The following is a 473,335-nucleotide window of genomic DNA, read 5'->3' on the forward strand; positions in this document are numbered from 1 at the left end:
TCGCGTGAGCCCGGGCCAGCTGTCGTCGGCCTTTGCGCGAGGCTAGGCGTTGTCTGCGGCCGGTCGACAGCAACCAACAAAAAAATGTAATTGAAAAAAGAGAAAAACATTAAAAAGAAAAGAGGAAGGAGAAAAAAGGGAAAAAAGATAAATAATTAAAAATATTAAATTTTGATTTTTTTAAAAAAATTGAAAAGTAATAAATTATTAAATGAAGTGCATGGAGGAAAATTAAATCCAATTTCCCATCCCAAACAACAGAAAATATTTTCTTGATCTTTTTTCATATTTCGAACAAACACCAAAAAATATAGTCATTTTCTTGGAAATTGACTTTCTGGAAATATTTTCCAGAAATAACTCATTTTTCGCGAAATAAACGGAGCCTTCGTCTATCATCACCATCTTTGTCCAGTGTAGAGTCAGACACTCCCACCATCCCTCGCTGGCGAACAATTGGACTTGAAAAAGCTCCATCTGATCCTCGCTTTTTCTTCGATTCAAATCCAACCTCTCTCACAAAAATCCTATTCGCAGATGTCGCCTTTTTCGATCAAACCGTCATCCCTCACAACGAAGAGAGCCTGGAAGATCTCTATCTCGGGCCATATCGAGCTGTTATGCCCCTAGCGATCCCCATGCAACCCCCACAACCCTCAGGCCTCACCTCTTCACCCACACAAGGCCGAGCCTCGCCAATGACAGGCGAGGTGGGCCTTGCCCAACAATGGCGAGGTTGACCTAGCAGGCCCTCGTGCCAACGTTCGGCTAGAGAAAGAGGAAGAAAAAAATAAATAAGAAATTAAAAATATTAAAATATTATTGAAAATTGTTCACATCAGCGCCAGCTAGTTAAAGTTGGTCGAAAGAACTAACTTGACATAAACGCAAAGGATTTAGGATGGAATCGGCATAGTTGTAATAGATTTAGGACTCTTTTTCTGACTTACTTCCACGGTGAGCATTATTGATGGCAACATATCTTTTGGCAAGCTCTATTATGAAATATGCCAAGTTCCACAGGATGCTCGTTTCTGATTGAAGAATCTATGAAGCCTCTCAGATTCTACCGCACCTTATCTCCAACCATTGAGCACCTTCTTGATGGCCGCCATAGCAACTCCTCTCAATTCTTGTCTTTTCCGACATCATATTCAAATTTTCCCTAATCGACAGTCTGGCTTCGTTATTTTCATGTCTGCCCTTCGCCGCATCGACCTCTTTTGAAAAGCCATTTATGCCGAGTTTCCACGGATTCACGTCAGATGAGTAGCTTATCACATGAGTTTCCGAGTCAGCAATTTGACGGAACAGCAAATTGGAAGCTATCCACGATGTACCAGTTTGAAATTTTTTGTGATTGGAAAATTCATGCGGAGTAAATATATCACGGAGTACAACATACCAGCGATGAGTAAAGCTGAATAAATCATCAAAATGCAATCCCATGTCAATTAATAGAAGGTAAGGAATGAATCGAGCTTACCTATTTTTCAGGCCGAGAGACTGGAGCTCAGGTTTTTATATTGATGAGATGTAGCATTACAAGTCCTTTTTCAGATTAAAGTTGTTCATTTTCTGATGCATCAGCTGCGCACATCGCATGGCCACCCATAGGATGATCCATTCCAATCTCCTCTTCGGCCTGACAAAGCAAGCCTTGGAATGGAGGAGTGATTCAGATAAGCAAGTCGGCGCCACAAATCTCTTCTGTTTTTTCTCCCAACATAAAGAGACAAGTTGCCTCTAGGAGTATCTGCATCTTCTGTTGATAAAAAGAATTCTGGAAAGCAAATGTTAGAACGAACCATTTGGGGAAGCGGATGGCGATGAGTCTTGAGAAATATATCCAAAAAGGTTCAAGGAATGGGACTGAGAGAGTGTAGAAAAGGAAGCTTGGATAGCAAGGTGTGAAATTCCGAATCGGCGGTACACCAGGCGGTTTATATAGACTTATCTGCCGACTGAAATGAATGATGAGGAGGTACCAGCATCCAGGGCCGAGCTAGAGAGACAAGGACTCGAGAGAGATCACATGGTAGTGTCTATATGCCAAACAATGACCGAGACAAACCTGAAAAAACATATTGCCTGCCTCTGCCGAGGGAGGTTTCCAAAGAGGTCCTAGTAGAATAGAATGTTGAAGACATCAGGTAATGTGAAAGCCTCGGTCGGGTTCAGAAACTCTCAGAAAGAAGTGTTTGTATTCAGTGACAAGCTGGAGACCGCAACCTATCTATCCACACGTCGCGGGGTAGCATCAAGAATTAAGATGACATTACTCAATGTTCAAGTTCTTTTTCCCATATAAGTACTAATGGGGATAGTAGGTCTTAGCACATTCAATCCCTAACAGAGTGCTTTTGAATTTGACAGGAAATGTAGGAAAAAGGAGAACCGACGGCACAGGCCACCGGCTATACACAGAACCTGTCAAAAAGATGTAGGAATTGGTCACTCAGACTCCATATGCCTACCACTCAATGCCCTGCTACAGAAATTATGACAGTGATAACTGAGGATTCGGCTCGCAACCCGTTTGATGGCCGCCTCTGAGTAGTCTATTCCATCCTAACTTATGTGCTTCGATGGATCCTCACATGGTAGCCCATATAGGGTTCCATTTATATAGCTTGCTTGCCCACAATCAATATGGTAGCCATAGTAACTGCCACAGCAGAAGCTAAATGGATCGAGAGAAAAGAAAAGTGCAATTACCTTGACCCTTTGCTTCACTGATCAAAGAATATTTCGCTGAATACACATCAACATATGTGAACACATCCGCCGAAAGCTGCGATCTTAGCTGTAGAATCCTGTCCTAGAGCAGCTTGTTGAAGTCTTGAGCCATCTCATTTTTTAGGCCTTGCACCTCCATTCTGATCCAGACTACCCGGTCTAGAGACTGGTCATATATGATGGTGTCTGGCACATACCCCCTCTGGCCCCTTCCTCGTACAGTTGCTGAGACATGAAGCTGAGTGAGTATTTTGAAAACTTGCAGTAATTTTTTAGGCAAGTCTCTTGCTTACATGCGCTCACTGAGAAAACTGGCTCAAGATATCCGGAATGGAGGCTGCAACCTGCTCCATCGTTTTATTTTGAAAAACATACGCAAGATCATTCTGTCCTATGTCAATTAATAAGTAACAAACACAAAAACAACAGAGGAAAACAGGAAACTTTCGAATTCAAAATCGTGAAGAGGTCATCGACCGCAACGAGTTAAAGTTGGCGAGGATCGTCGTGAATCACACCAAAGTGTCAGATTCAGAATCCGTTTGCCAGAAAGAGTAGGCAACGGTGCTATGGAGCTTCTCTGTCTAATGCATCACATCGAACACAAAAATTCATTACAATGCAATGACAAGTCAACTAATATCTAAATTTGACTCTTGAATTTACCTATTTTTCATGTCAATATAATTTCAATCCTTCTCATGAACTAAACAAGTTTCGAGTTTCAGTGAACTAGCCCACCCTCACACTTGATTTAGCTGATTCAAGAGTCAAATTTAGATATTTACAGTTTGATCTGCGCCTTCGCGCAAAATCCCTCAGCCCTGAACTAGGGCTCAAGTAGTCACGACCTGAAATAGCGACACTGACATGAATGGTTTGAAGCATGTAAAGGAAGAGTGCACAACATCAATTGCATTAAGACAAGAAGCACATATGGAAAATTAACAGTTCAAAGAAAGAAAAACAGGTACTCAAAAGCTTTCAGGAAAGCGCACACACACATCTTCATGTATGTAGAACAGAGCATGGTTCATCATGAAACTTTTCCTTGAGGACAATCTAATACTCTATTTTCAGTTGCAGTCAAATCAACAGTTTTGACAGTGAAAAAACAACCAGACAATGACCTTGCTGTGATTCATTTCTTCTATGAGACCTTTAAATACAAATTCTAGCTTGAATAAATGGCAGCCCCTAACCAGTGATTCTAGGGACTAAAAGTGCCACGCAACAAAAAGAATAGCATCAAATAAAATTAAATCTGCACCAGTTATTAAACCGGCTGCTTGTGCAGTTGCCGTGAACTCCACGTAGTACTGACAGTCGAACACGGGAGAATAATTGTCGGGAGCCTCATACTTTCCTCCACATGAGGGAAATCGATTGTGTAATGTAGGCCACGACTCTCATGCCTGGCCAGGGCGCTGCTCACCACCAGCTTCGCGCAACAAAAGAGATTCCTCATTTCACAGGCCTCAAGCGCAACCATAGTTGGTTCCCATCCTTGCTGAAACAAGAACTTCTCCCATTGAGTCTCCAACTCATGGATCTTTTTCTCTGCGCTCTCTAATCTCCTGGTGGACCTAACGATTCCTACATACTCCCACATGATAGATTGCAGGTCCTTCCTCATTTGCTCTGTAACGTTCAAAATGTCATCCATGGCGCTGCTAGGGAGGGAAGAGGGCATGACAGGCCGTGCCCACCGGCTTGATGGGCCGACGTAAAAGCCGGACTGACTCATGTGATCTATTGAGGGCTGCACAGCTCTTCGAGCAAACACCAGTGCCTCAAGCAAAGAATTGCTTGCCAGTCTGTTTGCTCCATGCAGTCCAGTGCAAGCAACCTCACCGGCCACATAAAGGCCACTCACATTGGTCTCCCCTTGGAGTCCAGCACGGACCCCGCCACACATGTAGTGAGCAGCGGGAACTACGGGGATTGGCTGGCTGGTTATGTCTAGACCGTACTTGAGGCACTCGGCGGCTATGTTGGGAAAATGTGCTAGAATTTGCTCTTTGGGTTTGTGACTTATGTTGAGAAGCACGTACTTCTCGTTCCATTTTTTAAGCTGATCATCGATACTTCTCGCAACCACATCCCTTGGGGCAAGCTCTTCTCTCTCATCATATAAAGGCATGAACCTTTCCTTGGCCAGATTGTAAAGGATTCCACCATCGCCTCTGACAGCTTCGGTGACGAGAAAAGCATTTTCCCGGCTCTTCTCTGGTTTAATGGGCAACCCTTCGTCTGCTAAAGCAGTAGGATGGAACTGCACAAACCTGTAAAAATACATAAATGCTGCCATAAGCACAATTTCAGCATTGGATCAAAAGCCAAATGGAAGCCAACCTATAAAAGCGAGAATAAAAGGCTTTGCATCAAAAGCCAATGGAAGCCAACCTATAAAAACTAGAATAAGAGGCTTTTATCTTGTGCTCGTGGTTCTTGAGTTTAAGTATATATGAAAATGTCAAAATCACAGTCGAAAGTGCATAGTGCATAAGAAACAAATTTGTGGCTGTACTTTCCCGACATTAAGAACGCCCCATACAAAATTCATAATTTACAAAGTCAGAGCCACCAAATACTATACAGACAGTAGCAAATCACAACTGAAGTCAAAAAGCCCAATGCCCCCAGCATTTTTCTATCAGAATCCGAGCAAGATACACTTTTGATTCCAATATATGTTCTAGGAATTAAACTGTTGGTAAGCAATGTATGAGGATTTTGGCTCTCGATCTTCAATCATGTGGAAATTGTTACGTTTGAGATCAGTAGGATATTCATAAAAATCCACAGCTGAAACACAAATGACAAGACACACTTAGGTTCTTCATATATATATATATATACTCACTCCATATTAGATATCACAGCCTCGGCCCGATGAGCCATGGCTATCCCATCTCCAGTAGCCACCTGTAAAATAAAGATAAAAATTAACTTACTTCTCGCTCATCTCAAATCTAAGTATAAAAGGTAGTATTGTATTCAGTTGATACATAATTCCTTTCTCCAGAAATTCAAGTATGAGCTACCAACTGTGCTTGCGATGACATCTAAAAGAGAGAAAGCATACTCATAGTACTGTGGGTGAATTTACTACAACTGAAATGATAGGGCATCTAAGCAAATCAATCAAACTGGGGAAGAGGTGAAGAATCCTATTTCTACTGCTCTTCAACTACCAAGAAACAGAAAAATTCATGTAGCTATGTTTTACAAAGCAACGTTTTCCCACACAATCTCCACATATGCTATCAGGAGACTTTCAAGCAGAACAAAGCTTAGAAGCAGATTAGTGCACACTTTTAGTGTGCTCCCACACTTGCATTCGCAACCCTTACATTCTAGCTTGACAAGCTATATAGCCAGGATGCAAGAAAATCTAGATTCCCGAATAATAGTCAAAAAGGCTTATTGGATACATCTTCATGAGTCAACTTGAGATACATCTGCAATAAGTAGCATCTCAGACCACCAAAACCCAAGTTCAATTTTTTTTATTTTTTTTTTAATTCCGCGTCCACTTTTTAGAATTTGATGTAGGCATGATAGCTGGCACCAAATCCACATCTTGCTGAGATCAAGAACACTTAAAAGAGAGAGAGAAGAGGCACAACAATAGCTTGGCAGAAAACATATACCGGAGGATTTGTAGTTGTTGGATATATATGTCCAGCCCCACCTGATGCAAGCAAAGTCACCTTCGAAATGAACCGCACTACCTGAAAGATTTGAAAAGGAATTCTTCAAGTTATAATGTTAAACCTTCCAGTGATTCTGCACGGATAGTGACAATTCACTTCATCACAACCTCCAGACTTTCAGTGTTTAAAGTGTCGACGCCATGACAAACTGTCTCAGAACCACCCTGCAATGGCAGAACTTTTACGCATTAGTGGTGGCATGCATTAGGGTACTACTCCAAAGTCCCTCCTGGTATGAGCATTTAATGCCTGCCCCTGTTTCCGTAAATCAGTAACTCAAAGTGAAAGGATGTGCCAAAAAGCACAATCATATGGTCAAAGACAGAAACAATCCACGAAAAGGAAAAGGGTGAAGCAAACCTGAGAGGTGAGTAAATCTATCGCAAAATGATGTTGAAACATAGAAATGTTGGGATCATTTACAACCGCTTCAAGCAAAGCCCGCTCAATCTCTCTCCCAGTCATATCAGCAGCATGAACAATTCTGTGATGTGAGTGGCCTCCCTCCCTTGCTAGATGCAGGTTCCCATCCTCCCCATGGTCAAATGATGCTCCCATGGCAATCAATTCTCGAATTCTGTCAGGTCCTTCGGTACAAACAACCTGGGAGGAGAAAGAAACAAAGTTGGACTTCCTCAGTCATTTTGCCTGTCAATGGCTATTCATTCGCAGGCTATGGATCTGTCAATTATCCTGGATTCAACAAAGATGATCATCGAGAGTGTACAAAACCCGATATTTGCCTCAGTTGATCAGCATAACTGTCTCAATTGCCCTATGACCGACCAGTGCCTCAATGTTTAAAAGAGAAGAGGTTGTGGTACTTAATTGCATTTTATAAGCTTGCACTGTAAGAGCAGCTCCAAAACACATTGGTAGCTGACAGTTTACTCTCTAAACTCAAACACACCTAAACAAACCACATAAGAAATGCAAAGGAAAACCATTGAAACCTATCTCTATGAACTCTCAAATCCAAGAAATTGGAATTCATAATGAAACAAGAGGATTGTCAGCCATCTATCTTGTCACTTACCCTAACAGTCTCCTCATCGCATAGATAAGCACCTGCAACAATTGTGTCCCGCATGTGGCTCTCTACAGAATCTGAAGGACAGAGCACAGCACTAACACCGCCCTGAGCATAATTTGTGTTGCTCTCGTGAGGCTCAGCCTTAGTAATTACGGCAACAGTTCCATGTTTTGCCACTTCAAGAGCATAGCGCAGGCCAGCCACCCCACTTCCAATGACCACAAAATCAAAAAATTTTGTAGAACCATCTTCTAAGCACGAATTAACAGCTGTTCTACTCGGCTTCCAGCTTTCATAAAATGGGAAATGAGAAAAGCTATATCTCTGGGTCTTTAAGGATTTTGATACCCCATGTGACCTGCAAATTGAAGAAGACATAGCACTGGGTTGAGAAAAACACGATTTATTAAGCTCAAAGGTGGAATACCCTAATGCTTTAAGTAATTATGCAGCGAAATGGTTCCTGCAACTCAGTGATGAGATGCGACATGCCAAGAAAATCCGATCATTCAAAATCTCTCTTTTCCAGTTTCTTTTCTGCCACTCATTGATGCGGCTCCAAACAGGTGACCCAACCAGACACCACTCTATGGTTTATACTTACAGAAGTAATGACACTCTCCGAACCAGTTCGAGCATTCTTCTAGTCCATTGGAGTATGTCCGAACAGAAAGTGAAAGAACAGTTAAAATGCACTCCGACATAAGAACATGCGCGTAACAAGTTCTCGCCAATTACCATGAAAGATCTTTCTGCGTGCATCTTTTAAATGCTGTGACTGAAACCCAAGAATTTCGACGAAAATGTTGCCCCTTGTAGATCTTCACGCTGTAGTGCAAAGTGCCACTTCCAGCCGGAAGAACAGTTGTCATTGCAGTTCTGCTACATAAGAAAGAACAGAATCCAAGTAAAACACAAAACATATTCGGAAAAAAGCCCCCAAATCATAAACACAAGAGGGTATCATGTTCTTTTCATTTGAGGACATCCATTGTCAGCTTTCAGAAGCCGCCACAGAAAGAAATGGAAGAATTGAAGAAGGGAACTATTACGTTCATAGAATTTTGCATATACGAAATTATCCCCCACCCCAGCGCTGCAAACAAAAACGAAAAGAATGACGCCAAGGGAAATTTGGAGACAATATTTCTCTTCACCGTGTTGTTTCTCCTGGAGAAAAATATGGTTCTTCTTCAACCGACTCGTTACCTCACAATACATATGAACCCACCAGAGCGAGCACATATAGACTAAATTTGCAATTTTGTAACCAAACATGATCGATTTTCCCATGAAAGAGAACAAAAATGAAGAGAGAGAGGCGCAATGAGCAACCGAAAAAGCATAGACCGCGAAAACAAGGAGGAGGAGGAGGACAATACAGCACGAAAGCTCGTATAAAGCAGAAAAATCCATAGATCCATCAACCAAGCAGCCACTAACCAGCGACAAAATTCAAACCAAGAACGAACATTCCCAAATTCCAAAATCTCGAGAAGAAGAAGAACAAGAAGGAACCACTCACACGTTGAATCGACAATTTCCGACTTACTTACCAAAGGGTTTCTTCTTCTCCTCCTCCTCCTTTTCCAGCTTTTGACGTAGAGAAAAGCTCTTGCAAGAACCCCACCAACGACCAACGACTATCGAAGTCCAACGACAAAAGTGCGACAAGGGAGAGTCCGAGGATGTTACGATTCGCTCTGTGAGAAGAAATCACGGAAAGATTGTGAGAGGATTCAGAGGAAGAGAAACGAAGGGGTGGTGAAGAGAGAGAATAATCCTACGATCCCGAGACGCCACACCCTTCCTATTCAGAAAAGAACCGGAGCACCCTCCACCATTCTTAAAGTTCGCGCCTTGTGCGCCGCCATTTTTTTAACTCTTTTCTTGTCCCTTTTTCTGTTTAACTGTTCCCATTTGTTTGTCCTTGGCAAATTTGTCCTGTATTAAGGTGGAATTAGAAAGGAAAGATCGCGGGTTGTGCAAGTTCTTAGCGTGCAAAGAAAGAGAGAAAATTTGGATTATCTTTATTTTTTAAAATAAAAATTTGAAATATATTTTATTTTAAATAAAAGTCTGAAGTATTTAAATTATCTTAAAAAAAAGCTTGATCAAAGGGCATTTCGTCTTTTACTTTTTTAAATTTTTTCCGTTTCTTTTTTTTTGCATTTTATTTTATTTTTTTATATTTATTCTTTCTTCCTCCCCTCCCCTTCCCAAGCCATTGCCGGAGGCCAACGTCGGGCGAGGGCGGCCTCTCAAGCCCAAGCGATGGCCGTGGTAGCCCTCCCCTAACCTCGCCAACCCATGCAAGGGCTGCCCCCTCACTGATTCAGGCAAGGCCAGCCTTGCCAAGCTAAGTAAAGGTTGCCCTCATCCAAAGAAAAAAAAAAAGAAAAGGCAAAAAATAATAAAATAAATGAAAATAAATGGAAAAAAGAAAATAAACTCAAAAAAGTAAATGACAAAAATGCCCTTCAGTCAAACCTTTTTTTTAAATAATTTGAGCACTTTATGCTTTTATTTAAAACAATGTTCACTTTAAGTACTTATTTGAAAAAATGATAATACTTAAGTCCCTTAATAGAAATTTTTCCAAACAAAGATGGCTTGGGTCCAATTGAGGAGGATCTTCTTCTAAAACTACGGTATATCAAGAAAAATGAATAATTTTGAAGATATTCTTTTTTAAACGATGCCTTATATTGCTTACGAAAATATATAAACGTCAAAATATTTTCATTATTTACAAAAATATTTGAGCATAAATTGTTATCGATAGTGAAAATATTTGTTATTAACTAATTATTTCAAACAACAAAAACAATGAATTTTTTTAAATGTTTTCAAAATCATTTATTTTTCATGAAATAAACGGATCCTAGAGAGCAGAGAAAATATGCAATGTGAGATTTTAGCTCAAATCCAAAGCCAAACTCCAAAATCATGATCCTAACTCGAAAAAAAAAATTAACCGGTGCTCAATTCTCACAACGAAAATATGCGATGTGAGAACTTAGCACCGGTTCATTATTTCAAGACGAAATAATGAACCGGTGCTAAGTTCTCACATTGAGTAGTAAATCCCTTTATACCGGGCAAGAAAGATAAATCTCATATCATCAAATTATGACATAAGAAATTTGATTATCTAGTAGTAATAGAATTATAGGTGGTCCCTCGTTTTTCTTCGAAAGCTATAATTCTTTCTTGATCAGAGTGGGGTGAGATGGGTTCTCGATTCCATAAATTGGGAACCGACTTTGCCGGGTATGATTCGCTCCCGAAATCAATCCATCATCCCTACTTCTTCGTCCAGGCTTTCGCTGCAGCGGCATAGAAACTGACCCAATCGCTCGAAAATCGATAATGAAAAATTTCAAAACGACCAAAATTAGGTGGGCCCTACAATGGTCAAAGGGAGTTGGCGATTACGTACGGGTCATGATGAACGTGGTTCGTTCATTCCCTCCGCCTTATTTTTTTTTTCGTTCGTTAGCCACAGGGCCGTGATCTTCGCCAAGGAGACTCTCGCCCAACCAAATGTGGAAAGGAATTTTGATGGGGGCAGGCGGGTCATGAACTTTCCGCGAAACGCGAGCGATCCTTCCTAATTTACGTTTTCCAAAATATCATCTATGGGTCGACATTTTTTTATATGATAAATTCGAAGGAGAAAGGACAAGGACCGGAACATGTTGCCTAGGCAGAGAAAGAGGGAGACAAAGGAAAAGTTGGATTTGGTTCTAGTCCATTCGCCATTATCGATATGGCACATTCAATCATGCGGCATTGTTGGTAAAGAGATTAGGGAATGGGGGATGCTAGTATCATTGATGCGGATTTCAATTCTCACGCTCCCTCTAAAGAGACGGAGCAAAAATCAAACATAGGAGACAAAAAAAAAAACAAACAAACAAACAAACAAAGATGGCCCAATCAGAAATTGAAAAGGCAGCTAAAACATAAGTATTCCTTTATTTTTGTTTTTTTCCTTTAGTTGAAAAACAAACAGAGACAATTAGAAGTCCATTTGATTTTGACCCGCCACCATAAATTCGACTCTCGTATTCAGTTTACCATTCAAAGATAGACCCGCATCATATTCGATTTGTGAAATTGGTTCGAATGGTTTCTTCTTTTAATCCAAACTCGTCGGTTTAGTAGCCTGAGTGACTTGATCACGAAAAACAAAAACAAACAAACAAAAAACAAGAAAAAAAAAAAAAGCGAAATTTGAAAGAGTAGTTTTCTTGAAAATTAAAAGAAGAAGAAGAGGAGGAGGAGAAAGGAGAATTCGATTTCTTTTCTAGGATGCAAGTCAATTGGTCGTTGCAAAAAGAGAGTCCACAAGAAAAGTGTCAGTGCAAATGTCTTATGCTTCTGGAGGGAAGGAAGAAGCGATGAAGTTTCCGATGTCGGACATCTCTTTTTTTAGCTATCTGTTTGTCGACTTGTGCGGAGCTTGCATTGGCACAACACAAACAAAACCATCCGAGGAGAGTTTAGGCTTTCTTAATTTCCCTTACCTTAAATAGTGTAAGGTAACAAAAACAAGGACATCGTCATAAAAAAAAAAAAAAAGTGTAACTACCTATTTTCTTGATTTCGACATATAAATATCCATCGCCTAACTGCACGACTCGATATTAGGCCTTTCTTTATGCCTCTGCTACTTTTCGCGCTCAATAACGGGGGTGTCAAAAAAGCTCGCGCCAGACGGCTCACCCGATCCGGCCCAAAAATTTACTTAATTTTCGGCCTTTTTCGGGCCAGCCTAGCCTGTCGCCTGATTTTTTTTAACACCAATCTTTTCTTTTTCATTTAATTATTTTTATTTTTTTTTCTTTTTATATTCTTTCATTTGATTGGTTTGTCAATTGATTTTAATTTCAAAAAAAGAAGAAAAAAAAAAGAATCAAACCAGAATCCGACCCGAGCCGGGTACTGATCTGTTTCGGGCCGACTCGAGCCGGGCCGAGACCTTGGCCCATTGACACCCCTACTCAACAATGTTATGCCTAGAAAATGCATGGTCTCATACGCGTGCATATATGCTTACTAGAAAAGACTAATAAATGGTGTAAACATCCAGTCCAATGAGGGCTAGAGTGATTGCCAGGATTAGAAGGCTTGAACAAGAAACGGCTCTCAACAAGCTTTTAGAATGGCAAATGGGGTAGGAAAGAGCAGAATTGCACCAAGCAGCACGAGAGCATTCTCGAAATATGTATGTGAAACTAAAATTAACTCACAAAAAGCAGTGCAACTTTCAATTGAGAGTACCAAGGATGAGCGATCTCTCGGAAAAGAATGTCAACTTGCTCGGTAAGAAACAAAATTAAAGCTAATAATACCTTGAGTGAGTTAATGTGGGGTGTCGCAAATTGTTCAATTAGTGTCCCCGGAAGTTTTTTCTTTGTGAAAGTGATCCAACCGCCGCAATCGACAATTGGCGTTGCTTGTCCTTGGCGACAGCCATCGTCCAGCCATGAGCGACGCCATTGCCGCCCCTTGCAGCGCCGTAATTCTTCTCTCGATCTCTCTTTCAGGGTTTGGTTTTTTTTTTTACAATTTCTGCTCGATTTTTTTTTTTCCGATCAACCCGTGAAAATTGCATGTGAGCACCAATTTGTCTACTCGGCGTGAAGGTTATGCTCATTCTCATTTTCCCAAAAGGGGAGAAATAAATTCCCGCGGACCATAGGCATGTTGCAAGGCCAACTCAAGTTTGACAATGGGAAAGCTCGAGTCCACTAAGCAAATAGGCCCATCTTCTTCCACGAATGCTCAAACCTTTTCTTCTTTTTTTAAATTTTTTTATTGTTGTTTTTTTGCAATATAGCATATTTTATTATAGCATTCCCAGGCCTGATCATCTTGGACAAAGTTTTTCTTATCTAACGACACGTGATACAATTGTAACATAAAAATAAACAAATGGTATCATCCTCCTAGGATGTATTATGCGTGTATATAATCCTAAACAATGCACCAAAAAAGATGTGACCAATTTGATTAATAGAAACGTCGCGTTCGCTTTTGAAATCTCCAAGTTTAGTCGTGACACGACGATTTAGGAAAAGAAAATTACAAAGAAAAGAAGACAAAAATGGACACTCGAAGACAAAAAAGAAAAAGAAAAAAAGAGTCCGATGCATATGAAATGGATTAGATCGAGATTATATGCGCGTCTTGATCCAGATGTATTTGAAATGTATTTGATCAAGATCATATGTGACGTGTCAATTGCAATACGATAATTTACCATAGTTTTAATATTCTTGAGCGTACTAAACATTTTTCACGCTCTATATGTTTTGGCTAATTGAAAAAGAAGACTGATATAAAACAAAATAAACCCGTTGATTTTGATATTTAAAAATCGACCGCTATAAGACCATTATAAAAAGCATAAGTAAATTGTTAGAAAGACCGTCTCAAAAGTAATTGGGAGTTTATGAAGAGATAAGTCAAATATTGCAAAGCCATTATAAAGTCGTTACAAGGCCGTCACAAGACGATGGCTTTCATGGCTATTATAACTCCTATCGAAATCGTTGCAAATGCACGACTTTGAAATATTAAAAAATTGCTGAAATATCCAATAAGTTTCGCCACCACCGCCATTAGAGCACCAATTGCTTGACGACGACCTCAGGTGTTGCGGCACGGATGGTGAGCGTTTAAGCGGCAGCAATGGCATAAGGTAATAAGGGTGCACATGATAACACTTCAGTAAAGTAGATTTCTGCTTCAAAGGTGCTTATGGAGCATAAATTTGTTTAGTACAAATTTTTATTTTTGAAAAAAATTCACTTTTGAACTAAATTTTCACTTCGGAAATTATTTTTCCCCAAATTTGAGAAGTTAAAAAAAATAACTTCTCCAACTCAAGAAGTACTTCTCTCCTCACCCTATTTTTATTTTGCCATAACCATTTTTTCGATCATACCCACATCCGTCAACCTCTACCGCCGCGGACCGTTGTCGGCCGCCGCCCATTAGCGACCTCCATTTGCCGCCGCCCACGACCACCGCCAACCGTCGACCATCACCCGCCCTTGCCCACCACAAACCTTGGCCGGCCGCCACTCGTCGACCATCCCCGATAGGCAACCACCACCAACTTCCGCCGGCCGCCACCGCCAACCACCAACCGCCAATCACCGACCACCGCCACTGCCAACCCCCGTTCTTCGCCGGCCGTGACGGCCGACCAACCAACCATCAACCACCGCAATGGCCGCCGCCACCAAGTCACCGTCTCTGGTCGCCGAAGAAAAAAAATAAAAAAATAAATTTTTATTTTAAAAAATTAAATAATATTTTAATAATAAAATTATTTTTAAAGAATTTTAAAAAGTTAAAAAATGAAGTGGAAATTTTTTGGCCGCCGATAATAATTTCTCATTGAATATTTTGTGTTAATAATGTTTCTGAAGTAGAAATTTTTAACCGTTACCAAACGAATTTCGCTGATCAAAAATAACCACTGGAGTAGAAGTAGAAAAATTAACTTTTGCTTCTGAGGAGAAATAGAAAAATCAACTTTTGGTCAAAAGTGATTTCTGAAACGAAAGTGTTACCATGCGCGCCCTAGGTGATCGACAAGACATGGACATGAAAAAGGAAAAAAAAAAAAAAGACCCATCATGGTAAGCCTAATTGGTTAAAGCATCAAGAGATCTTTAATTCAAGAACTCAAGATCACATGTTCGAATCCCAATAACAGTATACAAAAAGAAAAGCATAAACAAATCAATTTATCTAAAAAAATAAGAGTTGGGACTTCCGATAATGGCCGATACATAAGTTTATAAGAGAGGATCACATTAATTCGCACTTCATCGATTTTGTCCAAATTCTGTTTTTCTTCCGAAAGAAGGGAAGGTTGACCCATTTTTCTGTAGGTTATATATATTTCCATTTTCATCGAAGAAAGAGGAAAAAAAATATAGATATACGGTTTATCAAGATTTTCCTAAGAATTTTTTTTTTCTTTTTGGGTCTATTCCTTGGAATATGGCATGGATTACTTCAGCACCTTAGCCTCTAACTCATCTTTCTTTACACCCCTCGTTTCACTTTTTAAATATAATAATGAATTTGTTTGGAAGGTTTTATTACGATTAGAAATATATTTTTAATTTTTATCCTCGATAAACCTAGTACAAATTATAGAGCTACGACACAATTTCGAAATGACCTAACTCAATAAGAAAATTCCAATGAATTAGGTTTTTTTTTACACAACTGGCCCATCCTGGACTTTGTATTTTAGAAAGGGAAAGATGGATATCGGATACTAAATTTTAAAAATCGAGCGGAAATCTATCTAACTTGCAACGCAATATCCGGGGGGAGGGGCAAAAATGGTATTTTCATTTGCCTTTTGAGGGGCCACTTCACCCGGGAAGAAGTCTCGATGGGAAGTGCCACGTCACTGGCATCTGTTGTAGTCCCCTATGATTTGAAACCGTTTCCTCTTCAACCTGAAAAGCAGCAGAGAGATGCGCGGGCATCGATTCTCTCTCTCTCTCTCTCTCCCACAACAAAATTCCTCCCCCACTCCTTCGTCGCCCTCATCTTCTTCTTCGCAATCTCTCTGCTCTCCATTGCGCAACCGAAATAAAAACCTAACGCCGGCGATCGCGGCAAGCTCAGGTAGCGTGGGAGAGAGACAAGATGGGAAATCGGTTGTTCAAGGAACCGCCGCCGCCGCCGCCGGTGGTACTCGTGCCGCCTCTCTTCGACTTCCCTCCTCTTGCCGCCCGCTCCAGGTCTCTGCCCGATCGTTTCCCTTCGCTAGCACCTCGTTGTGAAAGTAATCTGTGTGTCCGCGGCAACTTCCTGATTTCTTTCTGTTGTTGGTTGGCGCATTGGCGAATTCCATGGAACTTTTCCATCTTTGTGATTACTTGAGTTTTTTTTTTTTTCTATATAGCTAACGGTGCGAATCGGAAGCCGGTGCTCTTTTTTCGCGTTGATCAGTGTGATTTCTATGTTTTAGTTTAGCTGAAATGTTTGTGCTCGTCGAGAATCGTCAAAGAATTCATTGGGGAGCTCTGATTGCGACTGTCGATTGGCATATTCTGTCCAATCAATGTGAAGTTGCACCACTAGTACGGGGCATAGCGAGCCGCGTGGCTTTTCCCCGAATATGTTTGAATTTATTTATAATAGCTTATGAAGGCCTGCATTTCAGCTGCTCTGGTCCTAGGCAATTTGGTTTATGCCTTTATCACACGGCTAGGATTATAGAAGAGCAAGATCTATAGATATGTTCGCGTTTTCGATTTACATGTTGTTGGGCAAGATTGTTTTGTACTCGGCCTACTTTATGCAGTGGATTTTTCCAGCTTTTGGGATATTCACTGCTCTTTTATATATGAGATTGCTGTCTGCTAATGTAACTTGTTTTACTTCAATTTGAGGACATAGTCGTCGGTTTGTGAAAATGAAGAATGTTTTGGGTATTGCAGAATGTTGGAGTCCTCGTACAATTTGTTATTTGGGAAGCTTGCTCTTAAATGTTTATTTGAGGACTATTTTGAGGATGCAAGACATTTCAGCACAAGAGTAATGTTTAAGCCAATTGATGATCCTCATGTCGATTTGGTGGCAACGGTATCCTTCCTTATTCTCACTATTTGCTGGATGTTACACACATAATGTGCAAGATTCTGTGGACTTCTCTTGCTGCTACAGTCTCTTTTTCCTTGACTTTTATAGGTTTCTGGTCCATTAGATCACAAACCAGAAGAGCAAATTGTAGGAAATGCACTATTTCGATGGCAAAGGTGATTAGTTTTGTTTTGTGGGTACGCTTCATTATTATGAGATATGTTCTAGAATTACTAACGATACCTTCTTTCATGGTCTCTGTAAGAGCAGTGATGTGGATGATCCTCATACGTTCATGGATCTTTTCGTATCGAACTCTGATCCGTAAGAAAAACTATTTGAAGATATATTAACTATCACTAGTTCTTTGTGTTTATGTTCCCTTATTGCAATATGAGGCTCAGTTTTGCTGTGGTTGCTGCACCATAGGATCTTGCAGGTGAGATCATGTGCTTACTATCCAAGATTTGGGTTTGGAGCTTTCGGCACTTTCCCTTTGCTATTGGCAAAGAGGTGAGTTCCTACACAAATCATCACAGTTAATTATTGAGGCCTCGCATGCTATATGAATTCATTTTTACTTAATTTTCTTAAACTGTATTGGTTCATTTCTATTGGTACCGCTTGCTACTCCAGCAGAGCATCGTCAGAAGATTATGGTGTCATGGGCTTGAGATATGGCTCAGGAAATTTGTCCATGGGTGCCACTTTGATGCCATTCGCGGGTTAGTCACCTCATTTTGCACTGATCTTAATTTTTCCGAGCGTATGCCACAGTCAACATTTATAGCTTTTTTTTTTTTTTCTGTAGTCCTTTGTGGTTATTACAATTAATAAGTAATCACTGGTTAACTACTTCCTTCTTGTGTCATGGCGAGGCAGTCAAACATCATTTGATTCTGTCATTGTTAAGTTACAAAACAGATAACCAGACAACCAAGTTGAGATAATATGCTAGTTCCTTTGAAGAATAACCTATTAATCTTCTTTCTCGTCGGTGCTAACCAGCTCCCCTCTTCTTCATCAGAGAGGAAATTCTAAGGTTGGAAGTTGTTAATAGTGTGGTCTTGCCTTGTTTGAATTGAAAAGGGCCATTCTAGCTTGTTTAATTACTTCTGTGCGGCTTACTGAAATGAAAGTAGGGTCATTACAATTTTGGTATCTGATACAGTGACGGATGAGTTGCCGAGGACTGCATGGCTGGTGAGCAAAATGGGAAGACTAACTGCTGGACTGCAATATGAGCCATTATGTAAGGCTTCTTCATGTAGTAAGGCTAGTTTAAGTCAAATTATTGCATGAGAACATTTGACAAAGGAAAAATATATTGTAAATCGGGCAGATAGATACATGTTACTGCATTATCCTTGTGAAAAATTTGGCTTACCGTATACCGTGGTAAAGTATGCTCGAACTGGCAATATCATGTGGTTTGAACTGATCATCTGAATGCATTAGATCCATTGCCCTACAGCCCTCCCTGTAACTTATTCCTCTGGAGCATTTAATAAAACTTTCTTTCTGAAAATATTATCTAGTGGGTGTGATGGTGACAGAGCATGTATGTTGTGTAATTGCAGCTGAACATATGGCAGATATGCATGACTGTAGTTTCGTAGATCAGACATATGGCAGATTTTGATGGTCGGTCTTAACAACCTTTTGAGGCATGCATGTGCATAATATTTATTCGATGTGGATGAGACTATGAGAAATGTCTCTGAATGTTTAAGAGCAAGGATGTCGCCCTTTCTTGTTTTTCCAATTGCTTCTTGTACCAGATGGGAAAGAAGACAATGCAAAATATAAGAATTTGCAGAACTGGAGTTGTGCAATTGGCTATGGAGGAGGATTTGGCAGTCCCTTGAGCCCTTCCTTCAATTTTAATCTTGAACTTGCAAAGAGTTCCCAGGTATCACTATGCCCGAGTTTATGTAGCCCTATGGAGTGGTTAAGAACTCTGATGTAGTCTTCACCTTTTAACAATGGTTCACTAGGTTAGAATGTGGAGTTTTAGTTAAATGTTTGAGGTGGTTTCGAAGCACTCATCAAAAGAGTACACTCTTGTTCAAACTTAAGGCATTTCTTTATTCAGAGTTTAAATGCAAGGTTGCCCTTCACAATGTTTGATATGAATCTTTTTTTCCTTTATACAATGCTTGACATAGATTAGTTGATTATAGTGTGCTATGATCATCTCACGTTTCTTGGACTGCAGTTCATTGCCTCATTTTACCAACACGTGGTGGTCCAGAGAAGGGTATGCTACTTGTCCCTTTTCAGACTTTTGAGTCGCGTTGTTTTCATCCTTATGTGTAGGTAATCTCGTGTTCATCGAGTTTACTTTCAGTCATTTATGCTGTTTTTATTGTACTTGTTGTGTTCATAATATGGAATTTACAATTAGATACTAATGGTACTATACTTTAGCTGCCTCAGGTTGCATATTTTACAATGATAAGATTTCTACTGGTTCAACATAAAAACAATGCTAAGGACAGCTACCGCCTTATCTTGTTGAATTCCACAATTAATTGAAGAACCCCATACTATTTATAACTGCAATTGAGGCTATGTATGGCCATGTACGGCCATGTTTGAAAAAGAAGAAGGGAAGGAGGAGTAAAGAAATTTCATGGATTTGGCAGCTACAGACGTGGTAAATCTGGTTGAACAGTTAGCATTGTGCTGTTTTGGTTCCTTTTCGGCAGATACTGGTGATTAGCTTGTTTTCTGCGGAGATTTCTGAGCTAGTGTTAAAATCTTATGTTGTTGTTTCTAGTAAACTTGCAACTGAAAAGGTACTTAAGATCACACACATGATTGTTTCTGGTTGCAATTGCTACTTTCCTGATATAATTCCTGCTGTGTACATTATGACGCGTATTATCGCATGGCATTGTTCATAGAGCTTTGAAGTGCCATATCAACAGGTGAAGAACCCCCTTGAGGAAAATGAAGTCGTTGGAATCACAAATTATATTGACTTTGGTTTTGAATTACAAACAAGGTACTTTAAATGCTTGACTTTGTTATTTTGTTGCAGCAAAATATCTTAATTGATTTACTCCTTACCATAGGGTCGACGAAGCCCAAACATCAAAAAACAATTCAGAGTCCACATTTCAAGTTGCTGCGTCATGGCAGGCCAACAAGAACTTCTTGTTGAAGGTAAGGGATCATCAGAAAATCTTGTGCTTATTGGTATGTACTGTAGCATTAACTAGTTAATATCTTTTTTTCCAGGGTAAGATCGGTCCTCTAAGTTCATCGATAGCATTAGCATTTAAGTCATGGTGGAAACCTTCCTTTACTTTCAACATTTCAGGTATCTTTTGGTTACAGAGCTTTATTCATTTGGTTTGAACCAGCTTTGTTCCTTGTACTGGTTGGAACTACAAAGTACTCCTATGATATAATGATATTTATGCTACGATCTTTAAGAGTGAGGGAGAGAGGAAAGATTCAAAATCTACATTATTATCATTGGCTTCATAAACATATACATAAGATGGCTCTTATTATAGAGCATGAGAGATGCCCAAAATCTATTAGCTTTAATTAGACCCCACCTACTAACCACTGATTAATGCTATTAAATATACTTCAACTGGATGGAATACTACTTGTGAATTGTATATTCACCAGATCTTGATTTGGAATAGGTCTAAAGCGATAAGGTCCGTATTAGTGATCAGTGGAAGCAAAAATTATTCCATTCAAGAATGGCCTTAAAGTCAAGAGTCCTTGAAAATAGGAATTGTGGGAAATAGGATTTTCAACATTGATAATGGAATGTTGGCTTCCAGAAGATCTTGCATAGATTGTTGAAGATGGATAGCTGCTCGAAACTTGTATTCAATTGGACATGATAGGACCTCTATTTCTGGATTATTACATTATCCGTTGATCTATTGTTGTGACTGAATCTTCTCATCATCCTGCAGCTACTCGAGATCGTTTGACTGGATCGAACTCCTGTGGGTTTGGCATCCGTATCGAGCATCTAAGAGGAGCCAGGTTTGAGTTATTCTCCTGGACATGTTTGTTGCTTTTGTACGAGACTCTGTCTTTCAAAATTTTCACAACTTTGCATGAGGACTTGCGGGATGCCTGCAGCTTCCCTTGAAGTTCTTCTCATCAAATGGGCATAACATCGTACATTTCGGTATTAATGTTGAAAACCAAACCTGCTCATTCTTTTGATTCCTAAACTTTACAGCTACCAGAGAGCTGATCCAAATTACCTGATGCTGACGCCGAACAAGGAGCACCTAGCAGAGGGAATGGCTTGGAAGACGGGGAAAAGACCAATGCTGCAGTCCAACGTCAACGCTGGAAATTTCGATGGCCTACCAAAGGAATTGAGACCCTTTGAGAAGATTTTATAGTCTATCATTTCATTTCTCTTCCCCGGTCGAGCCACCTCTTTCTTCACTATTCGGGTTAATTATAGCTCAAGGAGGGATACTCTGGATGCTGGAGTGGTAAAACGTTCCAGAGGTTTCATGACTCGATAAAAACCATCTTTTCATGTGATGCTGTTATATTCGCAAGCATTTGATCAGATATGTATCTCTGTAGCGGGTGAGCGAAAGAAGGGAAAAATTATAAAAGAGCGTGGATTCTCGTGGCCGAGACGTGATTTTGAGAGGCGGGGAAGGGCCGAATGCACGCTGCGACACCGTTTGGATGCACGCCTGAACTCTCTAGGACAGTCTGGACGAGTTCCCACAGTTGCGACGGTGCCCTCGCGACAATCGACGCACCATTGGTACTCGACATTAGTCAACAAAACAGAGGAGGAGGAAAAAATAATAATCATAATAATAACAATAATAATATATAACAAGAATTTTTTTTATTGGCCAAGGGAAAATGAAGAAATTCTCATTGGTCGATTATTGATTGTTTGTTTTTAGCTCTTTTTGAATGTATTAGGGGATATTCAGGACGTAGCTCCATCACAAATAAGGAAAAAAGGACTTAACCGGAGAGTCAAATCCTCTCCCGGCAGGTGTCCCCGAAGAAGTTGAAAACTGGAGAAAATGGCAGCGGCAGCTGCTTCCCATTCTCTGCTCTGCACCTCCTCGCTCTCCAACTCCTCCTCTTCCCTCTCTCGCTCCCGCGGCCACCTCCCCAAGCCCTCGAAATCCATCCTCGCCTTCCACAAGGCCTCCGTCGTCGTCTCCTTCCTCCGCCCAGCTCCTCCACGACTGTGGAACTCCTCCGATTCCACTCGGAGCACCCTCCCCCTCGCAGCCAAGAACCGACCTCTCGCTTCGGCTCTCGACTCCGTCCTCCTCGTCTGCACCTCGATCGCCCTCTCCGTCTCCCTCTTCGTCGCCGACGTCGACCCCGCCTCCGCCTTCGTCGTCACCCCCCAGAGGAAGCTCCAGACCGACGAGCTCGCCACCGTCCGCCTCTTCCAGGACAACACTCCCTCCGTCGTCTACATCACCAACCTCGCCGTCAAGTGAGGGCCTTTACTCTCTCTCTCTCTCTTCTCTCTCTCTCTCTCTCTCTCTCGATTGGGTTTTCTGTCTTTAAGTGTTCCTGCACACTGCTAGTCGCCACCGTTCGTGCTTGCTTATTTTAAAATTTTTCTTTTGCGTGCTTTCTTTTGATTGGTGCATGGCTTGATGGGATTTTCGTGGTTTAGGCAGGACGCATTCACCTTGGACGTGTTGGAAGTGCCGCAAGGGTCGGGTTCTGGGTTCGTGTGGGACAAGGAGGGTCACGTTGTGACCAACTATCACGTGATTCGCGGCGCTTCTGATCTCAAGTTAGTCACCTCCTTCTCTGCTTGTGCTTCCCCTGATCTTTGAATGCTGCCGCTAGTTTCAGCAGCTCCTACATGCCTAACTATTAGTTGGGCAATGTGAATAAAAGAGTATTGTTAGCACCTCGTCTATGTTAAGTTAACTGGATATAAGGTGCTTACTAGATACAATGAACTAATCAATTGTACCAGTTGACATAGTCATGGAGCTGCTTGTTGATGTCGTTCTGTTTATTTGACGATTCATCTCTATTGGAACCTGCTTTCATGCTCAATCGTAGTTATTTGTAATTTTTTAGGCCCAGATTCCTAGGTCTGTTTCCTGGTGAGATGCTCTGATTTTGATCGAAAGTTGTTTATGGATACCTTACAGTTTCATTGCTATGCCATGAATCCCTTCGCCTATTGAATAGAACCCCCTTGTCATACTTCATCTGGAATACATCTGTCAACTGGAACTCTGGCGGCCATCTTATTGGATCCATTTCCTGATGCTAATGGATCAATCTGATTTCTTCCGTTATCTTCTCCGGTGTAATTTGGCTATAGTTGCTCACAGGGTCACACTTGCGGATCAGTCAACATACGATGCAAACGTTGTTGGATTTGACCAGGACAAGGATGTTGCGGTGTTGCGCGTCAATGCACCAAAGGACAAACTTAGACCAATCCCAATTGGTATCTCTGCAGACTTGCTTGTCGGTCAGAAAGTGTTTGCAATTGGCAACCCTGTAAGCACAGACATTCACTTTTCCATTCGAACACTATTTTATTGTCCCTGTTCATGATTTTTGCTCTAGGTGTGAATAATGATTTTTGTCTTCCTTTCCTGGTGAAAAATGTGCATTTCAAGAACATTTATCTCGTATAAATACTTTACAACCCATGTATGTGCGATACTTTTCTGAATAATGTGCATTTTTTCTTTTAACTAGCATTACGGCAAATTTCAGATGCTTATATTGGAGACTTCACCTTCGTACTACCTCAATCTGATAATCCGTAAATCTTTCATGTGAAAAATATAGTTTGGTCACTTTTGAATGTCTTCATGGTATGCATCTAGTTTTTTTCTTGCTTTTGTCATTTTGGTGGCTGAGTGAGTCATGTAGTTTACTCATTGCTTGGCATGAATGTGGTGGGCAGGTGTGGCAAACTTTAGGTCTTGGCTCCGGTATTTAAGAGGATTACATGGAATTCAATTTGGTTCAGATATGATCTGTGTTTGTGGATATAATCAATTGATATGATGTTTGTTTTCTTGCAGTTTGGACTCGACCATACTCTCACCACTGGTGTTATAAGGTATGATATTGTGAGAAGGGGCTTCTTAATGTTAAAGACGAGCATATTCAGTTTGTTCATGCTGCCCGTCATTTTCTTTTGCACTTTTTGGAGATATCTTGCATATACATATATAAAGCTTTCGGAGTTAGGAAACCCTGCGTGCTTAATCTGATTTAGTGATACTGAGATGAAGGAGAGTGTTAACCGGTTTTGAGAACATATTATTCGAGGGGTAATTAGACTAAAAGATTAATTGATCCCTGGGGAAGATAATAATCAAGGAGCTTTTAATCATTGGCTCTCCCTATAGCCTGACTGGATCATTGGCTGTTTTGATGTTATATTTTTGCCAATTACAGTTAAGTCTAGCTTCCAGTAGTGGTATAAAGTTCTTTTAAGCTGAAAAGGAAATCTTCTCCTAAATTGGAGGAGTTGTTTGTCGAATCAGCTGTTCCCAGTTTATCTGTATGTGGACTAAGCCTGGAACTAAAGAAGAAATCAGGCAGAGAACATGAAAGAGAAATACATGCTTCGGTTTCTTCTTCTTCTTCTTCTTCTTCTTCTTTTTTGGTTTTTGGCAAAGCATGCGTCTGATTGACTTACAAGTTACAAGCAGAGAATTTTCTAAATTTAAAGTGAATATTCCTTTCATTTTATCCCCTTCCTCTTGCAGTGGCCTTCGCAGAGAAATCAGTTCTGCTGCCACCGGGCGCCCAATACAGGATGTCATACAGACAGATGCTGCAATCAATCCTGGTAATAGTGGGGGGCCACTACTAGACAGTTCGGGAAATCTGATTGGAATTAACACAGCAATATACTCTCCATCTGGTGCTTCATCAGGTGTTGGATTTTCAATTCCTGTTGACACTGTGAGTATCATTTGGATTTTCCTTGTATATGTTAAGAGTCTTTGGCAGTGTCATTGAAGTCACCACTGGCATAATTCAATTCTCATCTGATTTGTGAGTAAGTCTTCAATACAAATTTATTGATCCAGGTAGGTGGAATTGTTGATCAGCTTGTGAAGTTTGGCAAAGTCACAAGACCAATTCTGGGTATTAAGTTTGCACCCGATCAATCTGTGGAGCAGTTAGGAGTAAGTGGGGTGCTTGTGCTAGATGCCCCTGCCAATGGACCAGCTGGCAAAGCGGTATGCTTGATCTTCTTCTGGCATCATATTTCATACTAGGTCTCTTCACAAGTTTAGTTCCATTGGGACCATAGGCTCTTCTTCGATGCATATAATGCTTAATTGGTTTTAATCTGGCAGGGTCTACTACCAACCAAACGTGATTCCTATGGTAGGCTTATTTTGGGTGACATCATAACATCCGTCAATGGAAAAAAAGTCATTAATGGCAGTGATTTGTACAGAATTCTTGATCAGTGTAAAGTGGGTGATACGGTATGTGCTCTATGAACTGCTCGATTTTGTTAGTGGCACTGCATGCTAAATGAATGATAGCTATCATGCATGATGAGTCAGAAATCAGAGCTGTGGCTGCATGAATTAAAACTGCGTCAAACTTTTAGCAGGCTGTTATATTTATCGAACCTTGGATGTTCTTATGCAGGTGACCGTGGAAGTTTTGCGTGGTGATCACAAAGAGAAGATCCCTGTTGTCCTTGAACCAAAGCCAGACGAGTCATGATAAGCCAAATGGTTAGAGATTGCAGTTTTGTGCTCTACATTTAAGGAGGAAACACCATTATTTTTGTGCACCTGCCCTTTTCTATGGTTAAGTCTTGTTGTACATATTCCTTTTTAGTGCTGAATGCCGCCTAAAATTTGTAAAATCTAACGTAACACCAAAATGCGACTCTGACATTTTATACAGCTGATGCTAAGTTTCTTCCTCATATTTCACAATACCTGTGTCAGATTAGGAAGCTTAGCCCACTTGACAATCGCCATTGCCAGTGTAATGGGAAATGCTAAACTGGAAAGAATGCGAAAGTTGACAACAGACCAAGTAAGCCTGGTCAGAGACTGATGTGCGAAGGGACAAGCCTTTATTCTGATTTCAGATCTTGTTTTCGCAAGTGGGTGATTTCCGTTCCTCCATTGGTGATGCCTAATGGACAGCATGGGCACAGTCACACCGAATTGTCATAAGAAGTTATGGATAGATCAGTAGGAAGCTTTTATGCTTGAAACTTAAGATCAGTGCTCGTTATTTACGGTTCAATGAACTATCGCTTTTTTTTTTTTTCCATCCACATCTTTAGTGCGGCAAATGAAAAATTGATCACCACCTGAAAAGTTGATATCGAGAAGTTGAAGGATAGGCAATGCCTGCAAATTGCAATGCACGATCGAAAGCAGAAACTGTGTCATCTGTTGGGGGCTCCACCTGGGCGTTGGCAAATCAGGAAGGTGAAGTGGGAATCACATGTGAGGCTAAGTACATCACAGTAAAACCTGGATCGCTGAAGCGATGGTTATATTGCCAGTACACTTTTGCTCGAAAAAGGCATTCACCCGAATCTCCATCCCTGGTTTTTCAATCACCTACTGTCATTTTCCCACATATTCGGGTACGCATCTTTTGATTCCTTGAAGTCGATGTTTAAAGGAAAGATTGCAGATACATCTTCGGATTTAACGCAGCATCTCAATGCTGGAGTTAAGCAATTTCACAGGGCTTCTGTAATTTTACGTCGAACGAAACTAATGAATCCTATCAGGCCGATAATCTCACCAGAGTCTTCTTATTGTAGTCTGATGACCATCCTCGTTGTCGAGTCTACTATTGTTTTCTCTGATTACTCGGGATTTCAAGAACTCAAGCATCACATTATAGAAGAGCATATTAGTAATTCCCGACCGCTAATCGTGACTTATCACCTTGGTCAGGTCAAGAGGCCAGCATTTTCTTTTTCCCTCTTAAGTCATTGTGGTTTTTTACCAAATGGAAAGAACCTCCAAGAAAGATGATATGGAACCTTATCGAGCCCCACGTGAAGGACCAAGAACAGATTGATAACTGTATGTGACGCATCGTTCGACAACGATAACAAGCAAAGCAAATCCTTGCTTAAGAGAGAAATCTCGAAAAATCTGATAATCAATAATAATAATGTTCCCCAAAAACGTCATAAACACACTTTTATAGGGTGTTAACCCTAATCCTAACCCTACTAGGATTCGAATAATAAAAAACGAAAAATTACAAAAGTGCCATTAAAATAAAATTAAATCCGAAAAATACTAAAAAAATAGAAATCTCCATCTAGACGATCCCGAATTGCCAAAATCCATCGTTAGTCACGGCCAAAGGTGTGAGTATTAATCAGAACGCCATTTCGCTTCAAACGGCCGAATTTGAGCTTGATCTGACGTCGTCGATTTGGTCCGCCGATTCTAGTTGCAATACCGTTTCGCCTACCGATTGAATTTTTGCCAGTCCAATCGATCCAGAAACGCACTACAAATATCATCTGCATCAGTATGTGGCACCGAGTGGACCACAATAAATAGTCTTACCAGACAATGATGATGATGATGAAAACAGATAAATGGTCCTCCTCCCTCTGCTGGTCTGACCCTCCAGGGACCATGTGTGTCTCTTGTCCTTGGATTTTCTGACCACTCCAACCTACTTCGACCGTCCAGGATCATTGCAGGTATGAATGAATGGCTGTTTAACTTTTTACTCTCAGCAACAGTGACACTGTTCTCTCAAAAATCTGTCCCCTAGACTCTCGGGATACTGCTGAAGCTTCCTTCAGAAACTTCAAATATTTTCCCCATGTCTTGTGTGTCCCTTGGAACTTTTGCCATCTTGCTCCAAGTCATGTAATAGTTGGAGAACTCCAGCTCTGCACAGTGAAATGAATCCCTGGTTGGAAGCCTGCAAAAAGGCCATCTAAAAGGAAAGATGAGGCACATTATCGATTAACACGCGATTCAGCAAAAATTTATGTAATAAGAAAGGCTTTAATGACACACATTTCGGCTCGGAGATGTGCCAAAGCCGCATAGATGTATAACACAGACAACATCCATTCTGTTATTTAATTTTCCACTCTCTCAGCTCTAAGAAGTCAAAAATACATTCAAAGCAGAGGGACAAACGAGAAAACAAGTTGAAATTGCATACAAGTTTTTTCATTATCATCATGCTAGCCATGTCTTCTTTCCTCTGTTTTTTCACTGTTATTTTTTTTTTACTTTTACAGCAACAGACGACACAGAGATACCCTCTTTGAGCTTATAAAAGGGTGAGGCATACTAAAGCATAGTTGCTAGTGCGATCGACCCTTTTTCTTCCTGGTTCTTAAACCATAAAAGAAAAAAAGGGAGAAGGAAGAGATGACGAAGATAGAGGGAGGGTTAGGGGGGAGTCAACTCAAGAAAGGCTTGTGGACTGTGGAAGAGGACAAGATCCTCAGGGACTATGTAACGGAATTCGGGAAAGGAAAGTGGAATTCCATAGCTAAGAGGACAGGTTTTAGAGATAAAGTCTTCCGCTTTCTTTGAAATGTTTTCACTTGTTTTGCTCTCTCTTTTCAAAGATGAACTCATGGGCAAACCACAATGGCTTTGTGATGTATATAGGCTTGAGAAGATGCGGCAAGAGTTGCAGGTTGAGGTGGTTGAATTACCTGAGCCCGAACGTCAAGCGAGATCGCTTTACTAAGGAAGAAGAAGACCTCATCATTAGACTCCATAATTTGTTGGGCAACAGGTTAACTTGTTTACTTCTCCTTTTAAGCATTCCTATTAAGTCAATGACTCAGCTTTGAGAACCTCAGGCAAACTTGAATCGTGAAAAATGCTATTCAGATTCAAGATTCTCGTCATGATTGTTCTTTGCTTCACTAGAGATCTGTAACTCAGCAAAACTCTTGGTTGGCCTCATTGTTGTCTGGTCCCTCTGATATGGTGCAACTCATAAAGCGGAACCTTTGATGGAGACAAGGAACATTTCTCTCATAGGATTAGGAAATTCCAACATGGAAAATAGGGAGGTAAAATTGTACAGTACAAGCAAACGTTAATACCATTGTCTTCTACTCTTTTCTCTAGTCAGACTTTCCATCCTTAGCACAGTTTGAGTTGTGCACAATTTTGTTACTTATTGGTGTCAAAATCAATGTAAATGTGTAGCAGCAAACTGGGATCTCAACTCTAACTTGAGGAAACCATTTTTCCACCGCTAGGTGGTCTTTGATTGCGAAACGGGTGCCCGGTCGAACGGATAATCAAGTGAAGAACTACTGGAACACTTGTTTGAGCAAAAAGCTGGGGATCAAAGAGCAAATTTGTCAAGTCGGGAGGACAAAAGCAAGGATCTTGCATATTTCTGAGAGTTCAACACATCAGAATTCTATTTCGTCTTGTGCTGGCTACAGCGGGTCTTCGGAAATGAATGTGGACAACAAGAGTCTGGAATCCCAGGAGACATTGGACCTGCCAGAGTTGACAAGCAAAGAAGAGTATTCGGCCACCTCTTTCTGGGATTTTGAATCGGATTTAGAGATGAATCTTAGCATGATGGAGTTTCTGGATGGACATTCTCTTCCTTCCTATTAACATCATCCAGGGGTATTTTCTCACTAGTCTATCTGTTGAATTAGGGCCATAGAGCTGGAGCAATAACCATAATAGATGCTTCTTCTCCTGGCAAACTGTTGAAGCTTGCATCAGAAGACTGAAATCATCATGTTTAAGTGCAAATTATTTCTAATCGGGTGATGGTCTTCACGCCAGTTTTATTAAATGAGCAACTACAGGAACCCTGTATCAGTCATCAGGAAGGAAGGTATACTTTCGCGTGGTCTCAAGTAAAAATAAAGGTAGTCTAGAATGCCAATCAGACCAGAAGATGCATCCCAGAAATGTTACTCAAACATAACCAAAGCACCTCCTGTAGATGACAAAGTAAGATAGAGACACCAATCCCTCTGATGCAGCAAAACTGGCTTAATTGAAGAGGGAGACCCTTGGATTTTTCATGTGCTAAAACTAGACATGGGAACCGACTAACGGTTCATCGAGGCATCTGTTTGTGCCTGCACATAAAGCACTCTCTAGTTCTGCATTCTTGCACATAGAAGTTCTGAATCTATTTTGCCACAAGTTCAAGGAATAACTTATGAAGACCGACTTTAACATCCAGTCCCCATTTGGGCATTTAAACCATGGAGAGGAATCATTTAGTTGATCAAATATTCCGATTGCCAATTCATTTGCTATGTGAACTTTCGGATGAGGGACTCTAAACGCACCAGGAGTAAATAAAAGAAACAGCTAATGCATTTTGGCGTCAACAATGATTCAGATTCTGAACCACCAACTCTTGCAAAGGAGGTTTATCTACATAGCCCAGGTCATGTCATTTCATGAAAAAAACACAAACAGAGCCTCCTCTCTTCAGGGGAACAAGTGACTTCTAAGCGTGTCTCCTAGTACTCCCTAAAGCTTCCAATGCAGTATCGTGGCGACATCTTTCATCTGACAAACAAAAGAAAGAAAAGGCAGAATCGCCATATGAATCAAACTAAGTAGCCGAGTTCATCAAATCATCAAATTCTCAAAAGAAAAAGAAACTTCAACGCCCATATTTATTGGAAAGAAGATTGTACAGGGTACATTTTCGGGGGGAAAATCAGCTTAGGGAATAAAGACGGGGTCGCTACTGAATGTGGTCGATGATGATGTTCATACAGAGAGTGGTGGCGAGAGACCAAAGTCAAGCCCCCAGAGCTCAAACGCCCCATTAACAAAGTCATAGTAGCCTCCCTTCAGTGATAGGGTCTTGTTCACCAGCCCATCTCTCACAAATGGATAAGTCAGTAAGTTCCCAAGTGATACATTCACCGCCTCCTGCAATAATCGAAACATTCATGAGAACAAGAACTGTAAAATAAGTCACTGTTCTCCATCGGAGAATTGAACACTTCCTCTGCCTTGAGTGGAAAGCAACCGCATTGACTAGAAAAATAGCTTAGCCAACTGGATGTTCGACAAAGCGGCTTTCTCAATTAGCTACTGTTATAATCTTTTTTGACTTACAAAGTAGCTTTCTCAAGCGAAAATTCGGTTTTCTGTATCGAAATGTCGGTTCTTTTGAGATCTCTAGTTCAGCTCTTTTTGCTAAGAACAGGTTCATCCAGCACAATAGTTGTGATAGAATACCTTCTCACAGTGTCCGCATAGTTCAGGGAGGGGAGCCCCGCCATGCTGCGTGTTCACTTTGGCTCTGGCGGGAAGACAGATCTTGACCCATTCTTCTATGAAGTCACTGGATGTCATTTGTCAAAATGCAATCAGGAACCAAGTATGGGTATCCCTCTTGAATGGCTTAGGTGATTCTTTGTGGTAATAGCAATGGGATGGGGAGGGCTAGTTGCTTACGTGGAGGTGGTTCCGTCGTACGGGAAAGTCATCAGACCCTTGATTCCGCCGCAGGCGCTGTGTCCGATGACCACAATCTCTTGGACCTGCGCAACGGAAATGAAAGCAGGGGAAACAGAGCGCACATTAGTCGGCTAATATGCTCCGGAATTCCTCATTCTTGGCACACACTACCTTGAACTTTGATAGCATTCCCCTCTTAACGGTCATCAAAAGTCGGTAGGAGAGTGCAAAATTTGAATGGAGATTTACCTTGAGGTGCAAAACTGCATACTCGATGGCAGCTCCAGCTCCAGAGTACTTGGTCTGTTTGAAGCAAATACGAATTAACAAAGACAGCGTGACGATTATGTTGCCTCGAAACGAATCAGGAAACGTCGAAAGTGATTAACATTTGTGTCTTTTTTTTTTCAAAAGGAGTGAGGAACGATGCCTGATCATATGGAGGGACCATGTTGGCAACGTTGCGGACCACAAAAGCCTCTCCTGGTTGAAAATCCAGCACATGAGATGGGCACACTCTCGAGTCCGAGCAAGCAAACACCATGAACTGCGACATAAAGATATCACCGTACGATCTTCGTGAGAAATATCATCACAACACTAGCAGGGCATCTATACATTCTTAGTAGGAGATGGTTCATTTTCCGGCGTGTTATATGCTTGCGTGAAAACGCGAAGTAAATCCTAGTTTCTGTAGATTTTACCTTTGGACTCTGTCCTTTGGCCAGTTCACCGTATAAAGCAGGGTTCTTGCTGAAACACATTGAAGGGAAAAGAATAAATGAAAGTAGCAATGGTTGCAGGTGATCATCTCACACCTAAAGAGAAACTAACATCGATCTAGATTAGCATATGGAAATCAAACTGTAAATGCAAACAAGTAAACGAGTTGATCATACTCGAGTAGTGATGAACTTTTTGCCGCATGTTTTACAAAACCGATTTTCACCCGCATCCTTTTAGAATCTTGCATCAATCTATTTTGCCTTATGAACTTCAGAAAATCGATGATCATAGTGTAGAGGTGGAGAGAGAGAGAGAGAGAGAGGGAGAGAGAGAGGGAGGGAGGGAATTAGAACAGACTCGTATTTCTCCTTCTTGAAGAAGGTGAAGCCAGTTTTGATTCTGTCGACCGTGCTGGATGGCTTGCTGTCGGAAGAAGCGGTTTGCAACTCCGCCGTTATTTGCTCCACCTTCACAGCTGCTGTGGCTTTCAGGTCCCCCTTCTCACTGTAAAATCATAACTCAACCGTTCATATATTCAGGCAAAAACAAGACTTCGTTACATATGTCCCGACGTGGATGTACATTTCAGTATGCGATGAGGTTGGTTTCTCTCGAAATGCATGTTTCCCCGATTTTTGAAACGTCTCGACAATCATTTGACCACTCCAAGGTGAGATGAACTAGTGCCTTGAGAGCATACTAACCACAGACCCCATTAACATATGTTCAACTGACCAAATCCGTGCCGGCATCACGGACGATTGCCGGTTAACATGTGTACATGCATAATTCGAAGTCTGTATATAGTGCATGCACTTTCACAAGCTAAATAAACTGACGACGCCTTGAAGGGTTCAGACAGGACAAGAAAAACAGAAGCAGAAGGAAATCCAAACAAAAACATTTGAGCAAGAACAAACCTTAGGAGTTTCTTGAGGGCCTCAATGGCCTCGTCATAGTCCTTGCCCATGTCCTCTCTCTGCAGAATCGTAAAATCAGAAAATCTCTCGTCAGATATCGAAACCAACACAGAACCGCCCGAGACAAAATGCCGAATGACCCTAATCAGATTGCGTACGGTTTAACGCCGGCTTTTTTTTCAGGGATCGCGAGCTCTAAAACACGTACGAGTTCCAATCTATCTTCTCAGCCTCCTAAACTCCAAACGAAAACTGAGGTCAACTGAGGTGATGAAGGGAAGTACATATATACGTAGGTTATTACAGTGCATGTGGGGGTGCCGTATGTCTGGTTATAACATGTGGCCTGAAATTTTCGCGGGAAAAAATCCTCATCTTCTTTTGACTTGGCCATACGTTTCTCTTTTTCCCTGTTCTAACTCCGGGTAGTTAGGAGCGTGCACGGTGGCGGTTGATTGGATGTGTCTTGAATCATTTCGAGCCACGCGATTGCCTCTATCGGCACCGGTCAGTGAAGAAAGGAAACCCATCAAAAAAAAAAAAAAAATAGAACGATAGAGAAAGAATTGCCTGTACGTATTATACTAGGAAAGTTACATAAGTGTGGTGCATCGCAAATGGGGACGTAATGTCGGTGTCGTCCGAAACCTCGTTCATGGCGAGACAAAGCCTAGTCGAGTCGGACACAGCTGCTCGAAATTCAGACTAAACGACCGATGTGCGAGCATGGAGCACGAGAAATGCACTTATTTTACTGTCGTCCAGTTTTCTACGTACGAGAGAATTCTTTTATTGTACTGTTGTAAGTGCATGGTTAAATGCATGGCTGCTAAGCGGACTAACAGATGTGTGCGTAAAGAGAGAGAGAGGGGGTGGGTACCCAAGTGGGGTTGATGACAGGGGCGGGGGCGGCGAAAACGGGCTCGTTGCGGATGAGGGTCGGAAGAGAGACGGAAGAGGAGGAGAGGCGGGTGGAGAGAGAGGGGCGTAGGGCGAAGGCTCTCTTGAGAGAGGATTGGGCGGGAGAGAAGGAGGCGGCGCACCAGCTGCTAACCGGAGCGGTCGACATTGTGGCAAGGGACCCTTGTGTGCGGCGAATTTATAGCGCGCGAACCGCCGCGACAAAAGATCTACGTCGCCCCCACGGGAGAGGAGGAGGGTGGAAGAGGAAGAGGAAGAAGATAAGATTGAAAGGGACGGAGCGGCGAAGGAGAGCTACTAAACTCCTGTGGTGAAGGATGAGGTTTGGGGGATTTGGATGATCGTCGCCCCGCCCCGGATGATACATCCTCCCCGTTGCGTTGCACTCACCGAGTTTTGATGTGGGGGAGGGGGTTGGACCATGCATGCAATCACCGCTCGCCACGTAAACCTATCTCCCGCATCACATTCACGCCTTTCCTATTCACCTCTCAATTCATTTCTTAATCGGCTGAATTGGTACCTGAGTTAGTTGCCTTCATTAAATGCGTTGTAAACGAGTTCAAACGTAATACGAGATACAAATTGTAAATGGGATATATATAAATTTATAACTTCCTTTGATCCAACTCATTTCTATGACTCTCCCTTCATTCTCTCTTTACCCTCATTCGATCCTATGCTCACCCACTCCGCACTCTAATCTCAGTTTGAATATGAGATTTCCTATATTTGATTAAATACGAAAGTGCTTTTAAAAATATGAATCGAGTCGAGTGTTGGTTGAGTATGGATCGGATCGGCGTGGATTAAATTGGCTTATTTGGATCGGATCAATTGTGACCCGATCCGATCCCATCCCTCTGTTTGAGAGCTCTTGTGATTATGCTGAAGTCGAAAGATATGGCCGCCACCACACGCGCTCGTCAAGGTGCTCATCACAATAATCTAGGACGTGCAAAGATATTATCTATGAAACTCGCGCGCACGGGTATTACTTTCGAGGACGACGTATGTACTCGAATGCTCATCTGTTAAAAGTCCGTTACATCGCCGTAAATTACGCCGATCTCGTACGTTCCTACTGTAGTTATTACGAGAAGCCGAGGCACCGTCCTCTAAGCGGTGGCGATGCTGTCCGATGGCGACTTCGAACGATTGTTGAAGATGACGTTTTAGGTAAAGGATGTGAGTGCGAGATCCATGGGCTGCACATAAGGCGCAGGTGATGGGAAGATGGGGGGTGGGAGATAAGGCTCTTATCCCCAACACATGGTTCTCCGCCGCTCCGCATCGAGTGATTGGGAGTGTGATGTCGTCCGTCGCAGTTGTATCTGGTATACATCGATCATTGGCATTAGGGGTGAGCGATTTCCAATCCGATCCGGTTCCACTCAAGAACCGAACCAGTGGTGCCGATTCCCAATTTCCGAAACCGGGGACCGGACCGCCAGTCCGATCCGGTTCCGGAGCGGTTCAATGAAGTCAAGCAAATATTATCAATGCCATTATTTTCGAAGAAATAGCTCTAAAACAATAGATTCTTTTCCCAAAAGAAAAACATGAGATGATAAAATTTTCGAACAGAATCTAGTAACACGTAGCATTCGACATTGTTGGGTGTAGGCATGACAATAGATGCAGCAAAATAAATATGTGGTCCAAATCTCAACCGTATGAGACCTCATAAAAAAAAAAAAAATCGACCAATCCTGTTCCTCTGGAACTGGGAACCGAATGGCCGCCCTCTGGAACAGGGAACCGGACCCACCAATCCGGTCCTGTCCTGGCGATTCCCAATTCGATCAATCTAATTTGCTCACCCTTAGTTGGCATGATTCGATGGGCTGTATGATCATGCGGTGAGCAATAGCGCTCTTTCGCAATGATTGATTTGTTTTTGGTTTCTCTCTGTTTTTTACTTGATCCACTACTGTTCGTTTTTTTTTTTTTTTTTTGGTTGGGGGGGCATAAATGTGGACATCAGGCACGATGAAGGGAAAATTATCAAAATAATTCTCAAGTTTTTATAATTGTGTCCATTCAGTCTTAAACCTTTTTTTTTTACCGATTTAATCTTAAACCTTTTACAATTGTGTCATTTCTATCCATTCGACGAATTTCAGCCAGCCAAGACTGGCGTGGATGCCAGCTAACCGACGACTGAATATTTTAATATTTTTTGAATTTTTTAGTATTTTTTTACTTTTTCTATCATTTTTTGTTTTTGCTTCCCCATCTTCTTCTTCCTCTGATCAGCGACTGCCATGGAGCATGAGATTCTTGAAAGGTAGTTGCCTTCTCCATTCGTTTTCTCCATTAAAGGCTGAGCTTCGATTCTGAACACGAAAGAGAGAGAGTATTGGAAAGATCACCAAAACAGCCATGAATGGAGAAACGCAGATATGGGCCAGCGAGGCTGACCTCGCCCTCGCTAAAACCTTGCCGTCACCGGGCAAGGCAACGAAGGTGAGGTCGAGCCCCCCCAGGCCCTGGCGGGGCTCCACCTCGCCGTTGCTTGGGCCACGTGAGGTCGAGCCTCGCTCGGCCATGGCGGGGCTCGACCTCACTGTTGCTGCCTCGCCCGGTGAGGTTGACCCTTGCCATGGCTAGGTGAGGCTCAGTCTCTCTTATCGAGTCTCTGGCCAGTCGCCGGACCTCGGCAACAGCTGGAAGTAGGGAGGGAGGGCAGGGGAGGAGGGGAGAGGGGATAGAAAAAAAAGGAAAAAGAAAAAGAAAGAAAAAAGAAGAGAAATTATAAAACTTCAAAAAGTACTAAAATATCTAGTTGCCAATCGGTTGACGTCCACGTCAACGCCAGCCGGTTAAAATTGGTCAGATTGACTGAAATAACACTATTACAAAAGATTTAGGACTAAATCGATAAAAAAATTAAAATTAAATTGATATAATTACAATATATCCAAGACTTTTTTAGTAATTTTTTCCCCCGATGAACATGTACACCGGGAGAAACGAAAGCCCAAGGAGAGATGTTAAAAAGCTGATTTGCTGAATTGGCATCAAGTAACAGGGTTAGATTGGATGCTGAATATGGTCCACTGACTTTGATTATTCACCTCCCAAATCGGTTTTAGCGTCTCTAATATTGCTCAAATCTTAATGAAGTTGCAACTTCTTGGTCGCCTGTTTTTATTATAGGGAGCTTTAGAATGAAGCATTGGACATTGAATTTACGCAAGCAAGGAACAAAGTTGCTGGCATTTCGACATTAAAAAATTTGCTATATCGCAGGGGAAAGTACAGATAACATTTGACACCAATGGCTCAAAAGATTACAGCCGCACAAGGCCGTTGAGCCAAATCAGGCAGGTGAGAAAGGGAGGGAGAAAAACGTAGCTCACTTAAGCTCATACACAACAGGAAGTACCTCTCGATTTGCTTCGATTTCAAGTCCCGCCTCAGCCAGTGGAGTTCTGTCGCTCAGAATAACGACGCTCCTCATTAGACTGAACCGAACTTGGATGTTCATGGCCTGAATGCTTACAAAAGGCAGTTTCCTCTTCCCGCTTCCTGGTTAAGAAAAGCAGAAAGGGATATTGCTGGTTTCTCATTAAACAGAATGCGGGACTCCGATCTTGTGCTGTGAGAAACATCAATTTGGAAACCGATCTGATCACTTGAAAAGCCTTCTTGACATGATCCTGAGTACGTTGCATCACTTAGGAGCCAATCTTATAGGGCAGACGGAGAAAGCAAAACAACGAGCTGCTTTTGCCAGCATAAATCGTTCACTCTCTGTCAGGGGCCTCTCGATCACTTTCACAATGTTGGCATCCTGAAAAATGTTGAGCAAATAGTGAATAAATAGATCCAACCATATATAATGAATTGGTGCAAAAACACTTCTTCCTTTTTTCCTCAAATTTTTCAAGAAAGAATTACACTGCAGTCTCATCAGTAGAATTACACTGCCCTTACGTCCAGAACTTCTAAGCGCAAAATCTAAACAAAGACCTTTTCATTTTTACTCCTCCATTTAGGATGTCACATGAGAAAAATCTTATATCTGACTATTAGACGCTGCAGAACCTGCAGCTCATCAATATAAATGAATTGCACCATAACTAAGCAAGTGTGTTGAGAATACAAGTCTTCAAGATTTCAATGTCAACAGTCAAACACCATGAAGTGCCATGTTGCATAATGAAGCATGTATCATGGAAATCAGAATACAACTTCACATTTTAATCACCATCAAGATGGTAAATTTGGTTCCATTTGTATGATAGAAAATAATGCAAGTACCTTCTTCTGTTGTTGAACTGAAGGCCTTATACTGGCTGTATCACCAACCATGATCACATTATTAACATTACCACTGTCATCTCTCTCAGCTGGTGAGTTTGTAGAATGACGCCATTGTCCATTAACAATATACTTGTAGTAGTATCTGAGACCAGAAAGTGTGGAAATATACTTCTGAGTCATTCTCAAACCCAATTAGGAATGAACAGCAAAGTAAGTTCCAAAGGCACAGTGATTCTTAACCACAACTCATGAAACAAAGAGCATCGCTCTATAGAGGATGGAACTTCTGATGCCACCATAATATATCAAACTATATAACACCCTTTGTTCTGAATGATTATTGGGACTCTGATTAGAAGCATCAAGATCATTGCAAAAATCATTGTCTTTTAGAATTCATAATGTCTTTAGCAACATAAAACTAAGTGGTCGGACTTACTTCCCCTGTGGAAGTCTCACTTCAGCTTCATATCTAGATCCACCTTTGTGGGTCGCCTTCACTGGTTCCTTCCAATTGCCCGTAAAATCACCCACCAAGTTTACATCCTCTCCCTGAATTTCACCAAGTAAGAGAACTAAAAATACCAGCCAAAAATTGCATATTACTTGGCCTACTAGGAGTTGAGTCGAACAGATGGTCTACATATAGCAAGTAGTCCAGGGAAGAAAAATATGAAATAGCACCCTACAATAATGTGAAAAATATTGATGTATTTATACATCCCCATGTATCAGGTGAGAAGTTGATGCTATTTGCTGTGAAGCTATGGATTCTAGTCATCAATTACCTCATGTCCATTCCAGACAAAAGTCACAGCATGGGTTGCTGGTCCATCATGTCTACCACTCTCCACCATGGCTATAAGATCCCATGTTGCCCAAGCAATCGCAGGTCTGCAATAAACATCTGATAACAACTTTACCGAGAAAGTAACATTGACAGACAGTTCTACTACCATTGGTGCTTTAAACATCAGATGGCAAATAGTTTGAGGTCTCCAAAAAGCATAAATTAAGCAAGGCCTGCCATGGCATATCTAGTGATGGAATATAGTGAGCTTCTGTTACAGGGGGTTTATCAGGTACCAGCAAGAGAAAGACAGTTGAAACTCTACTCCTTCCACAAAAGTTTGTGAAATATTACAAACTACTAATTTGGTTTATAGCATTTCCTTCACAAAGCAAAGCACTTCTATAGTTCCAAATTTATTGGATGCCCTCTGGAGTACGATGCAAATATTTTGCCACCAAGAGGTGTCATCCAGAAAGTTCATCAGGCATAATAGTCCAGTTAGCACTTCTAGCAGATTTAGAGTAACAGCCTGGAAGACTGTTACTTTGATGTAGTAAACAGGCTGCTCAAGTTAAAAAATGTCAAGGAAGCAATATACCTCCTTTTTAATAACTAAATATATCAAAGGAAATTGCCATGTATGGAAATCTCCAACCCAATAGCCTAAAGAAAAATCAATGGTGCGAACCTGTCAGGACTGCAAGAGTGTAGCCCAGTTAAAAAATTGTAAGCTGCATGGAGGGAAGTATCAGTAATCCAGTGGAGATATGCTATCACACATGCAGGTGACCGATCAAGACCAGTAGTGCAGGTGATGTATACACGATGGTTCTTCTTCAACAAACGTAGCAGGAGCCCCACACAGAAAGGCAGTTTCTTCCTCATATCAAAGGAATCTGAGTCCCTAAAATGACCAACAAGGCCAAGCAATGTCACTATGTGGCACATTGGAATTAAATTACTACTAAACAATAACTGCATCACCTGAGCACATAACAATAATTGAGTCCAGTAAAATTGTTGTCACAAGACATATATAACCATGAGGAATGGAGCAAACTAATAGCATCAATCATGCTCAACTCCTTATTTGATAGGTATAAATGCACATCTCATTACCAGTAGAACATAGTCCAAAATTATGAAATCTGAAGTCGACATGATGCATACTTGGGAAGTTTACTTCTTCGGCATAATTTGACTGTGCTCTCCTGTCAAAGGAGTTGGAATGTAAAATTCTCGTTACCTTATGGGATAATTTATCATGAGAACACCACGTCGTTGGCATGACTCATTAATTGCATTTGGATTGATTCCCCAATTTTGTGATTCAACTCCTCCTTGAAAATTCAATATAGCAGTGACACCCTGGCATAGAGATTTGCTTGCTGTTACAAGTGATGTGAGATGAGAAGCTACAGAGGGAAGAATACAAAGAGAATAAATCTCCTATTTCTGTCAATATGATCAAACAGAGGGAAGAATACAGAGAGAACGCATGAGGCGTTCTGAATTAATTTATTTTCTTGCTTTTTGTTTGCTTCTATACCACAGACGGGGGTAAATTATAAATGACGTCACTTGTGCCTTGTGTAAGACAAGAAGAAATTCTAGCAATTCCATTTTCGACACAACTCTGGTCTTAAATGCTTGCACTCTGGAAGATCAGGACAGATGACAGCACAGCTTCTAGGTTCCATCCACGTTGCACGATGATAAGAGTAGAATACGACTTCATTGCCAAGAAGTAGAAGATGATGACCGATCAGCATAGAAATATTATCAGACAATTAAAAAAGGTACACAAACTCAATCCACCTTCACTTTGTTTATCAAAAATATTGATTGCATCACATAGCCTTGGTGCCAAACCATACATAAACACTCTCCAATTCGAAGAATTGACTGCTCATACCCATTGTGAATGGTCTCTAGGGAAATAGCAAGTTAAATAAATTGACACAGCTTGCTTGACTGTTAAAATTATGTCAATTGACACCACATTCAGCTGGACACTCACCACAATGCTTGAGAGAGTATCCACATCAGCATCTGTCTGTATGCATGATCCAACATATATTTGCTCCGTAATCTATCAAAGGGAAACCATAGATTTGATCGAAAACCATAAAAAATGAATAAATTGAGTAGAAGGCATGACCAACAGAATTATCACAATATAAATGATAAAATCACACCTTACTGTAGCGCATACCAAGGGAATGGTTATAATAAAGCTCTCCTTCAGATCGTTCGAGTGCTCTAATGTATTCTTCAAGAGGGAAGCTTCCATAAGTCCAGTCTCCATCTCCAGAATCATCTTCGGAGAAAATACAAACAACTGGACTCATGATTGGAGTGGGACTGTTTTTCTGCAGAACTTGAGCAATGGTTTGTCCATTTTGATTGCTTAACAGCCTCCATCCATCCAAGGACAAAAACTTTGAAGAAAACAACACAAATCCACAATTTCCACTTCCCTCAGAAGCTCTCAAATTTGATGCCAGTAAAGCCTTATTCCAAGTAACAACAGGAATGAAACCTTTATTGTATAGTATATCCAGCTCACTCAAACGCTGCAGTTGGTGAATAGGGAATGGAGAGAATGGTCGCTCCAGAACCAGGCTAAAAGACCCCATTTTCTCTTTCATCATCATCCTGATGAAAGGGGAAACCAATAACTAGTTAAGATAGGGAGAGAGAGAGAGAGAGAGAGATGAACAACACATATCTTCCTACAAGCTAAACTTCCCCTAGGCTGTCTAACTGGCTTTCTTTCAGCTATGCTACACAAGTTTCAGCCAATCTATAAGCCCAGTATATCCTAGTATCAGATAAGTCTCACATTATTCTCTGTTATATAACACTCCCACAAGACTTATTAAATTAGATTGTATTAGGAAAGACACTTAATTTCTCATTTCATCAGCTCATATAACCAAGTCTGCATAGGAATGACATGAAAGACATGATCGCTGGTCGTAACAACCAAGCAGCAGAGATGTTGCCATTTCAGACTAACGATGAGCAATGACTTCAATGTTACCACAGACTTAAGAGAAGACTTGATGTCCCACCTCCAAAGTTACCTAGACCACCTCATACGATCCAAAGTTCACTGGCTTAACTTTCAGAAGACTGAAGAAGATCACATCTGCCGTGTATTTGGCATTGAACCAAAAGTAACTCTAAAACACTGAAGAATGAAGTCTCTTACTCTGTATCACCAAAGTCCCTAATCTCCACAAGCTTGCCACCAGACGGATCGCTCGACTTTTTCAAAGTGTCGCCTACCATTATAATCCTAGACTTCTCCGCATTACCCTGCAATCGTTTGCATAAAATCCTACGTGACTAACATATTTAAAAAGCGACACTTCATTGTACTCACAATGCAAATCGAAGTGAGCCATAGCAACTCTAATTCAACATACCAAAAAAAAAAAAAAAAAAACAAAATATAACTGCAAGCAAGACAAGCATTAGCAATATAATCTCATCAGCTGAACAAACTGAATTCACTCACGACGAACCGGTGAACACCAAAAATAAGTAGTCCAGGTCCGGTACAGGACCGTACATTCACGTACCCCTCGCTTAAGAGCGTGAACGAAGATTTTACCGTCGGCGGCGAGCGCGAATCGGATGCCGAGAGGCTTATCGAGAGTAACCATGTACTCGTTGAGGTTCATCTTCAACGAAGGAGGATCGCTCGACATCGCGAGGACCCTGCAAATCCCTCCGCGACCCCTGACCCTCTCTCGACGGGTGAATCCGCCGCTGAACCGCGGTTCTCCGCCCCGAAACGGAGCGCAGCAGCGACGTTCGAGAGCTCCGCAACCGGCGAGTTGCAGAGAAGCCATGGCGCCGGCGAATTTGGCGAGGAACGAGAGACGACGGAACGCGATAACGAAGCGTGCATCTAGTACTTCTCGCTGTGTGTATATATAGAGAGAGACAGAGAGAGATGGCTTGAGCGTGAGAAAGAGAGAGAGTGTGCGTGTCTCTCTGTGTTTACGGGGAGTCGTAGCTGCTTCGCTGGATGACGATCTGAAGAAGAAAAAAGGTCAGGGCCCTTTTCGCGCCACAAGTTGCCACGTGGAAATATCGCGCCTTCCGGAGAAAAGATCTTTGCAACGGGAGCAGATTGGCGTTGCTAAACGAGCAGCGCATTGTCCAAACGCAAGATGACTGACCAATCAGCGCACAGTATCGACGCCGAGTTATAGCCGTTCGGATTCCTAATCAATTCAAGCAAGGGGCGACCATAAGAATCGGACCAGACCGTGACATCTTCCATGTGATCAGTGGACATAATTAGTTAACTAACCTCAGTTAAGATTAATGCATAATGAGAGTACGTATGGACACTTCTTGAACCCATCCGGTGGAATCGGTCCTTCTGATTAGGTTCTCGATTTCAAAAAGTGAATCCATCCACTCAAAAATTTATCCCTACCAAAAAAAAAAAAAGGAAAAGCTCAAACAAGCGCTTTTTTTTCGGACACTAATAGCTCGAGAGGTTAAGCCTTGATACTTTATTTAATCGTATATTTTATTTGTATGTGCGTACATTATTGTTGTTATTAATACTTTATAATTATTCTCATTAAATACATGACCTTCCAATTTTAATTTCTTTCTATTTTTAAGAAGCAGGATCCTCATTACTCGGATCCCCATCACGGTCCAATTGAAAACTAATACTTCAATTCCTTTTAGAGTTGCCACTTCCGTTTCTGCAAGGAACTTCTTTTTTTCTTCGAGCAATTTTTTTTTTTTTTTGTTGAAAAATACTTTATTGGATTCAAAAGCACTTAAACATGAGAGCTCACTGTCGGAGTGTCAAGACAAAGTAAATTCCAAAGGGGTTGAGGCGGGGATGGGTGATCCAATTCAAAAAATTGCAACACGATTAGACTCTCTTGAAAAAAAAAAAAAAAAATGAGAGCTCACTGTCGGAGTGTCAAGACAAAGTAAATTCCAAAGGGGTCAAGTGGGGATGGGTGACCCAATTCAATAAATTGCCAAGCGATTAGACTCTCTTGAACAATGGGCCAAAAAAACGTGTTTCCGATGGCCCATTATTCACGCACGTTCGAAGGAGGAACAATTTATAGATCAGTGCCGCAATCCCCAAGGCATCCGTGCACTGCCAAATTTTCCTTTGGACAGATTTTACATGTTCCGTCCGGCTAATTAGGCCCTTTAATCAAGTAAAGAGCTAATGATCGTGACTCATGAGCATATACAGTAGTTGCACTTTGTAGAGCTACTTTTCCGAGTAGATGTGTTTGACCGAAATGAAAGCGTTTTAGGACGAAGCAAGTCTTGGAACGGGTTTTGTACCGAAAAATTAACAACTTTTGATTATTGTTTACATGCGGTAAATTTAGTCGATGAGAGTAGAGTTTGGTAATTTACGAACGGAATTATCGACAACTCGAAGGAATCAATAAAAAGTAGAGTCGATAGTTTTTCATACAATCGTCCGTAAAAACAACCATCGACGTAATCAAATAAAGCAACCATCAAGATAGTATAGTCAAATAAACCATCAAGGTAATGGAGTCAATCCAACCATCAATGTAATCGTTCGATAATTGTTTGTAACATCCCTTTGTAACCCGTGTTGTAACCTCCCTTTGTAAACCCCATCGATAACCGTCCATTGTCAGCTTTAAATAGTAACATCGTACTCTCTAGAGGCACCACGCCCAAACCAGCAAACCCGTTATCTCTCAATTTTTGCATTGCAGTTATCATTTCTAGATTCCCATCATCAATTAAATTCCGATGCGTTTCTTAGCAGTAACTTCTAGATCGTCATCGTCAATTAAATTCATAGCTGTATCTTATTATAGCTCCTGGATACCTCATTGCCGATTAAATTTCGACGTTCTATTTGTACATTTTCAAGCTTTGTCATCGATTAAATTTAGACACAATTTATGTATGTTCGGCTCTAATCGAAGTGAAGTTGTTAATTCCATTATCTACATGCAATATTTTTTATTTGGAATCCTCTTAAAACCTGCCTCTTCTAATAAAAATTGAAAAAACGACTTTCGATAAAAAGTCTTTCTGTCATAGAGTCGAATTTTGACAACATAGAATGCATAGTATTTGCACGCAATGACATTTTGTATTGGTCTGGGACGAAATCGAGTACAACTATGACAACCCTACGATTCGACGACCCGGTTCGACGAGGCGACCATGGACGGACGGATACTCCCATAATTTTCATTATAATCATATTCTATGATGAGTCTTGACGTGTTCACTTACATACGACGGATGGGGTGGGTGATGCATTATGTGGTCATGTTTGATTTCAATAGTCGGTTCGATCGAGTTGCCACACGAAGTCAGCTTCATTTCGTCAACTACTTCCCCCCAACGTGTCGGGAAAATTACCAAGAATTCAGTCAAAAAATTTTAGTTCGATCACTTTAGGCCTAATTTTTTTTTTTGTATTTATATGAATTGAGTCCGTCCTATCAATTTTAATGGAAAATACCTGACCTGGATGCTAGCGTTAGCTCCACAAACATTTTTTAAAAAAAATTGTCATGTCGGGCCCAACGTCCACATTAGCGATTTTCTAATCAAAATTGACTTAATGGACTTGATCGGTACAAATTCAATAAATTTAAGACTAAATTAATCCAATTAAAATGTTTAGGATTGAATTGATATAAATGCAATAAGTATATATATATTTTTTAACCTTTCTCCTTGCGCATCACTCATGCCATCTTTCCAAATCCAATTACCGGCTTACAAATTATAAAAACCCATTGAAAATATTGCACAAACTTAGCCTACCGTGGACATAGTGATTTCCGGCCAGAATTGACCAAGATGACGACATTGAAATCCCGTGTAGAGGTTCACAATTAAGTTTGACAGAGTTGAAAAGTATAGAACTGAATTAACATTCGTAAAATGGGTTTTAAACCGATCGGGGACAATTCCCGCCCCCTCCCTGAATGGCTCTCATATTAAGGCCCACAACCGCAAGCACACATCACTCTTGTCGAAGGGGTTGAGTGACCAGTAAAGGCAAAGCGGGCCGCGAGAAGACTAGCCCAATAAGTCAGTGGTGACCATCCAACGGTCCGAGCAATCCCCAAAGACATCTCGGCATCAGAATTCGAATATCGGATGTACCGTCGCGACACGGGACGATCGCATTTTCTAATCGGTCGGAATCTTTTTTGGTTTGGGGGAAAGCCGAGAGAAGGTTGGGGTTGGTTGGACGAATCCGAATTTCGATTTGGGCATATAAAATCGGAGAAGTTAGGACAGGGGTTATATGATGCTGGGATCTCTGGACCCCCCCGGCGGCCGCCCAACCAACCCACTTTGACGGCCATTCTAAATTTCAAGGTGGGGTCTCATTTAATGCTCTAATGCATGGTAAGGATGTAAGAATGATAATCCAAAAGCTAATGTGGATTTCTTCGTTCTTTTGTTCTTTTTATTTTTTTCCGGAACTTGAAACTGCGAAAAGGTCGGATCCGCGAGGCCGATAGGGTTTCTGTTTGACTCCGAGAGGCGAGAACTGAACTCCGGGGCTATTCTTATAATGGTTCGGGGATAGTATAGGCCTCGGCTATTTGACTCGCCGTCCTAGTTGCACGAAATGAATCCACAAACTGGTCTTGCAAAAACTGGAGGCAGCGTGGCATGCTGTACAATTTGCGTGTGTATGTATGTGCCCGTTGGCTTGCCAATTAGGCTCTCGTAGTTAATATAGCAAAGATTTGGGCCTTCTTAGCTTATGCGGTGATTTTAACTCTTCCCGCCTCTACACACACGCAAAAATGAAAAGGAATAAACAGATCGATCAAGTCGTTTTTGCCTTGGCATGTGAATATGCGAGGTCTGCTAAAAAAATCTCCAGTTTCAGGTTCAATTTCAATTCTGTCTTGATTTTTTTTTTTAATCTTTTGAAAAATTATCAATTTTAGATGTAATTTCAATTTTGTCTAGACAAAAAAATCTTAAACTTTAGGTTCAGTCTTAAATTTACATCATGCATCACTGATTTAAGGCTCAGACCCATATATATCCAAAAAAAAAATTTGTCTAAAAATCAAATTTCATCCGAACTTTTTTGGTCTAAAAAAATCGATAATTTTAGATTTAGTCTCAAATTTACCTCTGAACACTTTTTTTCATAAAAAAAAAGGTTGGTAATTTTAATTCTAATCTTAAATTTGTCTCGAACTGCCTTTAAGAGGGGTTAGGCCAACCTGCGAGCGGAAGCAGTAGCCCCCCACACCTAGAATCGTGAAAACGAACTTGTCCCCCTCGAGTGCCGAGCAGACAGGCGAGCGATTGATTGATTGATGTGAGAGTCGCAACCAGGATTCGTAGCCGACCATCTCCGCGCATTTGGACCGCCGATTCATATGGACAAGCGTGCCCCTTCGCACGTGGCATCAGCGGGACCCACCACCCACTCCCTTAAAAATTAAATCCCCTCGCCCCACGTCACTTCCAAAATTAGGTGCGCACCCCCTTTTCAAGTATTAAAGGCCGACAAATTTCGCTATCATTAAAACATCCTTCGACCCAAAAAAAAAAAAATTTTCCTCTCAAATTTGATCGATCGTCTCTCCGCCTTCTAGCCATCTTTTTCGTACCATTGCTGCGATTAAAATTTTGTCATTCTGTTCAAATTTTTTTTTATTTTATGAAATCACATCCATGGCATCGATATCATCTTTACATCATGTTAGGTTTAAAATTTGTAATTAGTATTTTTGCCCGGATCATCCTTGGTAAAGAATTTATAGCCCCTAATTATTTCATTCAACCTGAAAAAATATATATATCAACTCTACATATATTTCCAGTACACTAAACAGACAAAACTATATAATATGTACATAAATTCCCAAAAAAATGAACATAACTTATGTGCGTTATGTGCTGTATGCATGTTACAAAATCTCAAATCCCCAAAAGACGTCGTTGAGTAAACCAAACCGGCAAACCCATTAATTTAATTAAATAAATAAAAAAGAAAAAGCGAAATTGCGCCGGAGCTCAGAAAGGAGGAAACGTCCTCCCCAATCCGTTCACGTTGGCGAAGAAGCCGACCAGGCCTCGCCTGTACGGCAAGTACGACCTATGCTTGTCGCCTTCCTTCAGTGCTCTGTTCCTCACGTAGAACACCTCGTGCGCCGACGCCGCCGCCGCCGTCTCCTTCTCCTTAGCCTTGTTCCTCCTCCCCGCGACCACGACAGCTTGGTCGGACGGCGGGCTCGCCTTCTCCTTCGCTTCCCCTCCGGCCTTCGCGTCGCTGCTCCTCGACATGGAGCTCGACCTCGAGCTCGGCGTCAAGAACACGAACGATTCCTTCCCTTCGCTGTTGCTGCGGCGGAGCAGGTCGCGCAACCTCCACCGCTTCGAGCACGACCCCGTCGAGCTGCTCTTCTTGCACCGGCTAGGCGACAGCGGCGAACCCGCCGGCAACTTCGGCGTCCACACGCAGTAGCTGCCCTCCGGTATCCCTTCCAGCTCGTCGGCTTCCGACGACGACGACGACGGAGGATCGCGATCTTCGACGAACAAGTCCTTCAACGGAATCCTTATCGAAGACACCGCACCTTCGCGGTCGTGATCCCGATCCGCCTTCGCTTCGCGGTCCGAAGCCCTGTCACCGCGCACGTGTAGAAGGTCTCGATTGAACACCGGGAAGACCGGGCCGATCTGGCCGCCGTTGATCAGGACCTCGTGGTGCTCCCTGACGAGCGAGACGAACTCGAAATCATCGTCCCCGGCCTCGTGACAACCGCCCCTCAAATCATTTCCCGAAGAAGTGGGCTCCGACTCGGAGGAGCCGCGTCCCTCGTCTTCGTCCTCAAGAGCGACCCGGTTAGCGACGTCGGCGAGCCGATTGGCGGAGTAGCTGTTGAAGCTAGGACACGCCGCGAGCTGCTCGCAGCTTTCCGGTTCGTTCGACGCCATCTTTCACCTGCGGATTCAAAAGAGCTGTACTCTCAGACGCTTCGTTTCGTCTGCAAGTGCAGAGGAATATGGAGAGATGGTAATGGACGGAGGAGGTGGTGATGGAGATATTTATATGAGAGAGAGCGAGAGATATCGGGAGGGGCTTCTCGATGGACGTCGTTAAGGGGAAGAAAAGCGGGTGGAGAACACGCGAGTGGGGAGCGCGTGAGCTTCTAGAAGGACGGATTGATTGTCAATTGTCAAGTGAAATGCCAAAAGACCATTAGCGATGTCAAATTGTGTTCACACGCCAAGTTGTGCCTTGTTAAGTGCGCCTTGTTAAGTGCACCTTGTCGCTTAATCCCCTGTCCCTACCTTCCTCTTTAAGAAAATCAATTTTTCAATTCACTCGTCCATCCATGATCTCTAGTTTTCTTAAATAAATAACTTTTTATTTATCTATCTCAATTAGATTCCGCTTATATCACGAAAAATAAATAATTTTAAAATATATTTTTAAATAATTACTTTTTATTATCGACAACATTTTATGTCCAAATGTTTTCGTGGATGGCAAAAATATTTTTCATTAATTTATTTTTGTAAGTAATGTAAACAAACAATTTAAGAAAAATATTTTAAAAATAATTTATTTCTCACGAAACAAACAGAACCTTAATATGTGAGTCGTCGAAGATAAGAATCGCGTAATCAAAACGATAAATTCCCTCAAGGGAACATAACCGTCAGAGGTAAGAATGTTTTGCAATTCCAATTTATTCGAAGTACTTGCCATTTCGTCTTCACCTTCGACCCACAAATCATTCGACGAAGGACTTGGCCACATGTGATTTATGAGAGCTCGCGGATGCACATGCGTATTTATATAGTCGTACGAGATGCATCGTGCCTAATTGAACGGTTCATTTCGATTGGGCCCACGTAGATAGATATTAATTCCAGGAAAAATTATGCAAAAAGCCGTAAATCTATTGCGCTTCAAATCTTTCGATTTTGTCAATTGAGTCCCAAACATCTTTTACGTTTTGCAAATTAATGCTTAATTCATTTTGTAAAAAAAAATGAGTTGTTTCTGAAAAATGTTTTTCGGAAAGTCATTTTTTAGGAAAATGACAATATTTTTTAATACACGACATAAAATGACTTGGAAAATAATTGCCATATTTGGAATGTGCTTTTTTCATGATGGGATTGTTTCAAAAAATATGTTCCACTTTTGAATGTGTTAATGAGAGGAAAATGTTTTCCTTAGACTAGTTAATTTTCTACGAAATGAATGCCGAAAAATACTAAAAATATTTTCCCGAAAGTTATTTTCCGCGAAACAATTGGAATCTAAATCCATCCAATCAATTTTAGCTGAAAATCTTTGACATGAATGCCAACCTTCCTACCAATTTTTATAATCTAATTTTTTCTTCCTTTCTTTTGCTTTTTTTCTTCCAAGCCCGGTGAGGGTCGCCGACCATTTCTCGCTGGAATTGGTAGAAATAAAAAGATAAATGAAGAAAAAAAATAAAAAATTCAAAATATAAAAAATATATATAATATTATTCTCATCGGTCTCGATTGTCCTACGTGACACTATCGACGTCCACATCGCCGATTTCTTGTTAAATTTGGCCGGATTGGCTCAACTATTAAAATGTAGAAAGATTTAAAACTCAATTGACAAAATTGAAAGGTAAGATTTAGAAAGATTTAATACTCAATTATTAGAGGAATACACATGATCACTTTAGTGCGTACGAAATTAGGAATCACAAGGGGAGAAGGGAAGGGTAGCTACGGAGCATGACATTCTACTAGGATGATTGTTGCGGAGAGAGAGTTCGGACAAACGAATCTCGATGCATCTCCTCCTGCGAGTTGAAACGCCTGTTGTGTTTTGTTGTGCGCGCACCTGAGCTTTGATCCGCACGTTATGTGCACTTGCAGTGTGCATGCATTCACACGTGCTAGACTTGTTTTAATTCGCGCATTTCACGTTCCCTCTCCTCATTTTCCGTTGCCTTTCCCTCCTCCCTTTTCTTTTCCCGGGATTTTGGATTTAATAAAATAAAGATTGATTTCTCGAATCAGTTCGAGTTTGGGTCGGATCGCAAATGTCCCAAACTTAATTACCATTTTGAATCATTTTCATGCAATTAAAATCTAGCTACCTATACCCGACCCAACTCATATTGCTAAAGCACTCTAGTATTCAATTCAATTTAAAATAAATTATTTATTATAAATGTTTATTTTTCCGGCTGACAACCCATACCTAACCTGGCCGGCTGATGGCGGGGCGATAGGCGACCGAACTTTTAATTTGTAATGTAAAAGAATGAAAGAAAAAAGAAATATAAAAAAGTTACAAATTTAAAAAATCTGAAATTAAAATATATATAATATAAAAAACCGTCGAAGAATGGGTTAAGATATGGATTTGTCTTTAAACCATTTAGAACTCATATATAAGTAAGTTTACAACTCAAACCCATTAATAACCCATTTATTAAAACAAGATTTACCCAAATTTGACCCATCTCATTAAATATAGGTTTTTTTACCTCTTTTGATACCTCTAGTCTATCGTTTCAATTGGTGTAAGTGTAAGCGAGTGCAAGTAACTGGACTAGTTCGGTCAAAAAATCGAATAGAACCGGCCTTATCGAGAGGCTCCAGGCTGGTCCACTCGGGGAGCGGATATGCCCTGGATGAAAAAATTGAAGTACCGGTCTTGACCAGCATGTTTCCCCAATTTTATACCATGAAAGGCGATTCTAAAGCTGGTTCTACTTAATTTTTGAGCAAAACCGTTGATCGCTTTTTAGGATTTTATTTTTCACTTGTTTAAAAAATAAAGGCCATATCAATAATAATATTCGAACTTGGAACCTAAACAAATTGTTCGAATTATAGGCACTCCTGAAACGGTAGTTGTCTAAAATGGGGACCGGTTTTCGGGGTCAATTTGAGAACCGGCCGATTCGATCCCTGATTTCAAAAGTTGGAACCGGCTCTTACGGGTCAAATAAATCCCAGGTGTGGAGCGTATTCGCTATTCACCGCTAAATGGATCGCTGGTGGAGCCGACAGCAATATGACGAACGTGCGAAATCGGGTTCAAATGTGAACCCGACTGTTTCCCCGCACGTGTAAGTAAGTACTCGGTTGAGTAGGAGTCACGGGGTTTCTTGCCCCCATTGATCTCCCCCTGCACGTGTGCCTCCAGTTTTACTCGCTCCAAAATCCATCAGGCCGTACACCTGGACGAGGAGTTCTCCTTCAAATGGGATCTCCACCGTTGATCACGTGACACCTAACCTCATCGGTTCATTCGAATTCGACACGCGTCCCGCCTGGCAGATCCGACCCGCATTGGGACATTCTCGACTTCATTGCCCGTAAATTTTACTGCAGCTGCATCACGCATGATCAACAAGAAGCCCTTACCGATTTATAGCTTATATCGCTTGACCTAATTAATTAATTTGAAATAATTTTATTATTAATAATATTTTATATTTAAATATTTTTATTGACAATGAAAATACCTTTTAATCATGTATTTTTTATGCATGATACAAGCGATCTTTTTTTAGAAAATGGTTAATACCACGAAAAGCTCGAAATCGATACTTCTATGACAAATTTATTCCAAATTATTATTTTGACCACAAAAAATCTTCAAATTGGTATAGTTGTGATAAATTTAACCCAAACTAATACATCCGTGATAAGTTTACCATCTATTAGTTTTTGTTAAACTTAGCCGTTAAAGTATTAATTTGCATGACACGTGGCAATTGAAGGGTGTATCAGTTTGAAAATTTTCATGATATTAACCCAATTTAATTGAGGATAAATTTGTCACAATGTACCATTTTAAGTTTTTTTCGTCTTAAAAATAATTAGTTTATGGTAAATTTGTTATGGGTATACCAATTTAGGATTGTTGGTGGTTAAAAAAATAATTTAAGATAAATTTATCACAACCGTACCAATTTAGGGGTTTTGTAATAAAAAAAATAGTTTCGGATAACTTTGTCATAAGTGTACCAATTTGATTTTTTTTTTCGTGATATTAATCCTTTAGAAAATGTTACTTAAGTTATTTATTTTTTGCGAAATAAACGGAGCCTTACACTTTGCAATTAAGGTCGCAGATGGTAACGTTTTCGTTCTTGAGAACATATTTGGAACAAAAACATTTTTTTTATGTTTCTGTTACTAACTACGATTTTCGAGAACGGAAAAGCCTTTGACAAGTACAAAAAAAATTATTTTTTTCACTAAAAGGAAGGATTCGCAAATTGCGGCCAGCGGCCGCTTCAACTCCTCGCCGATGATGGTGCGTGGTGGTGGCTTGCATGAGTTCGCCCTCGAGTTGTTTCTAAAAAATGTTTCAAAATCCAAAAACAAGTTTTTTGTTTCTTTTTTTAACTCCAAAAGTATATCGGAACACTTTTGGAATAGAAATATTTTTCAGGAAGTGTTACCATATATATCCACAATTAATCTACTATAAAACTTGACATCTTCATGGATTATTTTTGGGGGGCCGGGGGGATTTTTCCTCCATCATTCGGCAGCCACCGTGGAAAAGAAAAAACGAGCAAGAAAGGACGGCGAGTGCGAGCTGTCACAGAGACTCCCTTTTCAAAGGGAAAGGCTTGCGGCTGCTTAACGCCGATGACGAACGAGGAACCTGAAAAGAAAAAACTCGTTTTTCCTGGGAAAAGTCCAACACGAACCTACGAAGTTTTCTCGGGATCCAAACTTGCGGAAACCGAGGACAGGTGGCCCCCCCCCCCTCTCTCTCTCTCTCTGACTTTTCATTCTCTAGAAGGAAAAATCCCGGAAAACAAGAGAGAAACGAATTTAAAAAGTTGAGATCTTTCCGTCCGTGAGCACAGCCATGACGTCGATCGATTCTCGGTTTTGTTTTGGCGAGCAAGCAAAATCCCCGGCCAAGGAAAACCCGGGATTTGAAGCCCACGAACACGTTGACCTCGTTTGAGTTAATCTTTATTCAGGGCTTTTCGGGATTAGATTAAGATGGGAAGGGATGAAAATATTTATAAAATAAAAAACAAGAAAACGAGACACCAACTCACGTCGAGGTGCCTCGTGACAACAACGTGGTACTTTGAATTAAATGCTCCACCTAACTACTCCCCCAACCACATATGCACGCAAATCTTATTCGCCTTTTGATCCGTGCCTTGACGGCTACACTCACGATTTAAGATAAGGTCGTGCGGCTCCATTAGCAGCCATCTCGGCCCGCTTGCGTCGGACATGGCGGCGGTGGCAGCGGTGACAGCCGTGGCATTGGGGTGTCATGACGGCCTGGCTAGAGTCGCTTCTCGTGCTTCGGTTCCTTCCCCTTTTCGAGGCGTAAGCACGTACGACTTTTTTTCGAGCGTAAAACCAAGGTCGAGCGCGTTCGAGAGTGTCTTGCCAACGTTGGCCGCATTATCCGGTCTCGGAGTGTTCATGCTTGTTTGTATGGTATTTAGAGATCTAAAAGCTTATGGCACCAAACGATTCCCAAGTTGTCTATCCTTTAGGCAGGTCTTAGGAATCGGTCGGCCCGTTTCAATGAATAAGATGATTGCCTTTGCCAATTCAGCCAAAAAAAGGAAAGAAGAAGAAAAGTACAAAAAAAAGTCTTAAACTTATTATATTGATATCAATTCAATCTTAAACCTATCAATTGACCCAATTTAGTTTCGAATCTATCCGACCATTTTAGACCACACATCGCCGACTTGAACATTGATCATCCTACGTGGCATGGTTTTTAATAATATCTTAATAATTTTTTTAGATATTTTTATTTGTTTAATTTTTTTGTCTTTCTTTCTTTCTTTCTTTTTTGCCGATGGCTTAGAAAAGGGGAAGAAAATAAAATAACATAAAATAAAATAAAAAAATCCATGTCAACTCCGATTGCACCAAGTGGAATTATGGTCATCCACGTCAACGATTTCCGATTAAAATTGGCCTGATAGACCGAATTGGTACCAATGCAAAAATGTTTCAGACAAAATTGGTGATATTGAAAAATTTAGGACAGAATTGTTATCACCACAGTACTAGGTTCATTTTTTTTTTTTTTTTTGTGGGTACTTTTTCCAAAAAAAGGAAGACAGACGCGTTGCTGGGTGTGAACCAATCGTCAATCGTCAATCCTCTTTTGGCCAACATTTGCGGGTGCTTTAAAGCGACTTTCTTTCAATGTGAATTTTCCCAAGCTCAAGATAAAAGCGCGGGAGGCGAAAAAGGAATTCGAGAAGCAGTTGTCATCCGTTGACTTCCTTTCGCCGCCGTTCGAACGGGCCGAACTCCATGGATTTTCGAGCTCCAGATCGGAATCTCTTCGAGTTGGTTGCTTGCGGTGATTTTAACTTACGTTGACGTTGAGAGAGCGGCGCAAGAATTTGAAAATCACGGTGGCGGGGTTGGGTGGGTGGGTGGGTGGGTCATGAGTCAAAGTCGCCCGTTCGTAAAGCACTGACAGCCCCCCAGCCACCCTCTCATTTCTTAAACTGGCTCCTAACCCCATCGCGGACTTTCCGTTCATACATGACGTATTGAATCGGAAAAAAGCGGTGCGTCGGGCGAAATTTAAGTTAGGCCGGCCGGCGATGCGAAATGGGAGCAGGAAGCGGCGGGTCGCGATGAATGGAGAACAGAGTTTAATTGCCTTCTTGGCTACAGAGAGAGCGCTCGGTTACAGAAGGGCGTGAGCTGTTTAAAGGACTCGAGTAGGAACTACATTGATATCGTCTTGTCTTGACAGATTTGTGTTAAAGCATTCGGGAAAGCGCTGAAAACACAGCAGCCTCTCATGAATTAGGACACGCCACAAAGTGAAATTCAAGCCTATGGTCGTGATGGTCGTCCGTTCACCTGGATTGATCTCATCAGTTGAGCTGAAAACTCAAGACTGGGTAGCCAAATGGGTACTGAATGTTCTTAACATACATTCACAACCAGTGAAACTAACACCAGATGCCCAAAAATAGTAGTAGCATCCGGGAGTCTTTGTCGGTTGAGATCGAGTTTCATACAGGTGTTCTTTCTATACATGACAGTATGGGCCTTATATGGCAAATCTTGAAACTGATCTGGCCTAGGAACAAGCTCATTTTCAGGTCCTTTCTACTTGACTGCTATACTTTCTTGGAATTAAATACAGCATTTTTGCCGCATGCCTATGCAAACAACCAATTCTGTACCAAGTACAATTGAAATTACTCATTGTCAGGACTCACTATGCTCCGTATCTTCCTTTAGATGCTTCAGTTTGTCCTTGGTCCCGATAGACGACTCGCCAGATGTCTTAGTCTCCGCACATTCTCGTTGTTTTCTTTGTATGAGGTCATGGGGCATGGGTTGAAGTCGTGTTTGGAAAGCTCTGTACGAGAAGTAAGGCAGCAGAGTAGAAACAACCACCAGAAGAGTGGAGAGCCAATAGAGAAGACTTGGAGAAGTGGCCTCGAGAAAAACCATGTAAGCAGTTGTCGAAATTGTTGGTGAAATGTAACCATAAATCAACAGGAATATGTACCAGAAGGCAACGCTGCTCCAAATGAAGAAATGCTGGATCCAAGTGAAGTAGTTAATGGATAAAGCCATTTGACAGTTGACAGCCCATACAACACAGGTATACATGGTGACTCCGAGGACCTGAAAATCAGCTACTCTGCCGTCTCTCCTGAACGCCTGTTCAACCATCACATTGGTGGTGCAGAAGAAGATTATAATAGAACTGCCTACTCCGTTGGCCATCCAGCCAAGTATACGGGACCAACTGAAGAGGATATTCTGTTTTCCTTCTTGATATAACAAAGGATACTGCATTGTGAGAAAGCAGTAGTTTAGTAAAAATATGGCCTTGTCCTATTCTACTGAAAACTTCATTGCACAGAGAGAGAAAAGAACAAGTGACATTCCATGAAAATAAGAATACCGTGTGCCTCAGCTTTATAGGTTAGGGTCTTTCTCACTGTTATGGTCAAGTTCAGTTACAAGATGTACTTTTTTCAAATTTTATTGCTATATCACTGGCCTCAAACAGCCATTCTATCAATCAAGTGTACTATGTACTTTAGGATATCGTCCTAGGTATAATACGAAAAGCAGATTCTTATAAGAATGCTGGGGATAATGCTTGGAGCAGACATGAACGCCAAATTTGACAAAGTGGTAAGGAATGAAAGCAAGTTGAAGTGATTGCTTAAACAAAAACATCAGCCTATGCCCGAAGCAAGGACTAAAGCATTTTGTGCCATCTCTAGGTAATCATATCTGCAAAAATTTGCACCGAGGTATATCTTTTTGCTAAAGAATCAAAGTTCTTCCTAGCTTGGGAAATGGTACGGGACCAGACCGTACTAACTATCCATTCCTCACAGTTGAAATTATATGGCGCCGCTCATAGATAGATTTGCATACCTCAAGGCAAAGGCATGCAGAAACATCCTGATCGAAAACCCCAAGAGCTATGACAGGAAGTGATGTAAAGAATACATTGTAGAATGACATATCCCAATCATTGTAAGCAGGCTGACCAGAGAATGAAGCATAGGCCTCGAACCAGAACAGGGTAAGTCCAAATGCAATGTTCTTGTAGAAGAAGTAGCAAATCTGCAATATTAAGAAAGAATGTAAATTACATATAGACCACAGACATGAGCAATCTGACCCTCCACTCCTATGTCCCCGAGATACAAGAAGATATTGCATTTTGAAGCGGACAGATGGAGCATTTCATTCGACTCAAAACATGATGCAAGTGGTACAAGACTTATCCCCCATGCCTTTGACTATATCTTAAACTTATATGCTGGTCATACAATCAGCATAAGTCTATGCAAACAACATAATGTCCAAAAAAAATGCGCACATGGATAAGCAAAGATCCAGAATCTGTTGCATACAATTTTTCCATTGTATCTTGTACCTTAAAAAATAAACTTAAGCAAGGTTTTTACCATCATTGCGATTCTCCTGTAACACCAATGGCCATGCACCAGTAAGAGACGTTCCAGAAAGCGGAATTGGGCTATTGCAAAATCACTTGCCATTACAGCCTGCAATCAGCAAAAACTTGGCTTCTGAGAAATCACTTGCTAAACAATCTGATTCAAAATATAAAATCCTGAAAAAATGAATGAGAAGAAATCGGAAGGCGACATAAATTATAGAGCAGCGATGAAGTCTACATGCACCAAAGCAAACAAGACAGAGGCACTACATGTAAATTATCTCGAAACTTAAGCTAGCTTTAGAGTAATCAGCCAACATATCAAACACTTGTATCCAAGATAGAGTTCTATTCTCAGGAACAGGCAGAAGTCTATATCTCCCTAGTTGTAATTCAACTACACCACAATGGCACTTGGGAGGCCTCAGGAGGACAAACTTTCCATCATCTACTGCCATATTCTGGATAGTTCTAGTGAACAGACCAGAATCCCAGTGAATCTGGAGATAAATTGGCCTTTGTCCGCCAGGGCCATCTAGTAATCCAAATTCCACAACAAGAAAAAGGAAGAAGCTGAAAGAACAGAAAAAAGAAAATGAACTCATCTTCCATACAATGAAAACCTTAAGATCCGAAATAGAGATCACAATCTGCTGATCATACACCTCCCAGTAGCACATCCTTAGCAAACCACTATGATGGCAGGAAAATTTGCAGAGAATATGGTGGGAAATTTCACATATAGATGGCATAGTTCATAGGTATACCTGCATCCCTTCCACACCGCTAATGCCAACTCCGATGTCAGCCTCTTGAAGCATACTAACATCATTTGCACCATCACCAACTGATAACGTTGTTTTACCAAGTTTCAATTTTACCAATCTAGTAACCTGCATTTTTCTATCATATGTCTGAGAGATTATTCTTACACAGTTAAGCCAAACATTATGAAGCTTGCAATAACATCATGACCAGATACTTACAAGCGCTTTCTGCTTGGGTGAGGACCGGCAACATATAACAGAAGCACAATTGATTGCAAGATCCAGAAACATGTCCTCCAAATTCTTGGTAAGAGCAAAGTTCAAGGACTTTCCATCAATTATCAACCCAAACTCCATAGCATTTTCTTTTGCAGAAGTAAGTTGAGATTTTCCTCTTCTGATTTGCTTTGATATACTCTCCAGAGATGCCTAAAATGATTGACATTTGTAAAGGAAAAAGAACGACGAAAGAATATATCTTACATTAATGAAGATTAAATTTCCTCTACCTTTGCAAGGGCTTCCTTGTCTCCTTGTTTCTCCAACACTTCAATATCAGGTGAATCAAGAGTTATAACAATTTCTCTCATTCCTTGTCTCAGTAATCTACAAGCATACCTGCAGAAAATGGAAAGTTAGTACTTATCAACTTCCAGAAAGCAAACAAAATACTATAAGTAAGCCAATCCTTTACCCAATATTTACTGCCGTTTCCAACTTGTCACCCGTCAGCACCCATAACCTAATCTGAGCCTGGGCAAGTTTTTCAATACATTTGGGCACCTGGCACAAATAGGCAGTAATGTTTTAACATGAATTAACATAGACAAAGGGAGTAGTGTAGGGAATTTTGTTATTATAGTTAAAGCACTTTTGGCTCAATCAGAGAGACATAAGAGGAATCTTAACTCCCTCTTGAAGCTTGTCCTCAACAGCTGTAGCTCCAAGAAGGATTAATTCCCTCTCAATCTTGTCAGCAGCTGTATCTAACAAGGCATCTCTGTCGGCAGAAAGTGAAGCTTTCGCCTTTAGGAATTCATCTTCCCATAGTTCATATTCTTCTTCTTCAATCTTTCGGTATGCAATGACCATGATCCGAAGACCTGCTTGAGAATATTTGGTGATGTGATCCCTTGTCGCATGCTCAAAAAGGCGCCCGTCTTTTGAAAGCCTTTCAAACATAGCACTGATAAAGAAGAAAGAAAGAAAAGTGATCATATTAACACCAGAAAGGGAAAAAAAACCAGCTTCGCAAGTCAGATTTTACCGAAAAGCAAGTCCTACCTATCTGCACCCTTGCACAAAAGCAGCAGATCTGCCTTACTCCTTACAATCACTGACATTCTCTTGCGAGAACTACTGAATTCCAAAACATGAAGAAGCTCGTAGTTTCTGCAAAATGAAACCTAAACTGTCTAAAATGACAGCCCCAAGTCATATCATATCAAATAGCAAGACAAATATGTTAACTGTTGAAGTTGTTGTCTCACATCACTTGACAATGGGTCATCATATATAATTTGTGGTCTCCCTCCACCTATTAGCTTAAGCTTTTGGGATGGACTTTCTAATATGGAATCAAAACCAGTTAAATTCCACGTGCATCTCTTAATCTGGCTTCACGTGAGAGAGGAGTGTGTTGAAGTTGTTGTCCCACATCGCTAACTTAACCTTTTGGGTTAGACCTTCTAACATTAACTAAATAACACTATATCACCACACCTCACCAAAATTTGTAGAGGGACCACTACTCTCAACTTAAAGAAGTTTTTAAAGCATCACCCTGGCACTTGAATCAAATCTTTTTCCTACCCACGTGACTGTCATAGAGGACAATTTTGTTTAGGGGGAGGACTGGATGCAATGGAAAACAAGGCTTCCTTACTAGAACTATAAAGAAGAGTGATTTAGTGACTAAAATACTTTGTAATGTTTTAGAGATCTTCTCAGCTTTTTCTAGATGTAAAGAATGTCTCTCTTGATTTATTAACCACTGATCAGTCCATGCATAAACTCAGTCTTTGTGTCTACCGTGACAGTCATCTTCGGTAGAAGAACAATCTAAGCAGAACGCCTTTCCCTTTTAATCATCAGCCAGCATAGTTAGATGACACTAGCAAGAGCAAGTCAAAACTACAGAACAAATATTGCTTCACATGCTAAGAAACCAAGCGCATGCAAGTGCACGTGTTTTATGCATGCAGGAACGCTTGAAAAATCCGACAAAATGGAAAGTAAAAATGCACCAGTCATCTTCGAAGCTACCGATCATAGATTTAAGAAAAATGAACGAGTACCGGAACAGGCAAATGAAGGTAGCATGAAACAGTATCCCAAAGACAAACTCACCTTTCAATCTTCTCACCTCTCTCATAATCTAATTCACGCAATGATATGCTTGTTTGTACCCTTTTAAAGAATTCAAACCCAAGCTCTCTAGCAGCTATAACAAAAGCTGCCTCATCTTGTGACTCGGCTTCATAATATATATCTCCCGTCTCTCTGATCACATCTGGAATGACAGTGTGACAGATTGCGAGCACCTCAAAAAATTTCCGTATCAAGTCTGGATAAGACTCATTTACCCACGTTCCATTCATGATGCGTTCATCTCTGAAGTTAAAACCCTTGACTGAGTGTCCTATAGGCTTTCCAGAGTGAACGGCATTACCATGACTATCAATTCTCTCAATAGAAATTTCATTGGCTTCAGAAGACCAATCCTTTCTTGCCAGTGCCCTCTCCACTTCTGTCTCACCTTGTCCATATGCTATACCAGCTATTGAGCATTTAACAAACTCCATGGAGTTACACGTCAAAGTCCCTGTCTTGTCGGAAAGTATCATATGGACCTGACCAAGTTCCTCATTCAAATTAGATGTCCGTGCTCGTGCTGTTTTATCTGTAGCCTCGTAGTACATATGACGATCTTGATTAATGAAGACACTCTGAAGAACCTTCACAATCTCAATAGATACATACAGGGATATGGGAATCAGATAACCATACAACATGAGGGCAGTCAGAAAATGGAAAAATGCAGAAAGAGATGCTCTTGTTGGATCATAGAACACAGTAGTATCATCTAGGCGAAGATACCACCTTCTGTACTTTTTATCTACAAGATCTCTTCTAGTTTCAATTCCGAAAAAGAAAGATCCAACAAAAGATATAAAAATTAGAGAGCTGAAGAGGATATAGATTATCTTATCCATTCTCTTCTCAATTTTACTCCTTTTGGAACGAGGATGTGTGGCATTCTGCATCACTTTTGCATCATGGCCAGTGAAGATGACCACCCCATAGATGTAATCAGTGTTCTTAAGCTTGGAATCTCGTAGCAGAATTTGTTGTGGAGAAAGAGGATATTCTTTACCGTTGTAGTGTAAATTCCCCACGAATGAATAAAGATTGTCATTTGGATCTTCACATTTGATTACAGCTGTAAATACTTGGAGACATCTCTCATTGCGAAGTGACGATGTTACATCAAGAGATTGCCTCAACTTCAAGTTAGTTTCTCCATCTAGGTTCATGGTATCCACATAACAAATTCCATCTTCATAGCTTGATGAAAGCAACAGCAGATCAGCAGGGAAGTACTCGTCCTTATACACCTTGACAACATTGCCAACTCGGAGATTCTTCCATCTGGTCCTATGGAATGTACCGTTCCCACTATAAACTTCAACTTTCCTGTTGTTTGCTTCTATATCCTGTAAGCATTTCAAAGCTTTGTTACGAGGCAATCATTTCAGAGGGAACAATCTGTATGGAGAATTGCGAAAGTTGATACTTCCGGGAACCTAACATAGATGAAAAAGACAGCCTTGTGTTTTGCCTGAAGCAAAAGGTCTAAGTTCAGAATTCCACTATGGTGTCAGCACCATTGCACTCGTGCACAGAGCCAGAAAATGGCTAAGTAATTGCCTAGTTTGTGTGGGACAGGGTGACAGCATGGACTAGTCGAGGGTCCTAGTGAACCCATATCACCATTAACCAAAGCCAAGATCACACAAGGAAGGGCATTGAATGCTCTTGGATACAAATCAGTTACAGGAATCACGAAAATGCATCTCACTTGAGAGATGGCACTGCTGAAAGAGTTTTCCAGGTGAATTACATGCACGAAGTTGCAATGAGCCACCGTTGGACCTTAGTTATTGGACCTAATTTTGAGCATTTATGAAATCTCTATCTTTTCAACTTCTCCAAAGCCATGTTGAACTGGAGGATGGTACACACAAACTTTAGGCTCCGATTGTTTCGCGGAAAATGAATGACTTGAATTTTCCTAAAAGTGATCGCTTATATCGCTTGAAATAATTAGTCAAATGAAAGATTTCGACAACAATCTATGTCTAAACATTTTCGTGGATAACAAAAAAAAATTTCCGTTCATTTATTTTTGTAAGCGAATACAAGCGATCTTTTTTGGGAAAATATTTTCCAAATTATTCATTTTTCCATGAAACAAATGGAGCCTTAATATGTCAAGCTCAACCACATCTCCTAATAACTCATGGCGCAACCACTCGAGACTTAGAAGTCAAACAGAAAACCATATTCAGTCAGTTGTCTACGAAGTTTAGCAAAGGAAGTGGACAGGGCATTATCCTGAAACAAGAGAGTGCATTCCAAACAGTGATCGCTCCAATAGTCTCCATTTACAATAACATGCTCTCTTAACACGTTTCCCATAATGACTAAGAACCTGAAGACACCAATTATTTTTCAATTGCAGTGATGTATTAATCTGCTAAGCAGTCGCTGAAATTCAACCAAAGCGCAAAACATCACTAAAAAAGGTTAAAACTTGAATATCATCCAGACAGCAAAACCAGTAGTTTAAGAGAGGTGTACATACCTGCTCTCTTCGTTGACAATCTTCCACAGCTTCCTTGGCTATGGTAACTCCAATCACGAGCACCAGAGGCACAACAAAACTAAGTGCTGTAAAGGGGGCCAACGGACTGAAGGAAACACAAGCGACGATCAAAAAATATATGTTGGCAACTCTCCTGAACTGCTCAAACAGAGACTTGGGGACAAAATTTGCTACGGTGTACTTTGTCGTGGACACATGGTTACCCTTGTAATTCAACCGGGCTGCCGCCGGATTATCGGGGTCATTGCAGTACACTATCCTCGAGTATCCTCTCTGACCAATTTGGGCGTGTCTTTCTTCACCATGGAGACGAATGCACGAGAACGAGTAGAGCTTGCTCAAACGCAACTTTCTCCTCTGCCCTCTCGTCATTTCGAAGCACCCACCCAGATAGGCATCTGCATCCACGAAGCAGATCGATCACGAATCGATTCTTCCCAACTACGTTTCGTAAAAGCCCTCCGCAACGCACTGGTGCACCAACCTCAGGCAACTACGCGCACGCAAAACTCACCGCCGAAAATTGCAGCACACAGCATTTCAGTTCTAGTTGAATCGACGTCGTCAAACCGACATTGCCCACACGAAAGGACGGGAAAAAGCCATGGATAGAGCCAAAACACACAGTTTCACGGCCTCCTTGAGCTGCTAACAGTCGAACAGCCACGCTTCCCGGACCCGCAGCGACGAAAACTAAAAAGGGGACCGAGCGAGACGCAGAGAAAGATCAACCCACATTCATCTCCGTGTTTTTAAGCACAGAAAACTTCCCACTAACAGCGGCTCCCCGAGAATTCCTTGCTTTCGTCTCAAGTCGCGGAGGTCTCTTCCTTGTTGCTCTCAGCTTGAAATGCAGCGCGAGCGAGAGAGAGGGTGAGCTTTGTGAAGTGTGTGCGAGTGGTGTTTCTCCTCTTCCTTTTTCTTTTCCGCTTTGCCGCTAAAAGAAGCAAGGAAGGGGACGGAAAAGTCATAAGGAATGCGAAGCAGTTGGATCATTGACGTCGACGTCCACGGCCGTCGAAGACCGGAGAAAGGCGACGCGACGCGAGTCTTCGTCAACAGAAGACATGTCTCGATCTCGGCCTCCCCGCAGCTACGGCCATGCCGAGGTCGTCCTACCTCTCTACTCTCGTGGCCTTCTGCTAACTTGCGCCGCGTCCATACGGGCGCAGGCAGGATGGGTTATATTTGAATTCTTGTTTCTTTTTTTTTTCCCTAACCGCTACGTTAAAAGCATAGTTAAATATTAAAACTTCCTGTTTATGCAATTAGAATAATTGAGCTTTTGTCATTATTCAATCAAGCCATTCCACTAAAAAGTTTGATGAACTCCTACACATCGAGGATTGTCGCCTAACAAATGAAGGAGTCTCGTAATCCCATGAAAAATATCCTAAAAATTTTAAGACTACACGGCGTTCGGACGCGTTCTCGAAACATTTGCGTCGTAATTTTATCTGGATTGTAAATCTGCACTTAGGCCAGGTTCGATTTACATGTAACTCAATGGATGATCTATCATCCGAAGGCAATTGAAAAATAAAAGGGACTTATGTGGAAAGATACTCCCTTCAAATATGAAAGCCATCTTTTTCGCTTCGTAGCTAAATAGGATCATAGCTGTTTCTAAATCTAAGTGCCGATGCAATATGAGCTCGTATAGAATCCGCACCATTCAAATCAAAGCGATGCGCTATTTAGCCAATCCGTTTTTCTGAGGCTATGTTGATAAAAGTCGTGGAACGATCAAATATGTCTCATCCCATGTTTGATTCGTGTTCAAGACATGATAAAACCGCACGTAACGGGAAAATAGCCTGAACAAAAATATCTTACGTGGAATGAAGGTGCTTGATGTAGTGCAATTTCCGAATTTCATGTCCTATTCGAATAAAAAATTTAGACGACCGAAAGTAGGGGCACGAGAGATCCTAAAATCAACCGGATCTGTTTTGCTACGGTTTGGCCGGGTACGCTGAAGTATGTCGTGGGGTTTGAGGACCCCGGCGGAACTCCCCTGTTTTGATTTTTGCCCCGTCAATGGGGATTGATAGAGGGGCCCACCACCGTCCACGGGACCAACCGACATGGAGGATGCGACCCTTCGTGGGGACACAAAGGGGGCGTCCCACGTTGGCATTACACGAGGCGGCGACTTTAGTACTCCTGGCCTAAAATTTCTATTTCACAAGTAATTTTGGGGCAGAAGTTTAATAAATAACGTAATTTTTGAAGTCGATTTCTAAAGTAGAAATGTTACATGCATGCCCATCTATCAAGAACGACGAATGCTTACAATTCTTCTAGCGACGCGATGAATTTCACGCACGTTTTTTTTTTTTAATAGATTCATTCGCATATTTTCTTTTTCTTTTTTTGGAAAAAGAAGTGGGTCGGAGGTTTTATCCTAGGCTCCTCTTTGTGCATGCATGGAACAACGAGGCTTTACCGGAGGAGACATCATCATTTGTAGAATAATTCCGCTTTTCTACCCAATGTTGTATGGTAAAAATCTCAAGTGTTTCGATCGACTCTATTCTTGTCTTGTGGGGTTTCAAGAGGTCCTATGCTTACACGATTTTTGTTCCGGCTAGGTAAAAATTTAAGTTTTTCAATTGAAGATCGGGGAATTCTTCTTATGATTAGATTCAATTTTTACGTATGACCATCTAATATGGAACTTATTGTGCATTGAATAAGATCAATCAAGCGAGATATCTTAGACGTGATTGAAGAACATAATTAGTATCTCTACCTCCCCGGATTTTGTTGCAAAAACGTAGTTATTGACTGGACTACGGGCCACTTCTATAACAAGCGCCGAGCCACCGCTTTCTTGGGCGCTCCTCCATGCCCTCCGCCACCCGCCCCTCATCCCCGAGCCTTCGCCGCCGCTCTCGGCTCGACCCCACTCCTCGCGGTGAAGAGCCGGTGCGAGTTCGAATTGGAACCCCGCGATATGTTCACACTTCAAGCCCAACCCGGCAGATATTTGGCAAAACGTCCTACGGAAAGGCCAAAACTTTTTTGTTGCTCTTACTACAAAAGAGGCATGAAAAGCTCCCTCAACTTACAAATGGAGATTCTCAGCCCGGCGCATGCCACGGGCCGCTGTAACCGGTCCGGTTCGGGCAGGGCCCAGCTGAAAATGGGCCGTGCCCGGCCGGATTTCCATCTCTGGCACCTGGCACCGGCCGGCGGGCGCATCTTTCCTTACTTCTTTCTCTTTTTTATGTTTTTTTTTCGCCGGCGGCGAATCTAATCGCTCATAATTTTTCATCTGCTCGCAGAAAGGGTTGAGAAAGGACGTCGACTTTTCGTCTGAGGTTTTTTCTTACAGCTGACGGCGAAAAACGGTTGAACGCATTTGACCGCGGAATCGACAGTTGAATGGTTAAAAACGAATCCCCATGTTCCACATTTCTCTTCATTTATTGCTGCGCGCGAGAGAGAGAGAGATAGATCCGCGGAGTACATAACGGACGTATGATCGTTTCTGGGGACAAAACCAGCTCACTGACTGATCAGCTGAAGACAAAGGGGAATTGAGGAGTTGAATAGTAGCTGCCAAGTCGTCGTCGTCGTCTCTCTGAGTTTTTCCGCATTAAGCTCGATTCGGTCCCGGCCGAGGGCACCCCTCTTCGTTCTTCGCGTAAAGGTTGGAACTTTGCCCGGTACCTCGAATCCCTAGGTCCGTGCTGGCCGCTCTCCTCTCGATTTACGTGTTTCTTGTCATTGGGTGTTGTGATGATTCTATTTTTGCCCGATTGGGTTGAGTTCTTTCGATGATTTTGCCTGGCTTGATTGGATTTCTGTTTGGTTTCGGTTCTTGTGCCGCCTGAGGTTCTCTGGGAGAAATTTTCTGTTCCGTTCGCTCGATTCGCTGCTCGGTTTGGCATAGTTGAGTACAATGTTGGGCATGTATTGAGGAGGAGTCTTGAATAACAGCTCGAGCATAGGGTTCCTCTTCCTAATTATATTTGGGATGAAGCTAATTGCAAATTCGCTGTTTTTACCTATAGTTAGCATGCTCAATTAAAGCCAGTTCAAACCAGTGAATTTATTTCTTGATGTACTTGAGACTTAGCATTGTCTTTTCATAGCAACAAGCAATTGTCAAGTTTTCGTCTTTTCAAGAACACCAACTTTCAAATGAATTAGGGTGTGATATGCAAGACCTTCTGCCCTGTGAAAGAGATTGTGTGTGATGTATATAAGTCAAGAGTTGGGAGCCAACTCCAATGCTCAATGCAAAACACTTCTTTTAAGGGGCGATTTGCATAGTATATCGGGCTTTGTGTCACGATAGATATCAAATTTGCGGACCCCTCAGTGTGGAGGCCATTCAGATCCTGCATTATTTGTCACCATGGGTTGATGTAGCTTGAGCTATTGGTGGGCTAAGCTGTTGTGTCATCATCCATGGCTTTCAGAATTGCATATTGAACGGATTGTATATGTGTGAAGCACTGACTAGTGTGCCAAGAACATCGTAGCAACATGGTGAGTTTGCGAGTGAGACCCAAGCCTTATGAGGAGTGGGGAAGTTGAGAGGGTAAAGGCACTGCAAGTGCGAGACTGAGAATTTCCTAAGGCAGCCCTAGTGAACTTGTATGTTGGTAAGGTGGACCTGAAAACGATTAGACCTGTTGGAAGATATCAGATAACATGACATGTAGTGAACAAAAAACTATCGTAGAAATAGTTGGTCTATTTAAAAAATTTATGAAGGATTTCGTTAACGATTGCCCCAAGAGCACTTGTCAAGCAACTATTTAAGGAAAATTTGTAACTTTCAATGCATTGGCTGTCTCGCAGCATGAGTATTGTTTTGGAAGGTGCATTGTTTCTTATTTAGTATGCTTAACAAGTGCCCGGGATACTCGTTAACAAGATGGTTTTGTGTATTTTGATATCCTTTTAGGAGGCATATTGAGAAGTTCGAGTCCCAGAAAGTGTCCACTATTGTGTGTGCTTTTGTGATGTAGAATGAAGGTTGGACAGAGAAGGGAGATTAGGGACGGCCTTCAAGATATTTAGCCTATTGATGATATGTCCATTTACCAAGATTCAAATTATATTCCCCGAAGGGAACCAAATCTGCCTAATGGATTGGGCAGACTATGGTAGGTAGTTTTCTTGGGCCAAGACCTCATAATCGATTAATCTGTAGTTTGTAATAAATGAACACCGAACTTAAAACTTATGTCATGGCCGATGATTTGAAACTGCAGCTCTTGTTCATATATGCTTTCCAGAGTTTCTGTTTCAGCAATTTTCTTGCTAGTTATGTAATATTTCGACCTAGCAACTTCATTCAGTGATGTTGTCCCTTCTGTATTTATTTTCTAGTATCCTAAACTTAGGTATAATGTGCTTCCTATGAGAATTTCTACCAATTCTTTTTATTCATCAAGTTCATCCTAGTCCCATCGAGATTACTGCCTTAGCCTTGTCCTATTATCTGCATAATGAGATTTGTGGTTTATTGACTCCTCTTCCGGTCATTTAAAACCTTATACATGTGCATGTGTTATTTTGTCTTTCCAATTAATTATACCTACAATCTTGCTTCTTGCATTTATGTACGATTTTCCTAACATTTCTGGCCTGGACTGGGGTTTGTATTTCTTTCCAGCATGTGCTTGATTGGATTTGCAGATTTCACAAGCAATTGTACTTTGGTGGACTGCAGAGTTGCAGAAGACATTGGTCCCATCTAGAAGATATACATCTTTATTCAGAGAGGAGCGTCAGTGGTGTTCGGCTGGACAGTGTTATAAGTAGAAGTAATTGTTGCCTTGCCTGGGCTGAAACTCCCGCGGCATTAGGCCTTCCTTCCAGGGGTCAATTTTTTTTGTTGCTTTATTACACTTCCTAAAAATGCTTGAACATGTACAGTCTCTTCCTCTTCTCAAAGTAAGAGGAGTCGTAAGCACTCTTTACACTGTGTGTGTAATTCCTGAGATAAGCCAGTGATTTTAGGATCGGATGGTTGTGCATGCCATACGAATTGCTCGGTCTACAATTGTTTTAATGGAGTCACCAGAAGCGTTTGTTTCTCCTTGCTGAACAAAGGAGCCATGCTTCGGAATTGGAAGAAACCCCACAATTTGATGCTTTGCTATTAAGTGTACATATTGTGCATCTTCTTCAAAAAGTAGGGTTATGGTCCAAAAGAAACCATGGAGCATACACCAGATAAAAAGTTCCCCCTCAATGCAAAGGACTATAAGCTTTATGAGGAAGTTGGTGAAGGTGTCAGTGCTACTGTCTACAGGGCTCTCTGCATTCCACTTAATGAAACAGTTGCTATCAAGGTGCTTGATCTTGAGAAGTGTAATAATGATCTGGTATGTGCTCTGCTTTCTCCATGGTCTGTTGAGATTTTCTTTTTGTATATTCTCATTCCAAGTGGCTTTGGTACCTTTTCAATTGTGATCATATTGTACTCATCTTGTGATATAACAGGATGGAATACTTTGCAGCACGATTTCAGCTTGCTTCACTTTTTTTTAGGAACTCATTTTGCATGCATCCATGCTAATAAGTATTTTTTTTCTGTTTTGGATAGAATGTCTAATGAGTTTTTGCTTGTCTACTTTTTGCTACCAATCTATGTCTAGACTGATTATTTTTGGTAGCTATCAAGGTTCTGCACGGGATTGATTTTAACTTACAAGTTTTGGCTTTTTCTTTTCCTTTTAGTGTTTGAGATTCCAATTTTATCTAATACTAAGCACCTCTTATCTTTAATATTCCTGCATATAGACATCTAAGGGCATTTAGAATCATTTGAAATTTTTAGTACGATATTTACTATACTTCATACGTTTCGGATATAGCACGCCCCCCTTTTTTACCATAAGAAATCCACATTTTGACACCTAAGATTCCGTAATGAGTAGATACTTCCGCAGGAGCATAATCAATTTTTTGGTTAAATGCATTACGAGATGTTTTTCCATACTTTCCACATTCAGTAATAGCTATTTCCGCACCTTCTGATTGACCTGAACAACATATACGGATCCCCTCAACCCCTTTTTTCATTACTAAAGGAATATCTTTCACTATATTACTATATATAGAACGAAATATTAATATCTTTCTCTTTTAAAGTGGCAAGAAAGTCAATTGAGCACTACTTCAAAAAAGCCAACACTAGGCGGGCCCTAATTGGGTGGCTGATCTAGAAAAAAGAAGAAGATGGTTTTGTTGCTTCATCTTCTGGTACCTCTTATGTATGACTAGCCAAACTAAACAGAAGTGTCCACCTTGTATCGGTCATTAATGACATAACAAGCACATCTTCATGTACCGGTGTAATGAAAAATTAGAATGAACATAAAATGAGATTAGGCACATACAAGTAGATTAAGTTATTAGGTGAAGCTAAAAAGTACACAATCATCTGATGCCAAGGTAGACATATTAATGATGTAGCAAGGGTCAAATTCAGTAGGTGTTTGAAGTTTGAACTGACGTATTTATAACATATGCCAAACATGGAATTAGTTGCGTAAAAGTTCCAAACAGAACTATTTTTATTTATATCTACTGTAGTTTAGATTGTGTACTTTTGCATGTTCAGTAGCTTTTAATATAATATCTATTTGGCAAAGGTAAAATATGTCCAATTGAAGGACAGATAGGTGTGTGCGAGTGAGGTTTGGAATCATAAAAACATTGTCCAAATCATGGTGGTTGGGGTGGGGTGGGGTGGGGTGGGGGGATACATTGATTGTGATCATGTGAGAGAGCTGAGTCCTCTTCACTAACAGCCGCTAACCTCGAAGACGTGTTCATTTGGACTAACTTTAATCTAGAGAAAAGAAGAAGTAGGTTTTTTTGCATCATCTTCTGGTACCTCTTATGTATGACTAGCCAAACTATACAGAAGTGTACACCATGGGTCGGTCATTAATGACATAACAAGCACATCTTCATGTACCGGTGTAATGAAAAATTAGAATGAACATAAAATGAGATTAGGCACATGCGAGTAGATTAAGTTATTAGGTGAAGCTAAAAAGTGCATGGGCATCTCTTTACCAAAAAAAAATAAAAGTACATGAGCATCTAATGCCAAGGTAGACATATTAATGATGTAGCAAGGGTCAAATTCAATAGGTGCTTGAACTGACGTATTTGTAACATATGCCAGACGTGGAATTAGTTGCGTAAAAGTTCCAAATTAGGACAATTTTTATTTATATCTACTGTAGTTTAGATTGTCTACTTTTACATGTTCAGTAGCTTTTATCTATTTGGCAAAGGTAAATGTTCAATTGAAGGACATATAGGTGTGTGCGAGTCTCATAAAAAGATTGTCCAAATCATGGTGGGGTGGGGCAGGGTAGGGGGGATACATTGATTGTGATCATGTGAGAGAGCTGAGTCCTCTTCAATAACAGCCACTAACCTCTAAGACATTTTCATTTGGACTAACTTTGATCGTGCGGATTAGGGCTTTTTTCCCCCTTTGTCACTTCATTTCCTCTGAGCAGATATGTAAGAGCTAGAGATGAAATGACATTTGGATCAATCTCTTTTTTCCTTTGCTATGTGAAGACATGTTTGAGCTCTGAAGATCTTTTGAGTCGGGTTTAAAAATATTGAAAACAAGTGTCCTCATGTACTTAAGCAGCTTTCTCTCTTAATAAGATTCATCTTACGAAAAATAATGAAGACAAGTGATGAACTGTAATTTCAATTGCAAAATCTAGTTTAAGAGATAAATTTTCTATATATTTCCTTCAACATTGACAAAATTTAAGTAAATATTCTAATGGTGATCTTTTTTTTCCCCAATTCATGCATCTTTCTCATGACTTTGCACAGGATGGTATCCGGCGAGAGGTACAGACAATGAGTTTGATTAATCATCCAAATCTATTGCGTGCGCATTGCTCCTTCACTGCTGGCCACAGCCTTTGGGTTGTCATGCCATACATGGCTGGAGGATCCTGTCTTCACATTATGAAATCTGCTTACCCAGAAGGTCTTGAAGAGCCAGCTATTGCCACTTTGTTGCGCGAGGTTCTCAAGGCACTTGTGTATCTCCATGCACATGGACATATTCATAGGGATGTGAAGGTGCTTTGCTTGCTATCTGCACCTTCTTTTCTGGTCCAATTCATGTAGTTTTTTTTTTTTTTCTATATTAACGTGACATTCTTATGTTATCAATATTCACCATGAATGCAGTCAGGGAATATATTAATCGATTCAAATGGTGCAGTCAAGTTAGCAGATTTTGGAGTGTCGGCATGCATGTTTGATACTGGAGATAGACAACGGTCCAGAAATACCTTTGTCGGGACTCCATGCTGGTAAATTTGCCTTTGAATTGTTGTAATGCAATGTGACAGTCCAATGTGTTTTCAGTAGTATGATTTATTATCATTTGTTGTAATCCAATGCAAGGCAAATGCATTTTCAGTAGTATGATTTATTATCATATACTTAACTGCACTCTATCCTCCCAGGATGGCTCCTGAAGTCATGCAGCAATTACATGGATATGACTTCAAGTGAGTGCATTGCTTATGTCTTCAACCCCTCTTTTATGTTCCCTTTGTTTCTAATGCCTAAAGTTGATTTTTTAATTTAATTTTTTATGATTGAACTTAAGTTATCGTTTGTTTTTTTAACAGAGCAGACATCTGGTCCTTCGGAATAACAGCACTTGAACTTGCACATGGGCATGCCCCATTTTCCAAGTATCCACCAATGAAAGTAAACCTTTGTTTTTTCCTTTGAGACTGGTGGACATGGACTAGATGTGGTCTTTAGCTTTTCTTACACCTTTAACTCTTTCTGTAGGTTCTGCTGATGACCTTACAAAATGCACCTCCAGGCCTGGACTACGAGAGAGATAAGAGATTTTCAAAGGTGTGTTTATCTAGAAGAAATTATTGTTGTATACCAAATCATTGAAGTTAATCACTGTGATCATGTATGGTTCTAATGGTGCCTTACTGTATTAGTCTTTCAAAGAGATGGTGGCCACTTGCTTAGTAAAGGACCCCAAGAAACGTCCCACTTCAGAGAAGCTTCTGAAGCACAGTTTTTTTAAACATGCACGCTCTACTGAATGTCTAGCACGAACCATTCTCGAGGGCCTCGCTCCTCTGGGTGAGCGCTTTAAGATGCTGAAGGTCTCTTGCTCCTAACTTTGGCAATCTATAGTCTATTGTACCACAAGGCCTTTCCCATGCAAGTGTGCATATGCTCTGACATTTTTCGGATATTCAGGCACAAGAAGCTGCTCTTCTTGTTCAGAATAAGGCTCTCTATGAAGACAAGGAGCAATTATCACAGGTAAGGACTATGGCTTCCCCATGATGCATGCTCTGATAGCATGCAACATGTGCTGGTCAGAATGCAGAACAATTCAGCACATTGCTATTTGCTTTTGTTTGTCCCAACTTATCAAAAGTCAAAAGTACTTTTTGACTTCCTGTCTAGCTCTACATTTATGTTCGTACTTTGGAAAATGATGGAAAAAACTACATGTTATTCTGCGTGTAATGTTACTATGCTATGAAAGTTTCAGTTGCTTATTATTAAAAAGAAGTCAAAGTGCATGCACCACAAGATTTGCATTATGTAAAAAGTCCAAAGTAAATGTCATTCCAAACAAATGTGCAATAAGTTCCAAAGATTTTCTTTGCACTGAATATGATGAAATGGTGCTTAAGCGGTTCTTGAAATGGCTTTTGCGCTTTCCTGCTTAAGGAGATTTTTTGTGCTCTTTGGACAGGTATATGGTTTAAAGTAATAGAAGCATACATTACTTAAAAAAAGATAAACTGCACGGCTGCTGGACTTAAATCCTATTTCCTTTTCTATAAGTAGGTAATCATAATGAGCTATTGCTTTAAACTGATGTACTCAATTTTTCCCCCTGCTGCATATGAAAATCTTGGAGGTTAATTAAGTTGTTCTAAATGTTCCTTGAACATTTAAGAACTCCTCTGAAGTTTAGGGTCTGTTTGTACATTCATGACTTGTGAGTAATGAGGAGCCAATGATCTGCATGCAAAATTTTCACTACAAATGAGAGGGCTGAAGGATATCTTATTGCAACGTAGAGGGACTAAATGGCTTAATTATTGCCTATGCGCATTTTTCTTTCTGTTTCTTTTAATTCCCCACTCAAGTGATGCTTTGAAAAGCGGTCTTGTATTTAAACATTAGTAAGTTGCTGAAGAAGGATTTCCTAATTCATCTATGCTGCTATGTATGCAGTACTGTAGAATCTTTATTTAATAGTTTCCCTTGCTTAGATGCTTGCTCTTTTGTTGCAATGTTTTACTACAAATTACTCGTTTGCTGCAGCAAGAATACATAAGAGGAATTAGTGCATGGAATTTCAACCTTGAAGATCTGAAAAGTCAGGCTGCCCTTGTGAGTATTTTAATTCTTGTCTGATGTCTATATTAGTTCTTACTCAAAATGAGATTTTCACTTGCTAAGATACTTATCTCTTGACATTTGTTGATGTCAGATTCAGGAAAATGATGGTGTGCCAAATAGTGAGGACTCTCATGCATCCATAAAGCAGGAGAGACATGATGCTTCTGGGAGATGCACAGAGAGAATGTCGCCTGAGATGGTCAACCATTCAAACACTCTGTCTGGTCCGGAGGTATCACCTATTCTGCTGTGTAAACGTGTAATCATGATGTTTTGAACTCTCTATTGTAAAGTGGTCTTCTTTTGAACATTATCAGGAACTGCCTTAACTATTTTTCTTCTGATAAATATTATTGACCTTTTGTTCCAGGATGCTTTAAATGATCTTCATGACTTGAAGAGCTCACTTGCTTCATTTCCTATGAAACCACTTCAAGCACTCAAGTATGACTGCTTCATCTTTATTCTTTTTCACTCTCCTTCATGTTCATTTTCCTTCCCCTTTCAAACTTCATGCGACTCATGTTTTTTTAATTATTCATTTGCCTTTTCTATCCCGAGAAATTAAGTGCCATTGTTTCTCAGCCTGATGAAATTATCTTGCTTTATGCTTATTGTTTTCCATGCATTCCTTTTGGTCATCAAGAACTATAGAAGATCCAACGAGAATTGATCTGCCCTTCTGTTTTCAGTCTTTTTCACCTTTTACTGGAGCCATAACTTTTGATGCAGAGATTGTTTTGATGTTGGTGAGGACAATGTAAATATGAGTCCTAGCTGGGATGACACTCGATCAGATTCTGATGAACAGCTTCCCACAAAATCCTCACCAAGAACTGTCCATCAGGATGCTGGTAGAAATGACTACGACAACAATGATGATTTTGTACGAAGGAGATCTTTACCACATCAGGAGATTCCAAATCATAAGAAATTCTTAAGCGGTCCATTAATACAGGATACTGTCGCCTCTGCTAAGAAGATTATGGACAACGGGGACAGGTAACTTTTGCTAAGTCGAACCTATTTCTTTTCCTTTTCTTTTCCTAAAATCCTAATTTTTCAATATAACGACTAATTGCTTTAAATTTTATGTCAATTTATGGGCAATAATAGTAAGGAGCACATAGAGGCATTTGTAAGAGGCGTTCCTATTGCATATGTCGATTTTTTGGGAATAGCAGAAGGGAATGCATAGATGCCTGTTGCTTGTCTGCCGAGGCGGTTGATTTTGTAAGGGATTGGTGAGGTAGTTCTGACATTATTCCACATGTTATTGAAGTCATGTATGTAAGGGAACTCCTTAGGGACAACACAGTATGATGCTAATCGAGGATAAGACAATACGTGTGGTTTAAGGGGGTTTAGACAGTTAAATGACGACCTTAGGACCATTCAGAAGATATCAGTGATTAAGAAAAGAAAGGTGTAAGTTATGGAGGACACTTCCAGATCCTGTACAGGATATTTGATATGTAGGTCTTGAAACTGGGAAGTGTCTCGGTTTTGCTAGCTGTGATGCCTCATACTACTCTTAGGATTTGAAAGTAAACCACATCTAATAATCTCCATCCCTTGCTTATTTGGGTGAACTACTGAGAAAACATCTTCATGGCTACAGCATGCTGTGAGAAAGATGATTTTCATAGTGTCTGCTTGTCATCATCATCAACATTACCTTTATCCCAAGCTAGTTGGGGTCGGCGGTATATGAACCCAAAAATAAACAAAATAAAAGCAAGACCGATTGAGGGAAAAGAAATAATTATATAAAAATAAAGATAAATATATAAAAATAAAAAATAGAAATAGAAATATATAAATAGTGTCTGCTTGTAGAGCATGAGATTTATCGAGTTCAGTTCCTTGAATGCGATCTCAGGGATCGTTTGCAACCAAAATATCAATCTGAGCGAAACTATAGTGGGCCTCTGTTCTATCGCCAAAGGAAAGACACTAATTCTTTGTCACCTGGTAAGTCATGGTCGTTTCGAGCTCTTCTTATGATTAATGATAGTTTCCCGGTAGGTGAAGATAACCAGTTTTATTGATTGTAATCTCTAATGTTGAGCAGAGGATACATCAGAAGGAGCAGTTATCCAACGTAAGGGCCGTTTTAAGGTCACTTCAGCAGATGTTAGTCCTAAGGTAATTGGGTCTCATATCTGGTCCCAACTGGCCTTTTATTCTTTTAACTGTTAGAAAGAATTGGTTTTTCTTAATCCAATCCACTCAAAACATGAGTTGATCTTGTCACTTATCTGCCTATTGTTTATCTGGTATAAGTCCCAGCTCTGAGGTATCTGAATTCTGCAGCTCAAATGCTTACTCATCTCAAATTTAACTTTCAGATTAAACACTCACGTCCTTCAAATTCCCATTCCCATCTTGCAAAAGTTTATACTTTGGGAAACTCGTAATATGCAAATTTATGCAGTTCCATGATACTCAGAGACTAAATCTTTATGGCTCGATAACAACTTTCTTGCTTGTCTCCCATTCAGGGTATGATGAACTGCTCCTCTGGCTTAGCGTGTGGTGGTTCATCCAGTTCAATGACCCCAAACCTGGCAGCCGCCCTTCTCCCTTCGTTGCAGTGCATTTTGCAGCAGAACATCATGCAGAGGGTATTTGTCTACTTGTGCTATGCTCTGATTGGTCTCCTATCATTTGATTAGTTGCTAAAAGAATGAAGTGCATGACAGGAAGAAATCACTAAGCTTATCAAATACACGGAGCAAATTTCTGGTAAAGATGTCATTGTTGAAAATTTTGTACTTTTACTCCGTAGATATCTGTTTCTCATTTAATGTGAAACAGGTAATCAAGGGGACTTGGCCGAGGTGGGCACCAACAATTCTCTGCAGGCACAGGTCATCTCCTTGTCTTAGGACATGCAATAATTACAGTTCCCGTATAGCTTCTACACTGTAATTTAAGGGCAACTCTCAGTTTTAAGAACTTGGAAGCTACAATTTTTGGTGTTAAAGACTGCCACCAACCTGCAATGGACAAAGCTGGTCATCTGATATGCACTTGAAATATCATTTGATACCCAATAGGGTTTTGCTTGTCGCCTGAAAAGGCACTGGAATTGCTAGAGAAAGAGCATGTTACCTCTCATCGGAAAGTTATGGGATTGCTCTGTAGTGAAATTTGGCACAACTTTTCATGGCGGACTAAATGGCCTGCGCTGAAAAACCCTTGTGCCAAAAAAGCCTTGTGCCTTTCATTTTGTCAATTTCGAAGTTGGACTTCGAATTGACTAGGCCACTAACTGTGTCATCCATTGCTTGTATACGTTTTCCTTTTGCTTTCACACTTTGAATGCTGTATAACATGCGCAAGCATGTAAGATGCCATCTAGTTTGATACTTCAATAAATCTCTAACTCACAGGTATCTTGTGCTTCTACAAGAGAAAAAGAATTGCAGTCCCAGTCTACGCATCTGCAGCAATGGTATGTTTGTATTTCATTTATCTATGCCACAAATTTTCTTGTAGCTGCTTATAGATAGTGTATTTGCTTAAAATGTTACTCTATAATCGCTTTGTGGATGGCAGTGTTACAAGCCTTGTTGAGGAGCTGCAGAACCTGAAACGGAAAAATGCCCAGGTGAGAACCTTAGCTGAATACAGTGGACCTCTATAACAACAGAACCTTCGCATTGTAACCTCTCTTGTACCAAGAGTTTTTCCTTTCCGAAATCAAAAGCGCTGCATTGAGCTCTATTCTTGTTATTGTTTGTGATTATTGACTTATGACTATTAGGATTTTCTAAAACGCCTGCTTGCTAAGTGTACTCTTCCTGTTTCACTGTACGATGTGTTGTTTTCACTGAGTTATGAGCTGGCTTTTACAGTTGGAGAAGCAGCTGAATGCTTTGACAAACCGAGACAAGAGGATAAGAGGGATGACCAAAGCATGATGTGTTCACATCTTCAACTTATTCTTTTATGGCAACATTTTTGGTCGATCAGCAAGTGACCGAGCATTATGCCCGGATTGGATGGTGTACTCTTCCCATCCGCTTGAAGGTTTGAAGGGCTGACCCCGCAAAGTTTTGAGACGTCTTTCCTTGAGTTGCAGCTTGTACATGGAATCTGTTAAAAAATATGGCAGATGCTCACCATCTCTGTGTCTGTCTGTCTGTCCATAATTAAGTGTGTCTTTGCTCCCTGCTCGCATTATGGGACTCCCGCTACCGTAGACAGCTCTTAGTCGGTCAATAATGCAATTGAATTAATTCCCTCATAATTTGTGTACACGTCACCCTTTTATGGTTTCTCTCTGATTATTGTCAAGATTCAAGAAAGAGCTCTCTTTCTATTGCAAATCAGGCCTTCTGAGCAATAGACATTGCATAGATGGGATCTGCTGCCCTTGCTTTCGAAAGGTAATCGTGCCTTGAAATTCAGCCAAAAATGAGGGGTTGTTGGGGGCGGCGCCATGATGTGCCCAGCCATCATATTAGGCAGTCATAGTTGATGACGAGCACTGTATGTCCCGTGCAAATTCGAACATTGGGGCGGATCTATCGCGAACCAAAAATGTTCTCGATTCTCGAACATGAACACAGCATGACGATGTGTTGCTATTGCTTCATAATTATATTTGCTGGCAGCTAGTTCAAGCTTTTGCCTCAGGATGTCTGTCGTGCTTCAACAGAGTAGGCGAAGAGCTGCCATGAACTTCCGACTTTAGTGTGAATCTCGGTGATCAGTCTCCAGATAACTTGGTCAGACAATCTCAGGCATAACTTGCCAATGGCACAAGCTCCAGAGAGCTGTTTCTTCTGAACCAAATACTGCCTAAATGAGTCTATTACACGCTACAAAATTGAACAAGCGACCCTTGGCCACTGTACACTCGTGCGCATTGGATTTATGACAGCTACCTTCTTAGACACTTTTATGAAGATCAAGATTTGCTTGTGGAAAGCATTCCTTCTGTGGCGACATACCAAAATGATTGACACACGAGAGAATGGACCATAAAAAAGAGGTGATCTTAAGGATAAATTCTCGATGTTGCTCATTACTCGGCTCTTCCAGAATGCAAACAGATGAAAATCACAGCATGCAAACTTATAATGGTGCAGCGGAGGAAAGTCCAGAACCACAGAGTCCTCTTCAAAGTCGTGGTCATAATCCAGCATATGCGAGAAAAATGCTTGCCGAGTGCAGCAGTTAAACGGACTCTTGCCCGTGTTTAACAGCTGCAAGTGCTGCTGAGGATGAAATGGGGATGCTCAGTTCAAGCAAGCAATTACCACAGGCGATTCTCAATTACAGCAGAAACAACTCCTTTCAGCGTCTCCTGCAAAACTAAATGATTTTAGAGGCGGCGAAAACGCATTTGATCAAATTCAAATGTAAGCCATCCAAGTGTGGACAGTACCGATGAATGATCCTTGAGACCTAGAGAAAGCACCAATTGCCTAGAGGTCCTGGAATTACTGAGTGTGCAAACATGTAAAAATGTCAGTCGGAAGAGTTATTCTGCAAAAAGAAAGTGAAACTACTGCTGTCACTGGCATGGGATCACATACTATAATGTGCACGGTGCCAGAACATTTGTATTAAGTCGTACCTAGATACTTGCAGAAACAAAGATCAATATACCTAGTCGGCCTCTAACTGTATGAGGCTATGTGGGCATAAACCAATTACCTTATATGTTCAATCAGCTGACGAGCACATGCCACCATCATTGGCTGCAAAATTTTCTTCACATCAGTGCCAAGCAAAAGCAAATTAACAATGCAATGCCATTACACTAACTCACCTCATCTCGCTTACCAAACACGACGGAGACGTTAAAAGTAGGATCAATTGAGACACCTTCCTCCTTCCTAAGTTTGAAGAAATTGGTACAGTTAGTTGACATGAGCTTTTGTTGACATTCTTCTTCGGGGAAACAGCATTGGCAAGTTCTATTAATTGAATAATGTCCAGACAGATAATGCAATATCTGTTCTGTAGCATCAGTATTCAAGTTATATCGATCTCCTCCCAAGCCTGCTTCTCATTCAGATCAAATATTTCAATGTTCCTAACTTTCTGCACCATTCCACACATTAAAAAAAAAAACACGACCCTGAAAATGAGCTTTCAGGAAGTTCAGCAAGCACAAAGCTCGAGGTACAACCAAGAGTCAAAACTCAAAACTTTCTGATAGATAAAAAGACAATTGCGTTGGTAGAAAAGCATGCTCGAATTTGCTTTGACTTTAGTTGATCATTCAAATGTGCTATCATCACTTCTTAACAGTTCCTTTATAAACTATACCAGGATGCTAAAATGAAATGCCGGGAAATGCACACACCAACACTAAGCAAAATTCACCGAATTTGACACCGCCGCATGAAGAACAAAACTCAAAGATGCTAATCATGAAGTGCAAATTAAAATAACCAGACCTGGCATGCAATATTGTCCCCATAGCTCCAATTTGAGTGACAATTACCTAAAAGAATCACTCCCATTAGGATCACCAGAGAAAAAACGTCTCCGCCATCGAAACTGCAATCAGGACACGTGGGAATTGGGGAGTCTCTTAACTTACCATGAAATGGTCCTCGTAACTGCAAATTACGAAATCCGTCTTGTTCCCCTGCCACGAAACATGAACCAGCCAAATGAGCAACCTCAACAGTCGATAAGCAACCATTCACGATGAGAATCACCACATTGGCGCAGCATCGAATGAGCAGAAGCGGTTAGGGAATCAAAGAATCAAAAGATCCCGTTCGTTCCAAAAACAACAAAGCCAAGTACAAACCCATATCTGGAGCTTCGGAAAATTAAAACAACTTTGCGAACCAAAAAACCAGACAGAATCCATCCACAAAGTCCCCCAGAAGAAAAGGAAACGAGAACAACAGCCTCTTTCTCCCTCGAAGAAACGTTAAAAATCGAAGGGAAGTGGGACTGACCTTGATATCAAGCGTGAGCGCCTTCTGGGGCACGGGAAATTCAGGCACCGAACTGCCCATACCCTCTGTACTCATGCGACCACTTTGCTTTCTCCGAAAAGAAAGAGGCACAAATAGAACAAGCGATTCAGTTCGCGAAGCGCTTCTTGTGTTCTCGTCTCCAGAGAGGGAGAGAGATGACCAATGGGCTTCGATCCTCATGGGCCTATGAATTCCTTTGTCGTGATTCGAATGGTCTAACGTTGTACAAGTGAAAACTGCTCGACCCCGCCACATGAATCGTCACAAGCATTGTTACTTTCGTACGTCACTCATTTAAGTATCATAATTTTTTTTTAATCACTTGAAGTATTATGTCTTCTAAAAACATTCAACTTGAGTATCATGACTTTTAATCGATTATTTGAATGCCATGACTTTTAAAAATCGATCATTCAAGTGTGACATTTGCCATATCATAGCATTTATGGTGAACGTTTTTAAGAAATTATAATACTCCTGTGATCAATTAAAATGTTATATGGTATCGAAATGATCGGATAAAAAGTTACGACACTCGACTGAGCGGTTTACAAAATTTACAATACTTGTGATGTCCATTTGGCGATAAAATACCAGCCATCAACTTCCATTGCCTCTTGCTTCTTGCAACCTTTAATAGACCTCATGCATCCTAGTTCAAGACTAACTACGCACAATAACCTCATCTTGAAATTGAGCGACGACCCATAACCACATCAAGACCGGCGATGAGTCGAATGGACAACAAATGACCGATGTGCGGCATCCTCCAAAGATGTCGAACCTCACAACCTCGTTTGGTTGTCAAATCGGAGTAGAATTTGGATTTGCCCATCACCATACAATCTTAAAAAAAATCCGTGTTAAAAAGCAAGGGCGTCAAAAAAGCCCTCATCGAAGGGCGAGGCTAGGCCCGAAAATTCACTTAATTTTCAAGCCTTTTCGGGTCGGGTTTGGTACTTGGGTTGGGCCGGCCCGTTGCCTGACTTTTTTTTAACACCAATGTTTTCTTTTTAATTTAATTTAATTTAATTTTTTCTTTTTATATTCTTTCATTTAATGGGTTTGTTAATTAATTTTGATTCCAAAAAAAGAAGGAAAAAAAGAAGAAGAATCTAACCAGAATCTGGGTTGGGTCGGGTCGAGCTCTGTATTGTTTTGTTTTGAGCCGGCTCGAGCCTGATCTAGACCCGGCCCCATTGACACCCCTATTAAAAAGTAGGTCATTTCCTTTACCGATTGCTTGATGAGCTCTTAAGGAGATTCGAATGGTGATGTAGATGGGACTTTTGGCCCTTGGAGACATCCTACGTAAATCATTCACTTCATATGGAACAGATGCCGTGGGCCTTATTCAAAATTAATTGTGGTGGGTCGATGCATTATTAGCTATTGGGTCCATGCCTCGATGGACTGACTAATTGGAACGCCCTATTTTTATTTTTTTTTTTTTTTTTTTTTTTGGTCGAAAAAAAAAGTCCCACATTAATTGTTTCAAAAATTGAATTTTTCGACATCAAAATATCATCAAGTGCATTTAAAAACCACCACCAATTATGCAACAACTCTAATCGGTTTCGTTGAAGTCGAGAATCGCTCGGACTTACCTGATCGGTTAACCATTAAGTTGTACAGTGGAGAGCTGTTGCCATTTATGCAGTCAAAAGCAATTCAAATTATTCAATAATGTTTGCTGGGAAAGAGGATGGAGAGGGCCCTTCGCGGGTCGCATGTGGAGTGCGAACACGGGTTAGGTAGGTTCGTTGCTCGAGATCGATTGAGCCGAGCCACGTCTCGCTCGTCAAGTCCCGATCCCAAATGTGAAAAAGTGGCTACTGAGGCAATTTTTCAATGGTTAAAGCCTCGCTTATTCAAGGCGCCGATTATTCAACACTCCTTTTTATCATAAGGAAGTGAGCGTTGGTAGGAGCGGCGAGATGTTTTCCTCTGCCAGCCACTTGCAGATGACCAACGGAGGAAATAAGGAAAAAAAAAATACAAAGAAAATAAAAGAAAAAGTACAGAAGAAAAAAGGAAAAATAAATAAATAAAAGAAACAATAAAAACTCAAAATAAAAAATTATTCATGTTAGCTTGGGTCTATAGTCGTCTTCTTCATCAATAATTTCTTGCCAAAGTTGATCGGATAGATTTAGCTGGCAAAACGTGAAAGTATTTAGGATTCACCTGCTGCGATAGAAATCGAAAATTCACGAGATGATCCGCAGCTTTTCGAAGTTGGAGTGCTAATGCGCAACGGCGGCGAAATTAACGGAATTTTATGATCGCCCCATTAGTTAGTTATAGAGAGAGAGAGAGAGACGGGTAGGTTTGTTCCGAGGCCTAATAAGTGGACAAGTATCCTCGTTACCATCCACTGGTCGGTCAGACTCGTGCCCCCGCTGTTCATTGTTGGACCATCCGATAACATAGAGTCACATTTGTGGCCTGACGCCACATATATTATGTTATCGGGCAATTTGACTAAGAAAATACTACTCCGATAAAGGTCGTGAATAAATAAAGGACCCCCCCTCATACATATATGCTGGCGTCAAAATCCTTCGACCGGGCCCAAGCAGACTTTTGAGTTTTGGCCTAAAAGGGTCGAGGCTCAAAAGAATTGTTAACGTAAAAATCTTTCATCGAACTCAAGCTATTTGTTTTCCAATAAGGAGTTCCTAATTAGTTTTGGACAGAGAATGTCAAATGCAAGAGATGTTTATATTAACACCAGAGGTACAATACAAACTCTTGACAATTCGATGGTTAACATGTTCGATGGTCCACCTTGTATGACAACTTTCGACACGTTAAAACTTAGAACACGACACTAGAATTGAATCGACGGGGCCGAACTAGACCGTAGGACACAATGCCGAAATTTAATCGACCGCACCGGACGGGGGAATGTAGGACACAATACCGGAATTTAATCGACAATCTTGGATAGAATGACTCAAGGGTACAACACCGAAATTGAATCGACGGTATTGGATCGATGAACAGGATGTCGGAATGTAATTGACGACACCTAACTCTGGATTTGAAACTTGCTGGAATCGAATCCACGACGGGAATCCGAAAGCTACTGCTAAGTTAAAGGCTAAAAGCTAATTGAAAAGATAACAATTTGTTTGTTTTGTTGTGGGCGACGTTGAGTATTTAGAGAATGGCTCGGGTAACCGTCGAACGGTTATTTCCTTTCAGAACGTGCTCCTGTCTTTCGACGGTTTATGCTGATGTCATAATCGACGGTTTCCTACTTTGCGCGCCATCTTTCGAGGTTTATCTCCTTTTTGCGCGTTTTCTTTCTTGTTACGAAAGGAATGGCGCGAGAATTTACCATGACACGTGGCGTCTTTCCGACCGATTTGTATCTAGCTCCCGTACACATCTCCATAGCCGACCATGACTCTCCTTCACGTGCTTGCCACGCGTCTCCTTGGATAATTTTTGGTGTCGACATTATAATAATAATGCTCGATCATGCTCGTGCTACTTGTCACTGGGTCGGGGTATTACCCCCTGAAATTTCCTTTTTATTTGACGTGTGACTTGGCCATTTTGCTCACCGTTCTTTTGTCCTGCGCGCCGTGTTCATTCCAATCATGCGAACGATTGTTCCCCATAGTCAAGGTAGGGTTTCGTGCTCTAATCGCATAGACTTAAAATTAGCTCAGACATCTCATCATCGATGTCGAACGATTGTTGAGCCATGCATGGCCCATTGTCGGAATTCTTCGGAGCCTTGCACGTTGTCATGGAATTCTTCCAAGTTCCAACCGAGGGTCCTTTTTTTTTTTTTTTTAAAGACGATTTCCGCCAGAGGAATATTGGTGATACTTTTATGACAAGGAAATATGCGTATTGAAGTAAAAAGAGTAGTATTATCACATGAAAAGAAGGTTCCCGATAAATACGAAGATCTTAGGGCGATGATCTTCAAACTCGATCACGTGGACGACGGTTGCAACTAGAAAATTATCTCGGAGTTTTCTTTTTTTTTTTTTTAATTAAAGAAAGATCACCATTTCGTTAATTCTGGCCGACCATTGATTGAGATCTTAAGTCCCTTAAAAAATGAATAATTGGAAATATGTTCATTTGAATCGTTTGAATTTAAAAGTTAATGAGTAATGTTTTCATTATTCACGAAAATATTCGATTTTAAAAATAATTATTTATAGCGGTTAAAATTAATAATCATTGAAAAATATTTTCATTATTGATAATAATTTATATCTAATAATTAATATAAAATATAAAATATTTATCACTTTTTATAAAAAAAAAATATACAAACAAGATAAAGTCCTTCGAATCATGCGATTTTCGTGACAGGACACTTCGGAGCACGCGGCCACGTCACGTTAGCGCAGCCTCTCAACTAACCGGCGCGTGTGAGTAGCTCGCCCCCACGTGCGTACCGGCCCTTCAACACGTGAGAGAGATAAGCCCCCAACGCCACTTCCCCGCTACTTACCGGCTCCCATTCACCCGAGCCGAGCCGAGCCGGTGACTAACGCAAGTAATTAAGAACAGGACAATAAAAGGGAGCAACAAAACGGAGGAGCAAAGGGAAGGGGGGGCGTCGTTTTTGCATGACAGCGACCAAGGCGAGAGTATATCTCCAAGTTCGGCGCCCTTCCGTTTCGTTTCGTCAGCCCACTCCCAAGGACGAAGAAGAAGAGAGAAAAACGCACTCCGCCTCTGGGTGTCGGACGTTCCTTCGGTCGTCACCGCCACCCTCGGGACCGAAAGGTCGAGCTTTTTCCCCACGTCGAGAAGCGGTATGGGGATCGTGCGGTCGGAGGAGAGGCAGAGGGCGGAGATAGAGGAGCTCCGCCGCATGCTGCTGGCGTGCGCCGCCGTCCACCGGAGGAAGGACGACGACGGGCTAGGCGCTCCTCCCAGGGCCGCGGCTAGGGACGACGGGGACGGCGACGGCGAGAGGACTGTGTGCGTCACCAGCGGGGTGTCTTTCTTGGGCCGGGCAGTCGTGAGCCGGCTCCTGCTCCGCGGGTACTCCGTTCGGATCTTGGTCGACAACGAAGGTACGCCCGATCTGCCCGCGACGTAACACGGATGTTCTTTCCTCCAAACTTGTCTCGTTGATCCTCTTCCTCTATGTCGGCAATAGATTTTTGCTTCCATCCATTTTTTTGGGTTCTTGGCTTTTGGATGAAGTCTCTAAAACATAGCAGCAGCAGCAGACTGAGCGAAAACCGAAACGTGGAAGATGAGTCCCCACGGGGCAATTGATATTGAGCGAAAACGACCTCGTATTGCACCATCAGCCCACAAACCCATTCTCTCCTTATTTTTATCTTTTTCTGTAAACATTGCACGGATGCCACGTACATATTTTCAGTGTTTAGCTTCAAGCGCTTATGCGAGGCAATAGTGAAAAACATTGAAGTGAACATTAGCAAAGGAAATTTTCCGACCCATTTGCCTAGAAAAAGGCTTGCCTTAGGTTTTTCCCGATATTCGGTCGATAAATTGTATATTGTCATGTGACGTGCTGGCGCGACGTTGTTATTTTTGCCGATGCGAGTCAATTCGCATCTAATTAAGGGGAAAGAAGGGGGGGATGGTTTGGGGGTGTGTGGGGAAATGGGTCCTCGGCTCATATTTTGTAGTCTGTTTGATGATTTGGATCTCCATTGGGCCCAAGATGGCTCAATCCTTTTCTTTTTGGAAAGGCGAGTTGAAGGTGGGTTTAATCTTAGGAAAGGGTAGAAAACCAGCCAATTACAGATTTCGTTTTGTACACCTCAATGTAATGCAAACCCCTCAAAGACGGATCCATCATGACCCCCCGGTGGACTTCCCGCATTTGATCATTAATTCCTTATTTAATACGAATTGAAATTTGCTCGAATCGACCTCACCGTGCCACGTCTTCTTAGTTTCCGACACTAATGTTTTTGTTGGGAGGACACGGAAATACGGACTGTGATTGGGGGTCGTGGCGTGGGTTGACTCTCTCTCTCTCTCTTTTTTTTTCCTTTCCTCCAGAGGACATGGAGAAGCTGAGGGAGATGGAGACTTCGGGAGAGATGGGGAGCGCCGCCCGGAGCAATTTCAGCGCAGCGGTGGCGAAGCTGGGCGACATGCAGAGCCTGTGCGAAGCGTTCGAAGGATGTGCCGGGGTCTTCCACACCGCAGCATTCGCCGATCCGGCGGGGCTCTCCGGCTACACCGTGAGTGGTTCATGCTACCCTTCCTTTCTCCTCGTTGCACCAGTATGTGCTGGTCTGAATGGTCCCGTAAAGAGAAGGTCTCGTACGATAATTCTGTAGGATAAGCTCATAGTACGTCGAATCGCTGCATGCCGATATAGTCCTAGAACCGTAGAACGTGAAAGCTTCCCCTTGTACTCAAAACGGTTTGACACGGTTCGCTACACATTTGTGGCAAAACACACCCACCACCCCAGCCCGTCGCGTAGGGTCGGTTGGAGTTAAAATGAGAGTCTGGGGTTCCTCTGTCATCCCACGTTACTCGCATCAATGTCGAATTGAAGGCAAGTCTGCTGCTTATGGCTGTAGAGTCTCTGTCTCCGCCTACCCTTCGAAGTCATGGAGGATGTTCCGTAGCGTAGGCTCGGACCGATCGTTTTCGGTTTGATCGGAGCGCTTGGTAGCTCCTGAAATGTGTTCCTGATTTGGTAGAATTAGGCCACCTTCTCTAACATCACAAGAAGGGGTGGGTTAGGTAGATTGATCGACCTCGCGGTGCAGACATTAGAGGGTAGCGTTTCGCTAACCACTTAGTTATCCAATCAATTTTCTCGAGTAGTCGTTGTGCATGTACATGCTGGCTGATAATTGTGGTTTTCATGGTAATTGACTGACTTAGATGTGGACTGATATGTTGTCATTGTAGAAAGCGATGGCGCAGATAGAAGTGAAGGCGAGCGAGAGCGTGATGGAGGCGTGCACGAGGACGCTGTCGGTGAGGAAGTGCGTCCTCACGTCGTCACTCCTGGCCTGCGTGTGGCGAGACCCTGGCCGGGATCACCTCCCCCGTGTGATCGGCCACGATTGCTGGAGCGACGAATCCTTGTGCACCAGCAGGAAGGTATGGCTAGACCAACATACTTTTTTCCTGGAAAAACGTTCTAATTGAAGAGAAGTCAATGAAGTTTCTTATATGCTTCTTGATGCCCAGCTATGGTATGCCCTGGGCAAGCTCAAGGCTGAGAAAGTTGCTTGGGAAATAGCAGAAGATACAGGGTTCAAGCTGGCCACAATCTGCCCTGCTCTGATCACTGGCCCTCAATTCATCAGCAGAAATCCAACGGCTACAATTGCATATCTTAAGGGTACAACAACATCACATGCCCTCCAATTTTTCAGAGTCCATCATCCAACGTTCACATTGACGTCCATCAGATGTGGTTTTAGTTTTCGAGCTGATCGGTTTTTGTTTTTGCCTCGAGTTCAGGGGCCAAGGAAATGTACTCGGACGGGGTGCTAGCCACGGTGGACGTGGCGAGGCTGGCGGATGCTCACGTGTGCGTGTTCGAGGCGATGACCAAGACCGCATCGGGGAGGTACATCTGCTTCGACCGTGTGATCGGCAGCGAAGACGACGCGGCGAGGCTGGCAGGGGAAATGGGGATGCCGGTCGATAAGATCTGCGGGGAAAGCGGGGAATCATCCGTGCAGCAACCGCATCCGAGGTTCGAATTGTCGAATCAGAAGCTCTCTTCCCTCATGTCGAGATCGCTACGGCCGTGTTACGATGAGTCGGGGGCGATCTGATTTTGGTCCCCTATTGCAATGTCGATTGTTTAACACTTCCTGTCCATGTAAAGGCTGAGAACGATGCAGATGAATATGAATTTTGCGGTCTGATACTTAGAAATTTCAAGAGGCCCGTCCCTTGGGAAAGCCAACAGAGATCGAATGACCAAGAGTATGTGCATGAATCTGGAATACCAAGAAAAGACAACCCACTGTACATTTCCACTGCCTTCCGACGATGAAAATCAAATGGGCACTTTGAATTCGAGTTTTGAAAGCGTGTCGACTGTCGAGTAAAAGAGAAGCACGTAAAACACTCGAAAATCGAATTGGCATCCAACCAAGATTGAGTTCATTAAGGTGTCAAAGTAGGTTAGAGATTCATATTATAATTTAGGGATAATATTACGAAAAATTTCAAATTGATATATTTATGATAAATTTATCTCAAATTATTTTTTATCATAAAAAATCTCAAATCGATAAATCTATGACCGATTTATTTTAAATTATTTTTTTGACCAGAAAAAAATCTAAATCGGTATGACAAATTTACCTCGTAATAGTACACTTGTAACAAATTTAATTTCCGTTAAATTGGGTTAACACAATAAAAAAATCTCTAACTAATACACGTATGATAAAAAGAGGGAAAAAATCTCAAATTGATTCGCCCTTCAACTTGCATGTGTCATCCAACTCAACAATTTGTTGGTAAAATTTAACGAAAATTAATATAGGTAAATTTGTCATGAGGTAAATTTATCATATCAATTTGAGATTTTTAGTGATAAAAAAATTATTTAGGATGAATCTATTACAAGTATACCAATTTAAGGTTTTCACGAACCCTTTAATTTATATTCAATAACATGAATCAAATATATATTAATCAAGTTTTAATAAAGAGATTTGAATTATCAACTTAATTATATTTGAATTTCAAATAAATTTAAAGACAAACTCATTTTTCAACCCTTTTAGTTCATAAAAATTATTAATTTAATAATTATAACAATTATTAGTTGGGTCAGGCATGTGATATTGGCTTTGTTGAATTGAATTAAATATGAGTGTTCTAATGATATGAATCGAATCGAATGTGGGTTGAGTATTGATTCCATCGAACATGAATCGTTAAATTTATATGGCATAGCCATAGATCAAAATAGTTCAGACCATTTTCGACCTTACACAAATGCAAATCACTGATCTCGCTAAAGTCACTTCCTTTAGCGCAAAAATCTGGCCAAGGTTTTGTTGGTCCATTGAGATCACAGTAGTTCTTATTCATACTTCGTTCCTCAGTGAAATGAGACGGCCCTGTGCAGGAAGCATCTCCACTTCACAGGAAAAGAAGAGGAGCAGAACAATCAAACCTAGAAAAAATCGAATTGAAAAAATTGACAAACAAAAGAAAAAAGGAAGTAATCGAAACATGAAGCGATTTGGTCGGGCGGGGCTCAGAGAGTTGCTGTATGTGCTCAAGGAAGAAACTCCATTGTCGGAGCTCTTCTCATACAAGAGGTGTCAGAATATAGAAGCACTCTTCATCTTCGCCCTCTCCCTCGACACGACACGACCAAAAAGCCAAAACCACCCACGAAGGAGCAAAACCTTGATAAGACCGTCACCTCGTGACACATGAAACAACGACGATCTTCGAAAGAAAGGACATAAATAACGAGGGAAGCAGCAGAAACAGAAGACGGGAGAGGAGGAGACGGCGGGTCTGTGGCCTATGTCGACGCTTAGGGTTTCTTCTTGCGACTTGTGAAGGTAGAACGATGACGAGATCGACAAATTTATAGACGAAACTTGGGGCCTCTTTTGGGTCGGAACGCGGGCTCGGAAATCGAGCAGAGGCCCATGGTCGCCTACTTGGGTTCAATGAATGGGCCGGCATGGAGTCGGGCTACGACTTTGTCTATAACCCCAAGACTACATTGGTAATAAGATAGGATGTGAAATCTTGTCATACGTGTCCACTGTTCGGTGAGTCGCGGTAATATAGTTTGATATTATCATATCCTATCTTGTTCATTATTTGTGATGACGGACATTCAATCTAAATGAATCTAACAATGCACAAATGGAGATGATAACAATCTCTCATGATTTTTTTTTTTTTGGTAACCGAGGTGTCCGCGCGGCCGGCGAGCTATGGCTCAAACCAGCGGTGAAGCACGACTAGTCCTCGGGGGTGGCTAGCGCAGCATCCCACCGCCACGACCCCCCGCTTAAATCACCGACGCCTACGAGTTTTGAACCCGGGACCTCTCGTGAAAGAGGCTGGACTCAAACCATCGCGGCCACCGATGGGTGGGTACAATCTCTCATGATTCACTTTCGTAAAAATCACAAATGCGCAGATGGAGATAACCTTCATCAATTAATAATCATCTTAAACAACAATTGAGCGCACTGCAACATTTCAGAGCCGTGAGCTTGATTGTGACAAGAAATGTAAACCAGCTACGGGAACGTTGAAGTAAATCGGGTAGCGAATGCCAAGATCTAGTAAGAGAAAAACCGCGATTCACCTTTATGCTTTCGAAAAGTATAGTGTTTTGACTTTCTGGCTAATATTATGATACTCCAAGGTGAACCATAGAATTGTGGAGGAGAACGGCCTGTTGCTTTCGTGGACTTTTGATGTGAATCATAAAACTACGAGGGAGGAGGAGTTTCGACTCTCTCGCTATTTTTGTGGAGCTTTGACGTGAATCAAAGAACTACGAAAGAATTGTGAAACTTCAACATGAAGCGGAGACATGGAGGAGAACAAGACTTTTTAGAAATTGCATTGCCCCTCAATATTCGAGAAGTAAAGAGGTCCTCTTCAAGTTTAAATTTGTTCATTTAAAATCCGAGTTCTTATTAGAGGTGAGCAAACAGAACCGATTGAACTAGGAACCGCCCAAATTAGATTGAATCGGCCAATTCGATCCCGTTCCTAGGTGCATCGGCTCAATTTTTGGTTCCATAAAATTGAAATCGGTAATTATCGGTCCGATTCCCAGTTTCAGAGGTGGAATCACCCACCCCGACCGGACCGACCATTTTTTTCAAATTTGATTTTTTTTTTATAAGTTTGTAAAGAAATCATTTAAACTCTTAATTACTAAGGTTATTTTTACAAATTTTAAATATGAGCACGAGTTTCAAGCACGCGCAACTCGTTCCATTGGATCACCGGGGGACAAGACCGGATCGGCGGTCCTCGATTCTAGAAACTTGAAACCGATTCCTCTAGCTTGGTTCCCTATTTCGGGGGGATCCGATCGGACCGATAACCGATTACTCTTAGTTCTTATACTCCATTTTTTTTTCTAAGCATTCCTCTCTTTTTTTGATTTTTTTTAAATAAAAGTTGATACTAAACTATACTCATATATTTTATTACTTATAGTATAGCTCAGAAATAAAATCACATACATAAAAATAAATAAAGATGTAAATTTGCTTTCTTTTGTTATTTTGAAATTTTTTTTATTTTTAATAACATAATCTAACTATTTAATTTTATTAATTTCAGAAAAAAATAGCTTTTATATCACGAATATAAAAAATCCTATCTACATTTACTCCACCAAAAGGCATTTTTATCCTAATTATATGGCTTTTATATACGATTTTATTCGTTCTATATTCGATTTTATGTTTTTGATCAGAAACCAAATAGTAGGAAAAGATAATGATCATCAAAGGTAGCCTTCTCCGACAAGGAAAAATGAAAAATCAAAGGTAGCAACAACACCAGCAGTCAGTCCTTTATCACCGACTGCTTAACTTCTCAATAGAGCCGAAAAGGTACAGTTTACCAGTTCAACAAGGAGCTCTCGCATATAAAACAAATTGCAGATGCAGAGCCGCTTCCTGCCATGAACAGAGCAGAGCAGAGCAGGGGCGCATTCGGCATCCCCCCAAAAGCCTCGTTTTCATGAACGAGGTGAAGAAACAGAGGCGGTGGCGCGTGCTTACAGCGTCCCACGTGCGAGGGCTGATGCGGTGGCGGGAGGAGGAGCTCCCCGCCATCGAAGGAGGAGAAGAAAACATATTTCCTATATTCGCTGTCATCGGGACTCACCGAGAGGAGCTAAAAAAAAAAAAGGAAAAAGAAAGAAGAAAAAGAAAAGCTTAGACCACCCTCTGACTCTCATGATTTTCATCATGTTATTTAGACGGATATCATAGTTCCGAGGAGAAGATGCTTCCCTGACATCATATGCGTGAGCTTTTTCCCTTCTTGTCTTGGGTTTTTGAATCATAATTTATTCATCAGTCACAGAGAAAGAGAGAGAGAAGGGTAGATCGACATTAGCATCGTCTTCGTTTTCTGCGAACAGAGATCTCTCTCTCCCTCCCCTCCACGTCATATATACTTCAGCGCACGCTGGACAGTTGACCGTGGAAAAAACTACAGGAGATTTCCTGTCCAAGCATCGCCGAAGCATTCGCGGACTCGAAGCGCCTTCTTTTGCTCGGGAGACGCGACCTTGCGCATTCACCGCTCGCATCCAGTCTCTCCGTCTCTCTCCGAGGTGCGTCCGATTTCATTCCCTCCCTCGCAATCTCATTTATTTCTCCAAGCACCTGGTCGGTTTCCACCTGTGAAGAAGTCGGCACCAGACGCATTTCGATTCATCCAACGTCCTTTTCCTCCTTCTGCGGCATCTGCGATCAACGCATTGGCTATCTAATCTGCATGCTGCCGAAGGCTTCGAGCATCTGGGGCCCCGAAATTCGCGAGCTTGATGGAGCTGCTCGCGCTTTTGCCCTCGCATGATTTGCCATACGATCTCGTTCTTCCCCCTTTCCCTCGAAAACGGGGGACGTTTCCCCCGGTCTGACAGTGGCTTTTCACAGTGGGCCCCATCTCCATACCGCCTCTACTTGCAATGGGCCCTACGGCCCACATATATAGAGAGAGAGAGAGAGAGAGGTTTCCTGAAAAAACTAAGCTCTTAGGTCCACGGAACAAGCTTTGCAGAATAATTAAGGATATGTTAGTTTAATAGATAGAACGACGTGGGTCAGGGTCGTTTTGCGATTTTAGTTAAGGGGACATAAGCCCCCGATCTTAGCTGGGCCATCAGCACTCGCTAGTTGTACCATCTGATCCCCATGTGAAACCACATCATCTTCTTCCTCCCCCCACCCCTTTCTGTCCGGTCAGGTCAGAGGGACATGTGCTTGGCATTAGGCTAAACAGCACGAAGCGGGCGAGATCAATTCGGGCATCCGTCCCCGTGTTTTTGCATCTCGCAGCGGACGAGATCGAACTATCGGTTCGGCAATTCCCGAATTGGAGCAACTCTTTTTCTTGTTTTTTTTTTTTTTTGGAGATTGACGTGTCGTGCTGCCGCGTGTTTCTTCCGATTCTGCCCCGATCCCCTGTTTTATTATTTATCACGCAACGAACCAAAAGAGAAGATACATAATCACATTTATTGCGTTTGAAAGGAGGGTGGGGGGGGCGCGGGGACGTGGGTCGAGCACATGATCCCAAAATCGATTTGGGATTCGATGGGCGTATGCAGCTTTTGATTGCATGGAGAATGACCAGACAAGGACATCACGCACGGTCGCTGTAATAAATTACGATGAGTGCCCAATATTATGCCTTTGAGGAGGGGAAAAAAATAAAGAAAAAAAAAAGGAAATTTTGAGAGTGAAAGATTGGAAATTTCAGGTGAAAAAACATTAAAGTTAGGCGTGCGGGCAAAAATTTTTCCTTTTTCTTTTTGGGTAAAGAAAATTGACCTTCTTGGGTAAATGGGCTGGACAACAGTGGCCTGATTGGGTAATTACTGGGGTGAGAAAATCGGTGCCGCGACTCTCGGGACACGCGCGCCGGGCAACTCCTACTCGTACGTGTGGGGCACGCGCGTATACCCGGCGCGTGAGCCCCGGGCCTCTCGCCATTTAATGCAAGACCCTCTTTTCGGCCATTTTTTTTATTATTATTATGCCCCAAGATATTTAAAAAAAAAAATTATAAAAAAAGACTCCATTTCCCATGCCTACTACGTTGCTTCCCAAAGACAGTTATACGCACATACGCTTCACGCTTCCCACCCCCCTCTCTCTCTCAGCCGATTCCCGTCGCAGGCTTTTCGCTGCGAAGTTAGATTAAGGTCGGGTCGGATCGGATCGGATTGGATCCGACGAGATGGAAGGTCGGGAGCAGCGAGACACGCCCCACGGCCATGTCGGGGCAGCAGCGGCGACGAGGAAGAGCGGCGGCGGCGGCAGGAGGAGCAGGTTCGCCGGCGCCGACGACGAGGGCGGCGGCGAGGGATCCGCGGGAGGAGACGCGATCGAGTGCTCCGGGGAGCGGTGCAGGTCGTGCACGGCCGGCGTGGTCGCGGACTGCGCGGCGGTGTGCTGCTGCTGCCCCTGCGCGGTGGTGAACCTGCTGGCGCTCGCGCTCGTCCGGGTGCCGTACCTGCTGGGGCGGAGGTGCCTGGCGAGGAAGAAGGGCGCGAAGAAGGTGAAGAAGAAGAGGAAGTGCGGGAGAGTGGGAGGAGGGTCGAGCGAGCGGGAGAGGATAGTGGAGGAAGGGATGAGGGAGTCGGTGTACGGGTACGGGTTCGAGGAGGGCTTCGGTGACGGGCTGGAGGCGGAAAGATCGGCGTGGTTGGACCTGGAGTTGTATGAGGTGGGTCATTTGAGCTTCGGTAGAGTTTCCTTCACCGGGGTTCAGGTCCAGAGCAAGGGCGGTTGCAGTTGAAAGAAATTCGATTCATCCATCCAATTTTTTTTTTCCTTGCCTTGTATTTCTTCGTTTCTCTTTTTCGGCTGGGCGGTTGCGTCCCATATCTGGTATTACTGCAAATAGCGTGTCTCTGATTATTCACGCCAAGCATCCCCTGGGGTGGTTTTTGCCTTTGGTGTCTGAGGATTTTCTGGGGCATGCATTAAACCGGGGAAGAAGAAGAAGAAGAAGACGACGGCGGCGGCGGCGACGGCGACGGCGACGGGAGAGGGACGAAGGTTGATGGGTTCGAAACGTTTCCGATCAACGCACCATCTTTTCCGAAGAACTCGTACATGGATCCGTCATTGGGACACTCTCTCTTACGATGTTGTACGCTGAAATGATGAAATGTTCCAGCATTTTTCCGGCTGTCCCCTTTCTCTTTTGGTCATGGTCTAGTCAGAGATTTCACAGTAGTTTGGCTTCTTGGGTTTGGCCCCCTCTTTGACCGTCTCTTTTGCTGCTCCCCCTGCTCATGAAGAGAACACTCTGCACGATGGGTACTTCACTGACATTAGATTTAATGAGGATGCGAATGAACTTAAGCCTTAAGGTATTAACTACTCTTCTTCAAAGTCTTCGATCCGACAGAGCCATAAGAGGAAGAAAAAAAAAAAATCCACTCGGATTGATTGATGGCAATAATGCTCGGCAACTTTAGTCGAGTCGAATTAACGAGTCCTTTTGAGATACTTATTAAGCATTTAAAGCGCGGATCTTCTTCTTTAATCGATTGCTGCATGAGTTTAGCAATCGTAGTCAGGTGGCTGCGAAAATCCATTGTTCAAGCAGAGTTTCATGCGTCCGGAGCAGTACAAGGTTTTTACTGAAATAGAGACAAAGTTAAAAGACCGTGAAGAGAGCCCCGAGGTTTTTGTCCTGTAGCGTGGCGGGTTGGACAGAATGCTATGTCGCGACAAAAGAGTAGTCCACCTTTGTTTGACCGGCCCTGTCCCATTTCACTCGGTAAATCTAAATCTGACGGTGTTGTGACTTGCGATTTCCCTAAATAATTCCGTTTACATTTTCGAAAAATATATAATTTAAAAAATATTTTCTTTAAAGTGATCACTTATATCGCTTACAAGAATGAATGCACGAAAAATACTTTTATCATCCGTAAAAATATTCAAACACAAATTGATATCGATAATGAAAATCGGGAGTATGAATGGGTTCGGTCGAGTTGGGTCGGGTCGTGTTTTCATGATATGCAACCCGACCCGAAGCAATAGAAGGATGTGTTTGGCCCGACCCAAAACACTAAAGAAATAACCCAAAGCGGTTGGATCAAGTTGAGACGGGTCGGTATGAGTCGGGTCGTGTTTCGGGGTTTGTTTTTAAAATTGATTATTTGCAAAACCTCATCTTCTACACGAACTAGATCGAAAACGACATATGAATTTATTTGTTGGACGACATATGAAAGTAATTAAATTCATCGCTCGTCTAATTAACTGAAAAGTAAGCGTCGAAAATCGAAGCGTATAATATTAAGTGCTGCAATGTTTGAATCTGAAAATGAAAATAAGGAATATCTGAAAATAGACAAAACACGAAACGGCCCAACCCATCGACAACAATTTTCTTTTAATAAAAAAAAAAGTGTATTTTAAGCTTTTCATTTGACGAATTAATTTTCTAAATTTTAAGTTTTACTCCGAATTCATTACGAAATCCTCGTTGGAGGGAGCTTGTTAACTTGTTAAGCACTTCAGTAAATAGAGTCCAGATCCCGTTCTTTACTATGACACGAAAGAGCTCGACTTGCATCTTGACTTGAAGTAGGGGATGCAATGAGCTCGAAGAAAATTAATGTAAGATAGGATTGATTATTAATGAAAAATCAAATTCGGATAAGTGAACGATATTTACATGGGAAAAACCCGAATCGAAACACGACTCGACCCGAAATATTTATATTACCCAGAATTCGAGTGATTACCCCGACGACCTAAACCAAAAGTACTAGAAAATTTAGGTTGGATCGGATCGATTTGTGTTTCGGTTCGGATGTATTGTTCGGCTTTGATATCCTTAGAAATGATTTTTTTATTGATTAACTATTTCAAGAGATATAAACGATTATTTTTAAAATAATATTTTTTAAAAGTATTCATTTCCCATGAAACAAACGGAAGGGTAAAATATTCTTCATCGTCCACAAAGATATTTGGACTTAAAATTATTGTCGATTATGGAATTATTCTTCACCGACTAATTATTTCAAGTGATGCAATAATTTATTTCTTTTTAAAATTATCTCTAAATTATTCATTTTTCGCGAAATAAATAGAACCTAATAACCCGACTATGCAACTGACTTATATATTCAATGACTTCAACGAAGCACCAAAACATAAAAATTGAATCGAACCGGAAAGAATTTCCTCAAGAACGAAAGAAACATCAACTGCATGAACTACAAAACCTGATAACAAATAATTAAACGAGAAACGGAACACACAGATTCCTTTCCAGCGAATAAGGGAAAATCAAACAATGGCAACCTTGGCTCCAGCTTCTTCCAGCTGCTTCTTGGCCTCCTCGGCCTCGTCCTTGGACAACCCCTCCTTGAGCTTCTTGGGCAGCCCCTTCTACCAGCTCCTCGGCTTCCTTCAGCGCCAGGCTCGTCATCGCCTGCACCGCCTCGATCACCCCGATCCTCGAGCTGCTCGGCACTGATTTGAGGGGGGCGCGTGGGATGAGAGGCGGAGGAGTGGACGGTGAGTGTGTGTGTCGCCATTTTTACTGTGAGTTGGAAGCAGAAAAAGAAAGAGAGAGGAGAGGGTGAAGAAGAAGATAGGACAAGGGTGAGTGCAGTTGTCCGGTCGGGAAGAGTATGAACACGAAGATTAAATTGGATATCTGACCGATAAGCGTAAAAAAAAAGGGGATTCCGGAGCAGATCGCCTCATGATGCTTCATCTAAAGCGAAGAATAACAAAGAAAGTAAAACGAAAGAGAAAACAGTAAGGGGTGGGAGGGGCATTCCGAGAATCGAACTCGGGACCTCTCGCACCCAAAGCGAGAATCATACCACTAGACCAAATGCCCTATCCTTGCAATTTAAGTCATCGTTTTATTTATTACAAAGATTTAAAGTAATAGAGACCTAGTACGACAACCTAATGAAGTGTCGGGCCCATTGGGGCTTGTGCGAACTATTCACACGGGCTGCCCTCCGCGAAGGTCGTCTTCTTGAGGCCAGCTAATCTCTGAACGACGTCGGACTTCCCAACTGTGGAGGGCCACCCGAGCATTATTGGGCTTCCCTCGCAATCTGGGGAAAGAACTTTTCCCCGACGCCAAACATTGAGATCGACACCGAAGTAGACATCCCATCACCTCATCTCACGATGGCCGCGTCGACCGGCACGAGGGTTGGCATCGAGCCGATTCTGCGCGCTCTCGAACTGGCCCTTAGCGCGTTCGATCGACTTGTGATTACCGGGTGGGCGGTTCTAGGATCATTTAGATTCCGGATACTTAGAACCTATCCATCGAAACTTGTTCCTTATTTTTTGGAACTTTAAACTTACCTTGCATACCTTAGAATCTAGAATTTACTACCCTATCACAGATTCTAGGGTTGGTTTTAGGATCTACTTAGGTTCCTCATTTATTCTTAGTCGAATGATTACGGTGAATTATCTCATTTGATGATCATTATTCGTCGCTACAATCCACTGATTATAACTTAAATCTAGACGTACGAAAAATATAAAGCATTAACAATGTAAAAGTCCCGGTCATGTATATCGCCGAAAATGGAAGCTTAGACTTACGGTGGTTCCAGATTACATACGTCTCGATCATATTGAAATGCATGATTGTCTAGCCGCCTGTTCAATCAATATCCCATCACACCGTTTTATAACCCGGGCTTTATTCGTGCGGAAATCGGCATAGCTAATAAAGCAAGATACGGACTGAATTGGAACAACCCCAAAGATATTGCTGTGAAGACGTGCTGACTCCTAAGTTTTAAAGCGACTAAGGTGAGATAATGCAGTAGGGAAATAGTTCGAGAGCAAACGTGATTCACAACCATGGAATTCACGTTTTAAATGCCTTCCATGGCCGACCGCCGTCACGTGTTCTTTCCTTGCTTCTCTCCCACGTGCTTCGCGAACTCAATTTCATCACGTTTAGAACATGTGACTGAAATGAAAAAGTGGTGGAAGACAGGGCGCACGAGCGGCCCGAATCGGTCGACATGTGCTTCTTCTCTTTCCTGCTTTCCTCCACGTGCTTCAATTCAAGAACAGCATCTTCGTATATTCACGAACGAAAGAGGAAATGGTCGCAATCCGCGAGCAGGAGTTTGACAGATCCGACCACAAGTCATTTTAGCCTTCATTAATGCAGTGGGATTTTCATGGAGATGCCAAAGCATCCAAACGGTCTCCAATTGTCTAGAGCGACCTCTGATCTTGGTATGGTTGGTACCTACTCAATATCATGCACTTGCTGCAGTGGTTACAGTAAGGAAACAATTGTGGATGCTATGTAGTTTCGTAACTTGATACGATTAAGCGTGATCGGTTTCTGGCCTAGAATCGAGAAATGGCCCTATGATGCTTGATTCCAAAAGCAATGGAACTAGTTGGTCGTGATATTGCCGGTTCATGAACCGGCTGATTTCGATCCGATTCTCGATTTTACTTGGGAACCAGTTCATTTAAGATTTTGAATAGAGTAAGAAATTCTAATAATCGGACATAAAAGTTCCACCATTTCACTACAAAAGCATCTCGTTGATCAAGTGTTTACGGTGTAAATGGATATGTTATTTATTTATTTATTTATAAAAGAGATTTCAAACTCGGTTTATAATCGGTATAATCAATAATGGAATTGGCAATGTCGGCCATGAGGTTTTGTGGGACCATTACCAACGGTTCCCAAAAATTTAAGCTCGACTTTAGTTAGATCATAAAGCATGGAATATGAGCCACGGAAGATTTCAATTTAGGATCCTTCGTTACGATTCCATGTGAAATTTTTGCAACACCACTAACAATTACTCTAAAATCTTACCTGTTAGATGAATGCGTTTCTAATATTTAAATAATCTAACACCAAGTATAACTAATGGTTCCAGGCTTGAAACAAGAAAACCGAACTGATTGTGTGCTAGCTCTAAGTCACGGAGCTAGAAACCTAAAGGGTTCTCCTAGAACCAACCTTGAGCGGGTCAGTCCATGCCGGTTTGGTCCGGCTTCCGGATTGAACCTGACCCGGTGCTCACCCTTAGATCCGGCGCATGCAAAAGCGGATCCTGTGTGTTCGCGAGAATTAACAGAATTTGAGGTTCGGACGTGCAGTTATAGAGATAATATCTCCAAGATCTTATTGCAATAGATATGTTGCCACTGCTACAAACTATAAAATAGTATACAGCACGTCACATGCGACATCTGATATGTCGTGGCCTTTTCCTCTATTAAGTACAAGACCTACCGAAGCTACCAACAACACAAGAAGACCCCCCATAACCAATATTCCTAAAGGGGATAAAATTGGGCATCATGACCAGTACCACTAATTAGCGACTGCATGGGCCACAGATCCTCCACGCTCCAGAAAACGCCATCGTCCGGTACTTGGGCGGCCGGAGGAGGCGAAAACGTGAATTCCGCGCGGCAGCCTCGATCGGACGGCGGAGAATAGGCGATCCCCGTCGCGTCTGCGGCTGAAACCCCGTGATGATCGGTGCTCGCGCTTGCAGCCGACGGAGGGTTGACAAGATCACTCATCTCGGATTCTGATCGCTTGATTATGTGTTTCTGGATCTTGGTCCTCCAGTAATTCTTTATTTCATTGTCGGTCCTCCCGGGCATTTGCTTTGCGATTTGGGACCACCTGAAAAATAGGAAGATAATTACTTATTTCGGATCGATAAGTTTTTACCCTTTTCGACGATTAAAAAAAAAAACGACATATATTTTGTCTAAAATGATTTTAACAACAATGGAACTCCCCCGTGCAATAAAAATAAAAATAAAAAAGCGGTACACGTGTCGGCGGTCGGGGAAAGCCTAGTTGAAATTCTTTTAGGCACACCAAAAAAATGTATGTGACCAATTGCGGTTCACCTTTAAACCATTTACGTCCGCCAACGTCACCATCCCAAATTCTCATGCAATTAACACTAAAGAGGTTATTCCCCCGGGCACCATCATGCATGTGATTTACGTAGAGAGAATCGAGAAGTGGATGATGTCAAATGAATCTGCATGAGCGTAGAAATTATTTTTAGCAACGATTTTGCAGTAGAAATTTCGAAACTATAGGGAGAGGGGGGATTCAAACACTTTTTGAGTTATGTGCACACCCTGTTTATCTCGATGTGAAATTATTGTACATCTTAACACGCCTTCTCGTGCAAATCCAATTAGATGGTAGGGATGCTTAACGAAAAGATTGCCTAGATGATTTGAATAGGGGATGCAAGCTGAATCGAACTCGAGATATCCCGATTGTAACGATAACAAGTGGACTATAGCGCATATCTGTTTACTCGAAAAGTTTTGAGTTATTAGGGTACGGGATGAAAACAAAGGTAGCGATGGCTATCGATAAGCTTGACAGTTCCCCATACGTTGTGATTGAACCGCATGAGCCCCACCAAGCAATCCCTTTCTCCAAATGGGCATGTCCTCCAAGAGGTCTTACGCTATAATTCAAACGTGGGGTACCCGAAAGCATAGTAAGAAACAAGGAGAGAAGGGATTTTGCTATGTATTGTCCAGCATACAAGATAGGCATGTCTAGAGAATTGCCTAAATAACCATGTTTAGATGGTCCATTGGCGAATTTCGCTTTGCTGTCAACTTCACGTGGTGATTTTGGATGTTCTTCCTACGCGCCGTGGTGGGGAAAATCAAGTAATCTGATAACCATGAGACGCTTCTGCAGTTGAATTCGATGTAAAGGGTTACGAGGGATTGTCGATTCCGCACGCCTCGAGTACCTTCGTGTTTTTCCGGGAGAGATGTATGCGGGGAAAATAAGGACACGTTTACGAAGTAGTACGTGAAATCACCTGTTTCCCCACATAGACTGCAGGTGTATGATCAGGAGCTGCTCTTCGGGGTGATATTACCCCTCCGGACGTCGGGTCGGAGGTAGTTCAACCATCGGAGCCGGCAGCTCTTTCCGGTGCGTTGTAGACCTAAGGTGATCGATGTATAAGATCATACGAAAAAGGCTATAAAGAAGAGAAATTCAAATACAGCAATTACCGCGAAAAGCCAAAGACAAAAAGAAGCGAATATTTAAGGCTATTACCAGCAGCTTTAGCAAGAGAGTTCCATACACCTTCGCCGTGATGGTTTATGTAGTCTATCAGAATCAGATCCTCTTCAACAGTCCATGGTCCTTTCCTCACTTCAGGATCCTGCGAGCAGAAGCATGGATTCTTGTCCATCTTATGCGTGTGAGAGAGAGAGAAAGAGAGATAGAGAGAGAGAGAGAGAGCACAGTCGAGGAAAACGAGGTAACGATCGTTTATATAGAGGACGTTGAACTGTCGAAAACAATTTATGGCCTGCTCATGATGTTTGATAATCTGCACGAGAGCAGAGAGCTTTTTACCTACCTTCCTTGTTTTTTTCCAGGGACAGGACAGTTTACCCTTGATCTCAATTGGTTTCAAGGATAAGTGGACGTTAACGAGAGTATCTTTGAAGGACACGACTAGACAAGATTACAAAACCCGTATTTGATTGATTCGTTGGACGACCGCATGGTGGATACTCCAAGAGTGCTACTGAAAATTTGGCCGATGAAATTGAACATAATTTTGTAAAATTAAGAGCCAAAAAATATATTCACCTAAGTGAGACATTTGGTAGTCAATCAGTAATTGAGACGAATGCCCTCAGCACTTGCGCATCTCTCACTCTGTACGAATCATATGACATTAAGATTGGCTTCTAATTATCGCCATTAGGCAACACCACGTTATCATTATGCTGGGCAAGCGGGAAATGAGGTACAATAAGCTCTTCATGAACAAGTCATCAAGTACCAATCAAGGATCTAACCAGAAGATTAGTCATCAAATTAGCAAACACGACAAAAAAATATTTGAATTTCTTCTACCAGCCATATGAAACTTTAGTGCCATTCTGTCTGTTATGGAGATGAGTCATGACGGCAGTACCAGTTAGGGTGTACCGAACCGAAAAACCAAACCGAACCGAACCAAAAATTTGCACATTTCGGTTCAGTTCAGTTTTCGGTTTGGATAATGAAAAATAACCATTTTTTCTTTTTCAATTTGGGTTATTTCGGTTTGGTTCGGGTACCAGTATCAAATTCATTACACTGAGCTTATACATGCCGCAGGCTTTGGATGCTTTCAAATAGATAAACAAGAAAATAGATCATCCAAGGTCACAAGAAAAAAGTTCCACTTGAACTTGTGCAAAATCATAATACAGCTCAGTTGAAGCAAAAGGTCTCGTGAGTCACTTTTACCGCTTAAAAGTGTAGGCCAAAACAGCAGTAATGAAATCCCATGTCACATTACATATAAAGTTGAAGCAACCAATTGAGCTTTTACAATAGTATACTGACGACAAAACAAAAACTAATCCCTTACAGACCGCATGCTTCTGGTGCCATGCTGAGAAGCCCATGAAAATCCGCAAACGTCTCAAGCCTGAAAAACGGAAGGACAGATTGTTCCCCCAATCAGAAATTGAATAGCCAAAACTGAAGTAAATGTCTATAGAAAGCAGAACAGGTAAAATGCAGTCTTGGGTTTGAGGCGGTTGCCTGGCCAATTTACCCAGGGAAATCTTTGATTTCATGTAAGCAGCAAAACTACTATGGGTATAAACAGAACAAAGAACTCTTGGCTAACGTGGTCTACATAGTGCTTAGGAACCATGGTCCTAAAGCTTGAGCACCACGTGCCACCAAATCTGCCCTAGAACCATCTTCATTTACAAAAGCAGTGTACTAACTGAAACTTAAGTAGTCATTATTACTAGAATCTGCCATGCCAACATAGCAGAGTGTTTAAGGTTCTCTAATCATTGCAGCTCGTAACATTGAGTTTTAAGCATGCAGGTTGCAAGCTTCCTTTTATTGTGATCGTGCCAGACTGAAGCTGCTTTAACAGAATTTGACCTGTTCAATGTGGTTTTGTACAGTTCATGGCTCGAAGGTGTCAACTTAAGCTGCGTTTGGTCATCCGCATAAAACTCAGGATAGGATATGTTTTATCCTATCCCGTGTTTGGTAGGTGTCCCGGATAGTTGGATATAGAGGGGATATAACCCGGATAAAAAAATCCGAGGGGAGGGGATAGGATAAGATCGGATAGGATTTCTCTTATCCGTCATATAAAAGCTAACTTTTAGAATGATGACAACTTTCTTGTCTCATTTGTTTCTATTTTCACTTTATTTTTTATTTTTTTGCAAAGAGGTTTGAAAATCTAATAAAATGTGATATTTTCAAGTTTTTTTGTGTATGAGAACGTTATTTTTATAGTAATAAGATCGGAATATTTCGTGAGCATCACGTATGGGCATATATGTCCTTTATATTGATATACGGTTTCTACCAAATGTAGGATAGGATAGGATATGAGAATATCCGACTTTAAATCCATGATTCACTAAACAATGGATAGGATATGGCCAAATCCCTAGATTTCTTATCCTATCCTTAATGGATTGATCCGGTTCCAATTTCTAATTGATTGAACATATTGATCCAAGCCAATTTTCTTAAGCAAGAGTTGGAAATCCACCCATTCTACTCCAGCTGATCAACGAATCTTGGCAAATATAGGGAATGCATCAACGTTTGGGCCATCACATACCTTGCTAGCAATATTGTTGGAAAGCCAATCCGGACCCTCGTAAAGGCCCTCTCCAGAGGTTGCACGGGTGCTTTGGATGTACCTGAGACAAACCATCACATCGCGTATCAAACGGATAACCCATGATGCAAACTTTCCGAAAAACATATGCATCAAATGAAACCATTTCACCGGAACGACCAAGATCCAGATGAATAGTTCTAAATTCAATATCACTAACTATAAGAGAGCTATGCACTTCGATCCAGAGATAAGCTCTTACCAGTGGCGTTGCCTGAGAGAATGAAGACCAAGCTTGTCAGTTATTTCTGCTGCATTCATTGCATTAGGGAGATCTTGTTTGTTGGCAAACACAAGCAACACAGCATCTCTCAGTTCATCCTGAAAAGTTAAATGTCAATAAAACCAGCAATTTGGAAGGTTTTTCTTTTTCCACAAACATCAAAGGCACCTGCAGTCTAGCAATGTGCGCATTTCAATTTAAAAGATCGATAAACAAAGAGCTACAAAGCATGCACCATGTTCCCATTTCAATTTTCAAATGAAAGGTACAAAATCCAATGTGAATAAAAAACAATTTCCATTAAAAAAAAACCCGGTATGCTATAATTGACAAGGAAAGTACCGAAGGAAAGGTTGACCAAGCCAAAGAATAACAATAGATCGTCATTAACAACTACAAGCTCAGAAGGTCAGACAGAAAAAACTCTGCTTGTAAATATTCCTCAATGAAATATCAGGATCCCGAAGCACAAGACATTGATGTCGAGTAAAACCAATAGAAGCAACCATAACATTTCGATGTCAAGTGTGTCATAAAAATGCCACGACTCGTGTAAGAATAAGCCTCTTGCCTCTCGCCACAAGCAATCATATTCAGTAGATGAAAGGAATTATATATGCACTAAATTAGCCCAAAATGAAATGCAGCGCTACCTCATTCAGCATCCTATGCAACTCATCTCTTGCCTCAACAACTCGATCCCTATCATTGCTATCCACAACAAAAATTAAACCCTGCGTGTTTTGGAAGTAGTGCCTCCACAATGGACGGATCTGCATTTGGAGCAAAGTAGAAGCTGCATCAGTCCACATGATGAAAAGCTTATTTTGGAGGTGCTAAAAAAGATAGGGACAGCACTTAAAAATTTCAGCGATCTCACATAAAATGTGAGCTATGAGCATATGCTCAATGATTGGACTTGATGTAGGTATCCGACATCAATAAGGGCCATATAGGCCTAGGTTGGAGTGGTCAATGAAAGTCAGCAGTACCAAAAAGAAGAGAATGGTTAAGGAAGAAAAGGATCCCTAGCTAAATGACATTTACAGCATATAGGGTGAATTTGGAGGTTAATCAGAAGAAGGCTCAGCTGAAGATCATGTTCCCATCAGGAGGCAGGGTTTAATATCTACAGGTATTGCTGCTTCTGTGCTTGCTTGCACTTACATGTATGTAAAAGCACATCAAAAGATGCAGAAATAAAAATCAAGATGGCAAATTGAGCAACCTTGTCCTGGCCACCCACATCCCAAACTGTGAAGCTGATGTTCTTGTATTCAACAGTCTCTACATTAAAACCTACAAAACAAAAGGCTCTGTTAATCACTAGGAACATGAAAAAGTCAACATGGGCAAGACTCGCAGAATGACAAGGCATTCAACAGCAGATTAGACATATATGCAAGAATAAAGAAGGATGACCCAAAAGCTATCCTACACAGCTAGAAAAATAAACAAAAATAGCCTCCAAATTGTTCCTATTAACCACTAATAAGCATTAATCAGGCCACAACAAGCACGTACTCCAACATCCGCCTAATAATCTCACATAGAAAAATAAGATTACTGTTTGGAACAATAACAGTTCTAGAGCCTTTGTACTCAACTTGCTTATCTCATAAATTTCCACGCACAGGCAACTGTCCTGTTCGCCCTATTTTCCAAGAGATCTCTATTCTGCAGATAATACTCTCATTCCATTGTGACAGGGAAAAACAAGTTTACTTTGCATCAAAAGGAACAGTCCACAAAGGCTTGACAGTTGAGACAACCTCACTTAACAATCAGTACGATTACTAGTCAATGATGACACTCATAGGGTACAATAGTAGCAACACAAAAGTCCTGTCTACTCATCATTCGATTCAAGTCCATCGAATCTCAGACTGTCTTTATCTCATCTACCTGTCAGAGAATTCGAATTTATTGAAATAATTTATCTCCTGAAGCGCTTCCCTAAATGTCTCTCATGCTCATTGCAGGACAACAATTGCAGCCGCATCGATCGAATGAGCGGAAATTCAAATTGAAAATTCAAACTTGGACCACTCAATATAAGCTAACAGCTCATTCTGATGCATTTAGGACATTCATATTCCTCTCGTGATTAGAAACTAGATATGTGATAAACCATACACAAGATCTCTTTTCACCATCTAACAAACCAGTGATTCAATTATCATCAAGGACGCGACAATATCTTTACACAAATGGACATTGTGCATTAGAAAACTCACCAATAGTCGGGATGGTGGTGACGATTTCTCCGAGCTTAAGCTTGTACAAGATGGTGGTCTTACCAGCAGCGTCAAGACCTACCATCAAAATCCTCATCTCTTTCTTGGCAAAGAGCCGGCTAAACAGCTTCGTGAACGTAAGCCCCATGGTCTCAACGCTCTAGCTCAGCCCAAAAAAGACTTCGCAGTTCGCACCGCCACGCCAACAGAAGCAGCAACAATCACAGAATCGATCTAAAACATAACATGACTCGTTCAACATTCGGTATCAGATCTAAACGAAACGAATAAACAAACAAGCTACAGGTTACACGCAGCTAGATGGCCCGACTACGGATCCGATAGATTACTAAGAAATTCGATAGATCCTACAAGCGCATGCAGATCACCGGCCCAAAAAAAGGCATCTAGAAGCCCTAAAATGGCCTGCGAAGAAAGAAAAAGCATTCGAGGAAGCGGGACCGCGAGATCAGGTGCGACGACGGCGATGGCGAGCGGATCTGCGCAAGAAAATCAACGCGAAGCGAAGGCGATGGCGTCCCTAGCAATGGATCGAAAGGAGAAGGAGGAAGAAAAAGCTATACCTCAGAGCCTCTCTCTCTCTCTCTCTCTCTCTCTGTGGCCGCAGAAGGTGGCGCAGCGTCGGAACGAAGGTCGTCTCGCTCTCGTGTTTGCTTAACAACGACGACTCGCGACGGTGGTGCGAAATGGGGGAAAAGAAGGAAACGAGGTTTTCAATAGCACCCGGGCCTCAACGACGTCGTTGCGGAAGTAGTTCTTCAATTAAAACTTTTTGACTATTTCTACTTCCACCCCAAAAAATGATTTGCATCCACATCCCTGTGAGTAAAAGAGCTTTCTTTGTGACTCAGATTCCATGCAAATTCTGATTTTCCAAAATCACACGGATCTGGTGACAAAGCTCTGAGACGATCTTAGAGGGAAAAATTAAACTTTAATCGTTCCGTTGTTTCACGAAAAATGAATGATTTGAATTTTTTTCCTTAAATAATCGCTTATATCACTAAAAGTAAGGCATAACTCCCTAAAAAATTCTCAATTCCTAAATTTATCCCCAACTTTTTTTTTGTCTCGGAAAAAATCTTAAAATTTAGGATTAATATTACGAAAAACCCTAAATTGGTACACTTGTGACAACTTTACTTCAAACTATTTTTCGACCATAAAAAATTTCAAACTGGTACACTTGTGACAAATTTACCCTAAACTAATACACCCATAATAAATTTACTATATATTAATTTTCGTTAAATTTAACCGTCAAATTGATGAGTTTGATGGCACATGACAGTTCATAAGTTTACCAGTTTAAGGTTTTTACCTTATGTTTGTTATAGGTATACCAATTTGGAATTTTTCATGATATTAACCCAATTTAACAAATGATAAATTTGTCACAAGTGTACTAGTTTGAGATTTTTCGTGGTAAAAAAAAATTAGTTTTGGGTAAATTTGCCACAAATGCACAAGTTTAGAATTTTTTGTGATCAAAAAAATAATTTGAGGTAAATTTATCACAGGTGTACCAGTTTGGGATTTTTTGAGGCAAAAAAAATAGTTTGGGGTAAATTTGTCATAAGTGTACCGGTTTGGGGTTTTCCGTGATATTAACCCTAAAATTTAAGTCCAGTCCGAAATCTACCTCAAACTTTTTTTTTCTTGAAATAATTTCCAAACTTTTGGTCCAATTTCAAATCTACTTCGAACTTTTTTTTTTTTGTCTAAGAAAAAATTACCAATTTTTATTCTAATATCAAACATGCTCCTATTAGCTATATGTTCAAAAATAGTGCTTTTTCCTTCCAGTTTTCATATCCTATGATGGTTTCATTTTGGAGGATTTCGACATTTTTTACTAGGGTGTGTTAGTTATCCATGTGGAAATGCCACGTCGGTCCGCACTTCTCACCCCATTTCTTTAAAGGTAGCGCTTTTTCCACTCGCTTTGGCTACCATACTCCATGAGTTAGGGTTTTAACAACAATATCCATTGTGGGTCATACCTTTTAGCATATCATTCTAATTAACATATTATTAAATTCAAATGTGGGCCTCATTTTGTGTTTACTTTTTTCTTTTTCTTCCCTACCTCTCTCTTCTCTCTCTTTGGTGTTGGTTGCATACGTCCTCCAACGTGCCTCCGACCCAAAGGCTCCATTGGCCGTGCCGTTCGCTCACTTCTCCACCTAGCCGCCTTGACCCACCGTCATTGAGACCTTCTTGACTATCATTTATTCTGCTATGAAGGGGCGGCGTCTTCACCTTGAGAGCATCGTCAGGTTGGCCGCTACTTTCTCATCTCTCTCTTAAGTTCCTTAAGTTCATCATGTGGTTGGATCTTCGTCTTAAAAATTGTTCGGATGCACGGTAGGGTCGAGCCATGCCTCGCCGATCTTGTGCCCCTTCGCCCTGAAGTAAACAATGGTCAAGAGATCTTGATGACGGCGGGTTGAGGCCACAAAGAGCGGTGAGATGGAGAGCGAGCAAACAGCACGGTCAATGGAGCCTTGGGGTCGAAATTGCGGTGGAAGACGTACGTGATGAAGGCAACGAGAAATAAGACGAGGAACGTGCAAAAAGAGAGAAGAGAGAGATATGGGAGAAAAAGAACAAAAAAGTAAACACAAAATGGGACCCACGTTTGAATTTAATAATATGTTAATGGTAATGATATGCTAAAAGGTGGGATCCACAAGGTATACTATTGTCAAAACACAAATTCAAGGAGTGTGGTAGCCAAAAGGGAGTGAAAAAGTGTGACTCTACTTTAATGATGTGGATTTTTTATCAACTTAGAAACGCTCGTCAAGTTGGGACTGGACCACTGGTTAGATTTGAGAATATATTAATATATTGTGATTTTTTTAGACAAAATAAAATTAGGGGCTAGATTTGGGACTTGACCTAAAATTAAGGGTTTTTCCTAAGATTAAAATAAGTTCGAAGCGGATTTGAGACTTGACCTAAAGTTGAGAATTTTTTATGAGATAAAAAAAAAAATTCGAGGCGGATTTGGGGTTGCACATAAAGTTGAAAGCTTTTTAAGGAATTAGGCCCTTGAAGTAATTAATCACCAAAAACATATTTTTACTATCAACAACAATTTATGTAAAAACATTCTTGTAGATGATGGATATCATTTTTGTTCATGCATTTTTATAAGCGATACAAGTAAATATTTTTAGGAAAATTTCTTTCAAGTAATTCATTTTCTGTAAAACAAACGAGGCCTAAGAGATAATACGATACATATTGAACTTGGGGAGGCAAAACAAAACAAAAAGAAAGTTTAGGGAGAATGTAAAAGAATTTCTGAGGAGATTAAGGGAGTATTTCTCTAATTTCATTTAGCAAATGAGGAACTACTTCTAACATTTCACCAACATATATAGAATACATGTGTTCTCGCTCCCATAAAAAGATCACAATAACGAGACAAGAAAGTAGTTTGCTATTCTAGGTTTTTTGCCGAGAGAAAGTCGGTGTTTACCTAATGTGCCAAAACAGAGTCGATGTTTGTTTTAACCATGTACAGCTAGAGAAAATATGTTAAGATTTTGAGTTATTTTTTTTTAAATTACAATAATGAGGTATGTTCAAATTTAAATTATGATTTTTGTTTCATTTACGTCTATATTACAACTAAGCAAACATTTGATTTGGTGTCCTACACTAAATATAGGAAAGCTTCATTAAACATGCCCATCCCATGATCCATCATATATCATAACCTCTTAATGCCATTGGTTCACCCAACATTGGCTCCTTCTCTTCTTTCTGTGCACATAAGGCTCAAAACCACAGATGACCTGATGGCAAACGCTCTAGCATCTCCAAGGGCAAAATCACTGTTAGCATTACATTTTGAGTCGAGAGATTCTGCTTGGACTTTATGCAGCTTGTCATAATACAGCCCGAAACTTTCATGGAAAAAATTTAAAAAGGTCCTTAAGAGCCATTTGTACCGCTTAAATGTATTTAGCCAAAAACAGCAGTTATGCAATCCCATGTCACATTACACAGATAAAGCTCTAGCAAACCATTTGAGCTTTTACAACAGTATATCGACAAAAAACAAAGACTAAAACCCTTTCAGACCAAACATAATTCGGTGCCCGTCGCGAAGCCAGTCAAAATCCTCAGAGATCTCAAGCCTGAAATAACAGGAACAAGACGGCTTTCCAGTCAGAAAATGAGAAAGTGATAAAATGCAGAAATTAAGTAGATGTCTGTAACAGAGGACCAAAATGAACAGAGCGGGTAAGGGGCTCGACCAACTTAAACAGGAATATACAACAAAACAGAAGCAAATCTTCGCTATGATGGAATATTTGTGCTCTTATAAAACCATAGCACCACAAACCGTAGATACAGCCGTCTCCTCTTACAAAGAATTGCATCAAAACTAAAGCACAAGTGGTCACCATTTCAAAAAGCTGCTTCAGCAGTACAGCAGAATGGTTATAATGTTCTTTGTACAGATTACAGGTCGCAATTCCCAGCCGTTTGGCCTCGCAAGCTTCCTTTCATAAATTAAAATATCCAAGTAGTACTGGACCAAACTATGCAGTGTTCTATGTCAATCAAATGGACCTAAACAAAATTCCCTTTTGACTGTTTGAAATGATCAATCCAGTCCAGTTTCTTAAAATAAGACTCAGGCTCCACACTACTTAGCAATCGCTCCAAATCCACCTGCCCTACCCCTAACAATGATCAAGTTTCAGCAATTATCAAGAGCTGCATCTTGAAGACAATGCAAGGGCCATTGATTACCTTGCTGGCAATATTGTTGGAAAGCCAATCCAGACCCTCGTAAAGGCCTTCTCCAGATGTTGCACAGGTGCTCTGGATGTACCTGAGGTAAACCATCACATCCGAAAAACTTTCAGAAGAAAAGATAGCAATGCATCTATTACACAGGAGAGGCCAAGATACAAAAGGGAATCAGTTCATGCAGTTCTCATAATCAGCTTCACTAACTAAGATAGAGCTAGGCACTTTCCATGCTTATGAGCTTCCACCAAATTTGCAAAAGCACATTGTTCATTTCACTTGATGGATTCGCAAGCATTAAAGGTTGGATGTGGCATAAAACCTTTTAAAAGCAATATTTCTGAGGAAAAGAAATTAAGAGTGAACAAGGGATAATCTCTTGCCAGTGGCGTTGACGGAGCGAGTGAAGACCAAGCTTGTCAGTTATTTCAGCTGCATTCATTGCATTAGGAAGATCTTGTTTGTTCGCAAACACGAGCAAAACAGCATCTCTCAGTTCATCCTGACAAAACAAGATTCAAACGTTAATTGCACTGTTTTTCCTTGTCCACAAGCATAAAAGAGAGCTGTAGCACAGCAAAACTCATCTGCACCATATATAAAGAGACCTGAATGATCATATCCATAAATCCACAAAAACTAAAAAAATGAAAATAAAAGGTGGACGGGTGTCAATTAGGGACCAGAACCAAACTTAAATGTGACAGAGGGAATTTTCTTCTTCCTTCTTTTTTTTTTTTTGCCGCGCGTGTGTGCGTGTAAACTAGCAAGTAGCAATGGGAAATGCTATTATAAACAAGGAACCGAATGAAGCAAAGATCGACAAAAACAAGAGAACAAGATTCATCATCTACATATTCAACCTAAAACAGTGTACAATACACGTCACTCTGTTGCTCAAATCCAAAAGAAGCAACAAGATCAATCTCATCACTCATGCAAGCCTTTGCCTCTTGCCACAAGCTACTCTACTCAATAGATATTAGACATATGAAGTACGGTAAATTTGACCAAAACAGAAAATGCAGCAATACCTCATTCAGCATCCTATGCAACTCATCTCTCGCCTCAACAACTCGATCCCTATCATTACTATCCACAACAAAAATTAAACCTTGCGTGTTCTGGAAGTAGTGCCTCCACAATGGACGAATCTGCATTTGGAGTAAAGTAGAAGCTTAATCGGTTTGCATAACACTTAACAATGCTTTGAGATGCCACGAAAGAGAGGGCTATGATTCATATTGATCTTGTAACACAAAGTATAAGATGCAAGCATGTGCTTGATGATTACCATATTATTGTCACAGGCATCAACTTAGGCAAGATATGCCTATATTGGAGTGGTCAATAAAAAAAATCTGCAGGACAGAATTACAGGTAAGGACCAACAAGGAACCCTAGCCATGGAAATTTTGCACCATGTGGGGTGGATGTGTCAATGAAGCAGCAGAAGACTGAACTGAAGTGCATGTGCCTTCAGAAGATGGGATTTTAATAATTATTAGGTCATTCCGCCTCTATTTTCGTTTCCCATGACATGCAAGCAGGAAACAAAAGCACAGCATGGAGAGGTGCATATAACAACCTTGTCCTGGCCCCCAACATCCCAAACTGTGAAGCTGATGTTCTTGTATTCGACTGTCTCTACGTTAAATCCTACAGAAAATGAAGGAAGCTATATCAATCACAGTGAAAAAAAGTCAAAACATGTTACATGTTTACCTTGGGTTAATGTGAAGGATCCACAAAACAAGATTTAAGAGTTGAGACCACAAAACAAGTCGAACACCCAATGGACAGGGGCGGATACCCAACCAACCCAAACATCTTATCCACTCATATAACTAGATTTAGTTTCAAGTACAACAAATCGCAGCTGGCACCTCTTTCCTCGCCCACAAGTTAGAAAATCTAAATGCATTCAAATGATTGCTCTTCTACTGTGCAGTCCGTCAAATTTACTCATTGCAACTTATCAATTACAATACACCATATAGATGCCTACAAATTCTGATTGAATATCATAATCAAATAATCACAGCACAAATAGGCTGCTAGCTCATTCTACTGCACCTATGAGGTGCAGATTCTTCTCGGTACTTAATTCTAGATCATGAAAAACAATGAACGAATGACAATAGTATATCCTCCTGCATCACGACCTATTAATAAATCACACACGAGATCTTGTAGCAAACAGATAAAAAAAAGGAAACTTTATTCGATCGGAAACCACGACGGGCATTCAAGGACTCACCAATCGTGGGGATCGTGGTGACGATTTCTCCGAGCTTAAGCTTGTACAAGATGGTGGTCTTACCAGCAGCATCCAGACCCACCATCAGAATTCTCATCTCCTTCTTGGCAAAGAGCCGGCTAAACAGCTTCGTGAACGTGAGCCCCATGGTCCCAAACGCTCTAGCTCAGCCCAGAAAAAATCACTTCGCAGCAGCGCGGCCACCAACAAAAACCGCAAGTATTAAACAGAAATCGATCTCACAAACCACATGAACCGATCGCGACGGGCAAACATTCAAACAGAAATGCAGATCTAAACCAAAAATAAACCCCGAAGAGCCGCAATCCGCAATCCGATGATCAGCGGAACAGGCCACGCAAAGCTCTATGAAACAACCGCGAATTCCAAATATGGCCGACTACTTCGACAGATCCGATGAGTTCGGGCAGATCCTCGTCGAAAAGGCGTCAAGAAAGTTACAATCGCGGGATCAGGCGCGTCGATCGATGGTGAGTGGGATCCGTGCAGGAAAATCAACACAAATCGAAGATGAATCTCGATGACGAATGGATCGAAACGAGAAGGAGAAGAAGAACTACCTCTTTCCGTCTCTCTCCGTGCAAAAGGAGCCGCGGCGTTTGAACGAAGGGGGTCTCGCTCACCTCTTGGGTTGCTTAATAATGACCTCTCAATGCGAAAAAAAAAAATGGAATTTCAAAATCAAAAAGAAAATACACAAAAAAAAAGGAAATAAAATAGAGAAAGGGAAAAACCACCACCCAAAAAAAAACACACAAAATGGCATCTACAGACGGCGCCGTTTAGCTTGTTAATTTCTTAAAACTTCAATAATATGACGCACTTTCAAATTTTAAAAGAAAAAAAAATCATCAAAAAAAAATTTAAATAAAAAAGGGAAAACAAAATTGGAAGGCAAAGGCTTGAAGATTTTAATTTTAAATTTTGCTTGGCCGACCGTCCTCCACAATCAGACGGTGAGACGGTCGGATTATAACCACAAAGGAGATTTGTGGAAATCGAATCGACTTGCTAATTCGTTTCCAGCATTATGGCTCTTCATTCTTTTTTTTTTCTTTAATGTGTTTTTGTTGTAAGCTAAAATTAGAAGATAAAATTATAATAAAGTGATCGTGTGGCCTAGTATAATCTTAAATATAGATCCACACACGATCACATTGTGTTTTGTATAAAATACTCATTAATTGAAAGATCGCGTGACCATTTGATTTGCAACTTCTAAAATTGATTTGATTTGCAATTAAGAAAGAATCAAGTGTTTTCAATTATTGTTGGTATGTGTTATGATTTTGTCTTCTAATTTTAACTTACAATAAAAACACACAAAAGTAAAAAAAGAAGAAGGGTTAATACTACGAAAAATCTCAAATACATTCAAATTTACCCAAAATTATTTTTTTGATCACGAAAAATCTCAAACTGATATAATTGTGATAAATTTATCCAAAACTATTTTTTGATCATAAAAAAACTCTAAATTGATACACTTGTGACAAATTTACCATAAACTAATTTTTTTAACCACAAAAAATCTCAAACCGGTATAACGGTAACAAATTTACCATTCATTAAATTGAATTAATATTAGGAAAAATTTCAAATTGATACTCCCGTGAAACCATAAAGTGTTACATCCATGAGTTCTCACGTGTCATCTAACTCACAAATTTGATAGTTAAATTTAACTAAAACTAATGGAGGGTAAATTTGTCATGGGTGTATCAATTGAGCGTAAATTTGTCACAAATATACTAATTGAAAATTTTTTATGATTAAAAAATAATTTAAAATAAATTTATCATAAAAATATTAATTTTTAGTCATATTAATAAAAAATAAAAAATCTTAAATATTTTTTCCACAAATTTCGTTTGTGGTCGTAAGCCGACCATCCCACCGTCAGACCTTGCGGAACGGTCAGCTTAGCAAACGCCTTTATTTTTCCAGACACAAAAAACTTCCGTCGCCGTCGCGCTTTAATCTACACGAGCACTTTCCGCCCTGCTTCTCGTCAGTCGCGGCCATGGCTTCTGCTGTTCGCCTCCACTTATCTTCCCTTATCATCTCTCACTCTCTCCTACCTCGTCTCAGCCTCCGTCTCCGCCCTCCTCCTCCGTCTACCTCCGGTCGGCTCCGTCGCTTCTCTTTGACACTTCCGTCCGCGCCCTCCGCTGTCCGGCACGAGCCGCCGTCGCTGCCGGTTCGCGCGCAGGCCAAGCGAGGCTTCTCATCCAAGGACGGCGATCTCGCTTCGGGTAAGTAGCTATTTCATTTAGTGCATATGCTCCGCTCATAGGTACCTGGGATTCGGTGCTTTTGTTCTTTCCCGAGTTGAGAGTTGGAGGAGTTTCGGGCATGTGAGATGCTTTTTTTTTCTCTTTCTCGGTTTACTTTTTAGCTGATGATATTCAATTCGAGGCTCCGCTTAAGATAGTGGAGTATCCGGACCCTGCGCTGAGGGCGAAGAACAAGCGGATTGGGACGTTTGACGACAATTTGAAGAAGTTAGTGGACGAGATGTTCGATGTTATGTACAAGTAAGCTCTTCATTCGCTTTAATGCGGCTGCTGATGTTGGTTGCGATGTTTTAGCGGGGATACTCTGTAGTCAGTGTTGCGGACGTTTGTTTAATGATCACTTGGTCGTTGTCACTCGAGTCTGTCTCTGTTCTTGTCATGCCCCTCCTAGTCATTGTCGGATGCTTAAAGAAAATCCTTACGCAATTACATGGGTTGAATGCTATGGCTTCCTTTTCTGCAGAACTGATGGTATTGGACTCTCGGCGCCCCAAGTAGGGATTAATGTCCAACTCATGGTGTTCAATCCCGTTGGCGAAAGCGGGGAGGGAGAGGAGATTGTTCTTGTGAATCCAAGAATAATTAAATATTCCAAAAAGATGGTGCCCTTCAATGAAGGTTGCCTCTCATTCCCTGGTATTTATGCTGACGTGCAGGTATATTTCTTACTTCTAGCTGCAGCGTTGGTGTTGGACTTCCTTGAGTTGAAATGCTACTTATAGGAGAGAATGGATTTTTTGGATGACATGGCTTGGCTCTTGAGAGTAATGGCTGAAATAGTTGGATCTTACCATTGGCAAGTCTTAAGGCAGAAGCCAGGAAGAAATTAGGAGAGGGAAGGCAATTTTTTACTATAGTTTCATTGAAATTTATATGTAGTTTACTATTTTTCTCGTCAACATACCTGTTTTCCCATTGTTTATGTATGTGATCTGGAGGACGCTGATCTGTGTGACATGTGAGCTGGTATAAACATTGTTGTCATTTCTACATGGATGATAGTTATGTTTTGCAATGTCTTATAGAAGAAGCTTTTTTTCTTTTTGGGCCAAGATATAATTGTGGACTTGTGGCAACTTGACTCCCACCAGTTAGAATAATGGCGCATGTGGAAGAGTATAAACTGAAAACAATCAGTTGGCCATACGAGATCTCAAGTGCATGAAAAGAAAGACTGGCAGGGACGCCTAAAGGGTATGACCTTACAGGTTGGACTAGCCTATACTTACTAGATAGCACATACAGCCATAAACAGTAAGATAATTCAACAAATTGGCTAAATATTTTGTATTCATATCTTATCTAAGTTATGTACATCACTCCTTAGTTACACCAGTTACTCTGGGAGGATTGCGAGGGAAGGTGATCTACTCATGAGTACTAGAACCACCAACAAACTCCATCACTATCTGTACAACCCTCAGTTCTTTTCTTAGGCAAACATCATAACAATGCCTGCACTAGAAACTGCGTCGTTCTCCGTATCACTAGCCTAACCATCCACATCAAAATGGTGAGGTGCAATAGGACCTATCCACCCAGTTATGCCATGATGATACACAACTTTGAATTTGAATGCGAGTCTTCCGACGAGTGGTCTCTCGTCCACATAAACCCTAGAGCGAATAATTTTATAGCGGATTCATAATGGGCTGTTGGGTCGGACCTCGGTATATTCTTCTGTGGACCGACTTATCCATAAGGGTTTGCCATAAAAGTGTTGCTGCATGGGGGTCAGTGGATCTGGCATACTATTATTCTGAAAGATATTTCAACAAACGGAGTGAGTATTAAACCCAACAAGTAGGAACACTAATCCAAATGACTAAACCATCTATAGAATCACGAGATCGCAGGTAAGTCGGCCATTATTAAACACAAACCATATACAAAGCTCGGGGTCTCAAAATCATACCAAATTGAGCTCATTACAAATCAAGATCGGTCGTTGCTCAACGCTCACAATGCCAACCATAGGTAGTCTAGTAGTAAGGATTAGGGATCTATTTGCCTTAGACTCAAGCTCGAAGAAAACGGAGGTTGGATTGCTATGCGGACGAGCTCGGGTTGCCTTTACTCCTTAGCGTGACCCACTTTGGGCAACACCAAGCTCCTCGAGCCGGCATTGACAACCACGGGTTCAGCGAAATGGCGAGAGTTTGGCACAGCTTCGGTGGACGACGCGGTGAGGGGAGTAATGAAGATTGAAGATGAGGAATGAGGGGAGGGGCTGTTCGGCTGGTGGTAATCCAAAACCGAAAGTGAGGAGAGAATATATATATACGGGAGAGGTAGGCGGTCGGTGTAGGAGGTGGTGGTGGCAACATGGCAGTCCTTGCCACGTGGGGGCTGAGGTGTTGCAAGAAGAGAGAACGGTGAGGGATGAGTTGTCGACGACGTGTCGCAATCGGAGGTGATGATTCGCCAGCGATGTGTCGTCACAAGAAGGAAGGCTGAGGTGGCGACATATGACGAAGAGGTGGCGGTTGAGTCAGCAATGAGGTGTTGCTGCGGAAATCGAGTCGTCGCCAAGATGTCATTAGATGGAGAAGGCTGATGTGGTGCTGAAGGTGCGTGTCATGTGTCGCCTTGGTTGCCGTGCGTCGTCCCGTTCTTGATCGGGTTCCAAATTTTGCACCAACCCTATGAGACCAAGTTCAATGTACGATGTGTCCCCGTCGCTCTGTCTTTAATCTTTACCTGTCACCGGCTATTATTCGTGCTAAATACTCATTGCGACGACTCTTTAATCTTGCAGAGAGAAATTGGTTGTTTTTTGCAGTGATACTTTTTCTTAGTGAATCTATGAAGTTTTATTTGCTTGTCAGAGTAAATCTGTCTTGTTTTACATGCAGAGACCAGAAAGTGTGAAGATTGATGCTCTGGATATCAGTGGGGCAAGGTTTACTGTCAGCTTATCTGGTCTTCCTGCAAGAGTTTTCCAGCATGAATTTGACCATTTGCAGGTAGGGCTTTTTGTGACATCATATCGTGTACTTCTAAAAATGGTTTGTATTTACTTTTAAAAATGCTTCAGGTACTCCAGACATCTGTGTACTTGTGGTGTGATATTTTTTTAGAATATTATCACAAAACTTGCTATGTTCTTGCTAATTAATAAAGTACAAGACAGCGAAAAATGTATTGGACAGCATGTAAAAGATATTTGGCTGTAGTCATGTACTTCTTGGACTTTGATGCTACTATCTTCTGCATTATTTAATGAGCGCAATTAATGAAATTGGTAGTTGACAACAAAGGTTCTAAAGCTGGATACTACTGTGTGAATGCCCAGTTGCTAGTTTGTGAGAAGAAACTAGTTGCATTTTGGAGGAAGGATGATCACATAACTGTTACATCTTGCAGTTGCTATCGGACATTTTTTGAAGAAATTATTGGAGCATTTGTTGAAACAACATGGCTACAATGCATGACGAGTTTAGATTTGCATACACAAAACCACAGTGGATCACTGGGGGCCTAAACTGGTTATGCATGAAAATACCTACTCTTAGTTTGAGCAAAATATTTTACACTAGTTTGGCCCTCCTGTCTGTTACGCTGGCAGGGGCAAGCAATTAGTGAAAGAAAATGGTTTGGCCATTGATTCTCAGCATACATAATTTTCTACTTCTAACCATATCTTGGGTTGAAGGTGTCAAGAGATGATCCTCTGTTTCTTACCTTATAAGTGAGCCTTATCGTGCCCATGTAGATCATGTCCCAGAGAAGGGCTTGATTTTTCATGTCAAGGCATTCTACACATTCATGGCTATTGTGAATCTATTCTTATAAATAAAATAATTTGTTGCAGGGGATTGTCTTCTCTGATAGAATGACTGAACAAGTTCTTGACAGCATACATGCAGAGCTGGAGGTGAGTTGATACATGCTTGTTGTGGGTCATTTCTGGTTTGTTCAATTATCGAAATATCTGCCATGGTCAAACTCTGAAGTTATCCCCATGAAATGCTCTATGCATGTTAAGTATCAACTTGATTTTGTTTTTCCCTTGAGAAAAAATGTACCATTTTGGGAATTCCTCATTTGGAGACATCATCTTTCCTTGAATGAGGCAACTTATATGCCTGATGATTGCTTTCAGAAACTGAAATGCTTTCTACTCTAGATGTTATCGATTTTCAGTTTATTAACTTTCTAGTCTTCTCTATTTGCTATCTCTGTGAGAATTCTTTTCAGATTATTTATCCGAAAGAGAAATCTCCTGTATTTATTCAGAATAGGCATGTCTCTTGTTGAATTCAAAAAAAGATGATTAATTGCTTTTGCTTAAAGGCTGTTAGAGGGTCCAGTGTTTCTTAGACATGGAGGTTTTAACAGGGTCAGGGCATTTGACATCTTGCATTAATAGAAGAATTTTTGGGTACTTGTTTGCTTGTGCAGCTCTCATCTCTTTTTATGCATCTTCATTTTCTTCTTATGTTTTTATGCATCTTCATTTTCTGCTTATGTTTTCATTATCAAAATTGTGATGCTTGTCCAGGCCTTGGAGAAGAAGTATGAGCAGAGGACAGGATTGCCCAGTCCTGAACGGATAGATACACGTAGAAGGAGGGTAGCTATTGGTTTTGGCAAGTCATGATTTTATCTGAGGCTTTGATACTCAGGTGAGTACAGCAAAGCTGGAGCTTATATTTTTGGGTCAAAGGACTATTAATGAAGTATCATGGAATTTTGAGGCTGAAGTGGATGGCTTTCTATAAGCAGAAAAGCTCACCTTATATGCAAACCCAGTCAGAATAAGCCAGAACCTGAATACAGAAGTTTTTAACTTTTGCTAGTGATTCCGTGCTATAAATGGCCTAATTATGATATATTTTTATTCTTGAGTGCATATGTATTTTGAGACAATCATAAGGTTTTGTACATTACATTTGTTTTTTAGGCAAGACAACATATATTTGAGAATCTTTTTCTCTTGTGGTTTTTTAAACTTCCAAAACATCTAATTTACTTATAGTTGTTTTATTTTGATTTCATTATTCATGGGAAAGTTTAGAGGACAAGTTGACGGCCATAACTTCATTCTAAAGGAAGAACTGCCCATTCTAAGAAAAGTTTGGCTTGAATGTGATCGGATGCTTGATCTTGTGGTTTTATGAGCTTCCAAATTGTCTAGTTTACTTGTAATTGTATTCAGTTCAATTCTATTAGTACTAGTGCAAGTTTAGGCCCTCTGTTACATTTATGTCTTATGTAACTTAGTATATGGAGTTGACAGAGGAAAGCAGAGAAGCAGCTAAGTGCCTGTTTTGGCCATAAAAGAAGAAAAGAAATTAAAAGAGTATCGATGTCCACACCTGTGGGGTAAATTAGTGTGAGCTGGTCTTCACTAAAGTGCTGAGATAATTACTGTTTTCCTCAGTTTTGTGGCGCCAATTTGCTTTTGTTGGAATAACAACTAACTGTGAAACTTGCGGCAATGTTTCTGGGGTTATTGCAGAATGATAACTCAGAGGGATAATTCTCGGGAGTAATTTCCAGGAAGCAACTGATTTAGATATTTCTTTTTCATTTGGAAGAGTGGGAAGATGCACGGTGCAGGTAGCGGAGGATCAGAAGTCAACAAGTTAGCAGGCAACGTGAATTGATGTTTTGGTTGTAGATTTTCTCATGATTGAGAGCAACATACATGAGTTGTAAAGGATTGAGACTGTAAAGATTTGTGTCCAGACTGGGTCCGTGGTTCTCATCTTTTGAATGTGCTTGTATAATCCTGCGAGGGAAGTGCCGGGTTGTCTCTCCAATTGAATATTTGGCTGAAATATTCATCATGGTTGGTAATGGACGCATGAGTTGTAAAGGCTACACTTGGTTATCAGAGAACATTTATGCAATTAATTGTCCGCACTTCCTTATATTTTCCATCACAAATCACCTTCTAATATGTAGCTGTACACCTACAAACAGGCAATGTCAGACTGAACACATTAGTTTTAAACTACCGCTTGTTCTTTTGTTTGTCTACCCTGGCCATGAGATAGGTCCATCTGGTTTTCTCGAAGGATTCTATGTTTCATCTTGGTGTTTGTCTATTATTCAAGGTTGATATTATATGAGTCCTGATATTATATTAGTCCATGGTTCTCATCTTTGAATGTGTTTGTGCGATTCTGGGAGGAAAGTGCTTGGTGGTCTCCGACAAATAGAATATTTGGCTGGAATCCACTGTTAAAATGGAAAAAGTATCTCTGTACTCCTGTATATTCATGTGTAGAAATACAATTCTATCACTAGAACATGATGATTCCCTTACATGTGTATATTTCCATATAGTTCCTCCCTACATAGTTGGCCAAATATGGCTGAAGAGATCACTCAAAGCCTAAGGTATGTATATCTAGCAGAATTCTTTGCCTAAACTCAGCATGGAACAAGCTGAGATGGTAAGTTTGATGGCTTTCCTTTCTGTAAGCAGCTGATTGGAGGTTCTGAGGTGGTTTTCAACTCACCATATGTCTCCCAGCAGAAGGGATCATACAAGTGGCTGCCTTGAACTGATTTCAACTCTATGCTTGTAAGAGACACGCCGATGCAAGGCAAGCTGTCACTGCAGGCAAAATGTACAGGTTGCACCGTGTAAGTTCCTTTTATGTTCATGTAGTTTATGCCTGAAATTGCTACAGCCGCTGTTTCATTCTTGCATTTTTCTTGGTCACAGTAGAACTGGTCAATCATAATAGGAGTGTGAACCTCAGATACTTGGATGTTTGAGAACATGATATCTTGTACAGATCCTGAACCTCCCTGATTCCAAAAAAAAAAAAAAAACAAGAAAGAAAAGTTTATCAATTTTGCCTTGCTGCAGTTTGAAGTTGAGTTGTTACTGTTTTGTCAATGAAGTGGACAATCGAAAAAGGTTGTAGAGGTCATTATTGGATTAGGGTCTTTTTACCTGCCATGTCTTTATCCTGACCCCCGTTAATGTTCCAGTAATTATTGTGTCTCGGATGGTTACATTTGAGACACAAGCTTTAGTGTTGTCCTTTCCTAGTCCTCCTATACTGATACCATGTCCTGGTCCACAATTTACATTGTGTATGTATACATTGGAGCATCCAGTCTGTATTGATACACAGTCATCTCCTGCAAAAAAAAAAAACTGGTACTCAATTATCGTTTCTAGTTTAAGGATCCTTTGGAAAAAATGGGGAGATCCTTCCTTCAAAGGTCTGTGTATTGTCGAGCGACTTTTGGGCGGACTAATTCTGAGAAGACTTTTGTTAATGGGTACCCAGGGGCATTTGTTAAGCATTCAATTAAGAAACTTGATAGTTTTCAAAGCATCACTGTTCTTGTGTTATGCAAAATCAATGTTTTAAAAAGTGAATTATTCTAAATTAAGTATGCTTAACCAGTGACCTGGGGGCACTCGTTAACATCAGGTGCTTGTGGTGCCCCTGAAGGAAGGATACACTGCTTTGGTGTTAGGAAAATGGAGGATTACCGCACGCAATATCTGTGCTGTAAATCAGCACATTCTGGGAATTCTGCAGATGGATTCCATCAGTGTTGGGACTGTCTCCTGGGGAAGATATAGTAACACCAAAAACCTGGACATCTGTGCAAGAGTCGAACTTTAGGTGGGTCTGAGGGCTGTTCTGTATAGTTATCCCGTTGACTGCTACATCAGAGCTTCCATAGAACCTAAGTGCCTGCATGCCAAGATCACATTGTTTTAGGAGTTTACTTCTGTTCTGTGGGATTTTGAGGTGGAAAGACTGGAAATTACCGTGGGCTTGGTGCTTGGCATTTTACTTAGATTAGTACTTATCTGCAGCATGTTTGAAAATAGTCGATAAGTTTCAAGAACTGTGGTTAGGCTTTTAACTGGAACTATGCATGCTAGTGGGTAAAATATAACCAATAGGAAAAAGTGTATGTGTAATATGCACTGAGTTACCATATCGGTGGAGCTAATTGTTGAATTTTGGGCTGTGGAGGAGACCGAATCCAACTCATCCGTTGGATAAACAGTGGCTGAATCATTCCACCAAACAGAGCCTTGTCCGTCAATGGTGCCCTTTCCCTTAATTTTGATCTTTGTGAGCTTTGTGAATTCAATCCATTGGAGGAGACCTGATCCCCAAGCCTGAGAGCTTGTTGGAGCAATTATCTTGCCATCTAACTGTATAGAAGACAAGTTACAGAAGTATGGCTATCCCGTGGAATTCTATCCTAGATTTTCTTCTCACCAAATCTTCTACAAGGTTTTGAACCCGATTAATGCCTCAGCCAGAATTGGTCCAATGCCGAATGTTGATATCTAATGAAGTTAACTGGCAGGAATGGGATGTTAAAGTTACCTGAAACACAATGCCTGGTTTGCAATTAGGCCCTGAGAAAGAGATTGGCTTGACCATAAACACGGACCCAGATGGGACCACCAGTGTTGATGCCGCCACTTGACATGCTGCTGCCCATGCTGCTTCAAATGCCTGTCCAGTTGACTTAATTAGGTTATATTTTTTAAAACCGTAAAGACTCTTAAATCACATCCCTGCTTATTATGCTGCTGCATGAGCTGCTTCAAATGCTGTTTCAAGGTTTTCAATATTTTACTAATTGTTGTTTTGAGGTTTACTTCCTGTTTCAAATTATTTACTGATTGTTGTTTTGAAGTTTTTTATTATGCTGCTGCCCAAGCTGCTTCAAATGCCCGTCAGTTTGACTCAATTACTTTTTATCCTAAAACCCATAAACTCTTAAATGACATCCCCGCTTTTTCTTTAAGTTTCAAACAAAATAAAAATTGATCCAACTATTTTTCAATTATTTACTGATTGTTTTTTCGAGGTTTACTTCCTGTGCCCATGAAGCATCTCCTGGCCAAACTATCGGCCACATTCATTTCCCCTAGGTCTGCCTTGTTGAGCATCAGTACAAATGGTGCGGCACCTGTTAAAAATTACAGTGACTACTGATTTCTTTCTGGATAAACTGTGATTACTGACACCGCTTGGTTTAAACTGTGACCCATGAAGCATCTCCTGGCCAAACTATTGGCCACATTCATTTCCCCTAGGTCTGCCTTGTTGAGCATCAGTACAAATGGTGCGGCACCTGTTAAAAATTACAGTGACTACTGATTTCTTTCTGGATAAACTGTGATTACTGACACCGCTTGGTTTGAGTTCTACAATTTGAATTGTGGAGGTTGGCAGTTCTATGCATATGCACTGCCTGGGTGTTGCCTGGTGGGCTATGTAAGATCATTTAGCCCCAGCACACACTAACCATCCAGCAGGCAATGCTGCTCTATACTACTGTTGTTTTCTTGCGATGTTCTCTTGTCAGATTTTCGACCCACAACTGCTTGAGAGCAAGGCGGAAGAACAGGTCTGATTTGCAAAGAAAATATACAGTTGAAAGCTTTTAAGAATAATAATCACCTTCGTATCATCAGCATGTCCATCCCCTTTGGCACCATAGTCCAGCACATTAAAGGTGGTAGTACGCCCTGAACTTCCTGCTAAACTTGTCATAGTATCTTGAGGAACAGTGTACCCATCTCCGTTCACCTTTGGCGAAAGGCGGTTGTGATGTTGGCAGTGGTGTCGGTGTCCACCTCGATGACCTTGTCCTTTTTTAAATTGGCAAGCTTCGCTGTGCCTCCAATGCTTGCCTTCTCTGCCATAGCAAGTCCCCAAACTTGCACTCAAAATGAAAATGGCAATGAGAAGGAGGATGGTGTCGTCCTTCGGATTTATCTTAGCCATCCTCATGTGTGTGGTCAATGAAGCAGAGGGAGGGAGGGAGGGAGGGAGGGAGGGAGGGAGGCAGATGTTTGAAGGAGTATAATAAACTAAGGGTGGCTGATGAAGAGGATGTTGGTCACTCTATTTATAAGCAGGAAGCGTCGCTGAGCATGAAGAACTCGGATTCATTGCACTGTGTGACCATGTGCCCCACAGTTTAACAAGAGTAGTTTGAAGGAGTATATTAAACTAAGGGTGGCTGATGAAGAGTATGTTGGTCACTTTATTTATGAGCAGGAAGCATTGCTGAGCTTGAAGAACTCGGTTTGTTGTGCTGTGCGACCACTTGCCCCGCAGTTTGGCAAGAGTATGGAGCGTACCTTTCGCTTTCTGTGATTTTCCTGACTCTTTTGGCTTGTGACTTTTTGAATTCGTTAAACAAATGGAATGTACATTGTCACTACCGTTAAATAGGACAAGTATGGTAGGAATTCTAAACTGGGGTTAGAACAATGTTCGTGCTGTCTGTTAGGCCGTAGCTCTCTTTTCTCTGTTTGATTGTCATAACCTGAGTGGCTCATGTCGAGATTGCCTGTATCTGAATCAGTTGTGATTCTGTCCAGGTTTCTTCAAGTTGGCCTCGGCATGTGATGCCGGTGATTCCGCGCCCGACCTTTTTTCAGGACATCGACTTTTTATTTTTATTTTAATGATGTGTGTAGTGAATGCAATTTGTTCTTGATTAAGAATGCTTAATATGTAGGTTTGAGGTACTCGTGGCCTTGTCTAGATTTAAGAGATAGAGCTCGGTGGAGAAGAAGTGGTGGGAATGGGATTGGATTTCCATGATGATCCGGCTGTCGAATGCATATGCAGTTAGGCTCTTCTTTTCTTTCCCCAACCGATTTGTCTCTACCGTTAACAATGAACTCGTGACTCTCTGTTTTTGTCTTACATTAAATCACATGTTGTAGACCCACTATTCGTTTTCGCATGATGTCACTGAAGGAGATAGATGAATTAAGCAATCGGGTGAAGGTTGAACTTATTACCTCTTCTGTAAGACCGGCCGCAGAGCAAGTCAATAGTTAAAAAGAGTGCTTCGATTTCATTTACTGAGGAATTCCATATAAATCTTACACAAATGCACGGTTGGTGTAGTTTGTTCCTTGCGTTTTACATCGTTTCGCCGCTCCTGACCGCGTAATTGGTCCACAAGCCATATTGTTTTGTGTAACTGGGTAAGATGGGTCAATATGCACGGAGATCGGTCTGTTGACCTATGATCAGAAATAATTCAATGCGACCTTGCTGCTATGTTAGTTCGAAATATTGAACATGTTCTAAATCATTCGAACTGTAATCGCATCGGAATTTGACACTAGCCCAATAAAATGAATCCTCGTTGATTTGGCAAATGGGTGATTCCGATTCTGAGGATCATGTGGAGCCATGGCTCCATCCTATTCAATAACGAGATGAGATGTAGATCTGGGTTCTTCTTAACCATGATGCCATGAGAACATGACAAGCACACGTGATCCATAGTTAACAATTAAGTATCAATCGATGAATGCCATTAACCGTTAGTTTACCAACATTTGGCAAAGCCTCACGTAATCCGAGCTGGCTTGCCAGATCAGACATATGATACTATTCATGAACATACGCCTTGGTAGAATTCAATCTATTTGAAATGACCTCGACAAGATTATCCGAACATGATACAAAGCGGAGCTCCAATCGAACGCATGATACCGTTTCTATCGTCGGGCGGAATCTGATCGATAAAAGCATGACATGAGATATCGAAATTTCCAAGAGGTGATATCATCTTAATCTTGCCTGCATGATGGGGTCCGAGTCGCCGTCAACTCTTGTTAGTGTTGCGGAGATATATAAATTAGCTAAACAACTCAAGTTGTATAACACGAAAAAAGATTGAATTATTGAAGATGGTTACGGGGAATAAGGCCGCCATAAGCGGCAAGGGACAAGGCAAAATCTTCCAGATTTTGTGTGCTGAGGTAGATTACAAAGATGAAGAGATGCTTCATTTGGACAAAACGGGTTAGCTAACTTGTCCTCCTTGCCAATGACGCTTCTGTTGGTGAATGTTCTCTGGCCGCACGGCTGAACAAAAGGATGCCAAACCGATAAAACAGTTATAATAGAATAATATAATGATGACTCACTTTGATTGGCACCAAAAATTGGATAAATCTTTTAGGCCCTCCTAGAAATCAAGTACCCCTTTATTCAACTAATCACGAGAACTTCAAGTATTGTTTAAGTGTCTCTCTCTCTCTCTTTTTTTTTTTTTTGCCTCGGAAAAAGACTTTGAACGGGATCGAGATGTCCTCAGCCATGGGTGGAATGTTAGGTTTAATGCGCTAACGAAGCACCAATTCTGCACCGGCGAGCCCGGTGCCATAGCCGCAAGCCCCACCGGATGTGAGTGGGGAAACCCAAAACCGGCTATACAAGCTAAGCTTAGTTCCGCCCTTCATGCACTCATCGAGGTTTCCTAAGATCGATGGTAGACTGGGGAATTGAATCCGAAAACTCTTCGGCTGGCAAGCCAAGTCCTGGACTTTCTCGACCAGTTCGCCCCAGCGAGAGGAATCGTGAAAAACCACGAATCCTAAATTTTCCGCTGCTTCGACAAAACTATTATCAAATCACGGGATTCGCCTCCTCAAACCACGTTATTGAAAACTCAGACGTTGCAAATATTCGACTCCGACGTTGTTGTACGTTGCCTTCCTGATTTGCCAAGTCCAGAAAACGACTCGAGCGCGAGATTTTTGCCTCAGTTCGGGTATAGATACGCCGCACTTGGAGGATGATCTGGTCATGCTCACGCACGCGCGGGTCATCCTAGACTTGCCATTCTATTTTCCTGTTAAGCCCGTGAAGCTTTGACATCGCCACATCACATCATCGCTGTCTAGGCTGCGTCCTCTTTCATTTTCCAGCGTATTAAAAAGCTCGTCTCCGATCAAATGGACGACGTAGTTGCTTGTCGTGTTAGCCAGGCCGTGAACGTCTCGAGAGAACGACTAGTGCGATTCTATGGCGAGATACCCTTTAGTGTCTCGACCTTCATTTCGTTTTGCCCAGAAAGAGAGAAAGCAAATCCTTGCTCTAAGGTGCGTCCCATAAAAAAGGCATCGACCTATACCGAGAAACAATTTTGGCCATCGTTAGAGCTTTCGTCAAAGCTAGCGCCGGACTCGATCAGGGCGTCGGGGCAGTCGACGGATATCAGGCCGTACGATCCTGATTGCAAGGGATGGGACTTGAACCCCGGATCAGGCGCATACCAATTTGGTGCTGGGGTCCGTATGGTTTTTGGACTCTTCCACCTTAACAACTCAGCTTTTAGACGAGGTTCGCCGGAGATCCGGGTCACAAGAGCACACCATCTGATCTTCTAGATTACGTAACGACTGTGTCATTGACTTCACAACGTCCCACCATCGAGAAAGACGGGCTCGCAATGAATGACGATGAATGAGCTTTTGCTGAATTGCTTGTCGTGCTGGGATTTCTAAGTTAAGCAGGGGGTTTCTCGCATCTTCTTCCATCTTCCTCGATATCCCTATCTTTCACCTTTAAGATTCTTCAAGACTTTTTCGGCAATTTTGTGAACTTCATCCAAGCGCTTCGCAAGTCTTTGCAACTCCTCTCTCACTACTTTCCGTTATGATGTACATGTGAGTTGTGTTAGAAAAGTTTGGCGAACTGACATGGTGTTAAGCAATCGTCAATAAATGACGTAAATGTAAATAAGGAAGTGGCTTTTATTGTTCGGCAAGGGCAAAGGCCTCCTATTCCTCTAGACAGGACAGATGGGATTCTTGCTTCCATATGCCACCCGCTGAAACTCTTCGTGCCTTTTTAACCTATTAGTGTTCTATTTGTGCCTTTTCAATCTATTAGTGTTGTTGTTGTATAGTTATGGCATTGGAGACGCCGAGCTTGCACTGCATTTTGGCAAAGCCGTAGTTACTATAGAGAAATATTTCGGTGTGTGCTCATTGCCTATGATGATGAGAGTTTCGGTGATCGGCCGCGATTGTCCTATGATTATATGACAAATCCTTCTTGTGGAAGGAGGGAGCTGCTCGAGGATAAACCAAGTTGATTTACTTTTTAAATTTACACTATATTGTAACGCTTTGTGATTGATTTTTTCTTGAAATTATGTACATCTTTTTTAATTGAAAAAAAAAATAATTGTCTTGACTTGGACATACATCACATAGTTAAACAGTGGAAATTGAAAACACGAAGGACCAAATCTCCTTCAATGAAACTCATTTTTGAATAGCCAATTAGGTTGGACTTTGGGAAAAGTATCAAAAAAGTCATAAACCTATTGCATTTGTACTAATTCGGTCATAAATCAATTTAGTCCTAATTTTTTTTTGCATTGTTATCAATTGAGTCCATATGGGTAGTTTTTGCTAGGAATTGCTAACGTGAATACCAGCGATCTGACGTGGCACGACCAATTCTGACATGGACATTTTATAATAATATTTTAATAAAATTTTTGAATTTTAATTTATTTTAATTTTTTCTTTTCTTTTCTATTCTTAATGTTTTTTTTTGTTGAGGGCCGAGAAGGGCCGCTAGCCATAGGCAAGGCTTAGACTCGAAGAGGGTTGTAACTAGGGGTGAGCATGGTTCCGGGGTAGAGCTGAGAACCTGGAACCGGAACCTGTAGGATCCGGTGCGGTTCCGGGTTCCAAGGTATGTAGGGTAGGTTCCGGGTTCCAAAAATTGAGGAACCTGTTCCAACGGGTAGGTTCCAGGTTCCATTACACGGAACCTGGAACCCGGACCATAGATCCCGAAATAAATTTTTATATTTTTCTTGGTATATATTTTTGCACAATCCTACAATGTTCTATGGCGTCCGATGATGAGTGTATAATCCGGAGCCAAACAAATTTTTAGGTTTTAGGTTCCAAAAAATGATAAACGTGTTCAAACGAATTGGTTTCAAGTTCTAAATGTAATTTGTACGAAACCTAAAACCATTCACCTCTACTTTCTTTTAGATGTTGTAGCGTTCACTCTTATTTTGCTTAACTAAAAATGAAAAATGAAAAGAAAATAAAAGAAATTGATAGGTTCTTGGGTACCCTAGAACCGACCCTAGAACCTGTGACGGGGTAGGTTCCAGGTTCCAAGGTGTGACGGGTAGGTTCCGGGTTCCAAAAAATGAGGAACCTGTTCCTACGGGTAGGTTCCAGGTTCCGGGTGGAACCCGTAAGGAACCTGGAACCGCTCACCCCTAGCCGTAACACCCTTGCCTAACCCTAGGGATGAGAGGTTTCTAATTCCTTTACGGTTCTACATGAAACTTGGAACCTACTAGTCGGAATCGATTTCTCATTTTTCGAAACCTAAAACCTTTCCTGCATACCATGAAACCTAAAACCTGGACTTTCATTCTATCGTTGGAGACAGGGCACGGTACACCAAATTCCGTTGTGTCTCGTCTCGAACGGGGCAATATTTCCCCTTGAAATGGGCATTTTTGGTGGCACGCATGACGCTTGGATTATGATTCTACAATAGTTGTAGAACATGAAAGAGGTCTAAAGTAGAGTGATTCATAGATCTTGCGAAACTTTAACCATTTTATATTTTATCCTGGCCCCAGCCCGCCTCATACGCAATCCCATCTATCTCCGAAATTGTCAATTCTATAGACTCCTTGAATGCACTAGTTAGGGACAAATTTTCCCACACACTATCAACATAACACCTCCTCGATGGCATTTACATTAATCAATTGGATGCTCACTACTCTTTGAATAATCTCGATTTTCCTCTCTTTTTCTCGGACAGTGTGCCGTAAATGCGAAATTTATATTTCCTTCGAAATAGAAATCGCATCTTGAAAAACCCTTGGAATTGTCCTATCGTTTCCTAGGCGAGAAGACGACAGAGCACGACCTCGGTTTTCCTAAAAGATTTTATTCGGTGACGGGCTAAATTTACCTTTCTGGTGATTATGGTCTTCGACCGGCTTATTACTTAAACCGACTAAAAGATGTACATGATCATTAGACCCTTAATTCGTATGATTTAGGAAAAGTCGAACTTTTGTCTCTCGTTGCCTGCTCAGAAATTTTATTTTTTTTTTGGGTCAAACATTGCCTGCTAAATTTTTTTTTTTGGGGTCTCTCGGTGACGGACTAAATTTTTTTTTTTGGGTTGAACATTATGGTCAAAATTTTTTTTTTTTTTTTTGGGGTCGAACATTGCCTGCTCTCCTTACCCAAAAAAACATTGCCTGCTCAAATTTTTTTTTTTGGGTCAGAAAACATTGCCTGCTCAATTTAAGTGGGGCATTTATACTTGGGTTTGAATCCTAACTGCCCCTGCCAGCCATGTTTCTGTTTTCGGGTATTTGGAGGATCCGCTAATTAATTTTAAGCCCGGTCCACATTTGAGTAAAGGCACTTTCGGGTCAAACTGTGATAGGGCCCGACGGGAGCAAGTCTTGTCTTAAGCCCGTCTCTAGATTTCTTTAGATTAAAGCCCGAAGTTATCTTACCATTAAGGGTTAATGCCACGAAAACCTCAAACTTATACGACAAATTTTTCTCAAACTAATTTTTTAATCAAAAAAAGATTTCAAAGTGGTATGCCTGTGGTAAATTTGCCTAAAACTAACCTTTTGACTACTAAAAACCCTATCTTGACATACTCACCACGAATTCGCCTTTTCGTAAAATTAGATTGATATCATGAAAAACTTTAAACTGGTATACATGAGACAAATGGCATGTAAAAATCCCAAACCGGTATCTTGGCCAACTATCATGTGTCATCTAACTCAGCAATTCGATTGTAAAATCTAATAGAAGATAAATTTATTCTTATTTTGTTCTTTTTTTAGGTAATGCTGCGTGGAAGTAGAATCGTGAGAAAAAGAATCGCCTCACTAAAAGTTTAAAAGTTTGCTACCTCCATCTTAGCATACACTTATTACTATATAAAAAAGAACATGTAGTCCAAAAACCGTGGTTAGAAAAATTCTTATGTTCTTCCCATTTCAATGTCGTGTTAAGATATGGATGCTCGATCTCTGAGTTTGGACGTGGACCGAGCTTTCTCTATTGTTGTTTTTAGCGCCTCGACGGCATATCACATGACCGGGCAAGACTTTTATCACATCACCACTTTGACCAGCTAGATTCACATCTTTTAGCTTGTGCATGCTCTTAAGTAACTATCTTGCACCCATGAATTGCTAAGAAGCTAAGCTGAACCCATCATGCATTGACTTTTGTATTGAATTCTTCCCTGCCGTGGGGCTTCCTATGCATTGACTTGTCAACGCTCAACATTCAGAGGACACCTCAGAACCCTGTTTCTTGACAATCACAATCTCCACTTTCTATGAAATGCCTAGATTTTTGACTTTCTTTATGAATATAACTAGGTCAGGTCAGTTGCTGTTTTTTTTTTTTTTCATTCACATCTCGTCTGATATGTTTTCTCAAACGATCTTAAGACCCGTACAAATGAAAAGATGATATTGACGAATGACGAGTCTGGTTAATAAATAAGGTAATCCTTTTTTTGAGATTGGCTTTTCACTGTCTCAAATAAAAACCCACTGAGCTCCTACTCTTGAAGGCTGTTGCTCCGTTTCGATACTCACGTACGGTCAACTTAAGATGCTCAGTTCATCAAAGCTAGTTTTGGCCGAAGGCGAATGAAATCCGTTATCAGAGTTCATATCGTTGGTTCGAGAAGACCCCGGTGTGTTGTGATTTCCCTCAACTTCGCGGTTGAATTCTAGAAAGATCTCTTTCCCCGGGGGCACTAAATCGAGAAAGCAAACCCTCGCACAACTTTACTCCATCGGCAATATTCCTAAAATGACACTGTTTTTCTTTATTCATTTAATTTGTAGGTAACGCTACATGCGTGGAAAGTTGAATTATGAGCGAAAGAATCACCTCACCAAAAGTTAAACTTTCTAAGAAGGGCCTAGGTTTTTGGGTTTTTTTTTCTTCCTCTTTCTTTCTGAATATAATGGTTAGGCAACGTTGGGATAAATTTTTTTAATATCTCGATCGATATGCTTTCTCAAACGATTTTATGACCCACGAGAATCAATAGATGGCATTAACGAGTCGCCAGCCTCGATAATAACCATAACCGATTTTCAAAATTGGCTCTTTGGTGTCTAAAATAAAAAACCCATTGAGCTTCCATTTTCGATGATCGTATCGCCTCGATACTCACACGCGGTCAACTTAAGATGCTCAAATTCAAGCCAATTTCGCCCGAGGCAGCTGAAACCCATCCTCGTAGTTCGTGCCGTTGGCCTGAAATGACGCCGGTGTGTTGAGACCCCCCAACTTTTTTGTTCCTTTTTTTTTTTTTGGTGAGACCCCCCCGACTTCCCGGTTGAGCTCCAGAAAGAACTCTTTCCGGGGGGTGCATTCTCCCGTTCTGTACCACCGGAGATGAGGTTCGATTCGAACCATGGTTAGCTTTACACCTAACCAGGGTTTGTCCACGGTCTTCATTCGCTCCGCGTCCGCCGTCCAGCCGTTATAAATATCAAACCTTCCTTTGCGTCTGCTCTCCTCTCTCTCTCTCTCTCTCCCTCCATTTTGATTCTCTCTCCACTTCTCTCTCTCTCCTTCTCTGCGCTTCTCGTCCATAGGAAGCGTAGGGGGTCCGATTGGCCGGGGGGTGCTCCGCAGAGAGAGGAGAGAGACGGGTACAACTCGCGTATCACCACATCGCATCTCTCTTTCTCTCTCTCCCGCTCTCTCTAGATCTCGAGCTCTACCTCCTCGACTTCTTACGCCATCGTCAGGTGCTTCTCTTTCCCCTCTCTCGATTGTTTTCCGCTTTTGTTGGGTTTTCTTCATGCACCATTGGGTTGTCTAGGAATTTCTCCGGTCAGTACTAGGTTTCGATTTTGCTGTTCTAGCTCTCGCGGGAAGTTTCTGGGGTGATTGGCTTTTGGATCTGGGATTTTTTCGGAGCAATCGCCTTATTTATTTGTTTTTCCTTCTTGCCAGTTGCAATTGTCGTTGTGATGGGTTTTGCCTTGCTTAGCGATGACCGATTCGGTGGTGTTAACACGTCTGTGGTTGATGCACAGCGATTGTGAAGCTTGAGCATTGCATCTGAGGCATTATGATTGTTTTTTTTTTTCCCACTTCAACCGATTGTATGTGCACACTAATGGTCTAATCCTTGATGAGATACGCGTATGTTGGATACACCGCTTGTTTCTTTATATTTTCTGTTCTTCTCTGGCTTTTCTGCTGCTTGATCTGCTTTATTTTTCTGGGTATGTGTTCCTATTTGTTGTACGGACGTTGTGCATATGCTGAGATGCATGCGATTTTAGCTGTGAAGTTCAAAGATCACTTACTCATTGTGCCATGTCCATGTAGAACGATCTGATAGTCTTTATTGAGATGGCTGCAACTGCAACCATGTCGTCTTCTGGTCCTCGCTATGCTCCAGAAGATCCTACTCTTCCCAAGCCCTGGAGAGGGCTTGTTGATGGGAAAACGGGTTATCTCTACTTTTGGAATCCGGAGACTAACGTTACTCAGTATGAGAGGCCCACTGGCACATCGTCTTCGGCTCATATCAGCTCTTCTGTTCAAGTTCGACAGCCATCGCCTGGTCAGCAGCGAGGTTATAATCCTGATAGGGAAGATGATCGATATGGCCGAGGAAACAATGGTGGGTCAAGGGGCATTCAGGTAGATATTTCTTTCATGCTTGCTAATTTCTCTGCTGCTAGTGGAAAGCCTAATGTCCACCCATGCTTGAAACTATGCATACACCGTTTTCTTGGCATGCCAATCAGTAACTTCACTTGCCTTTTGATTCGCTGATTATATTATGAGGATATAAGAATTTGAACTAGTTTGTCTTATTCTGGGGACAAATACTTTTACTCTGTTGCTGCTATAGAGAATGGCTGCGAAAATCTGCACTTTGTAAAGATATTGATAAACCATTCTGGGAGTTTTTGTAATTTGGACATTATTTCGAGTGGGCTTTCATTTAACCATTGTCGTGCACTGCTCCCAACAAGTAAGTCGGTTGGGAATGAGTTGCTGTAGGTTTTTCTCCGGTAATTTTATCGTCTGATTGCGGAGTCAAATTCAGTTTGAGATCTCTGTTTGCACAATAGTTTGGAATCACTGGCTGATACTTATCAAATGAAATTTTCATCAGAGTGCAGTTGGTGGGACAGTTAGCTTGCAAAATGGTCCAAAGGGAACAGTTGGTCTTGGGCATGTAGCACCTTCTGTGAAAGAACAGGGTCCTTTAAGCACCGGAAGTAGTTTATCTGCTGATGCTTATCGGCGTCATCATGAAATCACTGTTTCTGTGAGTACTTTGAACTGTGTTTGAACCACACTCATAATCTTTCTTCCAGCGTGCTTGGTAAATTTCTCATGTCTGGTGTCTGCGCCTTTAATTGTATTTGCTTGACCCTCTTTTAAGCCTGCTTTCCAAATATAGTTGCTCTTTATAGTCACAATATTAATGGTTCTATTACTACTTGGTTTTGTATCGTCATTAGGGAGCTGACGTGCCTCCACCGTTGATATCATTTGAAGCTACAGGATTCCCTTCAGAGATTCTCAGGGAAGTAAGTAGATCTCATTTGTGCTCATTTTTCCTTGTTCTATTATTAGTGTGATAATTCTGCCGATTTTAGCGATTTTGTGTGGAGATCATGGATGTGTTGGGAACGTTCTAAACCTAGATTATCGGGTTGTCTAACTGGTGGAGTCAAAAAGGTTAAGTGTCAGACTCACGTTAATTCTTCTGCCGTCTCTACTCTTGTCTCAGGTGCGATATTTGCTCCTGGAAGGAGCTAATGTCGTACGCTATGCTGTCCTCTTTTGGGGGCTGGCATTTTTTTGGGGCACCTTTAGACGATGGGCGAATTATTTGGAAGGGCTTTCCAAGTCACTCATGTTCGTGGCTGGGACTGCCGATGGTGACTATTCAGTCTGCTACTTGGTCCAAACAGAAGAAGTGGTCTCCTCCTGTTCCAGCTTGCATCAGCAAGCACTGGTGGCCACATGCAGGGGATGATGCTTCTTCTGGCTTTAGCCAAAATTCTGTTTGGTCCAGAAAGGAAATCACAAAGAAATACTGAAGGCAGTGCCTGTGCTTATGGGGCTGCTGGGTTTTGCCTTTTTCCAGGTACACAGTGCTGGGTTTTCTGCTCCAACCCCAATTCAGGCACAGTCATGGCCTATTGCACTCCAAAGTCGAGATATTGTGGCCATTGCTAAAACTGGTTCCGGGAAGACGCTGGGATATCTACTACCAGGCTTCATCCATATCAAGCGATGCCGTAATAATTCTCGTATGGGTCCAACTGTGCTGGTACTGTCACCCACGAGGGAGTTGGCGACGCAGATACAAGACGAAGCTGTCAAGTTTGCTAAATCATCAAAAATTTCCTGTGTGGTACGTCACATGTCCATCTAACTTTTTATTCTGCCTTTATCATCTCATCCAGTGTTTATGATGACATCATCTTATTGGGACTACAAATCAATATGTATGTTACTGAAATCAGAGCTCATTTGCTGATATTCTTTGTAACCATGTCAGTGGCTTTCCTTATTCACTCCATCTTTTGAGGCATTATTGCCACGGGAGAATCCGTGCGTCATGATTCTCATGCATGAAGTTACTCTTTGAGGATAGAACTTTTAGTAGACTGTGTTACCAGTGTCTTTGAGATGGTTCTTGTAACTGGATGTTTGTAGACTGCATTCCCCGGTGTCCATGCATAATCAGTGCCCTATGTATCTTAATATGGGTGAAAATTGCACTGTTATTTGTGGTAACTTCCTTTTCATGTTAGCTTATGCAGTGGTTGAGTTCAAGATTAACTTAATTTTATCCGTCAATATTAGCATATGTAATATACACTCATATATTTGGAGATTTGAATGTGGTTGCTTATTGTACATTTCCTTTGGATGCTCCAGTGTCTCTACGGAGGAGCACCAAAAGCTCCCCAGTTGCGGGATATAGACAGAGGAGCTGACATTGTGGTTGCCACTCCTGGACGTTTGAATGATATCCTCGAGATGAAGAGAATCAGCCTCAGTCAAGTTTCGTACCTTGTGCTGGACGAGGCAGATCGAATGCTGGACATGGGTTTCGAACCTCAGATAAGAAAGATTGTGAGGGATGTGCCTGCTCGCCGCCAGACTCTCATGTATACTGCTACGTGGCCAAAGGAGGTTCGTAAAATTGCAGCAGATCTGCTGGTTAATCCTGTGCAGGTTAATATTGGAAATGTGGATGAGCTTGTTGCAAACAAGTCTATCACACAGGTTAGTATTGTCCTCCTTCCGTAACTTGTACTTACATGTTTGAAATGGTTCTTTCTTGGTGGCAGCAGTTGGTCTATTTACGAAGACCATTTTTGTCAAGATGAAGTTTAAATACACGCTACTTATCATTTGTTATGATTTTGACATGCAGCATGTGGAACTCCTGGCTCCCATGGAGAAGCACAGACGATTGGAGCAGATACTTCGCTCTCAAGAGCCAGGGTCAAAAATAATTATCTTCTGTTCTACTAAGAAAATGTGTGATCAGCTTGCCCGTAACCTCTCCCGCCAGTTTGGAGCTGCTGCAATACATGGAGACAAGTCTCAGAGCGAGAGGGATTTTGTGCTGAATCAGTTTCGGACTGGAAGATCTCCAATTTTGGTAGCAACTGATGTAGCAGCCCGTGGATTGGATATCAAAGATATCAGGTATTTGACAAGCTACTTTTAATTGCTTGATGTGAGGCAGATTAAGAGTAAAGTGTTGTGATGCTTGGCAAATTGGAAGCTGTCTGACTAGAGATGATTGGGAGAATCTGTGTGTATTTAGGTGGTCTTTTCCCTTTGGGAATGCGCTTTGCTGTCTTTCTGTTGTTTTTAAAACATGCCTGTCTGGATTTTTTATTTGTTTGACCAGTGATACATTCTATCACACGCATCTGGACCTCTTATATTATGAACTTTTGCGGTTAAAATAACCAGTATCTTTTGCAGGGTGGTTATCAATTATGACTTCCCTACTGGTGTGGAGGATTATGTTCATCGGATTGGAAGAACTGGAAGAGCAGGAGCTAGCGGATTAGCGCATACGTTTTTTGGTGAACAGGATGCAAAATACGCAGCAGAACTCATCAAAGTTCTTGAGGGGGCAAACCAGCGAGTCCCACCAGAAATTCGTAATATGGCTTCTCGTGGTGGTGGAATGGGAAGGTTTAGACGCTGGGGCTCTGATTCTGGTGGTAGAGATGGAGGCCGAGGGGGACGTGGTGATTCTGGTTATGGTGGAAGAGATGGTGGAAGGGTAGGTTGGTCATTTTCTGCTTCTGCTTCCAGCAAGCCGGACAAAGGTGGCGGTCGTGGCTATGGTTCTGAGTCACGTGATAGGTAATGTTGGCGGCAACTTGGTTTGTCTGTCTGTTTTTTTAATTTGATAAACTGCATTTGGAATATCGTAATGCTTAAGAGGTCTTCTCCTATATTGAAACAGGTTTGGTAGTGGCCATGATGGATATGAGAGAGCTAGAAGTCGGAGTCCCAAGGGATCAGGTGGCTGGGTTGATCGTGCTAGTAACTGGAGTCGTGACCGCAGCCGTAGCCCTGATAGGTCTGAGCATAACAGGGCTCGTTCCCCAGTTCGCAGCTTCCACCAAGCCATGATGGAGAGAAGCCAATCTCATCGCCCAGGTGCATCTCAGAGTCCGCGATGTCCAAGGTCTCCTTCGCCCCGTGGGAAGGATAAAGAGAGAGGGAATTTTGGGGGGTCGCATGGTGATGCTCCATCAAAATGGGATGGAGGATATGGTGGTGGGTCCCGCTCTTCTTACCTTGGGGAAGAAGAGGAAGGCATGATTCCTGCTGACGGAGGCAGATAAGTGGGGTGCAGGTGAAGATCCCCTCATTTTTTTGAGGTCGGGCCCCTTCTGTTTTTAGTTTGTTTAGCAAGTTATTGGAACTGGAAATAGGGGAAGCTCTAAAGATAAACTCGGTTTTCCCTTAGAATTACGGGATCTAAGATGCTTGACCCTTGATCTCCTAGAACTGGTTTTCTTTGCGAAGCTTTGCAGTGGACGGAACGAATTTTTGTGAATGCTGCAGTGAAGTTACCTGCAGAGGGGATTCTAATGTGAAATGTGCAACTGGATTATGGCAAACGAAGTATTTCTCTAGAAATTTTACTAGATTCGAAGTTCTTTTTAAGCGGTTTTGGAACTGCTGTGGTTTTGAGCTGAGCGTCTCCATTCGATGATTCTTTTTTGTGTGAAACCGAAGACACTGTAGTTCTCACTGCTGATGATTGGGTAAGATGTGGATATTGAAGAGTGTCGTAACGGTAGACTGATTTTAGGCGGTCTTTTTATCTGTTGCTGCATTCCTCCCAGCCATCAAATCCTGTTGAGATAAAGCGAGGCAACGAGCGGGTTAGACGTTAAGAGTGTGTTTCTCTGCTTTTCAATCTATGGCTTTTTTCGACAAAAATAAAAGTAAAAATCTATGGCTTATGATAACTAAAGCCGTCTCGGGAGAGTTAGCTCGACCTTTTGATTTCGTGAATCGAGCGGCCATTGCTTATGTGAAAAAAGAAAAGGAAAAGCATTGGCGGTCTGATCCTTTCTTATCTTTTTCTTCAAAATTGATCTTTCTGAGTGTCCGCATAATTTCTGAACTAAAAGGTTTGATCCTTGACAAAATATTTAGTGCTTTGGGTCACCATTGTTATGACACCAGGTTGTGCTCATTATTTTCTTCACAAATGAAGTGTAGAGGGACAAAAGTTCTGTTGTGAAGTTGATCCTGATTTTTGCCCTCGGTAAATATGCAACGGCACCTTGCATGAGTTTTCCTCGTCGAGGTGGAGAGAGTTTTTGATCTATGAATGGTGGAAAGATCATGTCAACCTTCTTTGTAGTATTGCAAGACTTTTAATTTGCTTATGGTCATATTGGGGAGCAAGCCCTTGTTTTTTTTTTTTTATTTTTAAAACCATGCTTAGCTAAATTTATTTCCGAAAAAAATATATTTGCTCATATATAAAATGATATCGGCAGCCTATAAATTTCAATCCTGATGGATAATGTCATCTTCAAACTTTTAACTTGTTAAATGTAGTATTTAAACTTTTCCTCAATGTTCAATGTATTCATTTTGTTTGATCAAACATAAGAAGGGGAAGTCATCACATATGTCTATAAAGGGTCAAACAATGCTTCTCCATGCCCAACGAGATGTGCCAACCTCGGGATGCTTTGCTCCTAACCCTACAAGGTTCCGAGGCGGAGCTTAACCCGAGTCTCAATTAAGAATGGTGATAATCTACGTTTCACACGGCGCATGATTCCATGGATAGTTTCATTCGACATTGTGATGGAGGACATAGCTTATCGGCTTTGATCATCCCACTAGGCATTTAATTAAGACATTGCACAGTGATCTGAACACTTTGGCACTTTTAAACCTATATAGTAATCATCAACTTTCTCATTTAGCTCTGATTTGTTTTGCAAAAAATGAATGATATGAAAAACATTTTCCCAAAAATTGATCATTTATTGCTTACAAAAATAAATGCATACTTATTCTTTTTAAAATCATCCACGAAAATGTTTAGACACAAAATTATTGCCGATAATTAAAACATTTTCATAGACCAACTAATCAAACTATGGATTTTAGAAAAAAATATTTTTCAAATCATTTATTTTCAATAAAACAAAAGAGAGCCTTAAACAACTCTCTCGCTGCTGTTTTCTATGATCAAAACTTCTCACGAAATAAACGTTCCTTTTAGAAATTAATGATCGTGCAGTGCAACTAAGGTCGTGTCATTTCGTCCCAGTCCATTACTCTGTCTTTAAAATGAACTTGGTTAATATGCATTTGAAAGCAGCCAAAAACATGAAAAAGATGTATGAACTATCAAAAACCTGCCATGTCACTCTCATCTCATTAGCAATTTGTTAGGCATTATGCATTGTTTCTATAAGGAATTTGGATTATGTCTCAAAATGATATCTATTAATTTTTTTGGACTGACTATTTCACATACTGATATTCCCTCGTGAGCTGCGGCCACTTATGTGGTATGTAATGAACCCCCTTTTTGTTTTGGCGGTTTTGGTTAGTTGACAATCGTAGAACTCTTTCATCTCCCTCCCTAAAGGCCAAAACAACCTTCTCTTCGCCGTTTCTTCTATTAAGTCGCAACTCCTTTACGTTTCATAAGTTATCTTTCATCTCCACCTTAACATATATGAAAATTACATAAAACATTGACGACGTCATCATGTTTATCAATTAATTTTTCTAAGTTGCTCCGAATTCGTAATACTAAGTTCTCATCATGACTCTTCAATCGAAATAGTATTTGAACTGTTCTTCGATGTGCAACATCATATTCAAACTTTTTAACTTGTTCAATACAGCATTTGAACTGTTCTTCGATGTTCAATGTAATTTCTTTTGTTGGATCAAACATACGACGGGGAAGTTATCCCATGTATCTATAAAGAGTTAAACATTAATGACACATTAGCTTTTGAACAGGTCCCTAATTTTGGGAAGAGATCCAACATTCAATCCTCCTCTATGGTTCTTTTCATATTGCAAAATTCATGTACTTCCTCAATGCTTATCAGTCCTCGACATTTTCTCGTTCTGTCAAACCTATCCATAACCATCCACTTTCTAATTTAGGCTCCGTTTTGTTTAGCGAAAAAAAATTATTTAACAATATTTTCCTATAAATGATCACTTATATTGCTCATAGAAATGAATGAATGAATTCTTTTTTTCATCTTTCATGAAAATATTTAGAAATAAATTGTTATCAAGAATGAAAATATTTTTTTTTTTGGCTAATTATTTCAAGTGATACAAAATTACAAATGCTCATAAAAAAATATTTTTTTTTCGAATTATCCATTTTTTCCGAAACAAACAAGAGCCTTCAAAAAAAAAAAAAAAAAAAACTGTCGATCCTCCTCTCTGTTCTCTATGATAAAATCTTCTTGCAAAATAGACGTCGCTTTTAGAAATCAACGATCTGACAATGCAACTAAGATCACATCTTTTCGTCCTGATCCATTAGTCTATCTTTGAAATGAACTTGATTAAGTCATAATTGCTTTACGTTTCAAAAGTTATCTTTTATCTTCACTTTAACATATATAGAAGTTATATAAAAATATTGGATACAACATCACGTTTATCAATTAATTTGTCTAAGGTGTTCCAAATTCTTAATAGTGAGTTCTCATCGTAACTCTTTAATCAAAATAATACATCAATATCAAGTTTCTCGGTCAATTGAAATGTGTTGTGCATCATGTCATCTGTGCATTTCTCGATCCCGAGCTCCCAATTAGTCTAATCATATTCGAGGGTATAAACCAGTCAAATTTCTCCTTGAGCTATTGGATCTCGCCTTGCACATCAAGATTCTTTCAAGTTCGAATTAAGTCGCGTATTGAATCGAGCAGAGCTTGAATTTTGAATGCGCAACTCAAGTTGCTCACGTGACCAATCAAATAGTTGATTTTCAACTGTGGTGCATTTTTAGACTATTTCATTCTAATCTTATCGACGAGTCCAATTAGATTTGACGTTGTTGGAAAGTTATTTATGTCGAGCTCGAGTTTTCAAAATCCTACTCTCAATAGAGCTTAATATTAGCTTCGAGTTTTGAATATTTATATCGAGTACAATTTAGTCGAGTTGTGAGTATTAAGGTGCGTCAACTGAACTTTGTTTAAGTTGCGTTCATGGTTCAGAGCACACAAACCATACAAGAATTTGTGCTTTTCTTACGAGACCCGACAAGAGTCCTACTGTTCCTTGACATAGAATTCAAGTATGGAGGAAATACAAGGTAATATCCCCACCAACTCAGCGCACTTTTGGGCCACTTATTGATCGACATGTGGTGCCACGTCAACGGATGAGTCCAAGATTGGCCCAGGCCCAAAATCTAATCTGTAGCTCAATCCTGACGGTCGATTCCTAGTGCAGTATGGGAAATCAAAGTGGACACTATCGCACCTTCTTGCCCCCCTCTTTTCCCTTATAAAAGCCCCAGTTCACACACACACAGAATTCACTCACGCGACCCGTCCTCCTTCTCCTCCTCCTCCTCCTCCTCCTCCTCCTCCTTCGTCCGTGGAAACCTCGCTGGTCGTAGCGGCGCATGGCCAGGTCAAGCTCAAGAGCCTCTTCAACTATGGCCCGCTCAATCACCATCGCCATCGCGATCCGGTGATGGTGGGCGGCCAGATCATGCCTTTGCTTGACTTGTTGACCTTGGATCGCTGAACGATAGGCTCGGTGAGGAGTTCTCTTCGGGTGGCGGGAGCTCGGACCGCCAATGGGGTCATGAGCGGGACGGTGGTGGTGATGATCGGAGAAAGAGAGAGGTGGTGATAGGTCTGCCGCAACAGCTGCAGAAGCAGACGACAGGGAGGAAGAAGAGGAAGAGTGACGATGGCAAGGTTGACAAGGAACCCTTGGTCTTCAAAGGCCAGTGGACTCTTGAGGAAGACAGGTTAAGACTTGAAAAACATTCCCTGTTTTTTCTTGCTTCTGCTTCTTCATCTGTTATTTTCCCCTTCTCGTTTGGATCGTTTATCATTTGATGTTTGTGTTTTTAGCTTATTTTCCTCGTTAGGGTTTCTGGGCATTTTTTTTTTATCGGAACTGTAGGGGTGATATGTGACCAAGCAAATTATTCATTGTTTGTACATCTTTTTCTTCTCATTTATGTGCAGGCACTTGAATATGTTGGTTGAGATTGCTCATATGCTGGAGGAGAGAGTTGGAAAACAGTGCAGGGAAAGACGGCATAGCCATTCGAGGCCTCAAATCAAGGTTCTTCTGTGCCTTTTTTCCTTTGAAAATATGTTTTCCTTACCTATAGTTTGCTCCTGCTCTATACTTTGCCACCACCATTATACCTTCAATTATATGAATTTACATTGACCATTAAACTCATTTAGTTTGGTTCTCTTCATTTTCTTAGCAGAACAACTCGTGGAGCATCGAAGAAGACAAGATGCTGATTCAGGCACACAAGCAGATTGGGAACAAATGGGCCGAGATAGCCAAGATATTGCTTGAAAGGACCGAGAATACCATAAAAAATCACTGGAACGCCACCAAGCGCAGGCAATTCTTTGAGCGTAAGTTGCTCCCGCACAACAACTCCAATATCCTGCAAAACCACATCAGGAGTGTAACCATTCCATCTCCTGCGAAACGGTCGGCACTGGCGTGGTGACCACAGTGACCACCTCTGCCACAAGAAAGAGAAGTGGTCACTGTCTTTGTCGGCAGCAGCCATTTCCCGTGGCTCGGACCTGCAGCCTGTAAGGTCGACTGCCCCCAACAAGCGCCGGATAGCCACCGCCAGCTCAGAGGCTCGTATTAGTTACATTCGTTTTACGATGGTAGATGGGAATGGGATGTTTTATCAGGTGAAGGACCATCATTATCATCAGGTGCTGAGCGAAGGTGGTGGTAATGGGAGTGAAGAGATATTTGATAAGGAGTTGGAATTGGAGTTGATCTTGGAGATGAATGGTACCATCACCCTCATCACCATAATGACTATTACCATAGGGAGATTAAGGAGCTCGACTTGCTCGAGATGATCCCTCGCTGAAGTGGCTAATTCCGAATTCATAAATACTCTAGTAGGTAAATGAAAACCCTTACATAATAGTTGCTTCTCCAAATGTTGTCTTTGCGTTAGTTTTTTTGTTTTCCCAGTTTGCTAATCTGTGGCTCTAGTAATCGTATGTGAGATAGAGACTTGTTTTGTTTTATCCCCATATCACCACGTGTAAGGGTGTCTCTGACTGTCACGATTTATGTGATAGACCTGGGAGAGGTCTAATATGTATATGTGTTTAGCCTAGTCATTCTCTGTTTGCCTTGACATCTTCGGTCACGGATTAAGGCTGTAAGAAATTAAATCAAATTTATAAATCAAATTCAATGAAGAAGTTGCCGATGCCGATGTTGTCCGCTCAACTCCCAAGACTGAAGCACGGACTAGTGCATGAACCAAGATTTGTCTTTATTATAGTGTTGTTTTTTAGAGTCATTATTAGGTGAGTCTTTTGAGAGTCTGTTCGTATTCCTATTTATAATTAATGCTTTGTACATGTATCGTGACTATTCATATTTCTAGAGTTAGATCAAGAGTCGTATATCAAGTTTATAAATAGGCGTATCTTGTAACCGTTTTTGACATGGGTGAATCAAGGTGGATATAGAAATAAAGAAAAGCCATCTTCGTCTCCTCTTCCTTCTTGAGTGTTTTGTGAGTGTTTGTTCTTCACCTTTGATATATCCCATCAAAGGCTTCTATCACTATCTCCCGAAATAGGATGGAGGATATGGCGGTGGGTTCGCTCCTCTTACCTCGCTGAAGGAGAGGAAGGCAGACAAGTGGATACAGGTGAAGATCCCCTTAGTTCTATCTGAGGTCGGGCCAGTCCTTTGTTTGCCCCGTGTTTGTCTTTTTTTTGTTTGTGTAGTAAGTTGTGGAGTTGGAACCACATGTTGTATCCGTTAAAACCATATGTTGTATCCGTTATTGAATTTTATTGATGGTTTTGGCTGATGTTCAGTTCAATGGCTGCCGGTTGTGTAAATGATGGGAATCACCATCGCTTGTCACCGTGATAAATGTGGATGTTGAGAGTGTTTGTAACGGTCAACACTGATTTTAGAGTGTACAGTCATCCCAACCATCAATCCTCATCGAGATACAACGGAGGCACCGAGCGGGTTAGAGGGTCTTCCTTCGCTTTTCGATCTATGGCTTCTGAAAACTAAAGCCGCCTCAGGACAGTTATCTCGTTGGCGACCTTTTGATTTACTGAACCTGGTGGCCCTTGCTAAAGTGGAAGAAAAGAAAGCATTGGGAGTCCTTTTGTTTTTCCGTCCGAATTGATCTTTGCCAAGTATCCACATGATTTCTGAACCGATGCGTTTAGTCCGTTACGAAATATTTAGTGCTTTGGGGTTGGCTACGACGTCATGTCGAACTTCTTTGCAGTATTGCCGGTCGCACCGTAAGGCCCAGGAAACTTTTCTTTTGTTTTTTGGTCACATTGGCGTTGTTCTTGATTCGGAGCAAGCCCTAGGTATTTTTAAATCATTCTGAGCTGAATTTGTCTCCAAAGAAGAACATTAGGTCGTATACGAAAGGATATTGATAACCCAAAACTTTGATTCCAACGTGCAATGCCATTCTTGAATTTTTAACTTGTTCAATGTGGTATTTGAACAATTCTTCAATGTTCAATGTACTCTTTTTTGATGAAACTTAGGAGGGATAAGTCGTCCCATGTGTTGTCTATAAAAGTTAAACATTAATGACACATTAGCTTTTGGAGAGGTCCCTAATTTCGGAAAGAAATCCGACATTCAATCCTCCTCTCTAGGTCTTTCATATTGCAATGTTTATATACTTCCACAATACTCATAAGTCCTAAACACTTTCCCGTTCTATCAAACATATCCAGTAACCATCCACTTTCTCATTTAGGTTACGTTTTGTTTCTCGTAAAATAAAAGATTTCGAAAATATTTTCCTCAAAATGGTTATTTGTATCGCTTATAAAAATCAATGAACGAAAAAAAAATTATCATCTACAAGAATGTTGAGACATAAATAGTTATTAATAATTTTTTTAAGAGGCCCCTAATTTTGGAAAGAAATCCAGCATTCAATCCTCCTCTCCCGTTTTCGACCAAAAAAAAAAAAAAATCCTCCTCTCCGATTCTTTTCTTATTTTAATGTTTATGTACTTTGCTAAATGCTAATAGGTTCTGAACTCTTTCCTATTTTGTTAGACCTATCCAGTAATTATCCACTTTCTCATTTAGGCTTCGTCTTGTTTCGTGAAAAATAAATAATCAAAGAAATAATATTCTCCTAAAAATAATCACTTATGTCTCTTACAAAAATCAACGAATGAAAATTTAATTTATCATCCATGAGAAAGTTTATACATACATTATTGTCGATAATGAAAATATTTTCATAGGCTAATTATTTTAAGCAACACAAATGTTCATTTTTAGGAAAATATTTTCTAAATCATTCATTTTCTGTGAAACGAACAAGGCCTTAAACAAAACTCTCAATTTTGTCATCCGGTCTCTATTATCGAAACTTCTTGCCAAATATATGTTTCTCTTAGAAATCAATGACCTGACAATGCAACTAACATTGTGTTTTTTGCCTTAGTCCATCAATCTCTCTTTGAAACGAACTTGAATAAGTAGAAATATATACGTACAATTACGTAAATATTGGCCCCGACCTCATGTATATTAACTAATTTGCTTAAATTGCTCCTGATTCTCAAAATAATATGATAATATCAAGTTGTCACCTTGGACGAAACCATTGCCAACCAACTCGCTAAGAAGTCACTGCTGCTGCTGCTCTTCACTTTCCTCTCCCCCAGTCCTGAGTGATTGGATCTCGCCTCGCACATGTCAATTCTTTTCAAGTTCGAATTATGCCGAGTATCAAATTGAGCTGAGCTTGAATTTTGAATGCGCAACTCGAGAGGCCGATCAAATAGTTGATTTTCAATTGCAGTGCATTTTTTAGACATTGAGTCCGACTTTAGTTCAAATTTCGTTCAAATTTTATTGACAAGTCCAGTTAGATTCGACTTTCTCAAAAAGTTATTTAAGTCGAGCTCGAGGTTGGAAAATCCTACTCTCAATAGAGTTTAATGGTAACGTCAAATCTGAATATTTAAATCGACTAGAGTCGAGTTGAGTTGTGATCAATTCTTATATGCAATGACTAAACTTTGTTTCAAATACGCTCACGAATCAAAACGCGTAAATCATATAATAACCTGCGCTTTTTTCGGGAATCCATTGTTCCTTGACATAAGGGAATCCATTGTTCCTTGACATAAGATTCAAGAATGGAGGTAATATTAGGTAGTCCCGCCCCCACCACGTTAGCCTATGCCACTCAGTGATCGACACATGGCGCCACATCAACAGATGGGTCCCACTAGATAGTTCGAAATACAAGTTGGCCTAAGTCCAAAATCCAATCCAAAGCTCGATCCTGACCGTCGGTTCCTAATGCATTTTTGGGAAATCAACGTGGACACTATCGCACCTTCTTGGCCCCCCTCTTCTCCATTATTAAAAGGCCCCGCCCCGGACACAGAATTCACTCACTCCCAAAGCAAAAACCAGCACTCACCCACTCGTTCCCCCTCTCCCTCGGCATGAAGCTCAACCTTTCCTCCACCCCCTCCTCCACTTTCCGAGATGATTTACCTTTCCATCCGGGCATTTTCCAGGAAAATTCCCCACCGAAACCCCGAGGTGGCTTCTCGCTTGACCTCGAGACTCCTCCTCCGAACGTGAATGGCTACTTCTATAATCTCCTTCACAGCGGTAACACCGACATTCTCGACGACGACCACGGCTTCTCAAACGAAGATTCCTCGTCAAGCCCTATCTCTTGGGTGGTCTCGACCCCACAGCTTGTCCCGCCATTTCATCACACATCCTTCGATCCTCACCCGACCGCAACTTTCCATGGGGGGTTCGACCTTTGCGCGCCCCCGCTGCCCACCCCTACTACTCCTCCTCTTCCTCCATCCTCGGAAACCTCGCCGGAGAGCGGCAACAGGAGCGACAGGGTAGTGGCGCATGGCCAGGTCGAGTTCAAGAGCCTCTTCGACTATAGTTCGGTCGATCACCATCGTCATCACGATCCGATGACGGTGGACCGCCAGATCATGCCTTTGCTTGACTTGAATGATCCACGGGATGACAGGCTCGATGAGGAGTTCTCTTCAGGTGGCGTGAGCTCAGACCGCCAATGGGGTCATGAGCGGGACGGCGGTGGTCGGAGCAAGAGAGAGGTGGCGATAGGTCTGCCGCAGCAGCCGCAGAAGCAGACAACGGGGAAGAAGAAGAGACAGAGTGTGGATGGCAAGGTTTACAAAGAACCCTTGGTCGTCAAAGGCCAGTGGACTCTTGAAGAAGACAGGTTAAGACTTGAAAAACATTCCCCCTTTTTTCTTGCTTCTTCTTCTTTATCTATATATATATTTTTTCCTTTTGGTTTTGACTGTTTTTCTTTTGATATCTGTGTTTTTAGCTTATTTTCCTCGTTAAAGTTTGTGGGGTTTTTTTTTCCTTTTAAATGTTGGGGGTGACATGTGACGAAGAAAATTTTTCATTGTTTGTATATATTTGTCATCTCATTTATGTGTAGGCTCTTGACGATGTTGGTTGAGAAGTATGGAACGAAAAAGTGGTCTCAAATTGCTCAGATATTGAAGGGCAGAGTCGGAAAACAATGCAGGGAGAGATGGCAAAACCATTTGAGACATGATATCAAGGTTTTTTCCCCTTTTTTCCTTTAAAAATATATTTTTTTGGCCCCTAATTTGCTCTTTCTCTAGATCCTACCACCATTATACCTTCCATTATATGAATTTACATTGACCATGATACCCATTTAGTCATGTATTCAAAAAAGAATTGTAGTCAGATTTGACAAATGAACCGCATGCGTAGAAAATATATATAGAGGCAAAAATATGATATGCCAATAGATTAAAGGATATGAGCATTCAACACTCATTGCGAGTTTCCATTGTGATTTATCACAATTTCATGCCATAATCAGACCATCCATACACAGAATGTGTTTCTTTTATCACCTGTCCACAGGAAAAATGGCTTTATTTCCTAATCTTTATCGACACGTGTCGTCCAATGCGTGGAACTCGTGCCTCCATCTCTTTCTTTTGTCGTTATTAGGTTTCTGGTTGACTTACTTCTTAAAGTTTGCCGATACGCTACTTTTCTTGCGTCGTTTAGTCCATGTGCGACAACTCACGGGCATGCATGGTGACGAGTGGCCATGCGAATCGGAATTTTCGGGAACCATGCCTTATAAGCACGGCTGTGAAAAGCTCAAAAGATGCTTTCATTCTTATAAAAACAAAATAAAAGGTTAAGTACATTTGATGAACTCCAAATTCTTTCACTTTACGCACATCATACATCTATTAAGTTGCCCAAAAAAATCAGGAATCCATCACAATATACATGAATAAGATCCACACTTATATTAGAATAGGGTGACTATATTCCCCATAAATTTGCCCCATTTTTTCTCTTTTACTTCACCATTACATACATCAAGAAAACATTTTACACCTGCATGTAAGTACAGATACTTTGTAACCAGTCCGATCAATTGAAACTGAATATCAAATAGTGGTTGATTGTATTAATGAAATGTAATCAAAGACACTACCAAAAATTAGAACTACACCAAAAACCCAAATTCACAAAACCCTAGAGGAAGTTTTTCTATCTCTCCTCCTCCTCTTTTCCTTGTCCTTTTGCTTCTTCTTCTTCTTCGTTTGGCTCACATCATTTTCTTAGCAGAAGGACACGTGGAGCATCGAAGAAGACGAGATCCTGATTGAGGCACACAAGCAGATTGGGAACAAATGGGCCAAGATAGCTAAGAGATTGCCTGGAAGAACCGAAAATTCCATAAAAAACCATTGGAATGCCACGAAGCGCAGACAATTCTCTAGGCTCAAGCTGATTCCGCACGATGAAAACTCCAACCTCTTGCAGAACTACATCAGGAGTGTCACCACTCCATCTCCTCCAAAACGGTCGGCATTAGCTTGTGGTCGCAATCACAAGAACGAGAAGCGGTCGTTGTCTTTGTCGGCTGCTGCCATTTCCTGTGGCTCAGACATGCAGCCTGAAGCAGGTAACCAACCCCAGCAGGCGCCGAATCGCTACCACCGGCGCCAGTCGCTGCTGCCAGATCAGAGGCCAGCTAGCAGTTACTTTGGTTTTCCAATGTTAGATGGGAATGCGGATCTTGGGCTTTATCAGGTGAAAGACCACCATCACCCTCATTGCCATAATGACTATCACCGTCAAGAGATTAAGGAGCTGGACTTGCTCGAGATGATGGCTCGCCAAAGTGGCTAATTCTGACTTCATAAATACTCTAGTAGGTAAATAAGAACCTTTACATTATAGCTGCTTTTCTAAATGTTGTATTTGTTTTAAACTTATTTGTTTTCTCAGTTTGCTTGTATGAGACCTATTGTTGTCCGAGTAATCGTATGTGAGATAGAGACATCTTTGGTTTTTCTCCCATGTAACCATATATAAAGGTGTCTATAACTGTCAGGGTTTATGTGATGGACCTAGTCTAATATTATTACCAAGGCATGTGTTCAGCTTAGTTTTTCTGTGTTTGTCTACGAAAGATTTTATGAGACCACGGTCAACTGCTTTAAAAGCTTAAACTAATAGAAAAATACGTGATTTAAACTCAGGACCTCATGTTCCGATACTATTAAAGATTTTATGGGATCACAGCCAACTACTCTAAAAGCTTAAGCTGATAGAAGAATGCGTGATTTAATATTTATATATTCCAACAGTCTTGACATCGTCGGTCACGGTTAAGGCTTCTAGCACTATCTCTCGCCTACCAACTAATGTGCTAGATGAAAACAAGAAAAGAAAAGTAAGGGGATTGAGAATTTATTGAGCAACAATCATGGATGTAATCTCTACATTGAGATTAACTAAGAATTATTCACGATGTGACCAAAAACCTTTTGCAAAGTATTAGTGCAAGAGTTCATATTCTTACTTCTTTTTTTCAGGTAAAGATCAAACCCTGTCTACTTTGGTCATGTACAAAGCTAGTGAGTGAATAAAAGATACTAGAAGTTGGCAATTGTCTACAAAGGAACTTTTGTTCGATCATTTTAGACTCGCGGATGCACACATAAGTAAAAGAGATTATGACTGTAACAAGATGATAGGATATACCTGCGGTTTGAATTTTCAATTCTTTAGCTGCGGATTGTCAATTGATTTATACGTGTTCGAAGCTCAAAATGCCTTTCCAACAGGAAAAAGTTGTCAAGGACAAGACAGTTTCAATGGAAACATGGTCACCTTCCCCACTTTTTGAGGGTCTCATTAGAGCTAAACCTTGATTGGGGTACTATTGAGTCATGTTAAATATGTCTTGAATTTTATGTACCCGGTCCGGTTCATCACCCGACCTGACATATTTTTGTGAAGCCCAAAAGTGGAGAAAAAATTGAGATTTAGTTCGTAACGGAGAGAGTTGAGCCGATGGGCCTAACTCGGAGCAAGCGAACAAATCTCTATTGTGGTACGAACAGATCTCTATGGGGGTCGGGGGCAACGCTCCCGAGAAATTTTTTTTGGGCTCTATTTATCTTTGCGGCTAGGGTTTTTTGATTTGGTATTAGAGAATTTCTTTACATGAGAGACTTGTGAGCCGTGTGCTTTTGTTCGGTCGATAAGACCGACTACTGTAATCTGTACTCTCTTTGATTATTATGGAATCTTGTTTTGCCTCGCCCGTGGACGTAGACCACCTTGATCGAACCACGTAAATCCCTGTGTTACGTGTTCGCTTTCTCATTTGTTACAACAAGTCACAAGGCCCGTTATACCCATCGTTCTGACAGGCTTTGTTTGACTCTGTTTTTGTATGATTAGACCTGACCAAACTAATCAAGCTCGCCACGGATCAAGACGCTGAAACTGGGAGACCTATGCGGCTTTCTTTGTAACTGCCCTTAGAAATCAGATTCAAGAATCAATGCACAAACTACAAAAGATTGACAGAATAAACCGAAAATGCCGTGCATATCCATTGCTGCTCACCGTGAAAGTCACCTTTAGTTTCTTCTAATTCTTTTGCGACTCTACGGGAATAACATTTGTTTGAGCACCTCTCGACCCTTTTCTTTCTTCTTTGGCTGTGGACATTATTCAGGGCCAAAAACAAAACGATCAATCTGCGTGCTTGGATGACCCATGACCTGATATAATGCCAGACTAGCATCGAGGAGAAAGCCACAACAATGGAAATTAAAATTATCCATCATGAATCTAGCGCATCCTGAGGAAAGTAAAGCAAAGACTAGGGAAGTTGTCTTCCCTCTCGAAGGAAATGTGGACTTATATCGATCTCAGTCACGAGAAGGGAATAGGTATAAGCCGTCACAAAGCGCATGCCCTCGAGACAAAATTCCATCTCAAACTAGCTATTGCCATTACATGTCCAGGTGTTAACAGCGTTCTCCATCTTGACGAGTATAAATATCATATCGAGCAACAAATCGCTAGAACAGTTAACATTAGCATACGAGGAACTGCTGTGGCTTGAGCTGAGGGTCTCCATTCGTGATTACCCTTTGCGTTCTTTTTTCTATGAAACCGAAGACACTCTAGTTGTCAGCTGCTGCTGAAACTAGATGTTGCATCCGTTACTGAAATTTACCGATGGCTTTGGCTGATGTCCAGTTCAATGGGCGCTGATTGGGTAAACAACTGTGGATGTCGAGAGTTTTGTAACGGTTGAGACTGTTTCAAGTGGGAAGGGATCCTCTACCTCCATTGCCGTCTTTTTGTCCGGTGCTACATTCATCCCAACCATCAATCCTCACTGAGATACGATGGAGGCACCGAGCAGGTTAGTGGGTCTTTCTCTGCTTCTCACGATAACTATGGCTCACGATAACTAAAGCAGCCTAGAGAGAGTCATCTCGTTCGCGACCTTTTGGTTTAGTGAACCTGGCGGCCGCAGCTGATGTAGAAAAAAAAAACGCATCGAGAGCCCTTCATTTTCTTTTCTTTTCCGTTTGAATTGATCTTGCTGAGTATTCACATGATTTCTGAACCCGAATGTTTGAACCGTTACGATATATTTACTTCTTTAGGGTTAGCTATGATGTCATGGAGCCAGGCTGTGTGCTCCTTTGTCTTTTTCAACATGAACTGCAAAAGGACAAAGACTCTTGTTGAGAAATTCATCCCGATTTTAGCCCTCTCTCTTGGGCGCCAAACATGCCATGGCACTTCGCACGAGTTTCATCGTTGCAAAGTATTTTGGCCGTTTAAACTTGGTAGAATCATGTCGAACTTACTTTGCCGTATTGCCAGTCACGTGAAACTTTTCCTTTGGTTTTTTCGTCACATTGATTACATTCTTGATTCGGAGGAAGCCATTGTTATTTTAATCATTATCAGCTGAATTTATCTCCAAAAAAGAACGTTTGGTCATATTTAAAATGACATTGTCAGCCCATAAATTTCCATCCAAATGTGCATTGCCGTTCTCGAACTTTTAACTTGTTCAATGTAGTATTGAACTATTTTTCGATTTTCTATGTATTCCTTTCGTATGATCAAACTTAGGAGGGGGAAGTGGTCCCATTGATGCCACATTAGCCTTTGAAGAGGTTGCTAATTTAGGAACGAAATCCAACATTCAATCCTTCTCGCCGGTTCTTTTCATATTGCAATATTTATATATTTCCTCAATGCTAATTAGTACTAAACACTTACTCGTTCTGTCAAAATTATCCAGCAATCATCCGCATTCTCATTCAACTCCATCTTGTTTCGCAGAAAATGAATTATTTCAAAATTATTTTTCTAAAAATGATCATTTTTACCGTTGACAAAAGTGAACGACAAAAAATTACATCATCGGCGAGAATGTTTAGATGTAAATAATTATCAGTAATGAAGATATTTTGAAGAGGTCCCCAATCTTGGAAAGAAATCCAGCATTTAATCCCCCTCTCGGGTTCTTTTCATATTGCAATATCTATGTACTTCCTCAATGCCAATCAGTCCTAAACAATTTCCCAATTTATCAAACCTATCTAGTAACCATCTACTTTCTCATTTAGGCTCAGTTTTATTTCGTGAAAAATGTATGATTTGAAAAATAATATTTTCCTAAAAATGATAACTTATGTCTCTTATAAAAATAAATGGATAAAAACATATTTCATCATCCAACAAAGTCTTTAGACATACATTGTTGTCGACAATGAAAACATTTTCACAAGCTAATTATTTCAAGCAATACAAACTATCATTTTTAGAAAAATGTTTTCCGAGTCATTCATTTTCTACGGAACGGACAAAACCTTAAACAAAACTCTCAATCCTCTCCTCTGGTCTCTATGATCGAAACTTCTTGCAAAATGGATGTTTCTCTTAGAAATTAATGATCTGACAATGCAACTAAGATTGTGTCTTTTTGTCCTCGTCCATCAATTTGCTTTGAAACGAACTTGATTAAATAGAAAAGTATACATAAAATTACGCATAATATTGGCGAAAGTTGTCACCTCCGGCGAAACCATCGCCCCCACCTCTCTCTCTCTCTCTCTCTCTCTCTCTCTCTCTCTTCAACTCTCATTTTGGACGGGGTGCTATCTTTCTATGGGAAATGATGTCGTACATAGATCCAATTGGTCTAATCACATTCGAAGGTATAGACCAGTCAAAATGCTCGTGAGTGATTGAATCTCGCCTCGCACATCTCCATTCTTTTCGCGTTCAAATTAAGCCAAGTATTGAATTGAGCCGAGCTTGAACTTTGGCTGTGCAACTCAAATTGCTCAAGAGACTGATCAAATAGACGATTTTCAATTGCAATGCATTTTTTAGACTATGAGTCTGAGTTTTGTTCAAATTCCATGCGAATTTTATTGACATGTCCAATCAAATTCGACCCTATTGAAAGTTATTTAAGTCGAGCTCAAGTTTGGAAAATCCTACTCTCAGTAGAGCTTAATTGTAGTGTCAGAATTTGAATATTTAAATTGAGCATAGTCGAGTTTATTTGCCAGTACTGAGGTGCATTGGCAAAACTGTGTTTGAATTACGCTCTTTGGATCAGAGCGCACAAACCATACAATAACCCGCACTTTTTTCATAAGACTCGACAAGAGTCCCACTATACCTTGACATAAGATTCAAAAATGGAAGAAATATTAGGTTGTTCCGCCCCACCACGTCAATGCAATATCAGCTCACTCAATGATCGAAATGTGGCGCCACGTTAGCAGATGGGTCCCACTAAACAGATCAAAATCGAGGCTGGCCCAGGCCCAAAATTAAATTTATAGCTCGATCCTGACCGTCGGTTCCTAGTGCATTTTTGGTAAATCAACGTGGACGCCATCGCACCTTCCTGGCCCCCCTCTTCTCCCTTATTAAAAAGCCCCAGCTCAGACACAGAATCCACCAGCATTCACCCACTCCTTCCCCCCTCTCCCTCTGCATGGAGCTCAACCTTTCCTCCACCCCCTCCTCCATTTTCCGAGATGATTTACCTTTCCATCCGGGTACTTTCCAGGAAAATTCCCCCCGGAAACCCCAAGACGGCTTCTCGCTCGACCTCGAGACTCCTCCGACGATAGTGAATGGCTACTTCTATAATCTCCTCCATAGCCGTAACACCGACATTCTCGACGAGGACAACGGCTTCTCAAATGAAGGTTCCTCGTCAAACCCTTTCTCTCAGGTGGTCTCGACCCCACGGCTTGTCCCGCCATTTCATCACACATCCTTTGATCCTCACCCAACCGCAACTTTCCCCAAAGGGTTCGACCTCTGTGCTCCGCCTCCGCCTCCGCCGCCCACCCCTTCTCCTCCTCCTCCTCCATCCTTGGAAAGTTCGCCGGAGAGCGGTGACAGGAGCGACGGGGTAGCGGCGCATGGCCAGGTCGAGTTCAAGAGCCTCTTCGGCTATGGTTCGGTCTATCACCATTGTCATCATGATCCGGTGACAGTGGACCGCCAGATCATGCCTTTGCTCGACTTGAATGATCCACTGGACGAGAGGCTTAGTGAGGAGTTCTCTTCGGGTGGCGTGAGCTCGGACTGCCAACGGGGTCATGAGGGGGATGGCGGAGGTGATGATCGGAGCAAGAGAGAGGTGGTGATAGGTCTGCCGCAGCAGCTGCAGAAGCAGACGACGGAGAAGAAGAGACGGAGTGAAGTTGACAAGGAACCCTTGGTGGTCAAAGGCCAGTGGACGCTTGAAGAAGACAGGTTCAGACTTTAAAAACATACCCTTTTATTTATTTTTGTTGCTCTTTTTCCTCATTTATTTTTTTTTCCTTCTTATTTTGATTGTTTTTCTTTTAATAATCCGTGTTTTTAGCTTATCTTCCTTGTTAGGCTTCTGGGTTTTCTTTTTTCGTGTAAAATTTTAGGGGTGAGATGTGACCGAATATTTTTTTTTCATTTTTTGCATATATTTTTCTTTTCATTAATGTGCAGGCTCTTAACAAGATTGGTTGATATGCGTGGTCCGAAAAAGTGGTGTCAGATTGCTCGGATGCTGGAGGGCAGAGCTGGAAAACAGTGCAGGGGGAGATGGCATAACCATTTGAGGCCCGATATCAAGGTTTATTTATCGCTTTTTTCCTTTAAGAATATGTTTTTTCTTGCCCATAATTTTCCCTTTCTCTAGACTCTACCACCATTATACCTTCCATTATATGAATTTACATTTGACCAACATACTCAATTAGTCATGTATTCATAAAAGAATCACTGATCATATTTGATAAATGAGTTGCACACATAGAAATATATCTAGCGACGGATATAAGATATGTATATGTATATGTATTAGAGGATATGAGCATTCAACACTCGTTGAGATTTTCCATTGTGATTTATCATAAATTCATGCCATAATCACACCATCCATACACACCATAAATGAGAATATGCATTTCTCACCATAAATGAGAATACGCATTTCTTTTTATTAGTCCCCGGAAAAAAATGATTTTATTTCCCTATTTTTATCTACGCATGTCGTCCGGTTAATGCGGAACTCGTGGCTTCGTCACTTTCTTTTGTCGTTATTAAGTTTTGGTTGACTTACTTCTTAAAGTTTGCCGATACACTACTAATCCTGCGTCGTTTAGTCCATATACGACAACTAACAGACATGCATGGTGATGAGTGGCCATGCGAATCGGATTTTGCAGAAACCATGCCTTATAAGCAGGGCTGCGAAAATCTCAAAAGATGCTTTTATTCTTATTAAACGTTAAAAAAGAAAATTCCAAATTCTAGTGTTGACCAAATTGCATTGAACCCTTCGTGCACTTCCATACCCTAGCTCAGCAGAAATTTAAGAAAAAAGACAAAGGTTAAGTCTATCTGATGAACCTCCAAATTCTTCCGGTTAACTAACAACGTGCATCTATTAAATTGCCCCAAAAAAATTAAGGAATACACCACAATTAAGCCTTACATGAATAAGACCCACGATTATATTAGAATAGTGTAAATACATTAACTATGATATTTTTTTTTTGGGTTTTTTGGGGGGGCGGGGTCAAGGCAACTTCACCACAATATATAACAAGAAAACAGTTTACACCTGCACGTAAGTACAAACAATTTGTAACCTATTTGATCAATTAATACTGAATATCAAATAATGGTCGATTCTATTAATGAAGTGTAATCAAAGACACATTACCAAAATTAAGGACTTCGCCAAAATCCCGAACTCACATTCCCTAGAGTAAGTTTTTCTATCTCTCCTCCTCCTCGTCGTTTGGTTCTCATCATTTTCTTAGCAGAAGGACTCATGGAGCATCAAAGAAGACAAGATCCTGATTCAGGCACACAAGCAGATTGGGAACAAATGGGCCGAGATAGCCAAGATATTGCCTGGAAGGACTGAGAATACAATTAAAAATCACTGGAATGCCACCAAGCGCAGGCAATTCTCTAGGCGCAAGTTGCTTCCGCGCAACAACTCCAACCTTTTGGAAAACTACATAAGAGTGCCACTACTGCATCTCCTCCAAATCAACCGGCATCGGCTTGTAGTTGCGACCCCAAGATTGAGAAGCGATCGTTGTCCTTGTCGACAGGCGCTATTTCCTATGGCTCAGACATGCAGCCTGAAGCGACCAACTGCCCCCAGCAGGTGCCGGATCGCCACAACCTCCAGTCACCTCTGCCAGCTCAGAGGCCAACCAGCAGTTACTTCGGTTTCCAATGGTCGATGGGAACTGGAATCTTGGGCTTTATCAGGTGAAGGACCATCATTATCATCAAATGCTGAGTGAAGGTGACGGTAATGGGAGAAGAGGGAGATTTGACAATGGAAGTGAACTGGACTTAGAGATGGCGATGGATGGTGATCGTCGCCGACACCATCTCCCTTATCACCATCATGACTATCACCGTCAGGAGATTAAGGACCTAGACTTGCTCGAGATTATGGCTCGCCAAAGTGGCTAATTTCGAGTTCATAAATACCCCAGTAGGTAATCTCTAAATGTTGTCTTTGTGTTAAACTTATTTGTTTTCCGAGTTTGCCTATTTTAGACCTAATGGTGTTGTTCTAGTAATTGTATTTAAGATAGAGACATCTTTTGTTTATTCGCATATAACCATATGTGAGGGTGTCTATGACTATGACAGGGTTTATGTGATAGACCTAGGAGAGGTCTAATATTATTACTAATGTGTTTGGGTTAGTTTTTCTGTGGTTGTCTTGACATCATCGATCACGGATTAAGGTTTCTATCACTATCTAGCCTACTAGCTAATGTGCTAGATGAAAACAAGAAAAGAAAGGTAAGGGGATTGAAGATTTATTGAACAATATTCATGCATGTAATTTCTACAATGAGGCTGACTAAGAATTATTCACGTCGTCACCAAAACCTTTCGCAAGTATTAGTGGAAGAGTTCATATTAATACTTCCTCTTTTCAGGTAAAGATCAAACCCTATCTACTTTCGTTATGTACAAAGCTAGTGAGTGAATATAAGACTTTGGAAGTTGGCAATTATCTACAAAGGAACTTTTGTTTGACCATTTTAGCCTCGTGGATGCATACATAAGTAAAAGATTTTGTTACTATAGCAAGATGAGAGGGTATAAGCTGCAGTTTGAATTTTCAATTCTTTAGTCGCGGATGGTCAAGCGATTTATTCATGTTTGAAGCTCGCAATTTGCATTTTCTATAGGAAACAATTGTCAAGGATAAGACAATTTTAGTGAAACAGGTCACTTCCCCACCTTTAAGGCTTTTGAGAGTCTCATTAGACCTGAACCCTTGATCGGGAACTATTGAGTCATGAGGTCCATTATACCCATTGTTCGAACGGTTTTGTTTGACTCTGTTTTTATGCTTGGTCTGATTGCTTATTATATGACATTCACAAATATGCTTCTTTGAATCCCATCTCGTTGTTAAGCTTACCAATTGCTCTTAATCTCCGATCCCTTGTTTATCATATGCAAATTCCTTACAAGATAAACTCTGGTGCACCCTATGTGCATTGTGCACCATTCCAAAAGATTCGGTGTTTTAGATTTTATGAGATTGGATTAGTGTTAAAAATAATCTCTAGACCGGCATAGAGATCGCACTTTCCATACGGTTTCAATTGATATTCACCCGAATTGGGAGTATGTTACAATTTTCCTAATGTGAGCTTAAATTAATTGAGATTGAAATCTACCGTTTTATAGGATTAATTCACGTTTACATGTTGGTCTAATAAGATAAGATACAAAAAATTCTTAACTAGTCTAATATGAGGCCTAGTTAGTGTGGGCAGGTTCAATCTGCCAGTGATGAGAGGAACCCAGTGAGAACTCTATAAATAGCGCTCAGTCTCCTCTCTAACTCTAACGATTCGAGAAAACACCTCACATAATGATTTAAGAGAAAGTGAGGGGCAACTCATCAAGCTAGTCATACGAGAAGGTAACAGAGGAGAAGATATTGCGCTTGACCATCATGATTCCGCTTGAAGTAAAATAAATTCGAAATCGGATGCACAAACTCTTTTATTCTCCGTATAGCGTTCTATTTCTAGCAATGGTGATTCAATTATTGCTGTCATAATGTTTATAGCGGCTTATATTCCACTCTCTATAGGGGAGCTACACCTTGTTCTGTTCTAGGCGAGCAACAAGTATATATATGGATGTGAGCCTGAATTGTGTATTGATCTAGAGATTGTTTCGTTCATCTGTTCTTGGTTAGAACTCGCAATCAATGAGAGGATGAAGGTTTTGGCTTATTTTGCTAGAGAGAGAGAGAGAGAAGTGACGAGGGATGAGATGGAGGTGACGATGGATGGTAAAGCGATGGAAGTGGCGCAGTTCGTGGTCATGGCGATCATGGAGGGATGCGCCATTGGATTGACTATCTTGGCCAAGATAAACTCATAAGATAAACTCTGGCGCACCCTATGTGCATTGTGCACCGTTCAAGATCAAGAGAACCGCCTTTGACCTGATGCACTCAGTGCTCCTAAAATAACCTCTCTTTTGGTAGATCAATAAATACAATTGCCCAAAGGTAAAGCAAAGGCTTGGGAAGTTGTCTTCCCTCATGTGTCGATTGTAACAATCACAGTCTCAGAAGAGTATAGGTATAAGCCTTCGGGACCATTATTACTCCATATCATCTCCGACAACATTAGCAGCAGCAGACTATCATCAGACAATCCATGATTATCGCTTTCGCCTTGCGGTCCTTTCTTGTTCACCTAGGAGGTTCAAGAAGCATTGCCAGAACGTATGGATCCTGGTAAAGCAGGCGGCCCTAGCAAGTGTGCAACCATATAAGATGGAAAATGATACCTTAAAGCGAAAGCGAAGCATCTCCACTTCCTGTTGATGGCATGAAAAAGGTAGGGACAATCCGTCATATGGCGTGCAACCTAAACGACTAGTGACTCAACCTGAACCAACTGGCAGCATGATCAGAGAGAAACATCTGCTTGCAAACGTTCTTTCCAGTAGGCCTCCAAGCAGACCTCAAGTACCATCATCTATCGGGGGCTGAGTTACTGAAAGATCACAAAGCAGCTTAATCATCAATCAAATGCCACTTGAAATCAGATTCAATAGTCAATGCACAAACTACAAAACATTGACAGAGTAAACCCAAAATGCCGTGCGTATCCATTGCTTCCCACCATGAAAGTCGCCTTCATTTTCTTCTTGATTCGTTTGTGAATCTACAGGAGTAACATTTGTTTGAGCACCTTTCAATTCTGTTCTTTCTTCTTTGGCTGTGCACATTTATTTAGGGCCAAAACAAAACAATCAATCTGCAAGAATGGATGAACCACGACCTTGATATAATGCTTGACCAGCATCGAGGAAAGCCCCAACAATGGAAATTAAAATTATCCATCATGAATCTGGCGTATCCTGAGGAAAGTAAAAGCAAAGACTAGGGAAGTTGTCTTCCCTCTCGAAGGAAATATGGACTTATATCGATCTCGGTCACGAGAAGCAAAATTCCATGTCAAACTAGTCATCGCCATTACATGTCCAGGTGTTAACAGTGTGTCCTCCCATCTTGACGGATATAAAAATTATATCGAGCAACAAATTGCTAGAACAGTCAACATTAGCACATTAGGACAAGGAAGAAAGAGGCCTAATTCAAAGAATCGCGGTTCTTATCATCACTGTGAAAGTTCTTGTAGCCTTGTGAGCAATGGCCCAACTTCAACTTGGTGAGAACCTCAGGTATCGCACATGAGAATTTGAAATGGAAGTAGTCCAACAGATGAGGATTGGCAGAAAGGAGAGAAAGCACTTCAGGGCAAAAGTTCACTGATTTGAGATGCAACTCACTGAGTTTCTTCATGGGCACTTCGAAGATGTCAAGGCAAGAACCTGAATTTTTCGGAAACCCTGCCTCGTAAGCGGGGCTGTTAAAATCTCAAATGTGCTTTGATTATTATTCAAAGTAAATGTTCTTTTCGTAAGAAGGTTAAATCAATTTAATAAGCTTTTTCTCAGGTGCTACATTCATCCCAACCATCAATCCTCGTTGAGATACAATGGAGGCACCGAGGGGCTAGAAGTGTCTTTCTCTGCTTTTCGATCTATGACTTATGATGACTGAAGCTGCCTCGTGAGAGTTACCTCGTTACGCTGTCGGCCTTTCGATTAGCAAACCTCGTGGCCATTTAGAAGAAAAAAAAAACTTTCGTTCTTTTTTTTTTTTTCTTTTCCGTCTGAACTGATCTTTGCTGAGTATCCACATAATTTCAGACCAGAACGTTTAATCCGTTATGAAACGTTTAGTGCTATGAGGTAGCTATGATGTCATGGAAATCAAGCTGTGCTCCTTTTATTTATTTATTCAACATTAAGTGCAAAAGGATGGAAACTCTGCGGAGATGTTCATCCCAAAGTTAACCCTCTCTCTCGAGCATCGAATGTGTCATGGCGGCACTTCGCACGAGTTTCATCGTTGTGGTGCAGAAAGTTTTTGACCGTTGAAACTTGGAAGAATCAAGTCAAACTTCTTTGCAGTATCACAAGCCGCATCGGACGGCCAAGAAGACTTTTCTTTCGTTTTTGGGTCACATTGGCGTTGTTCTTGAGTCAGAACAAGCCCTTGTTATTTTTAAAACCATTCTTAGATGGATTTATCGCCAAAAAGAACCTTTGGTCATATATAAAAGATATCGGCAGCCCATAAACTTCAGTTTCACTGCGCTATGTCCTCCTCAGACTTTTTATTTGTTTAATGTGATATTTGAACTATTCTTGACATTCAATGTATTTCTTTTGTTTGATCAATCTTAAGAGCAGGAAGCAATCCATATTCCTATAAGAGTAAACATTTATGGCACATTAGCTTTTGAAGAAGGTCCTATTTTCTGGAAGGAAATCCAACATTCAATCCTCCTCTCTAGTTCTTTTCAAATTGTAATATTTCTACTCCCTCAATGCTAATCGAGTCCTAAACATTTTTCTGTTCTGTCAAATTTATACAATAACCATCCATTTCTCATTTAAACTTTGTTTTGTTTCATGAAAAATGAATAATTTGATAAATATTTTCTTTAAAATGATCATTTATATCATTTGCAAACATAAATAAATGAAAATACTTTTCATCTTCCACGAAAATGTTTAGCTGTAAAATTATGGTGATAATAAAAAAAAATTCGCAGGCTAATTGTTTCAAAGCGATACAAACGGGTCGTTTATGGAAAAATATTTTTTCAAATCGTTCGTTTTCTTGAGCGGACAAAGCCTTCAATAAAACTCTCAATCCTCTCCTCTGGTCTCTATGATCAAAACTTCTTGCAATAGATGTTCCTCTTAGAAATCAATGATTTGACAATGTAACTAAGATCGTGCCTTTTCTCCCTTCTTCTTGCTTTTCTTCTTCATCTATTTTTTTTTTCCTTCTTGTTTTGATTGTTTTTCTTTTGATATATGTGTTTTTAGCTTAATTTCCTCGTCGGGATCTCTAGGCATATTCTTTTTCAAAATTTTGAGGGTGATATGTGATTGAAGAAATTTATACATTGATTGTATATATTTTTAGATTCTCAATTATGTGCAGGTTCTTGACAATGTTGGTTGAGGATGCATGAAATGAAAAAAAATGGTCTCATAGTGCTCAGATACCGGAGGTAGAGTCAAAAAACAGTGCATGAAGAAATGGCCCAATCATTTGAGACCTGATCTCAAGTTCTTGCCCATAATTTGCTATTGCTCTAGGATCGAGGTTCGGGCAGCTACTCTACATATTATTTACTAACTGCCAGACCAAAAGAAAAAGACTTCATTTTCCACTCAGTCTTCATATGTGGACGAGCCTAACTCTCCTGCATAGGCTCCTCCTCGGACGGATTTTCCTCTAGGACGATGTTCTCCATGACAAAAGGCTCATCAGCTGTATCCAAAGCGACATATGGGAAGGGACCGATCATCTGCTCCCCTACTGGTATGAACACAACATAAAACTTGTGAGTTACTACGCCAAGAACGAACCCCTCGTAAAGCCACAAGGTATACTCATATAAAACTAGCTGCAATTAAGGCTCATCAACATGAACAATATCATGGATAGCTACGTCGTATCAACGGGCACTCCAAAATGGGCATTGGACAGAATGGCCATGTCTGCTAATCTGAAAAAGAATGACAGCACAAGGGTGAGCTAAATAGCTAAGCAAGGAATAATCAACTCCGTCACCTAAGCTTAGCCTCCCTCGATTCTTGTTTGACCGAAATAAACACATGCTAGGAGAAGGGATATTAGTTAATGCACCAAGTTAAATCGATACCTGCACCTTCAACATATAAGAGAGAACTACGAACATGTCTAATTCAGGTACGTTCATAAGACAAAGCAATATAATATAGCATCTAGTTTTAGCAAAGAGTTCTATTGGTGTGCATCCCGACTCAAATTTAGTACAAATGTTTTCAGCCACTCGTTCTTACAGTTTCAAGACATTATGAAGGCTTCCCCGCACAAAGCTCAGGGGCCTCTAGCTGCAGCATTTCCCCGCTCAAAGCTCAGGGTGTTTTGATTTCTCTCATGGCACCAGCCAATCACATGAGTTCTCGACACCAAACTTTTAGATCAACAAACCGTAGTATACCAATTGGTATAGCGCAAGGTCAGTAATGTACCAGCATCAATCTTTTCAGTAAAGTGAACCAAAAGTTCGCAAGTTGCAGGATATTAGGATAATCTATTTAGTACATCACCCCGTTAACCTCTCGTCCGGGAAAACAAGTAGCTAATCAGGTTGGGGTACCACATTTCTTTAAAGGCACCGAAACTGGTTTAGGTGCTAAGGATAGTAGGCAAGTTCTGTTGGTCCTTTCTACTTTCTCATCTAATCTCTCAAACACTATTGGTTATTTTGGAATGCATAACGGTCAGCTTGTCACTCTCCCAATCTTTTCTCATTCATCCTACCAAAATCCGAAACCATGAATGTTCAACCTTCAAGCCTCAACACTTCAACTCTCACAAGCCTCAAGGGTACAATCAGAACTAGGGAATAGAGTTCATTGACACGCCTAATCCTCAAACCAAAACTTTACCCGATTCGGTTCTCTCTCGTGTCCTAGCGTAATTTTAACCACTCAATCTTCTAACCACTTCATTCGACCCTCAAAGTAAACCGTCGTACCAATTTTCCAAACATTCACCTAGAAGTAATGATCCACTTTAAGTAAATTACTCATTTGTTCGATCTGGTCCTAACCGATGCTAGCATAAACTTAACTACCAATCTGTCCAGAACAACCTATTCTACTCAATTAGGCAACCTAGCAAACCTACTAAACAGAGTTGAAGAGTTCCTTGCCTATGATCGGATGGTGTCGCTCGTTGAAGGTCTAGTCGCCCCTTCCCCTACTTCTTCTTCTTCTTCGATTCTGCCCTGCACAAACAGCTTCAGTCCCTCTCCTCTTCTTCCTTCAATTGTCGTTCAACCCCAAGTGTGGCTCAAAGCTGGCGAACTTATGGCATGCAAAATGGGTTTTGGGGAAATCTTGAGGAGGGTAGGACACTTGTGGAAAACTTTGAGGGAAACCTGACACTTGGAAATCAAATATTGACACTTGGTAATTAAGTAACCTTGCTGTCCATTAGCAGCAATGACTCATAGGCCGATTTCCCCCTTAATCCGCTACTTGTCCTTCCGCATGGATTTAACCTCCTCCAAGTATGGTGTGTTTAAGGTTCATCTACGGAATATGGGGAAAAGTACACTAGAAGTGCCATAACTTTTGTACGGCGTTCACTTGAGTGCCATAACTTTGAAAACGTTCACTTAAGTGCCATAACTTTTAAAAATCGTTCACTTGAGTGCCATGTTGATGTGGCAGCCGAAAAAGCTGACGTGGCAGCCGGAAAAGTTACTGTAGAAGCCGGAAAAGTTACTGTAGCACACTGGAAAAGTTACTGTAGATGCCGGAAAGCTAACGTGGCACGCCGGAAAGCCGACGTGTCACGCCAGAAAAGTTACTGTAGCACTCAAGTGAACGATTTTGCTCCGACGTAGCACTCAAGTGAACGATTTTTGAAAGTTATGGCACTTAAGTAAACATTTTGAAAGTCATGGCACTCAAGTGAATGTCGTACACAAGTTATGGCACTTCTAGTGTACTTTTCCCACGGAATATGAGAGGGAAATAGAACTCCAACGTCCAAACTTGTCTAATCTGGTGCGGCACCGACAACACATACCCCTATCCTTACTTTCATTTCATTTCATGGAGCAGCTAATCGTCATGTATTCCACAACTTGTTGGTACCAAATTAAACTCTTATGTATCACTGACGTTGATTCGGACCTTCCGCTAACCCCTCAAATCCATTGAAGCCCCGTTCTCACAAGGCTAAATGAACCGTATCCGTAGCACTCAGCAACACTCTACTGGTTTCCATTGCGTACAATCCCCTCCTCGTGCACGTTCACTAGGTCCTCAACCCTACTCGACTTATTATCTACAATTTGACTCGACTCCTTCACCCATACTCCAAGACTAGGCCAGTTCTCATCAAGTACAATTATTTTATTCACTTCTCTAAACTGATATGCTAATTGCCCGAATCTTCCCGTCATGGGCCAGCTTTCTAATCCATTTTGGCCTCCCTTAACCAGTTAGAATCTAATAAAAGTGGGACGTCACAATATGTCATTTGATTGATATGGTAACTGAAGGTTATATGATTGTAGCCTGGAAGAAATTCAGATGTCTTGATATCTCAAGGAGGCACTCATAAACCAACCAATGGTTACTCGAGCACAAACAAAAAAGAAGCAATCAATGCCACCTCCAAAATAGATGGTACAAAGGCCCGTTGGAAAATAAGCTGTTGCCCCAACCTCGGTTCCATCTCGGTCAAATGATCCTACAAATGTCATCGCACAACCTGCTGCCACGGTGCCAACATCTAGGATAGAGAGTTCAATATGAAACAACACCAAATTACCCGAACATCCAAGCAAGGGAATGGCTCCTCCAAAAGATAAGATAGTGGAAAAGGAGACATCAATGCGGGATGTGAATACAATTTCAGTTCGAAAGAGTATTAGGATCACGAATCAAGTAAAGCCTTTGAAGAAAAAAAATGAAGTGACAAGATTGTTCAGCTTCACCGATGGGAGCATATGATGGCGGAGATGATGTCTGTTGATGTTTCTTTTAGGATTTTGAAGTTGTTGTTAGAGCAATGTTTGATGTTAATGCTACAATGGTGGTTTGATATATGTTCTGCAGCAATGTGGTTAGGTGTCATATTGCTGCATTTTGATTGAATATACATCTACAGCAATGTGGTTATGTATTTATTGCTGCATTTTGGTTAGTTATGTGTTTAGCAGCAATATTGTTGGGAGTTTTACTGTTACATTTTTTGCTAGTCTGTTTAGCAGCAATATTTTCGATTTTATGTAAGTGAACAAGTTCTTATGGCTATTGTTGGTATTGATGTAAGAACAGGTGCTTACCATATTGTGTAGCAATGACTATGTTGTTGTTGCTATGGTGCAATGGTATTTGCTATAAACCTAGCCAGAGCGAGGTTTGGACTTATTGTATCTGTTGGTATTGAATAATATATAAGCTGATATAGGTGAAGAACAAGACCACACGAATGGTTTAAGAAAGAAAGTGAACCTAGTATAGCCGATACATGTGAAGAACAAGACAATGAATGATTTAAAAAAGTGAACACAAATGAGCAATTTTCAAAAATTGAGTAACCTAAGTGATCACTTTTAAAGAGATATGGTACTTAAGTGGCCACTTTGTGAAAGTTCAGTAACCTAAGTATTCGGTTTAACTAATTTGTGCCACTCAAACGATCATTTGTAAAGTTGTTGGAACTCGTTCCATCCTTGAATACCATATGCAGAATAGCGAAAACCAACCAGAAAATGCATGATCATCTGTGCTCTTGGTGCACATTATCTATCATTTATATAAAACATTGCATTTGCACCAAAGAATCATGCACAAATTGCATCATCTATTTTCACCGGCAGCTTTATTTCCAATTCTCCCCAAACATACACATAATCGCAAAAAGTAACAACAATCTTGGCATAAAAACAATCCAACGTTTCACATTCATTTCTCCAAATACAATAACACCATATCATTGTTCCTAAACTACGGTAAACACTGCAACAATCATTCGATAAATATCTCTTTAATTTTTCATCCTTGAAAATTCCTTCTTCCAATGATTCAGCAAATATTGCAAACCCTTTATATCTGCTTCCATTGAGTCGCCATCATCTAACTCATCTATGAATACATGTCGACGTTCATCTCGTCCTCGAAGTAGCTCCAAGATAACCTCCGTTGCTCGGTTTGAGAATTTCGAGTCAACCCACCTATAAGATAGTTGACAACAATATAATAATGAGTTACCAAGAGAATTTCATCCATACTTGTTGCATTAGCGAGGCAAAGCAGCATAAGATATCCCCTCAAAACAAGCAAAGAAACTAAAAATCCAAAATCATGGTTAAAGTCATAAAAAATTTGATAGATCAGCATAACAGAGTAATGGGCACCTAAAATATCCACAATTGAAGTCTTCTCTATACTTGGCGCATCCATGGAACCTTCTCCCATGATTATCTCTCGTCCAAGTTGTTCTTGTTAGACTTGATAGCCCACAATAGAAAAAATGTGGAGCTTCATCTTGGCCTTCCTCATACATTCGTGAGCCACTTGCCCTGCCTTCGCTCCCCAACGCGAATTTGACGAGTTGATTTTGGCCAATTTGAAGATTGGGAATTCGTGGGGCTCGGATAGATAGGTGGGTTCTTCGGATTTGATTTTGCGGGGATTTGATTTTCCCCCAAATTGTTGAAGTAAGAGCTCGGTAGGGTTAGGGTTCTTCGGCTTTGATTTTACCTCAAATTGTTGAAGCAACATAATGATTCTTTAATAAAAGAAGTGTGCAACGTCGTTTGGCAATTTATTTGTTGATTCAGCTTTTCGGCAAACCACATCGACTGGTTTTACAATATTTTAATGCCACGTAGGATTTTTCGATAACCCAAATTACCGATGGCACTCAAGTGGTTGATATTTAAAAGTTGTGGCACTCATGTGATCGAAAAAAAAAGGTATGGCACTCAAGTGATCGTCGTATAAAAGTTACGGTACTTACGGTTTACTTACCCCAAAAATTACTGACACCAGTAAATGTGTCCACGTGTTGCGAATTCACATTGGAATAAATAAAACCATATGAATCACACTATATAGTAAAAGAACTCATTGACACAATATAAAAACTTGGTTTATATATATACAGAAAGAGAAAAATATTGCAGGAATTGAGTTTTTCTTGGGTAGGAATCATTCGAATTTTGCAATTGAAATATAGGAGAGAATTTACATTTTTGTCCATGGATTAAACATTTTTCAGAAAAAATCATTGAGGATGTTAGGGTAATAAAATAAGTTGAGATCCATTGCTACAGGAGTATGGATAATCAATGAAGTGATAATCTTAGTTAGGTAAAGCTGCTTATTTTTCGTAAAAAGTTTTGGTTGCCAAGACAATGAGGAGGTAAATAGGGTAGTTGAGGAGAAAAAGTATTCACTTGTTAGGTACCACAGCATCATAAGTTGATGTGGCATATGAAAGTCAATGATAAATAATCACGTCTCCATGATGTGGCAAGTAAATATATTTATAAAAAATCATTTTTTTTCCTCCGACGTCGTCGACGACCACAGCCACCTCTGGAGTTGGTGGCGCTGTATCAAAGCCAACCATTGCGTCCATATTCAACGTACGCATTCAACACTCAGAAACTTCTTCTAGGTATTCTATTGTTCTTTTTGAATGAGGGTTTCCTCAAGGCTGGGTATGAATTACTCAGGTACCGAACTTGCTCTTTTTTTTTCTTTTTTGTTCGAAACGGTTGGAAACATGTTAGATAACATACGAAAATAACAACCATAGGAAATATGTTGGAAAAGACGAGAAATGTAAGAACAACTATATGACGTGTGTAAGCAATGTCCTTAAGGATAATTCTACCCCAAGCTGTCGTGACCTAAAAGAAATTTTTTTAGGTTAATGGATTATCAGGCTAATTATATGACTAACCTAATACGGACTCTCCCAAGCCCTACCAAATCGTAACTTTGGTTTATTCAGATGATTTTAACTTTGGAGCCGCCACTACCATTTTTGGTAGGTTGGTTAGAAACCTAAATAAAATGGCGGGAGGACTATTTTATTCCTACGAACCAAAGATTAAAGATTCGGGATTTGGTTACATTAACTAATTAAAGCTAATGCCCTTTCGGTGCCTTAATTCCATAAGATGTCCTAAATCGACAACTCAAGCTTGATTGAATTTAAGCTCGAACGAGGTATTTTTATGTTTTCACTTATTTAGAATGGATGCAATGCATGACATGCAAGATTAACCTATATGCTGAATTTATATGTTTAAATCAAGCATGCAAAAAATGACATCAACTCAACACAACATTCAAAGCAACGTGCAAACAACCATACAATTAAATATAGTAAACATGCAAAGGCTATATGTAACATGTGAAAAATTATGATTAGACTAAGTAGCGTGCAATTTTTTATTCAAGTAAAATAATTACACAACTAGATTAACCTAGCATGGATGATCCTAAACATGTGACACACAAGAATGACATAGCAAAAAAAAATGGCATGGGCACGTAACATATGGTAAGCAAAATTACTACGTCATGTAGACATGTAAAAATGCTATTTTTTAAACATAGAAGGCAGTATGCAAGTGATACTCGAAAATAAGAATGAGTGGATAATATGTGCTAATTTTCAAAAAAAATGGCTGATGGATTTAGATGATAGTCGAAAATATGATGCAACCAAAAGATGCAAGATATGAAGTGAGCAGATTTTTTTATTTTCGGCAATATAATATGCATGAAATAAAACACAACTCAAAGATATGCAAGTGATTTTTTAATATATGGAATGGAATATATGATACTCGAAAATATACGAAGTGAATTTGCAAGATAAATGAAATAATGCACACATAGATATACATGAAACATGAGACATGTGGAAAAATAACATGAAGATATGCATGAGATTTTTTTTTTTTGTATTTTTTTGCAAATAAAATCAGATATGCATGAGATGACAATGGGCTGATTTCTGTCCCTTTTCTTTCGAATTTTCGGCCGGATTAAGAATATTCTGATTTGATTCTCTCGATCTAAATTTTCAAGATAAACTTCATCTCCCTAAAGATTTAATTAGATATAGTTTCTAGGAAACCATATCTTGCTAAATTTTTTAGGAATTTTTTAAGTCTATCGGGAAAATTAAAATAGACAAAATATGAATCAATCACAAAATGACCATCCAATCAGATAATCCAAGATAGAGATCCAAATCAAACTCTATCCTCTTGCAATTTTCAAAAAAGATATTCATAAATCTAAATTCGGCTTTTTGAAGATAGCGAATCGGATCTAAACGGCTATAGATCAGATTAACTAAATTCCCATCTTTACTAAGTTGGAGGGTCATATCCGAATGACGATAGATAAGTTTGTCCAACTTAACATAGATGTTGCCTACTAGGAAATAAAATTTTCTAATTTAGATTTGGAATTTTTTATTCTGAAAATATGTTCAATGGTCCAACTAAAAACCAATTTTCAAAATTTGCAATAAAAATAAGGGTTTTAATATACAAAAGTCATTCCTTGAATTTTTGGAAAAAAAAAAAAGACAGCATCTAAACAGCATCAAACGCACGCAAAATAGCAACAAGTAAAGTCAAGGACTCACCTTTTTAGCTCCCACAAAATTCTGCATAGGTTAATGATATAGAACATGCAAAAACGGCTCGATTCAGGCAAACACAACATTCAGAACAGCATAAGACAGCATTGAAACAGCAAGCAAATTACCCAGAATACATGCTTGAAATACCCTACAAGTGTACTTGAGGTTACCTTAATCAGTAGGGCGAGACTCAGGCTAATTTGATGCGAAAGCTCCACAGGACAGCAGCGAAATTGAAAGATTTGATGGGACCACAGCCAACTGCTCTAAAAGCTTAAGGTGATAGAAGAAGGAGTGATTTGATATTTATATATTTCAATACTCCCCCTCACGCTTAGTCTGGTCTTTTTGCCTAGTACTAAGCTTGGAAATATTCATTGGGGAGGTAAATAGAGGCTTGGAAAGATTTGAACTCGGGACCTCCCGCTCTAATACCATGAAAGATTTGATGGAACCACAGCCAATTGTTCTAAAAGTTTAAGCCGATAAAAGAAGAAGTGGTTTAATATTTATTTATTCCAACGGAAATAAACACAAACAGTAGCGAATTATGTTTGAACAGCAGCATATATTTTTGGACTAAACAACCGCTAGTTTTAGGCACCAATCAGTAAAAAAGTAGCACCAAACATAGGCGAAACAGTAGCAAAACAGTATGGACAGCAGTTGAGCAGAGGTGCGGCGGGATCAACCATGTCGAGGGGCTAAGCGGAAGCAAGCGGAGCAACAGGATCGGACTCACAACAACGTCGTCTCACCCTTTTGGAATTGCCAAGCTCTCTCTCTCTCTCTCTCTCTCTCTCTCTCTCTCTCTCTCTCTCTCTCTCTCTCTCTCTCTCTCTCTCTCTCTCTCTCTCTCTCTCTAGCCTACCTCATGTGAATTCTAAGTATGTGAGCAAACTCCCCTGCCGTGTGACAATAATGTCCCTTATACAGTGGATTACTAGGGCTCTTTTCAACGAATATAATATATTTTATTTCCTTTTCCCCTCACCGGCCTTATATGTCACGAGTTTATTTTTTTGGACACCAATATGGGCTCAATATTGTACCAATTTCCTCTTCTTATTTACCCACGTATTTTCCTCCAGCCACATTAAATAATGGGCTTAAGATCAACGCCTTTTTTATTAGCTCAAATTCACGTAAGAAAGCATCTTAATTAAGGTTCAATGAGGTCCATTCCCTTCTTGAATTTCGGCCATATGACCCATAGTTTTCCCGAACTCCGCTTCAATGCCAACCCGGTCAACGCGTCCATTTCGAGTTCGTTTTTCATTGTCAATGCAATTCAAAACATAAAGTTTAAAATATCCTATACGCAAACTATATGAAAAATAATATTTTTTTGCTAGGGACTAAAGTTAGTCCCTAATTTTTAGATGTAATTAATGAAAATCAAAATTTAGGTGTCAACGCCCTCGGAATACGAAACTCGGTGCATAAGACTTCTAGTCTCCCAAGATACAACAGACCCTCTTCTATATTCCGCACCGATTATTAGAAGGAATAGAACCAACGTTATGTGTATAACCCAACAAAGAAGAGAAAATAAACTCAGGAAAAATTCTATTCTTGTAAGTTTTGAGACACCATTTTGTAGTTGTTTGATTTAAGAATTTATATTCAAACAAAAAGAGCCGTTAGAAAAGAGCCATTAAGAAAGCCGTTACAAGGCCATTAATGACTGATTAGAAAACTAACCGTTAGAAAAATCGTTATATGTCCGTTGGAAATCTGACCGTTAGAAAACCGTTATACGACCAATAGAAAATCGACCGTTGGAAATATTGATGGCTAATCATTGTCATCATAATTTTATCTAAATTATTGTAAAATAATATTTCAAAACAATTGAAATATCCAACAATCCCCCACATATTTCAAAAGGCTTTGAAAAGAAATAAAAATAAAATAATGTTGTGTTATTATAGCGTAATGCATAGGAACCGGTGTTGATTAGGCTATGAACTAGCCCTAGAAAAAATGAAATATAATTCACAAAATCATTAGTGAAGTATAAAACTTCTATGAACCAACAATTCCTTTTTGTGAATTATGATTTTCACCAATCACATTGCATTCCCACAAGGTTTGTTATTCAACGTGGTTTTGCGCTAATAGGCCATGCGCTTGCTTGGTTTATTCATAAGTGCTCTAGAGATTTTTACCAAAAATTCTCATAGGAGCAACCCCACTCCACACTTATATAAGTGATTCCATCAAGTATATTAAATAGCTTAATACACCACTAATAATGGCTATGAAATTCATTAAGAGCTTGGCTCAACCTCTTTTTCCTTGCGGTCTTGCACTATTTTCACCTTAGGAGGGACATAAATTTTTAATAGTGCATCACTGAATCAACAAGTGACATGTTATTACCCATAGGAACCTAGTTCATGGGATCGTTAATCACATAGGTTGGGTTACCATCACCTTTAATTTTCTTCAACTGGCTAGTCTCATTCCCCTCAATGAATAATCGGAGGATAGGCCAAAATCACTTCTGACTTTACGCAATCGATGGACATAATTCTATCTTTAAGTAAGTACTGTTGATGGCTAGTAATTTCGCCTAGAGGGGGGTAAATAGGTGATAGAGTGTGATTTTAAGAATTTATTGCAAAATTTAGATCACACAGCGTAAAACAGAGATCTCGGATGATGGAGCTAGAGTATATCGCAACGAGCAAGTAAATCAATTGATGCAGAATATGTAATGAGATCGATGCACGTTGTTCGTGTGCGGTTTAGCTATCACAAAATATCTAGAGTGATCAGAGTAAGAGATAAGAAAAACTGCACAGAGGGATTATAGTGGTTCGGCTTTAGTTAAGCCTACGTCCACTTCTTCGGCTAACAGTCAATCGATCGGATTCCACTAGTAAGCTGCTCAAAGGTTACGGATCCGTGATCTCCTTGATACGCAGGACTTCAAACCTAGCGCTCAACACTCGTGTGTACACCTCCTCACAATTACAATGGATGAATCAAGAAGTGTGTTGGAAATGGAATTAACTCTACCTAAGAATTATGAACATTTTTCCCTCTTAACGCCGATCTCTTGTTTCCCTTCGTCTTCGAGATGTCTTTTATACTCTTCCGCCTCCAATCTAGTCGTTGCAAGGCATCCAAAAGAGATCTCCCCAAATCTACCCTTTTGGACGAGATGTTTGCCAAAAAAAGATCCCTTAGCCGTTGGGGATCGCCAAAGGAAAGTCTTCCCCGCTTAGATCAAATCACCTATAGAATTATGATCTCGGGTTTCCATAGATGGTTTCTTCCATTTGGAAAGTCTTTGTTTATCTTCTTGTTTCCGCATCCTTGATTGATCTCGGTCACCGAGAATCTTCAAGAATGATCCAGCTCGATGGCATCCATTGATATGCATCAATTAAGCTCGGTTTGTATTCCTCTTGAAGTTCTGGTTACTGCTCGTGAAGTACTTCTCTCGGAACTTGAGCGTCATTCCAACATTTGAGCTATCCCGCTCATCGTCCGAGCTCGAACTAGCGTCTGAGACTCTCAGAAACAACTTCTGAGCCAAATCCTTTTGCCAGATTCAATCCCATGCATCCTCACACCAAGGGATAATCTGCAAAACAAGTAAATCACGGCATTATCTCAAAACACAAGAGTACTTAGATTGTTTTGTCAACTTCAAAACCGTCTAGGGATTTTTCTCAACAATCTCCCCCTTTTTGATGATGACAAAACGATCCACAATAGTAATGAGTAATTGAGTTTAGGAAAGGTGAGCAACTTCAGCAAAGTTACTGTAGTAAGGATCTTGCTAAGGAATAATTTTAGCGATTTGTTCCTTGTACTTTTAGCAAGAATAAGTTCCGAAAAATGCATTTACATACGATGATGAGCGGTCTCAAAACTTGTGCCATCTCAATTGATGAGTTTGTTTTTTAAGTACATGTATTTATTGAGATGTGTGATAGTTTCATATACGATGCGAGTATGAAGGTTGTAACTCCTCAGAGCATCACGTTACGTCGGATGCTCAGAGCTTGTCCTGTTTAGCCAAAGCTTTCAAATTTGTGAAATATGTAATCTTGAAATAAGGGAACTTGTTCACCTGCTCAGCTTAGGAGAAGGTAATCCTTCTCGGATGATGTTTCCATAGATCATGCTTAACCCGAAATCCTGTTCTTGAGGGATTTTTGCACGCATATTACTGGTTAATTTCACATGATTCATTCACATATTTTTCGAATCATATATCGTACATATCACATCACGACATCACAAGTTATAACACTTATAACACAATTATATCATTATATACCATTTTCCCCATTTTTGTCATTAGCAAAAGGGAGTAACCCGCATAGGTAAATAGTGATAAAACGTTGCTCCCCCTGAATTCAATGCCTATTCGGGTCATCTATGCCGTATACTCAAAGCAAACATGCTAGCATTCAAATAATGAATCATTCAATCAAATGAATCAGAAAAGAAAAGAATTGGATTGAGTGTGACAGATGAGGATTTTATTCAAGGCAAGGAGGTCAAGATGAAGTCTAGGCTAAGGGATTTTTATGGTGTTGGAGGGTTCTTTAGTAGATCCGAAACACGACAGCTCGTGTCATTTGAGACAGCTTTTCATTGACTTCAGCTACTATCTTGTGCATATTCTTTTCAACTTATTTGAGCTCGAGGCCTATGAGATGGTATTTGTTGTTCATATTTTCTTTGAGGGTCTATCCCTTCAAACTCAGCTATTCTTTGATCGCAGTCATTTCAATGTTGAATTCTGTGATGAACTTCCTCAAGTTATCTTTGCATTTACCCCGCTTAAACATAATATCCCATAGTTAGTCTGTGTCAAAGATTTCTTGTTTCTTTGTTTCCCAACGGTGACACCAATCTCCCCGAGTGTGATCATGTTTGTCTTGTTGAATCTTCCGGACGATATCCCTGTTCATCTCGGTAGATAGCTTTTCAAGAGCCTGTATTCCGGTCAAAATGTAGCTTGGATCCAATTTGCGTTCTTCCACCACTGCTCTTGCACATTCCGCTCGAGCAAAGTCTTGCTCATTGCTCATTGGCTTTCGGCCGGTTGCATTGGATCATCGGTTTCTTCTTCGCGATTTTCATCCAGAGCGTTATGGTATTCTGCCAACATCTCTTTATGATAGATATCTTCTTCTTCCAGCATTCCATGTTTTGCTTTTATGACTGCCGTTCTTTCTTTTTCGACTTTTTCAACGAACTCGTTGAGGGAAAGGTGATCATCATTCTCTAGATCACTTTGAGAAAGATCGGGGTATTTTGTTGAGAATAGGATGTTTTTGGGGTCCATGAGGATTGAAGGGCGTTGATAGTTTTAGGAATCCGAGATTATGGAAGACTATAGAAGACTTTGGAAGAAAATGAGTGTGAAGACCACCCTTTTTTAAAGTTGGAGAGATGACTTCGATTTAGAAAGAAAGAGAGATTCCGTAAGAGATGATCTTGATTTTGATCAAATAGGAAATTCTTTTGAAAATTATTTTGATGATATTTTAACTCAATCAATTTGATTTCAGTCAAGGCAATCAAATATTCAATCGTAACAATCAGCATAATCACATAATATTTGTCGAATATTTAGGAAGATTGTATTGATACTTATCTTATTTGTTGCCAAAAATAAAAACGACTTATGCGCCAAGATTTCGAACGATCAAATCTTTTGTCATATCTGCTCAAAAGATATTGTCTTCGGACGATCCTCTAAGTTCCGAGATCCTTAAGTTCTTTCAGATGATGCTTTCAAGCTCTGAAGCCGCTAAAGGTCTTTAGATTATATTTTCGGGTTCTGAGACAATTTCTCCTGTCTAGAACTTAGCTCAAATGGAAATCATGGTTATACCCAATTCTTGTCTAATGTACTCAAATATATTTTTGTCAAGTGCCTTAGTGAATATATCAGCTAATTGATGTTTAAAATCAACAAATTGAATGTTAACATCACAGTTATGCACATGATCACGAATAAAATGATGCTTGATTTCAATATACTTAGCTTGCGAGTGCAAAACTGGATTCTTTATGAGATTGATAGCATTTGTGTTGTCACATTTGATTTCCACGTTGTGAGCTTCAACATCAAAGTTTTACAGTTGTTGCTTCATCCATAGGATTTGAGCGCAACAGCTTCCTAGTACTACATACTCGGCTTCTGCAGTTGATAGAGCTACGGTGTTCTGTTTCTTGAAGAACCAAGACACTAGCATTGATCCCGGAAGTTGACATGTGCCTAAAATACTTTTTCTATCCAACTTACAACCCGCAAGATCAGCATCCGAATAGCCATGTAATACAAGATCTGATGTTTTGGGATACCATAAACCTAAGTTTGGATTAGTTCCTATATACTTGATGATTCTTTTGACATCGGACATATGAGATTCTTTAGGATCGGATTGAAATCTCGTACACATGCACACACCGAATATAATATCAGGTCGAAAAGTAGTAAGGTATAACAAAGAACCAATCATGCTCCTATATAGTTTCTGATCAATCTGTTTGCCTTGTTCATCCTTATCCAATTTGGATGAGGTAGACATCGGCAATTCTGTTTTCTTGCAGTTATTTTGACCAAACTTCTTCACTAATTCCAATGCATATTTATCTTGATATATGAATGTGCCCCGATTAGTCCGATTTACTTGTAGTCCTAGGAAGAATATGAGTTCTCTCATCATGCTCATCTCAAACTCGATCCGCATAGTCCGAGAGAAGTTCTTACAAAGATATCTTTACCTTTCCTTCTGACAAATAGAGTTGTATCAACTTTACCTTTTTCGAAACCCTTTTTAGTAAGAAAATTACTTAACCTTTCATACCGGGTTTGGGGTGCTTGCTTCGATCCGTAGAGAACCTTCTTCAACTTGTACACATAATCCGAGTTCTTTGGATTTTCAAAGCCTGGAGGTTGTTTGACATAAACTTCCTCCTTGATATATCCATTGAGAAATGCGCTTTTAACATCCATCCGGTACAACTTGAAGTCATGATGGCAAGCGTAAACAAGTAGCAATCTGATAGATTCCGGTCTTGCTCTTGGTGCATAGGTTTCATCGTAATCAATCCCTTCTTCCTAAGAGTAGCCTTTTGCAACAAGCCTGGCTTTGTTCCCGATTACTTTTCCTTTGTCATCCAGCTTATTCCGGAAGACCCATTTGGTTCCAATAACAGGATGATTCTTTGGTTCGGGTACAAGTTCCCAAACTTCATTCGATCCGAATTGTTATAACTCTTGTTGCATTGCTTCGATCTAGCTTTCATCTTCAAGAGCTTCTTCGATTCTTTTGGGTTTAACTTCAGAAACTAGAACAAAGGCATTTATCGTATCCTTGAGTCCGGATCTGGTTCTGAATCCTTCATCTATATTTCCTATGACTCGATTTGCGGGATAACTGGATCTATCTTTCCAGCTCCTATTTGATCCGTCACGTTCGGTCTCAGTGAGATCTTCGTGATTTGAATCTTCAGATGATGTGCTTTGTGGAGTATTTTCCATAACACATTTTTTGCTCAACTGCTCTATCTACTCGTGAGTGTGTGCACATGCTACGCGATGGAGAATTTCATTATTTGAAAAAAAAATTATTTAGGTTTCTATATTCCCCACCCCAATCCGATTGTATAGCTTTGATGAGTTTTTCAAATTATTTCTCAGCCATGGTTCTGAATTTTTTGAAAAATAAAAGGGACCATAGATCGATTTTGAATAGGATAATATTAAGTATATTTGGAAAAATCATCAACAAATTGGACAAAGTGCTTACAACTAGAAATAGAATTAATTGGAGTGGGACAGATAATGGTACCATTAAGGTATCCCATTAAAGATTGGCTACCAAGCAACGAAAACAATTGGGTTTTTCACAATAGAAATTATCACCGGAAAGTTTGAGGTGTTGCACAGCCGGAGTGGAGGTGGGAGATGACATTGTGAATAGGAGAGACCAAAAAATGGAAGAGAAAGAAGGAATAGCGATGTGTTTTTAAGGATCCTACTAGTCTTCTGATACCATGTAAAAAGTAAACTTTAGGTTTGAGAATGAGTTTCTCTTATCCTTAACTCTAGGATAGCGTTTGTAATTATGAGTTTTTTTGGAATGGACTAATTCAAATTATTTTGAATTTTGAATTAGTCTATTATTGTACTAATGATAGGAGATACCTACATTAATTGACTAATTCAAAATTAGTCCTACGTTCCTTAAAACTGCAGTTGTTGGGTTGTCTAGTGGGTGTTTCTCACACATTGCCATACGCAGATCCCCATGGCTTTTTATGCAGGGATACTCCCAACATTTGCTTGGAGCTGAGTTCTTTTATATTTAATTCAATTTGAAAAAACTTATTTGTTATAAATTTCTTCTTCTTCTTTTTTGTATTTTTGTAGTTTTTCTTTTTTTTTTCTAGGAAATCGCAAGGCTTCCTTCTTCCTCTACCGGCAACAATTGGCCGACCACTAGCAACGTCCGACGTCCGGCATTTGGTGGTGGTAACAGCAACGCATAACCCGTCGGATTTCATAGAAGAAAAAAGAAAATAAGAAATTATAAAACATCATAAAATTAAAAAACCATAAAACTTGTTTATGACTCACTTAAGATAATCAAGTAATATATTTATGACCCATTTAGAATTTATTTAAGACCCATTAAGTTGTTAAATAAGCTTGTTTTGAATATTAAATACAATTCATTTATGACTCATATTATTCAAGAAGATGTTAGCTTAACATCAGTTATTTCTGATCACAAAATCTTTCAATCAATGAATATTTTATATAAAATACGGGATAATGGCATAATAATGGCATGTGAGTTAACTGAAGAAGGCGAATTGCACGTGGAGGAGAGACGCGGAGGTAGAAATTTCGTCAGCACTCGACGAGATATCTGCACATCCTCGTTGGGAATCAATCACTATCGATAGCCCCCCCCCCCACCCCCCTCCCCTCCTCTCTCTCTCTCTCTCTCTCTCTCTTACCTACCTCAACATTCAACTGTTTAAAAGGAGAGGAGAGGAGAGGAGAGAGGTCTCGAGAGAGACAGCGGCTGTTCGTGTGCGCGACATGATGTCTCAAACAATGGTCGGAGGCTTTTCCTCTTTGACCCTCTGGCCTCCTTCCTCCAGCAATTCCAGCTGCGGCAGGACCCAGTTTCGCCGGCAGCCTCTCCTTCTCCGACGCTCTGCCCGAGGCAAATCCTTCTTTCTTCTTTTTCTTAATCATCCTCCATTTTCTCTCTGTCTCTCTTTGGAATTCCGTCCGGTAACCCCCTCTTGTTTTTTGCTTCTTACTTCAGCAGGTGCCATTCAGTCCCGACGAACAGCTAAATTTGTTCCCTCCAGCGCGAGAGTTCATTGCTCTGGTAAAGATGACAACGTAAGTGAATACAATTACATGCCTCTAGTTCAAAGCCAGTGAAATCCTTCTGACAGCAATATTAACATTTTGCATTTGCGCAGAGCTTCACAGTTGTGAGGGAGGGTAGCGTCTCGGTCGTTCTTTTGGCTGGAGGGAAGGGCAAGAGGATGGGTGTAAGTCCCCTCCTTCTTCACCTACCTTTTCCAATTCATTCAACTCCTCCTCCCTCCCAAGATCCTTCATTTTTTGGTCCCACCCAATGACATCATCGGCCTGGCATGTCACAGTACCGTCATTCTCTTCATCCTGGAGACTCTACGTCTTTCCTCTTTGTTTCCTCGCCCTTGCATTACTATCTTTCAGGAGTCATTCCGTCGTGGCTTGTTTGCATTTGTATTGCTGGTGTTTGTCTAGGAAAATTCGAACAAATATTTGGTGCCTACCTTTTTATTGCTTCTATTTCTCTATGTTTCATCTTCCAAATGATGATTACCTTCTGTTTATTAGAATAGGCGAGCATGCCAAAGCAGTATCTTCCACTTCTTGGCCAGCCAATTGCTTTGTACAGGTAAACGAAACTCGCTCATATTGTAGGTCTCCTCTTCTAAAGAACCTACAAAGTGCAATCACCCCCTTTCCTTTTCTGAGAGAGCCCTGTATCTTCATTTGGACGAGTAGCAAGAAGTTGGACTTGGTATAGCATCCTTGTGGGAAGTTGATCCTTGCCATTTGTAATCACAATATCCTTCTTTAGTAGCACTGATTATCCTTATCAGTACCTTGGATGGGCTAACACACGTTATCTATGTCCATCGGCATAGTTCCTTATAGTGTTTACAGTATGTAGACATGTATTAGTGTTCTACTTTCTTTTCTGACCATGGTTCTCCAACACTGAGTTTCATATTAATTTTGTACTTATAAAGCTTTGTTGGCAGATTAAGCAACATCGTACCCATTGGGTGCTGAGTGCGTGTTGGTTCCTAAATGTCCTCCCTTTTCTTTTTCCTCTTCATGTCTCCATGAAGTCAAGATTAAGATCATGGCTCTTCTCTTGCAGCTTTTATACTTTTTCACAAATGAGAGAGGTGAAGGAAATTATTGTAGTTTGTGATCCATCGTACAAAGACATATTTGAAGGTACCATTCTCACACCTTCTTCTCCAACTTCTTTTCTAATCTATCTTCAAGCGTGTTTGCTCAGTAGGCTCTACTATTCTTTTCTGGTTTGGTAATTGTCCTGTGTCATTTAAGGCACATTGTGTCCTTTGTGCTCTAGAAGATGTGCAAACCAATTTGTTCCTTTGTCTCAGACACCAAAGAGAAGGTTCAAGTGGATGTTAAATTTACACTGCCTGGGAAGGAGAGACAGGATTCGGTCTACAGTGGCCTTCAGGTGCACATTAGTGCTTTGTTGTCAATAAAAGCTTAAGATTTGTTTCATTTATTATGTTTGTGTTTTGTGTGGAAGGCTGCCAATGTTTTCCTCTTTGATTGGGTTGACACTTGCACTGTGTAAAATCAACTTAATCATTTAACCCTTGCGGAACTTGTGATGTGGTTGTTCCACTCTAGTTGTCATTGGACATTGGAGTTCCTTGCTGTTCCCAGTACTTCATTTAGTATTTTTGTGTTTCCTTTGTCTCTCCTTTGCATGCATTGTATTTTTCATTGTTTCTCTTATATTTTGTATACACCATAAGACTGCGCTTTGCCAACATATTACTAAAAGTGGCCTAGTGGCAACTGCCAGTGCAGGCATAGGAAGGGTAGATCTTGAAACTTTAGCTTTAGGGAGGTGGAAAAGGTAGTGTCATGATAACCGTTCTACTTACTAGGTTAGCTACGGTGAGGAGGAAAAGTTTTTCTTCGTTTTGTTAAAGGAAGAGGAAAAATTAAAGAAACTAAGATATGCGAATGGAAGATGTTTTTTGAGTTGCCATGCTTCACATGAGAATAATGAAAGAACTTGCTCATCTTATATCATGCCAATGTGTTAGATACATGTAGTTCCTCAGTCACACATGTCTGGACACACTTGACTTTCCATGAAAAGTATCGTCCACATTGTTTTGGGTGAAAGAACGAAAGAAAATGAGTCCACATGTCAAGAATTTCAACCCCTCCTTTATATCTGTCACTTCGATTTTTGGTTTCCAGGTCCATTTGTGATAGCTTTGTATTTTTATATGTATTTCTTTGTTTTTGTTTTTCATACTGCTAAATTCGGATGCATCATGTTTGACTCACTCATCATGAGACAGCAAATTTTCTGCACTTTGTTTGTGAGAAGGTCTGAATGTTAGTAGATGCTGATTCAAACATTTACATGTATCAGTTTTTTTTCCTAGTCACCATGTATTGAAGAAAATTTGTATTTGATTGGAAATTCCTTCCTGAATAATAGTTGTAATTCTGCGAAGGATTTGAAGGTAGTATTTAAGGTTGAACAAGCTTTTATGTTATTTCCTAGAGATGACGGTTTGTTAACTTCCATTGTGTGGAATGTTTACCTTCAGGCCGTTGATAGTGGGTCTGAGCTTGTCTGCATTCATGATTCTGCAAGACCTCTTATATCACATGGAGACATAGAAAAGGTCTGATTTCATTCAATCTGCTCTTTTTCCTTTTGCTAGTTCTTTGTGGTCATGCAACCAGGCTTTCAAACTTTTCCTCTCTCCTTAGAAATTCTATTTATTTATTCTCAGCAAGAACCCTTCTCAGTGATTCTACCAACTCAGTTCACAAAGATAGTTTTCAAGTCTCCTATGGAGTAAGGGAAGGGAAGGGAAGAGAGGGGGGGTGTCCTGCATATATATATATATAGCGAGCCAATTGTGTGCAGGGTGCATTAATTGTTTTTAGTTTTGTTCAACAAGCTCTTGATATGAAGAAGAAGTCTTTTGTTTTTGACATATTCATTGAGGCCTCCTATTTCCTTCATGATGAACATGAATGGTAATCCACCTTTAATCTGCCATACAGGAGATTGTAAGTGATTGCATTGACAGCCTTGTCTGGTCTGGTTGGGGCTTCACTTGCACAGTCTGGCCTGAGGACTAGCTACAGTATATATGGCAAAACCTGCGTAAAATAAAACAGTAATAGCTGTAACCTGAACCTGATCCATGTATTGAGCCAATTGGTATAGCTAGCTTTTGGCTTACATCACTTGGCTTGAAGCTCACTCAGCTGGCTAGATCCTAAATCCTGAATATCCTATAAAAGTAAAAGGGTGCGTAATATAAGCAGAGTTATATGCGACCTAACTTGGTCTGGAACTACTAAATGGGATTGCTAGAGTACGCATGCGTGTGTGAGTTTGGAGCATTTTCACTAACGTTATTTTGTAAAAGTCACCACCAGTGTATGTGAAGTTTCCTTCATTTTGTACTGATTGATCTGTTTTTTTTTTTTTTTCCAATTGTATCTGCAATGGTGTATTGTGATCCAAGAGAAGTAATTCAGCCTTGTATAAATACATTATCTGTTCTTTACATAAGATTTGATGTAAGAAGTTTCATTTCAACTTTCAATTGAAAAGTTTAAAAGCTAATTTATCTGAAAGAATAAGCATGGACGGGGACATTCTAAGACAACTGTTGTGAGTTGGCTTGGCTGGATTATGCTAACTGTTGATGTTGACCCCGTAGGTCTAAGAGTTTTTCACCTTTTAATGAAAAAACTTGGCTCAGTTACATTCTGAGAGTTTCTTGTATAGCGGCTGCTGTTTTTGTTTTTTCAGTGATAAATGAATATCTGCAAAGCTCTTTCATGTCTATCTTGTTCACATTGAATTCTGTTGGAAATTGCATCACCAGTTGACCTTTTTCTACCCATATTTTCTCTTCATTCTGTGCAGTTCCTTCAAATATGTATGTTTTTACGATATTGGTATTGGTCTTAAGTTGCTTTTGGTTTTAGGTACTTAAAGATGGCTGGGAAAATGGAGCTGCTGTTCTTGGGGTTCCTGTTAAAGCTACCATCAAAGAGGTGAGTGTTTCTGGGTTCATGTAATTGAATGGTATCAGCACATTTTCATACTAATCTCTTGGTGTTCTATTCTATAGCTCAATCTTTCTAGGACAACTTGTTCTGCTGGTAGCTTTCATTGTTAATGCAGCGAGTAGCCTGTATTGGTCTCATTTTACCCCTTGCTGCTTTCAATTGATTCCTTTCCTCTGAGCCTGAACTCATGCCTCGTGTCTTTTCCTCATCAAATTCATTGTATCTTCTGCTGCTTATTGTACTCCAGTTGATACATTACATTGAAGCATCTCTTGTTGTGTATTTGTCCCATATGTCTTTATTGGCTCCCGAGCTGGTTTTGGCTTGTAAATTGCTGATTATATATTTGGTCACTTATGGGGAAGTTGTTTCATTGTCGAGATTGTATACCCATGATACATGTGTCTGGTGCAAGTGTGCGTGAATGCGCAGACACGTCCTTACGTATCAGTGCCATTGACCTCTTGTCCTACAACTGCATCATGATAAGCATGATTTTTATACGTCGGGATGAACCTCGGTTTTAAGAATTGGCAGTACCATAAATACTGCCTGTTTCTGCAATTAATGACATCATGGTGGCCTTTATAAGTTCAGTATGTCCATTTGTGATGTACTACAATTTTCATTTTCAACGAAATCCTTTTTTTTTTTAATTCGCAAAAAGTAGACATGAGGTGTGAACATGATTGTTTCTGCCAGTTCATCTACTGAATGGTGAAATTTCATCAATCCTTTACAGGCAAATAGTGAATCATTTGTTGTGAGAACGCTGGATCGAAAAACACTTTGGGAGATGCAAACACCTCAGGTTTGTTTTCAAGGAGATAAATGCTTGAATTTATGGACCTCTTGTGACCAGCTCCCTTAATTTGTTACAGGTGATCAAGCCTTCGCTGCTTAAGAGAGGCTTTGAACTAGTCAATAGGTACACAGTGTGCACTTTCTGCATTTTCATCTCTTACTGTTGGGCAGAGAATCATATTATATGAACTCCCTTTGTTTTTGTTATTTCTATCCCAATCTCTCAGAGCAGAAGACGGCTGTTTTTATATTTATTTATTTTGTTATTACTCTTTTTAATGTCAACACTGCCATAGATATCTGAAAATTTTAAATGCTGCATTATTGGGCAATGGATGATTGGGTAGGATAACCTTTTACCAGAGGCAACATTATTATAGTGTCTTATTACCAGCTCTCGTGAAGGCAAAAGGGAGCGTTTCTGGTGCAGAATTTTGCACCTTGCTTATTTATGCCAGGCATGATTTAAATTTTTTAGGCTTCAAGCCTATAGAGAGGTTAAACCTGCTCCAAACAGAGGTAATTAAATTACGGTGGCATGGGATATAGACTGTGGTGGCAGACTTCCTGCATATCCTCTAGGTCCTTTAACCCAAAGAAACTGCTGTGAAAGGAGCAGAGGTTCACGATTTGACTGTAAAATCAGTCGTGAAAGTTCTCAATACCGATTGTTTATACAGTTGCTCATGGTGAACAACTTGCAGGCTGGTGTGATTGAGATGGAGCTGTTGTAATGTGGCATCTCTGAAGGACAAAAAGGGAAGTTTAAATTCATGATTGAGCAATGGACAATCCTAACAAACCTCTAAAAGTTTATTCGGTGGCTATAATTACAGAAGATGTGGAACTTATTGTGGACTCCTATATCACTGATGGCTCAAAGAGGTGGTGGCTGACCTGGTTGGCCCATGGCTCTGAACAACCATATCGTACATGTAACCTTCTGAGTAGTGGGTTAAGAATGGTAGGTAGGTTTTAAACAATCCAAGTCCAACATAAAGGAATGTAGAGACTGTGAAGTAATGCATAAGTGGAGACAGATCTCGAAGGTCACTTGAGGGGAGTCCTGTAAGTAAGTGGATTTCAGTATTTGACCAGCTGTCGGTTCAGCGGCACACTGAATTTGAGTAATGCTTAGCTAGGTTGGCATGTGCTTGTAGGCGTGAACTAACTTGACCTTTTGAGTATGTGGAATGGAAGCATATTCATAGGCACCTGCATGTTGTCGTGGATTATATTCTGATGTCTGATTAGTTGATGTAGTTATGTTTACAGTCGAAGCAGTCCTTTCACAAACTTGATGCATTGTTTGTGGCTGATATAAGTATGTGATAGACTACCAGTATGTACTCTAGCTCTAATTTTCTGATAATGTCGATGGAATGTTCCCATACTAGTCAGTATATTGGATTAAGTACAGGTGAAGGAACTCTTTTGCAGCTAATTTGGTGCTTAAATTTTGACTTATCACTATTGACATTACATTGAATGGGATGCCATAAATTACAGAGAAGGCCTTGAAGTGACTGATGATGTATCTATCGTGGAGCACCTCAGGCATCCTGTATATGTCACTGAAGGATCTTACACCAACATCAAGGTGAAAATCTCTAAACCAGCTTTAGATAACCATACTTTGAAATGCCTGAACCATTGAATACTTGGTTGGATACTTTTTCCCCCCCTATAGATGTTGGATATATTGCTCTCTCTGATTGCGTATCAACATAGTAGTTATTGCCTTTCAGGTCACGACTCCTGATGATCTGCTATTAGCGGAGAGAATATTGAACATGGACGTCGGAGGGCCATCGCCATAAAACTTCCCAGATTGAACTCTTTGGCTATTTATCCAAAATCAAAATTGAGCTCCTCAATTTCAAATGATATAATTCTTGCAGCAACAAATTCCGAGCGGCAGGACAGCAACTCAAAAGTAACTTTTTTAGGAACACTCGAGCTTGATGCAACTTGATTCGCTTGAAAAGTTAGTTGGCTATATAATGGTAAAATAAATATGAGAGGGAAACGTTACTCAGAGGGAGTCCCTCCTCAATTTCAGACATCTTGTTTCTTGAAAAAGAAAAAAACGAAAATGTCACCTCATGGTGGACTTTCACATTTCATCTTAATTACAGGGAACTAACATGAAAACTTTGGTGTAAGGAAGAACCCCCACTGCTCTCTCTCTCTCTCTCTCTCTCTCTCTCTCTCTCTCTCTCTAGAACACGCGCACATGTGTAGATCAGATTGGCATGACAACAAACAGATTAAGCCTCATCAATCCTTTAGCCTGCGTTCATGTGTGTCCAAATTTCTTGTTTGAGCGTAGTTACTGGGAAGATGACAAGGAATGAACAAGCTCAAGTAGAATTATCCTGATAAGTGATAATGATGTGAGAACATCTAATACACAGATCTGGAAAATATTCACTTTGATTGTATTCCTAGAAAACGGCTCTTTGAGTAGGGTTGACATAATTTATATTCGTCACTAAAAGAATGTACTTGAATGTGATTACAACGTGTTTTCATTAAATTAATGAGTACATGTCAATTGATATTACTCTCGAGTTAGTCATGTCGAGCTCAATTTTCTGTCAGTAAATTCATGTTGTGTTAAGAACAGTCACTCCTAACTTCGAGAAAGCATGATGCAAGAATGCTATCTTTGAATGTGGAAAAATATTTAGACATTGACACTTACATGATGTGCCAGTTGCAGATGTGACATCTTCAGTCACCCCTATTGTTGAAAACGCAATCTCGTAGACTTACTTGCTTATAAACTCTTTTGGAAAATCTGCAGTCTCAATAGATTAAGGCTTCAGCAAAATCTTTGTTAATTGTTTCTCCCGAACTCACAGTGAGCTTCAAATAATCTTCTATTGAAGCAAAAATGGCCCGACTTTTAAAACAATATCCACATATTAAAAGCGGCGATTGAGCACCTAAATACACAAATGATACCAAGGGAAAAGGAAAAAAGGCAACTTAAATTTGATGCTACTTGTCATTTGGTCTTCTTAATTTGCTTTCTGAATTTGCCTTCATGCATGCACTGAAGAAAGAGAAACCTCCATTTCTGCGTGAGCGCGTGACAGTCCTTTTGTGCTGCATAATGTTATCCAGTATGCATCATCAGAGTATTGAAAACACCGTCTGCATGCAAGCATATAAGTAAATCCAAGAGCTCACCTTTCCCCTTCTCTGAGATCTAGTGTTATTCCAGCAGAACATCCTGCCACAACCTTCATTTCCTGAACCAGACTCATAAACCCTAAAGAAATGCCAACATTTAGAAAAACATGCGGAAACTCAGTTTTAGTGTGAACTGAAAGTATAGCAAAATCAGCAGTGCACCATGTTGAGCATGCCTTAATTCAGACACGAGCAATCTGTAAACTGCCCTAATCGTTCTAGTAATAAGATAATCAATGCACTTAATGATATTTGTGGTCCTCGAAGTTATTCACAAGACAAATAGGTGGCTATGTGCCCCTAGAGCACTAGTTTGGTTAATTAAAAATGGAAATAACACTTTTCGAGACACTTTGAAAATGAAAGAACTACACATTTAGATAAACCACTTACTTCATATGGTAAATTTTAAATTTCTAAGCACATTCAATAAGGCTTTACAAGTGCCTGTGGGGCACACTAACATTTGATATCTTCTAAAGCTTTTTTCCTTTTTCAACCAAACATCAGACTATTCAAGCAGTGGAATCGCCAATGGTAGCAGTAATCGTGCAGAGTATATAGAAATGTGGATCCTAGCCAGGAGAATGCATATACAGACCGCAGATCTTGTTCCTCCCCTTTATCAGCAGGTAATCATCAACAAACGTTTCAGAAATACTGTAACTTAACCAAATGGGCTCGAATCTGAAAAACATCTTCAATTGTTGAAGAATCAGAACCAGTATACAAGGTCAATGGTGCAAGTTCTCTGTAAACTTTTCGGCACTATTTAGCGCATCTTTCTGATTTTCAGGAGATCCTTTTTATGAATTTTACATTTGAAGAAAAAAGTAGTAGTCCCATAAAAGCTTGAACAAACTAAACTTAAGTTTCTTGATTTGATAAGACAAACACCAGAAGGTATAACTTCAGTTATAACTTCTGAAGGAAACACTCAACGGAACTTATCTAGAGAGCTGAATTTAACCCCCAATTAAAGAGAATAACTAGCTTCATATGGCAGAAGCAAATCATAGAGAGAACTATGAGAAACTACTTAATAAGAACATCAACTTGCACGTCTCATCGTTCTAAGTGATTATGTGGTAATTTCTTTTGCACGTTTTGTGAACCAGTTTATTTTGTTTCATATGCTCCCTTGTAACCGAAAAAATGGAAAAAAAAACAAGAAAATCAACTTACAGGCTCTCCTTGTTGAAATTTGCCATGAAACTGCTATCATGCAGCAAACTTGGGGACATAGGATAGTGACTTTTATTAACTTGGTCCTTCTGCAAGGCCCTTCCATCAGCAATCTTCAGAACTTTGAGTTCATGATTCAGTTCGTCCTCCCAATGCTGAGAAGAAAAATCTGTAGAATTAACTGATTCCATCTTATGTTGATCATAGATGCCATCTTGAGGTAAGACCTGATTCTTCTCAGGTCTGCAACAAATTAATGAGCCAGGGGTTCCTTTATCTGCAGTTTGCAACCAGGCAGTTTCTAACCTCTGCTCTCTGATAATGGACTCTATTCTCTGCATTGGGACCTCCTGCCTCTTTTCATTTGTACCATTAGTCTTTTCAACCATGAACTCTGATGAACATCCAATCCGATCCACCAACTGACAGTCTTTAGAATCATCTTGCGTTCTTCCTTTTAACTTGTCATCTAAATTGCTAACGGTTCTCTGGGACACTTTGGGTAACTCTTGACATGATGCCTCATCAGCATAACCTTCAACAAATGCTTTCCTCTCTCTTGGAGTGTCCATACCTGTTCCTATTTGACTCGGAACTGGTGAATCCCCCTGATTGACATACTTCATCAGATCCTCACCATTTGGGAGGAGGATAAGTCTAACCTCCACGTTTCGTCTCAAAACTATTTCTATGGAGTTTGTAATACTGCTCAAGAACCTCTCCACTCTCAATTTAACATCTTTATCTGCAAAAGCTACATATACAACAAGAACTCCTGCAACCACGATGAGATTACATTAGAAATACAGAAGCAAACAAAGAACGCATTGTCTTCATTGTCAACCAATGAATATACATGAACTGAACACGTTAGCAATGATGATCAGAGGGTACGATAGGCATGCATCATGCCCAACAAATTAGAAGGTCCCTGGCTCTTACCAAACTTAACTGCTTGAAAATGAAACCATAAGAGATGATGGGGATGTTTTTCCCCCTGATTAGTTATTAAGCACAAAAAACTCCTACCCTGATCAGCTAAGTGAAGCATCAAGATAACAAGAAACAAGTACAACGGACCTCTGACTGCCCTTTTTAGTGGTGAGTGTGGCAATTACAAATGATCCTTCTTTAGATTTATGTAAAAGTTCAACTTGAACAAAGTACTTCACAATTCTCAGAAGGCAAGCTAACAATTGTAGAAGAAGCTACAATGAAATTGGGGGAATACAAACTATGGTTGCACACGGTCTCACAAGCAAATCAATGTCCAGATGTATGAAAGATTATTTTCCAATGTTATAGATACAATAGAGAGCATTAGGCAGGCCAACACCGGGCTACTGATGTTATCCGTTTTTTTCTTACATGTCAGCCAATTAATTAACAAGCAATTTATGTAGGCCATCCTAGTAATATAAGCAATTCCTGGTTCAGAATTTGGCTGCCAAGGACAGGGTAGACTTTGAAACAAGGTTGTCCCTGCATCTTCATGAGATTCCACGGTGTCAGAGAAACTGTCAAATATAACCAGCATGGGTTGTACATCAACTGTTGATCGAAAATCAAAATCCTCCGTATCAAATATGTTCAACTGCTGTTCAACCAAGTTTGCAACTCTTTTTCGAAATATAAATTTCAAACGGATAGAATTAAACAAACCGCTACTCATTAAAGTTTAGTTTAACACAGATTGTTGTACATCACCAGATAATTGCATGGGGTGCATGATGAAATACGGAAGCTCGTCGCCTTACCTTCAGTTTCTGAGATAGATATAAGCTTGCCATGAACATGCAGCAACTGTCTGAGTGTCTTTGAATGGCACCTCTCTATGCAACGTATCCAAATGTCGTTCAACTTTTCCAGGCTAGTTGTTTTGAACATTGTGCCTCCAAGCCCCCCAGCATGTGTGCCCCTGGTTCTGAAAGTGTGATCATTGATAAGTGACAATGCAGTCCCCTGATGACAGGGAGACGAATTTGCTTCTTCAAGCAAAGACACAGGAGAGGCAGATTCCTGGGGTGCATATCTAGAATCTGATTTTCGTTTGTAAGAAGTGTATCCTCTAGCAGCACTTGATGGATCTTCGGTTGTCCTGGAACTTTGCTTCTGACTACTGCTGGAATTCGAAGCTTCTGGTGAAGGCACAGAACCAAGTTGCAACAATGTCGCCGTAAACCAAGTTGACCGTTCATTCGAAACTCTTAACTGTTTCTCTGCCTCTGACAGAAGCTTCAAAGCATGCTTTAATCTCTCTAATTCAGAGTCACTTACTGTACAGAAGCCAAAAAAACATATGGTTATTAATGAAAGCTACACATCACATGCCCCATGACATTCAAAAGCACATGCAGGTGCAAATTTGCCAACAATGCAGTGCTAGACAGTGATATGGTGTCACAGAATTAATCATCCTCTAAGTGAAGTTGCAAAATTTGACGGTAGCATCTTTACTGGACTTTTTTATACGAACGTGTGTAAAAAACCAAATCCACACTCACTTGTGGATAACTCTAGCTAATGGCAAAGATACCTTCAGGATAGGTAGTCAAGTAGATACAAAAGCATCAGATCAATCTCCCATTACATCTGACCAAAAAAAAAAAAAAAATCTCCCATTACATGCCTGCGGATCATGCAGAGGCTGCTAAGCCAATACATATCAACGTGATCAAGCATAAACACTGCATATTTCTACTAAAGTAATTGCTGCTCATAAAAATAAAATTCTCTTACTATTTTAGTACAAGATAGTGAAGAACCTATGGGAAAGGATCTTTGTAGACATAATAAATCTAAGAATCAGCTTCTTCCAACAATATAACATCCACACTCTTGGGAAAGTCTTGACAGAAAAACCACTCAGCAAACATTGAGCCTTTAGAGTGATCACGAACAAAATGAAGTTCGTAATGAAATGCAACTGGGTAAAGTAAACTTCTGTGGAAGCAGAACCTCTTCTTAAGGGAAAAAACGCAAAGAAGTACAAAATTGTTCTTCTTTCCCAGAAGTATGACATCATAGCATAATACACCACTCAGAAATTCAACATTTATAAATGCTACCAGATAGATGAGGGTCAACTGTGTTTGCGGCATCTAACATTACCCAGTTTTGTCCCCAGTGAACTTGGTAAAGCAGATATTAGTGCACACCATGAAGTGAGTTAAACTTGTCGGGATTGCAGCCAAGAAAACAAAGCATAGAAAATTAGTTGGAGAAAATAAATAAGTCGTAAGTGCTTATCCACAAGCACTTCAAAAGAAGCTTTGTATAGGAGGCCGAGGAGCTAACGAAGTGGTTAAATAGCATGGCTGAGGAATTGAGCACAAGGGCTGCTGAAGTGGCAGCTTGTTCAAATCATCAACTTGCATGGCCTCATGGGGCCACCACAAGGAGCCTAACCATGTTCATCTCCAATGACTACCGATTTGTGTGGCAAGGGGGGGACTGCCACACCTAAACCTGGGGTGCAAAAGAGTCCCAGGCACACTCTTGTTAATAAAAAGATGGCTGAGGAAGTTATTATGGCCTAAAGACAATGCAGTCATTTTTTCAAAGTTGATGCACTTTCTAGCAAGCGACAACGAACTTGGCTCAAACTTTGACCAAAGCTAAAGGAGTGATCTAAAGGTGGCGACATACTAAATAGCCTCAGCTCCTAATAATAGTTCAAAACCTTACGATATGCAGCTAAACTGCAACAGTGACAACAAGGGCAAGCCAAGGGCTCGACAACAAAAGAAAAGAAGCCAATGCCTCAAGGCCTTGTAAATGATTTTTGTGTAGGGGTCAGCAGCTGCTTGGTGCCACTTCAATGAAAATTTGTTTTTACCAAGTTAATTAAAAAGGCTAACATATCAATAATTCACTCTTTAATTGATTTCTGAAAGTTGGCACCTGCCAACCATGGTTTGCAGCGGTCCATGCTATGAGGCACTTTTGTAGCACAGGTCGGGCTATTATCATTATAGACAACACTAGTTGAGTGCTTTAGGGCTATCAAAAAAACAATATAAGAAAATAGAATCAATCTTGCAAATTGCTAACCTATATACCCTGCATACTGGGTCCTCATTTTACATTAATCAAGTAGAATTACATAACACAAAGTAAGATCCAAACAGAAAGTATTCTCAGTAGCATAAAACTAAGACGACGATTCCACAGTGCTATTTTGATTAGCATCAAATAAAATTATCTCAGCAACAATTCATGGATTCAATGAGACTATGTTCTGTACTCACAGGTTCGAGCACCAAAAAGAGATGCATTATATTCGGAATCAACCATCTTGTATGTTCCAGCTATGATATCCATAATAAGACTGGCCAGCTGTGACATTAAAATCAATGGATCTACCCCAGAGTCCATGAACTCCCTAGCTCTTTTCACCGTTTCTGCAGTGTTCGAAGACATGGCTAGCTCTAGTAGATCAAGTAACTTCTCGTCTGAAACAACTCCAACCTATTGGAAGACATAAATCTTGTTTGTCAATTTTTGTCGGTAAACACCTAAAGGAGTAAAAAATTTGTCCCCCACAGAGGGGAAAGAAACAAAACTCAAATTCAGAGAGGAACAAGTAATGTTGATAAATGATTTGATATGGAACTTACAAGTTCGTTCACAAGAGATGTCGTGATTCTTTTACCCAACAAACTCAATTGATCTAGCATAGTTTCGGCATCTCGAAGCGAACCATCTGCATTCAGAGCAATCAAATCCAACGCATCCAATTCGACATCCAGATTCTCACTCGCAGAAATATTGCGTAGTCGCAGCACAATGTCACTATCTTTGATTTTGTTGAAAAGGTACTTCTGACAGCGAGATTGCACGGAACGAGGCACGCTATCTAGGTCGGTTGTAACAAAAATGAAAACGACTCGACGTGGTGGTTCCTCAACAAATTTAAGAAAAGCCAGCCATACCTTAGAGGGCAACAGATGACATTCATCAATGATAAAAACTTTGTACCGCGAATGTGCTGGTGGCCGAACTAACAAGTTTTTTAGTAGATGTCTGACTTTATCGATTTGTTTCTTATTGGTGCCATCAACCTGACAAAGGTCTCTGCTCTTTCCTGAAATGAAGGAGGAGCACTCTTTGCAGCATCCACATGGCTTGGCTTCTTTAGTAGCCTGACAATTCAGAGCAGCAGCAAAAATCCTGGCTGTGGAAGTTTTTCCGGTCCCGCGAGGTCCTTGGAAGAAATAGATAGGAGCAACCCTTCCCCTTGAAATAGCATTGACGAGCGATTGAACCACAATGTTTTGCCCAATTATCTCATCAAAGAACACGGGCTTATGCTTCTGACTCAAGCTTCTGATGTTATCCAGCATAGCATCTTCATCTCCTCGGCCACAGGTAGGAGCAACTGCCTCTAACCCATCTTGATCCCTACAATTCGACCACCGCCGTCCATCCAATCTACTCAATGCCTCCAAATCAAGCTCCCCAAAATTTGTGGAGAGCTCATCATCGCTGCGCCCCGTTCCAGCTGACGACCCTCCTCTGGCATCAGTATCGTTCGTGAGCAATGGGAGAAGACCTTGAGCACTCTTAGACGCAACTCTTCGCTTCTTTGACCCTGAAGGCGATGGGCGCCGTCCACTGTACACTGATTGACTGCCGCAGAGTATGCTACTGCCTTTTCTCCTTATGGTGTCGGAGAGGGAAGGAGAGTAACAACTGCCACACTTGCGCGTGTGCTTGGGCGTCCTTTTGGACCAGTAGCAAGGAATCCCACATCCCTGCCCTCCAGGCAAATCCAAAGGATCATCCACCTCGTCATCACCATCATTCACAGAAGTGGTTGTACCATCCCAAGACCCCACTGTGCTTGGATTACGATTGGCATGCCTATAATAGGAGCTAGTCGAGAGAGCAGGGGTGCTGTAGGTGTAGGAAGAGTCCTCCTTCCTGATGCTTCTGAGCAATTTGGAGGAGGAGCCGGACCAATTCTTGCGGCGCTTGGCCTTTAAAAGCAATGGGGATGCTCCAGAAATCCGCTTCAAATCCTCGGAGCGACTGTAATCGTCAGTATCGTCAGATGGGTCGACCGAGCCATCTGGGACCAGCGGTAGCGGAGGGTGAACATTGCGAAAGGACATGGAATGTGCGGAATTCCTAGGCAGACGGAGGTCCTTGGGAGGATATCTGGAGAGGAGAAGGGCATGGGCATCGGATTTCTTACTCCGCTTCTCGAAGGCAGAAGAGGGAGCGGCGCCACCCCGGGGGACAAGATTGGCATCTCTGCGGCGGAAATCATGGGAGGGACGAGGGTTGTCGCTGCCAGCGGCCTTGAAGTAGACAGCATTGCGGGCATCGCTCAAGCTGGCATCTTGACTGTTGGGAGAGGAGGAGGAGGAGGGGGAGGAAGATCTGAGGGCATTGGGGGACTTCCAGTTGTACAAGAAGACCGGGCTCTTGGAGTCGGCGTTGAGGGTAGTGGGAAGGGGACGGAAGGCGGAGAGAGGGGGGGACTTGCAGGAGGAGGTGGTGCCGGGATCCCGCAACAAGCGGGAAGCCTTGCGGATTTGGATGAGCTCCCGCTTGAGGTGCAGCTTGCTGGGTGTGGGATCGCCATTCTTCCCCTTCATTCCGCAAGAAGACGACATCGGAAATCTTTGGTTTTTGCAAAATGGGTCAGGATCTAAAATGCCCAACGAGCGTTGTGGTTGCCATTTTCACCCTCTCTAACCCTACGATATCGACTACCGCTCGACACACAGCCAGCAGCCAGCCAGCCAGCCGCAGCAGGAGGAGGAGGAGGAGGAGGAGGAGGAAGAATAGATGGGATCCCGTCATTTACTGCTGATACTGACACTACCCCTGCTTCTACTACTGCCGCAACAGTACAGTGGTTAATTATTATTCATATTCTACGGCGCGGCATCGGGAATAACTGGGAAATGGCGGAGGTAAAAAAATTGAACTTTTTTAGGGCTTAATTGGGGCGGGCTCGGTTGGATCCCCATCCCCATTTCTTTTTGGACTATCCTCCTTCTTTCAATTCAAAACTATCATATCATAATGAGACTGGAAAGACCGGATCCTCCTCCCAAAAATGTCGTCCATTTACTGCCAAAAGATCCCAAAGATTTGATGAGTACAGCAACTTTCCCCGAATGCCCTAATTTGAAGTCCGCCAACCGTCTCCGTGTGGTGGACTCTTTCGCGCGTATTCACACTTAAAGTCATCGCCATCATCCATTCTCGACCATGAAATAATGAGCACTCCCTTTAAGCCAAGCAGGTGCAATTTATCTAGCTACTTGCTGGTGCACATTCTTTGATACTAATCTCTCTCTCTCTCTCTCTCTCTCTCTCTGAGAATACTTCAATTATGTCAATGGTATGAAATTACCCGAAAAAGATGTAGATAAGAGTGAGGAGAGAATTTACTCTCCTCTCCTGATCCTGAATATCAAAGCAAAAGCAACTTTTAATGTGTTTAGAAACTTTCTATTACTTTTCTCTGCCCTGCCCTGCCCGCACCCCTCGCACGTGATTTCCCTTATTATTAATGTCGTAAAAACTTAAGCTTTAGAGTCAAATGTCGGTAGTCGGTCGACGATAGCAAAGCCACGTGATAGTGATAAAAACCTCCAACTTGAGCGATGCCATTGTATGCCATGCCAATATTGCCTTTCTTGGCTTCTTCTCGTGCAGCTGGGACTGGAACTGGGACTGGGAGCAATCAAACCCATCAACGCTGGGGACGAGTCTTGGGCCGGGTCCCAGTCCAACCCAATCCAATCACTTCGGTGGGACTGGTAGCGTATTATCTTTGAATCCATCCACCAACATATCGAATGGTTGCTGTCGGTCGCTGTCGTTTCCAGTCTACACGGATTTGATTGGATTCCTGTTGGTCCAAATGACACGCATCATCATGATTTACCATAACTCTCTATCCATGTATGAGTATGAAGGTTCCACCGAAGTTTTGATTCCATGATGGGCTCGAGCTCGAGCTCGAACTTTCACTTTAATGGGAGAAGGCGGGAATGGCGATAATAATTCTTTTGCCCCATCGGCCGAAGTATTGAGTTTTAAGAGCAAAAAGTAGTATTAAACGTGTTGTGGATCGATTGATGAATTGGAAGACGATAAGAGACATCGGACAGTTGCAGCGGTTGCATGCCCAGTTCATCGTCCACCTCCACAACCAGCCACAGCTGGGCCTCCTTCCTCCTCCTCATCCGATCCTCACCATCTCCGATCCCCGTCCACGCCCACCTCCTCAAGCTGGGCCTTCTCCCCCATCCCCACCTCCGCAATGCCCTCCTCCATTCTCACGCCCAGCTTGGCCTCCTCCACCTGGCCCGCCGCCTGTTCGACGAATTGTCCCACTGGGCTCTCCCCGATTCCAACTCCCTCCTCTCCGCCTACTTCAAGTGGGGACACCTCCGGGAAGCACGCGCTCTTTTCGATGCGACGCCCCGCCGCAATGTAGTCACCTGGACCACCATGGTCACTGGTTACGCCCGCATTGGGGACTTGGAGAGTGCTAGGCGCTGCTTCGATGCAATGCCCGATAGGACTGTGGTCTCTTGGAACGCGATGCTCTCCGGGTACTCTCAGAACGGGTTCGAAGATGAGGCTCTCCGCTTGTTTCATGAAATGGTTGGTGCCGGCTTCCAACCCAACGAGACCACTTGGGTCACTGTCATTTCATCCTGTGCGGCACGGGGCGATCCTTCCCTTGCCGATTCGCTTGCCGCATTGCTTCATCAGGTAAGGGGAATCGATTTCAACTGCTTTCTCAAGACAGCGCTCCTCGACATGTACGCCAAATGCGGACGCTTGGCTGCTGCTAGACGAATTTTTGATGATCTGGCCCCCCACAATAACACTGTCGCATGGAATGCCATGGTCTCGGCATTTATGAGGTCCGGAGATTTAGCCTCGGCTAGGGAACTCTTTGATAGGATGCTGAATAAAGATGTGGTCTCCTGGAACTCCATGATTGCTGGATATGCTCAAAACGGCCAATCAGCTTTTGCGGTCCGGCTCTTCAAAGACATGGTTACACTTACCGGGGAACATCCGAAGCCTGACGAAGTCACCATGGCAAGCGTTTTTTCAGCGTGTGGGCATCTTGGCACCCTGGAGATAGGCAAATGGGCGGTGGCTTTTCTCGAGAAAAATCAGATTAGGCTTGGCACTTCAGGGTACAATTCCTTGATTTTCATGTACTCTAAATGTGGAAGCATTGAAGATGCCCAGCGAATCTTTCAGGAAATGCAAAGGAAAGATGTGGTATCCTACAACACCTTGATCTCGGGTTTGGCCGCCCATGGTCGTGGAAGGGAAGCCTTGGAAGTGATGTCAAAGATGAAAGAGGAAGGCATTGACCCAGACCGTGTAACTTACGTAAGCATCCTCACGGCATGCAGCCACGGGGGGTTGCTACAAGAAGGTCGCCGGTTGTTTGAAACGATCAAAGCTCCATCAAACGATCACTATGCGTGCATGGTCGACTTGTTAGGTCGTGCGGGTGAGCTCGAGGAAGCAAAGAGATTGATTCAGATCATACCGATGAAGCCACATGCAGGAGTGTACGGATCACTCTTGAATGCTTGCCGCATTCACAGGAGGACCGATTTGGCAGAGATGGCTGCTTACGGGCTTTTTGAAATCGAGCCAAACAATTCAGGGAACTATGTTTTGTTGTCGAACATATACGCACAGGCAGGCAGGTGGGAGGATGTTGATAAGGTCAGGCAGATGATGCGGAGGAGGGGGGTGAAGAAGGCAACTGGGTGGAGCTGGGTGGAGCACAAGGGCGAGGTGCATAAGTTCCTTGCGGGGGACAGATCGCACGAAAGATGCAGTGAGATCTACCATCTGTTGGCCAACTTGAGGAGGAGGATGCAAAGGGCCGGATATGTGGCAGAGGGAAGCTGTGTTCTAAGGGACGTGGTGGAAGAGGACAGAGAAGAGATGGTGGTGGTTCATAGTGAGAAGCTCGCCGTTTGCTTTGCTCTTATTGTTAGTGAAGCTGGGGAAGCGATCAGGGTGATGAAGAACATGAGAGTATGTTGGGACTGTCATACTGCGATCAAGACAATCTCTAAATTGGAGGGCAGGGAGATAATAGTACGGGACAACAACAGATTCCACCATTTCTTGGAAGGCCAATGTTCTTGCAAGGATTACTGGTAGATTTTCAGACAGTCACCTGCGTTTCATATGCAGATTGAAACCCCTACCATTGAAGGCAGCAGGTCTGGTGGTACTCATCCATTACAATGAAATATCCACCTTGCATTTTTTACCGTACGTTGGAAGTCTGACCATTTCAGCAGGAATAATTGGAACTCAGCATTTGAAAATTAAAGCGTGTGATGGAGCACTTATCATCCTCATATTTTTTTTACCACTATTCCCAACTCAAAAGTCAGCATAGTGTTCCACTGTAAGGGTCATTCTATTTAATCAACTGAACATCCTGTTACATCCCAACGAAGAACCTTAACCTAACTAAAGGTGCACAATCGCCTTCAGGCATAGAATGTTTGCAACAAATGAGACTGCACAAATAATAATATACATATAAGGCATTCTAATTGTGAGCAACGACTTCAAACATAAGCCCTGAGAAAATTGGATAGAAGAAGAGTGTAGGTTAAGTTCCATTGTTGCAATACCAGTTCCCAACTACATTGTCCAAATTAAACTGCAAAGAGAAATTTCTTGATCTTCTCTAGCCTTCTTGATTGATCTATGTCCAATTTCTTAACATGGTTCAGACTCTAGCCCTCTTGCTACTGCAACTGGGGCATTTGTACTGCTTTATATGCTCCGCCTTTGCTGGAGTAATTTTTACACATTTTCCATGGAACCATCTCTCACAGATGTCACAGCAAATCCAGAATTCATCGTGTGCATAGCTATCCCCACATGCCCCACAGGTGGCACCCTGCTCGTCTTCTTCTTCTTCTTCCCCGCTGTCCTCCTCTTGTTTAGTTGTTGGAGACATCTTCACTCCCTTGGATTGTGGCTCAGACTGCAGGGAGCAGTTTAAAAGCAACATCCATGCATGATCAGCAAGGAATAACTATGCACGAACCAAAGGGGGCAAAAGTACATAATATCATGTCAAAACTGAAACTACTTACCATCTTTGTACTAGATTTGCTTTTGCTGTTCTGATTAGCAGATTGTTCCTTTGATTGCTTAACATTTCCCGTGACAACTTCAAATATGGTTGGGAGATCATTTATCATCTGGAAAAGCCTCTTTCTGTAAAATTCGACCCTCCAAAATCAGAACAAGCTAAATCAACTATAATGCAAGTTATCTATTTTCTGCGCTCAAAAATGCAGAACACAGCAAATTGTTCCACATTTGTTTGACTGTTTCCACGCAAATGCTTCCTATCCATCTTCACCAATAAACGTGGGGAATTTATCCAAGTTGACCAATAAGGGATATGAAGGATCTAAGGTGGACGATGGTAGGATCTTGCCTGGAGAAGTTCTGCTTCCATTTAACTCAAACTGCCACTGATTACTTCAGCTAGTTCCTTCTATACATTTGCAAAACAGTACAATAGAAAAGTCACTTAAAAAATTTATTGTATCAGCACTAACTGCAATTATAGATTTCTCATGAATTTAGAATAGGCCTGGCGTGATAATGATGGGTAATCCACCCTACCAAGAAACCAGGGGACCAAAATCTGTGTAGGAAAAATTGAGACTAGAGCACAGCCAAGATGGCTAAGTGAGCTCCCAGGTGACAACCCAAGTTTGAGAAAAGCACAGTTCTATCACACCTATTAGCATGAAATAGTGTAACAAAGTTCTCAGAACCTGCTTCATCGGGTGCTCAAATCCATAAGAAGGGTCAACGCTATAGTTTTTCGCAATGAAGAACTGATTTAGCAATTACCACGACCACAGAAAGTTTCCAACCTTCTAAATCCAGATCCATCTTCAAGCAATATAGGAAAACAGCAGTTTAAAAAAAGCTATAGAGAAACAGGAAAAAATAAAAGAAATGGTAATGAGGAACTGCCCTGTCAGCCTGCACTAAATATCCAAGATATACTGAGTGATTGTCTATGAAGTACTGTTCTGATCACCACCAACATGCTCAACAACTCAAAACAACATGAATTAAAGAAAAGTTCGACATGACTTGATATGTTTTAGCTAGTTCCTCACAAAACCTAGATTATCATCACAATAGCCTTTATTTGAGCTACCTTAGCATTGAGGAGAAATGACAGAAAATACCAACACAAACACAAAAAAGATGACATGACACAAAGTGCAATCTCTACTAAATTAAATAAGTGCTATGTTTCATTGCATCAAGAAGCTTGGTAGTATCCTCACAGCAATACATTGCATCAGAATTGCATAAGCCACATAGCTAAACAAGGTCTTCTGCGATGTCCAACCGCATTAACATGACAGCAATGGCACAAAAGGCTAAAAGCAGGATAAGGAAGAAGATTAAGCACATGCCCATCCCTAGAGTTATGAAGGTGTCCGGAAGATCCAGTAATATCAGAAGTTCAACTAAAGAAGAGAGAGAGAGAGAGAGAGAGAGAGAGAGAGAGAGATCAAATTATCCTGATCTCTCCATATTGTCACTTGCAAAATGCATAAACGTAAACTAATCCTTGCAGACAGTTCTTACAAGAATTTCTATTTATCTGTCCAACATGGATTGGGAGTCAAATAAGCATGGTTTTTATCAAGTTGCTTCTCTAGCTTTCCCTCATACTATATACATACCCTAAACACCATCAGCATAAATGCCAACTAGCCACAAAACACACTATGCATCTAGACCAAAATATAGAAAATGACACCTGAAAAATTGCATTCTTCCGAATCAGACGAACTACCTCCACTAATACATAGCACACACCGTCTGATGTAATCAATTTTATTTTGGCTAAAAGATATTAATGTTTTGCACTTTCCACCAATCTATCACATCCTAAAACATTCTGCCAGTTCTTACATGGTACCATACAGTTGTTTTGATGCCACGATTCACTCTATTATCCAAATGAAAAGACAACCTCAACCGTACTGTGATTTCTTTGGAAGCTTAAAGTCAACCAGTCTTTGACTCTCTTTAATCCCTTCGATTGTCCAAAAGGGGAAAAAGACTTCGCCAGGTTCTAATCCTTAGCTCTAACACCGCAAGAAACAAGCCAGCCTAGAGAGGAGATTAAAACTGATACAAGAAGATGGGGTCATCAGACGAAAGTCAGACAGTAAACAAAACCTTTAAAATAACTGAATTATTCATGGTGAAAAGGGATATATTGTGGATGCCAGATGAACAATCAGTCGATGCCTTCATGACCTTGAGAAACTTTTAAACACTGATAGCAACAACAGGAAAAAAGAGAAAAATGCTAAATACAAAGTGAAGAACTTTGAATAGATTATTCAAAAGGAAGAGCACGATAAAACAGGAAAACCACTATAAAAGTTTCAGAAGTGTCTTTTTTACAGTATAGATGAATGGGAATCTAATTTTGAGAGCAACATAAAGTACAATTTGCTTCTATGCCACAAACTTCTATAAGATCCTAATAGTGAACTAAGATGGGGCAATTGCTCCTTGTCTTTGATACTGCCTCGGCAAAATATGGACATAGCATCCTTTGACATCCAAACGGGTTTCGCCCATCTATGTGCTCAGAACTAAATGCAGATTGGCGGGAGTCTATTTCACCCTCTTTTTACCATAATCTGTTCTATGAAAAGTCCTATCTTCCCATCTCATACTTGTTCAAATATTTTGCCTCCAACTAATCTCTCCCTTCTGAAAAGCCTGTCAAAATCAATCTTAGGGATGAAACTCCCTGTGGTTTTGAGCATGCCCGCTCATGGTTCTGGTGATATTAATAACACCAGGCCTAACTGATGGCAGCCATAAGACCCAAAAGGAGTAACTAACATTAACAACCAAGATGGGACTTCACAAATACATCACACAGCAAGGTGTTTCTCTATCCCCAAGAAAGTAGGGTCAGAGTAAGCTTCAGTTGAATTATTATCATTCAAAGAAAGGACAAAAGAAAGAAAGTTCATTCATTTGAACAAAATGTTTATCTCCAAACATTGCATCTTTGTAACTGGACCACATAATCCCACATGTTGCAGATAGTTATTTAGCTCTCAGCAATTTTTTCACTTAAAATTCACGTGATTCATTGCTAGGACTAAGATCTTGGAAAACCCTCATAACGAAACTTCAAAAATTAATTTTAAGGACTAATGGCAATTATCTTTTAGGAAAACTCTAAGCTTAATGATTACAGATACCATTCAGGAGTACAGTTCATTAAACCAATAAAAAGCAATCTTGTACGATTCTAGTCCTAATTTCTGATCAATTGCCTGGCCACGAAGCACACAAAACCTCATAGGGAGACTCCTCTAACATCCAAAAGTCTTGAATATACTGTCGTGATAATTCATCTATTGGTATATATGTTTCTCCTTCACAACCACAACATGCTGTGCGTAGGGGGGGAAACCAGAATGAGCAATTCATTAGGCTGGACTGACGCAACAACATTCAGGCGGGTCTATGAGATTCCAAAACTATCATAATATCAGAGGTTACAAAGAAAAAAGTTAGAGATACGGAAGCAAACATGGACGTTGATTCTGTGAAAGAAAAAAAAAGGCTTAATGGTAACTTTGCTCGAAGAGAATAGTCCCTTCATACCTTTCGTTTTTACCGAAACCAAACCGTGCACCGAAATAGAAAGCAACGGCAAGTAACCATGAATCACTGTGCACGGCAACCAGTGACAACCAGTCCTTCTCTTGCATTCCATCCCTTGCGAAATTGATTCCTAAGGCAGGCTCCGGAAGCTCAGGGGGAACCTCCTCCACGGGTAAATTAACTTCCCAGGTCTCGTTTGGAAAACCATACAGGCAGAGGTTCTCCTTCTCTGACAGTCAAAAGAAAAAAAAAACTCTTCAAACCAGGAATCTCCATTCACCCCGGGTGTCATGTAAAAACAAAGAGGCATATTCGGTACAATGAAAAGATTCAAGGGGCGAACTTGATATGCAACAGATGAGGTTACAAGTAGGGGTAAGAGATGAAGAGGGGGGTGGGTGGTTGGAAAAGCAAAACGATAACAATCGACAAGCTGAGGGAGCGAGTGAGGTTGGCCAATGTGGAGACTTTGGAAGAATCAAACTGTGTCCAGACACAACAGCATAGGGAGGAAGGGAACGTACCGGGGTCGCACTGCTGGTAGAATTTCTCAACGTCTGCAAGAAATAGACGAAAGAAGAAGAACAGGGCAAATGCATCAGGTCAAAAAAGGAGAAAGGGGGAAACGAGAAGGAAGGAAGAGATGATGAATTGGGATGGAAAACCAGTGGTGAGAGCCTTGATAAGGCCGGCGCGTCGGCCCTTGAAATCGCTGAAGACTTCCTCGACCGTCCTTGGAATTGGGTGCGGTGTTCCATTTCCCTCCATGAATCCCTCTCTCTCGCTCTTAACACTCAACTCTGAATCTGCTGAGAAATGTGGTTTGCTTTCTTCCCCCCTCCCCCAACCCCAACGCCAACCCAACCCAACCCAACCCAACCCCAACCCAACCAGCCAATTGCAATTGCTATTCCTCTTCCCGAGACCGAGAGTAGCCCCGCGAATTCATCAATCCGAGTGTTTTTCAGATTTCTTTCCCCCCCACCACCACCACCCCGCCTCTTTTTTCTTTTTTTCTTTTGTAAGTGTGTTTTTTGCGCTTGTCTAGGGTTCGCTCGTTGTCATGATAAAACTACAGCTTCGTTGTCGTATTCTTCGTAAGCTTAAGATTTCGTTGGTTTCGCAAAAACAGAGAAAATTAAATATTTTTTATTTTTTTTATTTTTATAAGTGATACAAACGATACGCTTTTATGAAAATATTTTCTAAATCATTCATTCTTCGCAAAATAAATTTAAAATGTAAAATTGATCCGATCATTTTAAATAGATGATAAAATGCTGTCTCATGTTGACTTTATTTGGAGATGATAATTTGTAACTCGATTCCAGAACCACCCAACCCACCTAAAAATCCAGGCAAGCAATCTGAGTGAGTTGATTGAAGAAATTAAAGGAATTATTTACGTATTACCCCATGAAATTTTAAGATGATAGACATTGAATTCGAATATCATAACTTCTATTCTGTCACAATCAGTAACCACCATTAAACGTTTTTTCTCCATCCTGACTGCAACCTATTTTTAAGATTTACATCAAAGTTGAAGAGGCCGAAGGGGGCAGACTTCTTTCAACCCCAATCCACGATAAGTCCTTCATTGACTTAATTTTTTGATAGATAAAAACGTGGGGAACAAAGAGTCTTAGGGGGTGCATGAGATCCATCCAGAAACAAAATTTCTGTTCCAAACCTATTTTCGGAACGGAAACTTGTTTGTTAACGTAATTCTATTTTTCTATTTCTGAAACAAAAAGTTGTTTCGGAAATAGATTTGAAGAAGAAATGAGAAATAATAATTTTCTATTTTTCCGAGAAACAAAAATAAAAATCTCACTTTTTTTCAAACACCCGCCACCGCCGGCCGCCGCCGCAGGTCACCACTACCGCCCCCTGCCGTCAGCCGGTCGACACATTTTTCAAAAGTAGAAATCTTATGTTATTATCAAACACATTTTTTTGCTCAGAAACTCATCCAGAAACGGAAATAGAAAAAATTATTTCTAGCCGTAAATCTATTTATGAAATAGAATGGTTATCATTTACCCCCTTAACCGTTGGGTCCGTCCGCAGTATGGATAAGCTCATTACCATAGACCTACCGACAAATATAGCATTCCTTCACTTTAGCTGGAAGGGCGAGCAATGGGCCAATTCCACTCGAAAATTGAACTAAATCGGCCCTACCCAACTAATTTTAAGCCGATTCACAAGAGGTCTAAACAGGCTCACTTTAGTGTCAAAATTTTTCGAGCGATTACTTAAGTTTTATATTAGTAAAAAAAATATTCACTTAAGTACCTCGAACGATAAGCTATAACGATTCGCCGTACGTGGAAGTTTTAAATTATGTTTTTGACTCCAACTTGGTTTTTCTTTAAGTCTAGCATGGAAAATCTTTCGTCCAACCCGGCAAAGTATTCGGCAAAAAGAAAAAAAAAACTCCCAAAGTGACTCTCGAGAGAGAGAGAGAGAGAGAGAGAGAGAGATCTCGAGTTGAAGGAGCAAAGCTCCGTTTCCACGATAGAGAAATAGAGTTCTATTTCAATAGTAGCAACTGTTGTAATATAACGTGCGGAAGCTAACCCGGATCTTGCAAATAAGTCAATGCGAAAGCACCAAGAGAAATAACGATGAACGATAAATGACACCGGGAATTACGTGGTTCGGTCCGAATATCGGTACCTACATCCACGGGAGAGCCAGCAAGAACAATCCACTATAATCGGAGAATCGGAATTACAATCGCTCAATACGCTCGTGTTTCCCGCACCTAGATTATACCCAAACCCAAAGTGTTTACAAATAAACAACTTACTTGGATATAACAAAAATAAAACTCACGAAGCACAAATCTTCTCCGCGTGTTCAAGCCCAAGCAACGGCTCGCGCACGGCCAAGAAACAAGAACGTCTCTTGCTTTTTTTTCTCGCGCGGCTTTTCTCTGCTTGTTCTTCTCTTCTTTGTGCGAAGGCTTCTGCAGGTTCAACGTAAAAAGGGGGGAAACAAACCCTACCTTTTTCTTCTTTTATTCCTTTCATCCACCACCGCTGGGCCCACAAAATTTCCTTCTCTTTTGTGAACGACAATTGCATGAAGAAGCCATGTGCTCTTCTTTCTTTTTGAACTCTCTGGGACCCACCGTGATCTCTTGATCTACCATTACTCAAGAAAGAAGTGTCAGACCAAAATCTTGAGTAATGGTCAAATGTGGTCCCCATATTTTATCTTGTGGTGCCAATAACAATTTTAAACTCGAGACATATTTAACAATTCTCCACCTTGGCTCGATGTTTGAAGCCGAATTAATAATGATCATCATCCATGCTGCTCTCCTAACGCCCCCACGGGCGCTCACTCTCTACAGACGCTAATAGTGCTCAAGCAAAGCTTGAGCTTCGCCAAAAGAACTGGCTTAGTCATCATGTCCGCGGGGTTCTCTGCTGTAGCAATCTTTTTCACAACAACCTTACCCTTCGCTAAGACATCTCGGATGAAGTGGTACCCGATATTGATATGCTTCGTTCGCTCGTGATAAACCGGATATGCCGGATAAATCGCACCTTGGTTATCACAGTGTATATCAACACTTTTCTGTTCTAACCCAAAGTCCATGAGCAAAGCTTGCAACCATATCGCCTCTTTCGCTACAAAGGTCGGTGCCATGTACTCCGCCTCGATCGATGACAAGGCTACGTGGTCCTGTAAGGACGCCTTCCAACTAACCGCACCACCGCAAGCGTAAACACGTACCCGGCTAAAGACCCGCACTCATCCAAGTCACCTCGCATGATCGGAATCCACAAAACCGGTGGTCTCACTCGCCATTACCGTCCCTCCCGGTATACTATACCAACGTCCGATGTCCCCTTCAAATATCTCGAGGATCCATTTCATGACTTCCCAATGAGTTTTACCCGGACGCTTCATATAACGACTAACCACACCGACGACTTGTGAAATATCGGGCCTAGTGCATACCATAGCATACATAATACTACCCACGGCACTAGAATAAGGAACACGAGACATATGTTCCTCTTCCTCCTCGGTCTGCGGCGATAACTTAACCGAAAGTTTAAAGTGCTTCGCTAATGGTGTACTCACGGACTTCGCCGATCGCATATTAAAACGTGCAACAATTTTCTCAATATATTTCTTTTGAGACAGACGTAATAATCCCTGCAATCTGTCACGCAAAATCTCCATACCCAATATTTTCTTCGCAAAGACCTAAATCTTTCATCTCAAACTCAGCACTCAACCGCCTCTTCAAAGACATCAATATCGGACATATTTTTCGTTGCTATCAACATATCATCAACATATAATAGCAGATATATCAAAGACCCGTCCTCCAATCTCCTAAAATAAACACGGTGTCCATCCGACTCTTCGAATAGTCCTCGACTAGCCATGAAAGCGTCAAACCGCTTATACCACCTGTCTAGGAGATTGTTTCAAAGCCCATATAAAGATTTCTTTAATAAGCAAACATGATCTTCCTTACCCGGAATAGCAAATCCCTCCGTCGCCTCATGTAAATCTGCTCCTCCAACTCACCGTGAAGAAACGCCGTTTTCACATCAAGTTGCTCCAACTCGAGATCCTGTGCAGCATCAAAGGCAAGTAAAACACGAATAGAAGTATGCCTTACCACGGGAGAAAACACCTCACCGTAGTCAATGCCTTCCCGCTGGGTATACCCCTTCGCAACAAGTCTCGCCTTATATCTCGCCGCTCGACACTAGAAATGCCCTCTTTCCGTTTGTAGACCCATTTACTTCCGACAATCTTCTGGCTCTTTGGTACTTTAACTAACTCCCATGTCTGATTTCGATGGAGTGATTCCATCTCTTCACTCATAGCCCCTAGCCACTGCGACGACTCGGAACTAGCCATCGCCTCAGAGTAAGACGAAGGTTCATCTGTCTCCACCTCATCACCTACGGTCAAAGCATAAGCAAAATCAGTATAAGCATAACGTACCGGTGGTTTAATTTGCCTTCTCTCGTCTGCATCCGCGGCTATACTATGTTTGCGGCCGTATCTTGGTTGTTCACTATCACCGACTTCATGAACTGCGGCTACTTCAGCGGTCCGAACATCTGTTACCTCCAAGGTCTCCGGAGTCTCCACCTGAAGCTCCACCTCACTACTAACACCATGATCCGTCTGCTCTGCTGGTTGTGTGTCAGAACTCCTCTGTCGAAGCATTTCGGTCTCGTCGAAAATCACATCTCTGCTGATTAGAAAACCGGGTGATCCGGGATCGGTGCACCACAGCCGGTAGCCTTTCACCCCATGTGCATAACCCAGAAATATGCACTTTTTCGACCTCGGCTCAAGCTTACCATCACTCGCATGAGCATACCCGGGACATCCGAATATTCGTAATCCGGAGTAATCAACAGGTTTCCCGACCATACTTCCTCCGGGAGTCTTCCACTCGATAGCAGATGATGGAGATCGATTAATCGGGTAACATGCCATGTTCACTGCTTCGGCCCAAAATTCCTTGCCTATTCCAGCATGCGAAAGCATGCTCCGAGCCCGCTCAAGTAAAGTTCTGTTCTTCCGTTTCGCCACACCATTCTCTTGTGGTGTCCCAGGTGCTGTGCGGTGTCTCACAATTCCTTCTCTCTCGCAGAACTCGGTAAAATCTTTACCACGTAACTCCATGCCGTTATCGGTTCTCGGGCACTTGATCTGTTTATCCGATCGCTTCTCAATCAATGCCTTAAATTTCTTGAACCGATCAAACACATCAGATTTGTGCTTCAGAAAGTATACCCATACCTTCCTGGAATAGTCGTCGATAAATGTCAGCATATAACGAGCACCTCCTTTCGAAGGAACAGGAGACGGGCCCCGGACATCCGAATGAATATATTCTACCGGTTGCTTGGTCGAATGAATACTTGTAGCAAACTTAATCCCGCGTTGCTTCCCAAAGATACAGTGCTCACATAAGTCTAACTTACTTGTCTTTTGACCCTTTAACAACCCTCTATCACTCAGCATCGTCATACCCGCCTCACTCATGTGCCCTAGACGCATATGCCATAAACGAGTTAGATCAGAATCTGACTCACCCGATGAAACCGCAGCGAGCCTCCTGTCACGGTCTCTCCCAAGTAGATGATAGAGAGAACTCACTTTCTTCCCTTTCATTACCGTCATAGCACCTCGAGAGATCTTCAAAGACTCCACCTTCAGCGGTGTACTTACACCCGATATCATCGAGTGTCCCCAAAGAAATAAGGTTCTTCTTGAGCTCCGGTACATGCCTCACGTCTCGTCAATGTGCGCACTACGCCATCGTGCATCCGAATCCGAACCGTCCCTATCCCCACAACATTGCGAGCTGCGTTATTCCCCAACGTAACTCTACCACCATCCGCAGTCCGGTAAGTAGTAAACCAGTTCTTATGAGGCGTCATATGATAAGAACACCCCGAATCTAGCACCCATTCATCTCCCGACGAACCTGCAGTCACACACAAGACAGCCTCGCATCACTAGTGCTCTCTTCAAGAACGTTCGCCACCTTGGTTGTGGCTTTCTGCTTATCACCTCTATTTCTCAATTTTGGACAATCTCTCCCGATGTGCCCTTCCTCGTGACACTCAAAGCACTTCACGCGTCCCTTGGACTTCCTATGGCGTGACTTAGATCTGCTTTTACCTCTGCTGCTCTTTGGACCCTCGTTGTTGCTCTCTACCCCGAATCACTAGTCCTCGCGCTACATCCTGCGCTAGACCGTCATCTCGCAACTTTCTCTCGCCACTCTTTAGAAAATAAGGCGGACTTTACCTCTTCCGAGGTAATCGTAGTACGCCCCGCAATGCTGAATCAAGCAAAGTGCTCCCATGACTCGGTAGGGAAGCTAACAACATCATGCCCCCGCTCTTCATCATCAAGTGTCTTACCGACGTTCTTCAAATCCATCATGAGTTTATTAAATTCATCTAGATGGGTTTCGATAGACGTACCTTCAGTATATCCGAACCGGAACATCCTCTTCAACATGTATAAGTGATTGTTCAAACCCTTCGTTACATAGAGCGCCCGAAGTTTTGTCCACAATGCTGCGGTATCCTTCTCCTCACCAACCTCTATTAACAGTTCATCCGATAAATTCAACAGGATTAAACTTCTAGCTTTCCTCATTACCACATCCTTTTCAGCATCCGTCATCGTTTCGGGCAACTCGGCCTTGCCCTCCAATGCTTCTGCTAAACCTTGAGTTGTCAATATCGCCTCCATCTTGAGACTCCATAACCCAAAGTTGTTCCTCCCGTTAAACTTCTCAATTTCAGCTTTCACTCCGGACATAATTGCAATCACAGGATATCCAGATAATAATCGGACAAGCAAAAGCCCCAAATCACAATCTAGAATATCCGAACCTGGTGCTCTGATACCAATTGTTGTAATATAACGTGCGGAAGCTAACCCGGATCTTGCAAATAAGTCAATGCGAAAGCACCAAGAGAAATAACGATGAACGATAAATGACACCGGGAATTACGTGGTTCGGTCCGAATATCGGTACCTACATCCACGGGAGAGCCAGCAAGAACAATCCACTATAATCGGAGAATCGGAATTACAATCGCTCAATACGCTCGTGTTTCCCGCACCTAGATTATACCCAAACCCAAAGTGTTTACAAATAAACAACTTACTTGGATATAACAAAAATAAAACTCACGAAGCACAAATCTTCTCCGCGTGTTCAAGCCCAAGCAACAGCTCGCGCACGGCCAAGAAACAAGAACGTCTCTTGCTTTTTTTCTCGCGCGGCTTTTCTCTGCTTGTTCTTCTCTTCTTTGTGCGAAGGCTTCTGCAGGTTCAACGTAAAAAGGGGGGAAACAAACCCTACCTTTTTCTTCTTTTATTCCTTTCATCCACCACCGCTGGGCCCACAAAATTTCCTTCTCTTTTGTGAACGACAATTGCATGAAGAAGCCATGTGCTCTTCTTTCTTTTTGAACTCTCTGGGACCCACCGTGATCTCTTGATCTACCATTACTCAAGAAAGAAGTGTCGGACCAAAATCTTGAGTAATGGTCAAATGTGGTCCCCATATTTTATCTTGTGGTGCCAATAACAATTTTAAACTCGAGACATATTTAACAGCAACAATGGTGGATGAGTGTCCAGGTGGACCTTTGTATCTTGATCGATTGTTTGTCTTGTAGGTTGCCTAGGTTGTCGTCGATAGGAAGTGGATGCAAGATTGACAAGTTCAATATGTAGGATATGGTTCGCGCTATCAAGAAGAGGAAGGGTTGGCAAGCACCGCATCCGGAGGAGTGGACAATATAGGCGGTGCACCTTCAAAGTAGGATGCCTAGTCTTTTCAATCAATAATTCCGAAACAACAACCTCAAGACGAGGTAACGGATCTCGATGTAGAACCGAAGCTCGTACATGTTCAAACTCGTCATTAAGTGCCATCAGCAATTGCATAACATTCATATTATCACGATATTTAGCAAACTTGCAGCAATGGTATTGGCTTCCCATTGCGGCTCGGATAAAGCCAATTGATCCAAAACAGCATGCATAGCAGACAAAAAAATTGTTAATAGATTTGCCTATCTCTTGACGCAGCCAATGCAAATTGCCTAACAACTGATATTGATGAGCAATATCCGAGGTGGAATAACGACCGGCAAGCAAATCTCATGCTTCTTTCGTTGTATTGAGGCGACCAAACTGAAGCTAATAGAGGGAATTGGAGTATTTTGGGACCATGTAAAATCCAATGGTTCTTGTTGTCCCACTCCACCAATTGCTGAATGAGTTTGTCTCTAGTTTCTTCAGCAGCTCTTGTAAGCGTGCAAACTTCTCGTCACCTCATTTCTTCATCAGTTCTTGTAGGGAACTATTAAGTTTGTTGAATTCGTTGAGTGACGGAGAATTTGGTGGTCCTCTTGTATTGTAAATATAACCAACGGAATGTTCTCGAAATTGACTTATGGTTGACGGCTTTGGTGGGTCCGAGATGGCCACGCACGGTGGCACGTGTGTTGGAGTCCGTGACAGCGGCGGTTTGCTACAACTGAAGTCGTGGGCTTGGTGGAGAAACGCAGACGATCACGGTGGAGGAGCAACGCAGCATATGCGGCTAGCGTTGCAAAGCCGGGTCGATTAGGTTTCTCAAAAAAAGAAGTTGTGATACCAAGTTGAGGAAATTGTAGAAATTAAACTGAATTGGAGAATATTTTCGTATATATCGATGTGTAATAATAAGAAGTACATGAGCCTACTTATAGACTTTACAGAATGATTACTTAAGAGTAACAAAATATTGCTCAACCAATTATAATCAATCAAAAAGATATTCATGATATTATAAATATCCAGAATATCATGCATATTCTAAATATATCCAACATGGAAGATCGTTTATTGTCCCATAGCTTTTGTTTTTTTTTTTTAACTTTGACTTTGATTATACTCCGTAAGACTTTTGCTTTACTACAAGTGGTCCAAAAGTCTCTTTGAAGATTTTTTGAAACGACTTCTTCCATTTTGAATGAAGTTGAGCTTCCTCCATGAAAGCTCCAAAGCTGGAGTCAACGAGTGGGGGACCATTGCCATCCCAAAATGAGCATTAATAGTTTAAGTAGATAAAATATGAACAGATGAAAAGCTACCATTTAACTCATTTCTCAGATTTAACAGCTTATATTGTACTTTCAGCATGTCAAATTTTTGCATAACTTTAGAGAAGGAAACTCATGTGCTGATTGGTTAGCAAATTGAATCATTCACTCTCGTGATGTAAATGACATATTAGTTTTAAATAGAGCATCGAGAGATTTGATTCCTTTATTATTAAGAGATTAGATTGGATCTAGTTTCGTTAGGCGAGTTCTAGTGTAACTTTTGGACTTTGTCCCTTTCATTATAAAAAAAAAAAATTAGGGGGATGTAGCGATGTTTCTTTTTTAAGAAGGGTATCAAATACCATTTTTCCATACGTTTAAATCAATTAACGAACAAAATATGGAGAGAGAGAGAGAGAGAGAGAGAGAGAGAGAGAGAGAGATAATGACTGTTACCCGTTACCTCTAAAAATACTACCAGATCAATACATTTTAAGTGGAGAAACTATGAAATGTTTTGAAATAGTCTAGTACTTTTTTTGAAACAAAATCTGGCAATAGCCATGAAATTATATAAGTAGAAGCATTATATTGTGCTAATAAAACCACATAAATCAATTTGACAGATGATTAAAGATTTTTCGGGTTTTTTTTTCTTATTTATTATTTTACCATAACCAGTTGTGAGCCATCCTATATATCACGTTCCACTAAATTTGAATTGATCATGGACCCCTTTCTTTTTCCTTTTAAATTGACATATTGATTGGTCACTTTCTTTAGAGCATTCGTCATTTTTAAGTAGCATTTATACCAATCTTGAATTTTGATGCATCTAATTTTGTGTGGAATCAAAGTAATCTGATTCGCTGTGTTATACTATTGATTTAAGTTCACAATTAGAGATACATTCTCGATCACATAACAAAATGTACCTAGTATAGTTTATTCTGTAGTTATGGAGATTCTTCTATTTTGATATACTGTTTTGGATAGTGTCATTTTATTCTTTTGAGTGTTCATTGCAACAGACAAAGTCATTTTTATTTTATTTTTTGCTATAGCTTAATATGGATATTGGCATCATTGAGTTATTTTTACTTTAAATCTATAAGTACGGATATTTTCTCGTTCTAATTGAGGTGATAACTCTAAATGTTATTAGATGTATGCAAGATTGATAACTATGACAATATTTTGAAATGATTTTTTGTTGAAGTTTTCGTAGAGAAAAATAAAAGAGTTCACTCTTAATCCCATTGATATTTAATATACTTAGGCTCCATCTATTTTTCCGGGAAATGAATGATTTAGAAAATGTTTTCCTAAAAATAATCACTCATATATCTTAGAAAAATGAATGAACGAAAAATATTTTCACAATTTGCAAAAATATTTGGACAAAAATTATTGAAAATAATGAAAATATATTCCATTGACTAATTACTTGAAGCGATACAAGTGATCATTTTTAAGAAAATATTTTTCAAATAATTCATTATATGCGAAACAAACAGAGCCCTTTCGTGCAAAAGTGAATTTTACCAATAGAGATATGCAGATTAATGTATGAATATTTTAAATCATAGGTAACTGGAAATTTTCAAAATCCACTTTGTATGAGTAAATTTAGAGTGTCAATATTTATGTACGGCGATCACTTTGGTGGCAATAATTTTTTTTGTCACTTAAATGTCAAATCGGAGAAAAAATAATTAGTTTGGTGCCAATCATGAGAAATTCTAGCCAAAATATATACATGGCATTTTTATTTAAAACGTTTTAGTGACATGTCATTTATAAGTCCATGTGGCAATTTTTATTCAAAAATTCACTCTTAAAATTAAAAATAAATTAAAAAAAAGTAAAAACTGCCCTAATGTTTTTTTTTAAATTTTTTTTGTTATTTAGTTATTTTTAGCTTAATTTCTAATTATTTATTTTTCAGTACGAATTAGGGAGTAAATTTTGATTTTTTGCATATAAAAGTGATGGAGATTGCATTATAATTTTTCAGATACAAATGCTGAAGTCTGATGCTTTTTTAGCCATTTTTTAAATATTTTTTATTTTATTTTTTAAAATTGTTAACTTATTTTAAATTTTTTGAATACTATGTGGAATTTTTATATATTAATTTTTGGCTTTTCTTATTGCTTACTAGGATTCTCCAGCGAGCCATTAGGCGTCACATAAGATTTCCGGTGACTCTCACCGGAGTTGACACTCAAATAATTATTTAAAAAAATTGACACTTAAGTGATAAAAAAAATATTAGATTAAAATAAGCGTGGTACACAAATATTGTTATTCTAGGTGCCCTTTTGCCGTTTAAATTCTATAGTGAGTCTTTGAGAAGACCGTGGAAAGGAGAAAACAGAAGAATCTGACATGGATGTATTGGATTGGTAATGGGGTCATTGCACTTGCTTTGTGCTTTTCTTGGCTTGTTCGACTTGATATTCTCGTGGTTGGGTGACTTTTGTGCGCAGCTCTGCCCTCCAACATATATTTCAGCCGAGGTGGTGGCGTTGGTGGCGGTGATGGAGAACGAGTCGGGATCTTTGGAATACACGCCTACGTGGATAATCGCGGGCGTATGCTTCATCATAGTTTTTCTCTCTCTTTGCGCCGAACGAGCCCTTCACCAGCTTGGCAAGGTCAGTTATACTTGCACAGATTACGTGTGTCTGATAATTTCGTGGTTCTCCTGCAATTGCATTGGATCTTCTAAGATGGAACTGGATGATATGCTGCAGTTCTTAAAGCACAAGGAGCAAAAGGCCTTGTTTGAGGCCCTAGCAAAGTTAAAAGAAGGTCCGGTCTATTCACTTTCAACCCATTGATTCACATTTGCCTGCCATGCGCTCTCTGCATCCCAACCACATTCTTCGTGGTCATCAAGCGGGGAAAAAAACACATAGAAGATTTGACATCCTTGTGAATATCAAAATGTCATATAACTAGTATAATCGTCGGACATGTACGTTAGAACTGACATGCACTGTTTTTCCACATTCTGTCCAGAATTGATGCTCTTAGGGTTCATTTCGTTTCTGCTAACTGTTTTCCAAAGCATACTAAGCCGAATATGCATACCTACACATGTGGCCTCGCACATGCACCCGTGCAAGAAGCAAGCTTCGGAGATCGCCACTCATGGGGAGCTTCTTCTACAAACAAGAAACAACAGGAGAAGACTTTTATCAATGGATCCTAGTGTGGAGCACTGTGCACATAAGGTATGCTGTTACCGTAAAGGGATGACTTCTCTTAAGTATGTAAAACATCTCCACCGATATTTTCAAGTGAGCACCTAAGTTGGAAAATCTTTAATTGGCTCGCAGCAAATACCGACATCGACTATGCCTCACAATGTGTACAGGGACAGGTTCCGCTGTTGTCGACAGAGGCACTACATGAACTTCACATATTCGTCTTTGTGTTGGCGGTTGTTCATGTCATCTTTTGCGCGACTACAATGGTTCTCAGCGGAGCAAGGGTAATTCTAATTTTCACAACATGTATCATGTCGGCTCTCCAATGCTTTCGCCACAGTTTCCTTACGTCACAGCCATCCCTTCTTGCGTTTTGCAGATACGTCAGTGGAAAAAATGGGAAAAAAATTCCCCTCGGACAGACACTCCCAAGAAAGGAAAAAGTATTCTATCGCCTTCCATACACACCAAGATATAAAAGTGGCAGAATGTGCAATTACATCCCACATATATGTCTGTGTGGTAGTCAACCTAAACTTGCATTCATTGATAGAAATCTAAGCCCGACACAACACTGCAATTCATTGAGCTTTTTATAACTGGCACGAGTAGTTGATACAAATATGATAGAAATCCTGAATTGCCAGCTCCCTGGGCATGCAAGCAATTCATTTTTTTCTCTTGGGGTCTGCCATAACCACTTATCTATGATGATGATGATGATGAGGCGGAGGAGTTCTTTACAATAAGCTACTATACAGATGTTGCTCACTCTTTCACTAACTTTTGAGTAACTAATGAGGGACAGTAGAATCGGATTCCACTTGCTACTACCACAAGAGACTGTTAGGGAATGGTTTCCTAGCAAGTGTATCAGCAAGAATGCACATTAAACACAATGAAGCTAATTATTTCAGCAAATGCATGCAGCACCCGCATCATCAACTGATCGTGATGACCATCGTGCGAACTTCAGACAACGCGCGAGTGGATATTGGAGGAAAGCAGCTATTGTGAGCTGGATGGTAAGTCTTGCTGTACTCATTTGCTGATGCACATTATGTCCTTGACATATGGCGTACCATTATAAACAGAAAGAGGCGATTGTAGGATCTAACACGGCCTACACTTCATATTTCACTGGTTGATGGCATTTTTGCATTGTAGATTTCATTTTTGAAACAATTCTATGGCCCCGTCACGGAATCAGACTATATCACTCTGCGACATGGATTTATTATGGTGAGAATACATAGTGGTTGGAATCCATTTATATCTGGATATTGGTTCAGTATGGTCGATGATCATGTCTTTAACACTTTGGACGTACACATTTGTATGTATACAGGCCCATTGCTCTTCACTTACTCAGTTCGATTTTCACAAGTACATGATGCGAGCCCTGGAAGTTGATTTTAGAAAGATAGTCGGCATAGGGTAATCCCTCCGACTTCAATTTAGCTTTGCAATAGTAATATAGCCGGCCGGGCAACTCACAGTTTACCCGGTGCAGCTGGTTCTTTTGGCTATTCGTCGTCCTGTTTTTGCTACTAAATGTGGAAGGTAACCTCCCAGCAACCCACCACACTCTCTTAGAGACACATATGTACTTTTATTTCAACTGCCTTCCCAAGGTTCTTGAGCTGCCAAATTCGTGCAGGATGGAACACGTACTTTTGGATGTCGTTTCTACCACTAGTCGTAAGTGAACTGGCAATCTTTCCTAATCCTGGAAGTTTCAGTTTGAGGTTAAGAAGTCGATGGCAATGACTAGGCGAATATTGAACGTATGGTTGAACTGAACTTGCAGCTTTTGCTCCTTGTTGGAGCTAAACTGGACCATATAATAACTCGCTTAGCTCAGGAGGTGGACAGCAGAAGAGAGGATCCTGAAGCCCCTCAACCTCGAGTGAAGCCGACTGATGAACACTTTTGGTTCGGTCGCCCCATCATTGTTCTTCGCCTGATTCACTTCATCTTGTTTCAAAATTCTTTTGAGATGGCCTTTTTCTTCTGGATATGGGTAAATACACAAATCCTACTTTATGGAGAAGTAAAAGTCGTCGTCGGATGATCATCATGTCTAGTCTAACTCAAAAACAAACCTACCTATGCTTTCTTGCTAGAGCACTTACGGACTCCACTCATGCATTATGGAAAAGATTGGTTTCATCATCCCAAGGCTCATAATGGGGTAAAATGCAGGAACTAAGAGCTCCTCCTTATTTCCCTCCTTGGTTAATTTCTAATTGGGATGAGACTGCTTGCGCTTTTTTCCAGAGTTCTTGTTCAAGTCCTATGCAGCTACAGCACCCTGCCTCTGTACGCTTTAGTCAGTCAGGTCAGCAATTTTGTACGATTATTGCAAAAATGTAGCAGCAAGGTATTTCCAGTATCTAAAGCCATATGAGGCTCTGTGTAAAGCTGACAAAGCTACTTCTCCTGCCTGTATGAATTAGATGGGAAGCATGTTCAAAGAAGACTTGCTTGATGACCAAATCCAACGACACATGAGGCGTTTTGTTGCACTTTTAAAGGACGGGGGCCAACCTCATAATACACAGAACGACTCATCTGGAGGAGCAACTACTACACTTTCGCACAGAATGGCCGTGCAATCATTGGAAACCTTGGACATTGTTGATGAATCTACTCCAGTGATTTAAGTCAACAAGTACCAGACTCTCGAAACTGCATTTATTACAAATTTTTTGGGGTATTTGGATGCCTATTTCACATATTAATGTAAACTTACAATGTTCATGAACCCAATCAAGAACTCTGCAATAAGCATGGCTATTCGGTAGCGGCATGTTGGAGGGAGCAAAGCGATTCTGGAATAGAATGAGTGAACATCGAGGTCTTGAAGCCTCAACCCAGTTATGGAGGCCGAATCAGACACCTGTATATTCTTATCCCTCCGAAGTCGGACGCGTCTCATACTCCGTACGCTTAGCGAAGCATCACGAACCGTCAATCTGAATCGACATCCTTGAACCACCATCATCTCCAACCTTCAATTTTCCTCGTTTCAAAAGAAGGCTATATTATTGAGTTGTGTATTGGACTGCCCCAGTCACAACGATTTTTAAGGCTTTTCCTTCTTTTGATATCTATCGATTGTATTTTGGGAAAATTTCTTTTAAGGGCTTGAAGTGCAATCATTTTCTCAAGTAAAGATTCGAAATGAAATTTGTTTCAAATAAGGACCCCGAAAGTCGCTCTTTATTTAAAAAAAATGACCTAACCAAGGGCATTTTAGTCATTTCCTTTCTTTTTTTTTTACTTTTTTTCCTTTTTCTTTTTTCTCTGTTTTTTTTTTTCTTTTTGCCTAGCTCCTCATCGGTGACTGGTCTCAATGGCCAGCCACCGGCGAGGGTTAAGCTAGGCCGCCGGTGACTACAGCAGCTTCGCTTGGAAGAGCCGAGGGCTACCCTCACCGGCCTCGCCCGGGCGAGTCAAGGGCCGCCCTGGCCGGGGGCCTCGCCTAGCCCGTGAGGTCGAACGTATCCGACGAAAGCTTAATCGTAGCTCAACTCGGTGGCGAGGGTAGCCCTCGAAATGTCCTCGAGCCCGACAAGGGCCTCGCTTGGGCGAGCCGAGGGCTGGCCTCAACCGAGTGTGAGGCAAGAGCTTGAAGCGTCGGCGAATCCAAGAGAAGGAGATGGGCTCCAACACGGGTGTCGAATTCAAGAACAGGCTCTTGAAGTGGGTCGAAAAATTGGACTCGAACGATTCTAAGAGTGAGGAGTGATCTTCCATCTTGGAACGGAATTTGCTGAATCTTTGCCAACACAAGAATCATCCCTTTCTCCTTAATTTCAGGCACAGCACACAACAGGAGGAGGAAGAAGAGGAATGTTAGGTTTGGGAAAAAAGAAAAGACAAAAAAGGAAAAAAATCACAAAAATGAAATGACTAAAATGCTTTTGATTAGGTCTTTCTCTGAAATAAAAATAATACTTCAAATCCTTATTTAAAATAAAATTCACTTCAACCCTTTATTTGAGAAAATAATAGCACTTCGAGCCCTTAAACGAAATTTTTTCTTGTATTTTGAAACAATCTACGTGGGAAGAGGCCAAAATCGATGTTGCCCTTTAATTTTGTTCGTTTGAGTTGAACCTTCTGCTGGGTCAGTCAGGTGGACTAATCAGCTTTTGGTCACCATCAACCCGACCCCGACTCTTTCCCTAACCGTCGAAAGCTCTCCGCCGGTTTCGAAATCTCTCATTCCAAACTTTGTCGCTCCACACGATTTAGACCGAATACTTAAATATGATATTAGGGTTACATCTAATAACTTAAATTTTTAGAACAGTTGATATTAATCATACAAAATCTCATATAGCATCAAAGCATGACCTATTGCATTTCTGTAAAAATAAAATCCTAAACTTTTTTGTATTTTTGCCAATTCAATCCTAAACATTTTATACTTGCGGGAATTCAGTCCTAAACAGTTTGTCTTTGTATTAATTCAGTTCATCCGTTCAATTTTGACTAATACCGGCGTGGACATAGTATGTTAGTTAGTCTATTTTGCATCGGCAATGGACATTTTGGAATATTTTCCGATCTTCTTTCCTCCACCAAATTTGCTGTCATTTCATTTCATTTTATTTTTTCTCTCGAGTCGGTGTCCAAATCACTTGCGTGCCTCTTAATCACTCTACTCAAATTGAATGATTGTGACAAAATGTAGGTTTTGATAAATTACACCTCCCCCTAAACTGAAAGATATACGAAATAAACAAATAAACAGCATTCGCACGATCTTTTGCAATTTGCGTGTTTGCTCGTATATATATCGTCGCATCGGAGAGCGAGAGAGACACGTTTTGCTTTGGCAAAGGGGCAGCAGAATCAGAGTTTGGCAATGGCGAAACCGCTGGGACCGACGGGAGAGTTCTTCAGGAGGAGGGACGAGTGGCGGAAGCACCCGATGCTCAGCAATCAGCTCCGCCACGCCACTCCTGGCCTCGGCATCGCTCTCGTCGCTTTTGGCATCTACCTCGTCGGCGAGCAAGTCTACGATAAGCTCTACAAGCCCCATCCTCCCACCTCTTCCTCCTCTCACTGAGCAATTACTCCCCGCCCCGACAGGTTCGCCCCTTTTTCTCCCTTTCCCGTAGACCCCCCGTCTTTTTCTCCCTCTTCTAGGGTTTTTAGTGATTTTGAGGGATCTAATTCAAGCTAAATTCAACCTTATCACCCGTCTCTAGTCCCCTGCGATGTCGGTAATTAAGAATACGGCCTGTCCTCAGATCAATTCCAATTGCGGTTTCAATGGGAATTTAGGGCTTGTTCACCGATGCTAAAGGATTTACCTTTATACGTACTCTTCTCGTTTATAAGAGATAAAATCATCCTGTTCAGTGTCTTTGAAAAAGATCGAACTAGAAGGCATTGCATTTAACGTTTCATTAGTTCAGGAGTCCGATGTCATTGTTATACCCCCTCCGGTCCTCTGGTAGTCCTTGTGCTAGCTTTTTTCGTGCAGAGCGTGATGTTTACTATTGGGTAGTTAAGGTAGACAGTTTGGGCGAACCTACTTTTATGCCACTCTTGATAAACTAACTCACCTTTTACTGAATTTTTGTCACTTGGGCTGCAAAAGTAGCCCCTTTCTCGTGGCAATGGTTTTCGTCTTTGTAATACTCCCTGGCTAGGATTCCAAGTAATGCACGTTCCTTTGGTTCGCGAATCTTAGTAATTGTGTAACGTGTTGTTGGATGTTTTTCATCACTAATGGAGTCAAATATTGAGCCAAATTTGTCCAGACATCCTCTAGTCCACCAAATAATTAATCCAGAACCCTTACTTGATTGATCTAGGCTTTATATTTCCTTTCTATTCCTTTGTTAAACCAACATCCTAATTAGGTTCCTCATTTAGTCTTATGTATGGTTCAAAAGATTCAAACGCTAATGCTTGGGACAAAATCGAGCATTAATTGCGAGTAAGTGCATCATATACCGATGCGTGTTTGTTCATGTGCTTTCTTGTGTGTCTTCTCCTTTTTTCTTGCTTAATTAGTGAATTTTTTATTCAATTTTTGGTTTAGTGACTTAGTAAATTGCAAATGCTGGTCCAATTTGTAACCGGCAACACTCAAGCTTCCTTCAGTTTTGAACACATGCTTTGGATAAAAAGCTATCCATGTCTTAACGTGTAAACTTTTAACTAATGGTACAATACTTTTTCATGGTAAGTTTGGTTCGGGAACCATGGTGTGCTAACCCAAAAACAAGTATTTGGAAGGGAGTGATCCTTATAGCTCTAGCACACTGTGAAGGTCTAAGGAAGACTGATGTCTAAACCAAAACTTTAAGGTAACAAACCAATTGTCCCCTAATTTTGACCCATGATAGAATTACTCACTGTCGTGGTCATCCGAGGATGATGGAGACTGACGAAGCTATGTTATTTTGCACAAAGAAAAGGGCTTGTACATATTTTGGAAAAAAAATAAAGCAAAATATTTTCTCATTTTCTGATTTCTAGCCTGTTTTAGAAAATTGACCAATGTTTAGCCATGTCCAAGCTGTGGTTTTACATTGTATAGTTTTGGGAAAGTGACTTCTTTGTACTCTGTAAATCTTTACTCTAGAAACATCATGCTCATTGATTTTGCTGGATTATCCGATTGGTTGCAAACTGTCTCATACTAACGCTTTATTTGATCATCTTTTGGGATGGCTGCCAAGTGAGTAAGCCTGCAGTTAATGACATCAGCCACCATGGCCATCTAATAGTAATGTATGCTGCCATTCTCCCTGCCTGCTTGTGTTCCCATCTGCCACCACCTCTATTGACCATCCTATTGGCATCAACATGGTAGTTGGGATCACCCCCTTAATCTAAGGGCTGACATTACACTGAATTCAATGACGTTTCTGTGGTGCCACCACCTGTGTCTACCAGCCACTTTATATCACAATTGCTTGATGAGTACTCTTAAAATTTTGAAGAGTTGAAATAGCTCAAATCATATTTATATTTTTCATCGTATGTGTTGAAAGCTTTTTGGAATGACATGTTTTTTTTTTTTTAATGTGAGAAGTGGTTTACTTTGAAAGGGACATTAGTTAGTGTTGAGACCAGTCTTTTTAGCGGCCACTGTTTGGTAGTTTATTTATTATGTCACCAAAGGGATCGTGAAGGAGCAAAACATGGTGCACTGTTTATGAAATTGCTTATCCACAGTTCATAGCAAAATTATTCCAGTTTATGTGTAGTGTATCCCTTTCATCCTATTTGATATTTGACATCAGACCCTTTTTATTTGCTGTCTTGATTTTTGTGTCATGTATCTGAAGCTCACAGAGTAGTTTCCTGGAAATTCATGGCCACAGAAGTTTTTGAGATCTATCTGGCTGAATTGTTGTTTACTATGCTGTTTGTTCTTGCGAACAAAATTTGAAGCTCTAAGTCATTGGAGCTTGGGGACTTTTCTGACATATTAGGATATTTTTTAGTTTGACTCTTTGTAAATCCAGTTAGCTTTGTCATGAGCTTTTGCTTCTTCATCTTCATCTGCTGTTATGATTCAATTTTGATCTAGTTTACGTATACTACATCTGTTTGATGGGATTTGTAATAATTTCACATTTTCAGGGGGATGTTATGTGAGTAATGACACAAGACATATAACAAGAGTAGAACTTATTACCTATATATTGTCAAAGCTTGTATATGTGGGCTGAATCACTGTAGAGTTAAATTTGTTCCTATTAAGTTTAGAAATTTGCATTAAGTTGTTCAGGTGCCCCTGCTTTTTTGGATTAAGAAAGGGGAAGAGAAAATCCCCGAGCCAACTTCTAGTAAACAGGAGCGAGTGTATAATTCTCCTCCTTATATTATCTGATGTCATCTTGTTATTAGTTTATCTTTAAATGAACTAAGCAGAGTTTTAATCTGATGAACAATTGATCTTATGCAGATGAGGGTTAATTTGGAGGATGAAAAGCTTGGTTTTCAGAATATGTGATATCTTCTTCCTGGTTTTCTGTCAAATAAAAGCTCGGGTAAACGAGAAACTCAAGGGCCTTTCTTTTTTCTCAGTGACGTATTGGTAGAATCTGTGACAATGAAGTTATTTTGTAGCTGTGGCTTATTTGTAAACGTTTCACAGTTCTCGATCAATTACCTTCTGAATTTTGCATCTGATGAAACCATTGTCAAGTTCATTTCTCTATGACAGTTCTGCGTGGCAACTTTTGAGGTGTCGGTGCATCAGGATGCACATATAAATGGGCAGTACTTATGTCACCGAACTCTCTTGTCTATATTAAAACGTGACGGTTCTCATTGGACTGACGCGTGCAGGGTATAGTTATAATTTGCCAGTCTGAGTAAGACTCTGAAAATGAGGTTGTTCTAGAAAATGTGTGGCATATTTAGGTAATCCGCCAAAGTGGAATTTCCGCTGTAAATGACTTTTAATTTACAATTCATTTTCTTGTTTGGCTGAATTACAATATACTTAAATTTTTAGCTTCAGCTATTTGAAACTCCTACATACAGCATTATTACTTTGTAATCAGATTTGTTGGCCCCGAGGACGGACTTGGTTATATTTCCTCCATGATGTTTATGGAGGTACCTCTTTTTTCCGATAATATTAGTACCTCTTGGTTGAGTCATTGTTGGGGTCATCATTTACTGGTAGTGTGTGCCTGCGAAATATCATCTGTACTTCCTATCGCTGTCTGAGTTGATACTTATTGGCAATAGATGCATGAGTGCATGAAGTATTGGTCCTATTGGATACTTGAAGGTTTTATCGGGAGAGGGGACCATCACGAGGTCCCTGCCTCCAGATGACTGTGATCGTGGGGGGTGATCACCGGAGACGGCAGCCTGGCAGGGAGGCAGTAGTGCTCTTAGCCGACTCTCCGAGTCCCCTTTTTTGGTCTTTGGTTGGTGTTTTTCCCACTCTTTTATTGAAAATGAGAATTCAGTCTGAGCTGTTAATCAATAACAGTTACGATCCATATTTAGTTAGGCTTTGTTTTTTCAAATAAGTTTCAGACTTGTTTCATGAAACTTTACGATTGTTGTTTGCGACAATGCAAGACAATTCTAGTAGTCCTCGAGTTAAGAAATCTATGAGGTTGAGGGTCAAGTCATGTAGAAGCCAACTTTGGAATATCCGCTGCCTGTTCTTTTCTTTGAAAAAGTGAAGGAGGGACTCCCGGCGCGAGTTCCATGCCCACAAAAGAAAGGTTAAGTTCAAATGCTCGCTGATCAATCCTGACTGTTGCACTGCCGAAAGCGAGTTGAAGTAAAGTCAGATTGATACATAGGTGAGAGGAGTCGTGTTGATCAATCCATCAATTTAATAAGGTTATGACATATTTATATTGATTCTGGTATCTCTATCAAGGATGTTGAAACTCGTTGCTAAATCCTAAATAGCAGCGCCTCATGAAACTGCTAACCATCAAAAGCACGAAGCCTTTTAAAACTGTACAAATCCGTGTTGGCCGAAAGGAAAATCCAAGTATTGCCGATAAGTTTGTGAGCTCAATGAAGGATAATGGTGCCATTTGTAAGGACTTTCCATCTTTTTCGCAAATAGTTTTACTCCTAGTCATGCGCCAGTTTAAATGTTAGTAAAATGTTAGTATTCAAATTGTTAAGGGTACGTATGGTAACACTTCATTGCGAAAATCAATTTCTCGGTTAGAAGTTGATTTTTTTACTTCTAAAGTTATTTCTGATCCGATAAATTCGTTTGGTAACGATTGAAAATTTCTACTTTTGAAATATTATTAACACAAAATATTCTATGAAAAATTATTATCGACGGCCGAAAAATTTTTATTTCATTTTTGAACTTTTTAAATTTCTTTAAAAATAAAATTTTATTATTTATTTTTTACTTCGGCGGTGATGGGCGGTGCGGCAATCGATGGTTGGTGGTGATCATGATCGGTGAAGATCGGCGGCGATTGCGGCCGGCGAAGGTTGGCGGTGGTCGTGGGCGGTGACCGTAACGGCCCGCAAGCTGCGGTGGTTGACGGATGTGGGTGTGATCGAAAAGAGAGTGAGGGTATAATAAAAAGAGGGTGATGCAAGAAGTACTTCTTGAGTTGGAGACGTTATTTTTTTTAACTTCTCAAATTAGGAGAAAATAACTTCAGAAGTGGAAATTTCTTTTAGAATTAAAATTTTTTACCAAACGGATTTATGCTTTAGAATTTATATTATTAAACGGATTTATGCTTCGAAGTACTTTTGAAGCAAACAATTCACTTTTAGAAGTGTTACCGTGTGCATCCTAACTATTCAAAAGCTCGAGTGCGTGCTACTAAAATATTAATCTCATGCCATTTCGAATTGCTTTCCATTAGCGTCGCAATAGATTCGTAACGTTTTGCATATTTCAAATGATAATTTCATTTATTCATTTTTTATTATTATTGTTATTTTTGAAAATACACTTATTCTCACCATACAACGAACAGAAAATTAGGTGTTATTGATGATGTTTTGGATGTTCGATAAGATCTAGTTAAACATGCGTGAATTGGGTATTATTTGATAAAGAAAAAAAATAATGGCTTATTAGATATAAAATACTATATACTATATACTATATACTTCAACGCAAGAATAATAGTAGCGAAAGAGGAAAGCCGGGATAAACAGATTAGTACATTTACTTTTAAAGGGATATATTCCGACGCACCGTTTCTCAGTTTGTCGCCAGCAGTCGTAGTCGTAGAGTGGTGTTTTCTGATTCAAAAGCGTCCGTCATCGTCAATCGGGAAGGAGAAGAAGAAGACGGTCGGAGAAGTAAGACCAGAAAGAGATGGCCGACGAAGCCCAAGATCCGGCGATGCCTTCACCACCAAACGAACCCCCCCTGGATGTCCCTGCCGATTCTTCTCCTCCCGACTCCGATTCCGACTCCGACTCCGATTCCGAGGCTCAGGACAAGCTCCAGATTGAAGCCCTAGAGTCGGAGCTCTACAGCAATCCTTCCAACTACGACGCACACCTCCAAGTACACTACTCCTCTCTCCTCCTTCCTTCTCCCACATGTACCCTACACCTCAACTACTTTAGTTCCGCGTCAGCTTGTCTTTCGATTGTACGACAATCGTTCCAGTCACTCGCTTTTGATCTTGTCGACACTGAAGCAACCGTTTTTTGGCCTTCTTTTCCCTTCTCTTTTCAGTACATAAGGCTTGTGAGGAAGACGGGTGACCTTAACAAGCTGAGACAGGCTAGGGATGCTATGAGTGCTCTTTTTCCTCTTACCCCTGTCATGTGGCAGGAATGGGCTCGAGATGAAGCTTCTCTTATGGTCGAGTACGTCCATCTTCCAATACTTTTTGAATGTCGGCTTCTCTTATGGTCGGGTACCTCTATTCTCTTGTCTTGACAGTTCATTGCCATGTTAAACTTGAATATTAACTTGCTCCGGTCTTCTGTTCATATGTCAGTAGCCGAGCCATTGCTTATGTGTGGCTACTTGTCCCAAATGACATCCTGTCTTAGTTATGGTTCTCGATGATCATCACTCCTCGGTTCTGGTTTTTCACTTTCTCTTACTTCCCTTTATTTCACAGGACTGATGGCTATGCTGTGATTGAGAAGCTTTATGATCGTGGGGTGTCTGACTATCTGGTGGGCTCTAATTCTTACTACTCTTACTGCTATCCTTTCCCTCCTGTTTTATGCAATTGTGGATAAGAAATCAATAGCTGGTTGAACCTAGGGTTAGCTTCATTCTTAATGCATGCACTACTTACATCCATGGAATGCGAAATACTGCACTTTTTCTTTATTAGGTGAATCAGCAGGAAAATTTCGTTGATGGAGTTTCGAGAGATTCATTGAGATTTTAAATGCACTGTAGTTTTCTGTACCCTCTTGTGGTCTATACCTGAAAGCTCTTGACAACTTTATTGTTAGATGATTAAGGCCCTTAGAGTCATTTTGCTGGAAAGAAGAATAAATCATGTGATGTCACTGTGGCTGTAATCCAATATAGGAATTACTTGAAGTTTAAGTTCCTGTTACAATGTTAGTAACTTTGTGCACTGCATTTGAACCTTTACTGTCCACGTATGACTTACACGCACAGTATTGCCTTGTGACGAGCAACTAACATCTGTTCTTCCATGTTTCAGTCTGTTCCTCTTTGGTATGACTACATAAAATTTGTGCAAGAAAATGATCCTTCAGTGTGTGAATGCTCGCCTGTTGGTGTCTCAAAAGCTAGAAATTTGTTTGAGCGTGCTCTTACTGCAGCTGGCCTTCATGTAACTGAAGGCAAGAAAATCTGGGAGGCATACAGGGAATTCGAGCAAGCTATATATCAAACCATCGATGCATCTGATGATGCGGTGAGAATACCGTGCCCTCTCCTGGCCCGTGGCTTTGATGGTTTTACTTCTGGTTCTCTTGTTGATGGACTGAATCTTTAGGTCTGTTTGAGAAAAGAAGAGTGTTAATGTGTCTCTTTATGGGGAGTGGACCCCTTCTCTCTTTCCAATTGTATAGGGCATCATATCTACCTAGATCATGATACGGGATTGCTACGAAATAGGCTGTGCTATTTGTTATGTAAGTGGTATATTACGGATAGATTATTTGGTTCCTGAGGTGGGCTCACTGCATGCTCCAAAGCATTACTTTAGGTCATGGACTATCTCATATAAGAAATTCACTGCTTTGAGTTAAGATAAGTAATTTCTTGTGTCCAGGTCTCTTTGTTTTTCTGAAAAATGCCAAATTAGGTTGTAGAAAGTACGAGAACTTATTCACAATCTAGGAGTGTGAAATCCTCAGGGTTTCTGCTGGTAGCTAGTTTTTTCAGTTACTTTGGTGTTGTGTCTACAGTAGGGGCAGATGGATGTATGAGAAGGGTGTACATCCAAGATGACCGCATTAGTTATAGTATTTCAAAGCTGCAATTAGCAAGCAATTTGGTGTCTGAAAAGCTTTTCCAACAGTTTTCCAGGTTGCTTTGCAGATCCTTGCAGAAAACTACACCATTGGGATATGCTTGAAATCTACTTCTATGTTACTTCTCATAGTGAAAAGAACTGAATGAGTGAATTGCATTGATGCAGTATTATACAGTTCTCATAAATGTGTTCCGAGTAATTCGATTGGTTGAATGTTGGGCAAATAACAAACTGTAGAATGACATGCACAAGTTTGCACCTTGCATACCTGCCTGACAAGTGGAATTGTGAATTCTTCTCGTTAAATGACTTAAGCTGCTGTGGCAATTTTAATCTCTATGTTCCTAAGAGAAATTTGTGGAGTTGGTTGTTGCCCAAATCAACATGTTAGGGAATGGTGCTTACTAGTTTATTCCCTGTACTGCAGACAAAAGATAAGCAGGTCCAGCGAATTAGAAATATTTTCCACCGCCAATTGTCTATTCCTCTTGTTGACATGGAGAGTACTCTTGGAGCTTACAAGGCTTGGGAGGCAGAACAAGGGACTTCACAAGATGTTGAATCCTGTGATGTCGGCAAGAGCTTTCCTCATGTTGCTACTGCATACGAGAAGGCTCTTGATATGTATAATGCTCGTGTAAACTTTGAACAGCAGATATCAAGGCAGGATTTGTCTGATACTGAAAGACTTCAACAATATATGGTATACGCCTTATTCAATAATTTTCTCTTGGACCCATCATAAGCAGAAGTTGGAAACTTCCTTTATTATTTTCCTTATATTTGACTATTTAGTAGCTGGAAAGAAGCAGTTTGCTATGGATTATATCTTACAATGATGGTTCTATTGGTTCCAGATTTACTTGAAATTTGAGCACTCTGTGGGAGATCCAGCACGAATACAAGTTCTATATGAACGTGCTATCACTGACTTTCCTATATCAAGTGATCTTTGGCTTGATTATACTCGCTACATGGACAAAACATTGAAGGTTCTGCCTTATGATCCTGTTGTTGATTGTTTTAGGGGCAGCTCTTGGAGGGTAAGTCGTTACAGTCATGGTTCATTTTTTAGGCAGGTGATGTAGTGAAGGACGTACACTCAAGGGCCACGAAGAATTGTCCTTGGCTTGGTGAGCTTTGGGCCAGATATTTACTTTGCTTGGAACGTGGTCACTCTTCCGAGAGTGAGATTTGTTCGGTATGTATTTGCTCCTACCTATTATAGAATTAGACTTTCATCTTTCAATCTGGTGGCTGATTTGAATGAGGTGCTCTTAATTTGCTCGAACCCTTTTCTTTTGGCTTTTTTAAGCAAAAACTTACATATTGACTTGCTCCCAAAGCTTAAAATATTGTTTAAAGTGTAGTAATTACAAAAAATTAGATATAATTATATATGTCGGTGTTTCTTTTTTTTTGAAAGGTTTTAGGTGTTTTGTTAATTAAGAGTCATATTCTGAGAGCCGCTTTGACAAAATAAAAAGTTGAAAGTAAAATCACACCAAACAGACATATCCTCGTGTTGTTCTTCAAACTTTGCAGTTTTGATGACGGTTTTATTGATTATAAGCAAATTGAGGAACTACCTTTAACTCTATACTAAAATGACTTCACTTATTAATCTGCTTAAATGATTGACAGTTTGGAAAGAATGTTTTGGCTGAAATAAGTTGATTCTAGAACAGCAATATGATTATGCTATTTCTTTTTACACCGCGATGTCTGCACTTATGACACTACCAGTCAATGCATGGATAGGAAGGTGAACTTCCGCATATTAATTGCATTTGTTGTTGAGTGTGTGCAACCTTTTGTTTGTGTGTGGTCAGGCTTGTGCGTAAGTTGTGCCTGTCTGTGGATGAACTGGTCCATGGTGTGTGCTTATATTGTGTGTAGCTTGGAGGTGATTCTAACTTTGATTACGTGTTAAAGTAGATAAATGCGGTATGTTTTAGTCCGCCTTAGAGAAATATTTTGAAATTTCTTTTCTATCCTATGTATTATTGAAGTTTAATCCCATGGTTTTGTTCCTATTCCGTCTACATAAAATCATCTTTATTGAGCTTGGCTGAATATCTCGTCTTTTATTTGACATTTCTTACTAATGCTGTTGCCAGAATGGCTCTCTGTATGCCAGCTGCAAGATTGTATTGTTGGATAACTTTTATTACAGTGTATATTTTGAGAAATTCTTCACGAATTTTGAAGTTTTAAACTTATGAGTTAATTCTGAAATTAAATTAAAACATAGGATTCAATTGAGTGATTATGCTTACTTCCACTTATCACTAAAATTATTATGTTTGCTTTCAGGTTTTTGAAAAGTCATTGCATTGTACCTTTTCGACCTTTGAAGAGGTACTGATTCTGAACTACATTTGTACTTCTTGGTCTTTTGTGTTTGCCATTTTTTTCTTGATATATGAAGTTTCATGTCAACATCATTTTTTATGTGTTCTTTCAGTACCTGGACTTATTCCTCGCTCGTGTAGATGGCTTAAGGCGAAGGATTTCCTTTGCCGGGGGACTAGAGGTTTCCTCGGATTATCAACATATAAGGGAAACCTTTCAGGTGACTGCAAAATTTTGAGTTTAGACTGATATGTTATTTGAGTCATATCGTACTTCTGATGCATATGCCTTAGGCATGAAAAGTGCGTTGGTAGTAGAAGCTCATCTCCGCGTAGTTTTTTCCTCCAGATGTCCATATCCTGTTGATTTCGTCTATAGCAGTTGGTTTTTTTTTTCTCCTTATAAATGTGAAAATGCTTCCTAGTATTCAGAAAGGTGGTGAGATTCTAGAGTTGGCAAAAATTGAGTAAAATTAGCAAGCTAGTTATAGGAGAAGTGTTTGCTGCACTGGGAAGGTACATTGTTCCCAATATAAAAGTCCCCCATGTATCCTAAATTTTGACTGATTATTTGCTCGGAATAAATTTGATTTACATGCTAAGCTAGCTTGAAATTGGATCAGTTAAATCTCCGGGCTCTAGATTTATCAGGCCTTGCGCACTAGAAGTACACTCCAATTCTAGCTACTTCAATAAAAGATAAAAGTAGCGTTTTGGCTGTACTCTTCTTTTCAGTTTGAAAATCTTACCTATCTCTACCTAAGGACTTAATTTTGGGCATAGTTGCAGTTGCATCGTATGGAATATTTGAAGGGCAATAAATGGTCTAGTACTCCTAGAAAGTTTAATGGCTAGAGAGGTGTTTCTTTTTAGCAGCCTTTAATTCTTGAATATAACACAGAGAGGCAATGAGTAAGGAATGCTTGATAATGCGACCTCTATGGACTGTAACTATTCTTTCGGGTATCCTTGTTTGGTTTACTCCTGTTTCCTTGTTCCTATTTTGACCGGCCTTTACTTGGTGCACATGTAGCTTATTAATGCAAGCATGTATTATTTATCTTCTCCTAGCGTGCTTCAGATTATTTAGCACCTCACCTGAAGAATACAGATGGTTTAGTTCGTCTGTATGCTTATTGGGCTCGACTGGAATCAAAGTTGGCTAAAGATATAGTCTCTGCCCGAGGAGTTTGGGAGAGCTTGTTGAAGATCAGGTTCCACCTCATCCTTCTTCCATGCATGAAGCATTCAGTACATGATACTTTTAATTTCCAGTTGTTCTTTGTCTAACATGGCTCTTAATGCAGTGGTTCAATGTTGGAAGCTTGGCAAAGTTATATAGCAATGGAGATTGAGCTGGGACATATACGTGAGGCTAGATCGATCTATAAGAGATGCTACAGCAAAAGATTTCCTGGACCCGGATCTGAGGTAATCTCATCTTAATCATTTGATTTGGCCATCTTTTGTTCCGTAAGTAATTTTGTCCATTTAGATATTAGTTGTTAATCTTCTTTCTGTTTATATCAGTCCATACATTTACTCCATGTGCTTTTCAGGATTTTTGGAGTTAGGAATTCACGAAGTATATCATGGTTGATTTTTTTTTCCCCTGAAACATACAACTGCGTATGAAGTTAATAATTAAATATTAACATTTGTGGTTTGATATTATCTATGGGAAAAATGGCACCCAATGAATAAGGATTTTTTAAGTATCCATAATATGACTAGATTGTTAGAAGATATTGCTTTTACAAGGTTTTTCATGGGGTTACATCTAGAAAGAAGATTTCCGTTACACCATTTCAAAGCAATTCAAATTGTAGGTGTTCTTGCTACTAGTCACTTTTACATGAATTGGTGGTCACTGAGGCATGAGATTTTGGAATGCCATTGATGGATAAATAGAGTCAACCTTGTTCTGGATTGGACAACACCATTATAATTATCTGATGTTCAATATTAAGTTCCGAAAAAAGTAAACCATCAAGTTGAGAGATTTCTGCAAAGGGATATATGACAAAGAACTACATTCATTCTTATATTAGGTCCTGATCACTTCAGACAATTCATAATATCTCTTAGAAGTACATATTGAATTGTCGCCTTGCTATTCAAGGTTTCTTTCGAGTGAGGAATCCTTAAGCTTTCTCACTGGTGCTCACATGTGCCTGTTTGATTGTTGTTCTTCATTGCACTGCCTCTGTCAGCTTTCTCTGTATGAATGTTTTTCTTTTTCTTTACTTTTTCTTATTTCACATACCTTAAATATATGCGCTATGATGGCAATCAAATTGAATTTACAAGACTTGGAAGTCACTGGCCTGCCCTCCCATATTACATGGTCGTTTGCTGCTAAGCTACCGAATTGATTGTTGTAATAATCTAGTGGCTGGATTTTGAGCAGTTACTTAAAGAACGGAGGGATGGCATTTAGTCCAGGAAATGTTATTTTTATCACGAAAAGAAAATTGATGTGTGGTGATGCCTTGGAAAAGCACTCAGAGTTTTGACGATGTCGTTTTCTTTCAACCTGCGTTTGCTCACTTCCGCTGGTGTGTAACAGTGCTGGCTGTGGGGACTGCTTCATTGAGAAAGAAATGAGGAGTTTGTGCCTATTCTATTTGCTCCATCACTTCTTTAGCTGCTCAGTATTCAGTATAGTAGTTTCAAAATTCAGATACATAAGCGGAAGCTTGAAATGCTAAATGTATTCTATCATCTTTCTTGATGGATCATTTCCCCAAAATTTCTTATTCTGTCCTGAGGAGTCAGGGGAACCTGATGTTATTGGCCTTGGCATGTTTCAAGTTTTGTTTTGTTATCAACAAATTGGCCAGGGATAAACCCTATCCGAGAAAGTTATGGTTTCAACGTGAAATGAAGCAATTTTCTAAGGTTTTCAAGGTTTAGGAGAGAGTGATAAACTAGAAGGAAAACATAGTTTGATTAGTTCAATAGTATAATTATTTGCATTGCCTTTTACTTATTCTTGTTTCTTTATTAGGATTCATTAAGCATTAAACATGTAAGTATTTCATCATCTCTCCAGAGTTTCTGATTGATTGCCTTGTACTGCAACTTGAATTAGATGATATCTCCACTTTCTAAAACACAGAACTGTTTAGGAGGTATGCAATTCGTGGTTACGCTTTGAGAGGGAATATGGCACTCTAGAAGACTTTGACCATGCCTTACAAAAGGTATGTCTGTCTTCCAACTTTTACCCTCATCAGGAGATAGAATGAAGAACAGTTTGGCTTCATTTCTTTGTGTGTTTGATGCATATCTCGACTGTCAACTATTATTTTTTTCTGAAAATGCACTGTAGTCCTTATAGAATGTTGACTAGGATAGGAAACTGCATGATGTGACCCTTAACTGTTTTTCAAGGCTAATGTGTTTGACAAGACTTTAGTGACTGAACTGATAGGCTTAAATAGAATTATGTCGGTGATGGAGTTCTACACAATGGCAGTAGGCATCATTAAGATTTCTCTCTGTGTCCTCATTTTTCCTGATAAGTGGTTTGCTTCTTCACCAGAAACTAATGATGATGTCTATTACAAACCGACTTATGTAGTCTGTGAACTTTCTTTTGTATATGTTCTTATTATGGGGTAATTTGGAGCTTAATGCATTGAGTTAGCTGGTCTATGAAACATTCTAATCTTTGGATGATGGGCTTGGTTTTCTGTAAGGTAATGCCTCGTTTGGAGGAGCTTCAGTTATTTACATTGCAGCAAGAGTCTAGAACAGCAGACCAGAAGGATATTAATATCAGGAAAAATGATCGCGAGAAGAGAAAGTCTGGTGCAGACATAACCGACGAAGAATCTCCGGCAAAACGGCGAAAGGACGCTTTACAGATAACAAAAAAGTCATATATGAAGGATAAAGGTCAAGTGCAGAATGCAGCTGAGTTAAGAAAAAGTGGGGACAAAAAAACAAAGATTGGAGACGGCATGGACCAAGAAGAGATCAAAGGCTCCGCTTCTGATACTAAATCTAAAGCATATACTGACCAATGCACTGCATTTATATCGAATCTTGACCTTAAGGCAAGTAAACGCTGTGTCCTCTTCTTTCCTAGGAACTTAGTGTAAAAGCAAACTACCCTCTATATAATTGCCTTTTCTCACCTTTTCTCATAAATTGTAGCTGACATGAACTTTTAATTTTTTTATTGTTACAGGCAAATAATCACCACATTCGTGAATTCTTCAGTGATGTTAGTGGTGTGGGTGAAATTCGAATTCTACGTGATAAGTTCACTGGGAAATCCAGGGTCTCTCTCTCTCTCTCTCTCTCGCGCGCGGGTACACGTGCACCCACATTCGCACACCACCCACCCACATACTATATGAAAGATAGAATGGGAAAAAACAAGTAAATTCCTTCCATTGTCGCTGATATTTAGTAGTATTTGCATCTAAGCCATTGAGTTATTATTTCAATCACCTAATGTACTAAACTTCCAATCTTTTGCTATTGGTCCACTTTGACACTTTGATCGGAATTGGCGAATTTTCTGGCAAAATGCTGACATGGGCCTGACGTGGGAATGACGTAGCATCCAGAAAAGTGGCTACATGTTGGTCACGTCAACATTCGCCATAAATTTGGATGGGTTCTTGTCAAAGTGTATCAATCTAAAAAATGTAAAAGTCTAGTGCAATGAGTGATTAAAATCAGAATTCAGTTTCCTGATTGCATAATCCATAAAATTTCAGTAACCATGAATGGAGTGTAGTTTGAAAAACACATTTATTGATGCAAAAGAAATTGGAGGGGATCAGTTAAGCTAACAAAATAATCTTTTAATTGAATTTCTTGCGACAGGCAAGTATGTTTCTTCTCTATCTAAATTGTTCATAGTGATATATTCATTGAATTTATGAGCCAAATCCAGTTTTAAAGATGGTGTATCAATTAGCTGTCAGTTTTTCATATTTAACTATGAACTGATGCTTTGCCGTCATAAGTTCAGAGGGGAAATAGCCTTTCTATTATTTGGTAGGATGGATGGTGGAATTTGCTGAGATGCATTCCAAAAGGTGGTATAGGGGAAACCCTAGTTGACTAAAACTTTTTTTAACAAAATCATTTTGTTAAAAGGCATTTCTTCATGTGAATATACATCCTGCGATTGAATAATTTTGACATCTCAAACTGCCACAAAACAGGATATCCCACATGAAATAAGGAAACTTCCTCCAGCGACTTTTTGGTTTATTTAGAAGGAAAGAAAATTACAAGCACAGAGTCTAGACTCTTAACTTCTCTTATGCAAATAATATATGATATGTTTACAACATGCGAGTTTGTGGGTTGCTGAAAAACCACTTTTCCATTTAAGTAGTTTGTTAGGCTTTGGAGTTGCAACATTTTATAATTTACCTGTCAAGAAAACAAAAAATGCAGAAGCAAACTTCCACATTGGTTTTGACAAGGAGATTTTGAGTTAATTTTTCAATTTTGTGAAGTCAAAACTATTTTCCTGGTCTTGTCTTATTGATATCTCTGTTATTAATTTATTTTTGCCTGCAATTTTGCATGCTGATTTTCAATATTTTGATGAATTTGCTAGGGACTGGCATATGTTGATTTCATTGATGATGCTCACCTTGCTGCAGCTGTGGCAAAGAATAAGCTTATGCTCTTGGGAAAAAAACTGAGCATTGCACGTTCAGATCCAAGAAAAGGCAGGAAAGAATCTATGGGTCACAGCGATCACGCGGAAAGTGGTAAGCACTGTCGGGACAGAATGTTCTTCATCTTCTGGCATTTGTTCCACCATACCTTCAATCTTTGTAGTTATTGGTTGTTCAATCTTATTTCTCCAGATATGATGGTTCTATGAACTGATTTCTTTGCAGATTTGTTCTTTTTGTCAGTTTAAATAATGAACATCACCAAGGTGATTTGAATTCACTATTTCTGGTCCCTAGTGGTTGTTTCTACTGATATTTCTCCTTCCTTACACTATTTTCAGAATAAGTGACAGAGGAAATTTCAGTAATTGTCTTTGAAAATGAGTTCCCTGAAAACGTTCCTGGCATACAAGAAGTTTTCAGCAAAACATATAGAGCTTTAGAATGCAAATATCTCTTGCAAAACGAATTTTTCAATTATCTTTTCCTTGTCCTTTTCCTAACAATTATTTTACCTTTTCCAATCCGATTATCTAAGGATTGTTTCAGTTGGTGTAGTTTCTTGGGTTCATCATTGCTTATTCTGCGTCTTTATGTTTTCACATCAGTTGATTCTTTTTGTCTAATACCAAGAACCATTATTGGAAGGAACTTTGTTAGCTTGGTTGATTGGCAGATTTCCTCGTTTCACACTATGGTAAACAACTAAACAGCACGTGTGTTGACATACAAGTATCCTGTCTTTAGTTCTTCATATGTGGTAAACTACCATAGATAATTTAGTTCTCATTTCAAGTTTGTCCTTTAGTGCTTTCCTTATTGATGTTTTCCTGGTCAAGCTGCTGTGCCTTCGTATGATGGTGCATTGGTGCTTTGTATTTTCTTCTTTACATTGGGCCTGTTACTTCATTTGCTTTTTGATTTTTGTGCAATTTATTCAAAGTTCAACTGCATAGCAATTATTTTGGTACAGTAAGTAGATCGACATCCAGGGGGTCCACTGCATCTCAAAAATCAAACTATTCAACTAGTAAGGAGAGAGTTGAGCAGGTCCAGCTGACAGGGAAGAACACATTTGCAAGACCAAGGAGTCTGAAACCCTTAGGTTGGGATGCAAATAAGCCAAGAACCAATGAAGCAGAGGACGAGAAGCCCAAATCCAATGACGAGTTCAGACAATTGTTTCTTAAAAAATGATTCAGTGAGTGCCTTGGTTCGGACAGTTTCGCGACTAGTGTTTCAACTAATTACCATCTTACAATGTCTGACAGTGTTCTGCTTATTCATATTCTACAGATTACATTTACCATTGGAGGATAGCTTCGCTTCGATCCAAAGGATACATGAGCCTCAGAAGAGTGATGAATCTATGAAGCTCCAATTTCAAACTCTGATGTAGCTTTACTACTAGGTGGCTACAGCTCTATAGTTTTTGGGTAACTGAAAAATCACTTACGAACACTCTGTAGAGTTTCTCTCTTTGTAATTTGGTGTGGGGAAGCACCTCCTTGCTTTGGAACATATCTTCAATGAATTTTCTTTTTTGCTTATGAAAACAAAGAATGACGTCTGAGTATCTTTTAAGGAAGAAGGCTAGGAATGCGTAGGTTTTCTCCATATGGCAATAATTGTTGGTATCTGGTAAAGAGGAAATTTGGATAACAGAAGTAGCGACGTTCAAGTCGTGATTCTGAATTGGGAGAAACTATTTGCATTGAGCAGTCTTCACATCCTGTCTGTCCTACTCTCTGCCCGCTTCGTTATAAAATGGCAAAATTCCCTAGTTTCATTGTGCTCACCCGAAGGCAATGAAAAACTCTTGCGGGAAACCTTGGTTTATGGTGATTTATGCTTGGTATCTCTGAAGGGAGAAAGAGCTAAAGTTAAATGACAAAAATCATCTGCATATTTCCTGTTAAAAATGATCTTTAATTTGTGAGTTGAGAATCGAGTCGAATCATAAGATTCAGTATAGTACCCAAGATTAGTATTTTGTGTCATTATCATTGTAATACAATGGATCAAAAATGACATTTTTAGTTTTGAGTACGTGTGATGATATGTAAACATAATTATCAATTGTTTTGTATGCCATTTCACTTAGCCCTGTACTGTAAAGCACGACATTTACTTTCAGTTATTCTGTAACTATCAAAATATGGAACACCGTAGGGAAACGTACAAGAAATTGAATGGTGTAGATAGATAAAATACATATTGAATCGTAGTTTCATTGGTGAATCGGAAAATATTGTTTTTGGATTCAGGATATTAGCGATCTACTAATAGATGCATAATGCTCAGACCTGAATCAAATCGAATCATATGACACGAATCGGGAATCCACAGATTATGATAACTATGTGCAAAATTTACATTTTGGAAATTCTCAGATATTAAAGCGTGGGATTTGAAAATAAGAGATACGAGCGGAATGCTTGCCGCCAACAACTGGGCCTTGTCTTGGGCCATCCGGGCCCAGTGTAGTATCCAAGTTATCAGATTGGGTCCAGCTCCTCCTCCTCCTCCTCCTCCTCCTCCATCTTCTTCTGTGGGCTTATGCATTTCTTCTCCTTCCTCGTCTCCTGTTGCATCAATTCTCGCTCTCCGATGGTTTCTTCCTCTTCTTATTCTCCATAGTTCATCTCGTGCTCTCTCTTTTGGCAGAAAGCTATATATATATTCATCGACATCGACAACGATCGATCTGACAGTCTCAAGTTGGCTGAAAACGCAACGATGCAAGGGGAAGAAGAAGTGAGCATCGAAGAGCTCTCCTCGAATCTTTCCACTTACAAAGACCAACTGCGGCAGGTAACTCTCTCTTCCCATCCTTCCGTTCCGCGAGATTCCGATCTTCCGCTTTCTTCTTCTTTCTCTCTTCTTTCTTGGGTTTCGATTGTGTGATGGTGCCATCTTTTGCTTCATACGGCCTTCAATAGTTATCCCCGGCGGAGAGCAACCTTTCCTATGGTTTTATTCCATTCCTTCTCTCTTTCTTTTCGAACCACACTCCTCTCACCCAGAGCCAACTGCCTCTACTCTCCTCGCCCTCATGCGAATTAGGGTTTTTTTTTTCCCTTAAATTTCTGCTTTGGCGCCTCTGTCGTGGTTTCTCTTCTTTTCCCCCATCAGAATCTAGGGCTTTTCCTTTACTTTGCTTCTGATGGTCTTAGGCTATGGTTCGAGAGAATCAGATGTTTGAGGGTTTAAGGATTGTTTTTAGTTGGAAAGAATGTGGGGTTTATTTAGACAATGGTGGGCGTGGGGTATGACACCCCAATTGACAGGGACCAAACGGAATTGATGCTCACGTCATTCTTCTGAGTTGAAAATTGGTTTGGATTAGAATCTCATTTGTAAGCAAAAAGTTAAAAGTTCATTTCAAGACGCTTGTCAGCTGTATTATAGCGTGTTTGTTCTTAAAATTCGTTTTCCTGTGTGACTCCTCTCTCATCTGTTTACAGGTCAGACAGCTATTGGTTGATGATCCTGGAAATTCAGAATATGCCGATATGCAGAAGGAACTTGAAGAGGTTAATTTTAAGTGGATCTCTTTCTTTTGTCTTTTGTCTTTTATTCAAGTTTTCTCTGCTCCTATTTTTTTAATCGATGTGGACTGTGTTGAAATGTAGCATTGTGTTCTGCTTATCATTCTATGATCTACTTATGTTCTGATTGAGTTTACATTAGAGGTTATTATTCAGAAATCTTTACTTTTCCATCCAGTTGCTTTCTCGTGATTTGATCTTCCTTGATGCTTCAACAACTTATGTCAATTAACTTATGATGGCTGCAGTGGAGTGTTGGTTGAATCTATTTAATGTGGAGGATGGGTTCATGTTAACAAGCTCACGATCTTTTAGAGTGGGAGCTACTCAGTTGGAGAAAACTAGTGAAGCTTCTTCGGAAGTTCTAGAAATTTGGAGTAATAATGGCCATCACTTCCATAATCTTTCCTTTGCAGGACCGTTTCGGCTGTGATGGACCCCGTGCTACTATTTCTCTCTCTTCCCCCTGATTTCAGATATCCACACTGAGAGTCTAAGTTTGAGTTTTACTTGAATTTGGACTTCATGATTTTAGCAATTGAGTGATTAGGCTTTTGCTTGAACTGAATCTTTCGTTTGCAGGTTATAGCTTTAACCGAAGAGCTGCTCGCAACTGCAAGGCAAAATGAGATTTCTGGATCAGAAATTGGGAGAAGTGCCAGTGAATCCCTTAGTTTTTCCCCGGCAAAGGGTTCCTCTGAAATGAAAATGGTTCTTTTTCACTTTAGTTTTTGGATTTCTTGATTTCATTTGATAGTATCGATTACATCTTTTTATGGAGAAATTGTGTGCCAAAAGAACATATGTGTCCAATCTAACAGTTGATCTACTAGGAGACAGGAATCTATGGAAAGAAAACAGAATGAAAACTAAGAGACTTCTCATATCCTTTTGGCACATTTCTCAGTTATTGGGAGGCCTAAGAATTTCCTAGGCATGCCTGGAGATAATATAGATACAAATCTTGTTTATTTGCTTGGTAGTTATGGATATAGAGATTTTTGCCTTTATGGGATGCATTCCTTCTTTTTCTGAGTAGTGGGTCGTGTCCTATCTTGTGGTGGTTTGGTGTGAGATTCTAGCAAAAGTAACATAATGTATAAATTGGTGGAGCAGCAGCTAGTCTTATGTCATCATTTTATCTTTTGGTGCAGCAACCTGTTTCTGATCATCATGACCTCCTTTCTATTGGGTCTAAAGTTCAAGCCGTTTGGAGTGAGGATGGTGAATGGTATGTGAAAATGGAAAGGCACTGCTAGTTTTCTTTTCCCCTTTTTAGTGGTCTTGATGGTATTATCTTTTACCTTTCTGTACTTTTCTTTCTGGGCCTGATTATTGAATGTCCAGGTATGATGCAACAATTGAGGCTCACACCCCTAATGGATATTATGTCTGCTATGACGGGTGGGGAAATAAGGAAGAGGTAGAATTTTGTTTCGAGACTCTTATCTATCACCCTAACATTTATTGGGCTTTAATCCTTTACATCTATGAAAGGCATCATCAGTCTCGTGATGGGTTGTTCATATAGGGTCCTACCCATCCATTACCAATCAATCAAATTAGGATGCATCTCAATTTGACAACAAGAACTCAAGGAAGTGTTCTCGTGGTTCAACCTCTGTTTTTTTTCATATATCTCTGTGCGGTAGTTTACATTTTGCAACTTCACACTATTACTCATGCATACAGGTCTGCAGCCCTGCGGTATTAAAAGATTTTGTTAGTCTTTGTATATATTGGGAAATTCTATAAACGGGACTCAAAATGACATGCTTTAGCTACAAAAGGGATCTTTAAGTAGATCTTCTGCCAATTTGTTTTGCATGGGGATGCCTATATTTGAATGACAGATCTGACCATAAGATTATGAAGACTTATGTCGCTATTCTATTGTTGTCATTTTTATGGGTCTGGATGGATTTATTACCTAGAGGGTGGAATTACTGTCATGATGTCATACGGATTTTGTCAGTGACTTTTAGATGGAGAGAAGTACTTCTTGTTTTTCGTTTTAGATACAACTCATTTGTGCTGCCTAGAGGTCAGTTTTCCTGAAATCAGCAGTCAAGCATTTATTTGGTGCCATATTGGAGTTCAACATTATGTCAAAACTAATTGCCAATATGTCCTTTTTTAAGGTGGACCCCGACAATGTGAGGCCAATTAAAGAAGGTGAGGTCAATGCTATATTGGAAGCTGAGCGGGTTGCTGAAGCAACGAAACAAGCTATCAAAAGGAAGATTGCGCAAGCTGCGACAGTCGATTTCCAGTCAAGAACATTGCCAGCAAAGCTCCGAATAGAACCAGATGACCCTGAAGATGTGGTAATTGTCACTTTCATATCCTTCTGAATAAAATTGATGTGAATTGGTGCAGTCAAATTTGATTCTCTTCAGTATTTTTACCACTTGCGAATCTTCATTAGGTATGGGCCTCATATGATTGATCTTTGGACAAGTCTAAGCGTATGTTTGCAAAATCAGGTTGGATGAAAGACCATTACTTGAAATCATGAGGCTCTTGGTTTCATCTCTGTGTTTTGCAGCATTGGTTCTGGCTATAATTGATCAGAGGAGTTATGTTGAATTTTGTTAATGTAGCAGACAACAAATATGTATATATATTGATTGGGTGTATCCCCTTTAGCAGATAACAAGTTTAAGTAATAGACATGATATTCATGCAACCTATGAGCATCTGTTGTTCGACATGTCTTTAGAAGTTAGATTTCACTGACTAGTATTCAGACAAGGTCTCCGGGAAGTATCACCTGGCCATCACTGTCATATACTCTGGTCTGACATGTCATGGTCTAGGAGTAGTGATATCTCCAAAGTGAGCCTTCAAAAAGTAAGGATGTCTTACTGGGGCCGATACAATGTTGACTAGAGGTGGCTGCTACATTGTTTATAGAGCTTGAACAGGAAAAAGGTAACTTCTCACGTAAGTCTTTTGTGTCCCTTTTTGCTCATCATGAAATCATTATTTTCCGGTGCAATGTTTTTTCTTTTTTCAGTGTTTAAGAGTAAGAAAAAGGAAATTGTTTTGCTTCTATGCAAATCCAATGGTACTTGGTTTTTGTTCCTTTGTCAATTGCTTCGGATAGTAGAATTTTTCATCACGGCTTGCCAATGAGATCTCAATGTTTCATAACCCTGAAAACGAGTAAAGTACAATAGTCTTACCCACAACAAGGTGTTGAAACTTGTAAAATTTCAATGCACATTAAATATAGCTGAAGCTGTGACTGAGGGACCCTGTTCGCATTTTCTTAATATTCAGAGAAGATGCATCTTGGAGATTCATTTATTAGTCATGTATCTTTTATTCTTAAACAGAATCTTCACCAGTAAACATGAAGGCATTTTATAATGTGCTTGTGTCTCTTACATCCAGAAAACAGCAAAGCGCAAAAAGATACATTCTTTCAAGTCAAAAATGAGAATGGAACAACTTGAAGTTGCACAGAATAAGCGGCAAAATGATTGGCAGCAGTTCCAATCAACCAAAGGCAGGGCTAAAAAGGTAAACTTGCTATATTCACTCGAAAATGTGCTCTTTTATCTAGATGTTGAACTCGGGATTTTTGGAGGAGCAAAATTGAGAAAAAGGAATACTTTGGTACATTGGCACATGATTGTGGTTCATTAATATATAACCAGGAAATCTGGCAATAGATAGGCCTTTATCTTTATGGTTTGCCATCCATAAAACATCATGTGATGTCTTGATTAATGTCCTTCCTGAGAAGTACTGAAGGCCTTTCCTTGGGGTTAGACAGATGTCGTAAGGAGATCAATAACCATGAAAAACAACGAAAAATATATATTCTGCTAGGGCGCCATCTAATTCTCTATTATAATCATACTTGATTGTTGTCATTTTTTGGCAAAAGAAAGATATGGTACTATAGGCAAAAAAGGGAAAAACTAGAATATAAAAAGGAAAAAATGTGAAGCATAATATGACACTTCTTGATTTGGTTAAGAAGTGTATCGGGACACTTGTTTAATAAGCAAATGAGGTAAAAGGACTATTCTTGTGATATGTAAAATCAATATTCTGAAATTCAAATATTTCATCATTACTGAAACGGAAAAAGACGCACTAAGAGAGAAGAGGCTAGGAAGGAAGAAGTTTTGTCTAGGAAGGTGATGAGGAGATTTTGTGGATACATGGCGTTATTTCTGTACTTTTGAATCATGGTTAGAAAGAAAACAGCAGTGAGGAACATGCCAGGATATTTGCCTTCTTTTTAGGTGGTCAATGACTGGCCACGTCACTAGTTCTTAGAGATATTATTGGTAAAATCAATGCTCCGGTATACAGGTTGCCTTGCCCTGAGGCTCTTGAACAAGTTCTTTAATTTGACAGCTAAAGATTGTTTGAAAAAGATGTTTCATGTATGTAATGCCTCACTAGAAGGTAATTTACTCTAGCCTAGCAAGATGAAGTTTTCTTAGATTGGGAATTGTTGCGCTCCATTATTTCCAAACCATTTTCCTGCTATGGAATGACAACTGTTCAGACTTGTGGAAATATGTGACGATCTACAGTAGTCAGAGACATTCTTATTGAAGTAATGGAACGTGGATTTAACGCAAGCAAATGACTAGATACCTTGTTTCTGTTCTTTTTGTATAATAATATCCATGTCGCTTTGTATTATGAGTAACAAGTACGGCCTGGGCATCTAAGGAATCTATCCTTGTGATGTTTTGGATATATGTACATGTTGAAGTAGTTTTTTTATATCATAGATTTTTGCCAAATAATTCTGTTGTAATTCCCTTTTGCCCTTGCAGATTGGTTTCCTCACTGGGAGGAAACGTGAGAGCATCTTCAAGTCTCCGGATGATCCACATGGTAAGGTTGGTGTCACCGGAAGTGGGAAAGGATTGACAGAGTTCCAGAAGAGAGAAAAGCATTTGCATCTCAAGGGAGCTAATGTTGAGGCCAGCGATGAGTAAATTTGTTGGTAGTGTTTCGCCTTTTGTTAACCAGTAGTCAATGGCAATGCTCCTTGATGCAGCAGGTAGCTTTTGCATTTTTAGAACGAGTATACCCACCTCATTTCTTCTGTTAGCAGCGCATTCCACCAGCTGTAAAAAACCGCCAACCTATGGGACGCTTATGGTACAAGTTGTAGGACTCCATTTGAACAACGAGCCATCTCCACGCGGGCTCAGCTGATCAGTATCTCCTTCAGTTTTGTGGACTAGTTGAGTTGCTGCTAAATCATACTGATAGTAAAGATTTATGTCGAGGATTATAGGATTTAAGGCCTCTGATTCTTCCCGTGATGTTCTTTGCCTTGCTATGAACCTTTTGCTTCTGTTTCAGATCTGTTGTAATCACCCTCCCTAAATTTAGAATAAAAATTAGAAGCAGCAATAACCTTAAATAATCTTAGAAGAGTTTTACCTGGACCGGTGTAGCCAATCATTAATCGAACGCTACAAAAGTATATCGTAGCGTACAAGCGTAAACGTTTTCTACCAATCCAGCCTAGCCCAGGCAGCATTATAGAAAATCCCAAATTGGGGCTCCCGTCCAATTCACACAACTTGGAGCTTTAAGACAGAGCGACATGGGCCAAATCTGTTACGAGAAGGGCCTCATGGGAGCTCATGGAGAGCAATGAAGACCCAATTTGTGCTGCAGTAATACAGCCACGGGACAAATAATTTTGACACCAGCCCAAATGAAGGCCCAACTAAGGGCCCAATAAAGAACCAAAATTGGGCCTAGTGATACCTCAAATGAGACCCAATGTATACAACACGAGCCTACTTGGGCCCGTTTGTACCTGGGCCACAGTAAAAGCCCAAGGCTTACCTGTGATAATAACAATGGGCCCAATAGGACAACTGGGGCTCATTTCGGTCCCAATAAGGCCCATACAAAGCCCACAAGGACCGAACTTGGGCCCAGCCGTGCCCAGACCCGATAACACCCAAAGCAAGATCAATAACAACCATAGGTTGACTTCGGGCCCAATAAGGTCTAAAAAAGCCCCAACTTCGGGAACAATTTTAAAAAGTACTCTGTCCTTTGAGCAATTTTTTGCTGTTTTTCTTCTTTAGTTCACATATTTGCAATTGCGGCAGTGATATGTACAAGCCCATGACTGAGTTAATTTCCATAAGGATCAGGACTAAATTGGCATTTAAAGAGTACAACGAACAAGTTAGCCTAAACTCAAGTTCAACATTAAATTAAATATTGCAGGGTGGAGTAATTTGAATGTTGATCATTCTTTGAAAGTCCACGTGCAGAGTCACCACAAGAAAGTTACTCCACTTATCCTGATACTCTCTCCGCATAGTGACCGAGCAGTAACTTCCCGTCATTAAAAATATAAATCACCTTCCATTTTGTCCAATGCCAAAACGTAACTCTGGATAATGCACCGACTATTTGAGCCAAATTCTCAATACGAACAGTTGTGCAGGGCACCAATTCAAAAACTTGACATGGCTATTTTTAGGTAGGTGAAACTAGCAACCCAATGTATTCAAGCCTAAAAATCACTGACCGAAATTGTCCTTCAATCAGTATACAATCCGTTTTTAGGACAAGGTTCGCCTGTTGAAAGACTCCACTGTTAAGTTCGCAGTGAAAGCTGGGATGGAATTCAACTTGTGAATGAAGATGCCAATCTACACACAAGAATTTCATGTCACGTAACTCCCTGAGAAATCATGAAACCAAAGAATAAAGTGGAGCATTCAGCATACACGGAGAAACTTGAACAGGGAGATACAGTACTGTACCTGACGTGATATCTCAGAATGTGCGGAGAAATCATTTGCCTGTGAAAGAAGAGACATGAGATACCTTACATCCCACATATTCCCGTAACATCTCTATGGTAGCACATTGGATTTTCTTAAGAACTTCAAACAAATCAGTATGTCACCAGCACAGTACACGTTTGCATGCCAGCAAGTGCTTGAATACAAGTGTTTCCCACATTCGTACAACTTGATGGGTTCATGCTATGAAGTGGCTAGAAATAGTCTTCTCAGTCTTAAATACTAGTCTAAAATACAGTCTCACACATCATATGATTGCTCACGCTCAGTGGGACATATTTCTGAGGGCAACCCAAGAGAAGCGGGTTTATACGCTTTGGGAGAGTGGTGAAGCCAAGACTGGTGAAAACAAACCATTAAGACAAACAGCAGTCCAAATGGCACTAAAGATGCAGTTTAAGGAATTTGCTTGGCCAAAAAGAAGGGGCGATAAAGTGGAAGTCTCATCCTTTCAATTTTTCTATTAGCCTATCACAGAGGGACAGCATCATGGCACACAGGTTATTTGGTGATAAAACTCAAAAAATGGATTAATGCATGAACAGATCTACAGTATGCTCCCTATTATGCTCCAAAGGTGAGTACAAGAATACAACCAACATCCCATCAAGAGTTGCCTTGAATAAGGTAATCAACTATATCCATTTGCCATTGTTGACAGTTATCTAAGACATTAAAAGTTCAACAGCTTACCAAGATTGTTACATTGCCAGATTCATATTCGAACTCAAGTTTCTCTTCATCATTCTGGGCATAGATTGATAGAAGGGTAAAACGCGTTACTGGAATGCCATTGGAACGCTGGTGTTCATCCATTACAATCTGCCAACAAATTAACATAAAGAAATAACAAAACACAAAATTCCACAACAGATCTCAAAATGTTGGCCAAAAGTAAAATTCAGATGTCAAGGCAGCATGTCCATATAACTGAGCATAGGAACTGGTGAACTTCGCAGGCACCATCTTACGTCAAACTCACTAGATATATCTACCAACCAAGACCAAGATACTAAACTCAGTTAGTCTACTTCTCATTAAAAAGTAACTAATTTGAAATGGACGTGTCTAATCAATATTCCAGTGTAAAAGCAGAATATATGGAAGCTGCAGAACTTACCAATATTCCAGTGTAAAAGCAGAATATATGGAAGCTGCAGAACTTAATAAGCTGTAATACAGGGTCAACTACAAAAGACATTATCCGAAAGGAAAACCAAAAACTAAGTACTGGTTTTGATAGGTTTGAAAAAGCTCTTAAAACCTGTTCTAATCCTGAAATTAAACATTTTTCAGGAGGAAAAAAAAAGAAAAAGAAAAAGGCTTGGGAGACTAACTTAAAAGACTGGTTTCATATTAACTTCAGTATGCATACACAATCTTCACTTTCATGAAAAATTAGCATGATGAATTAACGTTTCATATGTCTGTACATATATCTTGCAACTAAATTTTGATCACAGCTACCAATCTGCTTTGCCATCGGTAGTTTCTCATATTATTACATGAACACATTCGATTGACCACAGTTGATAGTTGGCACACGAAGTGGTCAAATGTAAACTTTGAGTAAACTTTAGTTCGAATTCATCTGATTACTACAGATCTTTTATTTCTTCTTAGGTTGGGGGTGAGGGGACAGTGTTGAATACATCCTTCTGAGAAGTTCACAAACAGATTATTTTTCAAGTACATACGGCAAGTATAAAGCCAAAAGCATGGATCAGATACCAAATTACAGTTTTCAGAAAGCACTTCCACAAGAACATCCAATTCTTCGGATGTCATGTCCATATATCCCCGTGTTCCCACATTATGGAAGAACACAAATATGGATACCATCACTTGTGTAACACATTGAAACGATTGGAAACTCAAGAATATGGAGGTAACAGTACGAATAAATGATGTACATGTGCCTTTCATTTTCTGAATGAAATCGACATGCATTGAGCATTTTGAAAAAGATGCAAGCATCTAAAGCACCAAAAAGGGCGAACAATGGAAAGGAGAAACGCGTGACAAAAAGGCCAAAACTCCATACATTTATGAATATGCTTCATAATATTCCGTAGTGTTCAAACATCCCCCACAAAAGCAGGCACATAGAAAGAGCAAAAGCATATTTACAAGTTTGTAACACAATTCAAAAAATTCGCGACAAACTAGAATTCCTTGGTGAAATGTTGGACCAGAGGAAACACTATCGTATCAACATTCATGTGTAGTATACTTACACATTTCCAATGTCTTGAACATCAAAAGTCAAACAAAGGTCTTTCCCAAATTGTGTTTAGTGACGGACCTGTCAATGCTTTATAATCCAATTTCAGCTTCCTAACTCAAAAATCGAACTTTCTGGAGCATCTTTTAAAGTTCAACACAATGTATTTACCTTTTGCTATGACGACTTTGACTCCACAGATAACATAACTCCATTGTAAGTGAAATTAAGACTCAGTCAAATTGAGCATTTAGATGGACATCACTTTGGCATTATTGTTAATTTAGCAGTCCAAATTAATGAGACCTCTTATGCTTTTAATTAGCACTTCTCTTAGCAAATAGAGCATCCGAAATGAAAGTTTTTCAGGTCTACCTATTCTGATAGCTCGATCCCTGATATGATTTTCCATTGTCTTTCAAATATTTACATATCTCAAGTTTTTCTTTTATGGAAAGAGGCCCAGAAGGAGAGAGCATCAGACTAATTGGGACTCTAGAATGTGAAGTCAACACTTTTCTTAATAAGAATCTCGTCCAAGTGCTCATTCAAAGAAAATAACATCTGTCATTAAAACAAAACTTCCACTCTCCTGGAAATTCTGGAAAGACAGACAACAAGATGTAATGCTCAGAAACTTCTTCATACAGTTCAACCAAGCGCAGAACATGACCAAGCCCTAAATATGATATCTTCAATTCTGGAGGTAAAGAATTCTAAACCCCGATACCAATTTTTTTTTTTTTTTCTGACAATTGGATGCTGTTGTTTATTTACAGTTCATCTTTTAATAATGAGATGAAACTCTTCTACAGATTAATGCATAACTTTTCCTGTGAAGAAAATACTTTCACATGCCTCCCTCGCCTCCCTTCCAAATTCCCATATATCCTCTCCCCATCCACGTCAAAGTGAGACAATGTTAAAATGTTCACAGGGACTAATTTATAATAGTACGACTTGTTTATGGCTAGCCCCCACTAATCAATATCCTAATCTGTGAAAGCTTCTACAGCCATCTGCAATCTACCAAGAAGTCAGCCGCCATATGTCACTTGAAAAACAGGGGTACAAGTACAGAAAAGGTACCTTGTAACCAAAAAGCTCACAACATGCCCGTCGAAACACTGAAATTCGGTCTGCAAAGACAGTCTTGTACCTGTGCCATATTGTATCATCCATGAGACATCATATATGGAATATTGAGAACAATGTATCAAGTAGCACAAACCTTTCTTCACGCTTCTCAAGTGTCGCAATTTGTTCTTTCAGCTGAGTTATCTTTTCAGATATTTGGCAATCAACAGATTTTGCAGCATTGCCTACAGTTTACACGTGCAGCAACACAATAAGAACAAGTTAGTGTAACAACAAGCTATAGTTTTTCAAATAATGTAAAATCATTTACAAGCCCACCTCAAAACTTCATCATACGGAATGCAATAGGCGCATGAATTTCATTACATTCTGTTGCATCAGCATCTAATGTTCGGATATATATACATGTATATGATCCCCGAAGCATTTTCAAGTGAAATCAGCAATCCCATTTTCTGAGATGCAGACCAGTGCCACAATGACCGAAGTGGTGAGAGGAATAACTCGAACATTAGCAAGAAAGAACCTGTAGTTCCAGGTTACTTATAAAACGAGATGAGTCACTATATGCAAAATTTCACACATAAACTTTTACATAGAGCCGAAATGCATGTCGATTGCAATAGCTACATTTATGCAATGGTTGATGTCGCCACAACAGCAGGAGTGAGAGTTGACAATTAATCGAGGTCATGACACCAATTAGTCATTGATTTGCTAGATGTAGAGGAATAAAATGTCTCTTAATGAAGAGCAATCTGTTTTAGGGGGGAACGAACAAGAAACTTTCCTCCATTAACAGAATGCAATTGCGGAGTTCTTTCCCAATCTCTGTTATTAAGCTCTTAAGAAAAAAAAAACTACACTTCCGGAGGGAAGGAAAGTCATTGAAGAAAAACTAATTATTAAAGCCCACTCAACTATGCTTATAATTTAACAAAATGATCCGAAAAGCTTAAACCAAAGCAGCAGATCTGCCACCAGTCTCTGAATGCTTTGATAAACTTTAAAGCACAAGGGCACTTATGCCAATATTTATACCTTTGAATAAATTGTCACTTTCAAATATAGTACATGTATAATAACCCATTTTTCTTGCACAAAACCAATAATCCTCATCTCAATTATATGTAAGTCCCTTCAAAAAACACAGGTCTATGTGCTTCAATCAGCATAAAACATCGACAAGTTGGTTCCAATTGTTTACAACGTACACAAGAACTGCTTTGTTCTTCGATCCAGCCTCATCGGTTGTAGACCCTACATGATATTTATGAGCAAATGAGTTTTAGGATGAAATCTACTCCTTGACTCTATACTTTCACAATATTTCTAATACAATCATTGTACTTTTCGTTTGTCTAATCAAGTCCTACTTTTACAAATTCTTTAATCAAGTCCCTCCAACATCAACTCTGGCCAAATCCAGCTAACGTGGCCTTAGGTTTGTGACGTGGGTGAACTTTTTCCAACATGAACATTTATGTGGGAATCCATAAAGTTTTCCACGATGGCATCTAAATTGGCTAAATTTTATCCACATCAACCAGATTTGGCCAAATTTGGTGTTGAAAGCACTTGATTAGAAAATTTGTGAAAGTATTGACTAATTACACAAGTTGAAGGTAAAGGGACTTGACTAGAAAAGGGGTCAAAATATAGGGATGGAAAGTAGAATTTTTACCGAAGTTTTACAAGGATAAATTTCACTTGTAGCAACTAAATCTTGATGCATTTTGCAATCATGTCATTGACATTTGATTTCAATCACTAAGAACACTAGACTATCATTTCACCAGGAACAATATGCCTTTGGACTAGAAAGTATAATGAGAGTCCATGAAAAAGCTTCCAGGTTGTTAAAGAGTAAAAAGGGTAGAATGGTCTTTGCAGGTTTTGGGAGTTTACTCTAGTACATTATTGAGTATTGTTTACATGGTATCAGAGCCAAATTAATCTCTAAACCCTAGAACTAATTTCCATCACCGTCAACCACCAAAACACCACCAGATCCAGCGTCAACAGGCATCTTCAAAAGCAGAGGAACCCAGATCCGAGTCACCCAGGCCAGGAGACCCAAGACCCGACATCCTCTGACGTCGCCCAAGCCCGGCAACCCCTTTCCGACGTCACCTAGGCCCAGCGACTCCCTTCCAGTGGTCGCCTGACTTAGTCCAGGTCCAGTGACTCCCTTCCGGTGGTTGCCTTACTAAGTCCAGGTCCGGTGACCCGAGTTCCGGCGACTTCGACGTCTCCGGTTGAGGTGCGACTACTCCTCGGTGGTCACACGATTACTTCTGACGTCGCTGGTTCAGACTTACTCAGTTCTTGCCGCTCGAGGTGCAAACAAAGGCACAACAGCTGATGATACCTTTTCTCCGGTGGCTAAGATGACCTATGTTTGTCTTTTACTTTCTTTGGTTGCTTCTGCTAGTTAGCCTCCATTTCAGCTTGATGTTAAAAATGCCTTTCTTCATGGCGATTTGTAGGAAGAGGTGTCTATAGAGCAACCACACGGGTTTGTTGCTCAAGGAGAGTCCGGCCATGTACGTCGCTTACAAAAATGTGTATATAGTTTGAAACAGTCTCCCAAAGCCTAGTCCGGGAAGTTTACTAAGGCGGTACTCTAGTTGAACTATGCGGATGTACTGGAGATCATTCAATGCTTTTCTGGGTTTCCGAAGCGGGTCGGATATTTCTTATAGTTTATGTGGATAATATTGTCATAACTGGAGATGATTCTATAAGGATTAAAGAGTTGAAACGCATTTGCAACAGCTAGTTTCATACAAAGGATTTGGGATCACTTAAACATTTCTTGGGTATCGAAGCGGCACGAGCGAAGAAGGTATTCATATCTCACAACAGAAGTATGTTCTAGATTTGCTTAATGAGACGGGCATGCAAGGAGCTAAATTATTGGATATACCAATGGAAGTGGGCTCGAAATTGACGGCAGAGGATGGTGAACTATTAGATGATCCGAAAAGGTATCAAAGGCTTGTTGGAAAACTAAATTATCTAACTATCACACGACTTGATATTTCTTTTCCAATGAGTGTTGTGAGTCGCTTTATGTCTTTCCCCCCGTACCTCACATTGGGATGCCGTAATCAGAATTCTGAGATACCTAAAGAAAGCTCCAGGTTGTGGTCTCATTTATAGGGATCGTGGTCACGTAAGGGTGGAAGCCTTCTCGGATCTTGATTAGGCGGGATCTCCTATAGATAGGAGATCTACATCAAGTTATTGCACCTTTGTGGGAGGAAACCTAGTATCTTGGAAGAGTAAGAAGAGAAGTGTTGTGGCTAGATCAAGTGCGGAATCGGAATACAGAGCTATGGCTTAAGCTACTTGTGAGTTAATCTGGATGCGTCGCCTATTAGTTGAACTTGGATTCAAAGATCATGCACCAATGGAGTTGTGGTGCGATAATCAAGCGGCTGTCCATATTGCTTCTAATCCAGTATTCCATGAGCATACCACGCATATTGAAGTTGATTGCCATCTTGTCCGTGAGAAGCTTCAAGCTAGAGTTATCTCTTTTGGTTACATTAGGATCGGTGAACAACTGGTTGATATTTTCACCAAATCTCTAGGGAGTAGTAGGGTTAAGTATATACGTAACAAGCTGGGCACGTTTAATATCCATGCTCCAGCTTGAGGGGGAGTGCTAAAGAGTTAATAGTGTAGAATGGTCTTTGTGGTTTTTGGGAGTTTACCCTAATATGTATATGTATGTCGTTCTTTTCATCAAATAAGACTATTGAGTACTGTTTACACAGGTCAAACAAATGAATTGATACACCTAATCCCAAGCAAGATAGGCAACAAGCATCAGAAATACATTTGGAAAAACTATATGATGTGGATTAAAGGGAACCAGTGGATCCTTTGGTCAGATTACTCCGGACAATATTGGCATGTTGTCTTATACTTTTGTTCTTTTTTGCTACATAGTCCTAAACAGTCAAGATAATAGCTTCAGAGAGAGAAATGAAGAGATTACTGCTCTCCTTCACCCCAACTCTTCGATAGTTTAGACTCATAAATATGCCTAAACCATCGAATTCCTCTCTCTAATTTCAAGAGTAAGTTTCTTTGCCAAAATCAGATAGGCCAAGTCCCAAGTCTTGACTCATAAGTCGAATCCACCGAAATCAACAAATGCTTTCAGTAAGATGGTTTTCTCAATGAAGAATTAGTACCTGGCTGATTATTGAGCTCTTCAACAGCTTGCAACCTATCCTTCGTCTTCTGCAACTCCATTTGCAAAGCTTGTATGGTTTGCTTTGCCTCATTATCAACTGCAAGAGTATTCACCATGCGCAGAACTTTTGTACTTGTGGCAGAAAAATCACCATGACCCAGCTGCAGAAAAGGCAGACATGTTGTTAGTCAAGCAAAGAAATAGACAAATATAAAAAAGAAAGAAGCAAAAATGAGTTATGTGAAGGCTTTCATCGAGTCAAACCAGATCTTTGATCATAAAAGATGAACCAACGCATCATTAGATTCCTCCAGGGATACAACATTTATATAGATGCAAGCAAAACCAATACCTGTAGGTAAAGCAATTCCCTGATGGGATGACACTTATTCTTATTTTGGCCACTTAAAGATGCCAGGATATACTCCTTACCAAAAAACAAAAAGATGCCAGGATATATTTCCTTATTTTAGCGCTCAAAATCTACGTAGGTCACAGAAATATCCACAACAACTGCAGGATTGTAAATTCACATCTATTATTGTTTTATGCAGGCTCGAGACTGTCATGGGTGAGGCCAGCACCAACCTAGCAAAAGCTACTTCAGCACACAAAGCTCTCACTGTTTCTGATAAATACATCAAATTAAGATACATATGCAAACTGTATAAGCATATGGACCTATTAAAGATAGAGACACCAGTCTTATGCAAACAAAACCACAGAGCAAAAAGTAGCAGTATGTTAGCCACAAAAAACAAATGGTGTGGCAATTGCCCAGATCACAGATCCTTTGGGAACCCTTTAGCAAAACCAGATACTTCACTCTAAAAAAGTAAAAATTTGAGCCAACAGAAAATGATTCAAATTTACACGGTCTTAAAAGACCTTACCTTTGACTCCAAAAGAGAAATTTCTGATCTAAGTCGATCATTCTCCCTTTCAAGTGATTTTATCCTTCTTGCTTCATTATTGAGCCTCTCATTTAGTAACTTAATCTCCTCTTTTTGCTGATTATTAGCTTCCTTTTGTTCATTTAAATTGCTCTCCATTTCTTTGATACAGCATTCCTTCTTGGCAAGAGACAACTGCAACTCCTGTTCCATATGAACATAAAGGATCATCGGGATATGTGCCAATAGCATTTAAATGAGAGACGAAAATGACAGCGAACCACAGTTTGAAGAAGTTTACATTTGCCACTTTCCTCCCTGTTTCATCTTTCTCCGGCTTCTTCAGCTCATTGACAAGAGTTTGATATTTATCCCGCTCCTCAATGATTGCTGCAAGCTGTGATAGAAAAGCAATATCTTATGAAAGGGCACAGAACATTTACATGCATAGTGGTGTGTCTATATGGAGAGAAGAGAATGACCAGAAGGTGTTGGAAAATAGGAAATAACATGTATCACAATAATGTCATGTAACCACAAGATAACTTGCAAACCACCTCCAATAATCTGCATTATGAAGTCTTATCAGATACTGAAAAACAAATTGAAAGTAGATACACCATTCTCGTAGACCTTCATCACAGCCAATTTATGAATATCAGACAGAGCAGGAAAAGGTAAAGCAACAATACAAGCCAAAACTTCAAATGTCAACTTAAGAACGCCAAAAAAGAGAACGTCAGAAAGAGTCTACTTTGCATCTAGGCTTCTGTTTCCAGAATACCACCTGTTACATCAAATTTCATCTTGATATTCTGTTTTCTTATTCCCCTTCACAGTGCTAAGATGAGTATCATAATCAGTCAAGGCAGGTACATATCCTTTACTTTATGATGCTGGATTTCCCAACATTTGGCTATCATGTGCATTCACAAGTCTCGGGCCATGTATAATTTCATTCTGTTTATGCAGAAACATTGTGCAACATACTGGCTCTAGTACCTTAAAGAATGATGTGGAAGGGGCTAAGAGTCAAGTCCAACCAATGTTTGCTTCTTTGGACGAACGGCAATGTGGTGGAAGCTTTTAAATATTGCAAACTTACCAAAAACAGGGATACTCTTGGTAAACAACTTCCTAAATCCCAAGAACCACAAAAAGTCTAGTAGGAGTAGCATAGGTCTTGGCAGATTCGTTACACAGTGGTGAGCCTGAAAAAGAACTGGTACAGATAAAAACGGAAAGAAAAATACTAGACAGTCTACCTCTCTCCCATTTTTCAGCTGACTTAGACAAAGGAATAAAAGAGGTTTTGAAGGAATAGAGATAGGCAAGATTTTGAAGGTTGCAAACTTACTTAGAAGAGGGATACTCTTGGTTAACAACTTCCTACGTCCCAAGAAACCACTACGAATCTAGGAGTAGACTAGGTCCTTTAAGGTTAGTTACCAGTTGCGTGCCGGAAAAGAACTGGTACAAATAGAAACGAAAAGAAAAATAATAGACAATCTACCTCTCTCCTGTTTTTCAGTTGACTTGGAAAGAATAAAAGAGGTTTTGAAGGTATAGAGGCAGGCATTCACCTGATAATAAGATAAAAATCTATTATTATGGATCTTGGGCAGCATTTAAGTGCCTTTGCAGCCGCTGAGCTCATATCTTCACCAGGAAATGACTGAAATGTAACAAGTCTAAAATTGCTACTAGCATTTGTACGTACATAGACCTACCCACATTCATAGATAGTGATTATGCATGTGTTAATTTGCCTAAAGTCATCCTTCGCACTTATTATTGTTTTCAAATGCATTATACAGGGCCACGAAAAGGGGAGAACTCACACTCTAGTAAAAGAAATACCCAAATTGAAAAAAGCAACCATCCATTAGAATCTTGTCACACACGATCCCCCCCTTTTCGTAATCTTAAATCAGATGTAAAGGAACAAAAAACTTAAGTCAGTTTCCCAAACCAAGTTTCTTTGTTTCAATGTCCTTATTTTACCAGCCTCTGACTCTACATTTTGTTCAGATCATAATGGTATAGTCATTGCCTTCATAGGTTTCTCGTTAAAATTCTCTTATTCTGAAGTGGCACTTACTTTTGTGCTTTGTGGTTTCAAACTCAATAATTACAATGTACATAAAGGGCAGTACAACTTAAGATGGCTAAGGTCAGCAATGCATACCTGTTATCCATGTCAGTATCATAATAGTATAAATGATAAGCCAGAATGTGTCATGGCATGTTAGTTTCAAGTTAATCGTGTTATGTCAATAAAAAAATTGCTACACATAAAGATGCAATAACTTCAATACTTACTGTTGACTGAAGCCTCTTAATCTCTGCCACAGATTCTTCTGCTTTCTGCCTCGCTAGCGCAGCCTCTGTTTCAACACGTTGCTTACTAAGTGTTGCCTCGTCCAATGCCACCTCCATTTGTTTCAAGCGTGCATTTCCCTCACTGACCTTCATTGTACTCTCAATCACCTCTCTGCAATTACAAGGACGTTGCAAATGTCAGAGAGGGAGATGCTTGATTCAACCCATGAATAATGGCCAAACAAGAAATCAAATCACCTCAATCATAGTTTGCCATAGATAGCCAAATATTAAAGCCCCAGTGGTAGCCTCTATTAAAGAAGATCGATTCACGAAATATTTGCTATTGGTAGAAGCATTTATGAATGTGGCACTAGGGGCATGACAACCATATTAAAGATCATTCACCAGAAGAATGCATAGAGATAGGTTTTGGGTGGACCTACGTAACTTCCTAATCAAAAAGAGATGAATGTGGCACTAGGGGCATGACAACCATATTAAAGATCATTCACCAGAAGAATGCATAGAGATAGGTTTTGGGTGGACCTACGTAACTTCCTAATCAAAGTTCTCTTTTTCTAAGGCTCGCCCTTTCTTATCAATGTCAAGCTTCTCTCTTTTCATTTCATTTCCATAATAAATAGGAATTTGTCTTAATATCTGGTGCGACATCCGTTTTGCATGGAACTTTTTTTAGATAAACATAGAAACAATTAAAATCATATTTAATTAGAGGGTCAGTAATTTTTTATGCAGAAAGGGATCATGACCTCACAAGACAAAAAGCACAAGTAGTTGATAGAATAATGATAACATAAGAAGTTGGATTCCAAGTAAAACTTTAGCACGTTTATCTTGCTTAACTTTTTCTCTAATATGAAATCATAATTTCCCCTTTCAATACATGATTACTCTCCTTATTGGTCCTTGCAATTTCTGTGGGACAAAGTCCTCTGTATGGGGAACTATGAGCACAGAGAAAAGCGAAAATCAAAATGAAATAATATATAAACGTAGAAACTATAAGTACTTGTTTGATATTTTATACGGTATTTAGATTGATATAACATGACATTAGCACAAAAGTAAGATTTGACACAGATATGCCATCACCAAAGCGTGATTAATTCATGCACGACACAATTTGATACTTGCTGACCACTTTCTGGCCAAAAGATTATTTTCTATCACTGCGGGTACTTTAATGGTGACACTATTACAACAATCATCAAGACAACTAAGATGATAAAAACATATATTACCATTCTTATGGACACATTCAACTTTATTACAATTTTGATTCCCAATGTTTCCTTTATCCGCACAACACACTGGTGCTGACAAGTAGTACTTTATAAGAATGGTCAAGAGTCCACAATGACAACAAATAGAACCACCACCTTTTTTAACTGAATAAAAAAAGACCTGCCATCATCTGTTAGATTTTTTTAAACATCAATTGCTTCTTATTCATCAAATATTATTCCAAAGATCAATCCATTGCATAAGTGATGCACTCAACCAATTAACAGCAGTATAATCGTGTGAAGTACATGACACAAAGCCCCGAATCCCCATTAAAATTTCTGCTTCGATTTGCGAGTTCTCCAGTCACATGGTTCCGAAGATTGATTGCCACATCACAATAGAACGATCCATGTAAAGGTTGCAACCAGTCACAAAAGCACACTTCCTCTGAGTAGCTGTCACCAGTTAAAAGACTTAGCTAAATGGAATAAGTGCATCTATGACGCCAAGTAGCAGTTAATGGCGAGCAATCTGCATCATGCTCTGCTTCCAGATACCAACAAACAATCAATAGAGGAACAGTAGCTCATGACACAGTGTCATTATGCAAAATAGAAAATTCATTATTATGGACGTGCCAAAAAGTGAACGTAGTTCATCTAGATACTTCTATCAGGCTATGATAATATTGAATTCGGCTGAGATATTCAGAAACATCAAACAAGCAATTCACGTACTTCTGTAAAGCTGCAAACTTAAGAGGGATGTCATCAGGACACGACACACCCGGAATGTCCTTGATTGTTAACTTCCAGGAACATAGCTCTTCCTCCACCTTCTTCATATCATGCAGAAGATCCTGCAATTGAGATGTGTCTAATTCTGCCCTTTCACGGCGGCGCCTTTCTTCCAACAACTTTTCCTTTATTAACTCAACGTGCTCATGAGATGATTTCAGTTTTCTTGCTTCCCGCACTTCAGACTCCTGGTGAAAGACGGAAGTATGTAAATTAGTTAACCTCAGACAATAACTGTTTCAGGGAAATGGAACTATATCTCAATTGAATGGCAATAAGCAGGAGAAAATGTTGGAATCCCTCATCTACAGGAGAATGGTTTTGGTGGGCCGATGGGATTCTTTTTTGACTGAAATTCTTCTCCCATTAGATCTTTCTTTCTAGAAACAATGGAAAAATGCATTTTCTGGCCCAACTCTCTTGCACTCCACTTTCTTTCTCTCATTATCACACCCCTCCAGACGTATAATTAAATTATTTTACATCACCATTTCAGGTTTAATGTATTTGACTACACGACAATATAATAAATCCTAAACAATTTTTCCACTTACTAGATTTTTCAACAGTTAGATTTCTCCATTTCCATTTCTTTGTGGTTTCCTCTTATTCAAACGTGAGAAGACAATATCGCTTTCTTCCTCTCCCTTTTATTCCAATTTCAATTCCTATTGTACCTTTCATTTCACTTTTTCCCCAGACATAGCATGTGTGATCATTATGCAGCTTTCTTGGCCAATTCACAGTAGTTGCAACTATACATGTTCGACAACCATCAAAAGGTCTAGGAATATGTAACACAGTTGCCACAACAACAATATCAGCAGATTCACATCACCATTAGTTAAATAAGCATTAGCATAAAGTAAAATTTTAGTCCTCTAAGTTTATTGTTTGTACAGTTTGATCCTCTAACTTTTACTTTGTTCAATCAAGTCGTCTAACTCTCTTGATTGCGCGATTTGTTCCTCTACGCCTTAATTTGATCAATCAATTCCCCTAACTTTCTCCATTCATGCAATCAAGTACTTTTTTTACTTGTTGTGACTAATACAGGCAAATTAGCGTTTCTTTTTCTTTTTCTTCAAGTTTGACGTTTGCTCATTATAAATTGCATGCCTCTTTTTTCCACATCAGTAATATCATTAATTAATTTGCACTTTTGGTGAGAGTGGTTGACAAAATATTGATTGCGCAACTCGAGACAGTTAAGGGACTTGACTGGACAAAATAAAACTAGAGGACCAAATCGCACAAACATTGGCATTTAGAGGACAAAAGCTGTACTAGGCCCGAAGCATTATTATCAGGAACCTTGTCATGTTTACCAGGCCAAAACTTATTCTGAACCCACATTACATGTATTGACATTGGAGTCCAACTGATTATGTTGTTCCATCTTACCACTACAAAATACTCATTCTTCCCCTTTCTCTCTAGGATATTCGCAGCTCATAACGTCCACATGGCACCATTTGATAGGTTGGCATTAAGGATGGATCTTTTTAATAGAGTTCCGAGGCTTCGCACCATGATAAAGCTCATTCACCGTGACAGCTATTCTAATCAACCTTCCCCTAAACAAACAATGAGATTCACCAACAGCCAAGGAAACTGATGTATAAAACTAAAGGACGACAGCCTTCAAAATACACAGCAGCATGTCTGAATGCACAATGACAAGGCAAGAATTTTGAAGTTAACTAGTCATCGCTTAGATCGACGGCGAATTTTTACACAATAAACACACAGCAGCCACTTCTCGCATGAGATGATCTGTTATGAGAAGCGTTGTCCTTAGTACCTAAATATAGGTTAAACAACGTAAAAGTCCAGAAGCAAATACTAGCAGAACAACTTACACAATTTCTTAGCTCTTCTTGTAGATGTTTTACCAAAATTGTGGTCTCATTTGAACTTGATTCCTGAAAGGTGACAGAGGATAACTTTTTCTCCGCCTCACTTTTCTGGTGCAAGCACTGGTAAGAACATAAGCCTTCAGCAGGGTAAAATTTAATGATTCCATTGTAAAAAATAACAATCCTCAATCGCATAGTCACAAAAGTTCTTGTGCAAAGATTAGATTGGAAAACCATGAAAAGCCACTTCCAGATATTCGAACAACAAAAAGAAGAAAGAAGCAATGAATGAATGAACGAACGAATGAAAAACTAGATAATAGAAATGCCAAAATAGAGGACGTGTCTTGACATTACCTAACATGATCGATATGTTAATAGAATTACAGAGAGAGAGAGAGAGAGAGAGAGAGAGAGGTCTCTACCTCATTGAGTTGCTTCCTAAGCTCTTCTAGCTGCTCTTTCAGCAAGTTTGATTGTTTCTCTGCATTAACAGCTCTGCACTCCATTTTTTCAAGCTAAAGGCACAAGTTCTCAACAAAATTACAAAGATGTTTATATACAAGAGACCGAAACCAATTAAGTAATTTAGATTCTCACATCTGCACTTATTCTGGAAATAGAAAGTTTTGATTCCCTTTGCACTTGCAGAAGCTCATTGCAGAGACTCTTATTCTCCCTTTCAGTACCTTCAGCGAGACGACTTAACTTTCCCTCCGAAAGACTTGTTTTGTCTTTAGCAGAAGCAGCTAACAACTCGGCGTTCTTTCGAAGGTTCATTTCATTTTGCATCTTTAACTGTACAACAAAAACATCAAAACGAATTGAGTTGATCATGAAGCAATACTCAGTTAAGATGCCAACTTATTTGTACTCCAGAAAAATCAAAATGCCCGACCATTTAAAGTACTCAGACAGAGCATGGGCATCATTCCCTGCCACTTAACTAATGTGAATCTATGCAGTTGTGGATCTTTGCTTCTTCCAAGAATCAACAAGGACATTACAAGAACACAAAAAGAAAGAACAGTATTTTTGGCTGGGTCTCGAATCATAGCACTTAATCTTCATAGAAGCATCTTTGAAAAAGTTCCTAGAGTAGTTGCCATATTAAGTTCTTAGTGAGTAGGAGTCAAAATGTCAAGGAGAATTACCTTTTGACATAAAATCTACTTATATGTACACAGATCAGCATCTTTTAGGGGTCTGTCAAATGATTATTCCATTCCCTTGACAAGAGGCGAGTCTTAAATATGGGGCAAAAACTCAGGCATCCAAGACATGTAAGAATGTGGAGTGCCGAGTCTTCATTTCCGCCAGTGGAGTCTTGGACTTATGCCCCTTCACACTGACCTCTACTAAAATCAGCCAGACATACAAGTTCACTGATGATGGCATAGTACCCACACATTCATTCCAAGAAAAATTTCCACTAGGCTGCTCTAATTCCAATAAAAAAGTAGCTTGCTGGAGTAAGGAAAAATTTGGCCTCGACCAAACCAAATACCAGGCATTCGTCAACATTAGATGGTATAGCAGGAGTAGATAATCTGTTGCATTGCTAAAACTTTTAAGAAAGCGGCATCATGAAACCATCACAAATCCCCATTGATGAGTGTTGCATCCTAAACAGCAGTTTACAAACTACATACACAAAGAAAGACACTAGAGTAGGAAATTCAGCCAAAGAGCTTAGAATCAATTTAGTAAGATGTAGCTCCACACTAGCAGTGAATTTTAAGACATGCACATATTTAAGCTGTCCTAGTCCAACATAAGACAAGCCTCAAAGCAAATTGCCTAGTCAAATACTAAGAAGACATATCATGCATATCACAAAGGCAAAGAGATTCACCTCCATTTCACTGTGCGATTGAATCTGCTTTTTCAGTCGTTCCTGGGAATCACGGACTTCCTTAAAAAGTTGCTCCTGCAGTGCCTGCTCACGTCCTCTGGCAGCTGCGAGTTCTTGTTCAGCATACAACAACCGTTCCCTCAATTTCTTTCTCTCGGAATCTGTCAGAATTCAGGATAGAAGATAACACAGCATAAGACATATCATCCTCATAAAGCGTAAGTAAAAATCACAATTTCAAGTAGCTGTAGGATTTGCCAATAGTTACAGCAATAACTCAAGCTAACTACATGTGAGAATCCCAATACACTGAAACACTAGTACATAGGTAACCACTAGAGAAAAGGCGGGCATCAGTAGATTCAAAGTGTGGACCGATTGTATCATCTCACCGGGTGTCAAAGACCGTAGAGAAGTTTCCAAAATAAAACGCAGCTTAAAAGAGAATTTGGGCAAATTTGCTTCACGCGGGTGATAAGTGGCGCATGGTGATCAAATCACGGAGCACGATTAAGAATAGGAAAAACCTAAGGGTGAGAAAGGGAAGAGGAAGAACCAGCTTTGAGGAAGTCGTCGTTCAAAGCCTGGAATTGGGACTGATAATCGCGGGCTTGCTTCTCCGCATTGCTCAAGGCGTCGAAGAACTCCGATTTAACCTGTGGCAAAAGTAGAAGGGAAAACGAAGAGTGTGAGCAGCGAGTCGATGAGAGAAGCGAGAGAAGAGGGAAGGAGGGAAGGACCATTTGGCGACATTGATAGGTGCAGAGCAAGTGGTCGGAGGAGGAAGAGGGGTGATCAGGATCGACATCAGGGGGTTCCTCGTAGATGACGAGCTGGCGGCCGGACCCGACGGGAGGGCTAGCGTCGGCGGCTCTGTTTTCGAGCCTTTGCTTCTTCGACGGTGGAGGAGTCCGCAGGATCATCGTCTCTCTCTCTCTCTCTCTCTCTCTTCTGCTAATTGACTGATGGATGATGATTGAGACCCATTTTGAAACCTAAGGCGCCATCGTCACTCTCCCTCGTTCCTCTTCTTTCCTTCGCGACGCAATCAAAAAAAGTATTACAAAATGGTCCCCATAATTTGATCGGTTCAAACTCCTCTATTAATTTGGGGGGCAAGTGTAACAGAAAAATGCAATTAAGTCCTAAAATTTTTAAAAAGTACGATCAATCAAGTGCAATCAAATCCTAAAACTTTCAAAAAATTGTAATTAATTGAGGCACTTAATTGAATTAATTTGATAAATTTTAGAACTTGATTGCACTTTTCAAAAATTTTAGGATTCAACCGCATTTTCGTAACAAGTTTTAGAACTTAATTGTATTTTTTTGAAAATCTTAGAACTAAATTACACTATCATGATAAGTTTTAATACATCTAATACACTTATCCGTAATTAATTTATCTCGTATTTTTTTTTTTGACAAATTCACCCTTGATGACCCAATATGACATCTTGGTATATAACCTCCAAAAAAAATTAAAAATTAGAAAGCTTTTTTATTTAAGAGGTTAAAAGCATGTTTCATTAAAAAAAAAATCACATCACCAGAGAATTAATCCTATAATTATATGTCACTCGTTGCTATGCATATCATAGTCTTAAAAAAATAATATTTTCTCGCCTCTTTTTATGTCTCTTCATTGTCTTTGCATAAGAACTTATAAACGTGAAACTTATGCTCGCTTTATGATGCACGTACACTATTCATGCATATCTTGTAACAACAAAATTCTTCTAAACTCTTAGGTCGAGCTAGGCTTTGCCAATTCTCAGCTCGCCAAGTTTGTGTGTATGATCGAACCTAATCAAATTTATCTTCTTATTTAAAAAAAGAATGCATGCTTACTAACTATAATTAAATATAGATATTCTAATATAACATCATATATTTATATTATTTAATTTTTTGAAAGACTGAACTTAAATTTCTTTATAAATTAATTGTAATTGAGCCAAGCTCCATGACTCGAATCTAGTCGGACTATATCACAAGACAGGATACTAGTCGCGTCAAGTTCGAGGTTTCGAGATGTGGATGATAAATTTTAAATCTTAAAAATTAAAGAATCGAATAGGACGGAAATGCGAAATTGCTCACCCTCGAGTCAGACTAGATGCCTCGAGACGAAGCATTTTGGAGATGTCGTGCAGGGAAGGGGCGGTGGGGCAACGGTCGACAGCTTTGAAAAAAGGAAAAAGGAGGAGGGCCGGGCCTCTCTTTATAATAAGAATATTTAGGAAGAAGAGAGCAGGGAGAGAGGGAGGGGAGGACGATGAAGATGATGAAGGCGGTGAAGAAACTGAAGTTGTGGACCAAGAAGAAAAGGAGCAAGTTGCAGCGCAGGACGAGCACGACCACTCTCATTATTAGCAGCGGCGATTGCTGCCCTCTCCTCCCCATGCCTTGGGCTGAAATCGAAAAGCAGACCGAAACCGAAACTGAAATCAAAATCTCATCGTCGTCTGCATACTGGGCTCCTAGTGCTGCGCCCTCTGCTCCCCCTCTGCCACCATGGCTCATCCTCCAGCGCGAGCATGAGGACCACGAGCAACGCTTCAATTTCGCCTATCAGTGTCCGCAGCAGCCACCCGAGGATGAAGCTGTTCCGGATCTTACGACGCTCCCCGCGAGTAGGGGTGGAATGTTTGGGTGCGCGGTTCAGTTGGGGATCCATGTGTTTCGCTGCTTCTGCCCTTGTTTCCACGTCCGCGATCATCCTCATCATCACCCCAAGCTTCACGCGAACTGAGTTTTCCATCGATGGATGAGGAAGGGGGGAAGAGGGGGGCCGTCGTTCATCTTCATCTTCATCTTCATCTTCACTTTGTTTTGTTTGGTTTGGTTTTATTTCATCTGGTTTTATTTCCCGCTTAATTGTCATTGCCAATATATTGGCAAATCAGACTGTTTTCTTCCCCTTTTGTACGACATTGTTCCAGAATTCAATCAACGAGGACCCCCCAAAAAAAAAAAAAGGAAAAAGAAAGCTAATTGTAGGAATAGAATGTGAAAGCGAAAGCAGGGCGTTCGTTAACCTAACCGGGCTCTAATTCTATCGGGCCTGGGCTTTATAGGAAAACGCGATGGCTGTGCCTCTTGCTGCGCTGCGCTAAGATTGGAAAGATAGGTGGGCAACTTCACTGCAATGACGGCGACGGCGACGGCGACCCCTATGACGGCGACGGCGACGGCGACGTGGAACCTGATGACGAGCCGGGGCGGCGGCGGTGGAGGGCGGACCGTCCTGATTACGGGAGTGAGCAAAGGCCTTGGCAAGGCCCTCGCCCTCGAGCTCGCCAAGCGCGGCCACTCTGTCATCGGCTGCTCCCGCTCCCAAGACAAGCTCGACTCCCTCCGCTCCCTCCTCTCTTCCTCCGACGACGCCACCACCGATTCCCCTCACCTCCTCCTCAACGTCGACGTCGTTAGTATTCGCTTCTCCTTTCCCCTAAGTTTCCCTTTTCCCATTCACCGACTGACTAGGGTTTAGGTGTTCGGGATGCCCTTTCCACTCACCACCCTTCTTCCACTACCAGAGATCAAACGGCAGCGTCGAGGAGCTCGCGCGCGCGGTCATGGACAAGAAGGGCGTTCCGGACATCATAGTCAACAATGCCGGGACCATCAACAAGAACAACAAGATTTGGGAGGTCCCGGTGGATGAGTTCGACGCCGTCATTGACACCAATGTCAAAGGTATCGCCAACATGCTGCGTCACTTTCTCCCTCCCATGATTCAGCGCAAGCATGGCATCGTCGTCAACATGTCTTCAGGCTGGGGCAGGTCGGGTGCTGCTCTGGTACGTTTCTAGGAGATGCTCCTTCTGTATTGCCATCCAATTGCATCCTCTTCTAACTACCTTCTTCCTAACTAGAACTCGGAATTTCTCAAACAAATCCCAGCTCTTATGCATGACTCCCTCCAAAGAGAGACGTTGGCAACTGGGTCGTAATCCTTGATACCACTTGAGTTTTGTCTTGCAAGGTTGCCCCTTATTGTGCATCGAAATGGGCAGTCGAGGGTTTGACCAAATCGGTTGCAAAGGAATTGCCTGATGGGATGGCAGTCGTTGCGCTTAATCCCGGCGTGATAAACACTGATATGCTGGCTTCCTGCTTTGGCAATTCTGCTTCCCTATATCAGGCACCTGATGCATGGTATGTGCTTACTCCCGTCGTGTGACAAAATTAATTTAGGATTTGACTTTTGTCTGTGGGTTCATTTCGTCTCTATAAAAAATGGATACATTCAAGCTGATCGTGTGCTACTGCTGCTTGCTAGAACCTCCATCAAGCAAATAATTTTCTTAGCTTTAGAGTGAGACTCTTTTGATGAAATCGGGTTGTCTATTTGAGCGTAGTGCTTTTGGTTGTCATCTTCTAATTGCCCATCTGTTCAGTTAGATAATAACATCACTATTCCTTTTTTGCTACAATATCTTTTGTTCATTAATTGTGTAAGTGTCACTCAAGAACCTTCTCATATCAATCTAGCCTCTAGGCCCTCCTCTTATGAGGATCAACATGGCTGTTGAAGGTTCTTCAATTTCACTTGACTGGAAGTAGCAGCAAGAGTTGATTTCAGAAAGGCCAAGATCATTAATCTGTCCAATTTAAGTCTTTCTTGAGAACTCGTGGTTTATTGGCTTAATCTGTTCGCTTTGGGGCAAGTGAATGTAGGGGAAAGTAGCAAAACTTATGACTCCACGTCTATGCTGCCTGCTTAGATTGTGATTTTTCTCTAGTTGATCAGGAGCAAGCGGATTAAAGTGATTTAAAGGTTGGCATGTGGGTGTCTGTTCATATTTTCTGCGTCTCTTTGTCTGCTTTACTTAACAAGGCAATAAGGCATTGGGTGCTTATGAATTTTAGGGCTGCGAAGGCTGCTGCTATGATACTGAATCTTACAGGGGCAGACAATGGTGCATCCCTTACTGTGTGAGGGAATTATTTACAATCGACAATTTTGCATCCACCTCGGAAGGGGACAACATCCGTTGAATCCACTGGAGCAGCCAAACAGACCTGCCAATCTTGAAACTAGTCATCGGTTTATCGTCAGTTGGAAAAATATGCCAGTCAGTAGTGAGGCCAGAATCCTTGTTAGCTTGTAATTGTAAAAACTAGAGTTATGTCACTTCCCTTTAATCTCATTTGGTTTGAAGGGTATCTATGCGAGCATGGGAAATTCACTTGCCATTTTATTCACTGCTTTTGATGCTACGGATGCGTTTGGTTCGGCTTTTGGGGAAAGTTTTTGAGGAAATGCAAAGGCCTTTAGCTAAAAGGGCTTTGGTGAAAAAAAAAAAATTGGTTGATCAATTACAATTGAAAAGAGACTTGAAAGCAATTTTGGGGGAAATGTTATTTGGTAAACATGTATTTGGAAAGACATTTGGTGTGAACAATTTAAGTATTTTAACTTTAATTTGTTTGAAATTGTAATAAAAAACAATGACTGTAATTTAATTATAATAAACATGGTCACATATGTAATTTATACAAAAGCTACGATGATTGTAGTTTTCATATTTTCTGATTGAGAGTAATATAAAAGGGACATACATCAACATCGACATCACCTTTATCCCAAACTAGTTGGGGTTAGCGGTTGATGAACTTAAAAATAAATAAAATAAAAGCAAGACCGATTGAGGGAAAAGAATAAAAAGGACATACATGTTGATAATAAAAAAAATCACATCGAAGTAGATCTTTCTCAATCAAAAAAAGAGTAATTTAATTATAATAAGCATGGTTACATAGGTCTCGAGGAAAAAAAAAATACGATATCCTTGGATATTACAAACCTCGTTAATTATTTCTTAAACTCGTGACTATCTTATCACGTAAACGTTCCATGTCGGGAGATGCATTATCATTTGAAGCACTCGCCTTCTCATTTACGGCATCGTGGTCAATCGAATGTCCATACTCACGATCCAAATTCGTTATTTCAAAATACGTTTTAGGCACAAGATTTCTTTGTTAAAAATTGTGCAAAGAACTGTCGCTACGATCATATGTACTTGCTTTTTATACGAAGAACTTGGCACATTAGTTAAAATCTTCCATTTCTATTTTAATGCACCGAAGGCTAGCTCAATTTTTGAGCGTAGCAAGGAATGAGAACAGTTGAATACTTCTTGATAACGGACCTTGTCGAAATTCTAGCAAATGATATCTAACTACTTTATATGGCCCCAAGTAACCCATGGGATTTGGATACATTACCTACTAAATAATATTTTTTTCTACATATTTTGTAAATTTAATTAACGTATACCACAAAGATACACATGGATGTACATAAATCATTAATTAAAGAATCTGAAGGAGGATGGGGAAATTGTGTATCATATTTTCCAATGGCTTCATAGAAGATACATATATTATGAACTTGTCTCTCCCAACCGACTCGAGCATAGATAAATTCCATATTAAAATTACATACAGCCAACACATTTTTAGTGGTCGCTCCTTTTCGACCAATAAAACAAATTTGATCTTACGCAAGTACCGCTGCTAGAATATGCGCTCCAATGCAATCATAAACCAAATAACAAAAATGTTACTTGATTTACATTTAGTTTTTCGCTTTTATAGCACGTATAATAAATAGGACATGAAATTAACCCAAGTGAGCCCATTTTCCTTAAAACTAAGCTCAAACCCATGTCTCTCTTCACGGCCCAGTCCCTTTGCTTCTTCTTTCTTCTTCTTCAGCAGGGGTACAAAGAGACCGCCACGATTACGAGGAAAACGAGTGTCGCTCATCTGAGAGAGAGAAAAGAGAGAAAGAAAGATAAATCTTCACGCCTCTTCGATCCGGACTCCACGGCAAGCCGAATCAATGCCGTTTTGCCGCGCCAGATATCGAAGCCTTTATTCGTCTAACTAGAGAAAATTTTTGGAATTAGGGCACCATTTCAGATCTTCGTCGAGTTTGAGTTGTTGCGTAAGATTACGTGGATGTCGGGCAGTGTTTTTATATAGTAATGAAAGATTAGGGTGTTGTGAAGTCGTGGAAATTGACGAATCTTGATTTGGATTTACGGTTTGCCTAAAGCGAGTTTTTCAAGTTCAGGGTGTTGTTGTACTGTTGAGAACAGCACACTTCAGTGGTTGTTATCTTCTGTTTTCAGTTGTCTTTTGGGTTAGCCATGTTAAAGCTTTTGTAATACATTGAATAAGTTTCGTTTTTACTGTAAAATCGCTTAAAACGGAGTTCGACGGAGGAAATTATAACGTAAGGAAATTTGGAGCGCAAGCTATTCATAGACAGCAATGGGTGTCCGCTATGGGCAAGCTTCTGTTGATGCTTAGTTGTCGTTCTATCATTAAAAATATGTAGTTTAGTTGAATCGTGTATTAGACTGGCGTGTTACTCGGTTTTAATCCGTTTTTCCGTATATTTGATAGGAATTCGAACACGCCAACTTGACTACCTCTTGTAGGTTGGTTTTGGCTCTATCGGGTGAGTGATTATTTCTTCTTTGTGTTTGTAAACTCATACTCCGAAAATGGTAATACTAAACATGGTATGAGTTAAGAAATAACATTTTGTTGCATAAAATAGTATTGAGCATTACTGCTATTTTCTCTATTTGAAATGAAATGTTACCTTTTGATTCATAGTTAAGAATTGCAAAGAACTCATGATTTGTTAGTGTTGTTTACAAAAGGTTTTGATGTGTTTTTTTTTTTTTTTTTTTGGTCGAATGGGAGGTTTTGATACGTTGATCATGAAAGTTATATGTGCTTTGGTTACATAACTTATTTGTGATATATATTCTTGTTTATGAGAAAGATGACATGAAATGGTTTATGACCGTTTTGTGATATTGATTCCAAGTTGGCTTGTGACGTGAGAGGGGTGCCATTGTGAGTTTATGTGGTGCTCAAGATCACTGTGAACTCGGTTGAAGGGTTTGTGGATATGCGCATACCAGTTTTAGGGATATCTCGTGGGCCGAACCACCGGCATTATAGATGGAGACATTGCCAAAGGGGAATGTTGGTGGCATTTTTTCACGAGGAGTTATGCGTGACTATAGTTAGATTCTTGAGCTTGACGGACAATCATAACCTATCTTAAAATATGGATAAAATCTTTGTTGATCTTCTCTTGAACAACCCTTTATTGCCGATCGTTGGCTAGATCATATATTTTCCCATATCATATACTTTAACTATAGCTAAGCTAAAGTGCCCCTAGAGCGATAAGCGCCAAGCGCCGAAAAGCACTCTTATGCTGACCTCTTACCTATATTATATTCTGAAATATAAAGATAAATTTTATCTAACAACACTCCAATATCATGAGGTATGCCTTTCGTCCTAAGGACCTTAAGCTTATTATTGGCTTGTTATAAACCAGCGTCGAGTAAGTTGTATCATTAAAGATGAACTTAATAGAAAAGTAAAAGAAGTGGTAATAAAAACCTTAATTTTACTCTCACACCGTTCATCACATCAACGGTTTTCTTTTTTGGATCCCATCATAAGCCGTTTCATTATAAATTAATGTCTTTCGTCTTTTTCATTCTTCCTTAAGATTATCTCACTTACTCTTTATTTGATATACATCGTACCTTTTGTCTCTACACTCCTCGAACCTATTAATTATGACTCTCTATCCATCCATTTTCTTGGGTGTAGGATGATTGCCTTTTTCAATTTGTTCAGCGCACAAAATAGAAATATCTTCGGGGGTCCAATATGCTAATATGATCACGAGTAAGTTTGAGGGGCACACAGAAATAAGAGAGTGCTCTCAGCATACGGCAATAGCACGGACGCGCATAGCACACACAACCAGAAAACATGTTAAATCATGGAGGGTGAAGAATGGGCTGCAAGAGTCAAAGAACTCAAAGTAAAATATTTATATTCCACATTCCACACTCTCGCATTTGCGTAATTAAACTAATCTCACATGGTATATACATCAGATGTACCACAAATGGCGTAAAAATCACGAATCAAAGTGACATTGTGAAATCGCAAACAAAGATTAGATCTGTCATTACCAACGCAAATTTCTACAAAAAAAAAAAAAAAACCTTCATGCTCAACAAAAATAAACAAATATTACTTGGTAAGAGAGGCGAGCACGGAGTGAGGGAAGAGAGCTCGAAGGCAAGAGAGCTCCGAGGGGAGCGAGTCTTGAGCGTAGAGAGGGCAGAAATGATCTGTGGGCAGAGAAGAAGTGAGAGAAGTGACGATTTAGGGTGTCGTTCAAAAGGGATAAAAATGAAATTATGATTGATAAATGAGGATAAAATGGGAAGTTTTGACATTTTCAGTAAACCGGAGCAATTGTATTCCGAAAATGCTACCTCTCAAACCTCTCAATTTTGTTTTAACAAATGTCATTTGCAATTAGCCAAGGGATTATAGTGCCCCAAGGGGTTTTGAGATTGCTTGACCGAAACGCCCTGTGAGATCGTGAGATAGAATGTATTGGATCATCCTGAGGCATTCTTCGGCTTCTCATTGTCGCCAAACAAGTGAGGGAAGCCTTCCAGTGATAAAGCTCTAGTACAATGATTTTTCTTGTGATTACTAATGTTCTATTAGGGCAAAAGTACAACAGAAGTGCCAATATTTGTGTATGGCGCTCACTTTAGGGCAAATATTTTTTTCGGATCACTTAAATGTCAATTTTTTTTAAAAACAGTTATTTCAATGCCAACTCCGGCGAGCTTCGCCGGAAATCCTACATAGCGTCCACGTGGCTCGCTTGAACTTCCAAATCATCAATAAAAAAAAAAAAAAAAGTTAAAAACATTAAAAAAAAAAAAAAAAATCCGGTGCAGCAACGAGGGCTTGGCGACCCCCTTCACCCATCCCCCACCCCTCGTTGGCCATTGCTGATGATGGTGGGGGCGGCGGCGGCGAGGGCTCACGGCCCTCCCTGCTGCAAACTCACAATTCCCTTTGTTTTTTTTTTTATGTGTTTGATTTTTTTAGGTAATTTTTATGTTTAATTTTAATTTTTTTAGAAAATAATTATTTTTAACTTGAACAACCCATGTGGGTTGATTTTTTAAAAAAATTTGACACGTAACATTAGAAATTTAATTAAAAAAAAATGTCACATGTCTTGTTTGGCCGACATTAGCACTTAAATAATCATTTTTGGCCAGAATTGGCACTTCGATGATCGTTTTTCTCCGATTTGGCACCTAAGTGATTTGAAAAAAAAATATTAACATTAAAGTGATCGCCGTACACAAATATTGACACTCTTGCTGTACTTTTGCCGTTCTATTAGTAATCAAGAATGTTCTATTAACGTGGGGGAGATGATAGGTATGAAAATTAAATTCCCATCATTATGAAAGGAAGGAAAATTGGATCTTGATCGTTAAATTAGAACAAGATTTACATTTGCAATTAGAGTTTTCATGAGCATTCTAGAATGTTCCATCCACGGTATAAAGGGAAGGTAAAGAGATTGAATCTTCACCGTCGGATAAAAGGGCAATCTACGAGATGGTATAATAGGGTCTTAAGTCGATAGGCTCATGCATAAGTAAAGTGCCCATCTCATCATCGCCCTCAAATCCAACAAAGAAAAAGCAACAGTAATAGAAGCGCCAGGATTGAGTCAAAGGAAAGCCTAAGTGATTACGACGAGGCCTTGTTGGAACATGATGATGAGCCTGGGCGGCGGCGGCGGCACTGGACGGAGGACCGTGCTGATTACGGGAGTGACCAAAGGCCTCGGCAAGGCCCTCGCCATCGAACTCGCCAAGGGCGGCCACTCCGTCATCGGGTGCTCCCGCTCCCAAGACAAGCTCGACTCCCTCCGCTCCCTCCTCTCTTCCTCCGAAGCCGCCGCCGAGTCTCCTCACCTCCTCCTCAACGTCGACGTCGTTAGTATTTGCTTTTTCCTTTCCCGTAGTTTTTCCCCATTCCCAGTCGCAGAGACTGACTAGGTTTGGGTGTTCGGGATGCCATTCCGACTCCACCCTTCCACCTTTTGGCAGAGATCAAACGGCAGCGTCGAGGAGCTCGCGCGCGTGGTCATGGACAAGAAGGGCGTTCCGGACATCATAGTCAACAATGCCGGGACCATCAACAAGAACAACAAGATTTGGGAGGTCCCGGTGGATGAGTTCGACGCCGTCATCGACACCAATGTCAAAGGCATCGCCAACGTGCTGCGTCACTTTCTCCCACCCATGACTCAGCGAAAGCGTGGCATCATCGTCAACACATCTTCCGGCTGGGGCAGGTCCGGCGCTGCTCTGGTGCGTTTCTAGGAGATGATGCGAGCCTTCTGTATTCCCCATCCAATCGCATCCTCTTCTGACCATCTTCTACTACGGATTGTATGATGCCTTGACATCCATCGCCCTTGATATTGATTTGAGATCTTTTTGGAATTGCAAGGTTGCCCCATATTGCGCATCGAAATGGGCAGTCGAGGGTTTGACCAAATCGGTTGCAAAGGAGTTGCCACAGGGGATGGCGGTGGTGGCGCTGAATCCCGGCGTGATAAACACTGATATGCTGGCTTCCTGCTTTGGCGATTCCTCTTCCCTGTATCAGGCACCTGATGCATGGTACGTCCGACCGAATTTTATTTTGGATTTGACTTCTCATCTCTGCAAAAAACGACGACTTTCCTCAACTCTCCTTTCGTGGCCATTTTACTGCCCGCTTAATTTGTGACACTTGACTAGTTAATCATGCGTAAGCAGACCAAAAGTAACTCGAGCATTTGGGCGTGTAGATGCCTGTCTTAATTTTCTGCGTCTCATAAGGCAATGAGGGGCATTTTATGTATTTCAGGGCTGGGAAGGCTGCTGCTATGATACTGAATCTCACAGGGGCGGACAATGGTGCATCCCTTACTGTGTGAGGGAGGGAATGCTTTGCATATTGCAATCGACAACTTTTGGAGACCTAACTCAGGATTCGCCCCTTCCTTTTCAACGATTAAATTGGAGTCGGTTCTAAATTCCCAGATGAGAGTTGTCTAGAATTTGCTTACATGAAACTTAAATCTTCAGAATATATGACCATACACAATACATTTGGTGGATAGCAAAATTTCCTCATTTAATTGCCTAGTGTCGTCATGGCTCAGATCTGCTCTTGCTAGTAGTGCCAATGACATTATAACAACCCAAGAGGCAAGATTACCTCATAAGGCAGAGTGTTGTGAAAATCCCCATTCCAGAGCCCATCAGACAAGAAATAATCCACGCTTGGTCACTCTCCACAGAGAGGGAGGGAGAGAGATAGAGAGAGAGAGATGACAAAGAATCCAATGCCACATAGCATTACAAAAGTTGGCGGTCTGATCAGACAATCTCCGGAAAATGCAGCTCCTAGAAAAATAAACCAGTTACAAAAACTGAAAAAGGAGAATGATACAACAAAAGTACAGAGCAAAATTTGGTGAACCGGTGACAGCATCCCTGGAAATAATATAAATGCTAATGGAAGGACAAACAATACATCAATGCCATATTTACCCATTTCTATCGATCTCTATAACATCATGGGATCTTGAACATGCTAAAAGTACCAGGCAAACCGGGATCTGTAACATGACCAACAATAGGCTCCAACTAGTATCTGTAAGCTGAACCAGACTGTGGTGGAGCAGGTGGCAACCGATTAGGTGTACGCCGGCCACCGGGATTGGATGTGGAGTGGGCATCACCATTTTGCACAGGATCACTATAACGCCTACTATGGCTCGAACCTAATCTTGAATCAGTAGGGCCATTGGCTGCAGCATCAAATGCAGACCTCCAGTCGTCGCCTGGCACAGTTCCATTGGTTCTTGGGCTGCTTTCTGCGAAACAAGACTCTTTTTCAACCATTCACCCAAAAACTGGGACTCTGCTCGTTTGTGAGGAGACATCACTTCCACATCAATGCACAAAGCAAACCCCACAAAGTATCTGAGTTTGTTTTATTTCACATTGCGAAAGTTGACATGCATGCCCCAATGAGCAGAGGTATTTATGAATCATTTTTAGTAAAACACGATCCAAGATGACGATCTAAAGGACCTGCTTACTAGCAACAACATCCAACAAAGAGCTTCCAGATTTAGTTGGTCTGGACAACATACTTAACATCTCAATGAAAAGAACTCAATACTTGAATTTCTCCCGATAACTAATGTCAACCAAGTCAGATCCAATTAACTCCACAACATCAACACCAGGCAAAGTTTTGTGGGCAGCAAATTGTGGACTTTGTTAGTATCATCTGAAGATGTTGGGTGTCAAGAAGGATGTGACAGGTGTAAGAAACAAAATTAATGTCTCTGAAGACCATAGACTTGCTTGTTGAGAAAAAGTGGAAGATACATTCTTCAATTTTCATTGCAACATGCATGATAACTGCCTCATTCAGTGGTTGAACCCCAGAGTCTGTAAACGATACCTGAACTGTTGCCATCATTGGCCCAGCTGGAGGCGGCAGATGCTCGATTGTCATGAATACTAAGTTGTCTTGTCAGTTTTGAGAGAAGAGAAGACTGTTTTTGGTACCGTTCCCGCTTGTGTTTTACATTCCGGTCTTCTTGAAGGAGTTCTTCAATTCTTGCTGTGCTTTGGGAACTGCAAAGTGATGCGTCATGGAACATTTAGGCTGCCAGTCTTCAGTGACATATAACAAGCAAAGGATATTTTCTGTAGGTTCTTCCAGAGACTGCAAAATTCGCACTTGAGAGCAGTATGCTTAGGCTCTCAGCAGTTTCACCATAAAATACTGTGACTGTACTCAGAGGCAACCTAATGGTTTCTATCACATGGCAATACTATTCTTAAATTAAAAGAGCAGACCAGAAATTTTGAACAATGGCATTATGACGCCTCTAGACCTGCTTAAGCTCGTAGATGGGTTGTTAGTGGAGTCATAATTTCGAGATGAAATCGAAGCAAGTTTATTTACTTCCATGCTCCTACTAGTACTAAACTAGAAGTGTGGTTTTCTTAATCTTTTTGTTAAATGGTTCCTGTTACTCTGATTTCCCGTATGTCATGCTGTTATTTTTGCAGTTTACATGTATCAAATGGGTTAATTCCACATTGCTAAATTTTGACTTAAGTATATGGACCATCCTCCACCTAAGGACTTTATATTTATGGGTCAGAATCATTTAATAATCATGGCAAAAGCCAGATGCATTGTTACATGACGGGGGGGTTTTTTTTTTAGGTCAACCAGGATGGATGATGTTGACTTTATACATTCCTGAGTATGGACCAATAAATCCCGCATGTGATACGCAAGTTGTTGTGGCCTCAGATTTGGTTTTTCAAGAGGGTATATACACATCTGGGGACTGGGCTGACTCTCACATAGCTAGAGAAAAGTTGTTGCAGAAGGGGCTTAGCTTGTTAGATTTGCCAATCAACTTGTAAAAATCTCCTAACCTTTGTAGTTGAGTTGACAACATCTTACATAAGATAGGAGACCATACAAGTAAATCCTAGCTTGAACGAGAGAAACAATTATTAGACTACACCTATGTCCACCAATATTAACCTGTTTAGGGGAATGACAAAAAACCACATTATAATTCCCACAAATAGTACAAGCTTAAGAAGATCTTAGATAGTTGAGGTAGTAGAAATTATGCAACTAATCACGACATGCACATTCTCCAACAAAAAGCATAATTTCCATAAAGGATGAAACTAACCTGATTGAACTGTATAACTGATTAAGCATGTCTTCCTTGGCCTTCTCAACTTGGCAAAGAACAACAGCCTGCTCAGCCACAAAGATGGTTAAAAAAAAGCCGGACTAGCAATGAGTAGTAAGTACAAGAGCGATGCTCATCAAGCCGAAAAGACTAACCTTTGGAACATTAGCAGCGAGGCTGTTAAGAACAGCCTCAATGTAACCACGTACTTCTTGAGACATCCATCGGAGTTCTTCTTCTGGATCTGCAGGTCTTCTAGCCGCCATTGTATCCTACAAGACAGAAAATTCGAGCAAGACCTTCAGATCTGCAGGTCCCCTATCCTCGTGTGTTTGTTGCATCATACTCACCAGAGAACCATCTGAAAGGCTGTGTCGTATAGGAACACTGGATTCGCCCTTTACTTGACCTCCCGTGGAAGGCTGAACAACATTTCTTATCTTGTTTAACCACTCAATTTTATCTGCCACGCTTTCGGCCTTCAAAACCACAGCACTGTGGGCTGCAAAATTTATTTTCAGACATATTTTAGTAACTGGCCATTGACAGTGGGAAGTTATAAATGATAGACTAAATCAGCACCTTTTAAAACGGTCTTGTACGGAACCTTGCTAGTTATCTTGAAAACAAGACTTGGCCCTTTTTCAGGTCCATTTGCTTTTTTGTCCTTGGAACTTTTCCGTGGTGGTTCATCTTCATCAGAAATTTCTTCTATGTTACATTCCTGAAAATTTCATTCAAGCAGTCAGATAAGCATACAGGATATATAAATATATATATGTATGTATGTATCACAACAAGAGAAGGTCACTTGTCCACAATGATAAGACCAAAAGTACTGGGAGAAACGTGTATCCAACTTGAGACTGCAAGATTTCAGTAATAGATTGTCCAATTGAGTTGATCAATAAGGAATTAACAAATCCCAAGATGAAGCACAGAGTATGCTATGGAACATAAATTTCGGTTGACATTAATTAAAGAGCACCAAGTAAAAGCATAATAACAAATAATTACCCCTCACCACAGAAATCATCTTAAGTTGGATGGCCCCCAGTTTCCGGCTTCCCACTATCCCAATGCTAAAAAGTGTAATAATGGTATCGAAATAAATTGCAACCCAAAAAGTTAAACCCCCAAGGAAAATTCTCAGGTAGTTAGATTCAAACCAAGAGATTTGAGTGAGAAACTAGCAAAGCAAAGAAAAAGTGCATCACTCTGCTGCGGAAAAAAAAATGCAAAATGGAATACAATTAAAAAACCAAACTTTTCAAGAATAATGTCAAACACAGTGCAGAGTCTGAAACGTCATCCAAGAGGTTATAGTCTTCTTCTGACAGAAGTGTGGCGGATGCCGATGTGGTATTACAAGAATACCTAGGAGAGTTTATTTCAGATTCCACATACTAATAAAAGAGGAATTCGTTTCTTGGCCATTTCACAAGATATACTACCGACATGTCTTTCATCAATAAGCAGGACCATCTAGGTGCTGCAATCTATTCGCTAAACGTAGATGAAAGCTAAAAAAATGTCATAACTCGCTCTAAATGTCTCACGACCACTAATGTAGTACTAGGGTTGAAAAGCATGCAGTCCTAAGAAAACAAAAAATTGATGCATAAAATATGAAAAGAAACACTTGAGGACATCCAAAAATGCTCATAGACAGTGCTTACCTCCAAAGTGATGACACCACGGAAATGTCTTTCTTCTTGCTTTCTGGTGTAGCCGAGCTGTAAAACATATAAAATCAGAAACTTCCCTTATCCAAATATTGTTGATACTGCTGCAGGGAGAACAGTATCAACAAAATTATAAAAAAATAATTTTAACACTTGACTGTAACTTCTCGTTTGTCTTCTCCATATGAAAGAACAAAAAAATGGATTCATGAAGGTTTAATCAATGAATCACTTCTCCTTCTCAATCACCTCAAAAAACTTGCTATATGATGGCAACCCAGGTGCATAAGCAATAGATATGCATTAGGCATGCAATTAAAATAGATGAATGATGATTAAAGAAAAATCTGAACAAACCCCGTCTACTTTACACAACTGACAAATTAACACATTTTTTAACTACATCTCAATCATTATATATTTATCAGAAATCCAATATCCCTACTAATGCATCCATTGACAAACTTAACAGATGAATATAAAATAATTTATTTTGTTGACAAGTAGCTTTTTTATCTAGTTAATTAGTGAAGACGTGGATGGGAGGGGCTATTCAACAAATAGCTAAAGTTTTTTTTTTTTTTTTTTTTGGCCTTATAAATAGCTAAAGTTCAAAGACTTGAAACTCGTGATGAGAAAGGTTATTCATCTGGATAACCAAAAAACTCTCTCTAGCTTAAACACAGGGTACAACTAACAGAAGTAATATGGCTCCCTGAATATCCAAGCCAAAGCCAATACTTCTAACGGAATACGTTCTGCTTGAATCAAAACAGCTCAAGCACGAGGGTAGACCAACTAGCCTGGGAAAAGTTTCACTTTTGTCAATGTTTATAATGAAATACTCCAACAAAGTATGATAATACTCGCCTTGCCAGTTTTCTCATTTAGTACAAACCATCTCCTACTCCATCCATTTGTTTTTGCACTTTTCTTTGACAAAAATCCTGCATAGTAGACAATCTTTGAAATTAGATTGAATACCCTTCTTTATTTAAAATTTTAACACCATGGAGCAAGACACACCCACAAGAAAAGATGACTCAAATCATTAAGTCTGCATCCTAAAAAAGAAATATGGGTTTCATGAGGGATTGGCCATGCGAACAATCGAAAGAACAATTCTCTAGGATAATAAATGTCCAAAATATAAAATGAAAATGGTCCCACATAGGGAATTCTTCAGCACATCATAGCAGTTTCCACACAGGGCAGTAAGCAACCTTTCTTGCGTAAATGAAGAAAAGTTTGAAGAAGCACCAGAAATTGGGATACCATAGGGAGAGAGAAAAGGATAAAAACAAATGTCCCTACAGACTAAGTCAAAGAATATCTGTGAACAATCAGGATAGCCATTTAAATATAACAAATGACAAGTCAAAATATAAAGGAAAAGTAGTGAACGAGCAATAAATGGCTATTGAGGTTTTGACATGAAGATTAATTCTTCAGCAATACTAAGCAAACATATAAATCAAGTATCCGCATGCACATCACTCATTAAGAGTGGCAGCTTGCAGAGATTATACTTCCTTCAGTCACAAGTAACAAAGGTGACCGTGCAAAGTGAATCAAGGTTTAGATTGTTGCTTCAGCAATCATAACTCTATGGCAGTCATCATCTGACAGAAATCACATACCACAAAGTTTAAGGAAAACTATAAACAAACCTGCAGTTATCTCCCCTCCAGGCCCAGCAGTTTGCAGTGTTGGTTCCTCTGGAACATCCTTGTCTTGCTGAGCAGACTTATCTTTCATAGATTTTAAGCTACCTCCAGTTTGTTGAACCCCAGTTTGAGGACTTGAAGCCTGTGTAGAAAGTTGGAAAGGGATGACAAGGCTATTCCATGATGCAGAAACAACTAATCAATCACAACTACAGGAAATGAATCTGCTTCTTGAAAGCAAGGATACATACTCTGTTTAGCATAGATTGCTCTGCTTCAACGGCTTTCTTGGATGATCGGTTTTTGAGTTCTTCCTCCCGACGCTGCCTCTCCATTCTGCTCAGATTCAAGACGAGGTAGAACCATACAGACGTGAAGAGAAAAGAAAACATTTTTTGCTCATTTAATCTTTGTATTTTTACCTCATTCTTCATAATCAGGTCAAGCCAGCAGGCAAAGGTACAAATAATGAGATACGAAAAATTGATCCATGAATTCTGAAATCACCAGTCTAGAGATATGTTTTAACTGAAGTGAACTGTGTCATATTACTTGTCTATGAGAGAGCAAGACATGAGACTGACAAATGAAACATAAAGGGCAAATGTTGCTGTACAAATGATATAAACATAAGCACCTACATTACACGTGTATTGTATCAAATTATGTCAAAAAAAAACCTCAACATCTCACATATAAGTTACTAGAAGCAGTGTCATGCCAGAATGTGTGAACTATCAAGAAAATTCATCATTATGTTCTTTGTCATTTAATCCACACAAGTTTCCAGCATACCGCCTTTGCACCAATCGGATGAAGTGTTGGGGAGGAACGAATGCACGCTCCATATCAACAAGGGCAACCACCATTTTCTTGGCCTCATCCTTGAAGTTATCTAATGCTGCACTAGCTATTGCCACAACCTGTTAAAGAAGATCATATTAAGTTATTAACTATAAAAGCATGTATTCACAGACATAAAAATTGCACATTGATGGCTTCAACATGATATTACCTCTCTTTTGAAAGGAGGATATCTTCCAAGACCTGGTGTAGCACTTGCAGCTGCAGAAACAATATCCACGAGTACATGATGGACCTAAGTTAAGAAAACATTGCTTCATGGTTAGCTGAAAAGCGGCAGGAACACCTGAATGAACCATCACATTAGCTCAAGGAGGATGATGAATAGAACATGAAGAAAACTAAAATCATCAGATCACATGATTTACCTCATCAACACAGAGTCGTGAGGGCTCCTTTGCCATTTCTAGGACAATTTTTATCAGAGACCTTAGCCCTTTCTCTGGAGATATCAGATAAGGTTGATAACCATCTGCCTCTAATACAATCTGCCATGGTAAAAAGAACCACCATAACATGAAAAATGCAATACAAATGTTGTGCAAAAAGGACAAAAAACTCCACATTCAGTGAAAATGAAAAATATACCCTCTTGACATTATTAATGTCAAAGTGCCTGTCCAAAGGAAGTTGCTTGATTCGGTTAGGGAAATTACCCTCAAAACTTGCCACAACCTTCCAACCACTGCCCTGCAAAAACAGAACAGCATAAAAACAAATGCGTCTCCAGAAGATTCTGGTAATCTGGATCTAGCTCTACCACTTTACTTATGTTGGACAATTGACCTCACCCGACAATAAGTTTCCTGTTTATATAGCTTCCTTGGGGATAAGTATAGAAAATGAAAGGCGAGATGCTAAGGGCTCAAATCTTTTTTCTCTCTTTTTCAGTGGCTACCATTCAGAAGGCTTGCCCACACTCTTCTTCCAAAGCAATCTAATGGCATTCATCTTATCTTCACATATTAAAGACTAAAAGACGGGAAAATGATAAGCACACAACCGATTCATTAAACATGGAATTGGGCATAAAATTATACCAGAATATTACTCTCCTAGGTAAATCACCAAAAACTCCAATTTTTATTTGAAAAAAGAAGAAACTGCACATGTTGCAAGTGGCAAATGTCTTTTATTTGTATTTTGAACAAAGATAATGCCAGATGAGACGAACACTCACCTCACCGCCTGTAATATGCAGAAGAAATTTGTCTTCAAACTCACGACATAGCTCCAAAGCTAGAGCTCTTGTACCTTCAGCACTACTGACCATTTGTTCCCCAAGCCTCACCAACTCATCCTGAATGAGCTGAGACTTTCCCTGAAGCCTGTGAGATGTTATAGGAGTTGGAGTGTCAAATGAGAACTGCATGTAAGTATAGTACGGTCAAGACAAATTGGCTCCAGAGACCGCACATCAAACACACAAAGCACGCGTAATTGGAATGAGAAAAAGAGAAAGCTAAGATACAAAATGAAGGCCAATAACAAAGCACTTAAAACTTCTATTTAACAAAGGTAAATAAGGAAACAACAGAATATCTTGGTGCAACAATAGTAAAATTAAGGCAAGAAAGAGTGAAGGACATAAAGCAAGTACCCAGAGAGCAGATTTGGAACTCTGAGCTTCATACGATTGCGAATCTGACCTGCAAGAGCATCAACTAAAGCTACTCTACCAAGCTTGCTTTGAGGGGATCCGGTTAATATAGATTTCAGACTTTCGCTCTCAGCACGCCAGGCAGTTTCTAAAGAGCTCTCAGACCCTGCACCAGACTGTGCTGAAGCTATAGAAACAGACTGTCCAATTAAAGCAATCCATGGAATATCAGATGTTTTAGGCGGTCCCTGATTTGACAAGAGAGCCTGAACAGCTGCTAGTGCTTTTGAGTCTGTAGCTGATAGATCAATCTTGCTAATGACACCGACAGTTCTAGTACCTACAAAGCGGACAGCAGAATGTTTTTTTAACACTAAAAGTGCAAAATAAAAGGGAAAAGGCACCTGGAAACCGTTTTCACGAACTAAAAGATATATGTATACATATATGTCATGATAAAAATGAAGCTTGATAGCTACTTTACTTTCAGCATCATATTCTTTTGCAAGTTTAAGGGCCCGAGCTGACGAAATTTCTGATGCTTGAGAAGCAGGTACTATAACCAGCAGAATTGCATCATTATGCTCAACATACTCGCTGATCTGGATAAGAGGAAATAGGGACATCAGACAAGGAGAGGATGAGCATTTCCTAAATAAAGTATATTAATTCATCATCGGCCCATATGTCATTGAACAACAACATGCCTCAATTATCATTGTAAACTACGTAAGTTCAAGTCACTCACCATTGAATCATCCATAAACCTTTGATCCAGACCTGGTAAGTCGATCAACTTTAATGGTGGAGCTGGAGTCATTTTACAAGGAAAATTAGGATTACACGGAAAATGAACATGAATATATAGGGCAACACATTTTTAAAAAAAAAAGGTACAAGATACATTCATTACTGCCTGGACAATTACATATCCAACCCATAATCGCAACAACACAATTGCAAGAGCAGATCTCTACCAACTGAGCTACATCCCAGCTCCAATCAACCACTTATTAATTACAGCCAGCTGAGTGAGTCTTGTTCACTCAACAGTATCTCATGATTCAGTAATTCATTCAGTTAACGCCCGGAAATAGCCAAGAATCATCAACTTGCCTTGCAATGCTGACCTATGAATCAAAGTGTTCTTATACCCTCATCACTGACCTTAATTTCCACAAATATAACGAAATGCAGATAAAACCAGCTGTGTTAGAAGCCTGTCTGTTACACTCAAATAGTACTGTTTGTGAAAGTTTCATCAGTTTTGGATTTAAAGAAATTCAAAGGGGTATTAGTTGCAAGATTAGATCAAGCCAAAAAAAAAAAAAAAAGTAAAAGCCAATCCAAACAGGCCCTTAACTTAAAGGAATAACTCTCGTTCAATGCATTGAATCAACCAAATTTAGGCAAGAATCAGCAACGGATTGATCTTTCTTCTCCAGCATATCTTGCAAAAAATTGGTAAAGCCTACAGCAATTCACTAAGTGCTTCAGCCAGCCCTTTGCAACAGCAGGCTCAAGTGGAACAAGTAGATGTCACACGCATCACCTTTGTTTTTTTTTTTTTTGGTTAATGGCTCTTTCTTAACGAACCCTGGAAGTCAAGCACACTCAAGAAACAAAAACCTGAATTTGAAAGATTACAGGCAGAAAAAGGAAACAGTACTACCCCAGAAGAACTTAAGAGTTCTTGCGAGAGTACATTTCTAACATTTAATTTCTTCAACAAGAGGAAAAACACAAAAGATAGCCCTCAAAAGCAAAATGACATTTACAAACATACCTGTGCTAGTGCGGAGTTTCAAATATATCTCATCACGAGCCCTTCCTGATGAACCCTTACTCAGCCTATCTTGCAATGAATGCCGAAGAGCACCTAGGTATTGCAAATTGAGAAAACCACGAAAAAGTGAAACCATATTACGATTGTTCGAAAAACAAGCATAACAAAAGGTCTCTAAAGAGAGCCAACTATCCAGGGGATATAGTGGCAGCTTGGTAAGGGGATTTACTTGCGGAAACTTGTTGCGATTTGTTGTCAATCTGCAAGACAATGGACTTGCTGCTTACAGAACTATCCCTGGATAAATCAACACTTATCGGAGCACGAGTAGCACCATTTTCACCAGTAGGCTATCCAACAAAAAATGAAGTTAGACGAAACAGAGCAGAGACATTGAAAACACATGAAGCAAGAGCATAACATGAAAGAACTCACCAAAATTGGATGTCCAATTAAACTATTTAATACAGCCGATTTTCCAGCACCCTGAAAAGTGTGCAAAATATGTACAAGTTGTCAAGAAATCCAACCATTTATGGCAACAGGCCCACTGACAAACATGCAAAGATGACCAAAAACAACATAAAAAGCCAATGGTACAGCATCAATATGCCAGAGAGCAATTTGCATGTAAAACGACATAACTGCAACCAGAAATTTCTATTTATCATGGTTTTCTAGTCCACATTTCCACAGATTCACTGTCAGAGCACAAATTGTAGCACCAGTTTACAAAGAAAATGGTATTGTAACCGTCAATACCCATCAGATTAGAGCAAGAGGAGCAAAACCGTACAGATGGCCATAAACCTACGTGAAAATTCCGACCACTGTGGGATAACCCTCACAGTGTTCTTTAAGGATATGTAAATCACTTTGTATGTTGACTACCAAGGGCAAATAAAATCATTAGCAACGTGATTGCAACCACATTTTACGAGACTCGGAAGGCACAAGCAAAGAACATTGAGATAGGACGGCAACTTGCAAAGTTGTAGTACTAGTGTCATGATAGAAAGCTCGCCAATCCCATCTTCAATCTCTGTGAAATAAAACCTGGCTAAGCAACATGACCCTATAAGGGGGAATAACAGATAAAAGTCTCGTAGATAAATTCTTGAAGATCAAACCTTAGCGCTAGTTCACACTGCCCTCTTTTAAGTAGCAATTCTCCAATGTAGCACGATTAACAAAAACGACACCATGAAGGTGCTAAATGCATAAAAATCAACTATACGGAAAGAGAGAAAAAAATGTATTCGGAGAATTTGTCACGGCCATGACTTGTTAAGTTTGGTGAAAATTAAATCACGATGAACCGAGTCTGAATCCAAAATGAAGCACCATATCAGCTTGTCAGACCTACTGGCGTCAGAAGCGACAGCCCTCAATCTACCCAATTCGCGAGTCCCACAATCCAGGAGCTACCCAACCCAAGAGTTTTTAACGAGAAAAAAGGCACGAGGCATCGTTTCAAAGGAATATCGCTCTAGATCCACAAGAGAAGACCGGAGAAGAAGGAGAGGGAGTACTCACAACATTGCCAAGAGCGACGACATTGAGGGAAGTGGTGGCGCGTCGGTTGGAAGACGATGAGTTATCGTCGATATCCTCGTCGGCGAGGAGGGCGGAGGCTTGCCGCATGGAATCGGAGAGCTGAAGTAACTCCTCAATCGCCTCCATCTTGGACAGAAGATTCACGAGCCGACCAAGCGACGAATCGATCGATCGATCCAACGAAGGGAATAGGGAGGAGGGGAGGGATCTAATCAGGTGGAGGACCGGAAAACAGAGACAGAAATAGCAAGGCTTTTTGGACACAGAGAATGACTGTAGAGGGAAATCAGAGAGAAGAAGGCAGAGAAGAGATTAGGGTTTTGATTCGAAAGAAATTCAAAAACGCGTAGATTTGTCTCCTGTCCTCTTTTGACGAATTGAAATGGAGTTGAACTTGAACCGACGAGGAGGAGGAGGAGGAGCAGCAGCAGCAGCAGGAGGAAGAAGATCCCGACCTTCGCTTGGGGAGAGAGAGAGAGAGAGAGAGAGACTAATTCAAACCGATGTAAAGTTGGCCCAAAAAAAAAAAAAAAAAGAAGAAGAGGAACCATCCTCCTCCTTCGCAATTCCAAATTTCGTATTACCGTTACCGCTAAATGGTAGCGGTGAGCAAAAAGTACAGCCCGGACTGGGACCATTCGGATCGGATCGGGACCGATGGTCCGGTTTCTGATTTTAGGAGGATCCGGTCCAATTCCCGGTTCCTAAAATTAGAACCGGTAATCGGGTAGTTCGATTCCCGATTCCAAGGCCCAGGATCGGATCGGATCGGACAAGTTTTTTTTTTTTTTTTTTTAAAACAAATCTAACGTTTGCTTGTTATTTAGGTTTAAATCTTTTAGGGTTTCTTTACTTCATTTTAATGCAGCGCCGTAGATATTTTTTCTTACCTCTCCAATGTCTAGTCCCCACTTCTCTCGCTACACGGATGAGTCCCGAGTCATCCCACCGCTTGTCTTCGCCTCAAACTTCATTTGCACCGTATGCAACCAAGTCGCCGGTGGACTACTTCGATCCGGAGTCGCCAATTGAAGAGGTCTTGACTCGGTCAAACTCGTGGTATACCGACCCCTGTTTCCTCGACCTCAAGCTCGATCGCGTCTTTTATCGAAGTGTGCATCCACTTTTCGGAACCGAGAACCGAAAACCCTTGTAATCACCTGGGAATCGGATCGGACCGGACCGACGGTCCGGTTTTCGGTTCTGAGAGTGGTCGGTCCGGTTCACGGTTTCGAAAAGTGGGAACCGGGACCACCGATCCAGTTCTCGATTTTTTATGGGAATCGGACTGGACCGAAAACCGCTCACTCTGCTAAATGGTAATGATTGGGAAGTAGCCCCCCCTCCTCTTTTTTGCATATTTGGACGGGGGTCTTCTTTCTTACTCACCGACCTCTCAAAACATTCCCTTTTATTCCGTTACGACCCCAAGCAGTCTCGAGCGTCTTTTTGAGACGGGACACATACGGCCATTTCTCAATTTGTGTAAAGCAAAAAAGGTAAAGAGACCCAATTGAAAAATCAGCAAAATAAGTTGCAAACATGGGCGAAGTGAAGCCAGCAGCATCGCTGTCTTTGAAATCCCAAATGATCGTGATTCTTGGATCGGGTTGAGTCTTTCCTCACTGCTTCACAGAAATTTCATTCTCCATCTTTCAAACGACACAATCAGATCCATCTGACACCAACCTATCAAAAGTTACATATTCCCCCCCGTGGTCTCTCCAAACTCCGTCTAGGCGTAAGAACACGGAAAATGAAGTGGTCATTCTGGACCATCTGACTTCAAACCCTGCTTTCTTTGTCGGATCAAACGGTTATCCCTACGGAAGATCCCATAATTCTGGGGAGTAGCATGAACACCACGGACGACACATTGGAGTACATCATATAGCACGAGGAAGAATGGTGTTACTTACATCTGAGAACCCGGGTAAGCAGGTGACGTCAATAAAATAGTTACTAATGTAGCAATTTAAGTTGAGTATATGGAATTATGGAATCCATCTGGGTCAAATCTCCTTATCACTTTCTTTTCCCAGTCTCTGTCACTAATGTTATAATTACCATCATTTACTACTATTATTATTAATAAGCACCATAAAAAACGCCGCTCAAATCTACAATGGCAGAAGGCGAAAGCAGCTATTCCGATCCTGATGATTTCAACTTCTTCGCTAAGCAGCAACTCAGCTGGCACATATCACAATCTTGGGTGATCATACGCTTAAGAGCGGGTATGGTTTCATGGAAAAGATTAAGGAGCAAACTCGCATCTACACATTCAAGGCACTGGTGGTTGCTCCCGGATCAGCAACCAGTTGCTGAGCTGCCCTTTCTACAGATCTAATACCAGTTAGACCCAGAAACATGGCCATCCTTTTTTACACATCCCACTTCTCCCTCCTTCCCACTGTGCATAGATGGTGGTACAGTTGGCTTCTACGTCACTATAACAGTTCACCTTTTGCTTAATCTGCATTGCTTTACTTGTGCGAATGGAGATGGGGATACAACCCGAGAACATGCTCCGGCATGAAGTCGTGCCTTGTCAGAATGCCAACAATCGGAGGCCTCTGCAAAAGTCAAGATCAAATGCAATTTCGAATCAAAACCATTATGAGAAAATGTTTAAGTTTGGGTGTGTGCACATCCTGCATGCGCAGGCGTGCGTGTTCGTGTGCTAGTGTGCGAGAGAGAGAGAGACCGACCCCGGGTGTCTTTGGCACAACGCACAGATGCCTAAGTCCAAGCCCCCTGAAGAGAACAGCAGCTTTCGCTAGTGATGTGGACTCGAGCACTGTATAAGGAGACATATTAGTAATAGGATGCAGATCAACAAACATCTCCATCTCATCATCCTTAATGTCCAAATCCTCCAGCTTGAGCCCCTTCCCAGATCCTGGCTTTGCAAATTCATGAGCTTTAAAACTCCTCACAATTTCTGGTCCCGTCATTATCCTCTGCTTCGTGAACTTTTTCCCTTTGAGCAGCACCAGCAGATGGGACCTCAAAACAAGTCCACACAACTCTGGAGCTTCTGAGAAAGGTGGCTCATTAATCACAGGAAACCCATTATGCCTGGTGATCTTCAAAGCACAAAGTATATTCCCCACCTTTTCCACCCCGGAGAACGTAATCAAGGGACCAGAAACAGCATCACCAGCGACCAGATTCCTCATGTATGGTTCTGCGTGTGCTTCCATGTATGGCAATCCCTTCATTTCCACAATTTGGTCATACACTCCTTTGTTGAAACTATCTGCCACTGTTTTTGAGATGAGGAGAACTAGCATAACCAATGGTAGCATCAACAAATTATTGGTGAGTTCTAGAAGGATGACACAGAGAGAAACTGTCATTCTCATTGTGCCACCCAAGAAGGAGGCAGCTCCGAGAAGGGCAAAGAGTCCTGCGTCAAGCCCAGAGAGAGGGTCGAGAAATGTCCCCACAAGGCGGCCATACGAGGCCCCAGCAAGTATAACTGGGATGAAGAGCCCGGAGGGAATGGCAATTCCATATGTGACAATTCCAAGGAAATATATGGCAACAAAGAAAACTAATAGGGTAGAGATTTGAAACTCCTTCTCGCTGCTGGAACTAAATAAGCTCCGAATTGCATCATCATTCGTTGTTAGGAACAGGGAAGCAAGGTCATTGTAGTGGTTTGGGGGACACTGGAAGTTCTTATAGCTCCCCGACCGACCTATAGTAGGGCATTCCTCCTCTGAATGAGCAGGACACGGAATACATTGGAGAATCCATGGAAGGCCGTACGAGCAACATGAGGTTAAGAAAGAGATGGAGATAACAAGTAGTACTTTGAATAAAGGACCTCTCCTGCATACCAATTCAAACATTAGTTTCCATCTAAATCACATCGATTAAATAAAATATAGCACAATCAGCAGCATCTCAGAGGTGGTCAAAATTAGAGATGAGGCAGCCATATAATAGGAAAGCAAAGCACTGGTAACAGATCACAGATATCAATATCCAGGATGAAGATACTCCTTTGCAAGCCATTGAGTGTTGACAATATCCAGGACTTGAAGAAGGAAGAAGGGAAAAAAGATGAAAGAAGGAAGAAGTAGAAATAAGAAGTCATATGCGTAGAGGAGCAGCATTCATTAGAAAGGGTGTAATGGCACACATTTTGACCAATTGCAATGCCAGTAATACTTCATATTCCACTATTATTTTTATCAAGACTTGAGATAACAGTGCTTACTCATTGATGATGCTATATGTTCGGAGGACCTTGTCCACCATATAATTGTAAAGGCTCCCTAAAATACCTCCAATAACTCCAAGGAAAATAACTGCCAATAGATCTCGGGTGCTGTAAGCGGCAGGAGCTGAATTAACATCAAACATGATAAGACCCCCCTGTCCAAACAATCCACATCTCCCACTCCTGCAAAACTCTATGAAGCTTCTAAGCACCACAGCTACAACTGCTGTCGTGAAAAATGTCCTCCAGAGAAGAGCACTCCGCCACCTGAAAATTTTCAAAGATCAGAACCAACTCTGGAAGATATATTATGGGAATTGAAGATGAATAATATTTTCAGCATCTCAACAAGAGAACAAGAGTGATGAAGTTTTATTCAATACCCTATCACTGAGTTTACTTGTGAAAAAGAAAAAGAACAGGAGTGAAGAAGTTTTATTCGTCAATGTTGCTCCACCAAGGGAGTACGCATTTTCATACACCTTGAATCAGCTTAGATGCAGATAATTGGATCAGAGCAATGACATCATGCTACCGCTTCCAAGTCCAGGCCTCTCTCCAGAAAAATGAAAGTCCAACATAAATTTTTCTTCAAATAAAGAAAACAAATGTGATGACTTGTAAGAGCTGAGCGAAATGATACCAGCAGAAAATCAGGAGCTGGTATAAAGTTAGGATTCTTTGTTTTGGTGGGAATTTCACTTTGCATCATTGAGTTTCGAAAAGACCACCTTACATTCACCACCACCTTAAATTAATGGATGGAAAGAGATTACCCCAGCAAAGAGAAAGCAAGCAGAATCAGTTCCATCAACCCAAAGTTATGTGAAAATTAGGAGTCCTGAATCAGTTATATAACAACTCCTGTGGTAAAAAAGGATTCTCTAGACTAATGCAATTGGGCAAAATTCAATGCACCATACAACAGCTTATGGCGTGCCTCAATGAAAAGGATCAAACCACTACCCTTGAACTGGTTGCCCACGTATTTTCAATTCAAGACCCAAAAGTCGATGCCCCTGTCCACCCAATTCATTCAAGTCCAACCAAAGAAGAAATCCGGCTGTATGCACACCTTCCCCCACCCTAAAAAGCCAAAATGATGAAAAAAAAAAAAAAGAGCAAGCCCCAGTGACCAACAGTTTTTAAAATCTTGAGTGTGATTGTGCAGGTTGATATTCAGCAGGAACATGCAATTCGGGATGTTAGCACGAAAAGAAGGTGAGAATGCACCACTCCAAACTACAGGGGAGCAAAGTGACTTCATTACAGCACAGCCCAAGATGTAAGTTAGAATTGCTTAGAGTGGAAGCAAGTACCATGAAGCTGCTTCTTCAAGGGCAAAGAGGACCCCACCCACAGGAGCTCGGAATGCTGCTGCTACTCCAGCTGCTGCACCACATGTTATTAAATCTCGCCTATCCCGATCATTCTTGAAGTATCTGAGCCACCTCCAAGTCAAACGATACTTGCGAGATCCTCCCTGTCCAAGCAAATTGGCGATGCAAGCACCAGTATGCACCATGGGCCCTTCCTTTCCTACAACAAATCCAGCTGCAACTCCAAAGATGGAACCAAAGATCTGTCAAGAAAACAGAAAAGTGAAGAATTGAGCGGAACTCTGTTCAGAATATTGGAAATAATGGTGCTACTAAGAGCGTCCCCATGATTGTTTTGGGATATATCGCAAAAATTTCTCTCTGGAGCAAAAGTTCAAAGAAAAAGAGGAGAAAAAAGGGATGCCTGAACCAAATTTTGTACGACAAAAGTACTTATCTGAGGGCTCAGCGGTTGGAGAAAATAATATGAATAGGAGGTCCATATTCATGATCTAATAGAATGAAACATTGATCCCTGAATGACTATTGTATCATCCCAAAATCAGTAGAATTTCTCCAGGTTAAAGAAAAACTTATCAAATTTTTCTTTAAATATACCCCAAGTTACTTCTAGTAAAGAAGACAAATTGAAAAAAATAATGAGAGATTCTGCTGAAAGGCATGATTTCTCCGGATAATGAGACAATCTGCTGAAAGGGGCGATTTAACTTTACAAATCAGATAAACTGAGTACATAAAACGGTCAGCTTAAGGCATCTCATTGAGTTGTACCCCATAGATGCACATTTCTAGAAAGTTGGCCATCTTGGAACAATTAGGCACGGAAATAGGCATGAAATTTAGCAAACAAAAAGATCTTATAGTCTAAGATTGAAACAGAACTACTAAAATATATGGGAGACGCCATAGAGTTAACCCATCACAGCCAAGGTTCTGAACATGGAATCAGAGAATGGAAAAGGAGATGCTCGTTCAGGCATCATTATCACCTAAGAACATCTGTATTTAATTTAAGATGGATGTAAGTGATGAGAGGAATTTTGAGCTAACATAAGAACCAAAAGCAGCACCAATATTCCAGAATGAAAGCATCACATGCAAGAACATCAGAACGGCTGGCCCAGTAGGCATCATCATCCTATTCTATATGACACATATTCTGGGATCTTTTGTTTGGTTGTGAGGGAGAGAAGCTACTTGCTGCTAACCTTTACAAAAAGGGTACTAGGAGCCAGTATAGAATGAGCATCTATGCCATTGAGGTACGCTTTCACCTCTGGTATGCCAGAACCAGCTGCTGCAGGAGCAATGTAAGCACAGAGCACTGCAGCAGCAACAGCCAAAACCATGTTGCAGCTAGCATATGCAGCAAATGCCTGAAAATACCTGCACTGGAAATCAGATCATTCTAACATACAAAGCAAGAACAGTTATAAGGAAGAAACACCCGCAAATTGGAAGGAACGTCTTTGGAGAAAGCAAAGATTCGACTACAAGTTGTACAAATTGTTCTGGCATTATTTCCCACCGGTTTTGGCAATTTTTTCCAGTTATGAGATTTTGAGTTGTTGATTCAAACAAAATAAAAAAGGTATACAAAGCTCGACTTTAGTAGGTTTGATAAAGGACACAGCTCCGACCAAATGTGGGAGTGAAGTAACATTTACCTTTCTTTAAGCATGAGATTGTTGGTGAGCAGGAGCTTAAAACCAGCAATATTCTCAACAGCAATGTTATTGAAAAACCCAACCAATCCGGTACCTAGACCAATAAGAAGGGCCAGAGTCCATTTGAGAACTACGTATTGAAATATCTCAGACTTCTTCCTAGACCGCCAGTCCTGCTTGAAAAGATCATTCTCAACAATCCTATAAGAACAATAAAAAAAAAGTGAGACTTGGGAAATCGCACAGAAACATGGACAATCGGTAGCGAATGAGATTAATCCTACAGATGCAATGGACGGAAGGAAATTAGTTAGCGGTGCAGCTTAATTGTATGGAAAAACCAGCTTCTCGTAAGCCGACCATCACTGTTGCCGGAAAGAGGTAAGTTTACACGAATTGGCTCAGTCTAGGAAGAGCACGAGCGACGTGTCGTTTCATTTCCAAACAGTTGGGAAACCATCGGCATCAGGTGATATGATGTGTGTCGTAATGTCCAAGTGCCAAGAGCCGAGATTTTATTGTCAAACCGGACAGTGAGAATGAGAATCATAACTACACCTGCCATCATCTGAAGCAAGACCCAAATGACACGACCCACTTAAGACAGAAAAGCGAATCCCATCCTAGAAGGGAGAAGGAGACTCACTCGTAATCGAGGCTCTCAATGGGGCAGAATTTGGCACCAACAATGGCAATCTGGGAGGTTCGGTTGATGCGGCTGCTGGTGTTGCGCTTGTGCAAGAGCAGAGGCTGTCGCATTCCCTTGGGGCTCGACTCCTTCCCCTCTATCTCTATATCATGCTCATGCTCATGCTCATGCCCATTCTCATCTTCCTCCTCCCTCCTCTCCATCGCTGTGCTGCCTCTCACCCTCTCCCGCTCTCTCTCTCTCTCTCTCTCTCTCTCTCTCCCTCTCTCTCGTGAGATCAAGAATCAAAAAGCTCGAAGCTTTTTGCCTTTGTTGTTTTGTTTCTCGTCTTGTTTGTTAGGGAGGAAGGAAGGAGAAGCCGCTTTTCTGGAAAATCGCGGGTGCGTGTGTCAGCTGTCCATTTGGTCATTACATTTCACAATGCCCAAAAAATCAAGAATCAAGGAGAACGAATGGTCTAAATCCTAAATCTCTGGCATTAGACAGGCTGGACTGGAACGTTTCTCTTCCCTCTTTACCTTTTTGGTGGGTACTTATTTAGGGAAAGAGAAAGCCGAGGATTATTAACTTTGCTTCTTTCATTTGTTAACGAGAGAAGGAAGAAAGAAAGAAATAATCACGGGATTCATGCCGCTTCAAGCAAAGCATAAGCAAAAGCAAAGAGCAAACACGGTCCATTTTTGCTTGAACACGACAGGTCGGGCCACCACACGATCTCAGAGAGCTTTTAACAAAATATGTGGCGTGCAGCTTCTGGAACTCTCACGCCAACCCCCACCGTCCCCCATTCATTGGCATGACGACGACGCACTTTGTTTTGCCGCTTACTCAAAGCTACGAGCGCAATGCCTATATATATACACACACACATCTATTTTTTTTAATGACATGCTCGAGATTCGGCCCAGTATCCGCCACCTTGGTGGGCGAGTCTCTGCTAAATCAATCCAAATATGACCCGAGACTGACCCTGAACATGGTCAGAAGCGTCCAATGCCCTTCTGATTCCCTGCACTTTCAATCATCCTCGGCGGAGGACGCTTCGCCTGTCTCTATACACAAACATATGCATGTATATATAGTTCAGACTTCTTACGAAATGATTGCAAATGCGTTTTGCGTCAGCAAACAACGTGGACGTGTCAGTCCCATCTGTAGATCTTGTTTGATCCTCCGATTGGTCGCATTCTACAGCTCCCCTCTTCCTATCAGCCCCAAATGGTGCGTGTATGTGTGTTTTCTATCAACTTTTCCAGCAGAGGGGCAATGCCAATGACTTGGGGACCGACTCATAGTGTAGAGCTAATAAAGGTTTGAACTCTGCCAGGATCCACAGACCCATTGCTACTTACTATTCAAAACCCAACACAGCTGGCATATTCAATAAACATCTTCAGAATCTGCTCCACTCTACCCCATCCATAAATCGCTTCTTCCAATAATTAACTATGCAGAGCTAACCAGCCGAGGATAGTTCACAATCAAAGAGGCATACACCATCCATCACCGGACACCATACAATTATCTTTAGCATCATTTCAAAATTCAAAGTAACATTCCATTGCGGGGTTTCTCCTTTTAATCCATTTCAACACAATAACGTGTACAGAATTTTATTCAGTGTGTTGCAAATAACTTTACAAACCATATCCAGAGATCCACTACAAACAGGGTTATGGCGTGGGCAAACTTCACTACGATTCGAAGAACTCTTACTGAGTTGTTTAATCTCATTCTCCACATTCCAAGAAGAAGTGCTAAATCAATTTTGGCTACCGCACCAGTGTAAGAACTCTTGGCCATACACAACAGGATGTGGAAAAAGGGAAGATTTTTTGCCACGAGAAGAAAGGGAAGTGCGGGAAAAGGAAGACCTTGTCATCTAAAGCTTTAGGATAACAAACATAAGTACATTGCAATGATATTTAGCACATTGCAGCATCAAGAAGAAAAGAAAAGGGAATTGAAGCAGATGAAAAAGTATAACAACCAACACCTTTTCAACATGATTAGATCATGAATTCGTGCAGAAAGAATCCAGAAAGTTGATCTGAATTTCCCCCCTAAAAGAAGAGAGAGAAATAAAACTCCTCCACTCAAGATATGAACATAAATAGAAGCATTTAGTTCTAGCAACTAAAAACATTCTGACACTCATAGACACGGCTATGATCATGCTGGAAAAACTCCCTTATCATCAGATTAAGTACAATATTCAAATCGAATTCAGTTCACCTCTTCGCATCAACTGGAACTTTGACTGTAGCAAAGCAAATATTGATAATGTTAGGAAATGGTCTCATTTGATCTGACAAAACGGGCTTATAATTTGCCTCTGAGACACGACACCTCATAGCTATCCCCAGAAGAACTTGAGCACTATTGCATGCACAGGGATTCAGCATCTGTTCTTGTCCCACTCATGCTCTAAGATAGCAGGACAGAACTTTCACTCCGATTTCGCCAGAGAATCAAGCGGACACCTCTCTGGCACTATGTGGAAATTCAGATTGTTCATCCACTTGGCCAAAACCCTGTGATCCTGCCAGTGAAGGTCCTGGTATCCCCATAACCTGGGAAGGTGCAGCTGGATCATAACTTGGTGAAGGCCCCTGTAGTCCACCCATTTGTGATGGAAATGGTGATCCAGAAACTTGCCAAGGTCCTGAAGACCCAGGCACTTGCGAGGGTCGCGGTTGACCAGGTATTGGAGAAGGTTCTCCTGTTCTGAGAAATGGTGGTCTTACTGGTGCTGCAGCAGTCTGTGGATATCCTAGCCGTCCATGGGTCTGGGATGGCCTCAATGACCCAAATCCTTGTGGGGCAGCACCTTGGAGGGGGAGTGGGCCATTCATCGAAGAGGGCCCTTGAGTAGCAGCCATTTGAGGAGGCCCTCGTACTCGTGGTTGCAGATTTGGTCCCTGTTGAGGATATCGCGGAGCATATCCCCACCTATTCATGCTCAACAATCTCTCAATCTCCTCACCGCGACCTGCTTTTCCAAAGGCCATGGAGACAAACTCACGCAAAGATGGAGTAAAGCCAATGCCATACCTTATCATCTGCCCTACTAGGTCTTGGGCCACGTCAAATGCACCTTCATTGCAAAGCCCTTTCAAGACAACCTCATAACAGGTAGCATCTGGTTTTGGATCCTTCTCACCCATCTTCGTCAGCGCCTGAGCACAATCAACAACCTTGCCATTCCCAATAAACACCTCAAATACCCTGTTTCCAAAACTTGCCACCACCCTCAATCCAGCATCCACCATTCTGTTAAACATACTCAAAGCATCGTCAAGCCTGTTCTCTTTCAAGTAAGCATCTATCAATGTCCTATGACTCATGACATCCGGGCACAGTGACTTTGACATCAGCTCTCTGAAGAGATTATCTGCCTCTGCAAGCATCCCATGTTCGCAGTACCGAGTTATGATGTTATTGTATCCAGCAACATCCATGGAAAATGGTCTAGATCCTGCTTTTGTCCCTACCTTTCGGAAGGTGTTGATAGCCTCATCAAAATTTCCATTCTTGAAACACTCATTGACCATGATATTGAAGGTGTCCGAATTCACTGCCTGGAAGGTGGGAGGAGTGTGATTGTCCAACATTTGGTCAAACATGGCCCAAGCCTCGGTCTTCCTCCCATGCTTCAGCAGAACCTCGATGAGGGTATTGCAAGTGGCAGGAACCATCCTAAATTGCCTGTCAAGCAAAGACTTATACGACTCCATAGCCTCCTTCTCTCTGCCCCGATTGAAGAACCAGTCCATGAACGTTGCGCTCACAACTCCATCATAGACCAGACACCTCTCTTTAAGCTCATCGAACAACTCGTTCGCCTTATCCAGATTTCCCAATTTGAGAAAACCGGAAATCAAATTGTTGTAAACCAAAGAATCGGCTCCATGGCCCTTAGTCAGCATCTCACGCAAAAGGTCGACAGCATCCCCTATCCTCCCGGCGTCAATAAGCCCCTTAGTGAGATGCCTATAAGTGACGGAAGAGGGACTAAAAGGGGCATTGGCCAGGATGTGGCGATAGACGTCGAGAGCAGTGTCGACGTTACCCATATCGCAGTGGGTGTTGATCAAATTGTTGTAAGAGACGACGTTGGGGACGATGTTGGACTGGTTGAAGAAGAACTGGAAGAGGGCAATAGCGTCAGGGTACCTCTTGGAGCGGTACATGGAAGCGATGATGGCGTTGCAAGTGAAGACGGTGGGGCGGGTGTTGGAGAAGACGGAGTGGCGGGCGACGGCAGAGGCGGCATCGAGATCTCCGGCACGGATGAGGGACTGGACGCGGTTGTGGAGGTTGAGGCGAGGGCCGACGAGGGCGGAGGTGGAGTCGGGGAGGCGGGGGGCGTTGGGATCGCGGGGAGGAGGGGGGTAGTTGTCGCGGCGGAGGGCGTGGAGAGGGGGCTCGGTGCGGAGGCGGCGCTTGCGGCGGCGGCGTTCGGCAGCAGCCTCCTCGGCGGAGCTGAAGGCGAAGGAGCGGTGTTGAGCAGCGGGAGCCAAAGAGGGGAGGAGGTGGGGGGAGGAGGAGGAGGAGCGGTGGCGGAGAGAGCGGAGGAGGAGGCGGTAGAGGGACATGGGGGACAGCGAGGATAGGGACAGGCACTCGCTCTCTCTCTCTCTCGGTGTGTCTTCCTCGAATGGACTGGTTAGAGAGAGATAGAGGAGGGAGGGTTGCTTGCTTGCTTAAACCCTAGAGAGCTGCTGCAACTGGAGGAGACGCGGACAGAGTTGGGTGTCGTGGGAAAATGAAGAAATGGGAAATCTTTTGGACAGACGTGGGCTGTTCGTGGGCCCTCTGTTCTATTACCAGCGGTCAGTCCATCACTTTTAATTGGAAATGCTTTCCGTGCGAGAGAGCCTCGAGTGTATTTGCTCTAAATAAATTGGTCTGTATTTGATCGCGTGTGAATTTTTAATCAGGATATGACTACATAGAATAAGATAAAATAGGAAATCAAGGAATTGATCGTACCCTATCTCCCTCCCATATAGAATATGACTGTATAGAATAAAATAAGAAAGGAAATCAAAAAATTTGATCGTACCATATTTCTTATTTGGTGAACTGCAGATTTAAAGTCGGACATCTTTATATCATATCCTATTCGTCGCTTGGTGTGAATTTGCGATTGTAAATTTGAAATGAAAGGAAAGAAAAGAGATTTATAATGAAGCAGCAATAGCTAAAGTAATCGTAGCTGATGAGATAGATAATGAAGCAGATTGCTTAGTCCGGGAGCGGAAGGAAGAGAAGGAATATTAGTCCGGCTAATAATATGTGTCTCTTGAAATGTTAGAGCTTTTCTCAATCACATGAAAATATTTAAAATTTGTGAGGATGTCTATCCATATGCTTTGCTGGCTTGAACCTAGAATGCCGAGGAAAGAGCCAAATAAATCTCTCCCAAACGTGACTTGGATTCATAATTATACGTAGGCAGTTTACACATTGTAAGGTCCTATACGACGACACTTTCTCTTCTTTTTACCGTTTTGTATGATTCAAATGAGCCTGGAGAAAGGAAGCTCTTGTCTCGCTCCATTGCAGGGGCCCTTGGCTAGCTGTGGGGTGAATTCGACACCATCGTTCCCCATTGGAGGCTAGTGATGCTGATGTCGCTGATTCATCCTTTAACACATAGAAGGCAACTATTTTTACGCTGTCTCGTGCTATCCACCGATGTTGTTTCGCATGCTTGAAATATCTATGATTTTTGTTCCGCCTCCCCGCCGCCATCGAAGAGGTGGTTGGACGTGGCGGAGAGGAGAGAGGGTGACTTGAGTGATAGATAAGAGAAATTATATCCGGCCTTATTTCACCCCTCCCATTTATGCTGTCCTGGACAACTATTAAATATATGATATGATTAAACATATTCTATCTTTGAGTTTTATTCACCAAAAAAGATTGTTGCGCGTTAAAATCTCTCGACAAGGCTTTGCCGGTTATGGGTTCTAAGCCCGGATTGACTAGGGCCCAAAGAAGGTTGCTTACGCGAGAATCTTTTATCGAACTTAATCCGTTCGTTTTCCGAAAAGGGGTTTCGGGCCGTTTTGGACGAGAGAGTGTCAAATGCAATAGATTTACACAAAAGGGCGCATTACAAACGGGCTTTCGACAACTTCGACGGCCCAATGTGCAATAGTAACAGTATGTGACAGACTTCGACGTGATCCTGGAATTGAATCGACGGGATCGGGGGATAACGTAGGACACAATCTTGGAATTCAATCGACAGCACTGGACGGGGAATTATAGGACACAATGCCGGAATTGAATCGACGGTTCTGGACAAGATGGGTGAAGGGTGCAACACCGGAATTTAATCGACGATCCTGAACCTAACGAGTAGACGCCGGAATCTAATCGACGACACCTAACTCTGGATATGATACTCGCCGGAATTGAATCAACGACGGGGATCCGAAAACTACTGCTAGGCTAGGCTAAAGGCTAAAGGCTAAAGGCTAAGAGTTAAGAGCTAGTTTGAAAATGCAAGTGTTTTGGATTTGTTGTGTGTGTGTATCTTGCTATTGCGAGGTATTTATAGGCAAGCTCTTTGGTAACCCTCGAGCGGTTTCTTCCTTTGGCCTCACGCTTTGCTCTTTTCCATAAGCCACGTGGATGACGGTTTCGCAGTCTTCGCGCCTTTTCTTTTTACCTCGTGGGGATTACCGCCAACCGCTTCGATCGTGGCCTCCCTCCGCGCGCTTTTCTTGTTCTAGAAGGAAGTGGCGCCGGAATTTATCCCGACACGTGGCACCTTTCTGATTGATACGTTCCCTGCTTCGGTGTCCCTTCTTGTAGCCGATTATTGCTTCCTCACGTGCTTGTCACGAGTCTCCCTTGGATTATTTTATCCTAGCTTGGGAGACATTTATTACAAAGCAACTTCGAAGTAAACACAAAGAAAAAGGAAAAAGCAAGGGGCGGCTACTGAAGAATGGAAAGAATTGAATTGGCAAATCCGATGGAAGCTATCCAAGTCGATAGAGAGGTCATGCGATGCTGAGGCCGCTCGACCACGCATGGCTTAGGCACAGGTGAAGCCAAAAGACATTCTTCGAGGTGTAGCCTACAAACACTTTTGAGGTCGAGGCTAGATTGCGCCTGGAGTTATTCGACCTTAATGGCCCTCGTTAGACCCAGGTCTCAGCCACCGTCAACTTTGGGCTCGTTTGGCTGAGCGGTTGAAGTGCGGCCAAAATAGAAATTTCACATCCAAGCTAGACATCACTTTTCGATCCTACCTGACTTGTTTTGACAGCCTTATTTTATAAATTGGAAGTAAGTACCCAAAACTTGTTCAATTTCAGCCAATTCTCAAACAAATTAACACTTGCACTGAGTTCCTGAGTGGCGGTTGCACTTCCCATATAAGGACAAAGAAAACGAATCCTTTATTTTACCACCGACAGAGAATCACACCAACTACTACACTTCCCAATCTACAAAAGAATGATCCCAAAAAGGACAAAAAAAAAAAAAAAAGAAGAACTCTTGAGACGCGAATCTCCTGTACCCTATCAAAAAGAAAACAAGAGAACTGAGTATTTACATGGCAAAATCTGAATTTAGCTCTTAGACTATATGGCTAAACAATTGTGTCTGGCTGCAAGAGTTTCTTTCCCTAGACCGACTTGGTCGGTCCGTGCACATCCATGGTCATCGGGGTTCTGCTGAACCTTAATAACTTAGCTGCTGTTGACAAGAGTAATCTTCGCGATAAAAAAAAAAAAAGATCCAAGATTGTGATGTGGTCGTTGTAAAAGAATTGTGAATCAATCATCAACTTTTATTCGATGATTGTTCAAATGGATCGACCCAGCATTGATCCTCCTTAATGGCATTCTTCCATCTTTCTCTGAACACCTGCATTTCCTCGTACGATCGTTTTCTCACCTGCGAAAAGAATCATCGATCGCTTAATGATAAGCCGCTAGAAGACGGTTGAAGTTCAACAAAAAGAGTACATTCCCCCGAAGCACAGCTCACGAGTAGCCCCAGCTAACAGAACCACAGAGAGCTGTCATTTCATGCAAATAGCAAAGACTGATAAAGATAACTGCATATGCAAGGTGGCACTTACTTCAATCCTATTGTCAACTACGAGGGGCTCATGCGAAGCCTGCATAGTGCACCATGTAAAACAACATGAGAGAAAGGTAATTTTCCGAAAAACCTATATTCTTCGCAATTCATTGGCTTAGCAGACATACAACTGCCCCGGTGCTTGGAAGGTCTCTTGCAGAATGAACGGGTGCATGACTGTGCACCTGCAGCCAGTCAAACAGAAAAATTGACGACGATACAGAACCGAGAACTTTAATGATTCTGGCTCATCAAATATTTAATTATCATGCAAGTGCTTTAATAGTGCAGTCACAAGTTATGCGACACGGGTTAACAAAACAAAGTGAAGGCTTTTAAGTACATCTCCTTCATGCTATGCTATCGTCCGCATAGAAAATGCTTGTCTTATGCTTGTCTTAATCGTTACGGGGAAGTTTAAAAGCAGAAGTTAACTCATGTAAACTGTTTCTGCAGATTGTCCAACCAAAGTCCAGTACTTGCCTGCTTCCCATTGCCAACACCAAGTGTAGGGAGGCCTAGATGAATTATGTACTCGGAGTCAACCACGCCAACTTTTTGGGTCCGATCACCCTGTATTGCAGCCGACACATCATTGTCACCCCCGAACAAATTATCCAATTCTAGAAATAATTGAGTAGACTAAAAATTTTCATACATACTTGGGCACAATATCCAAGAACCATGTCTAAGCCCCATGCGTGGATCAAGTCATTCTGTGAGAAAAGAAATTAATGAATCAATTACACTGGAAGCCCCAGTTTAATGGTTTGGATAACTTCTAGTGGCGTATGTCCTAAGCTCGCAGCACCAAGTAGGTTTTGAGTCATTCCCTAATGCAAGTCACATGGGATGGATTTCCTCAAGATAATAGTGTGCTAACTGAGATTAATATTGTGCTGCAGCCACTTGCTTGTCTAGTCTGTTTCATAAAAAAGGCAAGAGAAGGCACAACTTGGCTCCATAAGACACCAGACCAGAGAGATTTCCTCGTCCACAAAGCAGCGGGAAAAAAAAAATCATCAAAAATAAGTAGTAAGCTTTGCTTTGGATCCTCGGTGATTGTACCCGGGACAATACATAACAATTGGGAGGTTATGGAAGGGACCACTTTGTATCCATACTTATATGCAACAAGAATGTCAATAACGCCAATTGCTGGTGTATTGAAGAACTGTACCTGGATCATGAACCAAACACAACGCCAGGCCATCCTTGAGAAGACAGGTGCCATAATTTCCACCCACCTGCAAGGAAAATTCTGTTACTTCACAAACTTAAGTCTTTCAAGCATCAACCATCTCACACCCAGGCAGGCAATTAAACAAATTATCGTTCACAAGAGCCTCAATGATCCTGATCAGTACCCAACACATGGAGGTGCAGTGCTGTGGTCATCACACCTTCCACTTCCTTTTGACTTATACATCCTCCTGTTCAAATTGTCAAATGAAACATAGAGATTCCCATTAGAGTACCATGAATAGAAAGCAATGAGGAGAGGTGCTATATGGCTCATCCCCCTTTAATCCCCACTATGACCGATCAAAGCAAAGATGGTTGCATGTCCACAGAAGGGGAAAAACCCTCAGCCTCAGCCAACAATAGCAAATCAGATCAAGGACTCTGCAACTTTCTATTCTATGCTAGGAATCTAGTCAAGTGGAAAAGATAACCAATTATACAACTTCAAATCTAACAAGAACCACCACATTCTGTCTTAAAATTGAAAAGGTGAAATTTTAGTTTGCAAGAGGTATAGTTAATCGTATCCATCAAAACCTCACATTACCTGTGCACTTTTGAGTTTTTTCTGCGTGCAGTAATTGGAAGATGAATGGCTGACTTCACAGGGTCGAGTGCTGGTTGTGAGACCTCAAGTCCTTCACCTTGGACAATGGACAAGTATCTATACAATATCAAAAGAATGTCAGGCAGCACTAAGTGAAAACTCCCAAACAACATAAAATGAGAGAATTTGCCAAGGCACTTTTCTACTCATGCAATGCATGTAGGACCCTTTTGGTTGAAACATTTTTATAATCCTACCACCTACAACTCGAGCTGCTTTGCTGATCTAAGCACAGTTGCATTGTAAACAGGAATGATCAACGCAATTTGAAAACGGGAAATCCTCATTTACCTAATATATAAACGAAATCAGGGTAACAAGCATCAGGAGTGCAAGTTGAAAACAACCTTTAGTGAACTACTACGACAGTTTTTAAGCAAAAGGAAAAAGTGCATAACAATAGGTGATCCCCAATGTATATTTGTGCTTACCGATTGGGGTCAAAATTTTCAACTCCGATGTCCTCATCCCAAAGAAAGATGTAACTGTATTCGGCAACTATGTCTGGATGCAAGAATCGTTTGGCAAACCACCTATGGAATCAGGAAAAACAATCCAGATCAGGTGACAAGGAGATCCTTGTGTGTCAATGCAAACATACACATATTCAGTTATGCAGAATACCAGAATCAGAATAGTAACACGCAATTACCATTTTGTTTGATTCACTGCAGACACATGTATCGCGTGATCACTCCATGTGAAATTCTTCCAGTCATCCACAACACCATCATAATGGAAAAGCATAACCACAAAATCTTTTGAAGGAAACTGAAATGTAACGGACGAAGTCAGAAAAGTAACATATCAAGCTGGGAACATGAGGAAAAGATGAGAGCAATCACCTTCTGCACAAGACGATTTACTATTTCTTTTTGCTTAATCCCAACAGCTAGTGCCAGTAAATTCATTGCAGGAGTTGTGTTTTTCTGACAAATGGAACGTTGTCAGCAAATGGAAGTATAGTAATATGACAACTAGTGGTGTACAAAACTATGTGAGTAAATACTAGCACTTATTCTTAAGTACAGTTAGCTATCCTGACATACAGAAAAATAGTGGCATAAGGAATTGAATATGATAACATCTCAATAGTACTTTAAACCCTCCGTTGAATCGGAACTTAGATGGTAGAGAAACCAAGTGTTGCTTCACCTACATTATTTTCAATGGGGCCCCACAAAGGTTGCATTTCCAAGTTGGATGTTCCCACAACGATCCCTTTCGGTAAATGCTCACTTCCTGAAGGCCTGCAATGATCCTAAGAAAGAGAAAAGACAGAATGGAAGATGATAGATTAGTCAGCATGCACCACAAATATGTAGACATACTTCACGAGATAAACAAACCTTGCAACGCATAGAATCTCTGTTTCGCATAGTCTCAGTTGCTTCCAACCTTATTAATCTCTGCATAGACATTCCAGAGTTAAAAAGTTATGTTGCACTCTAATTATCTGTGGTAGTCCGAGAGAGAGCCTGCTATCATATTGGACATGAATATTCTCAATCCAGAGAATATATCGACCTTAATTTTTCAAATGGCAATGAAAACATATGAACTCTAATGTTTTCAATTCATAGTTACTCTTTATTACCGCCAGCCAACAATTCTTATAGGTCTTCAGGCCATCAATCCAGATGCTAGAATGAATTACCTTTGCAAAACCAACAATTTCCAAGACATGATAGTTCTAGTTCCAAAAAAAAAATCAAAATATTCTGCTGTCATTTTTTTAGGTCCACAAATCCTTGCCAGCCTACTTGGTGGTACTTCTTGGTTGAAATCTTGGAAGTTCCTCTACAAAAGGGGCCTCCCAAGTTTGGACAGACATGGTAGAATTTCTACTAATAGAAAGCAAAGCAGAAGATACTCACATCTTTGTACTCCTTTGCAATGACAGTGCTACCGATGAAGTAAGCACCGCAAAAAAGAGAAGCGATCATGAACAGAGTGTAGAGGCATGATCTGTTCTTCGAATCAGAAAACATTGGAGCCTGACAAGAAGGGATATTGCAGCTTATTCAATTACATATGAGTAAATGCCATTGAAAGCGGAAAACCGGGGAAAAAATAAAAATGGAAACGTGACTAAAAACTATCAGAAGCCACCCCCTCTTCAATCTCTACCTTTTCTCTTCGTGTACTCTCCAATCTAATCCAACAATTGAGCGCAATAACAGTTCAAGCCACATAACTTGAAAAGTTCAAGTATGCTACTCTCAGGAAAAAAAAAAAGTTATGCTACTCAAGTCCACCTGCAGCAGCGGTGAGGAAGGCTTCATTCCCTACGCATATTCTAATTTGCAGCAGAGTAGGTAGAATAATGGTCAAAGTCGTAAAACTTGAAAATCTCCCTCAAACGTCATATCCCAGACTATAAATGTACCGAAAATTACCGCTAACTCCAGCAATCAGCAAATGATCATCAACAGATGAAGTATGTGTTTGTCTTTTCTTGAAGAGAGAATTAATGACGATAACAACACACAAGAACTTTGGCAATTCTCAATCAACATAAAAAAAATGACGAAATAAAATACCATCTAGTTGAGCACGAGGACTGGAATTCACCCTTAAAACAGAATAAACAGTGAAAAGGTCCCCCTCCTTTCAGAAGGTGGAAACTTGAAATTACATCGAAATTGGCGGTAAATTTAATGCAGCAACCGGTGCTCTGCTCTGCTCTCCAAGGAGAAAAGAAATTTGGCAAATTCATATGATAGAATAAGCAACCATGACCGACCAGCATATCCCGTGTTGTTCTTTTTTGGCAACGGACGGAACTACCTTTTTTTTTTTTCTCTTACCGCGACCGAAAACGACAAACGGAAAAACATCTGACGAAGTGAAAACATGTCGACGCCCAGAACTCAGAGAAACACGAGTCACAACAGCGGCAAGATATGATGACACCCATATGCAATCAATAGTATTCTATTCTCTGAGAGAGAGAGAGAGAGAGAGAGATTACGAAGTGGGTGGTCATGGTGACAGCAGGGAGTCCTCCAAAAACACCAGCATGCAGTATGCCTACCAACGACAAAGATCGGAAAAGGGTGTATCTTAGGGAAAAAAAAGAGAGAGCTTTTCAACGGAAAGGAGGAGAAAGTCGCGAGAGAAAGCAAGGAAGGATTGGATGCGAAAGAGATGAAAAGGGAGTGGGCATCTACGTAAAGGGGTCAACTTTCCCTCCTGTAACAGCAAAACCGTGTCGTACTCGCGAAGCAAAAGCGAACGCCTTTACTATTCTTCTGCAAACGAAGAAGAAGAAGAAGAAGACAGCGGACGACGGACGACCACCTGTGTCGAAGAGCTTTTTTTTTCTCTCAAGCCCAACCTGCAACTGCATGCGTCGTCATCCTTATCTGATGGGAAAGAAGAAATCTTTTTAGGGAGGGGGAATGGATGAGGATTGAGGAGGAGGTGGTATGCGTTTGGTGGATTCCCAGTAGGAAGCCGGAATGGACAAAAAGAGCACACTCGTACGACTTGACTTGGACTGGCACCGCAGGAAACGCACGCCACCGCTTTGTCCAAAACCCATATTCGCACTTGTCCTGTCCTGTGTTTAGACATGGGTGGCTCAGATTTCGCTCCGGCCCCTCCTCCTCCTCCTAATCCCATGAAAACTCTAACCGTCGACGGATCTCTGCTTCTGACCTGATGGATGGTACCGAAAAAAACAGAAAACTCAGATAAATGACAGAGTCAAATGAATTCCACCTTTTCCATCGACCGCCTCCTGTTCACGACCTCAGAGAGAGAGAGAGAGAGGGCGTGGCAAGGAATATGCAACATCGTGGGCGGGGGTAGGTGTTGTGGAATTGCCACTCGCGAGTGTGGAGGGAACAGCGTGCACGCGCCAAGTCCGAATCCAAATAAGGATTCCTCGTGATCCGGATTTGCAACAATAATAAATGTTTTGACAATAATGAGGGATGTAAACGGGTGTCCCCAAGGTTTAATTAGGCCAAGTTAGGATCTCTTCCTCCTATCCATTTATGACTTTAACATCCACCACATTCTCATGGCCTCGTCTCTTCTCTTCTCTTCCCTTCCCTTCCCCTGTTTGGACCTTATTTTGTCAATATCATCACGGTGGCCACCCAAAAGAAGAAGAAAATCATCTCATATTTGGAATATTTTCTCCCCGACGATCATCGAGCAACCGATCGAGTCAAGACCAATTAACGTCTTTTCATAAAATCATTAGCTGTCTTCTGCTACGTGCACACACTGTAAGAAATAACAGTAAAGATCGTCTTGCCCAACACTACAATAATCCTCGGTCCAAATTTATTCACTATTTGTAGCGCGGGAATTACTTGTAAGCCATTTGATTCGATTTGATCATTAGATTTCAGATTTCACAATCGAGTTGCCATGCATTTCGTTAGCGTAATTACCATCGAGTTTTCAAGGTTTTTAAGTAAAGGGTATTTGGGGAGTCGATGCTATCGCGGGCGACCTGATGAGTTTTTGAGGAGGAGGGGGAGACAAAATTGGGCTGACGAACATTTTGAAGGTCTTAAAATGAATTGGGCTTGTCCTGGAAACATTCATTGAGATGATGGTCCACTGGTTTGTGGCCCACTTGGTTATCCTAGGCTTTACGACAAGAATTTTTCCTTCTGTTTTGTCCCTTCAAACCCACGAATTCCTTGTAGACAAAGAAAAAAAAAAAACAAGGCATCCATGATTGATTTGCCTTTCCTTTTTCAGCTTTTTCTTTTTTTAAAGTGGGGTGTCGAAGGACGACTGGACCGACCCCTTCTTTTGTAAAGTCATGATCAGACTCCTGGATGCACAAGCAGCACAACTACCAATTGGTGGGTCACCCTCACAAAAGTGCATTCAATCTCATGGCGGCACGTGGCCAAGTCAAAAGCAGTGGTGTCTGTTCTTTCTTTTTCACAAAAAGTAAGTCCGATTTCAATTTTCACACGGAGTTAAAAGAGTATGCTTATCTGTGGAGTTACTATCACTAAAAACTTCAAATCGATTCATATACATAATACAAATTTACTCTAATTTAATTATTTGACCATCAAATACTCAAACTAATATACATGTGAATTTGACTGGAAAAATACATCTAATTTTATTAAATTTAACCGTCAAATTACTAAGTTGGATAATACGTGACAATTGACGAATATATTAGTTTCGAATTTTTACCATCCGAATGTCACATGCGTATCGATTCGAAATTTTTCATTGTATTAACCAAATTTAACGAAAATTAGCGAAGGTAAATTTATCATAGGAGTTACCAAAAACTCCAAACTGATCCATAAACATGAAAAATTTACTTTAAATTAATTTTTTGACCATAAAAAACTCAAACTGCTACATCTGTGAATTTGACAAAAAAAAAAATACTTTTGCGACAAATTTATTCTCTGTTAAATTGAACCGTCAAATTACTAAGTTGGATGATATGTGACGATTAGTGGATATATCGGTTGCGAATTTTTACCATTCGATTGTCACGTGCGTATTGATTCAAAATTTTTCCTTGTATTAATCCAATTTAACAAAAATTAGCAAAAGTAAATTTATCATAGGTGTCCGTATTTGAAATTTTTCATGGCATTAATCCAATTTAACGGAAATTAACAGAGGATAAAATTATGAAGGGTTTACTAGTTTGAGATTTTCAAGGTATTTACCCTTATTTAAATTAAAAGGGGTTTTTCTTGAATTAGTATTTTTCACTTTTGCGCGTTTAGTTTGCTGAAAATAATAAGTCGATAGACAATTATCTATGATGATAGAAAAGATGCATGCTTAGAGTTATTTAAAAATAATTACTGTAAACTGTGAGACGGTAAACATCTTGGTCAAATTCTAAAGAAATATACTTTCCAAGAAGACGATTAGTTTGGTTGAGGGAAAGTGATTTATTTCTTGTTAGAAAGGGAAGTCATTTTTTTTCCTATCTAAGTTTGTTGTTTTTTTGTCTAAGAAAAAAGTCTTTTGTTAATCAATTAGTTTTTCGTCAACCAAACATGAAAAGAGTTTGGAAATAATTTATCGGAAACAAATTTTTTTTTTTAATAGGACTCTTAAAGGAAAATGATTGATGGTATGGATGAGGGTGTACGCAAAAGGATGTCTAGGCAGCAGCATTTTCTACCAAAAGCCAAAAGGGCATCTTTCATTCCATTATATATATGACCAGTACGAACCTCGGGGGGGAGAGGCAGGGCAGAGACTGAGAGTAAACCACTAAACAAGACGAGGAACAATCGAAGTAGGATGTCGTGTCGTAGCAAGTAAGAGAAGATCCGTATTTCGCGGTTGGAGAAAGAAGCATATGCGATGAATGACAAACGGAATCACGAAGAGCAATGTCATTGGATACCGCACTCACCCTTCCCCTCCTCTTGCTTGAGCAGCAGCGGCAGCAGCAGAGTCGTAGTGCAGTTGGTCAACGCCCGCAATTTTCAATTTCAACACAGAGAGAGAGAGAGAGAGAGAGAGAGAGAGAGAGAGACGTACCAGAGTCGGGATTTGATTGGGAGATGGCGTCTGGAAATTGTCGTATCCTTTTCTCGGTGGGTTTCGACTACACCTAACGCCATTAACCATTCATTAACCCATTTAATTAAAAACTTAAACAATAATTAAAACGCCTCCCATGCAAGATGCAACCAATCTTGATTGATGGGGAAAAGCGTGGAAACTGGAGGGAGGATGGGTTGACGGGGAAAAGTGTGAAAATGGGAGGGAGGAGGGGCGACTGCTCCGTTCTGGGTGGGGGCCTCCATCGATTTGTGTCTGGTCCTGAGTTCTTTTGTGTTTTGTCGAATCCTGTCCTGAGTTTTTGGACTTCCAAGGCGATGACATTCTTTCTTTATCAGCGACGGTGATAAAATGAAGAAAATCCCACGCTATTGCTTACTGTAATGCTTTAGCTATTCTTGTCCAGTCTTCCAAAGACAGGGCAGCACCCCCCCAAAACAAAAGCTGATCATTGACACCCATCTCAATCCTTCAGGAAAATCTATTTCCGGAATGTGAATGAATTCCCTTCCCTGTTTTCCTTTCCTGCTAAATCCCTTCATTCTTTCCCCCCCATTTTGTTCTCCTCTCCCCTCCTGGACCCTGACCCTGAGCTGCATGTGAAAAGATGCATCCCAGGTCCTCCCTCCCCGTCCTGCTCTTGCTCCATCTTCTCCTTTCTTGCACTGCCTCTGCTCTTCCCTCCACCGCCAGCTTCCTCAGCCAGTACCCCCATTTCGGCTCCTTCGCTCGCTATCTCGCCGAGACAGGACTCGCCGACTCCCTCATTGATCGCTCAAACCTCACCATTCTCGCGGTGGACAACGCCGTGATTTCCCGTCTTTCTGGTGAATCGAGAGATGTGGTTAGGAGAGTGTTGAGCATGCACCTGGTGGCCGGCTACTACGATCTCCCCAAGCTCCGGCAGCTGCCTAACGGCAGGGCCACCTTATCCACTCTTGCCCAGGAAAATGGTAATCCACGGGGTTCCATTGAAGTTGCGATTTTGAGAAATGGCCGGGTCGCATTTGGATCCAATCGTGATGTCATGTTGCTTAAATCCGTCGCTTCTCACCCGCATGGCATCTCTCTTCTCCAAACCAGTGATCTCATCATCAATCCACAGACACAGGGCGATGGTAAGTACATCTCTCTTCTGTAGTCCCCCATAATTTTGGCCGTGTTGATTCTTCATTGTCGAAAGAACACCATCCTGGCCCACTCTAGAAAGCTGACGTACAGATTCATCGGCGTCTTGCTGATGAACTAAATTAGCAAATTAAGGAGGAAAAGAGTTCCTATTTAATCTGGGTAAATTGGTTGAGACTTGAAGATGCAAGATGGCACATTTCGATCATTCCAGCGGATGTCTTCTAGCCTGGCCTCTTCTTTTGATTGTCCCTGATTATAGAACTTTGGAGCTTTTCTTGAGTTTGGCATACCAACGGTTAGACTGTCAAAGAAGCTATAGTCCCTATAGCTAAAGAGACTGTGATTCGAGCCAGTGAAGGAACTCAAAAGTCATGCCTGCAACCTGCTTGGATTCAGCTACACCGGCATCTGTTCTGGCCTCTTCTTTTCTTTGAAATACCCAATGCCAGTGGGGTGTTATGGTGGCGGCGTTTACCTGTGGAAAGTAATTTCTGTTCTTCTTCTTATATGGGTTCGACCTATTATCAAAAGGGTCTTCAAACTCATGCTTGTATTGTTAACTTGTTACTGAGACTTCCCCTAATTCTTCCATGCAAAGGGAAATACATACCAACTAAAAGAAGTCCATCTTTTAACCCTTCTTTAACATAGTAGCTTCCTAGATGAGATGATATGTTTTCGACTCAGATGGGCACATGAATGCATCTACTGTGGTTGAATCGTAGATGAGATCAATTGAATCTTTTGTTTCTCTGTTTGATTTCATTTTCCTGCTGCTCACTGTGTTTTCTTTTTTTCTTCCCACTAAGTTTTCGTGCTCGTTGTTGGTATGTATGATTTTTTAGGCGCTTTCTGAATATAGGAGTAGCGAACCATCTTGTCACACATGAATCATCGAATTCACTAAAAAGTTGAAGCATTGTCCGAAGAAACACATCCACATAGATTACTTCATGTAGCAAGAGACTTCTTTGTCTTGAACTCTTTTTATCTTTTTCAAAATGGAGACGATATCTAGTAATTACTTCTCATGTCATCCATTGCTCCATTCCATTGTCATTTCAACCCTGCTCTCCAAGTTTTGTCATTTCAATTGTAGACGAAAAAGTAGACTCGAATACGTCAAACTGAAGGTGTAACATTATGCATGAATCTAGGCTCAGATAAACACCCCCAGGTCTGCGAAATTGGGATCTAAAATAGAAGAAAGGACACAAAAGGTTCCACTAAAAGACAAGAAACATTACTATTGCCGTATTGTATCAGTATGTCGCTGGCATAAGCATAGACCGGGCTGATTCCCTCTCTTTTTCTTAGTCAATTATTTATTTCGACTTCATTGTGCTCAATCATCTGCTATTGGCAATGCTCCTGCAGGAATAGGGAATTGTCTTCCGTTATGTCCTTCTGCAAAATCCATCTCCAAGAAGAGTGAGGTTTTGCCCATAGATACCGTCTTCAAGCTCCCGTCTCCGTTGCCAACTTGGCCAGCAGGTAAACTTTGTTACTGATCTGTTATGTTGTCAGATGTCATGATGTCTCACTCGTATCTTCCATCACTGATTAATTTTCAAGTCTGTTAATTTCCCAAAAACAAAAGATCCTGATGTTTGTTTTCATTCCCAACCCATGATGTAGGAGGAGGATTTGGCAGTGGTATAATTGATTTCGGTGGATTGCTGGTGTACCAGACATCATCTTTCTCCAAAGTTTGGGCAGTCTATGAGGGTGGACCAGACAACCTCGGGGCAACATTTTTGGAGCCTTCATCCTTACCAGAAGGATACTTCATGTTTGGTTCTTATGCCCAACCCAATAACAGGCCTCTTTCTGGATGGCTTCTTGTTGGGAAAGACCAGACAAATGATATCTCCAATGGGACCTCAAAGAAGCCAGTAGATTACAGCCTGATATGGAGCAGCAACTCATCAAATATAAAGCAAAACGGAAGTGGCTACATATGGTTGCCAATACCACCCGATGGTTACAAAGCAGTGGGCCAAGTAGTTACTACCTCGCCTGAGAAACCTTCACTTGACAAAGTTCGCTGTGTTCGGTCTGACCTGACCGACCAGTGCGAGACAGAAACTTGGATTTGGGGACCCACTGGAAATACATTCGGTGTCTACAGCTCAAGACCCTCCAACAGAAGCATAGGAGCTCTTGCCGTCAGTGCAGGCACATTCATCGCCCAAAACGGCCAACCTAGCTCTCCGCCTTTATCTTGTTTGAGGAATGCCAAGTACAACATTTCAACTATGCCAAATCAAAGCCAAATCGAGGCGCTAATCAACGCTTACTCTCCCATCGTTTACTTCCATCCTGACGAAGAATACCTTCCATCTTCAGTGGACTGGTTTTTCACAAATGGAGGCCTGCTTTATACGAAAGGACAGGAAACAAATCCTGTTCCTGTTGAGGCTACAGGCTCTAACCTTCCCCAGGGAGGTTTGAACGATGGTGCGTACTGGTTAGATCTTCCTTTGGATGGAGCGACCAAAGACAGGGTCAAAAAGGGATACCTCCAGAGTGCTCAGGCTTATATGCATGTAAAGCCAGTGCTTGGGGCAACATTCACAGACATAGCTATATGGCTCTTCTACCCATTCAATGGGCCTGCCAGAGCGAAAGTGAAGTTAATCAACCTTAAGCTGGGGAGGATAGGTCAACATGTGGGTGACTGGGAGCATGTGACCCTACGAATCAGCAACTTCAATGGGCAGCTCTGGAATGTATACTTTTCGGAACACAACGCGGGCATTTGGGTGGGTGCTTCAGAGCTTGAGTTCCAAAATGCCAACAAGTTCGTGGTCTATGCATCATTGCACGGTCATGCCGCGTACATGAAACCAGGGATGTTCTTGCAAGGAAGTGATGGAGTAGGAATGAGGAATGATTGTGCGAAGAGCAACATGTTCCTGGACACCGGTGGTAATTATTCGTTAATTGCAGCCGAGCATCTGGGATCATCGGCCATTCCTGCACTACCGTGGCTGAACTACTGTAGGGAATGGGGTCCTAGAGTTGATTATGATGCAGCGGAGGAGATGCAGAACATGGCAAAAGCATTGCCTGGAAAGCTTAAGACCGCATTTGTGAATGCCATCACGAGCCTCCCTGTTGAGGTCCTCAAGGAAGAAGGGCCTACTGGACCCAAAATGAAGCCTAGCTGGAATGGGGATGAAGCTTGAAGGTAGCACTCCATTCAGTTAAAGGGAACTTGATTAGGATATTGTTGCTTGGAGAATTGTTGGTTGTTGATCTAAATTAGTTCAAATGATAGTTGTTCCCTCCTCTGAGCCACATCTTTACAAGTAGCTCTTGTAATTAATCGTCTGTTTGGATTCTGTTAGAGGTCTCTCTGTCGTGTTGCCAACCGCATGCTTCGTACTTGTTTTCATGGTGTGCGAATGATATGAAATTAAAGCAATACAAATAAATGTCTATAAGTTGGAAATGGTTGACTATTTGCCTCCAAAACTGAATATTGCACCATATGCAGAGTCTAGTGATATCACTTGTAACATAATTTTGTGACATTACCCTTGCACCAGGCATTAATTTTAGTCGGTGAACTTGTTGAGCCCCGCAAAAGTAAATTGGAAACATAAAGTAGCCGCGCTATGAATTTACAGATGGAACACGTGGGGCGCTAGTGTATCCAATCAGGCTCTCGTGGAATTCCACAAGATTGGGATAGCTAGTCACCTTTCTTCAAACTGAAAAAATTCTCCCATAAATACACTTAATTCTGTTCATCTTGAAGAAAACGGAACCTGTTCAGAGAGTCTTGCGCATTTTCACTGGTGAAACCGGGGAAGGTAGGTCTGTGAAAGGTAGTAGACTCCTGGGGGCCAGCGGGGAACTCAACAGCTAGAGAGAACTTCTCTTTTGGAACCAGTTGTTGCATTTCACAATTTGCAGGGAAATAATGAGAGCTTTGAAGATTTGCACGTCAGGAAAACACATCATGGTGTCATTGCAGGAGATACGCTCTCCTCTTAAAGGGAAATCGACGTCCTTTTTCTTGTCTCCCTTCATGCTAAGCATAACCAGATGATACTACAGCCTTAAGAGATTGTAAAGTCACCCGAAGCACTTTTACAAGATATTGCCTATTCAAAATCTTATGATAAAATACATTCAATTACACTTCTACTTTTACCAGTTATTTACCCGATTCTTGTTCTAGACAATTTACTCTGACTAATGTGCCGTACAAATGATCACTTATTCTGAGGTTTTATTTGCGTCACATCCACATCCGCTTGCAAGTATAGTCAAATACAACCTGGAAGATACTTCTGGTTGTTTCCTCTTCTGGCAGCTTCAGAAGTCGTGCCACTTTGGTGAATCCCGCATGCTGTCGAAGCAAATCGTCTTCACTTACTTCAGGTTTCATCTCCTGCCTGGAAGAATTTCTTCTTGATAATGCCCACTGCATTGCCCATATGGCCAGAGGACGCATGTAACCAAGAGATCTATATTCATCATTGTCGTTCCAACTTTCAGGAGTTTGAAATGAACAGCTGTAACCACAACAGGAACACAAGCGTGAGATGAACTAAAGTGCGAAAAATCTGGAACCACATATTTTAGTTCCGATGAATCTCTTCTATAGAGGACGAACGTCAGTACTAGGGGTATCTTTCAGCTACAAATCAGCAGAAAATCATTTTCAAGGTTAAATTACATGGCTTCCACTATACTATTTCTTGTATTTGAGAAGTAAAGTACTAAGCTTTTTTGAGCCACATCAGTATTTTAGAAGATTATTACCCAAGCAAAAACAAAATATGGTTAAGTCTTTGGGAAGAGTCAGATCTTAGAAGGAAGTCAAATTCTCTGGACATCTTAATACCAGATTAAGAACTTCAAGTATTCCATTTACTAAATGTGCTTATATCCTGAATTCAGGAACTAGAAAGGAAAACGCAACATACCCAAGTCCCCGTTCAGACCATGCAGCTTCATATATTCCACTGGCCGTCTGAAATGCCATATCAATCATGTCTTCTTGAATCATTGTTGCAGCGAGACCATATGTAACTCCTGACCAAATTTCTCTCGATTGCATTGATGACATGTCCACACTTCCATCTGGCAACATTCCATTTATAGCCCCTCTTCTTCCATCCTTAAACTTTAAGACATTATAATTGTAAACTTTTTCCAAAGCACTTTTAGCTTTAGACTCGTCAACAATATGATGAAGGCCACAGGCGCGAGCATACCTACAAAATCACTTCTAAATAAGTCATCATTCGCCTTATGTTAGTGCAAGAACCGAAATTGAGAATCTCTAAACCCACCACTCGACATTAGACCCAATCATGATCATAACCTCATGCTGGCCCAATAGGACCGCCCATCATATGGGTGGGTTTGACTATTTATATGAGCGAGCCAGTACAAGCAATTCCCTTCTTGGGCACGGCCAAGCACAGAAAATGGGGTTTTCCAGTACTAATCAATTTTATGAAGAAACTCTGACAATTTTTTGATCATTGTTGGGAATGGGAAAGGGCTATTAGGCCTGATATTAGTGCCGGCTTAAATTCCAGGCGTGCTTCTTTTCATGGGGCTAGGCTCAAGCCTGCTCCAAATATGGTCATCTGCAGTTGATGTCTAAGTCATATAACTTTTCTTGGAGCAAAAGTCTCCATTTATTCTCAACTTATCAAAGAACCAATATCCTGATTTACCTTCCAAAAAAATTCGTCACCTAATATAGTTACCTATGTTTCGGGAAAAAAAAAATTACAAGAGAAGAAAGCAGAACACATACCATTGGCCGGCCAACTGATCGGCCTGTATGGATGAACTTTGTCTGCTGCTGCTGCTGTCATAATTAAAGTAAGAACCATTCCATAGCTTCTTATAAACAACTTTTGCCTTCTGAAACTTGAACCAGAAGTAAGCCGCTGAACCCTTGTCACCAACTTCACGTGCCAGGGCAGATGCAGCCTGAAGGGCTGCCACCCACAGTCCACCACTGTATGCACTCACGCCAGATGCAGACCATGTGTCATATGTCTGATCAGGAAACCCATCATTCTCAATCATTCCATCTCCATCCTTATCAAACTGGTCCATGTAAGCCATTGCAACATAAACAGAAGGCCACACAGCCTGTGCAAACTTTTTGTCACCAGTGGCCACCACGTCCCTGTAAACTTGAAGAACAAATTTTGGATTCAAATCCTTCCACCTATCTGTATCATATAGATTATAGGCGTTTACTTCAAACCATGGATCACTGATACCAATATCATGGGGAACAGCTCCCAGGACTTTTCTTGGAACCCATTGTCCATTGCTCAAGAGTCGCATCTTAGAAGGATCATGCATCATCACTGCTGCTGCAAAGTCCCGCTGTACACTGAGTTGGAGTTTGGGAAAGAGCATGACTAGAGCAAATGAAGAATAAAAGTGGACATCATAGGTGTTCCACATATGATATTCTATTCCTTCAAAATAAAGAAATTGACCAATGTTTTCTTCTCCTTCTTGAAGCAAATTTGTGCCGAAAGCAGAATTAGATGCGACAGGAGTATGTACTCGCTCAAGGACTGAGGTCATTCTTTCTAAAATATCAACAGCAGTCTCAGGTCGAGAAGTGACATCCATTGATTGCTCCAAATGGGATCTCAACCTGTCAAGGGAGAACTTTCTTTCTTCAAGGCTAACCAAACTGCAAATTGGAGGTGATCCATCTGCAAGAGTGGGAGTCAGAAAAGGCCAACCACATTGAATAAACCTTGAACAGAAGTCTAAGTTGCACAATTACCTGTCCAAACTGTTCCCCCAGAATTAAGATAATAGAGCTCATTGAAGAGAGTGATAGGGTACCTGCACCGAATGTCCGCTTAGATAACACTTTCAATACGGTTAACAGCCTAGCTCCTGCAATTCACATATAGGCTCACCATTCAGGAAGCGTCTTGTCTTCAAGAACAGGTCTCTGCCAGGCTTCTATCTGGGACTCCCATTGCCCATGTTCTATTTTAGAATAAAATGAGAAAGATATCAGCAGAAATCTTTGGGGGCAAAATATAAGAAAATGCCATTCAGCATCACATAACCATATACAAGATACTCAATTGCAGTAGCAAAACTGGATCACTGTTTATGGCTATTCATCAATTACAAAAATCAATCGATCTACAAAGGACCAAAAGAATTATTTGTTAAGAAAACTAATCGCCTTTGCAGGAATGAAAAACTAAATGTTTACCAAGGATCGCATCATGCGCAATGTTTGCCGCAGCGTCTCCATGTGTACCATAGAATTTGGTATACCTCCTGTACAAATTGTTTGTCATCAAACCAGCGATCTATAGATACTTTCAAACTTTTAATTATAACATGTACAGTCACCTGTGATATGTCCTCCCCCGCATAAAGTTTACTTCTGGACAATCCCACGCCAAGGAAAAGTTCACTGTACGCACTGTACCTGGTGGAATTGTCACAGAAGCTGCAATAGCAGCCCCAATAGAAGATCCTGGTTCTGATGGAACCGACACATCCACAGAACTAAGATGGTCAAAGGATCCATGCTATTGACATAGGACAAAATCAGTAAGTTATTCTCGCAGATATAGAGTAAGCATATCCCCTACAATTATTGACAATCTTTACACATGCAATGAACAAAAAGGCAGTATGGTCACTAAGGAATACTTCTTGTGATGAATACAACATCTGCAAAAGACCCTCTTAATAGTTCAAAGTAACCAAGGCCCATAATGATGGCATTAGAGGCAGGTGGTAGCACATTCATATAAACAGAGGCAAGCATAAGCTGGTCATAGAGTGAAACCGAAAACCCCAAAAGGAATTGTTCTACATACATTACTGAACCACTATTTGCAATCTTAGGAAAACCAGATTCTTGAATGACTATTTGCAATTTCCTCAAGTCTTTTATTCAGGGCTTTCCATTTAAAGCTATCTACTACTTAAAACTTGCGATGCAGTTGAAGAAACATCAATGACAAATAATGTGAGTGAAAAAAAAAAGACCAACTATTTATAATTGGAAAATCGAACATTTGCATTAACTTGTGTTAAAACTTCACTTATCAGTTTTTTTTAACTGCTGAACATGCAAGATGACATGTCATGCACAAACGAACAAGTCAAAAACCAAGCAAATATCTTGCTTCTGCTGGAGAACGTGATAGTGAGCTGCATATTCTATGCAAATGAACCAACCTGTTTTATCTCCTTCCACATGTCATTGGCTGAAACACCCTCAAAATTACCGGCTATTCCAAAGCAAGGGCACTCTGAGACATGAACACCTTCAGTTTCCTGAGCTGCGATTGCAAAAGTTACAGGGGGAAGACCATTTGCAGTCCTGGTTCATGAACGATCGTCTGTCTTATTACTTTGAGATAAACAGAGGTAGGTAAACCCATCAAGTAAGTCAAATCAGGAGAAATATACTCTATCAAGGATAGGAACAAACTTGTGATGCAGAAGTACAGTATGGACTCCATCCTTCATCCTGCCATGAGATTATTAAAGTTAGTAACAAACTTCAGCATCACTAATGCAATTTATATATCTGAGTGAATATCTTACATAATTTTTTTTTTTTTTTTTGTAAGGATGTCTTACATAATTTTTGAGTTGGCATGATGACCAGAAAATTCAGACATCCCTCCCACGGAATTCTGTTATGGCATAGATAAACAACATCATATGAGAACTTGGTCGTTCTGCCCAGAACAGTACGGTGGAAGGAAGAATCGATTGATACTACATGGTATGAAATGCTCAATCTTAATCAACAATGCAAAAACAATTGAAAGTGAACTCACGGTCCATGTGAAGAGCAAAGTGACATCTGCAGCAGTATTTCCAGAATTATATAGCTGAAGGGGGGAAACGATGGTTAATGAGAGGTCAGCTGCAAGGAAATTTCTGGAGATCAACTAATTTCATTTCACTCCTACCGTATAAGTAAAAACAGACACGGGAAAACTGCTCTCCTTGTAATTATGAGGAATGAGTGGGGAAATTTGACGGCAGACTATTCTCAGGGCAGGATCTGGTTCACCTGTACATGGAGAATAAGAATGATGCAACCACGTTTCATCTTGAGTTCTAGTTACACCAAATGCTACAGCAATTTTTGTTGAACTTTACCCTCATAAACAGTCCATGCCCTAGGATACAACGCGTGATATGTGGAATTATTACCGCTCAGCTTCCAGTCCCACAATCCAATTCCTGAATTGGGGCTTTCTCTGTTGAAACACATGTTTTCCAGTAAGTTTAAGCTTTAAAACTGCTTCCACTGAATTGATGAGACATGGCCTCATTTCCCACTGTAGTCAATTGTTTCTGAAGAAATACTGAAGAGAACTCTTACTTGAGTTCAGCTGGAGAGCCAGGGCAGAGCACAGTAGAATATTTTTCGCTATTGGGGCGAGAAACAAACACCTGCATGGAATCAAGACATCTGTGGCATCAGTTGCAAATAATCATATCTGAAAATCACACGGCAAGAACCGAAAGTGATAAAGCATGATTACCTATACAGAGTTGAATTCACTATGTAAGCAGAACCATAGATTTTCCACTATAACTAAATACAGATGAAGGTTTTCAAACAAATTGGAATTCGGCAAAGGAGACTGAGAAAGTTTACCAAATTGTAAACAATGAACTTACAGAAAATTGATTAGCTAAAACAGCTTTGTGCTCACATATTCTGGGGAATAGTTGCCAACGCGTAAATTCACCTTGATAGCTTCTTCCAATGCTCCCGGAGCTTGAACAAAAAAATTCACCATGCAAGGAAATTATATTGTGTATACTTCATGGTGATTACTCTAATCGTTTTCCATATCAGGTTAAACAATATTTGAACTGAACTGCTGCAGAAAAATACCAAAGGAAAATCAGTAGCATCTGCAGTTGAGATACAAGCTAGATACAGTGATCATACATCCCTCCCTTCCCTCACCCCCAGGGCAGGGGGGAATAGGGCATGGACATCGTGCTGCAGAATCCTTGATGACTAACATAAGAGTAATGATTTCTACAAGTGCTTAAGATGCATTTCAAGTTGTACTACTGTGGAATAGTAGAGAATGAAAACCCACCCAATACCGCCAAGAGGAATGGCATGAGTTGATGTCACAAGGCGCTTTTTGAAAGGATTCATGATGCTCCCCTAAAAATTTGGTAAAGTGAGGCATTTCTTTTCGTTATCATACGCAAATGCTATACAAGTACATCTAAATTAGATGGATTGCTACCTTCCCCTTTGCAGCTTCTTCTCGAAGCTGACGCCATAGCCGAAAACCTATTGGAGCCTAAAAACCATAGGCAGAGTGCTTAACACACAAAGTAAAAGCACGAAAAAAAGAAAATGCTGAAAAAATCAATGAGTCAATAATAATGTGCTTTCTTGTACTATGGCTGTCTTAAGTATTTGCAGGACAACAAGCGGTCAAAGTGCTTGGAAGTTACCCGCTTCACATTTTAAATCAGCTTAGCTAATTTTTAAAAGACAAATACAATTCAGGTTGTGACAGAACTATTAAATATTGCAATAACCTCCCAGAAACTCCTATAAATTGTTTCCGAAAATTGTAGGCAGATAACTTTTGAAATCAACTACAAAAGACTACTCAAAAATATCATTAGCTATTAGAGCAAACACATATTGAAAATGTCAACCGCATCTCGTGTACTGGCTTCTAGAAATTGTGTAGCTTTCCTTCTTTGATAATTTTGGAACAATACACACACATGAAGTACCCAAAACATGTAATTAGTTATATGAGCACCGGATGAACCCAAAAAAAAAAAAAAAAAACCAATAACATTGCATGTTTCTTGCCTGCAAAAATTACACTCACGATCAGCGATTTCAGAAATTTCGAGTTCATCGTGTATACTGTTACAGATTGGCTTATTGCTATTTACTGATGTAATTATATCTATCGATACCAAGTTCCTGATAGAAAGAACCATCCAGTTAATATCCAGGGCAGTAACTCGTCCATATATAGTGCGAAAGGGGGCCATGATAAGCAAGTATCGACAGTTAATACGCAATTTGACCAATGGAAAACCCAAGCCTGTCTTCATAACAAGTTGTCTCGTCGGGTGGAGCTGCTCAGAAGAGATAAATTAACCGGTGGATGTACCAAGTGGATTGTTTCTTGTAAGGTGAGGGTGAACTCCACGGGGACATTGCCTTGGCTGTTTATCTTGCGTTGCCAAGTGAGCGGTGCAGGCTTCCCAGGGTCGACTTTGATCTGACAAACAGGAGCGACGATGAGACAGAGAGCTTGCGATCGCCACAAGTCGATCGATCAAACTCGAAAGAAACTAAAGATCTCCTAAATGCAACAGCGCGACAGGATCACGTCGAACTCAAGTCCAAGCTACGGTATCAGCAGCGTCAGTCGCTTTTTTCATGCGGAAGCAACAAAGTCGGATGCGATGTCAAAGTCAGCCGACCTGTTCATGATGAGGACGGGCGGAATCGTTATCGGCTGCGTGGTTGCCACTCTCCAACATCTTCCCTGAAGAAGAAGGGTAACGGACGAATTGGAAGGCGAACGGCGAAGCGCAGTAAAATCGAGCGAGACGAGGATCGGGAAGCGAACCTGCGAAGAGCGCACAGAGGTGTGTGGGCGTGGCAGGAGAGAATGCGATCGCCGGCTGTCCCTCGCTCTGAATGGATATCGGGGCAGTCAAAGAAGACGAAGGATTGGCTTGGTCATCTCATTGCTTGCGGGCTTTCAGTTGCAGCTGCAGGCGTTCAGGATTGGATGAATATTCAAATGCCTTTGGAGGCCCCCGCATTTATACCCCCTTTTCACTTTGGCAACCCGAATGTCGTTTTCTCCCTTTCCTTGTTTTTGCAGAGGAGGCCCCGGCATTTATCCCTCCTTTTCACTTTTGGTCCAGGTCCACTTTAAATTTTTTATCTTTTCCATTATTACATAAAGGCACAAATAATTTCTGAATTTTGGCCTAATATATAACGTGATATTTATACATTTAATTTATTTAACATGGTCTATGAAATTTTGATATATGTTCAACTCAGTCCCTAAACTTTATGAATAATTTAAATTTTATATTTCCATTAATTCAATTTCATGAACAATATTGAACATTGCAATATAACTTAAGGACTACATTGAACAAATTAAAAATTCAAGAATTATATTATACATTAAGCTACAGTTTAGGAGTTATATTGAACCAATTAAAAATATTTGGCAAAAATTTAAGAACTATTTGTGTTATTTTCCCTTTCAATTTTCTATACCATTTTATTTCCTTTTTTTCATTTTATTTGCTACTTTCTAGGGCCAGCATCGCAATTTTCGTTTCCTCATAGCAAACCTAATGTAATATTTCGAGTGTATTAATAGCGAGACGAGTGACGTCAATCGTTATAATCGTATAATTTTGTGCTCTTTCATCTATCTAGTATCTATCTTACTTGCATCATACAAAATGCGTGTCATGACATTTTTGTTCGGATCGAATGAGCAAGTTGAGTTAATGTCGTCGAGTTGTGTAGGATGAGTGACTGAATTAATATCTTTTAGAAAGAAATATTTATTTTCTCATTAATTTTTTGTTAATTTAAATTTCATGGATGCTAAATACGTTTCCTCAAGTTTTGATTTTGCGGCTTGTTGAAGTAATTTTCATGTTGAGATAGTCATTTTTCTTTTTGTCGACTTCAATTTTAAGAAATCCCTCTCTTGATTGTTGCAGAGAGGTTGAATCGCTTCTCCCATCAAAAAAAAAAAAAAAGGTAAAATTTCCCACTTTCAAGTTTGAAAAAATATTGACGTTGGAGATGGTAAATGAAGAATTGTGTCTGAATGCTTTGATTGAAGAAGCAGTTCCATTTAGGTTGATAGCGGGGTTTTATTAGTGTCGAAATTATTTTCGATCTTCAGGTCCGTCGAACCCATGTGATGATGATGATGTTTGTTCATAATAGCAAAAGAAGATAGTTGAATTGGGAAGAAATTGCAAGACAAAGGCTAAAGCAAATTTAATGAACATGTTTGTTTGTTTGTTTGTTTTTTTTTTTTTTTGTCCCTCTTCCTTTTCTGAGACAAAGCCAATCCCAGACAGGAAAATCAAATGGAGAAAAGACACTCTCACTCATTCGTGAATTGTGATAGATTGAAAGAGGTGACTTGGTTTCTTGAAGAGCACCTACATAAATAAGGAGCTGCGCAAATTTGGTTGGTGGGGGGACCTATCTGCAAATTTGGCTTTCTATGCAACACGTTTAAGAGTTTTGACAATTCTGTATAAAACCAACAACCCCCGCACCTTTTGTGTCCTGTCGCGTTGGCCGCATCAGCATTTAACTAACCGCCGTTCAGCCTTTTTCTGCTTCGTTCCTTTCGAGCTCCACCTGTACGTGGTCCCTCCCCCACCCCTCATCGACTTCAATCCAAATTGAGACACCTAAAAAAAATCGCTTGAGTCGCTTAAAACGAATCTCTCGAGACCGGCTATGATTCGTTTACGTGGCTTGTGTCGGCACGTGGTCAATTGGATTTTAGGTCCTGTTGGACTGCTCATTATGGGCTTGACCCAACACCCAAGTCACGTACATTGCAATTAGAGAGAAGTGTCCAAAAAAATCCTAAACCTATTACATTTTTTTTTTAATTCAATCATAAATATTTTAATTATATTAATTGAATCTTAAATCTTTTCATATTTTGTCAATTGAATTCATCTAGTTAATTTGAGCCGAAAATTATTGATGTAGACGTCAGCTGTTTTACGTGCCACGATTGACGAATGTGGAAATCTTTTGAATTTTTTTTTTCAATTTTTTTGAATTTTTTTAAGGGCCGGATGCGAGCTGCCGAACAAGGCTCAGCGATCCCCACCGGCCACCGGAGGCTTTGTGAGCCCTCACCGACTATGACTCTCGCCTAGTGGTGGGCTGGGGTTGCCGACCCTTGGCCCGGCACTTAACATAATTTTTTTTTTTGAAAGTTTTCCACATAAATGGCGGTTGTGCCTCGTAGGACAGACGACATCCGTATCAATAATTTCTGATAAAAATTGATCGAATTGACTCAATTGGCAAAATTGGAAAAGATTTAGGACTCAATCAACACAATTAAAATATTTAGAATTAAATTGATCAAGATGCAATAAGTTTAAGACTTCTTGGGTAATTTTGCCATTCATAACTTACTAAATTGCAATAGTTCGTGGCCTCTTTATCCTCTTCACTTCATATCGTAAGGAAAAACTCCAAATGACTATAGTTTTCACAAACAAGCCCAAAAACTAACCTCATCTATAAAACCGGCGAAAAATAGTCGCGTCCATATAAGAGTGACAAAAATTGCAAAAGAAATTATGAAAGTAACAAAAAGTTATAGTTAGGGTGTTTTCAGAAATGAGTTAGGATGGTTCTAAAATGAAAATGGTTGAATGTAAGCATAAATAATTTGAAAGACTTATGTACAAAGATTGAGATTAATGTTAATCGTCTTAAATTCCTACTTTCTCTATTATTTAGTATGGTAGAGTTCATCTTACAATTAACTCTAATAGTTTGAAAATCATATTTAACTTTATCGAAAATAAGTTTGTTGCGCTTAGCAACAATTGGAGTGCCCCGAGTATCAAGTTTGGAGCGAGTGACAATCAGCATACGGTATCTTGAAATATGACTTAGAAGGAAAAACCCAACAACAACAACAACAATAACGATGTGCAATGTGATCCCTCAACTTTAAGTTTTACCAATATGGTCCTTGAAATTTTGGAATATATTCAACTCAATCTCTAAATTTGAATCAATGGAAGGACTGCATTGAATACCTTCCAATAGTTCGGGGACTAAGTTGAGAATATTTGAAAAGTTCGGAGACTATATTTGTCAAATTAAAAGTTTAGGATCCACATTATATATAGGTTAAAGTTCAACATCTGTACATCTTGGTCAAATTAATAGTTCAAAGATTATATTGCACATTGAATCAAAATTTAGGGGCTATTTGTGCCATGATCCCTAATAATAATAATCACATGCAGCTAAAATACCGAGTTAAATTCCATTAGACCACGGGTAACTACCTGTACATAGGAGCTTTTTTTTATTTTTCTCTTGGCAGTTTCTAATATTAGGTCATACGACAAATAAAATGTCGTCTTACATGATAAGAGGGTTTACTCCTCTCCTTGTAAATTTAAGTTCAATTTTCGATGAGAAGTATATATATATATATATATATATTTTTTTTTTTGTCAGAATGAGAAGTATAATTTTGAATGCCACGAGGCCGAGAAAATATTCGGCGCTCAGCAAACTCCACTGTATTAGACCATTCAATTGGCAACAAGTGGCACCGTGGGGGCCCACCCTCAGAAAATTAAAGAAACACTCTCTCTCCTTCTCTCTGTCGCCCCTCCCCCCGGTTGACAGATCGCAGCCCCTGCACATAGCAACCACGAGCCGCCGTGGAGCTCGGGTTCTGGCCCTTCTTCTTCCGCTTCGCCGCCGCGGGACCACCCTGTAGACGGCCAGCGCGAGGAGGTTCACGATGGTGCACGGGCAGCAGCAGCACAGCGCTACACAGTCCGCGGCCGCCCACCCCGCCGCCTCGGCCAAGCGGGCCCGTCCCCTAGCCGTCGTCGTCGCCTTCGCCACAGCGGCCGTCGATTCGTTCTCCTCCCCGCTAGGGTTGGGAAGCAGCGGTTGCCTCCGGTTGGCGACCAGCGGGTCGAAGAGGGATTGCCGAGTCATTCGCGATTGTTGTTGGTGCTTTTGGGTTCGAAGAGGAGGGAATTTTGAGTAGGACAAAGAAATGGAAAGAGAGAGGGTCCTTCAGGTTCTGGAGCTCAGGTTCGAGGTTCTGGGCAAGTTGTCGGCGATGAACGGGTGGCGAGTCTCGTCGATGTCGATGTCGACGGAGATGGTCATCTTCTCGGGGATGGCGAGCGTGGTGGAGGGTGGAGAGGCGGAGGAAGACGCGGAGCTTTCATTCCATGGAGTTACAGAGAGACGGAGGGAGTTTTTAGATTTTTTTTATTAGGGTGCCCCACCCTTGCCGCAACCCGCCCAAAACCACGGACCCAACAGTGCCACTTGTCACCAATTGAATGGCCTAATGCATGGATGACGTGGAGTTTGAGGAGCACCGAATATTTTCTCAGCAAGTCCAGACAGGAGGGTGTGGTCCTCGATATCGATTGGGGAGACGGAGCACAACCTATCCGCTATAAAAGAAAAAGAACTAATTTCAAGTCTATAATACAGTGTCTTAGTGAAACACACTTCCATGTTAATCATTTGCAAAAAGTGTAAACAATTTTATGGCCAGAGTAATGAATATTAACCATTGAACTTTTCTTTTGTGATTAGCAACCATATATAATCGTTTAGACCAGTTTGGACTAGTTTTTTTTTCTCCCGTCGACTAGTCCACCTCCGTTGGCGATTTTAAGCGTGTGCATTGCATACATCAGTACGGTACATTTAAAATTTTACTCTCGGGATGTTCCCAAAAAGACTTGAATCGAGATCACAAATAGATGAATATACACAATCGGCATTGAAGCAAACACCTTACTAGTGACAAGCACTTAGATATTATACATGTGAACTACTAACGCTACACTTAGCATAACTAACCTACCATTAATCATAGCACTAGCTAAAGTTTTTTTTTTTTTTTCTATCTCATTAATACTCCACGCTTGTACCGATGGATTTAAAAGTGGCTTTCGTCCATACGATCCTTAAAAATTCGACGTGTCAACATGTAGTTAAAAATCTGACGTGACTAGAATCTCGATCGACATAACAGCACGCGTCTATCGTTACGTCATGTCCGTTTGTCCGCCATTATCGACAAACGTAACCTCATCACATTTTTGACGAATCACTAAATACAAATTTAGAGCACTGGACATGAAGAGGGGGGTTTTGGGGTGCATTTGCCATGTGCCATTTGCCATTTGCGATTGGTTAAAAAAAGCAGCACAAGGCAGGCAAACAGCTGTAGCCCACACACACAGAGTCGCAGTCCCAGTCCCAACCGCGGTCCACAGCAAGCGCGTGCATCGGGGACTCTACTCTCTGTACCACTTGCTCCGAAGCGTCTCGCCTTACCCCCTCTCCGTCTGTGCGAAGAGGAGTCTCCGCCATTTCTGCCCCCGCCAAAGGAGGAAATGGGTAGCGCGGAGTACTGGAGCAAAGGGTCTCGCGTCGAGGTCACCAGCAAGGAGACGGGCTTCAAGGGCGCCTGGTTTGACGCCATCGTCGTCGAACCCCCCGTGTACCACAAATCCAAGTACAAGAAGAAGCGGCTCACCTTGATCGAGTACACCACCCTCCTCTCCGATGACGGCGACACGCCGCTCAGGGAGTACAGCGACGCCATCTTCATCCGGCCCTTGCCTCCGGGAGAGGGGGAGGAAGTGGTCCTGGAGGAAAATTTGGTGGTGGACACTTACGACCGGGACGGGTGGTGGGCGGGAGTGATTGCAAGGATCACGAAGCAAGGCGACTACTTGGTGGCTTTCGACGACCCACCGCATGTCCTCGTGTTCCCCCGCGACCGATTGAGGCTGCACCGGGATTTCCTCAACGGCAGATGGAGTCTTCCCCCTAAATTCTCGGTACCTGTTCTTCGCCCCTTTTTCTCTCTTTCTTTCTTTTCTGCTTCAATGGATACGTGGGTTAGTTTCGCAGCGCGTTGTTTTTATTTTTTATTATTTATTTTTATTTTTTGCATAACGCCTTTCGGATTAACCTAGGATAACGTTTATCATGAGTTCGATTGAAGTGATGTCCCAACAATTTCGTGATTTCCATGTGCATTGTTAGGGTTCTACTGTGATGTGAAGGTTGCTTGCTGCATGATTTCCCCCGATTAAGCATCCTCGCCCATTTCCTGTTCCTGCAAACTAAAGTGGCTCTCAGCTTTATTAAAAAAAAAAAAAAACGAAAGAAGAAGGGAGGAAGGAATCTGTCCAGGGACTTTCAGTCCTGTTGGGGTTTTCCAATTTATCACCCTTCGCCATTTTGCGTGGTTCGATTTTCGTGCTTGATATTCTGGTTTTGCTTGCAGGAATTCTCTGACTATCTCAATGAGCTGATTGCCCTTGCCGAAGGCCATAACACCAATAATGGAAAGGCTACTGAAGTTTGCGTCACCGCACTTATACCATGCTCAATCAAGCAATCAACTCCTAATGAGATGTTGACTTCTTCAAACGTCGGCTCCAGCGAGAAGGAGACAGAGCAGCAGAGCTCCCGCTATGATTCCCTGCGTTTTCTCCCTCCCAAGAAGAAGCGTAAAACTGTAAGTGCAGCTGGTAATGTGACTGAATCGATTAGTATTAATCTCTATTTTAATGTTTCTTCGAATATATTCTCTTCATGGCTTCAACTGAACCGTCGTGTATTTTTTCCTCCTGCTGGATGTTTATTCCACAGCTAAATGAACCCTCTAGTGAAAATAACTGTGCTTCTCAAAGCAAGGACACGGGAACAAGTAATCAGAAAAAGAGACGAAGGCTTGTGAAGTTACATGCCCGGACTGAAAATGCTTCAAGGACAGGTATAGTCATTCTAAGCTGCTAGTATTTGCTTTCTTCCACAAGAAACATTGATGGATTAGTATGTAGGCAACAAGAAGGGAGCAGACGAAGGATCTTCTGCAGCCAATGAACTGGGGTTCCCAGTGACGCCAGTGGAACATTTGAATGGTAAGGCCCTCGTTGGCCAGGCACCAATTGTTGCCGGAGTCTCTGGTTATAATTTTAAGAGGATTGCATTTATGAAACTGAATGCTTTTAGTGTTATCACGAACATATTCTGATCCCTTTGCTGGTTCCAAGATAGATGCTTTTGGCATAAGTGAATAATGGCTTTGGTTTTGGCCTGTATAACTTGATTTGGTGCAAATAATCTAATATCTTGCCGCCATGTACTTATTTACATACTCTAGCCATCAAAAGCTGTTCTGTGAGCCTCCACCAAGTAGGTTCAACATTCAAGGCCTTATCTTCTTATTTTGAATTTCATGGAGCATGTGTCAAAGACATATCCTCTGGCTTCACAAGATATCTTGCAATTGAGTAACTGAGTTGAGAGACTTTCGTTAGAATACCCTGCCTACTTAAGTATCCAAACCAAATCTGCTTTCATGATATACAAGTCTTCCAACTATGGGAATAAATACCTGAGTTGAGAGACATGTTGTATTCAGCACGCATCTACAGAAACTGCGAGTAAAGGTCATTTGGTATGGCCTATTTTTTCTCACATTCATTCCCATTTTCTCACTCACAGGCTCTCGAGATGCATCTGCTGAAATGTTAGCTGCAGCTTCTGAAAAGCATAGTGTGGCAAAAGTAGTAGAAGATGTCGCAGGGGATAGAACCAACTCAGGGGTCAAAGGATCGATGCTTGGAGAATTACATTCTCAAGTATTGGATAGATCTGGTAAAGCACCTTTCTCCAAGAATTAAATTAGTTTAAGAAAAGAGTTGCTTCACTTGAATGAACTTTTTTCTTTTGTTGTATCTAGAACATTCTCGTCTTGGTGGGGTGAACCAAGTGAATGAGGCAAGAGAGATCATTCAGGTTGAGGAGGACGCGGACCTTGAGGGTGAGATTGAGGGTGACACTAGGCCAAATCAAAGGCCGACCTTGCCTTTTGTGAAAACCTCACCAGTATGGAAAGCAGTGGAATCTTTGGAAGTATTCCAAAAGTTTCCTCAAGCACCTCATTTTCTACCTTTGAGTGATAGCAAAGCAGGATGTCGCGAAGGACTGGCCATTGCCAAGATGGTGACTTTTGCCAATACGGTACAGATGGCTTCCAAATTGAAGATCACCGATCCCAAAAGTAGATTTACTTCCTGTTTGGAAGACCTTGGAGAATTAGAGGTGCATGGTTTTGATGCCCAAGTGATCAAGAGTCGTTTGACAAGGCTGCTTTCAATAAAAGATGGACTTAAAAAGGTTGACAAAAAGTGGGATGAAGCTGAAGCTCAAATTTCAGGGCTTAAGAATGAGAGAGTCAAAATCGAGGAAAAGATCGAAAAGATCATTAAGGAGATGAGACGTTTTCAAGATAAACTGATCCTAGCCTTAACAGAGAAGGAGAAGAAAGATTTTGAAATCACAATATTGAGTACCAGTGTTGACATCATGCACGAAGCAGTTCAAAGTGCCCAGCATGAATTCGAAGAACATTTAAACGATTTAGCCCGGTAAACACGACCTTGCGCCCCTTTTTTTGCATCACTTTACTTGACTTGTGTATGTGAGATGTAAGTCAAATAAGGTATTCTGTTCTATCCCATGATGCTGTGTTGGTTGCTTGTTCTTTTGCTTATTTGGAGTGTTGTATGTATATTAATCAGAGGAAGTGTGGGCTTAAAAAATCCACTGGTCCTTCCAAATACCCACTCTTCATCTCGCCAATCGTTCTCCTAGTAGGCTATTATCCATAAGTGCTTTAGCAAATATCGTGATGAAAATCACGTTTAAGTATCCATTACTTGCTGGTATTATCTATTGGTTTGTAGTAACTCTCTGTCTAATTGCGTACTTGCTGCAGGTGAGAAGGAGGAGTAGTGGCGCGGGACACCGCCAGTAACCTTAACTATCTTTCTGCGGACTTGCGTGCGAAATATACTCCTCTTTCTGGTTTTAGCAGTAGCACTGTCTATACTTATGCCTGACTTGGAAGTGACCCGCTTTTATATTGGAGTTGGTCTTTTGTATATTGTTAGCCCAGGACATAGAGATTCAACTCTGGAGTGTTGTCTGTGTGTCGAACATCTGATGTGTGGATGGAACTTCAGTTTAATGTAGATGACAGTTATTCTATGACTTAAAAACTTTCTTGTGGGTCTCTTGTTTGTTCTTTGCTTTGCCTGTGAAAATTAATTATTCACTCGTGCTTAATAAGAAATTACGTTACTTCATCATACAAAACCATATGTAAAATTTACTCTTTTCAGACAGTGCTAGGTTCAAGTATAATGGAGATTATCCACACCCGTGAACATATATTTGGAGAGGGTTACTTTGCAAACATTTGATGCATTTCAACCTTTTCATTTGGCTCTTGCTTTATTGTTTGATAACAATACAAAAGCATCATCTTGGAGTTGGTGTTGGTAATAATGTAGTTACAAGACAGACAACAATTTACAATTGGTCAGAAAAAAACTGCAAGACGGACCTGAAAACTGTTTGCTGTCTCTATGGACTTGCTTCTAAATGAACTGAAAATGCAAACGAGGTTTTGGTTTTGTGATGATTCCGCTTGCGGGCATTGCATTTCGGCTGATTCGCTGGACCAACCTCATATAACGCCAACCAACCTCAATATGAAACCTAAGGTGAAGCTCATATCTTCACTTGGGATCCACCAACAAAGGCATTGCTTCATTAGCACTGCTGGTGCTTACTGGCTGGTAGCTCTCTTGTCTTCTTCAAATCACCTGATGGTTTCTTCCCTTCCTATCTAAGCATGACCACTTACGTGTCCCATCTTCTACCATTTCAGAGTCCCTGGCTTCTATAACCTGAGATGTAACCTCTCTTTTGCTTCGCATTCGGCAGCAGAGAGTTTCTTTTTTCTGCTTCCTGGATCAAAACGAAGGATAGAACTAGAAGCATGAAGCCCAAGAGCAATTACCCCCTCAAGCACAAGCTCATTCTCCTTGGCATCTTCCTCGCATTCCTTGTTATCTTCCTTTCGAGATCAAGCTTTTCATCCACCCATGATGTCGTCTATTCGGTTGCGCAAAACTCCTCCTTGCAAGCCTCATCAGAAGCAAAAGCGTCCGACTGCTCGCCCACTTGTTCCAAGATCCCCAATCCATTAGCACAAGCTCTCATCCACTACACAACCTCCACCATCACCCCTCAACAAACGCTCAAAGAGATCTCGGTGACTGCCCGAGTCCTCAAAAAGAAATCCCCGTGCAACTTCCTCGTGTTCGGACTCGGCCATGACAGCCTCATGTGGAGCTCCCTCAACTACGGCGGGCGAACCGTCTTCCTAGAAGAAGACGCGGCATGGATAGAGCAAATCAGACGAAGGTTTCCGATGTTGGAGTCATATCACGTGACCTACGACAGCAAGGTGAACCAGGCAGATAACCTAATGGAGGCAGGGAAGGTGCCAGAGTGCATGGCGGTGAGCGACCCGAGATACTCCATGTGCCAACTCGCACTCAAAGGCTTGCCGACCGAAGTTTACGAGATACAATGGGACCTTATCATGGTCGATGCGCCGACAGGATACTATGAGGAGGCACCAGGGAGGATGACAGCGATATACACGGCTGGGATGATGGCTAGGAATAGGAACAACGGAGAGACAGATGTGTTTGTGCACGACGTTAACAGGTCCGTGGAAGAACAGTTCTCCAAGGCATTCTTGTGTGAGGGTTACATGAAAAAACAGGAAGGGAGGTTGAGGCACTTCACCATCCCTAGCCACAGAGGCGAGTCCAGCTTGCCCTTCTGTCCCACTCTAAATTAGTGGCCAAGGCGAATTTTCCGGATTTCTATCTCATGGAATCCTGATTTTTTTCATGTTCATGGAGTGGCCACAGGGCCACTGACGTGGGTCTAGGACAGTTTTGAGCTTATAAATAAGCATGTGTGCTGTAGTCCTTCCTTGTCATAAGCATCACTTTTCTCCCTGCAATGTAAATGCATTTGGGCTACTGCAATTTTCTTATATCTTCCTGCGATTTATACACCATGTCTGTTTAAAAGCTCCGCCTTGTTCATTGCTTCGATGTGTTCTCTCTTTAGGTGAAGGATACAAAAACAGCTTTCAGCGTCCCAAGCACTCAAAATTGCATTTGCATTCACAATAAAGTTTTTGGGTGGTCATTTCCATTCAAATAGATAAAGGACCTACCACATCATAATCCGTAATCCAACAGTTAAAAGATGCAAGACTGTTCCCTAATGAGCTTGATGAACAGAGTGCAGACATCTAATTTTTCAGAGAATATGGTCAACACAAAAAAGCAAGATAGCCTAAACTTTTCCTTGCTTCCTACGTTGTTGTTTCTGTTTCACATCGTTAGAGATTTACCCACAAGTACATGACATTGGAATGAGTTTCTCAACTCTTCCTTCTCATACAACAGAACCACAAAGCTCGCCAATTTTAAATATTCACTCTCAGTACACACTTCAACATTCCAATATTCTTCCACACACTCTTAGCTGAGAAAAATTTCCTACAACTCATCATAAAAATGTAACTCAAGCCATCACAAAAGATCGTCGAATGACCCAATAATAATCATGGAAACAGTCAAAAATTTGGAAAAGAAAAAAAAAAAGATAAGGGACATCATATAAACCAGCAGAGAAATTGAGGAAACAAGGAGCACAATGGGAAGGTGAAAGACCATATGATGATCTTCAAGATGAGGAGCAGCATGTCTTCTTCGTGTTGGCTTCTGATTCACCAACTACGATGGTTTTCCCTTCTTTGATGTTGGCAGGTGCAGGCTCTTCTGAGGACAGAGGCTTCTTACTAATTATCCTGTATATCTCTGAGAGAATAGTCTGGAAAGCCTTCTCGACATTCGTCGCTTCGAGCGCAGATGTCTCAATGAAAGAGAGACCCTCTTTCTCGGCATAACTCTGGGCATCTTCAGTAGCCACTGCTCTAAGGTGCTTCAAGTCGGTTTTGTTCCCAATTAGCATGATGACAATGTTGGAATCGGCATGGTCCCTCAGCTCCTTCAGCCATCGACTCACATTGTCAAAACTAGTTGGCTTTGTCACATCATACACTAGAAGAGCCCCAAGGGCACCCCTGTAGTAGGCACTGGTAATTGCTCTATATCGCTCCTGTCCAGCGGTGTCCCATATCTGTGCTTTCACAGTCCTTCCCTCAACCTGATCAAAGAGCAAAATCATGCACTGGTTTATTACACGGAACCAAACACCCCATGGAGGAACTGTGGGATAACTACATATCAATTCAGACGCACTGCTTCGTGGAAGAAGAGAAGAAATAGTTTAATCTTAACCAAACAGACTTGGGAAAACAAGTTGAAATGCCGGTAACCATCTTCCCGTTCCAAGCGACAGGAAGATAATTTAACTCTCAAGCACCACCGGTCTGAGACTCAGGAAGAATGAGAAATCATCATCAATTTAAATTCTTTGATACTATGCAACAATGACAGAGTGTGCAGCCACGGTCCAATGACAACAATACAAACGGGTAACTTTTCCAGATATGTACTGGGATCACATTTTCACTGGTCTGGCTGTATTACAGAACAGATCAAGTATCACCTTGCCATTGGTTCTTGTGGCATGAGAACCCGAGGATCCCTTTTGTGAATACATTCAATACTAACAGAACAACAACGCTCGATCCCAAACAAACTCCAGGTGGCAAAGGAAGAATCTAATAAGCTATCCAATGCAGCAATGCCCGACTTTTGGTGCATTATCAGATACAGGAATTCGACGGATTTCCACCATAATAAAAGGAAGTAACGATTTGTGGAACACACTACACTGATTCCAGGAAATTAAGCAAGAGAAACATCGACGAAGGCATAAATCAGAGGAAGCACAGGCATAAACAGGCAGACGCGTTAGAAAGGGCGATCAAGTTCAAGAACCAAGTCCCGTGCATCTAAACCTCAAGAAGAGGTGCTCCGATTTCCAAAAACAGGCGTGGGCGTGCGCTTGTGCTTGTGCGGATATGGATAACAGTGAAAGAGTAGGGAGCAAAGGGGAGGAGGAGGAAGTTGCGGGTGCTAACAAGTGAGAAAATAAGAGATCTAGGAAGTCGAGGCCCGCAGGGGGAAAGGGACATACTTGGAGGGTGCGGGTGGCGAATTCGACGCCGATGGTGGATTTGGACTCCAAGCAGAACTCGTTGCGAGTGAATCGGGAGAGGAGGTTGGATTTGCCGACGCCGGAATCGCCAATCAACACCACCTTGAACAGGTAATCGTACTCTTCCTCTGCTCTCCTCGCCATTCTATTCTATCCCCCTCTCCTCTGGTTGGGGGGGATCGGAAGAAGAAAGAAGGAGGAGCGGAATCAAATGGGGAAGGGACCTTCGTCAGCAGGAAGCGAACTCGACTCGACTGGGAACGTGCCGTGCCGAGGAAGAAGAAGAAGAAGAGACTTTGATTTGAAAACACCGCAGCCGAGGTTTCTTCGTTTGATAATAATCAAACTGCTCTCTCTCTCTCTCTCTCTCTCTCTCTCTGTGTTGTGGTTTCTATTATTATTTCTCTTTTTTCTTTTTCTTTTTTTGCCATTTCTTCGGAAATTAATGACGGCATTGAAAATTTAAAGGAAAATACAGAAAAGAAAAAGGGAAGAAAGGTTCGGGTTTTGGTTGCCAGCCAGCCAGCCAGCATGGAACTGGCAACCTTAAACCCGACCCGACCAGCACTTTGGCCCAAATGTCTTTTACTTCCTTGGCCCATCTTTCAACTTGTAATTAAATAAATGGCTAATTCTAGAAAAAAAATCTCAAAATTGCACGTCACATCTTACCCGAACAATCACGGATCTCGAAAATCCCGAGCTAATATATCCGTGCCATATTCATTCCAAAAATAATTTTTGTGCCACTTAATATTCCAAATCGGTACATCAGTGCCATTTTTACCCAATCTAATTTTTGTGTCTGAGAAAATCCAAGATCGCCATAATCTTAGATTGGGAAATCTGCTAATTTTGCCCTAAAATCTTCCTCGAATTTCGAAAACCTGCTAAAATCTCTAAACATTTTTACACGAAAATTAGTTTGAGTTAAATGTGGCATGAGTACACTAACTTGGAAAATTTGGTGACACTAATATTATTTTGATGTAAATGGGGCATGGATGTACCAAGATCATATGTGATTTTAGTCCTTAAAAATGAACGAATATAGGGACCATTTTGATTTTATGAAATTTTTAGTATCAATCCAAAAGAAGAAGAAGTTTCTTAACTCGAATTCTAGTTACTAATTTCAAATTTGAATGCTAAGAACTCGTTTTGTCTCTGTTATTAACCACCTTCCTAATGTTCATACAATATAATTACAATGTGGGAACCTTTGTGCATCAATTTTCATTTTACATTTTTGTTTTCCATTACTTATTTCGAACCTCCTTTTTTGTTTTTGTTTTTAATGTTTTATAACAACCTTTTTTTCTTACTATGCTGTACAAATGTTGGTGTACCCACATGGGTGTTGCTCATGTTCATTTGCTTTCAAGACAGTCAACAAAACGACTCATTGTTTAACATCTACTCCGATGACATCCATTTCTTGGTGGATGGGGATTGGCTGCCAATGTTGATTATTTCTGCAATTACACGAAATCTGCTATCACTTTTTTGTTTTTAATCAATCTGGCAAAGAAAGAAATTGCCTTTTAATGATAGAAATGAAAGAAGAAAACACACCCTCTTCTTTATTTTATTATTAGATGGGTGGATGACACCAAACGATAACGAGGGGGTTGTGTAAGTAGTACATCAACCGAGTTCATTCAATGCAAATACAGAGCCCAGATCGGTGGATGGATGTTGGAATTCATGCAGGGACATCCAGGAATGGGTAATCGGTGTACCCGACCACCGGATCCGGGATGTAGAAGGTGTTCCTGTCGTACTTGTTGAGCGGTGCATTCAGCTCGAACCGCCTCGGCAAATCCGGGTTTGCCAGGAACAGGCGGCCGAATGCTATCAGGTCTGCATAGCCTTCCTCGATGGCCTTGTTCCCTTCGTCTCTTCTGTACCCTCCCGCCGCGATGAACGTGCCCTTGAAGGCCTTCCTCATGGGGAGAAGGCTGTGTGGAGTCTCTAGCTTGTCCCCTATTCGGACCATCCTCGGCTCAATCACGTGCAGGTAAACTAATCCATGTTTGTGGAGTGCATCCGCCATGTAGGGTCCCAGCGCTTCCGGGTTGGAATCCTCTGTCTCCATGTAATCGGCAAACGGGGATAGCCTCATCCCGACTCTGTCGGCTCCGATCTCGTTTACCACTGTTTCCACCACTTCTAATGCGAAGCGACACCGCTTCTCCAGGCTCCCACCGTACTCGTCGGTCCTATCGTTCACTTGGTCTTTCATGAACTGGTCTATCAAGTAGCCATTCGCTCCGTGAATTTCCACTCCGTCAAATCCTGTCGCCATATATGTATATATAAAAACAAACACTCTAATGCTTCACATCAAGGATATGTAATATTCCGATTATCACGGGTTAATGAGTATAGGATAAGAACCTCTCACCGGCTTCAATCGCATTACGGGCAGCTAGCCTGAAGTCGTTGACGATGTGAGGGATTTCGTCGGCTCGGAGATGACGGGGAGGGGACCAGTCCCCTCCATCGAGTCCGGGGGTCACCCCCTTGTCCGTACTTGAGATCGGAGCTTCACCATTCGGCTGATAACCTGCAGCGAACGAGTTCAAGCACTACGCTCAGGACCTTGTGATTGCAACAATCCTTTTCATAAGTTGCGCATTTAACATGTGGAGAAGAAGCTAGACAAGGCAACTTCATATGAGATAAGACAAGGAGAAAGACAAAAAATGGAAAAACGCAATGCAACTTTTTCTTTTGGACCACACTGAAATCGAATGACCACTTTTCTCTTTCAAAGTCTGTCTCTTCTCTGTTCAATGAGCTGTTCGTCTGAAATCCATTGTCATGACTTCCGCACTAAAGCACAAGCACAGACATGACACATCTGAGGATTTACATGTTCTCAATCTCAACCCCATGCATGAGAATAGTCTAACAAACAAATATCTGACGATCTATCTATATATCCGTCCATCTCTCCCCTCTTCGAATTGCCGTTTTACTGTTCTTTTTTTGCTTTTCCATAGCACAGGAGCATATGCAGATGCATGGTAAAAACCACAGAGCACGGCCGACTGGACGATATCTTGCTCCAATCATCGACCGCCTTGCCGTTTCAAGCAAAAAAATCACATGCCAGTACGCTTGTTTTCCCATCAACATGCCTGTTAATCTGTCTTTCACCCATGACATTTACATGAACACAGTGAATGAAAGTGACAAACTACACAGTGTAAGAACGTTTCTGGGAGTCAAAATTCAGGTTTTTCATGTACTTCAGTACATAAGGAAATCAGAGAGGTTTTCTTACTATAGCTGGAAACACGACCGACATGCCAAATCTGGCAAAAGAAAACTCCACCCTTATCATGAACAGCATCCACGATTGGTTTCCAAGCTTCCACTTGCTCTCTGGTCCAAATACCAGGCGTTTCTGGATACCTTCAAGCATATTACGATGGCAACGTTGCATCAAACTACTACTAATGAAGGCAGTAGTCCAAAATAAAATGACTCGTGCGCACGAATGGGGAGAGCAAGAAAAAGAGATGAAACAGTGAAATATACCCTTGGGCTGTGTTGGAAATGCCTGTGGCTTCGGCAATGAGAAGGCCACCGGGGGTGGTGCGCTGGGAGTAGTAAAGGGCGGCATGGGGTTGAGGGACATTGTGGTAGGACCGGCTTCTCGTCAGTGGCGGCAACACGATCCTGCGATGTTATTGTACCACGAAGCAAACACAAGGCGAGTTAAGATCAAGAGAGAAGCACGGGGGCGAGCGGTCCACCTCTGATAAACTAAGAGAGGACTGCATATTCAATCGCTCAAGAACGGACAAAGCAAGATAAGCTGATGGTGAAGCGGGGGAAGACAGTTGGTTTCGCTCCTCAGGATTAGCAGCAGCAAGAAATAACAGCATGAATAGCACGGGGAGAGACAGAGCAATTGTGCTTGGAAATGAAAAGGCAGAGAGAGAGAGAGAGAGAGAGACCTGTGGGAGAGGGTGAAGTTGCCCATTTTGTGAGGAGTGAGGAGATGGATGGGGTTGGGGTTGGGGTTGGGGTTGGGGTTGGCTGCCATGGCTGTGCTTAGCTTTTGCTGTCTCGAGCTCTCTCAAGCTGTGTTGGATTCGTGTCCGTCTTCTTTGCGATTCAAAGTGGATAAAGCGGATCTTTATAGATCCCAAGAAGAAGAAGATGTGAATTTTAGGAAGCAAAGAAAAGTTTGAATGTGCAACAACGAAGGTCCTTTCTTTTGCTTTCCTCTCCCACACACTGCTTTACTTTTTATTCTTTGTTAGCGAGTGCCCTGGGCCAGTTGACAACAGTAGGCAAATTTGACTTGACTTTTCCATGGTTGGACTTGAGGGCTTTGGCCAAGACCACACATCTTCTCTTTTCTAATCATTTCTGCTTTTACCCTTCTGCTTTTGATTCATTGTTAGGACATTCATATATTTGAATAACTCATTCATCCAACGGTTTTGATTCTCAGAACAGTACGTTACTATAATCCCTTAGAATTTCAAACGAGATTCGCATTGTATATCTGCATGCTTCAATCCCAGGCTAAAACCCAAACGCACGCGAACCGGAATGCTAAAGTATTTACATGTTAAATCATGCTTGGAATGACGGACGTTAGTCCTACAAAATTTTATATTTATGAGAATAGAAAATCACTTAATCTTCTATCTTATGACGAGATACCTGACATATTAGTCTTTCCACGTGGGAAAGAAATCGGTTTTTTCATAATCCCGTGTTGGGAAAATAAGGGCCCGAGCAAGATCCCAGAAGGATTCGATGGCTTAATTATTGATGTTTGACGTAGGGCGGAACCAACCACTTGACATTTATTTAATCGAGAGTATGGGATTAAAAACAGAAGCATGATTAGCACTCTCGTCGTAATACAACTGCCCGCCAAAGAAACTTTACTCATTGGATCCTGACACCAAACATCTTTTATAATTTAATTGGTCCATCTTGGGCGCATGTAATAAGGTCATATGCTTAATGGGAGGAGGCCCCTTCGGTCCTTTGCTCTTCTTTCATTGGACATAATTGGTAGGTGTCGTTCATCCATTTCAACATGCAAATGCTTTTTGGGGCACCGACAGGTAGATCCCTGTAGTAATATAGGTTAGAATAGTGTAATCGATTAACCTAGGAATGTAAATTATCACAATTCGTCGTGATTGAGGTTCTAATCTTAGTCTAATCACGGTGGGCATGTCATTGTCCGTAGCTTTTGATGAATAATACCAAAAAATTCGGCCAAAAAAAAATTGCAACGTAAATTAATTATTTTGTAATTTTATTTTACAAAGAAAGTGGGGGATTGTTGAAGTTTGTTTGAAAAACAAACAAAATATTGCTTTTTTTGCATCCCACATAGGATGAAAGGAAGATAGCAATTCATTTTATTAATTAGAAGACTAACATTGTCTTTCAAAGAAAGATATAGGCAAGTGGGCTACACCCCATTATACCCGCGTGCGGGTGCACATGTGATTGCGCGATTATTAGACGCACTTAGCACTTGGGGCGCTTGTACGGTCGCGGTTCGGAATTGGCTCTATTCAATAATTATATTTTATTTTTTATTTCGAAATTATTATTATAAAAATAATTTTCGTGACTCGTTAGAACAGTGCTGTTGTTCATGGACATAAGATACTCTTGCATCTTTTCGAAGGTTTATGTGTGTTCGGACATAACCACCAAATTGACACTCTTATAACCTTTGGAATGTTCGTATATATTCGAAAATAACTACCAATTCAGACATAAAAAGGTGTGATTAGATGTACAGTTTCGAACATGAAGAGCTATGTCTGAATTATCCGTTATTAGACACGAAGAGTTGCAATTTTAAAAATAAAAAAAACTGTTTTCGAACAATGAAAAGGAATGTGAGAAGTAACACCTTTTCGAATGCGAAAATGTGTGTTCTTTTCTCATTATATATTCAACTATTCTGCTCATTGTTCATAACTTCTAATTTCAATTTTCGTCTTTTCCGAACAAGAGAAATACATCATTCGTTTTCAATTGTTTCCTAGAGAGTTCTCGGAGAAATATTAGAATTGATATCTAATATTATCGCATGATACTCTGTTGTATCATGGAGGATTTTTGCCGGAAACCATTAGCAACGTTGTGGGGTAAATAATTCCTTAAAGAAAGTGCTATCGCGTGTCAGAGTCTGATTCCTTTGTTCATCCCATTTGACCTTATTTTACCAACACCGGCATCTTGTCAATGGTGGCAACGCGATCCTGGGACCATGTCGTACCACACGGAGCAAACAGAAGGCAAGTTAACGGGTGAGCGGACCACATCTGATAAACTAAAGGAGGACTGCATATTGAGTCACTCAAGAATGGACAAGCAAGATAAGCAGACGGCGAAGCAGGGGAAGACATTTGGTTTCGCTCCTCGGGATTAAATGCAGCAAGAAATAACAACACAAAGAGCTGAGGGAGAGGGTGAAAGTTGCCCATTTTGAGACGAGTGAGGAGAGGGATGGGGTTGAGCTTGGCTGCCATGGCTGTTCTTAGCTTTTGATGTCTCGAGCTCTCTCTAAACTGTGTTGTATTCGTCTTCTTTGCGATTCAAAGTTGCAAATCTGATTGTTATAGATCCAAGAAGAAGATGTGAATTTTGGCAAGCAGGGTTGGAACATTAATAATAATAATAATAATAATAATAATAATAATAATAATAGGCAAAGTAAAGATGGAATGTGCAACGAAGGTCCTTTCCATGTGACTGCTTTAATTTATTCCCTAATATATAATCCATATATATATACGTGTGTTTAATGTATTTATAGTTGGCCCTTCCGTTGAATCATTCCATCGGAGATAAGTGGAAAGTCGCAATGCTTGTTTGGACTAGCTTCGTACTCCTCATTCATTCATTCATTTCAACACGGAAACGCTTTTGTGGCGCCAAAGTGTGTAACTCCGTAGCAAGACCGGTTCGAGTGTTGCGGTCGGTTGATCTAGACATGTCGATTATCGTAATTTGTGGCGATTAGGGTTTAAATCATAGTTTTATATACATGCACGCGTATTAGATGCAGTACAGCAAAACAAGAAGAATATCGATTTTTTTTTCTATGAATTTTTTGAGTGAGTGAGTTCTTCGTGAGAGATTGTGAGATAATACTGGACGGCTTTCTTAGTAGATTATTTATTACCGGCGCTCTTCAAGTGGGCTCAGATCGAATCACGTAAATCTCTGACATACTTATTGCTACTCGTTAATTTTTCTGATAATTTTGAGTTGATTTAACTACGAGGTCTAATTAGCTTCCACGTAATATTGTGACAACATACATATATCAAATAGTGGGAAAGATAAAAGCAGCAATATAACTGTATTCGTGTCACCCTCTCCCCGTTGTTGCTCGAGAGAGGAACTAGAACAAAAGGTAGTGTTGAGCCTAGTGGCACGGTTTATCGTAATTTTAGCAATGAAGGCAAGATACTTAAAATTAAATGAAAAGACGTAAGAAGACTATTTTCAATTACATTAAAAAGACGACCAATTCAAACCTTATTTTAAAAAGAAATAATTAGGAGTAATCGGCAGGATGAGTAGATTCTAAACCTGAAACCCAACCTATAAGGGTCGTTTTCTCGCTTTATAATCGAGAACCAATCCTACATACGTTTGAGTTGACGGTGTTTCTTTTTTATCTTTATCCTTTTCTGCTTTCATTTTGTTATGCACAAACATGCTGTGTCAAACATGTTCAATTCCAACAAATATTTTATGATTAAAATAACTTACTCGAGTTTATGGGTAAACGGTTTCAAACCGGTTTGATTCCAGGCTCGACATTAAAATCAACCTTGCACATTACGAGTTCCAACTTTCCAAGTAAAAGCAGCCGGTTCAAGGTATAGAATAGGGAACCGAGCTAGTCAAGGCCTATTCCCAATTTTTTGAAGTGGGAATCGGATCTATCCTCTTGTAAACTAGCTCATATCTGAAAGTAAATAATAAACATAGCATTTGATAGGACAATCGAGCGAAAGTGCGATAATAGAATTGGGTAAATATGCACAAAAAGAAAACGAAATGATCAGTGGTGTCTTTATTATTATTTTTTCGAATAAATGAATTAGAAGTCTTAAAATTACAAAAGTGTAATTGAAATTTGAAATTTTTAAAAAGTGCAATTTAGTCTTTTCGTTAACTCCATCAAATATAGGTGATGAACAATATTGACATGCTCTTTTTATTTTTTATTTATGTGTCTTATGCGCATTGACGTAGTTAAAACATGAAATATAATGCTAAAATGATGCCATTTTGATCCAATTTTATTTAAACTAAATTAAGCTATATTTAAAAAAACACAAAAGAGAAAAGAAAAAACATAAACCAAGCCCTCATCTGATGTCGCTAGAAAAGCCTGGCGATGGTGGGTCAACCTCCGTCACACCATCTCCACCTACTTTTTTTTTTTTTCTCCTTTCGTTTTTTTATTTAGCTTATTTTTTAAATCAAAATAAGATTTTGATCAAAATGATGCCGTTTTGGTTTAAGAGAATATAATTAAAAATGTCATGTTAATATTATTCAATTTGATAACTTTTAGGATATGATTGCACTTTTTAAAAGTTCAATGACTGGACTGCACTTTTGTGATAAGATTTAAGATTTCTAGTGCATTTATCCTTTTTTTTTTAGAGAGAGATAATGGCCACAAATGCTTTTAAGATTAGGATGTTTTTAACTTGGGAAAACTATAAATAAGGGTTTAAAGTGCTATCGTTTTTTCAAATGAAAGGCATAAAGTGGCCATGGTTATTTCAAATAAGGGCATGACCTCATCGGTCGGATACCTATTTTGACCTCCGCTTGTGGCCGCCCCCCCCCCAATTGTCGGTGGGTGGCGACGAACCCTCGTCGAGGCACCAGCTACCCCGCCGGCCATCGCAATGCTCCAACGGAGGCCAACCCTCCCGCTTAGATTTTTTGTTGTTTTGAATCCTTTATCTTCGTCGCCGCCCCACTAGTTATTGGATGATGGCCACAAGCGGAGGGCCAACCCTATTGCTTGGGTTTTTACTTTTGTGTGTGTGTGTGTGTTTTTTTTAAGTTTTATCTTTTTCTTTTTATCTTTTTTGAGTTTTTTTTTTTTGAATTTTTTAACCTATGCAATGTCGGCCATCACCTATGGCTTTTTAGGGCAACCTCACCCGGGCCTTTCTAGGCATCATCGGTGGCCGGCCATCGCTTGAGACAGCCGCCGCGAAAAGGAAAGAAAAAAACAGAAGAAGGCAAAAAGAAAGAGCAGAAGCAAAAATAAAAATTAAAAAAATAAAGGATAAAATTACCCTTGATTAGTTGGTGAGGTAAGCTGACATGGCCACTTTAAGCCATTATTCGAAATTAGGTCCACTTTAAGCTATTATTCAAAATTAAGTCTACTCGGGTTCTTATTTGAGAAAGTAAGGGTACCACAAGCAATTAATTAAAATAAGGTTTGCTTGAGGTCTTATTTGAGAAAATAAAGACACTTCGGATTTTTTTTTTTATAATAAGAATTCAATATAGTTTTGAAACTAATGACAATTCTCTAGCAAAGTTAAATTGTGAAATGGTCGATAGAAGTGGGATAATGGGTGAAATTTGGAGATACTTACTTTTTTGTCTTCCAATAAAAGTTTGAAATTGAAATATCATTAGATTGGATTTTTATGGGGCAGAAAAAGATATTAAGTCAAATCGCACTTTGAAATAATTTCAATTACGCAATGAGATGAGAAAAGGCATTCCTTTGCAAGCAATGCTAAAGTTCGTTTTAAAATTGCTAAGGCGGTGCTTGGTCGTCGGGATATAAACTAGAATAGGATATGTTTTATCGTATCATACGTTTGGTACTTATTCAAGATAGGATAAAGACGATATAACCAGGATCAAAATATCCTATGGAGGCGGTTGGATAGATCAATATAAGATTTCTCAAGAAAACAGAAACGAGGAGAACATAGATTTTCCCACAACTATCACCCTCCTCCGCATTGGGCTACCTCTTTGCTGCGCCGAGCCACCTCTCTAGAGAGAGGCCACCTCCCCCGAGGCGGCGGCCATCAAGTGTGGTCGCTCCTCCGGTAGAGCCAGGTTGGGGTCTCTGGCCGTAAAGCCGGATATTTCCATGATCTTATTTTTTAATGGATTATTTTGCGTGATGTAAGATCGCGTCCCTCGTTCTTTAACGGCTTAAACTTTTTTAACATTTGAAAGAGGTCTTCACATATTATAAAGAACTTGAGGACTTTCAAGGTAGCTCTCTTGGACGACTTGCACAAGTGCATCTTCAATTTGTGGAAAGATGTTGAGTAATTAGATTATTTAGTACTTGTTTACTTCCTTGACAAGACAGCAAGCAAGGCCGGCGGGTCATTTTCAAAGGATTTGACTTCAAATCAATACCCCCGATTCTACAAGGTCTACTTCGTTGATGTTATGCCTGAATTTAAATGGCATAAACCTTTGCTCAATAATAACTCACTTATCAGAACTCATCACAGAATTATTTCTAAAGCATCCTCATATTTCGGAGAAATAGAGTTGATTTTAGTTGCGTCTTACTTATGTTTATCCGACTTTCAATCTGCAATTTACCAAATAGTAGAAAGGATATGACAAGATCTTAGGATTTCTTATCTTATTTTATTAAGTTTTGTCCTGACTAGAAATTCGAGCAATCAAATACAGCCTAAAGTGATATGTCAAATCCGAGCGACCCTTTAAAGGAATGAGCATTATTTCAATTTGCACAGCATTTTTATAAGTGCAGCATTTGCTTCGCAAATCTCTTCGGATTCGGGCCCAGCCCAAATCGACCAACTATCCATTTAAATGAGTGGCCCGACCCGAAAAGAACCCGCATATGCTGTGGTATATTTTTATCTCAGCCTCCAAAACCCTAAAACGTAAGCTTGGCTCATCGCGCACTCTCTCTCCCAGTCTCCCTGCTCGGGCTTCTCTCTGCTGTAGGAGCTCTCCCATCCTCAGGTATCGCCTCTCTCTCTCTCTCTCCCTCTCTCTCCACTGCGTATAGAGCCTCTTCGATTCTATGGGCACGTCTGAATCACACTCTCATGCTTGCTTCTCTGCCAATTGTTCTCAATCTGGTTTCTCTCTGTTTCCCGTTTCATTGCGTCGCCGATTGCTATTTTGAGTTCGCTAATTCACTCGTTTCTGATCTTTTTTCTTGATTCAGATCTGAAAGCAGAGTCGCTAGATCTTCCGCGAGGCGATGGCTCTGGTTAGTTCGAATACGAATGCGTTGTATTTCTCACATTATACATGCATCCGTACATTTTTTAGTCTCTAGGAAAGCGTCACGGGTATTGTGTCGTATGGACGATATTCTGACTGTTGCTTTCTATCCGATTTTGCTTCTTCCTTTTTGTTGTCTCTTTTTCTTTTCTGGGAATGAGATAGAATTGATGTGGTTAGTGGCGAGCCTTGGAGTGGCCCTGATCTGTTCGGAACGTCCCCTTTAGATGTCTTATGCTTTCGAATTCCAACTCAACCTCGTGTGTATTTGTCTCTGTAAATTTGTCGCCTGAGCAATCCTATGCATGTGCGACCATCGTGATTGGTCTGCTACCTGAGTAATTCATTAGATTTATTGTTAGATCGTATATAATTGAATGATACTGCTACTATGATGCATTCATCACGAGGGACTCTGTAGACATTTTTCTTTGTGGGATAAAAATTTGATCAAGATTAGCAATTAGTTAAAATAGTGTTGTTGTTTTCGATTGTTAATATTAAAGCTACCTTGTTTTGTGTGCCTATAATTTATGGTTTTAAAATGTTTCCTAAGTTTTATCAATTTGCGGGGACAAACTGGAATGAAAATTCTCGATATTGACTTATCTGTATATTCTTTTAGAAGTTTAATGGGGCAAAACTTATTCCTTAAAGCCAAAGTAATTAACAAGTTATCAACCATTTTTGAGTTTTCGACAAGTGAGTGGGCGCAAGAGCCCCATTTAACTTCGGTATAGGTCTGTCCCTGTTCATAACTCACTCAGCTACTTGATCCACATTGCAGGTTCTGCACGCCTCAAGAAACAAAAATGTCTACAAGGCACTCATCACAGCAGAATACACTGGTGTGACAGTTGAATTGGCGCCGAATTTTGAGATGGGTGTTTCAAATAAAACTCCCGAGTTTATCAAGATGAACCCTATTGGAAAGGTATTTAGAAGCCATTATGTTAATTTTTTGATGAAAGACTAGTTAGCATAATCCAACGTGAAATCCATTAAAGTCCTTGATGGTTCGGCATTCCTTTTTTCCCTCTCTTGCTTAGCAAGACAGCTATTATATATCAGGTGAGCCAACAGTTACATTTGAACTGCAGGAAGAAAGTGTGACTAGATGGGATTTTTGTCATCTTGTTTAGTTTAGGTGTAAGATGGTCTTGTGCCAATTTGGACTTTATGTTGTTGCTGAAGATTTCTTTCTTCTCTAGATCCCTGTGTTGGAAACACCTGATGGCCCCGTCTTTGAGAGCAATGCTATTGCACGATATGGTATCTTTTTCTTTCCTTGTTATTTCATTAGCTTGTGGGCGGTGCTCACTTTCACAACATATGATTATTTGATTCTCTTCAACGCAGTGTGTCGGTTGAAGGCGGACAATCCCTTGTACGGATCTTCTTTGATAGACTATGTAAGACACTTTATGAGTTTCACTTACTTAGTTGATGCCCTTACTTTGTACTTCTACTTTATTTTATGTTGAGAAATTGGCTGTGTTTTTCTCATATATTGGTGACTTCTCATTGGCAGGCTCATATCGAACAATGGATTGATTTCTCATCTTTGGAAATTGATGCCAACCTTATTAATTGGTTTCGACCAAGAATGGGACGGGCAGTGTACCTTCCTCCGGTTAGTTGCCCTGTTGATGTCAAGTGTAGTGTTTCAACATTTTTTTGGACTTGTCATTTTTTATCTCAACACACGATGAAGTATTTTCCAGTACAGTAGGATCATTTTCTTCACAGGAGAAATCCATGTCACATTACTGTATCATGGAAGATCGTATCCCATCTGTTTGGAAGGAAAGCTTTTGATCGACTGCGCATTTTATTCTCTACTATGGCGTGATTAAGCGAGTTTCAGCAATCTGTTTTTTTAGTAAAGACAAATTGTTAGTTTCTTCTCTAGAGGTAACTCAAGTATCTAACTAAATAGCTGCCTAAAGGGTGCCATTTATGAAAGCATGCTGCTTTGTTATGTGATGGTGGCTACTTCTACATGGGAATACTCCTTATGTACTTTTTGTAATGGTATTCTAGCTTTTTATTTCATTACACTCCGTGCTAATCATGATGCTAATTATAAAATTCTGCATGAAGGCTGAGGAAGCTGCAATTGCTGCCTTGAAGAGGGCATTAGGTGCTTTGAATGTGCATCTATCGTCCAATACCTACTTGGTTGGGCACTCCGTGACATTGGCTGACATTATAGTGACATGCAACTTGGTCATGGGATTCACCCATCTTATGCCCAAGAGCTTTACCTCAGAGTTCCCTCATGTAGAGAGGTACTTCTGGACCATGGTCAATCAGCCAAATTTCAAAAAGGTATTGGGAGAGGTGAAGCAAACTGAGTCTGTTCCGCCAGTCCAAGCTGCAAAGAAGCCTGCCCAGCCAAAAGAGGCAGCTAAACCAAAGCACAAGGAAGAGCCAAAGAAGAAGGAAGCTCCAAAAGAGCCCAAAGCAGAAGCTGCTGAGGAGGAAGAGGCACCCAAGCCGAAGCCAAAGAATCCTCTAGATCTCCTGCCTCCGAGTAAGATGATTTTGGATGATTGGAAGAGACTCTATTCTAATACCAAGACCAACTTCCGTGAAGTTGCAATTAAAGGTATCATGTCATTTATATCTTGATTTTTATCTTGTCCATTCGACATGTGAACAAGAATTTATGTCTACTTATTCCCTGAAGGCGTTCTTTTGAAGCATTATGGTTCCCTTCATTTGTGCTATTTTCCCGATGCAGGATTCTGGGACATGTATGATCCTGAGGGGTACTCTCTATGGTTCTGCAATTACAAGTACAATGATGAGAATACGGTTTCTTTCGTCACCCTGAACAAAGTAGGCGGATTTCTGCAACGTATGGATCTTGCTCGCAAGTATGCATTTGGAAAGATGCTGGTGATTGGATCGGAGCCACCTTTCAAGGTGAAGGGTCTGTGGCTTTTCCGTGGGCAAGAGATCCCGAAGTTTGTGATGGATGAGTGTTATGACATGGAGCTCTACGAGTGGACGAAGGTCGACCTCTCAGACGAGGCGCAGAAGGAGCGCGTTAACCAGATGATTGAGGATCAGGAGCCTTTTGAGGGAGAGGCCCTGTTGGATGCCAAGTGCTTCAAATGATGTGGGAAAGGGGGCCCCAATGATCTACACTTTTTTGCTGTCTGTTTTTTTCCTCTGCTTTTAAGTTTTGATTGACTTGGGTAGAGACTGTACTTGCAGTTTGAACAAAACTTAAGTAATAGCAATTTGTCATTCGAGTGACATACTTATTTAACGTATCCTTGTGGATTTCTGTTAGGGATATTGAGCTTGTATTGTTTATTTTTGGGGGTGTTGTGGACCGCTGCTTAATACCAAAATGTAGTGAAATGTGTGCTTTTCAGGTTTTAATAAAGATGCTGTTAGCTTGAGTGAGGATGGTAGGACGGCTGTGTCGATCCTGTCATCGTGACAGGGATGGCTCGCTATTTCCTTGTGACCATTATTAGTGGGAGATGGGTGATTGTGGTCTGTGGCAGTGGGGGCACTGGCTTTGTGCATTGTCATCTTGGGTCGTTGTTTGTATGAATGAGTGTAGGGAACTTGAATCCTATTGCGGCATTCAAATGCTGGGAATCATCCTCCGTCAAAAGCAATTCATGTTCCTTTGTTTCTCTTGTGAGAAGTGGAAGGAGAGGAGAGGTGAGAAATTGTCGAGAAACGCAGGCTTTCGTTTTGTTCCGGCGGAGATTAGAAAGGGAAAGAAGAGGAGGGTGCTCGCCAAATTGGAATTTTTTTGACTTTGGATGGGAAGGCGACGGACTGTTTATAAGCAAAAAGAGGTATGAAGGGTCATCGACTCGACATAACATGGTTGTCTGGTAATATGATTGAGTTGGGTATTGTCCCATCTGACCGCAACTCGATGGAAACTAAGGAAAAATTTAAAAAAAATAAAGGATTGAGTGCATTGAAAATTATAAAATTTGTCACAAAAAATATGATTTTATTTTAAAATTTTCGATAAATATTATCAGACCTTAAAATTTATTACGGAAGTATAATTTATCCGAATCGATTTAATAAGTTTAAAGATTTGATTACATTTTTTTGAAAATTTTAGAATTCGATTTGTCGGTGGCAAATCGAACTTTCAAATTATTCTAGTGCAATTATTTCTAAAATAAACAACAATTCCAAAATAAAATAAGATAAAAGAAAAGCCCAAAATTGGTTGGAATTTCGTTCTCTAGAAGGCGGTTGCGGGAGAAGAACATCGAACTACACGTCTCTCTCTCCCGACACCAATACGTTGCCCACATATTCACAGAGGTGGAGAGCCATCCACGAGAGAGATGCCCCTGCTCGGATCGCCTCGCTTTCTCCCCGTGTTGTTGGCCTCGATTCTCCTTCGACTTTCCCCAGGTAGGTGGTTCGCCCTCTCTCTCTTCGTTTCCCTCTGAATTCCTGCGTTCAAATCCATTTTACTGGATTCCTCTTCGCTCGTTCGCTTGCCGATTGGTCGCGTCTTTGCCAGCGGTTGTGCTTTCCGAGTGATCCCGTAGGTCTTGGTCGTATTCGCTTCTCCGAGCCCAGCTGTGGTTACGACTGATCCCCCTTTCCGTGCTTGCACTTCGATTTGATCTGCTCGTGCTCGAATTAGTTCGACAGCGTCCCTAGTTCCGCTTGCCTGCCTAGTGAGGTCCTCAATTTGTCTCCATTGATGTTGGCGATCCCCTTTGTCCTCAATTCGTCGCGGCTCCCAAATTCTACTTGGATATATATTAGCCTTAGCCCACCACTGGTTAACCCCGTCCTCTTACTGATTTGGAGCGTCAATTGGATCTACACTCAGTTTACCTGAACGTCTCTTGATTGTGGATGTCGGGCTAGCGTCCATCTTTAGCAAGTCGCCTCCCATGTTTGTCTGATCATTACTGCGGTTGTCTTGCGCCCATTTTGCATTGTTCAGATCACCCCGGCCTCCATTTATACACTCTTCAAAGCCAAGTCATCCTCCTTTGCACCCTGTTCATCTGCTTTATCTGCCTCCCTCCGTCAAATCAAATCGTTCGTCATAACCACTATCTCTACCGTCTTTTCAGGCTCTTCTGATGACTCTTCAAACTCTAAGAACGGCACGAAATCTGAGATTCATGATAAGTCCAGTGGCAACGCGGGTTCTATGGTGCTGGTGGTATTGGTCGTGATCGTGGCCGTGGCTCTTTTTTCTTTCGTCCTATACAAGTTATGGCAAAAGAAGAAGCGAGCTGAGCAATATGCACGGCTTCTCAAGTTGTTCGAAGAGGATGATGAGCTCGAGGTCGAACTTGGTCTACGAGATTGAATTTTCCCTGCAGACTATTCATTATTTGTAGGTGAGATGAAGATGTTTCTGTATTTATATGATTATTTATGAGCAAAGTTACAGCTGTGTCCTCATGATATTCCTTACGGGGTTGCAATCTACTGTTTTTGGGCTCCTTTTCCATGAACTTTTGGAGGGCCTGTTGGCGATGGTAGGGTTTGTTGCGTGGCTGAACTGATCCTTTCATACCTTTGTAGTGCCAACTGCCAACAGGTCTACGGCAACCATCACGTTAGCGTTCAAATGTTAGGCAGTCTGTAATGAGATGGAAGAGCTTCCCTTCTCTTCCCCACAAACACCTCCTCCCTCCCCCCCCCCCGCGGGAACAACCAACAACTGGGGTGTAGTCACTCGCAGCATCTCTCTTCCCAACTCTGTGGAGTAGAATGCTCTGCTCTTCTGAATTATGAAGGCTGTATTTGAATATAGCAAAGGACCAGGCAATTGTTTCGGATGGTTGATGTCATGCACATCTGAAGTTAACTGTAGCTGTATCTCTTGCATAACCTGCAGTCTGCACTGTGTGTAATTATTATGTGAAAATGTTTCTGAAAGGGGAGATGTTGCCGTTGAGAATACCCATTGCAACATTAATTGGACGAGCTGTTTAGATGTGAAGTGGTGCTTAACGGTCTTCTAACTTGGTTCATCCCCCTGTTTTAGATTCAGTGCCTTCGCATCAATATTTATGATATTTTCTTCTTCTTTTCTTGTCACAGGTCCATCTTGGCTTTTATAGCAAGTTTAGCTTGGGAATTTTGCGAACAAGATTCTTGTCCTTTCTCCAGTTTGTAAGTTGTACCTTTTGTATTCATATTCTCAGAGAGAGATTTGTGAGAATTTAACTTTGGTTGGCATTAGGTGAGAGAATTATTAAATGTAAGAAACATTTGGAGGGGGGATATCGTTTGTCATGTTGATATTACATGAATTCAAGGAAGTGCAAGTATTTTTTGTTTTTCCTTTTTGGGGGAGGTCCAATGTCCTCCTAGGGTAATTGGAATGAATGCAGTGGTGAAATTGGAAAACTTCAATTGTCGGGTGAGGTTATCTGCCTTACCATTTTCATTCCTAGGGATAATGACATGATTGAATGTGTCGGGAATCCTTGAGCTTCCTGGTGTGCCATCCCTCCCTCCCTTTTTATATGTCTACGTTGTAAGATGAAGGGGTCTGACTCCAAGGTGAATTCTCTCACTGGAATAGCATGAATATGTTCCTTGTGCCAGTCACCCTACCTCATGTTTTTTCACTGTTCATCGAGCCATCTTCCTTTGGGTAAGTACAACTGCTGGGTCGTTTTCTCCATTGTCAGGAAAGGGCACAATGTCTCTGCTCGGTTCAAGCACACAAGAATTTGCCCAAACAGGTCGAGTTGTGCGAAGTGCCAAAAGTGATTGCTGGGTGAAATATCTTTGTGGCCTGGGCAGCTGGTTATATGCATTAAGACAACCCTGCGTCTAACTGGAAGCAAGTCCTGATACAGGCATGTCCTGACCATAGCTCTCATAGCAGTGAATCCATTCATCTAGTTTAAGCCTTTAAAAGGACTCTGTAAAAGGCGATGTTAAACATGAGACTATGCAGAAGCAATTCCAAAGTCAAATGGCAACTAGATCCAAAGCAAAAACACCATTCAAGGGGTGCTTGAAAGTCAAAAAGCATCTATCGATTTAGGGCGTTCAGTACAATAATCAACAAAAAAATTTGAGGGAAAGACTTGCGATTCCACATTTACCTACATATTATTGAGATTAGGAAATACAAAGTACAAGAGCTCTTAACAGCCAAAAGAGAAACTGCAATGTCTCCCTTGGAACAACATTGATTCCAGAATAAAATGGATAAGGTATTAATCACACGGACCACAGGGACATCGATCAAAGCTCATGTAGCTGATGCCGATCCCTGATGCTAACCAACCCAATTTTCAGTCGTGGTTTTCCGTTAAACTCAGACACTGGCTTCCCAAGATTCTGTTCCTAAAGATGCCATTCAAAACTGCAGTCGCCTTTCATGGATGATCTGTCAATCACATCTGTCTCGTAGACGATAATTCCAGAACATATACAGTTATCTTCCTGTCTTTGCCCTTTTCATTCCTGTGCTGTTAAAGGGTGACATGCTCGGACTCATGCTAGGGCTCATACTTGGACTTTCTTCCCTTAGCGTACCATTGAGCATAGCCAATTCCCTTAGCTGTTGTTTCTTGTAGTGATCCAAGCATTCATCCTGCTATAGAGAGAGAGAGAGAGAGAGAGAGAGAGAGAGGTTATTAGAGCAATTGGCGGAAAATCAAGGGAGAACGGGAGTGTTTACTTGTCTTACCACTGGCTTCAGAAGGTTCTCTAGTATAGCCACTGCATGTTCCAACCGGGAATTTATGATATCCTCCGGAAATTCAGCTTCCACTAGAATGTGTAGAGGTTCATTTAGATGCTCATATCCAGGCTTATCCTTTAACTTTTCTTCCTAAAAAGGTGTAAGAAAAGCACCGTCAAACACGCATGCTAATTAAGAAGCAATGTACTCAGTATTCTAGAAGAATAGATTACCGTTTACCGCCAAGTCCATGCCAACACTAGTTAGATTTAACAATAGAATAACAATTATATCCCAAATTTTTCAGTTTCTAAAACAAAGTACAAGCAATTCACTATCTTTTAAAAGCGAGATAAAGAACGATGTTTCAATACTTGGCAAGCAAATCTGGGGAACCATGCTGCATACCAACCAAACTGAAATACATTCTTCAGTAAGACCCAACCCAAGAATTTTACTACCATAAATGAACTCACAGGCAATTTGACAGTAAAGGTGCTTATTTGACCTTGTTTATCCACGGCAAGGAATTATAGGCTAGAAAGCCCCAAACACAACTGTCAAATTGGCATACTAAACAAGGATTCCCAAAATAAACATCTGATACGAAAGGATGAAGTCAAATGAGGCAAAAATATCTGGCCAAAGAAAAGGAGAGACAGAAATAAAAGAAGTGAGACTGAAAAAAAAAACCTCTGACTTCCAACCTAAAATTTGAGATACTAAACATGAATTCCCGAAAGACATATGATAAGAAAGGATGAAGTCAAATGAGAGAGAAATATCGGGCTAAAAAGAAGAAGAGACAGAAATAAAAGAAACAAGACTGAAAAGAAAAACTCATGACTTCCAACCTGCCCTAAGGTTGTTGCATTTATAAAGTCTATTTAAGAAAATTTCAGTAATATCAAATGATTCAGATAGGAACCATGAAAAAGTAAAAAGGCAATATTCGTCCGATGCAAAGTTCACTGGTGGAGAGGAAGGCGATTTGGACTTGGTGTCGGGCAGCCAACTTCAACCCAATGACAAGAATTTGGTTTTTCCATTATCTCCAGGGGATAACCTTCTCTCTCTCTCTCTCTCTCTCTCTCTCTCTCTCTCTCTCTCTCTATATATATATATATATATATATATTTTCTTTTTTTGGGGGGGCAGGGGGGGCGGCGTGTTTGGTGTTGTTGGGTGTCAATGATGGAAAAATTACGACAGACCTTATTTAATATGCGCTAACTAGACCACAACGTCACATTGTTGTTAAGAAAGTAGGAGTTGAATACCTTTACGGAATCTTTCACCGAGCCCTTGCCTCTTATGTACACTCTACATTGTGTCATGGCTTCGACCCTTTTAAGGGAGTTTCCACGTGGTCCAAGGATTCTTCCAACAAAATTATACTGCTAAATTTAGAGTTAGAACCGCTACTTAAAATGTAACCAGAAACCACAAGTATTTTGAGATTGGGTAGAACTATATGAACATACACTTGGATATTTGTCGACAGGAACATCAAGCCTGATGACTTTCTTCACTACAGGAGTGGTTGGTACACCGACAGCTCCTGGCCAACTGGCTGAAGAAGATTGAAAGATACCCGCTTTCTGGAGATGCCCATTTTCCTGATGCAAGAGGCTTAGCTTTAGTAAGCTCAAACTGGAAGTAGCAATAAACCGTTTCTTCTTGACCAAGCTAATGTGGACTCAGCAGCCTAAGCAAGAATTATTCGGCTTCTTTCTCTTAGTATAACAAATGAAATCTCTGATTGGTCAGCTCATTTTAGTAGCCAAGGCTTAAAGCGAAACATTCATACACTCTTCTAAGAAGACTGTACCTTACAGTACAGAAATAATTCAAATGGGATATCAAATTAAGAGAAGATTTCCAGGTAACAGAAGAAATGTATTCATATCACAAAGACGTGCAAACTGCGAATCAGCCCCATAACAGCTGAATACGGATCAACAGCAATACAAATGGCAGCATGCCCAAAATCACAGAATCTGCAGCTCCAATGGAATAGCAGCTACACACATCATCATTCCCACGGAGTGACCAAGGTATTACCTCCATCTGCATGACAGACCACCTGTCCAAATCAAAGGGCCTCCCATTTAACTGTGGATTAAATGGCCTATGTGGGCTCTCAAGGTCAAGTCTCTCATGATCCAGAAAACTTGTGCTATAAGCTGATACACGTCTAATTTCTGCAGAAACCAAAAGGCAGGATAAATGAAAAATAAAAGGGAAGCAATACACATAGGGCCACGAACGTATTTGAGACTTACATGATCAACAACTCCTAAATTTGCTGAGAAGAATTTAAGCAGCTTCTTATAATTTGAGACTTACATTCATCAGTAAATAAAGGACCACATGCAGCTTGCTGCTAACATGCCATAGGCGGAAGATCGTAATAATACGCACTCAAACAAGGGATAATATGGACCCGTCTTTGCCAAGAGGTTGTCAATCGAGATAAGTATGGACACGAACCAACACATATGAAAGGACTCCTAGAAGACAGAGAAGCGGATATGAGAAATAAAATGAACAGGACCTTGACTAAGGAGCCGGCTACAATGTGGAAGAACTTGCATAAAAGGTCCAAACTTCTGCCTCTCAGCCAATAGTTCAGCCACGTATCTGCAAAAGATAAAACGATCTTTATTTGCTACCACATAACAACATGGAGAAGCCACTGAACTATTATTCGGGCAACAGGACAAGAACCAACGAGAAGACGAAGTGCAATGGTTACTAGAGGAGTGAGGTAAATACCATCAATTCAAGGGATAGCTAGTAATCTCTGCGAAGGATGCCAAATTGGATATTTGAAAGATAACCCGAAAAAAGCTTTCGCACATTTAAGGGCAAAGCGAAACTAGGAAAATTCGAAGGTTAAATAAAAGCAAAAGCCATGCGGGGAGGCTAACACTATCAATTCTTTCAACAAGGCAATGCAGAATCACTCTGGCCACCAATAATAACAATCACAAAACGAAAACTGGCATTCGTAGAAGGGGAACCTTAAAGTTAGGAAACAAAACCGTCGGAAATAAGCATCACAGAGAGAGTAGCAGAGAAGAAATTGACAATAACCCAAAAAAAAAAGGGGATGGTAAAGAAGAGACCTTTCTCGATCGGGAGGAAGGGGAGAGGAGCGGTGAGGAGAGGCATGGAGGCCAGAGGGCGGATACTGGAAGAAACTCCCAGACTGGATTCTCTCTCCCATCACCCAACACCTACCAATCAACCGCCATTGAGGAAGGAAAAACACAAACGTTAGATCGACACATCCCTCTTATCTATGCCCCCAAGAACGAGAACGAGTACAGCTAAGCGCAGAGAGAGAGAGAGAGAGAGAGAGAGAGAGCGAAATGAACTTACTTGATGGGAGGGGAGAGGAGGGGAGGGGAGGGCAGAAGTTGGATCGGAGACTGCCCTTTTGCTTTGTGTGGTTGTTGGAGAGAGAGAGAGAGAGAGAGAGAGAGAGAGCAGACACACTCACACACACGACACACGCAGGCACAGAGAGCCCTACTGCTATGCTCCTAGTCCTGACATCAAACGAGGAGGATCTTTTGAGTTTTGCTTTGCTTTGATTTACTTTTGTTTTAGTCAACAAGATTCACTTCACTCCTTTGTTATGTGAAAAATGATTGCATTGTTAGCTGGTGCTCTCTGTCCATTTCTTCTCATTGATGTTTTTGCCTTGTAATAATTATCATTCCCCGTTCCCTTCCATTTCCACTTCCACTTATCCTTTATTATTTAAGTGTAGATACGTCATTTATTCACTCTTTTAATTTATAATAATATATATCAAAATACAAAAAGAAAAAATTAATTATCTAAGAATAGAAGATTCAGCGGTTGTAATTTCTCTAAAAATTCATCGTATTTTTTTGTGGGCTATCGTTTTTTACTTGCACCGTCGATTAATCAATTCTATCTTCATCAAACGATAAATGCAATCCTTTTGTCAATATCACGTCCAAATTCGATGACTTCACATGTATTAAGGGCTATCTCGGTCGGTGAGATAAAATCGATTGTTGTTTTCGCCTCGACAATGATATTGATAAAACTCTAGGAATTCTTTTTTTTTTTTTTTGGGACCAAAATAAAAATCTAGAAACTCAGCAGCCAATGAAGTTGTCAATTATTGACACATTTGATAATGAGCAGTTGGTGCCTAATGTTCGCGGGCTGGGCCGATTGCTGACGGACCGACCACCCACGCTCAAAAACGGTACCCCGTTTTCAGTTTCTGCCCGTGGCAACGCTTCACGCTTTATTTTCCTGTGGATTTTCGATTTTTCAGTTTCAGTAGGATTTAAGGAAAGAGAACCTTAAGATACTCGAAAACGCAACCGTATATATAATACCTACACACCTGCGCATTCCTTTTCTCTCCTCCTCCTCCTCCTCTGTTGCTTACTCGGTATTCCTCGAATGGAGGTTTCTTGCTCCATCCCGATCTCATGAACCGCTTCTTCCCACCGAGCGCTTGATCATGCCAAGCAAGATGTGATCTCACGGATGTGATTTTCCTTTTTCTGGGCGTTCCTCTGACCGATTTCGAGGGTTCAATTTCCAGTTCGTCGGACCAGTTTTCAATCGAGGGCATGAAAGGCCATTTGGATCGGACCAAGGTGGTTCTACGGCACTTGCCGCCGTCGATTACGCAGGGTATGCTCATGGACCAGATCGATACCGCGTTCGGGGGCCGCTACAACTGGTTCTCTTTCCGCCCCGGCAAGAGCAGGTTAGGGTTTCTGCCTTTTCTCCCTTCTGCTTTGCGCCTCGGTATGCTTATGCGTATGGACTTTTTATGTGTTCGCATTAGCTTCCTTCGCCTCAGCTTCCTTTTGTTTGGTTGCCGCTTTGCCTCTTTGCTCGGTGAACCGAGATTATGCGTCAATTGATCAGCGGATCCAATGACAGAAGCTTATGGGGTGCTTGTCGAGGTTTTAGCTGTTATAGAGTCGGGATTCGTTTCTTATTTTTCGTTAATTCTGGTTATTTCTGTATTCACTAGTGAGCGTGCCGTTGACGCTTTTGGGCTATGACTCCAATTGCAGAATTGAGTCCCTTTTTGTTTGTTATCAGTTTGACTGTGGCGTGTCTGTCTATGAAGTTAAGGGTCGAAAATTTTGGTTGTGATGATTTTGCCCTACTTCTCCAGAGAAGGGTAGTGTCTGCGTTCTCATTTGCTGGAGGTGGTTTCCTTTAAGCTCTCTTGTCGGATAGTGACCTCACTAAGTTTTATGTCTTTGAGATTTCTTCGTCTTCATCTTACTTTGAGGATTGCTCCTCAACCAGAAGCTTCATTTTCGGGAAAAAGAAGTAGAACATATTGCAAGGTTCAAGGGGATGTTGATAATTCTCAAGGGAGTATTCCTAGGTATCCTAGATACGATGACTACTAGTTAAACAACAAACGACTAGGACAAGAAAGAGTTGGAAATCATTGTTTAGCTCTAAACCCTGTATTTCCTAGTTGACTGATGCACCAACAGGTCCAACACCAACAAACTGGGATGGTTCTACATTTCTTTGAAATTTACTATTCAAAGATCTCCTCGCTGGGTTAGTTGAGAATCTGTTTGACACTGTAAAGAATATGCTACAAAATTGTCTTTTGTTTTTGTAGTTATGTGTGGAGAGATGTTGTGAGGAATTGTTTTTTTATTGACACTTGCAAAATAAGTGTCTGCTGTGATGCTGCGCATTGCTTTAATGGTTCCTCGACTTGTTTTGCAGCCTGAAGAACCAGGTCTATTCAAGAGCCTACATCAATTTTAAGAGACCTGAGGATGTTATTGAATTTGCCGAGTTTTTTGAGGGGCATGTGTTTGTGAATGAGAAAGGTAACTTTGACAATCTGATGAAATACATTCTTGTGTCTGTAGAAGATTTTTATTTTATTTCACGAATCATGCTTCTTTAATTTTAGTTTCATAATTGAGCTCTATTTTTTTTAGAGGTGACTGTACCTGACTTGCCATGCTTTTTACGTTACAATTTTCCTGACTTACCCTTTGTGACAAACATATGGGCTTCACATGTCTCGTAGTTGCTTGTGACCCGTCACATTCTGATATGCGCACTTTGTACATCAGCCACCGCTTGATGTAGCTTTCTTCTAGAAACTTCTGATGTTTGATTCTTCATGAGTTTGATTTAAAACTTTCTCTTGTTAGGTACTCAGTTCAGGACTATAGTCGAATATGCTCCTTCACAACGTATGCCAAAACTGACATCTAAAAAAGATGGCCGTGAAGGGACCATTATGAAAGGTATTATCCTTCGTTTGACTGAAGTAGAATCATTGGGAAACTAATGATGGATTCATTTTGACCAGGCATTTTAACCTTTTAATTCATTATAGCTCTCTTGATATTGCAGATCCTGAGTACTTGGAATTTCTTGAATTTATTGCAAAGCCAGTTGAGAATCTTCCAAGTGCAGAGATACAATTGGAGAGACGTGAGGCGGAGCGATCTGGTATAGTTCACTTTCCATAGTGTTTTACTGTTGCTTGTCTGTTATGGGTGCACAATTCTTGAGATCAGTACAGCCTGCAGTCCTCATTTTACTTCCCCCTTTTCTTGTGCAACTTTTGTAGGTATTGGAAAAGAAGCACCTGTAGTGACTCCTTTGATGGATTATGTTCGCCAGAAGAGGGCTTCAAAGGGTGGATCTCGGGTACTTTACTGATGCTGTAGTTACATTTAGAATGGGTTATTGAAAATATATTTTGATAACGGAATTCTCTTGGGATTCTATGAGGACCATAAATGATTGGAAATGCTTTCGAGATTCGAAGTTATTGTTTTCAGGATCAATATAGTAAAAGATAAGTCAAAAGGACATGATTTTTTGAGAAGTTAATATAATGTGCGAAAAACACCGGTCACAGGTTCTTTGATTTGGATGTAGTGACGTGTTGTCATGTTAAGTAGGTCGTTTTTTAATTTGATCTCTTTGTGCCTTCTTGTTGCGAAGATTGGAATAACAGAGCATGAGGTGGTGGTGGAGTTACTCCCACTTCCAAAAAAAGTTCCTTAGCTTGAATTGGTTTCATAAGCATAACTTTCAATTTTGGCTCATGATGCCCCCAAAAGGAGGCATATAGTTCCAAATTATTGTTCGGGCTATTTTTTTTAAAATTTTTCATTTTTGGTTGAGTAGGCAATTTCATTTGTAGTGTAGGATCTTTGTGCAAGTGTTGTCATCTTACGTCAACCTTGGTATTTCTAGAGAAAGGAAATCCCTTTATTATTGTCGAGTGCTGATGTACTTATGTTGACTGTAACAATATAGGAAGACTACATTTATCATTTTCATACATGGTTTTAATCAACGGAATAAATTGCTTAATTTGCATTGCCATTCTTGATTAGTTTTGAGACATTTTAACACTATTGGTTATTATCATTATTTTTAGGGAAAAAGCCACCAAAAACCCTAAACTATGCTTGTTGTGACATATTTACCCTTAACTTTTCTTTGTGACACAAAAAACCCTAAACTTGTACGCATGTGACACATTTACCCCAAACTTATGCTCGTGTGACACATTTACCCCAAACTTTTTATTGTGATACTAAAAACTCCAAACTTATAGGCATGTGACACATTTATCTCAAATTTTGAGGTAAATGTGTCACATAGATATAAGTTTAAGATTTTTGATGTCACAAAAAAATATTTTGGGGTAAATATGTCACACGGGTATAAGTTTAGGGTTTTCGATGTCACAGGGAAAAGTTTAGGGTAAATGTGTCACATGAATAAAAGTTTGGGGTAAATGTGTCACGATTGACATAGTTCAGGGTTTTTGGTGGTTTTTTCCCTTATTTTTATTATTTATTTTTTTGCAAAGTTTCAACTGTTATTATCACTTGGATTTGGATGTTTTGTTTCATAATTTCTAGCACTATTTCTTAGTAGACTCTCTTATAGTCCTTTCATGCTTGTTGGCAGAGGTCAATCGCTAATGAGAAAATGAGTGGAAGAGGTGGAAGATCGTCCACTGGAAGCTCTAGCTCTGCACCATCGAAACGAAATTCTGAAAAGAGAAAAAGTTCTACTGCAATGGTACTCCTGTTTATGGCATGTTGCACATGCATACATATATATGTGTGTGTGTGTTATTTAGATGTTTTAGCATGGAGCTGCTTTTGCAGATCTTTTGGTCGATCTGAATTTCTAATCTGCATACTTCCTTATTTGCATTTGTAGTTACTGATGGCTGTGCATTGTTTTTCAACATAGCAGTCTTATAATTTGTAAAGTGGGAGATGAGTTCTGATTGAGACGTGTATCTTTTTCTCTCATAGAGTTGAGCGGCATTGTTTAACAGTGGATTCCTGGTGATTGTTTTTAAAAGATGATGGCGAGCTTAGGTTTTTTGAATTGCTGGCTATTACCTAACTTTGTGATTGTCCCTTTTAAAGGATCATGAAAATCTTTTGGCTTCTTAGTGTCATCACTTTGTAATGAGTAGCATTGCCTTTTTTTTTTTTTTTTTTGGTTACACCTTGGTCCTGCATGTTTAGTACGTCAAATTTGAGTTGGTGATGCTTTTTGTGGAAAAAAAAATTGAGGAATCTGAAATTGAAACGGAGCTTGTAGATATGGTCCTCACTCGTGCTAGTTGGGAAGCTTTACAGTTGATGTAATAGATTTTATTGGGAATTGTTATCAATGGGAAGTGTCAATGCAAGCGTGTGATGTAACGTTTTTCTTTTCTCCATTCTGACCATGTTAATCATGAATTATGCAACCTCGTTTGGGAACTTTTGGAGGTATATGATGTTACGATCGATTCATTTTCAGCTGGAACTCTTTAGTGGTGCATTTTTTTGTCTTTGCGATCCTTGGAGTTCACAATCTCAGTTAGACCTACAGTTATCATACTGCTGCCAAGGTTCATTGCTGAAGAATCGTAACTGAATTTGTCTGCAATTTTTGCAGTATATTTTAAGAGATGCTTCGAGGGGCAGTAGTGGCAAAGACAAGTCCACTTACATTCTGTCTTCCAAGCGAGATGATCCTCAACTTTCTGACAAAGCTAATCCTTCAGTAGTGGCAAGTGGAGCTGGACAAGCGGAAGATGACAATGGTGAGGCCCAGATGATGATACTCATGTTCGTGCAATTTGTTATGACACTGCTGCAATCAAAACCTTTTCTTTTGGGCCTTTGTGTTTGTGTTCTAGGAAAGTGGCGATAAATATGAAGTCATTTAGCGATACTAGAACTAATTGGAAAAAGGGGGGGTGGCTCCGGGGAAGGAGAAGGGGGGGCTGAACTAAGTGGAGATGCAATCTTCCATTCTTGAGAACATTTTTGGAGTTGTACTAGTTGGCATATATGAGGATAGTTTTGTAGGAACATGTCTTCCCCAATAGAGATGTAAATATTTTTCATTTCTATGTGCAGTAAATCATTTAGAACACGCCAAATCTGCGTCTTCACTTTTAAAGGCAAAGTTCACAAGTCATATGGTGAAAAACTCTTCTTCTTTTTTTCATTTTTAAACATTGGTTAAATAAGGGGACCATGTTTTCTTGAGGTTTTACTCTTGGAGTAGTTGATGTCTTCCGTTTCTCAGTGGCGGTGGGGTGTGGTTCTGATATACTTTTCTGGGGATTTGAGGCGAGAAGCTGAGTCGTGCATAAGCTGATGGTAGATATGTGATGATATCAAGTCTAGGCCCACTGCAAAATGTCCAACACCTAAGTATTCCTCTTGGGGCTTCCAACATGATTTCAGGTCTGATAGTTGATTGTTTGGAACTACAGACATTGGTGTCTCGATAGTTACATTCGCTTCGGCATGTATGGGATGTGTCTTGGGACGGTCCAACTAGATTGGTTCTGGAAGATCTTTGGCTTGATGCTCGAGTATCTTGTTGTCTTTGTATGGAACCTTTTCTTTTCTTTTTATACCTCCGGTATCTGTGTACCTGAGGCGTATTGATTCTATTCATTCATAAATTTTTGTTCCAGAAGCAAAAAGTTCCACGTGCCTTCATTGACGTGTTCTTTAGTGTATTTATTTGGTATGTCGGTCATTTTTCAAAGAAATCTAATGATGCACTTCCATTAGCTGTAACACTTGAAATTTGATTATTTGTTTTTGTATCTGAGATGGTTGGTGCTTATTCTATAGGAAACTTACTTTTTCTCCTGACTTTGTTTCTAGGGACTATTGGAATTGGAATTGCTGGTGCTGGGAAAAAGAAGATTTTGCTTTTGAAGGGGAAGGAGAGAGAAATTTCTCATGTTAGCTTCTTCTTCCTCTTGTTCCAAGTCGATCAACTTATTTATCTTCATTGTCCATCATGAAGGCATCCTTTTCCTGTTCTAGACAATCATCTATTGGATTCTTAAGTTAATCTTTTTTATGGTTTTATCGCTGTTGTTCGTGGGATGGGTTCAAAATGTTCGTTTCTCTCTCTTACATACGTTTTTGAGACAAAGTCCCCTTGCTGTGATTTCAACCATTTTCTCTAAATAAGGATGTAATTTTCTTTTCCAGGTTATGTAAATGATATTTGAGTCATCAGAACATGGTTCATTTGTTACCATGAAGTTTAATTATCCCATCTGTTTGGAAATCAGTTTTTTATTGAATTTAATTTTGATGCAGGTCCCTGGTGGTGTATCGCAGGAGCAGTGTCAACTAAAAGATGTGATAGGTTTGGCCACTGACAAGCAGAAACAGCGGCATGACGGTAGTCGGATAATTAGAACCATACTTTTGAACAAAGATGCACGCCAAAATCAATCAGGAGTGCCATCTGAAACTCAAACACAGACTTTGCATCCAGGAAAAGAAAGGAGGCCTCCTCGAGCCCCGAGCGTACAAGCAGTTTCAAAAGATACAAATGGTTCTCCTGATGAGAAGGTCCATGGGAATGGCCTGTCTGGTTTTGGTAGTGAAAAGATGGAAAGACGTGCAAGAAATAAAGATAGGCCCGATCGTGGTGTATGGGCTCCTCTCCGTCGTTTAGATGGATCCCATGCAAGTGATTCATCGTTCTCTGCTGCTGCTGCACATTCAACCTTAGATTCCCCAGAGGGTAAGACAATAGGCCTTTGCTTGGAGTCCTTGTGACTTGTGAGATTGTCGTTATTACTATATTGCAAAGTAATTTGTAGACCAGAAAAGTAAGAACAAGCGCTGTTAAACATACCTCTACGCTCTCACAAAGAAGAGGGATCAAATTATTGTTTGTATGGGCCAGTTGCATCAGCCTAAAAAACACTCAAATTCGCAATCTACTGCTACCCGTTTCCTCGAGTATAATCACTCCAGTAGAAAATAGCTACACTAACAGCAGTGCAGGAACACTTTAAGATCCAAGCACTCCAGATCTTCCTTTAATGTTTTCGCTGATGTCCTTCCAGATTTGCTTACCTTGTAACTCCATCTTGATCATAAAGTCTCATGTTCTCATTGCACTATTTGAAAGCCATCGTTTTCATGTGCAAATCGACTGAGTTAATTTTCGTACATTTCATTCTCATTTTGGATATATTGAGTATTTTCAGTTCTTATTTCATCTCGTTCTATCTGAAATCCATACAGGATTGCGCTTAGAAGACAGTAGCTTTTCTCAATAAAAAATCAGTGTGCATCACTTTTTCATGCATTTAGATACTGGTTTGCCCCCGGAATTCCGTGTGCAAGAAAATTTGGGATGCTTCTGAGTTCTGATGCACAGACATGAAAGAAGATTTTTTTTTCCTGCACTTATGTACTACAGTAATTATTTACTTACTAGAGCACAACATCATTTTTTCCATTTTATACAGGTTTCCGCAAAACTGTTGGTCGCCGGGGACCGTCTCAGGGTGGGAAAGATAATGATGGCTTACCGCTTACAAGTGAACTGAAGTCTTCAAAAAGAGGAAGTGCTTCTGGCTATAGTTCCCATGAGGTGCTTGAGTTTGCTTTCTGATTTGCTTATTCTGTTTCAATTATTCAATAGGTCGTGGGCATAAACATATGCTATCAGATAAGTGCCCTGCTTCCAGAAAAGAACACGAACTTAAGGAATATCCTTTTTTGGCCTTGCAGAAGCAAGTGTGGGTTCAAAAGTCAAGTTCCGGATCTTAGTGTCTGAAAAGTGGTAAGTCTGTTAGTGTAGGATGATTCTTTTTTCTGTTTATTACTGCTTTATGAAGTGAATCATCTGTGTTGGCAATTTCTTTTTCTTTTCATGGTTTAATCTGTGGGATATTTGCTTTGTCATGGTTATGCTAGAGTTGGAGCTTATCTAGGTATTTGTTGTTTGAATCCTAATTTCACATTACTGTATGTTGTCTGTGCATTTTGAAGCTGGTGGTCTCATACTGCATGACTCCACAATACATTTCTGAAGGAGTTGATGAACTTTGAAGGAACTTTTTTCCTTCTTGTCAGTAGTATAGGAGGAGAATGCTTGTATGGATAAGAACTAGACTTTTGCTTAGTTCTATAGATCATATTTTAATGTTATGGTTGCTGGTTCAGCTGATATGGTTATGGTATGTCCTTTCCATCTATTGCTCTGCCACAGTTTATTAGGGCTTGAATTCTCTTAGAAGATGCATGTAAAGAGTGATTCTGTTTGTGTGATATGTTGCAAGCAAAGGCGATCCAGTGGAGGTGGACTTGCTTGTTTATATTGGTTGTTCCTCTACAATAGCTGTGTGAAAGCTTCAGTATCTTCTGGGTAATGTTAATCTGTTGTCTTAGGTTGCTCTTGTTCTTATGTTGCAGTGAAATGCTTGGTGTATTGTGAAATTGATCACGCATATCCGCTAGTGGCTGGAGGCTCGTCTCTTTTGCTGGACAGGTGGTCAGAGTGGAAAAGGCTTTGGCAGCAAAAATGGTTTCTCGCGAAGAAACTGTTGGTTGGTACGGCTCGAAGGGGGGAGGATGGAGATGTTGTTGTAATTAACAGTTGGGTGGGTGAGTTGAATAACCTGGATTATTACTACGCAAGGCTGATTTGGATTAGTTGGAAAGAGAAGGAGAAAGATATCGTCACCTAGGAACGTACATAAGTTACAACAGATCCTATCCCAGTATCTTTCGGAGGGATTCTTACCATTGCTGAAGGAGCTACAGATAACATTCTTGCCATCGACTCTAATGAGGGGAGCGTGATATTTTAGCTCATAGGATAAGGTTCTTGGTTGGACTGTAAATACGAATGCGGAGCAAATGGTGTTACTGCCTCTGCTCTTGTCAGTTGTACATCTTTGTTGGGCAGAATGTCATACTCTAGTTATGGTGTGTAGTTGCTCTAGCCCATTTTGTTTAATGGCTTTCTTAATTGGGGTTCTTGTCGAATAGAGAAAGATATATGTCGGGGGATGCTCTTTCGAATTGTATCCTCGAAATGTTGTCTATGTGGAGAATGTTGATATGGAGTTGGATATCGGATGGCACTTTGTTTTGGAGTTTTTATTGTTTTGGGTGTTGCATGTGGTTACGACCGCCCTTTTGTGCTTTACACTGGTTTTTTCAATTCTGCTGTGAACCTGAAAAAAGGAAAAAAAAAAAAAAAATCAGATAGTGAGACATTGGCCATGTTGCCGATGTTGGAGGAATCAAAAGAGTGGGGGAATTCCTTTTCTTGCAGCGGAGGTGCTTTGAGAGCGTGCGAGACGTAGTCGTCATTTGGGCGAGGGAGAGTGAGTGAGAGCGAGAGTTAGGGTGAGAGATGCAAGATGCAAAACATGGATGGCGACGTGATGGTAAGCCAACCCTTTCAGAAGGGAGGACCACCCTCACGTCGTAGTTGGGGGACCGCGATGCTTTGCCATATCTGATCTCTTGAGATATAGAGCAAATCCCACTCAATTCGATTTGGATTTTTTTTCTTTTCCTTTTCCTTTTCCTTTTCGTCGCCAGAGGGGCACCCTACTTTCCCGGAAACGAATGTAATTGCCATAGACGGGTATCAAATATTGAGGAGGATAAGGATATGCAACAATTTGAGAAAGTTGTGATGCTGCCGATGTCAAGCATCCAACATTTCCTAACTTTAGTGCGCATTGTTTGTGGATATGATGACCTTTTTTGCCTTTATCACTTTTCTTTTAACCCCTTTTTTCTCATCCAGTAAAATCAAAAAGCTGTATCTAAAAATGCATTATTTTACTTATACGACGAGGGCACGCCTCTCCAAATCAAAGCAGGCTGCTACTACTACTAGTGCTAGACTGTATAGGATGTGCGCCCTTTTGGATTTCTCTACATCATATAAAATCAACTGGTCGACCCAAATGAGTCAAAATGGAAGGCGAAGCAAAAATTGTAAAAATGGAAAGTGTAAGAATCAGATCTGGTGTCTGTCGTTCAGTGAGTCAGTGAGTCAGTCAGTGGCCTCAGCCCTCTCTATCTCTCCTTGCTCCTTTTCACTTTGACCATTTTGATGAAATCGGAAGACCCTTTTCAAATGCCTCATCGAATCTCGTTCCTGCCTCTCCTCCTCTGCTGATGCTCCCCTTCCCAGGTACTACTGCTACTACTTCTTCTTCTTCTTCTTCTCTGTGCGCGCGTAATGCTCTCTTCGATTAGATTAGCTTCTCTTGTTTGCCCAATTTTGGCTCCTCGCTTTGTTTGATTTCGTCGATTGATTGATCGTCCTCTCGATCCCGTCGCCGTTTCCCTGCTTCTCCCGTCACTCGTCTTTTGCTGTTTTTAACCCTTCCTAGTTTGGTCTTGCGGACATGATCTTGTTCTTCCGCTTCCGCTTCCTGCATCGTGATGAGAACCAGTGTCGCCTTGCTACCACTATTGCCCACTAGTTAATTCTCGCCGGTACGCTGGACTGAAAACATTCGAAATGCTGGATCCCTTCGAGCTCTTCAGTACTTCGAACCCTGTTACGTTTGGGCCGGTTTCTGTGAGAATCCGTGAGATTCTTTCCCATTTCAATTCTAGGCTTGCATTTTTATCTTGTCGACAGCATTCTTGGAGTTGGAGCCTTTAATATTTTGGGCTTTTGTTCGTAAGAATGTCTAGCCGTTATCCTGATCACCTCCAACTCTTAATTCGCTTTGTTTCAGGATAGATCTTTCCGTTGTTTTGCGCTCATAAAGTCTTTTCTCTTCTCAGTTCTAACCCGTAATTGCTTATCCTTCCCCTAACGCGGCTAGATGCACCCACCCAATAGAAATTTGGGAACGCTAGTGCCTTTGTTTATATCTAACTGCAAGACGCAGCATTGCAATCGTGGGGCTTAATTACGTGAAATAGGGATTGCTGTGAATTTGAAAACAATTAATGTTGATTTTCTTTCTGGGAGAGAACTTTCTTCGTCTCGCTACCCAAGATGGTTTGACCTGCTCAAATTTGTCAAGTACTGGATAAGTTAATTGGGTGGCGCATGAACCATTGCTCTTAGGATTTTCATTTGATAATGTAAACTGCCTGCCTCGAATGGATCTTTAGCATAATTTTGGATGGGGCAATTATATGAAGGGCAATACACATCATCTCCCAATAAGTTTGTATGTGCTGCCAATTTCAGGAGCTGGTTAAGTCAGTTGCTGTTTCTTCTCTTTGGCATGTAAATTCTGAAAGAGCAACTCTCCTTAAGCGCATCTTGACCGAAAGGGGTAAAAAGTGGGAAGAGAGATTGTCATCTACCTTGGTCCTGAGGATGCTTCTCTACTCCTCTTGGCCTTCCTACTAAAGGCGCTCTATTTGTTTTTTCTAGCTTCTGGGAATGATATTTTCTTTGCTTTTTTGCCTGCATGAACTGCAGTTACTTGATTACCTTTTTTTATCCCTTCCCATTGTTGACTTTTCATGTTTTTAACTAAGAAGTTATGATTGAGGGGCAGGGCAATGGATAGTTATGATGCTAGCAAGAACTACTATTTTTGACTATCCCCAGATACATACATGGCTTCTGCTAACCGTGGGAATGGAGGAGTCGGCAGTTCCAGATCCATTCATGCCTTCAGCAATTCATCCAGTTCTGTTGACTGGCTTGGTAGAGAAATGCTTGAAATGAGATTGCAAGATCGGGTGGAACATGATGAGGGTAGAGTACGTCTTGCATCCTTTATCTGGTTTTCGCTTCTTTTGTTAGCTCTCGTACGTAACGACTTGGTATCGGTTCGCTTCAGCAGAGGATGTTAGCAACTTGTAGGACTTTGATTGGTTATCCAAATTTTCAGTCTGGCTGCCGCCACCTCAAACTCCACGCCACCCACACTGTCACCGCTTTCATCCATACTATTAAATCCTCCACTTCTCTAGCATTACCTCTACCACTTGTTCACAACCGGATCATAAGAATTGAACCAAGTCAAATTAATTGAGAATTTCCTGTTAGCTATTCATCGCTTGATTTGGTTTCGCAATAAATAGCTTCTGCCATTGCTTTTCTTGTTCTATACATGTCTATTCATGCACATTAAATGTCTACCAAACAAGATCATTAAGCTTTGGGTAAGAGTCATTTTACGTGCACAAAATTACATGCTATGCCTAAAAACCCAAACCCACAATTGACATAGGAATTTTTTCATGTTTGACCAAAATCTTTCCTATAGTCACAGCTACTCAATATGAGATTATATTGAACCTTTTCTATTTTATTTGAAGTCTGAGATGTAATGGTTGGGGTTTGAATGAGAGTGTTTTTTTCTCTCTCCATTTTCCGTCTTGAAATTGAATTTGTAGAAAAGAGAGCCTGAATTCATATGTTTGAGGAAAAACTATTTTCCACAAATACAAATTGCTGGGTAATTTATTTTGGTAAGAGTTCTTACCAATCTCTCCTTATTATTGCATCTCTTGCAGGACAGTGAACCAGACATCATAGATGGTGTAGGCGCTGAAACAGGGCATATAATAAGAACGACAATTGGTGGTCGAAATGGTCAATCTAGGCAGGTTTGAGGGAATGAGGCTTGAATTCCAAATTATTTGGTAGAATTTTGTGCAACTCATGTGGTTATGACATTATGGCTATTATTTCTCATTATTTGGCAGAGAGTCAGTTATATTGCAGAGCATGTGGTTGGAACAGGTTCTTTTGGTGTCGTTTTTCAGGTACATATGCTTAATCTCTCGAGTGTCTTCTAACCATTTATGTAGTCATGTATAATTGGAAATCATCATTTAATCTTTTTTTCATGGACCGGTGTAATTGAGATGGTTTTGGCTGTCGTTCCAGGCAAAGTGTAGAGAAAGTGGTGAAATTTTTGCTATAAAGAAAGTTCTCCAAGACAAGCGCTACAAGAATCGGGAATTACAGATTATGCAAATGCTGGACCATCCAAATATCGTGGCCCTCAAGCACTGTTTCTTCTCAACTACAGACAAGGAAGAGCTGTATTTAAATCTTGTGCTTGAATTTGTTCCTGAAACTATTAATCGTGTGGCAAAGCAGTACAGCAGGACGAACCAGCGGATGCCCTTGATATATGTTAAACTCTATACTTACCAAGTAGGTGGTGATAATTTCTTTGCCTAAAATCTGATTTCTGGGTGGTTTACAATTCACAGCTTCATAAAGCGAATGTGTTGAATGGAATCCATAAGCAAATAACTTGAGGTTGGCTCCAATTAGCTGAGTGCTATCAAATGTGTAGGATGTTGCCTTCAAATTCTTCTGTTTAAAACCACTTTTATCATGGCTTTTTCTGTTTCATTAATGTTTTTGGCATGTTACCTTTGTTTTTTTTTTTTTCTTCTTTTTCTTGGGGGTGGTTGGTTTCCATGATCTTACTATATATTCCTGATTTGCTGGAAGAAATTTACTTACTGAATGAGATGGCCAGTCCTATGTCCTCACAGCTTTACATTTGTGCATCTCTGAAGCTTCATGATTTACTGCAATGTAAAAGTTATGCTTTTGTTATTTCAATATTCTGCAGATCTGCAGGGCGCTTGCATACCTACATGGTTGCATTGGCATTTGTCACCGGGATATCAAGCCTCAGAATTTACTTGTGAGACCCTTATAATTCTCTCTCTCTCTCTCTCTGATCTGAGTGTAAATAAGCTCTTGGAGTATGATGATTATAAGATTGGCATAGTGTGCATTGGTGCTTTCAAGTTCTTTCTACTACATTCTCGTTATGTACTCTATTTTGTGTACTAATAACATTCTAAAAACTGAGAGTTAGGTATTTGATTGTGAAAATATGTTAGCAAATCATACTATTTATTCTTTTACTCTAGGTGAGTTTCCATTTAGGTTTTTGTGCACTTTTTCATCATAGTTCCTCACGAACCATTTTGCCAATGGTTTAGTTCCTATGCAAACAGGCGTTCCTCTATGTTCTAGCCACAGACAGATGGAAAACAGTTGAGCAAAATCATTAGCGAGTTAGGTTGGACTAAAATGAAAAACTATGTAGTGCAGAAATGAAAATAAGAACTTGCCTAAAGTATAGGGAACAATAAAGGTGGCTTGCTTGATACTAGGAACAAAAGAATGCTTTTCCCAAGTTTATGATCCAAGTGATGGGATTGGAGATCATCCACAATTTCCATGTGCTTCCTATGGAATTACCCCTAAATGATGTTATTGATGCTGAAGGTTTTGATATGAATGAATTTTATGTCCTGCTATGTGATTTTAGTCTGTTCTTCTGGTCAATGATTTTTGAGTTCTTCTATAGCAACTTTATGCTTCAGTTTAGGTTCTTGCGATTAGTGATTGTGACTCATTCCCTTACTTTATTTGCTCCAGATTGTAAGAGGGCTTTGTAGTTGTATCATAGGGAAATAGTGACCACAGTTCCTCCATATTAAAATGATATTGCTCCTTCTCAGGTGAATCCACACACACATCAATTGAAGCTTTGTGACTTTGGTAGTGCAAAAGTTCTGGTAATTTTCAACTTGTGTAGTTTCTAACTTATCCAAAACAAAAGTTTCTTGTAATTTCCCTTGAAGTATTGATTTTGCGGCTGAAGCTTCCATTTTCTTCAGGTGAAAGGAGAACCAAATGTTTCTTATATTTGCTCAAGATATTACCGTGCTCCAGAACTCATATTCGGTGCAACTGAGTATACAACTGCGATAGACATATGGTCTGCAGGTTGTGTGATGGCTGAACTACTTCTCGGTCAGGTAGATGTGTATCATGCATGAGCATCTTTTGAGACTAACAATTAATCTTATTCATCCAATATCTTGCTAATTAAGCTTTTGGCAGCCCCTGTTTCCGGGAGAAAGTGGAGTCGATCAATTAGTTGAGATCATCAAGGTGAAATATCTACTCATGGGGTTATGATTATGAACCATCCTATTTGGCTGCATTGTCAACTTTTTAAACTAAAATTCTAGCCATCTTGGATGTCTGAAATAGAATTTTTGGTAACTGAGGCCCATAGGTAAGTCAGGATAAATGATTCCAATTAATTTGAGTTTCGGGTGAATGTACGGAAAGATCCTGTTTAAAGTCGAATGATGTACAATTTCAACTTACTTCTCGTGCCTTTTATTTTTAAGGTGAAAGATTGAAGGACATCTATTACCTATGTCGAGAACAAAACTCCCAGTTGCTCAAGTGAACCTCATCTTGTCTTTGATGTAGAGAAAATAGAGCTTTGTTAAGGTTTGGTATGGAAGAATTTAGACTCCACTGACAGAAATCACAAAACTATTATCGCCAAGCAAACTCATCTGAGAGATGATATGTCAGTATATGTTCAAACGTCTTTTCATTTTATGTGAAAGAGTTTTTTGCATGCCTGCGTGTTTCAGAATAAATATTTGTGCCTGTATCTCATCCTCCTATCTTTCCTTTCATCAATAAAAAATTTGTTACCAGGTGTTGGGTACGCCAACCAGGGAGGAGATAAAATGCATGAACCCAAACTACACTGAATTCAAATTTCCACAAATAAAGCCTCATCCGTGGCATAAGGTACGGATTTTGTTTGACAGTGGGTTGTATACTGTGCTTACGATGATTACAAAGCCTCATTTGCAAAAATAGTTTTTAGTGGTTGCTTGATATTCTAGAAGCCTTGGATGGTCCTAATTTGTTATTGTTGAAGTGATTCTTTTTTTATTTGGCTTGCCATTTTTACAAATGTGATGCTGCATGCTCATTGGAAGTTGTCAGTTACCTTACTGGATTTTGGGGAAAATGGTGCCATTCCTCTTAAACATCCTTTACCATCTAGGTTGTGGGATGTTTGTGCCCTATTTGTTGCTTAAAATAAAAATGAAATAGAATGATGCACTAAAGGAAGATAAGGCGCTATGTAAGGAGAAACTAGACACTGCTTGAAATGTCTGTTTCATTTGAAATATATGCATTTCTCTAAGACTTTGTCATTTTGATTATTTTTCTTTTTTGAACTGTAGGTAAACAGACATGTAATTCTAGTGTATAATTAGTTTCTGCTGTAGAGGTTGACGCTGTTTCCCCTCCAGGTTTTTCAGAAACGTCTACCCCCTGAAGCAGTCGACCTGGTTTGTAGGTTTTTCCAGTATTCTCCAAACCTGCGTTGCACTGCTGTAAGATCAAAGTTTTTTCTCCTTTTCTCTTGATACTCGGTGGAAATATTACTCAATGGTTGTGCCGTTTCTTTCTGCAATTGCATAGTTGGAAGCCTGTGTCCACCCTTTTTTCGATGAATTGAGGGACCCAAATACTCGCCTTCCCAGTGGCCGCCCTCTTCCTCCCCTGTTTAACTTTAAGCCCCAAGGTTTGTTCCTATTTCTGCCTCTTTGTAATGAGCATGTAATGTCGTTATAGAGAATAAAGACTCTGACAAATCGCTGTTTGTCACGATAACAGTTTCTTTTCCTATTTTTGTCATCAATGGAAGTACACTTACTGTGATTTCCTTTTGGACAGAGCTCTCGGGCATGCCACTCGAGATGATAAGCAGACTCATACCCGAGCATGCTCGCAAGCAGAACTTGTTCATGGCTCTGGATGCGTAGTGGATTACTACGTCTGCGTTTAGTATCTTCCCAAAAGGATGGTGTCCATCTGAATATGTATTTAGAACTTGAAGTTGGTGAGCTGCGTAATTCATCTATCCAGATTGATTGTCAGGCATGTTTGCAATTTAGTAATGAGGAGCTCGGTGTGCTCCAAGTAAATCTGCAATGTGTTCACTTTTACTGCCTGCTGAAATATCGTTTGCATTTCAGCTCCTTTCTTGAAGCTCTCCATTTTGACCTATAAATTCTTGTCCGCTGATTGCAAGGCATGTGAGAAAATTAGACACTACTGTCAAAGTTGGTTCTTTTGGACGAATAGGGACCAGATACAATCCCGACCATTAGATGATGTGGGTTGTGCCGCATAAATGATTGAGATTCAACAAAAATCTGATGCCTTTGTGAGTGTGCATGAGTCGGATGAGCCGGGCCTGTACCCAAACCGACCAATTTAACATGACAATGCTTGAAGACTTGCAGATTTCGAGAGTTAAGCAAGCTTGTCTACTACTTTTAACAGAGTCATTGCTTTCGAGTGGAGTAAATCGTAAATATCTGGAGTGTTCATCTCCAGTTTCGCCCTGAAATGGCTAGACCGTGTACCCCTGTGCCTGGGGCTTATTCTCATACTTGTTTGTTCTGTTCTTCCCAACAGTAATGAAGTCCGTTTGCTAAGCAATAGAGTATACAAATGTTGACCTTTCCGTTAAAACCAAGTGTATGCTTGTCTCCTGTAATAGACTGTATTCAAGTATGTTGACTGGTGCACATCTTGTTCCTGTATATTGCACATTGCACAGGCCCATGTTGGAAGGCTCTACTTGTAGAGAACCTTTCCACGCACCTTGTATTTTTCTAGCAATTACTTAGGCTCGCTTGAGTCAATAGCAAATTCATAGGATTGCCAAAATGTCGAAAGAGTGCTTCTCTTTTGGTTCTTACCAGTAAGGCTACGTTCCATGCAGATGCAGGCATCAAGGTAAGAACGTCTCGGGACCCTATTACAATAATTGTTTTTTTTTTTAGGAGGAGGAGAAGGATGACATCAAACATTTTAAAACCTTTATTAAGGATTTAATTAGAATTATTGAGAGAATGCAATTCAGCCAATTGAAAATCCATAAGATAAAAAGTCCAAAATTTCCCTGAATGACTCATGGATGAGACTTCATATTGGACAAAATGATTATGGAATGTTGTAGAAAGAAAACTAAGGGAGATGTCCCCAGTGAATTCGCATCTTCCATATCGAATTCCCCAGTGCATACTAATTGCTAAATTCTTAAAGCTTGAATTGAAGCTCAAATTTTTTACGCTAAAATTACACTAAGTATGAAAATTTACACTATCTATCATTTGATTTGAAGAGAATGTAAACAAATCCTTGTAATCTAAACAACACTTTCGAAAAGCCTATATCACCCAAAATGGTAAGTCATTTCTCACGTTAAAAAATGAGGAACTAGTTAAGTAAGATTGGAATTCTGAAAACAATTGGATTAAGGACATCGAGTTTCATTTTTGAAAATAGTTTACCTCATGCAACCAATCGAGTCGAGCAAAACTTGAACTTATAGAAAGATTAATTATGTCAACTATTGGGTATGAACATTATTATCAAGTAAAATTCATAAGCTAATTCACTTACGCTCTTATTAGGAAAGGAAGGCTAAGGGTTCGCATTAAAGCTACGTTTGGCGGTCAAGATATGATAAATTTTATCTTATCCTGTATTTATTTCTTGCTCAAGATAGGATACAATGGGATATAGAGGGGATACAGCCTGAATATAATTATCCCATGTGGGAGGTAGGATAAAGGTATATAGGATTTCTTTTGTTCATGGTATAAAAACTATTTTTCTGACTAACAAACTTCTTATATAATAAAATTAAAATAATTATTATGTTTAAATATATTTGAATTTTAATGTTAAAAAGAAAACTCAAAATAAAAAAAACTAATTTTCTTATTTATAATTTAATTTCTTTCTTCTTTATAATACTGAGTTCGTATGTGTGTGTGTCTATATATATGTATATACATATATATCCTAGTATCTATATCATTACATATTTTAAGTATAATAGTATAGTTTATTATTTAATGAAAAAATTTATTAATTAATGATGGAAGGGAATCAAAATAATGATAAAAAGAGATTTATAATTAAAAAATAAGTAAAAATGGAGTAGAAGAACCCAAATTTTAAGTGAATATATTCAAACTTGAAAATGATTTTTCTATTTCTCGAATAACGAGGAGCAATGAAATTTCTCAAAAAAAATTCGCATCTCCATATCCTTCTCATAAATATTTTTAGTTCATGTGGAAGTTTCATGACCATATTGTAAATTTTTAGTTCACGATCAAAGTCTACAAAAACAGCGAGAGAGTTGAAACTTCTTCTCCTTCTTAACTTTCTAGTTTACATCAAAAGTTTAAGAAAAGTAGAAAAAGAGTCAAACATCCTTCTTCTTCGTAACTTTGTGTTTCATGTTGAAGTTTAACAAATAGAGTAAGAGAGACAAAAATTTTCAATCATAAAGATGAATGACTATATTTTCTTTCTCTTATCGGATCCGGCAATGAATTATGAGATATTCTTACAATTTTCATTTGTATATTTTCATATTCATTTACATTGATATGTTGTAAATATCAAATAATAAACATAATATGATATGAGCATATCCGGCTCTATTATTGCGATTCACCAAACACTAGATAGGATATGGGAAAATCCCGGATTTAATATCCAATTCTATCCAATCTTATCCCAATTAAAAATTTGGACGAATCAAATGCTGCCTAAGGGTGAGCGGTTCCCGATCCGATATAGTTTCCCTCAAGAATCGGGATTGACTAATGGTGGTTCGGTTTCTGGGCGGTTCAACAAAACCGGTTCAGGAGTCATCATGGCGCTAGAAAACATAGAGAAGGAGATTATAGAGGGGGAGTACAAGGCTTAGGACCCTGGTAATGCTGGAGAAAGCCAAAAAGATCCGGTGAAGAAACCAAAAGAAGCTGGAAAATAGAAGGCAAAAGTCAGTATTCCTCAACCGTTCTCTTTGGCAACTAAGAGGACAATGTCGTGAGAAAGATGAGGATTGGTTGATTTTTCATCTTCTAGGGAGAAAAAGACACGAAGAGAAAGACGAGGCACTGCTGATTTGAGCCACCGAGCCATCAGTCGAGAAAGAGGGCGAAGCGTGAGAGAGGGATAGAAGGTGAGGCGATGAGGCGTGATTGCGTGAGAGAGGCCAAGGGAATAATCGAAAAAGAAAGAAGGGAAATATTAGATTTAGAGTTACGTTTAAAAGATCAGATTAAAATTAAAATTAAAATTAAAATTGACTGGCCCGGTCTTGAATCCCTGGAACTAGGAACCGGATCATCCAATCATTGGTTTCAATTTTAAGGACCGGAAATCGGACCGCCTTCCTCTAAAATCGAGAATCGAACTATAGGTTCGGTCCGGATGGTTGCCTGTTCGATTGGTTCGATTTGCTCACCCTTAGTTCACATTGTGTTTCACTTAGGATGATTTTCCTTGACTAATTGCAGCGAGTATCACAAATTTATGGTCGAAAAAGAACAAAAAAAATAAGGATTAATATCAAGGAAAACCCTAAACTGGTACATTTGTGATAAATTTACCCTTAATTAGTTTTCTTTAAATCTAACTATCAAATTGTTAAGTTAGATGACACGTGACAATTTACGGATGTATCGGTTTGAGATTTTTATCCTATGTTTGTCGCATGTATATCGATTTGGATTGTTTCAGGATATTAATCCAATTTAACGGTTGTAAATTTGTCATAAGCGTAACAAGTTGGGATTTTTCGTGGTAAAAAAAAATAAATTTAAGCTAAATTTGTTATAGAAATACCGGTTTAAAGCTTTTTGTGGTTAAAAAATAGTTTGCAGTAAACTTGTCACAAATGTATCGGTTTGGACTTTTTTCGTGATCAAAAAGATAATTTGAAATAAATTTGTCACAGATGTATTTGTTTGAAGCTTTTCGTGGTATTAACCCAAAATAAAAACATGCGGGGCTGTGCATAAAAATGAAGTACAAGGGTAGACTTGTCAATTGTCATTAAGAAAGATGCCACGTCAGTCGGCTTCCACATTAGGACCATATTTCTTCTCCTTTGCCACGCAGTTCCCCCCCTTCCCTCTCTTTACCTTCGGCTCCAGTTTCAGACGCGCCGAATTGCAGGTAGCCACTGAAAAGCAGACAAAGCGCCGTCGCCGACCGTCGAGCCGCCGCGAAACAGACAAAGCTCCGTCCAGTTCATTCCCTGCCGGACAAAGCTACTTCTTTTCATTCCCTCGTTCGTTGCTCCGCCAATTGTCCCCCGTCTCGTCCCTGCAGCTCAGCCTCAGGTATGTCGCCGTCGAGCTTCCACAAGAAAATTTAGTCTGCAACTATCAAAACCTGTTTGCTTCGCGTAAATTTTCTCCAAATTATTGCTTCAAATGAAAAAGCATGTCCTCGGGAGGCTTCACGTTCGTTTCCCAGGCTTCCCTCTTGAGGGTTTTAGATTTAAACCCCGGTTTTTTAGCTTATATTGATGGCTTCAATGTCCAATTCCTGACAAAACCTTACATTGTCCCCATCCCTGTAGCTGCATCATTGGAGGTTGGAAGCACGAGTATGGCTTCTTCTACTGCCTCCACCCTTTCAGCTTCTCTGAAGCTCAATAGCTACCTCTTTAGATCCTCGAGACTCTGTTTTTCAAATTATAAAAGTTGTTCCTGCTCTTCTGGGTCGTGGTATTCCGGACATGTCAATACCAGAATCGGCTGGAGCTCGTCTCGCCACCTCAAGAGTGCTCAAAACATGCCTTCATTTGGCAATTCTCCCTTTGTCTTCAAGTGTGTTGGCCAGGCGTTAGAGCCCTCAGTCTCCATCCATTCATCTCAAAATAACAGTTCTTCTGATGGTAAGATTAGGGGCATATATGGGTTTAATCTGGTGTGCCTTGATCCTTTGTCTCGGGATCGGTGTTTTGTTTGCATTGTATCTCTTTCATCGTCTCTGTCGTTTCTTCTCAATTCATTGGGTGCTTTTGACTGACATGGAGGTATACTGTCGTTGGGAGCGTATTTAGAGATTGTCCTCATTCACATTTGAAAACTTCTTCGTCAGCTCAACTTTTTGCTAACCTTGGCTAATGGAAACCTTTTAAGAAAGATAGATGCAAGGCAACATATTTTGTGATATCGTTATTTTAAGCTTTCACTATCTTACCACTTCTTCCTTCTGTGATTTCTTGGTGAGACAGTCTTACGGGTATTAACTATATCCTTGTATACTATTGCCTGACATAACAGCCTTATACATCTGACATTTTATATCATTTTTTTAGGGGGGTTGTTAGCTCTAAACATCTGAAAAATCCAGTCGTGTTTGTTGGGGGTACCATGTTAGATTTCTACCTCTGGTTGCCGTTTAGTGCTCAGCCTTTTCTTTTTATCTGTTTAATCTTTCATAGTTTTCAACGCAATGAATAAATTTTGTGCGGTTTTAAATGTTTATCTATATATTGTCTATGAGATACACAACATATATGAAGAGATATGTTTGCATGTATTCATTTTTTTTTTCACTTTCATTGATTTTCTTCTCTTTTTTTTTCTGTGGGTAGAGAATAAACTTAATTTATTTTTTTTCCTTTCCTAATTCATACATGGAGAAGGTTTTCATTCATCTATTTCCTTTTCCTGATGTCTTTACACAAGAGAGAGTGGTGGTGCTCGTCATTGGCGGAGGAGGAAGGGAACATGCATTATGCTTTGCGTTGCAACGATCCCCATCATGTGAAGCGGTCTTCTGTGCACCTGGAAATGCTGGCATTTCCAGCTCTGGAGATGCCACATGCGTTCCAGATCTTGCTGTTTTGGATAGCACGGCTGTTATTTCCTTTTGCCAGAAGCGGGGAATCGGATTAGTTGTGGTCGGACCAGAGGGTCCTCTTGTTTCAGGTTTGGCAAATGATTTAGTTGAGGCCGGAATCCCTACCTTTGGCCCTTCATCAGAAGCAGCTGCTTTAGAGGGTTCCAAGAACTTCATGAAGAATTTGTGTGACAAGTATGGCATTCCCACTGCCAAGGTATTTCCCATTTAAGTACATATTCTAACAAGTCGAAGATGTAGCACTGACTTCTTCTCCATTTGGTTTATGGACTTACAGTCGAACCAAACATATGTTACTCGGAAAACAATAATAAACATATGTTACTATGAAAACACTACTGATTATTGTTTTCCAAGTACCACTAAATGTTGCTGACCATTGCATGGAATGTCTAAGGATTCCGCATTTTGCTGTTTGCTGAGTTATCCATATCTTTCAGGTGTGTTCATAGAAAAAACTTACTCATTTACAATGTTTATAAACAATTGGTGCAGTACAAAACGTTTACAGACCCATCTTCAGCGAAGCTATACATCGAGGAGCAAGGTGCACCAATTGTTGTAAAAGCAGATGGGTTAGCAGCTGGGAAGGGAGTTATTGTTGCCATAACAGTGGAGGAAGCATATGAAGCTGTTGACTCAATGCTTGTGGAGGGCGTTTTTGGTTCTGCTGGTTGCAAGGTCATCATCGAGGAATACCTTGAAGGAGAGGAAGCTTCTTTCTTTGCACTAGTGGATGGGGAGAATGCCATCGCTCTTGAATCTGCCCAAGATCATAAACGAGTTGGGGATGGTGATACGGGACCTAATACTGGTGGAATGGGTGCGTACTCTCCGGCGCCTGTCTTGACTCAAGAGTTGCAATCTTCAGTCATGGAATCCATCATTCTCCCAACTGTCAAAGGCATGGCAGCTGAAGGTTGCAAGTTTGTCGGTGTTCTTTATGCTGGACTGATGATAGAGAAGAAATCTGGGATGCCTAAATTGATAGAGTACAATGTCCGTTTTGGAGATCCAGAGTGTCAGGTTTGTCGATATATACATAAAATCAATGACTAGTTATGACTCTATGATGCTATGAAGGATCCACCCCTAATGATGATGGCTATTTTTGGATTTATTGAGTTTTGGCCAATTAATATGAACGTCTCAGTTTTGGTCATCACCAGTGATCTCTACTTTCTTCTTCTTCTTCTTCCTCTTTCTGTTTTGGCAGAGATCTCTTTTCTCTATCTTCTTGAATTTGAACCTGGAGTTTTATCCTGAATATACTGCTTTGTGTTGGGTACTTTTGGATGTACCAAATTCTCCTGTTATCCTGAATATGCTGTTAGAGATTGATAGGGTAGTACATTTTTTTGTTCACGTTGATGCCTGGTAATTTTCGGTTTTCAAATACAGTCCTCTTCAGTAGCAGTCTTCCCCACTGCCCTGAAAGGTGAATTCAACAATGTGAGCAGGTGTGTCCTGCAAAGTGTAATATAACTTGAATACTAAGATGAGTGACCAGCAAAAATGGAGGCTTGTGTTGCTTTGCCATAAGGGGTAATTGTCTATCATTGTGACATAAGTGTTCGTAAGCTAGTGAATAGAGAAGACAATAGGGTGTGAGGTTGGTATTTCATACTCGGCCTTAATGTTCCTTCCTCTTTCCCTTTTCTTTGTCACTGAACCTAAGTCGTTTTTCTGTGTCCTCCTCTTGAAGTCATACTCACTTTATAAAATTCGTTTTACTTGTTGACAACTTGATGTGAGACACCGTCGGTGCTGATTGACTGAATAAATCATTATCTTTATGTTTCCTTGGGTCTACTCATCCTCTAGTCTTCCCCTTTTATGTAGGTATTGATGGTTCGTTTAGAATCAGATTTGGTGCAAGTATTGTTGTCAGCTTGTAGGGGAGAGCTGAGCAGGCTGACACTGGATTGGTCGCCTGGATCTGCAATGGTTGTGGTAATGGCAAGTAGTGGCTATCCAGGGACCTATGAAAAGGGGAGTGTGATCCAGAATCTTGAAGAAGCAGAGCTTGTTGCTCCATCTGTTAAAATATTTCATGCCGGAACTTCTTTTGACTCAGATGGCAATTTTGTTGCAACCGGAGGCCGTGTTCTTGGGGTCACTGCCAAGGGGAGAAATTTGGAAGAAGCTCATGAAAGAGCTTACCAAGCAGTTGAAGCTATCAACTGGCCAGGAGGATTCTATCGGCATGACATTGGATGGAGAGCACTTCCAAAAAAGCAATTTGCAAAGCAAAGCTAAGCTGATATCAGCAAAGGTGGGGCTGGCCTATCAGGAAACACAATTATATTAGTTAACAAGGCTAACAGAGAGAGCAAAACAGGTGTTAATTACCAAGGACCAAAGGAAGAAAGCTAGGGTGGAACACCTATTCTCATAAGCTGGTTACTCCTACTTAATTGACAAGAGGTAAAAGTTTCGTGAAGATGGTGGTTGATTTTGTTTGTTGCTGCGTGCGAGTAAGATTATTCAGGACGCATGGATTATTTCAAATTCTCACGCCACCATGTTTGTAACTGTCACAGAGAACACAACGGCATCACATATTATGCAACCTTGTTTGTCCTGGGTATTGCATCCTGATCCTTTTGTCATAAGGCGGTCTGTGGTTTATCTGTCTAGGTAGAGGGTAGGTTGTGTTGGTAAAAGACCCAAAAGAGAAGAAGATAAAGACAGGAGCTTTATCATGTTGTGGCAGGAAGCTTTTAGACAAAGTAGATACGGAATCTCCCTAACGAGACAAGCGAGGAACTGGAGGATCTGTGGTTTGTGTCTGCCCTCCCAGATGCGTTCGTTCCTTTCTCAACTCGCTCCTCCTTGATTTAGTGAACAAATACATCAGTGGCTTACTGGCGCAGTAAAGACCAAGTCGATCTTTTTTCAGTAGTTAGGAGGTTGGAGCGGTGGACAGGGGGGTTTAGAGTTGTTTAGGAGTTGGTAATCTTTTTCTGATGGACGCAATCATGTCTGTGAAATTGAACCGTGGCAAAATTCTTCTTCATCAGTCGGCCCTCCTCACCCTCAAGTACACCTATCTTATCCTATCCTGAAATGGTTCTATAGAATGGATACAGATGCTCTCATGTCTGTCGGGAGTTTTTCATGTCGCGTCCAAAATCACTGTTCCTTTCATTAGTCCAAGATAATTAGCCAGTTTTGTGCTGGATGTTTAAGTGATTATTCCCCCATGAAAGCTTCGCAGTGGTCTACATAATCAATCTAGAATTTGGCAGCACGACGCAGCGTCGGTTTGTCGTATTGATTTTGTTAAGGAGTGCATTGAGGACACTTAGACCAATGAAATGTAAGAAAAAGCTCGTCAATGCGTTGGGAAACATATGACAGCGAAACATCTCTTTGTTAAGGAAAGGTGGCCTCTCTTAACGTGTAAACCTAATCATATATGCTCAGCGACTACTCTCTTGACATCTTTTGACGTGATTAAAGTAGCCTAAAAAATGACATTACCAACAAACCAAGATGTTAATTGAGAAGAAGCTCCTTGGGACTCTACCGAATCCCATCAACTTGAGTTAATTGAGTTGACCCAAATAAACACGCAACCGAGCTTGGTGGGTGTCGATTCATAACCAACGCCTAATCCTAATCCTGATGGATGCATCCGAGTCCGGTCCAACCTGATGCCTGATTAAACTAGAGAGAGATTCAGGTTCATTCACTAACGGGACTCCAGACCAGGAGAGGCTTTGAAGAGTTGACTTCTGGTATATATAGGTTGGAACCCACACTAGATATGATCGGTTGATTCTGTGACACGCGGATTCTTCGTAAGTAAACATATTACGCACTTCAATCTTGATCATCCTTATGAAGTGATTGATGATCAAAGGAGGAGGAGGAGGACCATGCAGTTAGTGCTGTAGATGCGAAGATTTTCTTTCATCCCTTTTAATGACAGATGCAGCAACCTCCACCAGGCATCACCTGCCCCAGTTTTCCCTCTTCCTTGTAATGCCTCTTACCTTAGGAGGCAGGCTCTTTATTAATCCCTAAGTGAAAGGACCTTTTCTCCTTCAAGAATCTCATGCTAATCCTTCTTACTAATTACGCTAGCCACCGAAGACGATAGTAAAGGTTGTTTTGATTCCTTTCTATTGACGTTCAAGCACATTTTTGGTTATTGCGGTTGAATCATTCACTAGGGCCATGCCATTTTTTTTTTCCCTGTCCTCCCAGAAAAGTTAGACAAAAAGTTGACTGCTTAGCCTCACAGCCTGGAACACATGCAGTCCTTTAGTTTATATATATGCTGCTGCCTTTGAATGGGGTTTTTGGTGCTGACAAAGTCAAAAAATATGGATGCAATGCGACAGCTGAGCATCTTTTTGATCTTGCAGAACCGAGTGTACAACACTCAAATGGAGCCGACCTGGATCTGGTTGTATCCTTGGTTCTTACGTTGTTGTTGTTGTCGTTGTTGTTGTTACTTCTCCTTAATGGGGGAAGATAAAAAAGAGTGTCGACCACAGCAAGAACACTTCCTTCCTCACGCAACACACAAGGTCAAACCCAAGCAAAAAGAAAAAGCCAATCAAACAGTTGGCTAGTTGTTAAAGAAGTGTCTTTTGATTTTCTTTTTGGCCATCCAGAAACAATGAGAGGAAAAACGAATGAAGAAGCCGCCCATTGGAGCTCCTCAAAGAGAGTAGAGCAAGAACTTGCAGTAGGAAAACGACGCCACAACGTTCATTACGAACGACAACGACAACTGCCGTGTAATGTCTGTCGAAGTCACCCCAAATTTCGACACTTCCTTTTATCTTTCTTACCCAAATACTTACAGACTTCATTCATGTAAACATAACAATGTCGATATTATACCAATGGATTTGCTGACATATCCATCTTTTCTTCTGGAAAAACCTCTCTGGTATCATCCACATGATTGAGGGAATGGCTTTAATGTAATGTACCCACTGTGTTGCAGACGATTAGAAATAAGGAGAAATAGAGGAGGAACAAATTATTGATGGAAGAAGCTAGTTTTAAGAAAAAAAGGAGAAGCTATTTGACGATTTGTACCAGCGCCAGTAAAAGCAACATATAACAGCAGGCAGTAGCGTCGATCATCAGACACTAACGCTGCAAGTCTGCATCAACTGGTACTTGACCGCGTTGTTCCCAACCCCGATCCCCGTGCTCCGGCTCCCGAACGTAATGTACGCCGGGCAGTTGACGAAAAGGCTGTACCCTCCCGAGGTGAAGGACCCGACTCTCCATCTCACCTTCCCTCTCAGCTTGATCATGAGCGCCACGAACCCGATGTTCTGGTCCTGGGTCAGCGCGGCCGCGTTGTAGGGAGAGATGGGGACGGAGACGCCGTAGAGGAAGGGCGACCACACGTCGACGTCGTGGGTGTCCTGGTAGGTTGGAGGGACGAGAGTGGTGAGCGTGATCTGCTGGTCGCGGAAGGTGGCGTAGGCCTCCAGGCGGTCGTAATAGATGGCAATGTTGTCGTTGGGGTTGCGGGAGGAGATGGTGACCTGGAAGGTGGAGGTGAGGAGGCTGGGGCTAGCGGAGGCGTTGAAGGCGTAGACGGTGGCGTCTTGGAGGGTGAAGCGGGGCTTGTGGGGGTGGAGGATGGCCCATGTTATCAGCACTATGAGCAGGATTATGAAGAGCACCACCAGGCTGACCACGAACACTCTCCTCCATATTTTACTCCACCGGTGGCCGCCGTGGTTCGGGCACTTGGACATGACGATGAAGGAGGTGGAGGAGGAGGAGTTGGCGGTATTTCTGGTGGTGGCGTGGCGGTGGCGGTGGCAGTGGCGGGAGTTGGAAGGTGGAGGAGCTTGATGATGGCTGGCGACTCAACAAAAGGGGTAGGGGATTTGGACTAGGATGACACACACACACATGTATATATATTCGCAAAACCAAGATTCTCCACGCTAGGTTTGTAAATTTTATGGACATAATTCTTATTATTTGAAAGTGATGCGAATTATTGAGTTACTCTCTACAACACCTATGAATTTACCATATATATCACTTTACATGAGATGAGATCCCTAGCTAGTATCACTAGCAATATTAGCATTAAAGGAAGTTTCGAGTGTACTTACCTAAAATAAGTGTGATTGCCGAAAACAGAAGAAAGATGCTTTACCTCCGTCTTTTCTACCAAAGTTTTTACAAATTAAAGGCATCTTTTAACATTTCTTTGGGGTAAATTACCAAAAAAAAATCCTAAGCATATTACAATAGTGCCGATTCAATCATAAATCTTTTGTATTTATGACGATTCAGTCTATCCGGCCAACTTTAACAGGTTAAGGTGGGCATGGACGCCGATGCTAACGTGAACAATTTTTAATAATGTTTTAATAGTATTTTGATTTTTTTTATAATTATTATTTTTTCTTTTTTCCCCTTTCACTTTAGGGTTTTTAGGGACTGGTGCATGTGCACTGGGCGAGGGTTGCGGCACCCTCGCACTCGCCAGTACCGGCGTGGGCATCCCAGCCCTAAATCCTTAAAGTCTAAGAGAAAAAAAGAAAAAGAAAAAAGAACAATTATAAAAATTCAAAAAATTATTAAAATATTGTTAAAATTGTCACGTAAGCGCCGCATTGGAGCCGATTGGCATCTACGTCGGAATGACCGAATTGACATAAATGCAAAAAAGTTTATGACTCAATTGAAAAGAAAAAATTTAGGATTTTAGTTAGCATAATTACAATAATTTTAGGATTTTTTGGGTGATTCTCTTAGAAATAAACAAATAGAGAGAGGCTAAGGGTGGTTGAGCTGCCTCCGGCGGGGCTTTCCTCCTTTGCGTGTAGACCGAAGATGACATTAGATGACGATTGGTTTATTTATTTTTGTAATATCCTATGTTTGATGATTGGTTGCACATCCACTTTTCTAAAGATCGTACCCTAGTCCAGTCGCCCCTCCCCTTTCCATCCTTTCGTCGATTTTAGCAAACATGTGAAATTTTCTTGATGAAAAACAAGTGTTGACTTGCACCGCATACACTTTGACTTTGGTGTGAAAAAAAAAAAGCTCTAGGGGTTCATCAATGTCCATGCCCAACCAGTGCATCTTTACTGGGTTGGGCGCGGCCGAGTATTAGGGCATCAAAACTACCAATTTTATAGTAGTAAATTATATCATATCTCCACATGATTTAGACGGGCGAATAAAATCTTTAGAAAGAGTCATCGGCCTATTTATGTCTTTTGGATTGATACATAAGGCTCGAGTGGACCCATAAAACCACTCGTGATTAGGTTTATTCTTTCGACCCTTGTACTAGTAGCGGAAGATGATGTATTCTCGTAATTATGTGTATATTAATGATAATTACTAGTATTTAAAAATCATTCTTATAAAGATAATTTTACAAAACAATTTGAACAAACGTGATCTTAGTTGCGCCTCCTTGTGTTGTCTCTCGGGGACTCTGAACACGAACTTTCGGACTTCTCTCAGTCGAAAGCTATAAAACTTTTCTCTCTCTCGCTCTCACACTTCCATTCCTACTCTCCTCTCTTGAACGACCCAAGTGCAAAGGAAAAGCCCCGTTCTTGCGCGCGCGTTTTTGCTTGAGATCCAGTAAGGCCCAACATCTCCCTCCTCTCTCTCTCTCTTTCGTTTCCTTGTGTCTGTCTTATTTTTGCAGAATCCTCCTTTGTGTACCCTCTGTTTTCATGGGAGAAAGATGGTTGAAGGGTGCAAAACCCGATCATCTGTCCATGAAACTACCAATGTTTATACCTTTGCTGTTGAATGTTGAAAACTCTATGATCTGGGCTCTTCATCATCAGTATGTGTATGGAACGATATAACCAAAGATATTACCTTTTGCTTCACTTGGGGAATTTAGCCTCAAGCTGGCACCTAGCTTTACCAGCCTTCTCTCTAGAACTAGAACTAGAACTAGGAGGGTTTGGCAGCCTTATATTTTCGTCTCTCATTGCAGGTGCATTGGTAAATTGGTAATGGGTATGGCTTCCACCGCTGTCTCTAGTCTTTTAGTTTCACAGAAACTTTTCTACAAAGGCTGCAGCTGTATTGGATTGGGATCCTCCATCCCTGGCCTTTCAAGTCGTAAACTTTCTTGCCACCTTTCTTCTGGTTCATGGAATTTGGGTAAGGTTGCTGCACCTATCAAATGGAACTCAAACCCCCACCTCAAGAATGCTCGATATTTGCCTTCTTCCATCTTCTCTTGTGCCAATCAGACATCCGAGCCCTCAGTGTCAACTGATTCATCCCACATTGGGGGTGGTGCTGCTGGTAAGAGCTTTTACTGTAAGGTGCTCTTGATTTTGTGGCTAATTGTCATCTGCTTTAATTCGGTATTTTTCTTTCTTTTCAATGTAAATTTAGGTGCTCTTTTTCAACTTCAAAGTAGTAGACTGTGGCATGATAAAGAATTAAATCATATTCACATATTTTACATGGGTTCTACTCAATCCAACGGGACAATGTTTATCTCACTTATCTTAGGAGAGGCTTTGTGGACCAGCACCCGCTTATCTTGGCATTCTCTAAGAAGAGCGAAAAATTGATGTCAGCATTTATACATGTTTTTATCTAAGAAGAACGAAAATTTATGTCTACATTTATTCATGTTTTCTTTCGTTTCATCTTCTTTCTGTTTTTCCTTACTGTAGAATAATACTCGGAGGTAATTATTCTCAGTTTCTTTTGCACATCTGTTTCCTTCTGCCTCTTTTCTTTTCGCAAGAGAGAGTGGTAGTGCTGGTCATTGGTGAAGGAGCAAGGGAACATGCGCTTTGCTGTGCCTTGCGACGATCTCCATCATCTGGTGCAGTCTTCTGTGCACCTGGAAATGCTGGTATTTCTAAAGCTGGAGATGCCACTTGTGTCTCAGACCTCAATATTGCCGACAGTTCAGCTGTAATTTCTTTCTGCCGCGAGTGGGGAGTTGGACTTGTTGTGGTTGGACCAGAGGCTCCTCTTGTTGCTGGTCTGACGAATGATTTAGTTGAGGCTGGAATCCTTACCTTTGGCCCCACAGTAGAAGCTTCTGCACTGGAAGGTTCTAAGGATTTCATGAAAAGCTTGTGTGACAAGTACAACATTCCCACAGCCAAGGTTGTTCTCAATTTTTACAATGTAGCTTGAAAATCTTAAGATATGTGCGCATTAGCTGCTTATCTCGGTTTTTTCTTGCAGCGTGAATCTTTACAGAGATGTGCACATTAGCTACTTCTCTCTATTTGTTCTTCTAAATTTTAATAGCTGAGATTTATAAATGATTTTTCAGTGTTATAAGGACAGCCACAATTAGTTTATGCCTGATGATATGTGCTTATTTTTTCATATGCCTTAAAGCATTGGACCAAATGAGGTCATGTGTGTGCTCATTAGCGACATCTTTCTGCTTTGGCTATGCTCTTAGCCAAGACGTCTCCTTGCATTCCTCGTGCATTTTGAAGGGAAAGGACCAATAGCTAACCCAGTTTCTGAATCATGGGAACAGTATAAAACGTTTACTGACCCATCTGCAGCAAAGCAATACATCAAGGAGGAAGGGGCACCAATTGTCATAAAAGCAGATGGGTTGGCGGATGGAAAGGGAGCTATTGTCGCCATGACATTGGAGGAGGCATGTGAAGCAATTGACTCAATACTGGTTATGGGGGCTTTTGGTTCTGCAGGTTCCAAGGTCATTGTTGAGGAATATCTTGAAGGAGAGGAGGCTTCTTTTCATGCCCTGGTTGACGGAGAGAATGCCATAGCTATGGAAACTTCTCAAGACCATAAACGAGTTGGGGATGGTGATACAGGGCCTAATACTGGCGGGATGGGTGCTTACTCTCCGGCTCCGATCGTAACTCTAGAGCTGCAATCTTTGGTCATGGAGTCTATCATTCTCCCTATTGTCAAAGGGATGGCGGCGGAAGGTCGCAAGTTTGTTGGCGTTCTCTATGCGGGACTCATGATTGAGAAAAAGTCTGGGTTGCCTAAAATGATTGAGTGCAATGTGCGCTTTGGAGATCCGGAGTGTCAGGTATGTTAATCGTCACACATACGACTTCAACGAGCTTGGTCATCTTCATAATCAAGCATTATTCTAATTTGGCTGATTTTGCGTGGTCATCCAATCTTTCCATTTACTTTAATCTCAAGCCCGATTCTTTGTTTTACATAATTCCTGGTTTCATTGCTCAGTAGTGGCTACGGTTGCACTTACTGAATTCTCTCATTGACATGTGCATATATGCATACACTGATAGGTAGTCTATTTTTTCCCATGTCGGTGCTTGGTAATGTTCTATTTGTTTTCGTTTACAAATTCAATTGTCCTCATCGATGGGCTCCCCCAACCCCGTGGCAAGGAGTTGGTTGTGCCACACAATAACCTTTGTTTGGTATTGCACTTATCCTGCAGATCAATAATTAGCTGATTTTTTCTTCCATGGTTTTGCTCAATAATTTTTGCTTTTCAAACTTCAGTCCTTCCTAGACCTATATATGGCCATCGATCATAGCATTGGTACTGCCTTGCCTGCCCTACACACATCCCTGCTATAATACAGCACGATATTATGACGAGTTAGTAGTTTTACGAAATAATCTGGACACTGAGTGCATATGCTAGTTATGCTGCACTGCCTTTGGTTTCCCCTTTCTTTTAGTGCTGTTGCGTTTATCCATCCATTATTGCTATATTCTTCTTTCACGTATAGGTATTGATGGCTCGTTTGGAGTCGGATCTGACTCAAGTACTGCTGGCAGCTTGTAAGGGAGAGTTAAGAGGACTGACCCTGGAGTGGGCACCTGGATTTGCCATGGTGGTGGTAATGGCAAGTAAGGGCTATCCATCGGCATCCGTAAACAGAACCGCGATTCAGAACCTTAAAGCAGCAGAAGCTGTTGCTCCATCTGTCAAGATATTCCATGCTGGAACAACTTTTGACGCAGATGGCAACTTTGTTGCGGGTCGAGGCCGTGTTCTTGGGGTCACTGCCAAGGGGAGGACTTTGGAAGAAGCGCGTCAAAGAGCTTACCAAGCAGTCGAAACCATCAACTGGCCAGGAGGGTTCTGCCGACGTGACATTGGGTGGAGAGCACTTCCAAAGAAGCAATTCACAGAACAAAGTGGTTGAGCTTCGGATGCAATCTCACCGGGTATTCCGATATGACGAGTTTAGTTTTAGATGTATTTAAGGCAAACTGAGGAATTTCTTAATTTCTTAGCCTTGATCGAGAAGGTTTTGCGGAATCACTTTTCGATGTGTTTCATTCGCAGTAATTGTTGGTGGAGTAAAGTTTAATGCCGTGGATTGTATAGATACAATGAAATAAGAGCCTGTGTAGTTAGTGACTAATCTCAATGGTCGTCTTGTCTTGTCAGTAGTATGAGATAGATGAATTCGAGAGATAAATGGTTTATTATGCGCAAGTACATTAGCAATAAAGATGAAGATATGCAGCGCTACATGTATCGAGGTTAAAACCAGGTATGGATGGGCATAAAGCTCGTGCTTGTCCTTCTCCTTCACAGGCTAACACTACAGCTCTGCATCAGCCGATACTTAACAGCATTAAAACCAAGTGGAACTCCTCTGTTTTCACTCCCTGTGGGGATATACGCAGGGCAATCCACTGAAATGAAGCCTCCGAACGTGAAGAACCCTGGCCTCCACCTCACGTGTCCTTGCAGCTTCACCTTCATGATGACAAATCCGTCGCTCTGGTCCTGCTTCAATGCGAGGGCGTTGTATGGAGCGATGGGCACGGATACCCCGCACACGAAAGGTGACCACACGTCGACCCCTCCACGACCCTCATAGGTAGGAGGCAGGCGCGTCGCGGGCGTGATCTGCTGGTCATGGTAAGACATGTGGATGCGAAGGCCGTCGTAGAGGATGGAGTGGCGGTTGCCAAATGGGTTGCGAGAGGAGACGGTGACCTGGAAGGTGGAGCTCAGGAGGTAGGTTTGGTTGTCACTGGCGATGGAGACGTTGAATGCGGAAATGGTGATGTCTTGGAGGGTGATGCTGGGTTTGCGTGGACGGAGTACCGCCCATGCAGTAACGGTGGCGGTGGCGGTCGTGAGGACAACAATGAGGATGGTGGAGGTGATGATGAGGAGTCGGCGGCGGCAGAGCAGGCGGCGCCACCAGGGTTGGTGGCATTTGCATTTTGAGCACATAAAGACTCGGTTAATGCAATAATGGTGGTGATGGTGTGAGTAGGGGGCACTATGCGAATCACCATGTAAACGAGTGGAACATATATAGCAATGGTCTCAACGACGGAGCATATTATATAATTATTGAGCACAAATCGCCATTAGGGAGCGTTGGGAGCAGGAAAAAAGATAACGCAAGTTTGGTAATTGAATGTATAAATCATGCGGGATTGAAAAACAGAAGATGCCTTTCCTTTCGGGCATTAGTCAGCTGGGGTTAGCTGTGCGAAAATGACCCTGTAAATTAACATACATAATCCATAAAAGTAGAGGGTTGTTTCCAATTCCAACTGCTCCCCCAACAAATTTGAGGATGAAGAAGTTCTAGGTCAACGTCCAGCCTCGGCCCTTGGGCCTGTCGGGTCGGGCTGTCAAGGGAAGCCTTGTACCTCTTTGAATGGGCTCGACGCCTACGGTTCAGCAAAAAGCCCATTTCACTCGGGTCGAGACACACGGATCGGATGGTTCTAGAATGGTGACACGTGGCACCACCTAACCCTCTACTCTCCTCATAAACCCTCGCTCCTCCTCTTTTGGCCCCTCCCCTTCTCTCCCCTTATCTTCTGCTCCAAACTTCCCCCGACGCGAGAGAGAAGCCGGAGCGTGTGTGTTGGTGGGTGCGGAGCCCCTCCCGTTTCTTCTTCATCCCTCAGACGCACCCCTTCCTCCTCCTCCTTCTCCTCCTCCTCCAATTCCCGTTCTCTCTCAGTGAATCAAAATGTCTTCTTACGCTGCTCAGGTCCACTCTCTCGGCCTTTCCGGTCGGGTCTCCCCCTCTAAAACCCCCAAATCCGGAGGCCCCTCCCAATCCCTCTTCTTCGGCCAATCTCTCCACCCCAGAACCTCCGCTTCTTTCTTGAAATTGAACTCCCGGGCCTCTTCCAGGAGGAGGCACCATGTGGGACCCCTCAGGGTCGTCAACGAGAAGGTTGTCGGCATCGACCTGGGGACTACCAATTCCGCCGTCGCCGCTATGGAGGGAGGGAAGCCCACCATCGTCACCAATGCCGAGGGCCAGAGGACTACTCCTTCTGTCGTTGCTTACACCAAGAATGGCGACAGGCTCGTCGGCCAGATTGCCAAGCGGCAGGCTGTCGTCAATCCCGAGAACACCTTCTTCTCCGTGAAGAGATTTATCGGGAGGAAGATGTCCGAAGTGGATGAAGAGTCGAAGCAGGTGTCTTACAGAGTGGTGAGGGATGAGAATGGGAATGTCAAGTTGGACTGCCCTGCCATTGGCAAGCAGTTTGCGGCTGAGGAGATTTCAGCTCAGGTATCATTTCAAGATACAGCGGGCCTCTTTTAAACGTGCAATTTTTTTGTACGATTGGTATGGTTTAACCGTACAACAGATTTATTTCAGCTCAGTTATCGCATGACTTCACATGTCTTCTCATTTGCTTCGCCTGTGAATCTGTACTGCTAAGTCATGCTTGCGGCTATACGACAAATGTGGGCTCTACTCTGGGTATTGTGATTCACTCTGTGGCGTGTGAGCTCAATAACAACGTAAAGTTTTTGCCTTTTAGTTCATGTGCAATTGGCTTGGAAACCGAAGAGGCGGAATAACCTGAAATCAGAATTTTCTTTTGGCATGTTTACTAGTTTCATTGTAGTTCTACTTTGCTGCGGGAAGGTGTTCTCCTCATATTATCGAATGCAGGTGCTGAGGAAACTTGTAGATGATGCGTCCAAGTTCTTGAATGACAAGGTGACCAAAGCAGTGGTGACTGTTCCAGCTTACTTCAATGATTCGCAGAGGACAGCTACTAAGGATGCTGGTCGTATTGCTGGCTTGGAAGTTCTTCGCATAATCAATGAACCTACTGCTGCATCCTTGGCTTATGGATTTGAGAAGAAGAACAATGAGACGATCCTGGTATTTGACCTTGGAGGTGGTACTTTTGATGTCTCAGGTATTACTGCTTCCAAAGAACTTAAACTCTGCTTGTTCACGCCATTGACTTGTTTGTGATACATCATATGACTTCTTAACTGTTGGGATCATGTAACTGGCATTCTTCTGCGACTGTTGCAATATGTATATGAAAAAATGTGAGAACAAGACTACATATATTATTTTGCTTTTGCTATTTGAGATTCATCAATCTGTCATTTATCTATCCATTCTTTTGTCTCAGTGCTTGAGGTTGGTGATGGAGTGTTTGAAGTGCTCTCAACATCAGGAGACACACATTTGGGTGGTGATGACTTTGACAAGGTTGGTTTCTTGGTGTACAAATAAGTGTGCTTTCGCTTGCCTCATCACCGTTTCCGTTGACTTTTAGGACCCATGAGGGAGTTCTGAAAATCTCATTTCCTATGTAGAGGGTTGTTGATTGGCTTGCTGCCAGCTTCAAGAAAGATGAAGGCATAGACCTCTTGAAGGACAAACAAGCTCTCCAGAGGTTGACCGAGACATCTGAGAAAGCTAAAATGGAACTCTCATCTCTGACACAAACTAATATTAGGTGATGTAACTTGATTGCGATTCCCCTTCCCCCTTTGTTTCCTTCTTTCGGTTCCTTGTCATCTCTTTTCCCCATATCTTTGGTTTTGTTTCTCACTCATTGCTGTGTTCTACAGTTTGCCTTTCATTACAGCCACTGCGGATGGTCCAAAGCACATTGAAACCACACTTACAAGGGCTAAGTTCGAGGAGTTGTGTTCAGATTTGCTGGACAGGTAATTTCTTGCATATCATTGTACTTTGAAAGCATTGCAGTGAATTTACCAATGCCCACTGTTATTTCAACTTCTCATTGACTGTGTCTCTTACAAAAATATCTTCTCCTTTTCTTTTTCTTTTTTTTTGCAATGCCGGCTGCTATTGTGATTTCGTTGTGCTTGTTGTTGCCTCCACAATGAAGGTCATTTACCTATAGCTTAGTGATCTAATTGATCTTGTTGCATCCTGTAGGCTGAGGACCCCTGTTGAAAACTCCTTGAGGGATGCAAAACTCTCCTTTAAAGATTTAGATGAGGTTATCCTTGTTGGGGGTTCAACACGTATTCCAGCTGTTCAAGAGCTTGTGAAAAAGTTGACTGGGAAGGATCCCAATGTTACAGTCAACCCCGATGAAGTTGTTGCCTTGGGAGCAGCTGTTCAGGTGCTTGTCTTATTATTATTTTTTTTTGGCTTCTTGTTCATGCCTCTTTCTCAGTGGGAGGAGTTGGGGTCTGTTTGCTCTATTTTTTTTTCCCAATATCCTAGTACTCTTATATCTGCCATCTTCGTTTTTAGGCTGGTGTCTTGGCTGGAGACGTGAGTGATATTGTGCTTTTAGATGTGACTCCATTATCTCTGGGTTTGGAAACTCTCGGTGGTGTTATGACTAAAATCATCCCAAGGAATACAACCTTGCCGACCTCCAAATCGGAAGTGTTTTCAACGGCTGCTGACGGTCAAACCAGTGTCGAGATTAATGTCCTTCAAGGTGAGAGGGAGTTTGTGAGAGACAACAAGTCCGTTGGCAGTTTCCGACTCGATGGCATCCCCCCGGCTCCACGTGGTGTTCCACAGATTGAAGTCAAATTCGACATTGATGCTAATGGTATCCTCTCCGTAACTGCTGTTGATAAGGGCACTGGGAAGAAGCAAGACATCACAATCACGGGTGCTAGCACTTTGCCTAGTGATGAGGTACACATTTTTCTCAGTAGTCGATTAAGTCGGGGCTGCTTGATTTCTTAAGAGTGGTGAATTTCCTCCAAGAATTTTCTGACATGTAAATGCTGAGAGAAAGAAAGTGTTCCTTTATTTCGTATTTTGGGGATGTGGGTACTCCCTGAGAATAAAAAAACTAATCATCTTTTACCGGACAATTCAGGTTGAGAGGATGGTTCAGGAAGCAGAGAAATTTGCCAAGGAAGACAAGGAGAAGCGAGACGCCATAGACACAAAGAACCAGGCGGACTCCGTCGTCTACCAGACAGAGAAACAGTTGAAGGAGCTGGGGGACAAGGTTCCTGCTCCAGTGAAGGAGAAGGTGGAGGCTAAACTTGGAGAGCTGAAGGAAGCAATCTCTGGTGGTTCAACACAAAGCATGAAGGACGCCATGGCTGCTCTTAATCAGGAGGTCATGCAGCTGGGTCAGTCCCTCTACAACCAACCAGGTGCACCTGGTGCAGGTAGTGCACCTGGTGCCGGTGGCCCCTCAGCTGGACCTACCGATTCTCCATCGAACGGCAAGGGTCCAGAGGGAGACGTCATAGATGCTGACTTCACTGATAGCAAGTGAACCAATAATTGTGGGTAGGGATTTTTTGGCTGCCTATCATCATGATTAATCATCTCGCGAGAAATGAGCTTTTGGAGGTCGGCTTAACTGGCGAATATTGTTCCTGCTCTGCTCTCACTATTTTGGCATACAATGGAGCTCCCAGTCTTAGGAAGAGCATACGGGGAGTTTCTATCTATGGTTATCAAAGTGAACTTTTGTGATGATCAGGCTCAACACTAGATTTATACTTGGAAATGTCAATATTTCGTGATGCAGATACGGATCTGCTACTCTATTATTGTTTTGTTTTTGTTCTTTTAATGGAAACCAATTTTGGCAATCCTCCTATCTTCAACCGGCTATTGGAAATTGTTAATTGATTTTGTGGAACTTTTACCAGATTTTGTGAGTGTGTCGTCTGCCTCTGGATTTCGTGTGGGAATCCATATTTCCGAGTTACTTAGCCCTGCGAGTTCTGCTCGATATTGCCTCCATGTTAGAACTCGATATTGCCTCCATGTATAGCATGAAACTTGCAGCGACCTATTTGCTGCAATATCCCTGACGATGGAGGCTTTAACTCTCTTCACTTTTAAGGTAGCAGGATGCTAATGCTGAGTGTCGGCAATTTGTGCTTGCATGTGTGTTTGTGTCCTTCTGTGTAGACATAATTACATATTGTTCTTCGTGGAACATGATTGCACAAGTGTCAATTTTTATCAGTTTCTAGTCTAGTTGTGCCGCGTCATATTGAGTTTGGGTTTTTCTCGTTGAGAATCGCCACTACTCCTTTGTCAAGTCATGTAGAAATTAACAATTAACCCGGTTTATGTCGTGCAATATTTTAGTAAACAACATAACATGCCCAATCCTATCCCATGATATCTTGTAGAATGTTCTGTCGAGGGGTCGATTTTGGAAGGATGTTCTGCTTTGTCGAGTAAGTCTTCCTAGATCATCTTCTCGGTGAGTCCATGGTGCTGTGAATAAAACTTAGGTAAATTTGCCGTTCTCCAATTCAACACTCGACATTGGCAACCTACAAATCCGAGGGCTGACAAGAGGAACGATACAACGGTCGGGGTCGACAAGCTTGAATGTAACAACAGATATGGCCATCGGCAATGTTCCCGTGCACAAAATTACAGGTGGGCAGGCTTGGTCTAGTCTCTTAAGCCTACTCAATAGTAAAAGCGAGGCCATTTAATAGCTGAAGTTGACCATGTAGCATTTGCCCACATTATTCCACACTGTCCCTTTTAATTTGGAAAACTATCGATCATGAACTAGATGGTTAGGCTCTGCTATATCTTGGGGGACTCTTGGTTTTCTGCAGAAAGAACAAGTAGCAAGAATCGACTGCAGAAGCGAATTGGCCAGACAAGAAAAGAAACATCTAGTGCCCTTCATCTTTATGTGATATCTCAGAGAATCTTGATTCAGCCTTGAGATTTGCGAAATGAAATACTCTCGTAAATTCACTGTTTTGCAAAGTGAAATACACTAGTAATAACTGCCGAAACGAACGAACAGTTAATGATGAAAATGTAGAGTTGGGGGATGCAGCAAGACACTGAAGCAGCAAAAACCTCATCAGCTGCACCAGGGAGGACAGAGAGCGTCTAAGTCTCTCAATACACGCGAGGGACTTTAAAAAGAAAAGTTGCACGTCCATGGCGCCCAGATGAACAATAAGCTTAGATTCCCAGAAGTCGCTTGCAGGCTTTAAAGATATTATTGACTCCCCTGTTCTTCTTCTTCTTCTTCTTGGCAGATCCCATTCCCTCCACACTGCCTTCCTCTTCATCCACCTGCGATGACGACAACGTCACGGATTGGTCATGTATCCGACAATACCTCTCAGAGACTGAAGAAGATCTTCTCATGGAGAACACTCTCTTCACAATCCCAGCATTCTTCTGCCTGTCGAACCTGAACCCGTCGGAAGCGGCGGAGACCGAGCTGCTTCTACCGAGTATCACCCCGAATCTCTCCCCATCCGAGTAGTCCTCCTTGTCTTCTTTCTCGGAGCAAGAACTGTCGTCGGGTCTCGCTTCCTCGATCCCCGCCTTGGCAATTGGTTTCGGAGTCTGAGCAGGAAAAGACGGCAGCAGTTCTGAGAAGTCCACAGATCTCGACTTGCTGGTGCCGAAAGCTCTCATCTTGGAGTAACTGTTCATCCTCGTTGCTTCAGGTATGGGAATATGATAACTAATTGGATGGGAGATGAATGGCGAAGGAGCTCGGATGGAGATGGGAGCAGCTAAAGCTCGGAAAAGGACATGACAAAGAGGCAAAAGGGTTAGGGAGAGAATGGGGGTCAGGGAGGGGATGCGGACATAAGAGAGCTACAAAATTGCAGGAGACATGTAAAAAGAAAATGATGGATGGATGGATGAGGAGCAACGTGGGTAGGTTTGGAGATGGAGACATGGAACGGCAAGTGCAAGCTTAGTGGTGGGAAATTGCCGGTGGAGGAGAGAAGTCCACCCATATGATATGACAGCGGAGCCCCATGTCTTGGTTTCCTGACAAAAGAAGGAGATCGCTTTTCACTGTGACAAAATAGTTTAGGACTTGGAAGGTGCGGCTCAAAAGTGTGTGCAAGTGAAAACGGGTCTTCTCTTCTCTTCCCTTCCCTTCTCTTGGGTAGATTTTTGGTCAAATGATTTTGGAGAAAACAAGTCGGTCGGTCGGTCGGTCGGTCGGTTCTTTTGTACCTACACATGTGGATCCTGGTCCAAGGAAGATGTTCAGTGTGGTCTCAACAGTTGGAAGGATGGATGCACATGTTAAAAAATTCACGCATGTGTGTGGAACCCTAGGAAGGACACATGACAGGCACGTGCATGGCGTTTGAAAAATCATGCAGATCGATGACCAAGTTATTTTGAGAGTTTGCTAATGCATGCTATGCTGTCTATCAGAAGTTTGGTTGTTGCTCCATAATGAGGAGGTGGCAACGATTCAACGGAAGGTTTGGATGTACAGCTCGTGACGCAGCCATGACGCCGACGAACTCCTTTCCTTTCGAGTCTTAATGCCTGATTTTGCGATCCGGTAGGCCGAACTTTACTCAAAAACCTCAATGTTCCTTGATTTTCAAGTGAAGTAATACTAGTTCAAGCATCGAAACATGGACTGTGTTCCCCTTCGGATACTTCATGGCCCATTGAAACTCTTGACATCGTCAACCTTGCAATTGTTAGTTTGCCGATAAGAAAGTCACGAAAAGTATCTAGCCAACAAGCAGAAACAACCTTAAGTGCCTAACTTTAAGTTGCTTATGTTCCTAGTAATCATTTGGATAGACAGCAGCACAAATCCACAAACCATTGTGAATGCTTCGATTAAATTTGGACGCTTTGTATTACTCTACACAACCGATGTTTGCAATTTCTAAACGGGGTAGATAATTCGAACATCACGCATTTAGTTTGAATGTACCATCCAAAACCCAAGGTACCGGATCTTGCTTCTTTAGGAAGCTACTAATTATAGTAGAAAAAAAAACTTTTGTTGCTCTTAAGCACTCGAGTAATCAGTCCGCGTAACAAATATGTTACAATGACATAGATTTTATGTGGAGTCTTGGTTCACTCATGATTTTAGTTTTAGTGTAGTGCTTTGTGGAAAATAATGGGATTAGCTTCAATCAACCTCTTTTACGGCGCTAACCATCAAATCCTAAATTCAATCATAAAGAAAAATAATTTTAACAAATCAATAACTATTAAGATTTTATTTGATTCGTGAAAGATGAATGATTTGAAAAAATATACGTCAATAGAAATTTTTTTCATTATCAATAACAATTAATGTCTAAATATTATCGTAGATAATGAAGATATTTTTCGTCTATTCATATATATATATATATATATAGGAGATACAAATGGTCATTTTTAATAAAATATTTTAAAATTATTTATTTTTCGAGAAAATAGATGGGTCTAAATGTCAAAATTGGTCCCCAATTGGACGTCCTTTACGGTAGCGAGGCGGGCGGTGAGACTACGACAACTTCTTTGACCTCGCTGTCTATCTCGCGTCTGTCACTTAAGTCACTGTCTTAATCCTCTCCCAATATCCTATGGTGGTCAAACCGAAATCTGTCTCAAAATTCGTCAACACTCTCTCTCTCTCTCTCTCTCTCTCTCTCTCTCTAAGCTCATCCGTTTCAGCTAGGGTTTCTTCTTTTTTAATGGTTTTGGCAACTGGAGTCGAATATTACACCTTTTTGGCTACAGTGTTGGATCAATCGGAGTTCGAGAGAGAGATAGAGGCGTTGTTAAGCCAAATGTGTTCACTGTCATTGCGAGCTCAACTCGCCCAACTGAAGTTCGGCTCTTGCTGATCCGACTTTTGGTCGCCATTCTGCTGCTGCTGCCGCAATCCGCATGAGCGGGGAAGAATGTGCCAAGTGATTCCTCCTTAGCTGAAATTTGGTATTCCTTCGTTCTTTTTAGACTGTTTAGATCTGCTCTATGTTCTCAAAATGTAGTCTCTTGTGACACCGAGTATCATACTTGTTTGCGTCAATCTGTTGGTGCTTTATGGTTCTTGAAATGCATCTTTGAGCTACTCCCATTAGATCTTTCCCTGATTTCGGCACAATGTGACTGGACGTCCGTGTCTGCCTCGATCCTGGCATGCTTTTCTTGCTTCCACTGCATGACAGATAAATCGCCAACTTCTTTCCTTGATTGGGAGGATCCATGTCCTTATGGAGCTTTTGCTTCTGCTACACTCTTTGCTTCGGGCTTTTGCATGAAAATATGAACTGAATTGCACCATTGGTAACCTTCCTTAAGCCCCTCTTTTCCCCGGTTGTTTTCAGATTTCTTCCATGTTCTTCTGGAAAATTCTGAGGCATTGAGCGATGGCTCTAAAGCTTCCAGCTATAGAAGCTGCTAAGATAGCCATTGGATCCATTGGACGTGGATATGATGTAGCTGAGGATCTAAGGCTCAAGTATTGTAAAGGAAATCCGACTGATTCGCGGTTGATTCAGTTAGATGAAGATGATGGGCGTGAGATTGTTCTGCCCGGAGGGCTGTCAATCCTGAATGTCTCTAAATCGATTAAGTGTGATAAAGGAGAGCGTACACGTTTCAGGTCCGACATTCTTTCTTTCCAACAGGTATTTATTGTTGCTTGATGTCATTTGTACCTTCTTGACATTGTTCTTTCTACTCGTGTTCTTTTTCTGCTTATGTTACTGAACAATTTTCTCTGTCTTTGTCACTGTCACAACCGTTCTATCAACTAAAACAATTTAGAAGCTTGCTTCCGTGAGATAGACCGTGTTTAAGTGTTGTTTTCTTTTCCCATCTGAAGGTTGTCTCTTGTTTCTCATTCAGTGTGTGCATGATCATGTGAGGTGTATGCATCTGGTTTTTGTGGAGTTTGCAGAGTAAAAGACAGCTCTACGTTACTAATCTTAACCTAAACTTTTGTATTGGTAATATGGCAATTCACATGCATGTCAATAAAAAAATTCTCTCTCCCATTCTTGCGGACACTAAGGTTTAGGTAATTGAATTTCTTCAAATGCCATATAGAAGTTTGCTGCGCCTGATTAATCTATGATTTCTCTTCAGGGTGCATTCCCTAATTTTTGTTGAATGCATCTGGCATGTATGTGGTATTCCTATGCCATCACTTTCAAAGTATCTTCCACTGGTGGCTACTACTTCCTTGATGTTTTAAACATCAAATTCGTTTTCTTTTCTTATCCACGGGATCTATAAATGTTTGTCGAATATGTGTGTCTGGTTGTGAAATTTTCTTGCTTTTTCGGGGTTAGTAAAATAGAAGAATTTCAACACAGAGGTGCCAAGGGGCTACCACTCATCATACTGTGAGAAAAAGCCCCCAAAAAAGGTTTATGTATAGGAAAATGTTTCTAATGCTTGTTAGTGCCCTTAGAAAAGTGCATGCTCCATACCATTTTTTTTATGTACCGTGTATTTCCAACTTTTAATTGTCTCTTTCTTCTTTCTCTTACAGATGTCTGAGCAATTCAACCAGGACATGTCTTTAACTGGAAAAATACCTTCAGGCCTCTTTGATGCGATGTTTGAATTTTCGGGATGTTGGCAGAAAGATTCAGCGAACACCAAGACCCTTGCCTTTGATGGGGTGTTCATCACTCTGTATACTGTTGCCTTAGAAAAATCTCATATAGTTCTCTGTGATCATGTCAAGAATGCTGTCCCAACGACGTGGGAACCTGCTGCACTGGCAAGGTGGACTGCATTATATTTCGCCATTTTTTACTGCACTCTTATTATGAGATTGTGTCCATCTCCGTCAGTATTATAGTGAATTTGTTCCTTGTCATGAATTCTGGTTTAGGACTTCTTTGATACTTTTTTCCACTTTTTACTGCATGCCATTATTGAGCTATGTGTTGATACAGACAATCTGTATTATGTATGCTTCTTTTGAATTGGAAGATCCAAAATCCCATTTTCTGCATATGCTTGTTGGCTAGTGTTTTTCAAGTCATTAACTTCAAATTGCATCTTATCAAGTCTTTGATTAGTCAATTAGCGCAAAGAAGAAGTCTTTGATTAGTCACCTGGAACCTCTGAACGTCTTGCATTTGACTAAGTTAGTATATCCTTATTGTTTGATGGTAGGATTTTTCCACAAGATAAATGCAATGACAATGGAAGTTGTGTGATGTTTATCTTTAGTAGGAGCAGTGCATAATGGGCAATTCCATAGAGCTTGAACATTTAATTAATATAAATGTGCTTCTAGGTTCATCGAGATGTTTGGGACCCATATTATTGTCGGCATAAAGATGGGAGGGAAGGACGTGATATTTGTGAAGCAGCAGCATTCATCAACCCTTCGGCCTGCTGATGTACAGAAGAGGCTGAAGGAAATGGCGGATAAGAGATTTCTTGATGGTAATGGACAGTATATGGCTTCTGATCAAGTTTACCAGCATGATAAGGTTTGTGAAGTTGCAAAAGTAGCTCATAAAGCTGTGTCCATTTGTAACGCTAGATATGGATAATTGCACTTTAAGTGGTTCGCATATATGGATCTTTAGGCCTTTCTTAGTTATTTTTCTGCTGGATGGATCTTAGGCTCGTCCCCGATATTATCAGCTCTTGTCCAAAGTTTTGGTTTTATTACTAAGATATTATCATTGCATTAATAGCTGCATGGCTTAAATAGAAGAGAATTATCTTCTGATCTACAGCTACTTGATTTGGGGATGAGTTCAACTCTCAGAAAGTCATTGCAAAATGGATATACCAAAACTATCATTGTCTTATTTGAACATTTATTTTTCAGTTCGATATCAGGGAGCAGCGGCTGCGGTTTGCAGACGCTAGCTCATCAAGTTCTTATCTACTCAAGGAGGTATTGTTTGATGTTCAGGTTAATTTTGTCTGCTAAGGTTTCTGGCAAGTTATACATTTTAAACACTTGGTGAAAGTTGTTTCCTGGTTGCTAAAATGCAGGACATTGTAACCATTTGCAAGAGGAGGGGGGGGAGTGCTAGTAAACACCTGTCTCATAATGATTGGTTAAACACCGTTCAGCTGGAGCCTGATGTCATCTCAATGTCGTTCATTCCCATTACCTCACTATTGAGTGGAGTTCCAGGAAGTGGCTTTTTGAGCCATTCAATTAACTTGTATTTAAGATGTTAGTCATTCTTCGCCTTGTCCATATATTAGTTCGGTTATTGGCGTCTCTTTGTTTTGTTAGCTATGTTGTTTATCCGTCACTACATTCCTATATGATGGATATTCCTCGGTAATGCTAAAGAAATATTAGTTCACGTTAAAAAGCTATTGCAAAGCTTCCATTGAATTTCCCTGAGACATTTCGAGCAGTTTGCAGATTTTTTTTAATTGTGTTGTTGCCATCAATATGTATCTACCTCATCACCTTTATCTTTGCAGATAAACCCCCCATAGAAGAGCTCCACCAATTTTTGGAGTTCCAGCTGCCCAGGCAGTGGGCACCAGTGTTCAGCGAGCTTCCTCTTGGTCCCCAGCGCAAGCGACAAAGCACTAGTTCTTTGCGTTTCAGCTTGATGGGACCCAAGCTATATGTGAATACCACCCCGGTAAATTTTTGTCTAGTCATCTCTCATTTGTTCTCTTTTCATTATGCTGGTTCATTGTGTCGTATATCCTCATGATTATGCTTTTTTTCTTAATTTTCTTTTTGCCTGCATCACATTTTCTTAGTTAGATTGAAGGGATAAAGCATGGAGGAGTTTTTCTGTTGCGCAGTTGGCCCATTCGGCCATAGAAAAACTTGGAGCTTTTGTCAGGAATTTATTGATTGAGAATAATCTGGTGGATTTTTGCAGAACTTCGAGGAAGTAGTATTACTCTATGATTATTATGACCTATCTTCTAGCTTATTCTGTTCCCTGTGTTACATGGTAGGTTGATGTGGGTAAGAGGCCTGTCACTGGCCTAAGGCTTTATTTGGAAGGTAAAAGAAGTGACCGTCTAGCAATTCATTTGCAGCACCTCTCCTCTCTTCCAAAAATATTCCAACTCATGGATGATCCGAGTGGCAACTTTGCCCATGAATCCTATGATAGGAAGTACTACGAGAAAGTCCAGTGGAAGAACTTCTCCCATGTCTGCACTGCTCCTGTTGAGTCTGATGAGGATCTGTCCATTGTTACTGGTGCCCAATTGCAGGTAGAGAACTATGGGATGAAGAACGTTCTTTTCTTACGACTCCGCTTTGCTACAGCATTGGGAGCCACCGTAGTTAAACGTCCAGAGTGGGATGGATCTCCCGGATTAGCAGCCAAGTCAGGACTCATATCAACACTAATAAGTCATCACTTCTCCACAGTTCAGAAACCACCACCCAGACCTGCAGAGGTGAATATAAACTCTGCTGTTTACCCTGGTGGACCGCCAGTGCCTGTTCAAGCACCCAAGCTTCTAAAGTTGGTCGACACCACGGAGATGGCAAGAGGGCCAGAGGAGTCTCCTGGCTATTGGGTTGTTTCCGGGGCAAGGCTCATGGTTGAGAAGGGAAGGATTTCTCTCCGGGTTAAGTATTCTCTGCTGACTATTGTATTACCAGATGAAGAAACACTTGAAGACCATTAGCAGTACTCATCCGGTCTTATGCAGACAATGGAATCCACTTGAAGTGGCACAAACAGCAGTTATAGCACGCGTTGAAAAGTTGTACGGCCAGGCAAATAGCTGAATTGAGGCACAGAGTGGAAGGTAAGATATGTGTTGGCAAATTTTTGGGCTTGAAATTTCTCAGCTGGATGGGCTGTCCTTGTTCGTATATTACTCGTAAGATCATTTTTATTTAAATGTGTAAAGCTAAAGCATGCAATTTATATTCCCAATCTGTATTCACGTAACACTTCAGCTTCCTAGGATGATGCAGCAATTCTTAAGTCCATTTCGGCAGAGAGCGAAAAGCAATTCACCTAATTAAGAAGAAAGTTGAAATTCCATGAATCTCAATATACCACAGGCTCTTTTGTCTGGGGTATCAATGTATGGCCACTTTTTGGTAATCTTCTGGACTGTTGTCAGTAGCTGATGCTATGTCATTAACAATTCGCACCTTTCCTGTAGGATTATTGAGGCACAAGTATGCAACTCATGTGGTGTGACTACCATCTGAGAAGGTTGATGGTTAATTTTGTTTATTCTTGTTCCTTTTTCTGCTTTGTTTTGCATATACTGAGAACATCTCAAGTGAGAGTACCGAAGTTTGAAGATAGGGCCCGGCGCCTTGTACTCCTACCTCCTCACTAGTTCAGTTCAGTTCTTTTTTTGCCAACTTCATTTTCGGCTTTTTGGGCCAGACAATAATTTCCCCCTGTACTGCCGAAGTACAAGATCTGCCTAGTCCAGCAGAGTTGTTAACGCCCGTTAATACTAAGGGTGAATGTAAGATATTCAAGCGAGTTAATACTAAGGGTGAATGTAAGATATTCAAGCGAGTAAGATGCACGGCGTTTTGGTGCATCTTTTTTTGATTCCCATTACTCGTCTGCCACGAAACGGTGGCAAACAACATTTTGGTGCAGAGATCGGACTTGAATGGTAGGTGCTCCTTATGCTGTCACTCAGAGATGGACTAACCCACAGGGGAAGCTTCCCTTTTCCAAAATTGAATTCGTGCTTCTGTGTTTCAGGTCTCTTAGATCTTATCAAGCTGTTCACTGCTCATTTTCATTGATGCCAGTGTACCGTACATCGTAAACTGGAAAACGATCCCATATTTACCTCCCGGCTCCTGTTCATCTCCATTAGGCTAAACTACTCATTTACCTTGTTTCTTTTTTGCTGCGAGGGGTGTTGTTTAAAGTGAAACATGTGGTTCAAAAATGAGAATCTCATGCACTTCCCAATATACAAGCAGATTCAGTGATGGTTCTGATAGGCAGGAACTATACACTCGCAAAAGAGAAGTTGTCTTCATGATAAGGCCGATTGATCCCTTCTCTAGGACAGGGGAGAGGAGCCGGTTGAGCAATGTAGGTGGGACGATGCTGTGCCGGCATTAGCACCGGGATGTCTGAAGCATACGACGGAAACACCTGTTATTACAAAGTGAGAATCTTGATCAGTTTCACAAAAGCTCAACATGGTGGTCACCCTATGTGCAATACATCATACTAAGATCAGTCCGAAGGAACTCGATCTTGTTCCTTTATTCATGGTCTTTTACGTGTCCTTGCTGTTCTCTTCCAGTAGCGACATTTAGCAAAAGAGGGCCTGTCCCAGAGGCCATGTTATCTTGTCCTAGCGAATTGCGCTACCTCGCCTTTTTTTTGTGTGTGTTTTTGACCGACTTGCCATTGGGTAAGAATAAACTAATGCCCACATGAGGAAGGATAAACAGAAGCTAAATGCAGAACTGAAGTATCTAAAGGGTGGTTTCTGTGATTATATTCTTCTATGAGTGAGTTCAACGAGAAGCTCTCTGCCCAATTTGGCATCAAAGGATGAAACTGGAACTGTGAGTCCACAAGATCCCTGTAAAGAAGGATCTTGAAAAGGTCTTGCTAGTCCATTAGATTGTAAAAGGCGATTACAAAGGGAGATTTATGGATAAAACGTAGGTGAAACTTACTAGCTGTGGATTGCGGAGCTTCTCCGTCTCTTCTCCTGCTTCCAGAGAACTATTGTTCACGGGTTCAGGTGAAGTGAAAGAGGGACTGGCTCTGAACAGATGTTCAAAGACAGCCAAGATAAGGAACAAAGATATCAAAATTGCTGTGGCAACAAATCCAAAAGATATGGCATTCAATGATGCTCCAAAGCTCTTCCATGGAGCTTCCCTGTCTAGTGTTGCTTGGGATGAGCTGGGATCTGAATTCGTATACATGCTCCATGGCTTTGGACTTTCAGAATCAAATCCATTCATGGTTGTCCAGGAAATGCTCGATGCTTCTTTCTTGGCAGTTTATGAAGTGTTTTTCGGGGACTAAGAGGCGATTTTAATTGTTTCCAATGATCATGTTTTTCTTTTTTTTTTTTTGGTATCCGAGGATCCACACGGCTCACGCCCGCGACTATATCCAGAAAGCTCTATCTACAGAATCCTTTGAAAACTCACTTCTTAATTGCTGCACAAAAATTCAAGCAAGATAACAATGTCTTAGATCATCCCCCAAGTGCATGGGCGTGCCGTGAACTCAAAATTATTTGAATTTCGATCTACTATCACATGCTCTCCAATAAAAACTATTTGAATTGATAGCCCATTGTCACCCCTTAAAACAATCACTTAGAAGGGTCTGAAAGAAGGTGAAGAATGGTGAATTGCAAATGAACCTCGAAAGAGCGGATGATCCATCTCCATAAATGCATCAGGGATATTTTGACAAGGAACTAAAATATGTTTCCAAAATAACCTTAGATTAGGTATTGAACAGAGATGCAGCCTATACTGCCGAAGCTAATTGACTTGCAATTATCATGGCTGTTCAGGAAGAAGAACAGTGGCCAATGAGGTAGGACAAAACTCATTACACGACCTCCTTAGATAAATTAAGTTTTCTTTAACAGAAAGACGACACAACCTTAAAGCGAACCTTAAAAAAAATGCCATATATAACAGCAAATCATTTCAAACGTTGCGATTGCGGGTAATTCACCAGGTTTGAAACTAATGACTGGTGTCACAGGAAAGTGCACTCAGAAGGTAGACATACATAAAGTGCTACACCAGGAGGAGGAAAAGAACTTACTCAGTTTTAGCGGCTGCGTCCTCAGTTTCTTTATCGGCAAAAGACCAATGTGTACATTTATCAACTAACCTTGTTTGTGGGTGGTCTTAAAAAATCCTGTCTGGATCCTGGAAATGATTGGGAAGTAGGAGCATCCTTGCTAGCCTCCTGGTCCTAAAAACTTGAACTTCTATGAAGCCATCCAAAACCAAGACCCACGACTTCTGAATGCAATGTCTAGAGCGCAGATCTTCTAAGCTACCTTTATACCCAAGTAGGACAAAGTAAAGACAAAGTTAAATGATAGTCCTTTCCCTTTTCTTCTTTTGCTATGTTGTGATGTTGTATGTTGTTTGATGCTTAACTTAATGGATACTATACCTTGTCTGGGGGTGGAGACTTAAAAAAAAAAAAAAGTGACAAGGAATGGGCTTTCCTGTCTGGGGAGGCCAAAAGCAGTGCTTCTTAAGCAGTGTCTCTGGTTCTTCTGTTTTCAGAAAATCCTCCAAGATCCCAACTCTTACATCATCTCACTAAGCCACATGTCCCAATTTCTCTTGGTTGGGAGGGTGAGATTGTTTTAGATTTCTTAATCACACTCATCATACACCCCTTGACATGATTATAGAGTTTAAAGAGGTTAAATTTTCTGGTTAAATGGCTGCATGATGGCAATGATGTGCAATCAAAGCTATATCCAACATACCCACTTTATGGTAATGATGTAAGCAACATCCATCCAACCATAACTCCATGATTATTCCCCACCAAATAAAGAAAGAAAGAAAGAAGAAAGAAAAGAGAAAGCTGCTAGACACAGCATAACCTGGAAGAGACAGAGAGAGGGAGAGAGAGCGCAAAATCTGCTCCACAATCAGTTTCTTTATGTACGGAAAATTATAGTAATTTAATGGCCCTTGGTGATTTTAGAGCCAGAGACATGAAAGAAGCAGAGACATCTCTGGTCAGATAATAGATATGGGGGAATAACATGTTAGGCAATGGCTTTGGAACATATGGCATTCCAAGAGTCTGTTATAGAATTTGGTTCCGGGATAGGCGATGAACTAGAAAGCATACCTGTTATTCATAAGATAACACACGACACAAACTACTTCCACATCAATTATTGAAAACTGAATCTTGATTTGTCAAAAGGAGAAAATCATGAGAATACAGTTAATCAACCTTCGCAGAGTTAATGTTAAAATGGTTCCAACGTGTAATTGTCTAACACATTTACCAAAAGGGATTGCTTTCATTTTCCTTCAATAGGAGGAACGTAGTGTTCTGCCGAGATTATATGTACTTTCGTCATAATGACTTTGCGTAGTTTACTCCCCCAAATCTATGATTGAGTCAAGAGCTTGATTAGATACAGTGTAATTGAAGAAAAGAAAGAAACTTACTAGTTGCCAAGTCAATAGAGACTCCAATATGCATGTATATGCTTTTGTGACAAACACTAGTGCTGCTATCTGTATTATCTTAGTCCTTTTTTTTTTTTTTTAATTTCTAAGGCATTAAAGCTGGAACGAATATCGACTTGTCACGCAAGAAAAGAATATTCTTGATATAAAATAAGGTCCTGGAGGGGGGGTAAAGGCCATACTATAGTGACTTGCATGACAGCTGAAAAAGATATGAGAGTGAGAGAGAGAGAGAGAGAGAGAGAGAGAGAGAGAGAGGTGTCATTCGGAAGTGCCATTCATTAAGGACCTTTGTCAACAAGGCAATCACCATGTCCGGTAAAGGACGTGAAGCCAGCCCGCATCTAAGGTCCAATACACCAAAATGAAAAGGACAAAAATATAAAGAAAAGAACTGAGTGAAGAAAGGAGATGTGAGCAGCTGGAACCGAAAGCAATAGGGATATGTGCTGCGATTTTAGTAGTTGAGAGAGACTGAATCTATACAAGCACTCATAAGCAATTGCATGAAGTGGTGGAGGTCATTCCATCATAGTGAAAATATGGCGATTCTTCTTTTGCATATAAAGACATTTTCGAAAAGACGGAGGGACCCGTCCTCATCATCCCCCCTTGACATTACAGGAAAGCATAAGCTCTCCGCTAGGGGTGTGCATTGTCTGATCTCAGTATGGAATCGGGGACCGGACCAGTAGTCTCGATCCCCAAATTTTCGGGACCAAAGACCGAACCGGGACCAGCGGTCCAGTCCGGTCCCGGTCCAGGCCCGATGGGACCGTTAAAATCTAACCTTTGAAATATAATATGCTTCAATTGCATGTTAAATTACAATTTATACCCCCGGTTGAATAAAAAAAAGACGTTGTTCCAATTTACTCACCTTCATTATGAATGTGTGTCTTCACATAATGGTAGGTTTAACAATGACATTGGTCTAACCGCTAACACAATAAAAATATATAAAGGACAGAATCGAAAAAACTTAGTTGGTGAAGACATACTAATAGTGATGTTGTTCACTAAATGAATTCCACTTCCAAGCAGTGTACGTAAACAAAATACATGATTACTCATTGAAATGAACAACCGAAATGCATCAACAAGAAGAAATTTCTACCACTATATTAAATGAACCGATTGAATCATGTCTTTCCGGAAAGAACATGCTAGCGTACACTCACTCTACAATGCACTGGAAAAGACCATAATAAATAAGATATATCGTATTCATAACATTGAAAGGTTGTCCGAATTTCAAGAATGTATAGCTTAACAATGGAAATGGCTCGAGAAATGAACATTGAAAACAAATGAAAACTTCATTTTTTTAATTATATATATATAATTACATATATTATAGGTGGTCCGGTCCGGACGGTCCGAGCCGGTCCCATCCACCTAGAACCGAGAATCGGACCGCCCGGTCACCGGTCCCATTTATTGGGACCAGACCAACCCGCCTGGTCCGGTCCGGTCCCGGGCCGGTCCGTACCAGTCTAGTTTGCTCACCCCTACTCTACGCGACATTATGCCGAATGAAAAAAAGATTTAAACATTTTCTTACTTCCTTTCTGACCTTGGTCACCATCTCAAGCAATCTTTGTATTTTTTCTCATGAAATTGAACCATGGAGGTGGGGAAAAGGGAAAAGACAGAAACCCCATGATGTGACTCGAGCGTCTTTGCTCTCTCTCTCTCTCTCTCTCTCTCTCTCTCTCTCCAGGTCTTATTTCATGGTCCCATGGGAATGTTACGTGGGGACTGTAGAGACCTCGCAGGCAGGATATGACAGGTTGATGCTGACGTGCTGTCGTTTATGCTCATCTGAATCTGAATCTGAATCTTGGCAGATGGTAGTCCCACCGGGCTAAGGCTCTCATTCAAATCCATGAACTCGCATCATGCTTTATTGAATTCCACCCCAATCAATGAAGGTAGACAGTTCACCCTAGTTTGGCATGTCTCCTAAATTTGGCTTAGGATGCGAGCGCCAATAGCTCCTTAAACAACAAAAAGTTAAAAATTGAACCAAATACTCCATTATATTGCTCATATTCTCCAAGGCTCAATAATACTCCTAGAGCGATGGAATTTAGCAGCAAAAAATATTTCAAACTCGAACAGAAAGGTAAGTTGAAGAAACTTCCAAGTTGTATGGGCTGAATTGAACAGTCCCCAGAAACTGCTCAGGACAAGCGAGAAATCCTCAGTTCTAGATTAGCTATCAAGCCTTGAGCCTTCCAAAGAACCTGGCCTTCTCCTGTGCTGTTTGGAAACGACCATGGCCAAACTTGGAGGACGTATCGATGAACTTGAGTTTGATCTCCTCCATGGCCACTCTAGAAGTTTGTTTCAATAAGGACTGCCTTAACGTGACAACACGCTTCTTCGGGCCCACACAGCATCCTTTTATCATCAGGTAGTCTTCCTTCACCACACCATAGTGGGGAAACCCTCCCATAGGTGTAATGTCTTTCTCAGTCCTAGAATCGACATAAATAGCCACATCAGACGTATCCCTCCCAGTTTGATGACTTCCCTCATGTAGAGTAAGAATGTCATGTTTTGACCTACTCTTGAGACTCTAAAACGTGAAGAGTAAGCAACACAAGAAAGGAAAAATAATCAAGGCACAAGCTTACAAACAAACCTGTCAAATTCAGTCATAGCAGAATGAGACTCCTGACCCGCTTTCCCAACCTTGTAGACCTTTTTATTCATCTCAGTGCGATGATGATAACCGTTTTGACCAGCCCTGGCAACTGTGAATGAGACCCTAGCAGGATGCCAGGCCCCAATACAAGCTACCTTCCGAAGCCCTCGGTGGGTCTTACGAGGAAGGCGAGTTACACCCCACCTCGTCACCACTCCCTCATAGCCCTTACCCTTGGTCACTCCGATGATGTCAATCATCTCATCCTTCTGAAATACAGCTTCCACTGGAATCTGCTTCTCAAAGAATCCATAAGCATAATCAACTTTCTGGGCAACAGTCCCACCATTCACTTGAATCTCCATGAGATGGGCTTTCTTCTGCTTCAGTCCCTTCATTTTTCTTATCTACACAATCAGACCATTAAGAATTAGAAAGAAGCAGCTAATTAAGGACCCCACTACAGTAGGGAGATTCCCAAATCGTATATCATGAGGCACATGCAGCATTCAAATCCTTCAGATGCACAAATTTTCGCATTGCATCGGAGGAGATTACAAGTTTAGCAAGAAAGCAAGTAATGTTTACCTGGGTATGGGCCAAAACACGGATAACAGAACAGTACTTCTTCATCTTCTCCAATTGCACCTGAATGTCCTTTTTCCCATCTTCAGATTCATATTTCTTAGAATACTTGGTGAAAGCCTTCTTTTTGGACTTACACCAGTTCTTGTAGAATCTTCTCTTCACCTCTTCGCTAAGATGCTGAGCCCAGACAGTGTTCAAAGAACGGAGCCCACGAGGGGTTTTAACATAGCCAACTAAACCAACCACAACCATAGGAGGGGTTTCAATCACAGTTACTGCTTCACATGTTTCCTTCTTGTGAAGTTCTGCACACACCAATTAACAAAGGGCATCAGGCAACTTTTGCTAGAAACTAACTCAAGCATTTTTCAAATGATTATCACATTTGCAGTAAACTACGTTAAGTGATGAAGAGATTCGCTCAATTCAGAAACTGATTACCTCCAACCTTTAAGGTTTACCTCACAACATGAAGTAACTATAACATCTTGTTAACAATAATAACAAGTAGACACAAAAGAATCCTGATATAATGCAGATTTGTTACGTATATGATATAAAAACTGCCGATAAATTCCCATATGAATAGACTTATTCAATTTCTTGCACTACTACGACCACCACAAATTAATTGGGCACACATGCAAACTCACTGGATCCTGGCTTTTCAACGTCTCTGACAATATGAGTCATCCCAGCTTTATACCCCAGAAAGGCAGTTAACCTACACGGTTTTGTTGCATCATCCTTTGGGAAGGCCTTGACTGCAACATAAAAACAAGAACAAATATTGAACATTATTCAGAATTAGAAGAAGGGAAGTAATTTAGAATAGGATGATAGAGTGGTTATGAGAGGATATAGCAGACAACATCAACAAGCCAGTCATTTAAATTGTTTCCAAATAAAAAAAATGTTACTACTCTAGCATGACTATGTCGCCACTATAGAACTATATCGTATCATACAGAATACCTCAAGCGAATCAGCAACTTGCTATTTTATGCGTCAAATAAAACTTTAACAAAAAGCTGAGGGTTTCAAGCTACATGTATCCATCATCAGAAGTGTATACCGCAGATAATTATTGTGTCAGTAATTCAAGTTTTCAGTATAACCGATTATAACTTCTAAACATGACATTATATGGAGATGAACTGGAGAAACCACAAGTCTTCAAAATGCCTATGCAGACAAGGGAAAAGCATCAAAAACCTTTTCCTCTGTGGCGGGAGGCTCTCTTCCTAGGAAGAAATCCCAAAGAGCCATGTCTTGGATGTTCAAACTTACGATGAGACATGATCCCTTCTTAATGGTAAAATCTGCATGGCTCATTAAGAGCAGGTCAACATTTCATGATAAAGAAACTCAAACAATTGTAATGAACTCAATGCAATTTTACTTCATAGAACAAGGATTTCCAAGCCTGTAATACATGAACAAAAAAAAAAGCCAATGTATGTCTTCAATAGCAGAGTAACAATAGCTCCTTTGACTCCTGTAATCTTGGGTGAAAGTGCAAAAAAATTTAGCTCCAACCAGGTGCCCACTGGTTGAATTAATTCAGTCACATGGAGAATGGGGGCACTAAACACTTGGAAAGGAACTGTGATACCACACTTTACAGGCATTAAAATTACAGAATTTCCCAAATATTCGAAAGATGGGCAAATTAGATTTGTATTAGGATGAAAAGCATCTAGACTTGATAAATTTCAAAAGAAGAAAGTCAAACCAACACAATCTGATAAACTGAAAAACTATCTTTTGTAACAAAAGGAAAACAAAGATAACAAGCAGGTAGGGATCTAAAACTTGAAACCATAATTAAGGAACTCCAGCATGCCCTGTCACCACCACCTCCAGCAAATGCGAAAAATGCCCCCACCAAAGGCCTGTGACATGAAGCTATGCCAATTCTCTGGCTCAATGGTATCTCTTTCCAAAAACCCAGATTAGGGTCATGGCAAATGAGCCCCTTTGAGACTCCAGCCTTGATTACTGACTAATTTTTTTGGGGGACTTCATTTCAACCTTTGCTGGAAGAGGTGATGGACCAACATGACAAAGAGAGGATTTCCAAAACACACTTAGATCTTTAGACCAATTTCTGGCAAAATAGGATCCCATAACTACAGATCATCTCATAATTCATTCCAAAGCATAAGTCCTGAGTCTAATATTAATATCTCATTGTTTTCAGCTAGATCAAATCTTGCATTACACATAGAAAGCACCAAACACCAGAATCACGATATCTGCACAGAGACTAGTACTCGCAAGTGTTAGCATACTACAGCCATATGCCAGAACTCATTACAGGCTCCACCTCAACAAGTACAATAAGAACACAATTCGCCAGTTCGAGGATTGCATCCATACAATCTCCGACCATCTAAAAGCGAACTATATACACAGATACAAAGACATAGTTGAGCAGCTTTACGCTTGCGATTCCGGGAAGCTACCTACATTAACGATCCATAAAGCAATATATCGAGCACAACCTAATAATTATGAGATCAGAAGTGACCTACAGTCATCTAAGCATGAAAATCTAAACCGAAGTACCTTGGCTCGCAAAAGGCAGCTCCTCTCAGTGAGCGGCACTGACAGCAACGATGTACGACCAGTAGGGTTTCACATGGTGCGGCTCTTATATCCGGGGCAAGCGATCTCGTGTTCAACGGCTACGATGGAACTTCTACTCGGTACTGTCCGTTGGATCCCGGAAACTAGAATTGGTTTTCTAGGGTTTCCCCCAAGCTAGCGCCGTTCGCATGCTGGGCCTGCAAAATAAATGGGCCCATGATAAATGGGCCTAGCCATTTGGGCTTTCTCGAGACACGGATCAAATAGCAAATATCCTTGCTTAGGTCCAATCCATGCACTAGTGCTTCCAACTTCCAATCAGAACTAGTCACCAGGAATCGGATTTTTTTTTTTTTTTTTTGAGATCGATGGAAAAATACTATAAATGCAGTTAAATTACCATTACCAGGATTTTTTTTATTTCTTTGTAATAAAAAAAAGTGTGGAGAATGCATGAGATTTCATATGAGTCCAACATATCGAATTAATCTAGGAAAACTCTTTTACCGCTAACATAACAAAGCGCAGAATCGGATAAATCCCTTAGTAACGTGCTCTTGAATTCGAGTGTACCACTCTCCTCAACTCATCTTACCTCCTCGACGTAGCGTAGAATGTGAAAATTATAGGGAGTCGATGTTCTTACAAATCCAAAATGAAGGAGAGGGTTCATTTCTACCATCCATCTCATTATACTATGGTTGTTTAGCTCTATTTCTTCTTCTTTTTTAGGCCATTCTTGATGGCGATACGTGGTAGGAAGGTGCCATAATGGATTGCAGAAACATGGCATAATTGGAAGAGAGAGAGAGAGGCATCGATACCCCTTGGAGAACGAAAATGCAAAGGGAAGGGGTGCAATGAATGACAATGATTGCAGATGAAAAAAGAAAAGGGACTGCAAGTGGACAATGGTGACTTGGATTCCACCATCTGTGCGTTCATGCATGGCTTTTGGTGATGAAGATCGACGAGCCCCACCCATCCCTCGCAAGGTCAATTCTCATAATGTCAACCGTGGGACACCCTCCCTTTTTTATTACACCCATCACCTTGACCACCTCTGTCGACCATCATCCTCGTTATCGCCTGATGTAACTTTGCGTGAATCTAAACAAATCTCCCTCTGTCCGAGGAGGAGGCAAATGCCAGTCTCCTCCCCTCCATAACATTGCACAGGCTTTTGCATGATAAAAATGCAAAGGATTCAGCAGGTGGGTCAGGAGGATGTCGTTCGACGTGCCGGATGAAAGCCGATCATTGCCGGCGACATGCTCGAGATGGGGTCTTATCTTACAGCATGGCCAAGCCTTAAAATCTTCCTCCAAATGGAAGGTTATGCATTACGTATAGTAGGCAAATCCTTGGTCTTGTAAACAGACAACCAAGCAACCAGATGGACCCAGCTTCTGCAAAAGTCAACTGAATGCACTTCCCATAACACAAGCTTTATTCCAATGCTCAATCTTCTTAAGCCCAAGTTCCTCCCCCCCCCTCCCTCTTCTTCCTTTTACAGTTAAAATAATAGAGCCTCTAAGCTCACCTTTTATAATATTTAATAATCTTTTTAGGAAGTACAAAGATCTTGTCCCGCTAGCTGGTACGATACCCTAACCAACATAGCTAATAAGCTGCAGCAATCTAGCCGCATGAGAGAGCTTTCTAGCAGTCCAAATACAGTTTGGACTCTATTGTCTTGTTTTCGATTAACAGACATGCACGCTAGGAAGCACCAATTGAACCCGGTCCTGTCCAAGATGAGGGGTAATGTCTAGGAATGCACAAACTTCCAAAAGCAATACCCATCTTTTGCCACGCAGGAAGCACGAGGAGATGCATGTGGAGCAAAACGAAGCGCCGAGGCTTTATCAGATACAAGAGGACAAAACTTAACCATGCAGCCGGTGATATTTTAGGGTCTTTGATCCTGGTTGATCGCAGGGGATGTTTTTTCCTGGTTCGCGGGTTTACGAGATTTACTGTCAGAAGAAGGTCAGAAGAATCCATGGCACGCACGAGAATCTCTTGAGAAAAACATTTTACCTTCTTTTTTATTTTATTTTGGAGAACCGATTACGTCAAACCCCATGCAAATCTTGAAAGATATACTGACCCCATAACGCGAATTAAGAAAGGGAAAGATCTCATGCTTTGAATCAATGCCGTGAAAGAGAGAGCAAGAGATGGTTTGGTGGAGATCAAGCTTTAAATATAATAAATGGCTGCAGGGGAATTCATTGAGTTCGAAGACAAATCTATCCGAGGTGTTTCCCACTTCTACGCCCAGTATATATTTATATATACACACACACTCTCTCTTTATCTTACTTTTATGTGTCTACTTTGATAAGGGTGCAATCAAGCCTAGTCTAAGCATATATAGTACCAAATTTGAGCTTAGTCTACTCGCATACTTGATACTTGAAACTTTATCCGAGTTCGATCGATTAGCTTAGTTTTTTATTTTTTTATTTGAGCTTGACTCGAACATAAAATCGAGATATTCAAGCTCCACTCTATTGCAATCAAGTTAATTAGGAATGAATTAGTTAGAGCTTAATAAGCTTTGCCATATAATTTTAAGGAGTTACGTATCTAGTCTAAGCTCCATGGGCAGTGAGCCTATTGAGTTGAGTATTATGAGCTCGAGCTCAAGCTTGAGCTTAACCAACAGGGTATTTGAGTAGTTTGACTTGAGCTGAACTTGAAATCTAATGATTCAATTTCGATTAATCATCAAGCCAAGCTCGTGTTCGATGTGAACTTTTGGCATCCCATGAGCCTGAAATTTAACCCCCCCCAAAAAAATCCGTTATTGTAGGTACTCTAAGTTGCTTCTAATATTTCAATATAGTAAGAAATTCGACTTTAACTTGCTTGTCAAGTAATCTGTTAGTAAGTTACCTACATCATTTAGATTTTACCAATGTCCAAACGAATTAGCAAATTACTAACTCCTTTGCAATTACTTGATGACTTACCAATTTATCTGAGAATTTGTAATTGTAATTAGTAAAATACCAACCCTACAAGGAATTTGCCATCCTTCTAATAAATTGGTAAGTTACCAAGTCATTTCAAATTCTATAAGAGTAGTTCGTAAACAACCGACACTATGAGAAATCTGTTGAAGCAATGAATTGGTAAATTATCAACTTCGTCGAAATTTCCATGAATTTTTTATAAACGTCCAAATAAATTAGGAAATTACCAATTCCTTTAAAACTGTACAATTGATATTACTCAACATTATAATGAACTTATGAATATTGAACTACATTAGTAACGTACCAACTTCATTAAAGTTTTACAAGTGTGGTAAATTAAATCCTATCATTATTAGGAATATTACCAATCTCCATCATATAAGTATGTTACTAGCTTCTTTAAAATTTTACAAGCCTTTGTAACGAACTTTTCAAACCAATATTTTAGTAAATTACCAACCTCTTCAAAAATTTATAGGTATAATTAGTAGATTACCCACATTATAGTGGATTTATCTTTTTTTCTTCTTTCCAAGACAAAAACTTGTCGTTGTCGTTATTATTATTATAAATAAGTCTCTTTGAAATGCAACATTTGAAGCCCCATAGTCCGAATTGGCCCAAACTTTTCAAGGGCTTGTTTGTTATCTGAAAATGTAAAAAAAAAAATGCAACTTTTTGATGTCCTACCAATAGTTAAATATCATCCAAATTTTTAAAAAAAATAATTGCTGAAAAAAAGAAATTATTATACATGCGGACTGTGGACATTTATATATTATTAAATTATCAGGTGTTATGAGATTAAAAAAAAATTAAAAATGAGTAAACTCTATCCAAACATGCCCTGTGAAAAAGTTAAAACACTATCCAAACATGCCCCTCGAGTTAGGACCTTTTGACACTTTCACAATATAATGCTTTTCGTTCCTGTTCATGTCTCTTTCATCATTCGCATTATTGAGTCAAATCATTCTTTTCATCTCACTTGGTGTTCTTTCTGAAATTGGGAAAAATGGATCAAATAAGTTACCCAATTCAGTCAAGTTAACTATTTGCCAGGTTCCATACATCGTCCATTCTCTCAACTCACAAAATAGCTATTCACTTCTTTCCTTGAGATCACTCCAATTTTTTTTCTTTGTTTGTATTTATAGATATCTCTTCAACTTCTTTTTATTTGAAGATCACATGATTTTCGAGATAGTCTTTGGACATTTCGGCTGGTTCATCTCTCTAAGCGATGTTAAGGAGCACTCCGCCACATCGACCCGATGCATTAACAATTGTTTTAACTTAGAATGCTCCAAACAAGCCGTCCATTAAGATCCCAAGTTAATGAACAAACACCCTTTCCATCTAAGTCAACACTATGCAGGTCATGTGTGTTCAACTTCGCACAAACGCATACTGTACACAATACGAGTGCGCCCTGCGGAAAAAAGAATGATTCTTCTTACAATCATAGATCAATCAAATTCTAAAAGAGAATTTTTTTCAGCAGCGTCATATTTATCAAATAATACAGATTATTGTATTGCAACTACAACATGTTATTTTCTAAAATAATATTGGCTCTTTCATGTAAATATATTGATGTAGTATAGAATAATGTAGCGATATACGTACTATTTACCTAGCACATAATTGATACATAACTATTTACATATTGAAAATCAGTTCATCATAATCATCTAAACTTTAGTAAATTCATCTGAATGCTGGTAGCTGATTAAGTACCCTGGCACACTGGCAAAAAGTTACATTGGTTACAAACGCCAATAAGTAAATATTTGCATATTAGTATAGTCCTTGTTAAAGTTGTTCAAGGTACTGACCACACTAGTTAAGTTTGTAAAATACTCGCAAGTTGTTAAATTCTTCGTGATAAATTACTAACCACACTTGCAAAATTTTAAAGAAGTTAGATAATTTACGGATTTGAAGTGGAGTCGGTAAATTTCTTATAGGGATGGTATTTTTTTGCTAACGAAACTTGTAAAATTTCAAAGAATTTGGTAGTTCTCCGATTTATATCCACACTTTATAATGTGAAATAAGTTTAAAATTTTACTAAAATTTTGGGATGTCGGAAAATTCCTTATAGAACTTTTTAACATTTTGGCAAATAATTTATGGCGTTGGTAGTTTACTTAATCATAGTTGTAAAATTTCGATAAATTGGCAACTTACAAACTAATGAAATGTTGGTGTATTCCTTGCGGGTTGGTATTTTGCTAAAATTTCAAGAAAATTGTTTATTGGCCAGAAATGTTGTTATTTTACTAATTTATTGGTATATTGGTAAATTCGTTGTAGGTTTCATATTTTATTAACTGCACTTACAAAAATTCAAAGAAGTCACAGAAGTTACCAACTTATTGGAGTATTGGTAAATTTATTATAATGTTGGTAACTCACTAATCACCCTTTGTGGAATTTCAAAGAAATTGATAACTTAGTAATTAGAAAATTACCAAAAAAGTCTTAATCTTGTTGCAATTCTGCCAATTAAGTGCTAAACTTTTTTTTTGCCAATTTAATCTTAAACCTTTGCATTTGTACCAATTCAGTCATTCTAACAAACTTTGGCCAATCGAAGCTATCGTGGAAACTTTTAATAATATATTTATAAATTTTGTATTTTTTATTTCCATTTCTTTCTTTTTCTTTCATTATTTTTTTTTTCTTTCGTAATCCTCTATAGTTGCTGGCCTCATCAAAGGCTAGTGACCGACTATAGATGAGAGCTAGCGAGGGCCGATCTCGTCGGCCTATGCCAAGGCTCGCCCTCATTGGAATTTGACAAGGGCCAACCTTGTCGGCCTCGCCAACTTCGGCCTTTAGCGAGACGATGTCTCTACTCAATGCACCTCGAGTGTTTGTAAAAATGCCGCCTTTACTTGCGACCCCACGTCCTCTAATCGTCATCGTCTCACCAAAGGCCGGAGGCGGCGAGGTCAACCCTCGCCAAATTTCGAGTGAGGACAAGCCATGAGCCTTGCCGACTATGTCTTGTGGCTTGACGAGGTTGACGACTGTAGAGAAAGAAGGAAGAAAAAGAAAGATAGAAAATAAAATAAAAAGCTACCATGTTAGCATCAACAGCGCCACATCATCATCTACCGATGCCCATGTCGGTGATAACCGGCCAAAGTCGGTCGAAAGAGCTAAATTGGCACAAATACAAAAAGTTTTAGACTGAATTGACAAAAAAAAAAGGTTTAAATCCGAATTGGCACAATTACAATAGATTTAGGACTTTTTTGGTAATTTCCTCCTTACTAATTCATTTGGAAAGTTGGTGATACATTTATAGTTTTGGTAAGTTAGTAGCACATTGTCTAACAATCAAGTTACCTATGATACTTTTTAACCACAAGTAAAGAGATCTATTCATTGATAAGAAAAAAAAAAAAAATTGAACGGTGATTGGAGGGATAATAAAATCAAATCCTGGGTCGCAAACAATGATTGATGATAAAGAAAGAGAATTCTTGATTCAGATTTTCACCTTACCGACATAGAAAATGATTAATCAAATTCTATTGAATTTGACTCGGAGTGATCATTTATCAAAGAATTAGTATTAAAAATTTAAGGATAAGCGTGGAAGTATCAAAACTTGTCAAATTTGTATAATAAATTCCTTTCGTTAACTCCATTCAATTTTACTAATATGGCTAAAACGATGGCGTTTTTGTCAAAATTCGATTATTTTAGACAAGTTTTACTTGAAATTATATAAAAACAGTAAAAATTTGGAAAAAAATGCTAATGGAAAAAAATGCTAAAGGAAAAAAAGGAGGAAGATGTAGGTCCTCATCGCCACCCCACCATTGTCAGAAAGGGCCGACGATAGTGGAGGAATGGTCGGCGAGGGTCACAAGGCACCGGCTCCCTCACCAACCGCGAATGAGGGCATGTACAGGTCTGGTCGAGTGCTACTAGTTACGGTGGTCGGTCGCCAATGGTGGCCCTTGGACTTGACTTGGGAGAGGATTAACGACCCTCGCCCAATATGGGGAAGGGTCTTGACTTTTTCTGCAGTCGATGGTTGTCAACCCTTAATAGGGCTTTGCGACCCCCGCAACCATTCCCCCCTCCCAGCAATGGAGGGGCGACAAGGGCTACAAGCCATTTGCATCTTACTCCTTTTTTTTTTGTTTCCCTTTTTTAAAAAATTTTTTGCTTAATTTTTAATATAACCTAAATAAAGTTTGTATTTAAAAAAATTAAAATTTGACCAAAACGACATCGTTTTAGCCATATCAGCGCCACATACGGTGGAAGATAATAATAAAAAAGCTATGGCAGCATTTTTTAGTAGTCAAATTGGATGGAGTCAAGGGAATGAGTCGATTGCATAAATTTGATAAATTTTAGGATTTTATTGCACTTTTTACAAGTTTTAAGACCCAAGTGCCCTTCCATGATAAGTTTTAGTACTTTGAATACACTTATGCTAAAATTTAATTAACAACATAAGAAATCTAGTAACATTGGAAAACTTTCTGGACTTCCCTTTGATTAGATCATGAACTTGTCCATGCGTCTAGTCGATTCTTTTGTGACGAAAAACCAATCTTGACTAATAAACTCGAGTTTCATGAAATACCCTTTTAGCCTCATAAAATAGGTAAGATGCGGGGCCAAAATTGAAAAAGAAATGATTATGTGTTAGTCATTAAACCATTGTGAGATTGACAATCTATTTCGAGGTATAAAAAAATAAATAATAAATAATTATTGTGAAGCCCATTACTCTTTAAAAAATTTGTGGCCCAAAACATAATCATAAAATTAGTATATTCAGGGGTTGAAAAATCAAACCAGTATGAGTTGAGGCCAATCCACACACACAAACACATTCTCCAACTAGAGCCAAAAGGTAATGAGCAGTGGTGGAAGTTTTCTTTTCCTTCTTTTCCCTTTCTCTTTTTCTCCCTTTTTGTAAGGGTGTAGCGTTATCTTTGGGCCGCTAAAGCAGTGGAGTGGGGAAGGCCAGAGATAGGCTAGCAGCCTAGGGAGAGCTGAGCTGGGTCCTAGTCTCAAAGTGAGCGAGGACTGGTGCAACATAGTTAGTGCCCACTGCCCACTCACTCCCTATGATGCTCCTATCAGTTTCATCCCTATCATCATCTCATCGTTTGACTCTACCACTTTGATATCATTTTCTCTGTTGATGAATGCAATGCAACCCACTTCGGAACCTATTATCCTCTCTTACATTCGCCCCACCAATGTACTACAGACACATCCTGTCTCTGTCTGTACCCTAAAGATTCTGCAGCTCAAGCCTAAAGCTGGAAAACCCCAAAAAACAGAGCATTTATAAATCCCAAGAGCAAGTGTTTGGGTTTATAATTGAGTTGGGGTGCTTGGGTGCATTTCAATCAATCCTTCTTACTTTCTTTTTTGGGTCTTGTGGGTAGAGTGGAGTGTGGTTGTCTTCCTCTGCATTTATCATGTGCTATAACTGGGCAATCTGCGGTGGCACGAGACTTGTAGTTAGAACTAACTCTGGAAAAATTGACCCTCCTGAGGACCTGACCACGGCCATACGGACATCAGCATCACAGATGCTCATCTAGTGAAAAAGCGGAAATTTCCGATCACTTCTTGTTGCGCTTTCTTGTGACGTTATGTCATCGGCGACACCACTTGCATATTTTTGATATCCTGTAATGTCAATGTGTCCTTTAGGGAACCAGGAGCATAGCCCAGATGAGCAGTAATCTCTAGCTCTACTCCACTAGAATGGTACGCCTGTAAATGTAAGGTCACAAGATGCTACTTGGGGTGCTCGCTGTTCGCATGTGTGTTGAAATCACGTCGATTTGAAATTCGGTGTATTCAATCGCCAACATATATAAAAAGCGAATGTCTACTACGAGCCTCATTCATTGTCATACCAGATTTTTGCGGAATCAACCATCTTAATCATGTTTTGTCCTATGCATATGGATGGATTACAATGTCGTAGCAGCTACCGGTCCCATCGCTCTCTTCATAAATTTGCTGACTCCACAAAGATCTAAAGCGTTGGATAGTTGCTGCCCTTTATTTGATTTGAATGGTTATCAAAGATGTTCGAGCGGATGCGACAATAAGTTCCATCGTCTTCTCGAGTGTACTCACCCCCCGGGGCCGTATGCCTCGAGAATCCGGAACAGAACGTTGCGCACCCACAATACAAGAGAGTCAAGCACACAGCGAGACAGTGACCCTTCGGATGGGCAGACCTCGCCATCAATAAGAAAGACAGGGACATTTCAAGTTGGACCATCCAAAGAGTTTTCATATGTTAAATACAAGAGCACTCCTTCCCATGCACAAGGTTTTCTTCATTTTAAAGAGGGTTCATGGAGTTCCCAAGTTAATACAAGAGCACTCTTTTCCATGTGAAGAGAGAAGGGTCGTGGATTATTCTTTGCTATTCTTTTGAAGTGGAAGAACAAAAGCAAAATGCCTCTCTCTCTCTGCTTTCACTTTTCTCAGTCCGCTCTCTCTCTCTCTCTCTTTAAGACTATTCCCTTCTTTTGTTAAAGCTTAAACGGATGCTCATCACAGAGAAGAGCTGGTCCCAGCTATGTGGGGGCAAGGAAGAAGGAAAAAATAAAGCTGAAGGGAAAAAATAAAGCACACTGGCTCGTCCCTCCTTTTCTCGCCCTGCGACCCCATCTTTTACATCATAATTGTATTCTGATCATTCCAAACCATGTAATGATTTTATAATAATCGGGGTCTTTTACTTCTTACGACTTCATCTGTTTGTTTGTTGCAGGCACAAAGTTTCCAGTGACCGTAGAGCCAAATGAGTGGCTTTGCGCCGGCGGATGATTAAGTCCTGTTCTTCTGATAATTTGAACAGTGATCCTTCAGTCAGGATATATTCTTATAGGCGCAAACGCGTCCGAGCCCGTGCCGTCACACAGATAAAGAATGAGGGAATTTTACTGTTCTATTACTGCTGTCCATCATCATTCCGCCGCAGGGCTCAGTGTTCTTCGTTTGACAGTGTAAACATTGGTTGCTTTATCCTGTCCAATTCCTTCTTCCTTGTTTTCAAAATCTGGTCTTTCTTGTGTTACAGGTCATCTGATCTACCTCTTTAACAAATGAGGTCAGCCACACCTTCAAAATTAGTCTTTTTCTCTTCACATTATAGCAAACTCACTTTGCAACCAATTGGTGATCTGCTTTTCTCTTATAAAGATCAAATGCCAATTTGACTAACTGTAGAATAAGTGGGTATAGATCAGTGATTTAACAGAAGTGTGAGAACAATTTGGCTAGAACCCAGATGACTGAAAGTGCAATTCTATCTTCTCCCATTCAAAGTAGTAAAGAGAGGGGCCTTATTTTTGTTAAAGTTCAATGGAATTTTTCGAACAAAAAAAATAAAAGGAAGGATATCAACTTTAACTTTTCCTTCCCTAAATCAGAACTTTAAATTTCTGTTAGCCAACGGCCTTTTTTTAAATTTTTGTTATTTTCATGGACCCTGCATAGCTTCTTCTTTTGCTGCTTCTCCTTCTTTATCTCTTTCGCCTTTGCCTAAAGAAGCAGACTATTTTTAGGAGAGCATCAATCTTCTCTCTTCTCCTCCTCCTCCTCCTCCTCATGGAGGCAGACAAAGGAAAAGCAAAATAGAGGAAAAAGAAAGGCGAGGATCGGCTTCATCGTTGTATATGAAGGCCCTTTCCTTGAGGCCTCCTCCTTCTTTAACCCCCATACACACTTGAAGTTTCTCAGGTTCCCCTCTCTCTTTCCACCTTTGCCAAAGATACCGATATCGGCTTACCCCCTTAAATCCTCTTAGCTTCGCTTCGAGTATTTCCACGCTTTGCTTTCTTGAAAAGTGTTTCCCGAGGAACTCAACATGTTCCCTCTCTTTGTTTTGGCCATTCTTTTCCTGTCCTGGACGTGCACATCCTATTCGGTTGGTGATTTCGATGCCTTACTTGAACTGAAACAGGGATTTGAGTATGCAGAACCGACTCTAAGCAGTTGGAATGCCTCGAATCCAACCTCAGTTTGCTCGTGGGCCGGAGTCAGATGCTCCAGGGGACGTGTCGTGTCCGTCGACTTGACAGACTTAAATCTGTATGGCTCAGTTTCACCTGTTGTATTAAGATTGGATTGCCTGGTCGAGCTCTCTCTCGCCGGAAATAACTTCACAGGTACCATCACGGTTGCGAACTTGAGTAATCTCCAGTTTCTCAACATCTCGAACAACCAGTTCAGTGGCAGCTTGGACTGGAACTACTCAACTATAGTGAACTTGGAAGTGTTCGATGCTTACAACAACAACCTCACTGCTTTCCTTCCACTTGGAATTCTCAGCCTGAAGAAAATTAAGCACTTGAATCTGGGAGGCAACTACTTTTATGGAAGAATTCCGGAGACTTATGGGGATTTTGTGGGGTTGGAATTCCTCTCTCTGGCGGGAAATGATCTACGCGGATTCATTCCGGTTGAGCTGGGCAATCTCACCAATCTAAGAGAGATCTACTTAGGCTACTTTAACGTCTTTGAAGGTGGGATTCCAAAAGAGTTTGGGAAACTAGTAAATCTAGTTCACATGGATATTTCCTCCTGTGAATTGGATGGTCCGATACCGAGGGAATTGGGAAATTTGAAGGCGCTCGATACGTTGTATTTGCATATCAATCTCCTGTCTGGTCCAATCCCCAGGGAGCTGGGGAACTTGACGAACTTGCTGAATCTCGACCTCTCCGACAATGCGCTTACTGGAGAGATCCCGTTTGAGCTTGTCAATCTCAAAAGGCTAAAGCTTTTCAACCTCTTCATGAACAGATTGCATGGGTCAGTTCCTGACTATGTTGCTGATTTGCCGGACTTGGAAACGCTTGCCTTGTGGATGAACAACTTCACAGGTACAATTCCAGAGAATCTTGGTCGAAATGGAAAGCTTCAACTGCTTGATCTGTCGTCCAACAAATTAACCGGCACAATCCCTCCAGACTTGTGCTCATCGAATCAGCTCGAGATATTGATTCTCTTGAAGAACTTCCTCTTTGGGCCTATCTCAGAAGGTCTAGGGACATGTTCCAGCCTGGTCAGGGTGAGGTTGGGGCAAAATTACCTGAATGGAAGCATTCCTAGCAGCTTCATCTACCTGCCTCAGCTGAAACTGATGGAGCTGCAAAGTAACTACTTATCAGGAACATTGCCAGAAAATGGCAATAGTTCGTCGAAGCCTGCCTTGTTGGGCCAGCTCAACCTATCAAACAACCAACTTTCGGGCGCTTTACCATCTTCATTGGCCAACTACTCCTCCATCCAGATCCTTCTGCTCAGCGGAAACCAGTTTTCCGGTCCAATCCCTTCTTCCATTGGTGAGCTGCATCAAGTACTGAAGCTTGATCTCAGCCAGAACATGCTCTCAGGTGAGATTCCACCAGATATCGGAACTTGTAACCATCTCACTTTCCTCGATTTGAGCCAAAATAACCTTTCTGGCTTCATTCCACCTGACATCTCCAACATCCGCATCCTCAATTACTTGAACGTATCACGAAACCACCTGAACCAAGCGATACCAAAAGCAATTGGTAACATGAGGAGCCTCACGACAGCAGATTTCTCCTTCAACGATTTCTCTGGTAAACTTCCAGAGTCGGGACAATTCGCTTTCTTCAACGCCTCTTCTTTTGCTGGCAATCCCCTGCTCTGTGGTTCTCTCATAAACAATCCTTGCAATTTCACCGGAGTCACGAGCAAGCCCAGCAACAGCACTACACGTTTCAAGTTGATTTGTGCCCTCGGGCTTTTGATGTGCTCTCTGGTATTTGCTCTTGCCGCCATATTGAAGGCCAAGTCATTCAAAAGAAGCAGTTCTGGCTCGTGGAAGATGACAGCATTCCAGAAGCTGGACTTCACTGTTTCCGACATCCTTGAATGTGTGAAGGACGGCAACGTGATCGGGAGAGGAGGAGCTGGGATTGTGTATCATGGAAAAATGCCAAACGGGGTTGAAATCGCGGTGAAGAAGCTTCTGGGCTTTGGCAATCACAGCCACGATCACGGGTTCAGAGCAGAAATTCAAACGCTAGGCAACATCCGGCACAGAAACATAGTGAGGTTGCTAGCATTCTGCTCGAACAAGGAAGCCAATCTGTTGGTTTATGAGTACATGAGAAATGGAAGCTTGGGGGAGGCATTACACGGGAAGAGAGGCACATTCCTGGGGTGGACTTTAAGGTACAAAATTGCTATCGAAGCTGCTAAAGGCTTGTGCTATCTTCACCACGATTGTTCCCCGTTGATCGTGCACCGAGACGTGAAGTCGAACAACATTCTCCTCAATTCAGGCTTCGAGGCACACGTCGCGGATTTCGGCCTAGCAAAATACTTGGTGGAAGGAGGCGCATCCGAATGCATGTCTGCAATAGCAGGGTCATATGGCTACATTGCTCCTGGTACGTAACCCTCAAATTAACAGCCTCTTGCTTCGCATCACAATTCCCATTTCTGTTAAACCTTCACAACACAGCATCTATTAGGGGACATTATTAGTTTTTTTTTTTGGTTAGTTAGTTTAAACATGAGTGAAATCAGACCCTCGGACTTTGAAGGGTCATCCATAAAACTTCAGCGGATGGCCCCTCAAGTCGGATGCGCAAATCCCATCACGAAAGATGGGCACCGAGGGATCATTTTGGGTCCCTAAATCACTGAGATTAGGGAGCTTGAACTGAGTCAGAATTCGGTTGAGCAGAACATGAACATCTGCACATATTTAGACAAATTGCTAGAAGCCTAGTCCTGGAAGCAATTCGATGATGTGGTTTGACTTGTGATTCCCCACTTACCGGAGGATCAGAAATCACACGTCGCATCATACCATTGTGCTCTTAAAAGAACCCGTGATTTGTGGTACTACATGTACAAGCATAACAACATAAGCGACTTAGTGGTCGAGTCCGGTCCCGTCCACTACTCTGGAATTTTTTGGGTAATCACACCAGAGCAGAGAGCAGCTTTGTCTTTAAGCCCCAGATACTTCTACAACATTCAGTACCACCAGTATGTAGGGACCAACCAAGACTCTGATCCCTCTCTCTCTCTCTCTCTCTCTCTTTCCTTGACACAGTGTGTCTGAATCAAATCAAAGAGTCTGACGACTCTGATGGACTACTAACGTTGCATGGCTTTGAGTTTCGCGAAAAGCAATCAGACACTCACTTACGTGTAAAGGGTTTCTCTCACTGTGCATCTTGTTGTCCCTTTGTTGCCTTTGCAGAGTATGCATACACGTTGAGGGTGGACGAGAAGAGCGATGTTTACAGCTTCGGGGTCGTGTTGCTGGAGCTCTTGACGGGCCGACGCCCGGTGGGGGACTTCGGGGAAGGCGTGGACATCGTGCAGTGGAGCAAGAAGACGACCGGCTGCCGCAAGGAGGACTTCGCCCGCGTCGTCGATCCCAAGCTGAAGGCGGTGCCCAAGGACGAAGCGACGCATCTGTTCTTCATCGCCATGCTATGCGTCCAGGACAACAGCGTCGAGCGGCCCACCATGAGAGAGGTGGTTCAGATGCTCTCTGAACACCCGCGTCACTCGCCGGACCGCCAGTCCCCGTCGTCCTCCGTCGCACAAGGCCGCGATTACACGAGTCCTGAGAAAGACCAAAGCAGCACCCAGTTCAAGCTCGATCCTTTGGTGTAAGAAAGAATTGTCAATCGGAGTTAACGTCAGATGCTCCCATCTAATTATAATTAGATTTCTAATTATAATTAGGTTGTCGTTGTGCTTTGAAATGTGAAAATTAATTAAATCTGTATTTTTGTCTGATATCTTTGTTTCTGGATTGGATATATACAAGTTGGGATTGCTCGGCTTAGGAGGAACCATGTATCTACTAAGAGTTTTACTTCTTGCTGGAGATGTTCAAGTTTTCACAGGCAATTTCGTTGTATTAAACCATGTATCTACTACTACTTCATCTATATTTCAGTTTTAATACATTGAAAATGTAGCTAGGAAAATCCTACTGATTGCACTTTTCTCCGGACCTCCGAAAAAAAAATGTTATTTAACATCCATAAAACTGCCAAATAAAATGCGTCTCAATAATTTATTGTAACATAACAAATTGTACTGTATAAAAATATAAATAATATAGGCCCTTCCGAGAGAGGGGATGGATGGGGAACCCGTCATTGAGATACCAAGGAGGTATTTATATGGGTTTTGTTTGGTTTCGTGTTCATAGATTGGTATGATCCAGGGTTTCATAATATATGTATTATAAAGCAACACAAATTATGAATCGATGTATCATTACCCCAATAATATAATAAATGATTCCTCTATCTTGCATTCACAAAAATTTAATCAATTTAAAAAGGATAAAATAATTTATTTTGGCATTTTTACAAAAAAAAAAAAAAAAAAACAGGAGTAGTTAACCATGACACGTTGGCGGATGGGTACCGATCTATTTATTATCAATTATTTGATTGTTTGATCATATATGGATATTAATTTCTCTATTTCGACTTATACATGATTAGTAATTTTTTCAAAATCATTGTAGAAAGATGGTAATTTCTCTAATTTATTGTTAACTTATAATGTATAAAAGTCGTAACTCGTCCATGCTAATTATTAGTGAGTTTTCGTACGCATATCTATGAATAGCAACATTCACATGTGATTGATAAGTATATTGGAAGTATATTATCGATTCTTCACTAATTAAATGCAAGTATCGACAGTAATCGGTAATTTGATGAAGCGGTCCGGGTAACTGGTAATAGACAAGGGCTGATGTTGTTTGGTCGACACGTGGATCCCTTGGATGTTGTTTGGTCGACATGGATAGACAAGGGCTGATGTTGTCTCGCTCCTGTTTCGGGTTAGCAAACTACGCCGGGTTCAGGCATAATTTTGATCCTCTGCCCAAACAATCTCCTGCTCGGGAAATCCCCAAAGCAGACCCATCGCCGTCGCGGCTGTTTTGTCGCCGGGGGAGAGCGTGATCATCAATGAGAAGATGACGGGAAATCTGAAATCCGCTCGCGACCGTGCCTTCGAGAGTTCAGAGAGACCGTCCAAAATAGGGAAGAGCGAGTGCTCCGGTGACGAAGGAGGAGCAGAAGAAGAATCGCAGCAGCCACGGGAATCAGGCGTTGTAAGTCGGCCCATGAACCAAAACCCTCGAGCACAGCGCTACTTGGTAGCAATTGAGTACATTGGGACTCGGTTTTCGGGATCGCAGAAGCAGCCTAATTGCAGAACGGTTGTCGGCGTTCTTGAGGTCGTTCTACATCCTGGTTGCTTCAGAGCAGACGCTTTCATTTCCTTCTTCTTCTTCTTCTCCTCTTTACATTTCTCGCTTATTTTGTTGTGTACTTTCGTGGGAAATTAGTGCTTTCTTGGTTTACTAAATTGTTCATTGTCATAGGAGGCTTTCCATAAGTTCATTGGTCAGCCAGTTTCAGTCTTCTGTTCTAGTAGAACCGTAAGTTTTTTTCTTCTTCACACTCTGTGTTCACACCTCTTCCAGATTGATGCGTTATGCATATCGCATGTCCTGGGTTTTCAATTGTTCTCTGTCATTCTCTATCTGTAGGATGCAGGAGTCCACGCTCTGTCCAATGTTTGCCATGTAGACGTGGAACGGATCAGCAAAAGAAAGCCTGGTGAAGTGGTGGGTCATCTTTCACATGAAAACATTTTCTTTCAGACTGAGTGGCATAAGTTATATCTTGTGATATACATCATACTTTTGTGATAATCTTGTTAAGGGACTTAGTCATGACGTCCCGCATCATTATCAGTTGTTGTACTTAAGAAAATGTCATCTATATGTTCCTAAATGCCAGGCCCTGGTTGTCGAAATCTTCATTTGAATTATTTCGCTTGAGATTTGAGCCTTACGATGTTTTCTTTTTGTTTTAATTCAGTTGGCGCCTCATGAACCTCTAGTGGTCAGGCGAGCTGTGAACCATTTTTTGCAGGTCTTCTTCCTTCTTCGTTTTTCCCTTTTTTGCAGGTCCTCATCTTGTTAGTTCCCCATTATCACCATAGTGGTCACTTGTAGTTAGTCTGACTTTTCACATTTAGCCATTATCTTTTGGTGCCAGAGAATAGTTGAGGATTCTTTTGAAGTGAAAGTGTCAGATTTATTATTGGAGCTTTCTGACCATATCTGTAATTTCTTTTCTCCCTCTTCATCCTTCTGCAAGTCGTGCCTAACTCTTCATCTTATGCTGTAACCTGTTTCGATGGGCACACAGCTCATACTACTGGATTGTTATTGTTCCTGTTAGCTTCATGCTCGAAAGGACGATGCACTGAGGCCCAATGTTACACATCAGATGGTGTCAGTTGACTGATTGCTTTTCTATAGTTGCCAGATGCTTGTTGTTTGCAAGTTAAACGTTTGAGAAGAGCATGCTCGTCTTTTATTTTGTAATATTTGAGCCTTATTTTTTTGTCTTTCCTTTCGGTTTTTTTTTTTTTTAAATTAACAAGCAAACGTAATCCAGCTTGCATGCATAAAAGTAAATTTGTGCCGTGCCAAAAACTTTTGGTTTTAGTAAGAATGATCAAATTCTGAACGGTTTGTTTATTTCTATGTCAGAAAAGTGAAGGTGATATATCGGTTATTGATGTTCAATGCGTTCCGGCTGATTTCCATGCTAGATATAGAGCTTGTGAGCGAACGTAGGTATTCATCCTTGTTGTTGCTTAAAGTGCATGTGAATAGTACGTTACATAATTTTTTTACCTGTCTCACAGTTGTAATATGGGTAGCTCTCCTTTGGCATTGATCTAAATGCGTGGAAAAGGAAGCTTAATAGTAGTGTTTTTTTGGATCTTATGATAATGAGATTTTTTTTTTTTTTTGTACGCCGTGGCTGTCAAAGTGTGACTTGCAATTGAACTTGAAAATCGACTAAAAGGGCTTGTGTATAATCGGGACGTTCTAGTTTTTCTTCAAGCCGCCACCTTTTTGGTAGCGCTTCTATAAAGTACAAATGAAGGATGAGTCAAATTTACAGGAACTGGTCTCAAGTTCAGCTAACGACAATTAGAATTCATTTATTGCTGAGAGTTTAAGGCATCACATTTGAAGAATTATGTTTCGAAAATAGTTTTGATAGGTTCATACCCTGTGGTCTCATGCAAATTTACATGAATTGGCATAATGCTGGGGATTTTTTCTAAGAGATCTAAAAAGAAGTTTTACTCGCATGTGTGTGTGGTTTTTCCTTTGGCTGGGTGTATATAATTGTTTTCTCATAGAACTTTGATATCTCTGACTGACACTTTACCTCTTCTATCTGGTGGATAAGATAAGTGAAATATGATCTTAGTGAGGTTTGTAAGATTTGATTAAAGCTGGTTGGCTATGTCTAAGTAGTCAACTATATCAGTCTAGTTTGGATTCTAGAGACATCTTTTTGATCATACACTTGGATATTCTTGTTAGATACTTCTATCGGCTGTTTTCCGGGCCAGAGCCTCTCTCAACTTTTGAGAAGGAAAGAGCATGGCATGTAACAGATGAGCTAAAGCTTGTTTCTATGCAGGTTGGTTTTGGATTTTTTAAGTGACCGTAGCTTTATGAAAATTTATCAACACCTAGAAAATAACTTGTTAAGTGATATCTATGCAGGAAGCATGCAAAGTTCTCGTTGGAGAACACGACTTTAGTTCTTTCAGGGCATCGGGTTGCCAGGTTGTACTTCACATCCTTAAATTAGTATCTAAGTAGCAGTTCTTGTTTAAGATAAGAGAAGTTTGAGAGATGAAGCTGAAAATATCAAAAGAAAAATAGAGGAAAATGGCCCTGAAATGGGGAATGGTTCGCATTTGATTCCATTGGGACAGCCTGTTTTCTTCTATGTGTCTTGTGGTAAATAATTAATGTTGATAGGAATATGCTGACATTTTCCTCACTTGTTGCGGGCATCTGACTTATCGTGTTAGTCATTTTGGTAAAGAGAAGGTACTTGGGATTTTAAGATCTGTCTCAAGTTGTAACTCTCTGTCCTCTGGCCTATTTAAGGGATTCAGCATCGTTGCATTTTTGTGCTTAAATTGGTGCACGATTGCATGTGAAAGCGAATCGCTTGCTGTCTAGACATGGCCTTGGGTAGTTTACTTATGATACTCACTCGATCCTTCTTGTCTTCCTTGTTATTGCTTTATATATTTGAACCACCTAATAAATGCTACATTCACCGCAAACTTATAGGCCAACTCACCTATCAGGACTCTAGATGAGCTTAATGTCTCTGAAGTGGTCTCGTCTCCATATTTCCCTTCTATGGTGGAAAGAAGGCAAGGCAATCTTCGCAGAGATGATTAATTTATATTTTCTAACACTTCCCATGTTGGTTTCACTGAAACTTCTGTTTTGGTTGGTGATAGAGTTGAAAGCACGAATGAAGTGACTGATCTTGGATTTGGTATGAGGAAAAAGCATCGATGTCTAGTGGTAACAGCACGTGCTCGGTCTTTCCTCTACCACCAGGTGGGCTTCATATGATACTTTAGTTTACCCGTTGTTCACACTCAATTCTAGAACCAACTCTTTGATTCTCATAAATGAGAGGTCGGCTTTATTGTTTGTTATTTGTAAATGTTGGAGCTAGCCAGTTGTCTCACCTGAAAGAGCTGCTGACTGTCAGCATGCCTTGATTCTCATAAATGAGAGGTCGGCTTTATTGTTTGTTATTTGTAAATGTTGGAGCTAGCCAGTTGTCTCATCTGAAAGTGCTGCTGACTGTCAGCATGCCTTGATCCCTTCACACACTATGGATTTTTCATCAATCTGCTTGAGTAGCCATCAGATTATGATCCCTTCATTGTTCTGCCGGGAAAGTGAAAGGAATAATGGAAATTTTAGTAGTTTTTACAATTATAAGATTGTGCATTTGTCAATGTATGCTGTCTAGGCTCCAAAATGTGTCGACAACTATATCATTCTGAAATATCTATTTTCAAGAGGAGCGGATGCATGTCACCAAACTGACTGCATTTTTTTAAGCTTCAATTCTTTGTAAGACTGATTTGTAGTTGAAGCTCTGGTTCCTTTTGTCAGGTTAGACTGCTAGTTGGTGTTCTTAAATCCGTCGGCATGGGAGACTTAACTAGTTCTGATGGTAAGTATTACTTCCCTCTGACTGTTATAGATTTCCAAGTCTTTAATCGATTGGTTCTTGATGGACCTTATGTTGCTTCTTAAGGAGGTTCAGGATCCAAATTTCATGTCCATTAGACATAAACGATACTCCTGTGTACCGAATACTCTTAATACATACAACATTCAATTGTTGGATATTTGTGGAGATTGTCCAAATTTTCTGGCTTGTAATGTAGAAATAAGGTTTCGTATGACTTCATTGAGATAATGTTATCCATGCTTCGCAGGCTTCATTCTTATGCATCTTCCTAGCTTTTTCTTGGCTTCTTTGACCTTCCAAGCTTAGGTTCCCTTGTAATTACTTTTATCTTTTTCGACAGAGCTCATTTTCACCTTAGTTTTGGAAACTGATTTGATTTTGAAAAACATCTTCAGTTGAAAGAATTTTGAACGCAAAGGACGTGACGTCAGCAAGTCCAATGGCTCCTGCATGTGGTCTCTACCTTGGGCATGTGAAGTATGATCTGCCCTGATTCCATCTGGGCCTGCCAGTTAATGAGGATTTGGTTTGTATTATGGTGCTGGAAACTTCAATGCTCATTAGCTTTTAACGAATGATAGAAAGTGGTCCTCTATTCTCTGCAGCATGTGGAAAAGATGGACGTTTGAAGGGCAATGAAGGGTCGGTACGCAAAGAAACCTGCTGGGCTGAAATGCAGGGTTGACAATTGCTGCACGTGCAAGTGCATGATGCTTTTTCGCTGCATAGTCTCCCATTTCTAAAGAGAACCTTACTGCTTGGCGGCAGTCATTTTCTCACTTCCACATTCAAACATGTTATCGCAGGCTTAAAAGCATTATCTTGTTGGTCGGGTTCGAACAGGATGGTAATTTTCCTCTTTCTTTGGCTCACCAAAGCTTTTTCGATGGTTGGTTGGATACATACCCTTGTTTTCATCGATCAAAAGTCTGCCATTTGCTTTCTAGATGTTGTACTGACTAATCACAAAATGGGAACAGCCAATTATGTATGGGTTCATCAAGAGCATGAATGGGTTGTACATGCTTTGGCCCAAGGAAAGAGAGAAGAAAAAGGCTTGGACATGCAAGTTGCAGTCAGTTTCAAGGCTATTGCATCAAAAAATAACACTTGACCATCTCCCCTTCCTCTACCACCCCATGCCAAAACCCCAAAAAAGGAAGAAACCGTGCCTAATAAAGGCTGACTGATCTAGAAATATTAATTAATTCAATAAGTTAGTCATCTTGTGTCGAACTTTTCTGGTCTACCGGTAAAAGCAGAACGTCCAACCAGATTTCACTTTGCAGTTGGCTCTACAAGGTGGCTCAACCGCACCGAGTCCTCTGATCCTACATTGATAAGAATGCAAGTCGCAAGCACATCAAGAGATTATATAATACCATGTTGTTACATCCAAAATTTGAAACTGCAACAACAATTTCTCTGCTAATCTAATTCTAAGTTGGTTAAACATAAGATCAATACCAAGTGACTACTTCATGAGTGACTCAACAGTCGCATGAAGAAAACTACGTGTATCGCGAGGACGGGGCACAAGTGAATGAGGCCCACTCCAAACAGAATTACGTTTTTCGGGGAAGAGAGCTCCACATATACTTAAAAGCATCGGATTCCCGCAGAAGTTCTCATACAGCAGAGCTTTGTGATTCCTCTCCATCTCCTGCAACCATCAGACCACATCCTTCAATAATTCATTTTTCACCACAAGCCCTAGAGTGAACTGCTTATTTCTCCTGAACTAACTGGGTAATTCCAAACATGGAGTATACACAGCCACCAGAAAAATAGCAAGAAGATTTGGAGGCCTTGTACAGCACCTCTGTAGTGGTCTCACCAGGCCAAAAAACAAAAGTTAGGTACTTAATTGGCCCACATAACATATCAGTCCAGCAAGCAGTGGAACTGTTCTATGATGAGGACATTCTGCAGTAATTATAAAATGAAGTAGAGTATACTACCTTCTGCTTTTGTAGCTGAACTGTTTCAGTTTCTTCACGTGGATCCCCTATGTTTTCTTTCAGCATGCTATCTACAAGTCCCCCGCTCAACTCCACTATAGTTTGTGAGGTGGAAGGATCTTCCCCCAAAGATTTGCCAGACTGCAACTGCTCCGGAGTTTGAGTTTCAATGTCTTTTTGAATCTCCATGTCGTTCTCGCCCTCCTCCTCACCATTGTCATTATCCTTTTCCAGCCGAGGACTGTTTTGCTGCTGCGGAAGCTCCAATTCAACTTCCTCTCCTTTTTCTTCCTGTTCAATATCCGCATTGTGGTCCAGAGAATCATCTGCATCTGATGATGAATCCTCAGCGACCGGACTTTCCACAAGAGATGTGTCCTTAAAAGACACAATAATCAAAGAAAGAATCAAAACAAAGCTCCAACAGAGTCCTATTAGGAAAGGACTCAGTTAAATTTTGCAGAATAACAATCAACAAGCACCATGCTATTCGAACTATATTCACAGATCCAACAAAGCAGTGATTGTTGGCAACATTCTGTTGCATATGTCAAAAGATGGTGATTCTGCCCTACTAGAGTACATTGTGAGGCTCTAGTGCATACAGAAAATGCAAACATTAACCTATACATATCAAGTAAATTGCAACAGCAAAATTCTGGAGAAAAGAGAAACAGAGGGCATTGGGTAATAGCTTGCCCATTAGGTGCAAACAAATCAAAAGCTCAAGATGGTACCCCATTGCAAAAAAAAATTACTATTAGTACAGTAGACACAAACTTGTGCTATCTAAAACCAGAATAAGAACCTCAAATCATTACGCGGCATGCTTTACCAGGAGAAAAAAAAAAGGTGTTGGAAGTTACCTCTTGCTTCAACTCATCACCAATTCCAGTCTGACCTCTAGCCATTCTTTCCTTATCCTCCCGCTCTTTCCTCCGCCGCTTTAACACGCAGATAGCACATAAACAATCATTTTTATGGCGTCTCATTCTGCATTTAGATAAAGCTCAAGACATCATCACTTCTAGTAAGAAAAACTAAAGCACTTCTCTACTTGCCTAGGAATACGTCATAAACTGAGTGCTAAGAGGGAAAAGAATGACCCGTATGATCATAACACCATACAAGTAATATTGAGCCAAAAGAAAATTCAGCATAATCAATCACTGAAATGAATCACCAAAACATGCAATCCAACTAATTTATTTCAAAGCTAGAGCAGTTGCTGACCAAGGGGGACTGGTGGCAGCCCGTGCCAGTCCCAAAATACAGTGGCTCAATAGTCGCATTGTGATATCGATCAAATTTTGGATTAACTATACTTCCAAGGAAACCATTGGTCATTTTACATGGAAAAGAAGAACCCTGGCTAAAATGCTCTATGTCTCAATGACAAGGAAATCAACTATTTCCTTCTCGTTGTAAAGTAATTCCGCAATATGCTGCCACGCCACAACTGACCGCAATCCACCTTCAATTAAGCATGCCAGCTACTAGCTTCTGTTCATGAAAATCTCCTCACGAGCTTCAGTAAAATGATGTAAAAGCATCCCACATGGGTTCTCTACACTTATCATCATATCAATGGAAGCTTCCATGAAATCCTGGTATTTTAATAAAAAAAAGTTGACTTTTTTGAATCTTTTATCATGTCTACAGCGATGTATAAAGTAGCTGAAAATAACCACTATAGGCAGATAGAGCAAGAATCTTATTTGCATGATGTTCGTTTCGATCATAGCCAATTTTCCCATGAGAGAATGAGAGTAAAACTTCATTCTAGGAAGTTGATACAGCATCTTCACCAAATCTCAAGCAATTGTAAGTTCATGGTCAAATACTAAAGCCATTCCTTGCAGACTCTCTCCATTTTCAATCCAGACCAGAATTTTACTATCGGGCTATAAGAGAAAACCTTAACTTCTTCTCGCCCTCTTTGAACCTCTAATTCAAAAACTTCCTTTACCAGCTGGTGACATCAAATATACTCTCCTTTCCAGAATATGCTAGCATCTCATGAAAAAATCATCAGAGCAGCCATATAAAATGATCATTATCATCGTACCGCAAAGAACAGGCTTGCAGGATATACACTGGTTTGATTTTTCAGGACTTGAAAAAGAAGTGAGAGGTTCCGAGATCCACCATTATATAACCTAGAGTGCCACAGCAAAAATATTGCCTCTCTTCTATCTAAGGAAATGCACTGAATACCAACAGAATCAAAAGGAAAGATAGATTGGCATATCCGCTCCAGCTGCTACTATACCTGCTAACAAGTGGGAAAGGAAAATTTCGCTCTTCAAACTAGCCAGCTAACTATATTTATAAAGTTTTGTCTTTATTGGCATTGGTACACTGAATCATGTAAAAATGGAGTTCCCTTCCACAGCAACAGCGCATAACGTGTCATGTATCCATAAAACTTTAGGTTTTTGGTCTTGCTCATTTCACCAAAACTTGAAGTATGTGAAGAAGAAATAACAAACATACCCAGGACGTTTCTTTGATTTGTATTTACCAACTTTTGTTTGTACCTTTCCTTGGCTAGACATATCAGCTTGCTGGGTTTCGCCATCTGAAATTAAAACAAATAATAAAAAGTTCAGTGTAAAAAATGAACTCTGGTGTCACCTAGCACAATGATATTGGTGAACCATGAAGGCAAGCAATGGTGAAGGCTATATCAGAGCTAAAAAACGACAATAACAAGAACGATGTACATACTAACATTCAAAGGGGCACCAAAAATACACAGAGATCAACCATGAAAGACAAGCAGGGCACAAATAAAAGAAACAGACATGTGTAACCCAAAGACCAAGAACTAGGAGCCATGTCAATACACTTATCCAGTACTGTGCTCTTTCGGTCATGGTAGACTACTATTAGAGTCGTCAATGTCTACAGAATCATAGAACTAAAGTAGGCCTTCTACTGATTTCTGTTATCCTTCCTTCGGTGAATAGAGCAGGGTTGAAAAAATCTCTTTTACCAAATCAGGGTGGACCATCAACTTGCAGAACACAACCTCCTGCCTTTCTAAACGTAGTAAAGAGACAAAAGGAGGAGTTGAAACGTCCCAACATGGTTAACCTGCCAGTCATCAGACAATATGGGTTCGAAAGAATATCTCACCTCATTCATAATGAGGTCGATACTCAAAAAGATCGCTCAAGCTCAACAGATACTATTAGACATCATTCCCGAAAGTTCGAATTGCAAGGATAAAACGAAACTTGTTTAGCAAAACTACATGGTTCAATATCAGCTATTACAAAGAGAAAGAGAGAACTGACCATTGGTTCCTTTGCCTTGTTCAGTGTATAAACCAGCTGCAGTCCAATACTTCATAAAATTTTTCTTCACCCGCCTCATTAAATCCAGGATGTAGTCACCCTTATTGTTGTACTTGTAACAGTTCCCCCAAATGTACTTTACATCATTAAAAACGTCCGCCGAATCAAGATATTTAACACCATTTTCAAGATTGCTGCATATTGTTCCAAAGTCCATTGGAGTATCAATGACATCAAAATAGTCCTGGACCAAAACAGTCCCCCAGCAAATGCAACAAAGAAAATTTTAATTAGATAGACTGAATGGATGAAGCATAGTAGAAACAAGCATCTAGCCAAGTGATTTCCCCCTCCCTCCACAGTATTCTTTTTTTTGCTTTTGTTTTTTGGGGAGCAACAATCTAACATAGAACCAGAAAAGACTGCTGCATAACAGCAATTCAAGAAATTAGTAACACGATGCGGCCCATAAAAAATGTTTTCCCAGTACAATGAACAATTGACCCCTGGAAAGTGCATATAGTACTTACAGGTATTTGCAAAGCAACGGGATCCACAGGAACGTTGAAAGGTTCCGCTGCATCCATTTTCATTACCTTCTTAATGACCTGAAAAATATTTATGCGCAAAAATCAAATCCGGAAAGAAAAACACTACCCCCCTCTATCCCACAAAAACTGAAATAAAATCCACAATTTGGATATCTTAAAAATTTCTGCAGGTCCCTCGATCATCTATTACCATCAACGCAGCATCTAACTCCTCCTTATTGTAGCGAGAGCCTTGATACAGGGCTCTTGGCTCCTTTTGATGTGAACTCTCGCCTTCCCCTACTACTGCATGAGTATTACTTGTCTGACTGCGAGAGGAAACTATCGCCCTTGACGTCTTAATTTTGATGCTCCCAGCTTTCTTTGCAGGATTAGCAGGAAAAGCCGCGATTGTTTCGGCCAAAGAGTTGGCACTGTCGTCCATTTTCTCAGAGATTGTACCCTGTTTCTCTAAGCCCTGGTGGCTGCTCTTGTCAGTATCACTGCGAGAGGGTGCATCCGAAGAAGCGCCTCGTGATTCCAAATATTTTGAAGTCTTGAGCTTGACTTTGACATGCCCCACCGATCTCCCAGTTGTCCTATCGATGGAGCCGTCCGGATTAATATTTGCAACATTGCACGGTTGATCGGTCCCTGACGAGGAAGGTGTATCGGCTTCCATTTCGGACTCATGTCCCTTGGGATCGGCACCCTCCATGCCGAGATTACCTTCATTAGGTCTCGACGTCTCAGTTGCAGCCACTGCGACAGAGCTCTTCGGTTTGCCTTTCTTGTGTCCACGCTTGCGCTTCATGTTACAGTGATCTACGAGCTTCGTAAAAGCTCCAACAAGCAATCAAGCAAGAGGGTTCAGTATCACTGCTGCCCTTCTCTTTCTTTATCAGCTGCTTCAACTGAATTATGACTACACGCAAAGCCAGAGGTCGCCCATCAACGATTTCGCCAACACAAGACAGCATAATCAAAAGGATCAAGCATATTTCAAAAGCTGCCCTGCAGACATTGTAGTACTGAAAGAGAAAGGCGAACAGAAAACGCCACCACCGAAAGAAAGGACCACAAGAAGAAGCATAGCCTAACTAAACTGGAAAAAGGTAAGAACTTTGGTGCGCATATGATGGAGGATGAAACTGAGAGCAAGAACAAGAACACGAAGCCGGACGGAAAAGATGTGTTTTTGGTTCATGGAAGTCCCCCAATTGGTTCCCGGATGAATCATCGGAAACCTCGAATGGTGGGTCCGCGAAGAAACGGGTAAATAAAAACCGCATCAAGCAGCCAAAACTTGAAAAAAAATCGACGATACTAGATCAACTTAAATCTTACTCAGAAATCCACGTAATTGATCAGACAAAGCTCGAGCAAATCCCCGAAGGAGGTTCGTGTTGTTTGAGAGACAGAGACTCAGACAGAAACAGACACAGGGACAAGGCCTTCAGTTAAGTGAAACGACGTCGCCTCAACGAGGATTGCGGGCTGGCCTAGCGAAGATTAGGTGATGGGCCCTAAAGAGGCCCACATCATTTTTACTTGCTCCTAAAGTCAAGAGCCAGATTTCGACCAAAAAAGAAGTAAAAAAAAGAAAAGAAAAGTCAATAGCCAGACCAGAAAACATTGGACCAAGTCAACTAATCGAAAAAAGTCAAACGGCCAGCCGCTCCTAACTACTACGTTTGAACAACTACATAACTTCACGCACGTGCATACGATTAGTTTAAACTTCAAAGAACGTTCTCGTGGTTCCCACCCGAGATACTCTTCCACGAAACTCCATGGAAGCTATCTTCTTCCTCTTCTTCTTCTTCTTCTTCCGACGTAAGCTCACGCGGCACCTAACCATCCTCATCGTATTCCAACACGTTACTCTTATATATAAACAGACTTGTCTCCCCCCCCCTCCATTTCACAATCCCACACGCTTTACACCCCAGAAACAACATTTTTTTCCATCCGCCAAACTTCTCCTCGCGATCTCATTCGCCTCTCGAAGATGTCCGATTTGAGAACCAGGACTACGTCCACCAAGCGGCCATCTGTGCCGGCCACGAGCGAAGCTTCGACCAGCAGCGGCAGCGGCAGCGACCATGAGCCGGAGACGCCCAAGAGCCTCCAGCGGCCGTCTTCCTTCTCGCAGCGGGCGATATCGCAGACTCTCACCGGCACGGCCAACTTGGCCAACCTCCTCCCGACGGGAACCCTCTTGGCCTTCCAGCTCCTGATGCCGGTCTTCACCAACAACGGCTCGTGCGACTCCGCCACGCGCCCGCTCACCATCATCCTCCTCGCGGTGCTCGCCGCGTCCTGCTTCATCGCTAGTTTCACGGACAGCGTCAAGTCATCCGATGGCCAGGTCTACTACGGATTCGCGACGTCGAAAGGACTGTACCTCTTCGACACGACCGTCCCGAGCACGAGCCTGCCCGATCTGAGCAAGCACAAACGGGGGTTCATAGACTGGGTCCACGCGCTGCTATCGGTGCTGGTGTTCGGAGCGGTGGCCTTGAGGGACAAGAACGTGGTGAGATGCCTGTACCCGCAGGCAGGGCACGAGGCGCAGGAGGTTATGGACATTGTTCCGGTCGGAATTGGCCTCATCTGCAGCTTGCTCTTTGTTGTTTTTCCTACAAGAAGGCACGGGATCGGGTATCCCATCTCGCCGGGAAAGTGATCAACACCATTGTTGTGTTCATCAGGGGGATGTGGTGTTATCTGATCTGATCTGGTCAATCACTTGATTTGAGTTTGGAGTCCTTGATTCTTTTTTTGAATTCAGAGGGGAGGCTGTAGCTTGTATCAAATAGTCCCCTCCCGCTCTCATTTCCTCGTCGTTTTATCTGGTTTAGTCATAAAATTGTCTGATAAGACAAATGGACAGCATTCGGAGCAAATAAGAAGAAATTGGTACATAATCAGTGCCAATAGACAATCAGTTCTTTCACCGCTGACTTATTTCTCTGTATTGCTCTGATTTATGCGATTCATCAAACTTGTGGCAAGAGACTCGGGTGTTTAGCAAGCCGAATTCAGGTCGGAAGCGATTGTGTCCATGAGATCTGTCGATAACCTTGCAAACGAGAAAAACAGAAGCAGAGCCGAGAGCAAACGTGGCTCTAAAGGGCCTTTTTGCTCTTTGCCTTTTCCCAAGTTGAAGCGAGAATGGAGCTATCCATAAAGTCATAAACCGCAGAGTGTCCAGTCTTTAACAAAGCGAACGTCAACCAACGAATTAAGAGGATTAAGCAGGGAAGTAGAAACTTTAGAAAGAATCCAACTGGAGATCACAACGGACATCCTGCCAGTACGCTGACCGGTCCGGCGTCGTCAAATAGGCGCCACGACAGTGAGCACATCTCCGCTCATGGCGGCGGGAAGAGCAGCTTGCTCTAACATCCCTGGGAAGAGCCATTTGGATGTCTGTTTTGCCTACGCCTATCCTGTTACATGAGATGCGAAGAGGTACCTCCATTCCTCAGCTGTGGAAGCTGCAGGCCGGAAAACATAGGTGGTCGCGGTTGATTACATGAGATACCGAGCATGGATTGTGAAAACTGGAAGCAGCACTTTTCATCTTCTTAGCTGAGATAAGAACCGCGAAACAAACGGAAAACCGAGTTCGCAGATATAGGGTCTGTAGCTTTCCTGGAGTACATAAACACAGCTAAAAACTAAAGCTTTCTGCATTCGTTGCGGTGAGCTTGGAGTAGACATCATCTCATTTCCCATTTAAAATAAATAAATGAAGTTTGGGGTCTATGATTGGTACAAAAGGGGCAGAGTCCAGGCCAACTTATCTTTCTGGTCTCGCCCGCCATACGCGGTCTGGCGTCGAAAACATTAAAAGGACGGCTCGCCTCAGTTTCTCACCTCGGACATACATCTGCTTAAGGAAATTCAATGTTGTCCCACTAGTCTTGCCACGGCTTCAGAATTTCTAGAATACCGGGTTCAAAATGGTGATAGAAAGTATTGTGATGATTCTTAGGTTAAGCCCTTTTCCATCTAGTTATAAAGAGAGTCTATATACATTTAGGTGATACTCTCTTTATGCAAGCAAGCATTAGTCGAAACTAAAAGATGTAAGATTTTTCTATAGTTCCATAAGGCATAGACTAGAAGACATCAAACACGTCACGACATTAGGAGTTGATTGTGTGTTCCTGCTTCTACAATTCAAGACGTCTGTGGGGGCATCACCCAAAAAAGGAGCCATGAAATTAGTTGGCCTTAAAAAGGGTAAATCCTGGAGTTTGCCATTAACGAAGGATTGTGTCGCACTAAAACGTATAATAACATGGTAAATTGAACTATCATACTTTGCGAATTCTGACATATAATCATGAGCATAACGATTTCAGGGCTAGACGCCATTTACAAGTTTGCTTATAATTGAATTCGGGACATCTAAATATAAAATCTAATGGATCATAATTGGCGAATCATGGAGATCAGTTTGTGAGGCACTTCGTCCATGAAGTACATGGCGGGGAGATCACAGATACGTCAGGGACAGATCCGTGTAGCAGAAGCCGCAGATTTCTGGAAAATGGAACTCACATTGTACTTGTTTTAGTTCAGTTGACAGGTGAATCAGGATGCCGCTGAAAAGAAGGTAATGAGCTCTATAGGCGTCCAAGGCTTTATGGAAAACCATGGCGCATGAGGTTCAGTTACCAGATAGTGGAATGATACATTTAAGTAACACATCAACAATCTAAGCATTCCATCATCATTTCCTTGTTCTGAAGGAACAAAAAATGGCACCTGAAGCACCTTCATTTGCTTTACAATGAGATGAATTCGCAACATGATATTTTGGTGAAGCTTCCTGAAATACAATGGTTGGTACCCTATAAATCAGTAAGGGCCAAAATTTTTACTCATTGTCAGAGCTAAACTACTGAGAGAAGGGGCAGAAGGCCATCATTAATAGGAATTCCCCCTTTAATCCACCCTCCTGAATCTACTCCTCACATTTACAGTGATTCCATCAGCCCTAGCCTCCTCCAGTTAGCAATGCTAAATCCCTCGTCATGTCAGTGAAAGGGGACATTGAAGATTCAACACTCTTCCAACTGGGAAGTGCAACGCATTTTAGCAGTAAATTACTCCTGTCTGTCAAATGCGGTCGCTTGTCAGTCTTTGATATCAATCTTTGAGATTAACCGATGAACTTGAGAGTTTTCTCAGTTGGCAAAGTTCCGACAATAGAGAATTGATGGTCAGCCAGATCAGGAAAATGCACCCTGATGATGGCTCGAGAATCTGTCCCTTTTCATTCACTGGAGGAGATAACAACAAATACATCATCAAGAGACCATTTCCTCGGTTGTGACTTCTCGGAAGGATTAATTATAGCACGGTCCGCATTTGGAAGGCGATAGCCTATGATGATCTCTTGCCTCTGTCGGCCCCTGATCATTATATCATAAAAGGACAGCTCCTCCTGGTCAAATAAATAGAACTCTGCTGGTTTGATACACATTTCATTCCCCTGAGTAGAAAATGTCTATCAGTATACACAGGAACATGTCATCACGTATACATCTTGCTAATGAAACTTAAAATTCGTCAACAGCACCAAATGGACTCACTTTTCAGGAAAGAAAGTTCGTCATATGTTAACAACTATCTAACCTTTTTGATGAAGACAGAATCTATGACAATCGAAAGAGAACAAGGGAGATACTGAACAAGGACAAAATGTTGAAAGTGCCAATTGTTTTCATACTGAAGTATCATATGATGGTAACCTCATAGTTGAGTGGGCTTGATGCCTGGCTATCATTTGCATTTGACAAGAAAAAAGCAACATTTGGATGATGCTGTCAATAATACTGAAATTTTCAGTTAGAATTGAAGAAAGAAAAGTTGCCAGACGGAGATAAAACTCTCACCTCCCCTGCAAAAAGCTCCTCAAGCACCCGATTGATTTGTTTGTCTTCAGCCACCATTGCTAGTGCCATGCTAACCAGCTCATTTGATAGCACATAGTCACTAATTCTAGAAACTGACACCAAGTTTCTGGTCCTAGAATCCAGAATTTCACTGATTATTATAGACTTGTCTGAAGCTTGTTGCATTTCACTTATCCAAGAACTGTGAGAAAATCCCGAAAGCCTTAGAGATGTTGAACTTGTATCCTTGTTTGGGAGACGCTTTGACTGCATTCCATAGAAAATGAGGCAATTACAATTTGTAGCCATGCATAAAGAAAAGAAATCTTGTCACTAACTTAACATGACAGACACGTTGCTAGGTAATTATGCATCAGAAAGAGCCTGTCCATAATAGCGGAGATGAATGCAACGTGATGATTAGAATGCAACTCCAATTCTGGAAATGGAAGTGAATTTCATGTGTTAAGCTCAGAAAGCGTCAATAACATTCCTAAGTCAATTTCATGTACTAGGCTCAGAAAGCACTGATAACATGGCCAACTCCTAGTATACCTATTGAACTTAGTTGTAAAGGAATATAAAGTTACCTGTATATCTCGAATAAGGAGGAGGGTGGCCAGAGATCTCGAGTCCGAATGCACAATAGAGTCTTCCAGTGATTCATCTGCAAGAATTAAAATCTGTCCCTTTAGAGTTAGTAATCGGTCACACAACTGAAGCACAAGACGCAATTTTACCACGGTTTATCCAGGATTAAAAAGCTTGAGAGTATCTTGCGAATTCCAGATTCGCTGTTATTTAATTGCATAGTAGCATAGTACTTCAACAGTAACAAGTGCTAGAGAACTTTTTCATCTTTTAATCAAACAGCATACCAAGAAAACAAAATCAATGAGCTTAGGCTTGGCATGGTGGATAGATCTCACGAAGAAGCATGTTCTTTTAATCAGATATTTAACCAGTACAATAATAATCAATGAATTAAACATGCACAAAACAATGCAGGAAACACTTTCTTCTTTTTGAAATGGAAGAGGATAGATTTTTTATACCAACCCAATACAAATAATTTATCAAGCAATAAACAGGAAAAGTTTGATTTACAATAATTGAACTGATATAGGAGAGAAGAGGAAGTGATCAGGTCGCAGACAATTACAAGAACATATCACAATCGCAAGCAGCTCTCTCCAAAATTCACTAGTTTCTACAACATCCAGCATTGCATAAAGCATAATCGAATCAGGACTAATCCATGGTAAAAATGGGACCTCAAACTTCAAATTGACCACGCCAAGCAGATATAAATAATGCAAGAAATCTAGTATGCCAATGCCCCTCAAGGTCAACAGCTATATGTATGGATTCCTCCTCTCTTTTTTTGTCCTTGGGATTAAATTAGTCGGCATGCATGGCACACACTTATAGATACAATACTTACAGAGTCAAAAGTCTCGAGAGGGAGGCCCTCAAGGTGGCGCTTGATGACAGCATTCCCCTCATGGTGAACAAGTCTTACATTTTGCAATTTAGAAATATCGAGTCCACCATCTATCAGCTTTTTCTCTCTATCTTTTTCTGGGACCGCACTGAATATCCATAATTCTGATCCTGGAGACAGGAAGGCCTCCAGAACCTGATAAAAGATGTTCGTATAATATCAACAATGATTACAAAGCATATGATCTAAACAAAAAAGTGATGCTTATTGCTCACTGGTAAAAACATTATAGAACAAAATCTAAAAGGATTCTAGCAGATAGCTGAATTATCAAGTCAACCAGGGGCCGTCCGAACAACATAAGGAAGCCTTCTCCAAGAATTCTCTTGCGAATTAATTATCCTAGTATCAATATGGCGGGATTCAAGAACTTAGAAGCCGAAAGAACAAAAATACAAAATAACACTAAAATAACACTCAACATTATTTGAAAAGGAGAAACAATCTTGTGAAGGGATTTCCATGCTAGATCAAACTACTACTTTAAGTTAGTTTGGGCAACTACTACTTTAAGTTAGTTTGTGCAAGTCACTGGGGTTTTGAAGAAATTCGCTCCTTTATCGGGCTGGACCACAGATCTTAGGATTAGCAATCTTTGGTTATGATAAATTAGTTTATCATACAGGGTTCCTAACATCAAAACTTAAGTATCGATCCTATCGATAGAAGACCATACTGAGACACAAAATGACAAGATTAACTAGCAAAATTGTTGTTACACATTGATGACACACCTGCAATACTGGCAACATGTCCTACATTATGATTGTTAGATTTGAAAATTAAGTTTAGAAGGGTTTTCCAAAGTGCTGCATGATGATCGCTTGATTTTGTGCAACTGATTCAGGATTAAGTATTCCAGTTAGAATGGACCATAGATTTAACAGTGCCAAAAGTTTTCACAAGCCTGAAGTTGTTAGTGGTGTCAACTGTGATCATAACGATTAGCAAGCGCATGCAAATTTGAGGACTCTTCCTTTCATCAAATAATACGTCATGTATGCTGGTGGCAGATTTTCAAAATACTAGTCTTTGTCGGTGGAATAACTTGCTGCATTGATATAGTCAAAAGATCCCATCCCATTGTATTATTCTATTATCAAAATTGCCTCAACAAACCCTCCAGATAAGATGGAACTTCACGTATAGTTCAGTGCTAAATATGCATAGGAACTTACATTAATCATATCATCAATGTCACGACGCCACCCACAAAATAGTATTCTCTCGGGATATTTCGGAGGGTCAGCTATTTTTGGGAAAAGTCCCCTGCGTACCTGCACCAAGACAGAAAAAGCCAAAAAATAAGAACCGACAAACCAAATTGAGCGAGTGCAAGAGGTAGCTGTATTTCAGAAGAAGTTCCAAAAGACTGTTGCAATTTTCAAGGCCTTATTGAGACATAATTAGTCACGGGCTCTTATGACTTGTCGGATGGGGAATCAGACCATACAGGTAATTAGAAAGAGAGGAAGAGGAGAACTCTCACGCAGATCATATAGCACTTTTGCACATTGTGTTTTAGTGCACAATGATTTGGTAGTGTACCTCCATAAACTAGGCACACAAAATACAGTCGGACCAGGCGGAGACCACAAAGTTCAATCATACAGGTTAAAATCTTCAATTTAAAGCTCAAACTTGTTGAGAGGTGCCATTAAGATAAGAATTGACATACTACCTCTGGAAGGGGACCAGGAGAGTAGGTGTCGTCATCCTCAGCAATAACAAGAACTTCATCCCCTTCCTTCAATATGAAACTATCATCCGGATTTAGAATTATCTTCCCACCATCTGCAGCAACCTTAACTCCACAAGGAATTGCATCAGGAAATGAAATAAGGACATCTTCAAACCTCAAACCATCCAATTGGGGCCACCGCTTAATGTAGAACTCCGCATTCTCAAAACCCAAAATGTCTTCCCATATCTGTTGGAAAGATAAAGGGGACTGATGACAATGATAATCACAGTGAACCAATGAATTGAAGTTTGCAGATCTAAATGGATTTTCTGACAAATGTAAGTAAGCAGATGATGTAAATTTGCTAATTCATTGGATCAATGATTGTACCACTGGAAGTGGTGAAATATGCAAATGAACATCATAGAGAAGTTGCTGGTAAATCTGAATACTGGGCATCGTCATGACTAAAACAAATATCTTCTGCCTAAAGTCGGTCAGTAGTCGATCAGGGCAGATTTTCTGATCAAGGATGGTTACAAGTGGAGTAATTGGAACAAGGTTCCAACTACTCACATAATGAGACCAAATTATTTCTTTTTTTTTTTTTGTTTGGTCGGAACCAAACTATTTCTTAAGTGGTAGTTTGAAGCAAGAAAAGTCAAATGAACTAGATAGCACCAAAACAAGGATGTTTTGGCATGTTGATGTAACTGGGAGAATCAAGACCAATTTCATGCAGCAAAAGTTGAACATACCAAAAACCCCAAAGTTAAAATTTGCTTCTTTAGCGACTTAATCCACTTCCATCCAGCGTAAATGAAAAGTCTAACAAAGAAATTGGGGGAAAAGAGTACGAAAAGGAATTTGAAAGGCAAAGGTGTGGCAAAGCTTTGTTGCACTACTGAACGAATACATCTCATAAGAGCAAAACAGAAGCGCTTAGCAACCTGTGCAAGACCGGGTTGAAGAGCACATTGTATCATCAAGCGTCCTATAACATCATGTGCAACAACTGTCTCAATAAGGTCACCTCCAACAAGCTTGACCAGGGGTTCATTGTCAAGATCACTCATCTCTACAACAACATGACCCCTCAAACCTTCTTTGACTCCCGTAAGACTTAGCACGACCCTTAGAGCACGTGCATCACTCTAGCGAAAAGAAAAATAACAATTAGCAACTTTATATAAGGCACTTGAAGTCACGGACAAGCACAGGAAACTAGTAAGCTGGAAGGGAGAAAACCTGATCTGCATTTTCATCAGATGCCAATACAATAATAGCACGTGCCTTTGAAACTGAAACCTTCGAAATAAGAAAGGAAATTAAATGAGAAATCCATTAAAAGGAGATTTAAGGACTGGGACAAAGCAAGAGAGGGGCGTCTCTCCAGATAATGCAAACACAAAGTGAACCAATAAGAATTGGGAGTCTTACTTCACGACAAGTCCAAGAGTATAGAAAAACCTAAGTTTACCTTCTTCAGATCAGCCAAAATAAGAGGACTTCCACTTCTACATATTACGGATGTGCCCATCAAGTCAAACTCCAGCTTAGCAATGTCCAGCTCCATTTCCTCCTTGTCCCTCTCTGCAAGTACAACGATGACTCCACCACCGATACTCTTATTAGCTATTGCTAGCTGCTTCAACAATGAGCCCTGAAATCCCCTGTTTATCAGTCATCTAGCATGTGTTTCATATTAAGAATTCGACGTTTTAAGTCCAAATCAGGACCACTATCAGAATATTGCGCAATTCTGAAAATCCACAAAGAGTGTCTTACAGGCATTTAAGACTCGATAGGGCTCATTCAGGGGAAGGGAATAAGCATAAAGACAAGATAGCAACTCGGCAGACACTCACTTACACAGAGGGCATATAAAGAACTCCATATGCACTATAATGCTGATTATGCAACTTCGTGAGTAAAATTGATCAAATCAGTATCACAAAGGTTGAAGAATATCATATACTGGACGCTGTAAAAACCCTGACAAGCACAGAGAAAAAGAGCAGCAGGGCAAAGTTCTTGCAAGTAAATATCAAGTGAGTACTAACCAATTTGTCACTCCACCCCAAAACTAGTATGTGATTTCTTTCTATCACTTCACTCTTCCCTTTGCGCAGGGAATCCACCTTTTCAGAGATAGCATCAGAAACAAGCCCAAGCATCATTGCGAATATCAGCATGCCACCTGAACTGATGGAGACAGAAACTATCCTTGGCCCCATGCCAACTCTATCAGCATGATTACCAGAATCAGCGACAAATGTCCATGCAAGCCAAAGGGCCTCTGCAAAACTACCATCACTGACCGCATACAATGCCAACCCACCAAATGCTATAAGAAATACAGTCGCAAAAAGAAGTGCAAGGAGCTTTGCGTATGGATAAACAGAGAAGCAAACGTCCACCATGTAGGCAATTCTCTTTTTCAGGGGAACCTCTTCCTGGTTATTCTTCATCCTCTTTGAAAGATTCTTTAACTTGGGAAGATAGTCAAGATATTCATATAAAAAAAATGGCATGAGAAGGGTTACAACAACAGTATATAGAGCTACAGTTCTGCTTTCAGTGTTCGACCAATCAGACACCAATGCCCTATCCTCGTGCGGCAAAATCTTTGAACTTTCACTATCATCAAGTCTATCACTGCATAATGTATGCAGGCCATTGTTCTCCTCCTGCAAGAGACTTGCTCCAAATTAAGAAACTCTTATTTTACCAGTCAAAGTGCTTTAGAAAGCATATAAAAAAAGCACGAAATTCAACAGACCTGAAGTTTCTGTAATCTTATCTGCAGATAAAATGTGTAGGGTACAACTACCATGCAAGTGAAAGCAAGCTGCAAAAATGATGCAAAACCAAATTGTTAGAAAAAAAGAGGAGAGCAAAGTTATCAACTTCTCCCTCACTAGTGAGCAGAGAAAGCACCTTGCTACAGGCTCAGCGAAAAAAGAAAGATAAGATAAGCATCAGAAAGACAAAAGCAGTCCAAATTAACAATTAGACTATTTGCCTAGCCAAATGACCTCCTCCAGGAATATCTCCTATTATTTCCCACCGTGTAGATAAATTATGCAGTATCTGAAAAGAGATGATCCTAGTGTGAAGTTCTTTGCCCAAAAGATTCAGGCACAGTGCTTTGACATTTCCAATTGCACTGTCCTCGATTGCAAAATGAAGAGATAAGCTCCACTGTAAAATGTTATGATGGGAGCAAATGAACACATGTTACAGCAGTGACGGGAGTGTGCTTTGAACTTTCGCTCTGGTCCGGTTAGTGGACAGCCCTTTTCAAGGGATAAGCCCATCCTACGAATCTTCCAAAGTTCATTGTAAGCGGTAAAAGCCTATGAAAAGGATCCACGTGGAGGGAATCTCACTTGAGTATTCATCAAAGAATACCCAAGAGCAAGATCAGGTAAATCACACGTCTTGACCCATTTTCTCAGCCTTCCCGGTACAAAAAGAAAAAGAATGCAGCTGCAAATGCATTGTTTGCCTTACAACAAGGTGATACTCAAATGAAGTAAATCACATCTTACCAAATAAAGTACCAAAGATTGCTTAAACAGCCCAATTCTCTTTGAAGCAATACCACTGCCCGAGTTCGAGCGGGTCATACTGAGCTGACTCGATGCCAACTTGACATCCTTCTCCACTTTTTTTGCAGGGGCAGCGCCTGCCAGCTGCTTCTCACTGATACCCTTGCAATTGGGATCGTCCGAGCGGCCACGAGCAGTCAAAACAGGCGAGTCAAGCTTCTGCAGCTTGGAAGCCTTGAGAGCGACTCGGCTCTTGGCGGGGTGGTGCCCAAGAAACGCGGGGTAGACCCAGTCGCGATCGGAGAAGGGGGAGTCGGGAGGGGACGGATCATCTCCGACGGAAACGCGGAGATTGGAAAGGGGAGGGCGGGAGGAGGGGGGAGCGGTGGCGACACGGCGGACGGCGGGGAAGAGAGGGCCGGGGAAGTGAGGGGTGGAATCGGAATCTGCATCATCTAGGGTTTTGGGTTTCTTGAGAAGTGGGGGCCTCTCGAACTTGCCGGGGTCGGAGGATGGGGTCTTGACCGCCGGGACCTCATGGGCGTCGTGCATTTTTGGCCGGAAAGATCAACCATTTAACGACTTGAATCCATCACCGAGCTTGATCTGAGTGCGGCTCCGAGAGACAAATCTTGGGCGACGAATCAAGAAAAGCAGATAGACAAATCACACGCTACCATCGTTCTCACGAGCGCAGATTGTTCGAGCAGAAGAGAGAGAGCGAGAGTGAGGAGAGGGGAGGTGTTGACTGAGGTGAGAGCTTGAGGAGCGAAGTGGCGAATCGATTCAGTGCAGTGGAGTGGACGTTGAGAAGTGAAAGAAGAAGAGTGAATCTCGGCCGTCGAGGTGATGCGGAACCTCCTGGTAGTTTGTCGGAACGGCGCAATAGACGGTGCTGATGCAACTGTTAACTGCTAAAGGCCGCCTTCCCTCCTTTCAATTCCGTTTCTTCAGCTTTTGACGGGGATTGTACTTTGTCCTCCTCCTTTTCCGTGATATTATTCCATCAACCATCTCATTCTGATTCTGACCCAAAAAGGGGAAAAAGTCTACTTTTTACATATGCTTGTGCAACAATAATAACTAGTGCGAAAGCGTGAAAAAAAAAGAGAGGAAAAACTGAAACAGTTTTAATAAATTGATCTTACAGATCATGTTCAATATACATCACGTTGTACAGATGTTTGAATTTATTTATTTGTTATTCGAAGTTATTTAGTAACAAATTATTCTGAAAGGAAGGAAGAGTACTCCGTGTGCTCGATGCAAGCATGACTTTGGGTGATCACTTGCCATCCGGTCTTGGTGGTCTCTGGCCAGCTCCAATTATTTCCTGTTACCAACTTCACTTCAAAACGAACAAAAAAGATCTGATGGTGAAATTCCTCTGCTGCTATCGAGTCTTGATATCTTATTTTTAGGAGTGTAATGTCGAATGTAATTGCCATTTTGATCTGCTAACATTTTTCATGTATTTTTAGTTTGGCTTTTTCGCGGGATTCTCGTCAATTGGATCTTTGAGCTTCTCAAGGATTTCTGGATATTCCCATCAGTTGGTTCCCTCAGCCTCAGGCTTAGGGTTGGTTGCATGTTACTGATACTTGCTGGTATAAGATAACGTATACATACTTTATGACTTACCACTACATTCTATAAAAATTGCCTTGATTCCACGGTATCTTACCCTTGTTCGTTTGGCTGCTCACAATGAATAATTGTGCCTAACATTAGGACCTTGCTGGTGTAACATATGTAGCTAGTTACACAATAAATGCAATGTTGAATGCATTCTTAAGGAAAATTTCAAATAAGAGCTTCAAGTGGATATTGTCTCTAATAAGGGCTTCAAGTGGCTATTTAGTCTCAAATAATGGTCTGAGTGAGTATGAGCATCTCACATGCCATTTAATTCTAAAGGCATTTTCGAATTATTGTATTTTCTTTCTTTTGTGCTTTTTTTCTTTTCGTTTTTCCTCTTGCATCTTCTTCTTCATTCGTTTTTCTTCCTTTCACAAACGCGCAGAAGCACTTTTGGTGCTTGATCTCACTTGGCATCATGAAGCCACCGCTGATCCTTTATACCGGTACCATCGACAACCGCCCATCTATCCATCATCGGATCAACATTGTGGCCATTCTCTCTCTTCTCACTCACTGTAATGGCCACCATGTCTCCGAGCTCGCAAGCATGGGGATCGAGTGCCACAGATACAGGTTCGTCCTCTGCACCAGGTTGTTGTTCCGCTGTTCGAAGCTCCTCTCGCTCTGCCACTTGGTAATGGTGCCGACCAATGAAAGGACAGAACCATAGATATATCCAAATGGCTGTTGGAAACCCATAGGTTTCACAAGGATCGACCGAACAAAAATCCAGATGCGAATTCCAAGGCAACATGAAACATAGTACTAGCAAACTAGAAACACCAAATCTTTTCATAGTCATGCTTAGCGATTGAGCAGAAGCTATTACAAACTGTTTGTCACACACTGTCGAACCCTTGCACGAAACCAAAAAAACCTCCAGAAGCGTATGGGAAGATGTTAGAAAGCCACACAGGATCTGCAACTATACAATCCTCTTCACAGGCATCACAACCGGAAAAACCGAAAAAATTAAATAAAAAAAAAAAAAGCGTTAAAGAGGGGAAACTCCGAAAAAGCCAAGAGTTACCCCCACAGTCCCAAAAACTCACAATTACTAAAGCTCGAGTCCTCAACTACTGAAGCCAATTCACTCACAATCTCTACAGCCACCTGCGAATTCCTCAGCTTCACCGCTGACATCGTCTTGCCTTTCACCATCCCCTCATCCTCCTTGGAGCTCTCAGTCAGTAGAGACAAGGTGTAGTTGAGCTCCAAGGAGTCGTTGGTGGAGAGACTCGGCCTGAGGCACTCTTCGTAAGACCCTAACCCGCCTGGATATGATCTGTGTTCTTTGAGATGGCCGGAGGTGCGGACCTCGCTTAGGGTGCGAACCACTTGGCCCCCATGTACTCTGCTTTCCTCCATGGCGCGATGTGAATTCCCCTGCTCTTCAAGCTCTGTTTCGCCACCTCTGATATGATGTCGACGGTGGCATCACATCTTCCAGCTGCTTGCCACTAGCCACCGTGCGAGCCCAAGCCATCTCCATCGATCAGCTTGTGAGATTGATAAGAAATGATCTAGTTCGACAAAAAAGAAAGTGAACTAGAGAGTAGGACGGAAAAATAAAGAGGAAGGATGGAATGAACCTAGAAAATTAAGAAAGAACAAGAAAAAACATGTTCCGAGACAAGAATGCCCTCGATAAAGTGGCATGTGAGATGCATGTGTTTGCTCAGGCCCTTATTTAAGCCTAAGTTAATCACTTCAAGCACTTATTTAACACAATATTCACTCTAGACCCCTTTTTTGAAAAAATTCCTCCACTTTGAGCTCTTATTTGAAATTTTTCTCATATTCTTATGAACAAGTAATCTTGCGAAAGTCGTAATTTGTTAAATATCGAGTATGTGCAACTAATATTTAGAAAGATACCAAATCTTTCTTATGAGTTATAGACACCACCACATTGATAAGTGCTTCCGCAGCATTTCACTAATCATTACTTGCACGACGAGATGACTCTCCAATAAGAATAAGCACCTCCTATCTCTATGTTATAACTCTCAATTATATGTAATAGAAGATCATCATGCGTCCAAGCCTAAACAACCAACAAAATACAGATTCAAATTGTAAAGGCCCGTTGGGAGTATTAACCACACCCCAAAACACAATGTATCGAACTCGGTTTCAATCGAAGCCGAGTGCCTTTGCGTGCTTTCTGACAATGCGCAGCTTCAGCATTCGGCTCACTACTTGCCTCATGCTGGGCCGATCACGGGGTGAGCTCTCAACACATTACATTGCTAACCTTGTGATCTTAGGTCCATCCTCTGAATAGAATCCCGGGTTAGCTTCCAGGCTTGCATGCACCAAGGAGCATTTCGTCTTGTCATCTAACCCGGCAATTTTCTCCGCGTACTCCTTGGCCCAGTCACCAGGTCCTTCCGAATACTTATAGGGCCTCATCGTAATCAGATTAAGGAGAACAGCCCCAAACGCAAGCACATTTCTGTCCAACCACCTGTCAAAGGAAAAACTTGAAATTAGCTCAAATCAATTGCAGAAAATGAAACCAAGTGAATAACGAGCGAAACCCTTTTAAGAGAAACAACAATCTCTCATCACAGGCCATTCAACCAAAACAAGACAACAGTGACACCCAAGGCCAATAGTTGAACAAGACTCCCCTTAACTCGGAGGACAACCTACTTGAATATCAGCTGTGCTCCCATATCTTTCGAGTCGAGGAAAGCGCCTGAATGAATACTTTCTCAGGAAGTGATCCTCTGAAGACTTTGATAGAGTCTAAGCAGGATTAAGGCAGAACCGAAACGACATTGGTGTCTAACAAGGCAGTGCCACTTAGTGCATTTCCACCTCAAAAGACCTCCCCAAACATCTTTTACAGCATATATCCACGAGTACTACTTAACATTACGCTTTCCTATCGAAATAAAAAAATCTATCATAGGACCATACAATCAGATATTATTCTTCTATTTTGATCATACCAACAAGTTAGAAACAGTGTCCCAGTTGGATAGAAACTGACTTTTAACTGTTGATACAAGTTTTTAACCTTGGGGGGTACTTTACAGTACCTGCTTGCTTCCTGATGCTGAAACCGGACATAGATGAACATTAGTCTTCTTCTATGCTTGGGACAGGAATACAGGAGAATGTCACCAGCCCCAGTCTTCCCCCGTCAAACCATGTTAGTTAAAGAGTATCTTGATAAACTGCTTCAAGAATCGATTCAGTAAATGGGGACTCTAGGCTGTAGAGGATTTTATATGCTAACTTTCAGACATCAGCTTCACGGAACTGAATATGGATGTTGTCCAGAAACACAAAGGGTTCAGGAAATGCTCAGAGTTTTTGAGGTCTAGTAGAATGAGAACACTTCAGCAGTCAAAGTGATGAGACATGCTGGTAGCAACGTCAGTAGGAGCTTCAAAGTCATTTATATAGGACTTTCACAAGCTCGAACATGGGAATGTCCAGCCATATCTTAAGTTGATCCATCTTAGTAGTATATATGTTGGAAAAAACAATTCCCAGATGCTAATGGAAATACCTAACCTTGCAACCCAGTATCAGTCTGCCTAGCAAAAGTCATGTGAGTAAAGGAGAAGCGGTCAAAGAGGGTTCAATTCCGCCAAGGCAAGGAGGAACATCTCCTTACTTTTATCAAGATGACAATTAAGGTGGATATCGTAATGGTCTGTCAGCTATAGGTGCATTTTCAGTTTAACATTCAAAATTTCAATTTCAAGGCTATGACGTCTGTATACTCAAGTATCCCTTAAATTTAGCAAATTATCATTTCTGGAGACTGATCGATAATTTAATGTGGTTCGGTAAACAAAGAAAAAATCAGACTTAGGCTCAATTACTTGCCAAGACACTGTATAGTTGATGCTGAGAAAATCAGGGCATGAGACCTAAAAACTCTTCTTTTAGATGTTGACTTCAGCTCTAAATTTGACTCTTCAAAAAACAGACCCCCTCTTTCTGCAAAACCTTATTCAGGACCTCGTTGATCTATCTTAGAATCAGAACTGGTATTTGCTGTCCTTGCTCTATGGCAGCTGCTCTCAATTTTTATTGGTTTAATACTCCTACCAAGACCTGATAACTCACCTCATAGATCATAGCTTTCCTCTCCTATTTGAAACCCACATACTGCATGGAACAATATGATAGACTCGGCAACCATGTCTTGCTTTCACTAATCAACAGGCAGTCTTGCAATTGAAAACAATAGGAAAGAGAGAGCATAGATGGTTATGACCTGTTTACAAAGTGCACCCTTGGCCACTACCCACTGTACAATCACTCCATTGCAAGACAGATTACTCATCATTAGAGACTCAAACGTTGCACCACAAACAAAGTGAGGCTTCAAAACAAGGCGATGAGAGGAGAACTGACCATAACTTGGATTCTAGATGGAGCCTAGACATCTATGGAGGATTCTACCTAAGGATTAAGTCATGGAGTCACTGAGAAAAACATCGGGAAAAAATTTACCGAGAGAATGAGCACACTCCTAAAATTAGTAATTATCATATTTGCTATCCAAGTTTGTAGTAACTTGGACAACCCTGAAAATGAGAAGAACCTAAAATAATACTATATTTCTTGTAGAAGCTTATAATTTATAGAATCACTTCCATCAATTCCCCTTATTGATTTTTCTTAAAGAATCCTGCTCATTTCTCCCTAGAATACGATGATTTCCCTTATAATTCAGTGTGCTAGAGCTGGATATCAAGTTGCGTATACACTCTCAAGAAGAAACAGCAAACAAATCTGAGGTCATCAGGATAAGTGAGGGGTCAGACACATAGTACTGAGCTTCATTTCATTAATTAGGAGCAGATATAGGTCTAACAAATCAATATTCTACTAGATCTGAGTCATATGTTAAATTTTAGATAATAAGATCCTAATCGGGATATTAATGACCAAGCACGATCACAGCAACAATTAAACACACAAAGTTGAAGCTAGATACCTTCAGGATGGAATTCAGTGTAGCCGTGATGTCTGGCAAGACCTGAAAGCTTCTTGTATTGTGGCAGAGGAAGAATTCCACCAGTAAACATTCCAAACTCATACCTTACATTGACACATGCCTTTTTTAGTTTACTATATTTTATGAGAGGCTACTTTTAGTGAAACTGGACCAGAGGCAATTGATAAATGGACAAATGGTATACAGAATTGTTAGTGAAAACCAAGGTTATGGATGATGAGATACAAAAAATCCCATACTTGCTTTATACGCTTAAGGGCTATCTATAATTTATTTTAAAAGCTAAAATCTTAAAGCCTTTAAGTCGTATCCTCGGAGCCAAAACTTCAAACTTGCCTCTAACAAGGTTTTGCTATGAATAGCCTCTACCTACCATTCATGGTGGGGTAGGTCTAGATAACTCAAACCGTTGTTCAACTATCAGGTTGGGATTGATGAGGGTTCTATATACCAGAATAGAGAAAGAGCCGTCAGAATTATAAGGGAGGAGAATTTGGCCAAAATGTGTTACAACCATCAAGACCCTAGTTTTTGGCTTTTGCTTTTCAGAGGTTTAGCTGAATGCACATAATCGAGAGATGCTTCCAATTTATCTCCAACGATTCAGAGGTTATGAGGCATCTATCAATAGCTCACATATGTGCTTTTATTGTCATATGTACACCAATAGAATCGTAGATAGCAACCCTTGATCATATCTTCTAAAGGGAATGATCGAGTAAGATTAACCGAGTCGACAAGGTAGCGAATTGTCTCTATGCTCCACAAATATTTTGTCCAAAAGTTCGAGATAGGGTGGCGGATTCGTCTCTCATTTTTAGCATTTTAACCTCACCATTCATGATTTTGTTCGGTGTAAAACAAGATAAGCACCATGACATGAAACTAAAATCTAGATAGGTCTTAAAAAAGTTCTCTCTACGGCGGCCTCTCTACGTCATGTTCAAATTCCTATTTGTCGTAGAGCTCGCTTGGCGTAGGTTTTGATCATTGGAGGCTGTGCGCTCTTGTCTTCTTTCGGACAATCCAAGGATATTTTGAAATTTTCCTCTCCGTCTTTTTTGCTGCAATCAAAGGTTTGATGCACCACCATTTTGTTTTTTGCTATCAACTCTTCAACTCTCAACTTGATGTGCTTGTCATTATCCCATTCTTAGGTTTACTAACGGGTGGTGTTTTCATAAACAGCTACAACATCACGATGCCAAAGACGTAGACATACGTGGTTGTCTAAAATACAAAACAAACAAAAAAAATTCTTTGCCAGAACAAGCAAATAATCATACAATTAGCTTTTGATAGCTTTAGTGATGGACAAACAATAATCTATGAGCAGCTAGTCAATCATTGTTGAAAATCAGCTAGAGGTGTACATATCATCCTTCTCTAACTTTTAACGATGATTTGACTAGCTCCGTTATCGTTTGTCCATTCCTTAAACCATTAAATGCTAGTTGTATGATTATTTGCTTGTTCTGACAAAGAATTTATTTCGTTTGTTTTACATTTTAGACGACCACAGATGTCTACGTTTTTGGCATCGTGATGTTGCAACTATTAATGAAAGCACTAGCTGTTGGTAAACGTAAGAATAGAACGACGACAAACACATCAAGTTAAGAGTCAAAGAGCTAATAGCAAAAGACAAAATGACGATGCATTAAACCCTCGGTTGTAGCAAAAAAGACGGACAGAAAAATGTCAAAAATAGCCTTGGATTGCCTAAAAGAAGACAAGAGCGCACGGCCTTCAATGACCAAAACCCACGCCAAGCGAGCTCTATGACAAATAGGAATTTGAGCATGACGTAGAGGGGCTACCGTAGAGAGAACTTTTTTAAGATCTGTCTAGATTTTCATATCATGATGCTTACACCGTTTTACACTAAACAAAGCCATGAATGATGAGGTTAAACACTAAAAGAGAGACGAATCCCCAACCCACCCCGAACTTTTGGGCGAATATATTTGTGGAACATAGAGACAATTAGCTACCTTACTAACTCAGTTAATCTACTCCATCATTTATTTAGAAGATATGATCAAGTGTTGCTATATAGGATTCTATTGCCATAGATATGACAATGAAAATACGGATGCAAGCTACCGATAGAGGCCTCATAACCTTTGAATCGCTAGAGAGAAATTGAAAGCATCTCTCAATTATATGCATTCAGCTATTGTACACCACCCTCAACAATCACAATCCAAGTATCTAGACCTACTCCGCCATGAATGATAGATAGAGGCTATTAATATCAAAACCTTGTTGCCTAGCTTTT

At 40.8% G+C, this 473,335-nt stretch overlaps 55 protein-coding genes, 4 long non-coding RNA genes, 3 other non-coding genes and 2 pseudogenes across 126 annotated transcripts; 33 read left to right on the plus strand and 31 right to left on the minus strand.

Moving 5' to 3' along the window:
- Positions 1-3,676: 3,676 nt before the first annotated feature.
- LOC115751154 (L-aspartate oxidase, chloroplastic) lies at positions 3,677-9,359 on the minus strand. Of its 5 annotated transcripts, none has more exons than XM_048272530.1 (8): positions 9,048-9,359; positions 8,230-8,370; positions 7,495-7,873; positions 6,819-7,061; positions 6,566-6,622; positions 6,396-6,476; positions 5,606-5,667; positions 3,677-5,024 (listed from the first exon to the last, which is right to left on the minus strand). In XM_048272530.1, the coding sequence occupies exons 2-8, from the start codon at positions 8,361-8,363 to the stop codon at positions 4,016-4,018; spliced, it is 1,965 nt and encodes a 654-aa protein (XP_048128487.1). In that variant the 5' UTR covers positions 8,364-8,370; positions 9,048-9,359; the 3' UTR covers positions 3,677-4,015. The 5 variants fall into 5 exon arrangements, with proteins under 5 accessions (XP_048128487.1, XP_048128488.1, XP_048128489.1 ...); XM_048272531.1 differs by lacking the exon at positions 9,048-9,359 and adding an exon at positions 8,935-9,042; XM_048272532.1 differs by lacking the exon at positions 9,048-9,359 and adding an exon at positions 8,544-8,917.
- A 6,633-nt stretch (positions 9,360-15,992) lies between these two features.
- Positions 15,993-21,729, plus strand: LOC115751113. The gene is made up of 14 exons (XM_030688838.2): positions 15,993-16,277; positions 16,980-17,124; positions 17,230-17,297; positions 17,392-17,445; positions 17,551-17,634; positions 17,758-17,846; positions 18,293-18,373; positions 18,903-19,033; positions 19,340-19,381; positions 20,055-20,131; positions 20,202-20,292; positions 20,368-20,449; positions 21,069-21,141; positions 21,344-21,729. The coding sequence occupies exons 1-14, from the start codon at positions 16,183-16,185 to the stop codon at positions 21,510-21,512; spliced, it is 1,281 nt and encodes a 426-aa protein (XP_030544698.2). The 5' UTR covers positions 15,993-16,182; the 3' UTR covers positions 21,513-21,729.
- A 349-nt stretch (positions 21,730-22,078) lies between these two features.
- Positions 22,079-26,041, plus strand: LOC115751112 (protease Do-like 1, chloroplastic). The gene is made up of 8 exons (XM_030688837.2): positions 22,079-22,597; positions 22,784-22,906; positions 23,463-23,634; positions 24,171-24,208; positions 24,864-25,062; positions 25,191-25,343; positions 25,464-25,598; positions 25,768-26,041. Exons 1-8 carry the CDS (start codon positions 22,170-22,172, stop codon positions 25,843-25,845), a joined length of 1,326 nt encoding a protein of 441 aa, XP_030544697.2. The 5' UTR covers positions 22,079-22,169; the 3' UTR covers positions 25,846-26,041.
- A 2,302-nt stretch (positions 26,042-28,343) lies between these two features.
- On the plus strand, positions 28,344-30,190 carry LOC115751117 (transcription factor WER-like). Its single transcript, XM_030688842.2, has 3 exons — positions 28,344-28,644; positions 28,755-28,884; positions 29,360-30,190. Exons 1-3 carry the CDS (start codon positions 28,509-28,511, stop codon positions 29,730-29,732), a joined length of 639 nt encoding a protein of 212 aa, XP_030544702.2. The 5' UTR covers positions 28,344-28,508; the 3' UTR covers positions 29,733-30,190.
- Positions 30,191-30,437: 247 nt separating this feature from the next.
- Positions 30,438-34,316, minus strand: LOC115751114 (carbonic anhydrase 2). Its single transcript, XM_030688840.2, has 10 exons — positions 34,086-34,316; positions 33,206-33,264; positions 32,643-32,789; positions 32,264-32,312; positions 31,990-32,106; positions 31,809-31,862; positions 31,557-31,642; positions 31,338-31,443; positions 30,867-31,025; positions 30,438-30,653 (listed from the first exon to the last, which is right to left on the minus strand). Exons 1-10 carry the CDS (start codon positions 34,272-34,274, stop codon positions 30,615-30,617), a joined length of 1,005 nt encoding a protein of 334 aa, XP_030544700.2. The 5' UTR covers positions 34,275-34,316; the 3' UTR covers positions 30,438-30,614.
- A 3,067-nt stretch (positions 34,317-37,383) lies between these two features.
- On the minus strand, positions 37,384-55,899 carry LOC115751111 (phosphoglucan phosphatase LSF1, chloroplastic). 4 transcript variants are annotated; one of them, XM_030688832.2, is made up of 11 exons: positions 55,894-55,899; positions 42,782-43,162; positions 42,409-42,515; positions 41,390-41,849; positions 41,212-41,283; positions 40,438-40,559; positions 39,880-40,095; positions 39,187-39,292; positions 38,838-38,950; positions 38,396-38,540; positions 37,384-37,925 (listed from the first exon to the last, which is right to left on the minus strand). In XM_030688832.2, the coding sequence occupies exons 2-11, from the start codon at positions 43,052-43,054 to the stop codon at positions 37,806-37,808; spliced, it is 1,734 nt and encodes a 577-aa protein (XP_030544692.2). In that variant the 5' UTR covers positions 43,055-43,162; positions 55,894-55,899; the 3' UTR covers positions 37,384-37,805. The 4 variants fall into 4 exon arrangements, with proteins under 4 accessions (XP_030544692.2, XP_048129060.1, XP_048129059.1 ...); XM_048273103.1 differs by lacking the exon at positions 55,894-55,899 and having other exon boundaries at positions 42,814-42,954; XM_048273102.1 differs by lacking the exons at positions 42,782-43,162; positions 55,894-55,899 and adding an exon at positions 42,725-42,745.
- LOC115751115 lies at positions 48,175-49,312 on the minus strand. The gene has a single exon (XM_030688841.2). The coding sequence runs from the start codon at positions 49,176-49,178 to the stop codon at positions 48,255-48,257; it is 924 nt and encodes a 307-aa protein (XP_030544701.1). The 5' UTR covers positions 49,179-49,312; the 3' UTR covers positions 48,175-48,254.
- Positions 55,900-56,141: 242 nt separating the features above from the next.
- LOC115751108 (probable phospholipid-transporting ATPase 8) lies at positions 56,142-64,568 on the minus strand. Its single transcript, XM_030688827.1, has 11 exons — positions 63,802-64,568; positions 61,284-62,650; positions 60,219-60,326; positions 59,844-60,120; positions 59,629-59,717; positions 59,444-59,552; positions 59,154-59,363; positions 58,935-59,060; positions 58,175-58,273; positions 57,636-57,827; positions 56,142-57,035 (listed from the first exon to the last, which is right to left on the minus strand). Exons 1-11 carry the CDS (start codon positions 64,192-64,194, stop codon positions 56,442-56,444), a joined length of 3,564 nt encoding a protein of 1,187 aa, XP_030544687.1. The 5' UTR covers positions 64,195-64,568; the 3' UTR covers positions 56,142-56,441.
- A 2,514-nt stretch (positions 64,569-67,082) lies between these two features.
- LOC115751109 (serine/threonine-protein kinase BLUS1) lies at positions 67,083-79,501 on the plus strand. Of its 8 annotated transcripts, none has more exons than XM_048272142.1 (22): positions 67,083-67,513; positions 68,747-68,948; positions 69,461-70,175; positions 72,667-72,921; positions 73,033-73,157; positions 73,314-73,358; positions 73,482-73,563; positions 73,651-73,719; positions 73,815-73,985; positions 74,083-74,148; positions 75,169-75,237; positions 75,338-75,478; positions 75,617-75,690; positions 75,979-76,248; positions 77,129-77,220; positions 77,318-77,394; positions 77,751-77,873; positions 77,952-77,994; positions 78,067-78,113; positions 78,645-78,706; positions 78,811-78,862; positions 79,110-79,501. In XM_048272142.1, exons 3-22 carry the CDS (start codon positions 70,008-70,010, stop codon positions 79,173-79,175), a joined length of 2,097 nt encoding a protein of 698 aa, XP_048128099.1. In that variant the 5' UTR covers positions 67,083-67,513; positions 68,747-68,948; positions 69,461-70,007; the 3' UTR covers positions 79,176-79,501. The 8 variants fall into 8 exon arrangements, with proteins under 8 accessions (XP_048128099.1, XP_048128092.1, XP_048128098.1 ...); XM_048272135.1 differs by having other exon boundaries at positions 67,084-67,513; positions 78,067-78,119; XM_048272141.1 differs by having other exon boundaries at positions 67,084-67,513; positions 77,321-77,394; positions 78,067-78,119.
- A 756-nt stretch (positions 79,502-80,257) lies between these two features.
- LOC115751118 lies at positions 80,258-82,340 on the minus strand. The gene is made up of 7 exons (XM_030688843.2): positions 82,185-82,340; positions 81,815-81,862; positions 81,669-81,715; positions 81,035-81,101; positions 80,920-80,963; positions 80,648-80,705; positions 80,258-80,566 (listed from the first exon to the last, which is right to left on the minus strand). Exons 1-7 carry the CDS (start codon positions 82,257-82,259, stop codon positions 80,516-80,518), a joined length of 390 nt encoding a protein of 129 aa, XP_030544703.2. The 5' UTR covers positions 82,260-82,340; the 3' UTR covers positions 80,258-80,515.
- A 4,583-nt stretch (positions 82,341-86,923) lies between these two features.
- On the plus strand, positions 86,924-90,288 carry LOC125312900 (cinnamoyl-CoA reductase-like SNL6). The gene is made up of 5 exons (XM_048272869.1): positions 86,924-87,262; positions 88,230-88,414; positions 89,100-89,294; positions 89,385-89,538; positions 89,661-90,288. The coding sequence occupies exons 1-5, from the start codon at positions 87,001-87,003 to the stop codon at positions 89,978-89,980; spliced, it is 1,116 nt and encodes a 371-aa protein (XP_048128826.1). The 5' UTR covers positions 86,924-87,000; the 3' UTR covers positions 89,981-90,288.
- A 1,134-nt stretch (positions 90,289-91,422) lies between these two features.
- Positions 91,423-91,523, minus strand: LOC115751197. The gene has a single exon (XR_004016588.1). It is a non-coding gene; the product is annotated as a small nucleolar RNA snoR1 (small nucleolar RNA).
- A 4,508-nt stretch (positions 91,524-96,031) lies between these two features.
- On the plus strand, positions 96,032-97,202 carry LOC115751176. The gene has a single exon (XM_030688934.2). It carries the CDS (start codon positions 96,138-96,140, stop codon positions 96,696-96,698), a length of 561 nt encoding a protein of 186 aa, XP_030544794.1. The 5' UTR covers positions 96,032-96,137; the 3' UTR covers positions 96,699-97,202.
- A 2,508-nt stretch (positions 97,203-99,710) lies between these two features.
- On the minus strand, positions 99,711-99,782 carry TRNAP-UGG. Its single transcript has one exon. It is a non-coding gene; the product is annotated as a tRNA-Pro (tRNA).
- A 2,279-nt stretch (positions 99,783-102,061) lies between these two features.
- LOC125312901 lies at positions 102,062-104,223 on the minus strand (annotated as a pseudogene).
- A 963-nt stretch (positions 104,224-105,186) lies between these two features.
- LOC115751134 (ADP-ribosylation factor) lies at positions 105,187-109,821 on the minus strand. Of its 4 annotated transcripts, XM_030688878.2 has the most exons (8): positions 109,677-109,766; positions 109,555-109,592; positions 109,093-109,277; positions 108,084-108,154; positions 107,509-107,628; positions 106,835-106,953; positions 106,573-106,654; positions 105,187-105,399 (listed from the first exon to the last, which is right to left on the minus strand). In XM_030688878.2, the coding sequence occupies exons 3-8, from the start codon at positions 109,238-109,240 to the stop codon at positions 105,394-105,396; spliced, it is 546 nt and encodes a 181-aa protein (XP_030544738.2). In that variant the 5' UTR covers positions 109,241-109,277; positions 109,555-109,592; positions 109,677-109,766; the 3' UTR covers positions 105,187-105,393. The 4 variants fall into 4 exon arrangements, with proteins under 4 accessions (XP_030544738.2, XP_030544739.2, XP_048128827.1 ...); XM_030688879.2 differs by lacking the exon at positions 109,555-109,592 and having other exon boundaries at positions 109,677-109,820; XM_048272870.1 differs by lacking the exon at positions 109,555-109,592 and having other exon boundaries at positions 109,093-109,252; positions 109,677-109,811.
- Positions 109,822-113,048: 3,227 nt separating this feature from the next.
- LOC125312902 lies at positions 113,049-116,696 on the minus strand (annotated as a pseudogene).
- Positions 116,697-118,120: 1,424 nt separating this feature from the next.
- On the plus strand, positions 118,121-124,335 carry LOC115751131 (peptide deformylase 1B, chloroplastic/mitochondrial). Of its 3 annotated transcripts, none has more exons than XM_030688873.2 (7): positions 118,121-118,425; positions 118,569-118,707; positions 118,931-119,123; positions 121,323-121,433; positions 122,282-122,344; positions 122,972-123,095; positions 123,710-124,335. In XM_030688873.2, the coding sequence occupies exons 1-6, from the start codon at positions 118,194-118,196 to the stop codon at positions 123,068-123,070; spliced, it is 837 nt and encodes a 278-aa protein (XP_030544733.1). In that variant the 5' UTR covers positions 118,121-118,193; the 3' UTR covers positions 123,071-123,095; positions 123,710-124,335. The 3 variants fall into 3 exon arrangements, with proteins under 3 accessions (XP_030544733.1, XP_030544732.1, XP_030544734.1); XM_030688872.2 differs by having other exon boundaries at positions 123,932-124,335; XM_030688874.2 differs by having other exon boundaries at positions 123,973-124,335.
- A 120-nt stretch (positions 124,336-124,455) lies between these two features.
- LOC115751130 (polygalacturonase At1g48100) lies at positions 124,456-128,356 on the minus strand. 2 transcript variants are annotated; one of them, XM_048272868.1, is made up of 8 exons: positions 127,881-128,356; positions 126,795-126,926; positions 126,392-126,616; positions 126,221-126,262; positions 125,936-126,143; positions 125,384-125,574; positions 125,191-125,235; positions 124,917-125,038 (listed from the first exon to the last, which is right to left on the minus strand). In XM_048272868.1, the coding sequence occupies exons 1-8, from the start codon at positions 128,211-128,213 to the stop codon at positions 125,036-125,038; spliced, it is 1,179 nt and encodes a 392-aa protein (XP_048128825.1). In that variant the 5' UTR covers positions 128,214-128,356; the 3' UTR covers positions 124,917-125,035. The 2 variants fall into 2 exon arrangements, with proteins under 2 accessions (XP_030544730.1, XP_048128825.1); XM_030688870.2 differs by having other exon boundaries at positions 124,456-125,235; positions 127,881-128,353.
- An 8,473-nt stretch (positions 128,357-136,829) lies between these two features.
- LOC115751128 (DEAD-box ATP-dependent RNA helicase 46) lies at positions 136,830-148,848 on the plus strand. 4 transcript variants are annotated; one of them, XM_048272278.1, is made up of 10 exons: positions 136,830-137,052; positions 137,642-137,959; positions 138,441-138,596; positions 138,793-138,861; positions 139,425-139,694; positions 140,225-140,575; positions 140,727-141,004; positions 141,290-141,679; positions 141,783-142,193; positions 148,762-148,848. In XM_048272278.1, exons 2-9 carry the CDS (start codon positions 137,666-137,668, stop codon positions 142,165-142,167), a joined length of 2,193 nt encoding a protein of 730 aa, XP_048128235.1. In that variant the 5' UTR covers positions 136,830-137,052; positions 137,642-137,665; the 3' UTR covers positions 142,168-142,193; positions 148,762-148,848. The 4 variants fall into 4 exon arrangements, with proteins under 4 accessions (XP_048128235.1, XP_030544726.2, XP_030544725.2 ...); XM_030688866.2 differs by lacking the exon at positions 148,762-148,848 and having other exon boundaries at positions 138,441-138,459; positions 138,490-138,596; positions 141,783-142,471; XM_030688865.2 differs by lacking the exon at positions 148,762-148,848 and having other exon boundaries at positions 141,783-142,471.
- An 11,144-nt stretch (positions 148,849-159,992) lies between these two features.
- LOC115733724 (transcription factor MYB118-like) lies at positions 159,993-162,291 on the plus strand. The gene is made up of 3 exons (XM_048273057.1): positions 159,993-160,240; positions 160,472-160,598; positions 161,797-162,291. The coding sequence occupies exons 1-3, from the start codon at positions 159,993-159,995 to the stop codon at positions 162,289-162,291; spliced, it is 870 nt and encodes a 289-aa protein (XP_048129014.1).
- Positions 162,292-184,810: 22,519 nt separating this feature from the next.
- On the plus strand, positions 184,811-191,842 carry LOC115747297 (2-C-methyl-D-erythritol 4-phosphate cytidylyltransferase, chloroplastic). The gene is made up of 12 exons (XM_030683396.2): positions 184,811-185,041; positions 185,147-185,226; positions 185,310-185,381; positions 185,721-185,776; positions 186,269-186,348; positions 186,522-186,604; positions 187,728-187,805; positions 189,133-189,201; positions 189,959-190,027; positions 190,098-190,144; positions 191,530-191,620; positions 191,769-191,842. Exons 1-12 carry the CDS (start codon positions 184,915-184,917, stop codon positions 191,838-191,840), a joined length of 924 nt encoding a protein of 307 aa, XP_030539256.1. The 5' UTR covers positions 184,811-184,914; the 3' UTR covers positions 191,841-191,842.
- A 1,045-nt stretch (positions 191,843-192,887) lies between these two features.
- Positions 192,888-201,247, minus strand: LOC115747296 (protein STICHEL). Of its 2 annotated transcripts, XM_048272859.1 has the most exons (7): positions 201,140-201,236; positions 199,026-201,103; positions 198,657-198,876; positions 196,164-196,682; positions 194,407-195,181; positions 193,219-193,300; positions 192,888-193,134 (listed from the first exon to the last, which is right to left on the minus strand). In XM_048272859.1, the coding sequence occupies exons 2-7, from the start codon at positions 201,027-201,029 to the stop codon at positions 193,027-193,029; spliced, it is 3,708 nt and encodes a 1,235-aa protein (XP_048128816.1). In that variant the 5' UTR covers positions 201,030-201,103; positions 201,140-201,236; the 3' UTR covers positions 192,888-193,026. The 2 variants fall into 2 exon arrangements, with proteins under 2 accessions (XP_048128816.1, XP_030539255.1); XM_030683395.2 differs by having other exon boundaries at positions 199,026-201,247.
- Positions 201,248-202,388: 1,141 nt separating this feature from the next.
- On the plus strand, positions 202,389-204,858 carry LOC115747367 (pentatricopeptide repeat-containing protein At1g14470-like). The gene has a single exon (XM_030683505.2). The coding sequence runs from the start codon at positions 202,555-202,557 to the stop codon at positions 204,580-204,582; it is 2,028 nt and encodes a 675-aa protein (XP_030539365.1). The 5' UTR covers positions 202,389-202,554; the 3' UTR covers positions 204,583-204,858.
- Positions 204,859-205,000: 142 nt separating this feature from the next.
- On the minus strand, positions 205,001-209,973 carry LOC115747368 (PHD finger protein Alfin1-like). Of its 2 annotated transcripts, none has more exons than XM_030683506.2 (5): positions 209,793-209,973; positions 209,652-209,684; positions 209,128-209,356; positions 205,539-205,662; positions 205,001-205,426 (listed from the first exon to the last, which is right to left on the minus strand). In XM_030683506.2, exons 1-5 carry the CDS (start codon positions 209,893-209,895, stop codon positions 205,166-205,168), a joined length of 750 nt encoding a protein of 249 aa, XP_030539366.1. In that variant the 5' UTR covers positions 209,896-209,973; the 3' UTR covers positions 205,001-205,165. The 2 variants fall into 2 exon arrangements, with proteins under 2 accessions (XP_030539366.1, XP_048128817.1); XM_048272860.1 differs by having other exon boundaries at positions 205,539-205,677.
- Positions 209,974-221,267: 11,294 nt separating this feature from the next.
- Positions 221,268-224,961, plus strand: LOC115747240 (MLO-like protein 13). The gene is made up of 14 exons (XM_048272385.1): positions 221,268-221,410; positions 221,510-221,567; positions 221,778-221,992; positions 222,136-222,252; positions 222,348-222,411; positions 222,899-222,993; positions 223,136-223,210; positions 223,317-223,405; positions 223,482-223,531; positions 223,629-223,669; positions 223,779-223,991; positions 224,095-224,162; positions 224,249-224,309; positions 224,428-224,961. The coding sequence occupies exons 1-14, from the start codon at positions 221,294-221,296 to the stop codon at positions 224,632-224,634; spliced, it is 1,470 nt and encodes a 489-aa protein (XP_048128342.1). The 5' UTR covers positions 221,268-221,293; the 3' UTR covers positions 224,635-224,961.
- Positions 224,962-226,787: 1,826 nt separating this feature from the next.
- Positions 226,788-230,140, plus strand: LOC115747369 (NADH dehydrogenase [ubiquinone] 1 beta subcomplex subunit 3-A). Its single transcript, XM_030683507.2, has 2 exons — positions 226,788-227,074; positions 229,914-230,140. Exon 1 carries the CDS (start codon positions 226,848-226,850, stop codon positions 227,049-227,051), a length of 204 nt encoding a protein of 67 aa, XP_030539367.1. The 5' UTR covers positions 226,788-226,847; the 3' UTR covers positions 227,052-227,074; positions 229,914-230,140.
- A 2,549-nt stretch (positions 230,141-232,689) lies between these two features.
- On the plus strand, positions 232,690-244,468 carry LOC115747366 (squamous cell carcinoma antigen recognized by T-cells 3). 8 transcript variants are annotated; one of them, XR_007196863.1, is made up of 17 exons: positions 232,690-232,985; positions 233,160-233,293; positions 233,554-233,611; positions 234,118-234,333; positions 235,325-235,600; positions 235,755-235,889; positions 235,973-236,098; positions 237,214-237,258; positions 237,365-237,472; positions 238,323-238,465; positions 238,559-238,682; positions 240,383-240,457; positions 240,956-241,315; positions 241,450-241,542; positions 242,845-243,001; positions 243,134-243,250; positions 243,882-244,037. XR_007196863.1 is itself a non-coding variant. In XM_048272296.1 (17 exons), exons 1-16 carry the CDS (start codon positions 232,791-232,793, stop codon positions 244,103-244,105), a joined length of 2,466 nt encoding a protein of 821 aa, XP_048128253.1. In that variant the 5' UTR covers positions 232,690-232,790; the 3' UTR covers positions 244,106-244,109; positions 244,205-244,468. The 8 variants fall into 8 exon arrangements, 4 of the variants coding, with proteins under 4 accessions (XP_048128253.1, XP_030539364.2, XP_048128254.1 ...); XM_048272296.1 differs by lacking the exon at positions 243,134-243,250 and adding an exon at positions 244,205-244,468 and having other exon boundaries at positions 242,845-243,005; positions 243,889-244,109; XM_030683504.2 differs by lacking the exon at positions 243,134-243,250 and adding an exon at positions 244,205-244,468 and having other exon boundaries at positions 243,882-244,109.
- Positions 244,469-245,515: 1,047 nt separating this feature from the next.
- On the plus strand, positions 245,516-251,869 carry LOC115747287 (survival of motor neuron-related-splicing factor 30). Of its 2 annotated transcripts, XR_007196878.1 has the most exons (9): positions 245,516-245,722; positions 246,376-246,444; positions 247,042-247,170; positions 247,614-247,690; positions 247,807-247,882; positions 248,601-248,786; positions 249,859-249,987; positions 251,268-251,490; positions 251,551-251,869. XR_007196878.1 is itself a non-coding variant. In XM_030683380.2 (8 exons), the coding sequence occupies exons 1-8, from the start codon at positions 245,648-245,650 to the stop codon at positions 251,430-251,432; spliced, it is 906 nt and encodes a 301-aa protein (XP_030539240.1). In that variant the 5' UTR covers positions 245,516-245,647; the 3' UTR covers positions 251,433-251,869. The 2 variants fall into 2 exon arrangements, 1 of the variants encoding a protein (XP_030539240.1); XM_030683380.2 differs by having other exon boundaries at positions 251,268-251,869.
- A 945-nt stretch (positions 251,870-252,814) lies between these two features.
- LOC115747286 (mitotic spindle checkpoint protein MAD1) lies at positions 252,815-270,854 on the minus strand. Its single transcript, XM_030683377.2, has 16 exons — positions 270,530-270,854; positions 270,346-270,445; positions 269,790-269,950; positions 268,535-268,732; positions 268,360-268,452; positions 267,938-268,054; positions 266,016-266,263; positions 264,028-264,199; positions 262,007-262,102; positions 261,706-261,909; positions 260,811-260,973; positions 256,736-256,826; positions 256,594-256,663; positions 253,974-254,102; positions 253,239-253,277; positions 252,815-253,124 (listed from the first exon to the last, which is right to left on the minus strand). The coding sequence occupies exons 1-16, from the start codon at positions 270,710-270,712 to the stop codon at positions 253,035-253,037; spliced, it is 2,154 nt and encodes a 717-aa protein (XP_030539237.1). The 5' UTR covers positions 270,713-270,854; the 3' UTR covers positions 252,815-253,034.
- Positions 270,855-272,796: 1,942 nt separating this feature from the next.
- Positions 272,797-275,005, plus strand: LOC115747364 (NADPH-dependent pterin aldehyde reductase-like). The gene is made up of 4 exons (XM_030683502.2): positions 272,797-273,219; positions 273,332-273,595; positions 273,781-273,953; positions 274,668-275,005. Exons 1-4 carry the CDS (start codon positions 272,941-272,943, stop codon positions 274,735-274,737), a joined length of 786 nt encoding a protein of 261 aa, XP_030539362.1. The 5' UTR covers positions 272,797-272,940; the 3' UTR covers positions 274,738-275,005.
- A 5,377-nt stretch (positions 275,006-280,382) lies between these two features.
- LOC115747365 (NADPH-dependent pterin aldehyde reductase-like) lies at positions 280,383-281,736 on the plus strand. Its single transcript, XM_030683503.2, has 4 exons — positions 280,383-280,678; positions 280,793-281,056; positions 281,199-281,371; positions 281,601-281,736. The coding sequence occupies exons 1-4, from the start codon at positions 280,454-280,456 to the stop codon at positions 281,668-281,670; spliced, it is 732 nt and encodes a 243-aa protein (XP_030539363.1). The 5' UTR covers positions 280,383-280,453; the 3' UTR covers positions 281,671-281,736.
- Positions 281,737-282,094: 358 nt separating this feature from the next.
- LOC115747305 (dynamin-2B-like) lies at positions 282,095-293,908 on the minus strand. 2 transcript variants are annotated; one of them, XM_030683410.2, is made up of 22 exons: positions 293,620-293,908; positions 292,519-292,569; positions 292,313-292,433; positions 292,084-292,176; positions 291,046-291,107; positions 290,782-290,899; positions 290,298-290,637; positions 289,878-290,025; positions 289,286-289,387; positions 289,066-289,185; positions 288,849-288,932; positions 288,629-288,756; positions 288,085-288,169; positions 287,837-287,975; positions 287,037-287,113; positions 286,161-286,217; positions 285,064-285,205; positions 284,832-284,983; positions 284,637-284,753; positions 284,479-284,546; positions 283,215-283,390; positions 282,095-282,615 (listed from the first exon to the last, which is right to left on the minus strand). In XM_030683410.2, the coding sequence occupies exons 1-22, from the start codon at positions 293,764-293,766 to the stop codon at positions 282,386-282,388; spliced, it is 2,757 nt and encodes a 918-aa protein (XP_030539270.1). In that variant the 5' UTR covers positions 293,767-293,908; the 3' UTR covers positions 282,095-282,385. The 2 variants fall into 2 exon arrangements, with proteins under 2 accessions (XP_030539270.1, XP_048128173.1); XM_048272216.1 differs by lacking the exon at positions 282,095-282,615 and having other exon boundaries at positions 283,299-283,421.
- Positions 291,407-303,857, plus strand: LOC125312780. Its single transcript, XR_007196833.1, has 2 exons — positions 291,407-291,631; positions 303,544-303,857. It is a non-coding gene; the product is annotated as an uncharacterized LOC125312780 (long non-coding RNA).
- LOC115747304 (chloride channel protein CLC-c) lies at positions 295,561-302,025 on the minus strand. 3 transcript variants are annotated; one of them, XM_048272217.1, is made up of 8 exons: positions 301,794-302,025; positions 301,528-301,740; positions 300,882-301,082; positions 300,423-300,600; positions 299,194-299,456; positions 297,872-298,141; positions 296,352-297,480; positions 295,561-296,216 (listed from the first exon to the last, which is right to left on the minus strand). In XM_048272217.1, the coding sequence occupies exons 2-8, from the start codon at positions 301,731-301,733 to the stop codon at positions 296,127-296,129; spliced, it is 2,337 nt and encodes a 778-aa protein (XP_048128174.1). In that variant the 5' UTR covers positions 301,734-301,740; positions 301,794-302,025; the 3' UTR covers positions 295,561-296,126. The 3 variants fall into 3 exon arrangements, with proteins under 3 accessions (XP_048128174.1, XP_048128175.1, XP_048128176.1); XM_048272218.1 differs by lacking the exon at positions 301,794-302,025 and having other exon boundaries at positions 300,882-301,054; positions 301,528-301,665; XM_048272219.1 differs by lacking the exon at positions 301,794-302,025 and having other exon boundaries at positions 300,423-300,605; positions 300,882-301,054; positions 301,528-301,665.
- Positions 303,706-306,163, minus strand: LOC115747308 (pentatricopeptide repeat-containing protein At1g10270-like). Its single transcript, XM_048272220.1, has 2 exons — positions 303,880-306,163; positions 303,706-303,790 (listed from the first exon to the last, which is right to left on the minus strand). The coding sequence occupies exon 1, from the start codon at positions 306,126-306,128 to the stop codon at positions 304,002-304,004; it is 2,127 nt and encodes a 708-aa protein (XP_048128177.1). The 5' UTR covers positions 306,129-306,163; the 3' UTR covers positions 303,706-303,790; positions 303,880-304,001.
- Positions 306,164-309,077: 2,914 nt separating this feature from the next.
- Positions 309,078-315,150, minus strand: LOC115747309. Of its 3 annotated transcripts, XM_048272569.1 has the most exons (17): positions 314,801-315,150; positions 314,472-314,530; positions 313,375-313,494; positions 312,847-312,906; positions 312,657-312,758; positions 312,343-312,426; positions 312,150-312,268; positions 311,929-312,030; positions 311,438-311,554; positions 311,013-311,078; positions 310,826-310,892; positions 310,308-310,361; positions 310,129-310,218; positions 309,774-309,830; positions 309,644-309,682; positions 309,309-309,456; positions 309,078-309,255 (listed from the first exon to the last, which is right to left on the minus strand). In XM_048272569.1, exons 1-16 carry the CDS (start codon positions 314,847-314,849, stop codon positions 309,343-309,345), a joined length of 1,299 nt encoding a protein of 432 aa, XP_048128526.1. In that variant the 5' UTR covers positions 314,850-315,150; the 3' UTR covers positions 309,078-309,255; positions 309,309-309,342. The 3 variants fall into 3 exon arrangements, with proteins under 3 accessions (XP_048128526.1, XP_030539278.1, XP_030539279.1); XM_030683418.2 differs by lacking the exon at positions 309,078-309,255 and having other exon boundaries at positions 309,275-309,456; positions 314,801-315,149; XM_030683419.2 differs by lacking the exon at positions 309,078-309,255 and having other exon boundaries at positions 309,275-309,456; positions 314,671-315,149.
- A 3,279-nt stretch (positions 315,151-318,429) lies between these two features.
- Positions 318,430-322,611, plus strand: LOC115747306. Of its 2 annotated transcripts, none has more exons than XM_030683411.2 (3): positions 318,430-319,146; positions 320,543-320,653; positions 320,798-322,611. In XM_030683411.2, exons 1-3 carry the CDS (start codon positions 318,636-318,638, stop codon positions 322,348-322,350), a joined length of 2,175 nt encoding a protein of 724 aa, XP_030539271.1. In that variant the 5' UTR covers positions 318,430-318,635; the 3' UTR covers positions 322,351-322,611. The 2 variants fall into 2 exon arrangements, with proteins under 2 accessions (XP_030539271.1, XP_030539272.1); XM_030683412.2 differs by having other exon boundaries at positions 320,570-320,653.
- A 552-nt stretch (positions 322,612-323,163) lies between these two features.
- LOC115747303 (non-lysosomal glucosylceramidase) lies at positions 323,164-336,954 on the minus strand. 4 transcript variants are annotated; one of them, XM_030683404.2, is made up of 21 exons: positions 336,943-336,954; positions 330,799-330,943; positions 330,650-330,714; positions 330,334-330,444; positions 329,437-329,493; positions 329,281-329,351; positions 328,847-328,946; positions 328,545-328,615; positions 328,319-328,419; positions 328,126-328,229; positions 327,991-328,044; positions 327,788-327,843; positions 327,636-327,674; positions 327,380-327,524; positions 326,540-326,721; positions 326,397-326,464; positions 326,089-326,161; positions 325,950-326,011; positions 324,948-325,875; positions 324,103-324,393; positions 323,164-323,688 (listed from the first exon to the last, which is right to left on the minus strand). In XM_030683404.2, exons 3-21 carry the CDS (start codon positions 330,707-330,709, stop codon positions 323,412-323,414), a joined length of 2,850 nt encoding a protein of 949 aa, XP_030539264.2. In that variant the 5' UTR covers positions 330,710-330,714; positions 330,799-330,943; positions 336,943-336,954; the 3' UTR covers positions 323,164-323,411. The 4 variants fall into 4 exon arrangements, with proteins under 4 accessions (XP_030539264.2, XP_048128014.1, XP_048128013.1 ...); XM_048272057.1 differs by lacking the exons at positions 330,650-330,714; positions 336,943-336,954 and adding an exon at positions 330,556-330,649 and having other exon boundaries at positions 330,799-330,939; XM_048272056.1 differs by lacking the exon at positions 336,943-336,954 and having other exon boundaries at positions 330,650-330,943.
- Positions 336,220-340,074, plus strand: LOC115747244 (DUF724 domain-containing protein 10-like). 3 transcript variants are annotated; one of them, XM_030683305.2, is made up of 7 exons: positions 336,285-336,823; positions 337,276-337,509; positions 337,644-337,767; positions 337,835-337,915; positions 338,502-338,654; positions 338,740-339,427; positions 339,778-340,074. In XM_030683305.2, exons 1-7 carry the CDS (start codon positions 336,374-336,376, stop codon positions 339,779-339,781), a joined length of 1,734 nt encoding a protein of 577 aa, XP_030539165.1. In that variant the 5' UTR covers positions 336,285-336,373; the 3' UTR covers positions 339,782-340,074. The 3 variants fall into 3 exon arrangements, with proteins under 3 accessions (XP_030539168.1, XP_030539165.1, XP_030539167.1); XM_030683307.2 differs by having other exon boundaries at positions 338,538-338,654; XM_030683308.1 differs by lacking the exon at positions 337,835-337,915 and having other exon boundaries at positions 336,220-336,823.
- Positions 340,075-340,702: 628 nt separating this feature from the next.
- Positions 340,703-341,978, plus strand: LOC115747254 (glucuronoxylan 4-O-methyltransferase 1). Its single transcript, XM_030683333.2, has 2 exons — positions 340,703-341,731; positions 341,764-341,978. The coding sequence occupies exon 1, from the start codon at positions 340,846-340,848 to the stop codon at positions 341,716-341,718; it is 873 nt and encodes a 290-aa protein (XP_030539193.1). The 5' UTR covers positions 340,703-340,845; the 3' UTR covers positions 341,719-341,731; positions 341,764-341,978.
- A 333-nt stretch (positions 341,979-342,311) lies between these two features.
- LOC115747255 (ras-related protein RABA2a) lies at positions 342,312-344,402 on the minus strand. Its single transcript, XM_030683334.2, has 2 exons — positions 344,043-344,402; positions 342,312-343,103 (listed from the first exon to the last, which is right to left on the minus strand). Exons 1-2 carry the CDS (start codon positions 344,205-344,207, stop codon positions 342,621-342,623), a joined length of 648 nt encoding a protein of 215 aa, XP_030539194.1. The 5' UTR covers positions 344,208-344,402; the 3' UTR covers positions 342,312-342,620.
- Positions 344,403-344,407: 5 nt separating this feature from the next.
- LOC115747258 lies at positions 344,408-361,749 on the plus strand. 2 transcript variants are annotated; one of them, XM_030683336.2, is made up of 4 exons: positions 344,408-344,436; positions 359,639-359,765; positions 360,446-360,718; positions 361,428-361,749. In XM_030683336.2, the coding sequence occupies exons 2-3, from the start codon at positions 359,696-359,698 to the stop codon at positions 360,685-360,687; spliced, it is 312 nt and encodes a 103-aa protein (XP_030539196.1). In that variant the 5' UTR covers positions 344,408-344,436; positions 359,639-359,695; the 3' UTR covers positions 360,688-360,718; positions 361,428-361,749. The 2 variants fall into 2 exon arrangements, with proteins under 2 accessions (XP_030539196.1, XP_048128023.1); XM_048272066.1 differs by having other exon boundaries at positions 344,424-344,442.
- Positions 345,658-350,615, minus strand: LOC115747251 (putative 12-oxophytodienoate reductase 11). Of its 2 annotated transcripts, none has more exons than XM_030683324.2 (6): positions 350,565-350,615; positions 348,035-348,073; positions 347,613-347,753; positions 347,356-347,486; positions 346,471-346,632; positions 345,658-346,361 (listed from the first exon to the last, which is right to left on the minus strand). In XM_030683324.2, the coding sequence occupies exons 1-6, from the start codon at positions 350,594-350,596 to the stop codon at positions 345,769-345,771; spliced, it is 1,098 nt and encodes a 365-aa protein (XP_030539184.2). In that variant the 5' UTR covers positions 350,597-350,615; the 3' UTR covers positions 345,658-345,768. The 2 variants fall into 2 exon arrangements, with proteins under 2 accessions (XP_030539184.2, XP_030539186.1); XM_030683326.2 differs by having other exon boundaries at positions 348,035-348,064; positions 350,556-350,602.
- On the plus strand, positions 350,700-384,184 carry LOC115747247 (shaggy-related protein kinase kappa). 6 transcript variants are annotated; one of them, XM_030683312.2, is made up of 16 exons: positions 350,700-350,704; positions 360,658-360,663; positions 377,424-377,554; positions 378,834-378,845; positions 378,935-379,100; positions 379,860-379,952; positions 380,052-380,111; positions 380,236-380,508; positions 380,939-381,013; positions 381,843-381,899; positions 382,002-382,142; positions 382,228-382,278; positions 382,846-382,941; positions 383,457-383,540; positions 383,629-383,731; positions 383,884-384,184. In XM_030683312.2, the coding sequence occupies exons 3-16, from the start codon at positions 377,541-377,543 to the stop codon at positions 383,970-383,972; spliced, it is 1,314 nt and encodes a 437-aa protein (XP_030539172.1). In that variant the 5' UTR covers positions 350,700-350,704; positions 360,658-360,663; positions 377,424-377,540; the 3' UTR covers positions 383,973-384,184. The 6 variants fall into 6 exon arrangements, with proteins under 6 accessions (XP_030539172.1, XP_048128016.1, XP_048128017.1 ...); XM_048272059.1 differs by having other exon boundaries at positions 377,424-377,548; XM_048272060.1 differs by lacking the exons at positions 350,700-350,704; positions 360,658-360,663; positions 378,834-378,845 and adding an exon at positions 378,198-378,217 and having other exon boundaries at positions 377,424-377,550; positions 378,941-379,100.
- Positions 354,966-358,751, plus strand: LOC115747249 (elongation factor 1-gamma). Its single transcript, XM_030683321.2, has 8 exons — positions 354,966-355,088; positions 355,297-355,341; positions 356,143-356,289; positions 356,567-356,627; positions 356,715-356,767; positions 356,887-356,988; positions 357,459-357,966; positions 358,102-358,751. Exons 2-8 carry the CDS (start codon positions 355,333-355,335, stop codon positions 358,479-358,481), a joined length of 1,260 nt encoding a protein of 419 aa, XP_030539181.1. The 5' UTR covers positions 354,966-355,088; positions 355,297-355,332; the 3' UTR covers positions 358,482-358,751.
- On the minus strand, positions 362,353-366,603 carry LOC115747253 (KH domain-containing protein At1g09660/At1g09670). Of its 6 annotated transcripts, none has more exons than XM_048272065.1 (8): positions 366,436-366,603; positions 366,162-366,275; positions 365,588-365,673; positions 365,095-365,234; positions 364,515-364,649; positions 364,311-364,427; positions 363,037-363,180; positions 362,353-362,940 (listed from the first exon to the last, which is right to left on the minus strand). In XM_048272065.1, exons 2-8 carry the CDS (start codon positions 366,260-366,262, stop codon positions 362,782-362,784), a joined length of 882 nt encoding a protein of 293 aa, XP_048128022.1. In that variant the 5' UTR covers positions 366,263-366,275; positions 366,436-366,603; the 3' UTR covers positions 362,353-362,781. The 6 variants fall into 6 exon arrangements, with proteins under 6 accessions (XP_048128022.1, XP_048128020.1, XP_048128021.1 ...); XM_048272063.1 differs by having other exon boundaries at positions 362,353-362,943; XM_048272064.1 differs by having other exon boundaries at positions 364,311-364,430.
- Positions 367,414-376,502, plus strand: LOC115747246 (regulator of nonsense transcripts UPF3). Of its 3 annotated transcripts, XR_007196804.1 has the most exons (13): positions 367,414-367,798; positions 368,797-368,903; positions 369,237-369,332; positions 369,442-369,540; positions 369,662-369,741; positions 371,023-371,136; positions 372,016-372,163; positions 373,248-373,327; positions 373,695-374,127; positions 374,864-374,988; positions 375,129-375,180; positions 375,610-375,698; positions 375,813-376,502. XR_007196804.1 is itself a non-coding variant. In XM_030683310.2 (12 exons), the coding sequence occupies exons 1-11, from the start codon at positions 367,659-367,661 to the stop codon at positions 375,165-375,167; spliced, it is 1,461 nt and encodes a 486-aa protein (XP_030539170.1). In that variant the 5' UTR covers positions 367,415-367,658; the 3' UTR covers positions 375,168-375,180; positions 375,813-376,502. The 3 variants fall into 3 exon arrangements, 2 of the variants coding, with proteins under 2 accessions (XP_030539170.1, XP_030539171.1); XM_030683310.2 differs by lacking the exon at positions 375,610-375,698 and having other exon boundaries at positions 367,415-367,798; XM_030683311.2 differs by lacking the exon at positions 375,610-375,698 and having other exon boundaries at positions 367,415-367,798; positions 373,716-374,127.
- On the minus strand, positions 377,791-378,432 carry LOC115747259. Its single transcript, XR_004016102.2, has 2 exons — positions 378,325-378,432; positions 377,791-378,084 (listed from the first exon to the last, which is right to left on the minus strand). It is a non-coding gene; the product is annotated as an uncharacterized LOC115747259 (long non-coding RNA).
- A 3,900-nt stretch (positions 384,185-388,084) lies between the features above and the next one.
- LOC115747245 (phosphoribosylamine--glycine ligase, chloroplastic-like) lies at positions 388,085-392,971 on the plus strand. Its single transcript, XM_048272366.1, has 5 exons — positions 388,085-388,370; positions 388,608-388,930; positions 389,730-390,100; positions 390,400-390,930; positions 391,747-392,971. The coding sequence occupies exons 1-5, from the start codon at positions 388,090-388,092 to the stop codon at positions 392,161-392,163; spliced, it is 1,923 nt and encodes a 640-aa protein (XP_048128323.1). The 5' UTR covers positions 388,085-388,089; the 3' UTR covers positions 392,164-392,971.
- Positions 392,972-394,681: 1,710 nt separating this feature from the next.
- LOC115747256 (NDR1/HIN1-like protein 1) lies at positions 394,682-395,777 on the minus strand. The gene has a single exon (XM_048272367.1). It carries the CDS (start codon positions 395,640-395,642, stop codon positions 395,013-395,015), a length of 630 nt encoding a protein of 209 aa, XP_048128324.1. The 5' UTR covers positions 395,643-395,777; the 3' UTR covers positions 394,682-395,012.
- A 1,768-nt stretch (positions 395,778-397,545) lies between these two features.
- Positions 397,546-401,109, plus strand: LOC115747239 (phosphoribosylamine--glycine ligase-like). Its single transcript, XM_030683298.2, has 4 exons — positions 397,546-398,190; positions 398,645-399,015; positions 399,404-399,934; positions 400,614-401,109. Exons 1-4 carry the CDS (start codon positions 397,893-397,895, stop codon positions 401,031-401,033), a joined length of 1,620 nt encoding a protein of 539 aa, XP_030539158.1. The 5' UTR covers positions 397,546-397,892; the 3' UTR covers positions 401,034-401,109.
- A 113-nt stretch (positions 401,110-401,222) lies between these two features.
- On the minus strand, positions 401,223-402,133 carry LOC115747238 (NDR1/HIN1-like protein 1). Its single transcript, XM_030683297.2, has one exon. It carries the CDS (start codon positions 402,080-402,082, stop codon positions 401,426-401,428), a length of 657 nt encoding a protein of 218 aa, XP_030539157.1. The 5' UTR covers positions 402,083-402,133; the 3' UTR covers positions 401,223-401,425.
- A 561-nt stretch (positions 402,134-402,694) lies between these two features.
- Positions 402,695-406,684, plus strand: LOC115747242 (stromal 70 kDa heat shock-related protein, chloroplastic). The gene is made up of 8 exons (XM_030683300.2): positions 402,695-403,394; positions 403,785-404,037; positions 404,263-404,342; positions 404,450-404,592; positions 404,708-404,806; positions 405,042-405,231; positions 405,366-405,764; positions 405,952-406,684. Exons 1-8 carry the CDS (start codon positions 402,840-402,842, stop codon positions 406,360-406,362), a joined length of 2,130 nt encoding a protein of 709 aa, XP_030539160.1. The 5' UTR covers positions 402,695-402,839; the 3' UTR covers positions 406,363-406,684.
- A 300-nt stretch (positions 406,685-406,984) lies between these two features.
- LOC125312897 lies at positions 406,985-423,220 on the plus strand. Its single transcript, XR_007196972.1, has 3 exons — positions 406,985-406,995; positions 416,232-416,235; positions 423,073-423,220. It is a non-coding gene; the product is annotated as an uncharacterized LOC125312897 (long non-coding RNA).
- Positions 410,448-415,729, plus strand: LOC115747243 (MACPF domain-containing protein At4g24290). Of its 2 annotated transcripts, XM_030683301.2 has the most exons (8): positions 410,448-410,792; positions 411,185-411,487; positions 412,357-412,595; positions 413,116-413,314; positions 413,662-413,730; positions 413,832-414,018; positions 414,279-414,445; positions 414,774-415,729. In XM_030683301.2, the coding sequence occupies exons 2-8, from the start codon at positions 411,227-411,229 to the stop codon at positions 415,458-415,460; spliced, it is 1,809 nt and encodes a 602-aa protein (XP_030539161.1). In that variant the 5' UTR covers positions 410,448-410,792; positions 411,185-411,226; the 3' UTR covers positions 415,461-415,729. The 2 variants fall into 2 exon arrangements, with proteins under 2 accessions (XP_030539161.1, XP_030539164.1); XM_030683304.2 differs by lacking the exon at positions 410,448-410,792 and having other exon boundaries at positions 411,328-411,462.
- LOC115747257 lies at positions 416,528-417,846 on the minus strand. Its single transcript, XR_007196970.1, has 2 exons — positions 417,457-417,846; positions 416,528-416,920 (listed from the first exon to the last, which is right to left on the minus strand). It is a non-coding gene; the product is annotated as an uncharacterized LOC115747257 (transcript).
- LOC125312896 lies at positions 417,896-419,102 on the minus strand. The gene is made up of 3 exons (XR_007196971.1): positions 418,937-419,102; positions 418,646-418,817; positions 417,896-417,952 (listed from the first exon to the last, which is right to left on the minus strand). It is a non-coding gene; the product is annotated as an uncharacterized LOC125312896 (long non-coding RNA).
- On the minus strand, positions 422,004-425,934 carry LOC115747250 (60S ribosomal protein L3). 3 transcript variants are annotated; one of them, XM_030683322.1, is made up of 6 exons: positions 425,798-425,934; positions 424,442-424,548; positions 423,880-423,990; positions 423,227-423,531; positions 422,636-423,045; positions 422,004-422,468 (listed from the first exon to the last, which is right to left on the minus strand). In XM_030683322.1, the coding sequence occupies exons 2-6, from the start codon at positions 424,524-424,526 to the stop codon at positions 422,210-422,212; spliced, it is 1,170 nt and encodes a 389-aa protein (XP_030539182.1). In that variant the 5' UTR covers positions 424,527-424,548; positions 425,798-425,934; the 3' UTR covers positions 422,004-422,209. The 3 variants fall into 3 exon arrangements, with proteins under 3 accessions (XP_030539182.1, XP_030539183.1, XP_048128809.1); XM_030683323.2 differs by lacking the exon at positions 425,798-425,934 and adding an exon at positions 425,042-425,265; XM_048272852.1 differs by lacking the exon at positions 425,798-425,934 and adding an exon at positions 424,662-424,779.
- Positions 425,935-436,134: 10,200 nt separating this feature from the next.
- LOC115747270 (leucine-rich repeat receptor-like serine/threonine-protein kinase BAM1) lies at positions 436,135-440,526 on the plus strand. The gene is made up of 2 exons (XM_030683350.2): positions 436,135-439,253; positions 440,078-440,526. The coding sequence occupies exons 1-2, from the start codon at positions 436,691-436,693 to the stop codon at positions 440,497-440,499; spliced, it is 2,985 nt and encodes a 994-aa protein (XP_030539210.1). The 5' UTR covers positions 436,135-436,690; the 3' UTR covers positions 440,500-440,526.
- Positions 440,527-441,662: 1,136 nt separating this feature from the next.
- On the plus strand, positions 441,663-447,042 carry LOC115747276 (tRNA pseudouridine synthase A). Of its 3 annotated transcripts, none has more exons than XM_048272110.1 (11): positions 441,663-442,093; positions 442,241-442,297; positions 442,409-442,486; positions 442,743-442,796; positions 443,423-443,505; positions 444,275-444,374; positions 444,461-444,523; positions 445,043-445,128; positions 445,219-445,321; positions 445,892-445,952; positions 446,314-446,387. In XM_048272110.1, exons 1-11 carry the CDS (start codon positions 441,830-441,832, stop codon positions 446,370-446,372), a joined length of 1,008 nt encoding a protein of 335 aa, XP_048128067.1. In that variant the 5' UTR covers positions 441,663-441,829; the 3' UTR covers positions 446,373-446,387. The 3 variants fall into 3 exon arrangements, with proteins under 3 accessions (XP_048128067.1, XP_030539226.1, XP_030539225.1); XM_030683366.2 differs by having other exon boundaries at positions 441,666-442,093; positions 445,897-445,952; positions 446,369-447,042; XM_030683365.2 differs by having other exon boundaries at positions 441,669-442,093; positions 446,369-447,042.
- A 285-nt stretch (positions 447,043-447,327) lies between these two features.
- LOC115747273 (transcription factor GTE10) lies at positions 447,328-453,190 on the minus strand. The gene is made up of 8 exons (XM_048272108.1): positions 453,114-453,190; positions 451,978-452,691; positions 451,767-451,844; positions 451,237-451,480; positions 450,431-450,515; positions 448,801-448,927; positions 447,935-448,312; positions 447,328-447,636 (listed from the first exon to the last, which is right to left on the minus strand). The coding sequence occupies exons 2-8, from the start codon at positions 452,578-452,580 to the stop codon at positions 447,448-447,450; spliced, it is 1,704 nt and encodes a 567-aa protein (XP_048128065.1). The 5' UTR covers positions 452,581-452,691; positions 453,114-453,190; the 3' UTR covers positions 447,328-447,447.
- A 390-nt stretch (positions 453,191-453,580) lies between these two features.
- Positions 453,581-454,655, plus strand: LOC115747278 (protein DMP5-like). Its single transcript, XM_030683369.2, has one exon. The coding sequence runs from the start codon at positions 453,778-453,780 to the stop codon at positions 454,453-454,455; it is 678 nt and encodes a 225-aa protein (XP_030539229.1). The 5' UTR covers positions 453,581-453,777; the 3' UTR covers positions 454,456-454,655.
- A 2,381-nt stretch (positions 454,656-457,036) lies between these two features.
- On the minus strand, positions 457,037-465,393 carry LOC115747271 (ion channel DMI1). 2 transcript variants are annotated; one of them, XM_030683351.2, is made up of 12 exons: positions 464,424-465,390; positions 463,652-463,720; positions 462,933-463,559; positions 462,350-462,532; positions 462,118-462,177; positions 461,820-462,023; positions 460,867-461,115; positions 460,364-460,462; positions 459,126-459,320; positions 458,272-458,364; positions 457,682-457,948; positions 457,037-457,278 (listed from the first exon to the last, which is right to left on the minus strand). In XM_030683351.2, exons 1-12 carry the CDS (start codon positions 464,973-464,975, stop codon positions 457,060-457,062), a joined length of 2,817 nt encoding a protein of 938 aa, XP_030539211.2. In that variant the 5' UTR covers positions 464,976-465,390; the 3' UTR covers positions 457,037-457,059. The 2 variants fall into 2 exon arrangements, with proteins under 2 accessions (XP_030539211.2, XP_030539213.2); XM_030683353.2 differs by lacking the exon at positions 457,037-457,278 and having other exon boundaries at positions 457,768-457,948; positions 458,272-458,348; positions 464,424-465,393.
- Positions 465,394-473,335: the final 7,942 nt, after the last annotated feature.

Source organism: Rhodamnia argentea, chromosome 11, assembly GCF_020921035.1.
Source record: "Rhodamnia argentea isolate NSW1041297 chromosome 11, ASM2092103v1, whole genome shotgun sequence".
NCBI lineage: Eukaryota > Viridiplantae > Streptophyta > Magnoliopsida > Myrtales > Myrtaceae > Rhodamnia > Rhodamnia argentea.

Bases quoted from the DNA above. Each gene is read 5' to 3' on its own strand.
- LOC115751154 (XM_048272529.1), bottom strand. The intron at 6,623-6,818 runs GTTTGCTTCACC...CTGCCATTGCAG, and splicing joins TAGATTTACTCACCTCTCAG to GGTGGTTCTGAGACAGTTTG. The intron at 5,025-5,605 runs GTGAGTATATAT...GTATTTTTACAG, and splicing joins GCTGTGATATCTAATATGGA to GTTTGTGCAGTTCCATCCTA.
- LOC115751113 (XM_030688838.2), top strand. From the start codon at position 16,183: ATGGGAAATCGGTTGTTCAAGGAACCGCCGCCGCCGCCGCCGGTGGTA. The intron at 16,278-16,979 runs GTCTCTGCCCGA...TGGGTATTGCAG, and splicing joins CCTCTTGCCGCCCGCTCCAG to AATGTTGGAGTCCTCGTACA. The intron at 19,034-19,339 runs GTATCACTATGC...CTTGGACTGCAG, and splicing joins AACTTGCAAAGAGTTCCCAG to TTCATTGCCTCATTTTACCA.
- LOC115751112 (XM_030688837.2), top strand. From the start codon at position 22,170: ATGGCAGCGGCAGCTGCTTCCCATTCTCTGCTCTGCACCTCCTCGCTC. The intron at 25,344-25,463 runs GTATGCTTGATC...TTAATCTGGCAG, and splicing joins ATGGACCAGCTGGCAAAGCG to GGTCTACTACCAACCAAACG. The intron at 25,599-25,767 runs GTATGTGCTCTA...GTTCTTATGCAG, and splicing joins AGTGTAAAGTGGGTGATACG to GTGACCGTGGAAGTTTTGCG.
- LOC115751117 (XM_030688842.2), top strand. From the start codon at position 28,509: ATGACGAAGATAGAGGGAGGGTTAGGGGGGAGTCAACTCAAGAAAGGC. The intron at 28,645-28,754 runs GTTTTAGAGATA...TGATGTATATAG, and splicing joins TTCCATAGCTAAGAGGACAG to GCTTGAGAAGATGCGGCAAG. The intron at 28,885-29,359 runs GTTAACTTGTTT...TTCCACCGCTAG, and splicing joins CATAATTTGTTGGGCAACAG to GTGGTCTTTGATTGCGAAAC.
- LOC115751114 (XM_030688840.2), bottom strand. From the start codon at position 34,274: ATGTCGACCGCTCCGGTTAGCAGCTGGTGCGCCGCCTCCTTCTCTCCC. The intron at 32,790-33,205 runs GTTTGTTCTTGC...ATGATTTTACAG, and splicing joins GCCCTCAAGAAACTCCTAAG to TGAGAAGGGGGACCTGAAAG. The intron at 30,654-30,866 runs GTATGAACATCA...TTTGTTTGTCAG, and splicing joins GTCTCTCGCCACCACTCTCT to ATGAAAGATGTCGCCACGAT.
- LOC115751111 (XM_030688832.2), bottom strand. From the start codon at position 43,054: ATGGCTTCTCTGCAACTCGCCGGTTGCGGAGCTCTCGAACGTCGCTGC. The intron at 40,096-40,437 runs GTAACGAGAATT...TGGTCATTTTAG, and splicing joins ATGATAAATTATCCCATAAG to GGACTCAGATTCCTTTGATA. The intron at 38,951-39,186 runs GTAATTGATGAC...GGTGAAATTCAG, and splicing joins TTGTCTGGAATGGACATGAG to GGAGAGGATGTAAACTTGGT.
- LOC115751115 (XM_030688841.2), bottom strand. From the start codon at position 49,178: ATGGCGTCGAACGAACCGGAAAGCTGCGAGCAGCTCGCGGCGTGTCCT.
- LOC115751108 (XM_030688827.1), bottom strand. From the start codon at position 64,194: ATGACGAGAGGGCAGAGGAGAAAGTTGCGTTTGAGCAAGCTCTACTCG. The intron at 62,651-63,801 runs GTATGTACACCT...AAATGCTTACAG, and splicing joins ATTGTCAACGAAGAGAGCAG to GATATAGAAGCAAACAACAG. The intron at 60,327-61,283 runs GTGAGTTTGTCT...TTCATTTTGCAG, and splicing joins AGAGGTGAGAAGATTGAAAG to AAACTACGAGCTTCTTCATG.
- LOC115751109 (XM_048272135.1), top strand. From the start codon at position 70,008: ATGGAGCATACACCAGATAAAAAGTTCCCCCTCAATGCAAAGGACTAT. The intron at 70,176-72,666 runs GTATGTGCTCTG...GACTTTGCACAG, and splicing joins AGAAGTGTAATAATGATCTG to GATGGTATCCGGCGAGAGGT. The intron at 73,986-74,082 runs GTCTCTTGCTCC...TCGGATATTCAG, and splicing joins AGCGCTTTAAGATGCTGAAG to GCACAAGAAGCTGCTCTTCT.
- LOC115751118 (XM_030688843.2), bottom strand. From the start codon at position 82,259: ATGAGTACAGAGGGTATGGGCAGTTCGGTGCCTGAATTTCCCGTGCCC. The intron at 81,102-81,668 runs GTCTGGTTATTT...CTTCAAACTTAG, and splicing joins GGGACAATATTGCATGCCAG to GAAGGAGGAAGGTGTCTCAA. The intron at 80,567-80,647 runs GTACTGTCCACA...TTAGTTTTGCAG, and splicing joins GTCTCAAGGATCATTCATCG to GAGACGCTGAAAGGAGTTGT.
- LOC125312900 (XM_048272869.1), top strand. From the start codon at position 87,001: ATGGGGATCGTGCGGTCGGAGGAGAGGCAGAGGGCGGAGATAGAGGAG. The intron at 87,263-88,229 runs GTACGCCCGATC...CCTTTCCTCCAG, and splicing joins GATCTTGGTCGACAACGAAG to AGGACATGGAGAAGCTGAGG. The intron at 89,539-89,660 runs GTACAACAACAT...CCTCGAGTTCAG, and splicing joins TACAATTGCATATCTTAAGG to GGGCCAAGGAAATGTACTCG.
- LOC115751176 (XM_030688934.2), top strand. From the start codon at position 96,138: ATGGAAGGTCGGGAGCAGCGAGACACGCCCCACGGCCATGTCGGGGCA.
- LOC115751134 (XM_030688879.2), bottom strand. From the start codon at position 109,240: ATGGGGCTTACGTTCACGAAGCTGTTTAGCCGGCTCTTTGCCAAGAAA. The intron at 108,155-109,092 runs GTGAGTTTTCTA...TTTGTTTTGTAG, and splicing joins CACCACCATCCCGACTATTG to GTTTTAATGTAGAGACTGTT. The intron at 106,655-106,834 runs GTAAGAGCTTAT...GGTTTGTCTCAG, and splicing joins TCTCTCAGGCAACGCCACTG to GTACATCCAAAGCACCCGTG.
- LOC115751131 (XM_030688873.2), top strand. From the start codon at position 118,194: ATGGCTTCTGCTGTTCGCCTCCACTTATCTTCCCTTATCATCTCTCAC. The intron at 118,426-118,568 runs GTAAGTAGCTAT...TTTACTTTTTAG, and splicing joins GGACGGCGATCTCGCTTCGG to CTGATGATATTCAATTCGAG. The intron at 121,434-122,281 runs GTAGGGCTTTTT...AATTTGTTGCAG, and splicing joins ATGAATTTGACCATTTGCAG to GGGATTGTCTTCTCTGATAG.
- LOC115751130 (XM_030688870.2), bottom strand. From the start codon at position 128,213: ATGAGGATGGCTAAGATAAATCCGAAGGACGACACCATCCTCCTTCTC. The intron at 126,927-127,880 runs GTGATTATTATT...TCAACTGGACAG, and splicing joins GACATGCTGATGATACGAAG to GCATTTGAAGCAGCATGGGC. The intron at 125,575-125,935 runs GTAATCCTCCAT...TTTTTTTTGCAG, and splicing joins CAGCACAGATATTGCGTGCG to GAGATGACTGTGTATCAATA.
- LOC115751128 (XM_048272278.1), top strand. From the start codon at position 137,666: ATGGCTGCAACTGCAACCATGTCGTCTTCTGGTCCTCGCTATGCTCCA. The intron at 137,960-138,440 runs GTAGATATTTCT...AATTTTCATCAG, and splicing joins GTGGGTCAAGGGGCATTCAG to AGTGCAGTTGGTGGGACAGT. The intron at 141,680-141,782 runs GTAATGTTGGCG...ATATTGAAACAG, and splicing joins GGTTCTGAGTCACGTGATAG to GTTTGGTAGTGGCCATGATG.
- LOC115733724 (XM_048273057.1), top strand. From the start codon at position 159,993: ATGCCTTTGCTCGACTTGAATGATCCACTGGACGAGAGGCTTAGTGAG. The intron at 160,241-160,471 runs GTTCAGACTTTA...ATTAATGTGCAG, and splicing joins TGGACGCTTGAAGAAGACAG to GCTCTTAACAAGATTGGTTG. The intron at 160,599-161,796 runs GTTTATTTATCG...TTTTCTTAGCAG, and splicing joins ATTTGAGGCCCGATATCAAG to AAGGACTCATGGAGCATCAA.
- LOC115747297 (XM_030683396.2), top strand. From the start codon at position 184,915: ATGATGTCTCAAACAATGGTCGGAGGCTTTTCCTCTTTGACCCTCTGG. The intron at 186,605-187,727 runs GTGCACATTAGT...GTTTACCTTCAG, and splicing joins CGGTCTACAGTGGCCTTCAG to GCCGTTGATAGTGGGTCTGA. The intron at 190,028-190,097 runs GTTTGTTTTCAA...AATTTGTTACAG, and splicing joins GGGAGATGCAAACACCTCAG to GTGATCAAGCCTTCGCTGCT.
- LOC115747296 (XM_030683395.2), bottom strand. From the start codon at position 201,029: ATGTCGTCTTCTTGCGGAATGAAGGGGAAGAATGGCGATCCCACACCC. The intron at 198,877-199,025 runs GTAAGTTCCATA...GTCTTCCAATAG, and splicing joins CATCTCTTGTGAACGAACTT to GTTGGAGTTGTTTCAGACGA. The intron at 195,182-196,163 runs GTAAGGCGACGA...TCGTGGTTGCAG, and splicing joins ATCTATCTCAGAAACTGAAG to GAGTTCTTGTTGTATATGTA.
- LOC115747367 (XM_030683505.2), top strand. From the start codon at position 202,555: ATGCCCAGTTCATCGTCCACCTCCACAACCAGCCACAGCTGGGCCTCC.
- LOC115747368 (XM_048272860.1), bottom strand. From the start codon at position 209,895: ATGGAGGGAAATGGAACACCGCACCCAATTCCAAGGACGGTCGAGGAA. The intron at 209,357-209,651 runs GTACGTTCCCTT...TTTGACTGTCAG, and splicing joins CTACCAGCAGTGCGACCCCG to AGAAGGAGAACCTCTGCCTG. The intron at 205,678-209,127 runs GTATGAAGGGAC...CTGATTTTGGAG, and splicing joins GGTTTCGGTAAAAACGAAAG to GGTCGAATTTTACAGAAAGA.
- LOC115747240 (XM_048272385.1), top strand. From the start codon at position 221,294: ATGGAGAACGAGTCGGGATCTTTGGAATACACGCCTACGTGGATAATC. The intron at 221,411-221,509 runs GTCAGTTATACT...GATATGCTGCAG, and splicing joins CCCTTCACCAGCTTGGCAAG to TTCTTAAAGCACAAGGAGCA. The intron at 222,412-222,898 runs GTATTCTATCGC...AAATGCATGCAG, and splicing joins CACTCCCAAGAAAGGAAAAA to CACCCGCATCATCAACTGAT.
- LOC115747369 (XM_030683507.2), top strand. From the start codon at position 226,848: ATGGCGAAACCGCTGGGACCGACGGGAGAGTTCTTCAGGAGGAGGGAC.
- LOC115747366 (XM_030683504.2), top strand. From the start codon at position 232,791: ATGGCCGACGAAGCCCAAGATCCGGCGATGCCTTCACCACCAAACGAA. The intron at 241,316-241,449 runs GCAAGTAAACGC...TTATTGTTACAG, and splicing joins TATCGAATCTTGACCTTAAG to GCAAATAATCACCACATTCG. The intron at 241,543-242,844 runs GTCTCTCTCTCT...TGAATTTGCTAG, and splicing joins AGTTCACTGGGAAATCCAGG to GGACTGGCATATGTTGATTT.
- LOC115747287 (XM_030683380.2), top strand. From the start codon at position 245,648: ATGCAAGGGGAAGAAGAAGTGAGCATCGAAGAGCTCTCCTCGAATCTT. The intron at 245,723-246,375 runs GTAACTCTCTCT...ATCTGTTTACAG, and splicing joins ACAAAGACCAACTGCGGCAG to GTCAGACAGCTATTGGTTGA. The intron at 248,787-249,858 runs GTAATTGTCACT...TCTTACATCCAG, and splicing joins CAGATGACCCTGAAGATGTG to AAAACAGCAAAGCGCAAAAA.
- LOC115747286 (XM_030683377.2), bottom strand. From the start codon at position 270,712: ATGATCCTGCGGACTCCTCCACCGTCGAAGAAGCAAAGGCTCGAAAAC. The intron at 268,453-268,534 runs GTGAGAATCTAA...TTGTGCCTTTAG, and splicing joins TTTCCAGAATAAGTGCAGAT to CTTGAAAAAATGGAGTGCAG. The intron at 253,278-253,973 runs GTAAGCTGTTGA...CTTCTTTCACAG, and splicing joins CTGGCAATGTAACAATCTTG to GCAAATGATTTCTCCGCACA.
- LOC115747364 (XM_030683502.2), top strand. From the start codon at position 272,941: ATGACGGCGACGGCGACGGCGACCCCTATGACGGCGACGGCGACGGCG. The intron at 273,220-273,331 runs GTTAGTATTCGC...TTCCACTACCAG, and splicing joins TCCTCCTCAACGTCGACGTC to AGATCAAACGGCAGCGTCGA. The intron at 273,954-274,667 runs GTATGTGCTTAC...TATGAATTTTAG, and splicing joins TATCAGGCACCTGATGCATG to GGCTGCGAAGGCTGCTGCTA.
- LOC115747365 (XM_030683503.2), top strand. From the start codon at position 280,454: ATGATGATGAGCCTGGGCGGCGGCGGCGGCACTGGACGGAGGACCGTG. The intron at 280,679-280,792 runs GTTAGTATTTGC...ACCTTTTGGCAG, and splicing joins TCCTCCTCAACGTCGACGTC to AGATCAAACGGCAGCGTCGA. The intron at 281,057-281,198 runs GTGCGTTTCTAG...TGGAATTGCAAG, and splicing joins GCAGGTCCGGCGCTGCTCTG to GTTGCCCCATATTGCGCATC.
- LOC115747305 (XM_030683410.2), bottom strand. From the start codon at position 293,766: ATGGAGGCGATTGAGGAGTTACTTCAGCTCTCCGATTCCATGCGGCAA. The intron at 290,638-290,781 runs GTAAAGTAGCTA...TCCGCTTTGTAG, and splicing joins AAAAGAATATGATGCTGAAA to GTACTAGAACTGTCGGTGTC. The intron at 287,976-288,084 runs GTATGTATCCTT...CTTTCTACACAG, and splicing joins AGCAATCTATGCTAAACAGA to GCTTCAAGTCCTCAAACTGG.
- LOC115747304 (XM_048272217.1), bottom strand. From the start codon at position 301,733: ATGGAGAGGAGGGAGGAGGAAGATGAGAATGGGCATGAGCATGAGCAT. The intron at 300,601-300,881 runs GTAAATGTTACT...TTTCCAGTGCAG, and splicing joins AATCTCATGCTTAAAGAAAG to GTATTTTCAGGCATTTGCTG. The intron at 296,217-296,351 runs GTCGGTCTCTCT...TGACTTTTGCAG, and splicing joins TTGTGCCAAAGACACCCGGG to AGGCCTCCGATTGTTGGCAT.
- LOC115747308 (XM_048272220.1), bottom strand. From the start codon at position 306,128: ATGTCCCTCTACCGCCTCCTCCTCCGCTCTCTCCGCCACCGCTCCTCC.
- LOC115747309 (XM_048272569.1), bottom strand. From the start codon at position 314,849: ATGCAGTTGCAGGTTGGGCTTGAGAGAAAAAAAAAGCTCTTCGACACA. The intron at 310,893-311,012 runs GTACTGATCAGG...TTTTCCTTGCAG, and splicing joins ACTGCACCTCCATGTGTTGG to GTGGGTGGAAATTATGGCAC. The intron at 310,362-310,825 runs GTACAGTTCTTC...CTTTTCTCACAG, and splicing joins GTGTTTGGTTCATGATCCAG to AATGACTTGATCCACGCATG.
- LOC115747306 (XM_030683411.2), top strand. From the start codon at position 318,636: ATGCATCCCAGGTCCTCCCTCCCCGTCCTGCTCTTGCTCCATCTTCTC. The intron at 319,147-320,542 runs GTAAGTACATCT...CTGCAGGAATAG, and splicing joins TCCACAGACACAGGGCGATG to GGAATTGTCTTCCGTTATGT. The intron at 320,654-320,797 runs GTAAACTTTGTT...CCCATGATGTAG, and splicing joins GTTGCCAACTTGGCCAGCAG to GAGGAGGATTTGGCAGTGGT.
- LOC115747303 (XM_030683404.2), bottom strand. From the start codon at position 330,709: ATGTTGGAGAGTGGCAACCACGCAGCCGATAACGATTCCGCCCGTCCT. The intron at 328,420-328,544 runs GTAAGAGTTCTC...GTGTTTCAACAG, and splicing joins GGCTCTCCAGCTGAACTCAA to AGAAAGCCCCAATTCAGGAA. The intron at 323,689-324,102 runs GTATGTTGCGTT...TTGTGGTTACAG, and splicing joins TGGTCTGAACGGGGACTTGG to CTGTTCATTTCAAACTCCTG.
- LOC115747244 (XM_030683305.2), top strand. From the start codon at position 336,374: ATGGGTAGCGCGGAGTACTGGAGCAAAGGGTCTCGCGTCGAGGTCACC. The intron at 337,510-337,643 runs GTAAGTGCAGCT...TTTATTCCACAG, and splicing joins CCAAGAAGAAGCGTAAAACT to CTAAATGAACCCTCTAGTGA. The intron at 337,768-337,834 runs GTATAGTCATTC...ATTAGTATGTAG, and splicing joins TGAAAATGCTTCAAGGACAG to GCAACAAGAAGGGAGCAGAC.
- LOC115747254 (XM_030683333.2), top strand. From the start codon at position 340,846: ATGAAGCCCAAGAGCAATTACCCCCTCAAGCACAAGCTCATTCTCCTT.
- LOC115747255 (XM_030683334.2), bottom strand. From the start codon at position 344,207: ATGGCGAGGAGAGCAGAGGAAGAGTACGATTACCTGTTCAAGGTGGTG. The intron at 343,104-344,042 runs GTATGTCCCTTT...CTCTTTGATCAG, and splicing joins TCGCCACCCGCACCCTCCAA to GTTGAGGGAAGGACTGTGAA.
- LOC115747251 (XM_030683324.2), bottom strand. From the start codon at position 350,596: ATGGCAGCCAAGCTCAACCCCATCCCTCTCCT. The intron at 348,074-350,564 runs CACTCGTCTCAA...CATCCATCTCCT, and splicing joins CTCAACCCCATCCCTCTCCT to CACTCCTCACAAAATGGGCA. The intron at 346,633-347,355 runs GTAAGAAAACCT...CGTTCGCTGCAG, and splicing joins CGGTCGTGTTTCCAGCTATA to GTTATCAGCCGAATGGTGAA.
- LOC115747249 (XM_030683321.2), top strand. The intron at 356,768-356,886 runs GTAAGACACTTT...TCTCATTGGCAG, and splicing joins GATCTTCTTTGATAGACTAT to GCTCATATCGAACAATGGAT. The intron at 357,967-358,101 runs GTATCATGTCAT...TTCCCGATGCAG, and splicing joins CCGTGAAGTTGCAATTAAAG to GATTCTGGGACATGTATGAT.
- LOC115747258 (XM_030683336.2), top strand. From the start codon at position 359,696: ATGCCCCTGCTCGGATCGCCTCGCTTTCTCCCCGTGTTGTTGGCCTCG. The intron at 359,766-360,445 runs GTAGGTGGTTCG...CCGTCTTTTCAG, and splicing joins TCTCCTTCGACTTTCCCCAG to GCTCTTCTGATGACTCTTCA.
- LOC115747253 (XM_048272062.1), bottom strand. From the start codon at position 366,262: ATGGGAGAGAGAATCCAGTCTGGGAGTTTCTTCCAGTATCCGCCCTCT. The intron at 363,181-364,310 runs GTATTCAACTCC...ACACCTTTTTAG, and splicing joins CGGTGAAAGATTCCGTAAAG to GAAGAAAAGTTAAAGGATAA. The intron at 362,944-363,036 runs GTAAGACAAGTA...CTCTCTCTATAG, and splicing joins AGAACCTTCTGAAGCCAGTG to CAGGATGAATGCTTGGATCA.
- LOC115747246 (XM_030683310.2), top strand. From the start codon at position 367,659: ATGAAAGGCCATTTGGATCGGACCAAGGTGGTTCTACGGCACTTGCCG. The intron at 367,799-368,796 runs GTTAGGGTTTCT...CTTGTTTTGCAG, and splicing joins TTCCGCCCCGGCAAGAGCAG to CCTGAAGAACCAGGTCTATT. The intron at 369,541-369,661 runs GTATAGTTCACT...CAACTTTTGTAG, and splicing joins ACGTGAGGCGGAGCGATCTG to GTATTGGAAAAGAAGCACCT.
- LOC115747247 (XM_030683312.2), top strand. The intron at 380,509-380,938 runs GTAGGTGGTGAT...AATATTCTGCAG, and splicing joins TTAAACTCTATACTTACCAA to ATCTGCAGGGCGCTTGCATA. The intron at 383,732-383,883 runs GTTTGTTCCTAT...CCTTTTGGACAG, and splicing joins GTTTAACTTTAAGCCCCAAG to AGCTCTCGGGCATGCCACTC.
- LOC115747245 (XM_048272366.1), top strand. From the start codon at position 388,090: ATGCCACGTCAGTCGGCTTCCACATTAGGACCATATTTCTTCTCCTTT. The intron at 388,931-389,729 runs GTAAGATTAGGG...TCTTTACACAAG, and splicing joins AAATAACAGTTCTTCTGATG to AGAGAGTGGTGGTGCTCGTC. The intron at 390,101-390,399 runs GTATTTCCCATT...CAATTGGTGCAG, and splicing joins ATGGCATTCCCACTGCCAAG to TACAAAACGTTTACAGACCC.
- LOC115747256 (XM_048272367.1), bottom strand. From the start codon at position 395,642: ATGTCCAAGTGCCCGAACCACGGCGGCCACCGGTGGAGTAAAATATGG.
- LOC115747239 (XM_030683298.2), top strand. From the start codon at position 397,893: ATGGGTATGGCTTCCACCGCTGTCTCTAGTCTTTTAGTTTCACAGAAA. The intron at 398,191-398,644 runs GTAAGAGCTTTT...TCTTTTCGCAAG, and splicing joins CATTGGGGGTGGTGCTGCTG to AGAGAGTGGTAGTGCTGGTC. The intron at 399,935-400,613 runs GTATGTTAATCG...TTTCACGTATAG, and splicing joins TTGGAGATCCGGAGTGTCAG to GTATTGATGGCTCGTTTGGA.
- LOC115747238 (XM_030683297.2), bottom strand. From the start codon at position 402,082: ATGTGCTCAAAATGCAAATGCCACCAACCCTGGTGGCGCCGCCTGCTC.
- LOC115747242 (XM_030683300.2), top strand. From the start codon at position 402,840: ATGTCTTCTTACGCTGCTCAGGTCCACTCTCTCGGCCTTTCCGGTCGG. The intron at 404,038-404,262 runs GTATTACTGCTT...CTTTTGTCTCAG, and splicing joins TGGTACTTTTGATGTCTCAG to TGCTTGAGGTTGGTGATGGA. The intron at 404,343-404,449 runs GTTGGTTTCTTG...TTTCCTATGTAG, and splicing joins GTGGTGATGACTTTGACAAG to AGGGTTGTTGATTGGCTTGC.
- LOC115747243 (XM_030683301.2), top strand. From the start codon at position 411,227: ATGGCTCTAAAGCTTCCAGCTATAGAAGCTGCTAAGATAGCCATTGGA. The intron at 413,315-413,661 runs GTTTGTGAAGTT...TTTATTTTTCAG, and splicing joins AAGTTTACCAGCATGATAAG to TTCGATATCAGGGAGCAGCG. The intron at 414,019-414,278 runs GTTAGTCATTCT...TTATCTTTGCAG, and splicing joins AATTAACTTGTATTTAAGAT to ATAAACCCCCCATAGAAGAG.
- LOC115747250 (XM_030683322.1), bottom strand. From the start codon at position 424,526: ATGTCTCATCGTAAGTTTGAACATCCAAGACATGGCTCTTTGGGATTT. The intron at 423,991-424,441 runs GTTTTTGATGCT...TTTATGTTGCAG, and splicing joins CTCCCGCCACAGAGGAAAAG to TCAAGGCCTTCCCAAAGGAT. The intron at 422,469-422,635 runs GTTTGTTTGTAA...TGTCGATTCTAG, and splicing joins GCTATGACTGAATTTGACAG to GACTGAGAAAGACATTACAC.
- LOC115747270 (XM_030683350.2), top strand. From the start codon at position 436,691: ATGTTCCCTCTCTTTGTTTTGGCCATTCTTTTCCTGTCCTGGACGTGC. The intron at 439,254-440,077 runs GTACGTAACCCT...TTGCCTTTGCAG, and splicing joins ATATGGCTACATTGCTCCTG to AGTATGCATACACGTTGAGG.
- LOC115747276 (XM_030683365.2), top strand. From the start codon at position 441,830: ATGACGGGAAATCTGAAATCCGCTCGCGACCGTGCCTTCGAGAGTTCA. The intron at 442,094-442,240 runs GTCGTTCTACAT...TCATTGTCATAG, and splicing joins CGGTTGTCGGCGTTCTTGAG to GAGGCTTTCCATAAGTTCAT. The intron at 445,953-446,368 runs GTAAGTATTACT...AAACATCTTCAG, and splicing joins AGACTTAACTAGTTCTGATG to TTGAAAGAATTTTGAACGCA.
- LOC115747273 (XM_048272108.1), bottom strand. From the start codon at position 452,580: ATGAAGCGCAAGCGTGGACACAAGAAAGGCAAACCGAAGAGCTCTGTC. The intron at 451,481-451,766 runs GTAAGTACTATA...GTTTTGGTCCAG, and splicing joins CCGTTGCTTTGCAAATACCT to GACTATTTTGATGTCATTGA. The intron at 450,516-451,236 runs GTCAGTTCTCTC...TTTTAATTTCAG, and splicing joins ACAAGGCAAAGGAACCAATG to ATGGCGAAACCCAGCAAGCT.
- LOC115747278 (XM_030683369.2), top strand. From the start codon at position 453,778: ATGTCCGATTTGAGAACCAGGACTACGTCCACCAAGCGGCCATCTGTG.
- LOC115747271 (XM_030683351.2), bottom strand. From the start codon at position 464,975: ATGCACGACGCCCATGAGGTCCCGGCGGTCAAGACCCCATCCTCCGAC. The intron at 462,178-462,349 runs GTAAACTTAGGT...CTTATTTCGAAG, and splicing joins TTTTGGCTGATCTGAAGAAG to GTTTCAGTTTCAAAGGCACG. The intron at 457,279-457,681 runs GTGAGAGTTTTA...TTTTCTACTCAG, and splicing joins AGGAGCTTTTTGCAGGGGAG to GGGAATGAAATGTGTATCAA.